Below are 525,319 nucleotides of genomic sequence, written 5' to 3'. Positions count from 1 at the left end.
AATTTACTAGTTCAAAAGCATTAGTCCTTCTATCTGAGCCAATTTAAAATCCTGACTATTTCTTATGCATGTACATTCATTTTTGTTCATACATTGGGGAGAATGTCTGTATAGAAACTCATTATGGAGTCGTTAGGTAGACTATTAAGAAGACATTTGGTTTCCTGACTTCAATGCAGTGTATGTCTGTACAGGGGGCGGCTGTGGCTCTGCAGGCAGGAAAAGTCGGTAGTTCGATCCCCACCACCTCTAGTCTACATTCCAAAATATCCTTGGGCAAAATACTGAACTCCAAATCGCTCTGCCAACAGTGTATGAATGGTGTGTAGTAGAAAAACCAATGCATATATGTATATGTGTGTGAATGGCTGACAGCGACTTGTACTGTGAAGTACATTGAGTGGTTGATAAGATTGGAAAAGCACTGGATGAGTACATTCCATTCACCACAACCATGTAAATACATATTACATTGACCATCCCAACCAAACCTTATTCAAATTTGTTTTATTTTTAGCATAGCTCTGTTTCTTCTTTGGTACAAAATGCACTGTAGACACAATGCACATTGTGTTGTGTTACTGATGTCCTGACAGTGTATTCAGTATGTCGCAGTGCCGTGTTTATAGAAGACACACAGAAGTGTTTACATGACGAGTCCTGTTTCAGGGCATGATTGCTGCAGAGACTTTGGTCATGTCTGGTTGCTTTTCATTTGCACCAACTAAATTAAATACATGTGTGATTAAATAGAAGTGAAGGAGGGTGAGAGTTGTGGTGTATACGATATCACATAGCAGACACATTCAGCAGAAGAATGCATGTCCTGGTGCTTTCCTTTACCTTAATATAGACATATTTGATCTGTGATTTTTCAAAGCACTTTGGCAGTGAGATATAAAAAAAAACTGTGCAACATTTCCCTGCTCACACAATTATCTTTAAACCAAAGACAGCACTGAGCTAAGAGGCTTCTAAACCTGATATGAAACTTAATTACGAACATCATTCCGCTTCTTGAGTCATCTTTCTGCATTCCACGAGCCAGCTGCACCAACACTTGCCGTCTATACAGTTCCTGCTGTTTCATGTGAGGCTCATGTGGAGTAATTCAGTTTCATGACTACAGGCTGGCCGTAGCCCCTGTCATCTTTTCATTACAGTAACCTAATCAGGGCTCTCAGACCTGCAGCGAGAGCAGATCAATGATCCCCTCTGGCTACTGGAAGCTTTTAAGAGAACAATCTTTCAGTGCTGGGCGAGGATCCAAACAGGCACGTGAAATAGCCAAGCGTCCATCTCGGCCTCCACCGTCCTGTCTCTGTCTGTAGTGAAAACTTTCCCTTCTGCATTACAACTCTACTTTACTGAAAGTCCACAGCTTGGCTGCTCACCAGGATTTGACCTGGATTCAGCTGTGTGGATCCTGCAGAGATTAAGCTGATCAGGGTTTAGGTTTACTGCTTTGAGTAAGACGGGCGTGCCAGGGATAATATTTAATAAAAATAACCTTTTAAAGTTTTCAAGGGAAGATGTAAATTTCCATTGCTGAATTCACAAATACTGAATTACTTAGAACAAACTAAGTGCTTTTCTTCTGTGCCTCAAATCAAGTGAGTGGCAAAAGCTGAGAAAGAGTGACATTTATCAGAAAACATTTTTTCCCGCCGTGATGAAAGAGCCTCTGTCAAAACCAGCAAGAGAATGAGGATGTCTCCATTTACAATAAATTATGACGTGGCCACTACGGCTGCACACATGCATATAGAATACAGTGACGTGGTGTGGTGTGTGGTGATTGTTTCCTTTGCTGAGGCCTGATGGCAGGTAGTCTCTCTCTCTCTCTCTCTCTCTCTCACACCACCAAAACCACCCGTTGGAGGAACAGTGATACCTACAGCCTCTGACCTCCTTCTACGGTGCAGACCTGTTTAGCAATGATGAAAGTTGGCGAATCACTATTGGTTTCTGCCCACAGTGTAAAATAAGAAGAAATATAGCACAAACGAGATCTGTGTAACCTAATACAGAAATCACCCAAGGTTTTCTTTGTCTTTCTGTTGCACTCACAGCTAGAGTTCTCCTTCTTCACTGGATATCATATGTACATCAAATGTGTCTTCCAGTGGGTGTGTACTCTTTCAAAGTATTCAAGTAATACCAAGCTACAGAATTCAGCAGTAGACAGCAGGTTACCACTATTAAAATCACATGACATGATGAATGGATTCAAGCACGAGGGGAACCTGCTGGTGTTTATTGTGGTAACATCTGTCATCGACTGCTTCCACTTCACTACTGCTTGTTGCATTCAGGTGCTGTCGGAGTTTTTAAGTTTAAAATTTTAAATATGAGATATCCTTTATCGTCATTTGTTATGTTTGAACTGAGAGGTTAAGGTTTATAACCAAGTCCTATTTCCTAGTTATGTGCATAATAAGTCGGAATTGTTATTGTGGGAACTGTTGGGTTTGTAAAAAAAAGTTTATTATTATTATTATTATTATTTTTAATTATTATTATTATTATTATTATTATTATTATTATTATTATTATTATTATTATTATTATCAGGGCTGAGATTGTATAGTAATCGATTCAGACACTGATCTGTTCCTGCCTGAGCTCTGCTGCAATAAATCATTTGGTGTTTCAAATTCATGACAAGTTTATTCATATATTTATTTGCAAATGTTACAACTCCTTCAGCAATGTGGTTTTTTTTCCGGCCAAACTCAAACGCACCTGCTTTAAGGTGTGTTTGTCGCACTTGTCCGAGCTGCACCCAAAGGCAGCACGTCTCGATACAGGAAGTCTGGAAACTTTTCAAAGTAGTTTTACGTGCATCACACGCACGTCTCACCGCGCACACGCACACGCCAGCTGTCAGCATGAGTGGGAGGAAGAAGATGGCCACACAGAGTTAGTATCTTCAGCCTGTTTCCTCTGGACACAGAGAAAGAGTCGCCGAGGTAAGACACGGAACACCCAGCTTCCTCCTCCGGACCGTCTCCTCAGCGCACCGCGGCTGACTCGCAGCCCGCCGTCAACACCCGGACATGTGGGAACAGGAGGAATTCGCCAAACACTGGAAGAATGAATTCCCCGACGGAGAAGTGCCTCGCATGGACCTGACGTCTGTGGAGGACATCGAGTCGGAGCTGGAGGCGTCTAAGTCCAACCTGAAGCGGCTGCAGAAGGCTCTGGCGGAGGAGAAATTCAAGGTGATCTACCTGCAGACCACCGTGTCCCGGCAGAGGAGAACCGAGGCGCAGAGGTTTCAGGGGAAAGATGAAAACTCTAACTCGGACACGTTTGTCCTCCACAACCCGGGGGATGTTAGGAAGCCGCTGCGGCGGGACGACGAGGGCGACGGGGGCTTGAAGCTCCCGGCTGCAGGTAACACCGCGGGGGTCTACGGACCCTTCGGCCACGAGCGGAGCAGGTTCATTGGCAAGAAGGGCAAGCCCGTCCCCATCCCGGTCCCGCCACAGAGAGCCAGCAAGGGCCCCGCGGCCCCTGTGCCCCCGCCGAGAGACAACGAGGAGAGCAGCGACAAAGAGTATGAGGACGCGGAGCTGAATGAGAATTTCGTGAGGAATAACTTGTTGGCACCTAAGAGCGGTCACAAGGACGGTCAGGGCTCCCACCGGGACACCCGACGGCCTTTCCGCCTCAGCAGGGACTTGGACTCCGGCGAAGAGGGCAAGATGTCCCCGTCCCTCCCGCACGTTCAACGTAGAGCCTCTCTGGGCTCCGGATGCAGCACCCCGGACAGGAGGAGTGATGGATACCTCAGCTCCGACCATGAAGACTCCTCTTCTGCAGGTAATGTCAACACCAACACTGCTGCTATGTACTGTCAATGATAAGAGACAAGGAAATATGAAGACATGGTGTGATGGACAGATCATAACTGCAGGAAAATCAATGCATTCATTTTACTCAGTAAAAGGTTGAGTCAGCTTCTGTAATACACAGTGGTTGATCTAGGATACCCACTAAATCAAGGGCCATAAAGGGGCCACAATTGCCACACTTGAATAGGTTTTTAAAAAATGGTTCCTTGTTCAAGCACATTGTGTTTTTCCAAAAAAAAAGAAGTTGTCATATGTATTGTTAGTAAGTGACTAGTTTATTTAAAAAACGACTACTGACAGGACAGGGGGACTTTACGGGCCAACCAGATTTCAGCTGGGGCCAGCGCCCCTCTTGCCCCACCACTGGATCCACCCCTGCTAATTCAGTTTATGAATTGGGGAACTTGCACACTTACATTATCCATCACACGTGGACGTTTATTCCAGATTCACTGAATATGTCATGTTTTCACAGAATGTTTTTTATCAGCCAATCCAAGCATTTCGTTTGCCTCCGATCGCCCCAGTGTAAACAGACAAACAAGATTTGGGGTCAGCCTCGCTTGGAATACACCAACTGTGTTTATATTAGATTTTTTTGTTTCTGTCTCTTGCTTCTACCTCTCCTGACTAACCAGTAGACATCATCAAACAAAAAGAGACCCTGCCTAAAGTCTGGCTCAGGACCAACCAGACCTACAAGATAATTAGTGCTGTCGTGTAAGAGTATAATCAGACTTGACTTAAGGGATCTAACACCTCTTACCACAAAGTTTGCAGAAGCCCAGCCAGTTTCAAGTTGAGGCTAAACAGGAAAGTAAACGACTAAAGTGAGATGAAGTGCAGTGGTTTCACATTGTATTTGTTTTTTCAGCAGATGGATTAGCCGTTTTCCTCAGACTGGGGGCCAAGTCATTCTGTCTATGGGCTTTTGGTTTCATAGTGAAAACACAACTCATGCCATTGCATAAGAGTGTATTTTCATTGTGTGAAGTGGTCGACAGTCGTGTATCCGTGATCCTGCTCTATGGGGACAAGGGGTTTGATGTCTGAGTCCAGAGTGTTGATAAAGATTAGCGACACAAATTAAGAAGTCTGTTGTGGAACTGCAAAGTAGTTGAGTGTTGGTGCCAATTCACCTGAACCAGCATTTTCATAGAGAGAAAACCCAGTGTTTTGATACATACAGTACCTGATACCACCTGCATCTATTGTAGTTTGCTGTAAACTAGATTTCCCCAGCCTTCCCCAGATCTGTGCCTCCATACAATCCTGTCTCTGAGGTCTGCAGGCAGTTCCTCTGACCTCATGACTCGGTTTTTGCTCTGATATACATAGTCTGTTCAGTTGAGCGACCAGCTGATGTGCGTCTTTCCAGATAATTTCAACTGAGTTGAAGTTACGACAGGTTGAATCCAGCCAAGGTGTCAGGGTGTAGAATCATCTCAAAGATTAGGTCAATTATACGGGTCATAGCAAAAGGTCCGAAATATTTTTTAATTGTTTTGCTCGTTATGGAGTACTGAATGCAGTTTGATGAGGGGAAACATGTATTTTCGTTGTTATTTCAGCACATGGCTGCAACATAAAAAAATGTGAAAGATTCCAATGAGTCTGAATACTTTCCAAATGCACTGTAAATATGAAATGTTCATCACAGAAAAATCTCAACAGTAGAAATAATGTTTGGGGTAATTGTTGAAGCCCAAGGACCCTGGCTAGCTTACTGCTGCTTTTTCTTAGTGTAAGGATTCTTGTATGATCAACATGACAGCCAACATGATGGATAGAGCAATGCAGATTTTTTTATTTCTTTAAAATCTGACACAGGTGAAATGTTAATATAAGTTCAGTTCAACTTTACGTGTAAAAAGCTCACTAATAAGATAGAAAGTGCCATAAAGCAATAGTCAACATTTTAGGAAATGGTTAGATGCGAACTGAACTGTATTTCTTAAGAGCTTTACTGGTTTAAGCAACCACTCAAAGTGCTTAACATTAAACACAGATTCATACAGTGCATATTTAAATCTCCACACTGGTTCAGCATCTTGCTCACAGATAGAAGATGTTTGGAGGAGCCAGGAGTTGAACCACTGACTTATTGGATGACTCACTCGACCTCCTGAGCCACAGCTGCACTCATGAGAGGAGAAGATGGTAAATGTAAAGCTAGCACCATCAGTTAGCTTTGCTTAAAGAGTAGAAGCAGAGGGAAACAGTTACTTACTCTGTGTGACGGCAACAGAATATGCCTTCTAGGAACTCTAAAGCTCACTAATGTGTTTGTTTAATACTAAGTGTAGTTTGTTGTGGTTTTTTGGGGGGTTACTGGGCCATACCATGTCTTGTTTTATGATTCAGTTTTGACTGAGAAGAAGTAAGACTCCAGTGACCGTTCCTGGTCAAAAAGTAGTCTGGCACACTTCCCCCAGTGTGTACTAAGCTAAGCTAACCTTCTCTTGGCTCTAGCTTCGTATTTACCAGAACGTTGACCTATCGTTGGTCCCAGTTGTGGGCTCATCATGAGTAGTCTTAACATTATGGAGCCAAAGTAAAGGTCTGCTCTCCACTGATTTGCAGCAGTGTGTGGTGTGTGTGGTTTTAGTATCTTAATGGGGTTAATGTGGAGGCAAATGCAGTAGGCAGTCACTTCCTCAAAGAAGTGGGGCAGCATTTACAGAGACTGTCCTCCGCACGTCATGAGTCAGGAATGAATGTCTAATTTGAACGTTAAAATAGATTGAGGAAGAAAAACAATTTTTTTGTCACATCCTCGTGACCCTGTCTGTCCCCGTCCATTAACACAGTGTCTTATTACTTGTGATTAGAACAGGTTGTTAGCTCAAGAGTTATCACGATACCAACATTGTAGACTTCGATACGATATAAGTATAAAAATAAAATAGATCCTGTTATGTTGAGCACTATTGTTCATGTAATACTTTTCTTTGAGGAAAACACAATTTATTTGATTGATTAACTAATACAGGGAATGGATGTACACAAAAAACATGGCCAGACCAGTCTGTGAAAAGCTACACTTTAAGGATCAAGGTATTTTTTTCTCAAGTGGCCTTGGGTTGGAAATCCGATTGTAGATCTGCTTCAGTACTTTTCGATCCAATCAAAAGGGAAATGAATGGAGATTGTATCATTTTATTAGCTCATAGTTTTATTTAGTTGATTTAATTTATTGGAAACAAAAGTGATTTACTGGTACTTCATTGGTCTGAAATATATTTCTTAGGCGACATCCACACTATTATGTTTTCATTTGAAAACTGCAGAGTGTTAGAGCTGCTAAAACGGAGATTTAAAATATTGCTGCAGGCCCAGTTTTAGTCCGAACACTCTGGGGCTGTGTTTTAGTCTGGACGGGCAGAAACGGAGAGGTTTGGAAACGATGACATCGACACTAACAACCGATTTTGTCTTTTCTGTCATGATGTAGCCTTTGCTGATTCAGCAGGTTCATATTACATGACCCCCTTCTGAAGAAAACAACTGGCATTAGCCTCGGCTATCAGTGTAGAATGCAACATGGATAATGGAAAACGCCATTTTCAAACGAAAACCTATTAGTGTGTATGTAGCCTTAAAGTTGAAAGGTTTTAATATTAAGACCAAGAAGTATCAGCCTCAACCTGACACCAGTGCAGTGACACTCGAGTGTTTTTCTTCATGGAAATATGAGGAAATGAAACACCTTTGTTGAAATGCTGTACTTTATCACAGAGATACAAACGTGGGTAATGTCCTCTAAATGAATGTTGCTCTTCCTCTTACTGACTGTGGGTCAGTAAGGATAAACACTTACTGTAAGTCTCTCAGTCTGTTCCCTCTTTCATGTCCAACAGGATATTGATGTTTTGCTCTGACAGCTGAGAGAATCAGTGGAAAGTCTTGTTCCTAGATAAAAACAATGGAGGGTGTGTGGAACTGTGGGAAGACCTAGAGGCATTTTTATGGGGGGGCCTTCTGTCTGCACACTCACACACCAGCAGTGTGCTCATGCCAGGGGTCTTGCTCATGTTGGTGGCTTTGTGTAACGTGCGTTTTCTGGGAAGGGGTCATCCATCGGGTCATGCGAGTGTGACACCATAGGTCTCTGTGTAGTCCCTGATTCACCTCTGATTCACCGCAAAGTGTTGGAGGCTAATCCAACATCCTGCACTCATCCACTGCTTATTGCAAGACCATTGCAATAAGCTTTGTGTTGTTTCATTAATAATTTTGTTGTCGTTGAAAACCTCATAGAGCAAGTCTGAAAAGTAGCAATAACAATACCAATCGTTTTCCCTGGTGGTGTTTTTGTTTTAGATTAGGTGCGTCAGTCATGCCAACATGCAGCAGACTGCAATTAGGAATGATGACTGGACCAGTTTTCAGTTATCCTAGTTATTTAAAGCATTTCAATGGATACATATCAGTTCAAAATATTTTTAGCCCTCAGAAACTTTATAAAAAAATCTATTTTTACTTCAGCTGTTTTATTAAACCTGATTGTCTCATGATTTAACTGCTACTTAAGTTTTAGCGGGCAACATAAATATGATCATTTACCTTAACTGTATTGGGTCAGTCAATTTAAAGCTGTAAACTCTTTAGTTTTATTTTGCCAACAGGATGTCCAAGCTGAGACTGTTTCATGTTCCTCTTACCTCGAACACACTGCTTTATTTAACACCTTGTTTATCACGCACTTCTGCCTAGAAGGTTGTGTTTTCATCCCTGTTGTCTGTTTGTCTGCTAGTTAGTCGGATTATGCTAAAACTACTACACAAAACCCAATAGAAGGATGTGGTATGGGTCAGAGAAGATCCAGGAATTCTCTTTAACATTGTGTGATGGGGTGCGACATTTTCACTGATTTCCCAAGGAATGGATCTTGATGCAAGAAATCTTACACATTTGAGTGTGTGAAATCTGGTGCAGGGGACTTTTGGGCCTTGGGTGAGGTATGCGCTCTACTGAGCTCCATTTGAGTGGAAAGTCTGCATAACTTACACAGAAGCGGCTTTCTTGAAAACCTTGTGCGCAGCATGTTAAGATGAGTATATCCACATAAAGAGATATTTTGTGGTAACAAGCATTTTGTTGCTGGACAGTGGAGGTATCATTATGGTATTACGGAGTGAAGGTCCTGTCAAAACATACAATTAGTGGACAGCATGTTTACACAGCATGTGTATAAGTGGCATTTGAATCGCCATGTTAAAGTCAAAGGGTACATGAACAGATCTTTTTTCTGGATTTCAAGGTGAGATATTTATCACATCCCACATGACAGTTGCAACACTGAACCAAAATGTTAGTGCATTCATGATTTCCCCCTCGCTTCAAATTGTGACCACAACTCATTTCCTGCTGTTCACAGTAATTATCTCATAAGATCAGGAAATACCCCCCTCAAATTTAAACTGTTTCAGCAGACAGGCTTGGCTGCACATGCTGTGTCATCCTGCTAATGTTTTCATGCTTGTGGACATAATGAAAATGTAACATGGTTATTTGGAATGAGGATATTGAGATGTTGGTGCAGATAACACGTCATGTGAACTAAATGATTCTGTCAACAGGTGCTCAGAGAAAAAAAAATACTGGCATAGAAACCAGTTTTTGCCACCCTGCTAGAGAGTAGTTGTAAAGCATGACACACATATCTTCCCCTTTCTCTGGGTTGGCTCGTCTTCCTCAGACACGCAGGGCTTGTCCAGGCCTGTGCTGAATAGCATGTGGAGCAGGGAAACTATGAGCTTGTCATGTTTAATGCTGTCATTTTAACGCTCAGTGGCTTGTTTGTGCTTTTATACTGTATGTGAATGATAGTGTTTTGGCTGTGAGGCCTCAGAATATACGCTGTGGGTATGTATTATTACTGGACAGCTCAGCCACTACACGGCCTTACTGTGATGGGCAGGCTTTACTCTGTGGCAGACAGTCCCCTTGAGTATGTCGGCAAAAACAAATCAGGCAAAGTCTCTTCCAGAACTCTTCTCTTTTATTTCCACATGGTCGTCTGTGCTCTGTCAGCTTGTTTGCCCCCTTATGGTCACACAGAAACATTAAGGGAAACAAAGGGCTTCTATCATAATGTTCAGAGAATACTAATTTACTGCCATTTTTAACTCAACACAACTGAACAGCTCTTTTATGGTATTTTATTGTGTTATTATTTTAGCAGTTTTTTCAGCGCATGTCTGTATCATGTTTTTTGGTCTGTTTTTGCCCTTAACCATCAAGTTGTATTAAAGTTTTTAAAGAGCTAGAAAGGGTCAAAGCTGTAGTAGACAGCTGTAATATTGTTTAAAAGTCAAACTATTAATTGAATAATCAGTAAGTTGATCAACAGGGAATTTATCAGCAATTCTGAGGCAGTTTTAAAAGAAAATGCAAAATATTTTCCTTACTATTATTTCTTACATATATGATATTATTATATTGGATATCATTATGTCTTAGACTGGAGCTTGGGGAAAAAAAACATTGAAGATCACCTGCTGCTCTGTGTGTCTTAGTGATGGGTATTTTTGACTTTTCATATGGCTCAATAATTAAAGCCCCTACAAGGAGTTATTAATTGGTTTTAATATTGCTGCCTCTTTATGAACTACAACAGCAAATGAGACAAACACAGAGAAAATTGGCTTTTTCTATAAACTATTCTCAATGTCTGTCGCCGGGACTGATTCCCCACTAAGTCAGGGCAACTATTTATGACACTCGGGCTGGAAAAGCCTTTGTTTAGGTGGAGGGAGATGAAACAGAAGGGGGGGAAGTGAGCCAGGCCACACGCTAGGTAAAATGCTAACCTGTGCAGACCAGCACTCCCAAGTTTGTTTCTTGCCAGCTCCATGTCTCTTACAAACAAGATGGATGAGATCCTGAATTACGATACATTACCTCATCGCTCTGCTTCCTGCAAACAGCTGTGTGTAATGGTGTGGTTTGATAGTCCAGCCAACTCTAAGACCTGCAGACAGATCCACTATTGTTAGGAGATTGTCTTTATTGACAAATGGGTTCAAAGTATCTTCATTGTTATGTGAGTATTTTGATCTTTGACCCCCCCCTCTTGTCGCGCTCTGCTCCGTGCACCCAGGATTCGCTCTCAGTCTGCATTTGGAGCTGAGCGATACAGTGGTTGCAGTCCTTGTTATGTTATATCATTACAGTAAAAACAATCTAAAGGGAGCTGCGGTGTCACAGTGTTTTCTTGGTATGTGTCCTGAACTCACTACATGTATCCTTTTGTCACTACTTCCAAAATGAATGCACATGCTGTCTGAACCGAGGTTTTTAGGACAGGTGACAGTGGAAACACTACTGCTTTTGTCCACAGAGGTGCCAAAATTGACAAAAATGAAAAGTTCCTTTGAGGATCTTTAATCGAGAATAAAGAAGATGAATTGATAATTAAAATATTAATTATTAACTAATACTGTATTTGTCTTGTATTTGAGATTGTGATAGATTACCTTGGATCATAATTCTGTAGCAGTTTTACTTTAATTTATTGGCCCTTTTGGAAAACCTTTTCACTGTGATTATGCATCTATCCAGTGATTCCATTTCATATTCTCCACGAACAATGTGTCATCATTCTGAGCTAGAAAATAATGTTTGAGTTTTTAGAAATAACCTCCTTCTTCATTCTTTAAATCTAAAATCTCTTCAAAGTGAAGGCAGCCAAAGGAGCGGTGGCTTTAAATCTTCAAAACTAAAATAGCATTAGTGGTGTTACTTGTCCCTGCGTTACCTTGGTGATGAAAGTGTCGTCACGGTTGTTCAAGGAGTCAGGCAGGGTGTGATGAAGAGATGTGGGTTCTGCAGCATCACTGCTTGTTTATCATGCAGGAGTCGGTTAATTTTGTTTGTGCGGAGGCTGTGACCTGAGTTCCACATCAGAGGTGTGAAATGCAAGGCTAGGACTTGGAGACAGAAATAGAAAGAGGTGCAAATATGTGAATAAGAAAAGTGCATGATGCTAAATGCTTCTGAACATGATGCAGTATGTGCATCAAATTCTCGACTGTTCAGCTTTGTTTCTCAGTGTCATTCATGGCTACATCTAATCATAGGAACCCAGGAAGTCACTGAATAAAACAGAGAAATAACTAAATGTATATTGTAAATATAGTGGTTTCATTACTGTAGTGCAGTTAAATCTGGTCCTGACAACAATATGAACTCAAGGCCATAAAAGGGCAGCTTAGTTAACTGTTCCTGGTTTTCCACCATCTTAGGCTATATCCACACCACTGTGTTTTTGCTTGAAAACGTATCAACTCTGCTACAGATACGACTCGCGTCCACACTACTCTAGTTTTATAGACAGCTGGTCCCGTTGTAATTTGAAAACTCCAGGGCTTTGTTTTAGTCTGGACGAGCAGTTGATCTTTTCTGTCACGGTGTAGCCTTCGCTGATTCGTCAGGCTTCTGTCACATGAAAAACAACAGTGTAAAGCTCAGAATGGATAATCTATCAGCATGCGCATGCCTAGTGCCATGAGTGGTCTGGGGATATGCGTTTTCAGGCTTGTTAGAGTGGACGGGGATTAAATCGGATACAGAGCCAAAATGCTTCTGTGGACGGAGATCATTTTAGTTGGAAAATGCCATTTTCAAACATGGTAGTATGGATGTAGACTTACAGTTCATGGGACACACTGCCCTTTGTACAGGAGTGTAATCATGTACAGGGTTCATGATTAGGGACGGAGTTATGCTGGGTGTGTTTTCACATCAAGTGGAGCAGGGAAAGAGCACTGGGTGATTCAAGGTAATGGTCACCTCTAGAAACAAAGTATGCTCCATCCACTGACAAAACCCCCCTGCTATACTGTTCTTACCTCCCTGGAGACAAAGCTGAGCTGGAATGCCCCCTCACTCACCCTCTCTTGCCCTGAGTTAACCAATTGTGTATAAGGCTAAACAAACAAACTGAGAGTGTCTCACACACTGGCTTCCCTACACATTTTGGCTTGGAGAGAGGATTATAATACCCGGGGGAGCACAGAAGCACAGGAAAAGGAAACTCATTTCTTCATGTGAAAGCCTCATACTTCAGGTCAAGTTGAGATGAGCAGATTCAAGATAAAGGGGCGTCTGACAGAAGTGGTTTCCTGCCAGTTAACTGATTCAAACAGCCCCGCTAAGTGAAACTTGAAAGTTACGTTGAATTAACTCTGTTTCTATTTGTATTCAACAGAAATGATAGGACATGATGGGAAATCATATTAGCTACCAGGCTTGTATTGACAGTATATGGAAAATACATTTAAGGCAAAGATATCTCCACCACTACCCTCCCCTGGCCTCCAGATTGGGAGTAGTGGAGTAGACTCACTTCGTCCTGTTCCATGTGTTCCAGTTTAGATTTTTCTAAGAGATTTTTCTCTGCTAAAACTGTGGTTAATATTTATTTGTTGTATAAAATTAGTTTTTTCACAGCCCCAGTTTTGGAAAGTCTCTCTGGAAGACAAGCACTTCATTTATGCTTTGCTATCTGCCATTTCTAAATTTTATAGATGTAATACTCAGCTTGTTTGCAGGAGCATACATGCATTCTTTCCTTTTTATTGACATTTAGATAAAATGTCTTTCTGCCTGTGTGACTTTGGCTGCCATGGAAACAACAGTGAGTTGTGTGTGGTAAGGACATCGGGTGAGTGTTCAACCATCTTTGTTTGTGTGTGTGTGCGGGGGTTGTGTGTGTGTGTGCATGCAGGCAGGCACAGAGTCCTGCATTTTTCTCAGCTACACTGTCGATGTGTTTGCATGGCCACATATCAATTCATATTACACATCCCTGTATGTAGTATGGAAATCAAATTCAGTCAATAAAATAGTTAAGAAAATAAATAATTGTGTAAAATATCTAAAGTAAAGTTAGGGTTGGTAATCCTGGAAAATCTGGTGAGACGCTCCGTAGTTTTTACAGACTTTATCTGCCTGACCAAGTATATTCTCCGTAGATTTCCAGGAGAATTCGATGTGTGAACTCAGCAGTGGATCACCCGATGGATTCACCGCGAGCAAGTGGGGGGGGGGTTGATGGCGCTTCCAACACTCGACAGACCCCAAAAAAGAAAACAAATATCTCCTGGGGAAAAAGCGGCGTCGTACACGTAGAAGACTCTGACGAAGAAGTCAAGAGAGTTTGTGGCGATAAGAGTTGACCACGGTGTCGGGGTGCTGTAAACATGATCACGTGATCTCGGCAGCGGAGGTAAATACGTCGCTTCCCGTCTCTGACTGCTGCACCCGGCTGCTCCACCTCTCGCCTGAATTATGCAGAGGATTTGTTGCAGTTGTCAACGCGTCCGTGCAGAGAACCTCCTGCTGTGTTGTGCATGTCTGAAAGGCAGACTGCCGGTAAACTCCGTAGCCAATTCTCCGGATTTTACCCGTAGGTCATGTAAAAAAAAAAAAAGTCCTGCGACCGTCTTTTTTCCATTTTTTTCTTACAAGTTTATTTACCGATGACTATTGGGTCATGAAGAGGATTTAAACAAATAAGATATATTGTGTTTCTGAAATAACTTACCAACCTGACATTTAACAAAATAATAATAAAAGAATGAGCCAGCTAATGTTTGCCTCTAGAATTTAACATTGTCTCTTCACTTTTGTTGCTGAGTATTAAATCAAGCTCACAACCCTGGCTTAGCTAACAAACTGACAGTTGAGGCATGTGATTGGTTGAAAAATAAGAGGGCGGAGACAACAACACCACTTTCATAAATGAAGTACAAAATGACATTAAAAAACAGTAAAGAAGAAAGAGCTTTTGAAACCAAAATTACAACATTTTATTGAAAATGTAAATACTATAAACCTTTATATAATTGTTTTACAATTTCATATGATGTAGTTCTGGTAAGGTTGAAGTCAAACTTGTTACACTGTCTGAAATGCAAATGAAGGCTAGTTTAATCAAAATATTTTACCAATGTTTCTGTCACGCTCTAATTCATTCAATTTCAGTTTTTTTTCCAAGTATGAGCCTAAAACCTAATTGAGCTCATTAACAAAGCGTGAGAGCTTCGTAATGAGATGATAATGAATGCAATTGCAGCAGCCAACTGTAAACTTGTCGCAGCTTGTTGTACAACAGAAAAAAGTAGAAACAATTTCCACATCGATAGTTTTATACATAATTTAAGTATTTGTCACGTTTTCTAACAGTTATATATAGCTTTTAGATCATGTGTTGCATGAGGAAGCTGAACGCAGTTAGTGACGTATTCTTCTGGTCATCTGCTGATTTTTAGACATATGTTTCTATTTTCAAGAGGTTTATTGTGACACTAGTTAACAACTTTAACTGTGTGAAAAACTTTAGCAGGGAAGCTCCAGAGAAGCAAAAATAATGTAGATAAATAAGTAATAAAAGACAGAACATACAGAATTACAAAATAAATGCACAATGTTAAAATAGTATATACTTATTACAAAGACAGTGACTTAATAAGAACAAATAAATATGTAATATGAATTAACAGTGAAGGCTGAATACTTATAATTTTTCAGTGTATATTATACAGTATAATTGGTATATAAGTTGATCAGATATGAGGATACTGAGGTTGAGCTTGTTTGTGTTGCTGTTTGTTTTGTTTTTTCATCTTGTTTTGTTTAATATATACTTGTGGGTTTTTTGTTTTGTCCATGTGGGTAATGTTGAGAAATAATAATAATAATAATAAACTCACAAGGTACTTTACTAGTTAAAAATGAAATGTTGAAGGCAAACAATAGGAAACAATTCAAAAGAATTTGAAGATCACACTGCATCAGAGCACCGATACAGAAATAATATATGTTACAGATGAGAAAAGAGTACCAACAAGATAACATCAAACATTCTAAAATGTTTAAAATAATAGGAGAAAGCACATCGAGAAAACGTGTCTTTAAAGTCTGTAAATCCTAAAATCAAATCAAAAATTTACTGGAAGCCGATGAAGAGAAGCTAAATCATAGATTTAGCGACAAGCCTGGCTGTATAGTGTATTATATGATATTTTAGCTGTTTCCTATTATTTCATGAAGGAGGCTGAAGCTGACATTTGCTTAGAAAGCTCATTGTAACAAATAGAAAGGCACACTTCATGGGTCTGATGCTTATTTTTGTATGTGTAGTTGTTATATCATCAGCTGCCCAACAAAAGGTATTTCTTCTCAGCACCACAACACATCCATTCTTTGCCATGTTTTTGGCACAAGTTTCCATCTGTGTCGCTCTCAAGGAAGCTATTTCTGTAGTCGGCCTCACGCTGGGGAATTGATGAGAAATAGGCCTTCACTGAAGCAGATAAAAACCGTTTAAACACAAAGGTATTCTCAGTTCTCTGTCACGGAGTGGTGTGATCATAATCTTGAGGAAATCCTCTGCTACGCTCACCACTTTCACTTCCACTTCCTCTTATTGCAAGATGGACGTAAAACCGATTTTTAAATGTACTATAGAAAACATTTTGTGCTTTCTAGTTATGCTGCTCTAATAATAATATTGTACTAAATAACTTTGTCCTAAGACAGTCTGGATGGGAGCGCTTGCTAACTGGTTATCAGTCAGTGTCGGTGTCAGAGAAAGGAAAGAAGCGTTAGGGTTTCAGGTCACAGGAGCTCCTGCTGTGGGTGTCAACTGTCGTTCTGTGTGATGAAAGAAGCAGCTACACCGAGTGTGCAGGTATAGGTTTTATAAGTATAAACAGCATTACATTTAAAGTAAGATCACTCAATAAGAAAGCCTTTTTCCATTGAGTTCAATCCGTTTTCTCAGGGTGGAAGGATTTCCTCATAAGACCAGACACGGGTGGTTGCTGTTACCCTTTTATATTTGAGAGTTATTGGCAAATGAACTGAGAGCAATGCAACACAATGCTGTTGGCTCACTCAATCAGCCTTTGTTCTTCAGCCACACTAATTGTGCAACTCTCCCTGCCCACGCTTTATTGAATTCCTCATACTTGATGTTTCGTTTTACTAATGATTTCAGTATGAAGAGGAGAGTGTTGCATGGTTCTGGTGACTTTTACGTTTATAGTTTTCTTGTCTGTGGCAGCTAGCAGTCACCTGTTGGTTTATGCTGCCTCTCAGTTGAGATAAGGAGGGTGTTGTCATGTGAAGATGTAAAAATGTGTTACAACTGACTGTGATGCATAAATGTCTCTTAATGGAGACTATCCATACATTTTGATATATTATAATTGATCAGATGTAAGAGAAAAATATATAGATTTACTATGTTACAGTAGCAAAAATGGAATAATGAAATACACACTCTGTGCAGGTAATAAATAGTAATAAACTGCAGGAAATAGAAATATGTACTATGTAAACAAAATATAAATGTAGCAGTATCACCCATGATATTCAAGTTGCACAGATGGAAAATGATTATTGAAAACCTGAGTATTATTCCTCAGACCTCCAGAGAATGCTGCAGGTTTCTTTTTTTCCCTCTGCCACCGCATCGTTTTGGACCAAAAGCTAAACAGGTGAATGGTTCTTCATGTGATGTAATGCTAGTGAGAGCTCACTACAGCTGGAGGGGCTCCAGAGGGATTGTGTTTACGGCACCCTCATGTGGACATGGATAATAATATTAAGTAGTATTACAGTTTTGCTGTGTTGTATTTGTACTCTGTCTTGAGCTTTTACATTATTTAAGCTTGAGCAATAATCTACTGTTGGGTCTTAGGGTGGACTTGTTTCCCCATAATCTGTTTAATTCCTTTTTTTGTGTAATGGTAAAGGAGCATGCCACCAATTTTGAACATTCAGTTCAGTTTACTGGGCCAGAGTACTTCTCACTCTGTGATTAAAGTGGAATAACTCATTCATTTATTCCTTCAACCTTTATTTTAACTCAGCAATACATTGAGACCTCATTTAAAGTATAGCCAAATACAGAAAACGTACAAAATGTTCCAAGACACCAAGAAGACACAAATAAAAAACGGAAAGATTTTCAAACTAGCATAAGCACAAGTAAAAAGAATGATACAGTAAATACAATTTAATTTAAAGCAAATTAATCAATTAAACAAATGAATCAACTAAAACAAGACCAGGAGGTAAAATAAGGGGAGATTTAAAACTTTAATTGACCTTAGGATAAAAATTAGTTGCGCTTTAGTCTTTTTTCTCTATGTTATTCCATGTTGCAGGTGCATGATGAGAAAAACTAGATTTACTGAGCTCAGTAAAAACAGTTGGCTACTGCAGTGTAATCCAGTTATTTAAGTGGGTATGATGAGAGCTCACATTAAAATAAACAGTGAGGTGATGTAAGGGGGTAAAAGACCAATAAGGGCCTTATAGATAAATAAAACCCAGCATGTCTCTCACCTCACAGAGAGAAGAGACCTCATTTATTTCATAATCTAAAACAGAAATCCTCATGTTGTCATGATGTAGTGAGAGTTTGACCCATAAAAGAGACTGAAAGTCAGAATATCTCTGCTTCTGTTACTTTGAATATGACCGTACTTCTCTCAGTCTGCTTCTTGTCAGAATGATGTACATTTAAGGGGCTCTTATTAATTCATTTTTTCAGTTTATGATGATTATGATTTTGTTCCATCTCAATAAAAAGGTCTGTTGGCAGGTGAAGACTATCTTTTCATGAGCTCCTGCACTTGTGCTGGCAGATATTAAACACTAGAGTGCAGTAGTTCTTTATGTAGACACCTTCAGGACCTTCACTGTGCTGCCTGTTCACTTTGTTCATGGTTTTTGTGTGTATAAGGCACTGTTTAATTTAAGCTGATGGCAGCTTTAAAGGCAGTTGATGAAATCAGTCAGTTGCATGTGGACAGAAAAGGAATAGTCTTTGTGGTTTTGTGGTATTTTTCTTAATGGCAGACAAGCTCCCAGTGAATGTTTTTATTTGTGAAATAGAGTAAAATGAAGAAAGGCAAGAAATGATTACGAATGATAAGCAAAAAGAACAAATTACACATTAAATGTTTTTGTGTGTGTGTGCGTGCATGCGTGCATGAGTGCATGCGTGCATGCGGGTGCGTGCATGTGGGTGAGGAGGGGCAGGTACAGTATCCCTATCTGGTGTCTGTCTAATCCCAGCATGATTTGGATGATTTTCACATTGACCTCAATAGATCAAAGTGAATTCAGTTGGCGTGGGATGAATACTCTCTCTGTCTATGGCTCTTCTGTGTCTCACACACACTCACACTCAAATGTCACAGTGGTTGGCTACAAAGTTGCACAGGGCCGATTCACATAAATGGATGTTGGGGTTTTGGGGGAAGATCTTGGGTTAAATGAGGTGAGAGGGGGTGTTGCCTGCCGGAGCACATGCTGTGAGGCACAGACACGGACGTTCATGAACTGGATAAAAAGCTTGATGACTTGAGTATGAGGGAATGAGAGAATCACAGTTAATTAATTGCTGCATAAATGACTATAACACACATTTTCACAGATGAGGCTTGTGTATGTGCACACAGTGAATATGACAATGACTTATGTTAAGACAAAGAAAAACATAACCCAAGGGGCCTTTCACCCCATTTGCCTTTTTAATTTTTGTTTTATTAAAGCAGTCGATAACAATAAAAACAAATTAACAAATAATTAAATAAATAAATAAACACCCCCAGATGTTTTCAGACATTTAACAGACAGACATTCATCACCAGTGCACTCAGGGCTTTTTAATAATGCATAGTCATTGCTTGTCCCTGCTGCCATCTCCCCCCAATCCACAGACACAAAACAATGTGTTCGGGAAAAAACATGCAGCAAGAGTTTGTCTATCTCTCCAAGAGAGAGTTCCCCGCCCAGGTGGAAGTGACGATTTACCTGGTTTTGACTGTTATGGACATAAATATTGGTTATATAAGTAAATATATTTCTAAATCATCTGATATATTAACCTATATATCGCTATTTATATATACATGTTAAATGTATGTATTTATAAATAAAAACAAATATTGACAAAAAATATATTTTTTATATAGTACGAGTATTAGGGCTATGTTGAAGGAAAACAAATTTTTGAGAAAAAATCTGAGCATTATGAGAATAAAGTCACAAAAAGTCATTGTTTACATCTTGTGATGTGTTATTTGTGATGGAAGTATAATTTATCAACGTCCTTCATATTCCTAATTTTAAACGTAGACAAAAGACTGGTGAATGTATGAATAAACATGGCCCGAAAATACTCCGTCTTAATATAGAAATTATGTATAATTCTTTGGGATCTTTTTTCTATCTTTTTTCTATATATATATATATATATATATATATATATATATTATATATATATATATATAAAATATCCCAAAGAATTATACATAATTATAAAACATAAAAGGTCTTTATACGTACAAATAGTGAAACTGTATCTAAATGAACCTTAAATCCATATTTAGCATTTCTGTATTGCACTTTGTTTCTCATTCTATAGCTAACATATAACCTGGTACCAATAACAACAACAGTGGATGTGTAATTCTACTTTCTGGTGATGACCAGTTCGGTCCTCTCTCTTTGTCAGGAACGATTTCAGTTAGCTTAAATAATTTGTATATTTGTGAATTCTGTTTTCGCTCCATTGCTTCATCAACCACTCACATGGAAACAAAGCTGTCTACTTCCTGCGTGTGTAGTCCCACTCTCTCTCTCACTCTGATGTACTAACACACTCAAATCAGTAGCATTGAATATTTTTGAAGTGTGGGGGGTGGGTGCTAATGCACGGGCAGGTTGTTAGAAGGGGCAGATACGGCTTTTAACAATTCCAGTGCACTGGGTTCTCATCTACCAGTTGGTGTTCCTCTGGCATGCCAAAGGGGGCAATGGGAGGAGGATGGGGGAGGTTGGCACCGCACGCCGAAAATTGACACACACACACACACACATCCCCTGTGGGATGGTGAGAGGAAAATTTATTCTACAAACAGACCACCCCCCCAATCATCCACTAGGCCTGTGGTTGAAGTCAAAATGTAGGGGAGGTTGTTGGAACGAGGTGGGGCAGGGGTATCTGGGTAGAACGGAGAGGAGGGGTGGGAGAGGGATGGAGGTTTGATTGACTGGTGGGATGGTATGCTGCCTAATTACACACACACACACACACACACACACACACACACACACACACACACACACACACACACACACACACACACACACACACTGAGCAGATTATTTTGTTCAGTGCTCAGTAAACTCTACAGATATTGTTTTCTATCTGTTGCAATACAGATTTAGCAACCATTATGCCATCTTTCATTCTTAGTTTTGACTCCCTCAAGTTGAGGCAGTTGTTTTAAAGCTTCTTTACGCCCTCAAAGGATGGCTCATTATATGGTTTTCCAATAGGAACAGTGGTGTGAATAATCCAATTTCCTGTGAGAGTAGGTGGTGCAGAAGACCTCTAACACAAATTGGACTTTGTGGAGCCTGAACATGCCTTTGAGCATCATGCACTACAGTGACCCGGTGCTGTCCTTTTTCGCATAGCATTTGCTCAGTGGCATGACATGCATGATCAAAGGCAAGCATTGATTTTTCCAGCTTTTTTGTGTCGTAGTCCATATTTCTTACTGTACTGACAAATGATGCACTGCCTTTTTATTTCATGTTTGTCTTGCACACACGATTCTTTGCGCGTTTCCACAAGAGCAGACTGAGTAGATTTTAAATCCCACCTGATCCGTAGGTGAACCGACACAATACGCCGACTTTCCGGGGGGAAAAACAATTTCTATATGGGGACATTCAAAATAATGATAGCCTGAAGTCCTGATCTTATCCATCCACTCATTCCACCTGCTCGGCCTTTATGCCAACAAACACACCTACTGTGGAGGACTGTTGCTGAATGTTGACCTTTGTTCAGAATGAACCATTACTGATGTGTTGAGCTTTGTTGTTGTGCTACAAAGAGCCAGACAGCTTGCTTCAACATCTGCAACCAGACTGATACTACATCTGCTCTAAAAGTACCTTAACCAGCTGTGCTGAGCGTGTAAGTTTGTGTGTATTCGTGAGTATTTTATTGTGAGGGCTCCAGGAAGATTTATTATGCAGTCTAGTGTGTCTGCATATGTATTGTGTGTTTTCTTTGTTTGGCTCTGCCCCTTGAATTATGAGGCCCGTAGGAGGAGGTGGGCAGTTCTTCAGTCAAAACAATAAAGGCAGGTACATGTACACAAAGGGGGGTGTGTGTGTGTGTGTGTGTGTGTGTGTGTGTGTGTGTGTGTGTGTGTGTGTGTGTGTGTGTGTGTGTGTGTGTGTGTGTGTGTGTGTGTGTGTGTGTGTGTGTGTGTGTGTGTGTGTGTGTGTGTGAGAGAGAGACAGAGACCCATTGTCCTAGATTTTAAAACAAAGGATGTACAGTAGATAATACATTTTTTATGAATTGCCCCTCATCAACTCTGCTCCTCATCACCGGGGTGGCTTTCCTTGTAAATGAACGTGTGTGTGTGATCTGGAAAGCTTGACTTTGTATGTTTTTGTTTAACAAATGAGATTTTTCTCCCACATACATAAAACATTTTATTCTTTAATAACCCTGACAAACCTCATCGGACACAGAGGCTTACATTAAATGCCATCACTCACACACAAACACACACAGATATGACCTCTGGCTAGATGAGCTGTCTGGTTGCCCTGTCGTTGAATATGTGTGTTTCCTCCAGCTGGCACATTAGATCGCTGTAGCCAGACAAAGAGCGGTGCTCTGGGCCCGGTGCTCTGCCTGTGGAAGGGGGGGGCAGCGGTGGTGGGCCTCCTCCTGTCAGCCTTTGTGTCCTAATTGAAGTTTTTTCTGCCTCTCAACCCTCCCGTCTTTCCTCCCCCATGCTGGTTAGAGGGGGATGAAGGGGGGAGGAGTGGACCTGACAGTGGTTTGAGGGGAGGGTTTCATATCGGGCTTTGTTACTGTTGGCATGATGCTCATCTCTGGTTGCCCTCCGTAGCACATGCATTCGTTAACACAGCGAGGTCTGTGTGGTGATGCTGTCAGCTCTGTTACTGGAACCAGGATGCAACAAGAGCACTAACACACTAAATGAACTAATGTGCCCATTAAAACCTGACCGAGTGATAATTTGAAAATCAATGAACCAAATGGGGGAATTCTTGATTGCATGTGGATAAGATGTTGATTCGTTGGCTTGCTGACATGATGAAGTTGTACTGTAATCAAATAGTAGTATTGCTGGGTGTGTTGGGGACTGAAAACGTGGTCATATCATGGTTTTATTGAGATATTGCACTGAAAGTTACTAGAAATATATACTATATAGAGAAGTAAAAATAATACATATGTGTATGTATACAGTATATGCTGGGTCTTTACAAGATGTGCCTCTACTTAATCACCTCATTCTGCGTTGTATCAACTCAGTCCATGCTCATGTTTATTCGTTTCTTTTATGTGTCTGTGGGGCAGAGCAAGTTGCCACGGGAACAGAGGACTGATGTAGCTTAAGACACGACATCTGAACCAGTCTCTCTCTCTTTTTCTTACTTAAAGACAGACTGTCTTACACAAAGCAGCTCATTGTCAAGTGGCAGCGATCATGAAGGGAATTTTGCATCATGCATCAAAAATCCTCCAAAACTCATCAGAGGAAGTTAACTAAATCTGTTTTATAAAGCAAGAATCTCTTGCTGAGATCAAAATACATATGACCTAGGACTAAAGTGCCATCATTCTCGACAGACGTCAGTTTTAGTTCAGAGCTTCTGAACCAGGAACACTTTTTAGTACACTGCCCTTTCTAGCTCAACCAATGTGCCGAAGGACTTGACATTGGTGCATTCAAGTAAGTTTTAAAGAATCTTGAAAATGATGCTCATAGTTCATGCTTCGTCTTTTAATTTATTGTTGTATCTTTATTTGATTAGTTTTGAAAAAGTTAAAAAGTTATATACTTATATATATCTCAACTAGAAGGATGCTCAGAGAGGGCATACTTATGCTATGGCCAACATCTTATCTCACCATGTTATAGAAAGCTGCATCCACCTTTTTATTCCAGATCCCCTTAAAAATTATATTAGTTTTTTCTTGGGTAATGCACCACCGCTCAAAAAAATCTCATGGAAATGAGTTGAGTAGTTTTTACATTATCCTGCCATCTAACAAACAAACACAGATGAAAACATAACCTCCTTGGCGGAGGACACCAGAAGTTGGTTATTGTCTTTTGTAGCATTAGGCAGTTGCCTCTACCTCGCAGGCTGAATTTATGTTTGTTATTTGTATTCATTGCTACAGCGCAATGTTTTTTCTTGCTGCTGTCTGGGTCAGTTATCACTTGAAAAAGAAACATGAGAGAAAGCAAGCTTTAGTGTCTGGCTTTTTAAATGTCAAGGGACAGCAGTTGATTGTGCAAACTATAAAGTGAAACGGAGAATCTGCCAGTTAATTCACATTTGACACAAGCCCCCTTTGGTCCACAGTCATTATGCATTGCTTCAGAATTCCTGCCTCTGCTCGCAGACAGAGAGACATGTCAGGAGTGAGAGAGAGAGCGAGAGAGGCTGATGAGCTGTTTGCGCAGAAGCGAGAGAGAGAGGGCGAGAGAGAGAGGTGGTGAGTGAGCGAGCAAGCCAAAGAGAGAGAAGGCGTGCTTCTCCCTTCCCCTAGCAACGGTCGGCGGTGGTCGTCTCCAGCTTGTTGTTTTCATTCTCTCTCTGTCTCTCCCTCTCTCTGTCACACACACACACACACCACTCATTCACATACTCCTTCGCTGGCTCTCTTGCTCGCTCGTCTGCCTGTTGGACCCCGGGGGGTGTCTTTTGACATTTTTTTCCCAAATGCTTCCTTTTTCCTCTTCCTGAGAGAGATGAATGCTGTTTTTGAAGGATAAGGGGAAATTAAAGAAGCGACGTGACAAGCGGAAAAAGGGACTGAAGAAATAAGAAAGAAGGCGAGTGAGTGATACAGGGAGAGAAAAAGGAGGATGGAGCCCCTCAGTGCTCATGGCCTGCCCCGGCTATCCTGGATCGACACCCTCTACAGCAGTACGTATCCCTCCATACATCTATTTACTCCTCCGCTCACATCGCTTCCCATTTATCTTTACCTCTAGTCATTTTTACCCAGCAACCCCCTCCCCTTCTCCATCGCATGGGCTGCCTGTTTGTGTTAAAACCAGGGCGGCGTGCACACAGAAAAACTCATTTTCCCAGTACTTAACAATCAGAGTGCATCACTGTAGCTGTCCATAACAGGATAGTCACCCCCTCACTCCCCCACTCCCCCTATTCCTTGTTTGCCTCAGATAGTGCAAACAACTCGTTTGTGCTGTTGTTTGGCTTTTGGCTGGCTACAAAGCACCGGAGCCTGGGGAAAGCCTGGAGAAATACACTGCTGGAGAGAGTGAGTCATACTTAGAAACTGGAGGTAGAACTATATGTTCCATCCTATCGAGGACACAAGCTGTCTGATGCAGAATTTTTAATCTGCTCTGTAATGTGGACCTCACGCTGTGATGTAGATACAGTCTGACATGTCTACTGTAGCTAGGTTACTGGGACCATGCTCTCGGACCAGGTGTTTACAGCGCTTTCAGATTTACGATGAGACACAACGACTGAGAAACTGTTCCCAATGCTTTCCCCTGTAAATAAGCCAATCCTTTATTTTTAGTTTTTTAAACTGTGTATACAATCTCAACTTTTTCTATAAAACCAATTTAAATGACGTTGATTTGCATATACACACTGAACAACTGGTTTCATGCTGTGGTTCACATCAGCGAGTGTTTACAGTGATTACGCACATCCCATCAGGCCCAGCCGGGATTCCCTGTTTGTTGAGATGCTGTGTATGTGTGTGTGTTTGGAGTTTAGTGCACATGACACAGCCTCTTGGGATTTGCTCTGCTGTGTCACCATTGTTACCTTGCTTTAATCTGCAGAAAGGGACTGAATGGGAGAGGAAGAGGGAGACTGGGTGTGGGATTTTAATGATAAAAGATCGTAAAGAAACACACAGTTCAAACATGTAGTCAGAAGTGTGTTTGGAGGGCAGCTGTTCTTTGATGGGTGAGACCCCTTCACGGCACTTAACACAGCTACACAAGTTATTCATGCTCAGTCATCTGCCTTTTCATTTAGGTTAAATACAAATAATCCATGCAAGTGTACAGATTGTTACGTCTAACGATGTTGTGTATCATTAACTATTCTGGCAGATATAGTGTGAGAATCAATAATTTGAAGACAAACCCATGTGTGGTTGTGGTGTGATAATAATAAGGATATGTGTATAATTGAACTACACATTTTACCAGGTGACAATCAGCTGTTTGATTTGTAGAAAGTGTTCAAATTAATGAAGTAGCTTTTTTTTTTTTTGTAATTTTCACATACAAATCACATACAAACAAAATCCTAAAAATTTGGGTATATATATATATATATATAATTTTTAAAAATTTGGGGTCGCAGCAAAATAACATCAAGGCTAGTTATTTCATCCTGCTTCCAGTTGTAACTTGTCCTCAGAAATGCTTGGTATTTAACCTCATCAGTTGATTTAATTAATTTACCGCTAGTTTTGACAAGTCTTAACAATTTTTAAATTGGTGGTTGACTGATGTGGGATTTGCACATGCTGATATTCAGTGAGTTGGTTGGCTGATGGCCAATACATTTTTTTGTTGATAAATGAAATAGAGAAATACATTGGCTTAGCAAGTATAACTTGTTTGGGAGATCAGACATTGATATGTGAGAACCATTATTATTAGAACCATCATTGAACAGCGATACTCTTTATAGCATTACATAATAATTGTTTAACACCAGCTTATAACAGATTTAGAACAGATTTGCTGTCATTCAAGATATGAGCAATGTCATTTCAAAAAGGCGGTGTTGATGTAGGAGATTAGTAGAGTACATGATATGACGTATAGTACAGGGCTTGAAATTTACATTTACATTTAAGTATCCCTCAGAAATAGCTCCTTTTCAGTTTCTGTGAGACAGTTATATTGTTATCATGGACAGAGCAGGTTGTCTTTTATCTAGAAGGTCGGCCAGTATGCATGCAAGTGTCCTCGGGAAAGACCCTGAACCCCAAATTAGTCTGACAGCCATTCGAGCAAAATGGAGTTTGGTTTCTTTGTGTGAAGGCAGAGCAAGGTTCTGTATTGTTGGCCTTTACATCAAGGACGATGATTTACTAGGATCTGTGAATGCATCATCGCACTGGACTATAAATTGTCAGTGCATGCATTAGTCCATGTTTCAAAAAAGAATCGGGTCAGTGTAACGATACAATAATGAATTCTGATCGCCAGGGACTTAATACTTAGTCAGTGTACTATTTTCATATTGCTATTTTGGTTGTGGTATTGCTGTGAAAGGACAGAATACATCATAGCGTGGTACCTAATTTGCTTGAACACGTTTGATATTCAGTGAGAGGCTGGATGTGTACAATAGGAGCGAGACTATTAACATTTCAACAGGCTCAGTCCAGTCTTCTCTATGAGCTCGTCTGAGGGAAAAGGGCACAGTCCTTTTATAAACCTGTCATTTCATCATCCCAGTGCCTTCCCACCATCCTTTTGTGCTTCTCTTACACTTTGTGTGCTGATATTGTGTCAGTAAGTTCTGTATCTCTGCTGAACTCGGCCGGTTCTTCCTCTGGGGAACAAAAATACACCACCACTTCTGTGACCTTTTTGAAGGCGACCGTAAAGTATGCTTCCTTTGTTCACCACACTGAACCTGAGACGGCCCATTCATCAGTTCACCTCGCTTCAGGCTATAAAATATCAGGACACAATACAACTAATTGTGGGAGATGACTCATACCTGGCTGTTGATGGTGTGTGACAACCCAGTTCCACTCTCCCTCAACCATAATGCATCACTACCAAAAACTTCCCTGGTTATGTGGTGGACGCTGTAATTGCATTCTGCCTCGTCAGCCTCTGAACCTGTGTTAATGGCTCGATGTAAAGCAGTGACCACACATCCTTAAATTGCTGAGTAAAGTGGCAGTGGATGCTCCAAGCCTCTGCCACTCTGTTCCCCCAAGAGTCTTTCTGCTTAGCTTCACTGTTTGGTCTCTAGCATTTCTTTTTCAATGTAAGCACTTCAGTTTTGAAAGTCATAAAATACACATTTAGCATTAAAGTGCATATACCTGCTTAAGTGAAGATACTGAGATGTACACCCTCTTTTTTTCGATTTCTTTTTTTTTCTTTCTGTCCTCTGAGTTGCTAATGCACATATTAGCAACCTTAAATAATATTTATTAGGTCTCTGTCAAAAATGGCAACACATCTGTTCTATAGTAAACCACAGAGCGATCTATTTAACTTTTATTATGCTGCTTTCTCATTTTCAATTTTTTTTGTATAATTTTTTTTTATTGACAATATCCGATTGCATTGGGCTTTGAAATCCAAATGAATTTCAGTACAACTTCACCCCTGTTTGTTCAGGGTTAAGTCTCTGAATCATGTACAGGAACAGCCAGCTCATCATTTCTGCACTGCACTGCTGTTGCCTCCTCTGCAGCCCGAGTGGCAGATTGACACTCACTTCTGTTCGTGGCAGCCTGTGCTGTAACCTTAAGAGAATTAGCCAGACTCCTCTATGGCTTGTTTCAGTGCCACGTGATGCTAAAGCAAAATCAAGGGAAAGCTAGATTATATAAGAGCCAGAATACGAGAGTTTTGGCATTGTAGAGCAGAGGTGTCACGTGCACATACAGACAGTCGTGCATGCACGTATGTCAGAAAAAATGTCCCTAATCCCAGTCACTGCGACGACTATTCAAATTTATGTGCATCTCAGAGGGAACATAAAAAATGTCCATCCTCGTTTCTGTACATCCTGTCAGTGTGGTACAGAAAATGTTGAGTACTTTAGCTAGGGAAGTTGTGAGTCAGAGTGGATCATTTATAAGTTCATGAGGGTTAACATGTGCTTTATAATCCCTGCCTTCTGCTGCTGGTGTTTGCAGATAGTAATATGGAATGAAATGTTTCTGGTGAGAAGTAATCCGCCGCACATCCTGTTGCCATCCAACAGGCATAACGCACTTTAATCTGTAAACTGTGGAAAAACATGATTGCCTTGTTGATGACATCACTCATAGGTTCTTAACAGGCTATTTTGAAACCAGTTCCCCAAAAGAACCAATACACAAGAGATAAATAAGATAAAGGTACCTGTCAATCAAGGCAAACACATGCTTCCAAACAAACACATCTATATCTTCTAAATCACAATCAAAGAGCAGTGGAAATAAGTTAGAGGCACTTGGTTATTGGCTTCATGACTGGTGGGACTTCAAATGCCAAAAAACAGTAATAGGATTATGTGGAACTTGTATTCAGAGCAGGATGCCACTAGTTGTGGTGCAGTGGCCGCTGATGGTTGACTTTCAATTTGGAGTTTAGGTTTTCTCTGGACTGCCCAGATTCCTCTGGCTAAGGACATGCAACAGTAGATTAGTTTGAGACCCCATTATGCCTGTAGTGTCTGAAGTTCCTGTGATAGACTGGCAGCCTGTTTACGGTGCCCAATGACAGGATAGATTGGCTCCGGCCCCCTGCGACTCTCAAAGGGGAAACAGTACAGCAAATGGATGGATGCAATTAGTTAGTAAGCAGAGCTTTGGTGCAACCTTGGTTTGATGGACACATTGGTTAATGTGTTTGTGAACCTGTGGCATTCCTGTGACCCCCTTTAATGCCTCACTGCAAAGCTATGGAAATATAACAGATGCCCTCAGTTTTTAGGTCATGTTTCTACTGTTCATCACAGAACAGTGGGTTTCCCAGGCTGTCAAACCTTTGGTCTGGTTTCCCTCTGCAGCACATAGACTGAAATGGATGCTGCACACTTGGATGTAGCTGCTCCTGGCCGACTTTGACCCCAGTCCCAGTTCTGTCTTAGAGTGTTTAATGTTAGTAGTTAGTTGACTGTCAAATGGCCTGCTTCAGCAAACAGGGGCACAGCAAAGTGATTTTTGAGTGCTTCCCAGCACAGTGTCAACAGGGAGTTTAATACAATGAGGGAAGTCTCATTTATCACACCTTACAAAAGAAGATAACACGACGCGGCTGCTTAAAAGTGTGGCTCACTGTAAAGGTGTAATTCCCCCCCCTATCTGCTTCACTTTAAGATTTCACTAGAAGTAAATCTTATTGGAATAAAGTAAGTGGTTGGAGTCTGCAGTGAAAGGCTCCTTGCCTGCATACAGTCATTTGTGTTGCAAAACCAGAGATACTTTTACTGGCAATCAAAGCCTGGATCTCAATGGGTGGAAGATTATAAATGACTGATTGGTAATTACACCATTATTAATTAATTTATTGCCGTTAGCACTAATGCTAATACCAACTAATGGCATTTTAAGTAAAAAATATCCACAATGTTTTCGCACTGTAGGAATAAAATGGTGTTGTAACTAAATCTGAGCTGCATTTTAACTCTTGAATCGTTGTCTAACTGTACGAACTCCTCCATTATGGTGATCAATAGATAAAGCTGATTCCTGCCTCCTCTGTGCTGTAGCTATAGAAACAGACACTTGAATCTGTCCACACTCTCAGACTGAGAGGGAGAAGGAATCTGAGTCAGCCCAAAGCATGTGTCGTTATGTAATGTCGTCATCTCCACTGCCTCTTCTGTGCCATGCTTCTCATGCTTTTGTGTTCAAGCATCCTCCTCCCATTGGGCCTGTTAAGGGGTCCGTGCTTATGTAATATCCAGTAAACCTAATAAGCCTCATCTTCATTAGCAGATAGTTGCTCATCAAAGATACATTTTTAATCTGTGCCATCGATTCAGGATCCACTTCAGAAAAAAAACATACCTGTTACATGTTGTGTCCGCGATGTAAGAGTCTTCTGTGATCAAGTGAGACTGCGTAGTTGCACACCGAAATTCTATAATTATGTCTGAAGTAAAAAACTGCTTCCTCCCAATGTGCACATTACAGAAAAAAAGGGGGGGAGGTTATACCTGAACTGAAAATGTCCAGTATTTTCAATAAATCATTTATTGCACAGGTACTAACTTTGCAAACTCCCATATACTTTCATTTACAGCTACAGTAACTGTAGTGAGGCGGCTGCCACATTAAAACGTGGATGTGGTTAATTTCCCAAGTGAGGGACTCCATCTGAAAGGAGTGAGAGATAGATTTGGCTGGAAGTCATAACACTAACTTAGCTGCTCGCTCACCCACATCCCTGCTGGGGTTCCTCCTGAACCATGTTCACTTGAGTTCATTCAGTGATGACCTTGTGAATAATAGATGAAGCTTTTGGCTCAGCTGAGTATGTTGTTGTGGCTCTTTCACACAGGGCAAACAAATGAGACCTCGTGTATCAAGCACATTGAATGATTTGGGTAGAATATCCAAATCCAATTTCTTAACATTATCAGACAAAAAATTACCTGAGTAATATATGGCTGAACCTGCAGACGCATCTGCCCATTTGGCCACTTGCATTAATGTTAGCTTATCACCATAGCCTTAAGCTACAATTATATTATTAATTTAAAATCTCATGAATTAAATTTCCGTAACTTAGTTAATACATGTATAATATCTAGGGTGACGCTATGTGTACAAAGGCTGCAGTCCTATTATACATTGTTGAAAATGGAGCTCCTGCAGTTTAAAAAATTTGAAAGGGGGAAAAAATGAAAATCCTGGATCTGCATTCTTTATACAACCTTCTCCAAAGTTTAATGGCTTCTTCTTTGGCCCATACCCCCAACCCTTCCACCAAGTTTCAAGATAATGTTTGGTACTACGTAATACTGTAACAGACAAACAACCCAACAAATAGACAAACAGCAATGAAACGTGACCTCCTTGGTGAAGGTAAAAAATGGTTCAATCCCAGAAACCATTCACAGAGGAACTGGGTTTAACTTGTGCATCTTGTGTGGTTCGCTGTGTGTGTGTTCACTTCTGTTTTTCTGTGTATAATATTTTTTGTCGTCTGTTTGACCCCGAGTCAACTGTGCAGTCAGTGTTTTTCATATCAGTTTGGAAAATGTGGACCCTTAGCCTTGTTTTCTTTTTGTTAACCACAACAATAACTGGTTTAACTATATAATAAGGTATCACGTAGCTATAATACCTCAGATGGCAGCATTCGCGAGATTCTGTGACAAATCTGTTGCCATCTTCACGTGGGTGAAGCTTCGGAAAATCCTTTGTTGTGCTTGATGTTAGAGGGTGTGTCATGTGTCTGAGTGGGTTTGTGTTCTGTGAGTCTGTTGGGAGCTTCACCATGTCCTGAGGGGTTGGAGCGGTGTGTGTGTGTGTGTGTGTGTGTGTGTGTGTGTGTGTGTGTGTGTGTGTGTGTGTGTGTGTGTGTGTGTGTGTGTGTGTGTGTGTGTGTGTGTGTGTGTGTGTGTGTGTGTGTGTGTGTGTGTGTGTGTGTGTGTGTGTGTGGGGTTGGAGTGTATGTTACTATGGACAGTCATCCTGTAGGGCTATGGTAACCACCAACCCTGTCTTCTTCTGCCACCCATGCCCTCGTCCCCTCAGCCAATCGGCACAGAGTAACACCACCGTCCCGACCAATGCTGCGGCTGCCATGTTTACCCGCTCCCGGAAGGCAGGGCCCATGATTAAGCATTCAGGTTAGTCGAGCGGAAGAAAATAGAGGAGGAAAAAGGAGGGGAGGAGAGGGGGAGACAGGAAAGGAGATGAAGCCATAATGAGTTGAGAGGGCTGATGGATGCACTCGAGCGACGACCAGTCACCCAGACATACTCAGGTGAACAAATACATATAGGTCATATATCACCTCAGGTTTTCCTAAATGGGCTCATAACCCGATCCTCAGTCATGGATATAAATCTGATTCTGTAAATGTGTGGTTTCCTTTCAAATCAACTATATATATATATATATATATATATATTAACCTTCAGATTGTCGTCTCTCACGTTAATGTCTGTGTGTTTATCTTTACATGCGTTTGTGTGCATCATTAAACTTTAAGGGCCCTGGTAAAGGTTAGCCTGCTGTTCTCAGTGGGTCGTCTTTCTGCTGGGGTCAAAATGGGATGCTCACTTTCAGCCTGGTTGTTCCTTCATCGTCATAGAGAGAAGGAGACCCTCAGTGGGAGAAATGGGAGAAGTTAAAAATGAAGAATGTGTTTTTTCTTTCCTCTGTAAGCGCAAGAGATACTTGATTAATACTGTATGTTGGAAGTTTATAAATTAATCTTTGCCCATTATCTCACAGCTATTTATTGTTTTTATAGTGTCCCTCTCTAAAATATAAATATGATGTTGGCACCATTGCAATCTATGATCCACTTTTTATTTACTACTTACTGTGACCCTTTTCAGACTGACCCAACTCAAAATCAATGGAGTGCTATCCACTCTCTCCACTCCTTTTTTACGTGTGTGGCCTTGTGGCTCTGAGTGCTCTCTGTTTATCAGGCTTCATACTGCATCCCCCTCTCCTCTCATTTCTTGTTTTTTTCTTTTTCTTCAATAGAATCAAATGATGTGACCAGTCTCATTGCTTTTCAAATCAGCACATAATTATAAGGTGTGTTGTAACATGACAGAAACCTTGTAGTTTCTACATCGTGGCAGATATAAGGCGGTAAAAGTTCGAGAGCAGACGAGAGCAGCAAAGCATCACTGCACAACCTTGAGAGAGTCCGAGAAATCTACAGAAAAGACCAAATTCTAAATGTTTCTTGAGAAGTAACACCAAGGGGAAGTTTTCTAATGTTCCCTTTATGCAGGTCTTTCTCCTGCCATCAGTTCTCTAGGGACAGAACAGCAGCCACAGTGTGGGAGTGTTCGTTGCTTCTTTTTTCTCAGTGTGTGGTTTTTCCCAAACTGTCAGAACTCAGCATTGATTAATAGTCTGTAGCCATTATTGTTATTCCAGACTTAAAAAGATAACTGGTAACAGGAGGAGAGACAGCATCTCACCTATACTTGCATCGGGTTCCAGTTCAGTATGAGGTTGAGGTTCTTTTATTTGTTTATTTCTTTTTTAATAAATGACCTGGCCCCTAAATACATCTCTGAGCACCTCGGAAAGGGGGTGGTAAGTTGGCAGTTGCTCCTGTCTGTTCTCTGGTCGGTGCTAAAGGGGTAAGTGTCATCACATGTTCGCTGTAGCTGCACCAAAGCTTTTGGAACAGTTTCCCTGTCTGTCGATAGATTTAAGAGGAGACTGAAGACTCATGTTTTCCCGGGCTTTTTTGTTGTAATAAGTTGTTTTTATCCACACCATAGTTTTTTATAGTCACCTTATTTTTATTCTTGTCTTTTACATTGTGTCTTTTTATTGTACAGCACTTTGGTCAAATGGGGTCGTTTTAAATGTGCTGTATTAATAAACTTGAAATGTCTTTACTTTCATTGGACTCAGGCTCCAGTCAACCAAAGTCTAAAGTTTTAGATCGACTTCTCAACCAATTGATTGCTCCCAGAGAAAAACTATTTCTGCATGTTATCTCCTGGTGAACTGTACTCTCCCAGCTAGACGTATGTGCTTTTATATTTGAATGCTTGTATTTATAGCATATCAGCATATTTTATTATTTATAACCTTATTATTAGATTATTATTAACATTACTTTTAATTATTGGACAACGAATGTGTGTACAGTGTGTACATCTCTACATGTTCTGTTTAAACCAGCTCTCTCTGGCTTTCAAAGGGGTAACTGGCCCTAAACGAGTATATAAATAACTGGCCTAGTGTGGTGCAACCATCTGTGCAATAGTAAGGGTTGATTGGATCTTATGATAAGAACATTTCTAGAATTTGTACTTTAGTCAAAGTCATCACAAAGATCAAAATCATGACGATGACTAATTGTCGAAGTACATTTCTTTGCAGCTTATTGACTCAGGCCACTATAAACTGGCCCATAACAGTTTGGGACATATGTCTCCATAAGCCCACACATATCTGTGAAAACTACAACCTATATTATCCACCATGTCTGCTTAAAGACATTATATTATGGGCTTGTAAGTATTTAGATGCAGCAGAAAGTTGGCGCACGCGCACACACTGCCAGTTTGTTTTTATCTCCATCTGTTTTTGACGTAATTAGTTTTCTGATATTGTCTTAGTTGCAAACTCTCGTTTCATATAAAAACTAGCGCATTATTTTAAAGTTGCTTTAATGGTGTTACTGTGCTGTGAGACAGTTGTATGACCTGACTGAGCTGAACACCACTGCTCAGGGCGTCCACCTCTATCTGACACACTTAGAGGTTTTCAAACTCGATTCCTCTAATATGCATCATATCCCTCTAATTGGGCTGTGGAGTGCAATAAATAGACAACACAATCACTGCCCCGGTTGCCCCGAGGGCCATCGGCAGTCGCTTGGATTTTAATAGCGCCACTCATCGTAGCTCTTTTGTTTCGCTGCATGGTTTGATACACTCTTCATTAGCGCGTACCCAGGAACAAACGTGGAGGGTACTGCTGCAAACAGAGGCAAAGAATCCCACACAGTAGAGCCGCTGTGAGTTGTTGTGCTGAATGTGGGTGTGTGTTGGCTGTGAATTGCTTTACAGTACATGTGAAGGATTGAGTTCCTCATACCTGCTCACAAACACAGGGAGCAAGGGCAAGGTGGGAAGTGGGAGTGTTGTGTAGAATATAGAGGATAAATAAGGGTTGTGTGGAAGTGTGTGTCTCTTTGTGTTTGAGCACTGGGGTGTCTGCAATTCAATCTAACCTCTCGTGCGTCTTCGGGCCCCCTTGTATGACAGTCGTCGTCCTAATCTATGGAAGCAGCGGGTTGCATCCAACCAGTGCGGGCCTCGGGGATTTAAGCCAGCTAATTACAATGTATAGTGGCTGGCTGCCATGGTAACCCTGGTTGGTTGGTTTTGGGGGCGACAGGCATGCGGGGGTAACAGCAATTCATGCACATGGTTCTGCGGCAGAGGTTGTTCTTTTTAATCTATCTCTGCCTACAGGCATATGGCACGTGAAGATATGCAGCTGTAGTAGAATTGTCATTCATTTGAGGGATAAAGGGACGACATTGCCTTTTATTGGACTTCTCTCCAGCAGGGAAGTGCTCTGGATGTGTGCGCGCAGGTTGTGAAGTGGATAATGGATACACACCAGCATCCTCTCAGTACGTTTGTAGTGGACTGAACAGGCAGCAGTAAAACATTACAAGTCTCGTCTGTATTAGATACTTCATGCTGGTTTGATTTTTGGATTTGCATTTCTCCTGCCATTTACCAGCCTTGGTGCCACCGCTCCCTATTTCCCTCTCTCTCCTTTTTCTCTCTCTCTGCGCTTCCCTTTTTTCGCTCTCCAGTAACTAATGTGTGGGAGTCCTGCAGCTTTCTGACCTTTTTAAAGTGTGCTCAGCCTGTTTCCTGAGCACAGTGGTTAACATTATCTCAGGACCCAACCCATTATCATCTTGAACAGGCTGGATGATGGGGAGAGGGGAACAAAGACCCTGGTTTAACTGGATGACTCACAGGCTGTCAGACCGCAGCTATACTCAGCATGTGACACTGGCTTAGTTTGCATCATTTAGCATCACTGTGACACCAAGCCGGCAGAAAACGTGTTTTTTAAAACAGAAGGTGCATACACTGTAATTTCAAGAGCGTTTTCATCACAGCGGCATTACTTGGCTGTCCCATTTCAAAAGGCTCCTTCAATTGAGGCCGCCAAGTGCATTCTTCCATCCCCAAGGAACGAATGCTCCAAAGGGGTGGATCCTCCCAGGGCCAACCAATCGGCGAAAAAACGTTTTTCAAAATGGTAAAGTCACCAGCAAGCAAAAGGTTATTAAAAGTTTCTCATTATGTCCAACTGCAGCTATGTTGCTAGGCAGAACAAGCTGGTGATGCTGCTCCCTATAGACCAGACTGTCTCATTTCGGTTCAGCCTTCGCAATCTACATGGCCCACGAAGATTACCTCCCTTGTGAGCTGCGTAGATCATGAAAGCCGAAGGGGGAGGCCCCTGAATTGAGACAGCTAAAATCTAAAGAAGGACAATACTTCGCCACTTCCTCCCAAAATAATCTTTTGGGAGGAAGATATTTTTATATAAATAAAACTTGTATTGTTTACCCACACGGGACATTACAATCATCCTGATGTTGTGTTAGTTATCAGACTGTGTAGAATGTGACCATATCTCATTCACACCTCTCCACTCTACAGCGTCCTCGGATAGACCCACTAACCTCCTGTATTTACTGCTGTTGCTACCTGCAACATCCTGCGCTCATGTGAAATTCATGTTGTTATTTTTAGAGCATTAAGCTCTAAAAGCTCTCAGCCTCTGTACAACAGTGCTTACAACGTCGGTATGTGTGTAACGTGTAGATCTTTTGACCGAGCAGTTGGCAGTTGATGGCTGGCTGCAGATGGAGATGTTTTCAAGTGAGGTCCTTCAGAGCACAGGTCCTCATTAGAGGCAACAACAAATCCAGGGCTGGTGATGGCTTTATAGGACTGTGTGTTTCCTGGCAAACTTGTCCAGTGTGTGTTGCTATCATTCCCTTTTCTCCTTTCACGTTGGAGAACCTCTCATTATGTGTCATTTCATTGCTTTTTCATTTCCCACTCGGCTTGTTTGTGATTGTTTGCAAGGTTTGATAGCAGTGTTTTGTGAATTAAGGTCCAGTGTAGGTAGTTTTAGTTTAGATTCATTTATTTTCGGTTTTGGAAATGTATTTAACATCCTTAACAAGTTGTGCATCAATTAATTAATAGTAAGTACAAATGCTTTAAATGTTGATACACTTTGCCATTTGTCTTAGACACTGTCTTTTGTTATGAAAGTTGATTAATAAATTGTTATTTTGTTGATGTGCTCTGTCACACGTGACATCTATTGCACTTCCTGGGAGAGGAATGCCTCACTTGTAACTCGGTTACTAGGTTTGTACGTTGTATTTAGTTCCTGCTAAAAGGGATTTTGTGGGGTAGTTTTTCCTCACCCTTGGGGTTCGAGGGACAGAGGATTTCACACCTTATACAGATCAAGTCCTGTGAGGCAGACTGTTATTTTGATTTGATTAGTTTTAGTCAATTTGCTAAATGCTTTTCTTAGTCATGCATGATAACAGCTTGTTGTGTTAACAATGAACTATATAAGCTCTGCAGTGAGTAAAGCAATCCTACTTTAATAGCTGATATATTATTAAAATACACTCTGCATCTCTAATAAGTGAACTGAGGCGGGCTGGAGACGCGTCTTCTTGAAAACAACCCTCAACTATTCTTTGGTTAAGGCTGTGTGACACAACCATTGTGCAGTAAACATATGTTAACGAAATGCTTCACCAATACCTCCGTCATCACTGAAGTGTTGCTGACCTTCCTCAAACAAAATTCCAATTTAATGCTCGAATAACAGGCTGGATTGGAATCTGTCATTGTGCAGGTGAGACTTCGCTCTCCGAACATCTGCCGATCCGTCTCGGTGTGCACATGTGGCGGCATATTCCAAATGTCTACTGTCGCCTATTGTTTGAGGAAGTGTGTATGAAAGATGGTGGGTGCATCTCAGTGTTTCCCAAAGGTTGAGTATTTACTTGTGGTTGGTGGGGCAGCGACAGATGTGCATGCTGAGAGTCATGCAGTTTAGACAGGGAGAGAGTTACCCAGGTTATTTTCTGTAGCTACAATTTACAGATGTCTTTTTAAGGCCTCACTTGCAGACGTCTTTAGAAACAAGCGAGGTGCTGTGTACAGAGAAGCCTCTATATCCCACTTAGTTACTGCAGCACACTTATTTACTTATACACTTATAAAGACAGACGTTTGGCCAAAACCTGGTCAGTTTAAAAAAAGAGAGAAATACCTGGGCAGGCCACCCAAGTAGATCCCACATATGGGAAAAGCTGCGTCTGTATGCCGATCACTTTCTTAGCTGGGCTGTTCGCAGCTGAGATTGCTCCCGGGGGAGAAGCGGTGTGATGTCGAGAACACAGTCTGTCACTCTACATCTGCCTCTGTGGCCAGCGGCTGTTTGTTTGTCAGCCAACAGGTTTGTTTTCTGGGTGGTTTTAGTAGTTCTGTGAAGAGAAAGACCTCTATGTGAGCACCTGATGATTCCGGTTCCTAGAAGCAGATGAAGAATCCATTAAAAGCTAATGAAGCAACAAATCAGGTGCAACAACTTCCTTCAGAGGTTTATTTTCTGTCCTCAGAGATTACAATTCATATTCTCACCAAAACTCCCGTCTTAATTTTATAGCGTTATTTGCAGAATCTGCATAATATGGAATGAAATTGGTTTTCGGTGAAGCTATACTGCTGGTTGTGTCTTCAGAGTCTTGTGTCGTGCTGCTGAAGAACTTTATGTTGATGATGGGAACTGTAAAGCCTTATGAAGGGTTTTAATTTCCCCAGTGTCACCACCTGATTGATGAGGACAGGACAGGGGGGTGTAAAAGCTTTCATATATACACCATCAATACACACACACACACACACACACACACACACACACACACACACACACACACACACACACACACACACACACACACACACACACACACACACACACACACACACACACACACACAACAATGACCACACATCTGTCAAGTCACTGACGTACTGTCACGCAGTCATGGCTCCACAGGGCCAGGAGGTGTAGTAGCAGAGGAACTACAAGAGGGAGGACTCTCTTGTTGTTTAGCTTTTTCTCTCTCTCCGTCTTTTATCTGCTCCTGAGAGAATTCGATCTGTAATGGTTGAGTTGCTTTACATCTTTTGAGAGCAGCACCAAAGAGGCAGAGCAATATGTTTGCACCCAGCCGGAACACACACACACAACCAACCCTGGCTCATAAACACAGTACTGTAAATGTGTGTGTGTTAGTGTGTGTGTACCTTTGTGAGTTTTAAACCAGGACCTTATGGGGTGAGGATATTTTGTCCAATCCTCACGTTCTGCACTTTCAAGGGGCTGTTTGAGGATTAAGACTCGCTTTTAGGGTTAAGGTTTGAATTAGGTTTAGGATTAGGCATTTAGCTGTGATGGTTAAGGTTAGGGTAAGGGGCTAATGGAAATGTATTGTGCCAAGTGTCCTTGCTAAGATAGAAGTAAAAGGTTGTGTGTGTGTGTGCGTGTTGTATGTGTATTGTGTGTGTGCTGCTCAGTCACTGCAGCCATGTCCCTTATACAGAGTCAGTGTTCGCTGGCTGCAGGGCATGATGTAATCCCTCTCCTTCCTACAAAAATTGCTGAGCAAGGCAGCACCAACTCACTGATTGAATTTTCACACTGCAGCAGCCAATTTGCTTCCCCTGACTTTATTTTGCTCACCCAGTCCAACCTCCTGTGGACCCGGTAGAGAGTTGGGAAGATGGCAGTACGAGTATCTGATGCTGTTTTTGTTTTTTTTGTCCACAGATGCCTATTCATCGTCTTTTGTTTCTGCGTTTTGCTCACATGCAGCCTATTGTACTGTATGAACTGGTGTGAATAAAAGATTAAGTACAGCCTGTGTTATGGTCATTTCAAAGTGAGGAAGCAGCGAAACAGTTTAACAATCAGCGTTCAAGTCAGTCTCTCTCTAATCACTGGATCTCTGATTTGTGATTCCAGTGTGGATTTTATTGATTTTTTTCCACAGCTCACTGCTGTACTATTTACCAAAAATAAGAAATCAATACCCAATTGATTTTTTTATTTTTACTTTCCCATCACATTTTGGGTTTCTTTTTCATTTTCTTTTCAGATTGTACAATGTTATTTTTGTTTTTGGGTATTTTGAAAATAATTGATAAAATTATGAATGAAAATTGTGTTTATTGGTTTCCCTCAATTTTTTGAAAAGAAAAGTGCATTGACAGATGATGCACACGTTTGCAAGAAGTAGAGATGTTGTATTGTTGCACCACAGACAGACTAACACACACATACACACACTCACACACACATTCTGCTCCTGCTGCACTGCTTTGTTCACATCCACAAGGAATACTGATTTACTGCTGTCTCTGTCACTACATCATATATTATTGTTGATTCAGGCAATGAGAAAATGAATTATCTCATATGCAGTACAGTACAGTAGCTGTCCAACAGACTGCTTCATGTAGATACCCACATATTCTTCATGTTCCCATATAGCAGAATGGTAAGCAGTCAACATAAACTGCTGTTTTTTTCCCCACACAGTTGCTTTTGTATATGTGTGTATGCTTTTATTGAACACAGTTGTGTATCCATTCTGCTGTTTTTGTGTGTAAGTGTGATGGCAGTTTGTGTCTTTCCAAAGCAGTCCAGTGGACATGTTGGCTGTTTGATATAAGCCTTGGCAGGTTTCTATCATCCCACTCACCCAAAACATCACTGCCCATACAGCGCTTATCTCCTCTCAGTCACACACGTAAACACAGCTGCACCCCGCTCGTAAAATGGAAGATTAAAATAAATAAAAGTATTATTTCTGCGCATACAGATGAGGTTGCAGAACCGCCCATCAACTGAAGCTGCAGACCGACCCGCAATAAGCAGGGGTCCGTGCGTGTGATGTCGCCTGGAGTGGAACTGACAATCAGTTCCTCGGTGTGAGTTTATATAGTTTTAGTTGTTTTTTCCCCTTCTGCCTTCTCAGGAGCGTAGAAGGTAGTGTGTTAAAAACCGTCACTCATTCTTTAAATGTCAGCATCCCTAAATTATATCATAAAGATTCTAAATTTTACCATTTAACTCCACTAGAGGTAAAAACTGTGAAAGAATTTACTAAGATTATTATTGCCTCATGGAAGTATCTGCCAATTATTGAATTTGTTGGAAATATGCCCTTAATTTCCCCGTCTGTTTCCGATTCATGGCTTTGAAACATGGACAGTCAAGTGTTTTTGCAGAACATTATGATGTCACATTTCAACATTTTATAATTTTTGTACATTTGTGGTCAATTGTGTCAGTATTAGCTTGTGAATTCTTGAGTCATGGCCAAAAAAGTGTTTTGTGAGGCCACGATATATCCCAGTTCATCCTTGAGTCTAAATGGACAGGCAGTCCTGCTTATATTATGGGATGGATATGAGGTCATAGTGACCTCGAGATTAATTAAACGTTTGTGCCAAATTTAAAGAAATTCACTCCAGACTTACCTGAGATATCACATTCAAGAGAGAGGAACTTTCATACAGACACACAGATGCACAGGCAGATGGACAATTTGAATTTGAATATATCTAGTTGGACCTGTATTCATTGAAGGTTTTTTCCTCTATGAAAATTTGAGCAGCAGCAACGGGGATGGAAGCTGTGGTAGAATGATGGAGAAACAAAACAAAGAGCTGAAATGTGGTTCATGATGCACGTACTGTATCTTGCTGCTATTTTCAGAATGATGGGTTTCATCTTTTGTGCCAGGTTCATAGTGAGTGTGAGCCAGACAGTCTCCCTGCAGAGGTTTATTGTTTAGTGTGGAGGGGTGGGTAGCAGGGGGGGGGATCATCTCCCTGTGCAGCCCTCAACTAGTTTATGACTCCTCTCTTTTAAAAGTTTCTCTTGTTGTCTGGTATAAACCATACAGGAACACCATTGACTGACACAACTATAAAAGCTTATTGGCAAACAGGAAGCATTTGCATCAACCTGGCAAGTTGTCATGGCAGCCTTCGTCCTTAACATGGGAACACGAGGGCTGGTTATTGAGAGCGACAGGTGGATTTCGAGCTGTCTGTCAGGAGATGTTAACAGTGAAGGTGATGTGATTTGACACTGGGCTGAGCTCGCTGGTTGGGTGATGGTATAGCGTTGTTGCAGGGCTGCTGGGACAGGACTGCAGATGTAACTGGTTGCTTGTGCAACAATATTTATTTGCAAAGCAGTGACTCTCTGGAGACCTTCTGGACTCACTGGGATGAATTCACTGCTGTCAGTGGAAATCCCATCAGAGGGCACTTGTGTATTAAAAAAACACATTGCATCATGGGTTGCTTACTTCAAATTTTGGTGTCTTAACACTAGCCTGACAATTTTATTTGTGAAATGTTTTACTTTTTTACAACACAAAAACAAACACACAAAACAAAGCATAGTCCATACCACATCCCAAATGTCCAGAAGTGGGTTGAGGGTCAGAAATACAGTCCGTGCCAAGAGAGGTCAAAGGAGGGCCGGGGGTTGCTTTTAAAGCAAGGAGGGGAAACAGATTTCCACTCTCAGAATAACCCTTTTAGCTATTCTTAAATCAGAAAGAGTCTTTTCACAGCATCATGTAACTGGTGTTACCAATAACATTAAGTGTCCCAGTAAGGCGTGACAGAGTGACAGCATGGCTCAATTGTACCATTCATCTATATGTCATCATACATTCATCTAATTGTATTCATTCATCTAAAATGCAGACCTTCAGTAATGCCCTGTCATCACTGGTAATGAAACATTTGCAGCATTTTGGCATCTTTATTATTTTCCATGATTTGTTTCATCACATTTACTTCTGTCTAATTGTAATAAATCTTCTTCCACCACACGTCAAAGTAGCTGCTCTGAAACTGCTGAGTTAGTTTTCTTCACTCAAACTGAGTTTTTTTCAAACTGTCACGCAGAATCACGCGGTCGCTGGAAGGAGCTACTGCAGATTAGAGTGCTCTCTCTCGCTCTCTCTCGCTCTCTCTCGGCGTGCGTGCGTGCGTGCGTGCGTGCGTGGGGTAGATTTCCGGTGCAAGCCATTCCTCATTAACTGGAGCCTCATTGAGCTAACCCCATCAACACACCAGAGCATTTGAGTAATTGTGTAAAGCATGCATCTGTGGTGTAAGTGACACAGTTAGAGTGTTTGTGTTCCCTCATGGGCTGCACTGATTTACCTAAGCATTATGTATAGCACATTAAAGTCTAGAGAGAAAGAGAGAGGAACATTAAATACCTCAAATACACAGACTGGTGTGTGTGGTTTCTTGAGTTAGAGGAAAATTCAAACCTGAAACACTTTGTGATGTCAATTTTAGATTAGATTGGATTTTTACTTGCTTGATTAATTGTGTTAGAACTGCTGTGACTTATAAAAGATGATTTGAGATTGATCAAGAGTGGCGACTAAGATGACTCCACACAGTTGTACAGGGAGGTTAAAGATTGAAGTAACTAAAAGCCTAACGGAATCATTTGAGCTGGTTGACATCTCTGTTCATTAGTTTACCAGACACAAGTAAGAATCACTACACACTTGAAGTTTGCAGACACTACTGGAAGCATGTTTCTTCTGGTCTGCTGATTGAATTGAATTGAGGTTTGACCCAGTTCACTCTCTTTTTTAAAAAGCACTGTGGACGATTGATTGGTGTTTTTAATGAAGACACAAAAGATTGCAATTGTATGTGTGTTATCAGCTCAAGTACATTGTGTTTGTCTATACTTGTGACTTGAATGAGAATCAGTTCATGTTTAATGGACAATTATTACAGAAAACTAATATCTCTACAAAAATGACTTTAGTTAGTCGCTGTTAGAATCACTGTCCTAACAAGACAAAGGAAAACAAGTGATATGGCTCGTGTTATGAGCTCTAACCCTTTAAAGCTGTTTGTGGACCAGCACATGCAGGATATGAACACTGTGGATGTGGTTTTATCTTCCTCCCAGTTCATCTATGGTACAGGAATGACCATCCATACTTACTCAGCTTTTTTTTCTTTTTAGTGGTCCGAGAAGAAAATGTTTGCATATTCATATTTGGCTCGTTGTTATTTGTGAGTCTCAACAGTGACTGACAAGGCAACCATTGATTTCAAAATGGTTAACTTTGTATTTTATTACAGCTGTATGTGTTCCTGCTCTTGTCCCAGTTCCCCTCTTGTTTGATTTGAATAATAGTCCAGTACGAAGCCTCCATCAGTCCAGGGTTGGTTTCACTGCAGCTTGTCTGAATTCGAAATCCTGTTTTGGTTAGTTCCTTGTTGAACATTACATAATAATCCCATACTATTGATTTTATGACTTCATGACCCATAAACCATAAAAGGGCCGTCTTTATTGGCCAGCTGGGAAGAGGTGATTCAATGCACAGAGAAACAAATGGCTGCCTCACAAAAATTGATAGCTTCCATACAGTTCAGCTCTTGTTGTGTGTGTGTGTATGTGGTTGTTGATTCTTATCTGAAATATTTATTTTACTGGAAGTATTCAAAGCTGACTGGCTCCAAACGGCCTCTCTCATTTTCATATCACAAGCTTTGCGTTTGTTCCTCTTGTTGAATCTGGCTCAATGAGAATTTAACTCGTTGGACTTTAGTTGTGACACAGTGCCCGGCAGGCTCGGAGACATGGAAAACTGCCATTGACGGTGTTTCTGTCACACAACACACGTCATGGCTTTCTTCTTTGAGGCTAAGTGTGCCATTCGCTCGCTCCTCACCAGAAATGGTGAGTTGTCTCGTCCTGTGTTTCTCTGGGCTGCCGGTGTGAGTGTGTGTCTGTGTGTGTGAGAGAGAGTGCGGTTGACACAGATTATACAGGTTCACTTCAGTGCGGTGATGTGCCAGACTGATGTTGTATTGATTTCTTAATATGATCTTCCTCTCCAGCATGTCAGTCCTTTTACTTGACATTGTCTGCTGCCTAATTGTCATGTTGAGACTGTCCTTGATTTAACCCACGGAAATATGGTGTGTGTGTGCGCGTGTGTGCGTGCGCGTGTGTACTGCTGTCAGTAATAACAGGTTCGGGCTAATGAATCCTCTCCACTAAAAAAACAAAATCCCTCTCCGCCAGTGCAGCATTGATTTTCCTGCTTGTCACACATGGGGATTGTCAGGGTGCATTAGCTGACTGAGGCAGCCTACATTTTAGCCTGTCAGCGTGCAGAGAAACATGTGCACGTGCAGACTCCTGTGTCATTGGCTCATGTACATGTGAGCACTGAGATGGGGTTTCAAACGGGAACAACAACAACAACATCAGCAGCAATACAACTGAGTGATGTTTGATATTTGGGATATCAGAGGCTCTGCTTCATAATTTTTTATGTGCCATTGTCTGTGAGAACCTCTACTGAAGCAATTGCTTGAAAAAAGAACATATTCATTTTAGTTCATTGACCCATTGACTTATTTGTGAAAGGAGAGTAGAATAACAGCGCTGGGACATATGAAGATAGCAAGACCCCGTTTATGTGATTAGATATTTTCTACACCAGTAATTCGTTTAGGGCTCATGGATTAAATCTCTTTTCAGGTCTTTGGGTGGAGCAATCTGATTGTGGTAGAACTGGTCACAAGCCCTAGACATATGCAATGTGTGACGCCATTTGAATCCAGAGTCTGCACAATAGTGATTGGAAGATGGGAGTCGTGTTAGCGAAGTTCTGTCCATACACATGCATGACCAATCGCAGTCTCTAGTTTTTACAACATCGGATAAGGAATTAAAACCAAACTTATTGAAAAAATAAACTCACCTCAGGGTAATAAGAGCTACCTTAAATGACAGAAACCATCTTTGAGAACATTTTTTATTTTGACCCATGTCCCATCCACGCACAAGGTGGAGTCCGGGCTTACGGCCTATACTGCCGCCAGTCACTAGGTGGCGATCAAGACGCTTCAGCTTCACTTGTTTTAGTTTCACAGCCTAAATGTTTGATAACCGCCTTTTGATTTCACACTCTGCACATCCATCTCTTTTGGCATCGACAGAAAAAGCAAGTGGACATGCATTATTTAGTTTCCTCCTTCTAATTGTACTTCTCTTATATGTGATGGTTGCTGCCATGTAACTGTTTTCATAACTACAGCAGTGCACTGCTGTGTGTCTCCATACAGCTGTAAACACACTGAGTGTTTTCAAGCACTGTAGCGGAGGAGTAGGATGGGTTGTATTACTGGTGTTTGACCCGTGATGAATAAAATGCTGCAGAGGCATGTTGTTGTTGAAACCAAGAAGTGAGCAGAGTATTTAAATATGGCTTTACATCATCCTAGTCTGAGAATCTGCATGGTGCATTTTATGATTTACTGCCATTGTTGGTGTAATCCAGTCAGGGTAGTGCATGTAGTAAATGTAATTTTGATTCAGGAGGGTGTTTAAACGTCACTTTAATAAGCTATGAGCATGTGCTTGACAGGGTTTGTAATCCTGGTGGGTTCTTTTTGAAATAGTTGACAAATCAGACCTTAAACATCTTAAAAGATTGGTTGTGTATTAACAGCATGTGCTTTGACAGCTGATGAATCCTGAGACTAAAGACTAGTGAAAGTACGGAGCTTCTACAGGAACACTTTGTTTATTTAATATCACTACTAGAAATTAAGCCAAAATATCCCAGATACGGATGCCTCCATATTGCACTTGTAATTTGGGGTCAGAATCAGACTGTGAACTTTGTTTGGAGCTGCGATATCAGCGTCCTGCCGATGCACAATTCGACCGTGAACAAATCTTTTCTATGGCGTGATCCCAGCACAGTTGAACTTGGACAAATGACTGTACCTCGCCCCCTCTTCACCTTCATGTTCTCCTCGTGTCATCTCGCATGGCTTGATCACACTGTCAGTGTTTTTCATGCACGCTTTCCTAAGTCAGCTACGACCCAAATGCACCATTTGCCAGCTATTTGCCCAACAGCTACAAATAAACCATATGGTAGCCGTGACTCCCCTCGGTCCACATGCAAACTCACATGCAACTAACAGATGGAGGGGTTGTTGTTGTTTTTTTTGATTGACAGATGGGTGTTCCAATGACTCTGGGTTATGGTGCGTGTCAGTAGGTGGCAGGCGGTGGTGTGTCGGCAACTTTCGGCACCCATCAACATTAGCTTAATGGTGTGTGACGTCCCAGTGGGGATTGACCCCTGCTTTGATTTTTCAATTAGTTTCCCCTTAGATTTGTACATTGTTCTCACACACATGCACGCTCTCCAGCACATGTACCGTGAGATGGTGATTCGAGCTCGGCACAGGTTAAATGCCGACACAGTCAAACCTGTGAACCTTCCACATGATTCGGTCAGACACTTGCTTCTCCTTTCACACCAGCCCACTGCTCTATGGCTTTTTGTAATATTTACACATAGTTACACAAGCGTTTTCCATTCACTTCCCTTATTCCAAGTTCACAATGGGATTTATTCTATTGTATCTGATGGATGAACCACAGATCTATCACATTAGGTTAAAGAAAACTAAAATCATGTAAGGTCCTGTTGAGATGAAAAATCTTATTTTATTTTAATTTCTATATGTATAAAGCATATCAGTTATATTAAATACCTGTTATTGTGAAATTCACCTATATTTTATATATATATTTAAAATTTCATGTATCTATCCCTGAGGGCATTGCTGTAAAAGAGCTTAATGCTCAGTCAATTATATTTTAGATCATAGGGCAAGATATGGAATATCCCTTCTATACACACACCATTTTTATATTCATATTGTATTGTATACCATACCTGCTAATAGTCTATATATGCATATATGTATCAATATCACCTTATGCTAATGAACAAATACAGTATACATCCTTTTGCAATCATCTTGTGCAACTGCACTTATTCAATGGGTATGTTTCTCTACTCATGATATTTCTGTCTGTACTGAAAGGTGTATATTATCTACATATTCTCTGTATTTGTAATTAATATTTCTATTTTATTGCCTATTTTATTCCATTTTATATTTTCACTTGTTCTCTTGTCTTCCTCATTCTGATTATTTCCTGGTGTAACAAGGGAATTCCCCCGGGGTTGGATCAACAAAGTTTATCTTGTTAACTTTTTTTTTTTAAATATATCCCTTGGTTTTTAAATATGTTTATGTCTCTATGCATTCTAGTTATTCTGCTGATGTCGTCACCAGCTTGCTTTCATAGTCAGTGCAAAGTGTTGTTCCCCTCCACTGCAGCTGTCACTGTTATTCAGTTTCAAAAAGCCAGAGTTATCACAGGACATGAATTTTAACCTCGACACTGACACTAAGCCTAATGTAAAAAATTGTTCAAGATTGTGATAGCACACAAACAAAATTAAAGTTAAATTAAGCAAGTGACCTGCAGAGCTCGCTGCTTTGTAGCATCCTCAGGGTCTTTGAGTGTCAGCGGAGCCCTGAGGTCAGTTCAGGCAGATTATTTTCAGCTTGTTGATGCCATTGAGCTTCACAGCAGCATCTACCAGTTAGTGGTTAGTGATTAAACTATGAACCAACATTGTCCCTCTTAGTTAAATCTAATCTCTATACAGCTAACAAAATAAGCTGTGGGTAACGAGTTGAATGCTTGAAAAGGGGCATTGTGTAAATACTGGTTTGATGGTCTTTTTCTCGGTGCTGAAATGCTAACCGGCATCTTTTGCTCTCTTTCTTTCTCTCCCCCTCTTTCTCTATCCTCCAGATTTTAACTACAACACAGATGGCTACGAGGGGGACGGGGCTGAGGACGGCAAGTCTCAGGATGGCTCGGAGACGCTGCCCTATATAGACGAGTCGCCCACCATGTCGCCCCAGCTGTGCGTGCCCCAAGGTCCCGATGGAGAAGCGGTCTCCCCCACACCGCCAGAGGGCCTGTTGCCTGGGGTAAGAACAAACGCACATGCACACACACAGATGTAGGTTCAAATCAGTGGCATCGCGCCATGTTTCAACCTCAACCCCTTCACACGACCATGGAATAATGAGACAGATGGGGGCGAGAGGGGACATGAGACATAAATCATTGGCTGTATAGATGTTCCAGTTTGTGATTACACACTGCTCACATGTGCAGCACCACTCCAGGCTTGTTTCATCAGCAGAGGCTGTGAAGATACTGAACGCTCTGAAAGAATACACTTGTGGTTTTGTGCATGAAACCTAAAGTATTCCCTTAAGTGTTAGATGTATTCCCCACATAGAAACTACGGATTTATTTATTATATACGTACAATTGTAATTTGGTGGAGATGCAACTAATCATCTACATCTAGTGAATGGAAATGTGATTTGATAAGGAGACTGATGGGCCTTGGTGGATGTATGTATTTTACCGATCGCTATTAATACATTTTTGGGATAATGATACATTATCTTTGCGTGGCAATGCAAATGTCAACTGCAACTCTTCTTGATGATGCTTTAAAGAGTCTTCAGAAAGTCAAGCACAGAATATCTTGAACACAATTAAAATGTTGTATTAAAAACTAACATTCTGCAAGAAGAATAATAGTTCCATTTATCATATCATCAGCCATGTTCGTCGTTGTTAAAAGCAGCAGGAGCGTCACCTGGGATGACTTTAACTCCAGGCTGATGACTCTGACGTCTCTGTGATGACAGTCTTCTGCTCTGTGTTTTCTCCCTGAAGTTAGTCGCCGGATCTTGACCCATTGTAATTGTTAACAATTAGCCACAATAGCCGGACTGCCTGCAGCACACTGCAGGTGTCGCATTCACTGCAGCAGGAAATGACGACTGACCCTGATGGGGTTTGACGCCACCAGCCGCAATCTGCCCGTCTGGGTGTGAATGGAGAACATGTTAGAGGATAGGGTTTATCCACAAAGCTGTAATCTTTAAATATGTGGTGCTAAAAGGTCAGTGTGGACAGTCATTCCCTTCCGGTCCTGTCTTCTTCTTTTTTTTACATCTTGCTGTTGCACATTTGTCACTGAAGCAGTACACTTAACACGTCACCAGCAAATACACAGATCCTTTGAGTGTGTACTTTGTCAATGAAATGCATTTCTTCGTGTTGTTTAGTCAAGAGTCAGGGACAGTACAAGAATCTGGTTTCATATCGCAAACCATAAAAACCTAATTGCTCTGAGTTCATCTGGCATGTTATTTCAATTAAGACAGAATGGAATTTATTTGAAAAAGTCTGAAGATGTGGACATACATATGGTTTGTGGTGCTTAGAATAAATGTATCATCACATGCCAGTTAATCAGAGTTTAGTACTGTGGTGCATTTTGAATCTTTGTTTTCAGTTTACTGTAAATCTACAGCACATAGTTTAGAACTGAAACATTTTGAAGAGGAAGTGCAAAACATTTTATTCTTCTGTTTATTCAAATTAACCTGCTGTTGCTGGAACTATAAAACACTTAATGTTTTCTGTGGATATTTCTAGGAAACTTCCCTCACATTTATTTACAACTGCTGATGTAAAAGTTTTCATGAACTAGATATTTGTTGGGTCATTGTCATTCTATTAGTTTTTATACCAACAGTAAACTGGTGGCCGTGAGTCCTTAAAAAGCCTTACATTAAATTTTACAATGGAAATTTTCTTGAATTCGGATTGGACGAGTCTCAGTTTTTTAGCAAAGTCACATTTCACGACTTTGCCAGACGGAAGAAAAATAATTGTTCCCTCTTGTATGTGCTGCCTTGTTAGTCTGTTTCTGGTTAAGTTAAGTTCCGGTTAAAGCCAGTGCCTGGAAGTCTAGACTTAAACCAGAGATGAAGGCGTTGGAGTATATTTGAAGCTTTTGCTCTTTTTCAAGTGGCATTGAAAAGGTCTTAAAAAGTCTTTAATGGAACTTGTATATAAAGCTGTAGTCATCCTGATACTGTGTACTACGCATAAGAATGCTGAATATGCATGGTTCAGTGTCTGTGATTCCGTCATTTAGTCACCCCCTTCTTCATATCACTAGGTCAAAGGTCAGCAGTGCCTCATGCCTTGCCGCTGTGTGTGTGTATGTGTTTGTATGACTCGATTTGAATGTGTGACCACTTGTGCGTCTGTCACTGTGAATGGCTGCTTTTTCACCCTGGGGACGCTCAGCGGGAGTCATGTTGACCCTGACCTGAACCGACCTACGCACACAGAGGGGGAGAGGGGGGGTGTAGAGGAGGCCGGAACATCATGGCCACTTGAACATGCAGCATAAAATAGTCTGAATGAAAACTACAGTCGTCATGAGTGGCTGGTTTAAGCGTCACTGATGTTATTTACATTTTCCCAGATGGCGAGGAATGTACCTCACTTCTCTTTTATCTATCCATCCATCCATCCTTTTTATCTTTTAACGGTTGCGGGGGGACTGGAGCCAACCCCAGCTGACATTTGGCGAGAGGCATTCATACACACTAAACACAAATAGAGACAATTTCTGGGAATGTGCTCAATTTAAAAACCTTTTGTAGAAATAGCTTGCATCACCTTTTCTTTTTGAATCCAAGTCACTGACTTCATTGAAACATTTTTTGGTGAAAAAGGCTCTAACGGTATAAGCCTTGAACAGAGTCCCACAGGATAATAAGTAGTAACAAAACAAAAAATTTGGAAAGAAAAAGATGACACTTAAAATACTTAAAAGTGACAATAATTCTAAGATTTTACAAATTTTCCTGAAGATGGATGTCATATCAGTCACTAAAAGTCTGTATAATCGTGGTAGTTTTAAATATTCAATTACAGGGGCCAATCTTTCCAGAAATACATCAGTCCTAAAATAAGTTGTGCATCAGCTACACATTATTCTGTCCTGCCAACCAACAAAAGAATATGCAAAATATACATATTTCTTTTGCCTAGGTTTATGTCAGGGAACACTCGAATTATATAATCCAGTGGGTCCAAATCAATATTTAAAGGGTCAGTGTGTAGAATTTAGTGACATCTAGTGGTGAAGTGTCACGTTGCAGGTGAATACCCCTCCCCTTCCAACATTACATTACATTTCATTAAGCTGACGCTTACAGCGACTTCCAATAAGTGCTTTCGACCATGAGGGTACAAACCCAGAACAGCAAGAATCAAGTAAGTACAATTTGCTTCAAAAAGCCAAACTAAAAGTGCTACAAACATGATGGAGACCCTGTGGTAGCCTTCAGTTGTCATAAAACTCAAAAGGTTTTTAATTTGTCCAGTCTGGGCTACTGTTAAAAACATGGCAGCCTCCGTGGAGAGGACCTGCTTCCGATGTAAATATAAAGTATTTAAATATAAACGGCCCATTTATACAATTTAGATGAAACACGCTAGTGAAATCATCAATAGGATTATTTTATAATAAATTTCTGTCAATAGATCTTTTTCACCTAAATCTTACGCACTGGACCTTTTTAATATCACCCTTTTTTCCCTCTGAATCCCTTCCCAATAATACTTGAGCTTTGAACAGCCCCCAAAAATGTGCTTATTATCTCCAATTCATTTGCAATCTCTCCAGCACATGTTTGGTCTATTTAATCAAATTTTGATATAATGACATGGGTTTTAAAATTGCTTCCACAAGGGCTATTAGTTATTATATGTCCCTCCTCTCATACATATTCCCACATTTCGTCCTCTTTACCCCTCCACTTGCTCTGTTTAAATCTGCCTGTTGTCTCTCTCTTTTCCAAACAGTCCTATTGTCACTGATTGATCTCAGTACTGTAAATACACCACGGCCTCGATCATTGATCTTCTTATAATAGAGGTAATTTATGAATTATTCAGCCTATTGTTCTGTTGCATTCACTGTGAGTCACTCTATGCAGGGTCAGCTCATGTAAATGGTAACTGGTCGCCATCTAGTGGCGAGTTTGGGCAACGACACACCAGACATTTTCACATCGGGAACACAATGAACAACTCTGTGACAACATTTGAAAGGAAAAGTTCAAGGTTTGTTGATAGAGACTCTGCCTCAGGAACAGAGTGACCTTCAAGAGAACTACTGATGTTTCCATTACCACAACCCACTGCAAAGAAATGTGGTGGAAGTGCTTCATCTTTTCAATCTAGGGAACTCAAGGCTACTCTTAACAATATAATAAATTGGTAACACAGTTTCCCAGGTAACTTCATGTAGGGGAAAAAACTAAACTTATTAATGACAATGAGTGCCACCTAGTTTTGACCTCACAGGTTTTTCATCAAAGTACTTAAAGGGGACATAGCATGCCCATTTTACCACAAGTTGATATGGTTCCTTGGGGTCTTAATGAAATGTCTGTAACATACTTTGGTCAAAATACCACAAGGATCATTTAAAACAGCACCCTTTTTACCCTGTATAAAACAGCCCTCCACAGAGTGACCTGTTTTGAGTGCCTGTTCCTTTAAATGCTAATGAGCCAGCTCCCCTCCCCCTCTCCCCATGATTTTAAACGATATAAATTACATATTTTATATGATATAAATTATCAAATATGCATCCCATACTTTGTATTCCCCTTCTGTTGTCCTGGAGTTTTAATTTTCCCAATCACATAATTAAATGTCCCCCTCTGCCCATCCACTACAAGCACACAAGCAGACAGACAGAGAGAGAAAGAGAGGGGTGGGGCTATGAAGACCATCATTTACCCCCGAACCCCGACATTCAACGGGTACCAAGGCCATGTAGGGAGACTTCCAGTGCCTTGTTACGACACAAAACCCAGGAAGCTCAATCGAGTCACTCAAGCATGATGTTTCTGACTTAGAGGAACCATAACAAAACGCGCAAGTGTTTTTTTCCCAGAGTTTTTGGGTTGGTAGACATGCCAGATACCCACATTAACGTGTAGAAGCACTAACAAAGTGGAATTTGCATGCTATGTCCCCTTTAACATATTAATCATTCCACTTTCAATAAGCCAATGTTGAACAAAATGTACAACAGGAGAATTTAGATGTTTAGTTTTGATTGTGCATTATGCTTTAAACCACCCACTCGGTCCTTAATTAACTCTTAAGTGTCTGCTAGTTTGATGCTGCAAGAAATAGTTTGTGGAGAATTAAAGTCAGACGCTGCTGCCTCATAGACCTTAAAGGTCGTCCTCTCCTCGCCGCCTTCTTAAGTCGGCCTTTCTTTTCCGCTGGACTTGCACACCTCCCGTGACAATGGAGGCTCGATGCATATGCATCACAACATATGTAAATGTACAGGCGTGAGCGTTAGTGTGTAGAATTTAGTGACACCTAGTGGTGAAGTTGCATGTTGCAGCTGAATACCCCTCACCTCACCCTCCCCCACCAAACATGAAAGAGAACCTGTTGTAGACTTCAGATGTCATAAAAACTCAAAAGATGTTAAGTTTGTCCAGTCAATAAAATAAAACATGAAAATAAATATGTATGCTATAACTTAGACTACTAAAACAAATTTTATACTTTATTTTAACTCCCCCATATTCTGATTTCTGAATGTATTTTCCCTCCATTTTTCCTCCTCTACTAATTTGATCCGTTCCCTGCACATTTTAATACTAATAACGGTGGTGACCTATGTCTCCAAGCCACAAGCATAAATGTATTCATTTTATTTCCCCAACAATTTTCCAAGTCTGTGACCCTCAAAATAAGTCTGACCTACTTTAGTAGCCAAAGAGATCTGCAACATGATAGATCAGCCTTCATTTTGTGGGCCGTCATTAAAGTTTGTGACGTTTCTGTCCTCGTGTCACAAACCTCATTTTTGCATCACAGCAAAAATCTGAAGCTTAAGAGTCAAAGAAAGAGATGTTGGTTTGTTGAGCAGTTGTGGGTGCCACTTCCTGTGAAGGAGCATTTAGGGGTCAGGGGCAGGGTGAGAGGTTGTGGTGAGTGAATTGGTTCCATTCATAAAAACACTGCCAAGTCATCAAAACAAACACACACACACACACACACACACACACACACACACACACACACACACACACACCTATAGTTGTGAGGACACTCATTGACATAATTCATTCCCTAGCCCCTTACTCTAACCTTAACCAAATTCTAACCCTAAAACCAAGTCTTATCCCTCAAAAAGCCAATTTAATTTGTGAGGACCGGCCAAAATGTTCTCACAAAGTCAAAATGACCTCACAATGATGGTATAGAACCAAAATTGGCTCATAACTATAGATAGACATGCCCACACACACACAACATCATTGTATTGCTTCATCTCAAACATCCAGAGTTATCGACTTTATCCAACAACTTGTCTCGGTGCACACTATTTAATTTCATTTATGCCCACGTGAAGCTGCTGTAACCCAGTGAACTAAGTGACCTGTAATCAGAATCAGCCCCACCAGCAGCACATTAGCTGGTCTCAGCTCAACATCCAGGGCTCTCAGCAGATCAATAAAGACACAATGGCCAGATAGGAGGAGACATAAAGGAGCTCTGCAACAGTCAGTGATGTGAGGAAGAGAGGAGGAAGTGGATTTTATGTGAAGACAGTGGAGGAAAGAAACAAAGAGAGAATGAAGCAGGCTGGGAAAAAAAAGTGTGAGGCACAGAAAAGAAACGGCCCATGCAGCCATCAAGGAAGTGGCTGGAGAGCATTTGTTGTGAGGGGAGGGGCGGCAGTCGAGGGAGGGCAGACCTCATCGACCGGAGTGGAACAGTGCCACACACACACACACACACACACTTATGGAGTACACGCGCACTTGCACACACCAGGAAGCCCGGTAGAGGAAGGGGGTGGGGTTGTGTAGGCGGGGTCCTCTCTCTTTCTCTCACTCGGTGTCCAGACGACTTGCTCTGAAGGGAAAACACTGATGTGTCCGGGCAGGCCCTGAAGAGAGGGGGATTCACGGGCTGAAAGAGGAGAGGAGGAGGAGGAGGAGAAAGAGAGAAAAAGAAAGGGGGAATCATGGAGGAGGAAGAGGAGGAGGTGCTGTGCTACTTGGACAGGGTGCTGGAGGAGGAGGAGGAGGAGGAGGTGTTTGAATATGGAGATGGGGAGCTGGATCCCATCACTCCGATACATAGACAGTTCAAGGTGAGACATCTGGATGCAGGGACAACACACATACACACTCGTATGCATACACTCTTTCACAAGTCTAACACTGTGATCCGGCTTTGAAAACTAAATATAGCAAAGTGGAAAGAGTTATTGGTTTGCTGGCATCATGTGCTGCTACGTGTTCCTATGAGCCATCTGTGCTGCAAGAGAGAGTGTGTGTGTGTGTGTGTGTGTGTGTGTGTGTGTGTGTGTGTGTGTGTGTGTGTGTGTGTGTGTGTGTGTGTGTGTGTGTGTGTGTGTGTGTGTGTGTGTGTGTGTGTGTGTGTGTGTGTGTGTGTGTGTGTGTGTGTGGAAGCCATTGGGTGTCTCAGCATGGCCTGACGAATCGGCTGCTGTGTAGCACATGTCCCCTCACGCTGCTGCTTTCTCTTTCTCATGGTAACTTCTGCATATCAGGATGCTTTTTGTGCATTTGTGTGTGTGTGTGTGCAAAAAGCAGAAGGCTGATGTGTGCACTCACACTCTCTGCGCTTTTATCACACTGAATAAGAACAGAGGGGACAATAGAAAGATGTGTTTGTGTAGTAAAAGAGTTGCTTCACAGTGAGAACACACAGGAGCAGGTTTCTGTGGAAAACTCTTTTCACTGCTCATGTATTTCTGCCCTCTCGCCACACAGTAGCTCTTTGTAAAGTAGAGGGAAAATACTCCCGCTGTTGGAAAAAATACTTCTTTTCCTTTCCCTCCTGTCCTGTCCCTTTTTTTTTTTTTTCATCTTGTTGTTACATATTTGTCAGTAAGTAAACGTAACACGTCACCTACAAGTACACAGATCCTATGAGCCCTGCATGTTTATTAACACCGCCAAGGAGGTTATGCTTTGGTCTGCATTTGTCTGTCAGATGGAAAAAACTACTGGACCGGTTACCATAGTAGAAGGATGTGGTGTGGGTCAGGGAAGAACCCATTAGATTTTGGTGTGGATCCGGATCAGGGAGGTGATCCAGGATTTTTTCCCCCACACTTTTTTTTAACATTGCAAGAATTTTTCAACATTTTCCTTGACTTCTCAGAGAATAGTTAATGGTTCTTGATGTTAAAAGCAAACCGGCATGATTAGGGGACTGATGTCTATGAGCGTGTCAAATTTGGTGCAGATTCAAACAAAAATCCAGTTCTAGTGAATTTGTTGTTGCATAAGGGAACCGTTGGGGGAGGTATACGCCAACGACAATAAAATGCATTTCTCTGAGCTGTTTAGTCAAAGGTCAGGGCGACTACAGGCATCTAGCTTCATATCTCAAGCCATAAACACAATAAATCTTGCACAGAGTTTATCTGGCATGTCATGTCACTTAAACATAAAGTCTGAAGATGTTGGCGTGCATATGGTTTGTGGTGCTTAAAAAAATGTAGCAGTACTTAATCAGAGTTTAAAGAATGTGAATGATATCTAGTTTCTATAGCACGAGAAAATGACCTCTCTGTATATTTCAAGAAACACCAGCATTTATATAGGATGAGAGGCTTTTTCTTAAAGGCTCAAATCCAGCTGCGGAAATTCTGGATTACACTGAATCACACCCTTTACTGAGAACCTTCCACAGTTTATTTAAAAGAGAAATGAGCCATAGAAATTAATCTTTTTTCCTTTAAGTTGATATAACTGTCACTGTTAGTTGACAGGCGGGATGGAACTTTTATATGGAGCTTCATTTGAATGCATATGAAGAGTTGAATACATTGATATATTTCTCATTCGCTTTATAAGTTGATGAAGTCTACTATTTATTTTCCAGGTATCCTAAAGTCAAAAATAATAGCTTTTGTGTTTCTCTTCTGCTCTCCAGTGAAGTAACCCCTAATAATTATGTAATTAAGCAATACTGTAATTTCCCAAGTATACACTATTCACATACTGTATATATGGTGAGTGGATGTACAGTATCCTTCCAGTCTTGAGAGCTATAACATGTCAGAAGGTGGTGTCTCCTCATGATTAGGTTAAAACGATGAGATCATGGCTCCTTCCTCGTCTTATCGGGTGTAGCTGCTGTTCTGATATCAATGGAGGATCTGTATGTGTTAATAATTAATCTTCCTTTCCCCTCCCATGATTGTTCTTTGGCCTCTTTTAAAGTACACATATGACACTTAGATGTTGCTCTGACTACAACTCTGCAGTTTTATTGCCGTTTTGCTGCGGATGTGAAATGCGTCACCTCACCGGGGGACGAAGAGTGAAAGTCTACCTGGACAGATGTTCAGGTGTTTTCTGAGGAAAGGTTATTGATTTATAATTAGGTAACATGCAGTTCTATAAAGGAGGAGTGTGTGAATGAATGTGAGTTCACATGACTCAAGGTTGTTAATCATTTTTTAAATTTGCTTTTGTAAGGGAAATGTAACATTTTGACCACAATATGATCATGTTAATTTCCCCTTTGATTGATCATGATTGAATCTCATACAATGTAACCTTGATCATGCTGTATCCTGTACAACTGAGTGAATCTTGGCCTGATTGCTTTAACTAAGGCATTGTTGCCTTGATGTCATCAGAAGATCCTGACCTTTGACTTTGTAACAAACCCAACCAGAGTGGGAGGGATGAGCCAAATGTATAAAGACAAAGAACTGTTTCCCATCGGGGGGCATGTTACAAACTAACCTTTGTCGTATGCACCATGCTCTGAGCATTAAAGTGTGACAATACTGTAAGAGAATTGTGTCTCGTTCCTCGTTGTAAGAGTGGGATTGTAGAAATTGCCACGACACTTTATAAATAAATGGACCTGAGCTGACTAGTTTAGATCACAGCATATTAACACCACTATTGATTCTTGCTTTTTCCAGGAAAGTGTGTGAATCCTTTTCAGCCTCTGGAGAATGTCCACACAATTGGGTCTGGACTTTCATTTGTGAAGAACCCAGCAGGACATTCTCAGTCAGACGTGTTCACAACAACTTAGAAATCTCTGGAGCATTGACCTGTGGAGATCAAATTGTATTTTGTTTACAGCACCAAAAGCTCTCGTGACATTGACCGTGTTTTCTACGTGTATGGCTTTTTCATCCAGAGATGTTTGTATTCATTTTGTTGTTGTTTTGTTTTTCTTCCAGTTTTACGTCTGCTGCTTGTTAGAAACTCAGGATAGGATTAGGAGAGGACTAAGGCTGTGCGGAGCCTCTGACTCAAACATGTGCACTCTCACATACAGCCCCTCCAGATAATGTCAGGAGATTACCTGCAGTTCAGTGCATGTCTGAAAGCAGCTATGGTCTTTAATATGTAATTGTTGTATATCCCCTCACCAAGCAGGTTATTAGGAACATCATAACACCCACATTTATATTTAGTCTTTTGGCAGCAACTTGCAATCTCCTGTTCTACCACATTCCCTTAAGTCCTCTAACAAATGCTCATCTGGTGCTTAGTGAAGTTCACTGAACTCATTTTCATGTCCATGCTTGAGCTCAATTCACAGTACTGCAATGTAGTTTTGGTTAGAAATTGATTTTAAAATTTAAATATTGCAGAAAGAGATATTTAATGTGTGTATGGGTCCAGACTTCTTTTTCAAGGTTAAGACTTGATTTTAGGGTTCAGGTCAGAATTGGAGTGTTTCAATGAACTTTGGGTCTATCAGGCAAATGGGAGCTAGGAGGTCGTTCATCAAACCAATTCGAACGCTCCAAGGTTTCCAATAAAACTAAGTACTTTGCTATATGCACACTATGTAGATGTCCCTTTTGCCTGAAGTCCCTTTAAACACTCCTGTATCCCAGGTCTGTCATACACAAACCTTAAGACAATCTAGTCTTCATCCAAACCTTTAAAATTACGAAGCTTTTGGCAGAAAGCTAGTGACCTTTTTGAGACGACTTTTGCTTTGTGACATGTTGCATTATCTTGCTGGGAGTAGCCATTAACCATTAAATCTGTGTGGTCAGAAATAATACCCAGATAAGCTGTGGCATTCATGGTTGCTTGGTATCAAGGAGCTTGAAGTGTGCCAGGAAAACTTTCTTCAAACTATCAAAGCACCACCAGCAGCCTGGACTGTTGACACAAGGCGGGTTAAGTGGATTCATGGCATTGACGCCAAAAGCTGACCATTTCAGACTCTGATTCATCAGACCAGGCTACGTTTCTTACGTCTTCAACTGTCCAGTGTTGGAGAGCCAGTGTCAACTGTAGCGTCTGTTTTTGACTGACTTGGTCTTCTGCTGTTGTAGCCCATCCATCTCAAAGTTGGATGTGTTGTTCACTCTGAGAAGCTTTTTTGTGCAACACAGTTGTAAAAATGATGAATCTGAGTTACCACAACCTCTCAAACAAGTCTGGCCTTTCTTCTCTGACCTCACTTATCAACAAGGCGTTTGTCTGGATGTTTTTCACATCATTCTGAGTAAATTATACACTGTTAGCCGTGAAAACCTCAGGAGATCAGCAGTTTGAGAAGTAAACTCATTCTTATGTTGGATTTGAACATTAGCTCCTGATCTGTCGCTGCAAGGTTTTATGCATCGCACTGCTGCCACACGATAGGCTGATTGGATAACTGCATGCAGAAACAGGTGTTCCCTAAGAAAATGCTCATTGGTTGTATATAATTGGCATTACCCTCGTCATTCCTTATGAAATATGTTTTGCTGACTGGGTGAGATGGGAGAAGTGATGACATCCAAACATATGGAAAACACAGGGAGTCATGGTTCTGTAGTGTAGCTTTGATAAGGAATTAATTCTGGATACAAATATTCAGGTTTGGGTTAGGCTGGAGCGTTTCAAGGGACTTTGGGGAACCCAGGCAATAGGGAGTTAAGGGGGCCCGACATCAAACCAACCTTATCGCCCCCAAGTTTACCCCCAGGTCCCTCTTGCCTGGAGTTTTTTGAAGTCCCTTTAAACACTCCTCCCAGGACTATCATACACACACAATCTTTTGGCGGTATCCTTGTGTCCCGAGGCCTCATTAGAAGTTTCAGACTGTGGTGTCATTGCAGTCTCCTGTTTGTAGCTCATCATAAAATTTAAGGGCGTCCTCACAAAATTGTCATTGCTGGCGACAAATATAATCTGCAGTACTCAGGGGGCTCCTTCTCAGCTCGGGGTCGCATGCAGTTCTTTGCTTTTCCTCCCCTGTTGCGACGCCCCTGGGTATGTAAGACTGGGGCTGGGATCTGGCATTTACAGTAGATTTAATGGTTAAGGTTAGGGTACGGGGCAAGGGGAATGTATAATGTCTACTATAGCACTCTATATAATGTCCCTTCATGAGTTGTCTCCATGGGGATAGTAGAACAAACATGTTTGTGTTATGTGTATAATGGCTTGAATAACAGCCAGGTGTTTTTTATGTTGCAGGGAAGCATAGAGAAAGGATTGGAAATGAAGAAACTGGTGCTGTCTGGTTTCTTGGCCAGTGAGGAGATCTACATTAACCAGCTGGAGGCCCTGCTACTGGTGAGACACACACACACGCACACACGCCCACACGTAACAGCATGTGCACTTGCTGCTGCCACTGTGTGACTGGGTGCAGGACGATTTGAACTGCCAAAAGAGCATTTCAGGTAAATGTCCATCATACTGAGAGCAGGACCAGAGTCGCAGCGGTTTCGTGAAAAACAAGCTGAAGATGCTTCCCCATACTGAGGCACTATGTCACATCCTGCTACTGTCAGCCACATGCTGCACTTTGACCGACATCGAGTCAGTTTGACATCAAGTAGCCTGCAACGTTAAGAAACACTTTCAAATAGTTTAGTCTTACACCAGTTATAGTTGAGAAACCTGCACTGCTGCAACACAAAAAGCACTTGTTAGTAGGCAGTTAATTAATTATACAAGGACTGCAATGATCTGTCTGTCTTTCAGTTCCCTCTGTTTCAGCCCTAACTGACAACACCACAGGTCATTTACTATTCAACCTATAGTTTGTTCCTGTCCCTCTCCACTTCCCCCAGCCACTGAGAGAATGTGTAGACTCAAGCTGTGTGCTGCATTTTTATATACTGTATGTATTTGGCAAGTTTAAGTTTACACTACTAATTTGTAGGCTAGCCAGGATTTGTAAACAAATGTCACAAGGATGCGCATCTGTTAGATAAGGTTTTGATAAACCTAAATTTCATTTTTAATTTTAGACTGAATATCTGAACGACTTGAACTGCAGTGAACTGCAGTCTGATATTAAAGAGACAAGTCTGTTGTGTTTAGTTTGTTCACTTCAGACAGAGGTCCTGTTCAGACCTGGTATTAACATGAACCAACCACAAGTGGACAGCTCTAAGTTCAGGTGTGTGAACACACAATGAGGACACATCATATTAAGAGGTGGTCTGTTTGCTTGAATTTAACTGTGTGAACACAAATGCATCCTGGGCCACATTGAAGGACCCCCTACTCAGCTGATGATCTCTGACCTGCGGGAGTTTCACTATGAACCCAAAGTATTTTTGCATTTCTCATTGTTTCCCACTGATTTATTTGTGGCCACAGCTACAAGATTGGCATTGACCACCACATATTGATTTTTGTATTTTTTAGATCTTATATCATAGAGCGTGGATTTACTCAGTCTCGCTCTCGCGCTTACTCTCTCTCCCACTTACTCTCTCTCTCTCTCTCCTCCTCTCTCTCTCTCTCTCTCTCTCTCCTCACTCACTCACTCACTCACTCACTCACTCACTCACTCCTCACTCCTCCTCACTCACTCACTCACTCCTCACTCACTCACTCGCACTCGCACTCTCACACACGTGCACACACTGACAGTCACACACACAAATAGAAAACAGACCCATCTGTATAGTCTGACTGGCTAAAAATATCCCCATTTGGTCTATGAAAACATAAATGACGTAGATGTTTATTTTCATGTAGCGAAGTGAGATCTGATCACAGGTCGTCACTTGAAATGCTGTCTAGTGTCAGGTGGGAACAGGCCAGTGCCCCACCTCCTCATTTGCTAAATACCCCAAAGGAATACGTTTACAACTGGTTCAACACGTCCTCTGCTCTTCTCTCTGAGCTAAGAATGAGCCATATATTACACTTTTATAACATGGAAAAACACATTCGTCTCTATGGGGGCTTTTTCTCTTCCATCATATATAGACCATGCTGGAGGCGTCGACTGTCTGATTAGCCATCAAACAACCCCTGCAATCAGTGGGAGACTGACTCATCATCAGCTCCAGAGACTCCATGACATGAAAGCTTTTCTATTTTTACTGTAATTCATGGTCCCCCTCTACCATGCCCACCTCACACATCTATGATTAACTGAGTTGACTTCCAATCTCACTGGTCAGTAACAGCCCATGGGAGAAGAGGCTTGCCCAACTGCAGAGCAGATTCACTAAGATTACACACTTATCACTGTGTGACACATAGCAAGTTATAAAAACTTTCTTTTCCAGGCACTGATCCAATGAAGCCACAGATTGGCCAGTTAACAGCCCCAAAGTGGGCTTGCAACCTACTCAGAAATTAGATTAGTGTTTTAAATAAACTTTATGACATATTAAAGTTAATGTGTGTACATATAGGGAAAACAGTAATTGTTGCAGTAAGTATTACGGCAACTGAGTTTTGGTGTGATGTCTTGCTTTTCACTTCAAACTTTGATAAAGACATTTCTCAGCTGAGTTGTTTTCATGAATCTTTCCATTCCTTCTATTTGGGATTTTCCAGCCAATGCGTCCTCTGAAAGCCACAGCCACATCCTCGCAGCCTGTGCTCACCATCCAGCAGATAAAGACCATCTTCTACAAAATCCAGGACATCTCCGAGATCCACAAGGAGTTCTACGACGCCCTCTTACCCAACATCCAGCAGTGGGATGAGAAGGTCACTGTGGGACATCTGTTCCAGAAGCTGGTGAGTCTGACACGAGCCCAGAAATTACAGCGTGTGGGTCATTTCGTCTCTTCATCGTTTGCAGGGTACATGTAAATGAGTGTTAAAGTTAGAATTGTCAGGCTTCTTGCTATTTGCGCTCAGTGAATCGTGTGTGTGTGTGTGTGTGTGTGTGTGTGTGTGTGTGTGTGTGTGTGTGTGTGTGTGTGTGTGTGTGTGTGTGTGTGTGTGTGTGTGTGTGTGTGTGTGTGTGTGTGTGTGTGTGTGTGTGTGTGTGTGTGTGTCATCATTGTTATTTGTGGACCGGACGTGACTGGAAGGTTCCATTATATCATTACAGTGTCCGCATACACTGCAGTGAGCATGTGTGTTTGACACTCTGTGCTAATGCCATGTTAGAGACTTTCAATTGAGATGAAAGAAACTAGTAGAAAAAAAAATGTCTTTTACACGCTCAGCTTCACAAACTAAAGAGTTAAAACACGTGTGAGAGACTGACAAAGTTGCACGTCCACAACTGCAGCTGAAAACTATGAGGTGTGACTGCGTGGGCGACAGCAACTTTAAGGATGACTTTGCAAAAAGTGCAGCAAATAGTGCTGCACACAGCTATACAAAGCAGCAACGGAGCAAATCACCAAGTTAGAGCTCTCTGATGTTATCATGAAAAATTTTGTCTTTTTAAAAAAATGGATTGATTATGAAACTGTGGTGGAACAAATGAGAATATAGCAGACTGCTACTGTTCACATTATTAATGGAAAACACTGCTGTCATGAGTACATTTTTTTTACTTTCAGTGGACAGTTTAAAATGTATTTGGTTTTGCGAGCAGTAGTGTAGCTGCTATGATTGAAGTAAATAATTGATTTAGTATGTTGCTCTGTGGGAAGGCACTAATAGAATAAAACGGTCTGGTTTATTTTCATGGATTGGAAATTTGACAGAAAAACAAGCATCTCTGTTTTTGGGGTAGTGAACTTCTTCAACTCCTGACAGTAGCAACAGACATTTTGCTCTGGAGTTGAAACAAGATGACCTGGAACTGGAGAACAATACAATTGAGTTTTGTTTATTATGCACATACATTTCAAATTCTCTCTTCTCTCAAGTGTTGTAATTACTGATGCTTTTATTGATATGATTTTTGAATACCATGTTATTTGAAGATTATTCTACAGCGGTGCTTATACTGCAGCTGAAAAACACTGTACAGTGGTAATGTCAAATAATAATACTGTCAAAACCCTGAAGCTTGGAAAGAAGCAACTTGCCACGAGGAATGAAAAAAAATGAAAATAAATGAAAACAGTTTTAAGTATTTCAAAAATCTGCTGTTGAATTTTGTGAGCAACGAGACAAAGGTAAACAACTGCTTATGTCCCACATTCAGTTTACGTCATGTTTTTGCATCCTACGAGACATGATTTATTCTTGTCACTGAGCTACGCGTTGATCAGATTTCCCATTATGAGAGACCGTGGGACATTTTGTCAAGCCACGAGCACACTGTTTTTGACCAGATAATAGAAGAGTAACTGACATGCCAGCACAAAACCTTAGTTAATAGTTTCTTTATGAAGTAGTAAAACATTTCTTTGAGTCTGTGTCGAGTCATCAAGGTTGTAAATTAAATGAAAAATCTGTGTAAGCAAAGCATGTGGTTGGGGGCTGTTTCTTTAAAAGGTCTGTGTCCAAATTTCCAACTTGCAAGGAAAGTACAGTCAATGCTCGAGTCCAAGTTTGAGTCATCAGTGCTCAAGTAAGAGTCAACAGTCCACTCTGGTTTTACAGATGTCTGAACATCATAAGAGGAGGGCTTCTTCTGACATGAAACTGTTCCAGTTTGTTCAAGTCTTTCACTATTGTTTTGAACATCTCACTAGGGGTTACAGGTATCCTATATTACACAATGCATCAGACGTGATTATTAATAGCAGTTACCCACTATGACTCAAAGCTTGCCAACTTCCTGTTTCAAAATATCTATATTTGTAATATGTTTTAGGAATACGTTTGGGTATACATATATAGGACTCTGTGCAAAAAGACAAATATACTGAGGAATAACCCTCAGGTGAGCCTTCCTATGGAAGCCCAGTATTCATATTAAATGGTGATTTGTCCCATCACTATTCTCTACAGTGGGAAGCTTTATGGGTGAAACTTAAGATTTAGTTTAATATTCCTTTAATAACAGAGTCTGCTAGACATTCAAAGGGAAAATGTGTCAGCAACTCATTAATAAAGGAACATTTATTTGTATGGCTTCCTGAGCGTATGTTTAGTTGTCTATGAACAGAGATCTCATGTGGGAGAACTGTGTGATCTTTTAATAGTTTAATAACATCCTCTCACCCCCTCATCCTCTCTGGGGACCCCAGGAGTCACACCACCAAGTGACACCAATCAGTGAAGTCATCAGCTCCCATCTGTGCTGCGTTCCATGTGCGTACATGAGCATGCCGCGCGGCAGCTAAACATTTAGTCAGAGCGGCAGTGTGAGAGTACAGATGGCAGCGTAATTAGCTGGTCTACTCCCCACTGCTCCTCGTCAGCACGGAGGCCATCGGAGCAGCACGGAGAGACGGAAGCGGGCAGACGCAGCACAAGAGCCAGCCAAACTTTTCTCACCTTTTTCAGTCAGGAGAAGGGTTCAGCTGCATCCTGTGACTGCCAGGTTTACAGTTCGTCCATCCAGATTACCCAAGTCCCTGGAGGCAAACAGTGGAGAGGGTCTAATCTTGGAATGGATTTAAGGAACCATGACAAATAGAAGTGTATTGTAATAGATGTATAATTTTATTGTGCTTCAATGGATTACTACCTCCCCATGGATACCGTGTTATCCACCTCAGTGATGAGGCTCTGAATTGTTTAATATTGGTCAGTCAGTCCAACGATTTAAGACTAAAAGGACTGTTTGTTGAATTGCCACCTTTTTTCAAACAACATGAGGTTCACTTGTTTGGCTCTTAGTGGATGAAATGCCATGGAATTTGGTAAAACTTTCGATATATAACTTTTCATTTAACACAGAATAGTATTGCGTATTGCATATTGACATTGCCATTGTCACGTCAGTATGTTGACATTAAGGAGCTGTCTGAATCTTGTTTCTTCCACCTAAGAAGTATCAGTAAATTGAGGCCTGTAGCTTCTCACGCCCAATTAGAGATGCTAATTCGCGCTTTCGTTTCTTCCCACATTAAGTCGTGCAATGTTCTTTTGTCCTCCCTCAGTAAATCAGCTCTGATCGTGTAGAGCAATCCAAAATACTGCTGCCAGACTTCTCACTAGGTCAGACAGATGGTCCCATATTACACCCATAGGGCCAAAAAGTTAAAGACTAAGTAACACCATACAAATGTAAAAAATCACACACATATAAACACTAAAAAACGATATAGAGTCCAGTAATGTGATCTGAATGGCTGTTCAGTTATGTACTTTTCTGATTGAACTGTTTTTTAAATGAATCCACAGAATTAGCAAACCGTAAAGATGTAGGCAGCCCCACGACTTTGGTGCTATTGTCTCAAAAGCTGGGTCTTTGGGTCCACTCTGCCTTTTAACAGGGGCCTAGAGTATGTAATACATTTAAATTCTCAGATCTGAGAGATCAAGCAAATTAATCAGGGCGGAGTAGATCTCACAGATGTGTAGGGGCTTGATGGTGCAGTGCTCTATATGTAAGAGTGAGACTTTTTTAACTGAATTCTGTAGGAGCCAGTGAAGAGAAGTAAGTACATCACTTTAGGACTCTTGTCTCTATAAAGTGCTATATAAATAAACTTTACTTACTTACTGACATTAGCATGTCGACAAGATGTTGGCAATTTAATTTGGCTCATTTGGGGTCAGGATTTTCTCACTCTGAGATTTGGATGCATGTCTGAATTTGACTGTGGCCTCTCAGTGATGCTAGTTACAGCATCTTTGGATTCTACTTTGCAGTCAGAAGCTACATTCATGGTTTGCAGAGTTTGAATGTGAACGATTAAGTTTGACAGTTAAACATTTTGTTTCAACTATGGCACTTGGGAGACAATGTAGGGTGGTGCATGTGGTGCATGTATTGTGCAATTGATGCTGATACATGCTGGGATATTTCTCAACAACCCGGCAGTTAAATGTGCTTTATAGATATACTGCTAATTGCTAAATATCCATTATACTACTGTCAACCTGTTTCAATGCTGCATGAGTCTTTATTTTTCTTTAACTGATCTTAACCATGTGAACTGTGCAAAGTAGGCCATCCTCTAAAATAACCAATTCACCTTGAAAGTTTAGTTTTTTAGTATAGTCCCTCTTTCTCTTTCCAACCCTAACTTTTTCTACCTCCTCCTTTTACACTTTCACTCACAAACACTATGTTGTTTTCCCACCAATCACTTTGACCTGAGATCTTGTTGTTTGAAGTGGGGGCACTATGTTTGCAGCATTACTCAAAGTCCTGCGTGTCTGTGACGGACAGAGCTGAGGAGGTTTCATACCGGTCACAGCGTGTCCAAGTAACTGATGAAATACCATGATCCTGTCATTCTGTTTGGTTTGAACCAAATCTCTGGAAATTCACTGATCTCACACACAGTGGTCTCTTCCTTCCATCCAAGTTTTTGTGACGCATGTTTGGCTAATTATTTGTCTTAATGTGCCTAAACATTAGTGTCAGGATTGTGCTAAGATCACACAATTAATGTTTTAATTTCTCCACCATCTGTTCTTACTGAGAACATATTGATCTCCAACATCTTATTCGTTTCATATGAGGCCGGATGACTCCCTCACAGCTCCTCTCTTGAGGCCAAGTCTGCTCTTCACACTCCGCGAGGAAGAGGAAGGAGAGGAAATGAAAACACTGTAGGAGGAGAAGGGATTTAAGGACAAAAGTAACAAGTCTTACTCATTCAATCTATTCAGCTAAATCCAATCTCATTGCTTTAATAGTGTGCAGTCAGCTCTTCAGCCCGGCTATTCAAGCTTAGCTGTAGCAGGATGCATATTCATGCACTGCTGGTCTGCAGCTTGTGTCACAATACACATACAGTGCTGCAGAGAGGGGCTGGTAAACGAATGGGAAGAGAGAAGGGAAAGTGACTGTCGATCAGGACGACTGCATAGAGCCAACAGTGGAGTGGCATCATGGGAATGTGATTAGATTAAGTTCACTGACTGTGTGTGTGTGTGTGTGTGTGTGTGTGTGTGTGTGTGTGTGTGTGTGTGTGTGTGTGTGTGTGTGTGTGTGTGTGTGTGTGTGTGTGTGTGTGTGTGTGTGTGTGTGTGTGTGTGTGTGTGTGTGTGTGTGTGTGAGGGGAAATTCTGATGGGAATAGAAATGAATTAAGCAGCGCCTGTATATGAATTTTAAAACATCCGTGTGATCTGCAGAAAATATGTGACTACTAAATGTAAATGAATGCATATTTTCCATTTCTAAATCCACTTTGTTTTTAATTACTGCCACGACAGACCTGTGCTGAGCTGTTATAGGAAAATGTATTAGACAGGAAAACCTTTTTTTCTCAATGTATCTCCAGTGTCCACTAAATCCAATCCAGATCAGAAAGAAAAGGTGTAAATGGCACCGTCATCGTGTATATTTACATGGCGGCTATTTTCCTCTGACGTCAGCTGAGTGACTGCTGTGTTGTTCTGGTCTATGAGTCAGTTAACACGTCACGGCATGATGTCAGAGGAAAATGGCCGCCTTAAGGTCTGTAGTCCCTCATCTTTTATTTGCACCTGCTTTTTTTCTCTTGTACCGCAATATCTCCTCTCTTAATTCTCTCTCTTTCCATATGACCCAGGCCAGCCAGCTTGGTGTGTACAAGGCCTTTGTGGACAACTACAAGGTGGCGCTAGAGACGGCAGAGAAATGCAGCCAAGCCAACATCCAATTCCAGAAGATATCTGAGGTAAGATCATCATCATCCAGAGATAAAATATGACTCAGGGAGCAGATGGAAGGACTTGAGCAGAACATGCCTGAATAGTCACGGCTGTCATTTTAAAATCGATTAAAATCATAACTTAGTCAGTGGCATAAATACTATACACACATCAGTTGCTGAGGAGATTGGTGTGGAATGCCATTTCTACACTATATTACATAGTCTGCAATTGGATTATATTTCACAGTGAATCTATCACATATTCTTGCTTAGGAACGCCCGTGTCTCCCCGACAAAACAGTTGATTAGACAGAAATCCCTTGATTGGTCTTAATTGTCACGTTAATCCTGTTCATTAAAGTGAAGAAGAAAAACAAATGCACATGGACAGTAAAAAGGGGAAGAATGGCGAGTCCAAGCATCCTCTTTCTGACAGGAAGCAACAACGTTTTTGGGAAATGTCTTATTTGAGGAACATCAAAGCTGCAGCAAGCTGGATATATTTAATTGTTTCATTGGTTGTGTATGTTTGTGCAAATGGGGACTTTCTGGGATGCTAAAAATCCTCCTGATTGCTTTGAGGGTGTTATAGATATTAATTAACAAAACATCTGTGAGTTGGCTAATGATAACTGTAATAATGCCAAATACACACCCAGGGGATAGTTAGATGCATCTTAGAATATTTAAAACTATAGAATTACCCAACTTCAGTCCACAGTCAACATTAAACATTATATCATATTCACCTTTATTCTCTAAATATAAAATCATTCAATTTCCTGTCACATTTTTAACCTTTCACTGCCACTTAATCACAGCATACCAGTGTCTCTTCTGTCATTTGGTCATTTTTCTATTCAAGGACTTGAGTTTAAGCAAAATCTAAATAACTCATGTTATTTTACTGTCATGCTGCAAAGCTGTGTTGGTGGTTGAAAACATAGAAAAGGTTTGAGTTGTTCACCCACCTTCAGCTGTCCCCGTCTGCTGCAGTTACTCCATACTTTTTCATTAGTTCAGCCAGCCTCAGCCAGCCAAGTAGAAGGTGTGTGTGTGTGTGTGTTTGAGCCAGAGCATGGTTATGTATATCAATTAATCAAAGCGATTATTCCACTTTCAGAACCTCAAAGTAAAAGGACCGAAAGACTCTAAAGATTGTACCACAACCATCTCAATGGAGGGTAAGTGTGTGTGTGTGTGTGTGTGTGTGTGTGTGTGTGTGTGTGTGTGTGTGTGTGTGTGTGTGTGTGTGTGTGTGTGTGTGTGTGTGTGTGTGTGTGTGTGTGTGTGTGTGTGTGTGTGTGTGTGTGCTCATGTGTGTCTATATATAAGTGTCTGTCTGAGCTGCCTTGGTGCTTTAAGACTTCGGTCCTACCCCTTCTACTTGTGTATGCAGCGGTGGGTTTTGGGAGGCAAACTGCCGTATGGGTGAGAGCATACACACTTTCTCTCTCTCTCTCGCTCTCTCTCGCTCTCGCTCTCTCGCTCTGCCTCTCTCTCTGTGTCTCTGTCCGTCTCTGCCTGAGAAAGAAAGGAGGCAGAGAGCAGGAGAACAGAGTGAGGAGAAGAGAAGGGGGGATATGGAGGTGCTCCTGGTCCTCAGACTGTGTTGTAACTGCACATACGGTAACGACTCTATGCACGTTTGATTGAGGCATCGTTATTGTTGTTAGATTGTACTGCAGGTTGTTTGTGATGTGTTGCTGTAATGTTTGGACCGTTATCAATAAGCTGACATATGTTGATGTGGGGACACTGGATATCCTGGATGGAGCTTTATGCACAGATTTTGTAGTAGGGCTGTCTGCTTGCTGATGATTTTTGACCTGAAATGGAATTTGCCTGTTCATATACATTTACGTGTTGTGATGGACTGACAACAGTTCAAGTCTTTTTTATCGTGCAGAATACATAGAGGAGGACCGCATCTCCCATCTGTGTTTAAAAGCTAGCCACGTTCAGTCTGTATAAGGACCGGCAGCCCCAGACTGCTGCTCACAGAGAATACTTATCACCAGAGGAGCGGATCAAGTCTGATCCGTGTGAGTGACTGTGTGATTATTATTATTATCTTGAGCACTTTAGCTGTTTGGAAGATTTTGCTTAACTGCACCAGGTGGTAGATCTTAGGCTGCAAGGGAACAGGGGAATTGTAAACCGTCCAGATTATGAAATGATAAGCAAACATGATGAGCAAATGATGTGGCTCTGTCAGGCTGAGCGTGTGTCAGTTTTTTTAGCAGCATGTATCTGTGAAGTTCATCTTTGCATCGTAAATGAGGCTCAGAATGTCTGGGTGGTCTTAAGCCCATTCTTTACACTGTATTATCCTGGACAACTATATGATATGTTTGCTTTATCGTAGGTTACCATGGAAGTTAAATAGCGTGAAACCAATTTCATATTCCCTCAACAATCAGGGTTTGTCAGCACCCGGAGCAATTGCTTAATAATCGCACTTCCTTAATAACCTGGCTGGGCAGCCAAGGGATTTCTCTACCTCAGAATTGTCCTCTTACCATTCCCTCCATATTTCTTTTTATCACGCTCTCTGCCTTTCTTTAAACCTGCCTTTCTTCCCTCTACTCATCATTCCTCCCTTCACTGGGATTTTACTGGACCCCAGCCAAATGAAGTGATGTGTGCTTTTGTGTATTTTCTTCAGTGCAATAACAGCGTTGTTTACTTATTATAAAGCTTGCTGTTTTGTCTTCCTGAAACCTCCTAATGGATGGATGCAAATAGCAACGCCAGTGCTAAATCAAACACGCCTCTTACATCCTGTTTTACATGTAAATTGGGCTTCTTGCTCTCCTCCCCTTAATCCTTATATGCCCTCTCCCTATCTGTCTTTCTCTCTCCTTTGTCTCACGTCTACTATTGCTCCCGTCTGCCCTCCTCAACCACCTTCACAGCTCCTGCCTGGCATTGGGACCTGAATGTCTTGCCAAATACTTAGGGCTGAAAGGCTGGCAGCCCCTGTGTCCTAGCTGTAGACCCCAAAATCTATGTGTGTGTTGTGTTGTGCTTGTTCACAGACTTCATTACCATGGTCTTTCTCCCTTGTTTGCAAAGATGAACTATCTGTACATTAGCCAAGTCGTCAAGGCGACCTTGAGAACAGGACCAATCAGAGGCACCTTGCTGTGACAGGTCATCGACCTTCCAATAATCCTCCTCTCTGATTCTCCCTCTCTCTCTCTCTGTCTTCTCATCCTCCCTCTTTCTAATCACTTTGACTGAACTTTGCTCCTATTAGCTTCAATCTTTGTATTTCAACTCATGATTTACCCTGCAAGACACTTTTTGCTAAACATTAAAGGGATAGTTAGTTAAAAATGAATATTCACTCATTATCTAGTCACCACTATTCTGATGGAGGGCAGGGTGACGTGTTTGAGTCCACAAAACACTTTCAGGGTTAAACAGTGTTTCAGCCAAGGTGACCTCTTCTTCAGATGTAATAAAACAACAGAAAAAAACCATAACATCCTTCCATACTGCTCGTGTGCTGTCATTCAAGTGTCCGCAAGCCCCGACATTCATATTCGCCTCATAACGAGGTCATTTACACCAAGTTTTAAGTGCAAAAGTCCTCTACCGGAAGTGGCGATGCTAGCAGACATAGCCACCCGCGCGTTCCCTTTGGCGAAAGTGTGTGTGGGTTTCCAGTGTGCCTTTTGAGTATGTGAACGCACCTCTGAGGAGGCTACCAGAGGACATTTAGTAAATGACGCTGTTTCGAGTCGAATATGAATGTCGGGGCTTGTGGACACTTGGATGACACCACACGTGCAGTATGGAGGCATGTTATGTTTTTTTCTGTTGTTTTATTCAGCTAAAGAAGAGGTCACCAGTTACTTCAATTGTATTGGATTCGGCTGCAACACTGTTTACCCCTGAGACTCCAAAAGGGTTTTGTGGACTCGAACACTTCACCCACCCCTCCATCGGCATAGTGGCGAGTAGATAATGAGTGAATTTCCCTTTATCCCTATATCCCTTTAACATCTGACCATATTCCTTATCTGGTCTACTCATTCAGTATATCATTTTAATGTTGTAAGTGTCTGGGACTTCTCTGTAAGTCTAAAATATAAGGATGAACTGAGTTAGTATGTAAGTGTCACAGTAACAAGTGTTACGCAAACCAATAGTACAAAAATACTTAGTACTATTTGATGGATTTCCATAACATTTTGTACAGACTGTTTATTAAAGTGTAACTTAAACTGTAAGTTTTTGGTGAAATGCCTCTTTCTGGAAAATCAAAAAATGCCATTGTAAACACACACAGACACACACACACACACACACACACAGGACATACCAATTATCTTGCTAAAGCAAAGTTATGTAGATACCACCAGCACAGACGGCCAGTGCAGAGACAGCCGAGAATAAACCATGTCTGAGGAATGCAACCGTCCATAGCTGTTCTATCAGCTGGCACAGACGGCTGTCTCAGCCAGTGGTTCAAGCGCTGTGTATGTGACAGAGTCAGCAGAGGGACAGGGGACGTCTCTGAATTATAGTTTTAGGGTTTAGTTTCAGCATAGATTTGAAATTAGTGCAGCTTTCTAGATTCCTACTGGTGGCGGGGGGGCGCCAACCTTTGATTCAAACATATTTATGAAAATATGTATAACAAATATGTAAATGTATGATGTAGAGAAATAGTTAACTCTAGATGGATAGATGGATGGAAGGATAGATAGACAGTAATATAATTTAGTTCAGGTCAAAAAACACATTTAAGTTTGCAGTATCTCTTTAATGAATTTTAGCTGCTAGTGTGGCTAAAACCCCATTTACAAATCAAACTAGGTGCAACAATACTAAATAGGACATGAATAATCAATACAGCTCATGTACTGACTTCTACTAACAGCTGACGTCCAAAGTCCCCTAAACTTTCCTGAAGAACCTTTACTTGAGGGGAATACAAAGCTAAACCCACACATAATCAGATGGTGTTCACTGCCCTTGCAGTCAGTGCAGGTCCTGCAGTAAATCCTCCAAGAGGTAGCAGAATTAGTTCACTGAGCGAGGATCATTGATGGAGGCCGCATTATTAATGACCAGAGGGTGGAGAAGCTTCAAACTGCATCAGCAAGGTCCTCTAGTAGATTCTCTTTGGTCTCGTAGTTGTTGAGCGGGTTTGCACTGTATGGATATATATATATATATATATATATATCCATATGAGTGTATATGATGTGTGAGTTTGAATATGACATGTTCCGCGTCTTTCACTTTGATGGAAAAGAAAGGGGAATTAACACATAAAAGTGAGAGTACAGGAAGAGGAGAGAGACACTGGCACGTAACATTAATGGTGTGCAAGTGAAGTGAGCAGTGTTCAGTGGTCTTAACAGATAAGTGTAACATTCAAGGTGAAGTTTAGCTGTTTCTACCTCTCTGTGGGAGCAGAGCACTGATGAGCCTGGGACGACCTGCGCCGCATACTTAAGGCACATCGCTTTTATCTGTTCCAATGTGCAAGCTTTTGTTCGCCTTGATTTGAAAATCAGCTGCTTTAAGTCTGCTATATAATAAATGGAGATGAGCTTGATCACTGAGTGGAACGTCATCAGCTTCTTTCTGAAATCATACACCCTTATAGATCAGGTTGGGTTTTATGGATACTCTTACTTTCTTTAAGTTTTTAGGTTACCGTGCTGTTATTATTCTTTTTCTATTTATTTCCTGCAATGCCTTGCGTCATGGGTGCCATTATTATCTTGCCGTTATTATTTTGAGACCTTGAGAAATTTTTGGCATTTCATGACATAACTGCTGAAAACCCGGTCTGACAGGAAATCCAGAATAACCACCAATCAACTTCCACCTCCGACCGCCACTCACATCTTCTACATCTATATGAGTTTGACTCTTATCTCCTCAGGGGGCTCTGGCATCATACATTTTTCCCCTTGTCATTTCTTTTCACTCCATTTCTCACCTAGAGCTGTCATGTGTGGCAGACCTGCTGCTGTTCACACTAACTCTGCAGCAAAGCCGTCCCAAGGGGAAACCAGCCAAGTGTGGCGGTGGGCTGCAGACTGTGATTAGAGACAGCAATGGTGGCGTGTGGGCCTGTGTCTGTTTTATTGCACTTTTTAAAAATAGATTATAAAATAAATCAATTACATTTCTGCAGTTTATGTTGGTTTTTGTGTCTGCCTAGTGTCCAGCCGGCCTGAAGTTTACCTAGTAGCAGCCTAAATACGCAGTGGAATAGAACTGTTAGGGAACCAATGGGAGGCTGCTGCACCAACCCTGGAGATGGACTGAATGTTAAGCTGTGTGTGTGTGTGTGTGTGTGTGTGTGTGTGTGTGTGTGTGTGTGTGTGTGTGTGTGTGTGTGTGTGTGTGTGTGTGTGTGTGTGTGTGTGTGTGTGTGTGTGTGTGTGTGTGTGTGTGTGTGTGTGTGTGTGTGTGTGTGTGTCCCTTCATTGTGCGGTAACAAACTGCTGCATTGCCCCTATCACCAGTCTACAGAGCATTACACAAACAGTTTTTTTTTTGTTAACAGTCTCTGTTGATCCCCACGTGGAAACTGTAATTTCACAGGGAGGTCAGAGGTTGCTGCCGGCTAGGAGTCTTGCTAAAGGACAACTCAGCAGTGTGGATGCTTGCCATCATTTAGTTGAATGTCAAACTAAGAATCATCATCATCAGTCAGACTATAGGTGCCGTGTTTAACTCGGTGTGAGCTGAGTGGGAGTTTTTGTTCTCATTCATGTTGTTGAACTGTGACCCCCTGTGTGTGAATGTCTGTGTGTATTGACGTGTGTGTGTGTCTTTTGATGTGTGTGTCTGTGTCTATCCAAGTTTCTGTGTGTGTTTGTGGCAGTGACTCAGAGCCGTGCTCTTCTCTCTCCACAGCTCTCCTTTACAAGCCGATTGACCGCGTCACCAGAAGCACCCTGGTCCTTCATGTGAGTACAAAACTTGTACCAAATGGTTTTTAAGGATCAGTTCACTCAAATGACCTAAGACAACATCCATAGAGGTAAATAAGTAAATATGGGCCCTTTTCGTATTTTGGTGAACTGACCCTTTAACTGCTTCAACTAACACACACTCAAATAAACAGATGGTGTCAAATGACTGTATTAAAGGGGAATTTGGTATTTTTCAACCTGGCCCCTCGTAAACTATTTGGAATTGGTCCAGTAGATTGCCTCCACCGGCAGTCTTAAGGGGCATTTGTTCCACCAATAAAAGGCTGAAAAAGTCTGACAACATTTCTCGCTTATCGAGAAGTCTCACTTATTACTCAACAATTTCAGACTTTATTAGGTGAAACAAAAACTTTTAGTGGCCATTTCATGGACTGTCGCCTGTCAACTGTTGCCCCTTAAGATCACATTGTAGCCATTGCTGCCAGTGGAGATGATCTGTTGTGCTGATTCAAATGTTTTTTAGTACGATTCATTTACAAACCCACATTTCTAACAATAGGGCCCAGGTTGAAACATTTTCTTTCAAGTGCACCATCCGGGTATTGCTGTACTTGACTTCAATAAAGAATGCATTCTGGCTCAAAATGGCAAGTTTGAGTATGGAGGTATGCAAATTGAGAGCAAGACCGAACTTAAAAGGTACAGTAAAGCCACTTCTTCAAAGCAAGTCCACCCTTGAGAGTAAAATGTTATCTCTCATGCTTCTTCAATCAGTCGAGTGCTGTGAAGTCAAAATCTGCGTGTTGTTGTTTATCTCAGTGTCTTCTCAGTTTAAATACAGCTACCTCTTTGCACGAGTAATAGTAAAGCGGAAACAGTCACTCAAGCAGACAGCCTGAATATGTCAGTTACAGGAGTTTATAGTGTGAATAAGTTTGCATAAAGACGTCAGAAAAACAACACGTACAGTGCATCCAAGGCTTGTGTGTGTGTGAGTTTCTACAAAGGTCAGGTTCCTGTCATTCATGCAAACTAAGAGGCGGTGAAAAAAACATTGGCGGAGTTAATTTTGCAAGGGAGACAGAAGCTTGAGACTCTCAAGCCGACAATCCCGTTCATCACCCTGCTACACTGATGAAAGCAGCTCCAACAGAAGCTGGGAAGTTAGGCTCTCAGATGTCACTGAGTTATGTTCTCTTTCAAACATTTGCTCGGTATCTCACTATGAGGTGTGCCTCTCTGCTTGGTCCTCATAAGTCTAATACCACTACTCCAGCCCCAATGCACAGGTTGAGTAGCTGTTGATAAAGATCTTTTTGCATTATTGCAGCATTAACTATTTCTGTGCTGTCACAGTACTGTAAGTTTTATGAATCATAGCACAGACTGTAACTGAGTGTGTCTACGTTACCTGTGTTTCAGGACTTGCTCAAACATACTCCAAAGGACCACCCAGACTTCCCCCTCCTGCAGGACGCCCTGCGGATATCTCAGAACTTCCTCTCCTCCATCAACGAGGAGATTGACCCTCGCAGGACTGCTGTCACAACACCCAAGGGAGAGGTGTGTGTGTGTGTCTGTCGGATTATTTGTGTGTGTGATAACAGTGCACAATGCTGAATCACATCATCAAGTTTGAATGAGGGAATGGTTTGTAAATGGCCTTTTAATTGCCTACTAACAACTAGAGAGGTTCCACATACTGTAATGAATACAATTGCAGTTGTTGCCAATTTTGTCCTTTCCCATTACTCCACGGTTTTTCCCTTTTTAGCCGACACAGCAAAAACTAAGTCTAATGAAGGGAAAATGGATAAGAGACAGAAAAGCAGCCAGTGTTAATACACTGTTTGCTCACTTTGCCTGAGGACTATTTTACATTAGTTCATATTTTCATGTCCGTCCTTTTCACTCTGTTCTTTCAAATGTTGCTGAAACTCAACACTCCTCGTCCAGTGTTGTTGGGTCAAGTTTGTCAGCATTGTGTTTGTGGCACAACAAGACCTGACATCCGTTGTTCTCTTAGGCTCGTCAGCTGGTGAAGGATGGCTTCCTGGTGGAGGTGTCGGAAAGCTCGAGGAAGCTGCGGCACGTCTTCCTCTTCACCGACCTGCTGCTCTGTGCCAAGATGAAGAAGACGGCTGTGGGGTCAGTCCACTTTACTTTTTTTTCTCCTCTCCATCCAAAATATTAAAAAAAGTGTTAACCACAGAGGCAACAAATGCATACTTTTAGGCTTATTCTCCCAATGTTCACATCCGTATGTATCATTCACTTTCCACATTATTATTGCAACCCCTGACAGTGAACCAGAAAGAGTGACATGGGCACTTTACAAAAGATCCTGTAAGTCTTTCTTTCCTGGATCTGCCGAGCTGGAGGACTAGTTGAAGCCTCTGTAAGAGAGAAAGAAAAGAAAGAAAAGTGTTTACGTTTGTGATGCCACGTGTAAAGATTAACACACGTCTATAGTTTAACTGTCACATTGAACAGGGTGGTGTGTCGCTTTGCTTGTCAGCACGGCGGCTTCTGTGAGCTTAATTGGATTTTATTCTGGCTGACAATCAACAGTTGTCCGTGTCATTCACAGCCCGCCATCACTTGGAGGAACATTGCATTGCCATAACTACCAGACCCATAAATCAGACTGCGGTGGTCTGTAGTGTTATCTCAGCGAGCTGTCTAAAGGCTACACACACACTCACACTTAGAGTTAAAGCAGGAAACTCAATCGTATTGGGTTACGTCACTGATGTTCCTTATGATTATCTCTGTTCTGTCATTTTAAATTTAGTCATAGTTAGAATTTTCTCATTTCCTTTACATGTTTTCAACCCTCTCTTTTCGTACTAAAGGGCTTGTAGATCTGGTTTGATGATGTGTTCGTTTTCATAGTTATCTTCAGCCTTTTGCATGTTACTCTGTGTGCAATAACTATGAGAGTGCATTCTAATTCCCCCCCCAAAAAACAAAAAAACAAAAGATGCTCAGAAGCAGCAGAGGGAGGTGTGTTAGTGTTGCTAAAGGAGAAGTGGATTGGATGATAAAGAAATTAATATCCTCTATTGCAAGTGCATCACAGAATAGGCTTTGGGTGGAAGACTCCTACTACACATATGAAAACTGTTGTCAAATGATGTATTGAGATTTTCTTACTCAACCTCACTGTACAGTCTAAGTTGAAATGCATGTCTGAAATATATTCCAGTTACTCTTAAAGAAGACATGTTAATCAGTGAAATCAAGACTGCTTTGCATTTGTTGTTTAAGTTTGCATCAGTATTCCAGTAATTGGTCGGATCCAGAAAACATACCCTCCTCTAATGGAAACCATCCTGTGTATGAAGGATTACTATTTGTTAAAAGTTAAAAGGTGTAAAAGTAGCAGTTCTACAGTATAAACATATGGAATAAACACACTCAATTATAAGTAAAAGTCCTGAGCTTGAAAAAAACACAAGTATGGTCAGCTAAATGTACCTAAAGTATCAAAAGTACCCAGAGTTCATCATTAACTTGTTGGAGCAGGTCAAGGTGACTTTTCTAAAGTTTTGTGCAATATTTGGTATTTAAAGCTGCAACAATGCATCACATATTATTAACTGATTTCTTCTTTGCATGATCACATGTAAAATACAGATAGAAGTGTGGAAGTAGCTCAATGCTTTATGTTTAATCACTTTCATTAACTGTATGAATAGACTGAAAATCAATCATTATTTCATGATGATTGTTTCCAAACCAAGGTCTGTGTTATATTTTGATCCCGTAAAACCTAAAAATGTATTATGTGATTCTTTGACTAGTTTCATATCTTCCTCACTATTTATTTCTTCACCCTTTCACCTTTACCCCCCCCCCATCTGCAGTCGACACCAGCAGTATGAGTGCAAGTGGTACATCCCTCTGGCGGACTTGACTTTCCAGACCTTGGACGACTCAGACTCTTGCCCCACCATCCAGGTCCTGCCCGAGCACGAGCTGGAGGAGATGAAGATCAAGATCTCGATCTTAAAGAATGAGATCCAGAAAGAGAAGGTAATCCTCTTGGATTTCATTGGCACGAAGAGCAAAATCCAATGTATTCAAACGGCTTTGAGTGGCTTAGTCAGAAAGAGTGGATTTAACACGGGAACAGGGACTGAAACCACTTCCCAGTTGGCATTAATCTGTATTAATACAAAAAGGTGGAAAGTGGAAGATTGGAACATGTATGGTTAGAAAAATGTTCTTTGCCTGACATACTTTGACTGTCAACTTAATAATCTAATACAGAAAAACAGAATGACTTTAGAATGAACAGGAGCCATTGAACAAATAGAAAGTGGCACATTGTGCTCATACTACACAAGGACTGGATTGTCTACTGGACTGGCAAATCACTAAAACAAGTTTGTGTATATAATCTATAAACCTGTGTGATGGCCATTAAGATTGATACAGTTTACGCTCAGAGGTCAGACAAAGATGGTCCATGAGGGTAAAATGGTAAATAAGAATCAGTTTAAAATTAGTGCAGGAAACACTTGATCTGTTATTGTTATAAGAAACACAAACGCATACATTTGACTCAGCACAGGAAGTTTTGCTTCTTGTGTCCAGTAAAACATTGATCGAGATCTATTAATTCTCATATGTACGCACACAGAGTTCCATGGAAGACTCCCCACGTCAGTGATTCCTGACTGGAACCTCTGCACTTTCCTCTTAACTCTGCCACCCACACCTTTGTTTGTCTTAGACAGCGTCGTGGTTAAGGTTCAATGTGCCCTGAAGGGAAGTACACAGCCAAAAATTGTGAAATCCAGACATTTATGATTCTTTAACTGGGGTTAAACATGAAGTTCGAAACCTTTAACTTACTGTTTACATAGTAAGTACAAAACTTCCTTCCTCATCTGCAATAGTGAATTTGCATCACTGGTCAAAGTGCTGAATTACACTTCCTCCTGAAAGGGTTTGGCCTTCATGTCAGACTTTCTAGTCTATTCCCATCAGTGCTGAAACATTCAGTTGTCGACATAGGTTGAATAAAATAAGACGTTATAAGCCTACTGCAGTTACTACTATGTGTAACACTTCAGCCCCGCGCCCCCTGAGACACAGCTGAGCCCTCAGAGGAAGAGAGTTCCTGTTTTTCTCCTCTCGCCGCGTTAAACTCGCCCACTCAGGGCACAGTGAGTGACCACGGCTGGTATTTAGAGTCAGCGGAGGTTGGTTCAGTAGGAAATTCAGCTGATTGTGTCCAGACTCTGACTCATGGCTTCCTGGTCAGGGTTTGAAGGATGTGTGTATTTGTTTTGCCTCAGAACTCACACAGAACTAAGGTCCTTGAATTAAAGACAGCATCCCCCCACAATCAGAGGTTTATCAATGGTCTTTCCTGGAAAATAGGAAGGATTTTGATGAGCTGATTTCATGCTGATAAGAACTTGACAATAGCAGGAATGACTGATAATTTTATTTGATGGTTTAGTTATAATTCATTGAAATAATACCAACAACATATTTTTATATCAGAATGTATTGATGTCCTCTTAGTGCAGGGTTTGTCAACCAGAAAGCACAAGTATGGATGCACAAATGTTCAATTCACATTGCAATCACATTATTATTATTTGAGATAATTAAGAGTGGAGCAAAAGTAATATAGATATAAAAAGCAAGTGATTCAAAAGAGCAATCTTCTCAAGTAAAGTCTATACATCAGATTTCATATATTAGATTGGAATTGTACAGCATTTTGCTGTATGAAGCTTCACTATTTGACAACGTCTAACACTTAAAACTAAAATGTTTGCTTCATTCTGTATTTTAAGCGAAAAATGTAAACAAGGCTGAAACTACCTGTACAGATTATTTAATATCAATTAATCTTTTTTACCTACATTTAAAGAACCAATCATCAACTATAATTTCAATTATATCAAAAGAGAGAGACAAAATCCTCGTGTATATTTTAAAGGACACTGCCATTGTTTCAGGAGTCAAACAATGTTGATGTGACATAATGAGCCTTTGGAATCAAAAAATATTGATATTGCAAAAGTAACAATCTTTTAATATATATCTTATTATTTTTGCCTTACTTCGTACTGGAGGACGACCATGTTTTAACTTTTTGCTTCCTATAACTTTTTGCTTCCTATAATTTGGGCAGATTTCTGTGCTTGTATTTAAACCCTTTCTTTTAAGCTACATTTGATTAAATTAAACTTCCCAGTTGGCATCATTAAAAGAAAACCAAATCAGCTTTAGTTTGTAAACTACTCATGAATGTTTAGAAAAGTAGGAATGAAGCTTTGGTCTTTAGGAATTGGTTTTTTTACCTTTATGGTCCCTAAGCACATTTATGAATGTTTGGTTAATTCTCGTATGTACAGTATGTCTCTCTCTAACACTTCACACTAAATTTAATATAATATTCCGCTCTAAATAAATTTCTATATGTCGCTCTGCTTGTCTCTGTGCCTATACAGAAAGCACCAAAGGGTCAGAGCCGCGTTGAGCGTCTGAGGAAGAAGATGAACGAGCAGGAGTCGTGGCTGCTCACGCACTCCCCCAGCATCCCATTCCGCATCCACAACAAACATGGAAAGGTAAATCCATCCTCTCCATCCCATCACGCTCTGAATGCATGCACCTGAAGCACTCAAGTCCTCCCACTAGAGGGAGACATCAACCTTTGTGACGGAGGAGCTATAGATTAGATTCAGGTTCCCAAAATACAAGTCTTATGACAGTGAGACCAGACCAGAGCTTTTTCAGTGGTATTTAGATTAGAAGGACATTTCCACTTTGAATGTTCTGTTAAATCTGTAATATTTTCTTAGAATTGTTTTACTGTACTAACTTTCGTGCAGAGATGTCCTTGCTGTGTTTGATAGTGTTTTCTGTGTATGTAGAGCTACCTGTTCCTCATCTCCTCCGACTACGAGAGGTCAGAGTGGAGGGAAAGCATCCAGAAACTCCAGAAGAAAGGTAACACTGGCTTTTAATGGAGTTCGTCTATTGACTGTTTCCGGATGAAGAGTCTGGGTTAAAACCAGAAAAATTCAAGTTTGACCATCGCTTTGCATGTTTTCCAGATCTCCAAGCGTGCGTATTAAGTTCTGTTGAGCTTCAGGTCCTGACCAGTTCCTGTTTCAAACTCCGCACTGTCCACAACATTCCTGTCACCAGCAACAAAGATGGTGAGGAACCCTCGCACACAGTATCTGTTTCATTCTCTCATGTTTGGATGCTTTGTGCGTTTCTGCAAACTCAAACACACACAATCTCCCTCTGCTCCTTCCTCTCCTTTCTGCTTTGAGTTTAAATTCACACAAAAGCATCTCTTGCATTTTCGGCACAAAAAAAGCCACATAATGAGCGAGGGGGGGGGCCCTGCAAGAGAGGAATCTAGGTTACAATATGGTTCTCATCTAGCTTTTGGTCAGTGCCATGCGGTGTGTCAGTGGTGGCCCTGCTCTCCCAAATCATGTGAGTTTGCGTTCGCTCCAGATCTCCACAGCGGCTTTCAGAGGCTGCTGGTGACATTAAAGCCATCTGGTCGACCCACTCCCATCTCCTCAAATGGCACAAAGGGTCCCCTGCTTTGACACACACACACACACACACACACACACACACACACACACACACACACACACACACACACACACACACACACACACACACACACACACACACACACACACACACACACACACACACACACACACACACACACGCAACTACAGAGGTGACAGGGAGTTGAGTTTTCAAGACAGTGAAAGGCACAGTGTCACATTTTGAGCCTTGGTGGAGGTGTGTGCTCTACTCAGTGGCACTGCATTTTTCAATTGATTTGCATGTACATGTTTCTTTAAAATGTCGCCCCACTGCCGCTCATGTTTAAAAGAGTTTGGTTAAGAGCGTTAACTGCTTTGACCCAATCCAGGAGGTTTTTACTCACGTTAACTCTCTCTGCTAACTTGGTTAAACTCTCCCCTCTCTGCTGTGTCAGAGGTCCATCACTTTGTTGATACTTTGCTTTTTTTGTCAGGGATTTGATATCCTTGTGTGTTAAAAGAAAGCTCAGGCCCCACGTCTTGTCTTCGACTTTTGACCCCCAATTTTAAATCAAACAAAAACATACACACACACACACGGAAACAGTAGGGGTTGAAATGGAGACCAGCTGGCAAAGGAATTTCTTCTCCGAGGACAGATGATTTGCACGTTCATTCGACTCCTTTGATTGAATTATCACATTATCTCGTTAATTGTTTTCTCTGAGTTTCCTCAGTTTATTGTTCCAGTTAGATTATGCCTGAAAGAGACGATTTCACATTCCCTCTAAAAGCACCGCATACAGGCCACCTCGAAGCTGAACCTTTGAACCGTTTCCCTGTGAAGCCCCCCTGCCGCTTATGTGTACACACACACACACACACACACACACACACACACACACACACACACACACACACACACACACACACACAGCAGCCTACAGTGGACCCCCAAACAGTCCCGCAGCCCTCACGTGTAGTTTATTTACCTGGAAACAGTCGGGCTACACAGGCTTCAAGCAAAGCATGAATGTATCCCTCTGCATGTGTGTGCCGGCGGGACCGAGGGGTATGTGGGGCCACACAAAAAACATCCAGCCACCACTCAGCGGCCAGCTCAGTTGTTATGGCAGAGGACTGTGCTTGTTGATGTGAGGTCCGACACTGATGTGACGAAAGGTTGTAACAACAGTTCATTCTCTCTCAAAATCCTCAAATGCCTTGTTTTATTTACCCGTTTCATTTTTCAGATGCTTTACATTCGTTTCTTTTCGGGGTTTTTTTATGTGTCGCTTTTTTAGAAATAAAGCAGTAACTGGGTGTTGAAATGGTGTGAACAGTTGTTTCAGTGGAAGTTCATAATGATAAGTTTATCCACAGCTTGGACCACCCAACCAGAGAGAAATGAAAAGCCCACCTGCTTCCCACTGAGCAATTTCACTTGATTCTTCATTTTAAGACGTCCGAATGATTGTAGACCTTGAGGGGCAAACTAAAACAAATAGTTTGAAAGTGAAAGTTAAAGAAGTGTGTCATATAAGCACATTTTCTTAATCTTATTCTAAACCTTGTGTGTTTTTTTTTATAAAGCAACTTCATACAATTGTTCCAGGTCGGATTCACCAAAGCAGATGGAAACTTAACAAATATCACAGTGTGTGTGTCAATAGCTGCATTTTAAAATATGAATCCAGCTGCCAATGAAGTGTCATCAGAGAACTTAGAAAATCTTATTTCTAATACAAAATGTTCCATGACCAATGTGCACGGTGGACATGTGGGGATGTTAGACAGGAGTAAACAGTGAAGTGATGTGACACTGTTCGATTCAAGTGACAGAGATCACTGGATATCGACCTGCACACACGTCCCTGAGGCCGTCCCATGACTGCACTGTCTAAGATGCTGTGTTATGAGTTATGAGTATGTCAATAAAATTCATAAAGTCGTTAAATTGACCAGCCATGAAGAGGAACTGGGGAACAGAACATTTTAGTCAATTTCAGTTTCACACATTTGAATTAAACCTGAAGTGAAATAAGTGTTTTTTTGCTTTACATGACAGACTGTACACAGCTTTTTAAGCATGAGAAAATCCCTGGAACAGTTTACAGAGGCCAGTATCTTGAAGGAATTCCTAAGATATATGAAGACAGCTCAGTGACATCCATTTATTTTTTCCTGTCAATGAATCTTATCTCTTCTATGCACAACATTGATGGAGAGATGCAGTCCAGATACAGAAAGTCCAGTGTGTCATAAGTTTCCATGCTTTATCCTAGTGCTGTAAACAAACTCCAATTCTGAATGACTGTTAAACTCACTACGTCACCGTATTTACAGACGGAACCGCACCAACTGCTCTGTGTCCTTGTTTTCCAGATGAGGAGACTCCAGGCCTGTACGGCTTTCTGCACGTGATCGTCCACTCTGCCAAAGGATTCAAGGAGTCAGCCAGTAAGTTGGCCAGAGACCTACATTGTTTTCTGCTTTACCCCACTTGTCTGCACACTCTGGTTCAGCAGCCCCTCCACACATGACTGCTGTGCATGTCCGTATCTGCCAGGAAAGATCCAGTCAATCACTGCAGTGTCCATCATGCTGCAAGCCAATACAGAGATGGTCGTAAGGACCGAGAAAAATAACACAATGGAATTCATTTGGGAATTACTTTAACAAGGACTTTCCACATTAAGAAACATTGCTGTAAATGTGCCTGAGTCTGGCAAGAGGCTATATTTCATCTGCACGCCTTGGACAGATGTTACAAAGCCATCCTGCCACCATCTTAACTACAAACAGTCCTCGTAACTCTTTCGAAAGGCCTCGACAGACTTCTAGCATGATAGAAAAACGGGGGCACATAAATAGAAAAGAGAGAGAAAGTCATTGGCAGCAGCTCTCAAAATTAAACTGCTGCCTATAATGTCTCTAATATTATTGATTCATTGATTTATTCTTTACACACATCTGCAATTTGTCTTGCATCACAGCAGCAGCCCCACTTGCAACATAAAATACAATTTAAAAAAATCATAAACAAAGGATACATTCATGTAACATCACATACATCCACAAAAGATCCTTTGTAGAACAATGTGTTCTGTGATTCAACAATGTGCTTCAACAGCTCTGTGAGTTTGTGTGTGTGTGTGTGTGTGTGTGTGTTATCAACCGAGTGGAATGCTGGCAGGACTAACATCGCACTCAGTTGACAACACACACTCACACACACATTATTTCAGACGTGTCAGTAGTGGACAGCTGGCGCACCGGTACACTTTGTGCCATGATGTTACACAAGCACCAGTTCAAATATCAAATATCTGGAAAAGTGACAGCGAGGGAGAAATATGATTTCCTCAGTTACCATGACAGCCCTCAGTATATGAAAGCAGGCACGCTAAAATTTCCTGGGTAATGGATTGGAAAGCTCTCTCCTCTGAAAGCCTGTTTGATCCCCGATGGAGCGCAGAGAGCTGAGGGGTTTAAACATGAAGAAGCGTGTGTGTGTGGGGGGGGGAGTTGGGGGAAGTTGGGTAGTTTCCCCGATACAGTTTGATGTCTTTGTGCCCAGTGGAGCGTACAGAGCCAAGGTGGGGCATTCAAGCCATGGAGGCAGTGTGGAGTAGATGGCATGTTGCTGCTGTTAGTGATCCTTGATGATGATGATGATGACGTGAATTAAATACATGATGTTACTCTTAATGGAGGTCAGAAATGATCAAACTTGAACTATCATGGTTGTCGTGGAAAGTGAAAGCATGGGGGAGACAAAGATTCCTCTTTTTTTGTACTGAAGGTTAAAGCTAGGGTTGATCATCCTGGAAAAGCAAACAAGAACAGGCTACACTACAAAAAAGGCAACTGACACATCCCTCCCCCTCCCACTGACCCTCCCGTCAAAGCTACGCTCCCAAAACACAAGAACACTCACTGCCTGACAACTGCTAGGAGCCGACTTTTCCATGACTCGCTCGCTAACTTCTGGCTATAGTCTCTGCTCCAGTGTAGGACTCTCCTGCTGATGACTCTGGTCATGTGCGCTGAGAGCACAGGCAGGGTGCAGGCAGGCAGGCAGGCAGGCAGGCAGGCAGGTTGGTTGGTTAGTGACAGACAAGTGAATGAAATGATTGTCCATGTTTATTAAAGTTCTGCAAGGGCCACAGACACCAGCTTTTTTTCTCTTTTTTTTCTACACGACTTTATTTTTGATAGCTATCGGTACGTGGATAGGATTTCAACAAAAAACAGATATAATAACATATTATTATGTCTGTAGACCCTATGAACCCTGGCAGACATTGCACTTTTTTCCATATGCTACATGTGTTTAGAAAACAGCCCAGTGATCATGGAGATGATGATCTGAATACTCTGTGTTCTGTCTTTATAATTCCCTCCTCCACCACCACAATTTCTCACAGATGTAGCTTTAATGATTAGATTTGCCCTTTTAAGTAGTTTTCATGTGGTGATGTTGTGTAATTCAGCCCCTGTGTTTTTGAGGTTTGATGTGATTTTGGTTACATCGTTGAAGTCTCCTTCACTGTCTCTGTACGTTCTGTACATTTTTAATTATTAGCCCATCAAAATCGAGTCTGTATCGACTGGAAAATATTCTTTATCCAGTGTTTCAGATTGTTAAACAGATGTGGGATCATCTACAATGGCCTCTTTGTTCATTGCTTTCATTGAAAAATCACATAAGCTTGTACTAGAAGATCTTATTGGAGTTATTGTGTTATTTCCCCTCAGTTGGAAAAGACTTAGTATTCAGCCCGGGGCAAAGTTGTCAAACTGGGTCATAGCAGAAGGAGCATGGAGTTGAGCTTCTCCCCCCCCCAAAAAAAAAAAGAAATCAGTGGAAAACATGACCTAGTAGAGAAACATGTCGCTTTGTTCTCGTTTTATTTTTATGTATGAGTGATTGTCAGCCAGTGATCCTGTGTGTTGCCTCAACTCCATGCTGTAAAAGTGCAGTGCCGTGCTACATAGGAACAGCGAGCACAGATCCAAACTGAACTGCCCCACTCACAAACTGAGAGAAATATCACACGTGCATTTTAGGTGAGCCCAGCAGCATTCATGTGTGTGTGTCGGCCACATGAGCTTGTCAATATGAAGAGGTTTTAACTGAATTTATATTTGATCTATATGCAACTAATAATCGTGTAACAGTGCAGATGCTACAGGACAATAAAAAATTATATAATAGCGATAATGATGCTTTTTTCTTTATTCAGAACAAACTTTTTTTCCTTTCACTGCTGGTCCCTTTCAAATTAAAGGTAAAACACTGCTGGAAGTGCACATTTCCCTTTTATTTCTGCGTTTAATCAATCCAGCCACGGCTGCATGCCTTGTCATGCCTTGTTTGCCATATTTGTTTTTAGTCTTCTCTCTCTGGTTTTCATGAAAACAATTCAGTTACATCCTGATTTCATTCTCTTAGAAGAATGTTTTTATTTTCTCCTGAGTCCTTTAAGCCTCAGGTTGGTGGTTGTTGGGACGACTGATTAGTTTTAACTGATTATCACTTCCCTCATAATTCTGTGAACCTGCAGTTTGACCCAGCATTCACCGCAGCCCCGAGCAAAGATTAGCTTCTGCGTATAAGATCACAGACACATTACAGGGGCTGCAGTCCTCAGCTAATTGAGGTGGAAAAGGATGGTATCCATTAACCCGTAAATCTCTGGGTCACAGGCCCCAAGCTGACCAAGTAATCCCCCCTCATACTCTGAGCCTGATAGTAAGTGGGGAGAATAACAGAAAAAACATAGAGTTTGGCCTCTTTCATTCTGTCCTACTTACCAAAACCCTCCTGGATCCACTGCGAGGACACAAAAAGACCTCTCCCATGTCGGGCCTTTTTTGAGTTTTCAGTCTGGACACATAAACCCCTTTCAGATGGAGAGGAAATCAACTTCCAAAGAGAAATCTCAGAGCTGACCAGGACTTATGAATACCTCTACTCATGGCTAGATGAGAAAGAGAGGTCCAGTGTCTAAAACTAAAGACCTATCTAACTTTAACATAACCAAACGTCTGTTTGTAGTAGTTAAAAGTGACTGAAACGCAACTCTGTCCCTCACAACAAGCCGACTGCTTTAGTCTTGATACACCATCTCCTCACTAAAGCAAACTCTTGACAAGTAGTTTGTGTGTTTTTGAGGTGTCGGATGTCGAACCAGAGGTGGCTGTAACAAGCTGTTATGCTTCTGTATGAAGCGTCAGAGTACGATAACTGCTACGTTTAATAAATGTCCCCCAGATGGTCACAGTGAATTCCCCTCAGCTGAACTTCCTTCATACCACCGCTGCTAATCTCTTCCTCATTGGGAGTGATTATGCCCGAACCTCTCAGGATGCAGAGAAAACAAACAAAGTGGGAATGAAACCAGATGGAATGAGGTTCCACTATACATTGTAACCCTGTTAGTCATAAATGTACAGCTGCATATGTCCATGCTGTCTCCTGACGGTCACTGCTCACACTGGGTGGATGGTTGGTATCCTTCCACAACGGTAACCAGGCTCAGGTCAGGCTGTGGTTTTAGATGTTCCAGCCTAAACAGGACATCTGTCACTCTTTACCGAAGGGTGTTTTTATATATTTGTATATGAGATTCAGCCAACTCCCCTGATTCTCTTCCCCAATCTTGGTGACTCTCCTGGTGAAAGGTCAAGCCGAACACCCATCCATCACTCTGTCAGGCGGAGGTGCACTCGAGGGACCGGGTCCAGGCTGCAGGACGAACTACAGACACATAACAGACAGCCGGTAGCTCGCTCTGTAGGAACAGCTACAGCGTTTAAAGAAACACATTAACAGACTTAATTGCTCCGTGTAAGAGCCGAGCACGAGCGGATCCCAGGGGAGTGTCGACGGTGGAATGAGGATGTAAAGAGTGGAGGGGGGGGGCAGTGGTGCAGAATGTGTACACAGACAAACTACAACATATTGACATTTGGAGGGGCTGTTTGGTTTTTGATTGAACATGAGCCTTTTTCATCCTGTAACTGGACATTTGTTACAAACCTGAATTAGATATTTAGTCACTTTCAGTTGTCATGAAAACTTTGTTTAAAACCTCTTTGAAAAACGGGTTTAAGTACTAATGGTACTTTAATTTGTGGGATTTATGTTTTACTTACATGATGTTGACTGCTGCTAAAGTTTGACGGAGATATACATTTGTATAAGTGTCTCCAGTGAAATATTACATTTAACATTTAAGCTTTCATTACACTTTGGCAAACGTTGCAACAATAATGTACCTTTGTTCATGTTCTTCACAGGGACTTTACAACATACATTAGAACAGAGCTGAAGTGATTGGTTGAATAATCAATAAGTTGATTGACGGAAAAATAATTGGGAATAATTTTTTCCAGCATTCCCATCCAACGTTTCGATGATTGTAAAATAAACAAAAAGTAATTTTCCAAAGAAGAAAACAGCAAAAAAAAGATTTCCTGGTTGTCTTCTGTGTTATGAAACTGAATATCTGTTTGCTAATTGCTGTCTCTAATTATTCTGACCTTTTTAATGAAAGGATTGTATCTCCATTTTTACTGTTGTTTTATTTCAGTATCTAATGGACGTGTCCACCTTCTTTGTTTCCATTAGATCTGTACTGCACCCTTGAAGTGGACGCGTACGGATACTTTGTCAGCAAGGCCAAGACCCGAGTCTTCAGAGACACCACAGATCCTCAGTGGAATGAAGTTAGTCACTAACAAATATCTCCTTCTACCGCACATTGCTCACAATGAAAGTTAAATATCTAATTCTCCTCTCCTGTGACATCCCACAGGAGTTTGAAATCGAGGTGGAGGGCTCCCAATACCTGCGGATCCTGTGTTACGAGAAGTGTTACGACAAAAGCATGCTCAACAAGGACGACAACGAGATTGTGGACAAGATGATGGGAAAAGGAAAGGTCCAGGTAAGAAGAGGACAGATGAATGAGGATGCTTCACACAGAGAGAGACGTCTGTGTCGTCTCGGGGGAGATTTCCCGAACATGTGACTCATTTGAATTAGCTGTCTAGCCTCTGTGCACAATGTGTTGGTTTTGTTATTGTGGCCTCTAATGACGCTGGTTGGTTTAATAGTCTGAAAGAGAGTTTATTTAAGGGGGGGGTTTCCCCTGTGTTGTTGTGAGAAATGTCATAAAAGTCCTTTTCAGAGACTTGTTAACTACAAGCTGCCTTCACAGTGGAATCTGTGGTCTCTTGAAACTGAAGCGAAACGCTGCATCCTTGTTTAGGTTATAGAGAGCAGCCTGCAGAGGAGTCACGTTTCTATTTTTCCAGAACTTCTTAGGAAAAATGTTTTAGTCAAGTGAAGCTTGACTCCTGTCATTTTCCTGCAATCCAGTCAAATTGCCGCTGCACTAAACACTTCCTCTTCTGCAGCCCGGTGATCAATAGAGCTTCACTTTATGCATTAGAGTCAACTCTGAGGGTTTTAGTTGTTCAACTAACGTCCTCATGTTTAACTCAGGAGGTGCACGTGTCAGTGCCAGAGAGGAGTCTGAAGCAGGTTATTTATAACCAGCTCCTGACACTTTTTAGCTCTCTGAATTTTACAGATGAAATAAACCAGTTAAAATATTTCACAGTGTGTTTGTTGCTGCTGCTCATAGCTGGCAGTTTGAATACAAATCTCATGTCTAACCTAAAAAGTTGAGCAAACGAGAAACACACGCGTTGCATTTTAAAGGATATAATTTGCATCTCAAAAATATCTGATGAATTTTCAATGGCTTTGTTGTTGAACTCTTTGACAAAGTCTTTGAAAGGAAAAAAACACCCACAGCACTTCTGTTGTAGCATTTCCTGTTTGTCACCACTTTTCATGCACTTCTCATTCAGTTTGGTGATTAATGTCCTTGAATGTTACTTTGGATTCTGTCTGGGGAGCAAATGGGAATGTATCTCAAGCCGTTTTCAGACACGAACTCCGGAGAATGTCCACACAATTGGGTCCGGACATTTTCTGGAGTTTGAACACACATGAAGAACCCGTTCACAATAACACAGAAAACAGGAAGGACGTAACATATCAATTCTGCTGCGTTGACATCTTTGTCGGCGTCTTTAACGTGTATGACACCTCTTTTTCATCCTGAGATATTTGTATTCTTTTTTTTTTTTCACTTTTCTGGTCAGTCGCATGTAAGAAAGGTCATCAACACGCCCACTCACTCGACTGCTCACATGTGCTCACTCGGACATGATCTGGAGTTTTTATTAGGGGTCTGGCAGAAAAACCTCCAGGGATTGTCCAGAGCAACTGACTCGGAACTTTGTGTTCTCACGTACAGCTCCTCTGGAGAATGTCAGGAGATTATAGACTTCACTGCATGTCTGAAAGCAGCTTTAAAGTGACATTGGTTTGTGTCTTGTCACGAGCATTGTCCCAAACATGTAGTTCTCAGTTGTCTCAGAAAAAAGCTTTTATGAGCACACTATTTAAATCGTCTTTTTTTTAGTTACAAAAGGTCCAGGCGTTTGTCAATGGTTCAGCATTGAATCTTCTCCGACAGTGAAAACCACCCTCTGGTATGGCTGCCAGTCAAAGAGACAAATGCTGCTGCTGCCGCTGCTGGGAACATCCACTTTCAGCCAACAACAGCCAAAAGACCAAATATATACAGTACATATTGGGCTGACTCCCTGCGAGAGGGGAAAATAAAGAGGGGGACAGGAGCCGAGACAGAGAATGGCATGTTCTATCCCAGACTCTGAGAGAGAGGGTGGGAATGCTGTGCGAGTGTGTACTACAGGGGGGGTTGTTGGGAATAAGGATGTGTAGTCGAGATATAGAAGTGGATGATTTTGATAGAGTCCTCTCTGTCTCCTTCACCGCAGAAGGTAAAGACTCCTGTGCTTGCAGAGTTGGTTTCTTGTCACTAATACGTGGTGAAATCCTGAGCAGGACTTTTGTTTCGTCATATTAAGCAGTAATCTCTAACATATGGCTGTGACTGCCGAACTGACTCATTCACCGAAACATTTTGACAGTGAATTAGCTGCAGGGACACGAGTCTGCTCCACAGTCCAGAGTACGTATCTAAAGAGACTTCCACTTGGAGCCAAGCTGTTTGCTTTCCTGGTGAAGCTGCGTTTAGAAAGAGCCCTCAGTGTTTTGTTTTCCTCTCTGGAGACCCTCTGATTTATTTAACAAGCTTGTGGAATACTGACTGACCGTAAATGGGCATATTGGGCCTGGAGTTTTCTTTTCTTTTTAACCCTCTGCTGTTACTTCCCTTTGTTACTGATGGGAAACATGATCGCCTCTGCCATCCGAAGATGATATGATTTTATTTTGGCAGTGACTGAATATTATATATATAGGGTTTTTATGCAGTCTCTTCTGTAAATGGTATGCTAGTACAGTCAGCAGGTATAGTGATAGTGAAGTCCACCAGTGGGCATATGCACACACACACAAAAGATGACAGTAACGCTCATTTTAGCTTGATCGAGTTGCTGGTCCACAAGGGAAATACCTACCATTTATTTCCAGCAGTTCATCCTGCTGACGTCCCCCACAGCAGATAACCTCTGATCTCTGAGGTCACGTGGCTAATCCTCCATTAGACGGCAACAATGTCGGGGTTACACTCCCCCCTGTCCTTCAAACTGGCAGTACAAATGAACTCTTTAATGTTTCCAAGCAGACATTAACAGTAAGTTATCAGTATCGGCTCCAAAGAAAGAAAATAGCTGCCTTGTAATTGTTTGGCTTTTTGTCAGAGATATTTTTGTTCTTCAACCACCTGATTGTCCTCTGGCTAAACAAACCTTTATTCAGCGACTCCGATTATTTTTGCTTTCAGACCTCAGACCCTCAAGTGGATGTGTTTTTAATTAAACCCTCCTCAGGACCAGACCGTAATACAATAGAGCTATTTTCACAGAGACTGTGCTCCATCTTGGTATAAAGAGACACAGAGTCCTGAGCTGGTTACTGCTGGAAAGTGCAAACAGTCTCCTACTTTGCCTCATGCATTGTGCAAGTTCTCCCACCCTGATGTGCCAGCTATAGCTGCAGATACTTGTCTTCAGAGGAGTGATTATGTAACTGTGGGTTAATCGCCGCAGTGCTTTGTGTCGCATAAACTATCATCATATCACCCAGCATCAGTGATGCTTTTATCTGGTACCCCAGCCTTCATACACCCCAGCACATAGCTTCCCCCAGGGCTCACCTCTTAGCACTTTTATTACTTCTCTTATCAGGGAAGAAGTGTGTTGTTTTTCATACGCCCACCAGCACCTTCTGCAGTTCAGTCTGTCGGCTGTTGTGACGGCTGCTTTAAACCAAGAAATGGGATCTCTTTGCTCTAGACTGACATTTTTGTCCGTTTTCAAAGTGCGAGGTGAAAGAGAGAGGTGTATGCCAGAGAGCTGGAAGTTAATATGTGTGTTTCGGCCTGCTTAACAATACAGTCGGCAGCTGGAGCAGCAGCAGCTGTGGTCTAGAGCTCATGGAGGCAATTAAGTTACTTTAAAACGCTTCATGTCTGATTGCTGCAGTTGGCGTCAAAAATCACTGTCTACTCATACAGGCATGATGCACATACGGTATTTCAGGTTCAGTGTAACTTAAACTTACTGGGCATATCATAATCTCCATGCCCTTTATATGGGCACGGTCACACATACACGAATGTCAAGCTAATATGGCGGGTCAAAGTTTACCAAAGTTTAACTTTACACGAAGCCACGCTGTGATTTGCTTTGCCACAAAAAACTAAATGTTTTTTTCTTCTCCTCACTCGCATAGATTGGAAGTGAATGTACGTGTGGCCGTGCCCTAACTCCAGAAGTTGCCTGACAGTCTTAATATTAAAGTAATCCAGAGATAGCTGTCTGTACACCCATGGGTGCATGGCAAACGGGAACAGCTAATAGCTAAGTCATATCTTATGGTTCCAATTTGCCAAAATAAAAAATGAAAAAGGCTTGATTTTTATCCCACAGGTAACTAACTTTACTTCCCGGCGGCAGCATGAGTCTGTCACTGAGGAGGTGCTGGCCAATCCCCACGTGGTGCTGCACTGAATGTCCTGCTGATACTGTGTATCTATAGTGGAGCTACTCTATGTACTGTAGCTGACTGTGGCAGCCATGTTCTGGTCTTCCCGTCAGTCATGAAACATGTGCAGTAATGTGCCCCAGCAAAGAAACATCACCTCAACCTTTCCCTTCCTCTTCCCATCATCCCTCAGACTCTCTGACCTCCCCTCTGCATGACGCTGGGGGGGGTTGTTTTTTATTGGTTTGCAATCTCCGCTGAGCGTAAGTCAGCCCTCGATGACAACAGTGTTACAAGGCCTCAATAAGCAGTAACATGATCGTTTTGAACGGTTTCCTGGAGATAATGGGAGCCAGGAGAAGTTGGGCATTAGGAATGAAAATGGAACCTGGGTGATGAGACATGTTTGTTCCTGGCAGCTCTTAGTTCCAAAAGTGAGGAGGAGCTGAACAGGGATGCACGCATTAGCCATTGTTACTGTAAAACTCCGGGTGCAGAGGGGTTGTAAACTTTGAGGCGAGCACATATGTGCACTCTCATCCCCACTTAAGAGCCAAAGCTTTTTCCTACATGAAGCATTAGATGCAAAGTTTGACGTTTTATTAGTGAAAGCGGCATAGTTTGGCCTAACAGCAAACTGGCCATCTGGATAATCAGCCGTGAAGTTTTTGCAGCCCAGTGGCGTTCAGCCAGCACAGGATGTGAAGTGCAGACTCTGATCTAATCTTTCAGTGTTCACCATGCCAACTTCAGGCTGTCATGAGAGTGAAATACAGCCTGGTAAGTGTATCTAGAAATATGTTCGCTATGTGTAAGCACTGAGGAAAGTTTTAGCAGGAAAACACTGGAAGTATTTGTCAGCAGACGGGTAAATAAAATCTACAAAGAAAATCCGCACAAAATTAAAAAGTGATCATAGGTTTCTGGAATTCTTAATTTCTAAACTTCATCAAAAGAAAAGTTTTTTGTCGCAGTGTAGCATATAATTTACACTGATGGGAACGAAATGAGATTTTTCTCTCATTTGCTTTGCATGGGGAAAGCCTGCACTCCCAATGTTGTGTTCTGGGATGTAATATCTGTTAGAAATGTCTTGCCTCTGGGGCTTGCAGCGTGGTGGTATGTCATGTATTAATTGTTATATGAGCGAGGAGCGGAGTTGTTTTAATGAGGGTGTGTGTTTGTGTGTGTTCACGCTCCAGTGTGTAGGTATTAATATAAATTAGTGTCTAATAGATGGTGTCATTTATTTTGTTCCTGTCCCCTGTCATTTAGAGCTGTGATCTGTCATGTCTGCATCATATACACCCCCTACGGCGCCATACACACACACACACACACACACACACAAACACAGCTGCCAACAACCCTAACAGATGGGATTCGGCTGCATGTGTTCAGACCCCCTGGAGACACACACACACACACACACAAATGGGTGATGGGCTGATGCATTGTAAATGATATCAATAACTCCAGCCTGCTACATTACCTAGTGTTTATTAGGCCTGTGTGTGTGTGTGTGTGTGTGTGTGTGTGTGTGTGTGTGTGTGTGTGTGTGTGTGTGTGTGTGTGTGTGTGTGTGTGTGTGTGTGTGTGTGTGTGTGTGTGTGTGTGTGTGTGTGTGTGTGTGTGTGTATTCGTTCAGAAACAAACATTGCCCAAGTACTCGTTGCTATTTTATTCTCTTTGTTCCCTCCACAGTTTTTTTTTTTCTCTCTCAGTGATGGTTTTTAATGAGTCTCATCCCTCATAGTCTGTGTTTAATCATACGGCTCTTTTTTTTACGGACGAGTCCCAATTAAGCTGAACTTCCTCATCAGACGATCCTTGATCAGTGGAGCTGATAGAAGCGTTCCGATGGCTTTTTACACTTTCCCTGTCATCTCGCCTCAAAGAAAGTTGCTCACTTTGACAGCTTTCGCTTAAAACATCCTCGCCCTGCCACTTGGGATACACATGCCCTAAATAGCTACATGCAAACCTGTAAGCGGTCTTCTTAGATCATGCAAACATGCAGGTACCCACTTCTCGTCTCTTTGTGAGGAGAATAGGAAAAACCCTCCGACACATTTGATCAATATTTGTTATGCAGCTTAATGTTTTTATTGTTATTTTCCGGGCTTTATGTCATCTTGGTTCAAGCATTAGTAGTTTCAATGTATTTAAAAAAACATCTTCTTACAGAATATGCTTTGGACTGTGCAGATGCAGACATGCACTGAACTCAAGATGATTATGCGGAGGGGCTGTATATGAGTAACCAATGTCTGAGTCACTTGCGGCAGACATTCTCCAGAGTTCTCAGCCCCGAGTAAAAACTCAGAGTGATCCCATGTGAGAACATAGCAGAAAATTATTAGGAGGATTCACCATGAGCGAGTGGGTGAGGGCATTTCTAACACGCGATGGACCCAAAACTGTAGTGATAACTCCAGTCATTCCAGTCTTAGAAATGTTTGCACTTTCAGTTAAACTGGAAAGTGCCTATTTATTAGAATCTTTCAAATCAAAATCCAAAGTCATACTCACTCATATTACATCAAGAGAAAGGATATTCCATCCACTGAGTCTGACTGGCAGCCCACCTCTATATTTCCATGCTGCAAGTGTGGCTAAAAACTAAATAAATGCAACTTTTGAAAATGATAAGTAAAGGGGTGCCAGAGCAGGTTAAATTCTCAGCTGCTGGACTCTGTACTAGTCGGAGGCGTTGGACGGTCTTTTTGATTCAGCCAAGTTGAAAGAGTGAACTGTGAACCGCGTAGGAAGAGCAAATCAGAAAAGCTGTTCTGTAGCTGTTGGATGACTGAGGACTCTGTGAAAGAATAAAGTGAGACCATAAAAAGGCCGTTTGAAGGCCGAGCGATCTGTGGGACCTCTTTCTTTCTTTGCCCGCTGTCGCCTTTTCCCCTAATTTCAACAGCAAAAAAAACGCTGCTCTCCTGCGAACTTCCAAAATGTCGGGGGAAAGCCACTTGATAATTGGTCCTCATTATGACATTACATAATCTTCCAAGAAAGTGTAAAGGATTGACAACAGATGTATGATTTCCTACTATGAACATGCATATGTAGCACATGTGGAGAGGGCAGAGACGCAGAAGAGAATGGATGGAGAGAGAGAATAGGAATGAGAGGTCCCAGATGGTGGCCAATTATGTGATGCTGGGAGTTAAAGTGAGAACAAAGGAGCTCATCACAGCGTGACGAACCAAACACTCTCCAGAGAGACACCACGCATTTACCACCGTCCCTTTGTCTCGTGGAAGAGTCAGGGTTCAGAGATAATTGGAAACAGTCTGAAGGGGGGGGGGTCAGCTAATACATAGAGTGTCATATTTGAACACAGAGCTCGTCAAGTGCATGCTCAGATAATACTGTGAGAGGGATGAAACCTCTTTGTCCAATTATAAGAGCTTTAGTTTTCCGTTTAGACCAATGAGGATCAGTTCACTGGGTTGTGAAAAAATGTCCCACTTCCTCTCTTAGGATTCAGCTGCTTAGTGGAGCTGGAGGCTGAGAGTTGATAATACAGAGGCTCTGCAGTTGGAGAAGGTAGAAGAGGCCATTACTAAGACAAGTAGACTGCAGAGCTCACCGAAGGATTGTGTAGGTCACACTCGGCTGAAACAATCCCTGTGTGGTCAATGGAGGAATGTTCTGCCTGTAGATGCACACTCGGTTTCTGAGCTCTCCTCTTTGGTCTATTATAGGTGTTTATCTATAACCATTTAGAATGACACTCAGTAGAGTGCAAACCTCCGCCGAGGTCCAACAGTCTCCTCATGGAAGCACATTTTGATTCACTAGATCCACTTCAACAAATTCATAGATATCAGTGGCCTAAACATGAGATTTTTTTTCATCAAGATCCTTGAATTATTCTCTGAGAAATCAACAAAAATTTCAAACAACGCCCTATGTCACAATGTTGAAGATCCGGATCCATACCAAAATCTGTTATTTGTTCAGAAATTAGCAAACTATTTAAAGGAGAATAGTTTGACATCTTGGAAAATGCCCTTGTTTTTCTTCTTTGTGAGATTTAAATGAGAAGAGCATAAAGACTGGAAATGGGGGTAAGCTGCTAGTCTGGCTCTGTCTGACATATCTTTTTAGCAGCACCTTTAAAACTCACACAATTACAATCTGTACAAAAATAGTTAAAACATCAGCTATTTTGGTTTTATTGCGTGTCTAAGCCAACCAGCTGCAGGCTGTAGCCTTTAATTTACCAGACAAACATCAGTGCGGTATATAATATATGTCATAAAACTCTCTACCCAACTATTAAGTGAATAAGTGCAGTATATTTCCCAAATATGTTGCTTTAAAGAAGCGCCACCTCTCTCCTTCTCACTTTCCTCCTTCGTCCTTGGATGACTGGGGGTGGAACATCTCCTCAGAGACAGGCCTGCCTCTCTGTCTTCTTTTCTTTCTTAATCAGATTTCACATCACTGCCAGAACTGAGGCTGTGACCACCAGATGCAACTCTGTCTTTTTTTTATCCCCTAGAACCCAGCGAGACCAGGACACTTTCTCCCTCATCCTTTCCCTCTTGCTGTTGTTGGCAGCCTCCTGGCCATTATTAAAATATACGGGCCTGAGCAACACGCTGTGTCCCAGCGTGGAGAGCTCTGGCTTTCAAGTGTCCAGTCAGGGGACCAGAGTCGTTTGTACATCGGTGAGATGTGATGGATATCCGTCTGTTGCTGACGTTCGCTCCGGGCTGCGTTTGTTTTGATCCCCTCATTCCCCCGGGGAAGCTGGTGCTCAAGGTTGTACAGTTATGCAGCCGTAGCATTTACTCAAATGCCACTTTGTTAAAATGCTCCTCTGAGCTGTTTGTTTAGACGTGATGATTGTGCAGGAACGTCGATGCTTTCCACATGGCCCGAGCTGGGGTCTGAGATTGAGCAAGTATTCTCCCGCTGTGGTTCTGCACCTCATTATGCAGGATGGTTGATGAGCAGTGGAGCCTGTATGAGCTTTTTTCTCAAAGGACTTGGAGATATTGTGTAGAGGACAGTGGGGCAGCGGTCTGCAACAGGAATACTTGGAATTATAATTTTTGGCAGAATGCTGTCTTGTTTAATGCTGTGTTGCCGAGGCATTAATCCAAAGCACATGCAGGAATTTCTCAACTTTCAGATTTGAGCTATTGTCTGTATATATTTACTGACATCCTCAGGGAAGTTCTCATTCTTTAACCCTTCTAGGTTCAATACCTCAGCCTCTGCAAGGCCCGATGTGTTGCAGGGTGACCTCTCGGTTCACCACACTTCCCAACTACATCCTATCTACTGTTTAGCATTTCACTCTAAATGTTTCTCCAGAACAGTTTTTTTTTTTCTCTAAACGTTTCTCCATAAGACTGGGATTACTGACATCCTGGTTTTCTGTTCTGCAACCTCTGGAGGAGCTTTGTGAAACACGCACGATCCAATGACAACATTTAGTGTCAGCAGCAGTGGTTCAGATCTAATGATGTTTGGACAAAGTTCGGTTGGCCTCTCCTAACAAGATGGGAGAAACAGCTGAAAAAGAGCTCAATACTGTGGTTCTGATTATCAGCCATAATATTGTAACCATCCAAGGTAGATTCACCACATACAGAGATTGTGAAACAACGTTACAGGCTCCTGTATAAGCCATGAATCCATGTGATGTCAACTGCGTTTTAAGAAAATTGTGTTTTATTTGCAATGTCAGGGAGAAATACTTCACTACCCACAATCCTCAAGTGTAATAGATTGAAGCTGATTGGAGCTTGCTTTTACCATGGAAATGTTTACCACAACTGTGAAAATCATGTTGGATGGATCAGTGTAACATGACTTCTACCAAAGAGCACCACAGAAAATAACTACGAGGTTAAATTTCAAAAAGGAAACACATCATTTAAAGGGATAATTCGCAGTGGATTACAGGATAGTTTCTTCACTCTTTAAATAATTATGTCCACAGTGTAAATATGCCCTTTTGGATTTCCCCATACTTTTTTGCTCCAAATCAAATGTGTATAGGTCATGATTCATCTCGCAGCTGGTCGGCCTGATCCCAGGCTTTAAACTGTGTTTATAAGGATTTTGTAAAATGTCAATGGAGAAAATTTATGAGAAATTTACTTCTGGAATCAAGCCATTGTTAAAGTGGGCGCACACTGTTACACTCCCTTTGCGATGTCTGTTTTATTGTGTTTTGACATCCCTCTTGAGCATTCAAATAATTTCTGAAAGATGAGCCTCAACACTGGTGTGTGTGTGTGTGTGTGTGTTTGCATGTGTGCATGTAGTCCTTCCTAGGGAGCTCCTTGTCCTTGAACCCCACAGTTTTTGTTGAAGTATCTATATCCTGTGTCTGTGTGAATGCCTCAATAGGCTGTCAGATCATACTTGATATGCTCTGCTGGGCCCTGAGAGCCCCAATAGCTCTCCACACTGCCCCTGTCAGTGACTGAACGCACTAAGAGCACTATGCTTATGAAGGTGTACAATGCTTCTGCTATACGAGCTTGTTTTTAAGGGAAGTGTTTGTAATTTACAGTTTCTGAGCTCGTCAGTTTCACAAATCTCCAGATAATACAGTTCCTCCACACCACACGAGAGTGAAACAGTAGCTGACTCTTAATCAGTAGCTTGAGGTACTGCAGCTGTTATTTTTGGGGTTGCTGCGTGCAGTTTTTGTGCTGCAGAGGCATCTGCTCGGCCCCTGTAGTGATCCACGGGCGAGTCGAGAGAGAAAAGCTCCCAACCGCAAACATGCATACTGAATTTGCCTTCTAGACAGTGAGAAAAATGAGTGGACTGCAGGTTGAGGAGAATGCACTTATTAATAGTGCTCCTCTTCTTCTCAGGCTTGTAGGGAGATATTGCAAGGTCCCTAAAAAAGAGGTCTTTTAGCCAGTAGCCTTTAACCCAAACTGTAGGCAATAGCCTGACGTACATTGGCAGAGATGAGGTCCAGATTTCTACCAAACCAAAACAGAACAGTAGGTCAGAAGCAAATAAACAAACATCCAGTCAGTGCATGTATTTAGATTTATGTTGTAGAATCGAGATGAGGCTTTTAAGGTTTTAAAGCTCAATGTTTTTTCTGGTAAAAAGCTATATATTTGTAATGGTACTGTTAAAGATAGCCTATTATAAGTCTTTATTACTCATAAGGTATTTGACTCAGTAGATCCAGGTCATGGCTCAACCCTCTGTGCTTTTGTGTTTGTTTTCCCTTCAGCAAGTCCTGGTGACCTTTCCATTGTCCTTCCCCTCCTCTTACTCGGTATGAATTCTCAGTGTTTAATGTGAATGTAGAAGAAACTGACTGATCACGAGTAACATTTCAGCCTCATGTACAGGATCTACATTCAGCTCCTTTTAAAGGATCAGGCTTTTGAAACTTCATGGTGATTGCGAAGTTGTTGTTGTTGAGTCTATTACTTCCCGTGACATTTTGCTTTTCCTACGGCGGGACCGTGAGTAGTGCCCTTTGTTTGATCCTGCTTTATGACTTCCTGTCCCAGGGCGAGGGAGGGAGACTGCCCGTTTCCTGTTTGGACTGCACCGACTTTATGAACCCTAGCTGGTGTACTTATCACTCAGCTGTCATCTAATTATGTATTTTTAGGGATGCACAATGTGGATTTTGTTCAACCAATTCTGATAAATTCTCACTTTTTTATATTTGAAAAGGATTTTCATACAACCTAATCGCTGTTGTTTGTGAACCAGAGCTTTTATGTGCATGCAGTAATGCCTTTCAGAGCCTCGTCCAGCCACTGAGCCGTCAAACTAATAGTATTCACTGGATTCACCGTCAGAGGCCTATATGTCCTCGGTAAAAATAAAAAATGATGCCACCTACGTTGGTACGTTGGCCTTTTCGCTGGCAAAACCCAGATTGAGTGCTTTAGCCTCTTCCTCGTCACTAGCACACGTCTTGCACTTTTCAAATGCCTAAAGAATTTAAATCCTTGCTGAACATAAATTGATATTTGCAATCGTGGTGTCGTCCTCTGACACAGTGAAAAACAACCACACTGGCGAGGACATGTTGTTCACGCTCGTATTAGACGGACATGCGGCTTCAACTAGACATCATGAGCGTGATTACTTTTTCCTGCAGACTGCATCTCTGCTACCCACTGGTGTAGTAACATCATTGCAATTCTCTGCTCTATTAATCAACTTCAAAAAATATATATTATATATCCCTTTACTGACCTATAATTTATCAGCACCGATAATTATCGTGCATCCCTATATATATTTTATTTTCATCATGCAATATCAAAAATGCCTTACATCTCCCTTCCAGTCCAAAACTCAAGCTTCATTAAATCAGGTTGTGTGTTATTAATGTTTTTATAGTGAGAATCCTCACTGATCATTCTCCTGTCCAGCTTTGAAGATGCAAGCAAAGCATTCCTCATTTGGCATATACACATATGATGTAATGAGTTAAAATTATTTAAACACATAACGCTTCTACATTCTGTGAAACACTTGATAACAAAGCTCTTGTTATTGGCTTCTTGAATTTCTGACCTGAGACCCTCGGCATCGGGGCCCTTTTTTTTGCCTCTGATGATGTAATTGTTTTGATGTGGAGGAAATGTTTCTCAAGTCCCTCCAGACATCTCACATGGATGTTTTGAACTTGTCAGCTGTGTAAAAGATGAGATCACTGCCAGTGCGGTTATCTGGTGTTTACAGCCTCATCAAACCCAGTGTGGGTGCAGCAGAGCTCGGCTGACACTGTGTCTAACATGTCAGTGATCAAAGAAGCATTTCAACCTGATCTACTGCACCTCTTCACACAATCACAAAAGAATGTTAAACCTGTGCTTATGGTCCATTCAAGTGGTGGCGGAATAATTGGAAAAATTTGTTCCTGACTGGGAAAATTCACATGAACGCCACGTCAAGTCGGAGCAACATGACGGAAAGTTGTTGCACGAGCTGCCAAACTGCTGACGTCACCTATAAACTAATAAACATCATTTTACGATCAGCTCTAAAATGTAGCTTCTAATGTGAATTTGTCAAATGTTCTTTTTTTTTTTCACGTGCAAACTGCATGTCCATCACTTTGTAGCAAAATCAGATGATTGTGTGATTAACATGCATAAGTTGGAAATATTCTATATGCATTTCACACCTGAATCTTTTTCCTTTGCTCTTTGTTATTATACTAATATTGAAAAGAGGTGTCAGGGTGTTGTTTAAAAGTTCTAAACAAACAAACAAACAAACAAAATACAACTCCATTCCGACTTCAAACCACATGAACACAACGAAGTAGGAACAACGATGTCACAATTGGAACATCCAAGGAACACGTAAATGCACAAGATATTCAATCCTTGAATTTGAAACTTGCTTTGTAGTTATAAAAACTCAGCAACTGTGTTTCTGTCAAAGGCAGCAACTCACACTTTCTTGAAACTTCTTGAAAGTTCTCTGATGTTATAATGCAAAACTTTATTTAGGCACAATTTAAAAGTTTGCCATCATAAAATATTCCACCATAAAGTGAACTACAAGAATGCAGCAGTTTGAATAACCTCGGAGAACAACGCGGTTCTCTCCGGCTCTTAGTGCTTCTCAGATGACGACTCCCCTCTGTGTGTTGCCTCGCTTGAAGCAGCCTGTTGCATAACTGGCATTTTGTGTTGAATTCATCTGAGAAGTCTTTTTTAAAAAGCGTCCCTGGCAGAGGCATTAAATGTGGTGATCCGGCGGGGGCGCACCGGCTCGGGGTGTGTACCTGTTCCCTGTTCTGCTCCTGCTTTCAAAGAGCTGTGTGGGAGTTTATGAGGGAGGGCACCTCTAATGTCTATTTCACAGTCACAAATGCGAATTTTATGTGTGTTGTACAATAGCCAGGAGAGGGATGTGTGCTCCTTGCGTGAGGTAGTGTGAGATCCAGGACGAGTGTAGGAGTTGTTTGGGTTGTTAGCATCTCTGACTACTGTCATGTTCCCCTCTCCCTCCACTGTGACCTGATAATGCTTCACTCAGCACACATAAAGAAGTGGCGTTCAGCTACGGTCAGCGAGACACCACAGTGATCCAGCCACACTAATCCCAGCAACGCCTGCTCGGTATCGATCTGTAATGGGAAACACAAAGTATCACCCAATAAGAAAAGCAAATGGTTTGAATACAAAGTGCTACACGACAGAAAAAATATTTCAAAATACAGAAGGAAGACTACAAATATAACCTGGGTTCCGGCCATGAAGAGCCTTAACAATACAATTTAAAAATCAATCCTAAAACAAACTGGGAGCCAATGTAAAAAACGACAACACATGTGTGATGTGATCATATCTCTTAGTTCTGCTGAATTTTTTACAGGCTGCAATGGTTTCAGGGTTTTCTGATTAAGACCAGAGGGAAGGCTGTGAGGCAAAAAGCATGTGGAATGGTTTCGGCATCTTTAAAATTGATCTAATTTTGGCAGTATTCCTGACATGGTAAAACTCTTGCTTGGTTTCTTATCCGTCTTCTTTACCTTTCCTTAAAGGGAAAGAGAAGCCAGGTCGAGGCTCAGAGCAGAGTGAAGGTGAAAGGAAAGAGGAGAGTAGAGTGGTACATGAGAGACGAGGCGTTTAGCTGCAGACCTTCCTCTTGAGCCTGAGGTGGTTTGTCTGCCCTGCTAACACTGTTACACAAAGACTGGTCAACATAACAACCCAGTGACCAGGGTTCATGTTTGGAGCCGAGGCCGCCGCAGTCTCCATTGACTGAGGAATTGATTTTCCACTTACACATTGACTCATCTTCTTCACCTGCTAATGAGGTTTTGACCTGACACAGATTTTTTTTTACTCATTGGTGACGGAGAGGAGGATCTGGGAGGGTGTGGAGGCTGCTGTGAATTAGTTAAAGAAGGAGCTGACCAGGTCGTGCTGGAAAAAAGAAAATATCGAGCTCTTATCTCCACCAAGGAGGTTGTTTTTTCATTGCTGTCAAAGGGACTAATTCATGCATCTTGATGAAAAAAATAAACAATAACCGGGACATTGAGAGACCTGATATCTTCGAGATTGTTCAATATGGTGCGGCTTGATTGAATTTAAGGGGACTGTGGGCTTGGCGGAGGTATGCGCTCCACTGATGCTGATACTCTAACTGATACGGAGCCAAAAAGCTTGTGTGGATAGAGATGTTTTAGTTTGAAAACGCCATTTTCAAACTAAAACGTAGTAGTATTGATGTAGCCTTAGCTTAGTGTAAAGACTGAAAAAACGGGAAAACATATCAACTTTATCGATATCTTCTTTAATCAAAGTCTTGGTTTAATGGGATGTTAAAGCAGTGATCTCCTGAAGTTGCCGCTGGTTGCCTGGTATCTTCTTGGTGATTTTAATTCTCTAGATTATGTTTGAGGTATTAGCATCATTCGTCAGCCTCCTCTTCATAACACTGGGAAATTTTGGATAAGTAGTAATTTTTCACTTTGGAAGCACTGAGTTGGTTTTGACCCTGTGGCTGTTTTGAATCTTGAGGTGTACCTGTGTAAAACTTGGTCTTATCCAAGCCTCTCGTCCTAACTTCTAAATACTCTAATTTGATTCCCCCCTTCACATTTTACTGCAACCTCCAGTTGTGTAACACTTTCTTATCTCATTTCATGTCATTGACGATCGTCCTGTCACACCTCCTCCTCCTCTCTGTTATAGTCCCGTCTCCCTCCTCTCTATCCGTGTAATCTTCCAGGTGGCTGCGTCCAGTCAGCCACGTGTTCACACTTCAGAGTGAATTATTCAAGCAGGTCAGTGGTGTTGTCGTCCTATGAGGCTGCACTCTCTTCATCACTGGAACTGGGTCACACTGTTCGCTTCAGATGTAACGCAGCCGTGTCCCAGTCAAGCAGAGACCTCAACTTCAGTGTGCTGGGTTCACAGCCACATCACTCGACGACAGGGTGCTGTATATTTGCAGAAATCACAGCCAACTCTAGTTTACAGCAAAGAACATGTCGCCTCTCACTCACTTCTTGAGTTTGTCCTATTTCAATAAATGAAACTACTGCCAGGTATGACAGCAACTTGTCTGCGCTTTTTCCAGAAATACCTGATAACGACAGTGATGGTTAAACATCAAATAGACCCACTATGTATTTTGATGATAATAGTGTGTAGTTTTATAATATTAAGGTGTTTGAGTAGCTTTAGTGATCAAAATTCATTTTACACCAGTATTGAGGGTTTTGAACATGTAAATTGTGCAGGTTTTATTTCATTTTTCATACAGTTTTTTTTTCCTTCTATTTAAAGCAAAACCCAAGTTGAATGTTGGCTGAGAATGTAGCTGCAGTGTTTGCTGGGGATGGGTGGATCAGATGTAATTAAAGAAAGTTCACGGTGTTGTTGAGCTGTAATTATCCCCACAGAGAAGCTTGTTGTGTATTGAACAAATACACTTGGAGCCGAGGGAAGACGCATTTGAATTTTGGTGCCGACTCTGCATCTAATGTTTTGCCTTTTAGGCTTTTTTTTTTTTTTAGCTGCAACTGTGTCACATACAGACATTAACTCTGCTACTTTTCAGATATCAGGCTGACTTGGTTCAGTTTTACATTATTAGTGCTAACTTCACTTTATGCAGATACAGAGCATCAACTGTGTCGTTAATCTTCGTGGGTAGACATCCGAGTGATTTGAATATTAATCAGATCATAATGAGGAATTAAATTAGACAGGATAAATCACAAGTGAGCGTCAGAAGTTAAAGCAAATGAAGTGGAAGTACAAAGATGTAATAAACATCTTGTATGCAGACAATGACCTGGATATCTGGATGGAGGTGTGAGGTGCAGCACCTGCAGTGTTGCTGCTTCACCATTTGCTCTTGCATCACTCTGCTTGTCAACTGCTTTGTGAGCTTTTGTTTGCTCATGCTCAGTTTACCTCTCTGCTCTGTCCTTATCTGCCTCCAGTTGTTCCATTTAGACTCAAAAATACTCCTCAGTTAAAAACACCACTTTTGAAAGGCTTTTCTGCTGAGTTGTTACTAGATTTACATGTAAGTGAAATGTTGAGGCTTTAAATATCAGACTATTCATAGCTTTTCATCCTTTTTCATATCCTGAATGCTTTGTCTTTCCACCCACTCTCCATCGCTGACAAGATGCAAACACACGGATCCCCATTTCATCTTAACCACACCCAACAACAGACTGGAGCTATAAATGATAATGTAACCTCCTCCCAGCTCTTTCTCTTTTCTTACCCCCTCACTCTCCATCACCACCTTTTGTTCTGAAGTGCTTAATAAGTGATGGAGCGCTTAATCGAAGGAAGGCCCCCTCCCATTGGCTCAGATGAAAGAGAAGCAGGAATAATCTGCGGAGCGCCCTGAGGCTGTGATTTCCCACCCTGCCAAACCCCCCTCCCACCTCTGCACTCCCATCTTAGCACTCACACTGTACCCTGAAGGACCCTCTCTCAAACCCACACACACACACACACACACACACACACACACACACACACACACACACACACACACACACACACACACACACACACCTCCTTCTTTACACTGTTTCCCCTTCCTATGTCCTGCTTTCGAGAAGGCGGCTGCAAAGATCAAAGTGGGAGAGTGGGTCATCCCTTAAACATACTTATAGAGACCCTTCAAATTTAATCTGATTGAATTACACGTCCACAACATGGCTTGCGGCTATCAGTGTCACTGAGTCGATCATGTCAGTCACTCGAAGGCCCCAGAGAGCGCACTTGATGAAAACGCAGCACTTTGTTGTTTTTGATGAGTAAGTTAGATAAGCTCGACGCCGCTTCCCTTTTATGTATTTCCTTTTTTTTATATGCAAGTCACAAATGATCACCTCTTTGCTCACAAAGGAATTACAGTGGGAACAGTACAGAGGTGAGGACAGGAATGTAAATGTGTTGGGATTGTGCAGCATGAGTCGGAGCTGCAGTTCAAAGCTGGGGAATCAAACTGTGGACCCTGCTTCTGCCTTAACGGCAAACTGCTTTCAACATAAGAGTCAATATATATAGAGCAACATTAAGCAGTGCATTGTGGACATCATACTTGTTCTTTCAATTTCTGCTAGCTGTGTAAGTTTATAGTAAAATGCCCCAAATATTCAGTTTTAAAAGAATAGTTTGAAGTTTTTGTGAAATGTTTATTGTCTTATATGTCAGTATTTTATAGTACCATATCTTGCAGTGATTATTCATTTGCTGAAAGTTTCATTAGATGAGATGATCAATACCCATCTCATGTCCATAGCTTAGTTTAGCATAGACTGGAAACAGGAGAGCATATACCTCTGCCAAGGCCCAACAGTCCCCTAATGAAACCACATTTAAATTCACTAGATCCAGATTTTTATTTTGGATCTGCACCAAGGTCCACAAACTCATAAATATCTGTCCTGAAACAGATTTCTTATTTTCCATCAAGCTCCATGAATATTAACATCGGAAAACAGTGTAAACGTTGATGCCCTATCTCACAGTGTTAAAGAAAGTGAAAACAAAATCAGCACCAGGTCAGCACCAAAATTTACTGGATTCTTCACAAGTGCATAGTGCATCCTTTCACCAAGTTTTGTGGTAATCAATCCCAACGTTTTTGCATAATCCAAATTTACCCACAAAAACAGACAGAGGTGAAAACATAACCTCCTTGGCAAAAATATATATCTACCAACCTCATCTCTAAAGCGCTTTAATTAACATGTTATATATAGATAGATAGCAATCTGTACACCAAGATGTAAAAATGGTAAGTTATATATTTTTTACCAGGTTTGACATGCTACAACATTTTCTCTCATGATACCTCGAGCCTCCACTTTTGTTGTTTAGAGGTGCAGGTTAACGTTCCCATCACTAGCTTTGTGGTTAATGTTCAGACATGGGAGTGGTATAGCTACTCTTCTTCAAAAATAAGCCAGTAAGTTTATTCTCAAAATATGAAAATATTCCTTAAACAATGGGAAATACCACCATCCATACATATTGTACAGGTCAGGCCGGACAGAACATACAGACTCCACAGTGAGAGGCCCCAGCTGGATTTGAGCCTGGAACCATCTCCCTGCGAGGAGAGACATGGTTCAGCTTCCTAGTCCAAAATCTGGAGTTGCAGTTAGAGGATCTCTTTCATGTCAGATATTCCAGCTATGTCATTTACAACTAAGTTACATCACACACTTGGTTTGTTTCATGCAAAGAGGGAATATAGTGAAGGTTGGCCACAAAACATTTACAGGCAGATGTTTTCAGCAGCTGTATAATGCTCACATGATGTGAACTGTAAAGTAAAAAAAAACAGGGGCTTGTTGCACGGCAAACACCTGACTGTCGACTGACTTCATTACACGAGCGCCAGGACCATCCCACGTTCAATAACCAGGCATGGATTCCGAGCTGCTCCATATTCATGTCAGGGCGCCGTAGTCGTTAAATTGATCATTAATTTATCTCTGGCCTCTCGAAGGTCTCTGTGATTGGCAGAGTTGTGTTGAAGCCTGCAGGAGCCGAGGCCAGAGAATCGCAGAATCAACAGAATCCCGCTGCTTTTCAGGGAGCGGCCGCGCTCTCTCTCCCCCCTCATGGAGTTTGGAGTAGAAACCAGGACCTCGTTCAGCGCTCCCTTCCCCCTTCAGTCTGGTCATATGGAGCAGCTTTACGAGGGGCTGTGCCACCCAGCCCATCTATAATTAAGAGCCAGGACTGGTCCTGATGTCAGAGCATAGGCACTCAGACCTGAGCCATCTGTTCTCTCACCTTTTTGTGATTTATCTGCATATTAACATTAAATAATACCCCATTTTAAGATAAAAATGTCTGTAAATTGACCTTTAATAACTTGGTGGTGAATAAGATGTTCTGTGGACCTCCTGTTGTCTTTGTAATGATGGAAGAAAAACAGAAGAATTGAAATAACCCAGCCTCTTTAACACAGAATGGAGTGCTTAGCTCCAAACCTGGTAGAAAAACATCGCAAGGATTTCCACTTTTACTAATTACTCTCTCCTCTTTCATGTAGTTTACCATTCCCACAAGAACTTAATCTTATCTCCCTGTTGAATGCCCTCCTCCTCCTCCTCCTCCTCCTCCCAGTCTTGCATCTTCCTCTTTTTTTTTATCATTCCCATGTCTCCCAGGCTCAAGGCCCCACACAGTTCATCTTCTCATACAGTTAATTTATCTCTATGGTATATTTTTATCTATGCCAGGGCCTTTTAGGAAAGCAAGGGGCCATTATTCCACTCCTCTTACGCACAGTGAAACCAGGGAGCTGAAATATTTTGCTACCAACAATATTTAGACAAACATTATTGTGATGCATCACTCTCCTGTTCTTATTTTCCATTTCGATGTCACATATGGAGTAAATTGTGGTTTTGGTGAGCTGCGGCGGTCTCGCTAACTGCGAGGGCTATTTTAATATGCGGAGCTGTGTGAAGTGAACCCACAGTATTCTGGGTTAACATGTCTGCATGTACAGTCAATGTATGGGCATGGTGGTTTTTTTCGCCATAAAAAAGTTATGAGCCAACACTAGAGAGAGCGAAGCGCAAGATATGTGAATGTACAGTATGTGTTTGTGTTCCGTCGGGGGAGTGCATACGTGCGTGTGTGTTCGCTCCATGATTTTGTCGATGTGATTCGTTGTGAAGTCTCGGAGTCTGGTTGACCCGGTCATAGAGACGCCTGGGAGCTGCTGCTACTCTAAGGAATAACTGGGATCTGTGAAACTTGAGTTTTTATGAACTGAGTCTACCTGGATGACCACAGGTGATCAATTTCATTATTGTGATTTTATTATATGTGAAGAAAAACATTCATAGGAAGTGTCACGGGAAACAAAGGGGTTAGAGAAGACAATAACATGACACACTCTTGGAATGTGAGGGAAACATAAACCGTCTGTTATCCGTTTCTGTTTTGGGAGCTGCTTCTCTGTCACTATCCTTAGACTTTGAGGCTTTTCTTGACGGTTAAAGATAAAACCAGCAGCCAAAAACATTTGAATGCAGCTACAGAGCAATGTTAAAATTAGGGCCCTGCATGACTGAACAGAGGGTAGAGGCATGAGCCATAACGTGAGACGATGTAATGTGTGATGAGCAGCAACCACTGTGGTCACAAGTGAACGTTATGATTTATTGGTTAACGCTAAGACATGGAGTAAGTGTAGGATTCAAACAGAAGATTCATACATCCACTCTCAGTTAAGTGCAGATCCAAATAAACATTCAGATCTCCTGAATTTAAATGTGTGGAGAGTTGTCGGAGGTATCCGCTCTACTGAGTGCCATTCTAGTTACATATCAGTTGTCATTTTTTAGTTCTAAAACAAAGAATGTGGTTTTTCCTCTCTCAACAGTTACATAGCCTAAGTTTAAAGTCTTGAGAGTTGGCTCTACCAATTCTCAAGACTATTAACCAAATTACAATCAGTCAACCCTCAAAAAGTAGCAATTTACATCTTCATTTTGCGAATTAAATACTCTGTTCTTTGAGAGTCGATTAGACAAAATAAAGAAATTAGTCACATCACCTCAGGGTTTTAAATCTTACTAGGACTATGTCATTACTATGAAGTCAAAGAAACAATCAGGGATGCATCAATCGGATGTGCAGGATCATTACCGGTGCTGATCCTCAACCTCATTCATCGTTGTGACTGATCCACATCGAACTCAGATTTTCATCTTTGTAAAGTTCAGTGTTTCTGCTGTGGGACTTCAGATTTGGTGCCACATAAATCCACACAGTGAGTTATAGAGTTTCTGAATTTGGGGGAAAATAGAGCAAAAGTCTCAGACTGACATATGCACTGAGTTTGGGTTATGGGGGAGAAAAAGTCGGATTAGTGCATCTCCATCAAACATACATTGACTGATTCAGGTCAATTCCAGGCAATGATGATGACTATGATTTACTTTTTCATTTTCCTGCCTTTGTTCGTCTCTTTGATGGATGCTGTGGTAACAGACCTGTCTTACATCAAGACTGACTGAAGCACATATATAACTCTGAACATATACACAGTTAAAACACTCGTCTATTTCTGTGTGCCCCTTCTCTCTCATCTTACCCAAAAATATCTCGCATCTCCCTGTGGGTTTTTCTTTTTCTTCCCCCAATTTTCAAAACATGGTTTTCCCAGACATTCTTTCCAAGATGTGACGCATGAAGTGTGCATATCTCATAGTTACGAAGCCTGGCAGTTAAAAATACTCTGTGGCGAGGGTTGGCTGAGGTCTCCTCCATATCAGCCCAGCCCACCCCACCCGCTCCTGATCTCCTACGCTGTCGGCCACTAAAAGTCAGACATACAGGCTGTCCTGTTTGATGCTTGATCATCGCCACACAACACACACTAACCCACATGTTTTTAGACTGTGGTATCAACTGTCTGCTGCTATCTGAGACGTCTCATGATGACATGATCAGCTTTTTATAAACAGTCTTTGGTGCAGGAAAAAGGTCTGTGTTCATCCTACCTGGTTTATCTGCAGATCTATTAAGCTATCGACACAAATTGCAGACCTAAGTTTTTAAAATATAAGCTCTGTAATTCAGCTCAGTATATAAGAATTACAGCAAAAAAAAATAATGTTGCGCTTTAACTTGCTAAAGAGGAAGTGATTCTATAAATGTTGCTGCCATGACGAAGTTCAGTACCCGTGAATGTCTCTATAAGTCTGATATGGTGAAAAACAATCAAATTATCAAAATAATCTGGCGGTGATTTTGACCTGCAGTTTGACCCAGTTACCAAATATTGCTGTAGTTTATCCGAGGATCGAGAAGAAGACACAAAAAATTGTGTTCCTAAATCATACCAAATTCAACACTGCACTTCCTCGCGCCCTTAACAATGCACATGCCAAGTGTGAGGCCGATAAGATGAAAGGTAAAAACAAATAATACGCCGTAAAAACAACAATCAAAGCACACCAACAACAATCTGAACAAAAACAACATCCTCTGCAGATAACTGCTGTAGTGAAGGAAATTTATATTGGACAAATCTTAATATATATTTATATCAATCATTTAAGGCTCTTGATGTTGAAAAAAATGTTTCCTCTGGGATTAAATCTGATTGTTTTACATTTCTGGGTAACACGCTCCTCTCCTTATCTGAACCCTTCATGAATCCCTGTGCCAGGCATCAGTCTACCTGCCTGCACACACCAGCTCTGAATCATAACAACCATTCAGCCCAGCAGACAGTCCGTCTTACTGCTCTTTAAAATGCAGCCTCGTGTCTGTAACCTTTCCCCAGCAGATTGTTTCCCCCCCTCTCCTCTAATTCAAATGAGATGGGACAAGGTGGATGGAGATGGAGTTTGACAGGCACACGCCGGCTCCCCCTTCCTCCGATCGATCCAATTTTTTACAGAGGAATATGCCGTTTTTAAGAGCAGCCGGCTCTGGCTGTCCTGTTTAATAAAGATGGTGATTCGCTCTGCGCCTCTCCCAGGAGGTGCAAGCGCCTCTGCAGTGTGGGTGTCTTTGAGTGACTTTCCAATGTCAACAGACGGGGGTTAGGCATTGTAGTGGAAGAATGCACGCACAGTCGCACACACATTTACGGTGAGTGGAAAATGGAAATTGGTGGAACTGGAGAAGAGGATTGTGGTGAGGGAGAAAAACAACACAGACAGGAGGAAGAAGAGGGTGGAAAGAAAAGGAAAAATGTGGCCCCTGTCCCACATGACAACGTGGAAGCTTTTAAACCTTATTCGGTTTTTAATCCATTAGAACATTCATCTGCTGTTCATATTTCTCAATCAATACCTCCCTACTTTGTAGTTTCACACCCTCGCTGCCTCTTTCCTCTTTATCACATTCCTCCCTCCACTCACTTCTGACCAACTCTGGGAAAGGTTGACGAGGGGTCAAAGCACTGAAGAAGAAGAAAGCAGTTAAGCAGTCGTCCTTCTTTCGTCCCTCCTTCACTCTCCATCTCTCTGCCCCACTCGCCTTTCTCATTGACTGTTTATTACTCCCACCATCCCTCCCTCCTCTCTTTTGGAGGTGTGTCCATCAACATCTGGAGGAGTGGGGGCTGCTCAGTGACAACGGGACCTCATTCACTCCCCTGAGCTCCCTCCCTCCCTCCTCCTCTCTCTCTCTCTCTCTCTCTCTCTCTCTGCCTCGCTCCAGCGCTCTGTATCTGTGTTTGCCGTTGTGGAACTCAGATTTGCACAGTGAGGAGATGTTGGCTGCTGACTGTGGAGTGAGCTCACAGATAGAGAGGCACCCATGTGGAATTATTATCAGGCTTATCAAGGAAACCATGGCAGCATCTTGTCCTCCTTCCTTTCATCACTCTCTCCTCTTTTGAAGTGAGCGATCATCTCTTGGAGCCTTTTTTTTTGTTGTTGTTGGTGAATTCCCGGAGTGTCTCTCCACCAGCATCACCTGGTCCGCTGATCTGTAAGAGGTTAGCGTGGGGATCCAGCCAACTTCCTCCACCTGTGTTTTGGTGGGAGGGGGAAAACCAAGAGGCGTTGGGATGACGGACATCCTGGTGTCGGATGTAAATTTGAACTCGGTGTGCGAGCGTCTGGAGCAGCACTGCTGCGTGGACCAGAACCAGCACAATCTGTCCAGCCAGCCGCAGACCCCCGTGCTCAAGAGGCACACCAACACCGGGGCCAAGCTATGGGGCCGCGTCCGCAGCAAGCTCCTCAGACAAAAGGTCACACACATACACAAGCTGTGTTTCTTCTTCTCTTTTATCTCCCCCTTCACTCGCATTTGTTCTTTCCTATTCATCACTGTGTCACTTCCATCTGTTTGCTATGTGTGTCTTTTATGTTCAGTCTGTTCCTCTCCATGTGTGCGCTCTCTCTCCGTGTGTCCTTCTTTCAGTTGACTATTGTTCTTATCTCAGCGGTCATTTGACTGCCTCCACACGGCAGGTGATAGTGCTCAAATCTGACCTGCAGTGACATCCTCTACAATACATGCTAAATACTATTTATATACATTTTATTATATTTACTATAAAAACTTTCATTTATGCCATTTTACTTAAATTATCCAGGGGAAAACATTATGTGTATCTGATATTAAAATTTGTAATGTATTTAATTTATAGCTTATTTCATCCAAAATTAAATAAATCAATCAAAATAAGGTGCATGTTGAGGTTTGTTTCAGAACATCCTGATGTTAATGATTTGAAAAATAACACCAGAGACTAAGAAGACCAATTATTCCTTGGATACTAGACTATAATTGCGAGAGGTGTAAAGAATTGTCATCACTGTAGGAACCACTGTCCGTGTTTGTGGAATAATAACTTCCTCCTGCCTATTGCCATTCCTGTCACATTCTCCATCCACCCGTTTGTGTTTTTCTTCATATAAAGCTACTAGTGAGGACTGCATGCGATTTCCAAATAAATGGTAAAGCTTGTAGTTCAGTATCAGCCCAGCTCCCTCTGCTGCTAATTTGAAGTACTGTCTCCGTCTGGCAGAACTGATCTAATATCCCTTTGGCATTTTAAGCTCAGATATTTTTTTCTGTCTCCAATAATTAATTGTCACATTATCCGCAGAGCTTTTTTCAAAATATGTTAAGTTTCCCGACAGCGTTTTGTTATTCAAATACTCTTGGCAGTTCATTGTGTTTGCATAATTTCAAAATTTGCAAAAGATTAGATGGAAAACAAGCAATCGCCCCATGTACAGTTACAGGACTGAGGTTATTATTGTCATTTGGTGAATATATTCAGGTTGGACTGTGTTGACGGATCTGTTAGCTAAAGATGGGTACACACACACACACACACACACACACACACACACACACACACACACACACACACACACACTTGCACACAAACACAAGTTTGGTGCTGCATAGTTTAAATGCAGGTCTGGGATTGTGACTCATGCATGGGTGGAGGAAAAAGGAACATTTTCTTTTTCTCCAGATGCTTTCTGTATGTGGAAAATGGAGAGGAAGCACGTGAACCTGTTCTAGGTCTATGCAGAGCTCTGCACACGCAGCTAAAACTATGACTAATGTGCCAAGATATGAGCCCTGGATGAATTTCTCTTTTTTAGTTTTACAGCATGTTTGCACATTTATTTAGCAGTCCTCCTCATCTTCTTCACAAGTGCTTCAGCAGCAGTTTGGGCTGTAGTATGAACTGTTTCAGAAAAATAATTCAAGTCTAGAGTTGACTTGACCTTTCCTTCAGTGCTTTCCATTATTCAACAGGCCAGAGATAGGCTGACCCCTGGTTATACTGGAAGGGATGAAACTTGGAATTACATTCTAAGCCCAGACTTAAATGCATTGACCTGCAGGTCCTGTATTGATCATTCTTTCCCCTTTACAGAAATCCCTGTCTTAATGTCAAAGAATGTGACTTTAAGATGATTTCTCTATTTAATTTTCATCTCAATTTGGCAGTGTTATATTTAGTTTGACAGCATGTGATCCTGCCTCCCAGCCCATCACCCTGAGCAGAAATCCCCTCTCACCCAAATGCTCTGTTCATTCATTCATTTTGAATGAAGCGTTGGATGCCAGGTTTTATGAGTAAACTTGTGTTGCAGTCTTTTCCTTTTGATCCTATCAGCTTTCCTACAGTGCACCCACCCCCTTCCCTGGATTGCTGCCTCTACACGGTGGCTGTGAATGCAATGTTAAGTCATCTGAAATAGGAACATCACGTCGGGCGGCCTGAATGTTCAAAACGCATCTGCAAACATCAAAATCTGAAGTGCAAAATAAATTCAAAAACATTTTTCTCCAATCTCCAACAGTTTCTCCAACATTTTTTTTTTCTTTCCTGTTTTATTTTGTCTATAACTTGATAAAACTTGTCTCTAAAAAATACTGACTGTCACTTTCTAAATCATGCAGCTATCTACTCTGAGGAGGAACTTTAGAGAATTATTTATGACGAATTCCCAAAGACCACAGGGGCTATTGCTTTTTCTGTTTGCGAGCCTCTGTGGTGTGCAACATATTATTTGTAGGAACATTGATCTTAGCGGATGCATGGCGGTATGGAAGCGCAGTGTCGAGATTGTCCTCAGCCTAAAGCGGCGCCTTAATTAAGACACAATCTAATGAGATGCTGGGCTGGCACGGAACACTAATTGGCCTCTAACCAGACATTGTGTGTGTGTCCCAGTAAAATAACAAATGATGATCAAGCGGTTAGCGGGTTGTTGTGTGTCTAACTTCATGTTTGGCTGTTTCTGTGGCTGGTGACCTGCTTGCCGGGCACGTTTTTTGTTTTTATTTTCTTTGTCGACTTTTCAGCCAGCTTAGCGGGCAGAACAATGGAGCTGTCGTGCCGGCTTAGCAGTGGCAGAGAATCAGATCCAACCATTATCATCCGCGCTCACTCTACCTCTCGCCCCCGCTGCATTTTAACCCACATACGAAATTATGCTCTCCCATTTGAGCATGTTGATTAGTGCAGAGGAGATATTAAGGTTTCATCCTTCCCGTGTGCCTAAAATGCCAGGCAGTCCCATAATAGCCCATTTATATAGGCCACATAAATCTCCGTCTGTCCCCACCGGAGGGCATAGCCTTTTATTGGCCCCAATCCATCCCCAGTGTGTGAGATCTGCCATTGGTTAATGAGCTCCAGGAGAGAGAGCAGGTCAGTAAAGCATTCTCAGGTTGGTGCCCACAATGACCCGCTCGGCTCTGGTCTCACAGCCGGCCGTGTGCAGGTGGGCTTTAATCTCAGTGGGGTGACAGCAAGGCATTCATCATCTAATTAGGCTGTGAGAGTTGGGAGATGGGAGTTTCTGGTATGTTGTTAACGTGCTTTAACAACCGTCTGGGCCCAGTTAATAATAGGAAAGATTTCATAGTTGTAAACGAAGATGATGAGTCAGAGTTACCACATGATCTGAGGGTCGTTGAAAGATTTATCAGCAACAGTTTACGACTTTTTTAGCTGTTTTTCGGAAACTTTTCTTCAATGCTGAAATGACAAAACATGGAAGAAGGGACTTTTTTCCAAATGTCCCGAAAAAACGTATATTTTACATCACAGCTGGAGCAGCTGTGGTGATGCTGGTTGCAGCTGCTGCTGCACCACTGCTGCTGCTGCACCACTGCTGCTGCTAATAGAGCTGTTCACCTGTTTATTCAAAAGTCAGTGAAGCTCGGCTCAGTATGCGAAACCCTGAACTGGAGAATCGATTGTTGTTGCTGTTGAACTCACCGATTGTCAACATCACTTACGTTGATGAGTCCTAAATGCTGCTGCTACAGAGCGCTGGTCCCCTTATTATTCAAACACTATTAATTTTATCATGTCTCCACATTGCACCAAATTTGACATCATACTTCTTTAGCCCTTAACAATACACATGCCAAGTGTGAAGCCACCAAGATGAATGATTCTCAAGAGTGTTTCACATACATACAGATGTGTGGCTATAATTAGTAGATGGATAGATAGTAGAGGGCCTTTAGCAGGAGTTGCAAATATAATGTTTCATACTTTTTTTATTTGCAGAAAAACGTTAACCATCCATTTTACTGAAGCATATGGGAATAGAGTGTATTAGACAGGGACATTTGTTTTGCTTTAGAGCATCATTGAATACAGTAAGTGCATGCGTTCAACTCAAATCCAGCGCATTAAAGGGCTTTTTTCCCCCCTTTTCTATTCTTAAGTGTAGGATAACTCACAATTCCTTCCACATCAGTGCTCTTACTCACCCAGGCTGCAGGCAGGGTTGTGTTGCATAAGTGTACTATGAATCCTGTGTGTTGCTGTTTACACGCCCTGCCAAACACACCGCCTGAGAGTTGAAAGGCTTATCTGCGAATCGCAGCCCTCCGCCGGCCCAAAACCCGAGCCGATTGGCCCGCGCGTGGAAGTCGGTGGACGAGGAAACATGGCAACTGAGTCACAAAGGCCTCAAATGGCCACAGTGACATCAGCAGCTGTTGAGTAAAGACGCTCTCTCTGATGCAAACATAAACATTGTACTTAAGTGGATCATGAGTCTAAAAATAGTGATGCGCTTGTATTCGAGGCAAATTACACTGCATTGTAATGTGTTAGCAAGGAATGAAAAAAAAAAATACAAGACTCAATCACTGCACCAACAATTCCTGTAATCCTGCTGGAGTTGAGGAGCCCTGCAGTTTGAGCGGCGTTCTAATTAAAGCACTAATAAAACGCTTTCTGCAGCTGAATGAATATTTAATCAGCCAGAGAGCAGCAGAGGAAAACTGCCATGAAACACCAAGGACAAATTAAACAGAAATTCATTAATTTAGCATATCAGAAGATCAAGTTGTGTTTTGAATATTGTCACCAGCATGCGGTAACTCTGCACAGCAGCAGTGGGCTAATTAAGTGTGTGGGGATTTAATTATTAAAGGCTCTACACATCATTTCGGTTATTGTTTGACATAATGTCTCCTGCTGCTTTAGAACATGCATACTAATTTTTTTTACATCTACATAAACCAGCACTCATTTCTACAGACTCTTCTCATACTCACTCTAATCATTTACATTGACTTTTTTCTTTTTTGAAATACATATTTTACCAAACAATACTGTGTCAATCATTTCAGAAATAACTTTTAAACTCCTTTTACAAGTTTTTCGTTTTCCAGTAAAGAAAGCTTTCATGTATAGTTTTCTAATGGATGATCATGCCACAGACCATGTTTCAGTGTATCAGACCTTATGCATGTGTTTATGCAGAGGCTGCAGGAGCCTGCCTTTTTTGTTCTCCTGCTGTAGCGTTGCATGTGATGAAGCACGTCTCCAGTGTGATGTGGGGGGAATGTAAACAGCCCCAGAGGGGTGCAGACCTCTGACTGTCCCTCTGTGTCAGTCTGTTGTTGCCGTCAGTCTCATGATGACCGCAGCCGTGTGGCTCACATCTCACTGGAGAAGGAGGAGGTCAGTATCAGCCGGTTCCCATGGTGTAGTGGTTATCACGCGAAAGGTCCTCAGTTTGAAACTGGGCGGGAACACTATTTATTGATCTATGATATAGTCCCTTAAAGATCCAGTTAAATACTTTACATCGGGAGCGGGTCCTCTCTACGGAGGCCACCGTGGTTTTGTACAGTAGCCCAGACTGGACAAACTTAACACCTTTTAGTTTTTATGACAACTGAAGACTACCACAGGTTCTCTTTCATGCTAGCAATTGGAGGGTGAGGTGAGGGGTATTCAGCTGCAACACAAAACCTCACCACTAGATGTCACTAAATCCTACACACTGAACCTTTAAATTCAATCAAGCTGCAACAAATTTCTCTCACTCACATATATCAGTTCCCTATATATGACAAATTCATCAAGATCCGCCCCATCTCACGAAAAACTAACTTGAACTTTAAGTGATTGTACCTCTGTACCAAGTTCCTCTTGCTGTATTTGCTATTTCCCTGCATTGTCTGTATGAAAGAAAGAGCATGAGGTAATAGAACAGCCTGACTTATCTTATATTTGTTCTATCTGTGTGGAGCAGGAAGGGCAGAGTACAGGCTGTACGTATGTATGTCCGGGCTCACAGCTGTCTGCTTCTGCTTTTGAAGTTCAGACTCTCTGGGAGATATTTGTGCCTGTGCTCCACTCGACTGACAGATAGTCCAACCAGAGGCTGGGAAAGATACTGAAGTCAGCCATCCGTTTCTTTAGGGCCTACAAGTGGCTGCCACATGCTGCCTCTCGCACTTATTTAACACAGAGAGGAAGGATGGCACGAGTATGTACAGAGTATGTGTCTGTCTATCATAGATAGACATATGTATTTATTGTATTCTATTAAAGGAAAAGGCTGCAGCTGTGTGCCACAACTGGAATGCGTACAAATCCTTTTTATATGTGGTCCATGGCACAAATGAGTGAATGCAACAGTCGGCTACATTCAAAGTACGTCGGTATTAGCTTCAGGCTGCGGTCTGCTGTGTTCTCCCCTCAGTCGTGCCCCCACGATACTTTTCACTACTCTCCTACAAAGAGAGCTTTGACACCACAGTGATGTCATCCTCATCTGAACCATATAAGCCCGAGGACGTCTCTAAAAAAAGTAAAAACACAAACACAAAACAGTTTCTGACTGGTATCTTTTTCTAGACTTCTGCATGAATGCGCTTGGATATTGAAGATACTCGTGCTGGAAATCTCCTTAAAGCATTCAGGAACAGTTTTTATTTTACTTCTCATCTGTCCGGACAGAGGTGAAAGTCATTGTGGACCCACTCTTTGGAATTCTCTACCTCAGGTCTGCTACAACACTTTCCTCTATTAAAACCAGCCATATTCTTGGCAATGTCTCCTTTTTATTTCAAAAACACCATTAAATCAATGTCCACCACCGTCAGATTGAGATGAACCTAACCAGCTTTACCCCTTTTTTATTTTGGTTTCTAGGCTGCGTTAAGAATGACTCTCCTCTAGAACCACACCTTTGTCTCTCCTGTCGTTGAGTTACCTCCTGTTTCTTGTCATTCAACATAATATATTAAGTAAAATATGTCGCTCTGAGTTTGCTTCCTGCAGGCCTCCTCAGCCAAGCTGTCTGCAGTCATCCCTTTAAACCGGCTCATTTCCCAGGAAAGACAGAGGACGGGAAATGGGCCAAGTTCCTCAGAATTTTTTAATAAAGGAAAAATGTTTAGCCCAGTCGAGGATACAGTTTTGAGATGGGTCAGTGAGTTTAACCTCTGCCTGTAAATGATCCTTTTTGTTTTTACAACCATATTGGAGTACATGCATTTTTAATGAGTTTTTTGGTTTCTAGATTAACGGAGGGTAGCAAAGAGGAAATAAGTGGAAGGAACAGTTTTTTTCAGTGAGTCCACTTTGAGGGGCTGCGGGAGGCGTCAGCAGCGAGTCCTGGATCTTTGCCTGCCTCTCTTCTTGGCAGTAGTTGTGTAAAGACCCGATTGCGGTGATTACCTGTCCCTCGTCTTAAACCTAAACCCTGCTGGGAAAACAAGCTCTAACGATAATAGAAATGCGTGAAACCGATGCCAAATGGCCTTTTTATGAGGTAATGAAATATGCTCAGTGAGAAGTTTTAATGGTTGCAGCCTAATGCTGACAATAAGAGAAGTGTGCTGCCCCTGTGCTCATCCAACAATCATTATTTTCTCGAGTTCAACGCCATGGGGGGTTGTAATGATATAACTGTGGAGTGCGGCTGCTCAAACAGCCTATAAAAAAGACATTAACTGTTGTGGCCTCAGCTCAGCGGGCACAGACTCCACGAGATCCATCTATTATGTCTCAGAGGGAATCATGGGACTCGCGTTCTAGACTTTGAGAATGTGTGCGGTGAAGTAGGCCAAGTGTCTGAGCCAATATTGAGCCCCTGTTGCAACCCCAAGAGACTGCAGAGGGCAAATTTGGGGAACATAAGTGGCATCATTCTTTCCCAAAGTAGACTTAGAGACTGTGTTGTTGTAGAGCAGCAGTTCCCGGAGACACACGCCCCCCCCCCCCATGGCTCGACTGTGATCTGGGTCAAAGGTGAGAGATATGGAGTCTCGGTTGTGAACTCTGGAATCTTCGAACTAGGGGTAGGAGCAGCTGACCGCCAGTTCCCGTAGTGTAGTGGTTATCACGTTCGCCTAACACGCGAAAGGTCCTCAGTTCGAAACTGGGCGGGAACAGTATCTATTGGTCTCTAGTGTGATTGGATCCATTTTTTGCAGAAATACCAGATAAACTGTTACTGTTCATCCACTTCTGAAGGAGAAAATGAGGAAAGAAAGTACTTCACTTCAAAAAAAAAATCCTCTATAAAGGTTGTGTAATTTAAAACCAAATACATTTTTCGGCAGACGGCACCTTTAGGTAACGTTAGCCTAATAACGTCGATTTTTTTTTTCCTCAGTGGGATTTTTCTTTGTCCTAAGTATATTTCTCATGATTCATGTCGGGAAAAAGCATCTTTTTTTGTACTGGTGGCTCGACCCCTCGCTGTTACAGCAAACAGCTGCTTCTCTCTCTCCACTTTTAGTTGCTGTCATGCAGAAGTGATCTGATGCATGAGTTTTCATTTGTGACAAACATTATCTAATGATTTGATTAAGCGCTGTCCTCCTGTGGGGAAATCTCTGTTTGAATTCAATCATGTCTTCATTTGATAAAAGCAAAAAACTTACCGTCCAACTTGTGTGTTGTGTCTTTCAGCTGGATCCTCAGACGGTGCAGTCCAAGAACTGGCACGTGGACGTCATAGAGATGAACGGGGTAAGAGGAGTCTAGTGATTTTTAACTGTGAAAAGGATTTAAATTATAACATACATACACTAAGTATTGAAATCATATTTGTTTGGCATAGGTAATGTTAGGTCGCCCAGCTTTTCTCACAACAAAATCTGTTTCCTTACATTCCTGCTGGAAGTCAAAGAGCGAGTTTAGTCCTTGAAAGAATGAGTGCAGATATATTTGAAAAGAGGAACATAGTTTATAATATAAACTAAAAAGGCGGTTGGTGATTGTGCCAAAATAACTTTTACTTTAGCTCTGTTGTTTGTTCATCATCAGATCAAAGTGGAATTCTCCATGAAGTTTACAAGTCGGGACCTCAGCTTGAAGAGAACGCCGTCCAAAAAACAGAGTGGGGTGTTTGGAGTCAAAATCAACGTGGTGACAAAGTAAGTATGTTCCTGTTATTGAAATCAGGATTCTCAAATCTAAATATATGAATAAAATACAACCTTAAAACCCTGTATATTCACCCACCTCAGAAATGTTCACACGGGTGTAACTGCTGCTGTTTCCGTCCACAGGCGTGAACGCTCCAAGGTGCCTTACATAGTCCGTCAGTGCATTGAGGAAGTGGAGAAGAGGGGGATCGACGAAGTGGGAATCTACAGGATCTCAGGGGTGGCCACTGATATCCAGGCCCTTAAAGCAGCTTTTGACACCAGTAAGACTCCACTCGCTGGTTTCTGTGGGACACTGTGGGACACAATTCATCACAACAGTAATAAGCAACGTTGCATATTTACCAGAAAGAAGAGGAGTTCCTGAGGGAAATGTTTGCTGTGTCAGAAGACCACATCTTTGACTTAATAACTCATAACAAGTCATATGTGCTGTGTACAAAGTAAATTTAACAAAAAAAGCTTGCAAAAAGAGGACAATTTTAATTAAATAAGCTTATTTTGATGGTAAAACAAGTATTTTGTGTAAACCTAAACTGGTAAACTCAAACCTAAAGAACAAACCAACTTATATTATGGAAACATGGGAACATATCTGTGCTTTAACCCGACTTACTTTTAATATAACACATGCACAGGTACTTGTGTTGTGAGCATCTTTAAACACCAACTGGCCAACATGCTCAGTACACTCCTCTGACCAATGACTGTTTTCCATTGTGCTGTGCCAATAGATTATATTGAGTTAACCTGAAAAACATAAATGAAAGCTTATACATAATAATATAAGTGACATTACATGTCTATTTTTTTTTCATCCTGTCAAATGATCTGATATCAAGTCAGTCATAAAGCATAAACCTACTTTGTCCACTGTACTTTCTGGGATATGTAGTTTGTGCATAAAGACTGTACGTGTGGAAGTTTAAGATGAATAAAGTTGTAGAGACGTTGCTGCAGCCCAGCGTCGCAGTAAACAAGGTGTTGACTTTAACACTCTGTAGAGATTAGATCTGTGGGAACTGTCAGCGAGTCCTGCTGAGGAGCAGCAGCTGTCAAGTCTTCAAGTTTCATGAAGCGTAAGAATCGCTCAGAGTCGTTCACAGCTGCTGTTATGTCACCAAGGTCCAACCGAGCAGAGGCCGTTAACACCTCTCCTTTCTGGGGGTGATATTCAACACATCTGCATCTGACTCCAACTGAGTTATGAGAGATTCCATCATTCCTGGAGACAGAGAGAGCAGCTGTGTTATTGTGGGTCTGTGATAATGCAGTCTGTTCAGTTTATAATCCCTCTGTGTCTGTGTCTGACCTGTAGATACCAAAGATATCCTGATGATGCTGAGCGACATGGACATTAACGCCATCGCCGGGACTTTGAAGCTGTACTTCAGGGAGCTGCCGGAGCCTCTGCTCACCGACCGCCTCTACCCCGCCTTCATGGAGGGCATAGGTGAGAGCTTCAGTTGAGGAAGTGTTTGTCAGCAGCAGGGGGCAGTTTGAGGATTTTACATAGGAGTTATCTTTACCCAGCTGGAAGGGATAAGGGTTCAAGTTAAAAAGCTGTCTCACCATAATTGGACCTGACGTCTTTTTCCTCTCCCTCACAGCGCTCTCAGACCCAGCAGCAAAGGAGAACTGCATGATGCACCTCCTACGCTCGCTGCCGGACCCCAACCTCATGACCTTCCTTTCTCTGCTGGAGCACCTCAAACGGTACATGAGTGCTCACACACACACACACACACACACACACACACACACACACACACACACACACACACACACACACACACACACACACACACACACACACACACACACACACACACACACACACACACACACAGAGAAACCCTCCCCTCATACAGAAACACCCCATGGCCAGAGCTTCCCCAAAAGGAGGAGATTGACTTCTTTCCAGCAGAGTTTTTCATGTTCGACGTCAAAAACACACTGACAACTGAGAAGCTCTCCCACCTCACCGTCTTGCCAAATTACTGTGTTCACCTGGAAAAAGGGCTTCATTGAGAACTTGTCCCATAAGTCCCCTTATGAAACCACATTTAAATTCACTAGATCTTTTAGAGATTTTTATTTGGATCTGCACCAAACCACACACGCTCATAAATATCAGTCCCCTAAACATGCCAGATTTTTTTATTATCAATATCTATGAATTATTCTCTAAGAGATCATCAAAAATGCTGAAACCCCCATCTCTCAATGATAAAGTTAGTAAAATCAACCTTCCTGGTTCCGCCCCCTGATCTGTATCTGCACCAAAATTTAATTGGTCTTTTCCTGACTCATTGCACATCCTTCCACCAAGTTTCATGGTAATCTGTCCAGTAGTTTACAAACAGTCCTGCTAACTAACAGACAAACAAATTCATTCAGACGAAAACATAACCTCTTTGGTGGAGGTAACTAGAAAAGTAAGTTTATTCATAATCAGACAACATATTCACACACTTCTTTCATCCCTCCTCCTACATCCAACTCTTTCCTGATAAAAACGTTTAACCCACTCTCAAATTGTTGCACCTTGTCAACATATTACTGTTTTACCAAATGTGTACTGATATATTCAAGTCAAAAACCATAGAGGGAAACCTGACTCAAATAGGCAGTCAAATCAAATCATCTTATCATCATCCAATGGCCATTTGTCACCCAGATATTGGCATCCTGAAATTAATTCATTTAAAATGACATATTCCTTGAAGTCCTACGGAGCATTAATGATTTTTTTATATTGCTTTGCTTATATATTACTTTTCATATCATAACATATATATATATTTTATTTTTATTTTATTTTTATTTTTCTACCGAACTTTGCACTAAAAGTCAGCTTCACGCTCTCACCCACAGATTCCCAGTTCAACCACAGTGTTCTGCTTGTCTGCTGTGTTGTATGTGGCTCTGTTTGTAATGACCCCACACCCGACTGTACCTTCCTCAGCATTAACCTCTGTCCGTCCTAACTTGATGTCCTGTCTGTCTTTGCTGCAGCAGCGTGGCTGAGAAGGAGCCCATCAACAAGATGTCCCTCCACAACCTGGCCACCGTGTTCGGCCCCACTCTGCTCAGGCCCTCAGAGGCCGAACTCGCAAAGGGACAGCACATCACCACCGCCTCCGACATCTGGTCACACGACGTCATGGCACAGGTACCTACACACAAACCCACTTCAGACCGGGTGTTAACATCCATCCTCAGTGATCCTAACAAATGGCCGGTGCTAAGCACACATCTGAATGCATTCAAAAGTGTCCTGAGATCTGATCACTCAAACCACATTCAGATGTGGTCACATTCTTTTCGCTGAGTGAACGTAAATCCGTCCTTGGACCACATCTGAAGGATCAGCTACTCACTACAGTTTCACAATAAATCGTCGTTTTTTGTACGCTCCTCTTCATAGAAGGAAATTATGTACCTGATTATTTGCATACAGAGCGGGGAAGTAAGATCCACAAGTTGTCACAGGAGGCACATTCAGGACGCACTTTAATTCCAAGTGTGAACACATGTACTTAACGTTGACCTCTTGTGAGCGGATCTCTCAGGACGGATGTTGATACCAAGACTGAACAGGGCCACAGTCACATTTGAATTTAAGTTTTGGGTGTAAAAGTTGTATTTTCTGTATTTTTAAAACGTTACCCTCCCAATGTGAATCTACACATTGAAAAACTCTTTCTGTTGCTCTCTTTAGTTTAGTTTCACTATAAATCTTCATGATACTCACTAGGAGTGTTCGCAGTAGACTGGTGTGTATTTTTCCTCGGTTGCGTCACGTGTTTTCCAGATTAATTTTTACTCCCACGTCGCTAAGTGACCCCTGTCACTGCGCTCTGATCTCCCAGCTGTATTTAGGTTGAGTATCATCCATTCATCTCTACTGAGAGATGAGCTTCCTGTGCACAAATGTCTTTTCTTGGCAGAATAAACAATATCCAGAGTAAATCATCATAAATGGGGCAGCGAGCACATGTAGCAGGCCCTGCAGCCAACTACAGGGAAGCTGAGTGTTTGTAATGCAGCTTATTTCAATTGTAAATGTTTATTGTGTAAGTATACAGAATGTCAAACACCAAAGAAAGATGCTTCCGCTCACAGATCCTGCATATAATCTCAGATTGATGTATTTACCCTCATTCCAAAAAAACTACCTAGCAATTAAATTAAGCTCCACTGACTCACAGAAGACACTTCCTGAGAAGCAAAATGCTTTTTGTAAATTCAATTATTCACTTGAAAACTGATTTTCCAGGTAAGCTGTGCGCAGAATTAAACAAACAGTAAATTTAATTAAATTAAAGTTTCCAGACGTATGTCAGTCTGATGAGACTGATTAATGGGGAGATTAAAGGACTAAAGTGCAGCGCAGCAAGGGAGCAGCATTAGACTGATTCATACATTTTCATAAAGAGGATTGTCTAGACATACAACAACATTATGAAATGTTCTAAAGTGATTTTTCTGCCTGGAGTTCACTGACTGCCAGAACTTCACTAGATTAGTGGCACTGATGTGAGGGGCAAGCACATGAACCACGTGAACAAAGGCAACACACAGTTACTTTCTGACAACAGAGCAAAGTAAAAGCTCAACATATATGCTAAATTATATGGTATATAGTAATAGTAATAATTAGTGGTGCACCGATGTATCGGCCGTATATCGGTAGCGGCCGATATTCGCATCGTTTACTGCCATCGGCGTATCGGTAATAAACTTGACTTTCACCGATAACATTGGCCGATGTTCATTGGTATGTTTTCTGCAGCCTGCCAATCTGGCATCCAGATTATGGTACACTGACGCCGGGTTTACACCGGGCGCTGAAGCGCCGCGCCGCGCCAAGGAAAGCCAGGCGCCTCCCATCCACCCCCCTGTTAAACCTTTGTGCGGTTCACATGGGCTGCGATGCGCCGCGCCAGCGCCCTTCACCGATGGTTGGGCTGCGAGCGAGCGTATCGCGCCAGGAAACAGACTGAAAAATGATTTTAAACGATATAAATGACATATTTTATATGATATAAATGATCAAATATGCATCCCATACTTTGTATTCCCCTTCTGTTGTCCTGGAGTTTTAATTTTCCCAATTTTCCCAATCACATAATTAAATGTCCCCCTCTGCCCATCCACTACAGCCACACAAGCAGTCATATAGATAAAAAGAGAGAGGGGGGGGGGCTAAAGGCTTGCTTGGAGAATACGTCATTTACCCCGACACCATGGCATCTAAAGTTACACTTGTCACTTTTTCAGTTTTTCATATTATTCAAGTAATAAACAAATATCGGTATCGGCTATCGGCTAGATTGTTGTTTTAAATATCGGTATCGGCCAAGAATTTCCATATCGGTGCATCCCTACTAATAATAATAATGATTATAAATAATAATAAACTTTATTTCTCCATTGCCTTTCAAAAGTTACAAGTTGCTTCACAAAATAAAAATGCAAAGATATCAAATCATAGAAAAGCCAGATCATACATAAAAGTGATCAATAGAATCTTGATCTGAATTCTGTTCAGTGGTCCAACATCAAAGCAGCCTGCTCACTACTTGGATATAAACTTTAAAAAATTAGTTTGCCACAAATCCAGATTTATTATGATATAGTTATAAATAATGATAGTTAATTATATAGTTATTATTTAAGTATTTTAAGAGAATAAAGTTATGAGGAAACTGATGTTAGTGATTAAATTATGTACTAATAATGACTGTAACCATTCATAAAAAGTGTTAAAGTTAAAAAGATTACAAACTTTGAATGTCTAAAAACTACTTATATTGAATTTAGTTAGTAGAACTAGAACTAGGACAGTTGGTGCAATAGATCAGCAGCTGCAGCAGTGGATCAATGTTAAAGTTAAAAACCTCTGTGCTTGATTTATTCAATATTGCAATAAGTCTTATTGTTTATTCAATGTATTTCAATTCCAGACATGAAACTCACATTTTTAGACTCAGTTACACACACACTTCCCAAGGACATGATATACAGTAGACGTCCATTGCAGATGAACGTCCACAAGTTTTCTTCAGTATCATCTATTGAAAGTACATCCATGGGTTCGTTGCAAACAGGAGCTGCTAATGGCTAATTAGGGGGTGATGTAGGTTCCTCAATTTAATTTGAATTCCTGTGAGGAGGCTGCGCTGTCAGACTGTGAAACCCTCTGTATTACATGAAGAAGTATAGATTTCAACAACCAAGATGAGACGTGTTTATAAAATGACCTTGTTTCCTCTCCTCTCAGGTCCAGGTGTTGCTCTACTACCTGCAGCATCCTACCATCACCTTTGCCGAACTGAAGCGCAACACGCTCTACTTCTCCACTGACGTTTAAAACCCCCCACCCACCTTCCTCAGGGTGCCACCTGCAGGTGGAAGAGTGGAAGACTCCATCCGGCCACTCGGTCCTCTCCTCCCAGAAGGCAGCTCATCTCTACTGTACAGCCCCCTCCCCTTCCATGCACACACACACACACACACATAAACATCTCCTTTTCACGCCTCCAAACCAACTGCTCCCCCCCCCCTGCCCTGAAGAGATGGAGCCGAACCTGAACGGAGGTGGTGAAGGAGATTTCCTAGTCGTCTAGTAGTCATGCGTCATGTCCTGTTTGTGATGTGAGGAGAGCAGAGCCACCCCACGCCTCCCACCGAAGACAACAAGGCATTCTGGGAGCACAGTGGGGAAAGGATGAGGGGGGGTCCAGATGCCATGCCATGGTGGTGTGTGCTGTGGTGTCACCTAATGAGCCCTTTCCAGACTATCAGTAGTTTTATGTTCTCAGAAACCAGTCGACTCAACCTCCAGCTGTTTTCCTTTTCTCCCTGATCAGAGGCATTCCAGAAAATACACGTTTTATATTTCTGTTCAACAGCTGTTTTCGTTTCCTTTTTCTGTCTTTGTGCATGTGGTGGAGGACACTCGGGGACGTGTGAGTGACAATGTGGAGGTATTTGAGTGACTGAGTGTGTTTAAGGGACTATAGAAGAACTTGTGAGGTTTCAAAGAGGCTGGGAAGTCATCCTAAGAAATGGCTGGCGACGTGTCTCTCTCTGTACTGACAGACAGGAGAGAACGACCCTCCCCAGTGAGTCTTGGCTGGAATTAGCCCTATTTATTTTAAATATATATAATATGTGTGCCTGTACAGTTCTGTGCAACTAGAGAAATGCTCTAAGGAGTCTGTTTTTTGAAGTTTATTCAGGTAGTGATGTTATTTTTAGTCCCATTCCCTCACTCACCATGTCCATGGTTGGTAAGCTGTGCAGAAAAGATCACCAGAACGTCTGCCGATTAATTTCAGATCACTCAGTAGAGAGAGACAAGCCCCTCCGTCGTATGAGGGTTGTCGGGGAAAAGAAAAAAAAACACAAAGAACGGACTTTTTTTTCTTGTTGTTGCATTGCAAGCCTGTTCCAAGTGTCTTACTGCACTGGTATAATCTATAGGATGATTTGTGTAGTTGCCCTCATTGCATGTTCAGCTTGTCAATCAAACCAGGCCAGGTAACACCAAGGTTGGGTCGTCTCTGCAGGGCCCATGCTACGACCGGCCAAGTCCATCTCTGCTCTGTAAAAAGCAAATCTTTCTGCTATCAAGCCTGCGACATATCTTCAAATACTGTAAGCACTGCTAGATGAGTACTATTTGATATTTTTAATATAAGATTAAAATGGAATAAAAAATGTTGTATTTTACTTCTTTTGAGAAGAATTTCAATATACTGTAATATTGAGGCTAAATGTCAATGTGAACTTTTCCCCCCTTTTTTAGTAAAATAAAAGCTCCCAAAACACTCTCACTTTGTCTGTTTGTGCCCGAAGAGTCGAGATCTGCTTCATCTGGGATTTTCTCTTCTGAGAAACAGTAGATCAACAACATAAAAAGTAAAATAATAGAAATACTATATCACATTACATAAACATCATGTTTCAGCTGATTATATGGTACATATAATAATTTCCACCCTGACTGTCCCTTACCCCAATATGAGAAAAAGTCTACATTTACATTCATATACATTTACGGTATATCATTTTCTTTGAGCATCCCATTTATAATATATTTGAGAATTGTGACTTCCACAGTTATTTCTATGATAACATTATTTTTTTAATTCATTGTAAATTAAATTGCCTATATCTTAGACTTCTTCAGTGGGTAAACTTTTTTTTTTCAGTCCTGAAAGATTAAACAGCATGTTTAAGATTTTAGATCTTGACATACAGCGCCACCCAATGGTCAGTTTTAAAAATTGTTGAAAGAACTCAAATGAATGGCATTCAGTAGAACACATTTCTCCACCGAGGCCCAAGTGTCCATCAACTCGCTCAAGCTCCACCACATTTCACACACTCTTAGATATCTGTCCCCAGAATGTGCCCGATTTTCATCAAGAACCAATAATTGTTCCCTAAGAAATTATAGAAAATATTTTTTTAATCGAATCATTAAATAAGCACAAACAAAAATAATTTCCAGGATCCGCTCCCTGATGCAGATCCACGACAAAATTAGATGAGTTATTTCTTGGCTCATGTTCCATCCTTCCAGTTTCATCAGCAGTTCAATACTTTTTGCATAATCCTGCTGACAAACCATCAAACAGGGGCGAGAACATAACCTAGTTGGTTTGAGGGTTTTTATTATTGAATAAGATGGTGACTGGGACAAATTCCATCTATTCCCAAAAGCTGAGCACTGAGACGATGGAACAGTTGTCTCTGAAGGACAGGACGTACAGGTGTAATCACAGCAGGGCCAGTTCTGTGTGGACGGGGACTCGAGCTTGTTTTAAATAATGATGCTTGACTTGTTTTATCCAGATCCAAATGATCTCGTGCTTTAGTGTCCACATTAAATGAACTAATTTCGAGATATAGAGGTGTAAGGTGCATATGTTAAGTCTTCACAGATTTTGTAGGTTGAATGTTGGTACTTTAATGACAATGAAATGCTTTTAGCTCATTAGTACATGTTAGTTTTTGCATAGTTTTTTTTGGGGGAGAGGAAAAGGATTTGCGTTGACTGCACTGGATGTGTGTCCTGTGTGTAATATGCCACTTTCTCCTACACGCCCCATGGTTTACACACTTGAAGACGAGGTTGGATCTGTGCCTATAATACATTTTTGTGTGATTATTTGGAAGAAGTTCTGTTGTTGGCTGCGCTTTAATATTTCCATTGTAACCATGATGCACAGAGTCAACACATTAAAGTGATGGATGCCAGAGTTAACAAAAAAAACACATTTAATATAAATATCCTGCTGTGGATTAGTTACTGACAAATCATATCAATGTTCTACAACAAGAACAGTTTATCTGAGTCTGACTTGAGGTGATCGTGACTCAGAGTAACAGTGATTTTCATTTAACCTTTATACATTTTACCTCTAAAGCATTCAGCAGAGTTTCTTGATTTTTCCATAACAAGTTGGTTTGTTTTGCTCAAACTTCCCACCAGACAGAAGTAGATGAAACACAGGAGGAAAACAGAAGGCGGGTCTGTTTCAGTTCACGGTGGCGTCACTGTACAAACAGGAACCTGTGACTTCCTCCGAATAAATCAGTTGTGCCTCTGCAGAAATCCTCCATGTGCGGGTAGATATTCACAGTGAGTCCTCACAGGCTCGTCCACATGTACACATTCAGTTCTCGCCCACTGAGCCGCTCTTTAACGGCTCACCGCCAATAATATTCAATGGCAGCGGAGAACGCAGCAAAACCTCCACATCCCAGGGCCCCAGCTTTCAGACCAGCTGCAAAACAGAAGAAAACACCCATTAGAAATAAAATACCTTTAATGTATAACATGAGAATTGTAATCAGGCTACATACCACGGAATCCAATCGCTCCTCCTGTTACACAACCGCTGTACACTGCGTTCTTCCAGTCAGATTTACCTCGGTGCTGCAAATCAAGAGCAGACACAAAAAAGAAAGGGAAAAAAAACCATCAGGAAAGAGAGAAGGTTTGTTTGTTTTGGAAATCTACATAGCGTTGTGTAACAGTTCAACACCAGGGGGAGCTGTCACACCATTTTGAGAAAGCAGAGGAGCTCTACAAAAACATCTGTCAGGAAATATGGAAGATGAGGTATTTCCTTAAATAGTTAGTACTTATATAGCTTCAATCCAAATACTGTCAGAGATCTGTTGAAGCAACGCTGTGAAACCAAACTATGATTATTCCTGTGCACTTACACAAACATATAAAACTGCTCTCCAGTCAGTCAAACAACAATTATTAAATACAATTACTAACACCTCCACACAGACTCTATGTGTTTCATTCATTGTTGGTTCCACTTGGAAATACTCTTCCATTTCTACATGTGTTTGCCATTTGTCATCGGGATTGTTCACATTTCTCCTATCGACATAATCAATGTTTCAGCTGTTTTGTGTTATTTTACACATTTGGTACTTTTGGAGCAGTGTTAGAAACCCCCCCCATCACACTGAACACACCCACTCATGTAGCTGTGCAACTGTAACAAAGAAACTTCAGAGATAAACAAAGTGTTTACATTCATTTTGAATTTGTTGTTTTGCTACAGAGAACATGGGACATTATGAAGTTTCCTTTATCTAATTTATTTCTTTACTTTAAGCTCCTGCCCGATATTTAATTCTCAACCTCATTCATTTATTCTTTAATATCTAAATCAGATTTAACAGACAACTGATGTGTAGTATCATATTTAAATGATTTTCTTTTTTTTAAAACCACATTCTAATGACAGTCTTTCATTTCAGTCCTGTTTATAAACTGTGTGTTTATATCCACCACATGATGAAGACACCATGAGGAGCAGCCAGAGTTGGGACTTACTGATTCTATGACGCACTCTGTGCAGGAGAACATGGCGCCCACGATGGCAAAGTTCTTGGCGTAGGACATGCCCCTCTGGCCCATGTCTTTGAGGACTTCTCGAGCTGTCGGAGTTCTCAGGGGGTCTTTAGGATCGAAGCCAACGTTGGTGTCGATGCCGGCAGTGAAAACACCAAAAGCTCCCCCAAGAACAAACCCTGTGGAGAGAACACACACCGACATGAGTGAGGTAATATATAAAAGCACGAGCGAATCTGCAGACTTCAGGAAGACAATATTTGTGTAGTTCAGTCAGACAACTCGTGTTAGAATGTTTATTGCAACAGTAGAACATGTTAGTGTTTGGCGTCTAGGCTCCAACTTAATGACTCCCCCCGATATGATAACATAGATATGATGGGAGTGATGAGCAAATACTTATAACCCCAGTCGGAGCCTACAGGTGGATGCCTGGGTGGTGGAGGGGCTGAAGGAACTGGCAGCAATAGGGAGTGATGGGAAATGTTCTCTGCTTATATAGACGGCCTAATAGGGTGGGTGTGTATTATGGATTGTGGAGAGGGAGGTATGTCACATTATGTATGTCACATGATGTATGTCACATGATGTATGTCACATGATGCATGTACGCTACTCCACTATGACTATCATACCGTTACTGCCTTTGAAGTGACCGGTCATGTTAGTGTAATGTGCAGGAAACCTGGTGGATCGTGTTGGCAGCTGATCGTGGATTATGATAATGAATTAGATTGTTTAGATAAACAATATGTTCACTCACATATATATACTACTGTTGTTAGACACAGTCTTTTCTCATGAATGTTGTAAATATTGTTTTCTTGATGTGCTCTGTTACTGATGAAATCTGTTGCAACTCCGTCCTCTGTGAGGGATCCCTAACTAGTAACTCACTCTGAGGTTTTTAGGATTTTCCCCCTATTAAAAGTTGTTTTGGAGTTTCTTTTACTCACCGTAGTAAAGGGTTAAGGGAAGAGGGAGTCTTGCCTCGTACAGATTGCTAATGTGGAGCTTTGAGCCCAGAGCCCAGAATCTATATAACAAATCCTGCATGATGTATACACAAACCTGTATATAATACACCTGTATATAAAGGGTCTATGCAGCTGAGGGGTATTTACCTCCCACACAGGCCAGCACGGACTTGAAGGCGCAGCTCTCCATTCCTCTCTCGATCATCTTCTGCTCGTCGCTCTTCAGCGGCACCGGCAGTCCCCCCATCACCCCGGGGCTCAGCTCCTTCAGCGGCCGCTTGTCCCCGATCAGGTGCTCCAGCATCAGGCTGTACTGGATGGTGTCCAGACCCGGAGCAGCCGGGCCCGGACCTTGTGGGTCGGCGGCGGCGGCAGCAGCAGCGCCCGCAGCTCCCGTGGAGGCGGCCATGTTTCTCAATGACAGAGCCTTACGTAAATGTAGCCCACGCTACGACAAGCGTTTGCAGATTCGTCACATTTCTAAAGCCTGAGCACAGAAATAACCAAAATAGAAATAAATATAATTATACGAATGAACAGTAAAACCGGAAAATATATGTATGAATTTTAATATTACTATTCTTATGTTCCAATGAAGTGTTTTATTAAAATTATTGTCAGTACATTCGACACAAAGTGAACACGTGATTAAGACAGCCAATGATCCGGACCCTCCACTAATGCGTGTGATTCAAACTTTAACTTGTTTTAATATTTAACATTTTTTAACTCCAGTTGTTGGTGATAGTAATAATAACACTGATGGGGATGATGAGGATAACAATAATAATAATAATAATAATAATAATAATAATACCACTACTACTACTTATAATAATAATGAGGAAAATAATAATAATGATAATAACAACATCAATAATGATAATAATAACAATAATAACATTGATGATAATAATATTTATAATAATAATAACAACATTGATAAGAATAATCACAATGATAATAATGAGGATGATAATAATAATAATGAGGAGAAAAATAACAGAAATAATAAAAATTATAATATTGATGATAATATATAATAATAATAATAATAATAATAATAATAATAATAATAATAATCAATATGGTGTACATTAATGAGTATTTATAAGTAAATAAATATAACAAACCACTCTCAGTCCTGTAATGAATGCCACATTCGTGCAGCTTAACTCTGTGTATATTTGTGGCAGATGTGTTACAGATGTGTTTCCATCCCGTTTAAATAAAGGGAACAACCAAATATGACTAAAGATAGTCCTAAACTCCATGAACTCTCGCCTGTCATTAAAAAAAAAAAATTTAAAAAAAAGACTACGTTTCCCAGGATTCACCTCGAGCACTGCGCCAAAACAGCTCGCTGCTGCGCGCGCTCCACCTACCGGCGCCAGCGCGGCACGAGCCGTCGGTGGCGCCGTCAGGAGTCGCGCGCGCGTCTGTGGCGGCAGCAGCAGCAGCAGCAGCAGCATCCCGATGAGAGGAGACACCGCGGACACAGCGGACAGGTGAGAGCCGCTGATATCCTCATTTATACCGACACCTCACACGACTCGAGCCGCGTTGTAACGTCCACTGCGTCCGGTTGTGTCAACTTCCCCGCCAGTGCGTCTCTGCTCTGGGTTTAAATGAAGTAACGTGTGTGTGTGTGTGTGAGAGAGAGTCGCGCGGGACGTGTTGTTGTGTTGTCGCCAGACCGATGACAGCACGTTAGCAGCTGACAGTAACAAGTCCCCTCGCGCGCACTGTGCCTTTAATTTAATGACTAATCATTGTGGAGCAGGGTGTTTTTTAACCTGAGGACGTGTTAACTTCATGTGTCACCGTACGACTATGATGTCGGGCGACATATTTCACATTTCACGTGGCTCCATCCTTGTTTTTTTTCTTCTCATTTTGCTAACGTTGCACCATTCCTATAGTCGTGAGTTCGATCCCTGCTCTCGACCTGCCTCGGAAACATCCCTGTCACTGGCGCACTTCTTACTGCACCATGTCATAAGTCAGATCCGACAGAGATGGAGTTTTCTTACTGAAGCCTGGTATAACCTGTGATTGTTCTCCAGTGTGGAGGAAGATACTGCAACTCAATCAAAGCTGTGCTCAGGATGCTAAAAATACTGAGTCTCCTCAGTGCAGCTCCCACCATCCTTACAAAAAACCAAAAAGTATGTTAAATACACATGTTTTCAGTTTATATGGATGAGGGAGAGTTTATTATTTAAGTATATGTTAAATGGTTTCCACTTATCTTAATCCTAATCATTAATCTTTCATTAATCTCCATTAATATTCTCATTGGACGTTGCAGCCCAGCTCTAAACTTCTGTCTTAAATGTATTCTATCTTTAAAGGATGTCAGTCATTAAAATGTTTAATCACCAGTCTTTATGTGCCGTAGCTAAACTCTGTGTAACCTGCAGCTTCTGACAGAAGCCTGTGCTGACAGATGAAGTTCTAACTGTATTTACCACATTAGCCCCACAGCGTTGGCTCCCTGTGTTTTTATGTGCATTTCACACTTTGCTGCTGTCGGCTTCGGCAGCAAAAAATGTGAAATTTGGAACCTTTTCAGTGCACGGCAAGCGTTTTTTTTTCTTCTCACAGGCCCACCTCAGTGCGCTGCAAGTGGTTTCTCTTCACATGATCCGCTCGCCATTTGTTCCTCATTAGATCAGTGCCATGTGAAGCAGTGGAACAAAGTGTTGCTGTGTTAGTTATCAGTAGAGGTTTGTTCTCTCTGTCTTAAATAGGTCCGTAAATGCTTCAATATGGCAAACTAGCATCCTGACTAAGCTACTGTGTGTGTCGTTCTTTTCTTACCATAAAATCTTTACTTGTATACTGAAAAAGTGAAGTCAGGGGTAGAGAAATTACTTAATCTTTGAACACATGCAATCAGTGTTTCAGAAACACTCGCTTGAATAATAAACCATTGCTATTTTGGCCATGTATCGCTGTGGCTCATAATTGGATGTGACAAAAGGGAAAGCTTTAAAAATAATCTAATTGCAGAGCTAATGTTGTGTTTAGAGAGGAAACCAGACTTTCAGTGGTACACGGTTCCTTCCTGAAAAACCAAATGTGCAACAAATGACAGCTTTCACTTTCGTCTGATCCCTTTGATTATGCCAGTAGTTCAAATACGAGCAGTGCACCAGTCATTTATGATGCAGTCAATGTGCATGTCGTTTGTAGGTAATTACAGCCTTTGTTTTTTCCTCATGGTTAAACTCAGGCCTCTGTGCTCTGTGCGGGACATGCTGTGCTACACAGTTCCACATTTTGTGCTGGATCTCCGGAACCGATCGGATTGCCAAATTTACAATTAGTCTGTAAGCCGTTTCCAGATATGATCTCCGGAGAATGTCCGCACAACTGCTGTTCACACATGAACAACACAGCAGGAGATTCCCCGTTCCGATGTATTCACAACAACACAGACATCTCCTGAGTGTTCAGGTGAGGGGTGGTGCAGGAAGCAGGACATGACGTATTAATTCCGCTGCAGAGATCCGTTGATTTTGTCGACGGCACATCAGCACCGGCGTCAGCCCATATCGCCTAAAGCTCCCTTGACAGCTTCGTCAGTGTCTTCTACATGAATGGCACTGCTTCTTTTTGTTGTTTTAATGTTGCTTATTAAATGGGTCTCTCGTATGTTGAAAACGTCATTAACACGCCCACTCGCTCACTGTGAATCAGTGGGTTTTGAGGTCTGGGTGGAGAAACTCTCACTTGGACATTTGCATTCTCACATACAGCCCCTCTGCATAATTTGAGGAGATTATCCAGAGTTCAGTGCTTGTCTTAGAGCAGCTTTAGAGTTTATTATTGATTACTTGGCTTGTGTGTTAGCCACTGATGGAGGCACACGCACAAACAAACACTCTTACCTGGAGCCACACTGTTTGTCCTTGTAGAGCCCGGAGCAATGAATCTCCCTTGTTTTTCTTTTTCCTATAGCTGTGTTCATCCTCTGTTCAACTCATTATCCAGGCAGTTAGTCATTGGCTTTCATAGCCAAGGGTTATGTGGGGAGAACCCATGGCTTGTTGTACAGTGGCAGTATCGCTTGTTTTATCTTGACAGAAAGTGATTACTGGTGATCCTCCTGACAGCTGAAGAATTTAAATGTATGTATGTGAATGTGACATTGGAAAGAGAATTCTCCTCTCAGTCCCACATACTCAGGTACAGTATATGCCCTCTAAGTGTTGGTGTTCTAAATTTACTTATGGTAACTACATTACTAAGGGACACTTAGGGATGTCCTGGAGTCCTTCATCTGCTGCTATAGCGGACATATGAAATGACTCAGGGTGGGGGGTGGGGTAACATTTGGAATGACCTTATCCAGCTGTGGTAAGAACGGTGAAAGACTGTACTGCAGGGATGTGGTGTTGTGCTGTATTACTTCACATTCTCTGATGCTGAATTCACTGCCTAGTAATTCCACTACTCTATGGAAGGATATTCCATTATAATAAGGACCTGTGAGACATGAGTCTGGGTTTGATTATGTAACCCTCGGCCGTCCTCCTGAACCTGATGCTGATCCTGTCGGTGCTGAATTCATCAAAACCATTAGTTGCTGTGTAGTGTCAGCCGTTAATGAGCTGTCAGTCAATGTAGATGGACTGCAACCTACCTGCCTCTTGTCCAATGTCAGCTGGGATTAACTCCACCTCCCTGCACGACCCACAAAGGATAAATGTTATACATAATGGATGGATACAAATAGCCTCATTTATAAAGTAGTTATTATGAAATTTATTACTTTGTTGATTAAAAAATGATTTTCAAGGTAAACATCAGGTTAAGCCATTGGGTGTCTCCCTTTTTAATCATCACACTTTTAGGCCACACTGTCACAGATGCCAATGTCAATATCCCCCCAAACAGTTTAGGATCTGATACACATAGTTCCATAGGTTTCTAATATGACCAAATCAGAATGAAAAGTTCATGTGACACTACTAGAAATCAACTGTTAATCCAAGATGCTGCTTACTGTTCAAGTTCAGCGTTTTTCTTACCGTTGCCGGACACATCAACAGGACCCTCATCCTCTAAGAAAACAAATATTAAAGAGTTTATAAAACAAAATTTAATTCATGTTATTTACCTTATTTATTCTTTTATTTCCGCTCCGTTTGAGAGTCTCTCATTCATTTAGCTGTCATTTACAGTGCAGTGGAAACTTAGAAGACAGACTTGTTATCTTTCCTCGGGAGGCAAGGCCTGGTCTGCATACAGATGTAGTGGCATGTCATTTACTGCAGTGGAGGAGGCTTTAATTGAGGAGATAAGGGGAAATTAACTGATTACCGCTGGACTGAGAACTGGTGCGAGGTTTAGTCAGTAAATAGGCAACCGCAGGCCAGACTCCTCTGGTTTGTGGTTCCTCGATGGTGGGAGAAGCTACCAAATGCTATCGGATCAGTGGCGTCTTGAGGACTCATCTCCTCTGAGAGCACCTCCTCTCCTGACACCCCCTAACGTCTTTATCTCATCTCCTACACGTTGTCTTATTGGACAGATTTAGCACTTACTACTTACTTCAAGGTCTCCATTGTACTGACGCTTCAGTGGTGCACCTCAGATGCAAGTCACTTTAGATAAAAGCATGTCCCAAATGATATATTTATGTTATAAATATAAATAGAAGTGTCCTTATTTCTGACAGAATGTGAAGCTGCTCAGCTAGCTGGTTGCAGCCCAATTCTGTGTGATATTTAAACTAAATATAAACTCAGTACTGCCAGAGGCCAGGGTGGCTCCCTGTCTCCACATCTACCATCGACATTGCTTTCTGTCTGCGAGGTGTATAAGTTAGCTGTGAAGGAAGGCAGCTCCAAGCATCTTTTTCCTGAGGCTCTGCTTTTAATTCAAACACCGTCCAGGAAATGGACCACATACTTGACAAGCATCACAATCTAACCCACTAGCTTCAAGGAATGCTGCTGCTTCTCTAAATGGGTCATCTGGGCCCACTTCTGAAGCAAAGCTGAGATATGATCACACTTCTCTTTTGCCTCCTCCGTAGCCTGTGAGCAGCAGCGACAACCTGCAGTGAAGTGGGATGTGCGAGTCAAGAATAAATAGATGATGTGATTATTATCATCCCTTCCAGGTGAACAGGACAAGCGGGTTTACAGCTGTGACGTTCGGCGTGTGTGGGGAGTGTGGTTTAAGTATTTGCTCGGTAGCTGAAAGCTGTTTGACCCATTGTAATCTCCTCTGGTCTCTCTTCACACAAGTTAAACACACCCACAGTGCACATCAGGTGGTTATTATGCCACAAGTCTGTTGCAAACTCAGAGGACATAGGGAGGGGAAAGCTCCTCTTGGGTTGGACAGTAATTCTGCTCAATGGCTCTTACACTAAAATGTTCCGTTGTGGAAAAACACTGAGCTCTGTTGTCTTTTTTTATTCCCTCACGGTTCTCATGGACGCTATGCTAGTGTTTCTATGGAATCCGCCCACTCATACCAGACAGGAAAGCAGCTGAGGACTCTGCAACGTGGCTCTGACTGCCTGTTTATTAGACAAGAACTTTGACACCATCCGAGCAGGAAGTTGGTCTCTCGAGGGAGCGCAGCTCTGAGAAAGATGAAACGGAGGATGAAGTAGATGAAATATGCATGAAGACTGTATCCATATACTACTTTAGGCCTGGTGAAAACAGAATAGAGATTTTTTTTTAGGGGGTAAGGAATGTCTCTGACTGCATTCAGCACATCATTCATTCTTTTTTTGAATGGGGACAAATAGATCTGGATGTGGATTCTTAATTCCAAGTTTTTTTTTATCTTATTTATATCCATTAAGTTAATAAATTCCACACATAGCATATATCACCAACAGCAGAAAAGTTAACAGGGGCATTTATCTTGAGAGGACTGATCACTGTAGAGTGTGTGCATTGGTCTGTAATCCATGAATAAGGACTTTTAAAAGTTAAATTCAAGTACACAATATAATGAAAATAGCTGTGAATATTGTGTCAATAATCAGATGTTAAGTGGGAACTTTTTATTCCTTCTCCTACCTCTTGGCCATGATACATCAAATTTAATGAGCCTAGCAAACACTTGTTATTTTGAAAGTTTGGTAATTATTGCTAAGTGGGCCCAAACCCTTGCCAAACAATCTATCGATCTACGTCTTGATCAGGAAATCAACAACTCAGCACTTTCTCCCACTGACTCTTTTTTCTTCTCATCTCTTCTTGAACTCAAAGATGCTGATTTAAGAACCACCTCTTATCTGTTGACTATTTCATAATCGGATGCTGAGGAGGAGTTTTTCTGTGTTTTTATTTATAAATTATAAAATCATTCTTGAAGGCTTGTTAGGGCTCTTGATTGACTCTTTCCAGCAATATTTCAAATCAGTGGCACTGTGTACAAAGGCGCAGTTAGCATGGTAGCTTATAGCCTCAAACAAAATGTATGTGCAAACCTACATAGTACAGTACATACCACTTTTGAGGTGTTGAATCTTGGCTGGATGCTCAGGTTCTTTATTCCCAGGAGTCTGAACAATTTAAGTAGTGTTTGCACAGCTATTCTAGTTTGTTTAGCATATTGGTTGTGATCATAACTCTCGCTTGCTGCTGTGACTGCACAAAATGTCACACATTTACAGGTGTGTGTGTGTGTGTGTGTGTGTGTGTGTGTGTGTGTGTGTGTGTGTGTGCGTGTGCGTGTGTGTACTTGAGAATCAGTTTGACTGTAAGACCTTTGGGAGTAAGGGTATTTTGGAAAAGTGAGGACATTCTGGCCCTCACAACCTCACAGGGCTTTTAGAGGGTTAAAACTTGGTTTTAGGGTTGGGGTTAGGGTCGGTCTTAGGTTAAGATTAGATTAAGGGCCCATGGAATACACTATGTCAATGAGTGTCTGTATTAACATGACATGACAAAATGTGGCCATGCAGACACTTACAAAAGCAAATGAGGCAGTTTTGAGGCCTTCGGCATGTACAGATCTTGTCACATACTGTACATGCAAGAGGATCAAAATGAAGGCCCACTACACAAATGTGAGTTGTCAGTATTTTGTTTAACTCATGTTTCGTTGCATCCCAGTTCAATCAATCCTGTCCACTGTAAGACATTAGGTAAAACTACTGACCATCTTATGATTTGATTAATGTAGTGTAGACAACTGAGAACTCATGGTTCATGGAACAAGTTCATTGACATTGTGTCTGGTGTGATCCTACGGTCTCTAGTTTTATGTGAAACAAGCCTGTAACTTCCTTGATGCAGCTTTTAGGGAAAAGGGTTTGCGTCTTGTTGTGGACGAGTTTCAGGTCCCTCCAGACTAAAGGGGGAACCAAGAAGGAGAACAGAGACCGTCTCACAGCATGAGATGCAGACTACTCCCACCCTCTTCCTGTTTCACTTCAGCTGAGATAATGAGTTTTCACACTGCACTTTCTTAGACCCAGGTGTTGTACAGATGCGTCAGAGCTGCCAACGTGGTGAAGCCCATTTCATTTCGCCCCCTTTAAGCGCACATGTTTCTCTCACTTCCTACTGCCATACTACTGATATAGTAACAGAAATCTATTCCGGCTCTCTTGAAGGGGATGTTCACATGTTCAGCTGTTATTATGGCCATGAGATCAGTAACAGTAGCAACACATCAACAGCAAGAAAAACACACATATAATCTCTGCTTTCATTTGTGAGAAGCTTATTTCCTATGTGCTAACACTGTCACTCAGTATCATGTTAACCTTGTCATTTATGGTTCTGGTTAAATTAGAGTCTGACCAATATGAATTTTAGTGAGTAACATTTGAGTGTAGTTTATTTTATTCTAGATTAAATTACACTAGTAATAGCTAATTAAATTATTGTATCATACTATAAACAGTTTCAGCAGCTGCTATAATATCACTTTTATTTTTCTTAAAAAATCCTTTTTTAAGTTTTGCTTGACTTTTACCTCGACCGTTGATCTATTTTGAATTATGAAAATGGGTAATGCCAATTTTCTCTTACTTCCTTTTTAAAGTTACCATCACCATCTCATCCTTAACACCATAGTACTGCAGCTCAGTGAAATCACAGCTTATTGACACTCACAGTTACAATCTGTTATTCTGTTATTGTTGGACAATAAAAAACAAAACTGCTTTAAGTTTGAATCTTTTTGTATTTTGTCAAATAGTTTTGCAGTCTCGAAAATGGGAAACAATTATTTATTTATATTTAATTGTATCATTGTTTTTATGAGGACAAGTAGACATCACAGAGTAGTGCTACATATCACACCAACAGTAAAAAGTATAGATTGGAGCAAAGCCTTCATGTCCTCATTTGTCCTTATCTCAAATATATATTTCCTTATCTAAAACTTGTTCAGATTTTTCTGACTTGACTTTGAATTTGTTATTCTATTGCCTCTTTACAATATACTCAGATTTCGTCAACATTTGTTTAAATGTTAAAGATGTATAATGAAACAATAGGCTCAATTTAAAGTGATCATGGCAGATTTGAGTCGTATTTATTGCCACACACTCTGCTGAATAACCGTCATTTCCCATTTAGCATTTGTTCTCATATCCTGTGTAAATGTGTTGTGTCTGTGTGGAGAGTCTGAGTCAGTCAGTGCTGTTTCCTGTGGACAGAGGAAGGGAAAAGACAGAGAATCCAGATGCAGGAGCTGCTCAAGAGCCTGCTGAGGGTTTTTCACCCCTGAGACCTATCTCACCTCATCCAGCCACATACAGGCTTTATGTTCCATCATTATTTATTAATGATTGGCCTGTTTCACACTGTAGAGGCCTGCTGTTTCCCAGTTCACCATTTCTGTGTTTGTTTTTAATTTATGTATAAGGTCTTGGCAGTTTGGAAGCTTATTCCTGTTGGAAACTTCTTAGAAATGTCCTCATACATAAGTTGTCTATTTTTATGGCTGAGAAATTTTCAGTATGCTGGTAATTACTGGTCTGTCATTGCGGTGCTTGTGAGTAATTGAGGTGGACATGAAGTCAAGTGGCTCTTTGCTTTTCCTCCAAGTACATGTTCTATATTGGGATACCTTGGACCGTTATTGTTCTTTGAAACATTATCCATTTACCAGTTGAAAAGTGAGTTATTCATTTATTTGTTTGTTGCACTGTTGAGTCCTCTGGGCACCTGTATGGAGTTGGACGTGTTCAGATCAGCTGGTGACACCAAGCTGTATGAAATTAAGCAAAAGGCTCTATTGCCTGAAAGCAACAGTTATTTTACATATCATGGTAACTCATTTCTAGTAATTCTATAGTATTATGGTTTTTTCTTCTCGAATCACAATGAGGTTGACCTTTATTTTTGTTGGGAAATATTTTGACAGATCAAAAGATGACAGTTTCCAGAGGAATATTACAGGAACAAAAGTTTGTACAGTGAACCTTTGTGGTCCCAAGATAGTTAAGTCTCATCTAGCATCAACCTCACAGTGGTGAAAAGTCATTTAATGTGCTAGTGAACAAATATTGAGTGGTTTTGTTGAAATTTACACATTAAACAAACATTTTGGAACATTAACCATTTTTCGGGCTCACCACATCTTGACTTTAGTTTTTTTTTTTATAATATGAAGGATTGAGTTGGTGTCCAGACAAATTGAGTTATGGGTGTAAATCTTTAAAATATTACTCCTGTCAGGTGTGTTTACCCAGTAGCTGACAGTAATCGATAATAAATAAAATACCTTTTTGTTTACTATATCTCTTCAGATGGCTTCCATAGTCATCTTAGTGACGAGTTATACTGGATGTGACCACAGGCAGTGAATAAAGACAGGAGTGGTGCAGTGTTTTGACAGCATTTACCAAGGCTGCAATCAACAGAGGTAGTGTTCTTCAGGGGGAAACATCACAGAATCTACACAGTCCAAAACATGTAGCACTCACAATCTTTATCTCTATCTGCAGCAGTGTGAAACAGAGTGCAGCCTAAAAAGGTTTTCTAAACCCTTTCGAAGCGCCCTTTTAAAAAGAAGTATTTGTGGTGGTGCAGGGGTGTGGCCGGACTAAGTTCCTCAGTTTACCACTTGCCACAAACTGAAGCTTGTTTCATCGCAGTCCAGAGCGCGGTATGATCTCTACCCACACGCTTTATAGCCCTGACATGCTGTACGTTGTTGGAATTAGATTGAAATTAGACCAGCATGGGAGAGCACACAATGGAGACCCCTACACAAATGATCCACCCTCGCGTTAAGAAGTGTGTCTGATGGACAAAGACGGGCTTTGTCAGTGGCGGTAGCTGCCAAAACAGCCTACAGGTCATTTTGAAATAAACAACTCATTTTAAATGTCATAAATCGTTTTTTATTCTTTTTTGTCAGAATGAATCAGACAAGATTCATATGATGTAGTTTCACTGAAACAGCACAAGAATTTGCTTCATGTGGTTTTAAATTTAAGACTACAATGGAACCATTATGTGTTGAACCAGACACACACACACACACACACACACACACACACACACACACACACACACACACACACACACACACACACACACACACACACACACACACATGGTCCCAGGTTAAATCAAAGTGCAAACCACTGTGCTGTGAACAAAGTGCAGGAACCTGCCTTTCAGTGAACAATGGTTTAGGCTGTGTTATCACTCATAATAAATACCACTACCCTTATTCAGACAGTGCATGGCACATTGGTCTCAATGCAATATTTTTTAGATCTATTTCTCCCCCTCCTCCTCCTCCTCCTCCTCCTCCTCCTCCTCCTCCTCGTCCTGTTCTGTTCTGTTCTCCCTTTATTGCTGTTTTTCCGTCACAAGTAAGGAAGAGTGTGGAAAATCTGTCAGAGGAGAAAAACATACCCATGGCTGAGATTCTCTTGCTCCCTTTCTCTTTGCATGAGAGAGAGTGAAAGAGGCAGCAGCTCACACAGCACAGCGGTTGGCAGCCTGCAGTACTTCCTCATCCTGACTGCTGTACAGAGGCAGGCAGCCGTTGGTCCTGACCCTTCATTTCGCCCTCAGAGTTTCTCCGCGGAGCTCGGCAAAGGGCAAACATTTTTAGTGAGCTGTGCTTCAGGGCACTCGGGCAGAGGGCAGGCTCTAGGACAGCGTCCAGCACCTAACACGTGAGTGAACTGCACCACTGTTGGTTTGTTTGTTTGTGTATTTTTGTTGTTTCTGTCCTTCACGCTCTCTCTCATTTCTCACTATGGTGATATTGGGATATGTGGTGGTGGATGATTGTCGGGCTGTCATAGGAAAACCTGAATTCATTTTTATTAAAAGTTTGGAAGAAAGTGAGAACAACATCTGCTGCTGATGTTTCTGCCAGGTTTCTCACACAACTGTCAGTGAAATGTGGCCTTTGCTTAACTCAAGAATTAGTATATACAAAATGTTTTACAGCATTGGCTAACCAAAGGTGACTGTATTTATGCTTGTGATGTTACAAATTGCAGTATGTTATGTCAAGGCCCATGGTAGCTGTTTTTAAAGTTAAGGTGCCAACCAACCACTGAGCAAAACCACAAAGCATTTTTGAGAGGATGTGATGACACAGCGACATTTAACCGAGTATCTTATAGATCATTTGTTTCTCTCTACCAGTGCATTTAAAAAAACAACCTATGCAACTAACGTATGTAGCTGTTTGCTACTAACCCTATATGACGTGATAATTGCTGTCATTGTTGTCTGACCTGGCTCAGGTCTAACCCTTTGAAAAGAAAATACATACAGAGCATGAATGTCATTGAACTTCTTTTAGATCTGAAAAACAGCACAAATAATTAATTGTAGGAATTTAAAACACCTGTAAATCTGTGTTAAAGTGAAGCCATAGTTTAGGACAAAAGTCTAAAACAGCGTAGTAACAATATGAAACTGTGGAACAGCACATTCAAAACCGAATAAATAACAAGTCTTCAAAAACAAACTGTAAACGTGCAACCACAGAATACCTTTCCCTCTATCTTTCATGAAATATTGCCAAATTGTTGACATTTTAGCAAAAGCTAGCTACCGGAAATCACTTCCTCTTTGATGCTGTAGAAACGGTACTTGCCAGGGGCAGTACAGCGCAAGTGCTGTTTTGAAGCGGCTAAGAAGAAGTGATTTCTGGAATAAGAAAATTGCAGAGCAAAGCAAAGCAGCACAGTCACTCAATGCTCTTAGCCTAATAAAGTGCCATCACAGTTAGGCAGCAGGTTTTGCAGCCCGCTGTAGAACTGCAGTTACCTTTTTAAGGTCTGTATCAACGGCAGTGACAGTGCGTTCGCTCTTATGCACAGAATGTTCCTGGCGCTGGGAGATTTTATTTCACTCCCATGTGCTCCATATTCTACACAAAAACATCAAGTGAACATTTAAGGGGTGGTGCACATGGCTCGTCCTGCAGTGTACCAGAACAGCCCACATTTAAGGTCAGAGAATGGTCAGGGCTGGTTAGCTCGGATTTCCTTCCATAATCTGAGGCAATTTGTGGTTGTGGCGAGCTGAGCTGGACAAGTTACATATTGGCTCAATGAATGTGTACATGCAAGGTATTTTCTCTGTTACAGTATATACTGTAGTAGGGGGTTGTACAGAGTAATTATTGGTTTTGTCTCAACATCTATCCTATTTTTGCTGAGCAGTATAGTTCTACTGCAAGTAGTAAAAATATAAATACCACTTTTTTCGTACAACTAAATTATAGTAATTGTTGTCATGAATAATGGGTAGAATATAGGACTGGCGTCACGATATCTTATTTGACATGTCAAATTTGACCTATTGTTTATCTTGACTTTAGAAATTTGCACGAGTTTTGATCTTGGTTGTGTGAAGAAAGCACATCATCCTCTCCCACAGGGTTGATTCAGATCAGGTGATATTCAAGAGACTGTTTCAACCAGACCAAAACAGATAAGTATCAGCTGGTATTGACTCCTCGTGCTTTCTCCTTATCTCATCGCAGCAGTGAAGTCAAGCAGCAACCGTCAGAAAATGTCAAAGAACCTACTCTGTCACATATTTAGCCTTTTACAGTCATCAGCCCGTTTTTGGAAGCAATATAATTAGAGTCAATGATAACCCATTACTTATGGCTGTGGAGACCACAAATTACATTTGGTTTTCTAATTTAGTATTTTCAGAGCAAATTCAATATTTAGCTTTTTGTTTTGTTTTGTTTAAGCCACAATGTCATAATCTTACATGTTGGTGTGTGGTTAAGTTCAGTAAATGTTTGTCATTTTTGTAAGCTGAGTTGCTTTTAAATAGAGATACCAAAGTCACTGTCTTAATTCTGGGTTTGTTCAAGTTCACAATACAACTTTGCTGTGTGTCTCTGACAGACATTTTAGCTTGGTAACTGGGTCGTTTTAGAGTAAGTGGGACACAGCTCTGGCTTCTAAGAATCAAATCTTTGCAGAGTAATATGGAGATGCATAATTGAGTGGTCCAAAGAAGATGGATGAGTCTATAACACGCTCTAGTGTTTAAGCTGGTTTAACCTTTACATGCTTGTTTTCAATCATTACATTTCACAACTCTCTGATTTAATCTGTTATTTGTAGTTCAGTTTCCCCTTTTATTTCTAGAACTAAAAAAATATAGCGTCAATGGGAACATCCTCAATTTTGCCTGGCTTCCTCATTGAGGCGACATCAAGATGAGAGCAGGTTAAGAAGCAGGTCAAACGTGTGCTTGGCAAGGAGCGGTGCTCTAACCATGAAAGCTGATCTGAGGGGAGGGGAGCTATCACACAGCTGAGGTCTGATACCGCCCGGACAGGGGGGTTAGTCAGAGGATCTTGCCTTGAGAGGTCTTCGTATCATATGATGGACCAGCAGGCTCTCATACAGGCAAATAAACAAAGTGCATACATTGTGTTCTTAATAAAAGTCCTTAATTCTCAAAGCAGCAGTGTAAAATGTCCCGACCTTAGATGGCAACAGTTACTGACGGGTATCTCTTTAATGTACTTGTAGTTGGCTCAGGCCCTCTCTGCGCCTTTTAAGCATAATATCATTATTTTTTAGGTCTGCCGCTGACTATTGGCTACTGCAGATTTTTTATTGCGGCATCACTTGTCCTGCCTTTAGCTGTCATGATGCCACAAACACAACATTTCAGGCACTGCAGCAAAACAACAAAATATATGTGGTTACGATCAGAGGTTAAGATGCTGTCCTTTTTGCCGGCCATGTCCGGAGATGGCTTGTTCACGTGCATGCAGAGAGGAGAGGGTTTCCCCATGTCTGTCAGAGGCAGAGGATCAGATAACCTCAGCCCTGATCAATGAGTCAGCCCGTCCTCTGGGAGTTGCAGAGCTTTTTACCAGTGCACTCTCCTCTGGGTTAAGTGCACTTCACCATCCCTCCATTTCCTACAGCCACTCGTTGTCCAGATAAGTACATTTCCTTCTGGACATCACATTGCACACCTTTAACTGTCTGTGTGACCACATCCTGTTGGAGTGGGAAAAACGAAACTACCAGCTGCCATCTGTAGCAACTCTTGGCTTGTATATTTTTGGAATGGTCACAAATGCCATTGTTTGACAGTTCTAGCACAGTGTAGTGTTCGTATTCACAAAATGCAAAGATATACTGCCTGTTGTTCTGTGCTTCCCTCCGTGGTTTTATAGCACACAGGGAACAATTCAAATTATTACTCATTCAGAGTAGTTGTATTGCAATTTTTTTTTTTTTATAATATGATTATTGTAAAACATTTGAACTAATTACCTCCACTGTCCTGTGTCACCCCCTATCTATCTGTTTGTTGGTTGGTTGGTTTGTATGTTTGTTTGTTTCACAAAAAATTTACAAAACTACTGGATGGATTTCCGCAAAACTTGGTTGAGGAATGTGGCATGAGTCAGTGAACTTTTGTCACTTTCCTTAAATTTGTGACATAGGGTGTTTATTTTCTGACGTTTTCACTGATTTCCCAGGGGAAAATGTATGGATCTTGTTGAAAAAATATTTCGGGAACTGATTGTGTTTGCAAATTGTTGCAATTTGATTGAAAGTAAAAGGACGGTTTGGCCTTGGTGAAGGTATGCCCTTAATAAGTGCTATGCTAGTTTTAGACGTTTTTATGTTTTTTTTGTCAGTGGTGTCAAAAGTAATTTTTAAGGACAAAAAGTTTTGATGGTCTCATGTTTGTAAAAAGTGCTTCTTTAGTTAATGTTCATATTTGCTCAGTGCTTCCTTGAGGCATACAGTAGACAGTGGTGTGCTGTGTTAAAATAGAGCAACCTTCAGATAGACGATACTGACAGTCTGTGTTGGAGGAATCTGCCCACCAGCTCTGATCTGCTGCACTGCAGTGAATACACAGGCATATCAATACTTCGGTTTTTTCTTCTAGATAACAGTTTAGAAGGTTTTCGTAACTTCATGTTTTCCTTTTTCTCTGGACGTTTCTCAGGTGTACTTTAACTGACAAACAGCCATGCTCAAAGCGGGCGCCACCAAGGTGGGGCTGCCCAAGCCCGGACTCCAGGAACGGGCGAAGCAAGCCTCCTTGGTCCCCTCCTCTTCCTCAACCACCTCTACAGCCATGAAGACCTCCAGATCCTCCAGCATGCTTGCCTCAGAGCAGCGCCTCAGCAGGGTGAGTCATGAGCACATTGCAATTTACCACTAATATGGTGATACATTTACATCAAGGATGTCAGTTTGAATGAAATAACAGACATTATTCAGGACATCAGGACATTATTGTAACATCATTAGACCCGTAATGATGGTATTAACAGCAGATGTGTTTCTATGTGTTTCTAGCTGAAGAGAGCGAGCAGTGACGATGCGTTGACAAAGCCTGCGCTGGGAGCTGCTGCCTTTGGCTCACGGATGAAGAAAACTGTGACCACTGGCGCCATCTCAGATCTGGCCGAGGCCCGTCCCCGCAGCCTGTCTGGTAAGGGACCACAATAAATACAGAGGAATGAAAAATATAATGAAAAACATGAAAACATAACTGAATACCTATGGGATGTTTCGGACCATGTTCAACAGAGCTCCCCACCACCATTGTCAAAACACCTAATGACACCTGTAGAGTTTAAGACCGACTCAACACTATAGTTGTTCTGGTGGCTCAAGGTTGCCCAACATTATACTATTGCACTCTTACTGTTTTGGTTTGATGTTTTTAAAAAGCAATATAACGCTGAAAGCATGGGAAAGAGCTGTAATCCTCAAAAATGTTGACGTGATCCTTAAATTGCATCAGGGTTTAGAGATTATCACAGTAAACACTATGGTAAGAATGTAACTAACCACAATAGGCCACTAGAGGGCCACATTACACCACTTAAATCCCAGTACACACAGTCAGTGCTGGTGGTAACTGCCTTCTTTACACTTCTCTTTCTTCTGTCTCTTTCTTCCTGCTTGGTTGGCACTGGTGAGGTGCAGGTGGCTGAGGACTAGGGTTGCCTGGGTTTTGATCCAAAACTGAGAGACTGGGTGCATTCATAGTCTGCTCCTTGGACAATATCTGCTCATTTTTTTTCTATCCAAGTGCAAGAGAGGAAAAAATGATGTTGCTGTGGTTATTGGCTGGTGTTTTTTTGTGTTACTTTGCTTCAGTGTGTGAAGTGTATGTACTTGTGTGCATTGTTTATGTATTGTGGTTTATATTATGGTCTTTTCATGTGCCTTATCACTGAAGGAACAAAGCTCTTAAGTAAAGGAGCACATACTGTATGTGACAATAGCTTTGTTATGATATATACACATACAGTAAATGCTGCGTAAGCACACATGATTTTCGACAAACCTTTAGATTCAGCTCCACTGTAGTTGTGGAATTAAGTAAATTGATTGTTCAAATTGTTAAAAAGTCACCTTAAATATAAAACCTGTAAGTGTAAGCCGGCGCAGTATCAGTTATCAAGGTTATACAGTTACCTAGTATTTTGTGTAAACTTACGTCAGGGGAAAATGAATGTGTTATTTTGGGTAGTAACCTTTTGTTTATCATAATAATGATAAAAGAAATTGTCTGTTTACATGATGTCATATTTATATATGGCCAAACATGAATCAAGCCTTCCTGTGAAGTGGCTTGTTTACTGTAACAGTGCATTCACATGCTCTTCAGAAGCTCCCATTTCACCAGTTGCAAAGTTGTTCCGACTTTGGTAATTGTATTTATGTGTTTGTCCCATTTAAACAATGCCTTGACACATCTTTCCAATATTTACATGATAATGAAGAGCAAAGAAATAGGATCAGGTGTGACAGGCAAAGAGATATACAGATAGATAAATGTATGCACATCAATGATAACAAATATTTGTCTTGGCTAAAAGGTATTGTGTTAGGCGCTTGTGAGAGATCAACATACACAAGTGACAAAAGTGCAACATTTAAGAAGTCTGCATTAGAAGCTACTATTTAGAGCTGTAAAACGTAGTTAATTGGTTTATAAGTGATGGCCTCAGAAACTCGACTTTGCGAGTTGTGAATTTTCCCAGTTTTTTTTTTTATGAATATTCCGTCACCACATGAACGCACAATATTCACCTATCACAAATGTATTGATTAATAATATTTACTTATTATTTAACCTAATCCCTGTCAGCTGTCTATGTACTGTACAAATTTAACCTTATACAGTTTTTCACAACTGTGCTGTGCCATAGCAAGCGTTGCTGTCATATGGCTGTCATATGGCTAACACAGCAAACAGTCAACACTGTGATGTCGGTGAGATGCTTTTGTATTTGCTCTCTTTCTCTACCAGATTGTTCACCTGTGTGCAGCTATCTGTAAAGGTGTGGCAAAAATGAAGGGAATGAATTAAACCAAGATTTGCACCAGCAATAATTCAAGTGACATTGTGGTTGTGGTGTTAGCATGTGAAGGCCAGAAGAAGGGTGGAGATACCTGACAGACCACATCTTTGTGATAATATGCCTCAGAGGAAATGCAACACATTGCTGTTGTTGGGACTCTGTGGCCCATTCCATCCATGTTCCCTTTCTGTGATTGAATCACATTTCTGTGTGTGTTGGACAAATATGGATGTTGATAATGACAGGGATTTGGTTGCAGTAATTATTGTTGTTCAGAGCACACTCCTCAGTGAGGGATATAACTGTGTTTGTTTATGGGGGCTCATCTCCGCAGCGTGTTGATCCTGTGCTCTCGTGAGATTTGTCTTCAAAGGTTTTTGCTGCTGGAGCAAAAATAATTGAATTCTACTTGACAAAAGACTCTGGAGGAGCCTAGAACCCAGGGCCAAGTGAGGCCCTCAGCTCTTTCAAACACAATTAGACCATGATCAGCTTTCACTGGACTGAGTGCTAATTAACCAAAGTTTTTTTTTTTTTCTTTTCACACCCCAGGACAGGAACAGGATCCCACTTTGTGCCGTTCATGATAAATTCATGATTTAAAACGTACTGCATCTGACCTAGTTTTACTGTCTAATTACTGGTAACCAACCAAAGCTGAGGAGAGGATTTATGTTAAATACAACGTTTATTGGTAAAAATAAAACCATCTTTAAAAGAGGGCAGAGTGGTTTACTTTCTATGAAATAAGCTGCCCCTTTTTATTTAGCTTGCTTTGTATTGTAGTCGACGATTGCGATGTTAATATCATCTGTCAGATTGGATGTTTGTTTTTCCCAGAATGTTATCCTCAGTGTCTTAGCCTCAAACACAATAACCAGCTTTATTTACTTTTATGTTCCTAATTAAATATTATTGATGGTTTGATCTCATCAAACATATAAGATAAGATTAGATGGACTTATAGATAGAGCATATTATAAGCAAAAATATAAAGTGTATATGGAGTAAATGCAGAACCAGTTCTTACTAGAAATACCAATTGAAATAAAAACTTTCCTGAGCTATTAAACTGATACTAAAGTGGCAATAGAAAGGAGTAATGACAATGGTAATAGGAGTAACATTGCACATGATAATGAACATAATATGATTAATATAATGTTTGCACATAAATAGTAATTATCATATTACTTATTATTATTATTTCTCTCAGTGTCGGAATATGAGTAGTTGTCCAATTAGGAGTGGTGATAATTTGAAAATTTATCAGTGTTGATATTTCATCTAAGTTGCTGCACTGAATGTATTTTCTTTATGAAATACTCTCAAACTGGTATTAATTCCCAGTTAGTATAATATCCTATACTCGTGTATAACTGTAGACACATGGCAAGAGTGGTGGTTTTGCTCAACGTGACGTTCCCATCAGCTCGTCCACCTGGGCTGGGAGTGGGACTCTACGAAGCCACTTGTCAAGACGTATGAAGGCAGACAGTGAGAGGATGTGTCAAACAGGTTACAGAAAGCGAGCTAATCAGCAAGTGGAAAATCAAATCGGACACCTGAAAGAGCAGTGATGGTAAACTATGCATGCAGGCAAGCAGTGACAGTCATCATTTAGTCTGCTGCCTGCTTCTAAGTGACTGCACCTGACCTGAGAGGTCTGCTGAAATATCCACACTGGGGAAATGCCATGATTTGAATATAGATTGAGGTGATGATCTGTGGTATTTTCAACTCTTTGACATAAAGCGCATTTATTCATGTGGAAGGGAGTAAAAACATCTCTCTGAAGATGGTTTAGTTTGTGGATGAAAAATTTCAAAAATTGCATCATGACATTTTGGAATAAACATGTTCTGGACTTATTGGGCTCTATGACACAGAGCAACGATTATTCATCATGATGGAAAGTAATCGAGGCTTTTCTCAAAGGCTGTCAAGTACATGTTGTGATTAGACTGTGGTTGCATGACAGACTCTTTACTGAGCAGCAAAAACAAATATGTTGTATGGAGAAAGAAAAAAATGCAACTTCTTTTTTTCCCCCTCACAAATGATGCACTCCATTTTTGTGCAACACCAAATCTAGTGTCATCTTTTTATGGACCGTAATTTGCACCCACATCACATCACATTGAGCAAATCATTAATTAAACGTTAGGAATGAGGGCGGCAGTGGTGAGATGCAGTATTTATTTTCACAAGCTCCATCAGAACTAGGTCGTGCCTGGGATACTGTGCATACATAGAAAATCAAAGAAACAACACAGATGATAATTATGCTAATCCCTATCATTTTGAAACTACTGCAGTGCTTTGAGAGCGCACATTTTCTCACATCTTTTTATAATCATGGAGCTGATATGTGATGCCCTCTTTCCCTGGATGAAATCAATCCAACCTGCCTACGCTAGGCATAAACTGCTATTTTTAATCTTGATCTTTTAAAATATTTTGTGGTACCTTCTCATCTCCAATTCCTACCAGATATCAGCCAGCATGTACCTGCAAATGACAGATCTCATTGTAGTTACTATATAAGTGTGATAAAATGATTAAAAAAAAACATTATCTATAAAAGAACATTATTCAAACAGACTGAATATGATTTCATAATGCAAAGAACATAAAGAACAACTTGAGGGTATAAATCAGTACACACAAACGCTGAGTGACAGTCTTGACCGACAGTCTGACCCCACCCTTTTCTGCCCTCGCAGCATGCCGCACTATCAAAACTGTTGTTTTTGCTAATGGGGTCTTGTCCCCATCCTCAGTTGGCACTTTACCAATTCTACCATGCTGTCAGACAACGGGTTAAAACCCAGCCACGTCCTGATAACTTATTTAAAACGTGTCATCAATAATTCAGCAAAGCTTTCACTCGGAGAGGAGTCCCTGTGGAGCGTGCATGGAGAAGAGACAAAAGATAAGACTTCCTGCTCTATAAATAACAAGCCCAGTAGGGGTGGCAGCAGGGCATAACTTTGTAAACTGGCACTTCATTGACAGGCATTTTCTACACCTCTTTTCCTTCGATGCGTGCACACTGATCGTTAATAGTAGTGATAAGCGTCACATAAAAGTCCCTAAGAAAATCTTTACTGCTTTAGATTGTCTTAAATAACAAGTGTCCGCTTGTAAACACTTCTTCAGCGTGTATCTACCTCTACTAATACTTCACCTTTATGTATTTTTCTACTGCTGCTTTTGAAAGTTGTTTTACAGTTTTGTTTCAGTGGTGATACCTCAGACAATAGATTTGAAGAGTCAGCACCACTAGCATCACAGTGGCATCACAAAGACTGTCGTAGGAGATTATATGTTTATTATACAAATAAATGTTTGCAAAAATAAACTTTTATGTAATAATTTTGAGTTCTCGTACAGGGATTGTTGTAATAGTAGGATTTTTAAATGTTTGTAGTGTTGTGTTTAAGCGTTGTTTTCATAGTGTGTTCCCTGTTACATTTGTGTATATTTGCAGAATCTAGTATCACATTTTGCCTTCAGGTAAAATTGAGAGCAAACATTTTGAGTCTTTGACTGCACATCTGAAAACACGTGCACCTGTCGGTGTCAGTGGGTTTCTGCTGCAAGGCTTCGTTCTGAGTGGGTGGCACATGTCAGGGTTATACTGTCACTTCAATGAGCATGAAGACCAAAGTGAATGATCAGGATCAGCTTAGCTTTAAGGGGACTGTTGGGTCTTGGTCGGGGGTATGCACTTAGCTTACTACTATAGTTTTTTGCTTTGTCATTCTTTATTAATCCATCAACCTAACCTAACACAGGTGACTATTTGTGTTGTCTTCCTGCCTCTGCTGTAGGAAAGGTCTGTTGTCAGAGAGTGATGGACACAAGGTTCCTCTTAGTTTGTTAGTCACATGTGAGTGTTGTTGGCAACATCAGATCACTTTCTGTTCCTGATTCATCCGCTCGTAGTCTGCATCATTTCCTTATAGCGCCAATTGACTGTCGGGAGAGATAGGAGAGGATGGATTTATGAAGAAAATGTCAGTTGACCTCAGCAGTCTCAGTCAAGGAGAAGAAGAGCGTGTGTGTGTGAGTGTCACTGCCCAACTCAGACTCCAGACACCAGTAATGTATTCCCAGCAGGGCCCTGTCTGTGTGTGTCCGGGTTTGTGAGGCATCAGAGGGGAGAAGTATGGTGCTCGAGCTCCTCATATCTGTCAGATGAATTAATCAAACATGGCTCAGTTCACTGGGACGCCTCAACCTGCATAAGCACTCAGCCATGACAGACGCACACTGGCACAAACAGCAAGAAGACATATAAGGGTGAGCATGCAGATGGACACTTAAAAGTATGCATGCAAAGTTACCCACACCTTCTGCGTCCTCCATACTGTCCTATCTTAGAAGTATGATATACAGTATGCTCATTTACTCCTCCGTTTATTATGCATGCAGTATAGAAAGGATTATGGTAAGCTGCGATAGCTTTACACCTACTCAACACTGTGGGTTTGTTTCAAAGGCCAGAATTAACACTGTGTTTACAGATCAACTCAGACATAAAGACACCTAGCCCTGTTTTAGGTTTGTTGACCAGAGTTTTGGCATCAAATCTGAAATTCCTCTCTTTGTGACCCCACTAAGTCCCCATAAAGATGCACGACAGAGTGAAATGGTCTTGCCAGATCTTGAAAGAGGCCTGAAGGACCCACAGAGATGGACGTCCTGCGGTGAGGAGAACATTCTTAGCTGGATTACTGGCATGTTTGTTTACTGAGGTGAATGTGCTGCTCCAAGATTAGGAGAGAGGAGAATATTAAGAAAGGGAGAGCAAACTCTACCAGCGATGTGTGCATCATTTATAAGATATGAAAGGTTTGGAACCAGCCGTGTACAGTATTGTATCAAACAGTTAAGTATTCATCCTGACGTTCGCAGAATCACGATGCAAACTAGCCATTCTTTACAGCCTGTGGATAATTTTTAAAAGGCTTCTCTGGAGCTGAGAGTATTTTATGCATCAAATACATTTTTCACTTTCATTTTCATGGTTCTTCTCAGCGGTGAGCAGGAATGAAAAGGGCTGGTAGCTCTGAGCTTATGCAACACACTGTAGGTGCCCATACACCTAAAAATATCAGTGCTTATCTGTGTCAAGTATGGCTTTAAAAAAATATAGTAAAGTAAGGATGAATTTTGAATTTTGGTTTCTGATGAATAATACTTCACACTGACTTGTGCTGTTGGCTAAGAGGGTTTCAATGATTGATAATCACAATAACATACTGTATCACGGATTAAATTATGTAATTATTAACTGTCAACTGAGGTTGGATGAAACACTGGCTGTCACAAGTAGAGCCAAACTGATTTATCAGCTGGCTGATATCAAGCCATCCTAATACCAACTTCACCCAACCTCACCAAAGCTAGCACATTCCCCCCCCGTCCTGATACACATGTACAGGCACACTCACATAGACACACACACATGCCTGCTATTGTCTCCTGCTGGGCGTCCTGCAGGGGGAAAAGAACAGAGTCTGGGGTGGCCTCTGATCCCCGGCACAGCATCTCCTCTCCCCATTTATGAAGACATCTGTTGGGTAATGGCAGTTGTGATTCTATGTGGGGGGGAGGGAAAGGATGGGAGATTTTGTTAGAGGTCCCAAGCTGCAAGTTCACTTGAAAAAAAAAAGACAAGAGCTGTACTGTCCCCCTCTGCCAAAAACACAAATAGTGCCTTTCCTTTACTTGAGCTCTTCTTTCCTTCCTTTCTCCCTCCACCCTCCTTTCACTCTCTCTCATACTTGTCCTTTCAGTACCAGTGAGAGGGACGGTTCATCTCACCATTGTTTAACTCGTATTGGTGTGAGTAAATTGGCTGACAGCAGTGGGAGGAGGCGTGTGTGTGTGTGTGTGTGTGTGTGTGTGTGTGTGTGTGTGTGTGTGTGTGTGTGTGTGTGTGTGTGTGTGTGTGTGTGTGTGTGTGTGTGTGTGTGTGTGTGTGGGGCCCGGGAAGCCACTCCTCCTCTGAGCTGATTCTAGTCATCACAGCAATAATGAAGTGAACACGACGCTGCCTACCCGCCTGCCTGCCAGTGTGACATACTGTCACTGTTTTGGAGGACGCACACACACACACACACATTCAGAGACACACGCTCACAGTCACTCACTGACAGGACACGCAGCCTGCCTCCTCACAAATGCATACACACACTCGCACAGTCCTGGGAAGGATTGGAGACAAGAAAAGAAGAACAGAAGGAGGGAAGAATACGTCTCATGGTTTCCTCTCTATTTCACTGAGCGCTTTTGGTTGTGGGTGCTGAGCAGAGACAAAAACCTACACACACTCACACACCTCCCCTGCAGCCACGGATTCTTGGATTAGTCCGCCCCGGTGTGGAGTGTGGGAGTCGCGGAGTGGACCACTATGGGGAACCAGGCGGGGAGACAGGAGGAAACAGAGTCAGGTCTGCTTCTCTTGTAGCGTGATGTTCCTCAGCATCACTCGTCCCTCTTTGTGTCTGTCTATCTCTGTTGATGTAAAAGGCAAAGACATTCATTTGTTAAATACAAAAGAATGGAGCTTAATCTCCTGTCATGTCATATTTGAGTACATCTCCGACAGACAGGTCCTGACTAATGAGTGTTGACTACAAAAGAGTACTGACTGATGAGTTCTGATTAATATAGCCTGGAGTTATAGCAGCTGTTTCTACGAGTTTGAGTTTTTCTGTACAGTCATGGATCAGGTGTGTCACGTTTCTGTGTTCAGTCAGTACAGGTCTGTTTGTGTGTATATGGTTGCACCTGTGTGTAGATATTCCGAGACAGGCGGGGGGAAAGGCTGAGTGAGTGCTAAGCATGAGAGAACCTGCCCTCCACTGCTCTGAGCTTGCTGCGCCGCTGTAAGATTTCCATTTCAAAGTCCCTCTGAACTGCACTCAGCAGCAACTTCACAATCGAAACACAACCAAGCTTCTCCTCATTTCTAGCCTCTGAATTCCATAAACAAAACAAGAATTTGCATCTCATGTGTTGTGCATATCCTCCTCATATTTTTACAGTTACAGACAATGCATTTGTACAAATGGAGCTTCATCGTATCTTTGTGCTGGTATGTGATTTTATTTGCATGTTTCCAGCTGAACAAAGTGGATACTGAACAGAGCAGACTCGCACACAGTGGAGTGTTATATCAGCCGTGGGTGTTAAAGCTGCATCATTTCATAGCAGTTGCATGTGTTGCTTGAAGATAGAGCACAGTAGGCTCAGATTGGTGGTAGCAAGCTGCTGCATGCTTGAAAAGATTAGCTCCCAGTTTCTTCTCCAGATGCACATACAGCATACAGTGCAGAGTGCACAGTTAATGCATGATACACAGAACCAATGATTGTAGAATATAGACATAGGAGGAAAGAAGGCTATTAATAATGTCTTTGATTGAACAAGTTATTATGTATTTATTGTTCAAAAATCCAATATTATTCTTGTTCTCCAGGCTATGAAATGTATTTAAACTCTGCTTGGTACAGGACTCCATGATCTTTTTTTTCCAAACCTACCACATGAACCAACGTTATAGCTGACTCAGCTATATGTTGTAAATTGATTGGCTCCCCACTTTGAGCCTCTACAGTAAATGAGAATTGATTATTAAATAGCTTGATTTTTCATTATGTCCACTTGTGATATGAAGCTGTAGATGATTGAGTACTGAGGGAGGGGGTCAGACAAGCCCTTGAATCAATTTTCACAAATATAACAATAGTAAGCATGCAGACTTTTAAACCTTGAATTGAAGCACTAGTTCATTATCTGCTTTGTTTGAACAGCAGGATAATAATGGATAAGAGCAGTGAAGTTTCCACTTTCCATGTTAGCCTCCGTTCTACCCAGATGCTGAAACAGAGCCAGCTGAGGTTTGTCAGACAGAATAACAGCTCTGGTGCTGGGTAAGGAGTAAGCTGTCTGCTGCAGCGATAAGGAGGTTGTTATCAGCAGCAAACTACACCAAAGGCTACTACACTGAGCCTTCCTGTCTCCCCACTGGCTCACCAGGAGAGCAGCCAGGACTAGAGCCTGTGGTCAGCATGTTGTCAGCCGTTGATGAATTGTCAGTAATATATAGTCCAATAACAGTGGGTCTATTTTCAGGACTCAGTCACTCATACCCGTTTTGGCTCAGGATCAAACCGAAGCGAAAACATGTTTGTGTAGTGAGGTAAAATAGATTGTTGTGACTTTCATGACTTTCAAAAATGGTAAAGTTCACACTCTTGTGGTTTCTGCCGAAGTTTGATTGGATGCTTGAAGGGAGCTGTAATGTTTAGGACACTGCCAAAAACATGGAAAAGCAAAGAGTTGGGGATACTATCAATATAGCAGTTGTCACTGGAATAACATTGTTCTTTCTGTTCACAGCAGCACAGCAGCATTAAGGTAATATTTTTGAATGGAGATTGGTATATGGGTGTAGAAACCAAGCTCAGCTAGCTCCATGATAAGGACATCCAAGATTTGTCTGAAAAATCTGAATATAATTTCACTGACTTTTTATATTTTTTAGGACTCTTTAATATATGATAGCCAGATTATTCAGCTGAATAGTGTACTTCCACTTTTAAATACATTTGTGCTGTACTACTTTTAATAGCCCCTCCACAATCATGGCCAACCAGGTGTTTTCACTACATCTTCTTCTTAAGAGTGCTTCACAGGAGTGTGTGGGTGTGTGCACATGATTTGACGTCTCCCAGCATCTCCCGTTAGCTTTGTTGTATCTGTCGGGGTTGGGACATCTCACACATTTGTCATTTTAATTGTGCCAGTTTAGTGACCTCACAAGGTTCCCATCATGGATTATTCCAATGGAGGTCTGATCATGTAAAGCACCTGTGTGTGTGGGGGGGGGGGCTCATTGGGTGTTTTTTTGCTTGCAGGATATTGTTGCTTGTCTAGATTTAGCCGCCATCTTTATCATAGCACGAGAACTAGATTGCATTCCTCCACCTTAACTTCAATCAAGCTACGCCAAATTTCACACATGCATAGATATCAGTTCTCTAAATATGCCTCTATTTTTCATTAAGATCCATGAATTATTAGAAGGAAGAGATGTGTTTTTAGCCTGTGGCAGAAGATGTGTAGACTTTCTGCTATCCTGATGTCAATGGGGAGCTCGTTCAACCGTTTGGCACACAGGACAGCAAACGGTCGTGATTTTGTTGAGGGCCTAGGTGTCCCTCGCAGTGAGGGAGCAGCAAGCCGATTGGCCGATGCAGAGCGGAGTGGACGGGCTGGGGTGTAAGATTTAACCATGTCCCCGATGTAAGATGGGTCCGTTTCACTCTCAGCATGGTACGCAAGTACTAGTGTCTTGAAGCAGATACGGGCAGCCACTGGTAACCAGCAGTGAAGCAGGTGCGGTCTGGGTGGGGGCTACCACAGAGTTGTCGATGGTGATAGTAAGGTCATGGGTGGGAGAGCTCTTCCCTGAAAGGAAAAGTAGGTCGGTCTTCTAAAGGTTGATTTTCAAGGGGTATGCGGACATCCACTGAGGGCTGTGTGTCAGACAAGCAGAGATTTGTGCTGCTACCTGTGTTTCATACTTGGGAAAAGAGAGAATTAGTTGGGAGTCATCTGCGTAGCTGCAGTAGGAAAAGCCATGTGAATGAATAACAGAGCCAAGAGAGTTGATGTACAGAGAAAAGAGGAGAGGACCCAGGATGGAACCCTGAGGGACCCCAGAAGTGAGAGGACAAGGTTCTGAGATCTTCTCTAAGTTACCCGGTAGGTACAGTCTTTGAGGTAGGTTGAGAGCAGGGAGAGAGCAGAGCCTGCGACACCCAGATCCTGAAGGGAGGAAATAAGGATCTGGTGGTTCACCGTGTCAAATGCAGCAGAAAGGTCCAGAAGGATGACCACTGCTCTAGCAGTGTGAAGTTGCTCAGTGACAGCAAGGAGGGCAGTCTCAGTTGAGTGGCCTGACTTGAAACCAGACTGTTGAGGATCAAGAAAGTTGTTCTAGTGTGGATATGAAGAGAGTTGATTAAAGATAGCGCGCTCAAGTGCTTTGGAGAGAAAAGAAAGAAGAGAGACAGGTCTGTAGTTGTTTACTTCAGATGGGCTGAGGGTGGGTTTCTTCAGGAGAGGGTTCACTCTTGCCTCTTTAAGAGAGATAAGGAAGCAACCATTTGACATGGAAGTGTTTATAAGATGGGTGAGAAAAGGAAGAAGGTCGTGAGCAATAGACTGTAGAATGTGAGAAGGGATGGGGTCAAGGGGATAGGTGGTTGTCACCAACATAAAAACCAACAAAAAGCAAATGGACAGGGGTAAAACATAACCTCCTTGGCTTAGGTACTTAGGTCCCAAGAAAAGACCCATTTCACTCATGTGAAGTTAACATTTGTCAATCAAGACACTTCTAACACTGATAGTAAATACATTCCTGTCTTTAGTAATGTCTTTTGAAGCACTGATTCATTGTGCCTGGTGAGTACTGCTCCTAGGCGTAGCAGACACTGACACCGCTGTGAGCAACAAGCCAAAGAATGTGGAAGTGCGTAGATTACTGTGCCATCTCAACACCATATCAGAGGAAATTGACACAGGGCAGGGATTCAACATGAGGAAACAAGTTTGTCCAACTTCTGATAGCAGGGACACCATGAGGAAGTTACATCAGTCATACTTTCCATGGCAGGGAGCAGCTGGTACAGTAAACACACCAGCCATCCCACACTGCTTTGTGTTTGCAGAGGGAGGCGTGCGCTGGTTAAATGTCCTGTTTGTGTAACCAGAGACAACAGACTGACCATCAGAGTTCATTGTAGCCTTTAGGCCTGAGGTCACATCAGAAATCATCAATTTATGGAACTAAAATGTGTGTATGAAACTGACACCCTACGTTACTGGAGCTGGATCTGACATGTAAAGCCACTCAGCCTGTGAGTGTGTGTTCAATGGATAGCAAAGCAAAGTTGTACTGATGAGGTTGGCGTATCTGTCAGATGCTTGCGGCAGTGGTTGATCCTCACTTTGAGATTGTAGAGTTCTGCTGCCTGCTTTTTAGGGTTTTTTCCTATCTTTATTCAAGAACCTGCTCTTTCAGTTTGAGAGCAGGATTTATTGATTTCACCTAATTGGTTTCAAGGCAGGTGGGCAGGACAAGTTAATTCATCATCACTACACCGGACCATCTGTGGGTTGGGGAATGTGATAGACTTGTTGCACAAAAAAAGAAAAATCCCCAAAAAGATCTAAGCGCAAAAGAAAAATTCCAAGAGTAGAGGAGAAATCAAAAAGCAGATTTTTCACGTTCACAAAAACAGCGTGAGCACGAGGAGAAGAGTTGAAGCTTGAGCGCAGGAAAGCTGTCCGAGCAACAAAATATCTGAGTGCAAGCAAGCAGTTTGATCACAAGTAGAGCAAATCTAAGCACAAGTTGGGCTATCAAAGTGTGAGCGCAGAGACTTAATTAAGAGCATTTCAAAATCTGAACATGGAATCAATCAGTCCTGCTGTCAAACTGAAAGACCACACTCTTGAATAAATATAGGAAAAATAAACCCATACCTGCTACCCAGCACTGTCACTACGTGGAGGACAACAGACCCCAAAAAAATTATACCGCCATCAGACTGAGACCTACTGTAATCATGGATTATTGTCTTTCATTCTGTAGATGATGCATCTTTGTTCAGTTACTCCCAAAAGTAGTAGTGGCATTCATTAAAACATTCTCACAAAAAAGGTTGCTCAGCTCATATGAGAGCTTCCTATAAAAGGGCTCTTTCCCTATCAGGTCATGACTGTCAGGAATGAATGAGATGTTGTTCTTCAACTTAATTGTACTCGAATGCACTGCAGAACTGTTTTTCGCTTTATGCAGAATTTGTTGACTCTGTTGGTTAAGTCTCAGACGGTGCATCAATGGAAGAACCATAGCAACTTAAATGGTGGTTGATACTTTGCATCTTGATCTTTCCACAGATTTTGTTTGTATATCCATGTTGTGGTAAATCCAGGAAAGTAAATCCTGCATGTACTTTCCTGGATTCCCCAACAGGAAACATTTATTCTAATACATTGTTTATTATAAAGGTATAAGGCTCAGATAGAAATGAGTTCAGCAGTACTCATTCCAACCTGTTACCCATCACATACACTGCTATAAGCATGCAGTCATTTAAAAAGGCTTATTATTTCTTCATTGAGGGCTGAATTTAACTGTTTTCCATCTGAAGCATTGAGACATTTTCTCTCTCAGTGGGCCGGCTCATGGGCCATGCTATTGGATATATCTCTAGGCTATTGGATCCATAGGCATTGTGAAGCAGAAGGTATCAGCATACGGAAACTGTGTTAAAAGTCTAGGCATGCAGGCCAGTTAAATGATTCAATTAGAATGATTAAAGGAGCACAGGAACCCAGGCCAAGTGGCACTTTGTGGCTCGCCAGCTCTCATGCTGTGCTGCAGAGGAAGCACAGAGCTGTTTGCGTTTCAGTCAGAGGCAAGCAGCTCAGCTGAAAGACACAATCAAGTCTTGCAAACTGTACTTTTTTTTTAAAGGCAGGATGGAAGGTTTCTCCCAGTCAGCTGTTGGCGTATTTGATTAACATGCTGCCTGCTGACACACAGTCACCGCTGTGACTTCAGACTAACACTGTATAAGGGTGTTTGGCTGCACTACGGTTTACAGAGGAGGTTAGAAATACTTGATGTGTTTAACGACATGAAATCTGTTATCAGTCAGGTAATACTTTAATATTTCTTCCTCTTACATTTTCTTGATTTCCAGCCTTTTTTGGATTAGCCAAAACCACAATGTTCAATTCTCTTTTTAAGGCTTCATTATTTCCTTGATATTGAGTAATCTCAAGAGAATAAATATTACTTCACCTTACATCAATATAGAAAGAACTGTGTGTGATATTGCCATTTAACTAGTCTCCAAATTGGAAAGGTTTTGATGTCAATATGAGGACCTAAGAGATAACCGCGTTAGTGAAAATGATTATGAGGCAAAAAAAAAGCAAAAATCGACTGTTGGTTGAATGCTAAAAATTATTTACATGGTTGAGAAAATCCCTTTATGATTGTATAGCAAGTCAAGAACACTTTCCAGGATGTAGGTGGACATATTTCTTTGTCAACAATAAAGAGAAGAAGTCATGACCAGAACCTTGTGCACAAACAAAACTGTTAGAGTTATGGAACAAAAAGAAACAAATCAACTTCTACCAAAATTATGGAAAGACGAAAGTGTGGATAAAAAAGAACAGCTCATGAGCATGGTGCTGGTACTGTTGTGGCTTTGGCATGTATGGCACATGGTTTGTGAATGGTTTCATTGCTGAAAGAAGCGACAAGGTGAATGTCATACAGGAGCATTCTGTGCTCAGATCAATTCAAATACATCCAAACCCATTGGATGACATTTCATCATTCATCCGGACAGAGATCCTAAACATATACGACCAAAGCAACCAAAGAGCTATTCAGGCTAAAGAGGTGGAACATCTTTGTCCGGCTGAGTCACTCACCAGACCAGACTAAATGGCAGGCAGTCATTGACATAGTGATTATCAACAAAATATTAAAAAAATCATAATTTGTGTTTGTTTGAATGGAGCCTACTGTATCTTATATTTAGCATGATTCAGCTGATGCCAGAGAGAAAGATCCTTTGCAGTGCCTAAAATCAATTCAAATCAGTTCAGTGCTTTTTTGTGTAAACAAATAAAAACACCAACAAATAGACACTGGTGAAAACCTAACGTCCTTGGCTGAGGTAACAAGGTAACAAGTGATGCTCTAATGGTTTGCAGTGGCACATTGGACTGTTGTGATACAGTTTACAGAAGCATGCAGGCTAATCTCTGCTCAGCCACTGTGGCAGTCATGGAGCCTCGGCTCTGACTATCTTCCACTTCACTAAGAGGAAAGGAATGCCTGTGAGTCCCAGCAACTGGCAGACGGGCGCCTGTTGACCTATTCCATACCCTGTCAGTCGGACAACAGGAAGGCCAGAGACGCAGACTGGGTTTTCTGTCCCTCGTCTCCACTTCCACCTGACTGAAAAAGAACTGCCCACAACATTTCCTGGAACCCAGAAGGGTTGACAGAAAAGTGACAGCCAGAGATTCCCATCCACCGCTTGTTTTGAGGTGATGAGGCCAGTGCGTCATTTCAGCTGCCAGCTCTCTGGCACTTGACCACCTGCAGTCAGTAATTCAGTGTGACTCCTCACCCGTAACCTTCCTGTTCTGTAAATTGAAGACTCTGTGCACTGGCTGGCTCCAGTTAACGGGCTGGTGCTGGACTCTTTCCAGACACGTAGCTCATGCTGTGGATTTGAAAGCTTATCTTCATTAGAAAGAAAGAAGCCGGCATTGTGCATTACTGTGATCACAGCGCTGACTTCCCATAAAATATCAGAATGCCTTTGGATTACTGGAAGTCAGTCTGAGCAATACAATTAGATAATTAGTTGTAAACCACACAACCATTTCATATACTTTTCATTCATGTTTATTTAAGTTAGCTGAAAGTCTGTCTGTGTATCTATTGTCTAAATCCATTCATTCATTATCTATAGCACTTATCCTTTTAGAGGATATATCATTATTTGCTTCAATCAATATATCGACATTTATTTAGTTTATGGAAAGTTGGAGTGTAAATCACTTTCTTAGACACTGAATAAAAAAAATAACACTCTCTTTCATTGGGAATGATTTTCTTCAAAGCTGGTGTTTCACAGTATTTGCACTTTGCTATCAATAATAGCCAGTCTTCTCACAGTGCATGAGTATTTATTCCCTGCTGGAGGAGAAAAGCTCCTCTGTGAGCCATTTAACTGCCCATTCAACTCCTTTTCACAGATTTAGTGCTTCTCAGAGCTGGTTCCTACAAATGGCTCTGGAGCTGAGCCGGCCTACATCGAAGACGGCACTAAATTAAGACTGAACTGACTCTTATCCACAGGGGTGTTTTATATGTTTGCTTTGATTTGCAAAAGAAAAGATGTGCCCTTGCACATTTACAAAAGATAAATTATTCTAAGAAATGTAGCTTTTGTTCCCCGTTGAACTCAAGAAGATATATACAGATTTAATTTAATTACAATTCCTGCTTTTCATTATAATTTTTTTAAAGAGGGTCCTCTAACGTTTGGTCAGTTGTAGGAATGTCATTTTTAAAATCTTCCTTTCTGGGAGTTTGTCACTTAATACACAAGGCTTTAAAACAACTGTGTTGAAAAAACACCCAAAAATATAACCTGCTCTGCACCTGTGTTTGTACTACAAAATACATTTTGGTATTTGTTTGGCTGGATTAAAATATGGTAATGCGTACTCTACACTATGATAACTATATTTTTGGAAACAGTCTCAGGCCTTGATGTCCAATTCAGAGCTTCCCTAACAACCTGACACACTATTCCAGTTACTCTTTAGCATCTTGCTGTCGTGCATGTGTTGGCTCCTGGCATCAAGACTGGTGTCATTCCTGTGCACACATTAAACAGCTGTTGTGATGTCATGGTTAAAGAGGTGGGCGATCTAAGGATGAGTGAGTTCATGTGCTCCATCTGGGTTTTATTGACTAAGATCAAGAGGAAAACAGAATATGAAGGAAGAGCGAATGAAGAGGCTGTCCCACAGTCCCAGTCCTGACATCACTCATCCTCATGGGAATGGAGTGATTTTAATCACATCGGACACTTCGCTCTCTCTCTCTGTCTAACAGGGACCCATTGTCCCTCTCTTTGTTCCCACCTTTAGTCAAAATATGACAAATGGCCATAGATTAGACAGGACCTGGTACGTTTATTTCTATTTCTGGACCTGTAGTGCGAAATAATCATTCACAACACACAGTGCTGACTTGGTGTTAAAATCTTCCATGTGACAGGAAAGAGTTTACTAGTGCACGCTGTACTCAATCTGTCAGTCATGGATTCATCCTCTGTGAAGTGCAGTTATGGCCCTATGTATCTTTGTGAAGTGCAGGCCTGCCCAGTAAATTCATCTCATTGGAATGAAATGCTTATTTTTTTAATGTGGATATAAACGACAACATATCTTAAATCCAAGCAAGATGGAGTTCTATTTAAAGAGCAGCTTTTGACTGAGAGTCTTATCACAGAGAAATTCAGAGTGGATAGAGCATCTTTGCTTTTTTCTTTTGAATCTGAGCCTTTGGTGTGTTGATTATCATTATAAAGTCGAACTGATTAAATCTATATATATATTTTCATGATTTTACATTTAGCCAGTGATGTGTCTTTACGTCAATACCTAAAGCACCTCACTTCTTCGGCCACAGCTGCACACTGCGGGAATGTTAAACAGCTTTGTTGCCGAGATATTGTGCCAGTGTTGGCAGCTTCTATCACAGTCGCCAGTTTATTCAATAAGGGGATAGTGTGAGCAAACTGCCTATCAATGGCGGAGTACTTAAAGATCCCAAAGGGGTATAGGATTCCCATTCCAATGTGGGCCGTGTGTGTGTGTGTCAGAGTGATGTGCTGTCTATCTCCTCACACAGGCTGTCTGTCTAGCCCCCTGCTCTGTGGGTTTGATTATGATGTGTGCACGTGAGAGACACAGTGCTGTCTTTGTCCGTGCACTGCTCAAGTTGCTTTATGTATGAACGCGCTACATGCACAGGGACCTTTGTCATCCTTTGAAACAAGCAGCCCCCTTGTGTCGGCATCGCTGTTTGTTGATGATCTGAAAACAAAAACAAAAACCTTGCCAGGCAGCACCCAGCTCGAGTCAGACATCGGTAAATACTCTCCATATTTGAGAGGGGTCTGGAAAAGGCTCGCTGGCAGCCCACGCTGATGCCTTTTGAAATGCCACAGTTAAGCTCTGCTGCGACAATGAATGACCACAGACCGCAACAGACAGACAGTGCCAGGCAGATGCTCTGTTGTCCAAACAGAGAATATGTGAATAGGGTACAGTGACCAGCAACATGAAACTGCTGAATAAGTATGTGAATGTGACACACTGTCTATGGTTCATGGTTCCAGCACGTCACTATGCTGATTCTATTAACCTTCTTTCTGTTTAAGGCCTGCTAAATGGTGATTCTATTGAGAAAAGTTCAACCACTGAAACTTGCTATAGTCAAAAATTAAGTAAAGGGGAGGTTGAGGTGAGGGGTATTTAATAATATAACTTTATAAATATTCTGTACATGTATGTTTGCATGGTTATTGTAAGGTTTGTAATTATTTTTGTAATATTATAAATAAAATTAAAATAAAAACTACCTATTTACCTATTTAAAGCTTCAGTGTGTAGAATTTGGTGACATCTAGTGGTGGAGTTGCATGTTGTAGCTGAATACCCCTCACCTCACGCTCCCCTTCCAAACATGAAAGAAAACATGTGGTAGCCTTCAGTTGTCATAAAAACTCAAAAGGTGTTTAGTTTGTCCAGTTTGAGCTACTGTAAAAAACATGGCGGCCTCCGTAGAGAGGACCCGCTCCCGAGTATTTACATTTAAAGGGCCTATTCTAGGGTAAAGAAACCAAACAATTCCTACAATTTAGATGGTTACACACTAGTGAAAAAATCACTAGGATTATTTTATATTCAATTTCTGCCAATAGATCCTTTTCACCTAAATCTTTAACAGAACTCGTTTAGTTTCATCTCAGGTAGAGAGTCTTTGCTGTAGTACTGCTCTCATCTCCTCTACTTTCTGTTACACCATGTGTGCATCTTGGCCTCTCCTCACACACATGGAGCAGAGACGACCAGAGGAGAGACAGGCTGTCACCTCATTATGTTAGGTGAAATTTAAGCTTTCCGACAAGTGCTAGAAAGGTGTCAACCTCAAATGTCTGAAAATCATGCTGAAATCAATCTAACAACAGTGGTGGGGATGCTATTATCAACAAACATGCCTGTATTCCTCTGTACAGGACAAACAAATTTGACAAAGGCTGATGTCCTCACTTTTGTGAATGGAATAAGTTCTGAATACATTTTGATTCTATCATTTAAGTGCGTCAACACTGTCTCAATATGTACTTTTGTTTTGTTAAGGTGTTCAAGGAGCCAAGAAGTCTGGTATCCCAGCACCCAGAGAAATCCCTTCTTCCATAACAAGGGACCGCATCTCCCTGAAGGACCAGCTGAGGAGCTCATCTACGAAGAGAATGGTTTCCAGTGCCAGCACTTCAAGCCTCTCCACCTTGGCAAAGCAGACTCGTAGCTCAACCAAGTCCCGCGGAGATGCAGAGGGCCAAGAAAGGGGTCTTCTGGAGTGCCAGGTGAAGGAGCTGCTGGCTGAGGCCAAAGCTAAAGACTTCGAGATCATCAATCTTAGAATGGAGTTGCAGCGCTGCAAAGGTAAAGCCTCCACTGCTTCCTCTTCGCCCTCACACAACTCTGTCTCACGCCAAGATCCCGCTGCAGATCCAGAGCAGGGACAGGTCACGGAGGCCCTAGTTCTGGTCGGGGAGCTGAGGGAGAAGAATGGGAAGTTTCAGAGAGAGCTGGCAGCCCTCAGAGAGGAGAACCAAGTACTGAAGGAAAAGCTGCTTACCTTGGAAGCTTCTCCGCTCTCTAGTGCAAATACCCCCTCCAAGTCTTTAGTAAATGGCCTGCCTTCAGACTCCAACTCCTCGGCTTCACAACAAGACAGCCCCCCTTCTACTGCCAGCCCATTCAAAACCTCTGTCTCTTTCAGCTCCGATATCACCAAGGATTCACCTTCACCTGACTCCTCGGAGTTTGAGAAGATCCCGTCATGCTCAGAATCAGTGAGCAGTAGTGTCAGTTGTGAAGTTGTTGCACCGGGGGCAGCAACCAGTGTGTCGGTACAGAGCCTAACAGAACAGATTCACAAGATGGAGGAGAGCCACCACAGTACAGCAGAGGAGCTGCAGGCAACTTTGCAGGAGCTGGCTGACCAGCAGCAGGTGGTGCAGGAGTTGACGGCTGAGAACGAGCGCCTGGCTGAAGAGAAGCGCCTCCTGCAGACCTCACTTCAACAGCAGAGAGAACGTCTGGAGGTGCTGGCCCAGAAGAATGAGGCACTGGCTATCCGACTTCAAGAGCAAGTCCAAACTCAGGCCCAGCGGGAGGAAGAGATGGGTAGCCAAGGGCCACGGCTGGCCGAGTTGGAGCAGAGGTATGCCGAGCTGGTTGAGGGCTCACACTTTGAACGGGAGAAGCTGGTGGACATCCAGCAGCAGCTGACCGGCAGCTTGCGGGCTCTGGAAGAGGAGCACCAGGAGTCCCAGGGCCAGGTACGCTGCCTCAGGGAGGAGATGGACAGACTGCAGGCTCAGCTGGCCCAGGAGTTGGAAGTTGGAGATCAGGCAGCACAAGCTGCAGAGGAGCAGAAGGCGACAGCAGAGTGTCTCAGACTGGAAAACAGTAGACTGAAGGCGCAGGTGGACATAGAGAGACAGAAGGTGGGTGAGCTGAAGGCTATGCAAAGTGCCAGCGACAGCACTGAGATGCAGAGCCTGCTGAAGACAGCCCACACTGAGAGAGACAGGCTGGAGGTGGAGCTGACAGAGCTGAGGCAAGAGATGCTACAGGCTCAGGCCGAGACTGAGCATGTGCGAACCACAATGTCCAAGGTAGGAAGGATGCTTACATGTGAAATCAGTCAAAATACAACAAAAATCATCAGTATTTATCATTTAATAGAACTTGTTGTTCTCAACAAGTATAATTTAAGATAAGATAAGTTAAACTTAATTGATCCCATGTCAGGGAAATTCACTTGTTACAGCAGCAGATAGTCAGAATGAATTGGACATGAAAACATGAAAAAGTAGCTTTCACTACAGACAGAAATATTTTACCTACTTGAGTAAGGTGGAGTGGCACAGGATAATTTTTCGAGGATGTATACTGTATATGTGCATGATGTATGAGATATTGAAATAGATGTATACATCTCTATGAACATATATACATATAGATATATACAAATATATAGGCAGGTATGTTATACAATATGAACATGAGTATTACAAATTATATGTGCTATACATATATATTTTCACAGTAGTATTCTAAATAGCTGTATACTATATTTGGTTTTCACAATAAGAGGCATACATATTGAATAATGTAATATAATTGGTATAGATTATACAACATAAAACATTTTCCACTTGGTTGCTTCCATTCTGTTGGTGTGTGATCAAACCTTCTCATTTTATATATGTTATCACAGTGATCTCATTATTTGTGTTGTGTTTGACAACCTACAGGAATCCCCTTCAGTACAATCTCTCATCCATGTTTACTGTAATCAGTGAAAAAGCTAATCAAGCAGTTCACCCATAGAAACTGTTTGTTGGTTTCTGTTGAGATGCTCTACTTGTGATGCAGTGAAGTATATGAATAGCACTGAAAGAAACTAAACTGTTAGTTATATGTTTAGTTATGGTAAATATAATAATACTAATACTAATAATAAATAATGATAATAGTCCTTGGCTCAATCCCCAACTATTGATTGTGAATATGAGGACACACATCTTACACAATAGTTGGGACATGACCATTAAACAGGGTTCACAGCTGTCATTGGTTGCTTCTCTTCACCACCACAGCACATGAACTCAGTTTCACTCTTAACGGTTCTCATATGTTTCTCAGTAGTCACTTTGGTTTTCCCCTTCAACACCCAACACACACTGAGAGGCTGAGGGAGTGTTGTCACCACCAGCTTAGTGATGTCATCATTGTTGGAGTATGACTGTGGTGTGCCAGCAGTGGGGTGGTACACCAGTGTGTGAGTCACTCCTGTCCTCTGCCACATGGGTGTGAGGGTGAGGCTCCTCCATAACTTCCCCTCACGAACATCGTATTCTATTAGAGCCACATGCTGCCAGTTGGACTGTGTCCTGCACAACTACATCATGTACTTGTTCTAGTATATTCTGTTCACAGAGATCTGCTGTACAGTGTCATTTCTCAGGATGACTGCAATCACCACAGTACATTGACTTCAGCTTAATAGTTGGAGCAAATAACACAGTGACGCAAAGCAGTGAACTCTAATTACTGTGAGTCCTTGCATGAAGCCTATTTACACAACGCCTTACTGTGTGGTCACAGCATAACTTAATTTATTACATTTACCCATATTTCTATGTGACTTTAGTCATAGTTGGAAGCTAGGTGTACCAGCAATGCAATGCGTACAGATGTACAGATTGTTTTTTCTGTCTGAACCTGACCTGAGCCTGATGCAGTTAATATAAAAGCTGCAGTGAGTCTGTTACCCTGTCCCTCACATGCATGGTTATCGCTTGTTTTCCCTGATTACAGACATGTGCAGTGTAAAAAATCAGGGGGCACCTCACCACTACATGAACTTTCACCACCTTCACCCCGTCTTTGCAAAGCTTGTTGCCAGCTGGCAAGTCATGTTGAAAATCGTGTGGTGTGAACTAGGCTTTACCCTCACTCAAACGTTTTTTCTTTATTCAGCCTTCCGTGACACTCATGTTTTTATATTACTGCTTTGATGAAAGCATCTTTATCTAATTGTTAGAAAAGTGGAGATTTAGAAAAGCACCTTCAAGACCAAACTGAAACACTGCACCACAAAGATGTCTGGAAGATCACAATATCTTTACTTGAACCAAAGGGGACCTAAGTGCATGTGACAGCGAGTAATCACTTCAACATGAGACCCTGCTTCTTTGTTTTAACACAATTCTGCTCTGAACGCCACACATACACAGGCAGAGGCCAAATGCCAGCAGGTTCAGGATTGGGCTGAGAGGAGGGAGCAGGAGCTCAGCAGCCAGGTGACTTCCCTGGAGGAGGCTGGGAACCAGGCTGACAACCAGGTGAAGGAGCTGAAGGAGACCATCTTTGAGCTGGAGGACCAGGTGGAGCAGCAGAGGGCCGTCAACTGTCACACCAACCAAGCCGTCCTGGACATGGAGAGTATGTTCATTTCACTGGCTCTTCTGTTCTCTATGGCTCACTCTCAACCTTCAGCCTTAAATCTTCTGTACACATATAAATCAGACAGTGATTTGTAATATTTAGTTTATTCTCATTTATGTAAATGAGGGGGACAGATTAATAGAAACAGTTGATTAAGTTGAATCAGTTCCTCTTTAAACAGTTCAAACAAAAAATAAAGCCGTCATGAAGGTAGCACTTATTATATTATTTATATCCTTGTATACATGATACATACAAGTATCCTAGTTACGTATTAACTGTGTGCTGTTTGCACAGGCACCTGTAATGTTACCACGGTTACAACAACACAGCCTACTGGGAATTTTGATTCCTTTCTGGTGGCTATTGAAAATGAGGCCAGTTTGCCTGATAGCGGGCTTTACCAAGATTGAGTTGTGGATTTGGCTCATCCACCTTATTACCGGCAATGGGAGATGAGAGCAACGGCAAATATTAAACATGTCCTCCACCTCCAACCAGGGAGCAGTGGGTGATATGCAGCTGTGACTGGTGGTATTGGGTCGTTATGATGGAGTTCAGTGACACTGAATGGAGAGAAAACTTCTGTATTAATAGGGCATCCTTATCCTTATAACAGCTGTGTGTCACAATACTTTCTAGACGTAACTCTTACTTTGGTATGAGCCTTTGTGCTATAGATCTAGAGCTGCTTTATCACTCCTACACTGAAAGTTGCAGTGAATTATGTGTTCAAATTCCACCTGATACTACAGCACTGAAGTTGGGAAGTGGTTCTAAACCTTCAATTTCCTCATTGCAGATCTCGTTAAAAAGATGGAGGAGCAGAAAGCTGAAGTTGAGCGGCAACTGAAAGTCTTTAACAGACAGATGAAGGTGAGAAAGCTGTTTTATAACATCTGTGGTGCTAATATTTATTCATTCTTCATTCAGTCGTTAGAGACAGGCTGAATACACAAGCCAGCTGTAAACCAAAAACTAAAACTGTTCAGTTTATATTTCAGATGTTATTAAAGAAAGTTTCAAGAGTTCAAATTGGGGCTGACCTGCTGAGTCACTTTTGTATTTTGACCAGGAAGCATGAGACTGACATTTTGAGATCAGATCTACCTTTTTTGAATCTCCCTTCTCTTCTCTAGGTTTCTTTCTTTCTTTCTTTCTTTCTTTCTTTCTTTCTGAAATAAAAGCAAAACTGCCTAAGTAATTAGATGTGCCACTTCTGGCTTTGGTTTAAGAGGTTTGAGGAAAGACTACAGTATGAGAAGCACATTGGGGTGAAACCTTTTAGTATTTAGAATGTACGGTAGAAAAGTGGATTATGCAAGTTTGTCACTTTTTTCTGCCTAAACAAGGTTTTTACAGCCATTCATCATCTTTTCATGGGTGAATTAGAAATAATTATAAACGACACATTTTAGGTGCACGATCCCTTTAAGGTAAGGATGATGCTCAGTTTTTCCCTGTTTTTTAGCCAACATGTCTGACCTTGAAGGAATTTTTCCATTGTGTATTGTTCCAGTACCACTGTGGATCATGCAGGAAGTCTGATCACTATGTATTTTTTGGCAGGCACAGATATTTTTTTCCCAAGGTTTTCTTCTTTGAATATCACTTCTGTTTAGTGATTGTTTTATATCACATTATCAAATGCACCAGATCATCTTCCTGAATTTTACTGTTACATCTTTAGACTATTTTGGCCACAGCCTTCATTTATTTACCTGACCATTGATTTGTTGATTCTTACTCGATGCTGAAAATATGAAATTATGTAAATTCCATGTATATAAACCCTGAATTTCCAGGAGAAGTAGAGGTACCCAATCGAAAACATTATTCCAGTTCAAGCCTTTAATTTATTCACTGTATATAGACCTACGTATTTTACCTCAGTGCCAAGGGATATCTCTACTTCCTTTTTCAGCATCTTTTGCTTCCCACAAACCAAAGCGAAACTGTTATTCTGCCTCTCCTTTTGTGGTTCAACATTTTTCTTTCTATTTACCTCTCTTGAGATTCCTCCTTGCCTTAGGAGTTTCTGCTGTTTTCCACAGGTCTCAATTTAAAAGCAAAACAGTTACAGTCTAAATAAGATCATTATTTGAGAGGTTCATGTAGTGTTCCAGGACTAAATGTGTAAATGCTTTACCTCTGTTTTTTGTAATGGTCTGCATATTATTTTGTAAATCAGATTACATTTAACTATTGTTAGACTTCATTTGAGTGCTGACATTACAAAAACTCCCTGTGTAAGCTGATCATTTACCAACTGTATGAATTTGATTGTATGCATCCTTTTTAAGGATCTGCCTACAGTATACATCAATACGTTTGTGTCTTTTAGGATGAAAAAGAGGAGTGGCGTCGGTTCCAGGCGGACCTCCAGACGGCAGTTGTGGTGGCCAATGACATCAAGGTGGAGGCTCAGCAGGAGCTGCGTGCCCTCAGGAGGCAGCTGCAGGAGGAGCAGGATCGCAGCGCAAAGCTTTCTTCCGACCTAGAAGCCGTGCAAGGAGTCAGGTACCATCCTCACCGTACTACACCAGTCCCCCGGCCCCCAAAAAACCCACCCCTCCTTGGCTCCCCTTGTTTAGCATTGGGCTGCAGTTCCTTTCTCTCTCAACACAACGTGGAAATGAGATACCTGCCAGAGTCTCGCCATATTCTCATTCAGAGCCATGTTTCATACATGTCGTTAAAAAGTAATATATTGTAATCTTAACTCTGAAGAATCTCTTGCTTAAGAGGTTTCTAAAATTCCAACAAGACGTTAAAGCAGGATCGTATTATTCATTTCATATCTTGGTATTTCACAAGATTAAATCTTTGGTGTTTGAGAGTGGAGCTTTGTGGGATTTGGCAGACTCTGTTGGTAAATGAGCAGTCTCCTGTGGTATTTCCCTCTGTTTATTCTACTCCTTTAAGCTGCTGCCCTCTCTGTCTCCCTCTTCCACACTGACCATTGCCCTGTAGTAACATTCAAACCTCATACTTCACTATAAACCACAGACTATTTATTAGAGATTATTATTTTATGAGAATGCAGCCGTGGTGGCAGATCTGCTCAACGAACAGATACTGCTTAGTTTTTTCCAATGCAACACTGAAGCCAGTGTCCTCTCTGTACTTTTCAGTGAAAATGTTCCAGAACAATGTATCATGCTATTCAAGAGTTCATGGAGTGTTGTTGCACTGTGGCCATGCAGTATTGTGATTGATGTATTTATTAATAGCGTGGCATTGGTTTGTGTGCAAATATAATGTATTTAAGTGTTTGAGCATGCAATTCCATGGAGTTTTGACAGTGTTGTCACCTTCATTATCATAACAGGTCAATATACTTGTACCTGTGGCAAAATCTGCTTAGATATACGCTACTGTTTATCTGTGTGGCCAGTCATAGTATTCTTTAAGCAAACAAATAATCTCTAAATTATTCCTACTTGAAACACTGTCAGTCATATGTATATTATCACCTCATAAATCTCATGAGAGCAGTTTTAGTATGTAAAATATTGTAATATTTGGTTTAAACCAATGAATATAGTGAATATAGTTGATTTAGTTTATTACTGGTTTTAGACCATGGCTAAATCAGCAAACTCTCCCAAGATTAGCTGTTACGCTACAACCGCTCCCCACCTCCAGCAGCTCCCTGTGACGACTCTGTCAAAGATGTCCCTCTGACACGCCTCCCTATGTAAAGTCCAGGTGAGTTCCCTGCCCTGTCAGCCCTCTCTCAGCCAGCCTGCCTCTCCCTGCCCTGTGTGCCGCTGCTGTTCACTGACCTTCCTACCTGTGTTTGGCTTGGTGTTGCTGTTTCAGCCTGACTCTGTCTGTCTTTCCATACGCTGGCTGACTGTACTCTCAGGGACCGTCTGTCTTTACCCTCTTTCGATTTGCTTTGCCTGGTCCTTCTAAACCTTCCATTCGAGTAGATGTATCTGGTGCCACCTGCTGTTCTTTGATTGAATAACCCTCCTACCTTTTTGTGGTTAAATAGCAGGATGGTCTGCACGGCATGACTGGATTTAACTCATGCTATGCATCATCTGTTGCAGATAAATTTGCATAGCATCTTCATCACTGGTTTAGTCACACTTGACATAATGAGTGACCTTATTAGTCCAATAAGGTCTGCATGGAGCAGTTAAAAAAATTGTCCAACAGCCCAGAGGTCTGCATTTCATAACAACAACGTTCAGAAGAAATTAGAAGTTTTGCTGCACATGTACCACTGCACATGTTTAATACAGTCTTCATAGAGTAATTGTATACAGTAGTTCATCTTCCTCCTTTTTTTGTTTTTCAGAATAAGCACCGGAGCCACTTTTGAAACCAAGACGGCAGTAGAGGGGCACTAGAGCAGTGCCCTCCACCTCTGCACCAAGTGAAGACAGTGTTATTGTTGCACTTATTAGCTTTTTGTGTTATTCAAAATGTAAAGTGGTAAACGAGTGAGCGGTCAGATGCAGTACACAAGCAAGAGTATCATGACACAGAGTCTGGTTTCCATTACTCCACGTCTTTACATTTTTGGAACCTTCTGAATATTAATGTGTTCTGTGGTATTGTTTCTCGATGAATGTACTCTTATTGTTTGTTATTTTCTTGACTCGTGCTGAAGAAATGCCCTTTGTTCGAGAGACTCTCCTTTTTATACTCTGCAAAGTAGCTTTGTGCCTTCTAGAGAGTTGAGAGGAGAGAAGTGTGTGACCTGTTACAAAAAGTACCATGTGAAAAATAGAGTAAACAATACTGTTCAGCCAGTATGACACAGATAAGATTCCCGAAGGAAGACTATTACCATCAGAAAATACACATGTCAAGACAAGAGCAAAGCAAGAGGATTGAAAGTTCATGTGATTTTATTCAAAATCAAAGTGGCATATTTTAAGCAGTCAAATTACTTTAACTTTGACCTCTGTTTACTTTAAAACTTGACATTTGTGATATAAAAACCAAACAAAATGTAACTATTCTAAGACCTAAATTTGGTTTTGGCTCTGTAGTTGGAATTAAAAACTGACTGCTGAGTCACATTTAGCCATTAGATGGCACTATTGAACACACAATTACCATAAACAGGTGACTTCCATGTGGATATACTGGTAATGTCTTATATTTACACAGCAATGCATATCATTGTAACTAGAACAATGTTGATGTTAGCCATGTTGTCATAATTAGATTTTACAACTGCTATAAACACTGACACCTGGATCTCAGGGTTATTTACTCTCCTCACAACAAACATAAGGTTATGGTTCATTTTAACTCAAAGACCAAGAGACTGTGCTACAGGTTCCTGAAGGGATTGTTTTTATCCTTAAAGCAAATGTCAAATCATCAATTAAACTAAATTTTCTATCATTCCACTTTTCATTACCCACAAATTGTAGATGTGTAGATGATGTGATTGATGATAGAATCAACCACTTATCACTTATCCAAACATCAGAGATCACTCAAGGCTCTGGTACTTCCTAATTAAACGTGATTCACCATGTTCAATATTTACAGTTCTTCTTGAACATCCTCCTCAGTGTATCAGATATTTGTGATGTCACACGGTTTCATCTTTTCAGCCGAGCGCTTACAGAATATGGTGTTGTTGTGGTATATTGGCATACAGTTGTCTCAGGTTTTACTTAAAGTCCAACTTTTATCACAGATATTCAATTTGTGCATTTTTATTATTAAAAGCCATATTATTCTGCCAGATATTAAAGCGCTGGTGCTCAAACTGCTCTAAAACAATATTTAGAAAAAGAGGAGTGGTGATAGATCATTTTTAAGCCATTTAATGAACAATACAGTGAATGTGCTGTTTATTTATTCTTCAAATAAAGACCCAGAAGCACTTGGTGACTGGTTTTTATGCCTGTGAAAGAGACAGACTAGTGTGTTGTACATCTGTTTGACTTTTGTTCATTAGGTCAATGAATAAATGAAATTACACCAGTCCAACTGTGGTTTTGTCTCTCTGTCTACACTCTTTGGAGGTGAGTTCAACACGGAAAGTCCTCACTTGTAATTCACTTGTCATTCTTCACTGATAAAGACACACTAATCCCACAACCTTTAGCCTACAATCCAATGTTCACCCAGGGCTAATGGTTGATGATCGATCCATGATTGAATTAGCTCAGATCAGTAAGTGAAGGTCAGCTATTTACGATTTACCATAATCGATTGATCTTGTCAATACACTTAAACCTTTTATGTAAACATTAATCGTAATGAGCAGGTAATCTTGTAAGAGGAGATGTAAAGGGAGAGATTTCAAAGTCCAAGCCTCGCCAGTGCACATGCTGTTGTTTTCATTGAATGTATTGTGTCTGTCTACACAGCAACCAATTCATTTTGTCTGTTAGGTCCCAAGGTGACGAGGGGAGAGTGTCCGACTCTGATAGCAGCCGTCACTGGTGTGGCATCTCCATGATCCCGACCACGCCCTCCGACGCCAGTGGAGATGCAGAATCAGAGCCCGGAGCTACTGTCAAATCCCTCATTAAGTCCTTTGATACTGTCGGACAGAGTGAGCACCGAGCACCTCTCCTCACACACACAGACAACACACACTCTTTCCTGGGAGTCCCACTGCAGCAGTTTAACTATAGAGAACAGCTGGTGAGATATCCAGTGTGGATATCTGTCATTTCTCTGGAACACAGTTCTGTGTAATTGTGTTGAACTGTGTGGCCTTAAACGACCTCAGGCAGGTTGGAGAGTCATTTCTGTTTTTGTCAGTAGAACCAGTAGAGCCTGTAGAGCCTATGTGTTTGAAAAATACAACATCAGCACTAATTATGAATTATGTGTTAAAACAATTGAGTTAACACTTGTATAACAGTGTTATAGATAACACAAAAGTAGACTTAATGGCAGAGCATCTGTATTAGATTACATTAGAATTAAATGTCAACAAGGCTTGACGGTGTTTAGTAGTAAATCGTTAAAGGTTTAGTGCATCGTTCTCTGCTGTAGGCCTTGTTTTTCTACAACCTGCACTTTCTTTTTTTAATTTTTGTAATATCGTGGGCTGTACTAAAGACAAATGTTACAGTCATTTTCTAATGACCTTTATTTACTTCCACAGTTGGAAAAAGCAGCTTTAATTGTTTCTGTACTGGAGGAATGATGCCCTTCCTCTGTAATCTATACAAAGCTACTATACACTATCTGTCTTCTCTGTGGCATTGAGTCTCTGAATTAATGTGTTAATTATTAAATTGAGGCTCTTTGACCGAGAAATCAATTAGTACTTCATTTGTTTTGGTCTCTCAGATGGACCAGCTCACACAGTTCAAATCCATTCCTCCCCAAGAAGCCCACTGAGTGGGATTCCTGTCCGCACCGCCCCTGCTGCTGCCGTCTCCCCCATCCAGGTATACACCATGAAATGTTCCTAAAAAAAATGGAAAACACTAACTGCATGTGAAGATGTTCGAGACTCTCTCTTCTGTTCTGTTCCCGTAGAGACAATCGTACATAAAGCCCCTGTCAAAGATGTTGGAAAAAAGAATCAATCAGGGAGAATTCTCTCATCCTCACGGTACGTTACACACAGATGGTTTATAGGTGTTCAATTCACATGTCTATCCATATTTCATTAGCACGAATGAAGGGCCTCGCATGCTGCTTTTATATTAGAGGACAGCCAGCCAAAGTACTGCTATGAGTCAGTGCTTTTACAAATTATATAAAGCTGACACGTCCAATGTAATTAGTCTGTAAACAAAGTAAAATGAAGAGGAAGAAGAAGACAGAGGCCCTTAGGTAGATTCATGTTGTTTGTTTTTAAGACTAGTCTCAAAACTAAAGGTATAGCTTATTCTCAGTCAGGAGAGTAGATATGAAAAAAGTGACATTTATCATTTCTTAAATTACATGAATGAATTTTCTCCCAATTTACATTTATGATAACTCCTTTAGGCTGGGCAATCTGTTGGACTATGGTATTTTATATTTGTAATTATGATCTACAGTATATTAGAATACATATTATTCTATTTTCTATTTCATTTTTTCCCAGGGGTTTTTTTATGAACTATTTTTGGAAATGGATGCTTCACCCAAACATTTGTTGCAGTCTAACTTTACTCCTATGTGAATCACTTTACCGGGTGATGTGTCAGATGTTCTTTATAAAGTAAATTATGATCCCTGTGTTTCTGACTCACTCCTCACATTCTTCTGTGTTGTGCCTCCCTCCCTGTTTGGGCATTCTTCGATCCCCTCAGACAAGTTGTCGGGCTGCGGCGAAGACATGAAACCTAATAGCCTTATGAGGAAGAGCCCTTCCCTGGAGTCGGTCATTAAAACTCCCATCTCCTTCAGCAGCCGCACAGCATCCTTCAGCTACAACCGAGGCAACAGCAAGCTCAGGTGGGGTTTTCCTCTCATCTTGTCTGATAGTTCCACTTGTTGAGCTGTGCCAGTCTCAGCCTCCTCCCCTTAGTTTGAAAAGTGCAAAACACACAGTAGAAGAAGTTTCCACCCGTGAGACACAGAAAGACGAGAGACAAGTGTTAAACAAACATCCTTCTGACTTCTGGTGTTATTGAAAGTCATTTTGCCACACAGCACCACTCCTCTCTATGTAAACTCAAAAAAATCACTGAGTAAATTGGACTTACTGAACCTGTACCAGGTCACATTCGATGTAGATTACTCGATGATCAGGTTCGCGTTAATGTGTTGTCACAGAGAGACAAAGTTATTTTAAGCAGTCAGAGACTTGTCGATGGCAGAGGACAACACCCTCATCTTCAGCTAAGACACTGTTTACATTAATAAGCTCCACTCCCAGTGATCTTACAATTAAAAAAAAACCTGTGTGTCTAGCCTCATATCCTCCGGTGTCATGAGGTTGTTGAGCTTTCTGCGCTTCACCATCTGCAGTTGGTGCCATTACTGTATAAGTGCCACCAACAGCGATAAACATTTAACGATCACACATTCAGACACATATGTTACGCTCTTGCATTACATATATTTGCGTGTTATAGAGGTAAAAGGCATTTTTCGTCATGTTGCAGACGATGTGTTTGTTAGTGTATTTGTGTTTTAGTGTTATGGCACAGCTACTTTGTCACTGCCTCTGCCTAGTTAATTGGACAGGGTCTAGCTTCCTCTGGCCGTACAGTGCAGGTTGAGTGTTTAGCATTCTCAGAGTGATGACCGTGTCTGGTGGTGCTCCCATACCTTCAGCTTCAAAACAAACCCCCGGGAGCAGACCCTTTAAATAACACCCAAGATGGGCATTAGACCAATCTGATGTACTACTGGTAATTTGTATGTGTCTTTTGATTAAGCAGTCAGTAGTATACTGTTTATAGACATTAGAGCATGAGCCAAGAGTTTATATATGAGCTGTATATTGTTAGCTTCACACAAATCCCAGAATTTCTTGAATTGATCAACTGAACTACATTCGGTAGTTGGATGTAACAAAGTACATTTAGTTTGTTACTGTATTTAAAGGGATAGTTCACTGAAAAATGAAAATTCACTCATTATCTACTCACCACTAAGCCGATGGAGGGGGTTCGTTCTCATGGACACACCGGAAAACCGCACACACTCACATCGCTACGTCTGCTAGCATCACTACTTTGAGTATTGGACTTTAAGGCTTGATCATTGCATTAGGGAATAGGCTACACTGTGCAAGTACTTTTACATTTAATACTTTATGTAAATTTGGAAACTTTAAAATCGTACTTTTATTTTTACTTAAGTAGATTTGTATCTATTTATTTGTATATTGACAGGGAACTCAAACACTACACTTCTCATATACTGTTAAATGACATGCTGAAACTGTCCCTCTCTTTCTATGCGACTGCGGTTTGTGCACACTGGTGACAGTGTGGAAAGAAAGGACCCCTTGGCTGCACTGGCGCGGGAGTACGGAGGATCTAAGAGAAATGCTCTACTGAAGTGGTGCCAGAAGAAAACACAAGGCTATCCGGTAGGGATCAGAGGCCAGAGACCTCTTTCAGATACAAGGCAGGCTCCACTCACTTTCACACCCTGTTTTTCTCTCAGCATCATTCTGCGACAGTTGTATTTTAGTCTTACGCTCATCAGGTTCTCATTTGAAAGTTCTCCCCCTGTTTTGATTGCAAAGATGCAATATTGGTGTGTCACTGCCCTCAGCTTCACGAGGTATTTTATTTGGTCAGCCATCTCTGAGGTGTAAGACTGTGGTGGCGCATTACTGTGTTTGCAGACACACCATTCAGCCAGCTGTCATCTCACTGGACACATGAACTGTGCTACAGATGTAATGGAAACAATGAAGCAAAGCGCTCAGTGTCACATACAAGCTGGATTTATGCATGTGTGTATTTTTATAGCCCGCCATGTTTTAAGGCATGCCCCTTTGTTTATGCATTGTTTTTCTGTTGTGTTGCCATCTGTGTTGCCTGTGTCCATGGAGCCAAATGCTGACAATCACCTGGCTTAGCTGCTCTCCTAATATCTAGTTTTATGGAGCACATTTAACCTAGTGGGATTAGAGATTTGCCAATGTAATCATCATGTTTATGTGCCAGTTAGCTCTTGCTAAAACTCTTACCAGGAGGCCGGCTGGTCACAGGCTGCTAACTCTACTTTAGAGGGAAGAGATGTTGCTTCAACCCTCTCAATGCTCTGGTAGAAGATCAGCAAGCACAAGTGTTTCTGTCCTGTTTAGGCTCAGTCTAAACACCACAAACCTGTAGCTCGACCAAGTATTAACGATGATAACTGCTAAAAATAGACCTGACCTCCCCAGTGGTAAATGGTCTGAATAATTGGATGAGCCGTCAGATCAATAGATCCTATTTCTCAGGTGCAGCGCTGCTCGGTGAACTTTGAGTCACCCTCTCTTTATCTCCGGTCGGATGTTTGAATGGTCACACGTTGCATGTGTTGGTAAAATACAAAAAACTGATCCTCTGTGATGGAAACATCTGAGCAGATGAGATAACATTGCTGCTGAATAACAGAAAGTCTGATGCGCCGTTTGATAAGATGCTGGATGTGTGTACAGAGCACTGTGCCCCAAATTGTTTTAACATGAGGGCAACGTTGGGCGTGTGTATAAAGATGCTGGTGTGTGATGGAAGGTCTCTGGTTTAGTTGTGATATCTGTCAATGTCCATCAGCAGCTAGGTGCTTATTTGAGAAAGTTGGGATCAATTTTCAAGACAAAGTGAACACAAACACAGCCAGTCGGATGTCTTCAGGCAGTTCACTATATTTACCCTACACCCCTTCCTGCTGTGTAAGTGTATGACCTAGGTATATGCACCAGTGATTGGTCAAAGTAATATCACGTTGTAAAAATACTCTATTACAATAAATAGTCCTGCATTTTCCCAGAATATAATATTCATAGAATTTTACATATTCAAACTAGAGAAATGCTATGAGCAAATTATTCACTCTGCAAAATCTACCCTTCACCCTAAGTGTTACATCATTATAGATTTCAGGGCGAAATATGTAATGAACATTTTAATGTATCATCTGGTTAAGATGGAGCCAATTTTAACGACTTTATGTTGGATATAGTTCCACTCCAAGTATCACCATTGCAACAAAATGATTTTATCAAATTTCATTTTATGAAAAGTCTCCAACATACTAAGCAACTTTATCTGTCAAATAAATGTGGTGAAGTAAAAAAGTACAATGTTTCCCTCTGATGCCAAAGAAAGAGCATACATATTTTAGTATACGTTTTTCAATTTTCAAACCAAAGTGTTGTACTTGAGTGAATATACTTAGTTACTTTTCATCGCCGCTTAAACTCAAACCCAAATGGAATTGCAAATCCCAGTGCAGTTCGGGACAGTGAGTTCCAGCAGCAAAAACAAAACCCTTAACGGAACTTTATTCCCTCTGGTCTGGATTTAACGATGGAACCTATGATCCCCTCTCACAAAGGGTTTACTAAGAGTGTGATTATTTGCAAGTATCAGGAATGCAGTAAGAAGATTTGGCTACTAGTAGTGTTTCGGCCTATGGCTTAATCACTCCCCTCCTGGAGTAACTGCTGTTGGTTGGAGCTGTGATCCTTTGTGCATTTTCTCCATGTGCTGCATTTGCCTACCCTGTAATTGGATCTTTTCACACAGTTGAGCATTTAACCTTAAAAAGTTTATTTTTAGAACGACTGTGACTGCCTAGCACTGTACTGCCTCATGAGAATTTGATCATGAGGCATTTACATATCGAATCAATATTTATCCCCGGCAAACTTTGTTTTACAAAGAGTAAAGCTTTTGTTTATCTCAAGGGAACAAAGATGTTTTTGTATTTGTCCATCAGACCAATTTACAAAATAACTTCTCAACATTATGTATTACAATAAATATCAACTACAAACTTTTGTCCCTGAAACACTTTATATCTTATTTGTTGAAATTCTCCTACATCCTGATAACCATCAATAATTAGTTGATAAAGTTGTCTGAAAAACAAAAACAAAAAACAAACCAGTGTCGGTGGCCTTCTCAGGACTGTAATAAACACGACCATTCATTTCATTCAGACCAAAATGATTGGTCGCTGGTGTTCGGACCAACTGTCTGTAACTAACCAATCTGTATGCCTGCGCACACCCTGCCGGGGCTCTCACTGTGACCAGTACACCGCTGAAGCAGATAGGATAGCCAGAAGTTAGCGAGCGAGTCACAGAAAAGTCGGCTTCAAGCAGCTGATAGACAGCGAGCGTTCATGTGATTTTTGGAGGCGTAGCTTTAAAAAGAGTCCAGATAGGAGGGGATGGGAGTTATCGGTTGCATAGTTTCAAAGTGTAGCCTGCTCTTGCTTAGTTATCCAGGATTACCAACCCTAGCTTTAAAGATTCACTTTGGCACATCTGAGATGTACAGTGAACAAAAGGTCATGCAACTATTTCCCAAATAGTTTGTACATTTGGTGTTTAAATTAGGTTTCTCTGCAGAGATTTACAAGATCGGCCATTATTTGCCTCTTGAGCTTTCTCAATCTGCTGGTCAATTCCACTGCATTCCACAGGGATTTCTATTTTCGAGAATGCATGGACATGTGCTGTATGTTCGTGTGTGTGTGTGTGTGTGTGTGTGTGTGTGTGTGTGTGAGTATAGTTTCTGCATCACTTAAACTAAATTAAGCTCCCAGCACCAGAAGACATGTGACCACAGGCCTCTCGTGGCAAACTAAGGGAAATGGTTACTGTCAGAAGACGTGTTGAGCTCCATACGTCTGGTGAAAGGTCATGCTGTTACAGTGTGATGAGGCCTCTGTCCACATGCAAGCTGCTAAGTACATGTCTCAGGTCCAGAGACTCTGACTGACCTGTCATAGGGTTTGTAGCTCCAGGAAAGCAAGGCAGCGGGTTTTTGCTCTGATAAAGGTTAGCGAGGATCAGTTTTATCAATACATCTACACTCTGCAGTCACTCTCCTCTCTGCTGTGGACTAAGGTCAACGAGGTAATAACTCAACACTAATAGGCTCTTTAGTATAGAGTCACCCAGTTGTAATTTATGTCGGCCTCTTCAGTCTGCATAATTAATGGTCACTTTGAAGAGACAGCTTTGACCATCGCTGTTCGCTTTCCATCCCATGTCTCCTTTCCAAATGGCAGAGTCGGGGGAAACAAGCTCTTATATCATGCTCACCTGCCAGCACAGAGCCAGAGAAGCCACTGTGTGTGAGACGAGAACAAAGCCGATGGGAGGGTCAGCCCCGTGCCAGTTGTTATTACAGTCCTATTGTTGTCGGACCTTTTGCTCAAACAGCAGCCTAATTAAAGTGAAACAGAAAACGGGAGCTATTGTAAGCATGTCGGGAGATTATTTGATGTTTAGGTGCAAATAGCTGCCGGGGGCACAGTAAATCTGTGTGATTATAGCTGACTGGAAGCCAGATGTCCTGTTTACTGTGATCAATAGATGAATGAGGACCCAAATGGAGCTTTAGTTCACCTTGATTATTGTTTAAAATGAGCTACTGTGGTTCTGCAAATTAAAGCTTTTGCATTTGTAATGAATATAGATGACATTGAAAGGCGTTGCCATGGCCTACGTGCCTCAAATCATGGATCCAGCTGAGCTGTGAGTGCGTGTGCGCATGTGTTGGTGTGATCGTGTGTCTGCTAGATGGATTTGGTCTCTGGATAGACTGTGACAGTTAACACTGCTAGAGGAAGAAAAGAAGCAAAGGGAAAACAAGGCAAATGGCATGCAAGTAAACACACAAGAGTAGGACAGCCGTGCTGTCACCATGGAGAGGAGACCTTAAACCCCAGAGGGGAAAAGGAGAGTGTCAAGGGGTGTGTTTACCCACCATGCACTGGTGCTTGGAGCCGTTCATTACCTGACCTGTGGTAAACTCTGAGTGGAGGACATTAGCCCAGACAGACTTCGTCACACCTCAAATGTCAGATTCTGGGAAGCGTAGATCGATCAGTGAAGACCTTAAGCTGGTTCTGATTGACTCTGCCCTGTGGGAGAGACTGAAGGGGCCTCTCACCGGAAATTAGCATTGCACGTCAGCAGCCGGCTGGACTCGATCTGGAAACACAAAGCTGCGACTTCTGTTGCATTGGTTTTCAATTGCATGTTGCTGTTATGTGTTTTCTGCTGTGTCTTCCTGCTCTGCATTTCAAAGTCTTTACATCGATTCGATTTTGTGGTTGGACTGCAAAATCCAGCTGGACCATTTTCCTAATTTTGAAGTTTTTAGTTGATATGTTATATTTCTGCCAAAACTTTTGACTTAAATGTATTCTATGAATCCATCTTCATTTCAACACAGCTGTTGTCCCATGTTCAGAAGGGTTTCTATAAGTTTCCATTTTGGGCAACACTCAAACCTCCTTCTGTATATTTATCAGGCGTTTTGATGTCTTAATTTAGGACTGCTTGGGACACTTTTTTTTCTCAATTAACCAAAGAAGCCAAACAAAAATAAATGTGCTGTTTGTTCAACATGGGAACAATGAGCAAAGGCTCTGAACATGAGGCTCAACTGGGCCTGACAGAGCACAGCTCATCCGGTCCTCGTCTGGGAAACACACACGCACACACACACACACACACTCACACACATTCACAAAAGCCATTGAAGAAAGAGGATTGGACCTCCAGGCGAGTGTGGAATGGAGGTCAGACATCGAGGAGGGGAGGAGACTTGGAAATCAAAGAATAGCCATTACTGTACGGTCTAATAATGTGGTGTTAACAGTAATAGTTATAGAGTGAGATCATCTGTGGGAATTAACAGATTACTCACTGCAGCTGCAATGATGGAATATCTTGCAAATAATCAGACTTCCTAAATGCTGATCATGATGTACACGTCAAACCAGGAAAAGAATTTGAGAACAAAAAATCTGAGGCTCATTCGGCTTATGTGAAAAAAATGCATAGTGAGGAACATTGACACTGGGTAAGTGAATGTGCTAAGTGGATATTAAATTCACTTGTCTTGAATATTCTCAGTTATAACAATGGGAGGAAATGGTGTATTGTCCGGTTAAAGTTCACAGAAATATTATTATTTACAATCTTTTCTTTGAAAGGCATGAGCAGATTGAAATCACGTACAGTCCAGGAAGTGTTGAGGACGAGCATTAGACAAGCGGAGCTAAAGTCATAAAATTACTGGGATAAATTCAATGACTGGTGCAGGTGTCAAACTGACTAACTATGTTCAGGGCTTTGATATAAATGTTTTTGTAGTCGTAGCAGTTTACCATCACACCTTGGTACACTGTACAAGATAATACCTATACTTACTCATATCACATCAGTGTTCCTTGCTCATTTCTAAATATCCAGTTGATTCAAACTTATGTAATGTGAGTAAACTGGAGTAAGATGAAGTAAAATCGCCTTGTCAGATTTTATAGTGTAGTTAATGTTAATACATTGTGTATGAAGGGGAAAGTACCCAAACTGAGTGCAAGACATTTTATTAGATCTTATAGAGCAACAAGGACATCAATGATAAACAAAACCTCTTATATAGTCAGAATAATAATATTCATATGGGCTCAGAGAGGTGAATATTTTTAATCAGAGACACATTTCTCACAATCCATCTGCACAGTTGATCTGAGCGCTTGTGTGGCCTCATGTGACCCGTGTCGTCCTCCGCACTCTTTATCTTGTCCTATGTGTGAAGGGAGTCCGTTAAATCATATAGATGTGACTGGGTCGGTGGAGAGCAGCTCCCACCAGCTGCACCAGCTCTGTGACCTCTCCCTTTTGCCCCGTCTTTTTCTCCGGCTCCCGCCTGCCAGGACTTTTCAGTCATTGCTCGTAAGTGTGACTCATTGCAAAATCTACGAGGGCGTCAACTCCCCCTCTCTCCCCTCTACTCTTTCGTTCTTTGCCACTTCAGTTATGACTGTCTTTTCTAGTTTTGGTCTTCCCCACCGTGCTCGTTTGCTCTCCCTCTTCCGTCATTTGTACGAGCGTTTTTATTGTGGTTGTCCGTGCATCTATGCCAACATACGTACAGACATACATACTCTGGTGAGCACGATATCTCCAGAATGCCATAAGAGAAGATTTGGCACAAATGATCACTTGGACTCCAGGTTGAATTTATAAAAATTTGGTGGTCACAGGTAGGGTTGCAAAATTCCGGGAATATTCAAAGTTGGAAACTTTCCATGGGAATATACAGGAATTAACGGGAATAAACTGGAAATTTTGTGGGCAATTTATACCCTGCTGTAGTGTGCAGGATGCTGGGAATTATCTGTGCATGTGATGGAAGAATGCACTGCACATGGAAGAATGCACTGCGCATGTGCTGCATCCCATACATCTTTAAAATAGAGTTTAGAATTTTGTTTTTAATGCTCAGCGTTTAATTTGCGGTAAAAAACATTTTTTGAAATTCCCCAAATTCCCGAGCTTAACTTCCCATGGAAAGTTTCCGGAAATTTTCCGGAAATTTTCCGCCCCTTTGCAACCCTAGTCACAGGTCAAGGTCCCTGTGGCCTCACGAAACCTATTTTTGGCTATAACTTAAGAATTTATAAGATAATTATGTAAAATTTTGGTAAACAGGTAAAACAGGTAAAATAATTAACTGATTGCATTTTATCCAACTTGAGACATCAAGATGTTTTGAAAAGACTCTTTTTCTGGTCAATATTCATCAGAAGAGGAGATTGTGACCATATGTCCTGCAATGTGACTGGTTGGCGGAGGTGTACAACAGCTAGGCTGTGATTCTAGGTGTTTTTATTTGTTTCTCACGCCATTCCTGATTGTTTACTTGTTTACACCGCCAATAAAGTTGTGTTTTTGCCCTCTTGTTGGTTTGTTGGTTGTTTTTCCCGTTTGTCAGCAGGAAAACGCTTTCTTTTTTTTTAATAAGCTGTGTTGAGCTTCTCTACTGTGAGAAATTCCAATTTTTACCGTACTATGTCCTGGGACATTAGACTGTTGATCATACAAAACGAAATATTTGGCCCTGGAAGATTTTCTATTCTCAATCAATAGTAAGAAATAATAATTAGCTGCAATGCTAGTCATGCTTTCTTTTGTGAAAAAATTACATTAAATCTACACAATTTACCAGTTTTCCAGCAGTTTCTACTATATCTGTAATAATTTGTTACCTGCTCTTTTGTGACATTATAAGCTGGGTCTTTTTTTAAAGCGTTGACTATTTTTAGAGTGTGGAGCCCCTCCTTTCTCACAGGAACAGCTCAACATGTGACACATGTCTGCCATTTGTTACCTAATGAAACTCTCCAGGTTCATTTTCACCCCTAATTTAACAAGTGATGATATCATAGATCGTATCTGCTTTTCACTTGGAGTCAGAACAAAGCAGCCACACGCTCTGCGCAGTTCTCTCGCTCTCTGCACAGTCCCCTGCTTCCCTCATACTCTCTCTCCCTCTGAGCTCTAAAAAGCGACAGCTCGGCCTTTTGTGCCGAGCGAGACGCTTCCTGTCGCTTGATGCTGTGTTTGCTTTTCTGAGCCGGCTCCCAGAGAGCTGTTGTTGTGCGCTGCTGTTTTAGCATTCATGCTTCTCCCTCTCTTTCTGTCCCGAACGAACACCCAGCCCCCCACCTTCCTCTCCCCACTCCCACCTTGACCTCCAACATACCTACTGTCATGTGCCCTTCTCAGACCACCCCAACATCCCCACTCACAGACACATAAACAAACCGCCCTCTACAACCTCTCTTATCAGCTTACTTGTCATTGTCTATCTTTGTCTCAGTCCCTCTGGGGTTTTACTGGGGACTAACCCCCTATCACGACGTGTGTGTGTGTGTGTGTGTGTGTGTGTGTGTGTGTGTGTGTGTGTGTGTGTGTGTGTGTGTGTGTGTGTGTGTGTGTGTGTGTGTGTGTGTGTGTGTGTGTGTGTGTGTGTGTGTGTGTGTGTGTGTGTGTGTGTCAGTCAGCGTGCACATACATCACAGACAAAGTGCTAATAGTGGGGCTGCTGAGCCAGCTCAGAGAGAGACGGGGGAGTTATGAGAGGAATGCGAGCTGACATGACTGCACAGGTCTGCCCTCCAGACATAATAGAGAGGCAGTGACTGATGGAGAGGAGACTTGGGCTTTCAAAACCCACTTTCAGTCTCTGTTATACCATCAACAACTAATGTGTGGTTGCAGGATTACCTCAGTGCTATTTGCAGAAGACAAATCACTCTTGGGGAGAGATGTGAACGTTTTACTGTTAATTAATGTTCATAGGTTTAAAAGTTGGGATAAAACCACATAATGATTGGGATTTTTCTGTAACTGGTGTTGAGTTGTGGCTGTTTAGGTGACTCTGTGAATCCCAAAGCCTGATTCCAGAATGATGTTGATGTAGCTTAATTCAGATGAGGCTCTAAATCCCATTGAGACATTGACAGTTGGCTAAACCTTTTAAAGTCTCATGTAATTCAGCATTTCAAGAAATCAGGTACATTAGTGTGATTGATAAGTTTGTGGGTTAAGGTTGAAGGAGATGACTTAAAGGGATAGTTCACCCAAAAATGAAAATGCACCCATTATCTTCTCACCACTATGACGATTGAGGCGTGGGTGAAGTGTTTGAGTCCACGAAACACTTTTGGAGTTTCATGGGTAAACAGCGTTGCAGCCTAATCCAATACAATTAAAGTAAATGGGGACCACTTCTTCAAACGTAACAAAACAACAGAAAAAAACATTAAATGCCTCCATACTGCTCCTTTGGGGTCATCCAAGTGCCCGCAAGCATCGACATTCTAATTTGACTCAAAACAGCATCATTAACACCGTGTTTTTAGCCTAAATGAACATTTAAGCCCCTTTTTCAGTGGTCAGAAAAACCCACTAACATCTTGCTCTTGTCAGCAAAGGGAGCGGATACAGTCGGCATTCACACCCAGATCAAATTACTCTAGATGGAGTTTTAATCGGCTCTGGCTCTGATCGGCATTGATGGAAATGTGACACCCAAGTGAACTTTCTAATTTGTCAAGACAGTGAGGTGAGAGCACGCCTCAGTTTTGGGTGCGATCACAACATCGAACATGAAGCACCAGGGGGGGAAAGATTAAGGCAAACTCTACTGGCACTGGGATAGGAGTCGATGCCCTTTTTAGCGGGTTTATCTGGGTTTTATAAAACCCACATATGACTGCTAATTTTGGTGTAAAAGAGGTATTATACAGCCCATGTTGTTCATGCTAAAAAGTAAATTTCTGTTGTGGGTAACTTTAATTAACCACAGTCTGAAAAAAAGACATCAGCCACACAACTGCATGGCTAAAGTAGAGAAAAATAACTGAGAGATCACATAGAGATAAAGGCACATTTTCATAACAGTGACCAGTAATGACCACAGCAGCCACCAGGTTAGGTCAGGCATGATGGGTGCTTTCTCTCTAAAGTTAATCTGCCTCTCAACTTGAAACTAGCCATTTTAGGAACTGGCATCAATGACGCCAGAGCAGACGAGTGAAGGCATTCAGAAAGAACCTAGCTCAGTGGATATTCATGACTGCAATGACTTAAAGCTGTGATTTGTAATTCCTGTCCTCAGGACCCAGAGTTCTGTTGTTTTCCTGCCCCATCAGGTAGTTAACCACATTTACCTGATGTCACGTGGATGGATCAGTCACTGATTAGATTTATAGAATGAAAATCAGCAGGTCCTCAGGGTGACGGTCGCACACCACTGGCTCAGAGCAACAGTCAACAACAAACACACGGCTACATCCATCTGTTTTTTAGCATATCACTGGAGCTAATGCTTTGTATACAGACGCACATCAAACTCAGTGGTTTATCCCAAACAAGAACTTTATATTCCTTTTGAACATCTCAGAAACAGTTGCATAAATTTGACAGGCACATTTTCTCATCTGGACAGACATTACTATGCCCCAACATTTATTTTAAGACTTTAATTTATTTAAAGACTTTGGATATCCTTCTTACTGTATAAAGCACATCAGGCCAATTTTTTTTTACCCGCACAAGTTTCATATTCTAGCTTCAATTTATTTTGTTGCATGTTTTGAAACATTAAACAAACTGGATGCACGTCTGCTCTGAGGGCTCAGAGTATTTTTACCTGCACACAATGGACCTGGACTATAATGCTTTACTCCCACGTTCTGTGGGAGTATATGTGTTGGGGTCATATGGGGGCCTCGCAGACAAAGCCATGACTCAGGAGTCTCCCTAGCTTTGAGCCCCATTCCCAAAGCTCATAAGAGGGATAACAGAGGAAGACACTGGAAACAACTTATCTGTCCTATGGGGGGCCTGAAACGGCAAACAATGGCCTGGAGGAAGTTTTTCCTCCGAGCTTTCGACTCTTATCTGGCCCTAAATATGTTGCATACGGTGTTTGAGGTGACGATGCTCTGTGAATCACATACACACACGAGAACACAACAGACTGGACGTGCCGCTCTGCACGTTTGTCACACAGAGGAGAGATCAGAGAGAACATGGGAGGATTAAAGGGGATCTGAGAGAAACATCCTCCAAAGCAGACATTAATGGAGTCTGAAAGACCAAGAACATAGTATGAAAACATTAAATTTTATGTTCATGTTGTTTCCTGTGGTTGTAAGACCTAATGATTATTTCCATGGCCTGTCAAAGAGGCTATTAACTGAAATTACAGGCACTTTCTGCTCATTATCATTGTGTGATATTGACTATTGACTATTGGTTTGTTTGTGAGTGTGACCTGTATCGTTTTTTCTTTGCCGTGCTCATTTCTTTTATAATCCTTCAGAATATCGATGTGACCAACTTCAGCAGCAGTTGGAGTGACGGCCTGGCTTTCTGTGCCCTCCTGCACACGTATCTTCCAGCCCATATCCCTTACCAGGAACTCATCAGTCAAGATAAGGTATAAAACTACAGGAAGACTGCACACGCACGCACGCACGCACGCACGCACGCACGCCACACACACACACACACACACACACACACACACACTCTCTCTAAAGACATTGTCAGCATCCACTCTCCCTGTGGTACATTAGGCCTCACCAGCATTTACAACATATTTAGTACAACATAATTCATGCACTCCATCTCTCTGCTCAGACACCTCAATATATTCTTTCCACATTACCATTGACCTCCTTATCGAACTACCTGGGCACACTTACATATTTGGTTTCCTGTCAGGTTGTGCCAGTACAGTGCACCGTGTTGCAGATAATAATAATAATAACTTTATTTGCACTTATCTAAACGAGGTTACAAAGTGCTTCACACAAAAGTCCATGGCAATAAAAGATATCCTGTTCAGTCCAATTTAAGAGCCAAACCATGACATAATAAGGTCCTTAAGTTTATGGAGAAACCCAACACTTTGGTGTCTGTGGAGAGAAAAAAACTCCCTCATTAACTGGGAGAAACCTCTGGCAGAACCAGACTCAGTGTGGGCGGCCATCTGCCTCGACCGGTTGGGGTGAGCGGAGAAAAATGGGGAAGAGAGGAGAGGTGGCAAAGAGGGAGTAGAAAAGAGCGAGAGATGGGGGAGGGGAGCCTAATCTCATCAGGCAGGGAGTTCCAGAGCCTTGGCGCCCTGACAGAGAAAACCCCAGAGAAAAGCTGTATGTGAGGACCAGCCCATGTTGAGCTTTAAAAGTTATTCAAATAATCTTAAAATCAATCGTGAATTTAACTGGTAACCAGTGAAGGGACGCAAGAATTGGCGTGATATGAGCCCTAGGGTTTGTTTTTGTTAAGATACGAGCAGCCGATGACACAGCTACAATACGTTCTGACTAAATGCTTGTGTTAATACAAAAACTGACTTCACAAGGATATATATCTATTAGACCTTGAGCACGAATTGAAAGTAAAGTAACTGTGTTCAGCCTCTTGTTTTGAATTGTGCCTCTAGAAAATACCACACATTAATTCACTAACATAAGTTGTTTGTGGAAAATGTGAACCTATAAACTATAAAAAATGTTCTGCTTATGCAGTGTACATCTGGGAGATGCATGTTTGCAGAGAGGAAATAAAACTTGCAATGCTTTGAAGCTATTTTGCCAGGCGTAATTCTTTCCACCAATAAGCTGCACAATAAAGACCTTCTTTATGAAGGTGTATACATTTGACAGCTCCAGCCCCAGGATGATTTATGAAGTTAGCATTTGTTAGTCACACTGAAAGTGATCCTCGGCACAGTCCAGTTGCTATAGCTCTGTGATGACTCCTCTGTAATGTGGAAGTGTATGTTGTATATACAGTGACTCTGCAAACAATATGGTTCCTCTCTGGGGATCGCAGTACTTTCACCCGCTACAATAGACCCAACACCTCCGACCGGGCCTGACGCATCTTATGTGACACATTAGTCATGTATGCGTGCGCTCACGCTCGTGTTGGTCGTGAGCGTGTAACATTAAGCTGATGACAGAGACATTGTGTGGCTCATCTCTCCGAATAATTCAATAGACGTGTGTTTGCCTTCATAACTTCCTGCGTGACTTTCCCTGAGGCCCAAATAGCCAATCTGTTCCTATTATAATCCTTCCAATAATCCCATCACTGCCCTCCTTTATCATTTATCACAGATGTTTTCAAGAAAAGTTAGGTTTGAAATTCAGTAGTCTACAGCTGCAGAGCTAATTATTATTCAGGATTTATTATTTATTAGTTCCCTATTCTAGCTGTGTTGATGTCTAGAGGCAGTTACTATGACAGAGTGGTTGTGAGAGTCACGAATAGTGACTCAGGGACCTGAACTCACATTCATAAACTTCACTAATATTAGTGAATTCAGGCTTCTATCAATTGCAACAGTTTGTGTTACTATAGTTTGTATAATTGTTATTATCTTAATTTGCGGTATGTTACTTCTTTTCTTTGAAATAATGATGCAACAAACTCCACAGTCCCCTAAGGAGAATTAGGTAAAAATCTGCGGGATTTCATTCATGGGGATATTGGTTAGGTCACAGACAGGTCTGAGATATTGTCCAGTATAGTGTTACCCAGTGTTTTTTTTTTTTCCAGGTCCGGAATCTAACACTGGCTTTCCAGGCAGCTGAGAGCATTGGCATCAAACCCTCCCTGGTGAGCTGAGCTGCCACAGACCCCACACACACAACCACACACACAACCACACAGGGACCATTTGATAAGACAAATTGGAAACAGTACACTTTGATTCTGTAAACTATCAGGATGCGAGGCTTCAGATCGGAGCTGCTCTACAACCCCTTTATTGGACCATCTCTCCCCCTGACAGCCGGGAGCTATAATCTGTCATATCCATTACTGAGTCCTGTATTTGTGATCCGCCTCCAGCCTGTGCTCCAGCACTGCACGCTGGTAATCTGCAACAGGAAAAACCAACCTAATACATAATTCAGATGTGAATTGACGTTCATTAGTTGAGTTAGTTTGTGAAAACATTAGCTGCTCTCCTCTGAAATGGGTTTGAGTAAAAAACAAAACCTTCTTCGGCTTTTTAGTGTATTCCATGTCCCATCCACTAATATGGAGGAGGCATGATTTATGATCAATAATGCAGCCAGCCTACAGGTGGCAGATGTTTTGGCTTCTCTTTTGGGTAGCTGTCATTTCGTCCAACTTCATATCAGACTATGGTTGTATCTTATTTGTTTAATCCACGTCAGAGGAGTAACGAGGCAGAGTTAAAGTATGTATTTCTATAACATCACAAAACATGACATAAACAACATTTATCAAGATTACCAGTGGCTCTTTGAGCTAAATGCTAATCTCAGAATGCTCACTATGATAACACTGCTAAAACATTGCTAGTTGAGGATTAGCAGGTATAATGTGAACCATGCTCACCACCTTGTTAGGATGCTAATTAGCACTAAATACTAATTGAAATTTTTACCTGATAAGAGCAGTTTAAAACATTGTCTTCACTACTGCACATATTCTTTTTAATAAAATCAAAATCTATTTAAAATCATCTCCAACCACGCGACCTTCATTTTACAAATTATTTCTGACCAGATGAGAACACAAAAACTTCAATAAACGCTTGAACAAGCATGGCGATCCAGTAGGTGGCGAAAAAGTCCACATCAACAAGATGTCAAATACCGGAGAATAATGCTATGAGCATGCTCAGTGAGCTTATTCTCATTTGGCTGCAGTAACTTCAAAACCAAAACAGTAGTAGCTCGTTATGTTTTAGTCATATCTTTGCTCATAAGATGGGAAAGATGGGGGTGAGGCAGGTGTCTGTGAATGTGGTGCAATGATGCTAAATGTAGCCTCAAACTTGAAATTAGACCTGGCAGTGCAAACCAAACAGAGAGAAACCGTTATATAACACTATTGTTGTTGTGGCTGGCGTATGCTCATAATGCAAAGCAACAGTGGGCGTGCGTGATGTAAGCTGTGACCTCATCGTTTCCCCAATGTTTTGGGAGATTTTGGAAATCTGCACTTTGTAAGGCGTTTGTAAAAATCTCAGTTTTGGTGACTTAAAACAATGTTTGAGTGGACGAGAGGCTCAAATTATACGCTTCAAGGTGCACAGGGCATGAGAGGGAATATCATTCATCATCAACGGAGAGAAATACCCAAAACATGTTGAACTTTGCTCGACAAAATCGTGTTCTTGTAAGAAGCTGATTGAGGAAAACAACTTCTTAGGCCATTTAAAGTCAGTCTTTGAATCTGATGCAATTCTTCAGTTAAATCAGGTGATGTTTTGGGATAAAACTAAATCATCGTGTTTGGGTCATGAATGTCACAGTCACAGTTCCTGATTCATCTGTCTCATTTAAAACAGTCACTTCTCTGCCTTCAGGCCATAGTTGTCACGAAAACACATCATCACACAAATGCACACAGGCCTTTATGTTTTTTAAATACTTTCCTGCTTTTTTAAAGACCGAGTAAAGTGCTGTACATGTCAGTAAGTGATTATTAAAAACATGGGGAAAGAGTGGTTACTAAGTAGTACTGAATTGTGAAGTTTGACCGTGTTACAACATTCCTTGGTTCCAGAGTTTTATGAAAGTCTGAGAAGGGGATCGCACAACATCATCATAACTTTTATTGGTCGACATGCATGACCCCCAAACTATATAATAGAGCACTGTAGCATCAATGGTTCTGTCTCGCTGCAGTTGTCTGCTGGTCACACAGGCAGCGTGCCTGCTGCTGTTCTGCAGCGGAGCTGTTCCCCTCTTTCGTGAGGGGAAATGAAAACCAAGCCCTTCTCCGCCGATCGCAGGTGACTAGCGGCGGAGCTATGCTACACGCTAGTGCCTCCACAGAAGCACACATGCAGGGGATGAGTTCAAGTAGGGACGTCAGGACGAAAGAAAGCTGTGAACAGACGACGCTGCAATTAAACACAACACTGATGATAATTTTTATTGATACAGGTGTAATTAATTCTAAATATTCTTTACCCGGAGCCTTTAGCTTGTACTCTGTGTAGTTTTTTGGATTTTCGACAGCACCTTAAGGCAGCACCTGGCCCAGCAGCTGTGGAAGCCACGCCCAGTTAGGGAGAGCTGTGTGAGAGCAGAAGAATTCTGATCATTTTCTCATGATTTTCAACCCTATTTAAATATACTTGCCCATTTTCTTTAAGCTATCGATTTGCCTGGGTAGTTGAAAACGCATTGCTCTGTGGTGTGTGACGCGCTCAGAAAATATGTTTTTAATTTCTGTTTTGCGGTCTTTAGAATGTTCATTCTCATATACACAACTTCCAGGAAAAAACGGATAAAAAAAGGACAGTGGATTAATCAGAGGAATAATCTGCGTCAACATCCTGGTGTCTCTTTTAATCATTTCAATATGCTGGAAGTGGATTTAAAATACTCTGCACCCAGTAGGGGTTAAACTAATACGACCTCTCCTTCCTGTTTATTGTCTGCTCTTTTGCATCTCGCCTGGGTTTCGCTCTGCACTTCTGATAATGGCTTCATGATTTAAGGAACAAGGTAAAACACATAAATTAGATAGTTTAATCTGAGACAACTTTGTAAAATACACAAATCAGTCGAACAGCTCATTAGCTCTAAATCTGGCTGGACCTCAGCGGAGAAGTGAGTTTGGCTGAACTCTTGGATGGAGATCAAAGTTCACCTCACTTTATCTTGTTATTTCTCCATTACGTACTTATGGTTAGGAGACTGACTGTGGCAAACTGGTTCCCATGCCAGTGGAGGAGTTAGTTCCTGGAACCCAGCATTAACTGTTTCGCTCTTCCCAACATGCAATGTTTTTCATCTATTTGCTGCGTAAACACAAGCCTCAGACACAGCCCACAGAGAAGTAGATTACCCCCCGTTACGAGGCTGAGATGTAACAGAGGTGACCGTGCTGACGCTTCTGTGAACATCTGAACTAACAGAAGATTCTGTGACGCCACAGTCATGTGAAAGTCCACTTCAGCATCTGACTCACCACTGTCACACTGAGTTTTTGTCTCCCAGTGGCTGAACGCAGCCTCACATAACAAACCGCCATTACTGTAGACTGCAGATCTGTGAACACTCTCAGTCATTCAGGTCACGGTCACCCAGGACGAGTTGAATTAAAGGCAACAGGTTTTGGTGGGAGATGTTTTCGCATCTCATCCAAGATGCTTCTGAACATGGACACTGTAGATTACAGTTTCTCTCACTGTAGTTCACATAGTTCATCAGTTAATTCTCACTGAAGAAATGTAACTCTTGTGTCAGAAAATACAATCAAATGTTTAAATCATCAAATCTCTAATATTCTGTGTCAATATGAAGAAAGCATGTTGTTATCGCTTCCCCAGAGGAGCTTGTGTTTTCACCCCTGTCCGTTTCTTTGTTAGATTGTAACCAAGGTTATGAAAAAAAGGCTTGATGGATTTCAAGGAAACTTGGTTGAAGGATATGTTATGGGTCCATGAAATGTTGGTGGGGATCTGGATCAGGGGGCAGATCCAGGAGGGGTTTTTCACTTCTTTTAACATTCTGAGACAGGATGTAATTCAACATTTTTGTTGATTTCTCAGATAATAATTGATGGATCTTGAAAAATAAAATCTGGCATGTTTAGGGGACTGATATTTATGAATGTGTGCAATTTGATCCAAATGAAAATCTAGATCAAGTGAATAGTTTCTCATGGGTTGAATGAGAAATAATGCAGTACCTCAATAGTTAAGTCTACTCTGAATACACCTCCTGACAGTCATGCAAATCAGTGTTTAAAAACAGATTGGACAAATGGGGTTGCTGTCATTTCAGAAATCTCTCACAAACATTTTTATTGGCAGATTCTTTAATCGGGAGTGACTTCATTATGATATTGCTCATTGCTTATGATCACAAATAACATTAAATATTTACAAATAAGAAATGACAAATATTTGCTGCAGTTTTGACTGGACAGATGTTTCGGCCTGATGTGTGTCTGTTGCTTGGAAAGCTCAAATCTTGTTTCGCAAACCCTGAAAAGCCGTAACTCATCACAGTCTCTGTCCCAAACAGGAAATCGAGGAGCTGATGAAGACCGACAGGCCGGACTGGCAGAGCGTCATGCAGTACGTCTCTCAGATCTACAAGTACTTTGAGACCTGAGCGGTGAGGAAGAGGAGGACCTGGAGCTCGATGAAGACCAGAGGCACTGCAGCACTTTTCTGCCCCATCTGTCAGCACGACATTCACCTTTCAGACAGAGAGACCAACTGCTGCCACGTCGACCCTTCTCCTGCTCACTGTTCCGCACCAGGGACACGACAGAGGACCGGTTCTGGTTGTTGAGGAATGGATCTGTCATTGATTGATTGACTGATTTCAGTGCAGCGGTGCAGAAGGAGACACAGAACCATGTTCATTTTTAAAGGTTTAAAGTGTCGGTTCAACATCTGAGTCGGAGACAAAGGGAAACAGACAAACAAGAGTGTGGTTCAACATACTTTTGAAGCTTTGTAGTGGTTGACAGAATTCTTAATATTGATTCAGAAAGATTTTTTTAGAATAATATGACAAAAATACATTTCAAAAAACATTTGTCATACACTGGCTGTCAGTCGAAAAAACCAAAAATCTTTTCTTTAGATCGAATTTTTCTGTAGATTTTGGACGTCACCCTGTGCTTCCAACTCTTACTACTGGAGCTGTTTGACTCAAATGCTCTGTGGAAATCGTCTTTGTGCCAAATCCTCTGCCAAAACCCAACTCTTACGAAACTCTCTATGCATGGTTAAAGTGTGGTGTTCTGTCTCAATGTGACGTCCCCTCTGAACAACGTGCAGTCTGGACTAAAACCAGTGTGAACTTCCGCGAGATTTGGTTTCCGTTTGCTGAAATGTTGCTGAACAGGATCGACACTGACTTCTTGATTTATATTAGTATTTTGAACTGACATGTTTGAGTTGAGCTGAAGACTTTATATTTTCTTTAATTGTGTATCTTGGTTTGTCATTAAAAAAAAAAAGAGTACAGACAAACCGGAGCGGTCGACACTAAAATGATTTATTACTACGAGAGCTGCTGAATAGTTTTGTAGAAATGTTTTTTATGAAACAGATTGATCTCTATGTTTGTGTATCGACTCAATCGAACCCTTTTGCTGTTCCCTCCTGTTGTTCCTTGATTCTAAAGTCTCTCTACAGCGACGGTACTGCAGCTGCTTTGCAAAATATATGTCTCTATATTTCGCATGCCATGTTCAATAATGAAGGAGACGGTGACTTTTACATGTAAGATGTGAGGCACAACGTCTTCTCTGTGGTGGGGTGCAGATTAAGCCTCCGTTTGCAGGCGCCCGTATGTTTTGCAAGATTAAAAGTGTTATTTATTTATTTACAAGACATGCATCCTGAAAAGTGTAAATGTGGCCACACATGCACACAGTTTTCTATTTACATATATCCGATGGGGGCCATGTTTGATGAAGATTACTCAATAAAGGATGGTGAGGTTTTATTTTCAACCATTCTCTTGTTTTATTATTCCACTGTGTATTTATTTTAAAGCCCGACCTGTGCCTGGGCTATAAAACATTTGGGTGTGTAGGACTGATTGGAAAACGGCTGCTTGCTTTACACAGCACACCTTAGTTACACATTTCAGTGACAGAAGGTAAGCAACACTTGGAGATAATATCTGAAAAGAAACTAAACAAAGGCTGGAATAAAACTTTCCTGAGTCTGTTTGGTTTTTAGTTAACTGATTATCAGCCAATCTATACCACTAAATCATTTCAGATACACGAAGCGCACTTCCTCTGCTTGACACGGATTTCCATATGCAAACATCTTTCTGCTCTGACTTATGTCTCATGCGTTTGCGTCAGACTGCAGCGGAAGTTCGATAGGAATCCACAAACACTGTCAAATAAAACCAGAAATAACGTGGGCACATCGAGTTTTAACGATTAGTGTTTCCCTGCCCGGACTCTGGTGTCGGGGGCAAACCCCCCGCCCCCGATTCCGGCCTAATTTAAACCAGATGCAGGCGTGTTGCGGGTGCTACAGTGTGGGTTATACACACAAGAGATCGTTTACATAAAACGGAGAAGCACGTGGGGGCGTCGTTGGATGTTGTCTGAGCGCGTAATTACGCACGGCGGAGCGGTGACGCTAGGCAGGGATTCCACCCTTATCAGCGACGCGTGTGTGTGTGTGTGTGTGTGTGTGTCTGTGTCTGGGGAGTGGCTTCTCTGTGAAATCAGTTCTACCACCCGCCACCCCCACCCCACACACACACACACTTTTTTCTTGTGTTTCTCCCTCCACTTGGAAACTGCTGTCGCGGGGAAGTAGTGTGACACTGTGCCTGCGCTACAGAGCCACAGATGCCGCTTCGCTGCTCCACTGATCGGTCGGTGCTGATGTGAAAACATCCAGAGACGATGAGCAGGTTCATTAAGGTGAGTGGAAAATAAGATCCAGTGACTTTATACGTGCGTTGTGTGCACGTTTGTGCGTAATTACGCAGCTACTCCAGCTTCTGTCAACTTTGTGATGCAGCAACAGTAAATTGCTACTTGTTTTCCTCAGCATGGTTATAAAGTAAAGTCCCCTCTCTGCTGCAGATGGCTGACTGTGCAGCTCACACTTGTGGAATATTCCTGGATTACGGCAGAAAGACTTCTTTACTCCTCTGGGACTAGACTCGGTGTCGTGGGCTGATTCGTCTTCTCTGTGAACTGCAGCTTTTAGTCCTTGAACACACTTTAGCTGAGATGAATATGTTATACATCGTGATTGAAGTAGTGATTGCTGTTCTCTCCATATCCGGCAACGTGCTGGTTTGCTGGGCTGTCGCCATCAACACCACTCTGAAGAACGCCACCAACTATTTTCTGGTGTCTCTGGCCGTGGCTGATATCCTGGTCGGTTGCCTCGCCATCCCCTTCGCCATAACCATCAGCGTCGGCATCCGCCTGGACTTCTACGGATGCCTCTTCCTGGCCTGTTTCGTCCTGGTACTGACACAGAGCTCCATCTTCAGCCTTCTTGCCATAGCAATCGACAGATATGTGGCAGTTAAAATCCATTTAAGGTGAGTGTTCATCTTATCTTCTTGAGCTGATCAGGATCAAGTGAAGTTTAAAGGTTCAGTTGGCTCTTGGAGCTCAGTTTGGGAACAATCCACTCGTCTGTCAATAGGACTGAAAGTTTTTGGCCGGTCTGTTTTAATCACATCAACTTCAATCTATTCTATTTTGTATAATACAGTTCGTTCAGAGTCTCCATGTGCTTTGCAGGAAAACACAGAAAATATGAAACCAATGAGATATAAAATTCATATTGATACTCCAATAAAATAACCTGACAGTCACCCTCACCCATGCAATATTTATTCTTTCTCTCACACACACACATACTACTAACAACCAAAAGCCCAAGAAAAAATAAATGTTTTAAGTTTGCTTTTAAAAGAAGAAACAGTCGCAGCAGATCTCAGATCATTAGAGAATCATGAGAAAAGCTTCACAATGACTAAATGAACCTTCACCTGATTTAGTTTTGATTCTCTGTACATTACACATGCTTCTGAGGGATCTGGCCGGGCTGGTATCAGTGAGCAGGTCACAAATGTGTCTTGGAGCCATCGCATGTTGATGTGCATTGTGGCGAATAATCAGAAATAGACAAACTTCCATTTGTCTTATTTAAGAGCTCAGCGTCTGTTCTCAGAGTCCCTCAATCTTGTCATGTGTTCTCATTGGAAAATATGTGAATGCAGGAGCTGGATGATCAGTATCAGCTCTGTGATCAGTTTCATGTTGAGATAAATGCCTCTTGTAAACACAGCAGAGTTAATTTGTTAACATGGAATGATAATCACATAATACTTCCGTAAACCACAGGGACAGAGTTAAACACTTTTGATGATGTCATAAACTAAAGGGTTTGTGTGTGTGTGTGTGTGTGTGTGTGTGTGTGTGTGTGTGTGTGTGTGTGTGTGTGTGTGTGTAATAACAGCAGCAGCTGTGAGCTTTTTAATCTGACGTCTTCTGCAGCTCATTAAAAGGTGCAAACATCTGTCATGTAGCCGTGTGATGTGGCACCTCAGGAGACGCTGCGCCGGATCAATACCTGGCCACAGCGTCACTTCCATTGATCCTGATGGCAAAGGTCACAGAGATCCAGCTGCAGCTGCAGAGCGTCCACAGACCGCCTGAGGAAACAGACAAACACACACACACACACACAGCATGGTGCTGCTTGATGTTTCCTTGAATTGAAGAACTGGAGCTTTATTAACAAACAGCGAATCATCAGTCTCCAGACGCACCTGGTGTTTTGGGCATTTCACTTTGTCAGAGAGTTGACAGTTTTGTTTTTTAAAGGTTCAGTGTGTAGAATTTAGTGACATCTAGTGGTGAAGTTGCATGTTGCCGCTGAATACCGCTCACCCTCCCCTTCCAAACATGAAACAACCTGTGGTATCCTCCAGTTGTCATAAAAACTCAAAAGTTGTTTAGTTTGTCCAGTCTGGGCTACTGTCAAAACATGGCGACCTCCGTAGAGAGGACCCGCTCCGGATGTAAATATAAAATCTTTAAATATAAAGGGCCCATTGTAGGGTAAAGAAAACAACAATTTGTACAATTACACACTTTTATATTCAATTTCTGCCAATAAATCGCTAAATCTTATACACTGGACCTTTAAGCGCAGCGTTCAGTGCAGTGAATGTCATGGGCGCTGGATGGGTTTCGGGGGCTGTTTGTGCTGAAGGGCTGTGATGTGCTGTCATTTCCATTACACTCAAACACTGGCAAGAAAGGACAGTTTGACACCGGACTGGGATGAAAGTTGTGCCCCACCAACCAAGTGGTTCTTAAGCTCTGCATTTGTTCTTCTATTTTTGACCTGTAGATGGAATCCAAACCTTAACACACCTCATTTACCTCCTCACACAGAAACACTGACCTAAAGTACATTAAAAGTTGTGTATATGAGATATTACGCATTAGTGTAGTGGATTAATGTTGTCCTGAACAGAGAAAGAAGTCACACTCACTTTTGTGTGTGTGTGTGTGTGTGTGTGTGTGTGTGTGTGTGTGTGTGTGTGTGTGTGTGCGCAGGCAGGCATGCGTGCCACATACAAGGCGCGCGCGCGCGTGCGTGGGTGGATCTTCTAGCTGGCGCAGGCACACATTCATGTTAGTGCCTGTGTGTACACGTTAGCACATGCAGTTGTCCCATGTAGTAATCGGCTCAGATCAGCAGTGTTATAAACGGGACCCTCGGTTGGCCACGTTAATTTTCACCACTTTTCCACAGTGCGTTGTCCTTCAGAGCACAGGAACACTGTATAGTGCACTTCATGGTGCAGAAACACTTATATTTGTGTTCAGTCTGTGGGGTAATCAGCAAACCAAGGCATTGCTAAACAATGTTAGCCATGATAACTAGCTGCACTCCGCACCAACTCACGGATGAGACGTAAGGGATCCATTTGACCAGTCTGCACAGCAGCTCGCTGGATTGTGTTTTTGTCAGCTCTCTTGTACACAGGGTCACTGTATTCTGTTAGTTGTTAGGGGATCTAGGTCCCGCCTATACGCTCTCTTGACCAATTGCAAGTCACTGTCAGCTGTCAATCATGAAGTTTGACCGATATCAAATAACTAATTAAAACCAAATTTACTGGAAATATAAACACTTGAACATTCTTAAGTGTGTGAATTTCCCAAAATGACAGAAACCATCTTTTAAGCCCACGTCCTATCCACTAACATGGAGGAGGCTCGGTTTAAGACCTACACTGCAGTCAGCCACCAGGTTGCGATCCAGATGTTTTGGCTTCACTTTCTGGAGTTGTCATGCGGGTGACATCTTAGGAGAAGACAGGGGTTGGGCGAGGTGTGGCTGACAGTTTTTGTTTTGGTCCAAGACGCTGGTGTTAGAGTCATCTGGTGGCAGTGAATATCGTGTATATAACCTATAATTGCCTGTAAACCAGCGACACTCTCATAACATTCCCTGTCAAAAGTTTTCAACGTGACATTTCATAGTTTCCTCTGAAGGCCTGGCTCCCGCTGTCACAACACACACACACACACACACACACACACACACACACACACACACACACACACACACACACACACACACACACACACACACACACACACACACACACACACACAGGAAATAAGATCAGTGTGTGTATGTTCAGCTCAAATTACATGCAGCAATGTGTGATGCTTGTGTGTGGTCTAGACCTAGATCTGTACACAGCCACATAATGGGGATAAACAGCAAAAGTCATCATAACGTACATCATTCAAATTTAATGTGAAGACATGTTTTAGGTTAGAGTTGGTTTAGGTTCAGGTTTGGGTACGACTCCAGGAAATGACAAGTTAATCTCCTCTCCTCATGGAGACATGACTGTGTGTGTGTGTGTGTGTGTGTGTGTGTGTGCGTGCGCGTGTGTGTGCGTGTGTGAACTCGGCCAGTTCCGCAGCCCTTTGGGGCCACAAATCTCTCTCAGATAAAAGTGTTTTCACAGATGGTTTAGGAAAAAGCGAAAAGCCAGAACCAGATGTTTTAAACCCTCAGAGACGACGGAGCCGAACACTCCTCCAGCCCCCGTCTTCCCTGTTAGCATTTCTCTTGGAAAACATCCTCCAGCTATTAGGTCCCCTTGCTCCTGTTTGAGCTTTCATATGACATACATTTAGCACAGCGTAGACCGCAAAGGATCATCCCCACCCACTACAGCAGCTCTGTAGCCGGAGGAGTGAGCATCATCTTGTCTCTGGCTGCTGATTCACCACATTTCATCCTCATCATTTTAATGGGCTGTGTAAGAGTCTTCTGCCCCTTGTTTCAGCCCATGTGTGGAGGGTGTGGTGAAGTGTGATCCTCCATGTAAATCCTGCTTTATGCTACAGGATGTAGATATTGCACTGAGGCATGCAATAAAGTCAGAGGCCTGAAATGACCTGGGAGCAGCTGTGGAGACGACACTTAAATGCAGTGTGATGTTTTAGGACTTGATGTCAGAGTTGTGTAACTTGGGATTTGTGTGAGATTCGATCTGACATTTCCACACCACAAAAAAACAAATTCCACGAGGGTTAGATGAGAGGGCTGATATTACCCCTGTGCACTAAATGTAAAGCCAAAACGGTGCCACAACCGATACTTCTTTCCATAAAAAAACATTAAGCTACGGTTTATGAGAACAACAGCTTTTTTATTTCTAAGGCAAATGAGAATTTTAAAGGTATCATTTAACTGTTTGAGTTTTAATTATACTTTAACTGAAATATACAAAAACAAATAAGTGCAAAACTATTAAAACATTTACATTACATGATCACTTACTAAATAAAACCTTATCTATAACCATACTACGATCAGTTTACACTAAATAACAGTTTCAGTGCTTAATACAGTTTTCAATAAAGGGACGCCCACAGTGCCGGCGTGGTTCATCGTGTTCCTTTAATCTGCTCAAGAGCCAAAGTGAAGATTTCGACAAATTGTGGTTATGTGTTTGAATAATTCATCTGCTGGCGTAGAAGAACTGCAGTAGTGTCAGTATTTAAATCACACGTCATATTAGAGAAATAAAAGCGAAAGATAAAATGCTGTGTGATATATTGTGTTTCTTAGCTTCAGAGGTGTGGGTGGAGTATTTCTGAGCTTCAGACAGAGTCAGGCTAGCTGTTTGTACTTCCTGTCTAAGCTAAGCTAACCTGGGCGGAGCTTTTTGTACGGACTCACTCAGCAGTAGTTGTATGGATATTACAGTTTCACACGTGGGTGCACCCTGTCATAGATTCTCCAAGTGTCAAACTCTACAGGAGGAGTGATCTCAGTTCGGTTGGACGATATGGCCAAAAATGATATCGGGATTAAAAACTGTTCCTGCAATACGCTTGAGACCTGTCCAGAGGGAACCCTGCCTCTCATCCAATGGCAGCTGGGATTGACTACAGCCTTCCCCCATGCGACCCTCAAGGGATAAGCGCTATAGATAATGGATGGACGGATGGAAATTAGTTTATATTGATAATCATCACAATAAAGGTCACATTGTTGCTTCTGAGTGAAGGTTGTGGTTTTACACTCCTTCATGAGCAGAGAATGAAACTTGATAAACAGCAACAACATTTTTAAATAACTAATAATTGTATCATATATACTGGACCTTTGTTATATTGTTATTCATTTATATTCTGTTTATTATTGATATGGTTTTATTTTCCAGCTTTATTCAAAACGGTTGGATTCCCATTTCCACATGTCCCTTAAGATATTCAGTAAATCCTTTTACCCTGTAAGGAAGCAGCTGCATTTTTTGTATTTGTACAGTCATAGGTTTGTCCTTTAATATGTCACCAGTGTGTGTGGATGTTTTACACATGAATCTGATGGTTCTGGAGGTAATGGGTTAAACCCACTCTGACTGCTGGTTGGAGGCTGCTGTGAGTCTGTATTATCAGAGTGAAACCAAGCAGACCACAGCCTCCATTTTCTGAGAGCAAAAAAAACCTTCTGTCAAACCTGCGGGAGCTGAGTATGACGAACTGAAAACATAGATTGTGAAATGTTGTAACTTCACATAAGACGCACGGTTACACTCTGGCAGAGCAACTTCTGCTTCTCCATTTAATGCACAGAGATTACAGTATCTGTATTTACTCTGCCCTCTGCCAAAACAAGTCACATGAGCACAACACTATCAGAGTGTGAAAAGTTTACTAATTCACATCTGTGTTTACATGGTTTCACTCTCAAATTATCTTTGTCGCGTTATGCAGAGAGATACTCACAAATACAAAACACAATAATATACAATGCAGTTGGGTCTGCATACACACTGGTCGGCTGGGTGAAGTATGAAATCTTGATTTGTAGGTGTGAACGGCCACATGTTGGATTTTGTTTTTGCCGAATTAGTGTGTATGTGCTGGATATTTAAGCGTCAGTTGTGGACACAGTGAGACTGTGTGTGTTTGTGTGTTGTGAGTTGTGTGTTTGGAGAATGGTGCAGGAGGAGACAGCAAAACAAAGATAGATGCGGGCGTGCTGGTGTCATGCCACCGCTAATCCACTGAGCCCCTCGCCCGTCCCCTGCCTCCAAAGACAGAAAGAGAGAGAGTGGGAGGTGATGGGCAGGGGAGCAGAGGCTTTCTGGGAAATGGACGCTGTGCAGGCTGCTGTGCTTGTGACTGACAGATGATGATCAGGTGGAAGGTGTGGGAAAATGACAAGGTCATGGTGGGCTCTGAATCCCCCTCATCCCTGCGGGCAGAGTGCTGTATTATTCACAGCCCCCGGGGCAACCTGCTCGCCTCCCTGGAGGAGGATGGAGGCTGGACTCGCACACCACTGATGAATAATTGACTCTTAGTATAATTATGATTTTACTACCACTCTGCATCTGATGTCCTGTCTGCGGCCTCAGTCATCGGGCATTTGCTGCAGGTTGAACCACTTCCCCACACCACACACTCATCTCTCCCAGCGTTTTAAAGGAAGACACAAGTTTATCATGCAATCAATTAATCAATAACGTTTTATTTGTATAGCCCATATTCACAAATCACAATTTGCCTCATTGGATTCAACAAGATGCAACATCTTCTGTCTAACATCATTTTATCAAACTAACAAGTATTTCCTGTGTAGCCAGAGCCTGATGTTGCTCATCAAAAACATTTAAAAAAGAGTGATACTGTCAAACCGGGCGAGTTTTTCTGCGACAGTGGAATACACACCTGTCCGTCTGTCCGTGGGAGAGTTCCACTGAGAGTGTTTGTGTCTGCACAGAGCTGCTCGCCGTTAGTCTGGGCAGAGAGTCTGCAGAGAAACAGTGAAGCCAAACACCGACGTGTTGCAGCATCAGTCAGGGAGATGCTGCGCAGCTCAGGAGACTGCAGGTCGTGCTGTGTTGTGCTCACTGTGGTGAGGAGCACAATAAATACCACTCAGCAGACTTCCACCATGTTTTTATAGTTACCTCAGCCCCAGGAGGTTATGTTTTCACCGCTGTCTGTTTGTCTGGTTCCTTTGTAAGCAAGATTACGCAAAAACGACTGGACGGATTACTGAGACTTAATGGAAGGATGTCATATGAGTCAGGAAAGAACCCACTGCATTTTGGTGCAGCTCCAGATCCTCTCTAGCATTGAGAGATAGTTTGTTTTTCAACGTTTTCGTTTTTCAGAGAATAATTCATACATTTTAATAATCAGGACTGGTTTTTATGAGTGTGTGCAACTTAATGCAGATCCAAATAAAATCAAGATCCAGGGAATTTAAATGTTTATTTGGGGACTGTTGGGCCTTGGCGGAGGTATGTACACATTAGTGTCAGCTGTACTTTATAATGTAATTTACCACAGAACAAGAAGCGTGGGTTTTCTCCTTCACATTGGAGTTGCATTGTTAAGGAATCTTTTTATGGACAGGAAGATTGATTAATGACCAATAATGCTTTTGTTGTATGTAAGAGCATGAGTCCTTTAACATTCACAATGAAATTATTTGCAGAAAATGTTAATCATATATACAATTAATCATTCACAAAACAATAACGTGGCAAATTGGTTTGTTGACAACACTGTGACTGTATGAAAATGTGTTTGTTGATTTATTGTTCTTTTCTCCTTCCATATACAGAATAAAAACAATCACAGATGACTTACAGTGGAAAGTCGTTGTAGCAAAAACACAGTAATCTTGAATTACAGCAAAAAGTACAGCGCACATATGGACCAAAAATAATCGAAAACTTGCCAAATAAAACTAAAGAATGTGGTTGAAAAAACAAATATTATTCCATCATTAACTAATGGCTTATTGATGACATTATTACACAGAGTTAATGCAACAGTCCCATGTTAACTTCTGATTTAGTGTGTTCATGTAGTGTGCAGCAGTATAGTTCAGATGGATTATTTATGGCACCTACAGCTCTTAACTGCTGTGTGTGTGTGTGTGTGTGTGTGTGTGTGTGTGTGTGTGTGTGTGTGTGTGTGTGTGTGTGTGTGTGTGTGTGTGTGTGTGTGTGTGTGTGTGTGTGTGTGTGTGCGTGTGTCAGCGTGCGTGTGACTCATTACCATGCGGCCGCTCGCCTGACTGACTTTGAGGAAGCTGCTCATTTTGCTTCCAGCACAGTTCATATGATGTGGAGAGTCAGGACTCCACTTGTGTGAATCAGCATCCGGACATGCAGCCGCTGAGTGTCTGCTGATGAGAAATTCACATCATATTTCAGTCAAATGATTCCTCTGCAGGAAAGTCAAAACCAGAGAGAAAAGTGAAGATTAAAAAAACTTCCATCTGTGTCTGCAGAGATCTGCTGTGTTTCATTGGCTTCTTTCATTTTCAAGTCGTCACGCTGTAACTGTGTGGTCTGTGAACTCCCACCTACTTGAACCTGCCTCTCACCTCAAGTCAGTGGTGTGTAAGTTCAGCGACGTGTTTGTTGTATGAACTGGTGATGTGGAGCTGTCAGAGGTAGCAGCAGACTGATAATGTGTTCAATCCGTGTGTTAGTGTTCCACGGAAAGTGGAAATTACTCGGCCTTTAGCTAATTATGTTGAGCTTTTTTGTATATTGAATTGCATTGAGGGTTTATCCTCCCCTCAGAGTCCACATGACAGGGTGAGAGCAGACAGTGAGATGATGAAAGTCCGTGTAAATCTTTCTGAGGTTCATTCATTAAGAATCAAACCGAATGGAAGCAAACAATGAACACACGCTGTTTTGTGTGTGTGGTGCTTTCACAGGTTTGGCATCAGACAAACAATTCTGTATGTTCACAAACTATCTTCTCAGAAAAATGAACACACACACACACACAGTGTGTGGAACTTGGTATACCATATACTAAATTGCACAAACTCATAAATATCAGTTCCCAAAAGCTCCATAAATTATTCTCTGAGAAATTTGTGAAATTGTCAAAAAAAATGCCCCATCTCGCGTTATCAAAGAAAGCGGGAAGAAATCCTGGATCCGCACCAAACTTTGATCGCTTCTTTCCTGACTCAAACCGCATCCTTCTACCAACTTTCATGGTTTTGTGTTATATTGATTACGAACATACAACCAACAAACCATCGGACAGGGGTGAAAACATAACCTCCTTGGCGGAAGTAATAAATTAACGGATGGCACCTAAAGTAACCTTTAATAATGATCTTTCAGGTTCACAGTGTTTCGCCAAGTTGTTACATTTGCATCTACTGTAGCTGAGCTGTACTCAACCTTTAACATGCAAAACTTCCACATTGGAAACATTATAGTGACAGTAACTCCTGCTGTGTTTCCTCCAGGTACAAGGAGTTGATGACAGGAAAGATTGCCCGAGAGATCATCGCTATTTTATGGATCCTCTCCTTTATCATCGGCCTCATCCCTTTCTTTGGCTGGAACCTGAAGGATTCCAGTTGTAGGAACATCAGCTCCAGGGCAGGCAACACTACAAACGCCACCCCCATGCAGGAGCTGAGCGGCGGTGAAGACTTGCTGCAGAGTTGCAAGCTGAAGTGCTTCTTTGAGAGCGTGGTGGACATGCACTACATGGTCTACTTCAACTTCTTCATCTGCGTGCTGCTGCCTCTGCTCATCATGCTGGGCATCTACCTGAAGATCTTCACCGTGGCCAGGAAGCAGCTGAGGAAGATCGAGCTCAAGTGCGTGGGAAACGGCGACAGCCACCACCACGGGCTGTTACAGAAGGAGATCCGGGCGGCCAAATCCCTCTCCATCATCGTGGGACTGTTCGCCTTCTGCTGGCTGCCCGTCCACATCCTCAACTGCCTCACGTTGTTTTACGGGGACCTGAAGAAGCCGGGTGTCGTCATGTACGTGGCCATTATTCTGTCTCACGCCAACTCTGCGGTCAACCCCATCATCTACGCTTACCGCATCCAGGACTTTAGGGACACCTTCCGCAAGATCCTGTCCCAGCACTTCCTGTGCCGCAGGGAGGAGCTGTACGTCAGCTCCAACGGCAGAAGACGCAACAGAGACCAAATACACATGACCATCGACCCTCTACTATAGAAAGTCGAGCTGAGGAACAGCGTCGCCTGTGTCAACTCTGTGGTTTCAGTCTTGAATTTAATTTTTACTGAGGTTTATAATGTTTACAGAAGAGGGGTATGAGGTGGAGCTGAAGCGCCTTGAATGTGGACGTTTATTTATGAACTGTGCCAAGTGTCAGGGGTCGAGCAGTGAAACGTTGAAAAGTGAGTCTTATGGAACTTTTGTATTGTGAAGGATTTCAGATTTTTTTTTTTTTAATAAAGTGAACTGGATGTGTAGGACTGTGAACAGGATCCAAACTTAAAATGCTATTTATCATTCTGAATCCACCCTGTTACTACTAATCTAAACACTTGTTTTATATTGTCAACATTCAGAAACAGTGTTTGATAATTTATTTATTATAAACCTTGTGTTTGAGCATGTAAACATCAGAAAAAAACTTTGTGTGGCTAAATCTGTACTTGGGGACCTAGAAAGGTACAACAGCAGTGATCTACATCCCACATTCATCCTCATGACCACCACAGGCTCAATTTACGGAAAGAAGGATCTACATGGTTATAAGAGGAGGCTTAAACTATTTGTCACATTATATGTACAAATACCTTTGTATAGCAGATAAGTGCCAGTGTTTGCAGGGACCCCTGCCCCTGCACTGTTACATCCTGCACAGAAGCTGCATGTGGCGCAGGGACATGGTGGAGGACACAGAGGAATCATAAACAGGCACTCTCCAGCCATCAACTTCACTAGAAGAAAATGAGGATGAATGCAAGCATAAACAAGAAAGAAAAAGTTATTTTCCTATCCCATGAATCATCTCTCAGAACCACAGGGGTCACAGATTTTTATCGTGAACCCGTGGCTCCGATCCAGAGGAGGGAGTTTCCGTGGGTTCCTCGACAAACAACTCGATTTGATTCAGTCACGCAGGACCAGAAATAAGTAGCAGTTCACCAAGACACACCTATTGTGGTGCTGCCTATTATTTCCATATTTATTCAGACAAAGGCTCAGGAAGTGGGAAAGTGACTGTAGGCTTTATAGAAATAAGGCATCCCCACAGGGCATTCTCAGCTGCTTTGTGAGTAAACAAGCCAGTTAAAGTTTCCTCATCGTGCAGATTCCCATGCACATGTATCTAGTGGCTCACAGAATAAAAAGCACCACTGCTTTGTTCAGTTAACTGTAAATGAATGTTACTTGCCTGAGGAGTGCAGCTGAACCCCCCCACCCCACCCCTGAGATAGTCTTTAACTGGGATCCTGAGGCTCCTCAGTCCTTCCAAAGCTGCTGAAGTCACCGACCGGCGGTTTGGATTTTTAAGGCTGATCCCTCAAAGGACACCTGCCCTGAGGACTCATTTTAATCAAACTGCTGATAATTTAATACTCTCTCTTCTTAGGAAAGATAGATGACAAAGTCCAGTTTGCCCCAGAAAAGGAGAGATCACTTTGGAGAGTGAAACAGGAACAGTGACACGTTGTCCTTGTTTGCTCACTGGTGCTCGCAGGGCAACATCATAGTTTGAGGGAACGCAGCTGCTGCACTGCTCGTGTTCTTTAGGCACCTGATGCTGTCTTTCTTCTCCGCAGGGCTGTGGTGGCTGAGGAATCTCAGAAAAACATCAGATTTGATAGAGATTAATCAGAGTTTTGTTTTTGGGGTGTTTGTAATTTATGTGAAAAATATCGGGGTGTTTTCGATCACCTGAGAGCCATCACTACACACATGAAAACACATTGCACTGACATTTTCGAGTATTTCCCACATGGTGTGCTCCATTGGTCGCGTTGGTGTTGAACCAGTGTTCTTAAGTTGAGCACTTGCCTCCACTGCTTCATTATCCCCCCCATGTGTCCAGTGAACGACCTCTGACCTGACTTCAAGGGCTAAAATACAGGAGTGTGCCGACATTTTAGTACATTCCAATGGACACAACTATACTGTAACTGCACTGTAACGTTGTATTATATTGTCAATGTCGACTGATGTGTGTAAAAAATAAGTACTGTAGGTGTCCGGCTTTCTACGAGCTCTTCATTGATGTCAAACTTCTGCCTCGTTCTTTTTGTGATTAAAAAAAAGGAAAGACGGACAATAACAAGTTGATCTGGTTCAACATTCCTGCCTTTCATTCCGAAGTAGCTATCTGTCGGTGTGCTATAGTGACGTTACTAATCAGGAAAAACATCCACTGTGCTCGAGCTGACGTGCAACCTTTTCCAGAGGCCATTTTTTTTTTCATTCAACAAAACAACAGCTGCGAACTGATACTGCTATTTAACATGATGCAATCTGTATGTATGGTGAATAATTTTGTTAATAAAGTTCATGTTTATATTGTTACAGATCAATCTTTATTCCATAAAAAAAACAATTTCCAAAATGTGACGATTCATGTTCACAAAATAGAGCAAAGGACAAAACTATATTCTGCTTTAAAAATGCTTCTGAGGTAACTTCAGCATGCAGATGCACAATACTTCTTTTAATAATATGACCTAAAATGGGAAAAGTCACATAGAAAGACTGATGAAAGAGTGAAGTAGAGAAGAATAGAAATCAGACTGAGAGTTTGATGTTTGGTTGGTAGAAATAACAGATTGTGTTTACACTTCCATATAAAATATATTAAGGTTTTAAAAAATGTGTCTGAGGTAACTTCAGCATACAGATGGACAATACTTCCTTTAATAATGTGGCAAGAATTAACTTAAAAAATCAAGAAGCACACACACAATGAATAGATGTTGACACAGATTGAGGTTTCTTTCAACTAAATAAAATAAATAAAGCAACATCTGGTACCTCTCACAGAGACATCTGTAAGAGCAGAAGAGCAGTAGTGTGGCCATAAGAGTGCTTCTCTGCAGTGGCACAAAATGTGAGTGTGAAACGTGGGCCCTCATTCAGGAGTCTCCATGCTGTCCCTTTGGAGCCAGATGTGCTGCTCCTGCTGCTGAGCTTGGTGGTCAATGTACCTGCGTGTCAGGGGGCTGCGGTCCCGCTGAGCAGCAACGACATCTGCTGATCAGACACACTCTCCTGCTGAGTCACACCCATGGCCTGACAGAGGTAGGCAGCCAGGATGTGTTTGCACTGCGAGAAAAGAGAACGGACGCTGATTCAATAAATCACCACAGGCACCAGTGTGATTAATGACATGCATATGAAGCCCTGGTAATTTAAGAAGTTTCTGCTGAGTAACCGTCAGTCCAAAAATGTTAGTCACAAAACCAAAGGTCAGAATCATTTCCAATGTTTATATGAAATTATGAATATTGATATAAATGGAAAGTGCATGTGTTTAAGCGGGTTATGAGTGTTACTTTCCAAACGGAGCGTTTGTGAGTTGAATGACGAGTAATTCCAAATAATTCTGTATCTGTGTATGTGACACTGAACACGTATCATTATTATCAGTATGAACATGTTAATCATTGACTTGTTTTCAGCCTCAGCCTGTTTCATGCATTACAAATGAGGTAGTGTTTTGCATTAACAATGAGCCAAACTCCAAGTGTGGTGAAAAGGACAAATGTGCAGGAGTTTGTTTACGAGCTTCTCCTGTCAGCTCGTTTTTTTTTAACTCATGGTCGCCTGCTGTCAGAGGCAGCGCAGCTTTATCTGTCCTCTGACCTACTTGTCAGCAGTGTGGACCTGGTCTGGCCTCAACCAGTCATGCTGGAATCTGTGGAGCCCCTGAATGGACAGGGTGGCTCCGGCAGGGTGGGACTGCAGACGCAATGGTCAAACTCAAAAGTCTCCTGAGTGTCATACAGTTTTGACTCTGGAACTGAAAAGCTACAGTAAAACCTGATCCACCAAAAGTATGGATTTTCGGGGGGTCAATGCCGATCGTGAAATTAGGAAGCGAAACATTTCTGATACAGATACATTAGCCAACACAGAAATATATATTTAAAAAAATTATCAATGACTCCCCAGAAGTTGTTATCAAACCCTTATGACAAAGCAATGTAATTGGGGCTTGATATTTTACAGTACAACTATAAACTGTATTATGAACAACAATAAATATGTGGTCCTTGGGCAAAACACTGAACCCCAAATTGCCCCCTTAAGTGCTGCACATAGACGTGCACAGTATGAATTTGTGCGTGAATGGGTGAATGGCAAAAACTGTACTGTAAAGTACTTTGAGTGGTCATGAAGACTAGAAAAGGGTTATATAAATACAGACAATTTACCGTTTAAGTTTAATTTAGAAATAAATGCACATTATTTCTGTATTGTTTATTCTGTAAGATAAGTTTCATATGAGCAAACATTAACGCAGATATCGATATGTCTGGTAAAGGCTCACACTGGCTGATTGTTATTGGCCAACAGATAAATCAGTATGTTATTTTTCTGTGTGTTTTCATGGGGAATTATACCAGTGGCATGGGTTCGCTCATCCGTAGCAGATCTCGGTTCTCACACTGATTTTAGCAGCGTTCTCCAGGGAAACAAATCCCTGTGATACTCAGAGCAGCAGCTGAGCACGTTTGCTCGCAGATATTTGGAAGCAAAAACACCCAGTCGGGGTGGAGACGCCCCTCAATGACCAGACAAAAACACGACCAGACCACAATGCATCTGCTCCACACACATTTCAACATGTGTTTCTTCTCATTTTTGACTGAGCAAAGGTTTTTTCTCCAAGACGCCTGACTGACAAGACATAATGGTTGTGAAGCTCTATGTGTAAAAATGCTTTTGTATACACTGTATACCATATATATATAGTATACAGTGTGTTATATATATATATATATGGTATACAGTGTATATATATATATATATATATATAAACCATTTCCATTTGCAGCCGAAACTGTTTGTCACTTTCTGTGTGAGACTCACCAGCAGGCCTTCGTTTCTGCGGAGCACAGTGTAGGCGAAGGCCGGACACGGGCAGTAGTGACAGGACACAAAGCAAGTGTACAAACGCCCCGAGGCTCCGATTACCTGCAACAGAAACATGCAAAGTACGTTCCAATAAATGGCTATTTGTACACAGCAGCTTGTGTGTGACAGATCATAAAGAGTGTGAAAGTGTCAGTCATTTCTTTAAGGTTCACTAATCAGACATGATCACAAGGTGCAGCTGAGCAGCAGTGGAAACAGTAAAAGTGTGAAAAGTCCAGACATGAAAGCTTGAGCTCTGCAGAGCAATAAAGACGCAAACATGTTTCCAAGTCACAATCTACTTCATCTCTCACGACAGGATGTTTTCGACCGCCTTGGACTTTCTTTTCAAGTTTTCCTTTTGTAACTTTGATCTTTTTGAATTCATTTAAAATATAATGACAACACACAGTTAACTAATTTCTATAATTATTTGTTTTGTGAGTTGGAGCCTCTTTATATTCAGTCAATGGATGGAGCCAGTTTGTCATTAAATTACTCAGCAGAGAGACAAAAATGATCCCAGTCATGAATGCGAAACTGGTATTGTTAAAATGCCTTGAAAATGTTCAAAAAGTACTGATTAACAAAATGAAGTAATTTATATTGAAATATCATATAATATTGTTCTGTAAAAATAATAATGTAGCACTAAACTATATCTAATGTCCAACTAGAACATTGAAGAAGGAAGGCTTTGGCTCTCTAAGGCTTTTTGTTTTGCATTGACAACTTTCTATAATGCGGGTTTAAATGATACCTTAAATAAGGAAATCAAATGTGCATATGAAAACAACACAGCCATTATTAACTAAGTATAAACAACCACATGAAAACAAATCCAATGTCAGATATTGATGACACAAAATGATAACACAAAACAAGCCACCCACTTCCTCAGAACTGCTTTTATTGAAGTGTAGTTTATATTTCTAGTCATTTACTTTTATTAGCTGTCTCTGTTCTTAACCTATGTAAAGTATCTTTGAGCATTCTTAAAAGCAAATGTACCATAGATAAAAATGATTAATATTATTATCATCCAGTGTCTCTTTTAAGGATAACTCCATTCTGGACTCTCCTTGTAGATGTTTAATTACAGTGACAGACCAGTGGTTGAGTTGAAGGTGATGCTGCACTGACCTCATCATTTCACATGACTTATTTGCAGGTAACGAGATAGAAACAGTGCGTGGAGGCTAATGGCCTCGGCTGTCCACCACGCAGTGCACGCTCCCAGCTACAGTCATTTCAGTCTCGTCCTCATGCACATGACACACGAGGACATTAAGTCTGTGGATTAGCTTGATACTTCACAATAACTAATGCTTTCCAAGATGGCAGAGCAGGCTCCATTACTTTCCAGGGCTTCCATAAATTACCTTTCCCTGTGACCTACTAAAGTAAAAACACCTAATTTGTCCACTGTGACACTTCATTATAAATAAGGCACAAGAGAGACAATCACATGGTCTTAAAAATCCTCAGTGAGGAAGAATAAAGCACCACACACACAGCAGGATGGGGACAGAATCAGTAGAACTGTGTTGGCCGAGCCAAGGACCGCTACACTTTCTAAAGAGCCAAAGTTTATTGAAACCCAGCTCACACTCGGGTCCTTTTTGTTCTCTGCTGGCCTCAAAGATTGTGTGGCTCTGCCGCAGCTCACACTGCAGAGCTGGAAGCTAATATCATCAACACACACCACACAAACTGTAGGCGTCCACTGCCTGGCAGGGATTCAGAGCTCGCCAACAAACACCACACATTCAAATCTGCCGTTCACCACTCGCTGCAGACGGAGCAGCGAGAGTTAAAACCTCAGCAAAGCTCCTTCTCTGTCCGAAATGTTCCCTCTCACGGGAATACTTCTCAGGCCAGGAGTTTGTACGGCCCTCTGTCCACTGGTTACGCACTATAAACTGGGGATATTTAAAGCTCTGGGAAGTCACAGAGTTGCACAGCCCCTGAATCTGTGCTCCGACATTCCCAGTCACCATGGATTGGATGCAATAAATTTGACCCCTGAGTCTTTGGCTGATAAACTCCTTCTTCCTTCTTCTTTCTTTCCAGACACACAGTTTGTTGTAAATTGCAGTTGACGAGCCAAACAATAATATTATGAAATCAAATTTGAGGAACTCTTAAGCTGCCACTGCTCATAACCAGTCACTCACATTAGCACATCTTCATCTCAGCTGCTCCTTTCGTAACACAAAACGTGCTTATTGCGGTTTTTTTCCCATCTACTACATCATTCTGCATTCAGAAGATGGCACCACAGAGACTAAACCATTAATTAATATGACAACGTGTTTTCAGGTGCATCATCTACAGCATTCTTATCAATATGACAGTATCAATACAAAGTGTATTATTCTTATATTAAACAGAATATACAGTAGGCACAATGATGTAGTAGACTGTTGCAACAGGGAATAAGCTACAATCGACAGGTACTTTTACTTTTAATACTTTGAGTATATTTAAAAGGAAGTACTTTATTTTACTTAAGTATGATGTCACCAGGTCAAACAGATGGTCCTATACTACACCCATACTTAGTTCTCTTCATTGGCTCTATGTCACTGACAGGATTCAGTTCACAATTCGCACTGTCTCTTTATGCACTTTACTTTACCTTATGCTCTGTATTATTCATTTTAGTGTGTGTGTGTGTGTGTGTGTGTGTGTGTGTGTGTGTGTGTGTGTGTGTGTGTGTGTGTGTGTGTGTGTGTGTGTGTGTGTGTGTGTGTGTGTGTGTGTGTGTGTGTGTGTGTCAATACATTTTGTATGGTGTAACTCTGTATTTAACTTTTTTGTCCCTGCAAAACACTTTGTGACTCTTGTCTCTGAAAATCGTTTTGGTCAAACAACAGTTCAAAACCACAAGACATGCAGTTTGCAGTGAAACAAAATGAGATAAAAACAAAAACCTCACATCTGATAACACTGGAGCCAACAAATGTTGACTTAATGATTAATCAAAAACCAAAAGATTGAAGTCGGCAACTATTTAATCAGCAACCAATAATGTTTGTTGAGTAAAACACTGACTGCTGAGTGTGGGGTTTTATTACTGCTGAGAATACACTAACTACTTCCTTTTCCCAACAGGCTTCGATATAACCAGAAAAGGTCATGCAGTGTTAACTGTGATAAGGTGAAAACCAGTGAAATTCCAAGATTTCATAAGTTATTCATCCCCCTGAGGAAAGAGGTTAGTTAACAAATGTCCACATCAACATGAGTAACTCAGTTGTGTCCCACAGGAAATGACAAAAGAAAATTGTGTAATTTGTGAATTCATCAACTTCTGTTTCTCTCAGACACAGAGTCCAGTTAGCACTCACTGTACTCCCAGTAAACCCAGTGCTGCGTGGTGTGAGAATAAATTTTTTTTTATCCAAACTGGGGTCTCTGGGAATCTAACATCTATTATTTTGAGCTTAATATTTTATAACCTGTTGAAATAAATCTGCCCTCTTCTCTTCTCCCTGCATCACAGGAAACTCATGAAGACAAGATGATTAAGTGCATAAGGGCTTCTTTTTTTTGTTAATGAAAGCTCTTCAAATTTTCATCACTGCGTTCACCCCCTTCCAGAGGTTTAACAGTGTCGCCACGTGCTGGCCACGTAGATGTCGGATGATTCATCCAGTTTGTGGTTTTATCCAAGAAGAGATTAATCGAGGGCAACTGGACTTGGTTGCAGATACTTGAGAATCTCTCATAAAGAGGCTTCCTCAGTTTTGACTTATGGTGAGGAGTCCAAGGTTTTCAGACTGTTATCAAGGGACATAGATATCGCTTGGTCTGTCAGTGCTCCTGGCCGCTGTAGCAGAAATCATTAGAGCTTTTGGAGTCAGAGTGTAAACGGCAGTCTGTTGATTACAAACGCTGGACACACTGAGCAAAAATACAGAGCGCTCTGACCTGAAATGTCACGGCTGAGAGGTGTCTCTTGTCCTTTTGTTTCCTAAAAGTAAGACACCTGCTGTGATAGTATTTAGCCAGAGCCTAAATAAAACAATGCCATGTCAACTACGTTCTGCTTTAAGGCAATAAGTTGAGAGAGCTTGGTTTGTGTTTAACAGAGGCCCACAGAAGTGGAAGCTTAAACTAAATATTTGTGCCATGGCTCAGTGACGGAATTTGAACAGACCCTGTTTAAACTTCAGTCTCACTTAATGTATCCTAAACTGTCACAACGTAAAACAGAACCTGGCACCATCACAGCAGCAACACTCACAACTGCTAAATGCCACAAAATCAACTCAATCTTCAAGATTCATGACAGAGAAAGGATAATAGAATGTGATCACTTCTATTAATGTTTATGTAGTAAAACTCTAAAGAGGAGTTTACATGCAGGCTGAGAGTGTCAGAAATATTCAACCTGGAAACATCTGAGAAGCTGAAAAGGTAAAAAAAAAAAAAATTTAATTTAATTTTTAAAAGTTAAATGTGCATTAAACAAGACATGGTGGGTTAATAATTAGGCTTTGAAGGTGCTGGTAGGTAACCACCATGTTCTGTCATAGCCAGGCAATCTGTTCCCACCTGTATCCAGTCTGATAAAGAAGTCCCCATCTTAAATACCCATAATCCATTTTGAACAAATCATGTGATGTATCTGCAATACAGAGTATATACATAGTATATATCATAATAAATATACATAGAAGAATATGTACAAAATATAAAATATAAACTCACTTCTATAATTCACGTCACATCAATAGTTGGTATTCCATAACAGATTCTGGCTGAATAGAGTCAGAGTAGCACGACAGATCAACATTCAGGCGGATGAAAGAGAGTGTTCTAAGATCAAAGTCTTCATTTAAACCTAAGTTCCCATTATGTATATCTAGAAAAGTTCACATTTTAAGAGCATGGAGTTAATATCTCTCCCTCTGCCTGGTGGCTTTAGGGTGTCGATACCTGAGCGTCGTGCTCAAAACATCACTAGCAAATAAATCCTGTTACTGGTGCTTTAGGTGAGAACGGATTTTCTCTTTTTCAAAGGTTTTGGCTGTTTTGTATTTCTCAATATGTTGAACTTTAACAGATTTTTTTACACCATGATTCTACAGCTGTTTCTGAGTCAAAACGGAAGTGTTTGAGTGCGGCAAGTAAATAGTGCAGAAATAAAGCAGAGCACAGTGGGAGACATGTGTGACCTTCAAGTTCACACTAATGCAAACGAGCTGAGTCATTTCCACAGAAACCAAACCAGAATCAACAGAAAAAGATCATGTGTTCTCAGTTTAGCAAATGACATGAAAACTGTGAGATTGAGATGAAATGGCAATGGTGTGGACAGACCAGGATAGCAACTACCGACTTTTTGTCGAATAAATTAATTACTTTTGCTTTTGTCGATGAAATGTGAAGTGAAAAAACACATCAGCATTTCTAAAGTGGTTCTTGTTTTGTTCAACGAAAAGTTCAAACCTGACACGTTTAATTTCCTATCGTACATGACAAAGACAAGCAGCAAATCCTCATATAGAGTTGGAGAAGATGGAAGCAGCAAATGCTGAACTGATCTAGACTGAGTTGCTTAATCACTGCAGCTCAAGTAAAGAATAAATATATGGTTAAATCTTCACTTAGTTAGCAGATCTTAAAGTGTAAGGGTTCATCAGAAAATTCTTAAATTCTGGAAGTGTCTTTTCCAATAATAATAAAAATAGATTGATATTGTATTACTGGATTAATTTGCAGGAAAACAAATAGGGTTTGAAAAGATAAATCATTTTCCAGAAGAGAGAATATAAAATTGATTATTGAGTTATTTAGTATATATATATATCTGGTACATTTTGCTCCACCACAAATATCAAACAACTAAGACAGCAACGATTGGGCTGAAAGTGTCCCCAAACGAACCCATGTCTTTATTTAGCTGCATTGTATTTTACAGGAGTTTACAGGAAATTTGGGTCACAATGACCATAACCTCAGTGGACTGCCTTGTTCTCCCACCACAATAAATTCTGCATCCTATTGAGGATAACTTTGAACTTTCAGAGCACCTTGACTCAGTTTTCAGAGAATGAAAAAAGGAGTAATGGCATTTTTTCTCAGATAGTAAATAATGTGGTAACTATGGAGGATATCCTGTGTTTGTAAAGGTCTGTTTTTTTCATTTTGTTTCATGTTTTAACAAGTTTAAGGGCCCTATCCTACAATTGATGCAAAACCACACCAAACACAATGTAAGTGTACTTGCTTGTTTCAAATGGACGAAACAACAATTTCCCATCTTTTCCAAATTTTTTAACACATCAACTCATGTCGTTTTCATGGGAAGGATTTCTAAAATATTGGCACTGAATAATGATCCAAAACATTTTGATTGATGAAAAAATCAGGTCATTGAGGAACCAGACACTACTAGACTTTGAATCATGGTATCATTAGAGATAAACCCTATGTTTACACTAAAATCAGACTGGAGTAAAACTTTGCTCCTCCACCTTTTCCTTGAAAAAAAAAAAAAAAAGCCAAACCATCAGATGCTGATGATTTTCTTGATCTACAGCAAATATTTATTTTACAAACTGCTACTAAACTGATGATCTGCTTTTTTGGGTGAGGAGTGGAAAGGTTGCTTCCTTCTCTGTTTTGGGAAAATACAGACCTGGAAGGCCTTACGTCCACTGGGAGAAGACAGACAGGTGACTGAACGTTGGTCGACCAGGTCCAAAGCCTGTAACGCGCAGGGACCAAAGACAAACTTCAGCCTGAAAGACATGAGGAAGAAAATATGAGAGAAAAAACACTACAACATGCTAATTTTTAAATGTACGGTATAAATGGTCATACACGAATATCAGTCTACCTATTTATCTGTCAATCTGTCTGTCGGTCAAAACTTGATTTGTACAGCACCTTTCATAAAGGTTAGTGAAGTTCAAAGTGCTTCACAATTGAGTGAGTAGACAAAACTAATAAAAATGCTGAAAATAAGATTCCATAAAAGAGATTTATAAATAAAAGTTATAAAAACAAATCAAAACCCTTTTAGACCAAACAAGGACCAAAGAATACGTTGAATACATATATATGATATAGCAAAGGGATGCAAAGTATTGCGAAACATAATTATTCTGATTTATTCTGAACTGGTCTTTGTTTTGCATTACATAAGATTAAACTTTTAATAAACAGAAATGTAAATCGTTTTTTGTTGTTTTATTTTTGTGCAATCAATAAGGTGGACAGCAGAATTGTTTTCTCTGTGAAAACCAGCAGAAAAATATAAAAATACATTGACCTCTTCTTGTGAAACACCACAAAATGCAATGAAGAGCCCTTAAACCAGAGTGTTCCAGACAAGAAGACAGGATGTGGCCATGTTGACGCAGACAGGGAGCACCATGTCTTTCTCCCTGTAACTCAGACCATTGTGTTGGGAAATGTTTGCGTAAAGATACAGAGCAGCATCACTGCCCCATGTCTCACAGCTATGTCACTTTGGCAAACGTCTCCCTTGTCCTCCTCAGTGTGGTTTCTGCTTCATTTCAAACCCACTCCCATTCAGTCATATGCAAACCTTTTCAGTCCAACAATAACTCACACAGTCAAAAATAACTTGATTTATGGTTTTAAAAAGGTCCAGTGTGTAGGATTTAGGTGAAAGGGATCTATTGGTAGAAATTGTATATTAAATAATCCTAGTGATGTTTTCAATAGTGTGTTTCATCTAAATTGATGAATTGTTGTTTTCTTTACACTAGAATGGGCTCTTTAAACTTTCAACTTCACCACTAGATGTCACTAAATTCTACACACTGAACCTTTAAAAGTCTCACATCTTGAGTGACAGCAAAATAACATGGCAGAGTTACCTATAGATATCTGAGATTGGTAATACGATGATGTACACTTACGCGATAAGCAGGTCATCTGGAACTGCAAAAAAAAGAAGACAATTTTTTTTTCAATTCCAATTATTTTAATCATAAATTAGCTGCATACAAATAAGGTGGTAATCTATGCTTTACCTGATTTAATCTGTTTAGATATACTACAACAGAGGATTCACCAGGAAAATACAAGGTACCACAGACAAACTGTTAGACTAAATAATTATATATAGTATTAGTAGTAGAAATAGTTTCTGTTTTAACATCCTGCTTTTGTTGTTGTTGCTGGGGCTCCAATTTGTTCATGCACAAACCCTTTGTCCTTGTTTGGTTTGACTTTGCTTTTCAAGAAAGGTTTATGAGCCATTGGAAAAGACACATGAGCCTCTGATCTTTTCATACTGTGATAATGTAACTGCTTTTACACTGTATTTTAATAGAGAGCATACAAACCAATACGTGTAACTTCATTCTAGAGCTATAACAATTAGTTGACTAATCGATTAACTGATACATTTATCAGCAGATAATTTGATAGTTGAGTCAATTTTCAAACCAAAGTGCTAAAAATGTCATGGTTCCAGTTTCTCAATTTGTTTTTTTTCTTTGTCTAACTTTGGATATCACCTTGGAAACTGGGATATTTTTTTTTCTTCTATTTTCTATTGATTTGTCAACTTGAAAGTTAATCAAGTATTGTGCAATTAATCAATAAAAATTATATAATAATAATAATAATAATAATATTTTGGTTCACCCAACTCCATGATAATTCTCGGTAATCAGATCGGTGCAATTTGTAATAATGTTATGTTTTATACACACATTTATTTCAACAGGTTTATTTTTATTTTTCAACTGGGTAGAGTATGTTTAGATATTGCTTATATTTTCAAAGTAAAAACAACAAATACTCTTGTTTTTAATGATATATTTTTAAATTGTATAGCGCTTCTGGTATTTGTCACTATGTTTTTGGTAAAGCAAGAGTTTTTTGTCATTTACAAACTGATAAAGAGGAAAGATGATGGACAAACAGTTGTGGATTCAAGATGAATGATCCTGTCAGACAACACAGGCAAACATAAACAAACAGTTGACACAGCCTTGGGCCTTTCAGTGGCTCTGTCTGTGTCAACTCTTCAAACCTGCAGTATTGTTCAGGCCTTCGGCACGACTTCAGTGTACAGATCAAAGCAGCCCCTCCCTCCTCTTCCCCAAATTTAAAGATACAAATAGAAGTGAATTCTTCCTCAAATTACAAAGTACAGATAAACACTAGCACTGACGAGTGGGTTATTAAAACTCCACTGAGTAGTATCAAGCAAATCTGGGATTTTGTGCAAGAGGAAACCCTTGATGCCAGACAAGACACACAAAACTTTCAGTGGCAAGACATTCACATTAATTAATGTCAGATTAAATGTGTAATGTTATCATTTCATTTGAGAGCCAAGTGCTTAAGAGTGAAGTATATACATATAGAGAGAGAGAGTATATACTATGTCAGTCTAACCATGTTGGAAATAACACAACAATGAACCCTTTTTTACTTACAGCAACTGATAACATATCATTTCAAGTCCTGTTTCAGTTATGAACAATCTAAAAAATTCAACATAAACTCTCCCACTCTGACGTAGAAAAACGTATTCATGGACTCATATTCGACCGCTGTAACTCCATTCTCTCTGAGATCAATCAAGTGTCACTCTTTTGCCTCCTACAAGGTCAGAGTGCCCGCAGCAGCTTGGCTTTTTACTGAACTTAATAGACGACATCACATCACCCCAACCCTGGGTTAGCTCCGCTGGATCCCTCTTTGGTTTAGAGTTCATTTTTACTTCAAAATTTTTCTAATGACTTTTAAAACTTGCCTTAATCTGGCCCCAAACTACACAAAAGAAATGTTGATTCCATATGAGCCAGCAGCCTTAGATCCTCAGGTTTAATATCCTTTAGTTTAAAAGTGATCGTGCTTTATCCATCAGGACCCCTCAAGATGAGGCTTGTAGATTCAGTAACTTATTTAAATCACTTCTTAAAACATATTTTTACAGATTTGACTTCACGTGAAGTTGTCTTTTATATATTTTTATTGTTTTTATTTGTCTTTATTTGCTCTTGTGAGAAGATGTCTTCTTTTTATTGTTCCTATCCTTGATATTTGTAAATACCCCTATTTGTGTTGCTGTCTTCTTATTGCTTTTATCTCTGATTGTTTAAATCAGTGTGAATGTGTGTATCCTGTGTGCTTCGTCTATCAAAGCACTTTGTAAACCCTGTTTTTAAAGGTGCTGCTTCCATAAAGCAATCATCATCATCATCATTATTATTATTATTATAAATGATGGCTCAGTTCCATTTGAATTACCCAGCAACAACAAGACGCTACCACAGCACAGACAGGCGTAAATATTAAAATCTGTTAAGACTGAATTGCATCTAGCTGCTTGTGTTTTGTGGTCATGGCTCAGTTGTACACTTGAGTAGATTGTGAAGGATTTTTTAATAACATCCAACTATGACATGTCAAAATGTGTGAAAAGGGACAGGAAGTGGACACCTTCATGTAAAAGACATTAATATCATTCATACTTCCTGTATAGTGATGAAATGTGAAGGTTCATCTTCTCAGGTGTGGTCTACAAGCACAAATGTGTTGCAACAGCGCCCTCTAGCGCTAGTTTATTAAACCGCAGTGTTGAAAAACAGCGGAATATGAAAATGATAAAGTGCAACATTGATTTTCCTTTGATGCAGAGTCACGACATTTGTGTTTGAATAAATCTAAAGAGAAGTTAACTCTTGTTAAGATCAGGTTTGCACGTGAAGACAATAAATTGACTGCGCTTGTCTCGGTCTTGCTATTAGCAGCTGTTAGCTCCTGATGCTAACTTATGAACTGAAGTTATCCAGGATCAAACAATCACATTGTCTTACTGTGAGACGTGTCCCGGTATGTCCTCTGGATGTCCCGGAACAGTTGTTCAGCCACTGCAGGGAGAAGTGAAGACATCTCTCACTCACTTTCACATCAGCACACCTTCCCTCCACAGGGCAGAACCAAAACATCACAGCTTCCGCCTGCAAGTTTCCTTTCCCCTCCAAAATAAAAGCCCTCATTGACATCTAATAACCAGCTTTCCTTGTTTCTAGTCTTGAAAGGGGATGATGTGTTCATTTTATTGCACCTGATACCACACACATTTTGTAGAAAACAGTGGACAAAGCATCTTTAACATATGTTCAACCCATAGACTGTATAAAAGGATATGGTTGATAGTAATAATAATAATAATTATTAGTATTTGTTATCATTATCATTATTATTCTTAATATTATTCATATTATCTCACAATGTTAGAGAAAAATAATAACATTTCCTGGATCCGCCCCATGATTGCAGATAGGCACCAAAATGTTATGGAATCTTCCCTGACCCACACCTCATCCTTCCATCAGGTTTTGTGGTAATATGTCCAGTAGTTTTGGGTAATATTGCTTACAAACAAACAGACAGGGGTGTAAAAACAACCTCCAAGTGGTTCTACTAAGAACCTCTGAAAATATTATCTCTGCTCCACCAGAACTATACCTGCTTTGAGTCATACCATTTCAATTTACTTATGTTGTCCTGTAATGAGACCTACAAGTCCTTGGCCTATGTCTGTCTCCCCCCATGAGTGTTTTTCATTGATACAACAGCAACATGCAGGTGTTAGGACTCATGGGATCAGCAGCAACAGGCCGGTCTTCCTTAAGTTCAGGTCGTAGTAATAACTAACTAACGAGTTAACATACAAATCATTTTGACGTATGGCAGCAGCAAAAACATTGGCGTTATTAAAAAACACTGATGGCTCCATTCCAGGGTTCAGGTACTGAGCACTGAATCACTGACATAGAACAGAGCCATTATTAATGTTTTTAATGACTCCTGCCGTGTTCCTGCAATGAGAAGTCAAATATATGTGACGTGATGCAGGCGTATACCAGAAACCTGACAATGACACACCTGAATGGAAGGGAATATTCTCTACACCTTTGTTTGACAAGCTGCACCTGCTGTGAGAAAGGTGTATTGTCTTTCATTAGCTGGTACAAAGGCAGTCACTGACTTGTGACATATCCTCATTAATAAGTGGCCTAACAGGATATTATGAGCATACCATCAAATTCCCTGCAGCAAGCTTTTTCCATCACAAACAGTTTAAGAAATAAAAAATCTGTCATTTAAAAAGTACATTGAATAAACAGTGACGTAGTCAGACCTGATGTTAAGTAAAACATCCATCAAATTTTATATATCGCTTTTTTAACCTGGCAGCAGTAGAAGTTGCGATGAGGTGCAAAAGTCGTGGGGAAAATGATAAGACACCTATTAAGAACCTACACGTTTTTCAGTGGTGGAGAACTGATCCACTTTATTTGATTGGTCTGAACTCTTGTAATAGCCTACTAAGAGACATTGTGCGATACAAACATTGCATTTCAACATCATAGGATACACGGGTTTTTCAAGTCTTAATTTCCAAAAGACAAAAAAGTCACCACTGTGTGTTTGATAGAGAGAGCTGAAAAGATGCTCCAATTCTTTTTCGGCTTCATGTCGGATTTTCTTTAAGATTCAAGTTTGTAAACTCTTTTTTGTCATTGCCTTTGTAAACACATAGCATCCCATCTAAATAGGATGAATAACAAAGATGTTGAAAATTACAGGAAATAAAAATCTGAACATGTGCAAAGACAAATGATTCAGAGTAAAAGGAAGAAAGAAAATATCAAGTTTATAGCAGAACTGATTAGTTGACTGAGTAAAGTGAGAGCAGAAAAAGCCCAAAATATTGTATTTCTTTGACATATCTAAAATAAAAAGACTTGCAAAGGAACGTTACTGCCATTTATGATGTTGACAAAGTATAATTAATATTCTAAGCTTTAAGCCTGTTGATTGACACTATGAAAGCAGAGATTAAGTGATCATGGTTTTGAATGACCATGACAGCGAACTCCTAAACATTTAACGGTACCATACACTTAATAAAACTGTAACTGTGATGCAAGTGTCACACTACAAACTTATGTACCAGCTACAAGAAAAGACAGGTAGTCAAAACATCCAGATTTCTGTGAGTTGTGGGGAAAAAAAACCTTAAAGCACATCTTAGTATACTCCTGTGCTGGAGGATGAATAAGTTACACAGCAGGTAGTATGCTTTTTGTTGTCAAAAGCTACAAAGCAAAAAAGTGCAACAATGGTGCAGACCATTCTTTATGTTTGGTTAGTTTTGTCTTTTTGTGTAACTGAAAGACAATTTACAGAGTTCAGATTTTTGTCAGGATAGTATAAAAAAAAAAAAAAGGGACTACAGAAACAAATACAAACATCAAACACCAACGTATATATCTCTGAGAAAATTACTTAAAGCTGCCTTCTTTCTCAAGTCACACGGCATGGCAAAACTGTCCAAAGAAAAAAAGGTTCCTGACAAACTTAACTGTTTTTTACCATGACAACATTGCAGAGCAGATCATTCTGGACAGGCTGGAAACTGTAGAGAGAGACAGCAACATGTGTCACACCATGGTCAGCTCTATTGGAAAAAGACAAAAACTCATTGGCTCACTTTCGTTATTCAGACTGGGTCCAGGAGTAGTCATGAAGATATATTTTTTCCGTCTAAATGAAGCTTATATGACACCAGTGTTCTCAACCTTTGAAGACATTTTTCTGTCTGTTCAGAACTGGGTGAGAAGTTAACATCTAACATCTGATAATTACAATCCACACATCATCTTCACTGTGTGGCGAAAACAGGCGTCGGATATTGAAGCGGTTTGAAATGTTAGTCTGTGTTTAGTCTCGTCCTTGAATATCTGCGATGTTCAGGCTCTGGTGGTGCTTGATAGACGGCGCAGGGCAGCACAATCTCTGTGCTCCACTCATGGTCAAGTACAATGCACAGGTCTGGTCTCTCTTAGCGTCGCTATGGTGAGAATATTAAAATAGGGGTCAGGTGACATGGGGGTGGAGATGGACTGGGAGAGACCAACTGTGATATTAAAGATTAAACCCCTACTCTTCCCATTTAAAGTGGATCAATTTAAAAGCGACATTAAAATAAGAAATAATCAAGGTAAGAAAAACACTGCAAAAGGTTACTCTATTTACATACAATTAATTTTCTTAAAGACAAAGTATATCTTTACAGAAATCAAACAAAATTCAGAAATAATCTCTTATGTTGTTTCTTTTTACATATTAACTTCTTCATCTTTACTATAGCTCAATTCAACCCCTAAGTCGAGTCTTGTTTACTTTCCCGATAGGCTGGGTGAGTGCTTCCGGACCAAAAGCCTGTCTCGTTCTGGAGAACCCTGCCTGTCACAGGCTGCTGCTCGTACTCTCAGCAAACAGCGAGGGGGCGCCATAGCACCAAAATTAAAAAAATAACACCACTCCATCAACATGTCACACTTGCCAGTGAGCAAGGTTAGTTCTGGGAGAGGGGGTGAACAGACAAGCCTCAGTGCAGGTGTCTCTTGTGGTTATTGGAGCTGTTGCAAGCAGGGCTCAGTCGTCACTGTCAGACAGGGTCTCATATTGCTCTGACAGGAGAGACTGCCAAACGCGCTGCTGGGCCACAGGGGCTCCGCTCGGAGGCGGCTGTGGCTGCTGCTGCTGCTGCTGCTGCTGCTGCTGCTGCTGGCTCTGTATGGAGGGTGAGGATATGCAGGTTGGTGGCGTGTTGCTTAGGATGCGCATGGTCAGTGGGTTGTAAGGGAACTGCATTGATCCTGAGGAAAAAGAGGGGAAAATGTTCAAATGAAGATTAAACGGACCAAGGTCTTTTCTGTCTTTGATTTCAGCAGATGGAGTTTTTGCAGACACTGAAAACGTGGGTTGGACAGCTCACCTGTGGACGAGGGTCGGTCATCCCAACTCCACTGGGGTTGGGCTTGGGCTTGTCTGTGATAATCTCCCTCAGAATGGACGGAGGACACTGAAGAGGGACGTTCCCCTCCAGCGTAGGCCTGACCCAAATTAGGTGACTTGGATTTCCGGCTGTTGGCTTTGCCCTGCTTCTGCTTCCCTGTACATCCAGATAGAGAGAAAATTTGAATCAGCAACATGGTAAACGTAGGAAAGTGTGATTAATAAAAGTCTGATTTGTGCGTACCCATGCTGGGTGATCGGTTTGCCTCCTGGCGGGCGTCACTGCCTGCGCCGGTTGTGTTGTTGATAGGACACTGAGCCCCTACACCTCCCTGGTGCTCCTCCTGTCTTTCCTCTAAGTTACCCATCAACGCTTTGCGGATTATGTCCTCCAGGCCCAGGTTACTGGCTGGATCACTGAAAGAGTGATTCCTCGGGTTGATGCTGCCTAAAAACCAACACAAAAAATCAATGAGGAAGGAAAGATCAACACAAGTGAAGTGATGAGTGTCTGAGAGAGTTTCACTACTACTTACTGGAGCTGGTAACAGCAGGCAAGTTAAAAATCTCTGTGCCGGGTTGCGCATTTCCTGCAAGACAAACAAAAACTGAATTTCTGACCAGATATGATATCTTTATCCCAATGTCTAATGAGTTTAAAAAATAATAAGCCTTGTGGGCACACATTAAAGGAGTTTGTTTCATATTCTGGTGCATGCATGTTAGTTTGAAGGAAGATGATAAGAGAGGACCCACTTACCAATATCAGAATCACCAGAGGAGTTCAACTTACGAAAGATCTCCTGCTTCTTGGATCTCACCATTGGCGAGGTGTTCTCCAGCTTGGTAAAGAAGGAAGGCAGATAGCTTACGCTGCCCGGGGACCTCGAGTCACTCCTTGAACCAGACAGAGGGTAAATAGTCAAAGAGCAGAATGGTAACTGGGACAACAAGCCCTCTCTGAGGCCACAAATACTTTTCCATATCAGATTTGATGTTTTTTGTGTATTTTTGGGCCCAATATGTTGATGTACTATGTGTAAAAGGTACAGTAAACCTGTATTAACTAAGACATGTACTAGCTTGTTGGGCTTACAGCTTAAAACTATCAAGTTTGCAAACTGTGCAGCACAAGTACCTGATCTCAGAGTTCTCAGCATCTCGCCTCTGAGGTGGAGGCGGCCCGCCAGCCTCCTGCTTGTCCATGACTTGGTAGCTCTGTGGTGGAGAAATGGGTTCATAGTTCTCCATCAGCCTGCCTCCTCGCTCTGGAGACTTACCCGGCCTGGACATGAAGTAAAAAGACAGATTTTAAGACACATGATGCATAGTAAAACAGACTCACTCCCATTACGTCAGGGTTAATGATCTGGTCCATGTACCTGGATCTGGGCTTGTCAGGAGCATTCTCTGGTGAAACTCTACTGGAGGGTCTTTGGTGGTGTAGGGCCTGAACCTGGTTCTCAGGACTGTAGCGGCTGGGCACCTTGGCACGACCTGAAGAGGACCCAGATGGCACCACGTTCTGGAATGTTGAAGAAGCTGAGGAAGAAACCTGGGCAGGGTCCTGATTCCGGGCAAAGTCCTGGGTTATGATATGCTGCATGACAGGGACCACAAAAACAAGGTGAGTTAGGTATATCAGGATGTACTTTTGATACACGCTGCATTACTTTCTCATTTTCTTCCACGCAGCTTACCGAAATGTGATCTGCCAAGGTCATGACTCGGTGAGTCTTATGGACCTGAGAGTAGTTATCTGCCTGGGAGGAGGGGGGCTGCTGGGAACTGGGTTGTGGCTCCCCTGATGGTCGGTAACGACTCATATCGTAGGCCCGCATGCCAGCTGTTGAAGGGAAGATGTGTTTTTATGAGACATACATAATACAGTGCATGGCAACAGTAACTGATCTACATTTGCTTTCAGGTGACAAGAATAACTTGAAGTCAAGTCAGGTGACTAGTCTGCTGCAGAGGAACGGTGTCAGATGGTCTCAAATGAAAAGGTCAGGGGGATAAGTCAATCAAGTTGTTAGCTTTACTCCACTAGCAGCTAAATTTAGCCTTCTCAGTGACAGAATCAGTCTCACTGTTGTTGCATGTCATCTAGGACATGAAGTTAAAACCTTCGAAAACCTTCTAAAAATGTAACTGAGACATTCAGTATTCAAGTTCTAAAAATGAATATGTTCAAACTGAGTTTGTGTTCATACCTGCTGCCTGCTGTTGCACTTCTTCTGGTTTGTCTTGTTGGAGCTGGACTGGGGAAGTAGCAGGACTGATCACCTCAATGGCTCCTCCACCGGTATTGTCATATCGATTAGATGACACTGCAGGACAAGTATGAGCAAAGAGTCATTTCTGTAAAGGTTAAGGTTTAATCATGTTGCAGAAAGTTGTGCTTGAAGAAAATTATTAATTTTTAACTCATTTGTGCACAAGTCCACTCAGGTAACTGACAGTATCATATAGCACTTATGTTCACTTTTAATGAGGTTCAGTTATTTCCTAGGCCATGTGTATCCAACACACTTACAGCTGCTAGAGGAGTCAGAGCTCTGAGATCCTCGCTCTCGTGAGTCTTTGTCAGACGCTATCTGCCGTGTGATGATGACATCAATGAAGCTAGCGGCTGTGATAGTCGTCTTTCCTCGGGTACGAAGCTCCTCTTCGATGCGGGACTTTGATGTTTGAGGTCCTTTATCCTTAGCTCCAACACTATGGCCCTCAGCATAAGCTGAATGGGGCTTACCTCCCGGCAGAGACATAGCACCATAAGGGGACTGCATGGATCGTCTTTCTGCCTCCTGTTGCTGCTGCTCGGCTGCTCGCCGAGCGGCAGCCGCTGATGCCATTTCATCCTCCCGATCGTGTTTGTTCTCCTTCACCTTGGACACATCCATCTGTGGAGCAGAGGCTGCAGCGTCCACCAATGCAGCCAGAGCATCAGCGGCAGTACTGTAGCGAGAGTTACTTTGTGCTGCTGCTGTTGCTGCTGCTGAATGAGGCCTGATGAGGAAAGGAAGAAATTAAGGCATCAAAAATATTTCCTGGAGGATTGGTTAGTTAGTTGTGAGATGTATGTAATGAATTCTAACAATAACTAGGGTTATCTGGAAAACAGATAGTGAGCAGATATAAACAAAGTTTTTAAACCTACATTAAAGAGGTGATGACACTCTTGCCCTGGAAAATGCTCGGCCGTTGTTGAATCACTACGTCCTGTGTTCTTTGCAAGGGAGAAGGGGAGTGCAGATAACCTCGACTTCCTGGCCGGCCCGGTTGTTCTGGTCCACCTAATACACAAATTCATCCAACATTAACCATGAATGAATTTGAATGTAGACTTTCAAAACATCTACTGTTTTATACAACAACAAAACAACTCACCTCCACGCATGTATTCATTGGTTCGCTCCCGGTCGCGCTCTCGTTCTCTCATTTCCCTCTCCCGTTCCCTCTCCCTTTCACGCTGCTCCCTCTCCCTCTCCTTCTCCTGATGCTCGCGGTCACGCTCACGGTCACGCTCCCTCTCCCTTTCCCTCTCTGCATTGGCGGCAGCAGTTGCAGCAATATGGGCTTGGTGACCTGAGGAGAACAACGACAAACACCAGAGACATGAGATTTTACACATACCCGTCATGTGGCAGGATGGGCCAGAGCCTTGCTCACACGCTTGGAATCTGTCACAGCACAACCATGGTAATATTCTGTCCGGGGAATATTGCCATCTTTACCACTTGAGATGAAACGTTGACTGCAACAGACTGCTGCTTTAGTTGTATATATGCTTAGAATGTTTATAATTACAATTACGGATTTTTAAGATAATCATAATCCCTTTTAGGTAGGATTATGATTATCCCAAAAAAAGATCTGGAGACCTATCACATCACTCAACCATTTTTGTGCCTCTAGGCTTTTTATGGCTTATACTGAATTTGAGTCTAAATATAAAAGTATGGTAAGATAATACAGCTAAGAATTACAAGGCATTACAGAGTTTCAGCTGCCACATATTGACACCTCAATCCTACATGTTGTGCACCAACAAATTCTATGGCCATGCAACACTCAAGTGTGGTGAGAAACCCTTCCCAGTATGAGTGCAGTAAGATTCAACCTCATCTGTGACTGGACAGGCAATTGACCTTTGACACCTCTGGCCTACGCAGGGTTGCACTCTTACAGAAGTGTGAAGGAACATGGAGATCGTGGCAAGGTAGATAAAGGAACATAGGTTGTAGGGGTAGGGAGGGGAGGGGTCCTCACCTGGCGATATGGAGGTTGGGTTGAAAGCCCTAGGAGGGAAAGGGGGCTGAGCTCCGGGGAGGTAGGCGGTGCGTTCCAAAGTGGGAGCACCTGTTCCCCCAGGGTGAGGCAACAGGATAGTTGGAGGCATCTGGGCTAGATCAATAATCCCTTTTACAGACAGAAGCAAAGGGCCAGCGGTGAACAACAAAATCCGATCCATCAATTTCTGAATTTACGAACACCCGGATACATTTAGCTGTAACCCATCACCGTCATCTGTTAGTGCTCCCAAATACAGATTTATCAGAAAGCAACAGGGCTGCAAAGAGAGTGGAATAGTGGTCAACTTGTAGGAGGCAACCACTAAGCAAAGGGAGATTTGGAAAACCAAATCCACTTGGGAAATTGAGTAGTAGTATCAGCCGAATCCTTTGCAGCCCCAATATTAAGAGCAAATTGGCGAAATTTCTGTAGGTCATTTGCTTCTGGGCGTCTGGAAAAGGTAGCCACTACTTCACAAGCACACAATCTGCACACTACAGCTCCCCTTGCCCACAGCCTCTCCCCTGCCAGATGTGGCAGATGAGAGAGGTTCAGCTGGTGGAGGGCCATACCTCGTGCTCCAGCTGGGTAAGGGATAGCGACAGGTTGTTCCCTTGGTGACAATCCCCGGGTCATGTCAGGCCGAGGAATGACTTGCATCTGCTGGGAAGTGATATAATCGTTGAGGATGGTCTGCCGCGTGTTCTCCATGGTGTACAGCTGGTAGGTGTTGTGGTAGTTTGTTGGTGACTGCTGCCTGGCGAACATGAACGCTGTGGCAAAGGACGGGAGAAAAACAAAACATATGAACAGAAGGCTCACAGATACTGATCGCTCCTGCTGATGTCGACAGCTGAAAAAGATCCTGGACATGTAATGCCTATGAATTTGAGGGCCTGAGTTGCTATCATCACTTTATGCACAATCAAGGCTATTATCATTCAGTTTATAGTTGTGGTGGAAAGAGTGGAAAGGGTTTAAACACAGTACCAGGATCCAGCACTCTGTGGAAGGCCAGGGTGGGGTCAAGATGCGGAGGCAGGTGCGGTCGGTAAACTTCCCCAGGAACAACAGGCCGGTGGTGGGGGTCGAAGGGGCTGTGAGAGGCTACAGGGTCCCCACTCGACACAGGGGACTTTGCCGGGACATTGTCCCTCTGTGTTGGGGTCATGGCACCCTTTCTTTCATGTGCAGCAGATTTCACAGAGCTCATACCACCTTTGTAGGAAAGAGGAACCCACATGACTCATCCAGTTAGTTAAACAGTAACAGAACACCATCTCAAAACAATACATGTGTGGCAGAAATCCAAATTCAGGAATTAATGTCCACCCAATGACCTCGGCAGTGAGTGCATATTACATAGTACTCCTAATATGCTTATTCTGGCAAACAAGAAGACCCGACTTAGCAAGATAACGAATTCAATTTTGTCTAACATTATAATTGCCTATATTGCCTATTAAGACAATTAATGAATGGCTAAGAACCTGCAGTCCACAGTGTAAGTAGAATGAATATGGAATATACCTTCAGCAGCACGTCCCAGCATAGGTGAACCTCTGGATACGGGATTCGTGCTGTAGTTGACAGGGGTCCTGCGAGCATTGGCATCCTCGTACATGCCCGGGCTGAGCTGCGATTTGCTCGCCTCTTGGTGTGTGGAGCGAAGGACTGAGGTGGTGGAGTTGACCGCAGAGGTGTGGCGTATTGCCTTGCTCTCCTCGTATTTGGCCCGTTCCATGGCCTCAAGTTGAGGCATGCTGTGGGGAAGCTTGGAGGGACTGGTGATGAGGGACTTGACGTTGTGCTTGATAGTCGTCTGGTTGTGAGGGTGAATCTGGTAAATGGAGGCCACAACAGGTCAGTGACAAATTCATCATCCTCATTGTTTCATCTATTATGTATATAAGATGATGCAAGTTTGACCAGATGCAACACATATCTGTGTATATAAATTTAAGACCAGGTGCAACGGTTTTGTGCTTGTCCCTAGAGTCTCATTATCACGAGGTCATTATATTAAAGACACGTGAAATACATTGTGATATACTGAAATCATCCTCTAACTAGAAGGATCGCCGAAGTGTCCTTGGGAAAGATACTGAACCCCAAATGCCCCTGCTGCACATACAGTAGATGCACTGTATGAATGTGTGTGTGAATGGGTGAATGTAAAACTGTACTGTTAATCACTTTGAGTGGTCTTCAAGACCTGAAAAGCGCTATATAAATACAGACCATTTACCATTTAATGGGTTAATAGCAAAAAGTAAACTAAGACCAGTAGTATTCGAATAATATGTGGACACCAGCTCTTCAAATCTCCAACTGTCTTACCTGAGATATGGATCCCTCCATAACCCTCCTGTCTGACATGTCAAGGGTCTTGCAGAGGTCCTGGCCAGACAGTTCTTGCCGGGGGATTTCGTGAATAGAACGTCCCATTTCTTTGATAGTGTTCACCCCCTCATAGGGCTTGCCTTTACCAATACCCCCTTCGAAGGACCGGATCGGTGGGCTCTCTCGCTTGATCTGTTTGCCATATTTCATGGCATCTTCATACGTCTCTGCAGCAGTTCTAGGTGTTCCTGGGAATGATTTCAAAGTATTTCAGATTTTTCTCCTTGTTCTGCTAGTAACAGTGAGCAACTTGTGGAAATGTGACAAGCTGTACTATTAGCTACCTTGCATGATGGATCCAGTCATCATTGGTCTTTCCTTAGAATCTCCATGGACTCCTTCTCTGGGCAAGGCTCTGCTAATTAAACCTGAGAAACAAATAAGCCCCATCACACTCCTGATACAGAAGGAAAAAAACAGAATACGTGTTGTAAACTCAATGACACACAAGCAGTACCCTCGAATTGAGCTCCTTCCCTGCCGGTGTGGCTCCTGCCCATGGATCCCTCCATCATGTCGTAAGAGCGCTTCATCTCATGGCCTGTTCTGGGGCTGCGGGTGTTTTCCCTGGGGTTCTTGATAGCTTTTGGACACATTTCATGATCATGTTTGTATTCTTAATGAAAAAATACACTTGTTAATTTGTATATCAATAATCAAAGCACTTACCATCAAATGAGAGGATGTGACCACTCTTGCCTTCGTAGATGACGTGACCTTTAGCCAACTGTTCTCCTCTGGCCTTGTCTGGGATGTTCAGGTCCTCTGTGGCCAGCTTTGTGATTGTGCACTTCAGGAGGTCAGCAGCAATGCTGGACTGGGGCAGGGCCGGTGTGCCCTATTTAAGAAAAGAGCAAAGATGTAACACAACACAGACTCCACTGCTCCAGACTGTGACAAAAATGGTTTGAATGCGCGACCATTTTTTTGAGCATGTGCAAATTAAAATTTCACATGGTCACATTCGAGCACGATGATGAATAGGCTGTTTTGATGCCTCTCCAGCATGTTTACTGTCTCAGCAGTTGGTTGAAAGTAGTACTCTTTCTTCTTCACTGGCTCAGTTAGTCTCTCTGCCTGCACCTTCATCACACGTGCACTGATGATGACGGTATGAAACAATCCATTAAGCTGTTAATTGGTTCCAAACATGAAGCAGTCTATGGCCGTTTACATTAAAAACTAAATGTGGAAAGAGAGGAAAAGGATCAAGTAGAGGGAGAGCCAATGAGAGTTCCTGACTCAGGCACAACTGAGCCAGTGAAAAAGAAAAAAGCATTTTTTTCAACCACAATGGCTGACGCAGCACTGGTTGTTACAGTAGAAGGGGAATACAAAGCTTTGTGTGTATTGTAGGTCTTGTGGCTCATCCATGACAGCCAACTCTTAACTTGTCAATGGGTCAACATAGTTTAACCTTTGAATTGGTAGGACATGAGGAAAAAAAACCCTGCAGGGACCTATGCATCAACCAAAGCAGCGTCCTCCTCCTCACTTTAATCATTAGGTAAATCGTTCAAAAGAGGAGAATGTAATAGTCAAGTACAACATCTAAAAGAACCCATTTCATCCAGTCATTACCTGAGTAATTGATCCTCTGTAAGTCAGACCCTCGCCCATCTTTGCTTGGTTGCCTCTGCCATCCTGTATGGATGAACATGCACCTCCTAGAGAAGAAATACAGGGTAAAATGATGAGTGATTAGTGGAGTTAAACCAAAAACTAGATTTTTTTAAACCGGTACATGCACTGTACTTGTGTGAAGCTTTTCTAACTCAGTGGACAAAGCTCATTAACCTATTGACACGCACACACACTAGAGCTGCCATGCAAGGTGTTGGCCTCCCCACCAGCAGGAGCTTTGGGCTCAGTTTCTTACTCAAGGATAGGATGCGTGGGATCAAACACACCTACACAGACTCATTTGTAGGAGTTCTCTGTTCATTATCGGTCTATGTGTCTATAATGTACCAGCAAAACAGCACTGAAACCAAAGTTTTGCTTTTGTCGCGCCAGAATCCAAAGCCTTCAACAACCTTCAACCTCCTACTTTGTGACAAAACAGTACGTCTTTATTTGTCCTTAACATTGAACACGGTAAAATTATGTAATATGGATTATTAAATTGGTGGCGTAACAGTTATGCAGTTATGTTTTCAGCAGCAGTGGTAATTTGATTGACTGCTAGTGTTGACGATAGGAATCCTATAAGGAGATATTAATAGCGAGTATGTAAATATTTGACAGTACCCTTTATTCTATATTTTCCTCAACATATATTTAAGACACCTTTTTGTTGTGATTGGGGATAAATGTAAAGTAGCAAGATGCATAATAAGTATGAGCATGAAAGATCTGGAATATAAGCTTTTTTTTCTGCAAAGGTCAGTGAACACACCACTTCAGAGACAGTGGCTAGACATGTGATCTCAGATTAGAGTGATATTCTAATTTGACTCCCTTATAGGATGGATGATTTTTCACATCTTTACTTTTCAGTCATCACACAAACTGGCAAAAAGCTTGCAGAAGATTTAAAGTGCACCATCAGTAGTGCATCTATTTGACTTGATAAAAAATGTATCAAATAATAAAATGCTATGATGTAGCAAGAGAAAGTCTCATAGCCCGTTAAGTATAATAATCTTGCATCACTGCAGAGTTTTCACTAAAATAGTTGCATTCAAGTCCTCTGGTTCACAAGAAGCCTCTTGTTTGGTTTTATCTGAATGGGGTCCGGTCTGTTTGAACTGTTTGATGACAAAACAGTGTAGCAATGTGACCTTCTGGAGTCATACCAGGTTTGCTGGGATCCTGCTGCCGAGGCAGACCAAGAGAGATGGAGCCCACAGCGCTCTTAGTCCCCTCTGGGCCATATACAGCATGGGGTGGGAGGTATGTGCCAGGAGTTCCCTGGAAAAGCAGGGTCAAAGAACAGTTTTTAAGGTCAGGTCACTGTGTTCATGAAAACAAGACAGTGGTTCCAATTGACGTTGATGCACATTTATGTGTTACAGATAATCATTTATAAACTGTGGTATGTGAAAACAAACAAGTCATAAACACTTAATTTTCATCACTACTACACCTTTTACAAAAGTCCATTTACCAGGTTATGGATCTGTGTTAAGCATTACCATGTAGTAACAATGTAAGCATGCACTAGTTTCTGTTGAACTGAGCTACCAAGTGAGCTGAGATCAAGTTATGACAGTCGAGAAGCTGTGCAGTGGAAAAATAAGACTTGGTGCACATTTTCACACTTCCTTCATTCCCTTCAAATATACATTTATTTGCACTGAATAATTCTCCTTAACTAATTCAAAGTAAATGACAAATTGATGACTGCTTACCTAAAGTTTGCCATGAGTTTCTAATATAATACATTGTTTTTTTCTGTGCCTTTTTAATTTATTCTCATTTTTAAGCTCTCAGAAACATATGACACAGAAAGCATCCGTTCTAAATGACAGTGGCGTCTCCTCCTGGATCAAAGCTTCTAATTCTCAATTTTAAGAGTTGCATTTGTGCAAACAAAGTATATGTTGCTATTAAGGTCAAGTTACACGGCACTCTTTTAGTTTGTCATTTAACTACAACCCAATTGGTCCATTTTTGGAAGAGAATAAGGACAATGCTTTTAATAAGATGGTATTTAATGACTTACTGCACATCTGACCCAGGTCAGTTAATTTAAAGCTAAAGCTCACATGAAATTGATAATTTAAGAATTGTAATTGTTGACATTTGTTAATCTGGGGCCACCACTCAATCAATGTCATGGTCTCCCTGGTGTTTTACCTGGGAGATGGAGCCTCCTTGGATGAAGGACGGCTTGTCCGTGGGCTTGGAGGTTGGAATGAGTGGAGGAGGAGAGGGAATGTTGGGAGGTCGACTGGGTCTGCTGAATGTCACACGAACTCCATCTGGCATACTCTGGACCAGCTGGTTGGGAGCAGGGTGAAGGACTGGTGGGAATATAAAAAAGGACAAAAACATTTTTTTTCAAAAGTTTCACAAGCCAACTTTTGGGAGTGAAATAACATATGTGCAAAGAAATTGCAAAATCACTTCTGATTCCCCCGATGCTATTCCGATCCAGCCAACATACGCGTTCCATTAAATTTAATTTTCAATCAAAGACTGCATGATAAAATATTCAGCTTCATTCTGACAGACTCCAGTGAGTGGTGAAGTGAGTATTGAAGACATCAGTTAATAGCTTGTTCCTCAGCCTGAGGTGACCTTGTCCCAAACCTACTGTCTATTTAACCATCTCCTGGGAAAGCAGACGAAATGGATCATAACACACACAAACACATACAGACACAGAGTGGCAGTAACCTCCCTGCAGGGAGTGCACCTCATGCTTTGCACTCTATAAAATCAAAAATGCTAATGTATGAGAGTTCCTCCAGCGGGCATGGACGTCATCGTCCTGCTGGCTCATCCAGGGACAGATGAGAAAACAAGCCACTCCATAACAAATTTATAAATCCCTGTTGCAGGGAGACTGTGTCAAACATTCATGCTTCGTTCACCATAAAGGACAACAACCTAATTTGTCAGGACACAAGAAATGTGTTTGCATTGAAAAAGAGAAACCGTTGCAGTCGAAATTCAGTAACAGTCCAACTGCCTCTTCCTGTTGCACAGCACCCTTTTGTCCTTGAATTATAATTCTGTAAATATAGTTAATCAATGCAATTCTGTAAAATACTGATAAAGCACAAATTGCCAGCAAGATCAACAGCAATCCTACTTCTGCTCCCACCATAAGTTACTTTATTCTAGACTCATAAAATTCCTCCAAATTACTGAAAATTATCCAACTTATGAAACTTTCAATCAGTGTCACAACAGCAATAAAAGAGGGTTCATGGTGTAATTCAATTGTATATTTCAAGCTCTACTAAACAGGTAGTGAACAACATTAAAAGTAGACAAAGTGATATTGGATGAACTGTAGGGAAAGTTGCTGGTCATTTTATTAGTTAAATTAGATTTTCTTATTCAAAGATTGGTAATTCTTCATAACAACCACTTACAGAGGTCATCTCATTTCTGTTCAGGGTGTTATAGTGTGGGTGTTCTTCATTCAGCAACTAAAAATCATGTTAGTATAAAAACAGGCACAGGTATGTGCTCCATTATAAGATGGATGAGATATAACATTAGAGCTACAGATAATGTATATTGTTACGGTTAGTAATCTTTGTTCTCTGTTTATTACAATAACAACACTGTGTCACGGTCACTGTTTCATATACATGCATGTAATACTGTGTTTGTTATTAACTGTTGCACATTGTGTAGGTGATTAAATAAGGTAGGTGTTGTGAATTTAGAAATTACAGAAGGTGACTGATTTAACTAATTTTACAAAATGTGAGTTATCTGGTCTTAGTCATTGAAATGTAAGTAGCAGTGGATTGAAAAGTGAAGTACATTTTCAAATAGGTAATGTTATGTTATTCTAAGCAATAGAAACACAAAATTAAATGAATGACCATGGCAATTATTGATTGGCACTGATTCACAAACCACATCAGCTTGAAACAAGAATGTAGCACAAAGGGCAAGATTAAGGTTACAAATATGTGCCTGTGTTTTCTTTGTGCACTGGTGGACAGAACAAAAAATATCAGATTCATACACTGACGTACTTGCTGCAGTTATAAAGTGGCCAGCCTACTCAAGTGTTAGAACCAGAAAGAGCTGGCTCCTGCTTGTTTGATCTGTACTGGTGCACATGCACAAGCACACAGGGCATTAACCACACAAAGGAATCTAGATTCTGCGGAGCCTAAGAAGCATAAATCTATAATATGATGCATCAATGAACCAAAGAAAAAGACCCAATACAGACAAAGAAATTGACTGTTATTTAACATTGGTCCACCCAAGCACCTATTAAACAAAACATTGCTTATAAAAACACAGAAAATGACACATTCCCAGACAAATACTACTAGAAACGATTTATGACTCGGTTTAATTTAACCTTTCTGATTCAATATCCCTGGAGAGAGACACCCTACATATGATAGTAAAATCAAAACATGTCAAACTGAACCTCAGTAAACTCTTTGTCAGTCCAAACTATATAAATAAATATCCTGCTGCCGACAGTCAACAAAGTGCCTCCATTGTCAAACACAAAAGGCTCAATGTGCGTCGGACGAAGCTACGTTATATCAGCACAGGAAGGGAGGAGGCAAGAAGGGAGAGAGGGGGGAGGGGGGAGGTGAAGATGTGTGCTTTTACCTGGCGGCACACTGTAGCGGGAGGCACTGGGGGCGTTGGGGTCAGGCTGGGGTGAGGCCCTGCTCAGCTCCCTGGGAGAGAGTCTGTAGGGAGAGCCTGGCAGACCAGAGTGGGCCTCCTGGTCCAGAGCCAGCTTCATGTCATAAGGCAAGTAGGATAAGAGCTTACCTGCAGTACACAGGCATAGGGACAAAGGGAAGACAGCCACTATTAAAACAAGAACTCAATGCCAGTGAGCATTGAGTTGACCTAGAATGGACGGACCTCTCAACTAACACCGCCACCTGGACACACCCGCTGAAACCTATGTAATAAATATCTTGGTGCCAAAGCCCAGCAGCTTACTGACAGCTGCTCTGCTCTTCACAGCACTGCGGCTAAAAGGTGCTAAAAGCTTTGCAAAAAAAAAAAAAAGATAATACAGTCTGCCTAGTGACTTCACCGCTCTCCCTTTAGAGGCCAAGTGGCTAAACTCAGACTGAATGCACAGACCCAGCAAGTGTCCGATGCTGACTTGTCAAGTCAATCAACTTCAAAAAGCACCACAGTCCTTTTCTTCCAAAGGCAATTCAGTAGGCGCACCACTGCACACCTCTGTGTAAAACAGGGTCAGCTAACTTTTTTTGTCTTGGCTCAGGCGGAACCACACTACAACAGTACAGATCACCTTCAAACGCTTCCTTTTTTGAAACTGCACAAAAAGGATCTGGGCCTAAAAATGCATTAGCTATAAATAGTCCACTGCTCACAGCAACAGGGAACGAGGCTGATGGAGCAATGAATAGGGAGGAGGAGTGATGAGGACAGAATGAGGATATTTTTTTTTTTTCACTTACCATCTCTGTCGAGCACCGTGGGGCTACGTATGTTGAAGGGTGGTCTGCGATCCAGATCTGCCTGATCCTGCCTCTGCTTCTCCTCCTGGTGGGCAGACTCGTGCACCGCTTTGATCTGGTGTTGCAACATGGCAAAACCACTGATGGGCACGCCACCAGGTCCAAAAGGACCAGGCAACTAGAAGGGTAATGATGGAAAAGGTCCAGATTAGGTGAAATTAAGGTATGATACTGAAGCACTGCACAGAGAGCACAAAAAAATAATCAAAAATAAAATTTGTTCTCTGCATATCTTGGAACTTAAAAAGATATGAGATACATTTCATTACCATAAATAAAAGTGAGACTATACATTCATATAAAGACCTTAATACAAATTCTAAATTTACAGATTAGAAAACAGTCCATCTAGGAGCCCATTAGCTAGCATCTGATGATGAATTCACCTCAGAGGACAATAGCCATCATTTTGTGGCTTCTGGGGTAGCAGATATCAGAGCAAAGACTCTGTCTTCCTTTTGTCTACACTATTTACAGTCCGACTTGTTTCTTTTATCACAATAGTCAAATGTCTCACCACACAAAACACAAACAGCGATACTTTTTGTTGGTGTTTTAGGTCCCAATGACATTTTGGCCAATTTCGTTTAAGAGCTATCTGCATATGAATGCACATTAATAAAAAGCCTTGCAGATGCATTTCGGTCAATGTGATCCACCCGTCTTGCTCTCAACATGGACTGTTTACCTGCAGGCAACCAAAGCCTGCTCAAACGTGATTGGTCAAACTAGAAACAGAAACAAAAAAAGGCTTCCGGACCCAAAATCTTGTCCCTCACCTACAGATTCTGCATATCTGTTTCTAGAGATTACCAAACAGTTAACATCGACTTAACAGCACACAATCGAACTGACCAAGAGTTTGTGATCTGGCCACATTGCTGATAATGATTGATGTGTATGTATGTTTATAACCTGCTGCCTGCCTCTGTCCCAGTCTAAATGGATCAACATGAAACTGTGACTAACCATGGCTGGGATGGAAGCTGCCCTCTGATGCAGCTGCTGGATGTTGAGCTGGACTTGCTTGGGTGAGGACACCAGCACCGTGCCTGGAGGGTTGAGCAGTGAAGGCTTATCCATGGAGAATATTCTGCCGAGACAAAAGGCAAAGCATATCAGTGTGCCATGTTCTTGTTAACTGCAATTTTGTTCACACAAGTTGAGAACATGTCAGGTAAAAACACACCTCTGTCTTTCAGGCTCTGCTTCCACATCCTCGTCAGCACTGCAGGTGGCACTGGAGTCATTATCTGAATGGAGATCCCTATGCATCTCGCCATGATCACCCTTTTCTCTATTCTCCTTCATCTCAGGCTCCATCTTCACCTGAACCTCTCCGGTCTTCATGTCCACATCCTGTGGTTCAGTTTTGGGATGTACTGAGCCAGGATATGGAGCCACCCTGGTCTTTTCTTCCTGAGATCCAGTCTCACTCTCCGGACTTTTCTCTTCCTTGACACAGAGTCCCCCGTATGAGGTCTCTGGGGCCTTTCCATTGCTGCCCTGACCTTTGTCCTGGTCAGAGCACTGAGCATCTCCCGCAGCGTTCTTGGAGTCACCAGACTTTGATGAGTCAGTCTGAGAGGGGGAGGGGGCGCTCTCTGTATCGGAGCTGTTGTCACCACCTAAGGAAGCATGACAAGATGAATTAGTACATGTCGAAGATGAATGAAACCACTTGCAACTGACAGGGCGTTAGAGCAAATTGAATTTTCATGTAAGAATAAAGGACAAGACAGAAAAATATTGTGGAAACGAAAATGAACGAAAAACCTCAACAATTAAAACTATCCTTTGAAAATGGTATTAAAATATTTTTTCCATTAATTAATTCAGCAACATTCATATATCAGACCAGCACACACTATATCTCCTGACTAGTGGAACAGTTTCCTCCACTGTTGAGAGGAGGATGAAGCTACTAAACATCTAAATGACAACCATCAGAATGTTTGGGAGTACAATTTAATAGAGCTGTACTGAAGCCTCTTGTGGCTTCATGTTTAAATATATAATGTGGGATCTGCAGATCACCAAGGCCGTACAGTGCAGTTTGTTTTTTTTGTGAGAAAAGAAGAAAGTCAAATAAACATGACAAAACCTTTGACCTCCTGTTGTTTCCACTGCTTTCTTGTGAACTGGGGGTTTTTTACAAACTAATAATATTCAGTGTTTATCCATATTTCTACAAATAGCTGTCTTTTTCATCCCTGCACCATGTAATACCAGAAAACATGAGGACTTCTGGCAAGGAGTGAGGCGAGTAGACAGACAGGCTTACTGGATCAAACAAAAGAACCAGCACTGTGTTCAAAGAGCAGGATTTGTTGAGTCTTCAAAGCCAAGAACTCTTATGCAACAGGCGCCTATGTAGTCAGAATTGGTTCATATCTTTTATCTCTTCCTCTCCCCCTTGCCTTTTTTCCTTATTTGATCCCCCCCCTCTCTCATTAAAACTACAGTTAACAGACAGCAAGCACATTGCTATCAACTGAAATTCTTTCATGACAACTACGAGGCATTTCAGATCAGGATTTACTGCTTTGCACTGTACTGATCACTACAATCTTTCTCTCTTTAATCTATTTACTTAATACTTGGTAATATCAGGCACAAAGTTGGATAGGACAAAAAACTGGATAAACAGTCCATTTTGTCCTTCCAGCAACGTTGCTTTAACACTTGTACCTCAGATAAACGGAGTATGCGTGTGTGCGCCTAACGATGAGCACATGCTTTCATATTATCCATCTCTCTGACCTTCACTGTCATCTGCGTTGTCCTCATCATCATCAGGTGATGCTGTGGCTAGACCTTCACCTTGAGACCTATCAGCACGAGCCCGCCTTGTATCCTGGGAAACACAGAAAAGTAGTATCTTGCGTTCATACATTACAGTCACTGATACACGCAATGACAATGACAGATCAAGGGTAGAGAGCGTAAGATAATCAACAGCTTACTTGTTTATGCTGCTGGAGCAGATTGTCCAGGTTGTGGCGTCTCTTGTAATTGAAGTAGAAGTTCTTGCACTGCGCCTCACTTTTGGTGCCCACCATTTTGGCAATGGCTGTCCAGTTTCGCCCATGCTCAACTAGCCCTGTTTGAGGGCAAAGAGAGACAATGCAATATTAAAGATTTGCGCCCTTTTAACACTTGCCGAAACAAAATCTGGTAAAGCTGAAATGTATATAAACTAAGGCTATATTAAAGTTACGCTGTATTAAAGTGTAGGTATCGTAAAGGCACAGCTTAGTGGTATAACCAAGAAATCAAAACCTGATGTAACAACCCCGTTCAGGCCTGGTATTAACATACGTCCTGAGTGATCCGATTAAAAGTGGGTAGTACAGGTCTGAGTGCTCCCAAATACAACCTCAATGCGTCATGAGATCCAATCACTCAAACCACATAAGATGGTCTAGGACCCAAGTGGCCACATTCTTTTCGCTGTGTGATAGTGACACATATGAAAGACTCTTCCGACTGGGTAATAACAGCATTATTTGGTCTTTTTGTGATTATTTGCATATAGAGCAGGGAAATGAGATCCTATCACATTCGGGACGTATTTCAATATAAGGTGTAAACACATGGACTTATGGCTGACCACTTGTGATCAGATCTCTCAGAACGGATGTTAATAACAGGTCTGAACAGGGTCAACGTAAGACCCTCATTTCCAATTGTTGCTTCATGTTGTGTCAGGGTGATAATTATGATCCACGCAGAGGATCTCGATAAATTCTTCATAGTCTTTCTTTAGAATAAAATGCTGCTGCAGTTATTCTTGTTGAGGGTAAACTTTGGTATTGCCGCAAAATTACACTATACTCCTGGGGTCCATGTTGCCATGGCTTCTTTTTAGTCTTCCCCATCCTGATTAACACTGAGCTTAACACACAATCAGCTTTGATGGTCTAACTAAACTAGCTGCAGTTAAATGGCAGACAGCCATTTACCTTTGACATAAGGGCAACTCTTCTCTAAATCCTGTAACCCCTGTGACCTCCCCTTCCTCCCAGCCTTACTGAGACAAGGGATAGTGGTCGACAAATGACGAATCACCACAGAGCTCAGCACAAAGCCCCATTACTTTTCACTTCACTGAGAGAATGGGGGTATTGGGACTGTTAAGAGTGACTAGGGCCCTTTCAGAGTTGTTAAAACATGCAGATAAAAAAAACTTGTATCAGTACTGTGAATTTTATAACATAGCGTCAAAACCTGGAGTCTAAAAACATCCAATCAGCCACAGAATTAGAACAGGCAACTAGTTTAAATGTTCAAGCTAATCTGTCTATTATTAGTTTACTTGGTCAAGTCAAGTCATGAAAAATTACTCAAAACGAAAAAAATTTTTTTTTTTTTTTTTTCAACAGGCCGTGGTGAAAAACTCTTAAGAATTTATGTTTGGTTGCTAAACGGTTTGATAAATTGTGACAAAATTGTTCACAAGTGAAATGTTCACACATTTAACTGTCCTCTTTTAGGAATTCTGCCCATTTTTTCATTTCTGGATCTGCATAAAACTTTAGAGAAATAACAGTATGATGGCGTTACCATGGCAACAACCTACCCACTCTTTTTGTGCAAACATCTTTGACTTAAGATTTTTGACTTAAGATCAAAATCTGAATTTTAAATTCTTGCCTTGGTAGATACTTGCATGTCAAGTATATTATAATTATTGTAAATGTTACAAGGAAAACTTCTCCTCTTGTGTCATATAAAATATCGTCTTTATGAAGCTTATAACGTTACATATTTTCTAACAGAGAAGAGCTTGTGAGTTATGCTCATTCAGATCAACAGGTTGCAACTATGACAAAGGGGGAACTGTATTCAATAATCAGGCAGGACCAGCCATACATAGCAGCATAGCATAAAACTGATTTCTGAACGTGTGTAGTCATATGACTAGAGGAGGTCGAGCAGGTTTCTTTTAGGTAGACTAATCCAGACATAGTTCGAATACAGGTCTGGATGCCTGAAGAGATCATAGCTGCAATATATTTCTGTAAAGGGGGAAGCAAATCTCCAAAACCCAGCAAACAGTCTTAATTAATCCACATTAAATCCCCAGTGTGTGGTTCTTGGCACTAAGGGAACCCTTCACAGAGCCAGTGAAAAAGAGGGAGAGGGGGCACACACAAATGGCTTATGACCTGACTGCAGCAGTGCACTCTGAGAGCAGCATGCAACATTTTAAAGAATTTACGAGACCAAAGTGACTTTAACATTTTTCTAGAGGATCTGACAAAGTGTTTGAATGTGAATAATAGATAGCGATCTCGGGAGAAGCCACAAAAAAACACTGATGCTTAATGGATGGCCTTAAAAGATCAATTCTGAGAATCCAGCAGAGCGGTGGAGCTAAAAGACAGAGAAAAACCTTCATGGGTCTCTGACAGCTTCCAGTAAAGCAGCAGCAGCACAAGTTTATATTAATGCGAATGCATGTGCACGTTCATTCCTGCGTGCATGTAAGAAACAGGCAGGGGCGAGGCAACATCAGATTATCAGAGGAGGAAAAGAGAAAGACAGGAGGTGGGGGACAAGCAAAGATCATAAAAAGCAGAGGAGCAACACAAAAACACAAGGACAGAGAGATAAAGCCAGAGAGAGATTAATTGAAACACTACCTTTTTTAGCGACCTCCATCTCCTCCTCGGTCCAGCGAGAAGTTTCTCCGGTTTCAGCGGCACCAGCTAAATCACAAAGAAGAGAAAAGAGAGTCCCATAAGCACTGACAGGGAGAAGGACAGATAGAGAGCAACAGAGAAGGCGGGAGGGAGACAGACGGAGAGAGAGAGTGGCAGTCCTCTGTTCAGCCGTCTTCTTCTCATGGCCACTAATCTAATAATCTGTTTACATTCAGGGGCCGAGACCTGCTCCCCCACTTACGCTCATGCTCTCTCTCTTTCTCTCTCTCTCCCTCTCTCCCCCTTCCCCTCAGCCCAGTACATAGGCTCCTCCTCTCTAATCCATGAGGGGAGGGCCTTGGTCAGCTGATGTAGCACCAGACAGTGGAGGAGTTAAGAGCCATGCCTCCCTCTCTGGGAAAAGGCCTTGGATGGAGACAAATAGTCAGATAGAAGAGCCAGCCCTCCCTCCCGCCCCTTCTACTGTGACACCGTGCATCTCATACACACTCCTCCTTCTTGCCCTGGTTAAACTACGCAGATCCACATGCCCCCACCCCCACAAACACAAAATTCACAAAAGTGCAAAGTTAGCGTGGAGGGGGCCGAGTGAACTCTAGCCCACTCTCGTCCATGGCACGCACTGAGACTGAGTAAACATTTGGACTAATATAGCAGCAGATGTACCCTTGACATTAACACGAGGCTTGCCCACCACCCACACCCACCACCCACACCCACCCACCTCGAAGATGAGGAGATCAATTCTCGCTGTTAAGATGCCTCATACCAAAAGGTCCTCACAGTCTGTTACACTCGACTGGACTACGCTTCCGTCTCCAATAGCAAAACTAACATGTTCTCCCTGTGACAGCCTAGGCCCCATTGGGGTGGGCATTAATCTCTAGGCTAAGAAAACAGGCTGAGAGTCTGTCTATAGCATAACATTTGACCTAACAACAGTCACACAAAAACACAAAATGAATCAGCAGCTTCCTAAACTTGCCTGGCACCATTTCAACGGGGAAGGGCTGACAGATAGCTACCCTTTAGTGTCTAGCCCACTTATTTCTAGGAAGTACCATAGCTGGAGGGATTACAACAGAGCAAGCAAACAGTTGACACAGTCCTACGTAAAGCGTGATATGCCCAGTACAGAGCCAGAAAGGTCAGAGGGTTGATAGGATGGAAGGACACAATCAATCACATTATAGAGCAGACTTTGCATAACTTTAAGAGTGCTGAGTGAGGTAAAGCTCGACAGACGGCAGCAGTAGCAGGTGGCAAAGAAGCACAGCACAGTTCTAAAACAGTCAATTAATGATTCAAATTAACGACACGCGGGCTTAGCACACGGGGACTCGGATACCTGAAAACCTGAGCTAACACCGTCAGAGAGACAGACTTCAAAGGGTGGAAGAGTACAAGTGCATGACTAAGTACCATGACAACAGCTAAACCAGAGCCGTGGATTGCCATGGTGATGGACAGACTACAAAGCCCTTCCTGAGTGGAGCGCAGTGCAAGACAGAGTCTGTCTGACACCTCGCACTCGGAGTATGAACCTACTGAACCAACTGTCCGCTCTCAGGATAAAACGGATCGGTTAACTTCTCATTTCAAAAAGAAGAAACTGCAGAACTAAAGCCCGACATGTCTCTTAAAATAAGATATACATTTATTATTATATCTTGCAAGTGTTTTTCCATTCTTCCAAAGCATAACATAAGAAGAAAACAGTCTGAACTTTGTATGTTACATCAGTGACAACACCTAAATTATTCATCAGAGAGAAAATAATATCTTTTCGCCCACTGTGACATTCATGAGGCTAAAAGGGATGTCAGACTGGACCGGGCTCACTTCTCAGTAACCATTCTAGTTAATTGTGTAGGTTACCGTGTGCTTTGTGATAACTTGTGAGAAATCTTTGCATGTATAAAACGGTATAAAAACTGTGTTTGCGTGACCTCACTGAGATGTGACTTACAAGTGAAAAAGACAGCCACCTCAACTATATTCAACATTGAGATAAAAACTGTGTATCTAGCTTTGGATAGTCTCATGCTGTTGAATCATAAAGCACATTATTCTTTTCTTGAAAAATATATGATAAGTATTTAATGGTTCTATTTAGTCACAATATCACATTTTCCCACATGATAATTGTTACCAAAATTGGTAATAATATCTGTACGTTTGCTCATGTCGGTTAATTCGGTTAATACTTTTCCCAGTACGTGCATTCTTGAAATGTTGGGTCTCTGCTACGTTCCGTGTTGTATCACCCTGCTGCATGTTTTCCCTCCTCACTCCCCCACTGACCTGCGCTCACATTACACATTAATAATAAACACCAACCCTGATCAGGACACGTATTTAAACACATTGAAAAGAAGTCCAACATTTTCAAGTTCACAAACAACACGAGACGTAACGTGACGGGCACAGCCGGGACATCAGGGTTAAAGTGACCTGAACGATCCGGGTTCATGATCCAACATCATCGATTAATAACTAAAGAAATGTGATTGTCAGTTTGTGTGAAGCACGAAGGGGACATGGAGACACACACACGCAGAAGAGAAGTTCAAGGCATAACATTGTTTACACTTTTTAGTTGATGGTGTCAATGGTATCCACATTATTATACTATAAAATATGATACATTTAAAAAACTATAAATCCTGCTCTTTGTTCTCTCCTCTGTTTCTGCTCTTTTTGCCTACCCCCCGTAACCACGCCAACAGCCAATAACACACAAATTACGGATATCTGAATATTGTCATTTTCTAATGTAAATGTATAGGTGTGTTTGCTGTGTTCAGTTCACACGACCACACCTAAGGTGAAAACACTCTTATTTTGTAGACAGCAAAATAACAAAAACAAGAAAACTCAACACCCTGCAGCCACAACATAACAAAAATAGTTTTCATGTTGAAAGAAGTGTTGTTTGTATTTAATGAACAAAGTTGCCCTTCAGTCAGCAATAGACTTCACATGACAATATTCATAACTTGGAATATTTCGTTGAAAAACACTTTTGATTCTCTTAATCAGTGACCCCTAATGAACTAGAGGAATAGAAATAATTGACATCAAACTTCACAACCATTTCGAAGGTAGAAAGTCACCATTGTGTTGCCGTCTTGTTGGTTTACAATGCAACTAAATGTGAATGAATTACGCATTTTTTCTCATGGTATGTGTAAAACAAATTGAATGGTTGAATTGTGGAGAATCTAAACATGCTAATGATATGTGGCATGTCAACATTGAAAATTGTTAAAGCTTTTATGGATTTATGCCTCCTGCTACAGTGCCTTGCTCAATCGTTAACTGGTCCCCGGAGACCGCCTGGGTTCAAAGAGGCACTTGGTTATTTACATGATACTATAATATATATTATGCATATGCATGTACACGCATATATTTTGCATGTATCGTTAAAATTGTGAACTCCCTTTCTGTGTCAGCATATGTGCTCCTGTGAAGTAACATATCTTCAACAACTTCCAGAGAGCATGCCCGAGATAATTCACCTTTATTAGCATCCATGGCAGACACTGGAGTTTTAGCACCCTCCTTCATGGCCCTCTGTGCTGGATCAGCTTTCGGGAGCTGTGGAGGATCTGGTAAGGCAGGCTCAGAGGAAGAGGGAGGTGCTTCCTCAGCCGCCACAGTTGCAGCCTCATTGGCCATGGAACGTGTGGTGACTGTCTGCCTTCCCTTACGACGGCCCTGGCTGTTGGCAGTCTTCCTGCCACGCGGCGTGTTTTGCTCCTTTCCGTCCTCGTCCTCCCCACCGTCACACTTGTCTTTGTCCTTGCCAATGTCCCTGTGGTTTTGGAGAGGGAGAGCACAGCGTTAGAGAGCGTTGGTACAGCAAATATCGATTCCCTTCTGACTCAGCGACATGCCTTTTTTGTAATCTGTTTTTTTCCCCCCATGACTTAACACAACAGAAAAAAAGAGTTTGTCTGCACTCAAACTGAACAGACTTGTTAACAAGTTTCCAAGTTGCCAACTAGTAGCAGAGCACCACAACAGATACTGCTCTGCCACTTCAAAGTCATGTCTAGACCAAAAACATGCATCACTCCACCAAGAGCCTGGGCATGTAAAGTCTTATTATAATGGGCAACACAAAAATAATGATTTGTTTTATGATAAAAAAAAAAAAAAAGACCAGCTACATTAACTGTGAAGCCAGCTTTGTAAATTCTTCACCCTTCATATACACAACTGTAAGTCAAATAACTATCTAACATTTCCTACATTAATCCTAGTGTATGGACCAAGGTCTGACACTTTGTAACTTTACCTGCAGGGCCTGATGGGACCGGAATAACACAGAGTCAAACAACTATTCCTAACTCACCTAGAATCCTCCTTTTCATCTTTCTCTTCCTCGTCCTTCTTTTCCTCGTCCTCTTTTTTCTCGGATTTCTCAGATTTTTCCTCTTCGGTTTTTTCGTCGGCCTTCTCTTCTTGTGAGGGACGCGTTATTTGCTGCAGAAAAAACACAAAGGGAAAATATTAGGTTTTTTCCTCCTTGAAACATTAAGAAAAAGGTCAATGTGCATTGGAAAAAAAACAATACAAGGCAGTGCTAGCTACTCAGTCCACACTGATATCAATGTTTTAATTTATAACCGCCACACACACTCCTGACATTTAACCCTTCTTGCTAACAGCCATCTTCTGATGGTATAGCAGTGCCTGCATTTGCCCTGTGAGCCCAGAGGACCATGTAAAATTATACAACAGAATATGGGCCTGACCTGCTTAAATATTCAGTTTGATAGCAACAGAATGCAAGTCAGGCGAATGGCAAAAATGGATGCTATCATCTGATGATTTTTCTCAAAAAGTACTGACAATAACAATATGAGGCTTCTAGTTGCACACCCTGTGCAAACAGAGGTAAGGCTACACCATATCTGGAAAATCATACAAAACACAAACACACCACATTGCAGATTCTGATCATTCTGCTTTAATTTTAATATCATGAAATTTGTACAGTGGCCGATTCTCATGCCTTATTTGTCTCAGTAAATCCCAGTAAGAGAGATGAGGGATCAAATACTATGAATTTTCTCCCATACTGCAACGGATACAAATATAGAAAGTCTTAAGCAGAAAATGAGAAGATCTTAGCATTTTAAAAATAAAAAAGAGTTCGAGGTTGAGTTCTTTTTACTAAAGAAAAGTGAAGAGTGAAAACTCCATTGAAAAACTTGATTTCAAAACACAGGTCCAACAGATTGATTGAGGGCAGAGCAACATTCTTTATCATCACCGCTGGCGTGGTACACCACAGAATGCTTCCTCCTGCATGCTCCATGAAAGCGCTGTGCTGGAACAAGTCTGGCTATGCCAAGCCAAACATCCCATGCTGGTACCAGATGGGGTCAAGGAATGTGCTTCACTCAATGGCAAAGGCAAAAAGAAGTAGACTGAGGCAAAGAGAAGGAAGACAGGGCAACAACGTAAAAAATAAGAGAAGAAAGCAGGGTTGTGGCTGGACAATTTTTCAACAACATGGCTCTACACATGAGGAGACTGGCTGCCAAAGCACACAATTAAGCCAGACGCAGAAAAGCCTGACACCTTTCTAGAAATAGTCACACTGATAAAATGATAACAGCTTATTAGAGTCAGCTTTAGCTGATCAGACAGTAGCCATTTTAATGCCTGTGTCTACTGACTTGCAGAAACAGCGCCGACCAGCTCTAACCAGGAACAGCCAATAACCAGCAGGATTTTGCCTTCCAGGAGTGGAGCTACATGACAAGCAAAAACAAATCTGCAATATTAAAAAGAAAACTCCATGTGATGCTCTATTAGATTTACCCTGTATACGTTATACAAGTCTGATCACAGCCTCCCCTTCGTGCCCCTTAAAATCAATTGTAAACAAAACTGTAAATTTGATTAGTTGTTGATGTCACTGCTGTTATCTGCTTATTTGTCAAGACTGTTGCTTACATGATACGTTTGCGCTTACTTTTTCTGAATATGATGGTGCCATCAAATGTGTTGACCTAATTCTAGTCCTGCAGAGTCAGAGCTCAGATTGTAAGTTAATGTATGCCGTACAGACATGACCACGTGAATTTAAATTCTTGACTCATGAATGTTTTGGCACTAAACAATTCAGAGGCGTTTTTTGCAGCAGGGAATTTTGTGTTTGAGGCAGATTTTTTCTCCCCATTCATGTCCTCCATTGAGATGCTGTTCTGGTTAGGTATGGGAGCGCTTGTGTTTGCTTTGGAGGTGGTCAGAGAGCCGTGGCATTCCTGCCTCTTCTCCCACATTGCGTAAAGAGCCTCTCCACACAGATGTCCTCCAAAAGTCAATGAGGCCCTGTGGTTCTGCGGTTCTGTGGGTTTCCAGCATTTTAAATGAAACTCTTTCCTGACCTGGCTTGAATACTTTGAGTTTTAATTTCTCTGCTCTTTTGCTGATTCACAATCACAAGTCCTGTTTGATTTAGGAAATAATGAAGCCACAAGTCAATCTTCCCTTTCCTACCACAGAATTTTGGCCAGCAGAGGAATCTCTCACTTTTTGCTTCAAGCTGTTTCAATGCAGTAATAGGAAATTTTAAAATATATATTTGATGCTAATTATTGTAAAGCATCACCTCCATCCTTGCAAATCATTACAGTAATTGCCATCATTCAGGGACACAATAAGGCTGAAACATTCTAGTTAAATGAGGAAAGTGTAAAAAGAATAAGAATTGGTCAGCCTTTATGGAACCCCAATAACAAAGAACAGACATGAGCAAAGAGTTGCACATATTTTCTCAAGCTGAACAATATGTGATAGTATATATACACTGTTCAAATGTACCAATATAAACACATTAGGCTAAAGTGTAGGGAATTAGGTAAACAAAACAAAAAAGATGACAAATAACAATTATATGAGAACACTTCTGTCTGCTCCTATTTTTTTACATTTTAACAAGTGTGGATTCCACCAGGGTGCTAAACCTTCAAAGTCAAATCAGTTCTTGAGTGGGAAAAGGTGGCTCAACATCAAAGCATAAAAAGCCTGACGAATATAACCATCACAATATCACGGCTGATGAGTTTCAGCAACAGGCATTCATCGGTATTTAAAGTGTTGACAACAAGGTGCTTGTACACAGGACAATCGGGTCAATTACTTGATTAAATGGGTGTACAGAAGACCACTCCCTGTCCTTTGTGGCTTCTTAAGAAAGTACACTCCCCCAAAACATCATCAGAATTGAGCGTTGTCATATATTGAATTATTTAATCTGTTAACTCTTGTAATTACAACTAGCAAATTACTCACATTTTGCTTTCTAAAAGCTTATATTGTGTTTTTAGTCCATGCTGGCATTTTACCACAAACACACGCTCTGCACGATTCTCAGTGTCTTCTGATGAATGTGCTGCGTTAGAGAACAGCGCCTGGCCTGAGGCGTAGGTGTATCGTTTATCAGATGAGATCAAACTTAATGGATGGTTGTGGTAAAACTGGATTTCACAGGATTGGATAATGGAAGCTGTAATTTCTGCCCTACCCTCCTCTCACAGTGTGCAGTCCTTGTTTCACATTAGTCTTTGGTTCTTAAGACAATGGCTGATGAACCCATATGATAAAAAATGTTTCCAGTGACAACACTGGCCCCATTAAAATACATCAGAGAAGATATGTGATATGCACATATGCAATGATTGTTATTGAGTTAATTTGTTTAAGAAAGAATATATATATTAAATATTCTAAAAACTGAACCTAACCTCATCAATAAAATGTGATTTAAGAGCATTGCCAAATAATGCAGTGGGAAGTGCACAACAGTGGAGCTCTGGAAGTTCACTAAAATAATTATGAAAGTGACAGCATCATGTTATAATCACTGAGGGACCACACCTCCCTTGGCTTTAATGTAGATAAATATTACATAGTGATAAACCATTATCAATGCCATAAAAGAGAGTATCATAAAGCCACACTTCATTATAACTGGTCCTAATTAAATTTCCATATAAAACAGTCAATGGCAAACATCACGAAAGCGGCATAAAAAATACTAATACGTTAAAAATGGTCCTTGACTCCATTTAAAGTGAGGACCTAGTAGCTAACATAAATAAAGAGATGCTGTGTTTCTGTCAGACCAGACCAGCATGAACAAGATGACCCTTAGACAGAAGGAGCTACTTCTACTTAACATTAACCAGTGAAATGGTTGCAGGCATGGTGGGGGGGTGCAGCCTGTGCTGGCTTCCACAATAGTGTTTGTTTTGGGTGTGGAAGTGATTTTTGTTTGCTTTTATTTTAAATATTAATTTAATTTCATGTCAGTTAAGTTGAGCTGCCATGTGGGAAATACACCTGAAGCACATCTACTCAAGAAATGTAGAAAGTATAATGTCAAAGTGTCTAATGTCAAATAAGCTCTGTTAAGTAGAATTTGACATGAAGATTTGCTCATGTAAAAAAATCATACCCCAGAGCATAAACACAAATGCACATGCATGACCACGCATCCATGGCTTGACAGTTAAATTACAGGCCGTGTCTGCACATGGCCTTTAAAAAAAACTACCTTAAAATAGCCGAGGGTGACTGCCTGCAAGCCTGAAGTAAACATGCGGCCTAAGAAACAACCTGCACATGCAGTAGAGCAGCAGAAAATATGACGACAAACCCAAAAATGACAAGACAACAAAAGTGTTGCATCAAGCAAAAAAATTTGGTTTCGTATCTAGTCACATACCTGTAAGCTCATTTGCTGCTCATAAACCCCCCTTGCTCTGCTGTGAGCCACAGCTTACTGGTGTTGCAAAAGTGAGTTTACCCTCCAGTAGTTCCATAGCGCTGGTAACGATAGCAGTAGAGGGGCAGGACAGCACCATAGCAGAGCTCCTTAGAAGGGCTGCCGGGCCACGGCACCGCCGCACATATTCCAGGAAAGCGTGTCATCAGGCCGCTTAAGCCGCCCAAAGAATTGTCCATCTCACATGCACACACTAATCTATGCAGGGTCACTCAAGGTAATCCCTGCCGTGCACTCCTCTTTGATTGGCACTCACAGCAGCACAGTGAGTTTTTTGGACCTGTCAGATGGCTGGGCTGTACCAAACTCACCGTTTCAGAGAGGGGTGACTTTCTCTCTCTTTCGCTCTCTCTTTTGCTCTCTCTTTCTCTCTCTCTCTCTCTCTCAAAAGGAACAGAAGAAAGAGGAAATGGAAAAGAAAAAAAAACAACAGCACATACTCCACCAGATAAGCTGCCAGCGCTGACTCTGTCTAGCTGAGGGTTTTTTCGTTTCACTCGCTCACCCTACATTCCTTTGCTCTTGCTTTTGCTCACTCCGTCTTCTGCCTTCCCTCTCTAATGATTCGCTCTACTCACTTGAACTGCAGTTGTGAAGTCGCACCAGTAGCTTAGAAACTCACCACCTCCTGAATTTAACTGTTTCAAATCACAAAGCATTCATCATATTCTCAACGAACACATGATGGTTTGGAGACGACGAAGAAACTGAACTAAATCGTAGAATGATTATCCATTGAAAACCTGGGTTTTTATGTCGAATAATCACACAAAATTTGTGCAAGTGTAGAAAAAAAATGTTGTTGGGGCCAAATTAAGATGTTACAAAACATGACATGTTAAGAACTGCACAACAGATGCTGAACTGGATCTTACATGGACACTGATAACCTGGTATTTATCAGCGTTCACGTTATTTCACTGCTATCTAATGATGGTTCAACACCAGAGAAAGAACATTTATGCTGCTCCTATTTCTCACGATAGACAATGCTTTCTCTTTATTTAGAAAAAGTAACCTGCAATTGACCCACTGCTTGAAACAACCACGAACTCACATGGGCATAGTCTTCAAGAAGCTGCTATTAACAGAAAATAAGTCACCTCTCAACTGCTGACATGTTCACACATGAATGGCACAAAGATTAAAAGGTTAAGCCGAGGTAAGTCATCCATGAAGAAACTGTGCCTGTCACTTGGAAGAATCTGAAGAACCATCTTTGTTTTGACGATGTAATCATAAATTTCTGTGCTCTCCAACTCCTCCTATGTAAAGAAACAATCAACAACAAACCCATTGTGTTCCACAGTAAATGTACTTGACGCAGGGACAGAATGTCCTGTACGGGGACTTTGGCATCAGTGAAGCAACGAGAAGTCATCGACGAGAATGAGTGAAAACAATGTTTAATGTCACCCAACAGACTTGGGAGATGGTGCATCTATTCGTACTGGATTTTGATGCAAAGACAACAAATAACACAACGCTCTGGTGATCAACAATATATCTTCATAGTAGTAGTAGTCACTTCGTACTTGCCCACACATTAAAAGAAGAGGCATCTCCACTTAACCTCTATTCTATTATTATTTTGTGACAAAGCAGCAGCAGACACAGCAACAGGATGAAGCAGACACTCTAAAAACAATCCAAAAAATATTTGCATTTGCTGTTACTGATTTAGTGAAACTGGTCATTTCATTTACATTTATTTATTCTCTTTTTGTTTATATATTTGAGTGTGTCCCAATGTTCTGAATGTCCTCCTTGCTCTGGCCTAACCATTTGTCTCCCTGTGTGTTTGGACTAAGAGTGGCAACTAATTAATACTTCCATTAGATTTTATCTCCAAAATGTTTTTTAAAAAACATTAAAATGGCCTTATGCCTTAGATGTGTCCTCAAATTTGTATTGTCATATTTTTGTCAATCTAAACCCCAGAGTGTGCATTCTGTTTCCTGTTCCACTAACCTAATATTAAGTTGTTTCTAACTCTGTTAATTGTGTTATTGTAAGCTTGTTCAGATCTTAAATGGTACACACAGTTGCATCTTTATGTAAACCCAAATTTAACTAACTACTTTGTTATCTTTAATATTTTATTGCTGTTATATTCACCAGAAGGAGCATTTGAGAGATATGCTGAGGACAAAACAACTCGGGCTTACCTGGTTCCTTCCTCTCCGTCTTCCATAATTTCGCCTCACCAGCGTCTTGTAGTTGTGGTTCTTCTTGGTTAAGTAGTAATATAGGACACAGTCGGCAACACACTGAAACAAGAAATCGCAACATATTCAGCCATTTGCTTGTTTCTTTTTACAAGTCTTTATAAGAAAACATGTTATATGTATTACTGCTGTGCAGTATAACATCACAACCATGTGTCTTCCCGAGGCAGAAACCGCTCACACAGTTTATTATGAATCAAGATGGAACATTTATACATACTGGAGCAGATTTGAATACACGTGATCATTATATATAAATACATTGCAGGGTTTTCCCTATCATTACAAGCAGCACCAAGCAGAATGAACACAATATACTATACTCAACTATGCTGAGTTCTCCACTGCTGACAATACATTTTTTCTGAAACATGGGTTAATGAAATGAAGTTGCCATATATTTCAGGACTAAACAATTACATGTCTATTCACCTATGTTACTACAGTCCTTCAGATAGTCTTCATGGTGCATTCAGGGTTGTTAATAATGTTGCTAGGCTAGCAGTCTAAAGTGAGTCTTTCAGAGTTAATCTGTGTTAATCATTGTTTAGTTAGCCCAGTTTAACCTGCAGAAGTCTCCAGAGGAAAGTGTAACATGTTCTGCTGGAATAGATGGTGTGTTAAAAAAGAACATGAAAGGTGTTAAATGCAAAAGAAAATAACTATGCGAGGAATTAACTCACTACAATAACTACGTAGATTAACTAGTAGGTTAACTATGGAAGTCTTACTGAACATAAAGCAGCCAAACACTAACACTGGCAAATGTCTAGTAAATGTAAGCCTTGCTTGACCCATATAGTTATTGTGTATTGTATATCACTCAGTGTGATGAATCACAAAAATGGAAGATTACTTTTAATAGTTTGTTTCCTTTTCTTCTAGCTAATATCTGTGTATTGTGGAAAGCAGCAACCTGTGTTATGTTTTCATACAAAAACACAAGCAGGACTTTACCTTTCTCTCTAGATATGAGGCAATCAGGCCAAAGTTCTTGGGGTGTTGGACAAACCTACAAAGAGATGACAGCTGTTACTCATGTGCCAAAGCCAAATATAAATTGGTGGAATGTGACATTAAGGTTCATAAATCATTTCTGCACAACATATTCACATGGTCAAACTGTGACCTGGCCACGTTGTGTCACCCACAAAGCAAAAACAACTTACTTCTCCTTAAATATCTCCTTTTCATGTTCTGTCCAAACATTCATGAACTGCCGGGCTTTGTACACCTTCATTGGGTCATCCGTCAGGCCATTCATGTTGATGAACTTGACCCGCCTCTGCTCGGAGTCGTACATCATGGGAGGGATGACTGACAGCTGTCTCATCTGTTTCTCATTGTTCTGTGGAACATGAACAGAAAAGTTAACTGAGTAACTCCAGAGCAGTCGCCCATTTTTCTACTTGAAAATCTGCTCCCAGACTTTGTGGCAGATTGAAAAAGAGACAGTTGGGATCATTAAACTTGTTTGTTCATGATAAATTCAACAGACAAAAAGGTCTAAAGGAGATTCTAAGTTTTGAATCCGGTAGCTGTTCATAGCAACGCTCATATGTTGGTTCAGCTACAGTTTGTACCCACCTCCTGTTCAGACAGGCCATCTATGATTTCAGAAATTTCATGCTCGCTCCTCGCAATTGTTGCAGAAAGGCCTGTTCCTCTTTGTCCAACCCTGTAGAAAAAAGGAACATATTGCATTATAAATGTTAAACTGTTACATTAACTGTCTATGCTGTGCAAAGTAAATATCAGCTGTGTTCCATCCTTTTCAAAGAAAATACAATTTACAAGCTTGCATGACTCTTTCACAGTTGTTTCCTTCGCGATCGATACCAAGTGAATTATTTAACATGAGCAACTGGAGAAGTTGTGGAACTCAAAAACAAACAGAATCACGGTTCCTGTTAATAATGAAATAACTATCTCTGACTAGTTATTTCTTGCTTCCTCCTTCATGGTCTAGGAGTCTGCATAAACAGCGCTGGCATATAAACTCTTAACTTGGAGATATCAATGTAAGTACAAAGCATCAGCTCCTGCAAGAACTTTGTTAGTTATCCATGATATACTGAATTTCTGCGGATATTTAGAGTGGTGGGCATATCGATGTGAACCTTGGCACTTTCTTTCAAATTTAAATTTCATGACATTTTATAGATCAATGAGTGTGAAAAATAAGCACTGAATAAAAATAAATTGATAAAAATAGTAGTTAGTTGCAGCCAATGCCGATTTTCAGACACTGTCTGGAGTTGCCCTTTTACAAATGCAGTACACAACAGTTGGGCAATGTCTAGAAAAGTGCAGGGTTGCAGAGCTGCTCTATACAACAAAAACTGCCCCTCTCAAGCGAAAACCATCACACACTAATAAGTTGACAAGGAAGATCCTACAGAAGAATTGCATCAGTGTGATTCTGAATAAGATCCAATCATGGCCAATCTGTATATTGTGCTGCAAATTAAGTATGTCACTGTGCTGACTGGTTAATGGTGTTACCTCTGGAAGCGCTCCTGCTGCTCTCTCTGCTTACGGATCTCAGGGAATTGTCTTTCATAGTACTCCCGTGTTCTGCCGTCCTTGGCTTTGCGTCTGGGGTTGTTTTCCATTCGGTCCACCTTCTTCTCCCAAGCCTCCATCAGCTGGTCATACCGCTGGCAGATATTCTGTTCCTGTGTGCACCAATCACAACAACATAGGACTAACGTTATTTCCAATGCAGTGATTAAGTAACTTTTATTTACTATCGCACCTTTCACAGGTAAAAGCAAAAGTGCTTCACATGAGTAAAATAACATCATAAAAGTAGAATATTTGAGTCTTCGGCTCAGTTTTAAAGGCAGAGTAAGAAGACTCACAAGGGATTAATAATAAAATGTGACGAGGGTACTGATATTCTCAAATCCCTAAATAAAATCTGGCACTACAATTAAAATTAATTATAAAACTAAATAACACATTTTTATAGTGTCCTAAAAAAGTACAACTGAGAACATTGTTCAGTTTGCTGAATGTTTGTTGCTTGGTCATCCCATGTTACTTAAAAGAAGAAGCAGCATGGATGCAAATAATAGAATCCAAAAGAGTAATAAAACCAAACCATCAGGTTAATTATCAACAATGTCCGTGACATGAACATGCATTTATCAGTGTTTTTTAACTCTTAAATACACCTGTCAGAGAAATCAGCGTCACGGTTTATCTTAGAAAGTGGATGTGAAAACATAAGTAAACAACTACAGACAGGCTGCAGAAACTTGGGGTGTGTGCAGAAGAGTCGAGAGTGTACATGCTGCTCCGGGACTGGCTGTGTTGTTTGTGGGTTTGTATCTGTCTTCAAAAACGCCCTAATTCAGTGGCCTAACACCAGCACAGTTTGTTCTGATGCAACTACTCTGTTTACAAATAGTTTACAAAAGCTCATTGTCAATTTGTTAAAGATGCTTACTTTTTGGCATCATACAGCTCTGGAAAATATTATAAGGACACCGCAAAGAAAACTGTTTTTGTTTTAGTCTGTCAAACTACTGACAACATTTCTCCAACAATTCAAGATAAAAATACTGTCACTTTGAGGATATTTTTGCAGAACATGACAAGTGGCCAGTCCTTAAAGTTGAGGAACATTGTCAGAACAGGAAGGATGGAAGCCAGTTTTCTTCCATGTTAATCTTGTTTGTGTCTTGATTCATGCGATCTTCACAAAGAAAATACTGCCTGGCTTCAGCCTTGTTGAAGTAATGATCCTACAACAAATCAACTAGTGGGTCCGAGGCACTGCGGCTCACATATGAAGAACGCAGCACAAGATTTTTCGGTCAGATGCATTCACAACAACACAGAAATCTTCGATGCAAGCAAGGGGTGGCACAGCTTGCAGGAGACAGAACATGACAGATCAATTCTGCTGCAGAGATCATGTTTTTTTGTTTACACCAAATCAACCCTGCTGTCAGCCCTTATGACCAAAACCTCTCAAATCTCTTTGTCTTGCCAAGTTGACATCATTGTCGGTGTCTTCTACATGTATGACACCTCTTTTTCATTCTGAGATATTCGTTTTCCTTTTTTTTTTTTCAGTTACCGGATAATCTGCAAGTTTTTACTAGGGGGCTAACATGAAATTCTGGAGAAAGTCTGGAGCCTCCGAATCTGACATTTGCTTTCTCACATACAGCCCTTATGCGCATGTCTGAAGGCATCTCAGGTCTCGAACCCCGAGCAGTAGTATGTTGAAGTTCAACAGACTAAAAAGGAAGGACTGCCATACATATAGAGATGCTGGTATAGGAAAAAAAAAGAATTTTAATTACTTTCTGAGCTGTACACGTAAAACACTGTTACTGTATAAAAAAAAACTAAAAGTCAAACTCATTTCCAGAGGTGTAAGAGTTAAAATGTTCAGAGAAATTTTGGAGAGACGTCTGTACTGGGAGGACAATACACCCTCGTTTCCACTCTCTGCAGCAACGGAAAAACAATTCACCTTCCTCTTGGCACGAGGCCATATGCACTTTGCCATTGTTCAGAGTCCAAAAAGGTCTTTCTGTCCCTGACAGCGAACAGCCAGACAAAGGTGGGACCCACTGAGCCAATGCAATACAAAAAAGGGCCAAGTGTTTCAACATGGCTAATTCAGAAATATTTACCGGTTACAGATAAGAAGGACAGAGAGACAATCGTTTGGACAATGTAATGGTCAAATCTGTTCTTTGATGTGACAATATTTGTTATTCTACTGCATATAAAAGCAGTTTCTAGCTCACAGAATACTGATTCTAACAGGGGAAACCTATGAGTTCCCCATGACTCACTATAACTAGTGCATTGCAATGTTGGTCAATCGGTCCATTAGTCTAGTTGCTAAAATAACTCAACTATTGGATGGATTTTCATGAACTTTTGAAGACATTGAGGCCTTTGACTTGTATTATTTTCCTAACTTTTCCTGTAGCACCACCATGAGGTTGATTTTTGAGGTTTTAAGTGAAAACAACTTACTATCCCCCAAACTTTTATTGGATGGATGAAATGGCATTCCCATGGGCCTCAGCTGCACTTTGGTTTTTGGTGCAATTAGCTAATGTTCATGTTTAAAGCGAACTATGACAAAGAGCATTATAGCTGCGAAGCATCAGCACGTTAGTAATGTCACTATGATTGTGTTAGCATGCTGATGTTAACATGAATAGAACCACAGAGCCTGAAATGCCTACGGGTCCTTGGTCTGGTAAATTCATCTGTTTCACTGCAGCCCAGTATTCCAAATTTCACATTACGTGCAAAAAAAAAACCTCATTATTAGATTTTGTAAGAACTCTAAAAAATCTGCAGGGCAAAAAGCTAATATTCACTGAACTCTAGTATTTAACATTCTGCCTAACACTATGGACAATCAAAGAAGAGTGCAAAGTATTAATGGGGACACTTACCCTTTGTTTACGAGCATGATTTCTCCGCTTAAAAAACAAAATCAGCTTCTTCCTCATGACTTGGTTGCTGTAATACAACAAAAACAAAAGTAGCAATTATAAATCATATAAACCTAAATGAGACATACAAAAATAATGTAGGGGAAGGGAAGGACTGTTATACACATGTTTACTCACGATGGGGACTGTGGGGAGAAAACAGTGGGAGAGCTAACCCTGAGAGCGTGGCCAATATTGCGGATTCAAACAGAGGTGCTGTCTGTCTTGATAAAATGCGGAGCCAGATGGGTCGCTCCCATAGCACACACTGATAAGGGTCTTATCCTAAAAGACATGACCTTCAGCCCCCAACACAACCCTTCCTTAAACGTACCTAATGCAGATGCTTGTACATTATTTAGATACTTTTTCAGATCACTCTCCCTGGTGTCAGTAGGGCAACACAATCAGGTGACTCAGCAATCAGATTAGACAGAATTATCAGCTTGGTTTATTTTGTTGAGGTCAGCGTTACCTCCAACACTTTGCTCACACGAGAAGGTTTCTAAACTATAGGTGTGTGGTGTGCATCAAGTGTGCTGTAACATTCTTGCACGTTACAAAGCCGACAGATGCTCCTATAGATTAATCTGTAAAACAAATGCAGATACTTACGTCTTGATGTTGTCATGGTACACCTTTGTGTCTGATGGCTGATTGTACAGGGGCTAAAAGAAGAAGCAGACCAGGAAAGGGTAGTGGATTAATCCTTAGTTATTAGAATAAGCACTAATATGATCTAAAATGATACTGAACCAAGAAGCTACGGAAAGAAAAAAGTAAAACAATTATCAGAAGAATCACATACCAGCTCAACTTTGGGACCATAACCTTCCAGAACTTTATGGGCTTCCTCAGCTTTTTTCTAGGAAAATGGACAAAAGTTGAACATTTATTTACAAGCCTTACCAAAAGCAAAGTGAAACTGAAATATGAGCACTTCAGAGAACAAAACATTGTCACATAAAGTCATATCTGAAGTTCAGTATTATCTGTGTTACTATTGATCGATAGCACATTTGTATCGGCCCCGGTACCTGGAATTTGCCTCAGCCTTGCGACAAAATTACAGTACAATGGAAACCACTTATAGGAATCACGTTTGTCCAGGGCCAAATTCATCACTATAAGTGATTTCTTACTATAAAAGAATTGTGTAGCTTCTGTATGATAGCAGCGGAACTTGAGGGAAAGGGAGTTGTAGAGCTCTGCATGGCTCCCTGGGTGTCTGCACCATTGACTCGCCTTTGTAGTGACTGTGTGCACTGATCAGAAATGAGCATGGCTTGATCACGTTCCAGGGGTGAGTCACATGGTTTTGCTCTCTCTTTCTATATTTAACGTATACTCTCTTTCACTCTCACCCATGTACACATACTCTCTCACCCAGATGCGCCCAGGTACCAGAATTTGCCACCGATTGATTTAACATGAATTGGTCCCGGGTAGCACCGACGTAATTCGGTCAGTACCATTAAAAGTAAAAGGTTTGGTACCCACCCCTTGTGGCTATGGATTGGTTAAAACACCTACTTTACGCATCATTTCATATATTTTATAGATCTATTAAACTTTTACAATGACTTAATTATGCAATTAAGTTACTGATTAATCATGTGAGCTGTTACATACAATTGAAAGATTCTGAAAAACTAAAACTTAGATAAGAGCCATGGACCTTGGAAATTATGTTTGCTGGATCATTTGTAAATACATTTAATTTGCTCTTGAAGTATGGTCTTTGGCAATTTGTAAATTTGAAAAGTGCACTGAATATACTGCTCCTTTCTGGGAGCAGTCTATGATTGAGAAAAAACAGATAAATAAAGAAGAAATAATGTTTCAGATTCTCATTAATTAAAAGACAGTTTTTCCACAATCAGAGCAGACTGTCAGCTTATTCAAGACCACCATAACAAAACTGAATATCTCTTTATTTTCATAATTTATAATGTAATCTACAGACAGAGACACACAACCCTGGCTGCCAGACTAAATGCTCTGAGTGCACTGAGCTGGAGCAGCTTCAGAGTCTGAAGGGTTAATGGCTAACTGAGAAGGAAGGTGCTTCTCTGCACTCACTAACCCCAACACTGTCTGATATACATGAACTACAGTGACCTCTATAAAACACAAACTCACTCCCTTATTGTTCTTGTGTAACACAGATGATGACTTGACATTTTATAGAATGTATTCGCAGGGCTGCAACTAAAAATTATTTTCACAAGCAACTTATCTGACCTTTAATTTTTTACTTGACTAATCAATTAATCCTCGGTTAAAAAAATACCTAAAACCCCATAGCAGTTAATTTTATATAATATAAGACAATAAAAAAGTACTGAATAATCCCATTTAAGAACCTGACATAAATCTTAAAGAATTAAAAAACAAACAGTCCATCACATTCCAACAGCAGGCTCACAATATTATTTCTGAAAATTAAAATAGTTATGCTAAATGCTGTTTTTGACAGGGGTGGGGACAAACACACACAAAGAGCTGAGTCATGAGCTACAATGACCATTCAAACAATTTTCATGTCATGTACATACTTTTTACTGGCTCCAGCCATTCCACTAACTCTGTGACAAAAACATGGCATTTCCACTAAACTGCTCAACAGCTCTTACTGGTATGCCAGTGAATTGTTCAGTTTGCATCAGCAGTTATTTGATACAGCTCGGGTATAGCTAAAAGCAATCTGAAAACAGTGATGTTACACACATGCATGTTGGAGTGAAACTATACTCCGAACCACAAAGATTAATTTGGAAGCTACAAACGTAATGAGAGCTGAAGACAAACAGGCTTAAAGACACATGTTCAGTCATCACTTTTGTAAGATTACTTGTTTTGAGGGAGGAGACTGTCTCTGGTTTGCCAAGGTCACCATGGCTATTCCATGCTATGAGAACACAGCAGAAACACATGTTCTCGCTTCACGGCACAATTTGAGGGGGATTAATCAGGCCAATGGAAAAACAAAAGGCTGCAGACAGAGAGATAATAGCTAACAAAATAGCTGAAGTTCTCCAGAGCTTAAACAACATGAAAGGAGATACTGATGAGAACTGATACTGGTTGTTGTTGTTGTGTGTTGGTGTTTGCAGCAGACGACTAACCCTGTTCTCATCGTAGATGATTTGGACTATGCTGCGGTGCTTGTGCTCCACTGGGGGAGGGGTCACTGGTTTTTCAGGCTCCATTGGCTTTGCTGCTTCCTCCTCCAGTTGTTGCTAAGAGACAACACCAATACACAAAAATGTGATCAATAGAACACAATAAAAGATGCACAAAATACACACATCAATACAAAAACCCTCTTTTTCTTCTTAACACTTTGTATGTTTTTGTCTGTATTGATTTTCATACACAGGAAATGGTGGAAAACAAAGATACATCTACACAGTGTTGACCTGATTTTAGCTTCTGGTGTTATCAGATGATTCTAATTTTTCTTGTCTTTTTTTAACCCAACTGTTTTCTGCCATTGAGGCCCTGCTGATACTGACAGACAAGCTTAGCTTAAGTGTCTGGTAAATCAATGTTTAACGTTAAAGGTTATGTAAACTACCAGGTTACAGGGACAAGATTAAGAGTTCCTGAAATACCTCAAATAAACAAATAAATCCCTGAGAGAGAGAAAAAACTGAGAGGTATCCTCTCCTTACTTTCCTATCTAATGAGACACAATAAAAAACATTTTAAAAAGCAGAAGAAAAATGGCCACAAACAAGATTAAAAGCAATCTAATGCAGACAGGAAGATTGGCTGAAATAACAAGTTTAAAACTAAACTGAGAGCACCTTATTGGCAGAAATATACAGTCTATGGTGGGAACAAGCAGACAAATATACAGACTGACAAAAGCAACTTAGATCTCTGTGTGGTGATTTAACACCTCACTGAGAATACAAGCTAGCCTCTGGATTAGCAGCAACTTCCTCATAAATATTGGATGGAGCTTGTTACCTTAGCCCCATCTTAAACAGCCAGTTCAAGGCATCCAATTTGCGCCTTTATTCCATCTCTCCATACTGTATAAAACAGCTCGACAGATTGAGAGGTCATTGTTGTTCCACTTTTATTTGGTTCTCACAGAGCCAGATCGTCTGTGTAAAAGGGAGCCAGCATGACGGAGCAGGGTGCAGACGCTGTTATTTTACACGTCACACCTCTGACTCTGGAACGCTAGCACGCTATCTAAAAATCACACATGGGGGCAGCAATATGCTGGCTTGTATGGTTCTGTGTAAAGGAAACATAACAAGGAGTCTACTTCATGGCAATATAGTGAGATCTCTGTATAGAAAGGACTATCAACACCAGGTTTCTCAAGGAGGGACAAATGTATTATTCCAATTGTGAGTTAATGTTAAACTACACTAAATGCTTCACATCAACCTGATGTTTCTCTTCTGATACATCACTGTAAAAACAAGCTCTGTCTGTTGTGACTCTTCTGCAGATTGATTTAGGCCAGTGTCATAGATTTCTATCAAAATCGTGGCTGGATTGAACTGACATGTAAACAGTTACCTGACAACATTCATCTTGTTATGAAGATCAAAAGTTAGAAAGGTATCTCACCTTTCAAGGCATCGTCAAACTAGCTTTTTCTGATTCTATTTTATCAACACTGAACAAAAATAAATTAAAAGACCTTTACAGCTTCCATCATTGTGGTTTATAATTACACACAATTTTATAAAGGGCAATAAGTCATTTAGGTTTGTCCTCATTGCTGCTCTAAAATCACCTCAGTGTCTCATGGGTTACTGCTTAATTTAAAAGCTGTTACTTGTGCCAAGTTTTTTCACACAACAACCATTTAGTTTGAAGCATGTTCAGAGACAAAAAGTCTAACTGGGTAACCAACCTGCTTTTTCTTCAACTTGAAAATCTGCTGCTCCACTTTAGCAATCTCCCTGTCCACCCGGTCCATACTCTGGATCAGCTCCTCTTTGGATAGTTTGGAAGGAGAATTGTCTTGATCTTCTCCCATGTGTAGTGTATGTCCTCCCTGGGAATGGGACTCCACTTTGACAGAGAACTGAGATTCCTGGCAAAAACATAAATGTTTATTGAGTTATTGAGAATTCTGCAGTCATATTGTACAAACTTCAAAAAGCAGAGTCAGAAAAGGTTCTATCTGGGGACTGTATCTATTTATAATATAATATTACACATCTGAGATTTATGTCAGCCTTTCACAGACAGTATCTGCAAAGCCAATAAATGCAGATTTATGCAGATTTAAAAGTTTATGTTCTTAATTAGAGTTCAACATATTGTTATTTTTGTGTTTTTATTATCTATAATTAAGTGTATCTCAATTCCATTTCTTTGTCATAAAGGTTTGATAACGACAATATAAAATACAATCCATATTGGTCTGGCTCTACTGTTAATATCCCAGTAAATTATGTAATTCTTTCAATTAACATCATTTAACATCAATAGTGAAAAATAATAGAAAAGTGACCCAATCAGGTCATGAGGTCAACTTTGTGGTTACCTTTTTGACATCCACACCTGCTCTGAGGCTGTCCTGTAAGGTGTGAGGCATGGGCAGGACAATACCCCCAGCAGTGGAAGGGTTTCGGGTAATGTGGCCCTCAGCAACACTGTCCATGCGAGGGCGTTTAGAGTCCAATGCATCATGATCAGCCTGGGCTGTGATGGAGTGAAACTGCTGTTCGTAACCATGGCGTCTCTCCGGAGGCCTGCACAACAGAATAAACAGGAAGTTTACTGATGTACAGTATCTGAAGCTATCTGGTCCGTCTCAGTATATGACTCCCACACTGTAATCTAGGGATTTCTATGGCATCCTTGAGTGAGTGCAGGTGGAAAAACTACTATACCAACGAACAATAATATTGAAGATTTAAAAAAACCAATCTAGATGGCATTTATAAGCATACACTTAACAAGTGTAAGATATTTAGGCAACAGGTGATATTTGAAGTGAAGCCCTTACCTTTCAGTTCCAGGGTGGAATTCAGAGAGTAACGATGGTCTTCTCCGACCCTGTGCATCCTGCATGTGAGTCCGATAGTCTGGGACGGTGAAATCCTGAAGGTAAGAGGAACACAACACAAACCACTGTATAAAGAAATCTGAAAACATCATTACTCCTGCAAATAATATAAAAAAACATTTATACACAGGTGAAAAAACTAAACCATGCTTATGGAGCAGCAAAGTCCTGCCTGCACGGGGCGAGTTTCAACTGCTGTTTATATCGTCTGTCTCTGTGTGATGCAACAGATGCACATCAGTTTAAACTGTCTGCTTTATTCACGCTTCAGGAGCTGAAACATCTCTTCAGCTTTAAACCTATCGGTTTAAGAAAAGGACTATTTATAATTTCCCCAGTTTAAGTCTGGTCAGGGACCTTTGTTGCATTCACTTCCTGTAAGCATTTTGTTGTACAAACTAATAAGAGGCAGGATGGAAGACGGACAAATCAGGACATGGCATGGGAACAACAAATAATCAAAGCATCCTGAGAGAATGCAGCTGTGGGGGTTCCAAAATTACAACCTAACTGGGCCAGTGAATCCAACAGAGGAAGGTAAAGAGCAGCGGCAGCTAAGAGATGCAAGCTTGTGCTGCAGAAACAGACAAGAAGGAATCAGAGCTAAGTGGAGATCCAGAGTTCTACTAATCCTTTCAGCTGGTAATAGAGGACGGCCATTCTTCCCAAGCAGGATCTCCATCAACAACAACTGCAAAGCTCTAAGCTGAGCATTGTAATGAAACACCAAGAAGGGAACCCAAAAGAGGAACATCAGAGAAGCAAATCCAAAACTCCACAATCAAGTTGCAAAGAGCCAGTGACAACAATGCATGGAACTGGTAAATGAGTGACACCTTTGGTGGAAGTCATGGAGAGAGGCAAGGATGAGGAAAAGGAAGGCTTGAACAACAAGTGGAACCATTTCAAAGTAAGACACATTCCTGTGCAGGCTGAAAGGGTCAGGGAAGACAAAAGATGCAGGGAGAAAGCATGGGCACCTTCTGGGACCCTTTCAAGCAGGCATATGGCGCTGCTGAGGGAGAAGATGACCAAGACGCTGCAGACCACTGTTCCATTCAAGTAAAAGGAATATATCAATCTACAATAAGTTGTCCATCAACAAAATAAATGAAAACCAAAGTAAAATTCAAGTAACATTCTGGAGGAATATCGCACTGCTCGTCTCTGTCATTCTGTTTATATACGTGTCTCATAAACTCCAGATCTAACCAAACAAACACAAAATAAACCCTTAGCACTGCACGTGTCCCGGCAAGAAAGACGGCATGGTACAAGGACACCGGACATGCAATGTGCACCTGCCCCAATCCCGAAACTGTGGCGGGTCGGTATTCTTGGTGCCTATGGTACGTCTGCCCCACCCCCCACCCCCCACTTGCATATCACAAGTAAGGTAGAGGGTGTTCACTTGTCCAATGGAAGTTGGTTGTAGAGTCTACAGTGGTCACCCTAGCAGTTCCTGAATTATCTTGGGATCCCAGGTTCCAAGATGAAGAAGGCTCTAAAAGACCTGGTAGAGCAGGCAGACCAAACAAAGGGCAAGCTGTTGGGAAAGCAAGCATCCAAGAGCTAGCTGCAAGGGGCAGTAGGAAACGTTCCTTCCACTGCTCCACCACCAAGAGATGTTCCAGGATTGAAGGGGCAAAACGTCAGAATAGGGTGGCCCCTGGATGATGATCCTGCACCTGACCCAATGGCACAATGGGAGGGGCATCAGCCAGAAATGCCAAACAGGTGGACCCACTTGTGCTCAGATCAAAATAGGTCTCATTCCTGAATTAAATAACAAGGGCAGGAGGAAGTATACCTTACTGTAGAAGAGCTGGCTCTGAAGTGGGGCAACAGCCCCCCTACAATACAATATCTCATCAGTCATGCACAATGAAATGACAGAAACCAGTAGCACCGCTTTTATCAATAAGCTCACTCACATAAATGTTATCAGCACACTGTGACCTCCAAACAAACCTGAACAAGCAAAATCAGTTACAGGAAATATTTCCAAAGGCCAGATTGGTCCCAGATTAAAGCAAACACTCCAAATGCTCAGAAATGAACCCCTGACCCTTTTCTGTGAAAGAAAGCTTCTGAGAAGTATGTCAACTAAAAACGGCAAAAAAAACATTATCCAATATTCACAATAGTCAAAAGACTGTCCATCTGGAAAATGTCATGAATTCAAAAACTCTACAAACCTTATAGAGTTGTAAAAGTACCTGAAACTGAAATGAATATCACAAGTATTTGTTCAGTAATGAGAGCATGATTATCACAATTACTTATCCTAATTACATTTTAAACAGAGAGTTTTGTAGTCTAAACCTGAAAATATGTCTCAATTGGAAAAATGTGTATATATAATCTTATTTTTCTTCACAGGAAGTGAGAGTCTATTTAGAATTAAAATATGAATGAAGCCACAATCAGCATAAAATATTTAAATCAATAATAATGCCACCACAACAAGCAAGCAAAGCATAGAAAAACCAGTCACATTTCACTTTCAGATTGTAGTACATACTGAAAATGCTGTTGTTACTGAAGCTTGGTTCTGGTGACCAAGTAGCAGCAACGGACACACTTTATCTATTGAGATTAATGGTCACCATGGGTTTATTTGTATATTTAACGAATAAGCCGAAATTGCCCCACAACATTTTCATAGATTTTATCTTAAAGTCTGAATTCAGTCTGTCTATCTCACCGAAGCCTCAACTACAGTCAAGAAGAAACCAGAAAAGGTAAAAACACAGTATCTGACTGGACTGTGTATGGGTTAGCAAAATTTTATATTTGACTGTTGATTCCTTTTTTTTCCTCATACAGACATAAATTCTGCATTTTGCTCATAGTTCACTTATGGTATCCTACCCCACATTGGACCATCTCACTAATTGGGCTGCAGACAGCATTATCCTGCGATGTTAAATTAGCCAAACGCCAGTGGTTTCAGATTTACCTGTGCATGTTCCCATGATGGGCTTGAACTTTTCAGCATGCAGAGAGAACTCTGCCAACACCTGACTACAGAGCCAAGAGCATCAATGTAGCCAACAGAGACAAGTCGCCTTCTTCAATAACATAAAAGTAACTATTTGCTCAAATTGTTTTGAAAGGGCGATTGCCAAAATCCAACACTTGGCAAATGAACCAGTGGTGTGACTTTGTCACTCGGTAACTCACCGACATTCATGTTTATAGTGCTGGCCCTGCTGTAGCGGTCAAGCCAAAAAGAAATGCCTTTTCTTATTTGGAATGTTAGCCTGCCACTTGCTGAGTGATTTCACAGGAGGAGTACGACAGTGAAATAAAAGTATAACAAAAAGTGTGTAGTTCTGACTTCAATAAAAAACTAAAATCTGCTGTCTACTGCACTCAATAACAGAAAACCTGGAGGGAAAATTCTGATTTTAACATCATTTATTGTAATTTTAACTGTAAGCGGACATACAACAAAGCTAAAGAGAGGTTTTACCTGTTGGTGGCGTGTGCCAGTAAAGGTGTACTGGACAGAATGGGAAGGATATCGGCTCTGCTCACTGCTGAAGCTCCCCTGGCTGGTGGGGTAGCCCGAGCTACTGGACATCCTGGCTCAGTGCTACCGGGCTGCTGCGGCTTCACGAATCAGATACTTCAGCTAGACCATGTTTGGAGACACAAACCACCTAACCCAAGACAGAGACACATATTTGTTTGTTAAAAGTCAGATTCTAATCATTACAGTGGACACATAAAACACTCATGACTATCTTTCTGCATGAAAAAATAAATCAGTCATATAAGATTAAAACATAGTAAGTTAGACTGACAATATTGGATCAAAGAAAATACTGCAGTTTGAAACATGCTTCTGCAGCATCAAAGTAAAAGAGTACAACCGGAGATGAGCTGTGTGGTCTATTGATACAAGTTAGTATGCACAAAACTAGACACAACAGGACATGTCAGAAATGTTCATATTAAAGTGTAAAAAACAATCTGCATCTTACTACCTCTGCCAAGGAGGTTATGTTTTTGACCATGTCCATTTGTTTGTATGGCAGCAGAATTATGCAAAAACTACTATAAGGATTCCTCAAATTGGTGAAAGGATGGGCCATGGGCCAAGAAAGAAACCTTTAACGTTGCAAGATGGACTTTGTTCACCATTTACCCAGGGAATAATGCTTGGATATGAAAAAAATCTGACATATTTAGGGGACTAATATTTACGAGTGTGTGCAATTTGGTGCAGCTTGATTGAATTTAAGGGGACTGATGGGCCTTGGTGGAGGTATGTGCTCAACTGAGTGCCATTCTAGTTAAAAAGGGATTGGCAGGGTGTGTTTCATAGTTAAAATATTTTTGGATTGTATAATGTCTCTAAGATGTTAATTAACTTGTTTGCTTAATTAACTGTCATGCAGCAGTGGAAAGAAAGTGTTGTCTCTAATCTCACATCGCGTGGCAAACATATCTGAATATTGATCAGGGTTTCAAATTTCCTCTCATGTTGACACTACTTCAGAATAGTATCTATCATGCCATCTTTAATTATTCTTATTTATAAGATTAACAAATCCACCCCCACTTGAATTGAAACAAATATGTTAGTTGGATAAAATTACCAAGTTTATTTTAGCTGCATAATATGGCTTGGCTCAGTGAAGCAATGTACAAAGAACAGGGACCTGGCCAGAGCAAGGGCGCAGCGACTTTTGATGAATGTCTGCTAATAAAGAAATATCACAGTGCCTTGCAAAAAAACAAACACAGATTTTCTTTTTGGATTTGATATATTAGGAAACGAAAACATGCTACTAAACACATGCAGGAAACATTTTTTCAGGATATTTCCTTTGTTCTTCAGAGAGATCCATCATGTGAATTTGTGCTCTGTTGCCTTTATCATCTTATTCTAGGACTGCGAGATTTACAGCATTGGCCACCATGCCTAGACATTATGATGCTAACTTCAGGATTGGAAAAGCTACAACCACTGCCACCATAACCAGGGTGGGAAGCTGTTATTTTGTTTCAATCCGCAGGCCACAGCATTTAGCAGGTCCCAGAATTGATGTCCATGATTTCAGAAATACTCAAAATATATCAACAGCAGCTCGATAACGTCACTTGTTACTAACCGGCTATGGTAGCAAATGCTGGTTTTACCATCTAAATAAAAAGAGTTGGTTTTATATTTACTAGTTCTCATTTACATTGATGGAAAAACTACAAGCAGTGACAAATGGTGCCATGTCCTCTATACATAACAGGACATGAATCTGATTCTCATCTGCAACATGTTTTGACTTTGAGCCAAGCTAACTAGGAACAAATAAAATGATGAACCTACGTTTTAGGTCTTGCTTTTACTGTTTCACTTTACCACGATTCGTTCAGTGTATTTCAGGAGACTGACTTCCTCCCAAGTGTAAGGTTTTGACCAAAAAATGTTGCACATGCTACGAGGGGAGGGGGTGACGTCATCTTCATCAAGTGAGGTCCTGCTCTGCTGCAAATAGTCAACAACTTTCCTCCAAGTATTAAAAAACTAACTCACCATGCTCCCAATTAAAGGAAAGAAGATGAGCTCCTGAGTTGAAATCTGTGACACAGCATGTTTCAGCAAGACACTAGGTCTCTGCATCATTTTTTTGTTCAAGGCAACTGGGAATTCAGGTTGAAATGTTTACCATCTGAATCAGCTGCTGCAGCCATTGATAGTGTCCTTATTGTCCCCAACCTGCTTCTCTTTTTATATAGTTACTGAAATAGAAATCAATGATGGGAATAATTGGTTGGATACATTTAAAGGCCAGTTGAAGCGGTACCACTCTCTCATCCCTGTTTCCATAGATCATGAACGTAGTTGACAGAAATGGAGACAACAATGCATGTAGTCCTGGGGGTTTTCTCCCACATCTCTATCATCGCCATTTAAAAACGTTTTACAAATATTAACCAGGGGGGGTTTAAGGCATTTTCGGAAGCACGGGCATGTACATTGCTTTTGTCGTCACCCGGTGAAGCTCTTGGTAAAGTTAATTTGAGAAACCATTCGCAGTTGTCTCTCTGATGGTGTGAATTCACACCCGGCAGTCGCGGCGAGGATCGGGGCGCCGCACACAACGCAGCCGTGAGAAATCCCGCTGCTGTGCGTTGTTATTGTTGTCTTTTACCACCACAGCATCACACAAACGCAATTGGATTTGTATCCTATCTTTGGGGGGGGGATGGGTCCACAACAGAGAGCTCCCCCGGAAATGCACCAAATACATGCGCCACGACGAACGCAGATTTTAAAGTGTATGCTACTTTACCACCCCGGCGTTGAAGCGTGACGTTAGAGATGTTGTTGTTGTCGCTAGCTGGCTAACTTAGCCTGTAATTCACCTTTGAATTCCCAACCACGTCGCCATCTTGCAAGGCAGATTTTCAGCGTAGACCGGGGCGCTCAAAAGCGTGATAACCAGACATGTTGCTATGGTTCACATGAGCGATTTGCACTCACCTCATATTTAGAAATTATACGGATGGCAGAGGTGGAGATTCCCGGGCAGAAATCTGTGTGAATAGTTGATTGTAAATCCGCGGGTCGGGGACTGTGGACGACTGAGCAGACTGAAGGCTGCGCCGCATTTGTCGGACGATGTCCTGACAGGATAAAATAAATTGTCCGTACTCGGTTAGATTCACTGGATACTGTCGCGCTTCAACAAAAAAAATTTACTTGAATAAAATTATAATGGGTGTAATGATTAAGTTTATTAACTCTTGTGTCGGTATTTTGATGAATACAAATAAATGTTCTCTGTGGATTTTTATCTGCCTGTAAGGACAGACCGGTGTGACAGCTAAATCTTCCCCTCAAACATGATAACGTTTGTGGTGTTTGTGTTTTTCACGTTTAACAAATAGACATTTCCACTTGATACTTTCACTTTATCCCATGTTTTATAAGTCTTATTTATTTAGATGCGCTAGAAAATAATTTCCCAATATTTTTATTTCCTGCTTTTCCTGTTTTTGTTTCAAACCCAAATGAACTGAGAAAGCGACAGTGACTTCTGGGGAGAAAAATACATTATTGTTGGGCTAAAAGGGGCAAGATGTGGCTTTGATGGAGTCAGTTTCAATGCTTTGATGCTTTGAAGAGGAGGTCGCCTCAGATACAGCACACAGACTTGCAGGTACCCCCAGAGAGGAAGAGGAAGAAGAAGGATACTGCGTACCTGTTTTACACGTGGAACTATTTACATTTCAGACTTTTGTTTTCACACGGATTGTTTACAGTAACGGTCAAAAATAATGACTATTTACCTTGGCGTCTTCATAGTTTTATCCTTTCTAATATGGATAAAATGCATTTACCGTCGACAGCGGCGAGCTTTGTTGAAGTCGTTGAAACATTTATCGAGCAGGGAAACAGTCGGATCTGATATCAGAGCTCTGGTTGTTACTGCGCATCCGGATGATGAATGTATGTTCTTCGCGCCAACGATTATACGACTCGTGGAGTTGAATGCCAGCGTCCATTTGTTGTGTTTATCTGAAGGTACGGTGACAACACAGCGGTGGTTACACAATAATCACACACTAATGAGTCAATGTAAAGTTAGGGGACGAATTGTTATGGGTGTGGTCTGATGCTAACTAGTGTTAGCCAGTCTTAGTTACATGTTAGACTCATGAGAGTTAAAAGAGAATAACAACAACACCTTTAAAGGAGGCAGAACATCACAAAACATCACAAACGTGTAGCTACAGTTTATGTACATTATCTGTCTCTGGTTTAAGGATTCCTGGGTCTGATTTATACATCATCATGTTGGCATGTGAGGTGCTAGAGACAATTCTACTCTACTGTGCACTGGTTTGATCTCTTAGGGCCTCCTTGCCTTAAAGTGGTTAAGGATAAAAGCGCAATTATTGCTGTCAATTGCTGAAAACATACAGAGCTGAAAAACCTTTTTATTCATTCGATTGAAACAGAGCACATTGATGATGATAAGTTTACTAAAAATGTAAATATTCTACAGTTAAAGAGTTAAATGAATCACACTTTACCTCTGTTGTCGCTAGGCCGTAAGAAGCAGAAAAAAACCATCAAAGTCAGATTGATACTTTACACGTAACAACTACAGACACCATTATGCTAATGTTCAAAGCAAGAAAAGGACAAAACACATGACACTCAAGCTTAAGTAAAAGTTATCACAGCTATTGTTTTCCATTAGCCATTGTTTGAGATGACTTTGATGACTCCAACACTTACCTCCCTTTACTGGCTGCACAGTCTCTCCAAATGTGTTACACCCACATGACACCATACAGTCCTGTTGAGTAGTGCCATTAGTATTGTTGCCAGTGCCAGTGTCGATGATGTTGTGTCTTTTAGATAGACACAACATCATCAACCTAAACAGTGTCGAACAAATTTGTGTCACACGATTTTCAACCGCAACCATGTTCATTTTCATAAAAACAATGCTCTTTAATCAAGATAAATTTTGAGCCACATTAAAAGTGAAATACAAATGTAGTCATTTTTCAGTAGAAATATCCAACTTTGTCACACAGTCTAATGAATTTCCAAAAACGGGGACATTCCTTATCGTACTCGTAAAAACATGTCTACCCAGAATTTAAATCAGCACTCCAAACTTGTGCCACTTTTTCATTTAGTTCCAACACAAGTGATGTTATATGATATTTCAAATTGAGATGAATATTTCACAGAGACAGAATTCACTAGTTTTCCTTTCATTTTGTCTCCAAATATTCCACAGGAAACTACTACAATCAAGGAGCACAGCGTAAACAAGAACTTCTCAACAGCTGTGCCGTGTTGGGGATACCGGTCTCCAGAGTCACCATAGTCGACCATAGGTGAGCAGCCTTCTGCACCAAACACACAACATACTGTATATGACAATATTTCACTTGTGTGCCTTTGTAATGTTGACAGCACTGTATTTGTGTTGCCTATGATGTGTGATGTTGAATGTAAAGATCTGTGTGTTAAACATGATTGTGCCGTCTATTGCAGTATTGTTTAAAATAGACTAATTATTAGCTATAAAAAATATCTCATAGCAAAATGTGCCTACTCTGTCTTAAGTTCAGGACTCAGGTCTCAGCATTTCTGCCTGGTTGAGCTTATCAGTTAGAGCTGACCACAAATCACACTCACGCTACTACAACAGAGGCAAAACAATGCCAGTTTAAAAATACAGTACATGTTATCTTTTTGTGATCTGGCTTCAATAAGCCCAATATTGGCTGTCCTGGTAACCTCTACTATGATACTGGATATCAAATGGATCTTTTATGGCTACAAGCACGTTCATGTGAAAGAACTACATGGTTCTAACGATGTTGCTAGCAAACAACATAATCAGAACCATGAAAAAGATATTAATATGATATGAGAGGAAACGCTGATACCTGCAGGTAAATTCAGTTGTAGCAACATCCACAAGTGATATTCAGCAAAAAAATGTAAACAGTATGATCAAATAGTTAGAATAGAAAAGATATTTTTTATTAAATTAAATTAGGCTAAGGATATACTGTCAATAAGAACAGTATGTCTTTCTTACAGAGTGAGTAAAGTTATCTTCTCTGATGATAAACAAACTAAAACCATAAATCCTGCTTCGTAAAACATGCCTCTGATCTAGTCTGGTCCATTGCATCACGTTTGTGTGTAGCAGGGGAAATAAATGAGATGGCATTGATAGGTCTGATCTGTTGGACACAGAGCCCCCTAAAACCCCCCTATCTACAGTATAATCAAAATCTACACTTCTAGTAGTGTATCCTTCTCTAAAATTATAATTAAACAAGTTCCAAAGTTTTCCCCAATGCAAACTTTACATCAGTTTTTTGAGTTTACTAACTTATTTTAGTGGGACTGGGTTAAATTCCTTGTCATGTTTGCAACACTGAGCTGTTTGTTTGCTCCGAGCAATCTATCAATCTTTTTGACAGTTGTGATGGATCAGTCAATGTCAGTTATCCTGATTTGTGTGACTGTTGGGCTGGTTAATATGATTTTTGGCAGCGAATAAATTACTTTGTTTTCTCTACTAAATTAGATTATTAGATATTTTGGGGGTTTCCCAAATACAATCCCTCATTTAATAGCATCTGCTTCACCAGGTAGCTCAGATTTGCATTTCGATTTGCCGGTTACATATTTAAGTGTCAATGGATTTTAGTTATAGTTTTTTGTCTGGGTAAACCTTTGAGCATATCTTCCTCTCAGTGTTATGAATGAATGGTGCCACTCTGTGTCAGTGGTTCCCTAACAAATGCAGTGTTAAGAAACATTCTGGCTTTTGTATGTTAGCTTATTCATCTCAGTTCTCCAGGGAAATCCATAAAGAAAATGATCAAATGAGAATATATCACTTCACTTAATAAAATATTTATTTTTTTAAATGCCGTGAACTATATATAGAAACAGATACATTTTTCTTAGTGTGGCTATAAATGCCGCCAAGTTGAAACAAACTTAATCACAACCATTGTCATTTCATGTTCAAAGTGGCCAACAGAACTCAGAGACAGCACTTCAAACTTTATTGCTGTTCCTCTTGTGTTTTTTTCTATATTTTGTTTTCTTGTTGATGCAGCTGTACGGCTTTCAGTCCCCACGGCTCTGGATATTGGCAAGGTCAAGTTACAGAGAAAATAGTTGTTAAAGGTGTTGTTGAAAAAGCAGGATTTTTTTTTCCCCCCGTGGAATGGATCAACCCTGCAGCTTCCCCTGAAAATGTTTGGAGTTTCTAAGAACCTCAGGGCAGTGTACATGTGAGAGTGTGCATGTTGGCTAGCCAGGAGAGCTGTATGAACTGTGGCACTAACCTGGAACTCACAGTAATAAGCTGGCAGCCTGCCGAGGTCGTCTGCCCCAGCGAACACTGCTGCTGTGTGTGTGTCCCTCTACTTATATCGTTGTGAGGACCATTTTAAGCATAGACGCTACAGAGTGAGGACATTTTTAGAAAGTGAGGACATTTTAATGGGTACTCTCTTTTCAATGGGCTGTTTGAGGGGGTAAGACTTGGTTTTAGAGTTAGGGTTAGAATTAGGTTTAGGTTAGGGTTAAGCATTTAGTTTGGATGGTTAACGTTAGGGTATAAGTGGCTAGGGAATGTATTATGTCAATGAATGTCCTCACTAAGATAGAAGAACAAACTGTGTGCGCATGCGTGTGTGTTTGCATACTTGTCTGTGTGTGTCTGTGACATCACAGTTTTATCATCTTGTGCACACAGAATATAGCTGAACTTTGATCTCAGTGCTGTCTGCACTTCTGTTTAACTGGAGTGTTGCCCATTTTCCCTTTCTGTGTATTCTGTTGTTTGCCCAAAACACACACCTAATCAGAACTTTGAGAGCTCTCTCTCTCTCTCTCTCTCTCTCTCTCTCTCTCTCTCTCTCTCTCTCTCTCTCCCTCTCCCTCTCTCCCCTCCTCCTCTTGTCCATGTCCGCTGGAGCCAACTGCCAAAGACTGTGGATAAATTTTGGCAGCCCTCTGAGCGCTGCTAATGTAGGTCATTCCAAACAGTTTTTCTCTTTGTGTGTCTTTACATGGTTAGCGAGGCTCTGGCTTTTTGCTCTTAACCTTCTCTGGCCACATATGACCTGCCTTGTTTTTCTCACTGGTCATTTTATTGTGCAAAAAGGAGGAAAAAGGGAAAAGGCAGTGCAAAATCAGTTGGCAAGTTCATTATACACACAACACAATACAGGGTGGAAAAATAGTGCTTCAGCTATAGGCAAACCTTAAGTGTTTGAAATAAAGTCAAGCGAAATGTCTTTAAAAATAAGGACCTTGTCTTAACGCAGATCTTTCTGCATGGGCAAAAACATTTGCCTCCGTTTTGTCTGCCAAACTACACTAACCAGGACATGTGCTCTGCATTGGAAAGTAGGCCTTGTCTGTTTCGTTGTAAAAAAAAAAAATCCATCTTAATGAGTCAATTTGTCTTGTAACGTCACTTAAAACCCAGCGACATCGTCCGTCCTAACCCTCTACAAGAGTGAGGAAAAACTGCCCAAAAAACACCCCAAACATTTAATGTGAGAAAAAAAAAACGTACAGTATGTGAGGTATCCCTCTCCCAGGACAGACAAGTGCATTAGATGTTCATAACAATATAACAATATTCATAACATTCATGTGAAAAGACAGCGTTTAAACAGTGTTTTAAGTATTAATGCAGGGGGAAATGTCTAACAGAGATGAATGGAGCAGCAATGACAATTGTAATGATAGCTGTATGGTCAGTAATAGTTATAGTAATAAACAGGTTAGAAACCACTGTGTTGCAAATCATCTTATATCAAGAAATACCTGCCACTGTCTGCATACAAGTAAACGAACATCAAGAGATGATCAGACCTAGTGAAACTGTATTAAAAATTAGCAATAAATGTTGTAGTAGTCACAACAATACTAGATGAATGCTAACTCTTTGCATTATGGGGAGTTTCTATGTACTTTCGTCTCATTCATTACGGTGGTGTGATGCACTGACGCCACTGGAAGTTTACAACAGAAGTCAAGGACACAGAGTGTGGGTTATGTTTCCTGATGACAGATCTGGGTGAAACTTTCCCACTCGTAACTGCAGCCCGGCTCTCCAAGATGACAAGAAAAACACGTGGATTCTGTTGTAAAATAGGCTTTTCACTTTAATGCACACTGAATAGGACAGCTGTGTTGACAGTATCTGGGGCTCCAGTGCATGTTGGGGCCTTTGTGATCAAGCTGGATCTGAGCACGCTCTGCTGCCTCTCCATTTGCACTGGCTTGACCTCTGTCTGCTCCCTGGACTCCATTATAGCTGCAAAGATCCAGCCATTCCACTCCTTCATTACATTATCCATCAGACTGAACTGAGGCCTCTCAGCCATCACATGTCTCAGTAATTCTAAAAATGTCTCTCTGTCCCTGATAACATACCACTAACATGTAAAAAAAAAACCTCAGCAACCTTTAAAAAGGGAAAGTAGAATTTACTGCAGTAACACTCTACTTCCCTTCCCCCCAACACAACATTTAAATATACATTGATCAATGGTAAAAAATAGCCCGGGCTGATTTATAACCACATGGCAGGGCGCAGTAAATTATGGAGAGATGTTCCAGCCCTGCCACTGACCTCAGGCTGTGCTTTTATCCCAGATACATTTGTCACTACCACACACTGGCCTCTGCACAGTAAAACAGTTCAATTCCCAGTTATTGAATTTTGCAGGCAGCAGAAAACTCACATTAATCACATTAGATTGCTTTTGTTCTGACTTTTTTTCTTTTTTTTAACTAACATTATTTCCTTTTACTTTCCTGACAGCTCATTTCCTTAACATGCCAGAATATTAGCAAAAGTTTGTAACTCATTGGATGGAAACAAAAACATATCTATTGCTGTTGTTACTATAGTTGTTACTACCTTATTACACTTGGATATTGTGGGTGTACTGTAGGCATTTAGGGGCATCTCAACCATTCCCAGCAGGACATATAATCTGACTGTGTGGACAGAAGTCTGGCACTTTCACAGCCCTGTGGTCCATGTGACCAGACTAAACAAGCTCTCTCTCTCTCTCTCTCTCTCTCTCTCTCTCTCTCCCCCACACACACACACGCACACACATGCAGAATCCCCTGACTGGGCCAACGTTCAACAGCTGCATATAGATGCCTGCAAGCAATTAGACATCCATATGCAAAGCTAGAACAGGGAGGCAGGGAGGTTACTTTAGGACATTTTGTACTGTTGCCATGGCGAAGTTGACACTCAGCCTGCATCCTGCTTGAGAAAGGTCAGGTGTCTGATATCTTTTGTTCATTTTTCTTTTTTCCCCCTCCTTGCCGACTTGTGCTTAGCTACGGTTGTCAGGCTGTAAGACATAATAATATATTATAAATAAATAAATGCAGCAGAGCAGAAGAGACTGAGTGTTAAAACATGAGATGCAATGAAACTGAATATTTGGCTAATTCATATGATGCAATTTGGCACAAACTATTACATGTTTCCATCAGCTTTTTTAGCTGACAGACATGGGGACATTGAGGTTGTATTTTATTAATTGAGGCAGCATTTAGCATCTCTTCAGATAAGACAACTTTAAATTTCAAGAAAACATGCCCTCTCAGCCTTTACAATATGTCGGTCACTGGTAGCAAAGTGTCCCAGCAACACACTCTGGCAATGACAGACAGTTTTAAACTATCTCTGAACCTCCAACTCTCCGCCCCTAATCCCCCGGACATTGCCGAGCCCTCCATCCCACCCCCCACTCCCAGAGCCCTGACCCTCACATCGCAGGCAGCCAATAGATTTGTGGCCTAATCCATCACTTCCCTGCACCGGCTCAACCGTCCTGACTCATTGTTTGCCACGAAGGGGAGGGGAACAACTGTTGACACACACCGAACTCAGCTTTATGCACTTTCAAATACATACATGCACTATCACTCGCACCAACCATGGGCCTCCCCAAGTGAACAACAACACCTCAAGTCCTTGATTCTGATCCTTTCCTTGTCAAACCAGCACCTCCACTGTTATGCAGTCATTTCAGTGTTTCTTCAACATAGTGCAAAGAATTGATCTACTTAAAATGCAACCCTGAGATCTTTTCCTTTTTGTGTGAACTGTTGTGTCCGAGTGTGTTTTTAAGCTCTTCTCGTGTAACAGACTGGTTTCTCTGGAGTTCATGAGGAACAGTCATAAACAACCACATTATTATTTTCTATACTGAGAAAAGAAAATATATCAGCCTAAAATGGCGTCTGTGTATGTAATGTAGGCTCAGAGCTTGAGCTGGTCAGGTGTGTGTTCTCCATGTTGTCTCACACCTGCAGTTTCAGATGAGCAGGATGCTATGAGGGTTTCCTGACCCTTAACCCCCAGACTTCCCTGCATGCCCTCGTGTTTGCATTCCACAGCAGCCTATTTTCAAACGCATGGGTTAAATCTGCTCTGTGCAGAAATCCTGTGCTTTAGACAGGAATGAGACGGTTCAGCCTCAGAAACATTCAGTGAGGTTAGGTTGCATAAACTGTTTCTGACTCTCAGTTACAGTGGAGTTATGGTTGTATCTCAAGCTGTCTCACACATGAACTCTGGAAAATGCCTGGACAAGTGGGCCCAGGCATTCCCCGGCTTTGCCTTTCATATATGAAGAACGCAGCAGGAGATTGTCTGAGTCAGATGCATTAACAAGAACAGGAAAACAGAACAACAAACAGAATTCAGGTGAGGGGTGGCGTCTGGGTAGAGCACACAGGAGGCAGGCTATTGTGTATTAATTCTGCTACGAAAAATCACATGTTTTTGATTACAGCACATCAACACCCACTTCAGCCCTTATCACCAAAAGCTCTTCAATCTTTGCATCTGTCACATCATCAAAATGGCCACACGCTCGTGGTGAATTCTCCGGACATAATCCTGCTGTATATTCACATTGGCTCATTTGGACACTCTCTGGAATTATTGGCAGGAAAACCTGGAGCAGTTGACGTAGGGCTACAGGAAAGCCAAAGTAAGACAGTTTGTTGGCCAAGACATGTCATTGTCCAATGTCTGGAACAACTGACATTTGAGTTTTCACATCCAGGCCCTCTGGATAATTTCAGGAGAATATCCAGAGTTCAGTGCATGTCTTAAAGCAGCTTCAGTAAAACACAATATTCATATTAACTTTGATAACCAGATTCTCTTTCTTTGCTCTCCAGAAAACTTCCAGACGACCCCAAAGCCGAATGGAGCATCTCTTTGGTCTCCTCTCTAATTGTGAAGCACATTAGAGCCCATTCCTTCAACATGGTATGATGTTAATACAGTTTCTTGCCATTCTGTGAAAGGATCCTATATTGTTTTGTTTTTACTATATGTTTTGGCACACTGCTAGTTCATTATCCTAGTTCCACTGTGGTCTGGGTAATAATCCTGTCAGCCTCTCTTTTTGTCCAGTGCAGACTGCATTTTCAGCCTCCCTAAAAAAAACAGGGGAAATGGTCTCTGCTGCAGGAGAAAGTTTGGATTTAGTTTCTGAGATTCTTATCAGCCCCAGAGCAGTTCTGAGCTATTAGCTACTGGGAATGTGGCAAATTTAGAATTAAGGAATTTTCATCCAGTCTATCTCAACAAGGAAAAAAACAGTCAAACAGCTTGATGAACAGAAAATACAGCAGCAATTGTAAAAGAAAACAAGTTCTTTGGGTTGATAATTAGGAAGTACAGCTGAGTTCCTCCGTCCTTTGGATGCTGATCTCTTTTGTCATCAAAGACAGCAACAAACACACATCCTGCCTCCTCCCATCCTCTCAAGCTCAACAGTAAAAGTGCTTCCAGACAATTAGAGAATCATGTCAGTCTCACAGCAACATCTGCTCTGTATTTTAAAACAGTGATGTTTACACACAACCAGATGTGAAAAGTTATTAATTTCCCCCTCTTTTAACCAGATTGTTTCAGTATTCAAACATTATACCATTGTTACATTACATTTCATTTAGCTGACGCACTGTCTCACTTTTACTCTGCAACCCAGCCCAATCTAACAGATTCTGGGTGTAGTAGTTTACTCATAATATGTAGTGGTTGGGAGTTTAAACTTATGCTTGATTGTAAAGACATAGTCATGGTAGAATACGCCTAAGCATAGCACATGCCAAGTCTTTAGTCGAGCACTTTTTCTTTCCCTTTGACCTGATTCTTTTTTTTACTTGCTTCCTCCAGTGTGCAAGCATGCACACAGAAAAGGGCTTTTTAAATATCAGTTGTCAGCTGCCAAGCAGCTCCACAGTCAGACACAGAAACCCTTTAACTAACCCTACCAGCATCTGCCCCTCTGTTGTTGCCTCAGTTTATTTAATTTCACTCTTAGATATCCTGACTCTGGCTCTTCACCCGTACAATGAGATATTTTGTTGTTTCAGGTGCTGACCTTCGATGGAAGAGGAGTGAGTGGCCATGCCAACCACATAGCCATCCATAAAGCTGTAAGGTACAGCCTGAACTTTAAGGCTTTGCCATCAGAAAATCGTATAAATTTAACTTAGAAAGGCTATCTTCAGGGATATGATGTGGCTCACACACATGCACACAGTAACCAGCCTACTCCATAATCGTAAAAGGATCGTAAAAGGAAAATGAAGAACATTTAGACTCACATCAACATCCATATCTCCAGATCCTTCACCACAAGCACACATGCTAAGACAAAAACACACACACACACACACGCACACACACACACACACACACACCATGTTTTTCAGAATTGGTCTCTTACATAGCTGAGAGGTCATCCAAACAGTCCTGGCTCTGCTCCCAGAGAGCAGCAGTAAATCCTGTCCCTGAAGTGGTGAGGTGGAAGGGCAGCTCTGGTTTGGTGAGGCAAACCAAGCAAGTTACATCCGACTATTGGTTTTAAAAAAGTGTTTTGCTCTGTGAAGTGTACATTGCTGTCCCCATATTGCACTGATTTTCCCTCACTGGGCCTATATAGTTCTGTCAAACTGTGGGCCTCATCTGTTCAAAATATGTATGCTCTTCAACTCACATATCCTTATTCCCATTAGGATGAAACCCATAGGGATTTGAATTTATGCTCCTAATCTCAGCAGTTTGCTGTTGGGTTTTGTTTTCCTCCATATTTTAAAACTATTGCATATCGAAATGTAAGCTTGACTAACACTTGAAGAACTACAATCCCCTTAAATTGAATCAAACTGCAACACATTTCACACACTCTGAAGGAATTGAAAAATGCCTTATCAGCGATTGGAAGTCCTGGATCCATCACCTGATCCAGATCTGCGCCAAAATGTAATTAGTTCCTCCCTGACCTATACCATATACTATATATATATATGGTATGGAAGTATGTGTGTGTGTGTATATATATATATATATATATATATACGTCCACCGAGTTTCATGGAAATGCGTTCAGATGTTTTTTCGTCATCTTGTTTACACACAAACAAACTGACAGGAGTGAAAACATGATGTTGTTGCTACACTGAAAAGAAACCTCCAGCAGTCAATACAGCATGACCCCAAAACACACATGGTGCTAGATTTGCTGCAACACTGAGTTTACAGCGACCGACTTTATATCCATTTGTGTTGAAATCAGTTTAACCAAACTTAAATCACAGTTACATATTGTAAGTAAAGCATGACATGATTGCTACTTAATGCAAACCTGACAGGGTTTGTGTCAGTACAGATGTATAATCTCTGTGACAGTCATGTTTGCATCCTGGACATTTTCATTGTGTAACATTGTGTTTTTCTCTCCTTCTACAGCCACCTTGCTTCCACTGGACAAGTACCTGATGGTATGTTTGACATAAAGAAAACTTTAAAGAAGTTTATATTTTCAAAATCTGTGAGCACAGTGTCACAGATTGGATTCACTGGTCACTCTTGTATTGTTTCTACTACATATATGAAGTGCAACGATAATGAGTACATGTGCTCATAATTGTATTAATATCTAAACTTTAAGGGAAGAGCTCAAATCAAATATACAGATCTGCCTCACAGCTAGACAAGACAGGAAGAAGAAGCATTACCTTGCCAGTCTGCATTTTTCACATTGAGAATCCTGGAAAGGACTCTGAACACACTGGGCATTTTGTTAATGTACAGCGCCCTCTTCTGATCAAAACGGTTGCGTGAGTCTTGTGTCTTTTAAACTGTTTGGTCTGCTGGTGGCAGCAGAAGGCCAGCTGGATACTAGAAAGAAACAGTTGTATAGCAAATGTTTCTTTTACAAGTGTGTGCCCACGAACTAAATATAATGTCAATCCAAATGTTCATGATTTTGACTTTCAGTTGCCTTGTCTCATGATGACTCCCATGGGGATTTTTTAAAAATAGAATGTGAAAGGGAAAGTGGGACAGTGAGGGGGGTACATGTAACAGGAAGGCTACTTTGCTTGTAAGGAAAACATTCAGTTCCACAGAGTTTGCAGACACCATGATAAGAAACAAGCATCCCATGTAGTTAATCATACATGTGATCTAAACTGTTCCACCAGGCTGTTGAATGGCTTCATCGTCCTAGCAACAGCAAACACACACTTTATTCAGGACAAAAAGACTTTGTTCTTCCTTGAACCCTGTCTCTGCAGTGAGCAATCCTGAAAACATGCACACAGGTTATACATTACCAGACAGAATCTAACCTGCTGGCCGGTTCTCCCTGTGGCCTGTGGGCGAGGCTGGAGAGAATTAGGCTCAACGTGACTGTAATAAGCCTCCTCACCTTGCAGAGCAGTGAGACTCCCTGCTCATTACCAGCAGCTTTAAGCTTCTTGTGCTCCACAAACTCCTGCTGCATGACAAATGTTACAGTCGAAGATGCCATTACCATATTTGCAGTCTGTGCTTGCTAATAGAATCCGATAGTTTTACACTTAACTCCCGTACTGTGGTTCTTACAACCTATAACACAAAGGGCAGCTTGAGTTTGCTACTTTGAGCATGTCCTGATTAACTGTCTGCTGCTTCAGTGAATGTTTAAGAACATTAGCAGCTAACTGGGTCTCTGTCTCTTCTCCCAGACTGCTGTTTGCTCTCCCTGGTGACCGTCGGCCTCCTCAGGAAGTATATCTCCTTCCTGGAGCTCCCCCTCAGCTGGCTGCTCTCCTCGTGTCTCTGCTGTGTTATAGGCTCACAGGGCTACAGGAAAGCCAAAGTAAGACCATTTGTTGGCCAAGACCTGTAACTGTAGAGTCTTAGAGGGCAAACATCATTTAAACTGGTTCAGTATTTGTGCTGAAAAAGCCAGAGTGGAGATGAAGTTAGTAAAAAGAGACGCTTCACTAAAGTGGGGAGCTGAGTTTAGATTATCTTATTAAGCTTATATTACATTAATACATTTACACTAGATTTAAAATTTGTCACCTGTTATTTAGCTCGGAAATACATTGAGGTAGAGACAATTTACAATATTGCTGAGTACAGGGAATAAACAGTGCTGCCTGCCTGTTTGCACTGTTTGCTTATTCATGGCTGGAAAATGTGCAATAATGCCTACATACATATTCCTACAAAGTATACACTTTGGCTTTACCCTTTCATCCTCAAAAATATATAGTATTACACTATTGTATTTAACTTTTTCACATTAAGCCCTTTTTACTTTATTCTATTTAGATTTAATGATTGCCCTCATTGTACTGCTGTCCTGACCTGTCCTTCTCGTCCAACACTTTTCATTGTACTGTTGATCCTGCGATAACTTACAAATAAAACTTGAAACTCTTAAACCTTTTTGAAAGTAAAGAAAACGTTCCAAGACACCAAGACCAACCAAATAAGAAGCAGTAAATTTAGCAAAATGGCAAAAGCAAGAGCAAAAGTAAAAGATTCGGGAATAAATACAGTTCATAACATTTTATTTAACATTTTATTCAAAACAAATGAATCAGCTAAAACAAGAAAAGCTTCAGGTAAAATAAAGTGACATTAAAAACTGTTTCCAGTGTTCAGTGCATTTTTTAAATGTCACCATCATCTAAAACAGAAAATTATAATCTCTCTTTTTCTTGTCAGGCTGCAATGCTCTGCCATCGCACTCAACTCCTGTGGTTTCGACATCTGTACGTCGCCTTCTCGCGCTACATGTTCATAAACACATTCCAGATGATCCCACAAGGACCAAAGAACCTGAAGATCTATTAAAAGTTTGTTCCGTCCTGATGCACTGATTGTTACACTAGCCGTGAATTTACTAGCTTTTTTACACATCTGATGAGCTGTTTGGCTCACAGTGAATAAAGATGTATTGTTTATTGGCTAAAGTAGCCTGAATACTGTTTTTCACAAGACATTCACAAAAGAAGCTGACAGTCGTTTTTTAAATGGCAACAATAGAAATGTCTGTTGCCTTGTTGCTATAGAAATGTCTTTATTGTTTTCAGTCATTACACTGTATAAAAACACTAAGCTTGGAAACAGGGTCCAAAATACTGTACAGTATATCTCGTGTACTACTGATTAAAACATTTTTTGATTCGTGTATGTTATCCTGTTATTTTCTTTCCCTCCACTGGGTCCGGTGCAGGTCTAGACATGTCCCTGATGCTCTTGTGAGCTTGCATGCTTTCCTCCCACTTCTCCCCACAGAATGTCTCCACTGTGGAACTTTGCACTGTACCTGGATCCAGACAGTGTGGAGCAATGCCTGGGAAGAAAAAACCATAGCAACAAAGGGCCATTCATTTGTTTGCATATAAACAATACAGTCCACAGTCTGCAGCACATTTCAGCAACAATTTGCTGAACCGTTTTACCACCTCAGATTTCAGTTGGTGCAAAATATTAGGCTTACAGTCTTTGCCTGAGGTCACTGTTAGAGTCTTCAAGTCCCATTGTAAACATTTCTCTTTATATGAGTATATGCCATGGAAGAAGGGCATTAGACAGCAGACATGTCAGCTTGGAGTAAACACGACAGGAGGATGTTGAAATAAGTTTACACCACATGTGACAACGTGTCAGGGGCGTACCATATCCATCTGGGTTGGAGCGAGGTGTGGAGAAACTTTGAACTCCACAGGTTTTACAGAAGGTGTGTTGAGCAACATGAGTGTTGAATGTGTAGGTCGTCAGACTATCCAACCCCTGGAAAGACATTTTAAAAAATAACATTATTTGCTTAAAATGTTTATGAGAGTTTAAAGTTGTAATGAAAAGCATTGTTTCCTACCTGTAGGAGTGTGAATTGATTTTTTGGAACAATGAAATGATGGTGTTGTTTCTTTGTGCAAATGCTACAACTGGAAAAGAAACATACATCAGTTTAAAATAAGAGGAAAAATTGGACAAGCAGCAACACATTGTTTGAAATCTCTTTACTATCATTACTTAAAATATTTCTTCTGGGCCAAAATGACCATTGTGGCAGAGGACTACCTATTGATTTTAGATTTAAAATAGTCTTGATTTATTTTTATATAATTATGAAACATTGAAATTTAATTAACTAAACATACTTGCAGTGGAAAACATGGAGGTCTGGAGAACTCCAGACTTCAAATCGAACAGCTCCACAGTGGCAGCCACCTGTATGTTTTACAAGATCCATTCTGTGGGTGTAAAGAAAAGATCAAACCATTGTGTTGAATACATATGTTCGTATTGTTGTATTATGGGATGGTCAGCCTGAATTCAGTTATGTTGCTGTCAACAGGAATGTATTTACCCAGCTCCTCCTTGAAGTTCTGGAAAAACTAGTGTGACGTGTTTGTTGTGCAACCTGCTGACGTGGGACTAGGCGTTCCAACCTAACAACCACCCTGCTGAGGAAAACATAATGGCCCTAATCAAAGTCCATCACTGATAACAGTCACATTTACATGAAAAGCCTCCTGCCCTCAAACAGCTTTGACCCAATCACTGCTGCTGATGTAGTCACTAAATATGTCAATTCAATGAAAAAGTAGGTACCTTTATGCTGATAAAGCGTCGAGTTTGCTGTTCCAAGCCAAGATAACTTCAAATGTGTGTGCTAACAGGGTCGGCTTCCACAGTTCTCGGCTGATCCTATTGCTTGAAAAATTGTTTTTCCTGGAACACTTGGAGGCAGCACATAATAGTTCCAAGGAGAGGGGGTAGGGCAGACTACAGCAGGTTTCGCACAAACACATTCGTCAGAGCTTGAACCAGTTCAGCCACACACCCAGCAGCTCAGTGAAAGGCCCTGGGGCGGTTCATCACGAGTTGGGTATCATATGACAGCGTGCTGGAAGGGTGGAAAGGGAATGTTGTGACCCAAATGCATTAATTATTACTCTCCTGGCTGTATCATATCTGTGACCCAAAAATAGGAACCCACTAGGCCACAGACCCCAGCATGTGAGCTTTAATTTAGATTACAGTGCCACATATGTCTTTGATAGAGGTGGAAGATAAACATGGAAAAAACAGTGGTTAGCACTTGAAACTGCCAGGAATGAAGTAAGGCAGCCGCTGCCACTATCTTACTGGACTACATTTGTGTTATGTTGGTTCCCACAATATAGAGACTACTGAGCCAAATATCAGATGCTCAGATATGTACAATCAGTTGGGTCATTTTCTCTGGAACAAAAAAACCAACATCAAATGAAAATCCTTGTCTGACTGACTTTAAAGGTAAAATGTCCGGTTAATCAAAGCATCCTTAAATCAGTGTTTACCACGTGAGAATTTTCCAGTCAAACCTGGGGCATTGGCATCACGCCGTGCACAGTTGAACCCTTGAAGCATTTTCCAGTAACATCGACAATAAAATAGATGTAATAGTTCACCTTGCACTCCCACCTACTTTTCAGAAAGGTTGAAAATAAATCTGCAGCTAACATTACATCCTAATCTGCACTGTCAGAGTCATTCAGGTTAAACCATAACAATACCCCTATAAGGCTTTAAATAATCTTATCATGTCCTGTAAGGAAACAATGAGTGTTGAGAGCCCATCCACAGCTTTTACACTGCAGTTATAGTTATACGTGAACTATTCAAATCGATTTAGTGATACTATATAGCTACATGGGGAGGCCTCTTTAAGGAATAACAGTAGAACAGTAAAATCTACAAAATGTTGTCTCTCCGGGTGTCAAGTATCCCGTTTCACTCATAAATTCATGACCCATACAGATTATGGTCATGAGACTAGAGCTGCGCTTGCCAGATAATCAGCATCAGATAATTCCCCTTATTGAAATACATATTTCGCTGTGGTGTTCAGATTGGCAGTAGATCAAGAACATGTTCTTTATTTAGATGGTCTGTGCAATGGGAAACCTGGCGTTTGCAAGTACATGAAGTAAAGTGGGCATGGGGAGGCTAGTTAGCAGAGTGATCTTCCTCTATGGCCCAGATACTTTAGCCTGTTGTCACAACAGTTGGTAGCACGTTTACCAAACAGGTTTCCATGTGTTGACAGGCAGGTTTCATGGAGATCGACGGTATTCTTGTCTGCACATGTCCCTATTTAGTGCCAGTCACAATTAATAAGTGCCTGATAAGTTCTTAATAAAACAATGGCTTCTTTTTTTGTTTGTTTATTTTATGGGGGTGGGAAATGTATTGAACAAACTCCACGTGTGTGTAATACACAAGCCACACTGTCCTAACCTGGTGTTATACAAGGTTTTTGTGCGTATTTAGGTGATTTCCGAATGGGTCTGTGTTCCTATCAGAATCCTACAGGCATTACGTAGGATGCCTGTAGTTGCTGTGCGACCTGTCACACAGCAACCAATCACAGGTCAGACAAACAATCGTGCCATCCAATCACATGCTCGGGCAAAATCCCTGTTGCTGCGTTTCTAGAACATTCTGGAGTGTGGCGAGATGTTACTCCGCCGCGGTGGATACATCAAAGATGTCGCTATAAAGCATTGCAGTCTAAATAGATATTCCCTTGTATAACCTTTATGCATTATTATGTATAAACTACATCGTTCAAATCAATTGTGTGTGTTCAAATAACACGCTCCGGAGCAGTGGGGACTATTTTTGAATGCGGATGGATATCAGTGAGTGACGTATGCAGCCTCCCCCATATATGTAACGTTGCAGTGAACTACGGCAGTATCAGACTTTTAGTCGACGCAGACAGAGCCAGAGCTTCTACGCTTGAGACTAAAAACTACGTGGCGAACGTAAGTAGACATTTTGTATTTGTTCATGTTGAACTGTTGTTATACATACACGATAACATTAATGCCTTAGTCTGTTTGGCGACTTGTGGTGTTTTACAGCTTCGCTTAGGGAAGCGTCAACGGTTTCAAAATGTTGAATCCACATTCAAATCATGTCGTTTAGTGACATTACTTCAACATGCTGTTAACGAATATCACTGTTTGTACGATTATCGTCGATTTCGTCGAAGCTACACCACCGAGGGGAAAAGCTAATGCTAGCTACAGCAGTGACTCGACACTTCCAGTATCGTCCATTAGCGGGTGACGTTAGCTGAACAAAAGGAGAGTCAATAAGATCTCAAAATGGCGCTCGGACCGGAATGGCTGCTGCGCTGCCGATGGTCGGGAACTGTACACCGATTTTGTAAATCAACATTTTAAACTGAGTTGTTATTAATGACTTGGCTTATATTTTAACTTAAACATGACCCTGTCGTACATTTAACAATAAGGAGGAAGATATTGCTGTTTTTTGTAAAGAGACAGGATATTCATTCACTTAAAGTGACAACTGTTTCTCTGTAGTTTATGTCCATATGTCTAATGTTAAATAAGATGTTAAGTCATTTTCTAACCCTGACACCCCCCCTCAATTCTACATAGGTTAAACCATGCAGATCTTTGTCAAGACCCTCACTGGCAAGACCATCACCCTCGAGGTTGAGCCTAGTGACACAATTGAAAATGTCAAAGCTAAGATCCAGGACAAGGAAGGCATTCCCCCAGATCAGCAGAGGCTGATCTTTGCTGGCAAGCAGCTGGAAGATGGCCGCACCCTCTCCGACTACAACATCCAGAAGGAGTCCACCCTCCATCTTGTCCTGCGGCTCAGGGGAGGCATGCAGATCTTCGTCAAGACCCTCACTGGCAAGACCATCACCCTGGAGGTTGAGCCCAGCGACACCATTGAAAATGTTAAGGCCAAGATCCAGGACAAGGAAGGTATTCCCCCAGATCAGCAGAGGCTGATCTTTGCTGGCAAGCAGCTGGAAGATGGCCGCACCCTCTCCGACTACAACATCCAGAAAGAGTCCACCCTCCATCTTGTCCTGCGTCTCAGGGGAGGCATGCAGATCTTCGTCAAGACCCTCACTGGCAAGACCATCACCCTGGAGGTTGAGCCCAGCGACACCATTGAAAATGTTAAGGCCAAGATCCAGGACAAGGAAGGTATTCCCCCAGATCAGCAGAGGCTGATCTTTGCTGGCAAGCAGCTGGAAGATGGCCGCACCCTCTCCGACTACAACATCCAGAAAGAGTCCACCCTCCATCTTGTCCTGCGTCTCAGGGGAGGCATGCAGATCTTCGTCAAGACCCTCACTGGCAAGACCATCACCCTGGAGGTTGAGCCCAGCGACACCATTGAAAATGTTAAGGCCAAGATCCAGGACAAGGAAGGTATTCCCCCAGATCAGCAGAGGCTGATCTTTGCTGGCAAGCAGCTGGAAGATGGCCGCACCCTCTCCGACTACAACATCCAGAAGGAGTCCACCCTCCATCTTGTCCTGCGTCTCAGGGGAGGCATGCAGATCTTCGTCAAGACCCTCACTGGCAAGACCATCACTCTTGAGGTTGAGCCCAGCGACACCATTGAAAATGTTAAGGCCAAGATCCAGGACAAGGAAGGTATTCCCCAGATCAGCAGAGGCTGATCTTTGCTGGCAAGCAGCTGGAAGATGGCCGCACCCTCTCCGACTATAACATCCAGAAGGAGTCCACCCTCCATCTTGTCCTGCGTCTCAGGGGAGGCATGCAGATCTTCGTCAAGACCCTCACTGGCAAGACCATCACCCTGGAGGTTGAGCCCAGCGACACCATTGAAAATGTTAAGGCCAAGATCCAGGACAAGGAAGGTATTCCCCAGATCAGCAGAGGCTGATCTTTGCTGGCAAGCAGCTGGAAGATGGCCGCACCCTCTCCGACTAAACATCCAGAAGGAGTCCACCCTCCATCTTGTCCTGCGTCTCAGGGGAGGCATGCAGATCTTCGTCAAGACCCTCACTGGCAAGACCATCACTCTTGAGGTTGAGCCCAGCGACACCATTGAAAATGTTAAGGCCAAGATCCAGGACAAGGAAGGTATTCCCCCAGATCAGCAGAGGCTGATCTTTGCTGGCAAGCAGCTGGAAGATGGCCGCACCCTCTCCGACTATAACATCCAGAAGGAGTCCACCCTCCATCTTGTCCTGCGTCTCAGGGGAGGCATGCAGATCTTCGTCAAGACCCTCACTGGCAAGACCATCACCCTGGAGGTTGAGCCCAGCGACACCATTGAAAATGTTAAGGCCAAGATCCAGGACAAGGAAGGTATTCCCCCAGATCAGCAGAGGCTGATCTTTGCTGGCAAGCAGCTGGAAGATGGCCACCCTCTCCGACTACAACATCCAGAAGGAGTCCACCTCCATCTTGTCCTGCGTCTCAGGGAGGCATGCAGATCTTCGTCAAGACCCTCACTGGCAAGACCATCACTCTTGAGGTTGAGCCCAGCGACACCATTGAAAATGTTAAGGCCAAGATCCAGGACAAGGAAGGTATTCCCCCAGATCAGCAGAGGCTGATCTTTGCTGGCAAGCAGCTGGAAGATGGCCGCACCCTCTCCGACTATAACATCCAGAAGGAGTCCACCCTCCATCTTGTCCTGCGTCTCAGGGGAGGCATGCAGATCTTCGTCAAGACCCTCACTGGCAAGACCATCACTCTTGAGGTTGAGCCCAGCGACACCATTGAAAATGTTAAGGCCAAGATCCAGGACAAGGAAGGTATTCCCCCAGATCAGCAGAGGCTGATCTTTGCTGGCAAGCAGCTGGAAGATGGCCGCACCCTCTCCGACTACAACATCCAGAAAGAGTCCACCCTCCATCTTGTCCTGCGTCTGAGGGGAGGTATGCAGATCTTCGTCAAGACCCTCACGGGCAAGACCATCACCCTGGAGGTTGAGCCCATCGACACCATTGAAAATGTTAAGGCCAAGATCCAGGACAAGGAAGGCATTCCCCCAGATCAGCAGAGGCTGATCTTTGCTGGCAAGCAGCTGGAAGATGGCCGCACCCTCTCCGACTACAACATCCAGAAGGAGTCCACCCTCCATCTTGTCCTGCGGCTGAGAGGCGGGCAGTAAACTGCACTAAAATTCCATGTTATTCACCATTGTTCTCGCCATATTTGTTCATGTATGACATGCTCTACATGCTGTTAAACATTTTAACCTTTACATGACCAAAATGACAATTAATAAAGGGTTAAACTTAACTTCCTGGTGTTGTTCTTTCTTGATGAAAATCCCATTTTATATTGATGGTAAAGTCTACACAATATTAAAGAACTGGTAATGTTGACATCTTAAGCTAATGTCAAAATCATACAAGGAGAAGTGTAAAGTATTAAGTTTTCAAGTTTAATCTTGAATAAATTACCAATTACATAAATGTGTTAAGGTTTGGGAGTAGGCCCATATCAGTTTTTCATGCATTTTAAACTTATTAGTCGTTGTTTTGTGACACTAATGTAAAGCAGTTCTTTAACTTCTAATCTTGTTTTCATTCAAACTAAAGGCATACAACAGCAATATTATTGGAGGACATGTTCCTGATCAGTATGCTTAAGTATGGAAATCTATTAAGTTGTGTCTTCTCTGGTTCATTCAAAAGACAAGATGTAGAAATAACATTAAAGTAACTTCAGGAGTTTTCATATCTAGCTGCATAAAGTACATAGTCCAAATAATTAAAAGCTGTCCCAAGGCAGTAGGTAAGGGTATGTTAGGCATATATTCATTCTTTTATATATATCTATAACTATATACATAGAAGTAAGCATGATTCTTCTTGACCCATAATGTACATCACAATGTTGCATTATTTATTACATTGAGTCATCCAGAGATATTCTACAAGCCTGTTCACAAAGCAGTGCTGCTGTAAGTGGGTGCAGTGGAGCACAGAGGGTTGATATATAGAACTCCTGAGTACAGAACAGCCGAAATGGTTGAGCACTTTTTTTACATCAGGGTGTGGCGCCATCTAGTGATGACCACGCGATGTTGTCTCGTAAGCGTTTTTACCCTGAGGGAGAACATTTTGTATCACTAGAAAGGACAAAGAGTCCACCATGTTCATATCACACTTCTGTACAAGCACTGTACTGCAGTGGTTATGTCCTGGTGGCAGCCAGAAAGGAACATGATGTCCTTCCAAGTAAGCCTAGGTAGTCATAAAGGTAATATGCTTTATTCAAAGCATAAAAAAACACATATATTATACATCCATAAATATAAATAAGCTATGGAATGTAAATGACCAGATTTATATAATTACTTGGTATTTCTCTTTTATATGACTTTGCCCCTGACGTCCACTATACATCAGAGTGAAATATACTTTTTCTCCACTATACATTTATTTGACAATTATAGTTACTTCATAGATAAAGGTTTTGCATACAAACCTATGATAACCTTAAATATACAGTAAATATACACGATTAAAGATTAAACATGTAGTTCTCACCCTTTTTGGCTTGTGATCCTTAACATAAAAGTGTTCTTGTAATGTGACAGCTGTCTGAATTAACAATTCCACCAAAGATCTATTTCCCCTTCAAATCTCTAAAATAGATACATTTCAACAACTGGTTTTAGGACCCGAAGGGTTAAATGATCCCATGTTTTACATTAAATTAAAAGATTAGAAAACAGAAGACATATTTGTGCAGCAAAACTTAGTCTTCCTTTTTTCCCCCACACCATTATTTATCTCATGACCCCATCATATTTATTGTGTGACCTTATATAAAACGCCCTACCCCTAGATTGAGAACCACTGGACTTAGCTGTAAAACTGAATAAATCAGTTGATGCTAGATTCACTTAAAATAGTAAATTGCTTCTTATGCACTGATGCATCAACGTCAACAATCTAATTACATCACATATGATTATGTAATAGTCACAATGGCTATTTTTCTTTTCTTTTTTATCCTTTATGAACATTAGGCTGATAATACATCTGCATTTTTTATTTAAGTTCGATTTTTAATGTAATTAAAGGCCCTTGTTGCTTTTAACCCCACTGATGTGAATCCACATGAAAGGCGAAGTTTAGGGACAGCACTGTAGGAATGTAGTGTGGATTATAGAGCACACCAGGGTTGTGCTGTGGTATTTACCATCTAATCCAAAAATAAACTGGCTCAACGCTGTTATGTGGATAATCTGGTGTCATCTGTTTATTCTGCCAACGGCATTTATCTCATAGTCTCATAGAACTGCTGACTCTACAATCTGCTGTTAGTTTGTGCACAAAGATCAGGAAAGGGTAAGAGGAAGAGTTCATGAAACACACTCCTTATTACATTTTGAAAATAAACTGTTTCATATACTATCAGAGTGGCTGTACTCTAAAAACCAAAAATATATATTAGCTACTTGACTTGTTCAGCCAGTTCCTCTCAAACAATTTTTTTAAACAAAGTAATTAAGCAGGTGTAACTAGTCCAACCAGTCTTGTGTTAAACAAACAGATTAACTGCTTGGTTTTCTTGTTTTTATTTATCATGTCTTACTCATTATGGGAGTATATATTATTTCTATGGACTTCCTGGTTGATACAATTAGAAGAAGAAGAATTATTTGATGAACACTTCACTTGATGGCAGACACATTTCTCAATATTTCCACATGACTCATTCACATGTGACTCATGATGGTAACATGACTGCAGGTTAGTCATGCAGTTGTAGACACTAATTACTGGGAGCACTGAGTTTTGTTTATTGGATTTGAAATATACTTAGACACTCCATATTTTCCTTTCACGTATGTAAGTTACCTCATTGGGAAAATATTAATAAATTAATAATTATTAGTCAACTATTAGGCAAACTGCCCTGATATTCTTACCTCCATGCACTCCGATCACTTTAATCATTCAGTATTTATCTATGTTCTTACAATCAGTTTCCAAAGCCATTATCCTGTTCACCGTCCTTTTACATTTATATACACTTCTCTTACTTTATAATTTTAGTATACTTCACAAATATGTAATTGTCCGTGGACATTGCACTGATGTCAGCGTTGCTTTTCTTTCTTGCTTTTACTCGTGTTTTGACAAGCTCCATGTGCCTTAGAATTGCGTTCTGGCGACAATTAAAGTTGTTTTGAATTGAATTGAACTGGATTCTGGTGTGTCTAGTTTCCTGTGTATAAATTCACAAAATGTGCCACACTTCAAACAACTAAACTCCTTGTATGACAGAGTAGCCTTTGAGAATACATGGTGGCACTGGTTGTCAACAAAACATGATAAAGAGACTGGACAGACAGATTAGGAGGGCCAGCCCGGTCCTGGGATGCCCCCTTGACCCACTGTACAACCAGCTCTGCTCCCAGTAGAACTACACGCACACATTATGGGCTGCACTTTCACTCTGGTTTAACTCTCTCAACTGTGCAATATTTATTCTGTCTGTGCAATACAATGGTTCATGTGCAATCCATTCACTGTTCATATTCTCACACTGCACATACTTTTCTTGTTTTTACACTATATAAATCAGTTTATATTCCAATCATAATTTTTTTATATTTCCTTACACTTAAGTACTATTATCCTTACACTTAGGTATTGCATGTTACTTATTATTACTTACTGATGGCTATTTATGTCTCTTGCTGCTGTAATATTGCAAATTTGAAGATAATTTTTATCTTAAAAAGGAGAAAAAAAGACGACAAGGCGGCACTATTTTGAGTCGCGGATGGACACAGGTTGATGACGTGTCTCCTGTATAAATGGACCTGTCCCCCTGGCAACTGCATTCACGGGAGCTGTTGTGACCGAAGAGAGGCTGAACACACCGAAAGGGACTGTAAGTGCAACCATCTGCCTCTGAAAATGTCAATACTATGTCAACACTATATATTAATATTCATTTCTTATTAGCAGTGACATCTTAGTTGATTTGTTCTTTTACCAGTTCACAGCCTCCATTGCTCTTGTCTGTGGTCTGTGGTCTGTGTAGCAGCTAAACCAAAATGACGCCTCTCAAACAAACAACATACGTAACCTACGTGATCTATGTTTTATGGTTCATGTAATTCGTCCTAAACTTGCGCAAGCACGTGAGAGACACGTAGGAGTAGTTACAGGTAGCAACGGTACATTTCTAGCTGTGTCCTCCATTAGCGGGTAACGTTAGCCGAACAAACGAAAGCAAACAACAATAGCTTATTTTAAAATGGCGCTGGTGCTCGAATCACCGGTTCCTACCAGTATGTTCATGTCATACAGCAGCTCTTAGCTAACTGTCACTGCTCATAACAGCAGGTTGAATGTGTAAAACGTGTATAACGTTTAATATGATTCAACAATTGTTCTATATCTCTTGTCACAAATCCTGTAAAGGGACATATAATAAACTGTAGATGTAAGATCTATTTAAAATGATTGAGGCTGTGTTTCATGGCAGACAGGTCACATATCTGTGACCCCTTTTGGTTGTCCTGTCAGACATACAATGTGTTTTCATTCCTGTGTTTCCTTTTAGATTAAAAGGCCTTAAATAGTGTCTTTATATTTTCTCAGGTGCAAACATGCAGATCTTTGTGAAGACCCTCACGGGCAAGACCATCACCCTCGAGGTTGAGCCCAGTGACACCATTGAAAATGTCAAGGCCAAGATCCAGGACAAGGAAGGCATTCCCCCAGATCAGCAGAGGCTGATCTTTGCTGGCAAGCAGCTGGAAGATGGCCGCACCCTCTCCGACTACAACATCCAGAAGGAGTCCACCCTCCATCTTGTCCTGCGTCTGAGGGGAGGTATGCAGATCTTCGTCAAGACCCTCACTGGCAAGACCATCACCCTGGAGGTTGAGCCCAGCGACACCATTGAAAATGTCAAGGCCAAGATCCAGGACAAGGAAGGCATTCCCCCAGATCAGCAGAGGCTGATCTTTGCTGGCAAGCAGCTGGAAGATGGCCGCACCCTCTCCGACTACAACATCCAGAAGGAGTCCACCCTCCATCTTGTCCTGCGTCTGAGGGGAGGTATGCAGATCTTCGTCAAGACCCTCACTGGCAAGACCATCACCCTGGAGGTTGAGCCCAGCGACACCATTGAAAATGTCAAGGCCAAGATCCAGGACAAGGAAGGTATTCCCCCAGATCAGCAGAGGCTGATCTTTGCTGGCAAGCAGCTGGAAGATGGCCGCACCCTCTCCGACTACAACATCCAGAAGGAGTCCACCCTCCATCTTGTCCTGCGTCTGAGGGGTGGGCAATAAATTATCCCTAGATATTACTTGATTAACATGACAACCTGACCAAATAAAAGATGAGATTGAATTATATTGTGGTTTTATTTATCTAGTACATTCAGGCATCTGCACACTGACAATTTAGCTATCAAACATAAACCAGCACTAAAAACAAATTTACAGTTAGGTTTGAAATTACTCTATTTGTTTCTGAAGTATCATTTATTTCCTACACAATTAACAAGCAATCCAAGATTTTACAATAAACAGAATAATGCCAGTTGGTTATTTATGAAAATTCAGTGGATGTGACTGCATCGTACAGGCTTCTTCAAAAGATAATAAAGTACAGGAGCGTAGGATAAGGTCAGGTGTGTTTTTCTGAATAGTTTATTTTTAATTTGTTCATGGCAGCAGGTAGTTAAGGAATCTGGATCATTTATATTTGTAAAATCAGGAACTGTCGTAACAAGTCCTGTTACTGGGTTTAATCACTATAATCAGAGACTATGTAACGAAGTGTGATGTAGCACATGGAACCACTAGAGGTCACCCTCCATAAAGCTACAGTTTCTGTTCTTCCTGTACCATTGCACAGATACTGAATGTGGTTTAAAGGGAGTGCCCTCTCATTGCCTGATCTGCACTGAAATCCCAGTTTCTCACACACGTGTAAACAACACCAAGCCTGACCTTACATTTTTGCACACATATAAAACAAGATGGGTTTATGGTAGGCCATGGATTAGTCTCATGACTGTCAAACAGCTCCCCTTTAAAACTGGTATTCTGGTTATTCGTGTTGAAACTGATGATGATTTTACATTTAAAAGGCTGTTGAGTGCAGTAGTTCAATACACTAAGAGTAAAGTGAAGGTGGTTTGAAAAATAAAGCCATGAAGAGTTTATTTATCACTTAACTTCACACAATCTACAGTCACTATAACAAACTAAATCAATTCAATATTTGGTATGACCCCTTTTTCAAACAGCACCAGTTCAGTACAGTTGCCGTTTTGCAAGGCACTCGGCAGATCAATAGAACTATCAGTGGACCAGTAGTACCAGTTCTATGGATTAAGTCTGCATAAAAAAAGCATTGAAATATCGACAAAAAAGACATGAGTACATAAAACAACAGAAAAGCAATCAGGAGAGCATATATCTCCTAAAAGGCCAAACAGTCCCTTTAAATTAAATCAAGCTGCTCCAAATATCAGGCACCAACATGTATATCATTTACCTAAATGTGCTTGATTTATTTCATTATGATCCACAAATTGTTTCCTGGGAAAACGGACAAATTATTCCTGGATCTGCACAAAATAAAAATGAAAACTGTCACTTGAGCTTGTATTATGGGACAACATTGCCGGATGCCTCCCCATCACTGTCTGTCCACCATGATCAGAACACCTAAGTACAACACAGAGACGAACTAATGTACTGGTGTGCATGTCCCTCTCAACTACCCACCTCTTTGCACGGCCCTGCTTGTAGTCTACAAACATGTTGTGTTTCCCCAGTGACAGATTCCTGCAGTTACCATATTAGAGTAGTAGGACATGTGTATATGTTATAATTAGAGCCACTATACAATAGAAATACAGCAGAGAGATTTATCATTAAACCTGATACGTCACAAAGTTTTGTGAGATGTAATGTAACTATTGACGTGTGACGTGTGCACTGTGTTGATCCCTCTGCCCCTCTCTCACTTGGTGTGCCTGCAGCCTGACAAGTGAAAGGTCTGCATATATCAGCTGGAGCCTGGGAGCCTGTGTCAGTGTGTGCAGGCAGTGCAGGGGGGAAGGAATGGCAGGCTGGGGGATCTTCTTCCTCTCTCTGCTCAACTACAAGACAGAGAAATATGTCATCGCAGAGAACAGGAGGATTGGAATATTGTTTCGTCTCTATCAGCTGGCCGTACTGGGATACATAATAGGGTGAGGAGCAATATGCATGTCCCGGCTTTTTACTAACATGGACGGCATTAAGTAACCTTTTACAGAGTGATTCACAAGTTAAAAATAGTTGAGCTGGTCAAAAAAAGGTTTTTGGATTTTAAAGAGGCAGCGTCACTTTGTTTTCAGATCTGGAAAAAGTGTTTTCTCTTTTGAAATTAGGTAAGATTGTGTTGGTAAATTATCTAATGGGTCAGACTACTATGGACGGAGTGGGTTATGTTACCTCACCCTTCACTGTGTCATGTCACATGCATGTAAGAGACATGATGAAAAGCAGGTGACTGGTGATTACAGCGATAAACAACAATCTATGACACATTTATCTTACCATTACGTTCAATTACTTTTTTTAACTAAGTATATATAGTGTAAAATCTGATCTCCGTATTAAATTTGACTTTGACTTCATTATAAACCTAATGATTCTGTATGGTAAATTTCACATCCATAAATATAGAACAGCAAACAATAAACCTGATTTCACTGGATTTTTCTTACGTGAATTCAAAGAATATAGCAAGACTTCATAGACACAAAAAAAGTAACAGAATTGTCCAAATTTACAGTGACATTTTAAATGAACAATAAGAAACAGTCCCCCATTTCTTTTCTTTGCTCTCCTTTATATTTATGTCAAACATCATTTTTTGCATGTACTGTCACTTTAACTGTTCATTTTCAGTTTTGAGCGCATATCTGCAGTGTTTGTACAACATTGTACAATTCTGTGAAGTTGCAAAAAGAGCTGAGCAGGTGACAGGTACAACTGGTTTAAGCTCACTTGTTTAGAGGGAGAAGTTGTGCTGTGTGTAGTGGTAAAGGCAGCAGTGTGTCTGCTGCAGGCTGGTTGTGAAAATCACAGGCATGTGCTGCAGCTCATGTTCACATGCACTGGTTTTCATTTCTGTCTCACTCCTGAGACCTTTGGTGTTTTTAATTCTACTCATTTGCGGCTGCAGTCTCGTCCTGTGTGTGAACATTACACACTGGTTCCAACATTATTGTTATGAAGCAGTGGTAGATCAAGGATTCTTGCAGGGACCATAAAGGGCCCACAATTATATGTCAAACATCCATGAACAATTACGTATTCAGTAAGATGCACATTTAAGTCATTCCTTGTTTACTGTTAGCTCTATAGCTTTGAGCAAAGGCCCATATCAGTAAATATACTTTGAAAATGTTATGTAAGAATTGTTGTGTTTGTTGTGTTGGTATATACTAGAAGAATAGTATAACATGTCCTGTTATAAAATAATTATAGTTCCAGCGGTGCTGTATAAAATATCCTGCCATGTAGTCTATGATACCTATTAGCATTACTCATGCTGGTGAACACACCTACAGACAGTGTGTGGTGTCAGCCCAGATTACATGCTGCTCAACAAGGCATCATATTTTGATATTGCATATGTTTCATTGACATTAAAAAAAACTATATCTACAAACATAATAATTGATTTTGGATGTATTCGGCACTTATGACATTATGCAGTCTAAAGTTTCCATGTAAACCTCAGGTGGGTGTTTGTGGTGAGGAAGGGCTACCAGGAGAGGGAGGAGGCCATCCAGACGTCAGTCATCACCAAGCTGAAAGGTGTCACACTGACCAACAGCTCAGAGTCTGGGCTCCACCTCTGGAGCGCTGAGGATTACGTCATACCCCCAAATGTGAGTCCGCTGTATCATCATCTTATCTTTCAGTCTATCTATATGCATCTTCCACATAAACATAAAAACAAAACCACCCCATGAGTTTAAAAAAGGCCATCCCACCTCGCAGGGTGTGTATTGATGTCAGAGCGTTCCCTAATTACGCTCCTGTCAAGAGAGATTATGAGTACGTTGAGTGTCAGCATTAGCCTCAGCACCCAACTAAACAGATTTAACAATATTGAACTTCCCGGGGAGTGTAATTAGTTTAACCTTTTACTTGTCGAACTCATTGTCTTGACCTGAATTTTCCTTTTTTAGGGCGAGCAGGTGTTCTTCATAGTAACAAATTACATAGAGACGCCCAATCAGAGACTGGGCTTCTGTGCTGAGGTGAGGACACCGAAATCCTAATGTCTGACTTATTATAAATCACACTGTTACAGATGTTTTCACATCCAGCAGCTTTTATTGTTCCTCACAGAGTTACAAGGTGTCAAATGGACGATGTCTAAGTGATGATGACTGCGCCGAAGGGGAGGCTGTAACAGCTGGCCATGGTGAGGACCTCACATCCATGTTTTCAGCTCAGTTACAACTTTTCATTGCTCATTTATAAGTTTTTGTATTTACACACATCTAATCATAGAAAATACACACATACCGACAGTACTCCAATATGTATTGTTCTGTAACAAACTTCTGCCAGCCAAGAATCTGTTCTTCCTCTGTTAGGGATCAAGACCGGCCTGTGCATAAACAGCACCGGGACCTGTGAGATTCACGCCTGGTGTCCGGTCGAATACACCAAGCGTCCCGCGTGAGAATCCCTCCTCTGTTGCAGAACTTTAGAAATTAATCCATTTTGTGCTGTGGCATTCACACATTCCCCCACACACACACACACACACAGATATTTCACAGCTTCTATTTATTACCAACACAGCCTGTCAGCTCCAGTTCTTTTTTCCCCTCTCACACAGCCGCCTGTCTCTTTCATTCGCAGAGAGCCTTTACTGAGCGAGGCAGAAAACTTCACCATCTACATCAAGAATTTCATCCGCTTCCCAAAGTTTGAATTCTCCAAGTAAGTGGCGCTGACTGCCAGTGTGTACGGACTCAAGACATCATGACACAGATGAGTGAGAGAGCTGAGGGATATACGTTCCAGCGGCTGCTTTAAATAACTTTAGGGTGCAGAGAGCCTTCTATTTATACCGGCCTGTGCATTGCACTCGGTGAGACAGTGAAACAGTCATCTGAGATGTCCTTGACAGCAGGCCTGGTTCTGGACAGGTGTCAGATCAGATGGGGCTAGCCCACTGAGCTCTTCTGCCCTCTGTCACCCCCCCCCCGCCCCCGCCCCTGCTCTTTTCTGTTCCACTCCTGCTAGAAAGCATCGAGATGCCACAAGCCACACTTGATTCATCAGTCAGGACCTTATTCCAATTACACACTCATCTCTCTTGTGTTTCCTTACTGATCTTGATGTGCTGAGGCCTAATGGGGTTTGGCAGGTAATAGAAATCCCTCTTAATCGGTGCTACTTGAAATGGCTGGCAACATGACTCGTCCTATTATGTGGCACACGCGGTTTCACTCTGTTCTTATAGCCAGTAGGTGTAAAGATGTGGTTTGAATCCTGCATGCCTTCAGTCAGAGAGTGTGTTGAGTCGGAGTGAGGGCTTTGTAAGGCTGAGGGGAAATGAAAACCACTACGACTCTTACTTGGCATGGTCAGCTGTCTCTTGCAGTCTGACAACTTTACCTTTGGTGATTTTCATCTTTTAACTTCACCGGATGAAGGGGATATGAAAAATGGCCCTTTCAATCTGGATGGATAACCTTAAAGATACACATTTCTTGTCTTCACCTTTTAGGTCTAACGTCCTTGAAACCTCTGATGATAGCTACCTGAAAAGATGCTCCTACGACAGAGAGAATCATCATTACTGCCCTATCTTCCGCCTTGGAGATATGGTCAGCTGGACTGGACACGACTTCCAGGACATGGCTGTGAAGGTACAAACTAAAACAATGTGCCAGTTCAGACGGACATTCTGCTTCCGCACTGCTAAGTTAATTTGTTTCTGTATAGCTGGGTATTAACAAACTATAGAATAGCCCTCAGTAGAGCACATACCTCCACCGAGGCCCATTAGTCCCTTGAAATCCAATGAAGCTGCACCAAGTTACACACACTGAAAATGCACAGTATTAAAGAAATGTTTAAAATGTTTTCACACTTATTATTATTATTATCGTAGTAGCCTATTTGTATTATCGTTATATACAGTATGTACTTGGTCCATAGGGTGGGTCTGTTGGTATCCTCATCGAGTGGAACTGTGACCTGGATAAGGACTCCTCACGGTGTAATCCACATTACAGCTTCACTCGTTTGGACATGAACTTGAACAACTCAGTCACATCAGGATACAACTTCAGGTGCATCCTCTCAGGCATGAAACAAGAAATTTGTCTAACCTGTGTCCTTTTCATCTCATGCACTTAAAGTCCACTGATTTGTTTCTCCCCTGCAGATATGCCAGGTATTACAAGGATCAAAATGGTGAAACCTATCGCACTTTGTATAAAGTGTATGGAATTCGCTTCGACATAATGATCAACGGCCAGGTACAGCAGAAATATGAGACGTTTTTTCCCCCAACATGATTCCTGTAGCCACCTGCAGTGAATGTCTGTTATTGTTGTACAGGCTGGAAAATTCAACATCGTTCCCACAATAATTGCCATTGGTTCTGGTATTGCCCTGCTGGGTGCTGTGAGTATTCTATGGTGATGTGCATGTGGGTAATTGATATGTAATTCTAGTATTAAGTTTTGAAAAAAAAAAAATCATGTTACTGTGCAACAAGCAGTGGCGGAGCTGGGATCTATAGGGGGCCATTAAGGGGCCAAGATTTACATAGAGGGGCCAATTATACATCCAACATCATTTCACAATTCCTGTTTCAGCTGGTTTCCAATTTAGGGGCTGCATCCTTTGAAGGCTACATTGGAAGGCTCCTCCTTGTCGACTGACAAATGCGTCCTTTTATCCACAAGAAACAAAGGCTCCAACGGGTGGATCCGTACTGGCCCAGTGTATCCCAGGAGTCATTGCGCTTCGGTGACAAACCATTTTTCAGAGAGATAATGGTGCAGGGAGGTGCAGAGATGTCTAACGATTATGCTTATGCTTCAATTCAACTGAACAGCTAACAGTACACATGTTAAAAAAGGGGGCATTAAAACCTTTGTTGTGTACCCGGCGCAAGAAGATCGCCTCATTTTTGGGCTGGGTAGCCCACACCCTCCGAGGGATGCAGCCTCTGAATTGAGATCCAGTGCCCCCCTGGTGCCACCCCTGGATTCTCCTCTGAAAGTGATGGATGACCATCAGCAACAGAGAAAATGACCTTCAGCTACTCACTGATATGTTTTTTTCTTTCAGGGAGCCTTTGCCTGTGATATGATTCTACTCTACATGATGAACACGAGCTCCTTCTACCGAGAGAGAAAGTTTGAAATCATCAACTTCAAGTATGATTTTAACTCTTTCACACATTCCAATCAATCGTTATCCAAAACTGGTATCATGCCATTTGTTGGCACATCTTTCCCACACTCTGTGTAACAGGAAGGACCGGACCAAAAACAAGGACGGAAAGGCTGGACACCGGGCGAGGAGAGCCAGGAAGCCAGGGGCAGAGAAAGGCGTCGGCAACTCTAACAAAGAGGAGGAAACTGAAGCCAGTAAGGAATCTTCTCCCACAGCAGAGGAAAAACGGGGTCCCACCATTCCACGCAACACAGGACAAAGATACACCTCCGCTCTCCCTACCCAAGTTTCAGAGCAGAAGAACCACATCACGTTCTCGTCACACAGTTAAGGTTATAAGACAGAGCTAGACCACTCAATCACAGTGGCCCCAGTTATGTTGCAGGAGGTGGAACCAAAACGTCAAATGGATTGTCCATTTCTTATCTGCTGGTATGACTGTTGCCATTTCAACCAGCTTGAGAGATGCTTGCATTGACTGAAAATGTGTTAGTCCAGGGAAATGTTGATGTGCTGCACTGGTTAGTGGGCCAGGACTCTGATGTCATACAAACAAGAGGGTGGTTTTAAGTTAATGGGTCAGGAACCATGAGATTACAACAGGTCCATTAATAAGAAGTACTGTGATAATGATGATTCATTCATCAAAGACTTTTAGTGAATTGCCAAATATGTGTCAGTTGGTGTTTCAGTTACTATTAATTGTTATAAATTCTCTTTCAAATTTTTTTGGATGGTTGGGAATCTATTTAGACTAATTTGGCCTCATTTCCTGTGTGTGTTGTATTCTGGGCCTAAGTTTTGACCTTTGTTATTTTATGGACATTATAAAAATTACACAAAAAATATTAGATGTGATACATCAGTCCTCGGACATCTTCTAAATTCAGTGTTACAGAAAAGATCATGAAAGAACAGATTGAAGAGAATGTATTTTTAGTGCACTCAATGTAAGAAAATGTGAACTGTCTTAATTACTGTTCAGCTGAAGGCATCATGTACCTGTGTTGTGACAGACATGTGAACACTAGTTTAACACCGCTGTGTTGTGTTTCCTATTCTATGGTTCTGACATGGATATCTACCATGCAATTGTTACAACACACTCGTATTGATAATTATTCACGTAGGACACTGTGGAATGCAGTCTGTCATGTGCCGTCAGTCTTCTTTGAGTCGTCAGGTTCACTGGAGATGTGCGGCCTGATTGACGTTGAAGTGCAATGAATCCTTTTCCTGTTTTGTTCCTGTGTCTTTTTATTGAATGTTCTTCATTGTTGAAAACAAATGTATTTGTCATGTTGATTTCATTTAAGCATGTGACACTGCCTTACAGACAAAATAATGACACTCAGTAGAGCACATATCACCGCCAAGACCCAACAGTCCCTTTAAATCCAGTCAAGCTGCACCAAATTTCACACATCGTGACAGTTGAGTCAATATACAATGTTTTCTCCCATCGAGATCCATGAAATCTTCCTTGGAAAACTGAAAATATCTACAAACGCCCTATCTCACTATGTTATGAACAGTTAAATAACATTCCTAGAGCCACATTAAAATGTAACGGGTTCTTTGATTTTGTGGAAACCATTTTAGTAGTTTTGTGTAATCTTGCAACAAACAAAACAAATAAACAAACAAGCAAAAGGACAATAGTGAAAACAGAACTCTTGGCAGAGGTAATAATGTATGCAAACAAATTGTACAGAGGTATTTATTAAAATCATAAATCACATCAGACCATAGTCTTGTACATGAAACGTGATGCCACACCTTGTTAAAGTGGTTATGATTTAATATAATTATGATTTTATCTATGTTACACCACAACTTACATTATAACAACTGTGGCTTATTCTGGTAGGGATGATTCTGTGCACAGAGCAGAATTACAGGTTAAATAAATTCACAGTCATAGGTTAGTGTGGAGCAGGATGAAAAGGGGAACTGTTTATTCTGTATTTGGTAATTATTGACACATTGTCTAGTAGATTAATGGTACATAATGGAAAAATCCAAAGTCCTTCACTAATGGCTTATCTACAAACAGCAGGGCAGACAATTTATGACTGGTTTACATAGGATTAGATAGAAATCATTCAGGGGATATTTGTGGGGGATCATTTCAGTACACATGCACCATTCCATAAAGGAAAGTCCAGAACAGGACGTAGGTGAATAGACCTCCAACGAGGCCTCCAGTGAAGAGCAGCCGCCGCGATTTGAAGCACTTGTTCCACCGCCGTCCGGCCTTCAGGATGAGCAGCAGAGAGAGGAGAATTGCGGAGAGGAAATAAAAAATGAAGCCGTACAGTCCGGACAGTCCCAGGATGCCAGCTGTTGCTCCGGACAGAGCAGATACAGAGGTGCGGCAGTAGTCCAGCACGGCGGCATTGCCCCTCACGGCCACTTCACTGATGAACTGTGGTCCCTCACGCTTGGCTACTACTCCTGCCATGTTTGCTCAAGTCTGCTATCAATGCAGGCTGCTGCTGTAACAGGAGAGATTCAGACATGTTTACAGTGCAAATACTAAATATTGTGCAGGTTTGACGCACTTGTGTTCTTTCATTTTATGTTGTTGATGTCTTAATTATATTTTTCAAACATATGGAGAGCAGTTTTAGAAAAAAACCTGTAAGATAAAAAACTCAGGAGCCTAAATCTAATTTCATGCTTAGAACATTTATCGTGATCATTTTTTATATTGACTGATATGAAAATTTAAATCTTGATATAATTTTTGCACATATTGCATAATTGACCAGAAGTACAACTTCAACTACATGAAAATGCTGCTTGCACACGACTGTATCCATAATATTAATAATTGCAATGGCACAACAAAAGGGGCACTATATATTTATTTAAATAAGATTTTAAATGCATGTATTTTTACTTGTGATGGAGCATGTGGTATTAATACTTGTTTATCAAAACTGATCTTGATGCTTATTCCAGTACTGCTAAAAGCAAACCTTTCTACATTAGAAATGCTGATATCCATGGTTGCATACTGACAGACTTCTGTACTATAAAACTTAGTTTTATAGTTTCAAAACAGGGTGATAAAATAATTCAAACCCAAGAATTCTGTGTATTTTTGCCTTATTGGTTAGTACCAAATTACTTCTGGAAATAATGAATGAATGAAAATAGGGACATTAATTGTGATAATTAAGGATAGACTGTTGTGAAAACTGTCGGCCGTATTGCTCAGTTCTGATTAAATCCCTGGAATATGGATGAAGAGAGAAAACAGAGGTGTCATTCTGCATTGGTCGGGTGTTAGCTTAGTGACTAACTACAATGAAGCTACCTGGCTAACCAATACATCTAGAACCTAGCAGCGGTAACACACGTAGACACCTGACACACATACAAACACAAAGCCTCAGTATAACATAGAACACAACAGTGCGCGGCCCTGGATGGTTTCACTGCACATGAACCTGATGAAGTGCAGCATTAATGTCGGCGCTGACGCTAACATGCTAGCACCGTTAGTTAGCCCCGCGGCTAGCTCGGCTGACAGCGAGTGATGACAGCTTCTCACCGGAGATAAACGCAGGGAAATGTCGGCTCCTCGCAGCGGGATCACAAACTCATGCTCCGTGTGATCTGCTTCACAAACTGTCCGGTCACTTCTCCGGGTGGAATCAGCCTCTGGGGTGCAGCAGCAGCACTTCACTCTCACTGGGACGACACTTCTCGATCACCGTCGGCCATGTTCCTCAGCGGTGCATTGTGGGAGCTGGGTAACCATCAGACAGGAGGCTAACGATGTGGTGCGTTTCCATGCACGGCAAAGCGTAGGAAACTCCACACCTATAAGAGCGACATGCCACTTTAATTAGTCTTCGTAAACGTGTCATGCTCTTGAGACACCACGTTGCACCTCACAGGTAAATTATTTTCACATCTTTACCATATAAACAATAAAAATGAAAATAATGTTTCCCAACACCTCGATTCAAATTAAAGATAAACACGTTTCATGATTTGCATTCAAAGATAATTCCGGTGACTATTATAAGTAAGTTGTCAAAAGGCACAAAGGCCTATTTTCAGTGTTTATATCCACATTACTTTAAATAAAATAACGCTGTTCATAAATAGTTTAAGACAATGGAATAGTTCTCAGCACGCATGTGTGCCCTTGTGTGACCTTTGTGTTGCCAATACACTCAATACACGTATTTGCTGTAACATGTGTAACAGCATTTTATATGTGTCCATCTCATCAGTCCTTCTCATTAAATGTACCTATTTTGTGTTGTCTAGGTGAGGTGAGGTGTAACTAATGACCCAATTCCACTTAAGTAGGTCCTGGCAGTGAGCCAGTACACACCTATGATCTTTTGGCTGTTGATCGGTAAGCTGAAATGTACACCGGGACAAAAAGGAATTAGATATGGTGTAGGGGTGTTGCAATGCATTCTTTAAAGTCAGCATGTGTTTTTCTTTTCTTTAATCATAAATAATTATTATCTTAAACAATTTTTTTTCTTCCCTCTCTTCTTGTTTGTTTTCTCTCAGCATTTTGATATTGGATTCACGGACAAGAAAAGACAAGATAAAACTTAATTGATCCCAATTTTGGTAAATGCACTTTTTACAGCAGCAGATAGAATGAGGTAGACACGTGAAAGTGCCTTACAGACAAAATAATGACACTCAGTAGAGTGCATAAGGACACGTAGAGAAATCCGATTTCCTTTTTTGACATAAACGCATCATTGTTGTCTTCCTCCTGATGATGAAGTCGTTGTGTTGACAGAGAGAGAGAGAGAGAGAGAGAGAGAGAGAGAGAGAGAGAGAGAGAGAGAGAGGGAGAGGAAGGACTGTACTCACACACACACACTCAGTCAGCGGCATGTCGGCCTATATCCTGGGTGTGGACGTGGGGACCACCTCGGTGAAAGCGGTTTTACTGGAGACTGACTCCAGAGCAGTGGCTGCGACTCACACTTTCCCCACCACGTCTGATATCACTGACAGCAGCGGGAGCAAGGTGAGTGCGTTCACGTACCAAACTACTCTCTACCCTGCAGCTCGGAAATATGAACTCTGCCCAGTGCGCGAGTGTGTCAGTGAGTGTGCGTGTAGCCTGTCTTATCTGTTACCCTGCAGGCTAAGGAGCAGGACACAGGTCGGATCGTAGACGCTGTGAATCGGTGCATCGGGCTCCTGCCCAGAGACAAACTGCAGCATGTGTGCAGCATCGGTCTGTCCGGACAGATGCACGGCGTCTTATTCTGGAAGGCAAAGAGCGGTGAGAGCACTGACCTGACTGTATGTGTGGATGCACACGGTGGAGTTTCAAAACATTGTGTGGTCACTTGTGTAACAACGGCCTTGGAGAAGTTTGAGGAGCTTAGACACTGACCGTCACTGAATTCATTAGATAACATAGGGGGAAAATATATCTTCAGGGTCAGTGGATCGGATGCTACTGGACCTTGAAATGTAGATAAAATGTGCAAAATTCTATTAATTTAGGTCATAGCAACATATTCAGGTAGGGTCATTTAAAACAGTAGAAAGCAGACCACATTCAAATCCAATAGGTCCAGATTTTATTTGTATTTGCATTAAAATGCAAACACCTCATACATATCAATTTATATATTAGTCCTAAATTTGCCTATTATTTATTATCTAGATCAATGAATTATTCTCTGAGAAACCAACAAAATAGTTGAAAAACACAACATCTCACAATGTTAACAAAAGTGAAGAAAAATTCTGGATCCGCCACCTAATGTGAATCTGCACCAGGATTCTCCCCTGACCCATACCGCTTCCTTCCATCAGATTTTGTGGTTATCCATTGCGTAGGTTTTGCGAGATCCCCAACTAACAGAGAGACAAATAAACGCAGATGAAAACATAACTTCCTTGAAGGAGGTAATAGTAATGACCAATGCCCTTATAATAAACGAGGGGCCTCTGTTCAGAGCCACTCAGTACCCACGTCAGAGTAGCTTTCAGATGTGGCCCCTGCATGTACATAATCTGTACTTTTTACTTACTTAAATCTAATTCCTATCAGGCCATCCACGATAAAGGCACATCACACTCTCAGGTGTGAGGGCTTTAAACAAAGGATTTATTAACATAGTTTTGAATTCTGTGCTGATTCATGATCCTATGGGGTTAGTTTTGTTTTCAGGCCCTTAGTGAATAATTAAAGGAACATCACCTCATTGTTCAGAAGACTTTTGTAGTTTGACTGTTAAAACATGAGCTATTTATACTGAGAGGATAAATCTAAGATATTCACATCTCTTAATTATCGTGACTATAAGAAAATTGTTGCCTCTTTCAGCTATTTATTTTTTTCTAATTAAAAGAAAGAAACCAACTTAACTTAACTTAACTTATTTAACTTATGTATGCATTCACAGTGCCTCAACTTCTTTTTTTCTTCAGTTTGTATTGTCAGTAAATATTATGAAGTGTGAGTTAAATGTAAATCATCACCTGTCAATCTGGTCATGTGATAGTGGGTGGGGACTGCACACAGACAATATTTCCCAACATATCTACATGTTGTTGCACAGGCCTCAGTAGGAACATGTCTAATGAAGAGAAAATTCCAGGAAGAGAAGGCGAGTGTTGAGCTCTCAGGGCCACCGTAATTTACAGTGGCTTGAATATTTCAGTCCAGGTTGATTTGGCGACACCTGCAGTAATTGATGATAACTGCATTTTGCAGGTTACTGCAAGTAGCAGAAGTTTATGGACAGCAAAAACAACACGTTTAAAAAAAGAAGTCAGGCAATAATTGTCCTTCTTCCATCTTTCTTCTTCCACATCTGTTTTTATTCATGCTGCTCACAGCAGGAGTCTGTCAGCAGCAGACACATTTCTTTTTCAGGGAACGTCTTCACAGACACTCTGTTTACTATACTATACTATAATGCAAATATATAACTAGAAGGGCCCTCGATAGAGGACAGACCCCTGCCAAGGTCTCCTCATGAATTCACATTCAAATTCACTAGAATCCAGGTTTTTATTTGGATCTGCACCAAATTGCACACACTCATAGAAATACCAGCTCCCTAAATAAGTCAGATTCTTTTCATCAAGATCCACGAATTATTTAATGAATTTAAATTTGTTCCTTTCCTGACAAATAACGCATCCTTCCGCCAACTATCATGGTAATCTGTTTGCGTGATGCCGCTAAATAAAAAACAAACAAACCCAGATGAAAACGGTCAACAGTGATTGTGACTTAAAGGTCACAATTTAGGTGAAAGAGATCTATTGACAGAAATTTTATATAAAATAATCCTAGTGATGTTTTCACGAGTGTGTTTCATCTAAATTAAACAAATTGTTGTTTTCTTTACCCTAGAATGGCCCTTAATATTGAAATACTTTATATTTACATCGGGGGGTCCTCTCTATGGAGGCCACCATGTTTCTTGTAGTAGCCCAAACTGGACAAACTAAACACCCTTTGAGTTTTTATGAAAACTGAAGGTTACCACAGGTTCTCTGTCATGTTTGGAAGGGGAGGATGAGGTGAGGGGTGTTCAGCTGCAACATTCAACTTCACCACTAGATGTCACTAAATTCTACACACTGAACTTTTAACAGACGTTGCATTAAATGGAAATCTTCTAGACCACCACTTGAATGCAACGGATTTTGAATTAGTTGTTCAGAATGATGAAAAATGTGTTTTGTGTTAATATTATCACAGATCAGTGAACGTTGCATGTGTTATCTTTTTGTATAAAGTTAAGAAAAGTCAGGTCCGATTCTGATCTGAACAGTCACGTCTGTGTTTACAGTCTGAAGAGAGAGACTCTAAAGATAAGTCAGAGTTTGATGACACAACATTTCCCATAATGTTTAACCAGACAGCATTAGAAGAACATTTACTAGTAATAGTCAGGCAGATTTGGAACAAACCTGTCAGCAGGAGAGCTGTGTTTCCATACTGTTGAATTACAGTGATAATTCAGTCTGTAATGCTGATGACTTTTTTAACTCAGGAAATGGACAGTTAGAGAAACTAAATATCCTCATTTTAATAAAATGTTCATAACTATGTCAACCTCTGCTGGTTACATCTGAAACTAGATGTGCATGTAGGCCTTTTTTTTAAACAATTATAGGAATCTAATGCTACTGGGATATTTTTGTATCAAAACCAAACTTAATCCATAACCATAAAGTTAAACAGTTGCTATTTTGTGTGGTCAAAATCTAAAGTTAACATCTGCTGTGTTTTTCTTCATGTCTCTCAGGTTGTGATTGGTCCAACAGAGACTCCTTCACAGCCAGAGACACCAGTCAGCTGATCACCTGGCAGGACGGACGCTGCAGCAGCAGCTTCCTGTCCTCTCTCCCTAAACCAGACTCACATCTCAGCGTGGCCACAGGGTTTGGCTGTGCAACCATCTTCTGGTACATGAAACACAGGTCAGGACACACCTTTAAAAAACATTCCATGTAAAGCCACTTGGTTTTGTGATGTGAAAGTAGTAAAATGTAAAGAGGGGTGGTTTCCCTCCAGGCCTGAGTTCCTCGAGGACTTCACAGCTGCAGGTACCATCCAGGACTACGTGGTGTCCATGCTGTGTGGTCTGGACGGGTGTGTGATGACGCCTCAGAACGCAGCCAGCTGGGGATTCTTCAACACTTCTTCCAACCAGTGGAATGTAGACATGTATGTAAAAGTGCTCAACTTCCTGTGTTAATAACACTAAAGCTGGCAGAGTGTCGTCTTACTAAGATACACGAGTTGAAGCACTAAATGCATGACAGGTGTTCATCATCAGAAGCTCAGTGTCACAGTTGTTATGTGTCCCCTGCATAACAAGTCCCTCCGTGTGTATTGTGCATGCTCTAGTCTAAAGGGTGCTGGCTTCCCTCCGACCCTGCTTCCTCAGTGTGTGCCGTCTGGTGTCTTGGCGGGACTGACTCGCTTTGACTGGCATGGTGTTCCTGCTGGTACGCCAGTAGGGGCCGCCCTGGGAGACTTCCAGTGCTCTGTCTACTCCTGCATGAGTGCACGGACAGACGCAGGTGAAACACGAAGTCCAGTCATGGATGTCTCGGGCTGGGAGTACACTTAATGCACTGAAAGCATCATACGCTCATGGTTTATTCAGTTTGAATAAAGGAATCCAATATGACTGCAACCGTTGGATCTCCTCTACTAATACACTACTTCTTCAATTGATTTGATTCTCTCAGGTTTTTGCAATAAACATATTTTAACCATCTATTAGTTTTGTGATGGAAATAGGAGAATAATTTCACTTTTATAGAAACAAAAAAAATTGATCACATGTTTTAGCACACACAGACGACTGATGCATTATGGGTTAAGTGTTATCCCACAATCGCCTTTTGCATGTCCCGTTTGTTGCTGTTATTCATACATCTCGTACTCTCATATACTGTATCTTTCTCCTAAATTTCCCAGTTCTTAACATAAGCACCTCAGCACAGCTGACCTTCGCCATGCCCGCTGACTTCAGTCCTCCAGATTCTCCTCAGCCCGCCTCCTCCATCTCCTACTTCCCCTACTTTGACTCCTCGTACCTGGCGGTGGCAGCGTCGCTGAACGGAGGGAACGTGCTGGCGTCTTTTGTGGAGATGCTCAGCGCCTGGATGAAAGAGCTCAGTATGTGTTTTTATTCAGCATTTCATGAGATAGACTGTACACTCACTGATGAAGTTGCCCTAACCTTAAATTGTCCGGCTGCAGTAACTCGCTCGTTCCATGACTTTTTAGAAGATGAACCCCTGAGTCTTGTGAAAACCATAATAACTTGGCTCAACTGCGTGGCCCATTTCACACCGCAGCTGCATTTAGAAACTACGTTTGGAGAAAGAATTTACACTTTCAGATCATCACCAGTGAGGGGCAGTGTTGGCTTGAGGAAAGAGTGGATTGTCGGTAATCTCCTGTACAACCTGTTTCATAATACAATCCAAGTTTATTCATCCTTGGAGACTGAATCCAGACAAAAATAAGCGAAGGATGTTCAATGTTCAATGCTCAATGTTCTGAACACAGATGGAGAGTTAGTGGTTTAATTAATCATAATGAATGCTAAAACAGTTACCTAAAGATAAGACAGAGGTTCTCATCATAATTTCAGATAGCATCACTTCTAAAGAGGGGTAAACCCTGGACAGGTCGCCAGTGTATTACAGGGCTAACTTTAGCTGTTTTGAGACATGAGCACCGCAGAATTGGGTCCGGACTTTCTCTGGAGTTTACCTTTCACACATGAACATCGCAGCAGGAGATTCATAGATTAGACGTGTTCATAACAGCACAGAAATGTCTGTAGCGTTCAGATGTAGGGTCCCAGATAGCATATGGATGTGGGCCACTTAAGGCAATGATGCGGCTCTTCTGGCCTTCTTGTGACCCGGAGAAAATGGATGTGAGCCTTAAGTGGCCGAATGTAAAATGGAGTTTGCGAGCTAGTTCAGGCAGCCAACTCGAGCTGCACTGCTCCAATCATGTGACATACACCACGTGACATACCTCACTCTCCACAACCATCTATAATACACACCCACCTTATTAGGCCGTCTATTTAAGCAGAAAAAAATTCCCCAAATTTACTCCCTTTGCTTGCCCCGCACTTGCGTCAGTATTGCTGCCAGTTGCTTCAGCCCCTCCACCACCCCAGCATCCACCTGTAGACACCGACCGAGGGTGACAAGTATTTGTTCATCACTCCCATCATATCTATGTAATCATATCGGGGGGAGTGATTAGGTCGGTGCCTAGACGCCAAACACTAACATGTTCTACTGTTGCAATAAACATTTGAACATGCGTTGTCTGACTGAACCAGTAAATGTGGACCAAATATCTTTAAACAAATGTTGTTGCTGTAGGCAAGGTGTGGTCTGGACATGAACCTAAAGTGTCCCAGGTGGTGAACGGTGAATATAAAACTAAATATAAAACAACCTTTGGCTGACATGCGGTATTGCTATGGCTAACTTGTTGCCCAGAAGTGGAGCACATCGCCCAATTGCCATCATTCCATGTGGTATGTGGTTGTATGGTAGTGTGGGCCAAATCTGGGCCAAAACAATTCTACTATATGAGGTAGCACAGCAGGCAGAGGCACTACATAAATTATTAATTCTGCCTGGGGATCACGTGCAATTGTTTACAGCACATCAACACTGGCGTCTAACTAAAAACGTTCTTAACATCTGATTTAGCGTGCTCTTTATATATGGTCTGAAGGCTCTCACTGGGACATTTGCGTACTCACATAAAATGGCCTTCGACTAGTTTTGCTGTTTGTTTTTCTATCTGATCAAATGCTTTGTTTCTTTTATTGTTTAATTGCTAGTTAATTATTCTTGTGAGGCACTTGAGAAATGTGCTGAATTAAATACACTTATTACTTATTTACTAAAATGACAGATCACAATAGATTATTCCCATTAAATGTGTTTATCCAAATGTCAAACTGCTCCCTCCCTCCCCCACAGATGCTGAGCTGACTGATTCGTGTTTATACGAGAAGCTGGTCAGCTGCGCCCTGAACCAGGAGAGCAGCGATCTGAGGGTGAGCCCCACTATCCTGGGAGAGAGACACAACCCCCTCTGCCTCGGTCAGGTCACCAACATCTCCGCCGATAACCTCTCCCTTGGCCACGTGACCAGGGCGCTGTGTCGCGGAGTACTGGACAACATCACCTCCATGATGCCAGTCGAGCGTCTGCAGCAGGCAGGGGTTAGCAGGATTGTGGGTAGCGGGAGCGCGCTCACTCGCAACGAGGTGCTGAGGCAGGAAGTGGAGAAGGCGTTTCATCAGCCGGTGGTGTACAGACAGAACGCAGACTCTGCTGTCGGTGTGGCCATGGTCCTCTGTGACCGACTCTAAATGAGACTTATTATCCACAGGGGAAACCTCCCCTGTATGTTTACATGATTAACTGATGATTTTGCACACCTCTGAGTTCCGTATCATATGGTACCACTTTGAAAGAAGGAAGAATCAAGCAAACTGAAATGCTGCAACATATTGTAATCTGTGATCTAAAAACAAAAGCTACAGTATATTTGCCAGGATAGGGATCAAAAACCTTGTGTGACTCAAGATGTGCCATGAGGTTGTGAAACCTTTCGGACCAAAGGACAGAATCTATGACATGTTTAACATTTTAGCCAAAACTAGCAGCTGAGTGCAGCCACATTTAAATTCACTGTCCCTGAAGAGCAATACATTGACCATCTGTGGGTCTTAGCAGTTGTGTTTGGTAGTGTTTTTTCCCCCCAGCAAAAATCACTATGGCATCAAATACGTGATGCTTCAAAAAAATCCACTGAAGGGTTGATTTCGCGAATGACGGGAACCATGTGAGGGCAAATACAGTGCATCAACACAATATGCTGTGGAAGACTTAAGACCCCATGTAGCAGCTAAGCCTGAAGTCACTGAGGAGCTGCATAGACAGGCTAATAGACGGGCTACTGGAGCTACTCGTCATGCTCACAATAACGTGGCTTAGTTGGGTCAAACTTCTGCTTTGTTTTTCACTGTTAGGTCTTCAACATGTTACACACAAGAATCCAGATCAGTGTCCATATATCTCCATTCATCCACTCACCAAGTTTCACCAATACCACAACGCACCTCTCACTTCATGTGTATGTGGTCAAAAATCAGTTTGTGCTCCTTCCCTCTCGCAACAGCTTACACGAGAATGAAAGTTCCTACTGATATGGTAAATAACCTGAAGCCCACTAAGGGGCTCCTACACCCCTCATCTTACTACCACGCAGCTTTACAGTTGTTGGTTTCTGCACCAACGCATATGTTTCAAGAGTAGAGAGCAACATGTTTATGCTCATTCCCTGTGTGCTGCTAAAAGACATTATACATAGCCCATGAATCATTTCAGCATCCAACAATAAGGGAAATGTGTCTTCCTCAGGTATGTCAGTCTCCCCCCCCCCCTCCCCCATCCTTCCATTTCGTGGTTTCTGTGTCAGGTTTCTTGACCCTCTCATCTTTAAGTTCACCCCCACTATCTGAGGTTGCTGAAGAGATTTCATCTATTGATCGATGCAGACTGTGCCTCTGTGTACACGGGTCTGTATGAGAAAGCAGTAGTGACATACCTTACAGGCAGACATCATAATTACAGGCCGGTCACTTGGAAAAACTTCAAAACCCTGACATAAACATTACATATGAGATGTGACAAGACTTTTTATTGAATTATCTTTAGTAATGCAGAAGTAGAAACTAGAATGTAACTAAGGCACTATAGAAAAAGTAGGAATACTATCCAAATAGTTAAAGGATAAGGCTATAAAGTGTCTTTTAAAACCTTTGGTATTTTCAACATATTCACTGGAGCGAGTATAGGAGCATGATCTGTAATGACATTTATACGGTTTTCCAATGATGCACACATTTTTATGAATCATATGTGGAAAAGGTAAAGGTTCTGATGGAAAAGCAGGGTTGAAATGTTCAGGATGCCTGCATAAAAAGAAAGGGAGATGAGACATCTTGCACATATCAAGGTGTATATAAACAAAGTGTGCATTTGTGAGTTACTGGACAAATTATCAGTGTGTGGACATCTTTTTTCTAAAAAAAAACACAGTGTACTTCATAAGATTTAAGATTTAAACAATTTAATATTCAAAAGTTGCCTTGCGCTATTCTGAGCTGTAGTACACGATTAAGAGCCTAAAAACCCTTTGGACAATTGATATTATTTCACTGCAACGTGGTCAGCTACAAGTACAATATTATTACCAGAGTGGACACATATTCCTCTGGTATAATTATCAAAGTGTTTCTACTGAGCCATTAAAACATCTCTATTGCTCCTTAACACTTGACACTTGATTGAAAACTCTCAGTCAGGATTCAGTGATGATGACTGAATATACCCAGTGATCTGATTGGACAGCAGTCTGGCTGTTGACAGGTTTTGATCTGATCATGATGAAGTGAACCTGTGAGCCGTGCAACATTGGTCGCCATGGTGAATGGTTAAAAGTGAATCGGGGTCATGGTACTGGAAAACCAGTCAGATCACAGACTGACCCACTGATGCTTGTGAAAAAGCTCTCGACACAACTGTCCAAGAACGAGTTTGCATGTAGCTCACTGGGTGGAGTCCCTCAGCCGGTGTTGCTGCAGGCTGGAAGTGCTTTGCTCAAGAGCTACAAAGTATCAGTTGTATCAGGGTTGGTGGGGTGTCCCCTCCCCCATTATCCCTGCTCAGTTCATTCTGTGATTATATTTTCATTAAATCTTATTTGCTTAATGCCCTGATTTTAGGACAAACTTTGGTATAAAGAAAAGTTTTTTTTAAATCCTTAAGTTGCTATTTAAATGGATGATTACTGCACTTTCTTTTCCTTCTCTTAATTCTAAGTCTTAATGTATGGTTTCAGTTTGAATTTCTACTGCTCTTAATGTGGAAAATGTTGAATGTTGAAATTAATATTCTTCAGTTTCACATTTTGCTTCAGATGAGGCTCGATGCAGATTATGGCAAACTGTCCTTTCACTAGTTATATTTCCAGCAGCCATGTTCATATTTTATCTTATAATAATGAATTTATATACACATTTTTCCCATGTGGAAAACACACATGACATCAGTGTTATTAAGGTTGTTATTGTTTTTACTACTGTAAGGGAAATGTAACATTTTGATATTAATATAATCATGTTAATTTCCCCTTTGATTGATCATGATTGAATCTCATACAATGTAATCTTGATCATGCTGTATCCTGTACAACTGAGTGAATCTTGGCCTGATTGCTTTAACTAAGGCATTGTTGCCTTGATGTCATCAGAAGATCCTGACCTTTGACTTTGTAACAACCCCAACCAGAGTGGGAGGGATGAGCCAAATGTATAAAGACAAAGAACAGCTTCCCATCGGGGGGCATGTTACAAACTAACCTTTGTCTTATGCACCATGCTCTGAGCAATGTGACAATACTGTAAGAGAATTGTGTCTCGTTCCTCGTTGTCAAAGTGGGATTGCAGAAATTGCCACGACACTACTTTTGTCGAGATTTTGTTGAATCAACTACAGTTGATATGGAAATATGTTTCTGTCAGTGCTGCTCATGGCTGAAGTGATGTGATTATACAAATAAAACAGTATTCATAATAATTTTGTCTCGAATTACAATAACTTTTTTTTTTAACTATAGTGTTATTTAACTCGTCCAGATTATCGTAGACATAGTGACCATCATTCTTTTCTTGTGCACAGATTTCAAAAGTTCAAATTAAAAAAAGACAAATTTATTTAAAAAGGCCAGAGACACATTGAATGACGTAGCACATTAACACAGATAAAACCATCTCACTGTCTTGGTGACCTGTGTTCCTGTAAAAATAAATAAATAAGGAAGTAACCCTAAGAAAGAAACCAGAACTTGTATGCAGAAGCTCTGCAACCACACACTTAGCACTCAGTAGTCACAGGACCACAGCTGCACTGGGAACACACACTGCCGTTAATGTGAAACTAGTGAGAGGCTGATGTGACACAGGAATAGCTTCAGCAACAGTAAGGATTAAAAAAAGTTGACTTACTTAAGAAATATTCCACACAAGTGGCAGAAAAACAGAGCAAAAAGGGTAAGTTTCTCTTGAATATTTTTTATTTTCAGAGACACGTAACAATCTTTTAAAATCTTTTCCTTTATGGGAATTTCTTTCCAGTTAAATTTAACAGTGGAGTACTCAAAATATGACACTGAAAACATTGCAGAAAGCTGCTCAGATCTCGAGGAAGTCATTGAAACACATTGTAATGTAATACAATATAACACGTCATAGTTGCTGATGAGCTGGGGGAGGTCAATAACAGCATCCCTTTTTACACAGGGCTTCACTTAAGTGCTCTGATATTCTCCAGGGCGGGTCACTCAATCTGCCTCTAGCAGGACCATAGGATTCACACGCCCAGATCTCTGCTCCTCTTTGTACGCTTGTTTTGATCAAGAAGACCATCTGGAAGAGGGAGAAGAAGAATTATTTCTGGTGAGTAACCGATGTGTTATGGCTTTGTTTGATGCTTTCAGTTGATTAGATTGAGTCAGGTCCAGGAGAGTATCTTCAGCATCCTTACATGAACAAAACCTAATGTGTCTGAGACATTTAAGATCATACTCTGCACAGCTTCGATTGTGGCTTAGCTTTGATAAAGATACAGAAAATCAGAGGAAACAGACTTCACAGATGTGACTGTCTCTCTTTACATTATTATTCTTTAATATTATTGTAAGAAATAGTACTTATTAATAATCAGTCTATCTGGAGTATTCTGCTGGAAATCCATGCAAATAAAATCAAATAAATAATGTAATAAAAAATAATAAAAAAATACAGAAGGAAATAAATGCATCGTGTGGTGCTTCTGAAAACACAAATTTCCAAAAAAGACGTAATACATTTCTCAAATCGTGTTTCAATTAAATCAAATGTTTATCCAAGAATATATTTGAGTTTCATTGTAAGATGTACTTCTCTGTTTCTGCATTCTTTGTGTCTGTCAGTCTTGTGATGATCATGCAGTTCCCAGCGTCACTGATTCCCCATTTCCTTGATAAAAAGGGGAACAAGCAGCCGCAGGAGATGTATGTTTCCATTGTCCTTAACATGTCATCTTCTACATCAAAACTTTAGACCAATATGATCGTCTGAAAAGCTGGATTGGATTATTCCGCACAGAAGTAGCTGCGAAATCGTGTTGTGTGCACTGCTGTCATGGAAATCTTATAAATAAACTCCTTTGTGAGTCAGTGGGGTTGAGCTATCACATGTTTGTCTGCCCGTGAGGTGTGGTTAACATATTCAGACCCAGCTGATACAGACACATTGTAACTGATGTGTGAAGCACGAACACTTAACATGTTGTCCTGCACTTTTACTTTCGTCAAGGAGGGTATGTTTACACCTCTGTCCGTTTGTTGGTTTGTTGGTTTGTTTGTCTGTGTGTTTGTTAGTTTGCAGGATAATTTTTCTCTGATTTCCCAGGGAACCACTCTTGGTGTAAAAAGTCAGGCATGTTTAAGGGAGTGATATCTATCAAAGTGTGTGCAATCTGGTGCAGCTTGATTCAATTTAAAGGAACTGTTGCACCTTGTCGAGAGTATGCACTCTTTCTAATATACAATCAGCTTGTTTGATTTGAGAAATCTCAGATGCTGGAAGAGATTACAAAAATATTTTATTCAATATTCTGGTCAATCTTTATAATCTTTGGGTGGCTCATAACTCGCCTACAGAAAATGTCTTGTGCACTATTCAAAAGCCATGTCCACTTGTGCCATGTCTCCACATAGACCACTGCAGAGGGAGGTAGAGATGAAGAAGTCGGAGATGTTTGGCTTCTCCCTGGAAGCAGACGACAGGACGGAGGAGAAGAAATCACGGCAAACAGCAGCAAAGGGGGATGGATTGGTCTCTGCTTTGGGTTTGGGCCAGAAGGCCCAAAAGGCACCAATGGACACTGATTACCAGGAAGAAATGGAGGAGACAAAGCCGAAACTCAGATTCAATCTCAACTTTGACAAGTGAGGTTCTCCATGCCTTGATAATATGATCCTACCTTTTTTTTAAATCACCATATCTCAGGTTCAGTGTGTCATCAAGCCCCACAGAGTTGATTCATGTGGAGCGGCTTGACCTTTTGACTCATGTATGTCTCTAACCCAATTGTCTGTGTGATATTTTGCATTGTAGAGCGATTCAAGGTATAGAGCAGGACGACAGGACGAGAGAGAGTCAGACATTTGACATTGAAAGGCTGTTTGAAGCAGTGGGCAGCGGAGACGTCAGAAAGCTGGAGGGCCTGTACCTGTACCTGTACCAAAACATGAAGAGACTGTCCGACTCCCTCTGTGAGTGTGTCAGGACCCTCAGTGCACCACACTGTAAGCCGTTGACCCGTCTGTATGTGTGTGCATTTACTCCCTGAGTGTTATGTTGCACCTGCAGATCAGTCGTATGGCAAAACCACCCTCATGAAGGCTCTCCTGCACCTCAGAGATGGCAAGAACGAGACTGTGGAATTATTAATTGAGATTTCCGAGAGGCTGGGCGACATTAAAGAGTTTGTGAATGCAGCCTACACCAGCAGCTATTACAAAGGTACACTTTTTATCTGTGAATCTAAGAGCTTGAATTTCACACAATCCTTTTTAAGGGACCCCACTCTCCCAGTCTTTCCTAGTAAACACAATGATGTTTGACTCTGACAGGTCAGACAGCTCTCCATATAGCCATCGAGAGGAGGAGTATTTCCTATGTGAAACTACTGGTCAGTAAAGGAGCAGATGTCCATGCCAAAGCCTGTGGAAAATTCTTCCAGCCACATGACAGCCCCTACTTTTACTTTGGTGAGTTTACGCTGCTACAGAGCGGGAAGTACAACTCAGCATTTGACAGTCTTTGTTGCTGTCTTAGCTGGGTTGTTTCTCTGCTGCACATCAACCATTGAGTATATCAATATCCCAAATTCTGTTTCTTTGTTTTCTTTTCATGTCATCAATAATAACTGTTACTTTCTTAATTAATGCTAACGAAGGGTATAAGCTAAAAACACTGGAGTACTACTAAATTGCCAATTGAGTATGTAACTAATTTTGAAAGACCAGTGTCCTAGAAATCTTTGACATTAAGTGCATGATAATATTCATTATCATTATTATTAATTATGTTTCCATCAGAGATAAATCACCTGGAACTCAGAATCATTGTGTTGTCATTAGATCAAAATGAGCCTTTCATATCTTAAACAGGAGCTGGTACAGCACAGAGCCCATCATGTTGTTTCTACAGCAGCTCAGAGTGAACAAACCAAAGACTCTGGAGAGTTTCTACATTACTGGAAGGGTACTAGATTGGAAAGAGAGTGATCAGGGCATACTTATGCAGTCAGTTGCAATCGATATCCTCACCACTTGATCCCACTAAATCCTACAAAATGGACCTTTAAGCACATATTGAAATAACTCTGATGACAACATTAGGGTTACAGAAGACAAACATCTGTTTTCTTAGGCCTAGTTGCTCCTGTAACAAGTAAACTGAACCTTGTGTGAAAACCAATGATGAAACACCAACTGTAAATACTTAATACTTTGGGCACCTGCTAGTTCACCTGGTAGCACGGGACGCCCTGCACCCGGAGGCTTGAGTCCTCCTGCAGCGGCTGCAGGTTCGGTTCTGACTCTTTGCTGCATGTCTTTCCCATTTCACACATAAAATTATAATAATAAAATAAGAGTGAATTTCCAGAGTTAAAGTTACACTAATACATCTTAAGGTGTGTTTTAAGTAGTCGTGTTAAATCTGGAACATGGACTGAAAAAGTTTATAGAATAAACTCCGAAGGATCATTTCCATCAACCACTGTCCTTTTAAAGAAAACCGGTAAACTTGGTTCTTGGAAAGAGACCTTGGTAGGGGATATACAATACAGTATTTGTTCGATAAACTTCTGGCTAAATAATGTCCAGCAGTTTTTAACAGGTCAGTAGTCATAAAACTATATCTTTCATTCAAATAACTAATTCGAATGAGAAAAAATGTGCTAGTTTCAAAGCTCTGCAGTCAAAGGTCATGCTTGTACATTGATGAATTGAATGTCAAACCTTCTAACATGAAGTGTTATAATAAATAAATTACACAAACACAGGCTAAATAAAGACCAGCCACTGACTGAAGTCCCTCTCTGTGTCATCCTCAGGTGAGCTGCCTCTGTCTCTGGCCGCATGCACCAACCAGGCTGACGTGGTGGACTTCCTGATGGAGAACGAGTACGAGCAGGCGGACGCAAAGCTGGCAGATTCTCAGGGTAACACAGTACTGCATGCTCTGGTGGTGATTGCTGACAACTCCATTGAGAACACAGACTTCATCACCAACATATACGACGGCATCCTCAAGACCACTGCCCGACTGCATCCGAAGCTGAAGCTGGAAGACATCGAGAACCACCAGGGGCTAACACCTCTCAAAATGGCTGCCAAGACTGGCAAGATAGGGGTCAGTAGAGATGTGGCTAGATCATTTAAAAGGTTTCCATAGTCCTGCTGCCTAGTAGTGTGCTCCAGACAAGTCTACAGTTTTAGATTGAATGTTTAACTGCCGGGACAACAGACAGTGAACCTTCTGGCTTTCCTTTCATTTGCCTGCAGCTTTTTGCCCACATCCTGAAACGGGAATTCCAAGAGAGCCAGACCAAACATTTGTCCCGTAAATTCACCGAATGGGTTTACGGACCGGTCACCTGCTCCCTGTACGACCTGGCCTCGTTGGATTCGTGCGAGGAAGCCTCAGTCATGGAGATACTAATCCGCGGCAGCGACATTCCTGTGAGTTCTGGCATCAAGAGCCCAGTCAGGGCTGCTGCTGTCATCCCGTTCTTAAACATCTTTCTCCTCCTGTTTCCTTGCAGAACCGTCACAAGATGCTTGAGACGGAACCTCTGACCCGAATACTGGATGAGAAGTGGAAGAAGTTTGCGGGTCCCCTGTTTTTCCTCAACTTCCTGTTCTACATTGTGTACCTGATCATATTCACTATTGTGGGTTACAATAAGAAAGAAGGAAAGGTGAGGTTCAGAGATTGAATATAAAGATGGATAACGCTTCTGCACTTCCTTCCACTATCCTGAAATGAAGCTAAAATATCCATGATACCAGTGCCGCCATCTTGCGCATATGGAGCAAGAGTATGTGCAGTAGCGATCGAGGGATGAAGCCATCTTTCAGAAACAACTTTTTTGTCTGGTTCATGTCCCATTTACTAACATGGAGGAGGCCAGATTTCTGCAGCCAGCCACCAGGTGGCAATCAAGGGGCTTTGGCGTCATTTCCAGGGAGCCAGCATGTCTTTAAATACAGTCTATGATCCATCTGAGACAGACCTGTGCTGATGATGCTGACGTTTGACCTCTGCTCCACAGACTCCCTTTCCCCTCGAACACAACTTGATCGGTTACCTGTACGTTTCAGGCCAGCTACTGTTACTACTGGCAAACATCTATTTCTTTTTAGGAGGGGTATGTGCTCTTACTCTAAATCTTATCACCATCTTGTTGAGAATGTATTGCAGTCATGTGACTCTTGCCCTTTTTCCTAAATCCCCAGATAATTGACATGTGCAGGAAGCGACCAAAGCTGCAGACGTTGATGATCGATGGATATTATGAGATTCTTTTGTAAGTAAAAATGTATCTATGTATTTATCTGTCTGTCTGTCTATAAAGATTTTCAGACGGTTACATGAGATTTTTATCACAAACACAGCAGCCAACAAATATCATGTTTGCAAGATATTTTCATTTCCCCTCCTGTACAGAGGGTCACTTTATTTAGTTGTTGTTCTTCGATGTGTGATTAGGGGCCATTTTTACCGAGCTTCACAGGAACAGGAAGGGAGGGGAAGCTGCGGCCAGTGAAGCGTTTGTTTTGGTCAGAGATGCTGGTGCTAGTGCACCATCTAGTGGGAGTGAATATTACACATTTGAAAATAGTCAATCGGGGGTTGACCTTTTCTACGGTCACAGAGAGGTGAGTTTTTGGATCAATGTTTTCAGGCATTAACTAGAATAATAACACCGATATACACATAGTTCGTATAAGAAGGGTTCCAACAACTGTTTCAAGTCAGAAACGGGTTAAATGTGGCTTATTTGGTCACCAACATTTCTATTTATAATAGAAAATAAATAATCTGAAGAAAACAATGCAGTTCATCGACTCACACAGTTAAAGTCACCTGCTTGTTACTCTGCTACCAATGGAAATGCCACAGTACGTGTTTCCTGTACATACTGTCACAGTAGTGTATTGATAGTCAATCCCTTCAATCACTAACAAGTAAACCCCTTGACTACATACAGGAGATCTCACTTACACTCGTCATCTGACTTTACAGATCAGTCAGACATTTTGACTTGTCATCATTGGAAAGTCACAGGTGATAACATCAATAAAAGGTCCAGTCCTATTCAAGTGTAAGTCATGACAGTGTGAACAGGAGCCAACATGAACAACACAAGAACCCTGAAACAGAAGCAGCTTAATGGAATGGAGCCGTTATTAACGGTTTAATTTATTTAGACCTTGTGTTCTATCGTAAGTGTTTGATTCGTCTGTAAAATGTTTTGTGTATTTGATACTTGTTTGATAATTTTATCAGTCTAAATCCCTTTTCATAAAACTGGTTTCAGTTTGACATTAAACGTCTTTTTGTTCTGTTGCTCAGCCCTGATTAGTTTATAGTCACTGTACAATTTTCAATACTACTATTAAAAGAACAACTCACTATAAAACACAAACAGTGAATAACACAGGGGATTAATGAAACAGCGCACAGACCAATGACATGTAAACAGCTTCATATGATCTTTTAAAGTATGTCTTATATATGTTGTTTTACAAAGTAAAAACATACAAACCTCACTGTTATGTTTGATAATATAGATTTGCATTGTTATATCCACCAAGGAGTAAATGTTTTCGTCTAATTGTTTGTCTGAAATAAAACTCCAGATCTAATGAATTTAAATGTGGTTTCATAAGGGGACTGCTGCACTGAGTTGTAATTTAAAATCAAAGTTGTGACCACTCTACTGTTTGGCAGTTTCGTGCAGGGCTTCCTCTTCATGACCTCGGCCGGGCTGTACGTGTGCGGGCGGCAGGAGTACCTGGGCTTCATGGTGCTGTGTCTCGCCCTGAGCTGGGTGAACCTGCTCTACTATTCCAGGGGAGACAGACACATGGGCATCTACAGTGTCATGATACAGAAGGTACAGTCCACACAGCCTCAGCTGTATCACAGTGAACACCGCAGCGACCACTCTCATCCCTGATGCCTCTTGTCTCCTCTCTTTTTGTAGATGATCCTCAGTGACCTCCTGAAATTTCTTTTTGTCTATGTCGTCTTCCTCTTTGGATTTTCAGCAGGTATTTTACTTTTTCCTCTATAAATGACAAGAGACATTCAATACCATCTCACAATACTTTCTGACTTGCAAATAGAATGCACAAATGAATATTATCTGGTTATACTTACCTTACATTGATTTGAAAACTAGCACTCTCCTACATTTTCAAAATAATTCCCCTTCACAAACAAATCAAAAGCACATTGAGATAAAACTTAAACATCTTCCTCTTCCCGTCTCCTGTCTCAGCCGTGGTCTCCCTGCTCAAAGAGCCTCCTGTGAAAAACAAAACGGTCAAAATAGGTCAGGGGCGTCTCTTTGGCCCCATCGACGCTGATGAGGAGTGCGTGAAACCCAGCTTCACCAACATCGCCTACACCACGCTGCAGCTCTTCAAGTTCACCATCGGCATGGGCGACATGGAGTTCACGCAGGACTACCACAATAGGGAGGTCTTCTACATTCTCCTCATCGCCTACATCATACTCACCTACATCCTGCTGTTCAACATGCTCATCGCCCTCATGAACCGCACCGTAGAGAGGATCAAAATGCAGAGCAGCAGCATCTGGAAGCTGCAGGTGAGAGAAGCATCCAGAGGTTTCCACTGGTCGTACGAGTGACTGCATCTAGGCGGCTGTGGTTTGAATGAGGTGCTGTGAATTTGGTTTCAGAGGTCCATCACCATCCTGGACATGGAGAAAAGGCTGCCTGGTTTCATGAGGAGGAGGTTGCGTTGCGGGGTGGAGAAAAAACTGGGCACGGTTCTTGGAGATGATTGTCGCCGGTGTTTCAGGTTAGATTCTGCTTTGCTCAGCTCAGACAATCAGTGACCAAAATGTTCAATAACGTTTCAGACAGTGAGTAGATCACAATAAGGCCCCAGATAAAAAGTCCAACAGCTGTATGGAGTTTGTGGAAATTTGTTTGTTTGATTTATATGCATGAGTAAATGAAGCACATAGAAAGATGAATATTAAACACATATGAAGACTAGAATAGCACTAGAACAGTTCTGTGAGACCTGAGAAGTTGGAGGAGCAAAGACACTGACGTCTTCATTCAGTAATTAATTGGAGGAATAAAAAAGGAGAGAGAGGAAAATCCAAAAAAGGGAGATGAATGCAGAAAGATAAAATTATATACAGAGCAAGTCCGCCATGGCACTGGACCCTAGACTATAGATAGAATGTTAAAAATGTTAGTAATATCAATTATATCAGGTAGGATGGTTTAAAATTTAACAAGAATGAAACTCAGTGTTCAAATCTCCTAACAGTCTCCTTATGAAACCACATTTAAATTCACTAGATTCAGATTTTTATTTGGATTTGCATCAAATTACACACACTAAAGTATCAGTCACGTAATCTGTTTTTTTTTTATTCAAGATCCATGACTTACTTACTGAGAAATATATACGAATATGTTGAGAAACGCCCTCTCATGATGTTAAAGAAAGTGAAAAAAGATCCCCTGCTCCAGATCCGCACAAAGGTTTTCTGTGTTCTTTCCTGACCCATACCACATCCTTCCACTAAGTGTCAGATTTGGCCTAATCCTGCTAACAAACAAACATCGTTGGTGGAGGTAATAAGAAATCCAGCACATGTAAACTGCACTATGACCATGTTAAGGATGTGGCTCTAAGGATGGCAATGTTTATTTGTCTCATCAGCAGCTCGATGATGCCATGAATCTCCTTTAACACCACCATGATGTTGACCTTTGGGACTTTGATGCCTCAACGACTACTGAACCAATTCCTGTTGAATTTAAAACAGATTCCACTTTTGGTGATCCCCAGTTCATCTAGCGGCATCATTAAGCCAAACGATTTCTTGTCCAATACGTTGGTTTAAAATTCAAATACATGCAAAACTCATCGGCCCCAGCTGCTCCTGCTTCTGGTTGCTGCTAGTTTGCAAATGTGTCCGTGCTAACATGCAAAATGGAGGAAAAATCACACCTGCTAAATATCAGCAAGTTAGCGTTGTCATTGTGGGCATGTCAGCGTGAGGAGAGAAGCATTTAGCTCAAAGCACCACTGTGCCTAAGTGCAGTCGAACACAGCTGCAGTCTCGTCACACAATATTGATGTCCTGTCTGGTAGAGACTGGAAATCTCTGATATCTTCATTACTTCAGTTGATATAAAGCTATACATTTAGCAAGATCCTATTCATTTAATCTGATTGCACAGTAAACGAGGGGAAGACTTTTATTTCAGCATGTGATTACTGGTGGGTTTTTGGGGCTGTGGGCTGAAGTGAAACCATCATATGTAATCTGCAGTGTGCATTCATTGTACATGCTCAGTAAGAAAGCAACAGGCCAGAGTCAGAGAATAGTAGTGGCACCACTCAGTAGTGCTCATATTTTGGCTCTAGTTGTGCTGGATGAGACACAATATCCTCATGTGTGTGTCCATAATTTTGAGTCCTGGTGTGTTGCGTGACAGTGAGAGGTGTTGAAATAGTAATGTCATGACATGATCTAAAAGTTTGGCTGCTATATGGTGTTTTAGACATTGTCTCCTATGTTTCAAAATGTAATCTCTTTTACAAGTTACCCCTCAGATTTATAACAGAGGAATAAAAAACTGCAGGAAAATGTGAAAGCAAAAGCAAAGGGTTGTGCTTTAAGATTTAACAAATGATGCAGCGGGATCGATTTAAGTGCAGCACACTGTTCTTCACTAATTTGCCTTCTCTGACGGCTGATTGATGTGTCACACAGCGGACAGTAATTGGAGCATGTGTCTCTTCTTGTCGTCTCAGAGTGGAGGAAGTCAACTGGAACAAATGGAACATCAACCTGGGCAAAATCAATGAGGATCCCGGCTGCTGGGATCGTTTACACCAGCCCACACCAGACACTCCACCGCACAGACCAAACAGAGGTGCAGACACGTTTCTAGATTAGAAAAAGGCCTTTTTCTAATCTAGTAATCCTCTGTGGCAGGAAAGTGATCTGCCCCTGGTGACATTTCCTCCTTTTTCCACAGGGAGGAGCTGGAGAGGCTTATTCGGGGACGGCAGTAGGCAATTGCAGACACATCAGTCCACAGAGATGTTTCCTCTGAGCAACCTACAGGTCTGAAAAGACACAGCTCAGGGCTTCACTCAGCCTGACTGACCTGAGCAACGAGGCATTCAAACCCAAAGACAGTATTCCCTTTCAGCTCTACCTTCCTAAATGACTGATGCTCCACCGTCAGCTAGACTTTAAATGGAATCTTTGAGGCAATATCTCAGACAGGGACAGTAATGAGAAAGAGATTGTTGACTTTCATCTAATTGACTGTTAAAAAAAGAATTTATCAATGCTGAAACAAGTGCTGCTTATATACCAAAGAAACCATGCATTTAAAACCCATTAACTACTTAATCATTTTGTAGATGCCACCTATGGCTCCACCTAAACAGGATGCATGTCCTCTGTCTGCAAAAAAAGACCACATCCAAAGGCACTGCTCAAAATCCCTCAAGGGGCAAGATGGAGCACGAAGGTGCTGATCCTGCCCTCCTGCTGTGTGCCCTTTATACGGGTCCCATTTTCATCACAGCCAGACAAGCTAAATCTACTGCAGCCACACAGTCCTGCAGATTTCACAGCTTGCTCTGTCTACTCTTCTTCCTGTTTCTATTTGGCAGGGCCGGGCTCGGATAAATAGCGTGAAAGCACAGCAATAGGTGCAGCTATGACTGCCTTTAGCACCAGCTGTTGGTGTAGATGGACCCTTTGGACCATTCAGTCTCATGTTAGACAAGTGTGTGAATAACTGACCTACCTGAACATGTAATAGTTAAAAGTTACTAAGCTGCAGAATGAAGAGAGCAATAGAAAACATGCAGTTAAATCATCTGTTGTTAGTTCCAACGTGTATAAAAATGTTCCAGATAATCCAAACTACGGCTCAGACTCATATCAAAGCATAAATTAGAACTTTATTTTATTATTACAATATTACAAAAAGAGTAGCACAACTCTCACGCACTCGCCTCTTATCTCTAGTACAGAATGACACAAAAAAAGGCTTGTGGACCTTCTTCCTTTTCACAGCAATAGTACAAGAAACAAAGGAGAAAATAAAATTTAAATAACAAGCAAATCAAGTATTATAAATAGTCACAACTGCAAACTGAAGCTTTGAAACTTGAAAAAAAAAAAAAAGTTACAGCCCTGTAACTACACATTGCTAAAATATATAATTACAAAATATTACTCCTTTTCTCGCTTTTCCGTAATAAAGAATTTCTAAGCAATTGTCTGTCTATTCAACAAAACATCAAAATAAAAAGATCAGGAAGAAAAGAAATGCTATTTCTGTGTATCCTTACTGTCTTCCTTCACCTTATTGTTTGGGGTTTTCGTCAAAACCATGCTCATTTGCAAAGGAAAGTCCAAGGACCAAACACTTAAGGCTTTTTAAGGGCTGTTAGGGAGTTAGGTGAATAAAACATGGGCATCATTGTGTTTCTATACACACACACACAACCACTCTCTCTCCATCTCTCTCACACACACATACACACCCTGAAGTCTACCCACATCAGCAGGCAACATTCACACACAATCATTACATTTTTTAAGTTACAGTAGTCTAGTAGGTAAGCCAGTGTACAATAAAATAAACAATGCATTTGCTGTTTCACTTTAAACTCAAAAGGTCAGTTTTGTTTACCTCCAAGTGATCTTGCAAGTGATCAATTTGGTCTTTCCAGACAGACTTCACATCAAAATCAGTAGCAACTACACATAACTTAATCCACTTAAGTTCCTGCTGTCGGGATCAAAACTCTGGCTCGACTGGTAGTTCGATTCTATGTGACATTTTGTAACACCATCAGTTCCTATAGTCCAGAGTTCTGTCCTCAAAACTAACCGATCCCCTTCAATAATCTCAACATTCAAGTATTACATTTGTCATGGTTACAAAAAATTATCTGAAAAGGAAACAAAATAAAATGGCATCTTCATAACAGTGTGTCTTTGTTAACCTGACTTTGGCCGTTTGAAGGTAGGAGAGTACTTCACAATGTTGTTGCCAAACCTTCCTGGCATTAACAAGTCTTTTTTTTTTTAAACACCTGAATTCATTGCAGCATTGTAAGCAGAACAGAGCATCACCTATTTAACATATTTGCTCCCTGCTGGATCACAACTATGTACATGCAACTTGATTACATGTAGCCTTAACCGATAGAAAGGAATCAATGTTGAATAGTCCCATTATACAAATAAATAGTTATATTTAAAAAGAATAAAACCACTGTGTACGTGTGCATAACGCAAGCTGTACTACTATCTCCAGTGTCTGATAGCTTTGCATTGAAACAAGATCATTACTCTCTAATGATTGTGTTCAATCAAGCTACTACGAAATTTGAGCATTGACACCAAAATTTAAATTAGTCACTTGTCTAAAACAAAATAATCCTGACAAGACCCTGTAAAAACATCCAGAGTTTTTTAATGGGCCATCTATTTGTTTTTCTTCTTCTTTTCTTACATGCATAAGAAAATATTATCGATAGGTCTTAAGTTGAAATAACACAGGATCTGTAGATCCAGGCACACAAATAGGCAAGTATGATAGAAGAGGAGGAAGCAGGGAATGACACACACACAGTACAGACATGTACACACACGTACATGAAAAAGTTCCCTAAAGTGCTCGATAAATGCACTCATCAACAAAAATAAAAGTAGCAATTGATCACTTGCAAGATTTATTTTAAAAAAAGAACAAAAGAACAAAAAAATACTGTTCTTCATTAAATATATTAATTTACCCTCTTTAACATTAGCGGTAATTTGCTTAAGTTATCAATTCAATTTTCTTCTTGTGTTTCCTTTCTTAAGACTAAACAAAGGGGTTTGATAACTGTTGTGTAGACAAGGCCATAGCTTATCTGTACCCTGGGTGCTGGATGAGAGCGGTTCTGCCATCCCCAACCTCTGGACCTACCCTGCTCAGAGAAGGCCTGTGCATCTTGCCCATCAACCCTAGATTCTGATCGCGGAAATAGGGCGTCTGGAAGTCCCCACCCAAGTAATCTGCTGTTTGTATCAGAGTAGTCTGGGCAGAGGAAGAGGTGGAGGAGGAGCTCGCTCCTAGCCTGTAATGGGTAGCCCCAGGGGGCCCACAGTCTAGTGTGGTGCAACCCCCTGGGCCTGCACCATGGAATGGCATGGCTATGTCCTGAGACCCGGAGCTGTCACTGTTGGGTGTGGGAAGGATGCTGCTGTTCCAAATGTGAGACTGGAAGTAATGACCATTAGTGTAGTGAGCCATGGGACCAGGCATGCAGTTGTTATTGACTGGGGGAGAGGGGGTGGGCCTCTCTACAGGAGGCTTCAGTGTGTAAGGCTGACCCACACACACCTCTGCGGGGTAGCCCATGCCCTTAAAATGGAAGGTGGGGTCCCTGGAAGGCTGCTTGCAGATGTGGGTCCCACCGTTTTGAATGTGGGGTATATGAGCCATCTGGTGCGGATTCCAAGAGAGCATCTTCTGCTGCTGTGTGTTATGTTGTATCTGTTGTTGCTGCTGATTCTGTTGTTGATGCAGATGATGCTGCAGTTGGTGCTGCTGCTTGAGATCAGTGTGGCTGGAAGGCAAGTGGTTCATAGCAGTCATGCCGGGTGGAAGATGAGCTCCCATTGGGGCCGTGGCGTTCTCTTGAGGGCAAATAATGCAGTTGGGTGGGGGGAAGCCAGGGGTGCCAGGGTTGCTGTGCATCGAGACCCTGGAGCAGGCGCTGATAAGCAGGTTCCGACTAATAGGGCTGGGGTTGGCGATCTGGCCCTCGCACATGGAGGTTGCTCCTACACCTTGGGCTCGAGCTTGGCAGAACTGGTTGATCTGATGCACAATGGTGCTCAGGTCGGCCTGGCGGCCCTGGTGCAGCCCAGCAGCCATTGAGAGTGGAATGGTTGAGGTAGAGACTGTAACATTAGGAGGTGCATCGCCATCTGGTGGCTTTCTGCCCCCCTGCAGACAAAGTGGCGGCTGCTGTTGCTGCTGCTGCTGCTGCTGCTGCTGCTGAAGGTGCTGCTGCTGAAGCATGACAGTAGGGGGCCCCTGGGGATGGCAAAGAGCTGGGTGCTGAGACATAGTCTGAAGTCTAGGTGGGCCCTGAGGGTGCTGGGCCATAGGGGGAGGGTGTCTGAGGCTCTGGGTGTGACCCTGGTGCTGAGGAAGGGGCATCTGTAGAGCCTGAGGTGGGTCCTGTTGTTGAAGGGTTAAGTTATGCTGAGTCAGGTGAAGGTTCGGCAGAGGTGGGTGGTGATTTAAAGTGCTGGTCGAAGCCACTTGGTAGGGTCCAGTGGGATGGTTCATGATGACTTCAGGGTGTAAGCGTGCCCGGCTGCCGTCAAAATCTTTTAGGACGCCTTTGACTGTAGGCACCTTGATGGTTGCAAGGAGGCCTGTCTTGGCAATGGCCTGAGACGAAGGGTAAGGGCTGTAGCGCTGGCCTGACGTATCCAGCCCGTTCACTGTGCGCCGCACGTGGTTTCGCTGGGGGACCTTGACGCTGTTAGGGAATATTTTGATGGTGAGGGGGTGGTTGGCAACCTTCTTAGCATATGCATCCAATTCTGCAGGGGTTGGAAATGGAGTGGATCTCATCCTTTGTGTGGTGTCCCCTGTGGAAGAGGACAGGACAGGTCAGAAAGCAAGAAGAGTCAGAAATGAAGAGAGATGAAGAGAATGGAGAGAAAGGCACAATGAGAGAAAGAGAGAACAATCCAGTGTATATGGCACAAAAGAGCACATCAGTTGTAATCTGAGCAGCTGAGAGGAACTTGATTTGGAAAGCACTCTGATATTCCATACCTCATTGCTTTTCTCTAAAAAACCCTAACAGCTCTCATCTCATGAGGGAGAGAGATTCCCCATCTCATTCTCCACTGAACTTCTAGGACCAACACATCACCAGTCTAAAAAAATCCAATTTTGTGTTAGTGTCTGTGACTCTGAGGTCAGGAGCTCTTAGTGGTCTTAATTGACGCAGCATCCGGGCAAACAATAAGTATACCGGTGGAGGGGGTGCTGTGCTGCTTGCTACTGACTCACAAAATAAACAAAGAGCGAGTGAGGCAGTGATAGTCCCCTGTGGCTGCTTTGGGGAGAAGAAAAGAAAGAGATAGACGTGGAGAGCAGAGCTCCGTGACAGCAGACAAGTAATCAGACACAGCAGCAGCGTCTCTGATCTGCGGGAACACCTCCCAGGTCTCAGCTCACAGACATTTGTTATACCTGCTAAGCACCGTGGTTAAATTTAACTATGTCAACCTGACAATGCGAACATGATTATGTGTTTGTGCATGTGTGAGGGCGAGGGTGTGTATCATTCAGGAGCCTGTTTAAAAGGGCTAGTGTGTCAGTGTCATGTACATAATGTACCTATTTTCAGTCTGAGTTTAGACGTTTTAACATGAAGTGTGCTTGCTACCACTCATTTAACTATCACCATAAATGTCAGTAATGTCAGTATCACAATAAATGTCAGTAAATGGTGTATTTGTTTCGAACATTTCTAGTCTTTCCACTCAAAGCGCTTAATAGTACAGTTTTTGCTATTCATCCATTCACACTCTTTTTCATTCAGTGTATCTATATGTGCAGCACTTCCTCTATCACACATCACTCAAGTTGGGGGTCAGTATATTGCCCAAGGACACTGGCACACGGAATGGGGGAGACTGGGATCGAGCTAATGGCCCTCTGGCTAGTGGCTGACAAGCTTCACCCTCTTTGCCACAGCCACCCAAGAATGACAGGCTTGTCTCCCTGCTTTGCTTCATCTCACTGTCCTGATCACCTTAGCACTTCTAATCTGACCTACTTTCACCACAGCTTTAACAGACACAAGCACAAGTGATCACTTGTTATTGAGATACATTTAATTTTGTTTTGAGGAGGCGCATTTTTTGTTTGGGTAAAATGGATGTCGACATTACAGCTACTTCTCTTTGTTGTTGAGTGAGCAGCAACTTGAAATGTCTGAATTGCTGGCAAAGGGCTGCGGTTTCATGCGGCCGTGGCCGTTATGCCCAGTCTCACAGAAGGGGAGGCTTGAGGGATGAGGGACGGAGCTGTGAGCACTGACACAGTGGCACTGAGAGTTGTGCCAACTGGCTAATTAATTCCTGCTTTATTTGTGAACAGGAAACAATAGGCAGCGATGTGCTGGGCCGGTATGGGGCGGCACACAGGGCTGCTGTGACTAAGTTCAGCCCGATGATGGCAGCCTCATTAATGCTGGTGTCTGGGCCAAGGGGCTGGAGCTCGACACCCGCCATCGCTGGGGCCTAATGTCTGTCGCTGAATAAATGCCAGGGTAAGCAGATACAGATAAATGAACAGTTAGACACAAGCACCCAGACGTGCTGAGGATGGACTTCACCTGTCAGACACAGGTGATGATTAATGACCTTGTTGGAAATGATGCTCCACACAGCGACACAGATGCAGGCAAAAATAAATACAAAGCTACTTTTCAGGGCATCAGCAGGTTATACTTACTACACAAAACATCCCATATTAGCAATAAAACTTCACTTTGATAAATGCAACTTGTTTTCCATCAGTATTCAAGATACGTATATTTAGAGCTTGTAAGATTCTGGCAGAGGCTCTGCGGCTGTTGTCAAAACCTCATGTCAGTGTAGCTCAAGAAAGGGATCTGAGTAGGTGGGAAGAGAGTAACATCAGCTGTTGCAATGAATAAAACATCTTTTATGGTTTCATCGGATTGAGATCTTCCAGATGAAACCAGTCTGAAGAGCATGAATGAATGTTAAAGAACACATTCACTTTATACGTAACATCATCTGTCAGGCTTTGCTTTGTGTCAGATGAGCTAGTTGGCGACATCAGGCTACATACTGGGTAATTAATACAACCATGCAAAATAATGTATTAAAAAAGCAACATATAGTAACAAAGAAGAGTAACTTGGTATTTCTGGAAAGGTTTCTAATTTGGGATCAGAATTGAATAATTTCATATCTTCACCAACTGTTCACATGATAGATTTACCTCAGTATGTCTGAAAATACCCTAATAATAAAGTAGACCAGGCTTCGTTTAGTAGAATCTGTAGACAGGATGAGATGTGGCTGAGATGTACACCTTTAATATAACACGTTAAGTGAATAACAAATGAATATAAATAATAGTAAACTTTATTTGCATAGCACAATTGAAGCATAAAATGCAACATGAACAGTTTTCCATGAAAGCAATATTATATATGATAATATAATAACAAGAACATTTAAATTGAATATAAATAATATGTAAAGCTAAAATTGCAAAGGATAAAACAGACATGAGCTAAAATATTTAATAAAGCTGTACTACTATGATAAATAAAACAACCATTAGGTAAAAAACACATCAGGAGAGGGCTATTTTAAAAAGATGTTTCTTTTGAAACTGTCAATAGAAGTTTTGTGGTTTTAATTAAAAAAAGCAGCTTCTCCACGTCTTTTATTTTAGGAACGATCAAAAGGTTTGAGTCAGAGGACCCCAGGGACTAATCAGGCACATATTTAGCCAAACAGGGCAAAGCCATTCTGTGATTTAAAACCTAGTTAAGGAATTTCAAAATTAATTCTGAGAGAGACAGGCAACCAGTGGAGAGATTTTGAAATTGGAGTGATGTGGGCTCTCGGTCTGGTTTTCGTTAGCACACGTGCTGCTGCATAGGTGTGTGTTTAGCCCTATGCTGTCATTTAGAGAAATTACACTGTGTGCACCATTTTAAAGTTAGAGAGAATAGCTTTCACTTAAATAAAGCATGAAAAACAGCAGCACGAATGCAACCAGGAACAGTGTTATTTCTCTGCCACTGGCGTTTCTATAATGAGTTCTATACTGAAGTTGTGAGACTCAAGCGAATAGCTACGGAAGCAATGTCTATGTCTGGAAACTGACCAAACCATTAAATTGGAAAAGGGATTATACATTGTTAACAAAGCTGACATTTTTTTCGGGGCTGAAAAAGCAAATCAGAAAGAACAGAGCTGCTGTAAATTGTGTAATGAAATTGGTAAATAGAGTAGTTTCTCCCTAAGAGTGGATAAAAATCAACCTCTTGCTGTTTACATCTGTTCGTGGGTCCTGGCAGCTGTTTCATGTTCTGGTAAGCGAGTGTAGCTTATTAGCATTTCAACCTTAACCTGAAACCTGGATTAGCTGAAGAGCTTAAAGCATCAGGGGAGGGTTAATGAGGATATGAGTGAAGTTTGTAGGTGGCTGCTGGTGGCTACAAGCATATCATCTCTCAGATCTCACAGCTAAGAACATTCCCAGGGCAGGGAATGGGGGGAAAGAGGCTAGCCTGGCCATGTGTTAATTACCCCGTTGCTAGCTAGCTAGCTAGCTAGAACACAAGTGCACAGTCAGCAGGCACTAATTAGCGTTTCTTTTATTCAAACTACTGCTTTCATTGAACAATGTTTAAGCAGCGGGGGGCCATGGGCTCATGCTGCTGTAAACTGCAATTTTCACATAAGAGCAGGAAATTAGGTCTGAAGCTTCAGTGTCAAATTAGACATGTGAATTTTGGTCTTCTTTCATGAACAAACCTCCTCACTTTTTTTTTGGCAGACTTTTGAACAGAGCAGCCCAGCGTAGCAAGACCTTTGAAAATACATGAGGCGAGAGAGAAAAGATGTTTTTTCTTTTGATCTCAGTGGGGACTGAGATGTGAAAACCAGCCAAGTGGTCCAGCTGTACTCACTGTTTGTTCTGCCTCTAAGAACTGAGGACTGAGGGCCACTTCCTGGTACTTGAGTCATCCTGCCTGGAGGATGAGCCGTTTTCTTCCTGACCCACTGTCTCTTTCAGCATACCTGCTCCGCTCCTCTTACGGCCTTTCCATTTCACAGCCACGTCTGTTCGCAGTCACTCCCTGATGATAAATAGAGCAGCTGCTCTGGCCTTGCCTCTGACAGCAACCTGCGAGCTCGTAACTTTAAATGACTGTGCTATGCAAAGGCTCACCCGCAGGAAAGGATAGAGGTCAAGGATAAGTGAATGGGAATACAAATCGAAGCTAATTATGTAAACTCTCCAGCATAACTAGAGTGTAGAGAGCATTGACTGAAGATTTCATGTGACAACTAGTCTAGGAATTTCACCTAAATGCAGTCAAGCACATCTCTTATGGATTTAAACAGTGGGATTATTTTTTCCCGTGCTGGGTAAATGACGAGGCGCTGGCGAGACAATGAGTCCCGTGGACAGCTAGTAGCTATACGGCAGCCTTTCTCGAGGGTTGATGCCTGGTTCTGGCTGCGTGGCGGCGCAGAGGGAACTAATGCCTCAAAACATGACAGCTGCACAACCTGCAGACATGCAGAGGTGATCTACTGGGGCTGGATAGCAAGGCAGCAGGGGCAGCAACCTGAGAGTCTGTACTGAGATACTCTGATAAAAATGATTTAGTCTGAATGAACATGATTTAATCTAAATAAAACACAGATCTGTGGCTTTTGATGGAACATCGTGTCTGGTCATAGTACTTTGAAGAGCAGATGAAAAGGGAAAGCATTATGAAAGAATAATGAGGAAAAAAATACAGATTGAAATTACACTTCTAGGAACAGCCGTGCACTGGGAAGCACACACTCCATCACCAAAATAGATTACAGAGCTGGGCAGAACAACAAATTGAGCTCCAGTTGCACTTTGTGGTCTGATGTGTCTTCTTAGTGTGTAACATAAAGGAAGAGCAGAGATCCAGTCTGATGGCTGCACCATGTCACAAGCCTGCCTGAGTGAAGCAACAGACGCTGGCACTTAACAGACTCCCTCACACTCACTGATCTCCTGGGGGTTGGCTGATTACTGTGATTCTGAAATTACAGTCTTGATGAGCTGGAGCAGTTTACAAAAAAAAGTGCTGCAAAAATGGAGTTTCTGCTCAGAGAGAAAGAGGCAGGGGGAAATAAGACGTAGATATCTTTTATGATAGAACATATAAAGATGAGCATTTGGATGAGCCATAATCAATGTCTGGAAAGTAGAAAGCTTGCTGGTACAATATAAAAGTATGTTTATGAGCAGGTATCATTGGATACATATGAACCCATCATTACAAAAATGTAGGAATACATAAATTTACATGAATTTATTTTTGAATGTATTTACAAAGGAATAAATGATAATTTTCACACTAGAAACAATGAAATGTCAGTTTAAATGTGTTTAGGCTGAACAGGTAGAACACAAAGGCAGCAAAACTGACTTAGTTATCATTCCCATTAATCAACTTGTCATTCATTAATGTCCTCCAAAGCCAATTAGTCTTAGCTCTCACTATTGATTGCTGACTCTAACTCTCCACTTGTCCTTCTGCCCCCTTACACCCTAAAGAGTCCGAGTTTCTCAGGAGCTGAGTTGTAAAATATAAACACATTGAATTAACTGGGCCAGCACTGACTGGTCTGCTGTTAAACCAGGGCAGCAGATTGCATCTTAAAACTCACTCACATTACAAGATCATCAGGGCAAAACCACTCAGCCGCAATCTGTCTGCAAGTCTGACTCTTCCTGATGGTGAAAAGTAACTGAGAAGCTCAGATCTGACACTTGAGTGCTGTGATAGTGTTGTAGCAGGCACACAGGACCACACTCTTGTGGCAGACAGATCTTTAGCGGCGATAAGGGAGGGAGGGAGCTAGTTCGCTGTTCATCAGCAAATTAATGGCGCAATTCATCCTAATTTTCCTTGAAGACAGATATACGGACCTGGAGCATGAAAATGTTCTTTCTCCCTTTCTGGTTTTAACACATAACTGTAGAGGAGAACCGGGCCAGGGCTGGCATTGGGATATGACGTGGGGCGGTAGCAGGATTGTAACAGCTTGGTTTATTGTGTGGGATGGTGGTATTAGTTAAAAGACTATGCGTTGTGTGTTTGTGTCGAGATCAGTACTTACATTTCTGAAGTCCAGTGTTCATCTGCGTGTGGGGGAGAAGCTGGAGGGGGAGATCACCTGGCACCGGCAGACAGGCCAGCATTTCACACGGACACTAATGCAACATGGGACATACACTTCTCCTCACACTGCAGAGAGAGAAAGAAAGAGAGAGAGAGAGATGGGGGGGTTTCAGTAGTCAGACATAACTGTGAGGCAGCACATGGTGCGTAGCGATACAGCGGCCGGGTCCAGACTAATAGAACTCTGAGGCCGATCCCCGGAGGCGCAGGGCTGAGGGAGACACAGTTACCTTTCAATTAGAAACTGATTCACACCTGGAGCATCAGGTAAGGTGACATTTGATGCCAATAACAACTTCAATTAAACATCAAACAGCTGAAGTAAAACGGGCAGACTGGGCCTCAGGGGCTCACAGCTTCAAATCGACTCAGTCCTTCCTCTTACTTTCCCCGCATGTTAGTCAGCTAGCTGGGCCCTGCTACCTGCACTTTACCTCTCCGTCTCTACCAGACCATGGTGGAGGAAATTAATGACTCCTGTACACTTGAAAAGAACACACTCAAGATGCCTGGAGCTGACAAGTTAGTGGGGCTCTGATCGATACTGCAGTCCTCTAGGCCTCAAAGAGGCCTTTATTTTGGGGACATCACACAATGGATCTGGCTCAGGATGTGGAAAAAAGAAATGAATAAAAAGGATTACAGCTCCAATAAATGCCTGCCACTACTGTGCAATAACCTGATGTAATAGAGAGGGAGAAAACGTTAGCCATGCTCCACTTGGCTTACTGCTGTATTCAAAACACCACAGATGCTTGCTTAATCAGCACTGAAGAACAGTCAGGAAGCAAATTAAGTCTACAGAGTCCGCACCCTCCCCTTTTGCTGTGTGGCATCAGAAGAGGGCGGCAAGTGTGCGCAGACAAACAGTGTCTATGAGAGAGGCAATTACCCACAAAACAACCTTGGCATGCCTGTCTGCCGCAGGGTGATGGCTTAAAAGTGTCTTCCCCCCCTGCAGGGAGAGGAGAAAAGTGGAGGAAAGAGTGACAAAGAGAGAGAGAAAGGTGGAAAGAAGGAGAGACGGGTGGCAGGTTTGGGGTGGTGGGGTGCCTGAACTTGCTTTAAAAAGCAGGAGCTCAAAAAGGTCAGGATGACAGCTCATTTAAATCTTCCCAGTGAGAGGAGGGGAAAAAAAAACAAGCCTTAATGAAGCTGCCAGTTCTACACAGATACCTGAGGGGGTTGCACCTTGGGGTGCTGCAGGGGCATGGCAGCAGGAGGAAGGAAGGGAGAAAGGGCTAGAGAGAAAGAGGGGGAGGCAGGTGGAGCTGCAGTCTTGAGACAGATCTGAGGATTTTGGGGGGTGTTTTGTGCCGTTGATTCTGCATCACCCTTTCCTGTTGCCCAGCTTCCCACTCCTCTCATCCTTCTCCCTCTCCCCTGCTTTCTGATTTACAGCCTGGACCGCCATATGGCAGCAATCCCTGCCCTCGATTCAGCTTGTCACCATGCATTAACTTTAATTGGCCTGATATGTTATTCTTTTCCCTCGGCCTTGGAAGGATTTTAGGTACATAGCGCCTTGATGTCAGCAGGCAAGATTTCCAGCCCTCTCTCATTTATCAGGTTGCCAAGATTTCACAAAAAGATAACAGTAATCTCTTTGACAACAAGCAGGTTTGGGATGGAGGAAAGTTAAATATCAAATACAACAGTGTCTTTGCTATGGATTTCAAAAGGAAAACAGAGGCAGGAGAATGAAATGATGTGGGAACAACAAGGAAAAAAACACCAGCATAAACTGTCAGTTCATTTGTTATAAGAACACACACATCACCACACTACAGGCAAAAAACAGCCAACAGGACATCAGCCCACCCCCTTCCTGCCTCCCCCACAGCGCCCCTGAATGTCAGAAAACTGTGCAGTGGGGAGTGCAGCGGCAAAGGTCAGCCTATGGTAATGCCCCAGATGACACTCTGCTTTACAGCGGTGAGCAGGAGGAGATGAAGCCCGACAGACAGAGGCCTCACTTCTACTGACTCGCTTATCAGCACCACTGCCACAGCAACTTCAAATACACATCACACGCCAAACACTGGCACTTTCTACAAAGGCAAACACCCCCACACAGGATTCTTTGCAACACATTACACTATTTGTATCAGGCGCAGGAGGACTACACCTGACAGAGTGTACAGGCCCAGACAGAGACGGTGCACACTACAGCCGCTGGCTTCTGCTGAGTTCTATTACCCTCTGACCACCAGGCAGGGGGTTTAGCCTGGTCTGGACATGGGCTTGACCCCCCATCCATCCATCCTTCCATGTAGGTGTCTACCCCCAGTGGCTTAGTAGCCTTTGTGTTATGGAGACACAGCCCCTCCTGTCCTGAGTGGAAACAAAGTTGAGTCTGTGGCAGCCCAGCCGAGCCAGCTGGGCAGGCTTGTGAAGCAGGGATTGGCCTGGTGGAGTTTAGCCAGGCGTCTCACACTATCAGCCCCATGCAGACAGACACCACGGGGTTCTCAGAGTATTAGGGGGCCCCCGTGACTCGGCAAGTCTCCACCAGCTACCGATAGAGCCGCAATAAAAGTGTGCGAATAACTGTGTGGGCTTTCATTATAGACAAATAAAGGCGGGCAGACAAAGCAGGACTAGAGGAAGTGATGCACATGGCTTGTGTCATGTGTCAAATTGCTCCCATAAAAGATGACCTATATTTTCTTTTCATTCCGCGGTGATGAAGGAGAGAAATAGCCATCTGAAAGTGTGCAAAAAAAGAGAAGAAGGAAGAGGATTGATAGAAGCCATTTAGGAAATTAGACCAGCTGACTGTGCAGCATCTTTTGTTCCATGTCCACTTTGTCAGCTATGATCTGCATTTGTTAGAAATTTGGGAATAGCATCAGGCTGACTGCATAGGAAATCATCTATTAAAATATCCACCGGCGGTAATAATGTGAAAAAGCAAGAATTGTGCACTAAAAATAAGCTCATTAGAAGGACACGGGTACAACGATAATAGATGAGACAAACTATAAAGGGGAAAAAAACAAGGTAAGAAAGTATGTTTTGCATGTTGTCTGAATATTGAGCCTTTTCTATACCAATTAAAAGCAAAAGCAATTATGAGAACCAAGTCACCATGTTGTACATGGCTTGTGCTAACGGCTGAAGAAGAGGAGAGGAGAAAGCAGGCTGCTGTTATTTTAATTGCATGTTTACCCCCAGGTTATGGGTCTGAAATAGAGCCAAGAAAAAATGTTGCAGTGAAAATTCAATGCAACTTCACTGTGTTGATTCTCTCAGGGACATAGAGAGTGAAATTACTTTTCTTTGCAAGCACAGTCTCTGAATAGGAGGTAAAGAAAGAAAAGGAGCAGGAAGAAGAGAACAGCTTTTTACCCTTGAATACCAAGCCAAGGCATTCTGTCAAAAGAAAGGGGAAAAAAGCCTTGGCTCTTGAGCATGTTAGAAAGAAATAACACTTTGGTATGGCTTTCATTAGTCCATCAGGCTTTACGAACAGCAGAGGTAGAAAAGGATTTTCTGCTGCGAGCAGAGGGACACGAGCACGTTAAGCTATGACAGGCTGGTTCACAGGCTCACACAATGGATCCTGATGATTCCAGCACATCCCGAGGCGTTTGGGACAGGCCGTTTGCTTTTCCAGTCAGCAGAGATCGTCAGCCCGGAGTGTTATCTTACACATGAAGAGAAAGGGCGATAGAGGGGGAGATGGCCATGATAAGTCTGTAAAATAGTGGTTTCCAAGTTGCGAGACAGAGTGTGTCAGGGATAAAACTGTCAAACAAGGAACCTGCAGCAGAAGTGTGGGAGAGAGGGAGACAGCTACTTGAAACTACTCTCCCTTTGAGGGAGAGAGCGGTTTGCAAAAGAACTGTGAGGCTGTATGAACACTCAGTAACTAACAGATAAAAAAGAGACAGTTCCCTCAGGTGACATGGTGGATATAGAGTGAAGAGAGATGGCATGCCCCAAGAATAATGCATAGTCCACAGCTGGGTTGGATAAATCTTTGCAAAGATTCAGAATGTTCCCTAAACAGTGAGAACACAGGCTCTTAGAGCATATGTGTACCATGAAACTAAGAGCAGGAAGCTCCCTTTGAAGGTATGAGGCCTCTTCTTATCAGACTGACCTCATTCCCCCTCTCGTCTTTACATCAGCAGTTTGGAGGCCAGTGGCCCGCCCTCTTGGATGAAGTCCATGGCTGCTCACAGTGGAGAAGATGACAGTAATGGTGGCGAGATGAGAGGATGAGAAGATATCAGGAAGTGAGTGTCCTGGCCAGGCCTGGCTATCTCTGCCAGAGCTTTGTCATGCTCATTACCCGTCCACCACATCAGCGCTTTGAGGACAGCGAGCCAAGGGCCATTCTTCAACTCGGGGTCAGTTTCACTAACAGCCACTTAAGCCCACTGGGCTTCCCAAAGAGCCCTACAAATGTGTAAGGTAGAACTAAGTGTGCTCAGTCATGTAAAGCCTGGCCAAGGTCAGGCAGGCAGACAGAAAGTGCTGGCAGCACCGCACGGCGTGGCCTCATGAATGCCAAAATGCCGGGGCCCCTGGCTGTGCCGTTTGACAGACATGTTTACACCTGATAGAAAATGCAGGCTGGATGGCCTGCCAAAACAGAGGGGATCCAAAGTGAGGGGCGCCAGCGCAGTTATTTATTTATCTGCTGAAAATGCATCCAGAGTGCAGCCAGACGCTGGGCATGCCTCAGTGAGGAAAAAAACAGCCTCATCTCATATGTGACACTCTTGAACCACTTGACAGAGACAGAAAAAAGATCTGACATGAAGTGAAAGGAAAGAGCAAAGATCCCAGAGAGGGGCTCTAGAGACTGGATTGGATTTACTCACAATCTCAAACTAATTAACCATTAGAACATGAAATTAGTCAAATTTATCAGAGGCTGCTCTGAAGTCATCCATGACATTGATTGGAGGCTGGGCCTGTTCTTACTTAACACTGCAGGTAAAAAAACAGCTGAAAGTAGAAGCAAATGTCAAGAGGACACAGCCATGCTTGTGACGCTATAGCACAAATAAACACTGACATCAGCAAGCCAACATGCTCACAATAACAATGCTAACATGCAGGTCACGGTGCTCACCACTTAAGCTCAGTGTGTTTAGTGTTAGAATGCTAACATTTGCAGGTATCCACTAAGGGATCAACAAAGATGTTACAGTTCATCCTGAGGTAAACAAATTATTTTAAAACTTTTTTATGGCAATCCATCAAACCAACAATGTAAACCTCATGTTACAAACAGTCTGGGGATCACCCAAATCATCTCAATACATCATATGGGTGCCATCAATACTGTGCCTATCTATCCATTACATTTTGAAATATTTTACTGGATAACTTAAGAAAACTTTAAAATTAACTTCCAACCAGTGGGGACCATGATTATCTGCACAAACTGGTAAAGATATTTCAGCCTGGACTGAGGTGGCTGACCATTAGTCAACCCACCAGTTTGGACCAGAGGAACAACATTGCCAACCCTCTATACCCACACTACACAAGCCTGGTGCTTTTGATGACAACAGCAGATAAACTCTTGAGAAGCACAGGAATGCAGGTAAGCACCAGAGAAAAGACTCTTTATCTGCTGGAGAAACTCGAGCCACCACAGAAACGGCACTCATACATATGAGAGCAAAACTGCTGCTTTCATCTCCTCAATGGTGCCACCACCTATGTGTTATCGTCACATATCCCCCATATCACACCAGACAACAATGTGCTGAGTCACATAATGCTGTGTTGAATACCAGACTCTGGGGTTTGTTACAGGACTAGAATGGCACTAGACCAACACAGATACACAGACAGATACTAAACTAATACTGCAAACTATGTGTGTGTCTGAATGTGCATAAAACACTCCATCAGACTCAAGGCAGCTGGCTGTGTGAAAGCTTGGTTATAAAATTGGCAAAAAGGTGCGGTGAAACCTGATGAGCTTATATTGAGCTGATCTGATGCAAAGATATTCAATGTACAAAAATATATGTACTGAAAATTACTTCTGAACAACATTTCCTGCTCTTTAGAGCCGTGCACATTTTATTCCATCTTCACATTCCGCGAAATGCAATTATTTAACTAATTTATGTGTAATGCAGTATGAATGTCGGGGCTTGCGGACACCTGGATGACACCACACGAGCAGTATGGAGGCATGTTATGTTTTTTTTTCAGCTGTTTTATTACGTCTGAATAAGTGGTTACCTTGAGACTCCAAAAGTGTTTTTTTGACTTAAACGCTTTACCCACCCCTCCATCGGCATAGTGGTGAGTAGATAATGCGTCAATTTACATTTTTCCGGTGAACTATGCCTTTAAGAGTTTAAAACTTTAAAAAGTAGATTTCTGAGCTCTCTCTAATCATTTGACTGTAAGTCAGCCAGGCCGTCTGCCTGGTTAGTGGGAAATAACTCAATGTGCTGAGAGCTAAAGCGCAGCAGCATTGTTCCAGCTGGCATAAAAAGGGGAAATGAAGATGGAGTGGTTTGATTTCATTTGTTAGCAGGTGCATCCATTTTGTGTTCTTCCCCCACACCCACCTCGCCTCTCTCAGTCAAAGCGCTTATCAGAAATTGGACACCCCAGTGACAAATTGAGCCTGCGATTAAAGGGAGAAAGAGGAAAGCTTTGTTAAGTGCTGCTGATTGGGATCCCAGGCTACCCTCACACACAGAAGGGTGTGTGTGTGTGTGTGTGTGTGTGTGTGTGTGTGTGTGTGTGTGTGTGTGTGTGTGTGTGTGTGTGTGTGTGTGTGTGTGTGTGTGTGTGTGTGTGTGTGTGTGTGTGTATCTATGCTTGGTACAGAGCCAATAGCAGAGATGACACCACCACCACTTCTTCTCCCATTTTCCCCTCTCTCCAGGTGTTCCCACAGCTTACATTTCTGCTCTGAGTACTCAGCAAACAAAATCAAATCAATGCAGCTGTTTCCCCACCTCTCCCTCGCACACACTCACATATATATTTATATACATATATGCATAGGAAACTACACAAGCTACATACACCAGTAATAATGCCTTGCAGGAAAAATTGCCTCCATTTCCATTACCTTCTTATTGACATATATTCTGTGTTAAACAAAGAAAAAAAAAGATTTGTCTCTCCGTATTTGTCCCACCCGGACTCATATCAGTGACCTAGCATTAACCTGGCCTGGCCTGTTTGCGCGTGTGGCTGGCCTGTTTAAAAGGGAGGGGTGGGTGTGGGGTGGGGTGGATGCTCTGCTCGGCAGAACTGTGCAACCGCTGACTCTCGCAAATCATCCTAAAAGGGCTTAACGTACAAAAAACAGCTTCCAGTGTTGCACAGTATTGGCCTGCTGTGAGAGATTTATCCACTGTGCCATTATACTAACTGCCCTCTCTTCCATACGAGCTGTATATGTGTGTGTGTGTGTGTGTGTGTGTGTGTGTGTGTGTGTGTGTGTGTGTGTGTGTGTGTGTGTGTGTGTGTGTGTGTGTATATATATACACACACATACATACATACACACACCAATACATTCCCACACACATAAAGAAAAAAGCCTAATTAGACTCATGCCTGGTCCAACTCTGCAGGAGAACTCAAACATTTCAACCTTTTATTATTTTGTACTAAAGACGCTACTTTATTTACTGTTAGTCTTCTTATTTTATGTTGCCATACTGCTCACATGTTGCATAGTGTTGGTTTAGACACAATAACGTTTTTTGTGCCGTAATGAAGTAAAGAGTGTTATCTATAATATATCTGTTAAAATACAATTAATAACTTCAATACTTAAGGGGCACTCTATTATATATTAACACTGGCAGCCAAAATAACTTTAGTGAACCACAGTATCATCTTTAATTGTATTACCTGATAATTTCTTATGTTGGTTTATAAAGGTCCAGTGACATGCACGGCAAAGAAAAAAGTCTCACTGAGATTCAACTTAAGTAAGTTGGTTCAGTAAGTAAGAGTGGATTATGATACATGTCTGGATGTGATGCACAGAACTGGTGAGAATATTGTGCTGCATAGAGACGTGCAGCAGCCAAAACAAATCCTTCATACTGACTCCAAACCCTGCTGTGAATGTGTTCAATAAAAGCTGATCCGTCTCCATCCCGGGCCTATGGAAGGTTGGTAAGGTCAGCCCCCTTCGTGGCAGCTCTGACATTCAGCCTGGCCTCCAGCGAGACCAAACGAGTCTCCTTCGCACCTACAGACCAGCCAAGGAATAAAAGAGATCCTTCTCCACTGGACAGGCCTGTGTGAGATTTGTTCTTTTGGCTTCTGGCGACACATAAGACATTTGCGGCCTCTTCTTCATCTCCTGTGTATATGTGATTAAGTCTCCACCCCCGGCTCTTTCCCCCAGCAGACACAGGCTCAGGGCGACGGGCAGCCAGCCTGTGACTCTGTGGAGAGGCAGGCAAACACAGGCCCTGGCGTAGCAAACATCTCACGTCCGTGCCTGCATGGGAACATCTGGCCCTGCCAGGCTCGCAGGGCCCTCCGTCTGTCTGCCTGTCTGACTGTCAGCCTACACACACTGTTAGTGTGCACTGGTGTTGTCATGGCACCAGAATTTTTTACGCCTACACAGGTACTGGTTTAATAAACAAAAGCGATCACAACAGCACCTATACCAAAGCAAAAAGGCCAAATGTCACAGAACTATCTTATGATTATCACATTACAAAATCAGCAGTTTAGTTTGCATCATTAATAAAAAGGCTCTGATATTTTGAGAGGTCAATGCAGTTGGACACCCACAAGCTAAATGCCTCTGGTGCCAGTTTTAACAGCCAGTTTAGATGGATTTTAAATCTGTTCAGAATTTCACTCCAGCTGGGTATCAACAAACATCTAAACTTTTGGTATCAAAAACCGGTACCAAAAGGGAGCATCCAATATCTTACCTTTGTGACTTCATCTTATTCTTCCAAATTTAAACAAAAGATTCATGCCAGTTTTAAACTGATTTAAATAATGATTGTACTCATATATTAACTCACTGTTGTATGTATTGAAAGTTTTGTCTCAGTGCTAATAACTGGATTGAACAATCATAGTGACAATGTTACATAGAAAAAGGAATTTCATTTATTCATGTATATACAATGTGGGTGTATATCTTTTCTAACATCTATAATATACAAACATAACCGAGGTTTAGGCCTGATTGAATTCTGCACTGGATTCTGCAGATCTGAACTGATAAGGCGACGCAGAAAATTAATCTTTAACAAAATATTCATAGTAACCGAGTGTGTGTGTGGAGTGGATAGTGCTGAATACATAAAGCTTAAATCAAAATATTCAATCTCTTCGTCTTGTCTGTCGCAGCGAGATAGAGTCATATGAGTAATAGAGTTAGCCCAACTGATAAAAACCCTTTTTCCTATCGCCCTCTCTCTCTCTGCCTCACTTTCTTGCATCATGCCCGCTCATACAGATCTCCTGCGGCCGTCCAATGATTCAAGACTGATGAGGCATGCTCAAAAGGTCTATGCCATTGAACACTGCATTAATGCATCCAGCAGCAAATTTTTTGCAATCGACCCCCGTTCCTTCAATAAGGACAGAGCTATCAATCAGGCCGAGATAGCCGTCACCAGACACGGGCTGATGAAGTAGGGGACTTTGGAGCTAATGACAAATGGATCCCTCTGATATGGTCACAATATACTATGACAGTCTGCCGAGAACACTTGACCTTTAAACAAAATCCTGAGCAACTTTTTTGCCAACACTGTGCAATGCAAAAATGTGGAATATGCAAACTGCTGTTGCTGTTAAGAAAGTGTGGTTATTGTGTGAGAACTCCTGGGCCCGACTGAGAGTCGCAGCCCCATCAGTCTCTGAGCTGCCTCTGACCGGCCCAGCCCTCCTCTTTTTCTTTCACACCAAAGCTTGGGGAGTGACCTTCAGCGGGCCTGCTAGTCTTGCTAATTGGGGTCTCTACAGAGCACGGCAACCCCCCCTCCACACTGCACTGTAGGAGGGACTGTGGGGCAGAGGGGGCGAGAGATAGCAGGGGCCTGTGTTAACTGCTTAGTGTGGGAAAAAGTGAAACCTGGGCTTAAAAACTGAACTTTGAAATACAGAATTAAACTTGCACTGCACTGAAAAAGGAAAACAACAAGATAAATGAGTCCTTTATAACAGGGAAGCTGAATAGCACCCAGAAACAATGTTATGATTTGGAAATACATCACAAACTCTCCATAACTGGGGAAAATAAAATGTCAAAGTGCCTACCCTTGAAAGTATTAGCTTTTTAGATTTCTCTGTGGAGAGTTATTATTAATGCAGACATAATATTAAGAAAGTATCACTATATATACTATTCTATATAAATATTAGAAGATAAATCATCAATATATTAAACACCATATTACAACAGAGGCTGTGACAAAGTGTTAATTTAATTTTAAATAATTAATTAAATCAATCATTGATGTTGTGTCGCAGTGCCTAAAGCTCCAGGTGATAATGGCAGATGACTTGATTTATCTGACCAATAGTACACAACCCAAAGATCTTCAATTTATCATCAAATAATAGTCGATCCCTTCAACTCAGAAGCTGCAAAACGTAATTTTTGGCATTTAATTTCAGGAAGTATTTTAACAAACAATCAATTATCCATCCATCTATTAACCTATACCACTTATACTTTGAGGGTTGTAGGGGGGAGCTGGAGCCAATCCAAGTGGACACTAAACAAGTGGCGAGGTACACCCTGGAAAGGTCACCAGTGTAAATAATCAATTATCAAAAATAAAAATTTGTATTGATCAGCTAATGGACTAATCCACTAATCGTTTAAGCTCTACTAAATAAAATCAGAATTTGTGGAAGACATACTGTGAAAAATGTTAACCTGGGTTTGCTGCCCTGATATGAGGAATTAGATACCATCACTAAAACAACAACTATAGGTTAAAACTAGTGCTACATAAAAGTAAATCACATAAAATAAATAAAACCACACTCTATAGTATCTACTACCATATTAGTGACTGAAAACCTAATATCTAATAAATCAAAACTGTGAAAAGACAGGATGGTATTTAAAAGGGAAAATGGGTCAAGAAGGTCAGTTTAATCTGTGGGTCAACAGGGTAAATGCTCTGCTCTCAGGAACATGGAGGGGACACAGGTAACGTAGAGCAGGTTCAGGCTGGTTCCAGCTGAGTACCGAGCTTGCCAACACTACGAATCATCATATCAGGGCCACTTCCTATCAGTGTGATCAGCACTCAGTAATAAAAGAGGGAGGAAAATACTCAGGAAGTCATCCTGTAAAAACAAGATACCGAGCACCCTTTACGTTGACAAAGAGTCACTGAGCTGTTTTCTTCTCAAATGTTTTTACGGTGAAAGACACAGTCATTCTGGAGGAGTGAGTGAACCTGGTAACCATTTTCAAGGAAGTTTTTTTCAGAGATCTAGTAAATGAGACTTTGAGCCTTGGTGGCCATGAATAGACGGGTCTGCATTTAATTTTCTAATCCATCATTCCAATTGTGCTTGGTAACAAAGGGAGAGGAGAGTGGTGGGTCATTCAGAGGCAACGGAGCATGCTGAGGGGTGCGTGTGTGGTGCTCCAAGGAGCCAGGGAGGCCATGGCCCTTGGCCCTAAAAGCCTAGCCCAGCGCAGGGGAGAATGGGCTCTGATGAGCTCAATATAGGCAAGACTAATCCCTTATGTCCAAAGAATTGTTTAACTATGTTTGACTGATTAACCCAAACCCCTCCATTGCACTTCCAATCTATTTGTTCATTTAGGTCTCCTGTACTCATCATGCTAGAGCGTTTGGAGGGTGATTTTGAGAAAGAAAAGAAAGAGAGAGCAAGAGAAAGAATGAGGGATACAGAGAGCATTAAGAAATCCAAAGTACAGCGTTCTTTACTTGCAACTCTCCAAATGGACACAGCACCTGAGTTCCTACAAAGCAGCTGTTTCTAACATTCAGAGGTCAGAAAACTCCTGCATTGACAGAGATTTCAAGTCTTCAGTAGCATGTCACTGGCTTTTTTACCAGTTCATGGGAAATGGAAATTTTAAGGCACTCTCCCCTGCGTGGAAAAGAGGTTGCCAGGAAGATTAACCCAGCTTCCTTTTATAGCCTCTGACAAGAGGTTAAATCACACATTACACTGCCTGAAATGTCTCCTAGTAATTAGATCAAGAATATTACTCTCTCTTCTTCTCCTTGCAGACTGCAGCTGATCAAAGCCTAATGATGGTGTCAGTGCCATAGGCGGTGCTGGCTGGGTAAATCTCCCCATCGGGACGGCAATCTGTCAGGGCCGCGAGCCCTGCTAAACAGCACAGGACATGAGCACAATGGTGCTTGACACAAAGTAGACTAAATGAACCACATCTTTTACCAGCAAGCTATCCATCAGCAGTGGACCATTAAAATTCAGAGTAATGATTATACCTTTCTTTGTTATGGGTCTAGGACTGTGTGTTGATATGTACACACTCAGCTGAGGTGTTTTAAGTGAGAGAGATGTTGCTGACATCCGTGGGTTTTACCCCAATAACAGTGGAACGCACCAGCAGCGTGTCTCTCCATGCCAGGGCAGATCTAAGCAGCACCTGGTCCCTTGATGGGGGAGAGGGGGCTACCGGCTATTAATTACAGAAAGCCGACACGCAGAGCAGGCAAACCCTCGCAATGAGACCCTGGGACGTCAGATACGCGGCAAGACGAATGCTTCTCTGTCACACGGCAACATGACCTGCCTCAGGACTCTTTACACACGAGTACTTTCAAGTATGCCTTTCAAATCATGGCCCACCCTTCTTCCTCTGCCCCCACCCCGTCTCCCTCTCTATCTCAATCTCATTCTGCGGATGTTACACCACTTCAGGGGATATTTTCTGACTAATGCAAAATGGTTGTGCAGTAAGATGATAAAAGTTGACATTTTCCTTTTCTAATTCAATGCTTCCTTTGTAAACAACCTCGCCTTTTTATGCATGCACACGCACACATACACATCACGCGTAATGGTCAATTTCGCTATTTGCTCTCAAACTCAATGGCCGCAAACAAAAGGGGGAAATGGCAGGAGATATGCCAATCATTAACTGTTGAGAGATGTTTGACAAAAGAGGCTTTAAAAACCTGACAGGTTCTCTTTTTCCCCGGGACAACTGGCTCCAAAAAAATGGGCGCTCAGAACAACAGACTCCAGCAAGAGGTCTGACCCCATTTTTAACGCCATACAGGTGGCACAGAGCTAACACAGGAAGCAGGAGTGCTATTCACAGGACACAGCTCTCAGAGATCATTCAGACGGGCACAAAAACAGCTCAATGCCAGTTAAGTGTATTCTAAAGTGCAGAAAAGCAAATCCCCTTGAACACGCTAACGGTAAAGACTTGTTCTCATTATAAACTAAAGCATCTGGTGAAGGGGGTCTTCAGAGTCATGGTGTAGAGTAACTATCTTACAACATTGTATAATGATGTGAAGGTTGTGCAGAAATGTAACAGTTGTGGTTCAAAGTTTAAGATGCAAGTCTGAAAACCCAGAGTGGAAAAAAATGATATGCATCAGTTGTGCAGTCAACAATCTTAATGGTAAAAATTAAAAGATTATCTCAATGCACATAGACAGTGATGTCAAGTGTGGTCACCTAGTTCAGGAGAATAATGTCCGATTGTTGCTCGGACGAGTCTGACGACAGAGCTGAACTATGAACTGTGATTACAGCCAACATCCCCCCGCAGAGCGACAACTGCATCTCTGCACATTCCAGGAAACGCAGCCAGCTGAAGACAGCAAATACAACAGAGAGGAGGAGATATAAACAACATAAGCTAGTTTGAGAGCTTCACCGGTGTTTACCCTCTCACTAATTCATCCCCTCACAGCAGTGACGGTATTTCAGCATGCAGCACAGAGGGGCTGCTGATGCCACAGGTCTGTGTACAGAGGGCTCAGTCACAGGCTGGAGAGATTGTTTGGACAATGTAGGTGTCAGACACACTGCCCGTCTGGAATAACGATTCAGTAAAGCCTCTATGAGACACCCTGTAGTTTCTGTATGGCATGAGGTTCGATGAAAAAACTAACTTGACTGTTTTTGGAGTGTTTAACTTTAAAAAAAATCTAAGAACATTTCGCCTTGTTTGACTTTGAACATTGCTATCAGAGAGAAAGGTCTGCATTTGCTTTAAACAGGCAGTGAATGACATGCCAGAGATTAGCCTCCGAAGGTCACAGTCTTAGCCCATCCTTTCAGCCGCTTTTCACAACATAACCCTGGGCCCTTTTGAACAACAGGAAGAATGTCATCTGGTTACTTTTCAAGACACGGAGATACCATTCACTGTGGCCAACAATGGCTGCAAACAGGACCAGAGGGTTAGAAGGTTATAAAGAGCCCCACTCTCTCTCCGGTACACTGGATGCACACAGAAAAGAACACACCCACACACTGAGGCCTAGAGAAGTGGTGCAACTGATGATAAACTGAGGAGGGTCATGACAAAGTGCCTTGCGCTGACCGCTCCCCTCAGCAGCTCTCTCAGCTCAGCTTCCATCCCTCCCCAGCACAGCTCTTAGCACCCAGGCTTTCGAGGACACTGGCTGCTTTATCGTATGGGAGAGAGTAAGTGTATGATATCATAAACTCCATCATCTGGCCTACTATGTCCTGTTCAAGTTTACAAAGAGCAAAAAGTAGAGTTTTTCTACCAATTTCACACAGCTACTCTTTTGGCAAGAATAATAAAAAAAGAAATGGGACTTTAAATATCCAAAGCACATGAATGCCATTATATTCTTATTGCTGGAGAGAAGGTAAAACAACTGGGCTTAGAAGCAAGAATGGGAAAATGCAACCATGTAACATGACTGAAATTCTCAGAGATAAAAATATAATTTTGTCATAACAGACATCGTACCCTGTGTCAATGACAAGACTGATCTGCTATTAAAAATGATCTGCCATTATTTAGGTTGTGAGGCTTGTGCCGAAAAGGCCCTCGGACGTCAGCCAGCACTGAAATCCTTCAACAATTTAGTCTCTAATGAACCCTCGGAAATATTAAAAATAAAGCCCAATTAGCCCACAGCACTTTACATCTCCTCCCTCTCTAATCCTCTGGTAGCTTAGTCCTATCTTATGTCTGCGCCAACTATGACACTTTTAGTTCACTCTCCCTCTATCCCCTCCACTCGATATCCCCCACAGCTTTACTGGTGCTTTGTTGTGGCATTCTCTCTGACCCCATTGCCCGGGTCAGACTCTGAGCCTTTCTGGTGGTGGCTAATGATGCCCAGATATGTACAGTTGGCATGGACATTGGAAAACTGCGGCAATAACCGCAGACATGCTAATGGCATCTATTAGGATTACTTAAGAGTGATATGGGACTCGTCTGGCAGGCTCTTACTGCTGAAGGCTTGGTATTGGGGTGGATATTTTGTGTGGAGGGTCAGTGATCCGATTGAGACGGCCTTATCTTGTGTCATAAACAGATAACAGTATCTGCTGTGCTCTTCTGCTGTTCCTGTGAGATGAAGGTTGATAAACAACCCTGTTGTCTCTGGTGCCTCCAACAAGCCTGATCAGACAGATGCGGTCCTAAACTAAGCCCTGTTCCTTCTGCCGCTGTGACTGCTGCTCATGTCATGAATGTCACCAGGAGGCTCAGATCCTTCCCTGATTGCACTCAAACTGAAAACACAACAATTTCAAAAAGCCCTTTGGTCTTAGTATTTGTAACATCAGTTTGCAGCACTACCTGGCTTAAGGCTTTGATTTTCTGATTACGCAAACTACCGAGCAAGAGTGGGGCTTTTTGCCCTAATTGGACCTGCTGGCTAACATGCAAATCCATACAAAAAAAGCCATGAAGAACACAGAAATGTAGCAAACAAAGACACAATATGTATCATCAAATCAGCCCCATTGCCTGTAGTTATTTGGCACGACATAAAACAAACCATGTGAACCAAACTAAATACCATGTAACAGCTGACCCACAGCATAAGCCCTGCAGGTCCGTCCCTTGTTTTCAGAGGTATCCAGAAGTTGCTCATGATGTCCTAAACACCTGATCTGGATGTATCATGTGGCTGCAGTTCTGACCTACGTTTAACCCTCACACTGTGTCTCCTGACTTTGCCCACTCACACAAAGGCTACCAAACATCTGCTCCCTGTCTGGAACCACACTCATACAGCAGAGAAGGCACTGGGTGGCCTCATAGACAGTCTCTCCAAATGGTGGGTGGCTGAGTGGGTGAGTGTGGAGTGACAGCTGCACTGGTGACTGGAGGACTAAAAGGTGGAGCCGGTTGGCAGATCGTTGGTACCTAGGAAATCTTTGATCTGCTGTCCAGCTAGGGAAAAGGGCAAGTGTACCCACCCAGCCTTGTGCAGCAAATTGATTATTTCATGTAAAACAACCAGTGAGAGGAAAAGACAAATCTGCTCTGCACATAAACTTCACAGACAACACCTGCATGCGATTTAACATACACAGGGCTCCCGCTGGAATATGAAAGGAACAAAAGTATCACACTGGGGAGAATGCACCGTTACGCATTTCCAATTTGAGTATCGTGTCTAAAATGCTACATCAAATGACTGGCTTCTGAATAAACTAAAATCAACATCAGCCAAGTGGCTCATTGCAGTGCAGAGAATCATTGCATCAAAAATATGCTGGTTAGCCGAGCCATTTCACAGTCAACAATCACAGAATCAGGACTGTTACTAATCAATGTATTTTAATGAGCTCCCTGTAAATCCCAACAACAGCTGAAACATAAAAGCTGCTCAAGTTCTCTGGTTCACTCTTTGTACCTTGTGATCTGTTATTCATAGTCTGCTCTGAAGTCTCAAAGAAATAAAGCAGAGCTTTGATGTTATCCTCTTACTACTCTGTCTGAAACAAGGCTAATGTTTGGAATCAGACCGTTTGGCTGTCCTACTGAAACACTAAACATCTGGGCTTTAGAGTGAGGAGCTCACAGTGATTGATTTTACTCTGTGAAACCTGTAATCACTCTCTAATAGGTGCTTTTCCATTTGCAAGTAAGATTGCGAGAAAGATTGGTCTGTAGAAAACTATGTGAGTGTGCATATTACAGTCACACCATACTCCACTCACCACCCTAGTTCAAAGTTTCCACTCACTGTAAGTATGTTGTCTACAATATGTATTTTCTGCAACAGAAAATAACCTCATCCACTGGTGACTACAGACTGGGAGGCTAAAGCAGCAGAGATGCTCCACAAGTATTTTAAAGGAAATTACTCTCCTCTGCCTGCGATGTAAATCAATATTAGATCCCATATATTTGTCAGTGGCTGACCGACAAATCCAAGACAAACTTGCTTTCCTGTCAGTTTGGCCCTCGGCAAAGACTCAGGGTTTGTGGTGACAGGTCAAAGAGTCAGCACATGACTCATGGACAGAGGAGCTCAGACACTTTGGAAAGCTGAGCAGGGATCTAATTAACACATGCATTCAAGTGGTATTTCAATTTGGTGAAACACTGTAATTTTCTACAATGCTGACCGACATGACAAACAAGTCAACTAGGTGCTTCTGGCATTTGGGGCTTAATCGGCTGTCTTTATGTAACAGCAACCACACACATCTTCTTTTCCACACAGACATTTACTTAGTACTTAAGCCAAACTTTTATTTTCAACACTAAGCTTTAGCTGCACAAAATATAAAGACAACATGTCATAAGCTATTAACCTTTGCATCACACTATCTCACAGTGTCTGTGAAGCATTTCACTTTCATTCATCTAGGTGTCAGTCTGATTCCTGTCATTAGAGGCTAACTGCATTTTACAGATGGGGAGAGGCCTTACAGTCATTTGCTCCTAAGACCTAATTAATCTTCATTTTGCTGGGAAACATAGCACCTCAATGCAAAAAGGATTCCTTCTACTACACGATAATTGCAGAGAGTCGAGGGGCCCGAGTTTCCCAGACAACATGGTCTGAAATTTAATTATCTGCTCTTCGGAAAATGTAGGGGAGGAAAGCTGCGTTGCAAAGCTGCACTTTTTGGGCAAGTAATGTCAGGCTGTTGTTTGAGTGAGATCAGGATATCAGTGCGCACATTTCACCTGCTCACATAAACTAAACATAGTTATTATTGTAAAGAGACTTTAATGGCTTTTTTACATTTAGAGAAATCTTTTTGAAACATCAAAATTGTCATGCTGATGTGGACACACAACATTAGATTCCAGTGTAATCATCTTACCATGTGCAGATCACAGCTGTTCACCTCCAGAGTCAAGTCACAGTCAGTCACAGAGGTGTTGCTTAAACGGCGACCCCTTTTTAATCATATCCGTCAGGCTCCATGTCATTACAGAGCGACTACAGTGATAAAGCCAGACTCGGGACGGCCAAACACAACACGGACAGGCTGGGGGAACATTAACATTCCGCCGTGTAAAGATCAGGCTCGGAGGAGGGGGACATCGATAGGATCCCATTAGTTAAGTGCGCCCTTAGGATACCCGAAATTTGATCAGAGATAGACCTTTTCCTTCCAGACACGAACCATTAGATGTTATGGTTAAAAGAAAATATCGCTGCTCTCCTCCACCTCCTCCTCCACCTCCTCCTCCTCCTGCTCCTCTGTGGTCGAGGTTGTGCGGCAGGATCAGGACGAGCCCGGTGACGTCAACCTTTTGTTATCACCTTTAACACTTCGCCTCTGCAGGTGCGAACAATTCCCCCGCGGCGCTGCGATGCGATGAGGGGCGCTATTTGCAGAGGCGGCCGCAACATCTGGATCACGGCTGTGGAGAGGACTGACACTAAATGTGGACAGATGCACGCAAGGTCCCGATACGAGCAGTGGGAGACAACTTAGTGACAGCTACACTAGACTTTAAAAGCCAGGAATAGCAAAGAGATAAACCACACTAACAACTTCAAGCCACAGCCAGGAGAGGATGTCCTGATTCCTCTGCATCACGTTAGAGATAATGACCCTGATGAGGATTTATAATCATGAGGATGATTTGGCAGGGAAACGGAGCGACACATAATCCTCACTGCTTGTTGTCATATTGCAAATAAACTACAAGCCAACCATCTCAGCAATACAAGACCAGTTTCATTCAGTTGACATGAGCTTTAAACACGAGTGTGGCTGATTTAGCGCCTGAAGAAAATAATGTTGACTCATAGGAGACAGGCACGGACAGAGACAGTACAGAGGAGCAGTGTGGTGGCTGTGAACCTGCATGTTGCCAGTGTGCCAGCTGACTGCCCAGGCTCCCGGCTAGCTAACCTAGCCAGACTGAAACATACACAGTCCCATTGTTGCCTTCTCAACCTTTCCCGACATTAATGGCGCCGTTTGAGAGGATGTCACACAGCACCGGGCGGCAGGCGAGTTATTAACATGCGTCTACTTACTCTCCGTTCACCTCAGCGGAAGGCATCGTTTAGTGCGTCGCCATGGTTTAAAAACGGACTGGTTTTCTCCCGTTGCCCTGCGCTGCCGAATCACTGCTGCTGTCTGCGGCAGCAACTTTCCGCGCATGCGCACTGACTGGGACGCTTCCAGACTGCGCTGCGCGGGGCCGGCGAGGGATTTAAAGGGACAGTCAGCGAGACATCTGATTGGACACTTAAATAATTGTGAGAGAGGGAGGAGAAAAAAGAGAAATCAATCAAAACAGATATTTAAATCACAGTGACTGTTGTTTAATGTCAAACTATGAAGAAATCTGTACCTTTGTTTTGGGTGCTATATAAAGAAAGAGTGATGAAATAATAAAGTGATCATGATGATGATGATGATGATATTATTATTATTATTATTATTATTATTATTATTATTATTATTATTATTATTATTGTTATTGTTATTGTTATTGTTGGCTATTATGCTATCTTTATTATTATCATTATCTCTATTATTATTTTATTATTGGTATTGCTATTATTACTATTAGTCGCAGGGGGAGCTGGAGACATTCACGCTTACATTCACACCTATGGTCAAGTCTAGTAGAAGATTAGTTGTAGTAGTAGAAGTAGAAGTAGTGGTAGTAGTAGCAGTAGTAGTAGTAGTACTAGTGGTAGTTGTAGTAGTTAATGAGGAAGTTTTTCTCCCCACAGTCGCAAAAGTGCTTACTCATTGTGGGAAGGGTTTTTGTACAATTTCTAATGTCTCAACCTCAATATGTAAGTTGAATTAAATTCAATCAAATAGTATTAGTTGTAGTAGTAGTAGTAGTAGTAGTAGTAGTAGTAGTAGTAGTAGTAGTAATGTGTAAAATACTTGTTTTTCAGGGTTGGTTGACAAGCTCTGTGGGAAAAGCTAGTAAAATGTAAACAATTTTATATGTGAAATAACAATAATGTTTAATATGGTGATGGGGGCTCAACTGAATTTGCATGAAATGTGACCAGTAGTGAAAGCTAACCCAAGAACCTAAAATATCCCTCAGTCAAATACTGTATTTACTTTAATGCAAATTGGAATTTAACTATAGTTCAAAGGAGAATACTGTGTGTGCAGCTGTAGTTGCTTTAGAAATTAAGATTTAACCTACAAAACATTTAAGCAGTTTGCAAACATCCTATATACACCACAACATGGAGCCTAAGTCAATTAATTCACTGTGTTGTCAGCAAGGTGTGATACCACAAACAACATTGAATTTATCTTCATTGTGCTGCACTGTTGGCCATGGTTTTGGATCCTTAGCAAATAAAACAATCCTATCAGTGTGGTAACATAAAATTAGGGGTATATAGCCTATATTGGCCTAATATGGGTGAACAGAAAACAAAGGTTTTCAAGCCACCAGCCATGATCACAAAGGTCTAACATCCCCAGTTTGTCATTTGATATTGATAATCAATATTTCTTGAATCAACATCTCCAGTTTGCCTTTAAAATAACAGCTTGTTTATGCTTCTCACTGGTCCAGATATAATAGTCATTAGGTACACTGGCACACTATTTGCCTTGAGTCGCGTTGTGCTAGGATTTTGTGTCATTGTGCCCTTAACACGCTGTATTATGCATCTTGCGGGGAAGGTTAAACCCGGGGAGAAGACTTCACGGTCAATAATGTCACATGCTTTGTGATTTGATGAAAGGTTCTATTTGTGGAGCCTGATGTGTATGGCTCCCTAATCAAAGACTTATATTTCTGTGACAACTAAAATAAATTACTCCATTACAATCGCCCACCTGCCCTCTCCACAGTATTGATACCGTTTTATTACCAGAGAGAGACAGATGGACAACACAGAAGACTGTGGCTAGTTACGGGAATGCTTGCGAATGTGTGCTCATGGACATGTAATGTCATGTCAGAACCTGCACAAAAGCAATCAAAAAAATTGATTCGGTAGAAGATTACACATGTTCAATTCTGCAAACATTTCTGAAATACATCACGGTGAAGGATAACTCCATAGCCTGGGTTCCAGTTTGGACCGGGCCTATTCAAATACTCCAGCCAATTTAGGCCTGCAAGCTTCACTTCCCCTATCAGCGAGTGAAAGAGAGGAGAATTTGGTCTGAAAGCCCAATCACACACAACGCTCTGAGTTCAGCAGGTGGGGAAGTAGCAGCAGCAGGCACCATCAGGCAATAATACAAAGTTAATGATGCAGAATGGTGTCTTTCTCCATACCAAAGAAGATGTCAATACAGGATGTTTAAGAACGCTGTTCCTAATTACGCTTTTTAAATTCACCACTGACGTGATTGATGATTTCAAAGGGAGGCATTATTGATCCACTTCACAGACAAGTCCCATCGATTGCAAGTCTAGAATGAATAAAAGTTTTTTTCCCCCTTCATCTCCCCCACTGAGAGTGAGATTGTACAATCAGAGCATCAGCGTGACCTACATGGGTAGTTTTGGAGCTAAATCACCTCTTTTAAAAAACAGCCTGAACAAGAACATATAGAGAAGTGATTGCTGGATTTAGGGACCTTGGGGGACCTTCAGGGCATCACGCAACAGTTAAAATCTCACCACTTTTTCATTTGCCAGATGTTAAAATTTCATCCATCCATTCATTAATCTGTGGGATATTTCACAAATAACATATCTGTGTTGGGACTGCTCAGCATGAAATAAGTTTCGGCTGTTTTATAGACAGTCAGCCAGCTGTGCAGCATCACGCCTCTCACAGCAATCAGCAGTGATGGAGTGATGGATGCTCTGACACACTGACAGATTGTTTTTTTCCCCCCACCTCTGCTCCCCGTTGACATGCCCCATGGCTCGTGCTTCTTATTCCACGGACTTTGTTATTCCTTGTGAGCAGCAAGGTCTTCTTATTAGTGGAGAAGCTGCCAGTTTCCTGCATTTCTAATGGCATTTTTCTATTAGTAAATCAACAAGAGAGGAAGCACTCTGACATCACCTGCAGAGAAAATAAATCTGCATATTCAGGGTGATTTGATCTATTCTCTATCAATACATTGTGTTCTGTTTGAATTATACCAAACAAGATTGATTAGCGCACTGAACTGCAGCACACACAGAAAGGTCTTCCATAACACCATGTTGAATCTCACTGGCAAGTGCACTTCAAATGGCAAAGTGGGCTACAGCTTATGATTAAATGGTCTGCAGGCGAAGCCTTTTTGTCTTTTTTTGTAGAGAGAGCTCTTTCTGAAGGCCAAAGTTAATGCAGTCATAGAAAGAACTCTGATACACTCCCACGTGAAATGGCCATGTGAGGAAAGCCCGAAGGGAGAAAAGGCCTTGAATGAATTTGAGAGGGAGAGAGTGGGAGGGAGGCAGATAGAGAGAAAGTTCAAACATTACTGATCCTAAAATATCCTTTTGGTTTCTGGTTCAATTGGAATTCGGCAGTAAGTGTCTGCTAAAAGCTCCATTTTTGTTGCCCTTCCATTGCTACAGAGCTTTTAGAGATAGATGATGACAGATTGTGAGCTACCTGATATCCTTCATCATCCTCCCCAGTGGAGGTGTTTGTTCCGCCCCGGGCAAGTCCTCGAGGACTAACAAACAGCCGGCTTGTTTGATGGACTATGGGGAGACATCTGCTCTGCCTGTCTTTGCCGTACAGAATGAAAACAACATGTTACAGTAATCAATCAATATGCAAACTGTGTCCTTTTGCACTGATGATTAACCTCACGGACTTAATGCTTTTCAAGTCATATGAGCTTGTCATTGTAAATCAGTGCTAAATAGTCATAGGGTGTGACCATGAGAGAATCATCTGCATGCTCGATACATCCTGAACAGCATTGTCACAACAGAGTTTCAAGCCCCCTCAGGGATAATCTCTGCTGTGTGTGCTCAAGGGACGAGAGGGGGAAAAAAAGACTGCACAGTGCAATCTGATTTGTGGTTGTAAGCTCGCCATCCCTCACAAAGTAATCGAAAGAAAATCAACCCAGCCAAAACATCCTTTCGAGCACTTTCCTCCATTTTGAACTGTGAGTTTCTCACATGGGGCAGGTGTGTCTGTGCGTTGTGATGAGCTAATGTGAATAGGATGATTTTAGCCCCTGAATATCTTTAATGCTGTAGACAAGTGGTTCCCAAACTGGTTTCCATGGAGTCTTGAGAGGAAAACAGAGCATTGGCTGCAAAATTATGCATGGTAGTCATTTTATTATCGTTTTTTAACAAATGAATACACATGTAAATGTATATTAATCTTGTTATTGATAGGTCTTTGTATCTTTTAATCTGACTTGAACGTTTTCTTTGACTTCAATTATTCATGTGTTTGACTATGATGTATTGGAAGACGTCCTTGGGTACAGTGAAATAAAATTTAATAACGTTTGTTTATTATTATAATTTACATAGTGGTTTCTAAACCTGAAGCCGTTTCCTCTTTAATAACCTCCTCTCCCTGCTAGTTTCTTTATAAATTGAATGATCTAACTCTTTCTTTAGCTCTCTTTTTATATATCTTTCCGTCTTTGCTCTTATGCAATCACTTTGTGGTCACTTAGACCCCGACCTGTCATTTCTGATTTAGAAACTGAGGCCTAATCTCCTGGTGCAGTCTTTGTGCATCAGTCCAGACAGCAGCACTGGGTAAACACTAACAACGTAAATGTAAATAGACCTAAATCAAGTCATGTCAGAGAAGATACATTTCAAACTGGGTTCCTCCGGGCGCCAGGTGGCAGTGGAGACTGCACACAAACCTCAGTGGGGACACTCCTCGTTGCGGAAGTCGTTTCTCGTTGATCAAAACAACATGGTGTCACCCTGTGGGCAATGTGAACGTAAACAGGGAGTCTCAGCTCAGAGAAGATAAACACCATCACACCAGCGGGAGGACTTTTAAAGCTCATGTATCTGAGAGCGAGTTCTCGGGTTGTCAGAGACGCCGCGGTCCTGTGCACACGGCCCCTCGTGTCTGCTCGACAGGGAAGTGCGTCATGGTTCCTCACAGCGGGTCAGTGACAAAGTGACGGGGTTTCTCCTCCTCATTTATATCTGTTAGTTTGTTCATTTCACCAAGGAAACACAGTGGGTCTCCAGTAAAGCGTGGCGTGATTACTTACTGGTGAAAACACAGTGAGGTTTGAAGGGATGATGGCGACTAAAAGAGAGCCCAGGTCTGCTCCTCCATGATTCTGATATGATGGTTTTAATATTCCCCATTAAAGCCTGTGTTCACTCTGACTGTGTAAGGAGAGATTACTGTGTTATAAACAGAACAAATTACAACACTAGTGGGAAATTTAGGAACTTTCTATTGGTCAATGGTACATTTACACCAGTGACTTCTCTGAATGACAAGGCAACATAAACCAATGTAAACACTAGTAACTTTAAAGGCATCTTTTAATACACATATTTAAAACACATAATCAGATTTAATGAAACTTTTTGAAGTGATTAAGTCCACCCACCGCTCAGAACTGTGTATTACTTGTTCCCTTACCTAAGTACAGTTCTGACACATAACGAAGTACATTACTTTTAATGTATTTTTTAAAGAAATCAATGAGTGAAATTGACCCATTGGTCCAATCAGAGCGTACAGGTAACATTAGACCCCGCCTCCTGCAGCAGCAGCATTAGTGGTGAAGAAGAATCACCTAAAATGTCGAGACTCGGCCATAATGATGTAGAACTGTTACTTTTCATACTTACAGTATCTATTAAGCAAGTGGTTACTTACTCTTATTCAAATAGAAAAGTGAATGTAGTACTTTTACTTCAGTACATTTTTGTTCTTTTACCTAAGTAAAATATTTGCGGACTTCGTCCTTCACATGACTGTTTTACTTTAATCCGCTGAAGTCTCCAGGTCACGTACACTGGGAATGAGTTAAGTAGGCGACAGCTCATTAACCTGCTGTTAAATGAACAATGTTTAAATATTTATATAATCTCTACTTTTCAGTGGAGAGGTAGATTTTTTCATTACTATTATGTCTTAAAATATTTCTGGATTTCTGAGGTTATCATTAAAATTTAATTAACTCTCCTACACTACATCCAACAGTCCAAACCTCAATGATATGTAGTTTTATTTTATAATGTAATTTAGCTTAATTTATCATTTAGAGACAACAAGCAAGTATTTACATTTGAAAAATTGGATCTAGCAAAAGTTTGACATTTCTTCTTAATAAATGACTAATCAATATTATTGGTTATTTTCTGTCAAGCAACATGGAGATCATACAAAAGTTTTTACATTCAGCATCTCCCACCAAAATGCACTGGCTGAATCCTGAAGGTCAAACAAATCAACTCCTCATAAATCATTTGCAAAGCTGATATTGTCAAATGAAAGTCATGAGTTGTTTACATCCATGTTTTCAGTCGTCTTGTTTACTGTCTTTGTTGGCATGTTACCACAACTTACTCTTCATCAGCAGTGTAAAACCAGCTGGAGAGAAGGAATTATACGGCCACATTTTCTTTCACAATACTAACAAAACAGTGTGAAAACATCGCTCTGTAGCCCTACCAGTGGAGTAAAACTCCACAGGGTACCTTTAAGGTGTGCTATTAAAATTGTGAAATATTTATAGCACATTTTATGTGACTTCTAAAGGCTACAAACACCCAAATACTTAGTTGGAAGGAGGTGTTTCTGTTATAAATTGTATGGCATGATATACACTTTTGGCAGAGAGCTTATGAATGCATAATAATACTGTGTCAGTTTAACATTCAGGTAAACACAATCAGTCAGTTACCTGGCAGCCCTGCTGGCAGTGAAGTGATGGATATGTCGATGTCTTTACAGGAAATGCCGCCTGCAGCAGAGGAGGGAGGAATGGATTTATCTTCACGCCTGCCTGTTTTATTACATCAGAGGCGTTTCTCAATAGACTGATGAAAGGCAAAGCAGCAGAAGCAGATGGCAGCTTTTATCGCCTCCCAGCATCAGTTCCGCCGGACAGCGGTAACCAGACCACTGCCTCAGAGATTTACATCCATCAACTCATCTAATCATTCTGGCCCAAATAGTGCTGACGTCATCCTTCCACCACTCTCATGTTCTCATTCCTGTTTTTACTGCAGTCACATCCACTTTTACTGCCCGTCTAATGACTAATTGCACTTTTGTTTTTTTTCCAGGTGAACAACTGTCTTTGCTGCTCAGACATCCAGACCAGCCTGACAACTCAAAGGTTTTGAAAGTGGCGATATTAGGTGCCCCGAATGCTGGGAAGTCCACGTTGACAAACCAGCTCCTTCGCACAAAGGTAGCTGTCTTAACTGGCTCTGTTTTAATCCGCCACTTTCTAATGTATCTCTCTTACTGAGGGGGGGGAGGAGGTGTTTTCACTTTGTTAAATGCAGTGTTCATTTCTTCAAGGTGTTTGCTGTGTCCAAAAAAGTGCACACGACACGGGCACGTGCTTTGGGCGTCCTAACAGAGGATGATACACAGATAGTAAGAGCTTTTTCCACCTCTCTTCTGATGCCTTTAATGTCATTTGAAAGCCAAATGCTTCAGTCAATACATACATATGTTATTTTTTTATAGATTTTACTGGACACTCCTGGTCTCACCACTCCTTCAAAGGTTAAAAGGTGATTTATTAGATTGTCACCATTATTTAAAGCCTGTAGTCTCCATAGTGTATAATCATACAGTGTAATGTATGAATGAACCCTCTGTTTCCACAGACATCAGCTAGAGAAGTCTTTGCTTGTGGATCCCTGGAACACAGTCAAAGAAGCTGACCTGAGTATTTTATTTTCTTATGCTCAGCCATTTGTACTTTAGTGTCATGGATTAAACGTTTAAGTGGAACATAGTGCTTAGTTTCAAAAGTTTATAATGGGAACTCTTCCAGTGGTCGTGGTGGTGGATGTGGCAGACAGATGGATGAGCAGGAAACTTGACTTTGAGGTGCTCAAATGTCTGGCCCAGCACCCAGACATCCCAGCAGTCCTGGTCCTCAATAAGGTATTCTGGCCTCACACTGTCATCAGAAGCTTTTACATCTACAGACACTCAAACTTTCATCTGCTTTATATATGTATTATTATTATTATTATTATTATTATTATTATTATTATTATTATTATTATTATTATTATTATTATTATTATTATTATTATTATTCACGGCTACATATACAGTTATTTAGCTGTACCTTATACTTACCAGGGTCCTGAAGCACCAGATGAAGATTTTTAAAGGATCAAAATGTTGTATTAGAACTGAAGTTAAAGGATAAAGATATTAATATTCAGTATATTTAGTGAATGTCAACAAATTCCATGAAAAGACCCAAAACAATGTATAAGTCTGTGTCTCAAATACTATTTGACTTCCTCATCCTGTCTGTGGCCTTGATCTCCAAACCCACTCGCTGCCACTGAAGATTTGAGTCTTGATAAACATAAAAGCATACACTGTATATTTTCATGCTTTAAAAAGTAAATCATTTCTGTTTAGTGCTTTAGAGAGTATTTACAACAGCAGGATTGTGTATGTTACCCAGTTCAACTGTGGCGTGGATTTGATGACAATAAGAAAAATATAGAGTATCAACGGACTTTCTTATGATATCCCACAGAAATATTCACCTAAACTGAGGTGTCTTATAGAGGCCTTCACTAATGCTCTTCTCCCTCTAAGGTGGACCTGGTGAAATTTAAGGACAAGCTGCTTGAGAGCACAGTAGAGTTGACATGCGGAGTGGTGAATGGACGCAGAATGCGGGTCAGGCCGGTGATCAAGCCTCCATTGGCTGAAAAGAGGCCAGAGAGGGATTCAGAGTTGTCGCTTGACGAGGACATCGCAGGGCCCGAGGGTAGCAGTGAGCCAAACTCTACACTGAACAAAGAGCAGCTCAAGGCGCTGAGGAGCCAGCAGGGCTGGCCTCACTTCAAAGATGTCTTCATGCTGTCTTCTGTGGACAAAGATGACGTGGAGACACTGAAGGTACGGATTAGATGTGAAGCCTATATAACATCCTTCAGAGCCATAATACATGATTATTGTGCTGGCTGGCACTGCTTCTCTTTGGCTATGTGTCTGATGTCAGATGGTAGTGAGGATGATATTACCCGCAGCAAGTTTTTTCAGGTTTGGGAGAGTCAGAATTGAGTTTTTGCAAGAATCAGATTCGTGCTCACAGCGGTCAATTGTCCCAAACAGAAATGCAAAGCTCTGAACATGTCTCCTCGTGCGTCAAGATTACATACAAAGTCAATGCAAAGGCATGTCTAGATGCGGATTTGCGTCAAGACCCTTGGGCATCGTGTTTGGGGCATTTGATGTGAAATTTCCACCGTGATGATGTGAACACACCATTAGGCTCGTCACCTCTGCACTAGATTATATTTGATATAAGCATATAAACCTATAGCAAACATACAAAATAAATGTTAAAAACCTCTGTTATTATAACCCCCTACCTCCAAATGACAATTAGAACACAAACTGAATACTTAAATGACACATAACACAATTATTTGTTTACCAATTACCAAATTTACTTTTTAACCCTTGCACATGATTACAACACAATACCTTTGTACATGTCTGTTATATTTTTAGGTCGTTTTTAGTTTTACAAGCACAGACAGAGACAGTAGCTTTAATTAAGCATTAGGTAATTCTCAATGGGCCTCATTCACCAATATCTTTGTAAGAATTGTCTTTAATTTGTTCTTGAGAAGGTTTCAAAGAAAACTATGTCAGAGTCATGATGCGTTCTTAAACTGCAGAATTGTTCGCATTTGTGTTCTTAAGTTGAAAGGGCGTCCTAGTTTTCCCTAATTAGCATATGCAAACGCCCCGCAAATGCCCATGAAAGGGCATGAGACTGCAATGCCGTGTGCATACAGAGAAATCACAGAAATTGAAAAGAACATTTAAGAAGCCAGGAATGATTAAACTAAATCAAAAATCTAAAGAGGCCACTGCACTGGACCCAAACCGATAAAAAAGCTGTTATATTTTGTAGTGTCAGCAGTGGACATAAAATAGCACAAGAAACGATACATGGATGCAGTTACACGTTCAGTGAGAGGGGAAAGGAAGATGCACAGAGTTATCTGAGCTGGAGCAGCGTATCATTGGAAACAGCACGGCAGGTGAACCCTCAGCTGAGCATCTGTGGATACTCGACCTGAGCCTGACAGGACCCATTAGGACTGGACACACCTGTTCAGACAAAATGCTTTGAATAATATTCGGGTTCAGGTCCCACTTGGTGCACAGTGCGCACAAAGGGAGCACTGCACCCACAGGCCTGACGTGTGGTGCGGTTTCATCTCCTGAGACATCTTTTGTCTCAGAACAGAAATAAACTCAGAATTAACAGGCTACAGTTGGATGAAACATTTTAACTTAAAGCTATAGCAGTAAAATAGTAGTGTGTAGTGTGTAAAAAACCTAACGATGGTTGATTATTTTTGTGACTAATTATTCTCCTCTTCAACAATTCCATGCGTCTAAAAATGTTTTAATGTGCACTGTCTGTTTTTAATATAAAGATTTTAAAATATAATGGTAATTTGAATCTAAGTTCATTTTGTTGTAGTCTAATGTCTGCCGTGGTTTTATTTCATCCTTTTAGAGCTACTTCATGGTCGCCGCCAAGCCAGGATCGTGGCAGTACCACAGTGAGGTCCTGACGGATCAGAGTCCTGAGGAAGTTTGCACCAACATCATCAGAGAGAAGCTTCTGGAGTATCTGCCGCAGGAAGTGCCTTATTCAATGACACAGGTGTCTAATTCTGCAGGGACCCTCCACAGCACATGTGATAATAAGCTGACAGCAAAATGACAACACCTATTACATCCCACTGCTCGGATTCTGAGGCCTATTTAAAGCCCTTCATACTCACTTTCACTCTACATGCTGACATGAGCATTGATGCACCTACTGAACCCAACCTCCACCTGCTTCACTCCTGCTTTTCATATGCACTATGGTCATTTTGTCAATGATGTTGCTTATCATGTTGGTGTGTATTTATTGCAGGGAGTGCTTATCTCTGCCAAGGCCCAACAGTGCCCAACTTATACATTGCTAATATTGGGCTGTTTTTGTTTTCAGGCTATTGAGCTCTGGCACGATGGAGAAAATGGTGAACTGGATATTTCAGTGAAACTTTATGCCAAGAAAGAATCTCACATGGTACGTACATTTACTCTGTTTTATCACGCCTATGTAATAGGTTCTTGTTATGGCTCCATGCCGGCGGCAGCCAGTGGCCAGTGCATTCTCACGATGGCTCTTCTGAAGTTCAGTGCATGTCTGAAGGCAGCTTATTTTTTCTGGTTTTCTGTGGGAGGATTTTTCCAAATTTTGTACAAACGTTAAGTTGGACTGAAAAACTGATTGATTGGATTTTAGAGGTCAAAGGTCCAGGCCAATGTGAACTGACAAAACCACATTATTTGCCTAGTGAATGGGTTATCTTAAGAACTCCTTGGGAGAATCCTTTCAAATTTGGCACAAATGTTTCCTTAGACTCAGGTATAAACTGATTAGATTTAAGTGGTCAAGCTCAAGGTCACGGTGGCCTCACAAAAAATGTTTTCAGCCTCTTAAACATGTCATCTCAAATCTGACTCTTGTAAACTGAAACTGCACTGGTTGGCGGAGGCGTACGACCGCAGGGTGGTCATTTTAGTTTTTTATGAGGTTTGGCTGCTGTAACACTCCACTTTCACTCTGGGGTTAATCCATCTATTTAATATTTGATGTGGGTAAATTTAGAATTTTTGTTGTATTGGAAGAAACGGAAAACAGAAGTTCTTTTGTTCACATCACATGTACTGTGAATGCAGCACAAACCAGAATGACACTCAGTAGAGCACATACCTCTGTCAAGGCTCAAAAGTCAAGCTGCAACAAAATTCACAAAATCATATATGTCAGTTCCCTAATTGTGCCGGATTCTTTTATCAAGATCAATGAATTATGGGAAATTACTGAAAATGTTAAAAAAAAACGCTCTATCTCACAATGTTAAAGAAAGTGAAAACAAATCCTGAATCCATCCCTTGGTCCGGATCTGTGCCAAAATAAAAAAATGTGGCCTATACCTCATCCTTCCAGAAAGATTCAAGAAAATGGATTCAGTAGTTTTTGCATAATCTTGTTAACAGACAGCAAATCTGCAAATGAAAACAGAACCTCGTTGGTGGAAATCAAACTAACTCAAGTGGGCTGAGAAGTGGGAAAAAGACATGTGAAGCTTCTGGTATTTATTTGCTGCCCCCCCTTTCACATACCTTGAGGTTCCTCTTTCTTTGTGTTTTTAACTAGTAAATATTTGAGCAGCTTTTCTAAACCATACATATTTGATGACAAAGAATATTTGAAGCTACATCTGTGCCACTGAAATGTTTCAAGGCCAGCGACCTCTGAGAGTGAGTGAGTCAGGCCTGCACCATTCTACAGCTTTTCCACTCAACAGAGGAATAACTCCAGAGGTGTAAACTGTTTTAGAAGTCAGGGGGATGACCGACCACAGGAATCAAATCTCATCTGCTTCATCAACAGTTCCTTGTACAAAGATATTTCTTCAGTTCTCTCTGAGGAGATGGAAAATGAAAATGGAAATTTGAGTGCAACATTCTCTTAAAAATGTTTTAATCTTTAAATGCAGTTTGGATGAATACAGTTAAGAAATATTTTGCGGTTGCATTTTTACCATATACTGTAGTTTGTGGTGACATGGTGCTTGACATCATCCTTTAATATGCATGCATTACATTATCTTAAGCTTGAATTTACTAAAACGTATATGTATACTGTATTTATACCATTTCCAACCTTTTAAATCCAAAAATATGTTTTTCAAATGTTCTTCCTGCAGTAAAATACAACCAATGACCCTGTCCATTCACTGGTGCTCTGTGTCTTGTGTCTGTAGTCAATGGTGATCGGCCCAGCTGGCCAGATGGTAGCACGGATCGCCCGAGAGGCGGGCGAGGACCTGAGCCAGGTCTACCTGAGGGATGTGAAGCTGAAGCTCTCGGTCAAGCTGAGCAAGTGAAGAGGGTGGAAGTGACTTTAAGCGGTGAAATCCTAAAGAGATGAAGAGGCGGGGACGGATCAGGCTGGATTTCTCCACAAAGGACAAACGTTAAGAGTCAAAGGATAAAATCCTGTTTGAGTCTGAGGTGGAGTTATGGGACGGCAAAAACTGTATCCACAAGCCCAGAGCTCCCACTGAACTGAAGTTTGACGTTTGCATCAGCAGCATTCTGTCAGGCAGTCGTATAAGTCCTATTTATTTAAGATTAAACAAATAATCTGATAAACAGTGGTAGAAAATGTGATAAAACTGTTATTGTTGTAAAATAAACCTTTGCTATAAATGTTTTTTAGATTTGCTGGAGGTTATTTTATGTTTTTGCATGATAGCTGACAGTCGAAGATACAGGGAAAGAGAGATGGGGGTGACATGTGACAAATGTCCCCAACTGAGGCTATTTGAGGGACCTTGAGGCCATGTGATGCATCAGGGAAATGGAGAAAACATGTTAATGAAAAGCAGCTTACGCAAGCGACAAAGTGTAATGAATTATAGACATTTATTTATCGCTGATATATTTTAGGTAACAAACACAACGAAGACTCTCATCAAATGGATGTTTTGACTCAAGTTGACGCTGCGTTTACGACTGAGCAGATTTGGCGAGGTGTGAAAAGGCTGATGGTTTATCTTTGGCTCTCAGGGCTCTTTACTTGGCGGGCGCCACGTGCGAACACGGCCTGTAGATAAACTGAAGTGTGACCTGCGCAGTTGGTGTTCACTCAGATGTCCCTGATGTACCATCCACCCCTGTTCCCCGCACTCCCACATTACTTTAGCCCTCTCCACTTGGCTTTGAAGTGTGGCCATCCATCGCTCTGACTATCACTTTTTGTTCTGCTGCTCCTTTCTTTTTTTCCTCCCTGCCCCCTCTCCCTCCCCCTGATTTTTTTTTGGCTCTTATAAAGCCCAGCACTCCCCCTGAGGGCTGAATTGTCTCCCTAATGGATGGCAAAATGGAGCACTAACCTGATGCTAAAATGGGTCAGATAATGGTGATTAGATTCATTCCTGCTGCCTGTGAGTTAACTCGACAGTTACGCTATCCGGCGCATCTTGATGAATAACCAGCCAGTGGCCCAAAGCGAGGGTGAAGGGAGGAGGGGGGAGAGGCCTTGAATGTCTCACAGAAGCTGTGTCAACCCCTCCAGCTCCTTCTGCAATGGCTGCTTCCCAGTGATTAGACAAGCCGGGTGCGCAGCAGAGATCGCCACTTAGACAACCCAACTGCTGCTTGAAAAACATCATGACTGATTTCGCTGGCACATTAAAGCAAATCTACAAACACAAGATGTTTAGAATGCTGATACCCTGCTTTAAATGTGACTTAAACAAAACAAAGAGGTGACATATAATCTTTATTTCACATGCATCCACAAGTACATCTAAGAATGGCATCAGAAGCTCATTAATAACACGTCCATCACAGTCTTCTCCTGCTTGATCCTGATGACATTGAGCGAGGGCCATAGAACCCTTACCTTTACTTAAACTCAGTAATGGTAACGGTTTGACGGCCCTCCTCTGTAGGGTTCTGCAGCCTGCAGTCAGTTGAGCCTGAGTGTGTGCTGATAGGATCCAGAGCGGGAATGAAACCCTGGATAGTACATCATCTATACTGTAGTGTCTCTATAACAAACTTACAGTATAAGATGATATCCTGTCCAGGGCACAAGACAGAGGCGTTAGCAGCATGTTATTGCAGTCTGTGAGACGAAGGAAGAGAAGGTCAATCGATGGAAATAAAATGTTAGAAATATTGGTAAAGAAACTATTAAATTAACTTGACATGTATTTATATACTGAAGGAAACCACTGTTTTAAATAAAGTGTATCATTACACAGCCTCAGCATCCTCTCTGTTGCGTACTCACCTTTTGTTGCATCTTCTGTTGCTCGCTGACACTTTTCTCCCCGTGTTTTAAAGCTGCTTCTCGTCCACGTCAGGTTCACGATCTCCTAACTGTTCTTCTGTGGGGCCGGGCCCCTGCACTTAAAGGCCCCCTGGCTCATTAGCATACTGCGATGACATCTGGGGTGGACCAGACATTATGGGCTGAACTTTTTCTCTTATCTGGTCCAAACCTGACGGCCTCTGTCCACTGATGGTCCACACCCATATTACATCCAGATGGACCCACAGCATATTCTTTAAACTTTTTATTAATGGTATTATTTATCAGTAATATTAGTATTAATGAATATCATAGGAAAAGTTCACTCATTTTCCATTTACAGTGGTTTGTATCTTTTCCCACTCAAGTCGACTAAGCAGCGGCTACACAAGTGTTTTCTATTTTCTTATTTAGCCCAATTCTTCTTGTCCAAAGCCACTTCACAGACTTCTGTTGGGAGTTTTGACCTTTCTCTATCATACAGTATTTAAAAGAACTCAGCAGTAAACCAAAACATGTCTTCTCTCCTGTCTATTAAAAAACGCTCTGAGCTTTATCTCACACCGTCATCATAAATCGAAGGTTCGCCATCCTCTGAATGTCACATCCCCTTGGATTTATGCGAGATGCTTTCATGGATTGGAATTTAATACTGCAATATGTCAGCTGATGACATGTTATCTGACATATTACATTATGAGGATTTCTTATATGCCCAGACAGATTCCAGGGTATGCCGAGGAGGGATCTACTTTTTTATTATATATGTCACACATATACAGAAACAATGCATTTCAAATTACAGCTGGGCTGTGATAAAGCAGGTTAGAGGCTGTGGTTTGTCTTTTTAATCCCTGATGGTTTATCTTTTTTTTCTTTAAGAACTGGATTCACTAAATTTTAAATTTCTTTAAAAAGCATGTTGAGTAGCAATTGAATGCTGCTCACTATTGACACGTTTATTTATCATATTTGCACATGTATAAATGAAGGGCTTAAGATATGAAATTTAATTTTAACAACACAATTTTAATATTTTCCTTCCTCACACAGTATCTATCTTAACGAATGAATGTCGTTACGCGAACTGTGACATGATCTTCAGGAGGGCCGGGGTTAGGTGGGACACTGCAGTTGCCATTGTGAACCTCTCCCTGGTCAGGGTGTGGGGTCTGGTTGGGGTGTGAGAGGTCCTCCTGTAGACACAGATAAAGATGAAGGTGGGACTATCTGGGTGGTTTGGTTTCCCTCCAACTTTTTATCTGCAGCACAAACGCTTCAGCTTCTTCACAAAATGTTCAGTTGCGTTCAAAGATAAGTTTTGTACAGACTTACAGTTTGGCCTATTAGCCAGACTGATGTGGCCACTTACAGTAGTCGACGCTCCTATCACAAAAGTTGAGAACATGGAGAGAACGATCAACTCCTATGAGAGAAAGTGGTTAGGAGTCTCAAGATGTCTGAGCAACATCAGCCTATATGGACATGGCATCCTCAAGCTGCCTAACGCAAGTCTTTTAAATGCACCAAACAAGGCTGGAGGTGACCCTCTCCGAGACAAGCAATAGCGGCACTCCAGCATGCTGACATTGTGGGCCATGTTCAACAGGGAAGAGGAGGTTTAGGCCTAGGTCAGAGTAGACCCCTGTGGAACAAACCAACTCCTTCAGAGCGGATAAAATTGGTAGTCCTGGAAATCCGGCGTCAGGAAGAGGCAGCAAGATGAGAAAAGGCTGTCACTCAAGCCAGACAGGGGCAGTGGATGAAATGGGAGAGAGAAAAGAAAGATCAGCTGGAAGGACCTGTGGGGAAGCAAGCAGGATTAGCTTTCTGCTTAGTGCAACCTATGACGTCCTTCCCTCACCCAAAAACCTACAGCAGTGGCTAAACGAAGATCCATCGTGTCCACTATGCTCAACTCCAGCAACCCTCAGGCACATACTCACTGGTTGTAAAATAAGTCTCTCCCAAGGTAGGTATATGTGGAGACACAACCAGGTACTCAAATGCCTTGCAGCAACAATAGAAACAAAGATAACTGCTACCAAGGCCTTGCCATTCAAAAACATCAAACTCAGTCCAAAGGACAACTTTTGTCCGTGAGGGGGAACAGGGACAGAGAGGGCCTCCTCCACTGACCAGGAGTGGGCAGTTGGAGCAAGCCCGAGACTGGGAGATGATGGTGGACGTACATATCACATATTGTCACTGCAACCTAAGACCTGACCTGATACTCTGGTCCAGAGTAGAGCAGTAGTAGGATTGACAGTACCCTGGGAGGATAATGTTGATAAAGCGAATGAGAGGAAAAGGCTGCGGTATGCAGACATGGCATTTGAGGCAGAGTAACGTGGCTGGAAAGCAATAATTTGCCCTGTGGAGGTTGGCTGCAGGGGTTTCTTTGCATCATCCATCATCAGGTTTCTCAAAGATCTGGGGATCCATGGACAAGCCCTGCGCCAGACCATTAAAGAAACATCACACACTCCAGAACGCTGCAGCCAATGGCTCTGGATCAGTAGGAAAGATCCCAACTGGCCCCAAGATGCTAGGGACATTAACCCAGGTCTGATCAACGTGTGGTGGGCCAGCCTTAGAAGAGGGTGTCGTGATTAAAAGGCTGAAACACCTGATGACTCTAAGGTACATAACTGAAAACATGTCCCTAACATCCACTGGTGGTCACTAACATCCTATAACATCAACTGGTGGTACGCATTAATTAGTGCGGTAGAACGTACAAGGGATATTCTCCATCTTGTCCTATGTTCTAAAAAGGGAAAGTGTTTAGTTTAAAAAGGCAAAGAGATGTCTGATCTACTGAGCGGCCACATGGCTTTCATAGTGCTGCCACACAAGCCAGTAGTCAGATTTACCTTTAGCCTCAATGTACTCTCAAGTTCGGCCTGTATCATTGATCACAAGGTCAAAACATTTAATGACGCTAAGGTTAACAGTTATGTCCCTAACATCCACTGGTGGCCACTAACACCTGCTAACATCTACTGGTAGTTGGCAACCTAAATTGTGCAGAAGACCTTCAAACGTACAAGGGATATTCACCATATTGTCCTATAATCAAAAAAAAAATGTATTTGTTATTTGAGCTGATGGAGACAAAGAGGGAGGACGCAGGCATTGTGCAACAACGTTTTATCGACAGTAATCAGGGGAACTTGTTGGGGTTTGATTTAAGTGTTCGTAGTTTGTAGGAGACGAGAAATTCACTTAAGTTTGTAGGTTATTCTTATACAACAGCAGTGTTACAGAGCAATTCAACAATGTATAAATATATTTTATAGAATCAGACTAATTAAGAGACATTATGATCATCCTCTGAGGCAACATCATGTGTAAAAGACATCTTTCCTCTTCTATTTAAACCTTTTACTGTTCATCCATCTGCCATTAACTGAGTGTTTAGTTCATGCCACTGTTGTAGAAGTATGAAACATCTGGCTGGGAGTAATTTGAACCAGATCATTTATTTTTATTAGAAGGGAGATTGTGTCCTGTGGGAGAACTACAAACATGGCTGCACATGAGTTTGCATTAACTGGCACAACAGCTGCCAAGTCTCTAAAGGTTGTGTACGTGTATTCACCAGGATGTTAAATAAAAAACCTCTGGGACATGAGCCGCATGGCAGTTACATTTCACACTTATTTCTTCAAAATGTTTCTGGTTCTTTCCTGACCCAAACCACATCCCTTCAGCAAGTTTCATGGAAATCATTTCAACAGTTTTTGTGTAATCCTGCTAACCAACGAACCAAACAACCAAACAAACAAACAAACAAACAAATGACTGAGGTAATAAACTGGAAGATCAGGTCCTCATATGGGCCATTAATGCATTTTAAGTTTGATTAACAACATTTCTTTAACATCAAACCAGGTGAAATTTGGAAAAAACCTGTCGCCGGATGTTTCCCCAAAGAAACGCACCAACAGTGGAACAGGCCAAAAATACAATTGATGAGAACCACCAGTGAAAAAGAAAAGATTAAACTCTGCTTTTGATCCAATGAGATTCAAACAGACACTTTGATGTTTTTAATTCAAGCATCTGTAAAACATTTAAAAAAGTGTATTCCCTGTGTCTCCACTCATTCTTACAGGGCAACAATTTCACCTTGAAAAGACAGGGAACTCCATCACAATAACCATCATGTTAATACTTATCATAATGTGGCAGTAAGACACAACATATTCCTTTATTATAGAATTACTGGTAGATAGATGGATGGAGAGAGAGAAAGAGAGAGAGAGAGAGAGAGAGAGAGAGAGAGAGAGAGAGAGAGAGAGAGAGAGAGAGAGAATCTTTCTTTGGAAATTCATCATGTGCAACACAGCAGTTGTCAGACAGAGAACACTAATACCTCCAACACCAACAGCACTGACACCACACATCAGTAGTAGTGTTTTATGTTTTATGGTTTATGGTTTATGGTTTATTAAGAAGAGAAGTATTGAAGTGTCTGAGTATCAGTGTTTGTGAGCTGACTGTGACGCCCTCTTCAGGTTGAGCATGAACTGTCTCTGGGTCAGTTTCTGTACAGTCATGTCCTCCATGCACAGCACAGTAAGATGGGTTAGGAATCAGTCATCAGATACAACAGATAAATAGTGTGGACCAGAAAGGATTATTGAAATGATATAATAATAACATCCACTATTCAGAATTCAAAGCACATTTTGCATATCTCACTTACAAGTTGCAATCAGACACAAATAAAATACAATGTGACCAACCAATAACTGCAGATATAATAAAATGCTCCTGGAAATAGTTTGAAAAATAGTCATGTAAACACATTAAACATGTGAGCTGCGATGAAAAAGCATGAGGATGTAAGTGACACAGAGTGAATGGAATTCTGATGATACATACCTGAGGCATGTAAGAGAGACCATGTGGTGACGGGCATACGATAATGACACGTCATGTGTTTTACTCTCACTGTACGGACCACGTCAGGGTTTTCTTTCCAACACTTTGAGATCCTGCTCGTCCACAGAAAACCAGCAGACGTACAGGTTGTACAGCTCAGGATACAAGTAAGAAATGATGGTTGCATTTAGGTACAGTTCTGCTTCTAAAGCTGAGAGGAGGTTTCTAATATATCTACTTAATATCTAATAACACAAAAATGACAGGCAGAGCATGCAGCATAAATTTAGATCTTTATTTATTAACAAAGAAACTATTATATTGGTTATAGAAGTATCTGTGATTTAAACATAGGAACATTTAGAAGATTATTTTCACTGCTTCACCAGTTACTTCCCCAGCATGCAGACCTCTGACCTCTCATAGTGAGTCTCTCCAGCCGAGTGGAGGTCAACGACCAGAGGAGCGTCTGTAGCTGTTCTGAGTCTCTGCCTTCATCTGCAGCCCTGTCATGTTGCCAACACACACACACACGCACACAAAATGGTGCTTATCCTCATATGATGATTAATCTTCCAAATATTTAGGCAGCTACACTTAGATTGATGTTGTCTTCTTAAACTCGTTTTGCATGAGAACCATTTGCTATAATTAGAGTTTGACATGTCTTAATATATATTGTGATGTAACTCCTCATGTGGAGGCGGTTGAGATGGTTGACAAGGTTTGAGAAGCCAAATCAAGCATTCCTAATGGAGTAGTGTAACAACGACAGTGAGGCAGACAGCAGGTGGTATAGCTTTTTATTGCGGGGCTACACACAACACAGAAAAACATAAACACAAGCCATGCTGGGTCAGTTTTACAAGAGAAATACACAATATAGGTTTAATGGAGACTACATATTATTTCTAAGATAAAAAGCAGGAGGACAGATGCAGACAAGAGTTGTGGTGTAGATCTGGAACTTTTGGTCTTTACACACATTCGCTTCTCAAATGCAACTTGGAGAAACAGGAAGTTGCCGTGATCCTGATTAGACAATGCAGATGAAAAAGATGGATTTTAATGGAACACAATAGAAAGGCATCATGAACGAGAAGTTATTGTTCAACATGTACAGATTGTACAGGAACAGCTGTCAAAAGCTACTTTATGCTACATTTATATTTATCATATATATATATATATATATATATATATATATATGTATATATGCATATGTACTGTGTGTATGTTCCCCTTGTACTGAATGTTAAAGCAAAGAAAATAAAAGTAGAAGAGGAAAACTCACAGTTGAAAACTATATATGTATAAATTTCACATATTCTACAAGTAAGTCTATGTCCTGCAGTAAATTCCTGATAGAACATCCCCTATGTCGCATTGATAGTTAACAAACTGCACGTTAAAGTATCAGTGACACTATTCAACAAAGGCACTGTGTTTACACTGTGTATCTGCTTCTCTCAAGTAACATTGCAAGATATAACATTGAGGTTTTTTATTCCGGACGAGCCACTGTGTTTTTATGGTTAAATAAAAGTGAGCTACTAGAAAGCGGTACTGCCGTTCAACCGGGTTTGTGAAGGTTTCATGTTGGTTTTGGATCGAGGAGGAGATCTGTCAATCATCTACAGTGCAGCCGACTGTAAAGTGGCGTTGGTTTGAGTCTCTCTCAACCACAGCCGCACCAGTGAAGTGACACACTGGACTCTGCCAGGCTGTGGTGAACCATCACAGAGTGGAAAGGAACCAGGGCAGTGTCAGGTTTCAGTGAATAATGACTGATATTAGTTTCTAATAATCACATGTTTGAAAAATACTGGCTGTTTCTTGTTATGCTGAAGAAACTTGGTGATTGATATCATTAGTTTTCAAAAAGCCAGGCAATGTTTTCACTAACATTTAGAGCATAGAAAATAGATGCAGCAGAACCACATTAGAAAATTAGTTTTAACTTCAACAAGGAGATGAAATTTGCGCAGACCAAAGAACCCACAAGTTGTGTGTTTATTTCAGGGAAATAAGAGAATGGTGTGATTATGGTAATAACTTTATAATGGTCACTGAAACAAAACTCAAAATATTTACAGGTCACAGACTCTAACAAGTGGTTAATGGACATTCACAATGTGATTAACAGGCACAAAGTGCAAAATTAAAAAAGTGGGTAGCAGTACCTAACTGTGTTCATAGGTTAGATAGTGCAGCAAAACAAGAGGTTGATATAAAAAAATAAATGGAGTTTAGGTTTGTAACAGGCAACAACAAAAGGCTCATTCAGTTAAAATGGGTTAAAATGGGTTAAAATGGGTTAAAATGGGAAACTTGCTACTTGTAGCACGCTGTCAACCCACATCTCAAACTATCATATGACACTAAAAATTTGCTGTCATCCTACTTTAATCTGATTTTAAGAAAATGTAAATTGATAAGTCAAAACATTAAAACCTGGTTTTAATATTGAGGCTGACTCAATGACCTCATCACCAAATAAAAAGTTCAGTCTTCACCTGAATTTACACGATGAAGTTGGTGTTGCTCCAACCAATTTGTCCATATATGCTAGACCACTCAAACAAACACTATGTACAGTGTTTACCAACTGATCACATGCTTACTCTTTCACCTTCTCACTGACTCCAGCTGCTTTCACATCACACATGGGATGTGGTCACAGGTGCAACACAGCGGCAACTTTCAAGCCACAGGGGTCAGAGGTCACTATCACTATTCTGCCATAGAAAATGTTAGTGTGGGCATTTCTCTTCAAAGCTACAAAATATGCACACAATCTGTAAAATTTCAAATGACATCTGAGAAACACACAACCACAGGTGAGTAGGACTGACATTTCATTTTGGGTGGAGGAAAGTGAGAGAGGAGTAACAAATGAGTTAAAGCAAAGACCCTGCATCCACCATGTGCTACTTGAGGTAAAAGGGGAAATGTTCAGTAAGCCTGGCAGGCATCCAGGGTCTCCATTAAGGCTAATCTTTTCTAAGTATGGCTTTGTGTTAGCGTCTAAATCTGCCTTTGTGTCCAAACGCGACAAAGGTGAAAAGTAAACACTTGTTAGTATAAGCAGATGTTATGAGAACTGTGAGCGACACTTAAACATCTTCTATATGTATGACACAGTGGATACACTTGAACATAAGTCCAACTAAAGCCAAACCACTGTCCTAAAGGTTTGGGCACTTGAGTGATGAACAGGCACTGCACATCAGAACGAGAAGACGGGCAACATGACGATATACCACGAGGTCAGGATTACCTTACAAATAAATCTGATAGTCTGATCTACTATAAATTTGTATGTAACAGCGGTTTGATTATCCAACACTCTGAGTTAGAGGTAAACTATAAAACTATAAGAAACTGTTTTAAAAGTTCAGATTCCACACGGTGCTCAGTCAACTGCAAATTACTTCACCAACTGAGCATTAGATGAATCACTGTTTGATGAAGACTCTGGAGCACACAACCAAAGTGTCATAACTGATGGGGAAGGAGAAAACACCGAACTAGAGAGAGAAATCAGGAGAGGAGTAAAATATCCAGAATGGCAAACTGTGGTCCTGTAGACGCCTATTGTTGCAAGAACTACTTCAGAGGTGGTTCTGAGCACTTTGGCAGATGTTGATGTACTTAATCATCTAACAATACAGTTAAAACTACTGCGTACTCATTGGGTGTGAATGTCAACATGTTGACAGGTGTTACAGCTGGTGTTTGGCCTCTCTGGACTTAAGTTTAGACTCTTTACAGCACCTACTGTAAATGACATTTAACGCTACCAGATTAAAAAAGAACCAACTCATGCTTTGGATGACTGGTAGGACTGAACAGAACTGCAGCATATAATCCTGGCTAACTAGTGCAGTGTGAAAAAACAGGAACTTAAAAACAACAGGAGAACCGACCGGTCTGGTCCTTTAGAAGTAAGGCCCCAGCTTAATTTCCTTCAGAAAATCGAAAAACGCATAAACTGTCTTGGTGTCAAGTAGTTCTGGTCAAAGGCAGTTGCATAAGGGGGTCAAAGACTTGAAAATCTGTTATCATGCTTGAGGCAGATATATGTTGAAGGATTCAGAGGAATTAGTCTCTGGCCTGATTCATCAGATGGCTGATTAGCACTGTGGGGTGATCATGTTCTGCAGCAAAGGGATCTGAGGAGAGAGGGATTCATTGATTAACAGAGAGTGATGAAGATGTCGGTCGAGTCTAGTCTGTGCTGTCACACATTCATAAACCACAGCTATATATTATAATCAGGGTTCCAGCAGCTTTCAACAAGTTAAACTTAAGTCTTTTTAAAAACTTTTTAAGACCACATGAATTTAAATGAAATTTAAAACCTTTGTTCAATACAACTAATATAAAGGGGAGTCGGAGTCCCAGTGTACTGTGATAAATTCAGTTCCATGTTGGTCTTTGATTGTAGTTTTATAACAGCGTCTGGATCACTGAAAAATAACTATACCACATGGTGACATTACAAACTATACATGACACTAAAACAATTCTCCTAAAGACATCGTTTAAATTTTAATGGAGGTAGCATTAAAATGACGTTAACATAATTGAGAACTAACTGCAGACCTAGTACATAATATTTTTTACATAAAAAAATCTGACTAGACTTTTTTTGACCCCACAGAAACCCTGTATATTATCTGTCACAGCACTTCCTCCATTTCGGAATGAAATCTGAAATATTTATATACATGTATATTTTATATACATCTTTCATTACATATCTATAGTAAAGTATGGCAAGGGATTTTTGAGGAGTCAGCGCCCTCTCATGGTCAATCATAGCTAACTAGGGCTGGGCATTAACACATTTCAGCAGAATCACAGCTGCAACTCAAAATTAAATGTTATAATGATTAATTAACCAAAATTTGGTTAAGATTAATAAAAATGTCAACGTAAACCTTAGAAGAGGGTTCTGATGAGATACATTAACTAACTGCGCAGAACAATTTCAGTCTCACCTTAGTCAGATCCACTCCAGTGAGGGCGTTGACAGAGACAGGGAGTTCAGCTAATAAACGGTTCAACTCTCCGGTCACACGGCTGCCATCTCCACTCAGGATGACAATCTCTTTGGTCTTAGCAAGAGGTGCAGCCACTTTACTGGCAATCTGATAGAAAAACAACAGTAATTATGTTTGTTAATTCACTGACAAAACACAGCACATCATCCGTACATCTGAGGATTGACCGTAACTGAGTGCGACTCATATATTGGTACCGAAGACATGTTTCTCTGACAGATTTTAACTGGTGCACTAGTGTGCATAAACACATTGTTAGGGCTGAACATAAATGTGAGACAATTTGCACATAAGGCGTCTGTAACAGAGGACATTCAGTTACAATGATAAACATACAAGGCCAAGCATGTTAAGGAAACATTAGGAAATGCACTGGGAGGTGACAGAGACAGCCGCATTAATGCCGTTGATCCATAACTGACTTGAGTGAGTGTTTTAGTAGTTTATTGATGTTGGGGAATAAAAATGGCTTCAGAATAGTAAACAATATTTCTTGTTCAAATTACACCAACTATGATTAATAGTTTAATTTAGAATAAGCTGTTCATAGATTACTTTGATGCCAATCCTCTGGTGGGGAGGACACTGTGTAATAAACCAAACTTCCCACATATTGGTCATTTGCTCTAAAGCCAGCGGTGAATAAATGTACATGTACAACACAGACCTTGGGCAGAGCCTCCAGGACCAGAGCAGTTTTAGCAGCATCTCCATACTGCAGATAAGCCTCAGCTTTCAACCTCATCTTCTCAGCCTCTGCTTTTCCAATCGCTTCAATGGAGGCGGCCTCGGCCTCACCGATGCAGCGGATCTTCTCAGCCTCAGCCTGCGCCGTGAGCACCTTCTTTATCCTGGAGGGGGGTTAGAGAAGCATCATAAGGAATTATTGGTCTTTACTTATGTTAGCAGACAGTTGAATTCTGTAATATGTGGTGTGTGCTAATTTGAATTAGTCTGGTATACATTATTGACCATAACAACTTCACAAAGGTTTATATTTAAACTAAAACCATTATCCAACTTTAATACCTTTAAAATCCTGTCTAGCATTAAAGAGACTGGCTGCATGTCAATTGATGCATGTTTGAATTATGTGTCTTTATGTTGTTGTAATTTGCAGAAAGGACTGTGTCTTTAAATGCAAGATCTTCTATAAAACAAAGGACATAATCCTCATTTTTTTCTTGTTTTACGTTTTCCTTCCTGGCTTTCACACATCATTTTAACAGATTTTAACGCAGGACAACAGCTTTCCTCAAACACAATTTAGTCCCAGCTGTCTCTGAACCAGCCGCCACGTCCGTGGTCTTGGCAGTCAGGACACTGCAGGCGAGAAGCATCTATCTTATACCACATTTCTGTCGAAAGGTGTGTGTTCTGTTACTGGAGTCGTAGCTCATTGCTAGACAACCTAGATAACTTGGCTAAAAAACGGAGAATTGGCTAAAGAGTTTCCCCGCAGTCTGCCTTTCCCACATGCACAACGCAGCAGGAGATTCTCTGCACAGACGAGTTCACAACAGCAACAAATCCTCTGCATTATTCAGATGAGAGGTGGAGCAGCCGGGTGCAGTAGACAGAGGCAGGAAGTAATATTAATTCTGCTGCGGAGATCATGGGATAGTGTTGACAGCACCCCGACACCGTTGTCACTCTCTTATCACCACAAACTCTCTTAACATCTCCATCGTCAGTGTCTACCCCCCCGGATTTCAACAGACTTTATACTAGGAGGTCAAGCGGATAAAGTAGTAACTGCAGAGCGTCTCACTCGGACATTTGTGTTCACACATGCACCTCCCCTGGAAAAAATACACAGTATCAGTGGAGTCCAGTGCATGTATGAAAGCAGCTTCACTGATATGTCGTGTGTGTGTGTGTGTGTGTGTGTGTGTGTGTTGAGCAGGGCTAAGTGTGTGGATCTCCACTCACTTATGTCCCTCTGCCAGCGTCTGCATCCTGTAGGCTTCAGCCTCAGCAGGTCTCTTTACAGTGGCGATGAGTTCCTTCTCAGTTCTGTCGATCTCCTTCTCCTCAATCGTGATCAGCTTCTTCCTCTGCACCACCTCGATCTCTATCTCCTCCAAACGTATCTTCTGCTGCTCTTTGGCTGCCTGCAGCTCATATGCCAGCTGAGCCTCTGCTTTCTAGAAGAGGCAGGAGGTTTTATTGATACTCTACTGTCATGTTTGATGATGGAAGCTACAGGATATTCAGACCTATCTATTACCTTTGTGTTCACTTCCTGGTTAAAGGATGCTTTCTGCATTTCCAGCTCTCTTTTGGAGTCGGCCATTTTTGTGTCAGCTAAGAACTTAACATCCATCATCTCCTTCTTGCACTCAGCTTCCTGTAAAAGACAGTGTGCACACAGTGATGACAGGGCGACGGATTCAGAGAAATTTGTTGGTTTGCTAATGTGATAGCTATTAACTCTTAGCAAGAGAGATAAATGACGTTCTTTAATTGCTCCTGTTTGTAGTTTGACTTTCCTCTTAAGCTTGTCTTACCCTGATGCCAGCGTCTCTCTCGGCCTCTGCCACTCCGATGTCTGCATCCCTCTGTACTGCAGCTGTCTGAGCTTTACCCAGGGAGCTCAGGTACTCCACTTTATCATATACATCCTGTCAGGGAGATGATTACATGTGGAGATATGGTATAGTTTAAACTCTTATAATTTACATTGCAACTGGAAACAGGTATTTCAGTGATAAATATATAAAAAGCAAACTTAATCTTTGTAATTCTCATACCTTGATGGTGAAGCTGAGGATCTCGATGCCCATACGACCGACATCAGGTGATGCCACCTCTCGCACCAGGGTGGCAAATCTGTCTCTGTCTTGGTAAATCTGCTCAACAGTTAGGGTACCTAAAAGATGGAAACATTTGTTAGTGCCTTCCAGTCCCAACTGTTCCTTCTCCCATCACTGTCATTTAATAAGTCTAAGTAAAAGGGAGGACACTGGATAAGATCCTGTGTATGTCAAGAGAGAAAAATGACCAACATATCCATGACATTGTCATATAGGCCCTGATCAGACCAAAAAGCTTAGGACAGAATCGTTCATATACAAATGTTCTTTAAATACATTTTTTTTTACTTTTACCGGCTCTGATGTCAGTGTGTGTCGAGCAAGCGGTGTCAGTAGGGACTGAATGAATGAATGCACACAGCTATGATGAAAGATTTTACCAATTTGGGTGTGATCAGACCTGTAGTTACCTCTGTCCACTTGTGATCGAATCACTCAGGATGTTAATACCAGGTTTGAACTGGATTTTATGGAAAATTATCACTTTGTTATTCTCTACAAATAACTTAACTACCAAGCTGCTCTGTGGATGATGTTGAACATTTTGTTTGCATAAGCAGTTTATCTTAAACAGCAGCAGCACATTCTGTCTCCCTTCTCCTGGAACCTTTCTCAAGTAAAACTGATGCCGTTTTAAAGGCTAACTTTAATTGATTTGGGTTTTCATTCTGATTACTAAAGTTAATTGATTAAAAAAAACTATATATACACTTTTAAGTGAAAAAATGTCCAAGATCCGCACCAAAATTGAATGAATTCTTCCCTGACCAATCCGCATCCTTCCCCTACGTTTAGCAGACAAGTAGTAGACAACCACACAAACAAGACGAGGCCATGCAGCTAATGGAGGTTACCCACCCAGGATGGCGCGCAGGTGACCCTCAAGGGTCTGCAGGATGACACTTTTGATCTCCACGACTGACTTCCCCAGGAACTGTTCGCAGGCATAACCCAGCAGTTCGTTCTCTGTCATCACCTTCACCTAGTGCCAACATGGACAAAGATCGTCAGCTGTATACACACAAACACAGGCACAGGAACAACACAAGCACAAATACAGGCATGCACAGGTGTGGCACACATAACATGACAAAATTATCACTTATCACACACCATCAGTAAGATACAGAAAACAACTAAAAGTACATATAACATAATGGAACATACAAATAGAATATTAGTCTACAATGCTCTAGTGATAAAATGCATAAGTCCTTGTTTGTTTTGAAGAGCAAATGCCTTACACTTATGATCGTGCATCACTGCTATTGATATGCCAAAAATAATCATAGACTGTGATAAACTGCTTTAATTCTTATCCAGAAAAAATGACTCTAAACACATTATTAAAGCAGCTGTTGCATGGCTGGTATTGGAGATGAAAGGCTGCAGCAGTGATCACTGTAATTGTTATCTTGTATATAGACAGTATCCCTCAAGAAACAGGAGTGGCCGATACATGGAGCTTAGTCTACAGTACATGGCCAGATAAATTACAAATACATTTTAACTTCATTTTTGGATATTTTTGGGTAGTGCTTTTTTAATATCTTTGTTCTTATAAATCTTTACATTGGTGATCAATGTCAGTGGATGCAGACATAAATCTGACTTCAAACCTATTCTTTCTTAAGATATCAGCAAAGCATTTAAGGATATTGTTCCGGTTAAGTTCTACATTTGAGTAAAATTACATTGAAGAAAATGCAACATTAAAGCTGGATTCATGGCAATGCAGTGACAAAACAAAATCTACTGCTGGTCCTGTTATTAAGTCAGAAACGGAACCTTTTAAATTTGAAGGAATTAAAGGAGGAAAAAATAAATCAATGGCAATGACAGGAGGTTTACAAGATTCACACAAGGGGAGGTAGTAAGCGGTCACTTAAACAATCAGGAAATCAAAAAGTGTGTTTAAGACAGAGGGTCTTGGGTGATGTACTCCACTGGAGCTGTAAGAAGAGAGAGAATGAGCTGGGTCCTTAGGCGAGAGGTCTGCACATGATTTAAATTTGCAACATGCACTCATACCAGGAATGAGGGCAACACAATGTCAGGGAGGGTGGACATCATTCCAACGTTGGGTAAAGAGAAAAGGCTACAACTCAGCCACACAACCACACAAAGGCCAGCTCATACAGACAGCAGGGGGCGCCGTGCTGTGGCTGGAATTAGGATTTGTGTGCTATGGTTGTTTCTTGCCCCTCACTCCTGACCTGCTTCCCCACACCCCCAATCATCCAACTCGTGACACCACCCTACTTCCTGCCGCTGCCAATCTCACACTTCCTTAAAGAAACAAAACTGATAAAAACAAATAAATAAAATGTGACTGAAAAAGAAAAACATTTCTTGAACACCTTTTCCTCATTTTGTGCTGTTCCTCAAAGGCCAGGAAATATATTTAATGCTGACAGACGTTCCTTCAATTGATGTGATTTTACTGAAAATTGGTAGAAAAAACAAATCCTTCTCAAAGTTACATGGAAGAATATGATTTAATGGCAACATAAAGTAAAAACAATATCCTCAATTAACATTCTGCTGCTGGATCCCTCCATCTGATCCTAAAAATTTGGTGTCTTTTTAATTTAAGACGGATACAAAACCCCTGTTGCCATGGAACACATACTCCACAATGGCTGTGGCTTAGGTTGGACTAATGAAACAGAGGCATGATGTGCCTCTCTGTGAAGTGAACTGTGTGAGAGTGAGGGGCAGTTTGGCTCCAAACAGTGGACTCATTGTCAGCATGCATGTAGGAGAACACAGAGGAAAGGAACATTGGCATGACTGTGGCTAAAATACAGAACTGATAATGAGACATCAGGTTTTGAAACGCAGAAACGAAAAACTGACATGCAAACAAAAAAGGGAAATATATAACAACAGGATATCATTTGAAATGGAAATGCTGAAAAATAGTGGTATTTTATCTTACAAATTATCAGAGAGAAAATCCACCATAAAAAGCTATTTTTCTTTTCTTTTCATTACACTAGTTTAGAATCTCTTTGCGTACAAGAGCACATTTCCTTAAGACCCAAGTCCAGACTGGGTATCCATGACTGATGTTGCTCAATGACATGTAAAACGGATTTAATTACAGTAGTTTGTGTTTACTTTCTTTCTCTGACATTGTTATAGAGTGACGATAGAAAGGTTCTCCTTGTCTAATTAATGTTTACTATCTTTCAATCTTCGGGATAGAGAGCTTTGATCACTGAGAGCAGAGACAGAGGAAGTAGGTTAATTTATGCTTCTAACTTTAACGTGTGAGCACTCTATGTACGATGTGAAGTAGATAAATTGTATGAGGAATTTTATTCTATTGTGGATTTTCTCTTCAACATTACATTTTGTCAAATGAACAGAGTTTATTTTTGATAAGATTTGAACGATCAAGTAGTAAAAGCTGAAGTAAAAATCCAGCTCTAGAAAGAACCCCGTTCCTGTCAAATTGGGACAAAGTTCATTGAACCACTGAAAATAACATGAATAATAAGATTGTGTGTGTTTTTCTGACACAGTGCTACTGTCAGTCTGAGTGCAACTTGGTCAGGTAAGTTTAACTAAGTGTTGCTCTGCTGGGATATTAGAATTAATCATGCAGAAAACCATCCGTTTCTGTGTGTACATCTACATGTCCCTAGATCAAAAATGCAGGTGTACATCTTAATTTGAGTCCTGTGTATGAAGAACCATCTCTGCTGTGATGCCATGGGGAGATGCCAGAAAAAAGGAAAGGGGTGGTAGGGTTAGTGGAGTCTGAACTGGCATTCTCAGAAAAGAGTGGTGATTTACCTGAGCCACCCCAGTGACAGTAATAGCTACACCCTCCGCTGTCTCTACATCCTCACACTTGGGCTGCAGGGTCATAATCTCAAGCGTTATCCTGTGAAGAATGTGGAAAAATATAAAATAAAAATTGACATGTTCGGAGGGAAAGCAAATGAAGGGAAGGGCCAGAACATAAGGAAAAAAACAGGACAAAGTGAAACCATTCACCCAAGGACTCCAGATCACTAACAGCGGAGAGCAAAATGAGATGCTGTCCACAAGACAAATCTTGTAGAATTTAGGTTTTTGTCAGATTTTTGTTTATAAAATGCAACCTGCATTTTGCATTGTTTTTCCTAAACCTTTTTACAGCCTTTTATATAGATAGCATCCATTTAGTGCCCCCGTTGCCATAGGTGACTAAGAGTTCAGCTTTATGGCGAAGCCCAAGTTTGTGACAGCTGATTGTCTCCTTTTGACTGCAGAAGAAAAAGCAATGGTGATGAGAAAAACAAACACACACACACAGACAGCGTTAGCTTGTTAGTGAAACCATTTTCCTGAGTCGTCCTTTGGTCCTGAGCACCAGCCACTTGTTTTTTTTCAGGGTCTTTTGAAATGCATTACCTGAGCCACCCCTGTCACATCCAGGGGAACACCCTCCGAGGTTTCGATATTCTCACAGCGACAGAGGATGGTCATAACCTCCAGAGACATTCTACGTAGGCAGGCAGGCAGCGGGAATAGCAGAGGCAGAACAGTAAGTTGAACAACAGCTGTTAGGAATGTCAGTAACCATGGTCAAGAGGAAGAAGAAAGAGAGGGGGTGAAGGACACAACCTGGCCTCGTGCTTTTGCTGTTTTTTTAGCCCTGAAGGTTGTTTCATGTTTGGACGCGCTGCTGGCAACACGTCTCAGAAAGCCAGAGCTGTCACAGCTACAGCTGAGCTAAACTTGCCTCTTGTTAATGTTTAAATAAACTAGGACAAAGGGCAAGATCCACAGATTAAAACTCAGATCAGTGTTGACAGGATTCTTGATCCCAGGTCCTCTCCAAGATTACATTTGTATGGAGATTACCCAGGAATGTGCTTCACAAACTATCATATCCTCAGCTTCAATACTGGACTGGCTGGATTGTTTATGTAAGGTTCTGTTTCACAGCTGATAAAACAGCCAGAGCTATCCCTTCATAATAAAACATGACTTGTCTCGGAGTCAGCGTCACAGATATGGGAGGCAGACAGCAGCAACAATTGGAGAGAAAGCGCTCTGGTTAAAAGCTCCACCTCCCCCTTCCTTCTCAAGAATTGGATCAATGAGTCAGAGGCCTGGACATTAACATGATTACTGCAGCATGAGCGGGAAGCTATGCTCCGTCCTCCTGTTTTTACGATGCCGCACAGCTACTACTGGCTTATGCACACAGGCCTTTTAGCTCGAATGGTTACTGCTCTGAAGAGGAGTGAGAGCATCTCTCCTCTGTTCATCATCCAGGAACGCATCTGAAATAATTATCAAACTGCACATCACCAAAATAAAAATAGGCAAGAGGGGCTTCTTGGGTCAGCTTGTCTCTTAATGGGGTTTTATAAATCCACACATGCGTCAAGTTGATTTGGTTGTTGAGGTCTACCATTACGTTTCCTAGCAACTAAACTAGCTTAATGGGAAATCTGTAACCTGAAGGAGACACAATAGTGCTAAGAAAAGGTGAGACTGACACCAGACAGAGCTAAGCAGGTTAGCAAAGAAGAAACAAAGAGGCAGGCAAACAGTAAAAACAGTAAAAAAAAAACAAAAAAAACAGGCACACCAGAGACAAGGTATATCATCACGGATTAGGTCATTTTCATAAAGATTTTCATAAATGTTCCAATTGGTTTTGTGAGAAAAGCTAGATTTTAAAAAAGCCCTCAGACAATTATTGCGTGTGTGAAAAATATTTACACTTAAAATAGACAGTGTTGATATTTCGCTTCACCTCTCCCCAACAAATTTCGGGATAGCCTCTCGGTTAATGTTTGTAAGTTTACTTGCAAGTTTAAAATTATAATGTATTATGTTGACATTTCACTTCAAGCTGTTCAAAGACAGGCCAGAGTCTGTAAAAAATTGAACTGCAAATACAACCTGCTTCGCTGAAATTCAATCAGCAACTTGGGTCACAAATCTGAGTTAGCACATTTTAGAGTGAGTAGTTTAATGCTTCACTGAGGCTTAAATGTCAAACACAGAGCAAGTCAAAAAGTGTCAGTGCAGCCGCTGTAGGTTCTGTGTTGTTGTTGTTTTTAATTTAGACTTGATTAAAGTCAGACTAAAGGTTTGGTTTTTTGGTTTCAGGCTCTGAGAAAGTGATGCATACATTCTATTTGGTTGTGTTTTGGGGCAAATGAATAATATGCAACTTCTTTCCAGTTTGTTTCCCGTTTGATTTTCTTTTTGCGGGGTCTGTAAATCAGATGGTAGTTCAACATACTAAAAGGTAAACTGGATTTTCTTCTGTAAATACTTTCCCTGACCTCGCTGTTATGTATCATCTACTTATTTTTCCAGTGGTAACTCTGTAGCTGGCCTGTTGGTGCTGCATTTAAAATCAGAGGACAGTGAGGAGCCGCTGTGTTTAGACATCTGTTAAACATTAGCTTTTAATATTGATGTTGTTTGTCTTGAGTCACCATAACTTTCTTATTCTTCAATGGACTGTATAAGGGCCAGAACGAGAGAACAACCATGCGTCCTTCTCAATAAACACAGGGTAAATGCATATAAATCAAAATTAGGACATCCACATTTTAATAAAATGTAGATCCATGAAAATTAACATTACAATGGTTTTGTCAATTTCACATTTGCCTGCAGCACTCAGCAAAAAGCCTGTTATGCCTGCTATTTAAAAGAAGTCTCAAATGAATAATGTATTACCTCTACTCACGGAAATATCAAGCCATGCTGTTTTTAGCAAATATCCAGTCACAAAATTAAATAGTGCATTTGTTAGGAACAATTTTCTACACAACTGTGTATTTACAGCACCAGGACAGTGTAAGTATGAATGCCTCCATATTACATTACATTACATGTCATTTGGCAGACGCTTTTATCCAAAGCGACTTACATTTCGTGCATTCAACATCTATGAAGGGCCATTTAGGGATTCAGCATCTTGCCCAAGGACACTTCGCTATGCAGATGGGGAAGAGGATTGAACCACCAACCTTCTGGTTGGAGGACGACCACTCTACCCCTCAGCCACATATGAACTACGGTGGCCATGTTTATGATAACAAAAGAAGATATCATATAGAGCAATAGTGACTCTCATTAATGTGTTAGAGCTATGAAACACACATAGCAGGTTTTGGGTACTTTAGGGATGAATTTGTTGTTGGCTTGTTCTGTTCATTGGATTTGTTGACAATAAGAAAAAAAGAACATCACCAGCCACCCATATCTTACATTTTTTTTCTCCTTTATAAATAATAAAATGATATAATATCTTGTGCTGATGTTTAGATGACACATGCCCTAAGGCTGATGCTTAATACAAACTCATAAAGAAAATGGAAATACATCAACCGCTGAAGAGCATTAATGCTCTCAACAAATGCAATATCACAAATTACATTTTAGCCTAGTGTTTGCGGAAAAATTGTCACCAAAACATAAAGAAACATCCACTAAGGGTCTTTGATTTGATTTGAATTATTGACATAAAATTCAATTTTACTATTAGTTATCCAGATTTCTCTCCCTGTACCAAACTAATGGACTAAGAATACACTGATAATGGTTATGGAGTGTTCTTTTATTTAGTAAACCATATGCAAAGTATTTTGAAATATTTAGCCATATGTGGGAAAGATACGTATTTGTGTATATTATGCAGACGACTGTTAATTATTTCCTGAGTTAAAATACCTGCATGGTAACTGAATGGTGGAAAGTAGGACAGTTATTTCAAATCTGTGGTTAACAGCTGCAGATACTCTCTTCCTGAATGAGATTGTGCGCACTGTGCCATTTAAGACTCCATGGCTTGAAGGGACACTTTAACAATTTCTATGATTTGAAGCCAGAGCAGACATGTCTTACCTCTGGATGTCAGATATGAGCCACCAGGCCCATGCCCAGCCTCCAACGACATACATCTTATTATCTGAGCCACAGCAGCCACCTTTAAAACAATACAGAGGAAACAAATGTCACATGGCAACAGGATAAGTCTCGAAAATTTTAGAAGCTTCAGTTTTTAATAGTTTGAATAAAAGAAATGCCAAATGCAAAAAGCTGCATCACCAGCAACAGTCTTAAATGACTTCAAACAGCTGAAAAACAACATTGAGCATGCAGTCAATTTAACACATTCACACATGATGCATTCACACTCACAGGGCATGTGGAGGAATACTTTTGTAATAATACATCAATACATTGTTCAGTAATTGACCAGTAGGTTATATTTCAAGCTCATAGTAGTGTAGGAGTAAAAAGAAACCTACACCGACCTGACCCACTTTCCAGGTTCTGCAAGGGTTCACGTCATAACGTCCCCCACCCCATTACATCCAACGTTGTTCTGCCATTCAGTTTTAAAAACCCAACCTAAATTACTTAAATGTACGATGTTATTGAAAACCATTTTGGGTGTTTTCTTTCAAATTTCGCAAAAGCTACTACTCTTTTTTTATTTTCTCGTCTTCTTTACACCCAGGACATGTATTGTCAAGCATTTGGTAACTACATTTGTTAATGTCGCAAAATGTTGTGAACAGTCCGACAGGACGTTATAATGGGATTAAAACATATACATATACATGTACATAATGTGGTTACGGTCAGAACACTCCACATGTTTTAACTCGATTGTTGTTTATTCTAAGTATAACCTTGCTCAGGTTAAAGTAACTGTAAAATAAAGTTTACAAGGCAGTGTCTTATTCAGACTAATGTCTCAACCGGGTTAATATTGAAATATTGGTGTCTATGTTAACGTAGTCAGCGTTTGTTCCAGTGGTGTCAAATTAGGAGCATGTCACTTATCTCTGCTTTCTGGTGCCACTTTTGTTCCTTGATTTAATGTTACCTCTCTGCCATTCATAGGCAGACAGTCAGTATTTAGTTTTCTCAAACCAAGCAGGTTTAGAAGCATGTAACCCTTGTGCATTCTTTTGAATGTAAATGCTTGGTCTGTCTCGACCGACTCGGATTTAAACGTTCTGCTCGACTTGGAATTTGTTCAGCCGTGGTAAATGCCACGCACATGTGGTGTATCTGATTGCTGTGATATGTGGAATTTAATGCAAAACATTTTCCCGACTCATGCTGTACATCAAATTAAACTGTCCCAAAGGTGTTCGTAGAAAGAAGTCAAACAATTGCTTTTTCTTGTAGATCATAACATCTACTGATGAGATGCATGTTACGTTAGGCCACATATATCGGTCACATTCAGTGGCCTTGCTCTGATAGCTTGATCTGGAGTGTTAAGTGTGACATTCCCAGCTGTCACACGTTAACTGACGGACGTTGGAGGGGGAGGAGCTGGGCTAGCTTTACTAACACATACGCCCCTATAACCAAACATTACAGCAGGACACACTGAAGCTTTTCTCATCAACAGGAATATTATCAAAAACAGACAGAAAATAGAAATATTGTGAAATTTTAACATTAACATAGAGATTATTTCAAATGAATCAATTAACTCTGCCTTCTTGACTCCTTCTTGAGAGTTGGACCAGGGACTGACCATGAGCAGTATGCATTCTATTAAAAGATATGTTTTGGGTACATTCTCTTATGATATAATCTAATGCAGACATATTAGAATGGGTATTTCAATGACGCATTGAGGGTGGGGCAGGCTTTTACCATCAAAGTTCACATCGCTCCTGCCAAATGCCATTGCAAACTAAAGTTGTAGGCAGATGTGCTATTAAATACTCAGAGCTACACACCATTTTAGTCCCAGTTGCTCTGGTCTACCGCTGGCATTACTGAGATTCCTGACAGCATTCAGTGCACGGTGGGGGGAGGGGCTCCAAGCAAATGAATGAAAGTTTTCACAAGCGGAAAAGTAAAACCCATCTTCAACATCACTTTTCGGCATGCAGTGTTTGGTTCTTGAAAAGTCACATTGACACAACCCACTGGTGAAGTGGTGTTGTATCACATATTTCACAATTCCACAACTAAACTATGCTTTGTCACAGTCTATGTTCCTCTATGTGGTGACTGACATTTGTTCACAATGGAAAAATCCCAACGAGGTTTCTGCTTTGTGTTTAATCAAAAGTGGATAGACAGGAAGCCACCTTGACAGATTCGGTTACAGGGGCTGTGCTAGCAATCGTTTGTGCAATGACGTGCCAAACCACATTTATAAACTGACGCACAACTTCTTTTTTTCAACAGTGTTTAAAGGTCTGGTATTTGTAATTGTCATTCCATATTACGTCAATGGAGAAAGCAGCAACATATCCTTTTGGTTTAGATTCTACTGTCACCTGATAACATAGAAATGACTGACTCAATAAGCAGATCCTCAGATGTTAAAACAGTTCTCTAAAATGTTAGAGAATTTTGATAGAATGAAAATCCAGTGTCAGTCTGCGTGAGCGAAACTTTGACACAAAAGAGGAGGTGCTGGCCCCGAGTCTTTATTTAAGGGGCCCCTGGGATTAAGAAAATTCCTGGGTAGAGATGTGTGCCAAAAAGACTGAAACCATGAATTTATCACTTGTAATTTTATTAATGTAGATTAGCTTTTTAGAATGACCATATCCCACCACCAGTGATCAGATACAGGGATATAAAATAAATCTAAATTTACTGCATCGCTGCTGTTGTAAACACTTCACTAATGTCTGTTCTATAATAATCAAGTGAGAGCAGCTCCGTGATCAAATGTGACACCCGGGAAACAAACGTGGGAACAGACGTGTAACCAAATAAATCAAACCCCCAACCTCAGCAGCCAGGGCAGATGAGGACAGCCATGGTAACACGTCTAAAATGAAGGCGAGGGGAGAAAACAGGTGGATTTAAAAAGAAAATACTTCCGACGAGAAACCCATAAACGTCGGTGTAACGCAGTGAACATGGCGGTTTCTCTCTCCGTTTTCATTAACACACACATACACAGTTTAAACATGGAAATCTGTGCCTGCTTCTCTGGGGGTGGACCTGAGGATTGCTCAACACAAACCATAAGTAGGTTGTTGTAGTATTACACGTACATTCCGCCTGTTTTAACGCATTTATACGTGAGATACTTCTGACAGAAAAGGCTTAGTCTATGTTGTGGCTATACCTCTGGGTTTTTCCCGTTACACCCCCGTCAGTTCCAAGTAATAGACAGGGGCCCATGGAGCTAAAATACGTAGTATAGAGAGAAAAAAAAAAACGTTACCTGAAACTACAAGCGCCTCGTTTGGTCCAACGGTGTGACAGTTTCCCATTTTATCGACAGAAAAATAGCTCGTATTCACACCTACTCCTCGCACACTAAAACAATTCAAGTTAATAAACTCGATTTCTCCTGTTTTTTATCAAACCGTGGACGCTTTTTTCCACAACACTCGCTCCACGCCCCTATCGATGTTTCTTTTTTTTCAAAATGGAGTCGATCGACGAATTTGTCCAGTTAGCCAATGAACCAACAGCACGCTTCCGCTTAGCACTTTCAACATAAAACTTCAATTGGTTAAAATACTCTTAAGTGGTTTTATTTTGAAGGTATTATATAAAACATCCGTCTTTGTTTTTCCGTCGCTTAACCCAGCCGATCAGACCCCCTCCTCCACAGAGCAGGATACCATTTCATAATAACAATAAAGGCGTGGTTGTTTAAATGTCCACTCACGCAAGCAGTCCCTTTTCCTGAGAGCAGTAGTAATGTTCCTGTAACATGAGTCCCATATGTTATCAATGAAACGCTCATGGGTTGCTGTGATGTAGAATAGGTATATCTCTGTGGTGTGGGGTCCAGTCCCCAAGGGTCCTTCAGGTGTTCCAGGGGGTCTCCGGCTAAAAAAGGAATCATTTAATTTCGTATTATGTATGACTTATTACACGTCCTTTAATAAAACATCTTAAATCAAAAATCTTGTCAAATTGGGGGTCTGCTGTTTAATTTGTGTCGGTTAAGGGATTCTTGACGTGCAAGAGATTAAGAAGCACTGATATAGGAGGTGACTTCAAACCCAAAACCTGAGAGACCGGCATTGCAATTGTCTCTGTAAGCATGTTTTATGCATGGTGAACCAGCTGATAAACCCTGGAGTGGGGGTGGCTCGCCCCACAAGGCCCTCCGGCTCCTAGTCTTTGCAGAGACAATTAGAATGGCATTCAGTACAGCACATACCAAAACACCCTATCTTTATCTGGCTGGCTGGTTGGTTGGTTGGTTGGCTTGTGGGTTGGATGGTTGATGTTTTGTTGGTTGGTTGATGCTTTGTGGGTTGATGTTTTGTTGGTTGGCTGGCGGGATTTACTTATAGGTGTTTTGTACAGTTAGTTTGGATGGTATGCATAACACACACAAATTATTAGATATTTCTAATTATATAAGATAGGTAATTTTTATGTCAGGTTGCCTTGTAAGAACTGGACAAACCAAGGAAAACAGATGAAAAATGATCTTATACAGCTAACTCTAGCTCATTTACAGTGTTTTGTCTGTTGATTAATGAGCATTGTCCCTGTCAAATAAATGAACAAATAATGACAACAACACAGATTCTGACTTTGAGATTTGAGTACATGGTTTAGTGGACCTGGTCTGCAGCTGTTGGATAACTGACATCCCAGTGCTCCTCAGAAACAGTTCATTTTAACTGCTGCTGATGGCAATGGTTTGAAGTTTGTTTTGCAACTGAAATTTGGTGCAAATTTGTCATACTAAAACTCATCACCACAGGAAGTGGATTACGACATTTCCACCCCGCACAGACAAGGCTCCAGTCTCATGTCTGCCTCATCCCACAGCCCCACTGCAGTACTGGAGACTGGAGATGTGTTTGCCTCCACCACTGCTGCAGCCTTCTCTTTTCATGGTCGGCTGTGTTTCCTCTTTGACCCGGCTTCCTTCAGGAACGATCCATAGGGGTTTATTTCCAGCTTCATTCAGTAAATATACCCACCCATCTTACCCAGTAAATCCCAGTGAGGCAGTTTGATACTGGTGTCAGCAGAATATACATCTAATATCCAGTTAGCTGACTTCCCTTGAATTAATGACTGCCTGCAGCCACTTGTGTTGTGAGTTGCACGTAGTGTATACTGTGAAATGTTTATTTTGAGGGCGTTCACCTAATAACGTTTATCCCCCCATTTGCCAAGAGAATAAATGATAAATATGTTGATCTGTTATGAATGATATGGGACGATGCAGGAAATAAATAAATATCCAACGGAGACATGAATGTAATTGCAAAGACAAATGCAAACAAAGGAGGCTGATTGAGAAATGCTCTGTAGAAAGGTGCTGTGTGGATTTTTGTTGTCGTCTTTTCTTAATGGTTACACATTTAAAGAGCAATGGTAAAGATTATCCCTACAGGAATGTGGTCTGTTTAAACCAGATGTCTCCACCTGAAACCTGCACTACATCACTTGTGGATAAGAACAAATTATGTAAACTTTCCGGACATTCATGTGCTGCAAACTGATCATTAAAAGTGTTAAAAAAAACAGCTCGGTCTCCCTGTGTCTTCAGTGAAGATATTTAGAATTCTCGGCATTCTAAAGATCTTGGTGTTACAGAGGAGCAGAGAGGTGAAGTCTATAAGTAGGTCTATAAGAATTCAAAATATAATTTTTTGTAAAAATTATTTAGAAAGGTTAAGATTAATTAAGTCTATCTTTACTTGAGCTTTATAACTCCATAGATAATTATTGTTAACCCATATATACTTTGACAATATTTGACAAATATCATTATAATATGATATATATAAAGTATATGTATGTATATAACTATAATGGTATTTGCAAAATATGTTGTAGAATTTTTTTAATTCGTATGCACTGTCAATGCAAAATTCAGAATCTCCACACTTACTAAACAATTATTGTTAAAAAGGAGTCTTTTCACTTCCAGCGACAAGAGTTATAGCTACTTGAACCATTAAAGGACCAGTGTTTAGGATTTAGTGAAATCTAGTGGTCCGTGCAGGCCCTCTTTCATGCCAGTGTTGTGTTTTTGTCCGTCCTGGAGTCTGTACTACAAAGGGAGTTCAACATACCCAGGATTTCTTTCGAGATCCAGCTGAACTTCACGTGTGGGAAAGAGATAAATAACTTGGGGCCACGAGATATGAATCTGTTCTTTACTTACAAGACCTGTGGAACTGAACTGAAGAAGCCTCTTGGATGAGAGATGACACGTTTTACTTAGTCACATGATGTAGACTCTATAAGTTTGACACATACTGTCTGTATTGACTCTGAGGACACACTGTGGTGGAAACGTTTGCAATTACTAGTCAATAAAAACACATGGACCTATTTCTCTGCACCATGTCTCAGAGAGAGAGGGGGGGGAGGGAGGGATAGGGGCTGTCACTAGGTAAATCTGTAAACTATCTATCCCCCACTCCAAATAAATATTTAACTTCGAAGGATAAACCTTCTTAAAGATAGGGACGTAGTATTAAACTAGGTCTTTGTGGGCGGAGCTTTTATACAGCTTAATCTCTTATCTCCAATTGAACCTGCTCTGGAGCAGGTTAGCTGTTCAGCACAAGTGACCATGGATATTTACCCCGATAAGCGCAAACCCAGCTTCGTACAGGGCCCCGGGGCCTCTCTGATAACATGGCGCTGCAACAGCTCTGTGGATACGAACCTGCTTCAATGTAGATATGAAGAGTTTGAACAGGACGATTCTTCCTTTCAGGTTAAACTAATGAAAACATACTTCTGAAAATATTAAATTTCTGCTAATAGATACTAACTACTCTCTGAATAACTGTGTTGAAAATTCCCTTTTCAAAAATACATTTCATATTCAAAACAACGTATCTGATGATTGACCTGTTAAGTAAGACAAATCTTCCCCCCTTTATGGGCCACAGTGCCACGGCCTGCTGTAGGCTGTCTTGCTAAGCTAATCATTAAGGATAATAAAAAGGAAGGTTATATCACGCAGGGCTACTTGAATTCTAGCCAACCATCCATGTAGTTTGAGCCCCGATGAGCGACAGTGGTGACACAGGGAGCAGAACATGGATCAACGCCTCAGCCGACCGACATGGAGCAGGCAGATAGAGTTCACTCTGGCCGGCATTGGCGCTGCTGTGGGCCTTGGCAACGTGTGGAGGTTCCCCTATCTCTGCTACAGGAGTGGAGGAGGTGAGAATTATTAAAAAAAGACCACCCTCTCCACAGGTTAACATAATGTGCTGTTAGTGAGCCCTGCATTTGTTTGTACTGATTATGTTAAAAAAAATTTCAAACTATTATTTTGATCACAAGTTATAAAATAGTTGCAGTGAACTTTGTGTGTAATTCGAGTTTACAAGCTCAAACTAAACAGATAAAGTCTGCACGTACAGTTGAGGAAGTACATTGGTTTATAATTGTAAAACAGTAAAAATGACCCAACACAGGTAAAAGGGAAACGCAGGAGCAGGATCACTTTAACAAAAGTTAAACATTAGATGATGACATAAAAACAGTACCAGCGGGAGCTCCTTTGCCAGCAATGTATGTAATAGTTGACTGATGTGATATTTGACCATTATTTTACTGTCAGGTGCCTTTCTGGTGCCATACCTGTTCATGCTGGTGGTGTTGGGAATCCCTCTGCTCCACATGGAGCTGACTGTGGGCCAGTACACGAAGAGAGGGCCTGTCCTTGCTCTGGCTTATGTCTGCCCACTGCTGAAAGGTAGCATAACTGAAAGGTAAAACATGTCTATTTGTCTGACTGTGAAAGACATGATATTAACATTATTTTTGTCTGTCCTCAGGCGTGGGTGTGGCATCAGTGGCAATCTCCTTCATAATGTGCACCTACTACAACGTGGTCATCACCTGGGCTCTTTACTATCTCTTCAACTCCTTCCAGGCACCTCTGCCCTGGCAGAGCTGCAACAACACCTGGAACACACCTAACTGCACCAACCATGCCATCAACAGCAGCTACTCCTCCACAGCCAGCCAGGAGTTCTTCAAGTACGTCTCACTGTGTGGGAGAAACCCGCTCTGCTTCTTAGATAAATGGTGAAGTTGGGAATTACTTTCTAGTATGCAGTAATGGCATGTTGAAGATTTTTTGAAAGAACCAACACTGTTCATTGCAAACAGCTTCCTGTTGAGACAGTGGTGCGAAACCTGTCGTTTTCAAATTGGTGTACTCATGAAATTGTTAAATTGCCGTTAGTGGATAAATCTATAATCCAATATTTTTTTAATAATAAAAGTAAACCTTATTTACAAAGCACATTTCAAATCACATTTACAAAGGGCTTCACGAGAAGACAAAACAAAGGAAACAATTGAATACACTTTGAGATCACACGTCATGTGAGTACTACAGTTTATTGGTATAAGCTTATAGGTCAATATGTTGTGCCAGGTGTGTGATTTTATGATATCATATACAATGTGAGAGAAGCAGAGGTGTGGAAAATTAGCAATGGCTGTATAACATATTTGGTAATGGCGTGCAGGCTTTTTCAACAGTGCTAAATAAAAGTCATGAATTTGGAAAGTATTGGACAAATCCAGATTTTTTTAACCTGTCAATAGCACGGATCAGGGATATCTGCACCAGGTTGCATGATGTTTCACCCTAATCCATAAATGGGTTGGTCTTAGTGGAGGAAAAGTTAGAGGCTCACGATCAAAGTCTGGAGAATTCATCCTTTAGGGACCATGAATGCCCATTGTTGATGTTAACTGAGTGAGAGACACTTGCAGGGCAGAATATAAAAGTTTGGTTGATAAAAATTTGTCAGCAATCAAATGTGGAGAGATAAGAACAAAACCGAAACCATTAGAGTGCAGAAAAATTAACGGGCCCAAAATGGAACCCTGTGGTTCACCACATATAAATACTTCCCTGCCCAATGACCATCAGAGTAAAATGACTAATTTATCACAAAATAATTGGACTCATCGTTTTGTTATACTTTACTCAGGTATGAGGCATAATGTCAGGATTAATGCAGAATGTAATAATCTTGGAGACTTCTCTCTTCTCTTTTTGAAGAAATAAGATGCTTGAGCAGACTAATGGAGTGGAGGAGGCAGGAGAGGTACGCTGGGAGCTTCTCCTCATCCTCATTCTGTCTTGGATCCTCATTTACCTTTGTATCTTCAAGGGAGTGAAATCAACAGGCAAGGTGAGGGAGTGAGCGAGAATAGACTGAGCCAAAGAGAGAGATTGACGGACTGATGGTGAATCGCTTACCTTGTTTGTTTCTGTGTGTAGGTGGTGTACTTCACGGCTCTGTTCCCGTACGTCATCCTGATTGCCCTGCTCATCAATAATGTGCAGCTTCCTGGCGCATTAGATGGAATAACCTTCTTCATTGTGCCAAAATGGGACAAGCTGCTCTCAGTGGAGGTAAGAAAGAAGCAAGAGGAGTGCATGAGGTGGAGATACATAAATAAATGGTTCTGGATGACCTGACTGACACAGGAGGGTAGTCAGCCAACTTCTTATTTTGTTAACATTGACACAGGCATTGTTGATAGGTTTTGGCAGTGATGATCAATAGTTATGGATGAACATCCCCTCTGTGTTGAAGGTGTGGGTGAACGCTGCAGCTCAGATCTTTAACTCCATTGGGATTGGTTTCGGCTCCCTCTTGGCCATGTCCAGCTACAACTCCTTCAACAACAATATTCTGAAGTAATAAGACAGAAATCCTCTTATCCTTTTTCCCTCAGCAGAAGTAGAAAGTGATATAAAGAACATCTTCTCTTCCCAACAGGGACACCCTGACTATATGCATCATCAACTCCCTCACCAGTATCCTGGCAGGCTTCGTCATTTTCTCTGCCTTTGGATACATGTCTTATCTTCAGGGCATTCCTGTCAGCGATCTGGCTGTGGACGGTAAGAGAACAAAACCATAGTCTCATATCAAATCATCACAATTCTAAATTCTGATTAGACTTGCCCATTTTTATACCTGGGTATCAGGGTAATATTTGTGTTTTATTTATAATTTTAATTAATTTACTTGCAGTAAAATAAGATATTTTACCCGTGTGAGGGTGTGAATGGTTATAAATCTGTTTTCTTGCGAGACAGTGCACCTGGTATTTGTTGCAGGTATTTGATATTTTTCACAGAGGAGTCAAGTGACCAAGCTGCAATTAAATATGAGTCATAATTCAAAATTTGCAACATGCTGGAGGTGTCATGTCCCAGACTCAGAGTGTATTTCTTTTTCTTCAGCCAAGGAATTTATCTTTTTACCCCTGTCTGTTTGTTGGTCAGTTTGTTTCATTGCAAGCAGGATTACATAAAAACAACCGAGCTGATTATTGCAAAACTTGGTGGAAAGATACGGTATGGGTCAGGGAAAAACGTATTAAATTTGGTTCCATTATTTGTTTTTGTTTTTTCCTTTTCTTTAAGATTTAACAGACCATTGTGTTTTCCACATTTTCACAGTTTTTTCCAGGGAATAAGTCATGGATCCTGATGAAATAAATCAAGCATATATAGGGAACTGATTTCTATGAGTGTGGGAATTTTGGTGACGCTTGATTGAATTCAAGGGGAAGTTGGTGGAGGTCTGGTAGCTGTTGAGTGCCCGATGGTCCAAGACTTTGTAAGAGAGGGTCCATGAGCATATCATGGACATTTCTGAGGACAATTTTGAGTTAATTCTATGGTTTTATGTACTGGGGGACCCTCTACAGGTGCCCCACTCTGGTGCAACTGACTAGCATCATGGTGGTAAAACCAGTTTGGATTAGGGGATAAAAAACGCTTAGCAAAGTTGCCTCGTATGAACAAATTCTATTGAAGCATTGATAGGTATAGGACAAATACATAGAAATATATTGTTTACCTGAATTCAGATTTTGGAGAATGACACGTGGGTGGTGATAGTGCACAGCAGCTTAACTCAATCTCACACACCACTTGAAATGAAGGCTACTACTTGGAACATTTTTCAGTTATTTAAATGTTGTTGAAATGATAATTTAATTCTCTTTGACCGCTATGCTGTGTTAAAAATCTGAAAAACGTCATTAAGAATAAATCGTAAAATAATAGAATAAGAGACAAGAAACATTTCTTTAACTAAAGATGTACGTGAAATGTCCAAGTGCTTGAGCTGACATGACGTGTGTATTGTTAATCATCTGTATATATTATTACACACTGCTGTAGCAGTATGAAAGCTTTATGAACAGTACAGAGTATTTTAGCTCTTCAAGTGTGTGTTTATTGTCTCCATCAAGGAGTGTATAGTGAACAGATTAATTCTGCACATGTTGATCTTTCCCCTCACAGCTTTTTGTTATTACATGTCACAGTTTGTTCTTTAGAAGTGTCTTCATGATTTAGTTTTTAGTCTTCGTTGCCATATTGATTTTCTTGTGTATCCAGGTCCAGGACTGGTTTTTGTCATTTACCCACAAGCCTTTGCCAACATGCCTGTGCCTCAGCTCTGGGCTGTGTTGTTCTTCTTCATGCTGCTCTGCCTCGGACTGGACAGTGAGGTACAGTCAGGGAAATGCCATCATTTGGAGCTGTCCTAGAGAGATTCCGTATAACTTCTTATAATTTCTTATAATTTCTTTTGTTGTCAGTTTGCGATGGTTGAAGTGATGGTGACCAGTCTGATGGATCAATTCTATCAGCAGCTGATAGGATTTTTCAAGAGGAAGGAGCTGTTTGTTCTCGCTGTCTGTGGTGCAGCCAGCCTTTTAGGAATTCCCTGTGTCATGCAGGTACAAACTCTACTTCATCACTGGTTGATGTTTCACCAAGTTATAACCAAACTGTAAGATCTTCAGTCTCACACCTGTTGTCCTAAACACTGTTTCTGTCTGTGTCCAGGTAGGAATCTTTGTTTTTCAGCTGATGGACCATTACACTGCGATCGTGTCCATCATGTTTCTTGCATTCTTTGAGGTTATAGCAATCTGTTGGAGCTATGGTAAGAAAAAGATGTTCGGCTCTAATTCGAATTTTAGTTGTCAGTTAATGTGATGATACACTTTAAACCAAACATGGATGCATCTCATAAATTTTGAGCTTTAATTTAGTATGTGACTTGCCATGCCACAAAGTCCATCAGCAACAACATAAAACAGACTGCTAACAGCTGAAAGTTTTTACTAAAGTAGTTTCCCAATCGCAGGTGTGAAGCGACTTTCAGACAACTTGGAAGAGATGACCGGGAAGAGAGCAAGTATCTTCTTCAGACTGTGCTGGCTGATAGTTGCTCCTGCACTGATCGCTGTAAGTAGGCAGGACCACCAGGACTTTCCCCAAAATGCAAGTTTGAGATCCATCCTAAAGTGTCACTACTGAACTTTGAATGTTTCTTTCTGCAGGTCCTCCTCATTTTCTCCATCCTACAATTCAAACCAGCCCGCTACGAGGACTACGTCTTCCCTCCCTGGGCTCAGGGCGTTGGGTGGGTCATTGCCATGGCCTCCATCATCTGGATTCCCCTGGGTGCAGTTCACACGTTGTGGGTGCTGCCTGGCTCATTCATGCAGGTGACCTACGTGTACTATTAACCTGTTCTCCATTCAAGGCTCTGCATTTAAAACTCATGTGAGTGTGTTACCACATCAAGCTGTGGGTTAATGTCATTGATTCATTTTATCCAACAGAAACTGAAGCTCTCGATCACACCACACAGCCTGGATGAGAAGTCAAAAAAGCCGTATAATGAGATGGGAGGAAAAGATGCATATCCAGTCATAGCTGTCATCAGCTCCAACTCTCTTGTAACTGAAAAACCTCACATTCAGACAAACCTCTGATACCTCATGATGTTCACATTGCCACCATTAGCTGCAGGTTTAACTTCATCTGGAAGTGTTTTGCTATTAGTCTTAAATCTTGAACAAACTTCTGGTAAAGAATTAAGCCTATTTATGCCACAGAAACTATTTGCATGATTGTGGAAACATGTTGCTGCATGTAGATTATTTAAAATGGACATTTTTGTAAGCGTGTGAATTTAATTTGAGATTTTGTTGAACTTCTGGTGACCGTTTTGTTCGTTTATACAATTTTGTGGACAGATACGTGTTTAGAATCTGTTATTGTTGAGTGCATCCTCAACATCTGGCCTGCATTTCCTCTGGCGTGAGAGCTCCAAAGGACAAAGGAGGGGACTCAAGACATATACACAAACCTGACTGGTCTCTTGTGGACTTGACTTTGCTGAGGGTGCCATCTCTTGGACACATATATTAATGCAGATGTCGACAAATCTGTGATCAGGGGCCGTTATTGAATTCAGTACTTAATTTTTAGCTAATAACATGATAAAAATGACAATATTTAAAATCCATAGTTCAATACCAAGCTTCAGCTGTATGAACCAGTTCCCTTTTAACATATTGCACTGTAGAATTCATTGTGGCTGACTCATTTATTAGGTCAAATGCAACAGGGCACCGCGGATAAGAGATTATGCTGCTGCTTAACAGATGATTACATGGGTCATTCAACTCTCATGTCATGCTGTGTAATAAAAACATGTCACAAAGTCCAAAGATCGTCGCATTTCTGCAATGACAAGCTGATGCCTACAGTCTGGTGAACACATCACAACACATAACTTACTTCTGGGCAATCAGTTTTATTTAATGAGAAATTGAAGGTACACATCTCAAGGGTATACATGTGCAATGAGTTAACTTCCTCCCCTACATACGTTGCCAGTGTTTACTTGTTAAAACTCCCCACAAATGAATCAAAAGTGCAGAAGAAATGAAATTACACAGGCAAATAAAAGGTGGATTCGAAACCCATGTACTCAAAAGACAATGGCATTGGTCGTTCCCGATTCCTTGTACAGGGCTGAAAACTGGATAGAAAGGTAAGTGAATGTGTTTGTGAAAACTTATGGTGACTACAGGTGGCAGGATGCAAGTCAGTTCATGGTTAGTTACAGGAGTACAGGACATAGCATTGTCTATATTTAGTGAGTATGAGACCACATCTATTTATGATCAAAAGTTAAAATATTTATAAAACTTATTAATGGCAATTATACTTAAACTTCAACTTAAACTCTTTCCATTTCATTTCAAAAGGATATGTCATATGACCTACGAAAACAAAAAACAAAAACAAAAAAAACATGTGCAATCAATGGCATAGTCTTCCCTCTGAAGTGATGGTCACGCAGATGACCATGTAGCACAGCAGCGGCACTCTCCGTTGTCATCTGTTCCTACTGTAGTCTGGAGTCAGCCCGGTTCAGGACCGGGCTCCGCAATTCATAAAACACTAGGTTGCTGCGTTCAGTAGTATTTTCGTAGTGGTTTGCAAAGTCTACGCCCTTCATTTCCTCGCACAGCCTCCTTAAGGCTCCAGTCCTCCTCAACCACATCCGAGCAGATCCAAAACAGCTGTAGTTGATTTGTTTTATCCCCCCTCCCTCCCTTGCCCAGCAGAGGTCGCTAAGGGGTCATAATGGCTGCTGTGTGTCCGCTCCACCTGCAGCTTCCTGTTTGACTGCTACGACACCTGTTCGACCGGCCTCATCTGCATGTCTCCAATCTAAGGACAAGGACAAGGACAAGAACAAGGGAGATCAATATTGAAGCCAAACCGTGTACTTGATGATATAAAAGCAAGATAAAGAGAGAGAAGGAGATACCTGGACGTGAGGAGGGGCACTGAGGACAAATGTGACCGCGCTGGCTATGTCTTCTGCTTTCAAACACTGAGAAGTGGACACAAGAGTATTATTGATGCTGCAGCGCTCCTGTTATTTTCACTTTATTGAAATACATCTGTTGGTTCTTACTTTGATACTCTCGTACACTGCAGCTGCTTTCTCTGGATCACTGTCATGATGCCGGAAGGCAAACTCAGTCTCCACTATTCCAGGAGATATACACTGTAGAGGAGGAACATGCATGAGGTGTGAACCAACTGTACGGAGTAATTTAAGTGATCCAGTGAGGAGAGAAGGATCTGCACACTGGGGGTGACAACTAACTTACTGTGGCTCTGATGTGTGTATTTGCTTCTCTGAGCTCTTGTCGTATCCCCTCAGTCAGAGCAGTCACAGCATATTTAGTTGCACTGTAGAAATGCACGTCAGCACTTGGCACCACTCGGTGTCCACTCATACTATAGAAGACAGAAGAGATGGACAGGATTTAATTAGAAACATTTGATTCAAGTCCAAATTAAATGAATGAATCTTTAAACTCTATAGCGTCTGATTTACTTGTCATGTTATGTTCAATTCCTCTTCTTTATGGTTAAATATTAATAAAGTGTCTTAGTAGCATTACAATAATAAAAGAGGTCAATATTAGCTGACTTCCACCACCAGGGGTCAGGTGGGGCTCACAGTTGACTTTACGTAAAGGATCAGTGTGTAGAATTTAGTGACATCTAGTGGTGGAGTCTAGTGGAGAAGCCTTCAATTGTCAAAGACTCAAAAAGGTGTTTAGTTTGTCCAGTCTGGGCTACTGTAAAAAACATTGCGACCTCTGTCGAGAGGACCCGCTCCTGATGTAAATATAAAGTATTTAAATATATAGGGCTTGTAAAATGTAGGTGATTACACACAAGTGAAAAAATCACTAGGATTATCTTATATTCAATAGTTCCCTTTCACCTCAATCTTCCACATTGAAACTTTAACTGATTAAAATCCCCTTGAACAAACTGGCAGAAGAATTTCCATATTGATCTTTACATTCCTGAGATTAGAAGATGCATATCTTACCTGTTAATATTAATGATGTGGCCATCGTCCACATTCCTTTCCTTCATTGATTTGTATGCCTCACGGGTGCAGATAGACAAGGCCAAGACATTCACCTGCAGAGAAGGCAAAGACAGAAACTTCATGTATCATTTGCAGAAACCTGTTGTATCGTTAAATTAAATGTTTTGAATGTCATGTAATAACACTAGCAGTGTAGCTGAGTGCTGCTCACTGGGTCAGTGTGTTAGATCATCTGAACCTGCTGGTCATGTCCAGGTTGTGGTCTCTAATCTGCTATTGTAGTGATACTCATAGATGGTAGGTTTAAAGCCAACGTGGTGGGAAGATAGGGAGGTGACTAAACAAGGTCAGGGTACAGATTAAACGCAAGCTAAAAATACACTCCAGTACAGATTTATGTGGGGTGCCATGACAACAGATGGACGAGCGTTACAAATGCAGGACTCTGGAGACAGAGGCTTTAGAGCAGGGGGTCTTCGGTGGTCAAGAGCTCAATGAATCAGAAAGTAAAGTTCCAACAAGATAAATTGGGCTTCTTTCAATAGTGGGCCTCTGCTCTGTCAGGGCCTCCACTGAAACTGCCTCTGGGGGGGGCATCAGGATTAGTGTGTGTGTGTGTGTGTGTGTGTGTGTGTGTGTGTGTACTCTTAACTCTACAAACACAAGAGTTCCCCTCACTCCATCAGAGTAACCATAACAAAATCTACAAAACATACACATAATTATACCCATTACAATTAAAAGTTTTCATTTCAGCTTGTTACTGCCTTGGCATTAATATTTGTGTGTCCGTGATCAACCCACATCGATCATGTTCCTCCAGCCCTCTGTCTTTCCGCTGAGCAGCGGCTCGCTGTGGGCCAGTCCAGCGTTGTTGATGCATACGTCCACGCCTTTGTGCAGCGTCTTTATTGCTGAAAACATGGACAGGATCTCCTCCTCGTTGGACAGGTCACACTTGTAGGGGATCAGTGTGCCACTGTAGCCTGCACTCTGACATTCTGCTGCCAGCTTCTGCAAAACACAAAATCAGACCCGAATTTAAACCCTGTATCAGAGTGAAAGAATAAAAAACTTTTTTTTTTTAAAAAAACTGTAAAATGCCATATATTGATTTACAGGACTGAGACACGGTTGGCTAAGAGCTAGAAATAATTAACCTGCAGCATCATAACTAAGATAAGGGTTCCACCCTGCACCCTACCGACTCCGACGCTGAGAAGGCAGAGAGAGTGTGCAGCCATAAGATCAACGCCACATTGAGAGGGCAAGATTTGACACTAGTGCAGACAAAACCACACCTGCCTTATTATGTTTCTTTCCCTGATAATAAAAAGTATTTAAATAAAATTTCTACCAAAATCCAAATCATGACTGAAAGAGGAGCTTTGCGCTGCTGCCTCTTTCTTGAGGATACAGCTCGCCTGAGCCTGCAGCGGGCCGGGCAGGCTACGCTCCAAACAGGTCAGCTGGCTGTCCACCACTGTGAGGTTTGATACTAACTGACACACATCATCAACCCCCCTCCTTCGCTAGGCACAGCTGCACCAGTCACCTGATGTCTCATTCTGGGTGCCGGTCAGACAGCAGGGGCATGGATAATAAGGGCGGGGCTGGTGACAGACAGAGATGATGTGCAGCACTGTAACGCTCTGTGCGGGTGTGGAGCCGAGAGGATTACATTTCTAATGCAGGCATATTTGTTATCTTGGTTTTATTTAATACATGAGCATGCAGTTTCATTCAGATATATCCAGCCTTAAAGCATCTTTAGCTTTCAGACATGCACTGAACTCTCGAAAATCTGTTGACATTCTCCAGAGGGGCAGTATGTGAGAGCACCAATGTCCGAGTGAGAGGCTCTAGACATTCTCTGGAGTTTCTTTGGCCAGCCCCCCAGTACAAAATCCAGAGAATGTCCGAATGGGCCCACGTGATAACACAGCAGGAGATTCATGACAGAGTGGGCGTGATGATGCCATTAACACAACTGACGCAAAAATTAAAAAGCGGTCCAATACATGTCAAACGTTTGCTAATCAAACACGCGTGATCTCCGCAGCAGAATTTATGCATTACATCCTGCCTCTGCACCCTGCACAACTGATTTTAAACATTTAGACTTGTTTTCGTGAAGTTTGCATCCATACTTGTCACCTGGAGCGTCGGAGACTGGATGTTTAAACCACTCCTCCATTATTACAGATTCAAACAATTAACAATATATATAATATAGATAAAATATAAATTGTGAAGATAGGAAGTCCATGTTTACCGCTCACTGTCAGGTATAAAACTAAAGCCAGAGAAGAGGCAGCACGATCTGATACCTGAAATTACAAGGCTACTTACGTCCAGAATGTAAATTAAGAAAACATAGGCAGAAAGTGGGACATCATCACATGATCTGCACTAAAGTCGCAGTTCGCAGCAGCCACTGCAGCGGCTCCTTGAAGATACTAAGTATACTTGTGAAGCCTGCTTTTTATAATCAGGATGAAATTGGATAAAGGGATCACTCTGGCTGTTTTCTAACAGAAGGCGTAATAGAGTTGATGCACCCTATCTCACACTTAGGAGTGTGTAGATTTCCCTGCTCTTCCTCTAAACCGTTTAACTCGGATTATCCAGAGGGGAAGCATTACACGAGTAAATCTGTCAAAATACAACATCACTGAAAACACTTGTCTCATCTGTAAAGACTAAAACTGACTATTTTGACCACATTGTAGAAAGGTGAAGTTGTGAGCCTGGTGCAGTTCAGCTGCAGTAACGCCTCTAATGCAAAGTATCTGAGCTGTCTTTAGACTGTGGCTCTTACATACACTTGTCTGGAGGGAAAGGCTTTCAGGCGGGAAGGAGATTTCAGGCTCATGAGTGGAGAGGCTCTTCTTTATTCAGAAAGGAGGTTAACGTAAAGGGGAAGCAAGGCCCATCTTTTGTTCCTGGGAGAGAATTACACTTAAGTGGGAGCAGCAGGGCAAACAGGCTGTGATCTTGGTCCAACTACAGGAAGTAGCAGGCTGTGAATGTGTGTAGATGTGTGTGAGAGAGTGTGTGTGTTCTGGCACCAGCTTTACTGCTGTGGTCAGTTCCAGCCCTCAGACGGGCTGTGCCTACAGACATGGCACTGCAGTCCCACAGATAAACAACCACTCTGAAAAGTGCAGCAATTGCATTGTTCGCGAATTGATTCTACGTACAGCTCATTCAAAACTAAAAAAAAATATAGAAAAGGTTTTGCATGTTCACAACCTTTAAAAGTATTAATAAACCTGTTTGACAACCATAATAATTTCTCTAAGGCACACATGTGGCTAAGCAGACTTTCAAAATAAACTGATGCCATGTTTGTGGGCAGGGTGAATTGAAGGTGCACTTCTAAATCAATCAAATGCAACATTGGAATCCAATAAACCAAAATAGACGCAACTAATAGCATTATGCAACCATTTTCCTCTAAAAGCAACATTCACGTTCTTAACTACCTTGTGTCTAGATTTTTCTACATTCGTCCACATTAAAAAACATTTTACATGCACAAATCTATTTTAACATCACCTGCATTATCACTTATTTTTATATGGTTTGGTCTTGTGTGCTTATGAAAGATTGCAGATACACAGACCTCAAACAAAAATCACTATTTGCAATTACTCAGACAGTCTTGATAAGACCAATGTTGAAACACAAAAACTCTTACAGCTCAGAAGACAAATAGTGTTACAACAGGTCATAAAGCCTGTACATGTCACAGTAATGGGTGTACATATACCCACACAGCACTCAGTCATATATGTACATGCCTACATAGTGACATTAAAGGCCTCTAACCCCTGCAGGGGGGCTGTTATATAAGGTCTACAATGCAAGGGGCATCACTATCCCGCGCCATGTTCAATCATTCACCCACTCACTTGGAACTGGTGTAAATGCACCAGCAAAACAACTCACTGGAGAGGAGGAAAGAGATAAAAATAAAAGATGCCAAAGTGCTGAGGGCAGACAAGCTTCATGAGAGGAGCCGATCGATAGCACAAGGCAAAAGCTATTAGCAGAGAAATGATATTAGTCTCAGGTTGACTGTGGAGTTCTTCCACACAACAGTGGGCTTGTGTTTAAGGGAAGCTGTGTCTCCTCTTATTCTCTGAAAAGACTGTTGGGTGGGTGGTTAAAAAAAATAAAATCAAAAGATGTAAATCAGTCACTAACCCCTTCCCGTCCTGTCTCTGAAGTACCTGTGACACACAAAACTGTTTTTCCTGTCATAATGAATTTTCATCCTCATTACCGAGACTGTTGTCCAGTGATCACACAAAGTGTGGAAAAGGAGGGAGGAAAAGGGGGAGGATGGGGAGGGGTTGGCAGCCAAAATAGTGAAAAGGAGGGAGAGAGAAAATAAAAGCTTAAGCATACATACAGCATTAAAAACTGGATCATTCAGACTTCAGTAGGATTTTTGTAGGAGAACGATAGCACAGGACGGTCTTACAAGTAGAGCTTCACGGAAAAATCCACCGAATAGATGAACTCACATGTGACTAATTTAGTGCCAGTATTTAATTAAATGTACCCTCCATTTAGTGTTTTTTCCCTCCTGAGAACAGGGTGTCTGAGGAACACATCCAGTTGTGATTCTTTATTCCACTCATTATCCAGCTATACTACTGCTGTGTGACAATAAAAATAAACTCTTTCCAAGTTTTTGATCAGTCATGCCGAGTGTGGGGGTCAAAGGAGACATCAGGCTGATTGCAGCAGGGTGGAAAGGATGGTTTTGCAATTATCTCGTCTTCGTACAATGAAAGACGGCCACTATAAGAGGTCTAAAGGTTGAACAGGGCGGTTTTACAGCACTTCCCAGTGGGTAATCTAATCAAGTCAGGGCGATAAGAACATTTATTACACTCTTTGTTAGAAACTACACTCATTGACAGACTTAGGCTTTTCTGGAGAGTTCCAGGCATTGCATAAACATGGGTCAGTTTGGAAAACCTATATCAGCACTCTGAAATAATGTCACGAGTATCAGCAACTGTGGAGGCATAAATAAGTTTAAGTCCTAACACAGTGCTGCTGGGTGATGAGTCAACGACAGCAGATGTTTGGTATGAGTATCTGGTTTAAATGAGAAGGCTTTTATAACCCTGACAGCGTAGACAGAGAGCAGGCAGCCAGGTGCTGTGTAACAGACCGGTGTAACCAGTGCAGTCAGATTTTTTTCCCGACAAACAAAGTGATCAAATCCAGAGGCAGAGATTTATTCTAAATAAGAGAAGAAACTGTGAAAGGATGACATTTCTACAGAGAGCAGCCTTTATTCCTGGATTCACATGGCCGTCAGATGATTAAAAAAAATGACTAAATTTCTGTTGTTTGTAGTTGAAACATGCTGAGGGATGAAGTTTCCCTCTTGACGAATCATGTGCCTCCTCTCGCTCATGTGAGACTTTTTTTCCCCTGCCCCTGATGCTGGCGATCGTTACCACAACTTTTGCTCTCACTGCAAAAGCCCAAGGCCGACTGATACCGCATTGTAATGCATGCTGCGTTTGTGATAACTTAAACCCTGAGCAGACAACAAAAACAGACATGGGAGAGAGGCATGGAGACAGCGGTGATCTGACATAGTCCAAAAATTAAACCCTTTCAATCCGGGCCAGCCTGGGTTGGGCCTAAAGAGTGTGAGCTCAGAGTGGCCATAAAATGTTTCCAATATCAAACAAACACCCGGCAACAAATCCAATTTGGCTGATGTCAAAGCCAAAAACTATAAAATTAGCATTTTCTCTTGCCAGCCCCCCCAATGCCGAATGGTAATATTGAACTTGGTGAACTCAAGTTGTCTTTGTGCTGTAGATTCATAGAATCCTTTCTTTCTCACTCTGCTGTCGCTGCTACAACATACACCCACTGAGAAACACCAAAGAAATACTGGGTAGGGTTGTGCTTTGCTCTGAAAACAGCCGCAGGTCTTCTGATGTTTGATGTGAACATTAACTGGAGCTCCTGAGCTGTATCTGCATGACTGTATGCACTACACTGCTGCCACATAAGGTAATTGCATGCTAATATCATGAATAAGCACGTTACAAGTGCCAGCCTGCTGCAACAGTTGCACATAGCAGTTCCATGACATCTTCTTCCATTGTACAATAAGCCTCCCTCAAATACACACAGAGAGGAGCTTTTCAGCAAGTGTGTGACAGAACAGGACAGGAAACACCCTACCTATCAGAGCAGGAGGCCCGGAGAGTGGATGTCAATGCCAGTAAATGTTAAAGATAGGCACAGAGAGGACAGCACTGTGGTGGTGCAGGGAGAGTGGCTCATAGGGGTCACAGAGCCGTCTAGTCAAATCAGACTGGTAATTGTATTAAGACCCAGTTGATCCAGCATCATTAATCAATGGGTGATTAAAAATACTCCAGACTTGAGTTATTTATTGTGAGCACTGAAAAATGTAACAGATCTAAATGTTTGTATTTTTTATATAAATGTAGTACTGGTAACAATGTAGTGCTGCAGAGATACACATTTAAAAACATTTTTGCTATTGAGTTTCAGAGAAGATTATCTCACCAGATTTTGAGTTGAGACTACAAACACAATCTTAATATCCGATTCCATAGACTCTTACAGGGCGTATTAATCCATTAGTCTGAACTATGGTACTTACTCATTCAGGTATACTAAAGTAAAAAGCCTGCCAATATGGAAAAGCTGAATATTAAATTGGAAATTTACTGTTGAGGCTGGTCTTGTGGGACTGAAAATGGCTTCTCATCAGCAATAGCATCACCTACTCTTGATTCATAAATCTGTGCTATACATTTTTAATCATATCGATAATTCACAGAACATATATTTAATACATTAATAAAGAATGCACTCAACATGTCTGTCAGACGTACAGGATACAAACAGTGTGATTTGCTGAGGGGCAGTGAATGTAAATATAACCTTTGTTTACAAGGGCCCTCCACAGGACACCATTTAATTTGAGGCTCAAGAGCTACATTCAGTTTGAATCAGTTGAGTTTTGTTATAGTTGTAAACTATTAATTATCTTTAATCAATAACTTTGATCAATAACCTTTTTCTCACACGCATTCCTAAATAAATCCATACTTTAGGGCTCTTATCATATGGGACAATGACTGAAAAGGCAGACTCAGCCACTACTCCTGTGGGAGCTGGTTATGGAGCCCAGTTGTAAGTGAAAGCAATTTGAAGGTTTTCTAAAAACGTTCATCGCATTTCCCCCCTTTGTCAGCACGGGTCGCCCGCATAACCTGCATCGGATATTTCTCTCCAGCTTAAGAAATGGAAATGTTGTTATGTGTTGTGTTGGTGTGAATGTTTCTTCTCTCGGGAGCAGAATCCATGGACACATGATGGATTATCAGTTAGAGCCTCTGTCAGCTCACAGCTCAGTGGAAAAGCTTTCTGCATGGGTAAGACAGAAGCTTGAGAGCTGAAGGGGCCGTGAGGCAACTCTCTGAGTCCAGGAGAATTGTCATGGGAAGTCAAATAACTGCACAGGAGCAGACAGCAATGCTGACACACCAAAAGGAACAATCTTAAAACCTAGTGATTGAACTATTCATAGAGACTATATTTAATATGCAAAGGCGATTTTGCAATGCTTACGTAGTTTTGGGGATATGTTTAAACAACGATCTAACTGTGCATTTACACATCACACCTATCAATACATTTTAATGATTAGAAGGAAATAGACACAAAATATAAAAAGAAGAATCAGGGCACAAAGTGATGAAGAGGGAATGAGACAAAGAGAGTAAAACTGTCTGACCTGACCCACTTCAAATCCTTTCTGGGGTGAAATCTATTCACTGTGTTTCAACGTGTACAGACACAACCCAGAGGAGGCGGCGGAGACAGCGGGACGCTGATTGACTTTTGTTGTGTCACCTCAGCTTTTGAAGCATGACTGAGCATTTCTTGGCTCCTTCAGAATGGGCACCAAATCAAAGCTGGTCAACCGTGGTCTGAAATTGACCTCCTGGCTCACCTGCCGAGGGCTTTGAGTTTTAATTTAGGATTTACTCGCTCAAAGAATACATGCTTAGGCTGGCTGAGAAGTGTAGAGGATTCTGCTTTATGCAGAGCTGCATTCACAGGCAGCCAATCAGCCAGGAGCCTGTTGGATAGGGCCTATTAGCCCACTTGAATAATGTGTTGGTCAATTGTGTCAAAGTCTTTAAACAGGCAGAGAGAGACTATATCCATGCTAATTAAAGTTTTAAAAGTTTTAATACTAAAATAAAAGCTGAACAGATGGGCATTTTTTGCCCATAAAACAGGAATCAGATTGTCTATTTGTCGCTTAGTTACAGAAAATACTTAACAGCAATAGTGAAATGTAAGACCAAGGATTTCTTCTCTTGGACTGACGATGAGGGGGAACCGTTACTGACACAAAGCGTTTACAACGTTCTGCCTTCACCCCTGGTAGTCGAGTCGTGACTTGATAAGAGCCAATCAGGAAGTGAATGCGGATGAATGCATCCCTGAAGTTTTCAAACAAAAATGAGGCCAGATGCCTTTCCAAAAGTCTCTGTTTTAGGCGCAGGAAAGCGCTGGAATAGTGCGGATTCCACGTATAAAAGTAGCAAAAGAAACGCGTTTCAAAACTAAAACGTATAGAAGTATGGAGGTAGCCACAAAATGCATAGTAGCCGACTATGCATTTTGTGGGTATAATTTCAAATAGATTGGAAGCTTTGCAAAACTGAATTTGATCTAAAAAGGCCAAAATCATCAGTCCGTTACTTAAGCCATTTTCAAACATGAACCTCCGCACTTTCTCCGGAGTTTGCCTTTCACATATGAAGAACACAGCAGGAGATTCTCCAGTCAGAAGCTTACACAATAACGCAGATCTCCAGAGCGTTTAGGCGAGAGGTGGAGCAGCATGCAGAGGCAGGATGTAACATATACAGTCCGAAACACTGAAAGCTCTCGGATCTTGTTGTCTTTCCAAGTTGACATCTTCATCGGCATCTACTATGTTTATCACACCTCTTTTTCATTCCAAGATATTTGTATTATTTTTGTTTTGAACCTGGACACTCTGGCATTATCCAGGAATTTGACTAGGGGGCTGGAAGGAGAAACTCTGCAGCAACTGACTCAGATGTTTGCATTCTCACATATGGCCCCTGTTGATCATCCAGAGTTCAGTGCATGTCTGAAAGCAACTTTATACTCCTTGTATTCTCAGCAAAATATTGAGACATTACATTATTTGGTCAGCATTGAAAAAAGCAGTAAGAATACTAACACAAGCTCAGTGTATGCCAACCACAAACGGTTGAGCACGAAAAAGTAATTCTGTTTGCCTATTTTATCTGATCTAAAATTGTAGCAGCCAATGCTTTTACATTTTGACAGATGTCTGTACAGTGCGAAGCCTCAAAGCACCAAGGTAATTCAGTTTCACTGTATCAATCTTAAATGGACTTGCAGTACAAACAGATTTGTTATCTAGATGGCGATGCCGTTTCTGCATTCAGTCAGAGTAACAAGTGTGACTACAGAGAAATCCTACACAGTACATAACGGTTGATAAATTATTTCATTAACCAGTAAAGCGCAACTTCTCCGGTTTTGTGGCCCGTCCTTCAGGCCCTGATAAAAAGCCATGTTCATTGATTTGTGACTTGTTTCTAACGAGTGTGATGAGTTGGGTTTGGATTATTTTGCAGAAACAGGAACTAAAAACTATACTTTCTAGATGCACAGGCAATCATTTGAATCATCGACTATGTGACAGACCCCACCCCATCCCACCCTTTGCCTCTGCAGAAACAATTGCAACAGGCTTATCTTACATTAGAGTCTGTAGGCATGAGATATGACAACTAAAACTCATAAGCAAACCAGTTATGGAAGATTCATACAACAAGTAGACTATAACAATTTTAAAGCAAGTATTTTTTTCTTTTAAAAAATACATTATTTCTTTTGCCATGGAGGTTATGTTCAAACCAGATTTATGTTATGTCACATAAATCTGGTTGTTGGTTTGTTTAATCGACAGCAGGATTACACAAAAGTACTGAAGCAATTTGCATCAAACTTGGTGAATGGTAACTGCAGGGTGAAGAGCCCTTGACATTTTTGTGCAGATCCAGATCCAGAGGCTGCCTCTAATCTCTGGAACATCTTAACCTGTTTAGACCTGAGTCACGTTTATATCACTGCTTAAGACTCACCTCCTCTCCCTGGCTTTCATTTCAAGTGGAGTTTGATACCTTGATTTCATCTGCTATTGTGCAATATCTTAATTCTCAAATATTTATGATGTTTGACGTTTTATTGATTTTTTATTTTCTCCACTGATTCTCGTTTTTTATAAATACTTTTATTTTATTTTCATATTTTAAACCTGTTCACGTGTTTATAATTAAACGTCTTTGATTTTAAGGGGCAGAAAAATGATTTTTTAAAAGTAATTTTACTTAACATGGCAAGATAAGGCCTTTTTGGGTATTTTCAACAACTTCTCAGTAAACAATGTTAGGATCTTGATGTAAAATAATCCAATATTCAGGATTATCTGGATGAGGTGGAGGAATAAACCCTCCTAGGTGCCTTTCTAGTTTGATTTGTGGGAATTAGCAACAAGAGTTCATTCTCCCATAACTGTGTATTTACTACTGCATCATATTGTGCTTGGTAAGCAGGTACATCCAAACCACAGATATGGGCTATGTGGGCTGGCGGGCCTTAGAGGTCTATTCAGTCAGTAACTAGCTGTCCTCTTCTTCCTCTGAGTCAGATGTGAGCTCAGGACAAGCCTTCTAATATGGAAGCAGTCTCACAAACAACATGCGTATAGTCTTTGGACACCGTCTCCACTTTTATGGTGGCCCTCCTCAACACACTTTCACAAGCATTAATGAGAAGCTGTGTTGCTGCTACTTGGATGTGTCCTGTTGCTTCCATTCCTGCTCAGAGCCCATGGTGACCACACGTCGCCCTCCAGCTTGCTGCTCCCCCACTGCCTAGTGCATAGTCTCACAGAGACAGCAAAACAATACTGCTGCCACAACTCTCCACTCCCCCTCTCTCCATGGTTTGTTTACAGACAAAAACCTAATACATTTAAATACATTTGGCCATCATTTTATCTGGTCTACGTTGAGGTTAAAATACTGCTGTAAAAAATGTCCATAAAAAAACTTTTAATCTCCTCAAGTAAAGAAATGAACACCAATATGGAAGTCAAGAACAATTACTTGGTGATAGACACTTGCATCCCCCACTAGCAGCATGCCAGGTTTGGCACAACTACAGCAAGAACCCAGTTTACATAGCAGAGAGGGCACAATACTGGCTTTGTCCCTCAACTCACACAGACATCTCTCTAAAAGTCTTGTACAGTCCCTCGTGGAGAGAGCAGAAATCTGTCAGTCTATACAACCTCACATCTTCCAGTCATTCGGCCAAATATTCAGTTTATGGAAGCTTGGTTTCATGTATTGTAATCCATATTTAAGAATAATTGAGACTGCTCTGGCTGAGCTGCAATCACGTTAATGCTGACAGACATATTAAAAAAAAGGCACCATAAAGATTTTAAATGTTATGACCTTGTTGTTGTCTTGCACAAGTAATATAAGAGGGCTGACACAAGCTGTGGCAGTTAACTATTGACAGGAGGGACCATGTGACCAGAGTATGAATGGAGGGAGGTTTTCTATTGCGCAATTCACACTCACTGTATGCGTGTATGGGCATGAGTGTGTGTATGTGTGTGTGTGTGTGTGTGTGTAGCCAAGGTGGGGGAAATGCTTGCATGTCAAAAACAAGACATTATTGAAACATGAGGAAAAAATTCACTTAGAAGTAACGTGCAGTACACGCCTGTTTGTCCGCATTGCAACTACCTTACTGCAGACTGCAAATTGATTTGTTGATTGAGTAAAAAAAAAAAAAACACAGTAACAACTATGATGATCGCCAAACTGTTTCAGACCTTTTTCTATTAAAAAAGTCAGAGGATGAAAACAAATTTCAGTATGAGGACTACAACACATTTGAAGTCATATCTCGTGCTTTGGGAAGCTTAGGTGGGTATTTTTCACTCATATTGGACATTACATAACTGTCAGATTAATTAATAATGAAAATAATTAGCTCTAGCTATAGAACAGAACAATGCACTATGGAGAGAAAAGATTGGCACATGATGACAAACTATTCTAACCAAATCCTGTCCCTTGCTTGTGTCTGTCTTTTGTAAACAGCTTGACACTGGAATATCAGAGGTCATCAAGTTTATATGCAACACAATATCACATTGATGGCCCCCGGTTAAAAGCTGACTGAACTGGAAGGAGCTGCCTTCACCACAGCTCTTCACATTAACGGTGAAGAACAGTAAGATGTACAGTACCTTATTCATCTCTTTAGCCTACATCTCTACCAGCTTAGTTACAATTAATTATAACAAGTGACAATTCATATTAATTAAATAAACTTAATTACATAAACTCAAATCTAACTACATCAGAGGGATTATTTATGTGACTGCTACCGTATAATGCCACTGTGTTTTATGACTCGCAGTAGATGGCACTCTGTACAACACCTAAATATTAAAATATGACAGTGATGTGAACAATGCAAGGCATGCTGAACTCTGCTTTATGAAAAACACACCGGACGACATACAGCAAGAAGCTAAGATATCTGTGGAGTGAGGAGAGTTAGGCTTGATTACTGGCTGACAAGATAAGCAAGGTGCAGTGCCTTATGGCTTATGGTTAGACAAGAGTTAGTGGGGTGGGGCCACTGTCACCTGCTCCAAGATATTCATCACCAAAGTCTTTGTGCCAGAATGTGTGTCACAGGAGTTGAATTAAAACAACTGCGACTATTTTGAAAATCAGCCTCCCATGTTGGCCTTCATAATGAATTCATTTTTTGGTTTAACTCCCTAAAAATTCCCTGAGTTCAAAACACGGATAACAAATTTGCACGCACTTAAAAACTAATCGCCACTGGAAGCTATTACTCTCAGAGTCATGATGAGAGCGGGACCTGAATAACTTTCTGACTTGTCTTTCCTTATCACAGAGGGTGTGTCTTAAGATCTCTGTGACACGACTAACAGAGCAATGACCTCAATGTGATATGTGTATCGGATCATGTTTATCCCAAACCTCGAGCAGAGATGAATAGTGTGGCTCAAAATCGAGGTGTGAAAATAAAGGAGATTATCAGTGGAACAGTGTGTTCATAGGAAATTAAACAGCTCGGATTGTTGGTAATTGATCTTTAGAAGATACATACAATACACAATTAGGAACTGTATGCAGGATGTTTTATTTTATTAAGGTTATTGGTTGATACGTCCACTGACCAGAAAGTGTAGTGAGGAAACTTGACGCTACCAGAACAAGTTTATTACTAAAGACTGGCAGTGGGTGAATTAGGGCTTTGAGATGATGACCTACTATTTGTCTGTCCCGCACAATGGTCAGTTGTTAGCAGGTATCATGCTTGTTTTAAGGGTCATTTAACACAGACGCTGAACCTCTGACAGGCTCTGCTGGTCTGCTGACCTCTGACCTCTCTGGAGCAGGTCAACCTTAAGAAACAGGTTTTCCCCTCCCCAACAGCAAACAGACATGTATAAAGAGCAAGGGTTTGTGGGATATGTAGTGACAGGATCTGCAGAGGGAGCATCAGTGGTGCTTTATGGTACAGGGGCACTGTGAGACATCACATAAGTTAAGTGGACCATCAAGCTACAATACAATTACGTCCCTGTAAAGTTGTAAACACTAGCTTGTCGTGATTTAGCTTTGGTTTACACCTCTGGCGAGCCCACTGTTTACACACGGTTTAGTTATTGACTAATGTAACATTAGTTCATTTAGTTTTATTCTTAACACTATTCAAATGAATGAAGCTCCTCTTCTTGAATTAAATAGGTTACTTGACTTGCTGCTGTCCACCACTGGGGCTTCCTAGCTGAAGTTGTGAAGCTAACGTTAGCTAGCGGTTAAGGTTAGGGGGCTAGTTTTGATGTCGTAAAGCTAGCTTCTCCTATGCGTGTCGGAAACACTTAACGGCCAACGACACTCAACTAAATCACCCACCTCTATTTTGTCGACGTTCCTGGCACAGCCGACGACCCTCATGCCTTGCTGGACCAGTGCCCGGGCTGTAGCCGCTCCAATTCCCACCGAGGCTCCGGTCACCAGGGCCACTCTGCCTTTCCACCGCTCCATCTCTCCTGCCTGCTGCCTGCCGCTTGCCTGCCTGCCTGAGCGGGCACTCCGAGCACCAAAGCACCGCTCCTGCTGCTGCTGTAATGTCCCGTCTGCTCAAATCACTGTCGCAGTGGTTTTAAACAAGCGATACAATCACACGAAGGGACGCGGCAGCTACGAGCTCCTGCCTGAGTCTGCAGCATCCAGGACGGCGGCAGCCAGTGGACCTGAAGCCCGGATCCATGCGCTCCGCTGGATGAAATATGAAGAGAAGCAGTGTGCACAAATGTTTGGTTCACGTCACCTCCCACTTCGTTTTTCAGCCCACGAGCCCCGAGTTTTCTCATTGCGTGGTCATCTATCGCCATCTAGTGGATTCAACTAGCCATGACTGCGTTGCGTGTTGCCTTCACGCTTTCCTATAATCAAAGCTTTTAGACACTTTTTCTTAACTCAAGATCACGTTATGGGCCATCATATTTTTGTTTTCTATAAATCAACCCCCTACATATGTCCCTGCTGCGACACAGCTGATAATGTCATCGAACATATACATGTAGCAACTGAAAACATACAGCAATGGCAATGTCAACACGTGGTATTAAATCAGTCTTTAAGGCTATTTAGGAAAGATGCAGCTGTATCAGAGAATTTATGAATGTAGAGAATATATTTAATACCGTTCTGGCTGCATCTTAACTGAGAATAGTCTAATTTCCTATAGAAAAGGCAGTGAAATCACCATGCACTCACTGAACCCAACTCCAGGTACTGTGTGAGGAATTCATTCATGAATTTGGTTGACTTAGATTTTCAGTGAACTATACATTTAAAATACAAACTGAAATGGGGGAAAGAGATGATCAAGGGTAAATATTATTAGTTTAGCAAGAAAGCCTTGCAGTATTTGCAGAAGATAAAAAGCTACATATTATTTGGTTTAATTCATACTGAATATGCAAAAAGGAGTATCTGTTTAACTTGAATTTTTTCAGATTTGCGGACACTGGAATATTCCTCCAGATGTCCAGTTCCCTGATTGTGATAAACTTCAATAGAGATGTTGACTAAATAAAGTTCTTAACTTAAAACCTGGCTTACAACCCGTCTGATAAACTGGTCGTGTGTGTAGTGTTGAAATGTTAAAGGCCGGGACTCAGAGAAAAAGATAAATACCAACAATCTCAGATCAAAGAGTTAAGGACTCGTGAGGTCAAGTAAACAATGAACAAATGTATATATGCATACTAATAAATATTCTTTATTTAGTAAATTTTGAACATTGCGCTCTTAACATCACACCCAATTCATTATTACAAACGGATGTTTATTCTCTGTAAAATCTTTAAATTTAGAATTTCTGTACACATTAAATGGTACAACCTTTACCACTACACTGACGTGTAACCAATGACAAATTATAGAAAACAAAAAAAGAAAGAAAAAAAGAAAAAACAAACACAAGACTCCAAAAAAACGTATTCCCAATTTCACAGTTTGCAAAGCATGATTACAGATTCCACTGAGCTCTTACCCAACAACCCTACAGGAGACCAACAACAAACAGCTAGGCTTGGTCAAAGTGAACAATTACAGATGAGAGCGGTCGAGAAATGAACAGCAACGTGTGTTGGTCTACGAGTGCAAAAGAGAGAGGTGCCCAACAGAAAGTAAGAATTACATTTACTCTGAAGGAGAAATGAGTGTACAAGACACCAAATATAAGTCAAGATTTTAACTTTTCTAAACGTGTTGCAGCAGTGGTCGTGTTTCTCCCAGGGGAAGATGTCAGTAGTGCAGTTAGGTGACACTGGTGGTGGTGGCAAACCACTTTCCACACACTGGCTTACTCCGCTCAGTGACGAGGCAGTAGTTGGTGAATTTCTCTTTCAGAAGCTGACGGTACTGGTGGCGGTTGTTGTAGAAGGATTGGTTACTTTCTAGAAATGCCTGGATTTCGTCCTGCGTCAGACAGTTCCCTTCATCGGAACTCAACTCTGAATCATCCTGAATTAAAAACACGACAGGAGAAGAGAAAGTTAATTAAGTAACAGAATTAGACAGCAGACTGTCAGCTGTGACAAACATTTTAATTAACACTTCTCACTAACCAGAAGTTCCACAAGACTTGTGTGAGGGCTGAGGCTCTTTTGATGTACTGCCGCCCATGGTAACCGTAGTGCAATGCTGGAAAATGTACTGCCACATAAGGAGGAGAGGAGTTCTTTGGTTCGGCAAGTGTGAGATGATGGTGGACCGTGGCCTGTTGTGTTCCCAGCTGACACACAGCCTTCACATTTTAGTCCCTGTAGAAAGGTGCATGCTTTCATTAAAAATATGCAGCTTGGTACATTCTGTAAACAGCATGGGAATTCTCAAGCGTATTACCTCACCTGATCATTGCATAAACCCTTTCCCTTCCTTTTCTTTTTTTTACTCTTGCATTGAGCGTTTCCCTCAGAGTGCTGCCAGCAGTCCAGACAACTGTCTATCCCATCCTCCTCCTTGTCTTCAGCACAGTGATGGACAGTCGGCTCTTCTCCTTCAGAGGGTAAACAAAGACAAGACTGTTAGGAAGTGGACTAAACTACTCTACATTGTAGCTTTTAAAAAATTCCCTGAAATGGTTGAGTTCATAGTCCTGAGCAGCTCAGAGCTACTCCAGCCTGACCTGCTTCGTGATGGTTGCACATCCCCTCAGAACAGGCTACGTCGGAGCCTTCTCGTGAACCTATGTCACTGCCCTCCATGCTTGAAGAGTAGCCGCAGTCACTGCCATTGCTGTGGGTGGACAAATCTGGGGAAATGTGGAAAAACATTTGCTTTACAGGGTCCTAAGGAGGTTACTGCATTATCATGACAAATATTCTATGTGCATTTTTACCTTGTTTGGTGTCGTCTGAGCAGTTACAGGAAGTACTTCCGTTGGCAGCGATGCCCTCCTCACACCTGGCCATCTCCTCCTCCTCCTCACCGTGGCTACCACAGACCTTGCAACTGTCTTTCACAGCCTCAATAGAACCCTGCAAAACACCAAATGAGTGGACTGAATTACAGGCGGTCCAAGAGTGTAGCTCTACAGTACATGTAGTGTACTGTACTGCCCATGTACACTATATACAGTAGTATACATGGGTTGCTTTGTGTCTCAGACTCTTTATGAGTGGGTTTACCTCATCCAGATTTTTGTCCTTGTCCTCTGACTCCTGTTCACCACACTTGTTTTTGCGGCGATTTTTTTTCTTTTGCCTCTTTTTCTCCTGCTTCAGCTCTTTGGCTCTCTCCTCTTCAGACAGCTCCTCGACGAACTGCTCTAGCCGACTGATCCCCTGCATCTTCTCCACTGCCATCTGGGGGGCACGATAATACATATGTCACTCGGCTATAATCCATTATCTGACAAGTATATAAAAATCATATCATACACACACTGGCTAGGATTTTATATACCTCAAAACTTCTGCGTAGTGCATCAATTCCCAAATGGAACAATATCTGCCATGTCTGCTCCTCAGCTCGTAGTTTCTGCCAGATCCTGTGCAGACGCTCATAGAGATGTATACCCAGACAAGTCAAGACCTCCTCTTGTGCAATGTCAATGGTCTTGGCATGTCTCTCTCTGCGTCTTTAAAAAGGAAAATCAAAACGATATATAAATACATTGAAAGGAACAAGGTATGACAGAAACTGTCTCAAATGAAACAGACCTCTTCACTGGTGATCGTCACTGTATAAACCTTGACTTACTCATAACCGCCTGCAAACTCGGGCTCTGCCCGGCCAAGCAGGTGAGCGATGAAGTCTGTTTCGCAGCACACATGGATGTGGCGCTCATGAGGACAACAGCATAGTCCTTCATACAAGGCAGCACAGTAGCCCTTCTCTTTAGTGCAGTCCAACTCCCCCACCAGGATGTTGTACGCTCTCAGCACTTTATTCTTACAGTCAGTGCAGAACCTGTGCAGAACAAAGTCGCATAGAATTAATCCAGTTTTTTTTAAAAACCTTTAATAAATTATTGTTAGGAATTTTTGAAATTGTGCTATAGTATGACAGCCGTGTATTACCTGTGTTTACGCAAGTATGTCTCCAGCGTCTCTAGGAGACAGGCACTATCAATGAGGACCACCTCATCCCTGCACTCCTGAGACATAAGCTCCCATACATCCATCCAGCTCCCCCTGTAAGCAAACATCCCATTATTAAAGCAATGCCATCATAATGTATAATGATCATAAACCTGCTGATTTTTAAGCCACTTGGAAGCCGCAGAAGTAAGTGGAATATACAACACTGACTATATGGTGACATAGACACATTCATTAGGACTCCAGTTTTATGGTCACTTGGAGATTATAATACCAATCTAATTTATACTTTTAGTTTTGGTTTAGTTTCTACCAACTCCTGAGGGAAATATCTGGCTCTTAAGCTGTTAAATGCTCCGTTATGTTTACTACACACCGACTGAGGGTGTCTATTCCCAGAGTCTACAGCCTTAAAAGCATGGAACTGCTGCTGTATGTCCCCAAGCACTGCATAAGGATTTCTAACAGAAATTCTTATGCAAAAATTGCAGTGGGTGTGACAAATGACACATATGTGTAATCAATGACCTTGTTTAAATTACACTATACATTTCAGTTGAGGGGATTATTGAGACTGTTCAAGTCCAACTAAACAGTCATCTAATGAAAGAGCTTTAGTATTTATATAACCCAATCATCTCCATAGAATGGTCCCAAACAATGGAGATTTTCACCAATTTAACAGAAAACACCCAAATAATCATACAGATTTGTTTAGAACTGCAGAACTATTTTCATAATACTGATAATACTTTTTAAAAATTAGGCTGGAGAAAGAGCTAAACTGTTCTTTTTAACTTGAGCCTACCTCCTACTCATGGACACACATTGCTCAAAGACACATACCATGTCATCTTCCAGTGCAATACACAAAACCTACCACTCTTTGTCCCTCTCTCCCTATGCTAGAGGACAACTTAAACACACTGGTCCCGTCTGCTGGGAAGAGTGACTAGTCCACTTCTCAAATGCAGCCTCTGAACAATACATTCTCAGGAATAAACTTGCACAACTAGAAAAATAGATGAGAACAAGTCTTTTACTCACCCCAAGGGCTTAGGCTTGTGTGTGTCTAAGGAGTGTAACTGGCACCTCTTGTTCTTTTTACTTTTCGGAATGGCATCAATCATGTCATTTAACTTTGACCTGTAAAAAGGAAAAAAAAAAGTGAGTAAAAAACCCAATATTGTTTTCAAGAGTTAATATAAATACAGCATCATCATTCTTTGTTAGTTTTATTCATTAATTTCCCACCTTTTTAAATCCAAGTGTCAAAAGACTTGACATAAACAAAAAAAATTTACGCCTGGAGCCTACTAAAGAGGATAGGAGTGTTTTAATTGGGTACAGCATTATATCCTCACTTTGTAATTCAACAAACACAGAGAGCATTTCATGTTAACAACAACTGTTTTCATATTGATTTAAAGTTTGTGTTGAATGAAGAAACACAGTTCAATTCAATTTGCAGTGAAAAAAAACAAACAAAACTATATCTTACCCGTGAACATAGAAGAGAGTGTGAAGCTTCTTCACATCTGCTAAACAGGCCTTGGTGACAGAGAGCATGCCTGTGGGTTTCACTGTGAGAGGCTCCAGAGCCGGGTTCCCTGATTCCACCAGATGTGAGAAGAGGCGCTCCACACTTCGTCTGCAGCCCACGCATGGCACCAGCTGAGATAATGCACTGTAGACCTCTCTGGATGTCACCATCATGGCGATATTCAAGTCCTGTTGCTTCAGCTTGGAGTGATACTGTAAGACCAAGGAAACAACAACTGTCACTACCACTTTGCTGAGAAGTCACATGAAGACCAACTACACACTCATTATCACAAGGACGTGGTGTCAAGCTTTTGGCACCACACCCACAGTAGGGTGCGTTTAAACAGGACTTGATAAGTGCTCATTAATTTAAGGTGAGGTAACTATGTGTAAAATTAAACAACTCACCTCAGAAAATTGTTTCCATTGAGAAAGGTTTATTTCGTGGCTGTCAACATCCACGATACAATCAGAAAATTCCATCACCATCTGGCAACATGAGATGAAACACAACAGTTAATAAACATCAATGTCTCATCGGGATCGTGTCCCAGAACAGATTACTAATATGTCATGTTTTGGGTGTGAGTATCACATGCCAATATTCAAACTCCAATCAAGCTTCCCTTGGTTGTTAACATTTGTACAATTAAAAAAATTCTTGACTTTTAGTTGCTGGCAGGTGGTCATTGTTTTCTTTAAAAAAAAAAAATCTACAATAGTAGGAGAATACCCTGTGAGACATACATTGGGTGTATGACTGTAATATGTCATGTAATATTAAAGATATATGGTTTTACTTTGTCATTAGCAATATTGCACCTGTGCCACAACATGTTAAAAAGGTCAAGGTGGCTCAATAACCTCTGGCAGCTTATAAAGTTTCTCATCCATCATCCCTACCCATCCATAAGAATGTACTTACTTAACTACACCTTAAACTTTATTGATACGCTTCTATGATTATTTGTGCATCAAAGTAAAAAAATAAATAAAATGTTTGTCCTTCAAAACAGGCTGGGCCTTTTTTCATGCAACAACTGCAGCTTTGCTCCTAGACACCAAATGTTAGTGAAAGGATATGGGATGCATACATCTGACCCAAAGAGAGAGATGGCTGCGTTTGCCACATCCCAGTTGTGATCTTAGCAGCCATTCTCCTTGTGGTCATACACATGGTAGAGCTGGCTTACCGTGAGAGTATCATCGATATACAGGGGGATTTGTCTGGCGAGGAACGGGTAGTCCTCTTCCCCTTCCCTGCACACTGCCACCAGACGAGCCATGGCTTATTCCAGTGTGGGTTGTGGTGCAGCTCGCCTGCAGGGGACACGCAAGATAATGACTGACCAGCTCAGACCAGCACAGAGCTACAACGAGCTAATGCTAATCGACTGCAGGTCATCGCAGGGCTAGCTACAACATCACCGTCTCTCAGTAGAAACTGCCTTTCACACGACCTGCCCCTGAAACACGTCGCAACATGTCAAGTTGGTGTTGAGGTCGACAACATTTCATTTAACGTCGCTAAAGCCGATGCTGATCTTTCCGATTTGCCTTGACCCAGATTTAAGCAGCTAAGTTAGCTGAACAACATGGGAAACGAAAGCTAACATGGGGAGGGCTGAGGGTGTGGAAACCCGTTCTGCACTTCTAAAACTATTTAAGTTATGAAGACTGGTTTAATTACGCTAACATCTATTAGTGGGGTCGATATGATAAAATAGTGACCAGTGGCTAGTCAGGTTAGCATGCTAGCTCATTTCCTATGGCAGCACGGGTTTACGAACAGAGGAAGCCGGTCCCTGTATTCTAAGCATTATATCCGAAAGCGATTAGCCTACGTTGTTTACAGGAGTTTGTTTCACCTTTACAAATAATGAACACGTTGCAGCGCTCATATAGTTATTCTACGCCCTGACGCCAACTTGGCTAACTTACTAGTTAGCTTAGCTACCGTACACAGCTAACGTTAGCAAGCTTGGATACGGCTAATATAAAGTTAAAGTAGGTGAGTGGCCACTTAGCGACAGTGACTTTCAACAGCTTCTCTAACTTCAGTTTAAAACACGAGCTGTCACCGTGACAACATATACAGACATCCGACTACTACCCGCTAGTGTTCGTACTTACCAGCTCCTAAAAGTTCCCCTGGAAAATAAACAAGTGCGACAGTGAGTGGAGCTGCTGCGGTGGCGGAATCTTCATGACGGATTTGACCTTTGCCCTCCGACGTAGTAGCTGACGTTTTCATAGAAGTAGCCGCCAGGGGGCGCGTGTAGGAAATTATCATTTAGTCATTTATACAAGGACAACAGTTTTTTTGCTTTCAACAACATCTTGATTTATTCTTTAGACGTCCTTGACAGAGACAAACAATAAGATACAAACACGATAAGATAAATGCACTTGCTACTGCAGCAGATTGTAAGAATGAGACAGACAAGAGAATCAAAAGGCAATTGAATAAAAATATAACATCAAATAAAGATGCATAGAATATGTACATAATATAAACTTTTCACCACAGAGAGAAATATTACTGGTAGAGAAACGTACTTGAGTGGCACAGGATGATATTGAAACACACACACACACATATATACATAGAGAGAGAGATAAAGAGACTGTTGTATAAGTAGGTATGGTTTACAATATGAATATACAATTTTATCATATATACACACACATAATATATTTTCGTCATAGTATACTAAATAACAGTAGATCACATGTAATATACTAATATAAAGATGTGTGTATGTATATATATATATATATTAAAGTTAGAGGCCTATATATGTAATAGTATGACACAATACAATATAATAGGTATACATTATAAAGATAATGTGCAAAAGGACACAAATGTGCTAAATTAAAATTTCATAAAAAAATAGTGAAGTAAGACAGTGCAGCATTCATTTTACACTCTGAATGGTGTTGTATAGTCACCAGTAATAGACATCAGTAGGAATCAAGAAAAATGGGGACCTGGGACAGTAGGTGGGGGTTAGGATTAGGGCTGGGTCACTGGCCTGGGATACAAGGTCCACTACCATGATCCCTACGACAACCCATGGCAGAGCATGCAGAGCAAACCAAGGTGTGCCAACATTTCAATTTTTGACCAGCTGACAAACAGTTGTAACAACAGAATAGGCATAATAATTTCTGTAATGTGTCACATCTCAGTTTTAAATGCAAATATGGCTAAGATGAATAAATACAGTTTGTTTGAAATGAATACATGATCTTTAACAATTCCCACTTTTCAGTTGCTGTATATTATCTCATATATTTTAGCCATAGCTCTTATTTGTGGGTGAGGGAGCAATTACTCAACTTTTTTCTAAACAGCAACAAATAATATCATCAAAACTTACAAATGAACCATTTCTCTTTGCAAACGTGATTTTACCAGAATTTCACCGTTATTCCACGGTGATGTAAAACATATATCACAAAGCAATTCATGAACATATACATCAACAAAACACACACTGAAAATGAACTGCTACAGGTAAGTGTGTCCACTAGCGAGTTGGTCAGTCCTGTCATGATATTTGCAATCAAGAAAAATAGCAACTGATTCCTGCTGATGGCTTGAACAATGCAAAATCTTTCAACTTCACCACTGTGTTTGTCAGAGGCTGAATCTGATTGTTTTTTATGCAAATTCCATGATGAGGGTAGAAAGTTACAGCCTGATATGCTTTTGGAAAACAGTAAAGCCAGATCGGCAAAACCGAGGCAGGACATAAAGAACAAAGACTGTGCAACAGTCCAGAGGAAGAAAGGTAAATTAGCTAAGCGACGAGACACTGGCTCCACCAGTGTCTGACATGTGTACAAAGCAGTGTACAGCACAACACTACCAAATAAGAGGTTTAAAAGTGCTTTGAGCCACTCTTTAACTTGGGATCTTGGCTGCATCACATAACGTCCAACTTGAACCCCTGCCATGTAGATGGCTACATAGCCCACCACAGAGAATATGCCCTCCTTGTTGGCGTACAGAAAGTCCTTCTCTCTGTCATTGTTGTGGATAATGAACGCTTTCAGCCCTGATGTCTCCAGAGTGAGCTGATAAAGTCCGCTGATCAGAAGGGAAAACACCCACGACTGACTGACTGGTAAAACGGCCAAAATCATAGAAGCCAAAACTCTGACGATGGCAAGTGTGAAGAAGAAATTCCAGTGGACACCATATTCTGTCACATGCTCTTGGTAGCTGCTCATTTTCAAGCTTACCAGCCTTCCCATGCCAAGAGCAACCAGGGGCCAGACGGAAATGAGCTGCTTTGTGATATGATTGATCTTAGATCCAGAGATGGTCTTTCCCCGTGCCTCTGGACAGACAAGGGCATTTGCAAAGACATACGCTCCGACACCAAAGTCCATAACCCCTGTGCCATAGGTTTCTGTTTTAGCATAGCGCCTTGGGAAGACGCTAAAGTCTACAGCGAGAATGCTGATGGCTGTTTTCACATTTACAAACACTCTAAAGATGGTCACAAAAGGAACCTGGTTGAACTGAACATGACGCTGCAGGAAGGTGCTGACATTGGTCTTCGGGTGCCGATTGGAAGCGTGACTGTTGGTGCAATAGAGGTAGCAAAGCACACAAACTGAAACAAACAAAAAGCTCCCGATGACCAGGTGAAGAATGCCGCTCAGGATGGTGCATGACATGACGAGGGGAAGAATTAGCACAGAAAAGTCTAGAAGCAGGTGAGAGAAGAGTGGAAGTGGCATTGGGAGGGTCCTTCTGGCCTGATGGTAGAGGATCAAAATCAGACCTCTGTTGATGAGACACAAGGGTGCGAGAAATGTACCCAGAGTCACCTCCTGCAGACTGGTCCCATTGAGATTACTGACAAACGCCTCCTTCAGTTCCCTCTGAGACATGATCTGCAAACAATAACACAATTTTCAATATGAGAGACTGTAAATCAGAATATGCAAATACAAGGGGCGGATACAGGGGTGTGTCCAAGGGGGCACTGGCATCTTTTTTTATAAACTAATCTCTTACTAAAGCTGCTTTCAGAGATGAACTACACAGAATGTCCACACAGTTGGGTCTAGACTTACTCCGTAGTTTGCCTTTCACACATGAAAACCCCAGCAGGAGATTCTACGATCAGACGCGTTCATAACAACACAGAAATCGACATCGGCCCTTATCACCAAAAGCTCCAGTATCTTGTCTTTTGACATCTTTGTTTTATCTATCTCTTGACATATTTGTCGGTGTCTTCTACGTGTATGCCTCCTCTTTAGAGATATTAGTATTCTTTTAGGTTTTTTTTCAGTTTCGCATCTGTCGTGTATTAGAAACATAATCAACAAGCAAACTCGCTCGCGGTGAATTCCTCAGAAAAGCTGTATTCTCACACAAGGTCACTAGGACAATATCCAGACTTTCAACTGGGAGGCTGGCAGGAGAAACTCTAGAGAAAGTCCGGAGCCTCTGACTCTGCCATTTGTGTTCTCACATAAATAATAAAGAAATATGACAATTTTTTTGTTCGTTTTTTTCTTGTATAAGCTTTTTTTTAAAGAACCCAATGTGCTTGAACAAGGAACGATTTTCAAAATATATTCAATGATGTGTGGCTTTGCTCAAAGCTATAGAGCTAGCAGTAAATAAGGAATGACTTAAATGTTCACCTTACTGAATTAGGATCTGTGCATGGATGTTGTACATATAATTGGTCCCTCTGTGTAAATTGTGGCCCCTTTATGGCCCCTGAATTACAAAAATCCTAGATCCGTCACTGGCTAAGACACTATGACAGCACCCATGTTAAATATACAGGGCTATTGTTGTATTTACATATTCAAAGACATAAAAAGAATAGATATCAGATGTGTGTGTGTGTTATCAGTACTTACTGAGGTTTCTGTCGCTTAGAAGTTGGAAATACAGGTTCACAAAGTACCTGTTTAACAGGAGCTGCAGTATTTACAGTTTGTCGCAGTCTATAGCCTGCGTGTGAGCTCCTTCATTACTTCCGGGTTCAGTCCCATGACGCATTCAGGATAAATCGGATTTTTGGTAACTTCTGACCTAACCGGGACATAATATAAATATTATGAAAAATAAAATAGCACGAGTACTTACCCCATGTTACTTACATTACAATATATTATGAGGATGCATCTATGATTCATGACCCCCTGTTTGGAGGTCAGGTCAGGATTTTTTGGAGCAGTGTATTTATACGTGTGAACCTTTCAACCTTTCTCCTTGTGTTTGGTTTTCTTGCTTTTGCTCATTTCTTATATCTGCTGTTGTTTGTCCTCCTGTCATAAGCTGGACATTTATATTGCCTTTGTTTATGTGTGTGTGATCACTGCGAGTGTGTCCATTTGAGTAAGGTGACTATTGTGTGATTTATAAATGTTTGTAATTATAATAAAGTGTTTTGAATCGGGCTGTGAATGAAAAAGAAGAAGCACCTAAAATAGTTTAATGTCAGAATAATATGGACGCAGCCGGTGGTGGTGATGGACTCAGCTGGGCCGGGGGAACATGAGGAGGGGGGGGAGGAGGAGGTGGAGGGCGGGAAATAAAGCGGTAAGGACGGACACAGTCACACCGCAGCAGGAGGAGCTGGAGGAGAGGTCGGGAAGTTGTTAAGGGATTTCTGACAGTCATGGAAAATGTCGAGGTTCAGCAGCACAGAGGAAAATAACCACAGCTCGTCTTAGTTTATGAGTTTAGTTCACGTCAAAGTTTTCGGGTCTGACACGAGGGCAAAGGTAGAATTCAATGAGTTCTGCGGAGGGGCGAAGTAACGTTGGAGCTGGACACAGGAATGGAGGCGGTGCGGTGAGTTAGGAAACGTTTAGAGGTTTTCTTATTTCATTGGAACATGATAAATGTAATGACAACGTTAAATTCACTACAAGTATCACTTTATATAATCTGTAACAACAATAACTCAATCCAACGTTTAACACGCCGGGTAAAATAGTCCCAAGTAAGTGACGCCAAACTTCCCAGAAAACACAGAGGAACGTGAAGAAACACTGTCAATGCGTTGTTACTCACATTAGCAGCTTTTTCAGTGTATTTCAGCATAAAGACAAGGCTAACACACGGTGGTGTGACGTTTAATATACAGATTATACCTTATTTTGGTTGGTTTTCTTGCGTACAGGACAACGTTCACTAAATTGGTACATTTTTCTCAGTCAAGGAGGAGGCTACAGGTTAGGGTTAATGTCTTCTTCTATAGGTACCTGTGCTATCAGTTGTTATTCTTACACCAGCTTCTGGTTTATGAAACCATAACACAACCTACTGCTACAACATGACACTGTATGTCATCCTGTTTAGTGTAGTCTGCAAAGTATCCCTGCAGTGTCAGGTATTGAATTTATGTCATTCATTGAGACTTTTTACATTAACCTCGTAGAGTGACGAAATGTAGGTTAAATGCTAGTAATTGGATTAAATCGGTCTGCACAAATTTAGTACGTCAGACTGTTGACTGTCCTCAGGCAGGCTGCAGGTCCAGGACACGTGACAGGTTAGGATACTGACTGAAGGATTTTAACATGTCACAGTGACCAGTAAGTGCTTCTGTAAGAATACATATATCCATTACCTCTGTAGGACTATAGATATACATTAAGATTTGATTCCCAAGAATCAATGCTTGCACATTTAGCTGCAATCAGGTGAATTGTTAAAGAAGTTTCAATCCCCCAGAAAAAGATGGTCAGATTTAATGGGTGCACAGAGTATTTGACATTTTGATTCAAAGATAAAATTTATTTTTACTGTATTGTAGCCCTGATCTCCTCTCGATTTGACTACGTACCTCTGTTGAGACTTTTAAAACTAGACTGAAGACCCACCTGTTCTCTCAGGTTTTTATCTGCCCTTGAATAGTCTTATTTACTTATTCATATACGCACTTGTTTTCAGACTGTTTAGTCTATTTGTATGCCAAAGAGTTTGAATTGTGTACTCATTCTAAGCTTACTTAGTGGACTTACTGTTCTATGACTTTGTTTTTATCTTCTCTTATTCTATTTGTATTTTTTATTGTACAGCAATTTGGTCAACCATGGTTGTTTTTAAATGTGCTTTATAAATAAGCTTGATCTGATTTGTAGTAATGACAAATGTTTCCTTTTTGTGTAATTTATTCTTTCTGTGTGTGTTTGCGTCACATTCTGCCTTATACACATAGGTTAAAGGATTTCTCCACAAACGCTGTTCTCTGAATCCATCCCTAAATGATTCACTGGAGGGAGAAATTCAGTCTTTCCTCACTGATGAAGATCAACTCCACACTTATGACGACCTCACTAAAGTCAATCCTGTGACCCCTACAACAGGTAGTAACTCGTAAACAAGTCTCCTCTAGAGTCTCTAAAGTACTTGATATGATATGTCCTTTCCACCTCATGTCACCTTGGACTGCAACATTCACTGAGTATTATTTACCCACATCAAGATATAATCTACAGGGATGACGGAAACAAATAATAATGCATGAGTGATTGGTGTAGCATAAACAAGATTCACTTAAGTGACAGAACCAAGGGAATGATTCTGAAATTCCATATACATTTAGGGCTATTTCTAATTATTTGTCTTATGCACTCTCAATTATTTTTGACGTAATGATACACTGTCATAAGGTTATCTAAGAAAATATAATATTTGTCATTGGAACTCTTTAAAGATTTATTCATATTCATTTGATTTATATTTCAAAGTGGTTTCATTCAAGAAAACAACAGCTTATTAACAGCAGAGGTCAGGTTAACAGCAGGGGACCACTGTAGGATATTTACTTTTAAGGCTCTTGCACTGAATGTGCGGCACATGTTATATGAATCACGTTATTTTATATAGCTAAATAATTGTACTATAAGTAAACTTATCCTTGACATCTTAACATTGCTGTCCACTCTGGATTTATCTTATTTCCGCCTCTGGTGGTTGTCATCTGTGAAATATTTGCTTTTATGTTAATATCTACTGATATGTAATATTTGTCCTGCCAGTGCTGAAATGCCTTCAGGCCAGGTACAGAGTGAAGGTGTTCTACACAAATGCTGGCTGTACATTGGTGGCTCTGAATCCCTTCCAGCCAATCCCAGACCTCTACTCTCTGGATGTGATGAAGGAGTATCACTCTGCTTCTCAGCCTCAGGTATTTACATCAAACAAGTCTCTAGATGCAATTCATATGTATGTTTTCTTCTGTAGGATTTTTAATTATGTTGGGCAAATATGGGTGGTGAAGGTGGGAGCCTGGGTTTTTCAACAGGGTTATTCCCTAGATGTTTCCTAAATTATATCACACACTAATACAGACCTTAAAAAATGTGGGCACAATTATAAAAAGGAAAGGTTTCCCTTGTTCTTCCAGCAGCTTCCACGCCAAACTCATTAAACTCTGGAAACTCTTATCCCCTGTGGATCTTTAGCATCTTAATAAGTCTGTATATTCTTGTCAACAGGAGTTCAAACCACACATCTTTATTGTGGCAGAAGAAGCCTACAGGAATGTTCAGGGTCAGCTGGAGCCAGTAAACCAATCCTTGGTGGTCAGCGGTGAGAGCGGTGCTGGAAAGGTAAACCAGCGCACACTGTGTCATTCCAAACATAAACATAATGTACTACATCAGTCAGGGGTTCGGAATATTAAGTTATTAACTTGCTGCCTCACAGAATAAAATTAATAAGTTTGGATATTGGCCAGTTTATAGACTCAGCTGATTAAAGTTTTGTAAGATGCTTGTTATAAGAATTTGAATCCTTGTGTGATTCATGTCCTGTAAATAATTTGAAATTTTTTTTTTAATTAATTTTAATTGTTGTCTAAGGTCTTTTAGGCAGTTTTGGTGTTTGTTTGTGTCGGCACTCAAACCCACTTAAAGTGAGGGATGTGCTGCTGTTTAGGTTTTTAAACGATAGCAGTGGTTTGTTTTATATAAACAAAAGCTTGGCCCGTTTAACCTTCTGACATATGAGAATGTTTAGCTGTTATCTCATATCATTGTTTTTTTAATAACTCGTATAACTGCTTATTCAAAGACTCTGTAGTCAATTTAGAAAAAAAGTACTTCGGGATAGAGTAACATCTGTTTGGAATTAGTCATTTTGTCCACATTCCCCTAACCCTAACCCTAAGACTTATTATTAATCAGGTAGTTAATCAATGAGGAATACAGTTGGCCTGAACAGCAATTTGATTTTTAAGTGCTGTAATAGTGGATCTCAGATGGTGGAATAGATAAAAACATGATGCGAAACAAAAGTTTGTCTTTTACTGGTGTATGCTAACGTTAGCTCGCTAGACATAGCTGGAAGAACAGATGCAATATCTGTGTGAAGTTTGAAACGAGGTTGATTAAATGAGTCAAGTCATGTGTGCTCCTGCTCCGCTGGAATAAAAGCCTTAAATGAATTACATTTTTCACAAAGAATTACGTGATGGGGAATAAATTCACAGGTTCTGCCATTGTTGTTTGCTTGCAAGTTGCGCCCATAATAGCTGGACCTGAATATCAATATTACAACACTCACAAAATCAAACTTAAGTGTATAACTATAATGCCAAAGAATCTCAAAAGATGTCTGAGCACTCGGCACACTGTTTGATCAATAGTTGATCTCTCGGGGAAACAATAGTTAGCATTTAGCTTTTAGCTGATGTGACTTTGCCAAAATCAACATAAAATTAATTAACAAAACAGTTTTGTTATTCGGCTATTCAAATACTTAGGGTTAGAATGACTGACTATTTAACTGTTGATTAAACAAAGCAAACAATTAAAAAATGTCCCCTTCTGTGATGATTTTTTTTTACCCTTTTTGCCATTTTTACACAATTGTAGCCTTAAAACTAGGGCTGCGGGCAACACTGTGCAGGCCCGAGCACTTGCGATCTTGGGATCTGATGCGGCCACGGGGGTGAACAGGGACTGGGTGAAATGGCTCTGTGTTGCGTGCGTTTTGTGCATCGCGGGAAGGATGAACACGTCACTTCCTGCGTCCGTCACGCGGCACTTGACCACGACCACTTATCACGCATTACGGTCCACACCATCAAGTGTAGACCACATGGTGAATATTTAATGTAAATCGAATTAAAGTTCTAAAACGAGGCTTACCTTCTTTTGGCAGTAGGTGGTGCTATCACTACATACAGACTAATAGATCTGTTCAGGTCAAAAAAACTCTTGTCTCTCTTCAGATTGTAAAAAATCTTTCAACTTTGCAACAGTCAAAGACATCAAAGGAATCTATGACCACTGACAACGAGGAATTCTTTGCTTAATGAATTCTTTGAAGTGTTCTTTTAAAGCCTGGGTGGAGTTAAATAGTAAGTCACAAACAAGTGTAATTCTTTCAGCTTAACCCTTTCATACAAAACATGGGTCAAAAGGGATACGGCTCAGTTTTTTATTTTCTTTATCTTTGCAGTGAATGAATTTCATCATTCAGTATTGGTATTCCCCAATTAATCCTTATTTAAATTTTTCCTTTGTTACTTTTAGAATAAAAAATATTTTTGAATTACTACCCTTCTAATCAACAACATGGTTAAAAATTGACCCGTAATCATTTCTTGTGTTAGTGTTTCTTTGGTATATCTTTGAAATAAATGCATTTTATCATTTAATATTCAAAGTAATCATTAAATATCTTGTTTTTGATTACCACAAATCATCATTTAGTTTTTTCCTTTCTTACTCTATAAACAAATGTAAATTTTGGGTAATTTCTGGTTCTTATTGGACAATGCACAGTGGAGTTGAAAAATACTTCCTGTTTCATGACAAATTAGTAGATGGCACTATGACCCTGTGTTAATATTGACATATTGATCTGTTCAGGCCGGGACACTGATCATGTGACAGAATATTGGTGCTGATTGGAGAGTGCACAGTGGAGTTATGACAATTTCGTCTCCTTTGGCGAACGATCAACCTTCGCCGCACCTCAATGTTTACACGGTTTGAGGAAATGTCACAATTCTGACCATGGTCTTATGACTTGTCTGAGCTCATTTGAGTTGTATATTGTAAAGCAGCCAGGAGCAGTTCAACAAAGTATAAAACATGTCACTTCCTGTCGCCAGCGCTGTGACGATTAGCCAATATTGACCTATGGATCTGATTAGGGCGGGACTGTGATTGTGTGAAAAAGGTTTGAGGCTAATTGGACAATGCACAGAGGACTTATAATAAATCCCCCTTTTTTTTGGTAATCATCAATCTCCGTTGAGATGACACTCAAAAATGGCCAATAATGGCCACTTAATTCTTAATGCCCGACTTACTAGCATAAGACCATTACTGGTCTAGCATATCGATCCAAGAGGGTTTTTTGTTCGTAATGAAATAACACATGGCACTACCGATTTTTGTACATGTGGATCAATCGTTGTGCTAGGGCTGCTCTTTAGGGGGCGCTATTCAGCTATATTGCCACGCCCATTCCTTAAAACCATATGAATGTCTTCAGGGGGGAGATGCTGTTGTTAAACACTTGTAGTTTGAGGGAGATTGAACAAAGTACACTGAAGTTACAGCATTTTCGTGTCACAGGGACACGTAGACCTTCCATATGACCTTATCATCAATGTCTTGAGGCCCTTCTGCCAAAGTTTGACATGGTTGTGGTCAATGGATGAGGAGGAGTACATCAAAGTGTAAGATGTTGAAAAAAACAAGACATTTCCTGTTGCCACCAGGGGGTGCATCATTTTAAGTCATGATTTCTGTGTAGATGTCATCAGGGCAGGACTGTTGTCATACATATCCAGTTTGGAGTCAATTGGACCATGTATGTCCGAGATACAACAACCTCGCCATGGTCACACCGTGTGACGAAAGCCTACAATTTGAGTTAGTTTTAATCTTCAAGGAGTCGAGATGACACTCAGCGAATTTGAAGTTGATCTGATGAAAGCTCTAGGAGGAGTTCGTTAAAATACACAGTCATGATACACTTGTGTACTGAATTTCTTAAAAATCGTTTAAACCAGACGGAATTGCTGCATTTTAGGGGGCGCTGTTGAGCCATTTTGCCGCGCCCATTTCGAATTACTGCAGAATATGTACATATTCATCAGGTCTGATTAAATTAGGTTTGCCTTCTAAGCCGTCAAAATGATTAATTTTCCTGAATAGTCAAACAAAAAGCAATAGGGCCGCACTGTCGGTGCTTGGGCCCTAATTAGGCAAATAAATGGTTGTGAGCTGCAGCTCCTCGTGGTATGATCTCTGTTGATTAGGTTACAAGCTTAGTAGAAAAAATCTTAAGTTGACTGATGACTTGTTTTGTCAGTTTGAGGTCAAATTCTTGCTGGTGTCTGAATGATATGTTCCTTGACAGACGTGGACATCTCGTTGCCTAATGAAATACTACGCCACTGTGGCGGCCTCCTCCTCGGTGGTGAGGAGTCAGAACACAGTGGAGAGGATAGAAAGGAGGGTGCTGGACTCCAACCCCATCATGGAAGCATTTGGTGAGAAGACAGATCACTGATCTTGTTGATGTTGAAAATCACTACTATCAACTGTCACTCATCAACAGAGTGCTCTTTATTAGGCAATGCCTGCACGTTACGGAACAACAACAGCAGCCGCTTTGGAAAATACATCCAGCTCCAGCTAGACAGGTACCTGCTGTATTTTCATCTTGGTCCACATGGCATCATCTCATGTGCTCAACGTCATCTCCAGGACAGTTTATTTCATCTGTCCAACATGTCATATTTTATATGAAGGTGTCAGCTGTTAGTGGGGGCGTCTGTACAAACATACTTGCTGGAGAAGACCAGGGTGGGCTGTCAACCGGCCAATGAGAGGAACTTCCACATCTTTTACCAGGTGATTTAACTGATCCGCACTACAGCTCATATACTAACATGGTATTTAAGTTTGATATTAATACATTAGTACAGATCTGTGCATATACAGTGATTGTGTTGTTGTTTCAGATGATGAAAGGGGCCACAGATGAGCAGAGAAAGGAGTGGAAGATGCCACATGGACAAAGATTTGTGTGGCTGCCGAAGGCTGAAAAAACTGTTGAGGGTTGGTCTTAAAGTATTTTGTGCACTAACATGATTTTACACCCTTTTTTTGCAATTTGAATCCATATTTAGACATGAATGAAATTTTATTTTTACAAGTAACTGCTGTTTATTTAATGTTTTATAGAGGATTGTTTCCATGAGACTGTTGAGGCAATGGTTCACCTGGGCATTAATAAAGAAAGACAGAGACAAATATTCGGGGTAAGATGTTGATCCTCAACTTTCAATGTAATTGTTTTTAATTATCTTTATCTCTCTGCAAGCACAGGATGAATAATTTGTGTTCATTATAATGGTTTACAGATTTTAGCAGCGCTTCTGCAGCTGGGGAATGTGAATTTCTCATCTTCAACCGATGAATCACAACCTTGTGACATAGAAGAACAGTCTCAAGGTATTGGCTATATTTTGTTTGGGATATTATATATAATCAATGCTTATCAAAACTCTGAATGCTTAAAATCTCTATTATTTAGACATTTAAGGCTGATAAAAATCCAAAGAATATATTTTTAAAAGGCCTTTATTTTTAAAAGATTTAATTCAGGTTGTACTTTTGTGTCTAAGAGCTGATTTAATAAGAACAAATCCCATGACGTCACCCGTCTTTCTGTCATTAACTATTGACAGACATTTTGTTAATGGACACATAGTTACCATCCGTCCTGTTTGTGTTGTAGACTTCCTGCAGAGGGCTGCTGAGCTGCTGTGTGTCCCTGCTGTGGAGCTTCAGAGGTGTTTAAGAGTGAGGACTCTGAAGGCGGGGAAGCAGAGTGTGCTCAAGCCTTGTTCCCAGGCAGAGTGCAGCATGAGGAGAGACTGCCTGGCCAAGGTCATCTACGCCCAGTAAGAATGAACATTTGATCATTAAGTCCCACAGCAATTTAACAGACTGTGATGTTCTGTGGTAACGTCTGGTCCTGCAGAAGCTTGTTTTTGTCCTGTGAAGTCCCTGCTGTCATTTTAATACTCAAATGTGAAACAATCATCAGCCTTTTTATTTATAATAAACAGTGAGGAATATCATATTATGATAGGATTAAATGTGACACTTTTTTCCCCAAAAGTGTATTCGAGTGGCTGGTTACGTTCATCAACAACAGCATATGTGCGGACAAATCCACATGGTGCAACTTCATAGGTAAGAACTTTTTTTTGACAACAACAAATGAAACCCTCCAGTTTCGTTTCATTAGCTCAGTCCTTTCCTCTCCTGTCTGTAATCCACAGGGGTCCTAGATGTGTACGGGTTTGAGTGTTTCCAGGTCAATAACCTGGAGCAGCTGTGCATCAACTACGCCAATGAGAAACTGCAGCAGCACTTTGTGGCCCATTATCTCAGAGCTCAACAGGTAGTGATAGTGTCAATCACTTTTCTGTTTCCATGCAGAGAGATCTGAACAGAGCCGCAGATTCTCTTATGGCCTCTTCAGTCATCTAAAGAGTTTTATTGAAGACAAAAACTTTTTGTACCTTGTGTGTAACATTTTATTTTTGTATTTAAACATGAAAGGAGGAATATGTGTCAGAGGGGCTGCAGTGGTCCTTTGTCAAATACCAAGACAACCAGAGCTGCCTGGATCTTATAGAGGGGAGTCCAGTCAGTGTTTTCTCTCTTCTGAACGAGGTAACCTGCTGCTTTTCCTATAATTTTTATTGTTAAATGAAAAGATGGACAATATACAATATATTTGTCTCTGTGCATTGAAGCCAGTTGTAATGTTTTTTAAAGAGCTGACAAAGGCACAATTTACTTAGTTTACATGCAAGAGAGTACAATTATTTTTCTTGGCAAATGTTGACAGTCATTTATCATTAAATGTACAGTATAAATGTATCTGTAGTGAGTGATGTATACAGCTTTTTAACATACCTGTTCCTTAGGCGAGTCGTCTTAATCGAACCTCAGATGCCAAGACGTTCATGGTTCGTTTGGAGAAGGAGCTCTGTGATAATGTCAACATCAGCTGGGACAAGTTCAGCGAGGTGCCGCACTTCACTGTGGCCCATTACGCTGGCAAAGTCGACTACCAGATCCAGGGCATGGTGGATAAAAACAAGGTAAGAAACTACTTCCGCACAAGTTGAACGCAACAGATCCATTCCTCTCGTGTCCTACTGGATTATTTCGTTTTAGGACCCAGTGCCACCAGAGCTCATCGGCCTGCTTCAGAAGTCTGGTAACTCCCTGCTTCACCAAATGTTCACTGATAAGGAAACAGAGAACCTGACGACCAAGGGGCTCAGTAAAGTCACAGTGGTTTCCAAGTTCAAGGTGGGTGCTTATGTCTTTATCATCAAGGTCATGTTTACCTGTCAGGCCCTGCCAGAATTTCTGCTGAGCACATGTGGTTGCAGCTCTAATTATTGTTAATGTGTGATCGTAGAACTCTCTGGAGAGTTTAATGAAGATCCTCCACAGCACAACTCCTCATTACACCCGCTGCATCAAACCGAACCCGGACTGCAAGCCGCTGACCTTCCAGAAGGAGGAGGTGGATGTTTTTCAAACATTTGATACTGTTGTATATTTCAGAAGTAACAGGATGACAACAGTGACAGGCTTTGCTTCAAGGTTTTCATGAATTTTTCCCATCTTCCGTCAGGTTGTCATGCAGCTGGAGGCCTGTGGGATTGTGGAGACCATACACATCAGCGCTGCCGGCTTTCCAATAAGGTCAAATATTTTTTTCTTTGTTCAGCTCATCATCTATACTCATTGCTTGGTTTCTCTTGGATTTGGGTTGACTTGTGGTCTCTGTTGTGCAGAATTCCTTTCAGCAGCTTCATCCAGCGTTACGGGCTCATTGCAAAGTATTCAAGGTTCCCCTCAGAGAGTTGTTGTATTGGTGAGTACAGTTTGTTGCTGGTTCCATCTATGGGTAATGTTGGCATGTTGACTCGGACAGAAGATTGATTTTATTTCCTCTCTTTAGGTCTGCTGGGTTATTCTCCTTTTCCTTCACTAGCCCTCTTTGTAAATTTGACCCTCAGTTCTCTACTCTCCTTGGGACTTTTCAGTTTGGTCTATAAAAACAGGACTTTCTAACAAAATTTACAACTTCTTATGAACTCTGAAGGTAAATGCATGTGCCTCTGACTGTCTGACCTTGCTCTGCTCGTTCTTTAATGCTGTATAATTAGTGTCATTCAGCCTGTTTGCCTCATCTCACTGCACGTTCTGCAGTTTTTTGTGCCAATTTTCAATAAACTAAATCTGAATGCTGTTAAAACCTCAGTTAACTCTTCACATCTCTCCTCTCTCTGTCTTCACATGTGTGAAATATATTAAATCCACATTAATCATTTCAGTGGCTGTGCTTTTGATTCTCATGTATTTCTTTGTGCTCTCAAGCTTTATCCACTAAACACTTTTTATATACCTCACTGACTAATACACTATTAAACAAATGCTATGTGGTAGAGGTCTTCATGGGTCCACCCGAACCGTGGGTCCTAAGGCCCGATCCGGGACCAGTACGGGTTCGAATCCCCGTTTTATACAGTCAGTTGGGCCTGGGTTGGGTCCCCTTCTGTTACCACGGATCCTGGGTCGGGATTAACATAATGTGTAATAACCGAGTAGCCCAGTACTCTTTATTATACTGCAACCAAACTTCAAAGCTGATTGTAAACCAGTCGCGTTTGTCATCCGTCACCGTGACAATGAATTTATTTATAATCTGGCACAGAGGGAAAGGCTGCTAACGTTACATTACGTTAATGGTACATTAAGATACCTTGTGCATTAACCTTGACTTGTTAAAGAAATTAGATGTGAAATCGGTGCTGATCAGATCTGTGTCCTCCCGCCAGGTTCGGGTCTAATGTTTCTCGATTCTCCACGGGTCCAGGTCTCATGATAAATGATAGACACATATGGGTTCAGCTAGAACATTTCTGTGTCTTTTTTCGGGTTCAGGCAGAAATTCATATGGACCAGTGAAGAGCTCAACTATGTGGGAAAACTGAATCTGAGAGTGACTACTGCTCAGACATTACATCTCTTTCTAATTTGTGTTTGTCCCTGTCTCAGATTCGGACGCTGACAACAGTGAAATGCTTCATCAAGAGGTGGAGAAGCTCCTCAGGGTGGTGTCACAGCACCAGGCTTTAGACCCCTCACACTGCTTTGACAGCGAAAAACCCTATTCATGGGTGCACTGTGGAAGGACTAAAGTTTTTCTCACCCAGTACATGGTTAGTAATTTATGTTCACAGGCATTCTCACAGGCAACATACAGTGTATGTTTAACTTTGCATGGGAAATTCTTTTCAAATTAACTTCATAATTACAAGAATTTCTTAGAATTTCCGCCTGGTTATCTTGTCCTTAGTGGGTGTTTGAAATGTTGAATTACTGGACAGTAAAGCAGGTTTGCGTTCTGCTCTATTTTGGGAGTACTGACCTGTCTGCCCGTCTCACAGCTAGATTGGCTAGAGGGTCAGAGGAAGAAGATCCTGTCTCAGTGCGCCTTCTCCATTCAGTGCTGCTGGCTGCGGTACCAGCGACGCAGACGCCACGCATGTCGAACGTCTGCTACTCTGATCCAAGCAGGTAAACTCCTTTTAATACCTTGGCCCTACTGCCACCGTGATAGCCTGACCAGCTGGCAGAGTCAATACACACTGTTTACAGTCTGATGCCGTTATCCTTTCAGAGGCTGCAGAAGGATAATGACATATGTTCTTTTGATACGGCCCTCTGAATGGGAGTACGTTAACACTTCCACAGTGAGACAAACTGTGCAGAATATAAGGATGTTGGATGATTGAATGTTTCACTGTATTTTCTTCAGCGGTGCGGTCCTGGCTGGTCAGGAGGCAGGTCCAGAGGTGGAACAGAGCAGCTGCAGTCATCCAGAATACATGGAGGAAGTGGAGGGTGAGATTTTTAAAGAATAAACTGTATAAAATATTATGTAGTAATGTTTTTTTTCTCATTCTTCATGTGTAGTTGTTGATAATAATCGAATGCTGTTTGGCTCTTGTGGCAGGATATGTTAACAGCCTTGGCTGAGGCAGAACTTGATGATGCTGAGGACCTTGTGGAAGAGGATGTGCCAACATTGAACCCTGTTATCAGCCAACGGGGCTCGGTGCAGCTTTCTACCATCCAAGAGCCTGTCATAGTGCGAGGGTGGCCCATGGGCCTGGCTCTGGCTTCAGCCCCATCCATCACTGTATCTCTGACCGCCACGGGCTTCCAGAAGATGATATCGTTGATGGCCTCTCTCAACCTACCCTCCAAAAGAGGGGAATACAAAGTTAAGACCAACCAGTACATGCAGGGGCTTGCCTCCATACGGGCTCAGCCCAAGGTGAGGACACATCCACACAATTTCTTATAAGGCTTCCTCCACAATACTACATTTTCATATGAAAACACATAAACTCTGCTATGGATATGCCTGGTGTCCACACTACCCCAGAGTTTTAGAGCAGCTAAAACTGAAATGTTTGGATACGCTGCAGGCCACATTTTAGCTTGAAAACTGCGTGGCAATGTTTTAGTCTGGACAAGCCGAAGTGGAGACTTTTAGAAATGATGATGTTGACACTCCACTTGCTGATAGGATAGTTTTCGTTCCTGACAAAGCCTTCACTGATTAGCAGGCTCCAATCACAGCACCCCCTTCTGGAAGAAAACAACCTGCATTGGCCTCGGCTACCAGTGTTTAATGCCAGGTGGATAATCAATTACAAGCGTGGCTGACCCTGTTGTCTTCGCTAACAGCTGTTGTGCAGTTAAATTCTGCGTTTTACTGTGATACAGCTGCTTACATGCGTAGTAGATGAGGTATTATTCAAGCGTCTTATTTGTAGCCTAGCCAACCCAATGCTTCCAGTTAACACCAGCACAGCCATGCCTAGTGTATGTGAGTGGTCATGTAATACTTGTTTTTAGGTGTGTTAATATGGACATAGATTAAAACTGATGCAGAGCAAAAACGCTTGAGTGGACAGAGATCAATTTAGTCTGAAAATGCTGTTTTCAAACCAAGACGTAGTAGTATGGATGTAGCCTAAATCTTCTATAAAGTTTGCTCACCTGGGAGATTTCTCTGATTGTTCTTTGTGAGATGAATATCACTTATCTACACAGGGATCTGTGAAGCTGCACTTTCGTCGATCTCCACTTCTCTACGCCGACAGGCCACCAGACCTGAAGTGTGACGTGACAGGGTTCAACGAGATCCTGCTGGAGAAAACGTTGTAAGAGTTTCCTCTTTGCAGAACACTAAAGCCTGATTTCATGCATTACCTGACACAGTGGAATCAAACCTGGTATTTTATGCTGCCTTTTGCATGTTTTTGTAACTGAAAAGAGTAGGATTTTTTAAGGATGCCAAAGTTGATCTTCCTTAGTGGTATACAAGGGTGGAGAGATCTGCACCTTTGATTAATGAATATTGACACTTTTAGACCCCTGAATGTTAAACATCTCAGTCAGTCGATAAACACTGCCCTCTGCTACATTTGAGATGAGGCAGGTGAAAAAATGTTAACCTCTGTTGGCATGTGTCCCACATATTGAAAACAAACATTTTTTATATTAGTTTTTGTCAAGATCACCATCACAGGACATTTGAGAACAGGGCTGCAGGTTTTTTGTCTAATTAGTGCATCTTTAGAACATCTGATTAGTGATCAAAGTATTGAACCTTGGACAAGTGCCTTTTTTCTAAATCTACACTCAAATGATTAAAGTGCTGTTAGTATATCTATTTATTTAAAGGTGATTATTTATGGGATTTTATAGATTTATTTTTTGGTGTAAGAACAGTGGTGATGCAGCAGCACTATTGATGATCGCAGATGTTGACTTCCAGCACTCGTTTTGACAGTAGCTGGTGCTGAGGTAAATACCAAGGTATTGCACATGTATTGCACATATTGTACATTTAAACCACACACATGCTCATATACTGACAAAGAAAAACATTAACAAGCAAAACATTACTAATGAGACTGAGAAAGGATGAACCTAGGTTTATTCATATTGCTGCTGTTTGGTAAAGAATCTTTCTAATATGCACATCAAATGTTTGACCAAACTTTATTTGTTGATTTGTTTATCAGCTGCATCCCAAAGCAATGAACGTACTGCATGATTTATCAGTCTTTGTACAGTTTGTGTGGGAACAAACTTCATTGTTTTATATTCAGTTTAAACATGGAAAACCTTTTCTTTTTGTTATGCAACTATACATGATGCTAGAATCTTAACGATGATGTTCATCCTCTACTTTTGATCCAACACATCACCCACATGTTCAGCTCTTTTGATTCAAACAAGCTTTCTGAATAATGTCCTGTTGTGGATTCATATCATTATGTTCTGTTCAAACTGTTTTTGTCAGGGATCCATGTACAAAACTTGAATTTTGTTGATATCTAAATTAATGTTTTGATGAAATAAATATCAGTGTTATAAAATACTTTTGTGTACAAAATTTCATGTCACAAAGTGTTGACTCAGGAAAAGTGTTTTTTATTTAGTTAAGTGTTACAGCACAATTTTATACAAAAAAGGGAACAATCTGGACACCAGGTAAGCCATACACAATTTTAGAAATCACCAGCTTCATTAAATGTTCATGATTTGTCTTCATTTCCTACAATTTTCAAACATCGATCTGAAAACTCAACAAACAGAGGCTCCTGCATCGCAGCCTTCATTGCGTCGTCTTTGCTATCTGCGCTGTCAATAGAGTGTAGCAACTGTCTCAGGTGGGGGTTGCAGAGGAGATCTCGCAGCTCTTTAGACTGACCTGTTGAGGAAATTAGAAACAATGAAAACATCTGACTTTATTTTAAATTTAATTTGAAGTCAAACAGAAGCGTAAGAAATAATTGATGTTGATGCAATGTTCCAACTATTGACCTTATTCTGAAAATAAGATATTTTGATTATGTTAAAATTAGTTTGTAATGGAATATTCCAATCATATTATAGAGCATAATCTGATTATGATGTCAAGCAGTTGATAACTGCTGTATGATGTCCTACAGGATGTTAATGTGTGATTTGGACACATGTCTACACAATGTGACTGAGGTCCGAATACTCCATATCTTAATTTGATTAGTGCTTATTCTGCTAATTACACAGCAGTGTCTTATGCAGGCTATCGTCTTAATCATGTTAATATCGGAACATTGCTGTCCACGTAAACATAGTGATAAACACTAAAGGGTTGGGATTAGGTAATGTTAGATTACTACCTAACACCTGGAGTCTCTGCAGGGGCACTTTATCAATGATGTCCTCCTCGTGCAGAAGATCATCAACTGTCCAAGGCTCTGCACAGACAGTGAAGACAAAGGTGATTTTCACACGTTAGATTAAACTCGCTGAATCCCTTTACTTGGATTTCGTATCTCAGATCTTTAACAAATACACTTTCACCCCTACAAAAATGGAACTCAGTTACACCAGTCACCACAGTAGTATGTTTATTTGCAGCAATTGTTCAAAATTCACACGCCTGACTATATATGGTAAATGTCACTAAAATTTAAAACAATTAGATTATGAACATTCAGAAATGTTATGTTTATCTTTTAGGCTTTCGATTTAATGTGAATATGACTTCATGCATGTTTCCTATTGTGTTTCTAGTAATGCCCATGTTGCCCACACGTGTCATTAATTTGATAATTTGTGTCCTTGCTGGTCGACATGGACATCGGAAGGGATAATGAATATTGCGCCATACCTGAGGTGAAAGTGTCCCTCACTTCAGGATCAGTGGGTGTAGGCTGTGTAACAGGGAGGCAAGCGTCTATGGGGAAAATAAACCAGATTAATGAGGTTAAGTAAATCCTATGAGGATGTCAACAACACCACAATAAAAGACTGTGATCAAGCCGTTTACCTTTATGTAGCTTATAACAGCCAAGGGAGCAACTGCAGGAGGGAAAACAACGGGGTTAATTTAGATATAAATAAATAATCAAAAGTGAGACGATGATGTTAAGTCAACAGAGGGGTCAGACGCCTGTGACAATAACATGAACTCGCGAGAGAACAAGAAGCTTTTTGACCCGTCTGCGTTGCCGTAACATGCGGTAGAGATGTCTATGTTTTCATGTGAGATTATAAGGGAATTGTTACGAACCAGGACAATAAATAAGTGACGCTCTAGCTTCTCCTAAAACTTCATACATCCACGTGTTTTAATTATCTGGGAACCGCAATGCTACAGGCTACAAACGAGCATTAGAGCACTGTTACGTTGTTACAGATGTTTTGTATTCTTCAAGAGTTACATCAAGCAAATTTACTCATCTCAGCACCAGAACAATTTTCTAAATTAAGTGACAGATTTAACTTTTGACTAGAACGTGTAGAAAACTTAGCCGAATCTCTTAACTGGAGATTCGCTAGCTTGCAGACAGGAAGCTTACGTTACTTACTATCTTATTTTGCAGGCTGGACATCTGTATTTCGGTGTCTGTTCGCTGCACACGCTGCATATCTGCATCCTGGTAACTATAAAATAAAAATAAATGTCGAAAGAATTGGTCAATTTGATACCGCTAACTAGACGTCAAAACCCCTCAAGAACAGGAAATGAGTGATTTCGGTTCCGGTAGGCTAGCCTCTCTTTCAAAATAAAAGCTGGTAATTCAACTCGCTTCGGCTCATACCGGAAGTCGTCCAACAGTGACAAAATCCAAACTCTGATAACAATTGTGGAGCCTCTGGTTCAACTGGAGCACAAGGAACAATTTTAGTCATCATTTTTATTTAAGTTTTTAGTGATTACGGTTTTCCATATCCTCCAGTTGCATATAGTTTGAATTCTTTACTGCTTTCTTCATCATCCTGCTGTTGACACACTGTCCATGTGCAGCCAATCAATCAGAGTGAAAACCTAAATATCTCATATCAGTATTCATGATCATAAATACCAGAAATACAAAACAAATATATCTTTCTAGGCTTTTTTATGCCCCGGGCCTGTCTGGGTCTGCATGCCTAACCTTTGAGATACAAAAACAGAGGGGTAGAAGAATCAACACTGCTTTAACAAATCACTAATAATGCAAAACAGTGGCACATAACAGATTTACACCAGATTAATTAAATCAACTAGATATCATGTGTGAGCAACAGAAATAAAACAACTCAAGCTGGTTTAGTTAACATCACTTTTATTGTATTAATGATTTAAAATACAGTACAATGACCTCTGAACCCACAGAAGCGACCATATCTATTCATATACATTTATCAAGCACACACACCACTGACCTATATAGCTCACCACAAACTATTCTCGCACAGCTGTAACGTGAGTGTAGCACGTAATGTTACAGGGTAGAGTATGGAATGGAGGGCAGTCTCGTGACTCATTACTGGGAATGTTCCCATTGTCATCGAGCTCCATTCACTGGGACAGGAGAGGCAGAGACACTTGGTCACGGTCAACATCAGAAGTCCAACTTCAGTCCAGATCTGTGGGCGATTCAGAATTAAATGGTCACTACAAAGCACAAACAAAATGCAGCTTAAAGTTATTTTTCTCATCAATTCCTCTGCAGATTATTTTAATGGGTCTATGAAGTGAATGAACTGTGAAGGGAAAATTGTGAAATATATCCATCACTGTTTCACGAGGTGCATGTTGATGTGTTGCACCTTTATTTTGTCTGTCCAACAGTCCAAAGCAAGTTCAATTTATAATACACAACAGGTGAAGGCAGGAAAGGGAACAGTAAAGTTTTTTGGGGGCATTTTTGATAAAAAAAAACGACAAATGTTAAATAGTATCATCTGAACTGTCAGTGATTCATCTGTTGTTGTTTGTAATCAGAGTACTCATTAAACGTTTTTTGATCTGATGTTGTCACAAGTTATGATGGCAACTAATCCAATTTTAAGGCCAATTTTAAGGCGTAAAAGATGGAGTTATTCAGGCTTTGCCAAAAAAATGGAGCATAGCTATTGATTATATGATTATACAAACAATAGGTGGGATAAAAAAACCTATTAGAAAGGAAATAACGGATCCAATTGATTGTCCTAGTAAATAGAGCAAAACATATCTTACAATGGCCCTCATAAAAGTAGGTGTTATTCACTCCACAGTAATGGGAGGTGCCTTGCAGGCTGGATCTCGTTTATGTAAACAGCAGGTCAGGGTATTTTCTATGGTTGAATACACACAGGCAAATTTCACAACAAAGAAAGACTACATTCAGACCACAGAGGGACCGAATTACCTGTAAACGTCGATAAACAGGCCATCAACACGACGAGCTCTTCGTTCTCCTGCGCTTAATCTCACTGTTGTGAAATTTCTCCGCTATCTTCCTCTCGTGTCCTGAGGGGGAATGGCGGTTTGTGTTCAGCTCGATCTCCCTCTTGGATCGGCCTTTGCCACAGGCATGGCACGAAAACTCCAGCAGGTTGTAATAGTCGTACTGATCGTAATACGTCTCCTCGAAAGAGACGAATCTTTCCATGTCTGTCGCCATTTGGAAGCAGAGGAGTTTCTCAGCGGAGAGTCTCAGAAAACTGTAAACAGATGATGTCACACCGTGTTTATATACACGCAGTCACGTGACCGCGGCTGTGCCACAGACTGCGGAAGTGGCAACATAAACTTTATGCTTGAATAAATAAAGTGTCTATGTTATTGTGATATTTTCATTCAAAGCTTGTTCCATGTCATTTTACGTCTTTTCAGTGTTCAGTGTTCATGTGTTGTGAATATTAGCACTCTTGTTATGTGTATGTAATTTATGACATTAATTTCAAAGCAATGTTAGAAATTAAGTTTTGCTGTAATATTACTGAGGATATGACTAGTCATGACTACTGAGCACTCATATAATGTAGTTATAACTTGTGAGAGCTCATGGATGTGAACTTCAACATGTGATCCCTCCTCAACTTGCTCTTTACAGCAGTCCCCCTCAGTACTGTGGTAGGTCCACACCCATCTTTAAACTTAGCCTTCATTTAGATCTCAAACACATACACTTATAAAGTTTCATGACAGACAGACAGACAGACTTATACGACATGATAAACACAGTACATTCATGTGGGCATATGTATAGCTAGTAATATCAATCCTGTATTGTTTTATGTCATTGTTTTATGGTGATAGCAAACAACTTGGATTAAAACTGCTCGAGTTATCGCTGACAGGCAGGCAGGCAGACAGGCAGGCAGGCAGGCAGGAACAGGCAGGCAGGCAGGCAGGCAGGCAGAGAGGCAGGCAGAGAGGCAGGCAGACAGGCAGACAGGCTGGCAGGCAGGCAGGCAGGCATGCAGGCAGGCAGGCAGGCAGGCAGGCAGACAGGCAGACAGACAGACAGACAGACAGACAGACAGACAGACAGGCTGGCAGGCAGGCAGGCAGGCAGGCAGGCAGGCAGGCAGGCAGGCAGGCAGGCAGGCAGGCAGGCAGAGAGGCAGGCAGGCAGGTTGTTCTCGGTCCAGTAGGTGTCTCCATTACCACATTTTTGCCAGAATATACCTGTCTCACATAACTTACTTATTTTATTCTCATAGTGTTATTTCTTTTAAACACACTGGTTTCTGCATTTACGCCGTCTACACTTTATATGTTTTACTTATAATAGACTTTTATTTCTATTTTCCCTTTATTTATTTAAACTTAATACTCTATTGTTTAATTACATGTACTCTACATTATATATTGAGCGTGGAGCAAGCTGCCACAGTCTCATCTTCTCAATCTTTTCAGGGCTACATTTTATACACATTTCCCCAAAAGACAATTGGTGATTTATAAAAGGGACAGCGTGGATTTGAGCAGCACATGCACGCACGCACGCACACGCACAGACACCCACCCACTATAAACCTCCATGATTAGTTTGCATGCTATACCGCTGGCAGTGTTTCCGCAGAGGGATCGAGTCCTCCCCGGTCCTCCGCTGTTCGGCTGCTCTGCGGCCCGCCCCTCACGGTGTGGCGCGTCCTGACGCTTTTCCACGTCGCCGCTCCGTCTCACAGACGAGCTCTCTGCGTATGTATGCGTGTCTCCAGCTAGGCCAGAGAGTGATGGCGGCGCCCGTCCTGAGAGTGTCCACCCCTCGGTGGGAGAGAATAGCCCGGCTCCTCGTGTGCCTGCTGGGCATTCTGCTGTCTCTGTACGCCTTCCACGTCGAGAGGGAAAAGGCTCGAGACCCGGGCTACACGGCGATGTGCGACGTCAGCAGCTCCATCAGCTGCTCCAAAGTGTTCAGCTCAAGGTAATTTGAATTCAGCAAAGAGCGCCGACGCGCTCAATGGAGCTGCCTGGCTGCTATTGTACAGTCTGGGGAAGGGCTCCGCGGTTTAAACTGTCAAATGCACCCGGCTTACACTGGGGCTAGCTGCGTAGCTTACCTGCTAGCATGCTGCGAGCTGAATGTTAGTGTCTGAAATAAGTGAACTGTTTCATTTAATAAGCGCATCATTTGCTACCTAGTTAGCCCGGCGAAGCTAACTTTAGCTAAGCGTTAGCTAACGAAACCCATGTCATACTTCCTAGCCAGTTAGCTGTCAGCAGAGAGCCCTCAGCATCGTTGAATTATAAATTGATGAATGGCTAATTGCTACTGTTTACAGCACGTAGGGCTACGCTTGTGTATGAAAGGATAATACATATGTAAAACCAACTTAATTACAAATGTTGTCGATATCTTGTCCTGACTAACGTTATCGTCTGTCTGTGCTGTTGCCGGGTGAAGCTTTTCATTCAAGTCTACATAACTCTATGTATGGTTTCTGGGTTTTAGCTGTCTTGATGTTGACAGCTTGGCTAACGTAACTTTCTAACCTGCTAGCTATGTTAAGGGTAGCTGTAGGGCTGCTGTCATTAGCTGTAATGCTAATGTCACTACCAGGGTTTAAAACTAAACTTTGGCTACCTCCAGGGCCAGTGCACATACTGTAGATGCTTCAGAGGTCAGGGGGGGAACTGTAGCCTTGTTGGCCACCTAAAAGTTTCAGTGCTGTTAGATAACAAGCCACAGTTGCACAGATTTAGTATTGCTTTGGTTTGTTTCAGATGGTTGCAAAGTTAGTTTACTCAGTAAGCAATCACTGATTTAAATGAACATCTCTTTAAATTGTAAAGATGATACTTGCACAAAACCAATCCTGAGAAGTTGCCGTACTGGCTTAACTGTGGTCATGCAACTATTGATGAGTCAAGTGAATCCTCTTTAATCTCACTGAATGGGAGTCTGTGCAGGATTTGGAATCATAACCACAACATACCTGGAAGGCAACCTGTCAGTGACTTATTACATATTTGTTAAATGAGTGAGCCAAATCTCTGTCTGACAGTTGGGGACAGTCTCACCATTGTCACCAAAAATAAACTGTAAATCAGTTGTGAGTATTTTTTGTATTTCATGAACTGAAAGTCATAATTTCCTTAACATGAAGAATAGAGCAGTTGATTTAAAGCTTCAGTGTGTAGAATTTAGTGATATCTAGTGGTGAAGTTTCATGTTGCAGCTGAATACCCCTCCCCTCACCCTCCTCTTCCAAACATGGAAGAAAACATTTTGTAGCCTTCAGTTGTCATAAAAACTCAAAAGGTGTTTAGTTTGTTCAGTCTGGGCTACTGTAAAAAACATGGCAGCCTCCGTAAAGAGGACCCGCTCCCGATGTAAATAGAAAGTATTTAAATAGAAAGGGCCCATTCTACAGTAAAGAAAAAGACAATTCGTACAATTTAGATGAAACACACTAGTGAAAACATGACTAGGATTATTTTATATTCAATTTCGGCCAATAGATCCCTTTCACCCAAATCTTACGCACTGGACCTTTTTAAGTCCAAACAGTCTTAGTTTCCAGCAGTTTAATCTATTCAGTTACTAGGACTAGATAAATTGAATACCCTGTGTTTGATAATACAGCTTATTGTATTAGTTGTGTATGTCTCCTCAAATGGTAATCAGTGTAAGATAAAACACAAACCTGAATGCCTGCCCCAGTGAAATGAATTGAAAGCTTCCCACAAAGTGCTAAATTAAATGACACTGCTAAACATATTGTACAATAAGCCTATTACATGCATCTTTTTATTAACATTAAAACATTTCTCTGCACAAATATTTTGAAGAATATCATTTAGAAGTCGACTGTGGTTCTTAGTGAAGTTATAAAATTGGGCATTTTGTCTTGGTAAATGAGATTAGTCATTGAACCAACCACTTACTTTCATTTCCCTGCTTTACAGCCTCAAATGAAACGTGCTGAATTAACTCCAGTGTTCACTAAAACATAAGAGTAGAAAAGTATATAATAAGCAAAAATTTGTATATAAGAAGTGATATACCCTAGTAGATTGGTGTATTTTCAATTTTTTTACCATTGTTGAGCTTGGTCATTGATCGTTTATCCAAGTCATGGTTGCTGTGCAAGAAATGAAACTCAGTTTGTAGCACTCTCCTCACGAGGAGAGAGACCGTTTCAGACATATCTGATCTTGTAGTCTGCAGTAGTGAATTTCTTCACAAAAAATCTAGCAGCACATTAAAAAGTATGTTGAAATTTGTCATATATAGAAATTTATCATAATCAAGACAAAGTTTTCAGTTTTACTAGAGGCAGAAATTAGAATATGAGACCTCATGTTTTATGGAAGTTCAAAGATATTGATGAACAGGTAGAGATGAGTGTGTTAACCAGTGGTTGTCACTAAAACACTCCAACAAAGCCAAATAAAATGTTTCTTGAGAGGGTACATAACAGACTTATTAAGTTAAATGTTCAAAGGGTTACTATGTTAGGTATGGTCACAGTGGTATTTCAGAAAAATTTGGGAGTATTCATAGCAAGAATTTCATCACTTCTATCACTGGAATTTATTTCCGTACATTGTCTTTTTGTAAATCTTATTTCCATTAAGTGTGACTTGGGTTTTAATAGTACTCTACTCTCATCCATTCTTTCTAAATTGCTGAAGTTTTCTTCTACATTCCTAAAATAAAGCTTTACTTCTTTTGTCTTTTCCTTTTTTAGGTGGGGTCGAGGATTTGGACTCTTGGGCTCAATTTTTGGAAATGACAGTGCACTGAACCAACCCAACAGTGTCTATGGGATTGCCTTTTATGCCTTTCAGCTCCTACTAGGTAACATGCCATTCTTATTTAACTGGTGAAAAAATCTCCTGTTCTGTTGCACTAGCATCTAATGCTGACTCAGTACTTTGCCTTCCACTGACATGGCTTTATTTGACTAAACCCGACCCACATGACACTGACGTGGCTGTAAGTGGCCGTGTATACATAAATTAAATGCTTAAGTTAGAGGCTGATACATTGAAGCACACTCACTCAATTTCTCCTAAGACTGCATCTGTAACATATTAGTGAAGTAACCGTAAGATTAAGTCAGGTGATGGCAGTTGTGGGGTTCTAATAATGATGTGTTGGTCTCAGTCAAATTTTGTCCTGACAGTGAAGAGTCATGATACATTTTTCTGCTTATGTTGTATTTGTGGGTTTCCCCACTTAGATTACATTAATAGGCACTCCTCATTGGTGGTATTGCTGACTCAGTCATGCTGGTTTGACATGTTCGCCTGCTGAGGGGTCTGTAGACTTGCCTGGCCACCTGGCGCTGGCACGGAACAAGAGGTCCTTTTAGCCACAGTAGTTAGCACTCATTTGCCTAACACAATAGCAGCCCAGTTAAGTTGAACGGCTACAGCGGGTCAAGATTTCCATATTAAAATCATGGCCACTCAGTTTCAGAACTTGGATTACTCGCACAGCCTTGAACTTACCAGTATTTGTAAGTAGGCACGACTCCAAGATCTGCATAACCAACGCTTTAAGTTCTGTTCAGTGCCATTGTACAGCTCGGGACTAATGTTTAAATTTCACATGAAATTAATGCTATAGTTGTGACTGTGCTGCTTCTAACAATAGTCTTTTGGGATAATCCAGCTAATTAAATACCTTTCAAATCAAATTACATTTATGGAAATATAATAGAAATAAAAATATATGTTCGTAAAGCATTGATTTGCAACATGAATTAGACCCACAATGGTCTAATACACTCATTAATATAAATAGTTACAGGACATAAACATCTGTCACAATGGATAAATTAATTTCTCTTTCTTGGATGTATTGTCAGAATGTGTTCTAGGTATTTCTCATGTACCTCTTATGTAGTACAGCAATATTTCTAGTAATTGATGTCATTCGTGGTTGGAGAAGTACTCAGATCTTTTAAGTAGAATTATTTTTAAAAGTCCTGCACTCAAAATCTGTCTTGAGTAAAAATACAAAAATATTTTAACAAAATATACTTAGTATATGTAGTATAAGTGCCAAATGTCAAGTACAATTTGATTATAATTATTGATGAATTAAGTAATCACTTTAATTCTGTAGCTGGTAAAGGCAAAATCTATATGCTGCTTGGTAGTTTATTTTGTAATATGTTAGATGTTAATGGATTGTACTTTTCTTAATCTGAATTTGCAACGTTACAAGTAACTAAAGTAAATAAATATTTCGCTCTACTGTAGTATAATTATCCAGGTAACTTGTACTTTTCGAGCTAGCTGAAAAATCTAACTTAAACCTGCAGTGCAAACTGCAAAGCCTTTGTCTCCCTTTTCTGGTAGTGAGGACACTTTGGAATACAGAGAAATCTTCACAGTTCCTATACAATAATTATTCAGGTACAGTAAATATAAATGTTACCTAGCTTATTCCAAATAGGGCGACAACTTGGTCTGACCTCAGTTCCCTCTCTTCTGTAAGCAGTCAACACATCAGTGGCAATGTTTTGCTTGCCTCAGTTGTAGATTGCTTCCTTCATCTCCATTGCTAATTTTGCACCTTTTGTCAGCACCAATCATTGCAGTTTACAGTGCTGTATGGTTTGCCACACAGAGATATACCTGGCACTGACAGACTTAATCAACATTGTGTGGGCTTATCTGGAGAGGGCTTGACTGTAACAATCATTAATTTATAAATAAATAGTCCCATACTGCAGCTTTAAGAACTTTTCAGTAGTTATTTTCCACTGCTGGATCCTGCTCCATTGTATGTCTTGTAGGTAAGCAACAAACAACTATTTTCATTATTGATTAATCTGTCGATTATTTTCTTGATTCAGCTATTAGTCTTTTTGGTCCGTAAAATGTCAAGAAATGGTAAATGTTGATGTGTGTTTACTGAACGCCAAGATGGCCTCCTCAAATCTTTGTTTGTTCCATAAACAAAAGATATTTCCTTAACTGATTAGAGGAGCAAAGAAACCAGAAAGTATTCACTTTTTTATTTTCGTTAAGAATATTTGAAATAATTGTTTAACAAAATAGTTGCAGATTAATTCGGTTGTAGATCACACATCAATTCATCAGTATTTTAATATCTATCATTTATAATCAACAACATTGACAATATGTAAAACAGTGATTAAATTGAACACTCTTGTATTAAATCAAGCATACTCAATAATGTGCGTCTGCATGTCTAAAGATTAGGTAAATAAAATAATTGTGGTAGCAAGAGAGAATCTTCTTCTGTGCTTCTATCACAAGCACAAACACCGAGGAGACTCAGCCTTAGAACTATGACTGCACCTCATGTGACAACAGAATAGTCTGACCAGTCTATTCAGTGTTTGAGCTGAATGTCATCACGAGGAGGCTCATCATATAAATAGAGAACTGTGAGGGGGAAAGCTTTGTGAGAAGAGCAAACTCATCAGGTTGCATGTGTGATGAAAGGTTATGTGTGTTTTTTTTCACTCACGGTCACTTGTCTAAGCCTTAGTCTGTTTCTCTTGCCATAGGAATGACTGTCAGTGCAATGGCCGCCCTTATTCTCATGACGACATCCATCTTGTCGGTGGTGGGTTCGCTCTACCTGGGCTACATCCTCTACTTTGTCCTAAAGGACTTCTGCATCATCTGCATCACCACATATGCGCTGAACTTCATTCTCTTTATTCTCAACTACAAGCGACTGGTTTACTTGAACGAGGCCTGGAAGCAGAAGCTCCAGGCAAAGCAGGACTAAGCTGTGGAGAACGGCAAGAAAAATACAAACAAACAACTACAAAAAAAGAACAGACCTCTGAACATTTGACTTGCCACCAGGAGACCTTGCTTCCAAACAATGTTTATTCTGCTGTGTGTTCAAAAAAATGAAGAAATTTAACTTAAATGTTGGGGCCTGACATCTCAGTGTTGATTGCAAACATGGAAGGATTTGTGAGTGAAAAGGTGATTTTTCTTTTAATGTCATTTACCTTTGTTTAACATTGTACTCACTTAAAGAGGGGGCTGGTTGTGTGTGTGAGAGTGTATGCACCTGCGTGTGGGGAAACCCAACAACAAGAGCAAGCTGAGGCAGCGGGCCACAATACAGACCGATGGAGGACGGCTCTCTTTTGAACAAAAAGGATCGCAGAATGGAAGAAAAAAAAACGGGACATTAAACGGGGTTTACTTGAAACGGTTAAAAAGGTCCTATTACTGCACAGCAGATCTGCACTAAAACTTGGACCCGAATAATGGGTCCCTGAATTAGAAAAACACTCATTAAGGTTATTGTGGTTTGCAGATAAGGTTCTATGGCATGGTGGGAGGACAAAACGAGTCACATTTATACAGAATCTTTTTTTTTTTTCCATGTTTACACTTTTTAGAACATTTCTTTTTGAAGAGGACCACTAAAAATAAACACGGGACAATGTGAGATATTGTGTGTAGATCAGTCAGATTGTTTGTTTTGCAATTCTGTAAATAGCTGCTGAGCAATATTCAAGGCTAGATTGTGATTTAGTGTTGACACAAACTTTTAACAAAAAAATAAAAAAGATCACACCAACAGTAGAAAACCGATCAGTAAATCTGGATTTAAAAGTAATGGAGGTCACAGTTGGGGTGGATGAGTCTGAAGATGTGCGTGGGACATCTTCTGTCCCGTCATCCTGGTCAGGCATGCAGTTCAGAGTCGTGTGGTTTTCTCACTGTTTCATCTGAAGCCACCGACGCAAGTATTTAAAAACAGCACTATAGGTTAATTTCTCCAAGTTTGCATACAAGGCATCCTCACGTTTTGGTTTTGTTATTGTGTGAAAAGCATTCCTGACCACCACGCATGTGGGATCCATAAAGACTTATGTGCCTAAAGGAATGTTAAGCTGAATTACCTTTTATTTGTTGTTTTATTAGTTTTTTTGGGGTGGGTGGGTTAACACCAGTTTTACTCTTCACAGGTCCAAGGATTTATTTTTCTGATCACAATTTTGTAAATTAAGATACCAGTCAAGTGTTTCTCCCTCCCTGATAGTCTCATTAGGTAGCAAAGGCTGCTACACTGTGATTGTCTGCTCAAGAGTAGAGTGGCCTGATGGCAAACGCATCTCGTGCATTTCTGTTGCTTCACTGTCCTTCTGGCTTTCGTTCACTCGTCCAGGCCTGTATACATTTGATGTCAATTGAACAGTAGCGGTGATCTTGCCAAGCTGAGTTACAGTTCATTTACAGGACGTGAACAAAACTTGGAAAATGGAATAGTTTGCTGAGATAAATGGCAGAAGAATGACAACGTGGAGAATCATGTAAGAAAACAGAGCAACAAAGTTAAGCCATATGTAGTTTGTGGGGTTTTCCTCTGGTGGGACAGACATTCAGGTTGCTGATGGTTTTCTGTCACACTGAAGCTTCTCATTTAGTGGCTGATGTAACAGAGGAAGGTTTGTACAGAGATGGATCAGTGTTGTGGTGGCTTTGCTGGAAGTATTGGCACTTCAGTGATGGAGTAGGGCCACAGTCTCTTTTCCATCCAAAATCCACTGGTTCAAGTATCATCCTTGTCAGATGCATGGTACAGTATCTCCTGGCTTTAAGTACACAGTGGCCATCGGACAATCTTACACACACTGTCAAAGATCTATAACAGTCGTAGTAATAACTGTAATAATGTGATTCATCTGTGTTGTTAAACCAGCTTGTTGATAGTTCCCATCACTGCTAGTCTCCATCTTGCCCCTTCATGTTTTAATAGAAGTTGTTTTATGGGGTGTAGGTTGTTAACGTGTTGATGATAGCAACAGTCAGGAAAGTAATTTCAGTGACGTGCTTCCTGTGTTAACATATGAAGTCATCAGTTGTAAATGAAAATGGACATTGAGGTGATACTTTTTTGTTTCCTCAGATATTGTCAAAGTGAAACTGTCTGTTTTTGCATGTTGTGGCACATTTACAACCCTTCAGATGTAGGCTGTCTGACATCACTGTTGAGCATTTCCCAAAGCATAATGTGTTCTATGTTTTGAAACAGTTTCTTATATTTCAGGCAGACAGCGGTTTCCATTCATTTCACAGTGATATGTTCAATTCACAACACTTGACACTTAACTCCCTTAGTCCTTCACAGTGAAGATTATTAGTACAGTTTGTCAGGTCAATATCTCTATCTCTTTTCCAGCTCAGTTCTTACTCTGAACCTGAGATTATTTTTCAGTTTCAAGCTTGTAGTCATTTTAGGATATTTGATATTCTTTCAGCAGTTTTGTTTTTGAGCCACAAGAGGTTTTATACAGCATATATGTGTTGGTGCTCCCGAAGACCTGTTAATGGACTTGATGTGTAAAATCAGTGGCATTCCCAATTTTAAAGGCACCAGTGTGTAGGATTTAGAGAGATATATCGGCAGAAATTTAATATAATCTTTATAATTGTTTTCATGCATGGATAATGACCTGAATTCGATAATTGTGTTTTTGTTATCTTAAAAGGATTGTTTTCGCTTTTGCCGAACCTGTCATGTTTCTACATTGGCTTTAGATAGGTTCTTGTGTTTTTATGTTACTTGAAGACCACTGTAGGCTCCTCTACATGAATGGAAATGGTGGTTCTAGGGTGTATTCAGTGGGCTGCTATCTACAACTTCACCACTAGAAGAAACTAGATTCTACACACTGGTCCTTTTAAACACATTTCCTTCCTCTTTTCTTTTTGCAACTTTATTTCAATGCCACACAGAAGTGAGTGTGAACCACTGGCTGCCTGGAGGATAAACTCATCCAAACGCTATGATTCACTTTGGAAAGTGGCTGCCAGTTATGTTATGTTGACATGATTAGTAGCAGAGTTTTCATCATTTCTCAAAGTCATCTCTTAAGATCTTCCTTACAGTTTTACCTGGGCAGGCTCACATCTGGTTCTCATTCATTTATTGTCAGAATGACAACGTACAATTGCATCACTGATTTGTCTTTGTCCTTTTCCTGGGGAAGCCTGTGCTCATACAAGACAACAATGAGCAATCACTTAAACAAAAGTGAGAAGTCTTTCTGCATGTGGACAATTCAATCTAACATTACTTGCTGGTTTTTGGTAACGGCTACGGATCCTATGAGCATTGACCATAGAACTGACGAGCGAGAATTAGCCTATCATTACATTAATGGTTCCAGTCATATGCAAACCTATTACACTAAGTTATGTGCAGTTACTTTAAAGATGGAATTCGGATGTTAAATGTTTGAAATCTTTTGCTGGTAAAAGGACCACGATGTTGTGTGATATGTAAAAAAGAAAAAGGTCAAAAATGGTTGATACTGCATTTCCATGAATATTCGCTTAGGCCCTGAGGTATAACTGCCATGTTAGTTGCATCACCAATGCCAATAAAAGTGCCTTCTGTATGATCACTAGGCCTTGAGCCAAAGACGAGTAACAGTAACAGCCTTGTAAAACGAAGAATGGTAACTTAAGATGTAATCGGATAAATTGGTTAATTCCCAAAGATGTAATATCCAGCGTCGGTGCAAAAATCCTTTCAGAAATTGCCGGACAAAATTTTCTGTCAAATCAATGGCCGTTCCGTTTTCCCCTACCTGAACTCCACTGTATTATTATCATCTTTATTTTATTCTAGCTAGGACATGTTTGTTAGCTACGAACACACACTGTTGAACTACATGATTGTAATGTTCCTTTTCATCATTAATTATGCCCTTTAGCTGTATAGACTGTTAACATTCTGGGTTATTTTAGTTTAAATAAACGTTGAGGGGTTGGAGGGCTATAGGAATCCATGTGTCAGCATAAAATGTTTATTAAATTTCTTTGTGGAGGAAAACTTACCGGGTTTGCTTCTGTATTGCCAAATATGTTTTAAAATGCTGTATTTTCTTACATGGAAAAGTGTTACATGAATGGTAGGAGGGTGCGGAGAAAAGAATCTGTTCAAATCCATATTCTCTTAAGGGAAAACTGTGGAAAAGGTTGACATGAGTAAATTTTTTATTGTTTCATTGTCATGTGGAAATGATCTACCATTAAAACATTCCCTCTGAAACTACCTGTTGCTTTTAGTTATTTAAATGAAATTGGCTTCATTGGGATTACTGCTGAGTTTAATCATCACATTGAAGGATGAGTCAACAATTTGTCTTAAAAACAATAGTCAAGGTTTTAAGGTTTCACTTAAAATTTAATTTGAAGACGGCAGGAAAACTATCAGAGCTCCTTATAATAAACAAAAAGGAAACATTAAATCAAAAACCCTATACAACAACTAATAATGATATAAATATCAGAGAATAAGGGAATTCATATCTTTTTGAATCTTCAGCGAGGGACGAAAATATTTTACCGTAACAATCAATTGGACAGTTTAAGAGCATGAGGAATAAAGGGGAGTTCATACCCAGTTCATGAAAAGTTAAACAAGTTTTGTTTAATTTAATTCTCCACCTGTTCACACTGGCATTTAAAAGTCCTGTTTCCAGAGCTCAAACTTAAAATGAGGATTCAACAGTCTGAAGGTCCATGAATGTTAACCCCATTTATAGTCTTTTTAAAGCTAAATTCACTTTGTGTTTCTGTCCCTCAGTTCACCTTAGATACTTTTTTTCATCTGCTGAAACTCAAACATCAAGATTAACTTTGAAAAATATCAGCTTGGTCTGACTAACTCAGACGGCTAAAGATAAACTTTGGAATTCATGTTTGAACAGAACAAGGACTGGAGATGGAATAGATTGTCGTTTGAGCCGTATTATGGTGGATCACTAAATGGTGAATCTGAAGTAGAAGATTGATTAAACCAAGAAACACCTACTGACTATTGTTCTCAGACAGCAAGGTCAATATTCTATCAAGTTTCCCTGATGAAGTCATTGGTCATTACTTCCCTGATTTTACAACACTCCCTGCGATGACTAATCGGAACAGCATGTGACATATTGGTAAGTGGTGAAACTGTAGTAATAGTAGAAGTCTGTAACCTCCGCCAAGGAGACATGTTTTACGCCTGTCTGTTTTTCTGTGTCATAACGCAGAAACTACTAACTGGATTTCCACAAAAGTTGGTAGAGGGATGAGTAAAAAGAACCGATTCAAAAGGCACATACAGGACATAATATTCACTTCCTTTCATTTCAAGATTAGATTGACTAGAGACTGTTGGGCCTTACAGAGGATATATGCTCTAATGAGTGCCATTCTAGATATAATTTTTACTTTTATTTATTCGTGAAAATAAAAGTATCGTGAGTATAAAGTTCTAAAGATTCAATAACAAACACAGGAGCAGATGCAATGAATTGCCATTAAACACCCATCTTGTATAAAGCAGGCTGTATCCCTCAAACAGCTAAAAGAAGCATGTGTCGAAACCTTGATGTCAGTGTGACCATAAAATGATATTAATATATGAGTCATGTCTCGCTGGTCAGAATCAGCACTGATAGAGACTCTGTTTATCGGTTTTAATGTTAGGAGGAAGTTGTTGAAAGAACAGCGTGTTCAAAGACGGACACATCGATGCAATTATGTGACACAATTGTTGCGTAAACAGCAGTTGCAGAAGGACTGAATCCAATTGTGATGCAAAAATGAGGGGAAAACTTGCCTAACGGCTGATTTGCTATGCCAAAGTAAAGCTTTTTATAAATTGTCTTGTAAGTAAGTACACTTTCAGCCAGTGTGTTTGCAAAGACTAAAGCATGAATATTGTCCAGCTGTAACACAAAGGTCAAGCAGAGTCACTGATAGTGACAGGTCTGATTACAGTCACGCCACCATCCACAATCAATGCGTCATCATGCTACCCTCTCGGTTAAATATTATATTGACTTTTTGAATACATTCAGTTTGACTGTAAAGAACACGCACTACAAAGCTGCATCGTGAGTTAAGTTGAAAATGTTAAGGGGGGGGGGAATCAATAAAATACAGTTTGCATATAGATCTCATTTTGTCTTTAATATCTAGATTCATATAAAAAAATAAAGCACTTCATTGGGATTACATTCAGCATTGTAATTCACATTGAAAGAATGTATCAAACTAGAGAAATGACAGGAACTAGTTTGGCGACAATTTTCCTTTACAGTGGCTTCGTGGTGTTATGTCATTTGTCTGGTGTTCTCTATCATCTGACTGGAGGAAAGGTCAGATTCTGTCACTGATGATTTTCATTGGTTTTTCACATCACCTTTTTATGGCAGCAACTGAGACGCACCACGTCACAAATCTATATCAGAACGTCCTGTAACAACTGAATGAGTTTCATTCATTTCATCCATTCTTAACTCACATTAGGTCTATCCTAAAGAAACAGTATCACAATTATAAACATTATTGGAAAATATTATTCAGCTATTCAACTATTCAGCCCTAGAAGTTTTAATCAGCATCAAAGATTGTTTGAAACATGTTCAGAAACATGTTTCAGTTTGCTGGAAAACCTCTGAATAGTGTTGTTTGTTCATAAATGCACACCACAGAAATAGCATAGCTGAATTGTGTTTCATGGTGGTCTGACTTTTCACACACTGAGATGATTTCAAAGGACGTGTTTCAGTAAATTTCCTCAAGAGACATGAATTTCACCAGCAACTTCCCACAAAGTGTAGTGCTCACGTGGTATCGAGCCTGTCCTGGTCCGGGTGCAGGTATCAGAGCGAGCAGGGGTACTTGGCCCAGGGTGGTAGTCTGCCTGTTTCGTTAGCCAGGCTCCAGTACCTCTGTCTCAGGATGAACGCTGCTGCTTTGGGTTGCCTCTGCCTGGTGAAAACACCCTTCTTGTTCCCCACCACACGGGTGATTCCTGCAGATCAACAACAACCTTGTCATGCACAGGACACAAAAACAAAGGAGCCTTTTGTCTGTTCATACGCAGATCAATTCATGTTCGAAGAGATTTTCTTTTAGAGTAAATTATGCCTCGTGTATTGGCAAAAGCAGGACAGCTAAGTTCAACTTATAAGTAATTGGAAGTGGGCAAAAATAGCTGTGTCTGTTGTCAGTCCAGGGGACAAGCTGAGAAAGTGGGCAAGAAATCAACGCTGGTGTTCCCACACTTATAGGATGCCAGTGACACCTTTGGTATGACTTTCTAAAACGTATACAGTACGTTAAGCTTGAACAATGCAAAAAGAATGCAGAGCACCAACTGAATGTATCTGTATGTGTAGTAGTTTAAAGTTTGTCATATGCAACTTAACACAGGGTCAACGGTACGATGAAAAGAGTTAGTTGAGAAGGACCGGTCAGCTCAGCAGTGCAATTAGAGCAAAAGTTGAATTTAGATAAAAAGTATTCAGTATAAAGACCTTCATATAAAGAAAAAGTCAAATACAGTACTTGACTATAAAACTATACACATTCAAGTATGTACCCATGTATGCAGAAAAGTAAGAGAATATCTGCATTTATGTATCCACTTGTCTTAAATATGGTCAGATCATCATCTGATCTATGAGCAAACAATCTATTTTAACTAATAACACACACATTGTATGATTTTTATCCATATTAAATACATCACTCAAACATTCACGGTGTATGTTGGGAAAAGTATGTGAAACGTTTAGCTGATGACGTCAAAGAAAGTTGTTTGTTGTCATGAGTTACAAAAACTTGGAGTTTGACAAAGAAACATTCTGAGTTTGCTTTTTACAAGAAGCATCTGCTGATGTGAAGCATGTCTCGCAAAAAAGAACTCAGAAGAATTCTTAAATTTTTTTTTGATATGTAAAATGTTGGAAATGTTAAAGTGATTTTGAAGACTGTGAAAATTCATCTGTCCACAGTCAGACACATTAGCAGCTTTCATACGTGCACTGAACTTCGGATAATCTCCTGCATATTATCCGGAAGGGCTGTATGTGAGAACACAAATGTCCGCGAGAGTTGCTCCAGACCATTTCCAGAGTTTCTCCTTCCAGCCCTCGAGTAAGAACTCAAGATAATGTCCGAACAAGCTCGTGAGAATACAGCAGGATATTATCCAGAGGATTCACCGTGAGCGTCTTGATGACCCAGGTCAGAAGAGATGCAGTGGACTGACCTGAAGAGAAACATTCTCAAGCACGTGTGTGGGAATAATGTTTTGTGCAGGTCTGAGCTTCAGTTTCTGAAAAGTTGTTTGAGGTCATTATTCCTGCCAAAGGAGTTGGACCAGTTAAGATGACTTCTTCCAGCAGTACTGTGAAGGTTTAATGGGTGTGGTCCATAAACACACAAAAGACTATAATTGTTAGTGTGTTTGTCTATACATGTTACTTAGATGAAGATCAGATTATATTTTATTACAATTTAAAGGGATAATTCACCCAGAAATGAAAACACCTGGATGACACCACACGAGCAGTATGGAGGCATGTTATGGTTTTTCTGTTGTTTTATTACATCTGAAGAATCGATCACCATTTACTTCAATTGATTCAATTCTGCTCTAACAAAGTTTACCACTGAGACTCCAGAAGTGTTTTGTGGACTCAAACATCTCACCCACCCCTCCATCAGCATAGTGGTGAGTAGATGATGAATGAATTTTCATTTTTCAGTGAAGTATCCCTTTAATGCAAGATGTCAGTATCATATAAGAAAGTGAAACTTGGGAAATGTGAAGAAGTAAAGAAACCTGGTTATTAATATCCCTGTATGATTCTCACATCAGGTTCCTGTTCATCTGTGCAGGAGTCTCTTCTGACTCCTCCACATCCCACACAATCATTTGTCTCATACTGAGCTGCAGGTTTTAGCACTATGAGGCTTTCACTTATTGATATCTAGACTTTATGATCTGATGTTTATTGTAATTCTATTTTTGGAACCCTTTTTCCATAATATAATTTACAATTACAAGCATTTTAGGTCTGCATTATAATTAGTTCCAAAAAATATTTAGATTTTGCAGGTAAATATCGGAGTTTGCATATTCTCCCTGTGTCAGTATGAGTTTTCTTCAGGTACCTCGGCTTCCTCCCACAGTCCAAAGACATGTAGATTGCTCTTAGGTTATTGAAGCCCCCTTTTCTACTGGTCAAAAAACTGAATGGGCTAATTTGGTATAGGGATGGGGAAGTATATAGGGTTAGAGCGCTCTGAGGGTTAACCCTTTTTTTTAGCAAAAAAACCCCCATAACAATATACGTATTACACCAGTGGAAAGACGTTATGACACAACGTGATTTAGGTATGCATGCTTTAGGCTTAACTATCCAATAGGATGCGAACACCTACATGTAACAAAGAGAGTGACAGCACTTCTAGCCATTCATGGATCTGCTGTTAGAATGGGTGACGCAATTAGAGGGATTGTTCATGTTACTCTGTTGGCATTTGTATATTGTTCCACCTGTAGTGTCCCTCTCAGCATCAGGTGTTAATGCAGGGTGAGCAGTGTGTGTTGTTCTACAGGTTGCTGTGCTTTGCGGCTCTCGTACCTTGTGCAGTCATGAAATCAGCAAAGTTCCAGATAAGTTCACCGACAACATACTGCCTCCTCTTCTGGTCAAACACGTCGTGGTAGTTCTGCAGGACAACCTTCTGGTACTCCTCAGTAAACATCATGGGTGGGTCCTGGAGCATGAAAAGAAAGCTGTCTTAGGAGACTACAAAACATGAAAATATAACTGTTGAGTCATTGAATGTGCATGTGTGTTATTCCTCACACTGTGAAGCCCTGGCACTGCATCTGCCCCATATTCGCTCTGAATGATGGGTTTCTGGTACTTTCCATACCAGTTCTCAAACTGAGTGTTGAGCTGGATGGAGATGACCTCCAGGTGGCCTGGATCATGGTACCAGGAGAAGTAACTGTTCACACAGATCACATCCACATAGGGAGCCTGGGGACATGATAGAATACATGACTTACAGAGATACTTAAAACACAGTTTGATAAACAGAAATCTCAAATAAAGACTGTGACAATAACCTCAACTCCTTATAGATTCACATTTTCAAGAAGTAGCAGTTATATAGTTTCGTGCATGACATGTGGAGACTTTTTCACCAAGACAGGGCGTTGCAGCAGTGTCTGCTCACAAGTTCAGAGTTGGCTGCCCTTCAGTAAATTAACAGCGTTGGAATCATGAACTCAGAGAAACTATGTTCACCAAGCCAGGGGCCATCACAACTTCGGGGCTGCAGTAGTCAGTGTTTCTAATCAGAGGCTTTAAGATACAAACATCAGCCCTAAAGACATTACTCACAGCACAGGAATGTGAAAAACTCTCAAGGATGTCAACAAGAGCTTCAGAATTTGAGCAGATAAAACTCTGAAGGATAACTTGACAACCCAACTTTTACTCCCTTATTTTTCCACCAAGCACTGCATTTGATTCACCAGAGACCATAACGATATTGTACAAGAAGATTCAGTCAAGTGTCACGATCAGAGTTGCAGCACTGAGAGGCACAAAATTCAATTTTTTGCCCCTTTTTTTTTCTGTAAATGTTCTCCACATGAACGGGTAAAAAAAAACGAAAGGCCGCTGCACAAGGTGCATGATTCAGAAGGGTAGTCACCTAATCATGGGTGTGTTTCGGGTGCAACATACAATAAAACCAATCAGAGCTCCACCTGCCATTCTCTTTCAAATCCACCTTAGCAGATAGCTATTTTGAGGGTTTGCATTAGGATTGATTTGCCCGGTAGTAGAAAGAACACAGCAAAGGAAATTGAATACGGAAGATGTGGACAAACTATGTTTTAACAAGCAGTGTGTATTCAAATTGTGCACCCAACGATGCAGGTGAAAGGCTGTACAGTGAAATACTGCGCCATTGACTTCAAACCTGGTTTTGGTTAGTTATAAGTTAAAATGCTTTCCAGTGCCTTAAGATAGCATGCACCAACAACACATCACGTGTCTGACCACAACTAATTTTCTCACCTGGGTGTACTGCTGATATTGTAATGAGAAAAGACTCACCCCTTTGTCCCTAGCATAGTTACTATCTGTGATGTAAGTGACAGGCCGGGTAGGGTCCAGAGCTTTGGTGTGTTTTATCAAGGTTCTGGAGGAAAAACAAAGGGGAGTCAATTGTAAATGTAAAAACAGTTGAATCAAAAGTTACACATGAATTTGTGCCCTAGATTTCCTGTATATGTTCACTCTGCCCACCACACACATACAGTCCTATACTGCCCTCCTGTCTCCCTGAAACCTCGGGTCATTACTGAGCTCCAGTTTTGACTGTACAGGGCGGCTCCATTACTACTCGCACTGCATTCCATGCATTAGTGTACAGGGATAGGCTGCTGTGACTGACAGACAAATCAGTACCTCTGTTACAGACACCCATGCAGACAGCTCACAAATGCCCTACATTTTTTGGTCATTCAGGGGTGTCGTGATGACACATTTCTTCTCGGTCTCTACACTGTTGACTATCAAATAAAGGCAAAATGCAAAACAAGGGGAAACATCTAAAAAGTAATACAAGTATTTCCAGCAACAGACAAGCCAAAAAGTCACATTGTGTGTGAATAATTATTTCATGGGTGGGTCCATTCAGTGCAGTGCTTCACATCTAAAAACACACCAACACTCACTTGAAATAAAATTCAGCAGGTGGCATCTCCGAAGCGGGCTCGTTGGCCACTGACCACATGACTACAGAAGGATGGTTCTTGTCCCGACGTACAAGCTCATCCATGACGACCAGGTGATGGTTGAGGGAGGCGTTTCTAAAACTACGACTAGTTCGGCAAAGTACAAAGACAGAGTATATTAGAAAAAAATTATCGAATGTGTGGCTTGGAAAAAGTTGTACATTTTCAACTTGGCTTCTAAAACACATTCATGTATCTTAACACAATTTAACACAAAGACTATGAGTCTACCACCATACTGGCAGCTCTGTGGTACTGTGCCTGGGAACATGCTCACAATGACAATGCTAATATGTTTATTTAGTAGCTATAAAGTTAATCATGGTCACCAATGAATTTTTTTAATGTGTAAGCAAACTGAAGTGCATCCGGGATTTATGATAATGGTGATTCTTTTTGCAGGTATTTAGACATAAACTGGAATTTTGACCTCATAATGGTGTTATTTGTAATAAAAGTGAAGGGTGCATCACAGTGATTCAAATTCATCCCGATGGGGACATGAATGTGTGTTATAAATTTGAATGTTTTTCAATCAATACAATGCTGGGATATTTAACTGCAAAAGAATCGACAGCTTCGATCACTGGGATAAGATGTGTAAAGGTAAAAATAAAACAATCTAAATGCTGAGCTGTTTCTGAGCAAATCAAACTGAACTAACCTGCATTTAATTAATTCAACTGGATGAACTTTCATTTAGTTTTTCACTAAAATACTAGTGGTTTTGTTAGTGGGTGAGTCCAGTGTTAAATGTAGCCTGCATCGCACAATACTTTAAATTGGGTGAGGTTTCCAGCATGTATATTCATTTTGTGGCTCAAATTAAACAGCAGACATGAGGTTTTCAAGAATAGTGATAGCGAGCATCAGGGGTAAGTTGGTGATCTGTCCTCATAAACTGGTTCTAAAAGTAAAATGGTAATGCTGTTGACCCCTTTGAAATGTCACCCAAAGGTCAGAGACACTCACATGTCTTTGATGCCCACTCCCGGACACTCATCGATCACTACGATGCCGTGACGATCACACATCTGCAGGATCTCCTCAGCGTACGGGTAGTGGCTGGTGCGGAACGAGTTGGCCCCCAACCACTTCAGTAAGTTAAAGTCCTTGATAATCAGGGGCCAATCCAAGCCTTTACCTCGAATCTAACACGCAAGGTCAACAGAAGAATTGCATTAGATTACTGAGCTGGATCCACTTTTTCCAGAACATATCTTTAGTTAACATATTCATGTCTATTAATCAGAAATTGTCTGAAGATGCTACTGCAGCTAGCGTAAGCATTGGGAACGGTAAGCTTCCTTCAATGAGACTGAATGAGACTAGTTCCTCTTGTTAAGGATTTGCTGCCCTCTAGTGGTACTCACGTCAGAATCCTCATGTTTATTGACTCCATGGAAGTAGAAGGGCTTGTTGTTGATGAGGAACTTGGTGCTGGTCACGTTAACAGTGCGGATGCCGACTGGTAGAGAGTACACATCTTCATAAGTTGATCTCTCATCGGCTGCCATTAACTGAACCTGGAATTAGAAGTGAACAAGTGGCAATTTCAAAAAGTTGTATTTCTCGGTATCTCAGCCAGATCCTGCAGACCGGTACACATGCGTACCGGACCGAAAGGCCCATACCAGAAATTTTCGGTTCAGATACATGTATCATTACACCCCTAATGATTACACAACTACAGTGAGTTCAGAAGATCATTCACAACTTACACCTCAAGTGCCCTTCAAGTTAACGACATGCAGCTAAAACGCTCATGTGGACTGAGATTGTTTTAGTTTTTAAACGCTGGTTTAAAATGAAAACATATTAGTATGGATGTAGCCAGTGATCTGACGCTTGAAGCAAACTAAGTCATTTTGTCATGCAGGCTGTCTTACCTCCAAAGTGTAAAGATAACCTGGACTCTCATGCATCAAAAACGGCCACCACAGATTGACATCCACTACTTTGAGCACTCCAGATGGTTCACTGGAGGAGGCCACAGACTGTCTGTCTTTGTCCAGCAGAGTGACCTTCAGGGTGGCTGAAGTAGCACCTTGGACTGATACTGCGTATTTGACCAGACCTAAATCACAGGAGCAAACACTTATGTATAATGAACAGACATAAACTACAATTTTTGTAAATCACCAGTTTGCATGTTAGAAATTAAATAAATAAGTTGTTTAGTTGCATTAATTTACCAGTGTTATCCAAGAAGTCAGTCACCACAGTGATGTCATCCACATACGCTTTAGGAGTAGTGTACAGCAACACAGGACGATGTAGCCCAGCATAGTTGAAGAAATCAAAGTAGATGTTTTGCACAAAAAAACCTTTAGGATACCTGTAGAGCAAATACACTGTAGTGGGCATTTTCACTTTTTTTTTTAAAGCATTTAGTTGATTAGTTTAGAGAAAAAATGTTAGTTGCAGCCTGACACCAAAGTCTGAATCTCTAAATCAAATGCCTCTAAAACTATAAAAGATGTTAAAATATACGGTGTTGCAGCCGAATCCAATACAAGTAACTGGTGACCACTTCTTCAGACGTAATAAAACAACAGAAAAAAACACAACATGCCTCAATACTGCTCGTGTGGTGTCATCCGAGTGCCCGGAAAAAAATCTCACCCTTGGGCGAGAGTTTGTGTGCAGTGTGTTGTCCGGTGTGTATGTGAACGTGAATGTTGCTCCGAGAAGTGTTTTATGGACTCAAATACTTCACCCCCCGCTCCATTGGCATAGTGGTGAGTAGATAATGAGTGCATTTTCATTTTTCTGTGAACTATCCCTTTAAGATTTTGCATCAAATCAGTGTTTTATTTAACACTTTGGAGAGTGAGGTTACTTGGTGCGGTCATCCATGTGCTGGATGTTTCCTGGAGGAAGCGTATCCAGAGTCAGGGTGTTGTTGACAGCGATGGTGATCCTGCATGGCGAAGTAGGGTCCTTGCGGATTACACTGCCTATATCAGCCTCAAAAGGAAGATGGCCACCTTTATGCTCTGTCACTTTCACCCCGTTCACCCACTGCAAAGGTGGAGAGAACAGGTAAAGAGTGATTTTTTTTTTTTTAATAAGACAGAAAGTTAAGTTTGAAAGGGGGGGGAGACAACAGGGGGTGACATGCTGAGGCTCCAAGCCTCAAAATGGGGCGCAAGCTCTATCAGGTAAGCTATACAGCCCCCATAGAGAGTGATTTAGACGAAGGATGATGACATGAACTTAGTAGTTGGCTTTAACACATTGACTGGCTATTGAAAACTTGCTAGAGTTGATAGGAAGGAGACTTGTGTGATACTCACCACCACTGAATAATAGTGAGCACTTCCCACTCTGAGAACCACTCTGGTTCCCTCATCTGCGACCCAGCGGGCAGGCACCACCACCTCTCGCTCGTACCACACCCAGCCAATGAAATCTCTTAGTGCGGGGTCCTGGGTGATGTCATTGTAGCTGGCAGGAACCGGCATGTCAATCACTGGGCCAGTCTAGGGGAAATGAAGCAATCAATTTCAGTGAACATTGTTTTACTTCTAACACTGTAACAGATTATAAATCTCTGTTGGACCCAAGCCTGAGGGTCCAGGACCTCACAACATTAACCTGAGAGGTCAAAAGATGATCAAAGTTTTAGTTCATAAATACAATGGATCACAGTGGACATTAAGACTAAAATCATGGGGTAAATGACACCACAGCAGCAGTATGGAGGCCTTTTATTTTTTTTCTGTGAAAAAGAATCATTCACCATTTACTTAAATTGCGTTGAGTTTACCCCTAAAACTCCAGAAGTGTTTTGTGGACTCGAATAATTCACCAACCCCTCTATAGTGGTGAGTAGATAATGAGTAAAATCTGTGTAGCGCCACGAAAAATCACTTGGTCGTACCGGTGCACCTGCATTAACCTGCTCTGTCTCTCATCTCCTCTCAGGCCCAGGGCCCCGCCCCCTGTCACTCACCGACTGACACACTGTGTCAGTGAAGTAGAGATAAAAGAGGAGAACCCGTTAACGTTAACAAGGCGGTACATGTCGGACAGTGGCAACATAAGTGTGAATACAGAGTTTCAACGATGGACCACCAATGATAAATTATTTGCGCAGCTGTTTCAGGATCAAAGCAGAAGCAGTGGTTGGTTTGAGTCTCTGTCTTAGTGTCCTCCCTCCACACTCCTGCTGACCTGAGCTCACTTTACACTTTACCAATAAACACCAACACTAATCACAAGTTATCAGGACCAGAACTGAACTGAAGTTTAATTCGGTTTGTTTGATTGCTCCAGTGTTCGTGACCACACACACACACACACACACACACACACACACACACACACACACACACACACACACACACACACACACACACACACACACACACACACACACACACACACTGAGGAAACGCTGGAATATTAACCTAATACAATACAAAGCTAAAAGCTCATGTAAATCATAACCAGCCCATCCTGTTTACTAACATATATCTTGTACCTGATGTTTAATATTTATTCAGGAGCAACTTTTGTTAACAGCGCCTGAGAGCCCTAGAGGTAGTAGTAGGATGACGCCGAGGACGACTGCTGTGTCTCAAGCTCCCCCATTCTATTTTTTGTTGTTGTGTGTAGTTTTCTTTCTAAATATTTTTGAGCATGGTTAGAGGGACCCAAGAATTTCATAGCCAGCGACTGCTGTATGTAATTGTTGTGCACATGAATAATAAAGTCTTGAAGTCATTTTATTTATTGTAGGGGTCATGAGGTGTCAAAAAGCAGACTGCTTAATTCTAAGGTGTCCCAGGCCATAAAGGAAGGAGCCATTATAATTATCACTTTGTTTTAATGGGCTACATGTTGATCTGGTATAAAGTTGGACATTGGATGGTAAATAATGATTTTGGCAAACAGTTTTTTTCTTGGCTGTTGTGACAATAACAGACTGATAGCAACAGCGGAGGATCCATGTTTTTTCCTAAATCAGGGGCCATAAAGGGGCCGCAATTTACACAGCGGGGCCGATTATATGTCCAACATCCATGAACTTACTGATTAAGTAAGGTGCACATTTAAGTCATTGCTTGTTTTCTGTCAGCTCTCTAGCTTTGAGCAAAGCCGCACACCATTGAATACATTTTGAAATGTGTTCCTTTATTAACCACACTGTGTTCTTCAAAAATAATTAGAAAATAAAAATCCTCATTTTGGGGTTAGTACTGTTAGTAAGTGATTAAACAATTTGAATAAAGAAGGGGCACTGAAGGGGCCAATCAGATTTCGACTAGGGCCAGTGATCCACCTGGCCCCGCCCCCTCTAAACGGTCTCAGTAGTGTAACGTGTTGTTGTTAATGTGTCTTATGCTGAGAAGTTGTCGGTCTATAAACGGCTGCATGATGTTTACAGGTTGTGCATCAGTGCAGATGAGTGTAGGTGAACTCCACAGACATTTCAAACTCTTGATCTAAACAGTGAGACAAACAGAGCTGCTGCTTCGCCGCGTCCCGCTCACCTCTGCCAGGCGGCTCTGGTACCATGCCCTGTCGAAGCCCTGGTTCCTGTTGGGGGACATGTCCGCCCTGAAGTCCCAGCGGCCGCTCAGCTCCTTCAGCTCTCTGGAGGAGGACTCCCGGGGGAAGAGCAAGCCGCCGCTCAGCGGACACACCGCGTCCATCATGGCCCACACACACAGAGCCCCGAGCACGGCGGACACCGCAGGTACACACATCGTGCACATACTGAACCTGCGGCCACTACAACAAACTCTTCTTCCTCATTCGGTCACGTGTAATCCCTCTGTAGTCACGTGACCATAGAGCCGCTTTCCCTGCAGTCGGAAATTTAAAACTTAAATTAAACATAGTTGAAAGAATCCCCCTAGAATATATAATAAAATAAATGTATGAGACTTGCTCATGCCTGACACAACACTCTACATATTGTGAGATCATTTATTGAATATTTGTGTCACATTAAATACTTTTTTTAATATGTCAGTTAATGCTATTTGGAAGTTAAATTTCACAGGAAGCACCTGAAGCGTCCTGTCTTCTTTCCCCACCAAATTAAAAGCCTCGACCTAGCAGATGTCAAGGTCGTCATCAATAGAAATAAAGAGAATAAACAATCTATAACACCAGGAAAGTTCCCCCAAATCACAATCACATTATATATTCACCTCTGGTTTTAAGTCTGCACCAGTGAATAAGTGACACTAGATGGCGCAATACACTCGTACATAAATGTCAACAGCAGAGCTCAAAGGCATCAATTCCTCCACATTCACAAAATTCCCTCCAGCTCACGGTAGCCATGTACAGTAGTGATAAGGTAATTCTAGGTTCAGTATTTATTTAATTTGAGCTTAATTAGTAATTAATTGGGCCCCCGTTTGCCTGGGTTTGGCTCAGTGTGTAATCCAGCCCTGAATAAGGATTCACAGTTTGGGATATTTTGGAAGAGTTGGGCTGTAACAAAATCACAGAATGTACTTTCAAACTATGACCTATGTCTCTAAACCCATCCACTACGACACCAGCATAATAGTAATGTTTGTATTTCACACATTACATCCACCAGTTCATTGAGCAAAGACATATGTTTTAGCTCCATGTCAGACCCCTTTTGAATCAGTTGCAGGTTGTACTGTGCAGGTTGTACACTTCGCCCCACCGGCCAAACGCATTGACCATGAACTGCATTGTTCCCAGTTCCTGGCTGCCGGCTGGAGACCGTCCTAACTTGTTCTACCCCGTCTGTCTCTCCCCTCATGTGCTGCCATCTGTCTACCAGCAAATTGTTAATAAAGGCATAAAATTATGAAACAAATCCTCTGTCTTTCCAGCATCGGTTTTCTGGTGGCCCAGTACGGCTGAATCATGAGGGAAGAACTGGGACTATATGTTGCAAGTGCATTCTGAGAAAGTGTGCTGACATGATCCTATTTTGGTTTGTGGATTCTGAGGGTTAGATTATTTAATTTGCAAGAGAGATTCAGATTTTTGTTTCTGCAGATATGTGAGAACATCATTAAAGCCCTTAAACATAAAAATCCTAACTGTAAACGCATCAACATTGTCAAAGGAAGTATTGGCCTTTTTCACAGCATGACATGACATTTTGAAATGTCACTGCGGGAAAAGCATGGGTGTGAATAATAAAATGAATGATGGCTGAGTTCCATTTAGCTGCTTCAGTTTCAGGGCCCTTGTGTTGTACTTGCTGCCTCATTGTCACACTGTCAAGATTTACTGGGACACTTTAACTGAACAGAACCATCACTCAGGTTGTCAGTAACAAGTGTGCTTTCCCTACTGTGACATGTCACATGTACAGTAGGTTATGTTCTCCAGAGCACACACTATGTTCTGTTGGAATGTACTGAACTGAGCATATTGGAGAGATATGGATGTGTTTATAATTTACATTCTTTAATCATCTTTTTGGACAATCTTTGACCATGAACGAGTGGAGGTTTCGACTTGAATCTCACTAAATGGACACACACATGTCTCAGTCCACTTGCACTGAGACATGCAAAACAGGGGACACTGACTTATTCTCTTATGTCCCCCAGCCGTGATTAGTATCAATTGATGTGTGTTTTCCTTTTTCCATGTAACTTTTCAATCTCAGAGGGAGAGACTCCTCAGACTGTTGCAGACTTGATTTTTTTGTAATTTCAATTTTTATTATTTTATTTTTATGGCAAAACACTGTAGAATACTATGAAGCAGATACAATACAACTAATTTACACAGAAGAGGATGAAATATAATAAATCTGTGGAGACTGAGGATGTATAGCCATTAATTGGCATGTATAATTCCTTTTTCTGCTCATCTTGACATGAAGCCAGAAGTGTTCCCATGTCTCAGTTGTATTCCCTCCATTATTAATTCTGCCCAACATGAGTTCATATGATGAAATCTTAATCATTTTATTTTTCCATTCTTCCTCCATGGGACATCTAGCATTTGTTTTGTAATATGAGTCTTGCAGCCGTGATAAGACCAGCTTTTAAAACAATGAATTTGTTATTTGTTGAATAAGGCATCATTGTTCTGTTGCCAAGGAGACAAATCTAGGGTAAGATGTTGGAGCTGTACTCTCCATTATAGTTTTTTTTTATTTTACTTCTGAGTCATGTCCCTTATTTTTTACATGACCCTCTGGTTCGGCTTCAAAAATGTTTGTCCTGATTCATTCTTGGAGAGGGTGCTTTCTCATTAAATCAAAAATATTTCACATTAACCAACTGACACTGTGCACAAACGCTCCAGACACAGAGGTGATCAAGTGAATTTAATGCAGGATTTTTTTTGTTAAGGTTATGATGTCTAAATGGAGAAGAGTCAGATTTACTTTGCAACTAAAGCACAACGAAGACAGATATGTAATTAAGTGGTTCAGAGAGCGACTCCAAACTATTCATAGCGCTGCCATCTGGCTGGAATGAACGTAAGGTTAATGGAGAGTTCAGTGTTAATTTCCTGTCTCAAGTCATTTTCCAACCAATTAATTTTGGATGTTTCAATTACTCTATTTTTGTAGCATTTAACCATCATTGGGTTTCCAACCCATGTCTTTGATATCTTGTTCAACATGTTTATTCTTTGGTGACCATCATAACTTACAATTATGTTTTGCCAAATTCTGCATGTTTTCAACTTTTCCATCACTATTCTATTGATTTAGGTGGGTCTAGACAACAATTACGTTTTCGGACATCAATGCAGAATTGAGTAAAGCTTTGATAATGACAAAAGACACAAATCTCTAAGTGTCTATCCACAACTTCATTAGACCAATCTTTTTCTCGTTTCCTGCAGGCTCTTACTCTTTCTTTGCAGGAGGTGCTCATTTTCTATTTTCCCACATTGTTTTGACTCTGTGCCAAATGTTATGACTTCTCTACATATCTACTTCAAAACCAAACTTCACCCGCTTACATCACACACACACACACACACACACACACACACACACACACACACACACACACACACACACACACACACACACACACACACACACACACACACACACACACACACACACACAGAGGATTGTGCAGGTAGGATTTTGCATTGACTTCCATTCATTGTGGACAGCCCAACCAAAACCATGACCAAATTTATACATAAACCTAACCTTAACCTATATCTCAGAAATGAAGTTTGGACCCATTAGGACTGGGCTTTGTTATTTTTATGGTCAGTGTTTATGCTGGAGAAGGACTTAAAGAGGTAACAAATGAGTAGACACACATGCATGAACACACATACACACACACACAGAGCTGTGGGCCTAAGTCATAACCTTGACTTGGGCAACAATTAGGCAGCAAAGTCTGTGCTTATGACAAACATGTCAGTATATTTTGTTTTAAAATCCTCTGTCCTTTTGAGTCTGTAGCATTTCTAATATTGTCATGTGCATTTGCATTTTACCAGGCTGCTTATAACTGTGGGATAAATAAATAATGGGTAATGATGTATATATTTGGCTTTTTTACTGTGTATTCCTCTAACTTAAGCAGATTTACCACAGGTTCATATCAGAGTGGCTTGGAGGTGTTTCTACCTTCTTCAGAATGTGAATCATTAGTTGTGAATCTATCATCAGCTCCTGGCGTCCAGTGTGCAAGCAGACATTTGGAGAGGTTGGATTTCTTTAGTTGTCACCTTACACTTATGAAACTAACAATACAATATTTTAGGTTCTGCTCCTGAAACGACACACGATAAATGTTGTTTCATTCATCACATCTCACTCTCTCTGTCCCTGTTATATAAAATAAATGTAAGTATTTAAATAGAAATCAGACTGCAGTTAAAAAGGTTGAAAAGGTGTTCATTCATGCACCATTATTAAATAAGCAAAACGGAGTGAGAAAGTGAGAGCGACAGTGAGAAAGAGAGAATGAAGGGGGACACAATCACCCGAAGTCAGAATTTTTGCTAATGTGCTTTTCAAGGGCCTGCTGCGCCCACATTACATCAGTGATTAAGGAGACACTGACATGTTCGGAGCCTCAGCTCTGACTTATACAAATACATTGTCTTCCACCAACAGATCATGTGAAGTACAAACCACAACATACAGGCAGAGCTGGGGTGGAGGAAGATTAGTTACTGGGTTAAGTATTCAGTGCAGGTAAGAATGCAGAGTACAGCAGTCTGACCAAAGTACATCTAGAACTGAACACTCAGAGATATTAAGATATTCTTGAATGATTATCTCAATCTGCTGACATAGTTAGTAACCAGACATTTCATATTCTCTGATAATATCCACAGTCTGTTCGCTAATTGACAGCTTGCATTTATTTTTGTGAAAGAACTGAAGTTGCTCTTGATTATCTACCTACTAACTTCTGTCTGTCTATATGTGGAACGCATATCCTGTGAACCGTTCATCTAATCTGTTTCACACTTGGCATGTGTATGCTCAGTACCCAGAGGAAGTGCAGTGTTGAATTTGGTGCAATTTCGACACATGACATTGACACTTGTTGAATAAGCAGGTGACCAGCGCTCTGTAGCAGTGAGTTGGGGCCTGGCATTGTGCCTTAAGTCTGTGGACCGAGTTGAACATGTCTTCTACGTCCTCTGATAAACTACAGCAGCGGTCTGCAACTGGCAGCCTCTGGGCCACAACTGCACCAGCAATCATGTCCACATTATTTTAATTTCACCATATCAGACTGCCACAGACATTCACCAGTGTTGCGGCTGCTGATCTCGGTCATAGCAACAGCTTTCATAGAATCGCTCCCTCTTTTGTCATCAATGTACAAGCACAACCTTCGTTTTGTTGCTGCAATGCTTTATATTCAGCTGAACTAAAGAGCTTGTGCTTAGGGTTAGGGTTAGCTTTAGCTTAAAAAGTTGTGAACTTGGGTCTGAAGATTGTGTTTGTTGCTGAACACGCCTGAAATAGTGAAATACTGAAATAGCCAATGTGTAGTGTATGAAAAAACAACACCAGTTTTGTAAATCATTCAAACTTATACATAAACCACAGACGTGAACAGTAATGAAGCAAATTCAGTTTCATATTATTAAAAGCACTGACTATAATTATTGCAGATAAACCAGATAGGATGAACACACAGTTTTCTAACTTCACACTGCACCATAAACTGTTTATAAAAAGCTCTGCACAAAATGTCTAGTACACAAACGATAAGAAGTGACTGTATATTGTAGAACTGTTTGAGGAGGACTCACTAATGACAGGGGATAATTCTGAAGTAGCTCTAGAGAATTAACACAGGACAAGAGAGCAGACCATTACAAACAGGCATGTTTACGACAAGCACTGCACCAGTCTATTGAAAGCCATTTATCTGGTGGACGATCTTTTTATATGTTAACACAAAGTTTGAACACGCTTGATAACATCTATCATTTGTGTAGCTGAATAAACCGAAACACATTACGGTGTTATCATACACTGTGACGACCGACTTCAGTTGGCTTAACCATTTGTATTGTCTCTTCATGTCTAATAATAGTAACCCAGTTATTAAGAGAAACACACTGCTGCTAATTAACTGGTTCCAGTGTGGTGCGGATGTACTTGTGTGTTTCCTATAGTGCTCACTGCATCCTGTCTCCTTTCTTTGTGTCCACTCTGCTTGGATAAACATTTGCTGCTTGATAGAACATCTGATAAGGAGCCAGAATGAAGTGGCTTTGCTGCTGAACGCCTCAGGCCACAAAACCAAACCAGCGAGCTCCGCACCAGGTTGTCAGTGTATTTAATTCCCTAAGAGACAGGGTATTACATTTATTTGTGGTAGGTTTGTGTGAGACATAAGGAAATAAAACAAAAGCACAGAAGGGACTTTTCTTGTCTTTTACACACCGATGTCAATCAGAGCAGAAGGTAGGAGGGGTCTCTTCGGCTCTGTTCTTCTACTACAAGTTTGTGCCCAGTGAACATGTGTTACAAGGTGAATGCGGTCGTTGGGACAGATTGCTGCGTGCCATCGCTCCACGTCCTCTGTCGTGTTGTGTTCAATCACCTGGAATATTTTTAGTAACTCCTGACTGCTGTGACAAGAGCTTCTAATGCAATAAAAAGCACAAAACAACCCTAATGAGACAATAAAGTTCTCTTCATGATGCCACAATTCTTTGGCAGAGTTATAAGGCATTGCATCCAATTTTAGCCATTAATAGATAATCAGGTTAGTTGAACATTGTAAATGGAGGAGTCAATGTTTTGCTAAAACAGGTTAAGACGCAGGAAGCAGAAGGAATCTAGTCAGGTGACGGATGACAGTTTTTTATCTGACAGACATTTTACAGAAATACAAAGAAGAGCTTAGATTATTAATGTCACAGATTTTTGTTCTGCAATTGTTTGCTGTCAATTTGCAGCTTATTATTGCATAATAAAATAAAAAATTATAATAATAATAACAAGTAATTTGATTTCACGACATTTGCTAGACACCCAAGGACAAATAAAAACATGAATAATTTATGTAAAGCCAAGGGTTGAAGTGGGATTAGGAGGCAATAATATATTTTCTTGCTGTTTTTATCTTTTTTACTTTAAATGCACAACCGTTCCTCTGCAGAGATATGAATGTGATGCATGGTGAAGAAGACCATTAGAAGGGTGTAGCTGCACTGAGGGTCCAGAGAAGCTCTGTCAGATAGAAGTAGTGGCAGATTGGCTGTGTGGGCGCATGACTGAGTAGGAAGCCGTCTCCCTCTGTGCCAGGGTTTCGCACTGCCAAAACCACGGCTGTGATCAGGAGCCTGCAGAACCACCAGCACCTCAGCAGGCACGCGCTCTCTCCTCCACACCTTAATAATGACTACTTTCCTGCAGTAATGTAGAGTTTTAGGAGGTGACATCGGTCATCTCTGTTGCAGCTGTAGATTGATAGTATGACCTCAAGGAGCAAAACAGCAAAGGTTCTCATCTGTCAAAGTGTATGTCAGATCTGGGAGTTTTATAAGAACCCAGGACCTATGTGTTGAAGAATAAAAAAAAAAAAAAGAAAACATAACAGCAGACTGGTGCAGGCTTCTCCCAGTGGACACATATGTGAGACAGCAGCTCCTGACACCATAATGTGTGAGCTGAGAGCGCCACAGGCTCACAGGCCCAGCTCTATCGATTTTAATTCCAGTTTGCAGTCCTCTTCCTGTCCAGAGAGGGTGAAGGAGATATACTGCATGATGGCTGTATCACCATCACGACCTGGAGAAACAGGGTCATTTTCACAGAGAGCCGTTATGGATCACAATGACTTCTACACTCCAAACTGCAGTCACAGCTGCCAGTAGGTGAGGGACGAAAGCCGCTAAAGATTAACTGTTTCACTGCAACCTGTTAATGGCTGTCACAGGTCATGTGGCTGGAGCTGTGGAGGGAAACATATTAGGTTTCATGGGAGCAGGTCGGAGCAGAGGTCAGGAACCTTTGTGCAAATTTGGATGCCTCATCATTTTTAGTGATAGGAAGCAGGTGTACTACTGTCAGCTGCTCACATTGTTGTGCCACACTTGATTAATTATTAATCAAACGACCACATAAGGAATTGTCTGCATTAGAAACAAAAGACTGCAGATTTCTTTTACAGAATTATATCACGTGCATCATGACTGCACATCGTTACGCTTTGGTTTGCATGAGCCAGACTGATAAAAAGTCATATGCTGCCTCGGAATTCATTCATTTCTTTTATTCGCTTATGAACGGAGCTCCTGGAAATATGATTTGTTTTGAGGCAGTTCTTGTATTCCAACACCTTGTGGGTGGATGATACACACTGATCGTGGGCGGATGATTTCTCCCCATCTCTGTGCTCGCCGTGCCAATGGTGCATGAGAGAGGGAAAATAAGTCGGAGTGAAGATGGAGAGGAGGATTAGGAGGAGAGGGGGGGGAGCCATTCCTTGTGTCTTCTCTCACTGTTCTCAAGTGGAAATGAGAGTGTTGCATAATTCATAGCCTGTGGGTGGTGAATAATGAATATGTGCAAGTGATTAAAGGATACATGTTGATGAGCAGAGCCCGATAGAGACAGGAGGGCTTCCCCCCGCTGAGTGATCCCTCACCTGCTTCACCAAAAAGAACTACTCTAGAATAGAGGAGCTAAAATAGACAAACAATTGAGCACAAAGTGTTCAACGTGCACTGTGAGCTTGAAAATACAACACAGGGTATATCCATGTGCTCTGCTTGATGTGGGCTTTTGTTTTTTGCTCCAAAGCTCTCTGAATTCCATAAAACTCTGTAAATGGAATGAAAAGGAGAATCCATGTTTAAAGATGGTGAATAATACATCGCTGCAGCATCACGCAGAGTCGTGTCTGCATGCAGGGGGTTCCTATAGAGGGAGGGTTGGGAGGAGAGCTGGTGCATCTGGGGTTTATCTCCCTCTCCCCATCACACTCTCTTTTCAGTGTGTGTGTGTGTGTGTGAGAGAGTGTGAGTGTGTGAGTGTGAGTGTGAGAGAGAGAGAGAGAGAGAGAGAGAGAGAGAGAGAGAGAGAGAGAGAGAGAGAGAAAGCACATAATTGAGTCTGTGTGAAGTTGACACATCTGAGCCCATGCATGTGTGGTTGTTTATGCAGAACATTGGTTCCAATGTTGAAAGAAACTCCTCACTACTTCCACCCACGCAACACCCACTGTTATGCACAACTATTCTAAATATACACCTCACATGTATGTGAAGAAGCAAGCGCACCCTCAGGCAAGACAAAAGAGCATGCTGCACTTTTACTTATTAAAGCAATGCAGGGAGGGATGTGCATGTGAGGTGGAGGTTAGGCCCCAATAGTTTCATTAAAGCTTTTGCAAGACACTGGGGTGCAGCTCCGCATGTGACGTGCACAGGCTGGAGTGGGATGTTTGCATGAGTAGTCAGTCATTTCTTGTATGTGAACATGTTCAACATCGTGTGTTGTGACAAAATGAGAGGTGTGTGTTGTACAGTGCATTGGGCATCAGAGTGAAATGACCTGTGCTTATTTAAAGCTGTGCTGAGGATTTCCCAGTAACATTAAGCAGCCGGGTGCCCATTCAGGAGCAGCTGCAGGAATAATCCACAGTGGCAACACACACACACATAGTAAAGAAATATGTGTAGGTGTGACAGTTTTCAGACAGTAAAGGTAGGATATTGTGCTGTTAAATCTGCCAAGGCTCAGGATGAAAATAGCGGTCATGCTGATGATATAAAAATAACTCCAGTAAATGAAAAATGGATTTTTGAAGATGTTTTCACCGTATCAGACCATGAGCGACTAAAGACACTACCTTCTGTATTCCCACTGGAGGAGGGTCTGTTTTAAATGCTGACAGGAAAATGATCAGTATTTGTGAGAATTTTTTTAATGAGCCTGACAACAGTCCAAGATAAGTGACACGCTTTAAAAGGAACAATTTTCAAAACTTTTTCAAAAGGGGTTTAGAAAATTCAGTATAATTTAGAGTAAGAATTCTGAAAATATTGTCAAAATCAACCAAATAGAAGCACGATTTATAAGAAACTAAATAAAACATCTGTGAAGAAAAATAATATAATATAATGATATTAATTAAATCATCTACAAATTTCCATGACAAATACAATGTTCAAGTACACAGTGCATTATTATGTTCAAGTTAATGGAGACTTTTGTGTACATTAGATTTTGACAAGCCATTATTTATCCTGTGCTGAGGGGAGGGGGTTGTTGTAAAAAAAAAAAAGTTTGCCAATGAAAGAGGTCTATAAATTTGACTCATATTCACAATGTTGTTGTCAAGTTTCTACATGGAAATGTGTGTAACATGACTTTTTAATTTAGCCTCTTTAGCAGCATTGCTTGAGCAATGTTTGAGCTTTTGGTCCCAGAGTGACACAAAAACCTGAGCATGTGACATGGACTTATAAAGTGTCATGGCTGCCATGTTGGCGAATAATTACCTACTTATACACCCAGCAGATGCAGAGCATCATCGGAACTAATTTGAAGTTTGATGAGGTTGAGCTCAACAGTCATTTTACTCTTTACTCGGTTTTGGTTTCAACCAACTCCTGAGAAAAATATATAGCTTCCCTATGTTCCCTAGTTGTTAACGTGTCTCTTGTTTGGTGCTGGGTAGAAAGTGGCCGAAAACAGCAACATGTTGCTGAATGGAACTTTGGTGTGAGCAGTGAGACTGAACCAGTTCAGTTGTGGACCATAAAAAGAAAGCAATCACCTTACAGATGCTCAGACACTCCTTGGAGCTAAGAGAAACTGTAAAGTTGTTGTGCGTGCATCACTGATAGTGACTCCTTTGACATTACAACATCATTTCACCCATTGTTCATATGAAAATATTGAAAAGTGAAAGCCATGGCTATGTCTGAGTTGTTTTCTAATGTGTGTGGCCTGTTCTGGTCGGTCCTGTGGTGACAGGGCAGAGGTTCACCCTGTGGTTCACCCTGTGGGTCAGTGTTCTCCAATGTGGACCAGCACCCTGGGGTCCTCAGCTGAGAAAATAAATCAGCATTCCCTTTTTCTTCGAGTTGAACTGTTTCTCACATGAACATACATGTGAGAAATTTGATTGATTGATTGATTAAAACTGGCCGACACAGATCCCTCATGCTTTCCTCATAATGAACTGCAGAGAGAAATACAACTGACAAATCCCTCATGGAAAGAAAGTGTGATTGAACGGAAGAGAGAATAATGAACATGCAGATGAATAAGCGCCATGACTGAAAAAGCTTTGTTTTATGAACACATTTCCACTCACGGATTATAGCTGTGTCGTTCGTCACAAATTTCTATACTCACGGTTGTGAGAGTGGTAACCTGGAGACGTTCTGATCAGCGTTTGGTTCCTTCGCACAAACACTCAGCTTCCTCTTCCTGCTTCGGAGGAGACTATGAGAGGCAGCAATCTCCACACGCAGAGACAGACACAGAGGATGTCTGGAGGTCCATGAATATACACACATACACACATTCCATTGCTTGGAAGAAGTGCGTGACACAGACTCGAGGTCTCTGTAGTCAGGAGCTTTTATGTGGCAGAAGGTGTTGACTCTGGGCTGCATCAATCAGTAAAGTGAGAGAGCTCCTCTAAGAATGTACACATCTACAGGACATTTAGATACTAAGAATGTGCAGTAATCTTTACAAATATGGCTTCTTTAAGGTTTTCAGTTTTCTTAAAATAATCTTAAAAGTAGTAATCTATGAGCAATATATTTACATTTGGGTTCAATTTCCAGAAAATTGACAAAAAGAAGCACTCTCATAAAACAGTATAGCTGAAACTGGCATGAAAAAAATAAGGTCAATATTTTTACAGGAATAGTTTGAAATGATAAGATATATGCTTCTTGCAATTTGCTGCTGTTCACAAAAGATAATTGTCGAAAAAAAGCTGCAACTTTTGGAGCTGGTGGTATGGATCTGTAGGGGATACAATGTGGATCCATTGGTCGGTCCACCAGTTTGGTCCGGGCCAAAATAACTATTGGCTGGGTTACTGTGAAATGTTGCCTATGCACTGACATTCAAAGTCCCTATAGGATTTAGAATTCTTGACTTTGGTGAGCCACTGATTTTTCCTCTGCCGTAACCATGATGTTATTTGTGGTTTTGATTTGAAAGTCTTGGAAACTATACTGGATGGATTGTTATGAAGTTAGTTTCACACTGGGTGAATTGTAACCTCTAGTCCACCACCAAAGACGTTATGTTTATATCAATGTCTGTTTGTCTGTTAGTTAGTTATGCAAACACAACTGGACAGATTACTGGATTACTTTCTTAAATATTGTGCATTTTTCAGTTTTTTTGGAGGGTTATGTCTCAGAGAGTAACTCATTGATCTCGGTGAAAAAAATCGGACATTTTGGCGGACTGACATTTATGTTATTGTGAATTTAAATGTGGTTTCATATGGGAACTGTTGGGCTTTGACGAAGGTATGTGCTCTACTCTTCTAGTTTTCAATGTAGTGCCACAAACAAATGAAAGTTTTGATTAGTTTCCTTCCTGACTGCAGTCTTTATGCTATGTTTAGCTAATCACCTTGTGACTGAAGCTCTCTAACTTAAAAACAGGAGGGTTATCAATCTCATCTAATTCTCATGAAATGTCTAATAATTACTTTAAGATGGTTTAAGGCCAACCAAATATGTGATAAATTATTATTGTGATAAATTATTTTCTTGATGTCAAACCTTTTGCAGGCATATTCTCATACACACCACATACTTCCTGTATCACGGCCCAAGCATTTGTTGTTCCTGGCATCAATGCAACAAACTATTTTCCAGCTTTTTTCTTGCCCTTGCGACAAGAAACGTAATCATTGTAAACGATCAATGGAGGGGCTGCTTCTCAGAAATTAGTGCCAGCACACTGCAGGGACACCAGTGAGCTCACCATGGGTCTTTGCAGTGGGGTAAAAGTCCTGTTGGGCAACAGGTCACAAGCACAGTCACTAATTACCTGTCTGGCCTGACTCAGCACCCTCATTCTCCCTCCCTGTTGTAACCTTTGTCTAATAAGAATGGTGCCATGACGTGACTTGGTTTTGGTTCCTATTGTCCCAGGGTGGACAAGATGTCTCTACTTTTTCCCTGGTGGGAAATTTGTGCAGTTTTGTTTCCAAGCAGCAATGCGTTCACCACAACAAAATCAGTCATCTTTAAAAAAGAACTCTGGGGAAGCGAGGAGGTAGACATCCTCAATAAGCTTAGAATCAGCAAAGTGCCGCCCCTGCCTCAAGAATGTGTGGTGATGCATTCACTGTCCAGTTTTCCAACTCAGTGACACACCCTGACAAATATTAAAAGAGACGTGGGAGTGATGTTTTCAGAACATTTTCAGGAAAGTCAGCACCTCAAAAGTAGTCTGTCTGCTCCATTAAAGAAATCTGGTAAAGTCTGCAGAGGTTATACAAGCCAACAGGAAGAAGAGGTACGTGTCTGAAAACACCCCATTCACTAAGCCCTACTCACGCTTCTATGAAGAGGACTAAACAATGAGCTCATTGGCAAAAGAAAAAAACACTAATGATAATAATAATTATATCATTGTCTCAGGAATATAATGTACAACAACAATAACGTTGAGCAGCCGGTGGAATTTTTTTTCCCACCGGCTGCTCAACATCATTGTTGTATTGGCTATTAGTTAATTTTACACTTAGTTTTAATATTTGTTAGGTAAAAAACATGTTGAATGGCCATGTTTAAATGTAGAAATAAACTTGTTTGCTGCAGTTTCTGCTGTGATGCAGTGCTCTGCTAAAACAGACTTTTTTGAAATTGGTCTGTGAAAATGCTGGCAAATATAAACCTCACTAATTCAGATATGAATTATGATACGAATAAGGCGTACAATCGTCAGAGAGAGGAGGCTGTACTGTGTCAGAGAGAGGAGGCTGTACTGCCCTCTCTCCTCTTGTCTCGCCACCATTTTTCCTCCTGTCAACACAGCAAGCGCAATGCCTGATGGTATGTATTGCTCGGTGAGTGACCTGCGGTTGTACACTTTGCACCGTGGGACAACATAAATGTGTTTAAATTCAAGGGCTAATTGTGTCACAGTGATGCAACTAGACTATCCCATTGCGTAGGCTTCTTCGAATGCAGCCAACAAATGTGTCCTTTCAATATTGAGTAATGAAGGCTCCACTGGGTCGATCCTTCCTGGATTCATTGCACTTCAGTAGCAAACTTTTTTGAAATAGGTAATGGCACTGGTATCACGCCTCAACTGAAACGAACAGCTAATGGTACACGTGTAAAAAAATGTATTAAAAATGTCTTGATGTGTCCAACTTTAGCTCTGTTGAAAGGCAACAGCAATAAGGGCGGGACAAGCTGGAGATGCGGATCACGGAAAGCCTCTGTAGACCAGGCCGTCTCATTTCTGTTCGGCTTTCTCATGGTCCATGAAGGAGGCAGTCTTCATGGGCCAGGTAGACTGCGTCCTCCGAAGAATGGAGCCAATGAGTTGAGACACAGCTAATGATTCCATGGTATAGAGTATGAAAACCACACATAAACATCACTATGTAGTGATTGGTGCATGATTTCGGCAACAGCGAGAAATGCTGGAAAGAAACGAAAGCAGTGTGTATTGCTGTTAGGTAAAAAAAATGAAGAAAAAAAATTTGATGACTAATTGTACTGCTTTTCATAATAATGGCCTTTGAACCAACTATACTTTGTCACATTTTAGCAAATAAAATGGACGTTTAATGAAAATTCTTGACTTGTAGAGAAGATTTATCAGCTGACCACAGTTACAACACGATTACAGCTCAGAGACAATGAGCTCCTATGTTATGTCATACACAGGAACAGTACAAAAATAACTTACCAAGCTTGTCATCTGTAATAAATTCCATTCACACACTACAAAACACTTAGAAAAACCCTTGACACACGTTTAGAATGAAAACATTGGAAGACAGATACTGTGCAGGCCAGTACTGTATGTGTGTCGAACCTGAACTACTTTTTCTTCCCATAAACGTAAATCAACGGCAGCTTTATCTGACAAGACAACACTGTGTTCACCACTTATCTCCACCTTGAGGACATGGAAGGAAACGTATCAGTAGGTCACTCTATAAAAAGGAGGGTTTTTTCGCAGCACAAGCTCGAACTTGATCCAGTGGATGTATGATGTGGTCAGGGCAACATGGGGCGTAAGGTTGGAGGTCCGGGGAAGGAATATTCAGCAGCGGCAGAGGGAAGAGGACAATAACCATGAGAGAGACGTGGCCTTGTGCACAGACCACCACCACTATAAACAAACTGTGGTGAAACATCTGGAGAAGTATAACATCAGCAAGGGTTTGGGCTACAAGTACAACAGTAATGTAAGATCTCTAAACTTATTAATCCTTAATTAAATTTCTCTAACTAAAAAAATTGAGTTAACATAATTTTAATTATACTCAAGTTTCCCATACATGCAGTGACTTAACTGAAGAGTCTGAAATCCGCAGATGATGTATTGTTTTCCTTATCTCCAGCTCTCCAACTTATTCACTTCCCTCCCACTGAACACAAACAAGATTCTGGGTGTCTATCTCACATCCTCCCTCTGGACTGGGCGTATGGGATGTCATGGTCCCTCACCCATGGGCCCCTATAGAGACGCATCACCTATGTCCCCCCCCTGTGCCGGCTCAGTTCGTGACCCGTTCCCCCCTCTCACAGTACGTCTCAGACCTGTGGGTCAGTGCAAGTCTGGGTCACACATTTGCAATAAAGCAAACACAATGAGAATTAGACAATGGGTGAGTGAGAAAATGGGAAAGCTGACTTTGTGTCAATCACCAGAGCTCCACATGTTTCGTGATATACGGGCAGGTCATATTTAGTGCAAGGCTCATGTTGATGGAAGCTTTTTTAATTCACTTCATCAGATTTGCGTGACACCCGCCTTGTGTTACACACGCAATTATTACGTCCTAATACGAGATACATCATGAAGTTGTTACATTTTTATATTTAGCTCTTTGAACACTTGAACAACACAGGTCATATGAACCATTCTTCATTTCCAGCTGCACTTTTGATGACATATTAGAAAGCAAGGAACCCATAATTCCTCATTAATAATTTACTGACATTTATAACTGCAAAGTTGCTGGCTTACAGGTCGGCTGTGGCTCAGGAGGTTGAGTGGGTCGTCCACTAACCAGACGGTCGGTTGTTCGATCTCTGGCACCTCTAGTGTGCAAGATAAGAAACCCCCAATTGCCCCTGACAGCTGTGCCGACAGTGTGAGAGGGATGTGTGATAGAGAGAGTGCTGCACATAGATGCACTGTATAAATGTGTGTGTGAATGGTTGAATGGCAAAACTGTAAGAGTGGTCATCAAGACCAGTATAATGCAATATAAATACAGACCATTTACCATTTAGCTGCAGGTGATGACCTATTAGGAAGCGAGGAACCCATAATACTAAATTAATGATTCACTGACATTTATAAATTAAGCCATTCATAAACGCCCATCTCTCAGCTTGTGTGCCAGTCCTGGAGTTATACAGTGATTTCTATTACATCATTACATCACAGTAATCTATTATAACTGATAGATTTAGGTGAAAATGGAATGTTTATAATAATGAGCTACCACAGGGATTTTTCACAACCTGCCTGGCAACGGATACGTTGATCTTTTGAGAGCAGTCGTCCATGCTTGCTGCTCCGTGAGGCAGTGTTTATGTATTTATGTAATTATGTATTTTGAACTGATGATTGCACTATAGATGAAAAGCTAACAGAGGTTACACTTCATCCCAAAGAGTACATAAAGGTTTAATCCAGACGTCATGGCAACCCATCCCCAAACTACAGATGCCAACCTGCTGTTGGAGCAAGAGAAAACGTCAGGAAATCACCAAAATCATCGTTTCCGTAGCAGTAATATTTCAACTGAATTCTGTGGCAATTCCTCCAGCATTTGTTGAGCTATTTCAGTCTGGATCAAAGCAGTAGACGAGCCGACTGTCACACAATCTGCCATTGCTCTGAGGTGTATTTCTCAGTGAAGTGCACAAAGCTGGACAAAATATGGTGATTTAATTGTAAAAAGCCGGTGGCTGTTATAATTGGGCTCATGAGGAAATGAAGTGGGGAACCAGAAGCTGCGAGGAGGTTGGCAGCAGTCCTGCTGTTGGAAAAGATCTAGACAGGGATAGTGGGTAAACACAAATGTTCCTTGTCTCAGGCAATTAAACTCATCTAATTAAGAATTCCTTCTACAGTGAAAGTGAAATTTAATGAGCTGCTTAAGATGCCTCGGGTCTCTCTGTGTGACCTGTTGTAAATCGCTGTCAGCAGAGTTATTTCATCAGAGACAGTTACAGACGAAAGCGTTTGCACGACTCCATGCCCGCTTAATGACACACAGCACATTTGCGTTCTATATGACTAATGACATCATCATCGTCTGAGTCAAAGGTCATGTCCAGGACAAATGAGGCACCGCCCAGTGTCGCCCCTGTTTTTATAAATAAACAACAACTTGTTTTTTTCTATTGACAAAATCTCATCCACATTCTGGAGAATAATTCACGGCAGGATGTGTGAATGATAAATATTAATAAGCCAGGGGCCCGATGTTTTGAGAGCCGCTCATCTGGGAGAGAATTCAGGATCAGAGAAACCTAAACATGCTCCAGTGAATGCCAACGAGACTGTGGGAAAATATTCACACACGACAAGTTCAGGAAAAAAATTACAAGTTTTGTACAAGTGAGCATCAAGTTGTGTTAACGTGGCTGCTATTGATAACTTTTTATTAACTGTAGTTGGTTGTTGTAATATATTGCATTAGATTATTCAGTTGCAAAAGTCTTATTTCATTGTAAATGATTTGGTCACGTGATTATTAGACACTGAATAATCCTCACTCATGCTAACAATGTGTTTTTCAGTACTGTCTTCTATATCATGTAAATACTCTCAATTCTGGAGCTTTTGATCATATGAATTATCAGAATGAACCATTTACATACTTGAGGGACAATTGGATAATCTGTCTGCAGAAGAAGATTGTGTGATAAGATTGACAGCTCCAAACACTGCTGCTAAATGCACTGTGAGGTGAGATTATCTAATTTCAAAGGTGTTAAAATGAACGGCTGGATGAAAGAGGGAGACCTGAGGCAGAGACATAGACGTATATTAAAAGCAGAGATGAAATGCAGACATGTGGTTGGTGCTTGTCATATACAGTATATACCTATATATGCAATAAACTAGAGTGGCACTCAGTAGAGCGCATACCTCCACCGGGGCCCAACTGTCCCCTGCAATCCAATCAAGCTGCACCAAATTTCACACACTTATAGATATCAGCCCATCAAGACCCATGGATTATTCGCAGGGAGAATTTTGAAAATGTTCAAAAACACCTTGTACATCTCGCAATTTTAAAGACATTGATCAAAAAATTCTTGGATAGAGATCTGAGCTCAAATTTAATTAGTTCCTCCGTAACCCATAACACATCCCCCACCAGCGATCATGGTGTCCATCCAGTAGTTTTTGTGTAATCTTGCTTACAAACAAACAAACCAACCAACAAACGGACAGTTGGGACAACATAACCTTCATGACGGAGATAAAAACGACAAACAAACACTGTGGACCATTGTATGTTGATTTATACCTTTATAACCTGGCAAAAGGCCAGATGTTAAGGGGTTCAATTATTTACATTTAGACTACATCCATAGTACAAAGTTTTCATTTGAAACTGTCTGATCTCTGCCTACAACAAATCCCCCCCCCCCCCACACTATATTTGTATTATTTAATGCATATTTTATACAAGCACACCCATATATAGTCCTTTACCTGGCTAAAAGGTAAATGATAGTTACTGATGAATTTTACATGTAGGTTTCCCACTGTTTGTCCTGTTGGGGCCCAGTATTCGCACGTTTCTCTGTGCACCCACAATGCATCAGCACTCCACTTTCTGGATGGATGCAGCCGGATGTCGCTTCAGAAATGTTCATCATCTGAATAAATCATATATGTGCTTTCTATAGCCCCTTTTCATCTTTTTGTTGTGTAAAGTACGTGAGAAAAAGATGGTGAAGTAATCCTGATACAAGCAGAGCTGCTCTCTCTTCGGAGTGTCTTCTGTAAAATCACTGCTTTTAAGTCTTCTAGCAGGAACATTTCCCTCTCCCCCTCACTGCAGACATACATCACACAGTCACCACTAACTTCTGCTCGAGATTTGGGTCGGTGTTTTGTGACAAATACCCTGATCCACAGCCACACACAGATTTCTGATGCTGACGAAAGTTTTCATCTGCACAGCATCACTCGGCAGAATGAGGACACCCACTTGCAGCTGATCACACAGGCAAACAAACAAATTTGGCTCGGGATAAAAGTGGAGGGGGTGGAGGAAATGAAACAGAGAGAGAGGAGCATCACCCTGTGGGGTGCCCGCACACTCCTTTGAAAAGTTCCGCCTCTGGTTCCCAATCAGCACAGAGTCAGCAAAGGCGAGGGAAAGAGAAGCCCCATGTCCCTTTCAGGGCGGCGGAGAAAAAAGGGCTGAATGAACCTAAAGCGGACATCTGAGAAGCTCGCAGTGTCCTGAACTGCACAGCAGAGGAATCAGCTGCCAAGAGCCTGACGGACGCACAAGAGCAGAGAGTGTGTGTGATTGATACGTGGTGATAAAGTCATTTGATATGTCACAATAACAGCATCAGTTGTACTTCCCCCCAGAACATTTGCAGTTATTTTGATATTTCCCCAGCAACTTTTCTTGTATACATGCATGCAGTGCACTGTGTGTGTGTGTGTGTGTGTGTGTGTGTGTGTGTGTGTGTGTGTGTGTGTGTGTGTGTGTGTGTGTGTGTGTGTGTGTGTGTGTGTGTGTGGTCCAGGTATTCCTAATGTTGTGGGGACCTGAATCATTCACATTATTGGGACTTGTCTTCCTCATGGTTACAAAAAACAAGACTCCATCATTACATTTAAAGGTAAAAATCTATTCTAAGGTTAGGGTTAGGTTAGGTTTAAGTTACGGTTAGGCAAGTAGTTACTGTGGTTAATGTTTGAGTAAGTCTCTAGAGCAGTTTTCAGACAAGAACTCCAGAGAATGTCCATACAACTGAATCCAAACGTGTTTGTCTTTCATACATGAACAACGCAGCAGGAGATTCTCCGCTCACACAAGTTCACAACAACACAGAATCTCTGGAGCGTCCAGGTGAGGGGTGGAGCGGCAGGCAGAGGCAGGATGCGACGTATACATTCCACTGCAGGGATCACATATTTGTCTTACAGCACATCCACAATGGCGGCCCTTGTCACAAAAAAACTGTCTTGATATCTTTGTCAGTATCTTCTACGAGCATGGTTCCACTTTTTCATCCTTAGATATTTGTATTCTTTTTTTTTTTTTCAGTTTGGCGTCCATCATGCTTTATAAACACCATTAACACACCCACTTACTAAGGGTGAATCTTTTGGAGGATCTCCAACTATGTTTTAACATAGGGTCATTTTGACACTATCTGTAGATCTTATAGGGGAGGGGGACTGGCTGGACAACAGTCTGGAGCCTCGCACTTAAACATTTGCGTTCACTTAAACAGCCCCTCCTGAGAATGTCCCGGAGGATGTCGGAGTTCAGTACATGTCTGAAAACAGCTTCGAAAACCATTAACCAGTCAGTGTTTGTGTGTGTGTGTGCACATGTGTGTCTGATTGACTTGGCCACAGGAGCAGTCCGAAATGCTACCCTCCAAATCTTGCCGATGCATTGCCGTTGAAACTGGAGTGTTTGTCTAATTCAGCGTAAAATTGAAGAAGTCGAATATGATCTACACCTCTGGGCCACAGCTCATCCCCCTCCTCCCCCTGAACCTTGTGCGCCTGATGAGGAAACTGTCTCTTGTTTTAATGGGTCTCCACGGCGCTAATGATGACCTGCTGAAAGTTCCTCAACAGGAAGAAAAAGAAAGGGAAGTCTTTGATATTTCCTCCTTCCTTCCTCTGTTGTGAAGGCGTCAGAGGTGAGGCCTCGCTCAGTCTGCCCCAGTATGTGCAGTTCTGGCAGCCGCAAAGCTACTAATCCTTCTATGGCTCCCCTGGGGAAGGTGGTGAGGCGGTGAAACTGTATATGGAAGATATTTCACCAGCTTCTGGAAAAAGGTCTGAGCACTTTGACACAAAGAGGAGAGGTGACCCGCTCTAAACTCAAAAATAGAGGTGACCAGGCTTTTGCAGTGGCTGCCCCTATTCTCTGCAATATCTTACATATATATATATATATATATATTTATTGTTATTGTGCATTCAATACTAAGCTATTCAAATAATACACAGGTTCATATATTCATGTTTTTATTTTAAACATGTGCAAGGTATAGGAGCTGCATTGTGTGCATTGCTGAATGAAAGATAACGTTTTCTGCCTCCATTTATCCGTTCACTACAATATGTTGGATTCATGTTAATGTGTATTTAGAGACATTTAAATTTGTGGCAAAAAAATTGGTTGGAAATTATTTTTTTTAAATATAGAAAAATTGTCTCAAAAATTTCGCGACCCCCCTGCAGTACCTCCGCGGACCCCCTAGGAGTCGAAAGCCCCCTGTTGAAGACCTCTGATTTAATGTATTAACATTCAGTAATTACCTCTCTATACAGTAGCTTTCAGTAACAGCTATAGCAAATCATCTACTGACTCACGGGAAATAATGCAGCAGGTAATGTGTTACAGTGTTATCAGCCTCACTGGCCTCATATATCCTAGATTTTTGTTCCTCCTGCTAATATTAACCTAACATTGCCTGCTGCTGCTTGTTCAAATCGAAAGCGTCCATGTGGTAAAACTCAGGGTGACTTTCACTGAGCAGCAGTCACAAACATAAGGAATTTGTCACAGGTTCATGCTGACAGGAGGTATGTGTTGTATTTCACCATCAACCTGAGTCCTGCCATCTTCAAATGTGGCTTAATGTATCCCGCTGAGTCATACTGTTATCAAGCTAAAATAATCCTGGTAATTGTGATGCAGCTTAATGGGTTATTTGATGGGTTGTTTTTTTACAAAATCTCATCAAAAGCACATTTTGTGGCATTAATAATTTTTAGCCAGGTGAGTTCTGCTGTTTAAAGTTGAACATAAATACCATATGTTCTCGCTCCATCCGTCTCAGTATCTCAAAATACTATACATATAGTTTAGTTCTTTATTTAATGTTTATTTTGTTGTATATATTTGGTTATTACAGGTTACTCTCATAAAACCTATAAAAACTGACTAAGGCTGGACAATAAAACAATATCTATAATCATGCCAATACAATTGTCATCAATAACAATATAACAAAGGTTCAATGTATTTCGATATAATGCTAATGCGTTGTGCAAACATAGTGAGGATAATTGATCAACCTCAGATTTGTAAAATGTTTTGCTGTTAATCAAGTGTTTGTCATTAGGAAGAGCTCAAAACCACAACATTCACTCAGGAGCAAAACTCACTCTTTAAACTTAAAGGAAATAATAATAGGACATTTATCGTAATAACTATTGATATTGACTGATAATAATTTTTTAAGCCTTATCACCCTGCAGCTCTAACTCTGACAATTACACCAACAAATAGTGATTTTAACCCAACCTGCATGTGCTCATCTAAAGTGATAATTACATCAACACTCTGTCATTATGGATCTTATGAAATCAAATATTTCCTTGACAAATCTCTCCCATCTTTTTTTTCATTATACCTTGAATAACACTCATAGACTCTTTCATAGATGTTTTCCTTAATTCATTGTTTTACATTATATTGCAGGCGGACCCAGTGACAAGGAAAATCCTTTGTTGTGCTTTCTTACATCATAGTTGCTGAGAAGTAAAACATATACTACAGAAGCAGCAACAATAACAGGAAGCTACGAGTTCCCTCTTGATAAATTGGACTTAATAATTTATTTCACAGCAAACCTCCAGAGGACCAGAGTTACTTCAGATGACTCAGACGTCATTTCACAGTAAACCTCCGTCTGACGCAGGAATAAGGCCTGTGCTTTTATCCTGTATCTGACCCTTTTCAGATGCTATCAATGGTTAATCTGTGACTGTAGACGCCATGTCTCTACTCACTTACTTTACTAATGAACCAAAGAGCGTTTCAAGGGACTTTGGGGGCCCCAGCCAATTGGGATCTGGGGGGCCCTACATCAAACCAAACCCCTCAGATGATACCTAACCACATCGTTGCAATCTTCAAACGGTTCTTCTATTCGGCAAATTAATTGACTGAATAAAGTAGTAATATTAAATCCAAACCACCACTCCTGACACATAATGCACACACATCTGCATCCCAGTCTTCAAACGGACCTGTTTAATTATAAAGCTTTTTGCAGACATCTAGTGATGCCATTTTAAGGGGTTTCCATCCATGGTGTTGTTGCAGTCTCCTGTACATAACTGATTATATAATTTTAAAATGATTCTCATTGCTGTTTACGAACAAAATGAACCATTTCAGGTGACCCTGTCAGCTTAGGTACCCCGGTGATTGGGTGTTTTTCCCACCCTGCTGCAACGCCCTGCCTGAACCATAGCTTCTGAACCATAATTAAATTATGTCCAAATACAAGCTGCATTAATAAATATAAAACATGAACAAAATAAATCACCCAACCCTGCAGCTCGCCTGAGCTATTTACCTCCTTTCAGCTCACTGTTTTTCAGCTGACAAAAAATGATTGTATTGTGCGATCTCTCCCCCAACAGGACAGAGCTGTACACAGAAGTTAGCAGCTAATGTTAGTTAGTAGGACGAAGTGAGAACTCTGTCTGAGTAGACCCAGACATAGTTGCTGAAGAGTAAGATAATCAATATTGAATTTGTATTCTTCATTGGGCCAGAGACATGAATCCAAATGACTGTAGATGTCTTTGTAAATGGGCAAATGTTTGCTCACATGTTAGCCACAATATAAGCTGATACTATATCGATCTACATGTGGGCTGACACACATGACAGCTTCATGTGAGGGTGATCTGCCCTAAAAATCATTCAATAGTCTGATAATGTTTAATCTGCTTTACTGTATTGATCTAAACAGAATATTTCCAAAATAAAGTCAGATTAATGACTAAACTCAAATGTCAATATCAGTTTCATTTATTCATGTCAGTTATAAATTAACAAATTCAGTTCTCAGTCGTCTAGTCATATGTCCAGATATGCTGGTGTGTCAGCATCACGTCAGGCTGCAAGCTACAGAGATGAGATCACAAACACAATAGCTGATTTACAGTGATATGAACAGAAATATCTTATATAAGTGTAGAGTGCATGTGTAGGGTACAGTGTGGAAACAAGCACAACACAAGCAGACACAATGTAGGCTGGAGCACCCTTTATTTCTTTCATATTATTTCTACATACTACAGTCATACTGCTGCTATGTTACTATTATCCATCCTGGATGGAGGACTCTGCAAGTCACCATGAGGTTTTAAGCAGGAGGTTAAACTTCTCATTTAGACTGTTAGCTGAACATTAGGAGTCACTTTCATCTGATGAGTCACAATTTAGAGTGATAAATAAATCCTGTTAATAAAACAAAAAACATTAAATTGCACCAGGGGGCCTTAGAGTCCCCCACTATCATCATGTTTTATTAAACCCTATCTGACACCAAATGTGTGCTGATGTCTGTCATTATCTCTGCAATAATACACTTTTGAACAATGAAAAAGCATTAAAAGACAAAGGAAACTATGTTCTTTGTTATGTCTACATGCATCACACCAGTATGTATATACAAGATGCATGAATACTGAAATAAATAAGTTATATAAGACTTCAAAACCTGGAATTGTTACCTTTAAGATATTGTGGGACCTTCCTGGTTAAATAAAGCATAAATAGAATGAAAATAAATATTCACATCAGTTTAGACTGAGCACATGTGAACAGAACTCTTCACAGCAGAATCCAAGGACATTTCCGATTCCTGACTCTGCA

General features: G+C 41.2%; 23 protein-coding genes, 2 long non-coding RNA genes and 1 other non-coding gene across 40 annotated transcripts; 14 read left to right on the top strand and 12 right to left on the bottom strand.

Moving 5' to 3' along the window:
• The first annotated feature begins 2,814 nt into the window (after window positions 1-2,814).
• Window positions 2,815-134,269, top strand: abr (ABR activator of RhoGEF and GTPase). Of its 5 annotated transcripts, none has more exons than XM_035178239.2 (23): window positions 2,815-3,828; window positions 49,225-49,406; window positions 61,842-61,940; window positions 64,176-64,361; window positions 70,153-70,260; window positions 71,360-71,420; window positions 77,131-77,183; window positions 78,573-78,713; window positions 79,177-79,298; window positions 81,020-81,188; window positions 83,630-83,749; window positions 84,056-84,131; window positions 84,239-84,343; window positions 87,089-87,163; window positions 92,343-92,440; window positions 92,530-92,661; window positions 125,949-126,008; window positions 126,306-126,415; window positions 126,551-126,690; window positions 127,746-127,880; window positions 128,038-128,143; window positions 129,446-129,602; window positions 132,717-134,269. In XM_035178239.2, exons 1-23 carry the CDS (start codon window positions 3,060-3,062, stop codon window positions 132,804-132,806), a joined length of 3,294 nt encoding a protein of 1,097 aa, XP_035034130.2. In that variant the 5' UTR covers window positions 2,815-3,059; the 3' UTR covers window positions 132,807-134,269. The 5 variants fall into 5 exon arrangements, with proteins under 5 accessions (XP_035034130.2, XP_035034131.1, XP_035034132.1 ...); XM_035178240.2 differs by lacking the exon at window positions 2,815-3,828 and adding an exon at window positions 24,465-24,893; XM_035178241.2 differs by lacking the exons at window positions 2,815-3,828; window positions 49,225-49,406 and adding an exon at window positions 56,230-56,503.
• Window positions 125,353-125,425, top strand: trnav-aac. Its single transcript has one exon. It is a non-coding gene; the product is annotated as a tRNA-Val (tRNA).
• Window positions 134,270-135,706: 1,437 nt separating the features above from the next.
• timm22 (translocase of inner mitochondrial membrane 22 homolog (yeast)) lies at window positions 135,707-138,746 on the bottom strand. The gene is made up of 4 exons (XM_035177773.2): window positions 138,452-138,746; window positions 137,310-137,506; window positions 136,313-136,385; window positions 135,707-136,233 (listed from the first exon to the last, which is right to left on the bottom strand). The coding sequence occupies exons 1-4, from the start codon at window positions 138,711-138,713 to the stop codon at window positions 136,157-136,159; spliced, it is 609 nt and encodes a 202-aa protein (XP_035033664.1). The 5' UTR covers window positions 138,714-138,746; the 3' UTR covers window positions 135,707-136,156.
• Window positions 138,747-139,694: 948 nt separating this feature from the next.
• Window positions 139,695-208,472, top strand: specc1 (sperm antigen with calponin homology and coiled-coil domains 1). Of its 3 annotated transcripts, none has more exons than XM_035177768.2 (15): window positions 139,695-139,812; window positions 154,732-154,917; window positions 155,088-155,223; window positions 175,178-176,724; window positions 178,852-179,059; window positions 179,865-179,938; window positions 181,407-181,582; window positions 185,440-185,603; window positions 186,353-186,453; window positions 186,545-186,620; window positions 187,309-187,453; window positions 188,939-189,041; window positions 200,314-200,430; window positions 202,563-202,622; window positions 207,026-208,472. In XM_035177768.2, the coding sequence occupies exons 2-15, from the start codon at window positions 154,756-154,758 to the stop codon at window positions 207,113-207,115; spliced, it is 3,159 nt and encodes a 1,052-aa protein (XP_035033659.1). In that variant the 5' UTR covers window positions 139,695-139,812; window positions 154,732-154,755; the 3' UTR covers window positions 207,116-208,472. The 3 variants fall into 3 exon arrangements, with proteins under 3 accessions (XP_035033659.1, XP_035033660.1, XP_035033661.1); XM_035177769.2 differs by lacking the exon at window positions 139,695-139,812 and adding an exon at window positions 150,155-150,437; XM_035177770.1 differs by lacking the exons at window positions 139,695-139,812; window positions 154,732-154,917; window positions 155,088-155,223 and adding an exon at window positions 163,143-163,572.
• On the top strand, window positions 181,596-185,028 carry LOC118121715. Its single transcript, XR_004698389.2, has 2 exons — window positions 181,596-182,773; window positions 183,375-185,028. It is a non-coding gene; the product is annotated as an uncharacterized LOC118121715 (long non-coding RNA).
• Window positions 208,473-209,243: 771 nt separating the features above from the next.
• adora2b (adenosine A2b receptor) lies at window positions 209,244-222,370 on the top strand. Of its 2 annotated transcripts, none has more exons than XM_035177771.2 (3): window positions 209,244-209,411; window positions 209,577-210,046; window positions 219,304-222,370. In XM_035177771.2, the coding sequence occupies exons 2-3, from the start codon at window positions 209,727-209,729 to the stop codon at window positions 220,034-220,036; spliced, it is 1,053 nt and encodes a 350-aa protein (XP_035033662.1). In that variant the 5' UTR covers window positions 209,244-209,411; window positions 209,577-209,726; the 3' UTR covers window positions 220,037-222,370. The 2 variants fall into 2 exon arrangements, with proteins under 2 accessions (XP_035033662.1, XP_035033663.1); XM_035177772.2 differs by having other exon boundaries at window positions 209,542-210,046.
• zswim7 (zinc finger, SWIM-type containing 7) lies at window positions 222,363-236,173 on the bottom strand. The gene is made up of 5 exons (XM_035177774.2): window positions 235,762-236,173; window positions 232,843-232,864; window positions 231,591-231,693; window positions 224,894-224,998; window positions 222,363-223,123 (listed from the first exon to the last, which is right to left on the bottom strand). The coding sequence occupies exons 1-5, from the start codon at window positions 235,835-235,837 to the stop codon at window positions 223,013-223,015; spliced, it is 417 nt and encodes a 138-aa protein (XP_035033665.1). The 5' UTR covers window positions 235,838-236,173; the 3' UTR covers window positions 222,363-223,012.
• Window positions 236,174-237,217: 1,044 nt separating this feature from the next.
• On the bottom strand, window positions 237,218-288,488 carry ncor1 (nuclear receptor corepressor 1). 3 transcript variants are annotated; one of them, XM_035178809.2, is made up of 46 exons: window positions 288,352-288,488; window positions 285,334-285,523; window positions 281,796-281,890; window positions 281,331-281,538; window positions 280,692-280,874; window positions 278,935-279,048; window positions 276,615-276,671; window positions 276,422-276,474; window positions 275,768-275,834; window positions 272,835-273,007; window positions 271,917-272,007; window positions 271,499-271,677; window positions 271,287-271,341; window positions 270,270-270,371; window positions 263,653-263,783; window positions 262,814-263,109; window positions 259,269-259,334; window positions 256,587-256,723; window positions 256,384-256,477; window positions 254,810-255,248; window positions 254,590-254,713; window positions 253,561-253,738; window positions 252,725-252,892; window positions 250,259-250,425; window positions 249,256-249,370; window positions 248,039-248,124; window positions 247,127-247,295; window positions 246,915-247,040; window positions 246,742-246,825; window positions 246,395-246,645; window positions 245,585-245,894; window positions 245,045-245,272; window positions 244,627-244,827; window positions 244,031-244,180; window positions 243,149-243,346; window positions 242,919-243,054; window positions 242,295-242,767; window positions 241,972-242,088; window positions 241,459-241,604; window positions 241,141-241,358; window positions 240,897-241,043; window positions 240,519-240,655; window positions 240,295-240,348; window positions 240,003-240,206; window positions 239,739-239,915; window positions 237,218-239,619 (listed from the first exon to the last, which is right to left on the bottom strand). In XM_035178809.2, exons 2-46 carry the CDS (start codon window positions 285,442-285,444, stop codon window positions 239,396-239,398), a joined length of 7,239 nt encoding a protein of 2,412 aa, XP_035034700.1. In that variant the 5' UTR covers window positions 285,445-285,523; window positions 288,352-288,488; the 3' UTR covers window positions 237,218-239,395. The 3 variants fall into 3 exon arrangements, with proteins under 3 accessions (XP_035034700.1, XP_035034701.1, XP_035034702.1); XM_035178810.2 differs by lacking the exon at window positions 244,031-244,180; XM_035178811.2 differs by lacking the exon at window positions 252,725-252,892.
• A 505-nt stretch (window positions 288,489-288,993) lies between these two features.
• Window positions 288,994-302,912, top strand: pigl (phosphatidylinositol glycan anchor biosynthesis, class L). Its single transcript, XM_035179064.2, has 7 exons — window positions 288,994-289,395; window positions 290,630-290,729; window positions 297,607-297,697; window positions 298,813-298,880; window positions 300,191-300,222; window positions 301,453-301,586; window positions 302,447-302,912. Exons 1-7 carry the CDS (start codon window positions 289,149-289,151, stop codon window positions 302,573-302,575), a joined length of 801 nt encoding a protein of 266 aa, XP_035034955.1. The 5' UTR covers window positions 288,994-289,148; the 3' UTR covers window positions 302,576-302,912.
• Window positions 302,913-306,387: 3,475 nt separating this feature from the next.
• ubb (ubiquitin B) lies at window positions 306,388-314,927 on the top strand. Its single transcript, XM_035178230.2, is given in 9 exon segments — window positions 306,388-306,543; window positions 307,189-308,214; window positions 308,217-308,441; window positions 308,444-308,506; window positions 308,509-308,947; window positions 308,949-308,983; window positions 308,986-309,003; window positions 309,006-309,696; window positions 314,176-314,927. Coding segments are annotated over 8 exon segments (3,180 nt in total). The 5' UTR covers window positions 306,388-306,543; window positions 307,189-307,196; the 3' UTR covers window positions 314,867-314,927.
• Window positions 314,928-316,587: 1,660 nt separating this feature from the next.
• Window positions 316,588-323,268, top strand: p2rx5 (purinergic receptor P2X, ligand-gated ion channel, 5). Its single transcript, XM_035178227.2, has 12 exons — window positions 316,588-316,785; window positions 318,327-318,477; window positions 318,781-318,852; window positions 318,944-319,019; window positions 319,195-319,279; window positions 319,466-319,546; window positions 320,340-320,481; window positions 320,774-320,907; window positions 321,003-321,096; window positions 321,179-321,244; window positions 321,917-322,005; window positions 322,103-323,268. Exons 1-12 carry the CDS (start codon window positions 316,655-316,657, stop codon window positions 322,353-322,355), a joined length of 1,374 nt encoding a protein of 457 aa, XP_035034118.1. The 5' UTR covers window positions 316,588-316,654; the 3' UTR covers window positions 322,356-323,268.
• Window positions 323,269-323,728: 460 nt separating this feature from the next.
• Window positions 323,729-325,834, bottom strand: emc6 (ER membrane protein complex subunit 6). Of its 2 annotated transcripts, none has more exons than XM_035178229.2 (2): window positions 325,587-325,834; window positions 323,729-324,519 (listed from the first exon to the last, which is right to left on the bottom strand). In XM_035178229.2, exon 2 carries the CDS (start codon window positions 324,486-324,488, stop codon window positions 324,156-324,158), a length of 333 nt encoding a protein of 110 aa, XP_035034120.1. In that variant the 5' UTR covers window positions 324,489-324,519; window positions 325,587-325,834; the 3' UTR covers window positions 323,729-324,155. The 2 variants fall into 2 exon arrangements, with proteins under 2 accessions (XP_035034120.1, XP_035034119.1); XM_035178228.2 differs by having other exon boundaries at window positions 323,729-324,522; window positions 325,587-325,829.
• Window positions 325,835-326,813: 979 nt separating this feature from the next.
• Window positions 326,814-336,728, top strand: shpk (sedoheptulokinase). The gene is made up of 7 exons (XM_035178226.2): window positions 326,814-327,044; window positions 327,164-327,305; window positions 330,301-330,475; window positions 330,570-330,722; window positions 330,906-331,081; window positions 331,485-331,685; window positions 333,533-336,728. Exons 1-7 carry the CDS (start codon window positions 326,907-326,909, stop codon window positions 333,925-333,927), a joined length of 1,380 nt encoding a protein of 459 aa, XP_035034117.1. The 5' UTR covers window positions 326,814-326,906; the 3' UTR covers window positions 333,928-336,728.
• A 785-nt stretch (window positions 336,729-337,513) lies between these two features.
• On the top strand, window positions 337,514-349,318 carry trpv1 (transient receptor potential cation channel, subfamily V, member 1). Its single transcript, XM_035178906.2, has 17 exons — window positions 337,514-337,674; window positions 337,924-338,079; window positions 339,384-339,614; window positions 339,784-339,941; window positions 340,039-340,191; window positions 340,302-340,439; window positions 341,792-342,090; window positions 342,243-342,419; window positions 342,503-342,658; window positions 343,013-343,108; window positions 343,197-343,267; window positions 344,695-344,860; window positions 344,951-345,017; window positions 345,248-345,579; window positions 345,673-345,794; window positions 347,778-347,899; window positions 348,005-349,318. The coding sequence occupies exons 3-17, from the start codon at window positions 339,406-339,408 to the stop codon at window positions 348,097-348,099; spliced, it is 2,361 nt and encodes a 786-aa protein (XP_035034797.1). The 5' UTR covers window positions 337,514-337,674; window positions 337,924-338,079; window positions 339,384-339,405; the 3' UTR covers window positions 348,100-349,318.
• Window positions 348,928-378,588, bottom strand: fam222ba (family with sequence similarity 222 member Ba). Of its 3 annotated transcripts, none has more exons than XM_035178908.2 (3): window positions 378,455-378,588; window positions 358,963-359,090; window positions 348,928-352,653 (listed from the first exon to the last, which is right to left on the bottom strand). In XM_035178908.2, the coding sequence occupies exons 2-3, from the start codon at window positions 359,042-359,044 to the stop codon at window positions 350,912-350,914; spliced, it is 1,824 nt and encodes a 607-aa protein (XP_035034799.2). In that variant the 5' UTR covers window positions 359,045-359,090; window positions 378,455-378,588; the 3' UTR covers window positions 348,928-350,911. The 3 variants fall into 3 exon arrangements, with proteins under 3 accessions (XP_035034799.2, XP_035034800.2, XP_035034801.2); XM_035178909.2 differs by lacking the exon at window positions 378,455-378,588 and adding an exon at window positions 361,224-361,349; XM_035178910.2 differs by lacking the exons at window positions 358,963-359,090; window positions 378,455-378,588 and adding an exon at window positions 356,760-358,931.
• Window positions 378,589-383,231: 4,643 nt separating this feature from the next.
• Window positions 383,232-391,838, top strand: eral1 (Era-like 12S mitochondrial rRNA chaperone 1). The gene is made up of 11 exons (XM_035179133.1): window positions 383,232-383,464; window positions 385,277-385,435; window positions 385,612-385,739; window positions 385,853-385,930; window positions 386,024-386,070; window positions 386,167-386,228; window positions 386,337-386,449; window positions 387,128-387,433; window positions 389,076-389,225; window positions 389,559-389,639; window positions 391,387-391,838. Exons 1-11 carry the CDS (start codon window positions 383,359-383,361, stop codon window positions 391,507-391,509), a joined length of 1,353 nt encoding a protein of 450 aa, XP_035035024.1. The 5' UTR covers window positions 383,232-383,358; the 3' UTR covers window positions 391,510-391,838.
• A 1,058-nt stretch (window positions 391,839-392,896) lies between these two features.
• Window positions 392,897-393,655, bottom strand: LOC118122422. Its single transcript, XR_004698467.2, has 2 exons — window positions 393,426-393,655; window positions 392,897-393,211 (listed from the first exon to the last, which is right to left on the bottom strand). It is a non-coding gene; the product is annotated as an uncharacterized LOC118122422 (long non-coding RNA).
• Window positions 393,656-399,125: 5,470 nt separating this feature from the next.
• Window positions 399,126-417,635, bottom strand: LOC118121843 (flotillin-2a). Of its 2 annotated transcripts, none has more exons than XM_035178049.2 (11): window positions 417,419-417,635; window positions 414,100-414,181; window positions 410,632-410,722; window positions 407,083-407,206; window positions 406,162-406,280; window positions 405,919-406,032; window positions 405,639-405,758; window positions 405,341-405,555; window positions 404,076-404,259; window positions 403,346-403,495; window positions 399,126-402,514 (listed from the first exon to the last, which is right to left on the bottom strand). In XM_035178049.2, exons 1-11 carry the CDS (start codon window positions 417,465-417,467, stop codon window positions 402,476-402,478), a joined length of 1,287 nt encoding a protein of 428 aa, XP_035033940.1. In that variant the 5' UTR covers window positions 417,468-417,635; the 3' UTR covers window positions 399,126-402,475. The 2 variants fall into 2 exon arrangements, with proteins under 2 accessions (XP_035033940.1, XP_035033939.1); XM_035178048.2 differs by lacking the exon at window positions 410,632-410,722 and adding an exon at window positions 410,029-410,119.
• Window positions 417,636-421,235: 3,600 nt separating this feature from the next.
• si:ch211-283g2.1 (sodium- and chloride-dependent GABA transporter ine) lies at window positions 421,236-426,981 on the top strand. Its single transcript, XM_035179172.1, has 13 exons — window positions 421,236-421,362; window positions 421,766-421,900; window positions 421,983-422,187; window positions 423,227-423,359; window positions 423,449-423,583; window positions 423,768-423,871; window positions 423,954-424,078; window positions 425,591-425,703; window positions 425,794-425,934; window positions 426,044-426,143; window positions 426,348-426,448; window positions 426,544-426,711; window positions 426,829-426,981. Exons 1-13 carry the CDS (start codon window positions 421,236-421,238, stop codon window positions 426,979-426,981), a joined length of 1,740 nt encoding a protein of 579 aa, XP_035035063.1.
• Window positions 426,982-427,788: 807 nt separating this feature from the next.
• dhrs11a (dehydrogenase/reductase 11a) lies at window positions 427,789-444,461 on the bottom strand. Its single transcript, XM_035179360.2, has 7 exons — window positions 444,065-444,461; window positions 430,728-430,937; window positions 429,921-430,015; window positions 429,184-429,313; window positions 428,985-429,077; window positions 428,835-428,900; window positions 427,789-428,734 (listed from the first exon to the last, which is right to left on the bottom strand). The coding sequence occupies exons 1-7, from the start codon at window positions 444,194-444,196 to the stop codon at window positions 428,693-428,695; spliced, it is 768 nt and encodes a 255-aa protein (XP_035035251.1). The 5' UTR covers window positions 444,197-444,461; the 3' UTR covers window positions 427,789-428,692.
• Window positions 444,462-445,415: 954 nt separating this feature from the next.
• Window positions 445,416-452,029, bottom strand: ggnbp2 (gametogenetin binding protein 2). Its single transcript, XM_035179228.1, has 14 exons — window positions 451,945-452,029; window positions 451,005-451,131; window positions 450,220-450,300; window positions 449,768-450,021; window positions 449,314-449,412; window positions 448,246-448,359; window positions 447,926-448,135; window positions 447,629-447,803; window positions 447,352-447,528; window positions 447,063-447,201; window positions 446,850-446,975; window positions 446,572-446,720; window positions 446,290-446,484; window positions 445,416-446,185 (listed from the first exon to the last, which is right to left on the bottom strand). The coding sequence occupies exons 2-14, from the start codon at window positions 451,095-451,097 to the stop codon at window positions 445,979-445,981; spliced, it is 2,019 nt and encodes a 672-aa protein (XP_035035119.1). The 5' UTR covers window positions 451,098-451,131; window positions 451,945-452,029; the 3' UTR covers window positions 445,416-445,978.
• A 100-nt stretch (window positions 452,030-452,129) lies between these two features.
• On the bottom strand, window positions 452,130-455,851 carry pigw (phosphatidylinositol glycan anchor biosynthesis, class W). Its single transcript, XM_035177677.1, has 2 exons — window positions 455,713-455,851; window positions 452,130-454,725 (listed from the first exon to the last, which is right to left on the bottom strand). Exon 2 carries the CDS (start codon window positions 454,720-454,722, stop codon window positions 453,229-453,231), a length of 1,494 nt encoding a protein of 497 aa, XP_035033568.1. The 5' UTR covers window positions 454,723-454,725; window positions 455,713-455,851; the 3' UTR covers window positions 452,130-453,228.
• Window positions 455,852-456,396: 545 nt separating this feature from the next.
• On the top strand, window positions 456,397-471,340 carry LOC118121753 (unconventional myosin-XIX). Its single transcript, XM_035177845.1, has 24 exons — window positions 456,397-456,652; window positions 458,025-458,172; window positions 458,848-458,996; window positions 459,307-459,420; window positions 463,193-463,325; window positions 463,409-463,478; window positions 463,587-463,689; window positions 463,800-463,896; window positions 464,023-464,099; window positions 464,202-464,292; window positions 464,579-464,744; window positions 464,966-465,039; window positions 465,129-465,250; window positions 465,412-465,525; window positions 465,783-465,959; window positions 466,036-466,173; window positions 466,286-466,393; window positions 466,505-466,575; window positions 466,668-466,747; window positions 467,935-468,098; window positions 468,327-468,456; window positions 468,698-468,783; window positions 468,896-469,219; window positions 470,005-471,340. The coding sequence occupies exons 1-24, from the start codon at window positions 456,593-456,595 to the stop codon at window positions 470,116-470,118; spliced, it is 2,910 nt and encodes a 969-aa protein (XP_035033736.1). The 5' UTR covers window positions 456,397-456,592; the 3' UTR covers window positions 470,119-471,340.
• Window positions 471,341-471,372: 32 nt separating this feature from the next.
• Window positions 471,373-473,526, bottom strand: znhit3 (zinc finger, HIT-type containing 3). Its single transcript, XM_035177849.2, has 5 exons — window positions 473,322-473,526; window positions 472,781-472,812; window positions 472,622-472,687; window positions 472,128-472,205; window positions 471,373-471,673 (listed from the first exon to the last, which is right to left on the bottom strand). Exons 1-5 carry the CDS (start codon window positions 473,387-473,389, stop codon window positions 471,498-471,500), a joined length of 420 nt encoding a protein of 139 aa, XP_035033740.1. The 5' UTR covers window positions 473,390-473,526; the 3' UTR covers window positions 471,373-471,497.
• Window positions 473,527-476,451: 2,925 nt separating this feature from the next.
• Window positions 476,452-487,235, top strand: vkorc1l1 (vitamin K epoxide reductase complex, subunit 1-like 1). 2 transcript variants are annotated; one of them, XM_035177848.2, is made up of 4 exons: window positions 476,452-477,140; window positions 479,911-480,020; window positions 481,495-481,588; window positions 482,713-482,850. In XM_035177848.2, the coding sequence occupies exons 1-3, from the start codon at window positions 476,767-476,769 to the stop codon at window positions 481,578-481,580; spliced, it is 570 nt and encodes a 189-aa protein (XP_035033739.1). In that variant the 5' UTR covers window positions 476,452-476,766; the 3' UTR covers window positions 481,581-481,588; window positions 482,713-482,850. The 2 variants fall into 2 exon arrangements, with proteins under 2 accessions (XP_035033739.1, XP_035033738.1); XM_035177847.2 differs by lacking the exon at window positions 481,495-481,588 and having other exon boundaries at window positions 476,753-477,140; window positions 482,713-487,235.
• A 1,891-nt stretch (window positions 487,236-489,126) lies between these two features.
• On the bottom strand, window positions 489,127-500,569 carry gusb (glucuronidase, beta). Its single transcript, XM_035177846.2, has 12 exons — window positions 500,294-500,569; window positions 498,092-498,277; window positions 497,635-497,816; window positions 496,988-497,130; window positions 496,682-496,869; window positions 496,166-496,318; window positions 495,765-495,943; window positions 494,733-494,879; window positions 494,110-494,194; window positions 492,844-493,020; window positions 492,616-492,751; window positions 489,127-489,992 (listed from the first exon to the last, which is right to left on the bottom strand). Exons 1-12 carry the CDS (start codon window positions 500,516-500,518, stop codon window positions 489,841-489,843), a joined length of 1,953 nt encoding a protein of 650 aa, XP_035033737.1. The 5' UTR covers window positions 500,519-500,569; the 3' UTR covers window positions 489,127-489,840.
• Between the last annotated feature and the right edge of the window lie 24,750 nt (window positions 500,570-525,319).

Source organism: Hippoglossus stenolepis, chromosome 15 (assembly GCF_022539355.2).
Source record: "Hippoglossus stenolepis isolate QCI-W04-F060 chromosome 15, HSTE1.2, whole genome shotgun sequence".
NCBI classification, from domain to species: domain Eukaryota; kingdom Metazoa; phylum Chordata; class Actinopteri; order Pleuronectiformes; family Pleuronectidae; genus Hippoglossus; species Hippoglossus stenolepis.
The sequence above is the reverse complement of the archived record's forward strand: the minus strand, read 5'-3'. Positions and strand labels throughout refer to the sequence as shown.

Excerpts from the sequence above, each read along its gene's own strand:
- p2rx5 (XM_035178227.2), top strand. The coding sequence starts at position 316,655 with ATGGCAGGCTGGGGGATCTTCTTCCTCTCTCTGCTCAACTACAAGACA. Across the intron at positions 319,020-319,194 it reads GGCTGTAACAGCTGGCCATG|GGATCAAGACCGGCCTGTGC; the intron begins GTGAGGACCTCA and ends TTCCTCTGTTAG. Across the intron at positions 321,245-321,916 it reads GTATTGCCCTGCTGGGTGCT|GGAGCCTTTGCCTGTGATAT; the intron begins GTGAGTATTCTA and ends TTTTTCTTTCAG.
- ncor1 (XM_035178809.2), bottom strand. The coding sequence starts at position 285,444 with ATGTCCAGTAGCTCGGGCTACCCCACCAGCCAGGGGAGCTTCAGCAGT. Across the intron at positions 241,044-241,140 it reads CCTGACAAGCCCAGATCCAG|GCCGGGTAAGTCTCCAGAGC; the intron begins GTACATGGACCA and ends CTTCATGTCCAG. Across the intron at positions 240,207-240,294 it reads GCCTGCTGTTACCAGCTCCA|GCAGCATCAACCCGAGGAAT; the intron begins GTAAGTAGTAGT and ends GTTGGTTTTTAG.
- abr (XM_035178239.2), top strand. The coding sequence starts at position 3,060 with ATGTGGGAACAGGAGGAATTCGCCAAACACTGGAAGAATGAATTCCCC. Across the intron at positions 64,362-70,152 it reads GACATCTGTTCCAGAAGCTG|GCCAGCCAGCTTGGTGTGTA; the intron begins GTGAGTCTGACA and ends CATATGACCCAG. Across the intron at positions 83,750-84,055 it reads TCCACAACAAACATGGAAAG|AGCTACCTGTTCCTCATCTC; the intron begins GTAAATCCATCC and ends CTGTGTATGTAG.
- pigl (XM_035179064.2), top strand. The coding sequence starts at position 289,149 with ATGACTATTTACCTTGGCGTCTTCATAGTTTTATCCTTTCTAATATGG. Across the intron at positions 289,396-290,629 it reads TTTGTTGTGTTTATCTGAAG|GAAACTACTACAATCAAGGA; the intron begins GTACGGTGACAA and ends AATATTCCACAG. Across the intron at positions 300,223-301,452 it reads CACTGGACAAGTACCTGATG|ACTGCTGTTTGCTCTCCCTG; the intron begins GTATGTTTGACA and ends CTCTTCTCCCAG.
- si:ch211-283g2.1 (XM_035179172.1), top strand. The coding sequence starts at position 421,236 with ATGGATCAACGCCTCAGCCGACCGACATGGAGCAGGCAGATAGAGTTC. Across the intron at positions 424,079-425,590 it reads CAGCGATCTGGCTGTGGACG|GTCCAGGACTGGTTTTTGTC; the intron begins GTAAGAGAACAA and ends TTGTGTATCCAG. Across the intron at positions 425,704-425,793 it reads GCCTCGGACTGGACAGTGAG|TTTGCGATGGTTGAAGTGAT; the intron begins GTACAGTCAGGG and ends TTTTGTTGTCAG.
- zswim7 (XM_035177774.2), bottom strand. The coding sequence starts at position 235,837 with ATGTCTTCACTTCTCCCTGCAGTGGCTGAACAACTGTTCCGGGACATC. Across the intron at positions 232,865-235,761 it reads ATACCGGGACACGTCTCACA|TTCCAGATGACCTGCTTATC; the intron begins GTAAGACAATGT and ends TTTTTTTTGCAG. Across the intron at positions 231,694-232,842 it reads CCAGATGACCTGCTTATCGC|GCTGAAGTTTGTCTTTGGTC; the intron begins GTAAGTGTACAT and ends CATGTCTTTCAG.
- specc1 (XM_035177768.2), top strand. The coding sequence starts at position 154,756 with ATGCTCAAAGCGGGCGCCACCAAGGTGGGGCTGCCCAAGCCCGGACTC. Across the intron at positions 154,918-155,087 it reads CAGAGCAGCGCCTCAGCAGG|CTGAAGAGAGCGAGCAGTGA; the intron begins GTGAGTCATGAG and ends ATGTGTTTCTAG. Across the intron at positions 189,042-200,313 it reads AGAAAACACAAGGCTATCCG|AATATCGATGTGACCAACTT; the intron begins GTAGGGATCAGA and ends ATAATCCTTCAG.
- ggnbp2 (XM_035179228.1), bottom strand. The coding sequence starts at position 451,097 with ATGGCTCGTCTGGTGGCAGTGTGCAGGGAAGGGGAAGAGGACTACCCG. Across the intron at positions 446,976-447,062 it reads CTCAGACGACACCAAACAAG|ATTTGTCCACCCACAGCAAT; the intron begins GTAAAAATGCAC and ends ACATTTCCCCAG. Across the intron at positions 446,186-446,289 it reads CAAGTCTTGTGGAACTTCTG|GATGATTCAGAGTTGAGTTC; the intron begins GTTAGTGAGAAG and ends TTTTTAATTCAG.
- eral1 (XM_035179133.1), top strand. The coding sequence starts at position 383,359 with ATGTATCTGAGAGCGAGTTCTCGGGTTGTCAGAGACGCCGCGGTCCTG. Across the intron at positions 383,465-385,276 it reads GTCATGGTTCCTCACAGCGG|GAAATGCCGCCTGCAGCAGA; the intron begins GTCAGTGACAAA and ends ATGTCTTTACAG. Across the intron at positions 386,071-386,166 it reads ACTCCTTCAAAGGTTAAAAG|ACATCAGCTAGAGAAGTCTT; the intron begins GTGATTTATTAG and ends CTGTTTCCACAG.
- shpk (XM_035178226.2), top strand. The coding sequence starts at position 326,907 with ATGTCGGCCTATATCCTGGGTGTGGACGTGGGGACCACCTCGGTGAAA. Across the intron at positions 327,045-327,163 it reads CTGACAGCAGCGGGAGCAAG|GCTAAGGAGCAGGACACAGG; the intron begins GTGAGTGCGTTC and ends GTTACCCTGCAG. Across the intron at positions 330,723-330,905 it reads AACCAGTGGAATGTAGACAT|TCTAAAGGGTGCTGGCTTCC; the intron begins GTATGTAAAAGT and ends TGCATGCTCTAG.
- gusb (XM_035177846.2), bottom strand. The coding sequence starts at position 500,518 with ATGTGCACGATGTGTGTACCTGCGGTGTCCGCCGTGCTCGGGGCTCTG. Across the intron at positions 497,131-497,634 it reads CACATGGATGACCGCACCAA|GTATCCTAAAGGTTTTTTTG; the intron begins GTAACCTCACTC and ends TTTGCTCTACAG. Across the intron at positions 489,993-492,615 it reads TGATTTCATGACTGCACAAG|GAATCACCCGTGTGGTGGGG; the intron begins GTACGAGAGCCG and ends GTTGATCTGCAG.
- emc6 (XM_035178229.2), bottom strand. The coding sequence starts at position 324,488 with ATGGCAGGAGTAGTAGCCAAGCGTGAGGGACCACAGTTCATCAGTGAA.
- dhrs11a (XM_035179360.2), bottom strand. The coding sequence starts at position 444,196 with ATGGAGCGGTGGAAAGGCAGAGTGGCCCTGGTGACCGGAGCCTCGGTG. Across the intron at positions 430,016-430,727 it reads GCTGGAGGAACATGATCGAT|GTGAATGTCTTGGCCTTGTC; the intron begins GTGGGTTGATCA and ends CCTTCTCTGCAG. Across the intron at positions 428,901-428,984 it reads CAGTGTACGAGAGTATCAAA|TGTTTGAAAGCAGAAGACAT; the intron begins GTAAGAACCAAC and ends TCCACTTCTCAG.
- trpv1 (XM_035178906.2), top strand. The coding sequence starts at position 339,406 with ATGAAGAAGTCGGAGATGTTTGGCTTCTCCCTGGAAGCAGACGACAGG. Across the intron at positions 343,109-343,196 it reads TCTATTTCTTTTTAGGAGGG|ATAATTGACATGTGCAGGAA; the intron begins GTATGTGCTCTT and ends CTAAATCCCCAG. Across the intron at positions 344,861-344,950 it reads ACAGTGTCATGATACAGAAG|ATGATCCTCAGTGACCTCCT; the intron begins GTACAGTCCACA and ends CTCTTTTTGTAG.
- adora2b (XM_035177771.2), top strand. The coding sequence starts at position 209,727 with ATGAATATGTTATACATCGTGATTGAAGTAGTGATTGCTGTTCTCTCC. Across the intron at positions 210,047-219,303 it reads GCAGTTAAAATCCATTTAAG|GTACAAGGAGTTGATGACAG; the intron begins GTGAGTGTTCAT and ends TGTTTCCTCCAG.
- timm22 (XM_035177773.2), bottom strand. The coding sequence starts at position 138,713 with ATGGCCGCCTCCACGGGAGCTGCGGGCGCTGCTGCTGCCGCCGCCGCC. Across the intron at positions 137,507-138,451 it reads CGTGCTGGCCTGTGTGGGAG|GGTTTGTTCTTGGGGGAGCT; the intron begins GTAAATACCCCT and ends TTCTCTCCACAG. Across the intron at positions 136,386-137,309 it reads CAGAGTGCGTCATAGAATCA|CACCGAGGTAAATCTGACTG; the intron begins GTAAGTCCCAAC and ends CTTGATTTGCAG.
- pigw (XM_035177677.1), bottom strand. The coding sequence starts at position 454,722 with ATGTCTCAGAGGGAACTGAAGGAGGCGTTTGTCAGTAATCTCAATGGG.
- LOC118121843 (XM_035178049.2), bottom strand. The coding sequence starts at position 417,467 with ATGGGAAACTGTCACACCGTTGGACCAAACGAGGCGCTTGTAGTTTCA. Across the intron at positions 405,556-405,638 it reads ACCAGGAAGTGAACACAAAG|AAAGCAGAGGCTCAGCTGGC; the intron begins GTAATAGATAGG and ends TGCCTCTTCTAG. Across the intron at positions 404,260-405,340 it reads ACGCTGGCAGAGGGACATAA|GATAAAGAAGGTGCTCACGG; the intron begins GTGAGTGGAGAT and ends ACCCCCCTCCAG.
- LOC118121753 (XM_035177845.1), top strand. The coding sequence starts at position 456,593 with ATGAGTTCTGCGGAGGGGCGAAGTAACGTTGGAGCTGGACACAGGAAT. Across the intron at positions 458,173-458,847 it reads TCCTGTGACCCCTACAACAG|TGCTGAAATGCCTTCAGGCC; the intron begins GTAGTAACTCGT and ends TTGTCCTGCCAG. Across the intron at positions 458,997-459,306 it reads ACTCTGCTTCTCAGCCTCAG|GAGTTCAAACCACACATCTT; the intron begins GTATTTACATCA and ends TCTTGTCAACAG.
- vkorc1l1 (XM_035177847.2), top strand. The coding sequence starts at position 476,767 with ATGCTATACCGCTGGCAGTGTTTCCGCAGAGGGATCGAGTCCTCCCCG. Across the intron at positions 477,141-479,910 it reads TCCAAAGTGTTCAGCTCAAG|GTGGGGTCGAGGATTTGGAC; the intron begins GTAATTTGAATT and ends TTCCTTTTTTAG. Across the intron at positions 480,021-482,712 it reads TGCCTTTCAGCTCCTACTAG|GAATGACTGTCAGTGCAATG; the intron begins GTAACATGCCAT and ends CTCTTGCCATAG.
- znhit3 (XM_035177849.2), bottom strand. The coding sequence starts at position 473,389 with ATGCAGATATGCAGCGTGTGCAGCGAACAGACACCGAAATACAGATGT. Across the intron at positions 472,688-472,780 it reads CTGTTATAAGCTACATAAAG|ACGCTTGCCTCCCTGTTACA; the intron begins GTAAACGGCTTG and ends TTTTCCCCATAG. Across the intron at positions 472,206-472,621 it reads GAGGGACACTTTCACCTCAG|AGCCTTGGACAGTTGATGAT; the intron begins GTATGGCGCAAT and ends CTGTCTGTGCAG.
- fam222ba (XM_035178908.2), bottom strand. The coding sequence starts at position 359,044 with ATGCTGGCCTGTCTGCCGGTGCCAGGTGATCTCCCCCTCCAGCTTCTC. Across the intron at positions 352,654-358,962 it reads GAACACTGGACTTCAGAAAT|GGGACACCACACAAAGGATG; the intron begins GTAAGTACTGAT and ends CCTCTTCCACAG.